This window comes from Pleurodeles waltl, chromosome 1_2 (assembly GCF_031143425.1).
Source record: "Pleurodeles waltl isolate 20211129_DDA chromosome 1_2, aPleWal1.hap1.20221129, whole genome shotgun sequence".
Classification (NCBI taxonomy): domain Eukaryota; kingdom Metazoa; phylum Chordata; class Amphibia; order Caudata; family Salamandridae; genus Pleurodeles; species Pleurodeles waltl.
In genome coordinates, this window is record NC_090437.1 from 446,958,571 (window position 1) to 447,535,286 (window position 576,716).

Consider the following 576,716-nt stretch of genomic DNA (forward strand, 5'->3'; position numbering starts at 1 on the left):
GTAGGTGGATGGCTGGATGAAAGGGTGAACAAATGAGTGAAAGGGTGAATGGATAAATGGATGCATGAATGAGTGAAAGGGTGGACGGATGAACGAGTGACTAGATTGATGGATGAGTGAAAGTGTAAATGTATGGATGGATACGTGGATGAATGGGTGACAGAGTGGATGGGTGAGTGAAAGGATGGATGGCTGAGTGAAAGGGTGGATGGATGGATGGATGATGAATGAAAGGGAGGATGGATGAATGGCGTGATAGGCTGGATGAGTGAAAGGATGGATGGATGGATGACTGAAAGGATTGATGATGGATGAATGGAAAAAAGGGGAAGGATAAGTGAAAGGATTGATGACTGCGTGAAAGAAAGGATGGATATGTTTGATGGATTGGTTTGAAGATAGATCGAATGGTTTGGATATGGATGGGCAGACAGATAGATGGAATGGTGACAGACTGAATACTGGATGAAATATTGAAGGGCTGACAGAATGTAAAAGGGAAATGGTTATTATCAAGGGGTGGATGGATGGATGGAAAGATGAATGGATAGATGTTCTATGGAAGAGACAAGCAAGCTCTTCAGTGGGGGATCTCAACGACTTGCTTCACTTGCCTGAATCCATAGAGCCTCGGCTCAAAGTGGGGGGTATTCTAATTTTCTGGCAACTTCCTTGTCAAAGAATACACACTAGAACCGAAATAAAAGCTACACATTACATTGTATCTGCAGTACTACAAAAAACTACTTGATACCCCATTATCAAAACCTAAAGGAAACAAAAATGTGACCATGTAACTATCCAGAAAAGCCATTTCCTTGATGGACTCTATCAAAGCAACAAGAAAACATGAACAACCCCTGAAAGCCAGTAGCCGGTAGGGGCTGTTCCAAAGCCCACTTTCTCTGTACTTATTGCATGTCTTTTGATGAATTGATAACATAAGCTCTTCTAGCAGCTAAAACTTAAAAGGAGTTCTTTCTCTGGAGTAGCTTTTGTCCTGTGGAACCTAGAGCCCTTGGCATCTGGAAAGTCTGAGGCAACCTCACATTCTGGAAAGAATATGGTGATTTAGACAATATGCTGAGACCACACAAAACCCAACATCAAATTCTGGCTTCTTCAAAGCACCCATTTATGGGGCCCCGGCATAGACCGTGCACTCCACACTGCACCTATACATGCCAACCCTCCGGGATCAGGCGGGGGACTACCGTTTCAAGGCCAGTCTCCCACCTCCTGATTTCTGCATGCAAAGACCTGATTTCTCTGTGGGCTTCTGCTGACTTGTATTGGACTTGTGTGACTCAGAGTATGAACTGCCAGTAACCTGCTTGTGCAGGCCAGTACACAAAATGTTTGTCATTCTCTCTGCCCCTGCCATAGCGCTTTCTCTGTACTCCTGACAGGTAAGGAAAAACATGATGTATATTTGCAATTCTGATAACCAACCCTGCAGCAGCACGCTTGCAAGTCCCATCCACGACAATAGACGCGATTCAGGTATCAACAGAAGTCAATGGGAGAAATACATTCTCATGGATTTTTTTTAACCTCCCTCTTTTCTCTTGTAAAATTTGGCATGTATGCTGCACCTGCCCAACGCTTTCATTCATTAGCATCTGCCCTCCACGTGAAGCCAGCAGCATCTCCACTACACTCACACCCATTAACAAATGTACTTCACTTGCTCCCAGAGTTACTACTCTTTAACAGCAGACAACAGACAATGAGAAGGACGAAACACAATAGAAATTTATATGGCACCTTGTAAAAGATAGACTTTTCGGATGATGAGAGAATTAGGTAAAAATCACAACAGTTTTGTCATCTCCAAGCATCAGAAATAACTGGACGGAATGGTGAACAAATCAAGCATTCACCCCCAGTCATAGATCTGGGCTTAATCCATAATTTTTTCTGCTCACCATGCCACCCCAGTTTAGACCCAGCCATATGCAAATCAGACTTGACCCTGCTCCTCATGGGAACAGTTCAGCCCGAAACTGCCAAGCCAGGTCCTCCCTGGACCAGAAACAAGCATCCTGGGACCGGTTTCATGAATCCAGTGGCACAGTGAGCAAGGGACCCACGTCTGGGCATACCCTTCCCACTTAGAGCAACTTTAGCAACACAAAAGAATGATGGATAAAGTGCTGAACAATGCAAACACTCACCCCCAGTCACAGATCTGGGTTTAATCCATCGTTCTTTTGCTCACCATGCCACCCCAGTTTGGACCCAGCCATATGCAAACCAGTCTTGACCCTGCTCCCCATAGGATCAGTCCAGCCTGAACTGCCAATCCAGGTCCTCTCTGGACTGGAAACAAGCATCCTGGGACCAGATTCAGGAAATCACTCTTCATCAGCCAGGCTAGTGTGAGCCCAGTGGCACAGTGAGCATGGACCCACATCTGGGCACACCCTTCCCACTTAGGGCGACAAAAGCAAAAGAACAAATGATGGACAGAATGCGGACCAAAGCACCAGACCATGTCGCAGACTTTAGTCAGGTTTACTACAAACCCCTATATTTCATGGGATCAGAAGACGCCATGACAGATCGTAGTGTGAATCTATTGTATGTCTGCTGTGAGCGTCGAGTGCTTGCTGGCCTTGTGCTTGACACAAACTGATCTGTCCTGGGATCGGCGATGTAGTTTGGCAGTCGGTAATGTACAACGTTACAAACGCAACCCTTCGTGTCCCCCAGGTTTGCATTCCTCTAAATCCTAATTATTCCTGACGCCGTCACCGTGCTCTCATGCCCACGGATTGCCTTGTAAAACAAGCAACTAAATCCACATAATTGGAAATGAGAAAAGAAGCCTCGCGCTGAACCCTCCATTATATTCGGTGATAACGTGCTCTCTTTGATAGGCCAAGAGCTCTTTGAAAGGAAATCGATTTCCCTGTCTAATTTGGAATAGGTTAGAGCTCTCACAATTAACGGCCTGCTAGGAAGACGCAGTGTCGCTTTCCGAAGCAGGCGCTCGCCTGTATTTGGGGTGGTTCATCAACGTAGCACCGAAATGCAACCTTTCCAAGATTTTTCTCAACGGATTGCTCTATCCAGCCTAAATCAAGCTTCGAAACCACTCTGTGCAGTGCTCAATAGAGGAATTCGTTTCCACGAATGGGAACTTGTGACGCAAGTCACGTCAACGGTGTGCCTCAGTGATGCTTTCCGCTGAAATGGGCCACTGCTGTGATGGAGGACAGGAGAAGGGGGCGCTGCAAGTGTTACTAGAATGTTTCTAGGATCAGTGGGAGAAAAATTACAACTATCAGCGTGCGAAATTCGCGTGATTTGCTTTAGAGTAATTATCGAATATTTGGGGGGGGAAATCGTGAAATTACGCATAATTATGGGAAGTGCAAAGCCGTCATTTAGCGCTATACTTTAGCACGAAATGTGTGTTTCTGTCAATTGTGGCACTAGGACGCATATTGTGCTTAAAAAAAAAAAAAACACAGCCCAAAAAAGATATGTGGTGCGAGCAGCAGCCACTCATATTCTGGCCCTTCGTGTAATCCAATGTAATTTCGGGAATTTCATGTAACAAGTGTAATGAGAAATTCCTGAAATTGTGTAAATTATGCGGGCGTACTTTCACTTGTGTCTAATTACAACCCTAGCAGAGCTGTCTGTTCAAGCACAGTGTAATGGCTGACACGTTGCATTCATTTGTTTGGTGAAATATGCACTTGAAGCCTTGCACGGACTGCATTTAGCAACAGATGCACTGGAGAACATGCAGTGAACCGTGAGACCGTGAACCAGAGATGGAAAAGGCAGCAGATTCATATGGAAAGCTGAGCCAGAGCCAAGCAGGGGTCTGTCTTGGCTCCAAGAGCCAATGTACAAGCCAGGTCATTAAATGATTTGGCATGTAAATGACATAGGAAGCAACATGTAAAATGTCACAGCGCCGACATGCATTCAAATTAATTGCTTGCAAAATTAATTTCCGCTTCCACACTTCTAGGGACACAGCCATGAGTGAACCAAGAGATATCAGTTTGTCATGATATAATGAGTCATTATGTAAATTAACATTATTGTCTAGTAAACCATTAACACGTGAGTTTTTTCATATAGGGCACGTCCTGAACTGGATTCCTTCAAATGTGCATTTTGATCTGACAGTCAGAATGGGGCACTGTAATGTAAACTGATTTTCTTGGGATCACACTTGGTCAAAAAGGAAATCTGGGATTAGTGGTTAGGTTTCCTGGCTATATGTGCAATTCATCCTGTGGATGAATATCTCATTCACCACCAAAGGACAATATTTTGTGTTTATTTCATGGCCTAAATTAGTACACTGTTTTCAGAAAATTCAACTACCACACGTTAACACTCGCTATGTGTGTAACAGTAATTTCAAAATTAAGCATCAGCGTATTGAAGGCGGGATGGGGGATATTTCATGTTAATATCTCTTCCTTCCCTTGAAATAACTAACAGTGAAGACGGAGACAGTCAACATTTCACTGAAGGCAAGTACATCAGTTAGCAAAACAAAGGGTACTTTGATATCCCACAGACTCTGCCCTTGGTTACTGATCGTCAGTGAAAAACATGAAAATTGCAACTCAGCTCAGTGGTGACTGATTGATGGAGATGCTACATTGCCACCACATCAACACCAGCTGGCATAGAAAGTGGGAAGCTGATCTTCGCAGCTTTGAGCATCAGAAATATAAAGGCACAAACAGATACATTTGTTTGTCCATGGGCCTGATTTAGAAAGGTCATCTTACACTTGTCTGTAAAAGTATACTTTCTGTAGAAACTTTACTACTTTTTGTTATTCACAAAGTACAAGTGTACCTTTGCTATTAGAACTACTAGTACTACAATTACATATATAGTTTGTTGATACCAAAACAATAGTAAAGTTCTTACAACAAGTGTGAACTTATCCAAAAGTGTAAGTTTACCTTTGTGAATTAGGCCCCGAAACAAGCCCACAGGCCTGATTCACAAAGGTAAACTTACACTTTGTAACATGTTTACGACTGCTTTGGTATTCACAAACTATGGGCATGATTCACAAAGGTGAACTTACACTTTTATATAGGGTTATTATTGTTTGCTATTAACAAAGGTATTTTACTAGTAGTATCTTTACGACAGCGGAGCCTCCACACATAAAGATAGGACAGTCCTATATACTCATGTGGGGAGACTCCGCACTTGTACACATACTACTCATAAAATGCCTTTGTAAATACCAAACAATCCTAAACTTACACAAAAGTGTAAGTCTACTTTCTTAAGTCAGGTTCTACGAGTGTATTCTTACTACTAGTAATTTTACTAGTAATAAAATTACACTTGTAGTTTGTGAATACCAAAAAGTAGTAAAGTTACTACAGCTAGCTAAAACGTACACAAAAGTGTAAGTTTACCATTGTGAATCAGGCCCTCTGTGTTTAGATTTCCATGGCCTGTATGCCAACAGCGCAAAGCACGCATGTCAGTAGCAGAAGGGAGCGAGCACTGCCAGGGCTCCTTGGGTTGCACATGTGTGAAGGGCCTTTTTCATTTCAGCACTCTCACACATTCTTAACGCCATAGGCATGCGGCACAGTGTGTCTAAAGATATGTCCTGGAAATTAAATGCTTAAAGCTTTGTGATTTGTGCCTACCCTCCCCCGATCAACTACTATCATCTGGACTACATGAAGCACCCAGAAGCCCATATGAAAGGTGAAGGGGCGGCAGCAATATTCCCGTCCCTGTAATATGTAGACCTAGACTACTGGTGTAAAACCGACAGGCCGCAGATGGAGGGCTGGGACCCAGAGGCCCCCATCTTCGCCCTGATCTCCTCCCTCCAGCAGGCAGTGGTGACTAATGCCATTGCTTCTGGACCCTGGTAGCCCTAAGGGGAACACAACCTTCACCATGGTGGGTTGATGGGGGAAAACTCCACCAAATCAAATAGATGGACAAATATGCCATCCCAGTGGCATCCCTGCATGACTCAGTGGTGCCACCTAAAGAGACTACACCGGACAAGGTCACAGCAACCTCACAGCCAACGTTTACTGAGATAATGGTGGCAATAAATGGGGTCAAGGCCACACTGGAACCCAAAATAGACTCCTTTGTGGTGGTAATGGCACTACTACAGACTGACATCAGCAAGCTCAGCGACAGGGTAAAAGACACCGAGGTCGCGATATCCGACCTTATAGACTCCACCGCCACCCTTTGCCAACAAGTCGGTCGCTTACAAAAAGACAGCCATCTAATGCGGGCAAAGCTTGAAGACATGGAAGGTGCTTGGGAATAAACAACCATGCCTGGTCGAGTCCCATAGAGAGCAGAAGGCCCTAGCGTTGATCTCTTAGTGAAACACTTAATTCTAGATGTGCTGAAACCTTGGGCCTATCAAAATTATTTTTAGTGGAGCTGGCCCACAGAACGCCAAGCCCACCACCCATGCCAGGAGCTCCCCCAAGAACAATCATTGCCTGCATTTTCAACTAGAGGAACTAGGATGTTATTGTACCGGCCAGCCAACAAGCACCTGCTTTGCAATATGAGAATGATGCCATCAATTTATACCAAGACTTCACTCTCAAAGTCCAACAACAGAGGCGCAGCTTTGTGGAGGTAAAGCAGGAACTCTGCACCAGGGACTTAAAGTGCATGATGCTCTTCCCGTTTAAACTTTGTGTCATTGCACAGTGCAAGACCAGGCACTTCCTCACCCCCTGTGAAGCATGGGACTGGTTGTAGGTATGGCATCCTGCAAATCAGAAACACGGATGCTGGAGACAAGGAGAACCTGACTGACAAGGAGATCGCAAACCCCAGAACTGTGACCGGAATCCTGCAGCAGAAGGCAGACAGGAGACTCACAGGGACGAATAAAACCAACAACCACATTCACAGGGGTGTAAGAACTTACTAGAAGTATCATTGCATGCTACTGTCCCGCCATGTGGATGGGGACATGACGTTATTGAACATCAAGGACACTACTTCATGTTATATGTTATACAGATTATGGCAGGGGTCTACTGATTACCGATGTCCTGACTAGAGGCACTGTTAGCGGGGGCCTAAACAGGCTGCTCACCCCAGTTACTATTTGCTATCCTGTATTCATGGGGGCAACAGGCGCTCTGCTAGTTGGGGAGTGGTAGGCAGTTCAAAGCCCTCAGTGCAGGGTGGAGGAGGGCAATGTTTTTGGGGACAGTTTACAAGTTTACACAGCAGGCAATTTCTTAATATATGGTGAGTGCAGGACAGGGTTGATCCTTACAGGTGATGATGACACTCAGATGCACGATGCTAGATACATTCACCCATGAGAGCACTACATGGACCCTAAGGGAAATATCATGGAATGTTAATGGTCTGGATCACAAGGTGAAACGTGGTATAGTAATCAAGTACATAAAGAGACACAACCCAGACATCATGCTCTTGCAAGAGACCCACTTATTAGGTAATACATGTAAAGCACTTTCCCGCAGCGGATACATGTTGACAGCCCATGCGGGTTATACCTCTGATTCCAGGGGGGTAGCAAACGTAACGCCTTTCACTCCCTTCACAATGTGGAGAGATACACAAGGGAAATATGTGGCCCAGACAGGGACACTGAATGGCATCACCATCAATATATGTTCAGTGCACATCCCACCACGACACCACCAGCTCATCTTCCCCTCCCTTAGTGTGCTCCTATTGCAGCTCCCACAGTGTATGCCAATCTTGGGGGACGATTAAAATGTCTTTATCTCAGAATCTGAAGCTAGACTCACCTGTACCACACACACTGGGACAATGTCCACCTTAGCTACATTTGTGGAGGCTCTAGGCCTAGTGAACACATGGCAGCTCCGACAGCTGGAGGAGAGACAGTACACATTCTTGTCAGGAGTACGTAATAGCTCCTTAAGTTCATACCATATATTTATGCACCATGCACACATTTCCAGACTAGATTTAGTAAAACATTTAGCACAAGGCATATCTGACCACTTGATGGTCTGGTTAGAATCAAGGGGTGACTCAAGACTGTCTCCGGGCCAGACACCAATCAACCCATGGTACCTGAGAGATAATAAGATTATGACAGCACTGAGGCACCTAACAGGCAACTATTTCACAGAGAATGTAGGGTCAGTGACATCGCCAATTAATGTCTGGGAAGCATATAAAACGGGGCCATGCGAGGCCAGGCCCATTCATTGATAGCTGGGAAGAAGAAAGAGGTGAGGGCCGAGATGGGCTGCCTAAAAGGCAAAATTGTGGTTTTGAAAGTTGACCTGCATGGGTATGGCACTGGTACAGCTATGCATGCCCTCATATTAAAAGAAAAGGAGTACAGAGATATGGCAGAGGACGCTGCACGTAAAACCTACATCCTGACACAAAGCAGGTTCTATGACATGGGAATAAAGCTGGCATGCTTCGAGCATGGCTAGAAAAGAGAGACCAGACTTGCAACTGGGTACCACATCTTATAACTGCCAGCTGGGAGGTCAGGACTAGAGCACAGGAGATAGCGGAGGAATTTGCAACTTACTATTCAGCGCTCTTTAAGGCTAGGGGTACTTCCCAACTACATGAGATCCATGAGTTCCTCAGGGACATTACAAACTCCCAGGTTAAAAGCTGAACACAGACAGATGCTAGATAGTGACTTCACGCCCAGCAAAATTGTACAGGTCATGAGCTCCTTCATCTTGAGGAAGGCCATGGATTCAAAACATATGGATGGAAGCTAAAACCCCAGGTAGGCTTACTCGGAATCAGAGGCAGACCACAATTGCAGTGATCCATAAAGACAATAGGCCCCCCGACAGATGCAGTTCATATAGAACTATAAAGGCCAAAGTCCTCGCTAAACTACTCTTGACCAGGTTCAAAATGGTGATAACCACCCTGTTTCACCTGGATCAATCGGGCTTTATGCCCAACAGAGTCACCAGACTCAACATTAGACTACTCCTTGGTGTAATGACCTGCGCTTAAGATAGTATCATGTCTACGATGGCCCTATCAATGAATGTCTCCAAATCCTTGAACACCCTTGAGTGGTACTGTAGGCACGCTGTCTTAGAGCACTTTGGATATAGCCTGGCCGTCCTGGGTTGGGTCTGTCTCCTATATAAGGGACCGGAGGCGCGAGTAAGGGTGAATGGGGTGACTTCACGCACCTTTGAACTACACTGAGGGACGTGTCAGGGATGACCCTCTCCCCACTGATATGTGCCTTAACTCTAGAGCCCCTCTCAATCTAGATAAGGAGTGATCCTCTGATACAGGGGATCAATTGGGGGAGACATGGGAGGAGCACATATCCCTATATTCGGATGATATTTTATTCTATGTAACAGACCCCACATTTACCATCCCCAGGCTAATACAAATACTCTGTATCTTTAGCACCTTTTCAGGCTACACAATCAACTGGCACAAATCACTTATGCACCTAATCACAGGACCTCAACCGATCCTGCTGAAGGAGATACCTATGCCTATGCTGGATGAGGGATTTAAATACCTTGGCATTTATGTCACAAAAGACCTACAGGTTTTATAAGAACAACCTCAAACCCATCCTGGAGCATTTTGAGGCAGATGTACAGCACTGGAGGGCCTTGCCACTCTCCCTTCTGGGGAGAGCAGTGATGTTCAGAATGATGCCCATACCACGTATGATATATGCACTGCAAAATACCCCATACATGGTGCCTAAATACTTCTTCCTCCAAACATAGGCTACCCTCTGGCTATTACTCTGAGGCAATAGCCTACCAGACATCGCCCTCCAGAAGCTAACCAGAGGAGTATATGATGGGGGATTAGCTACCCAATGTACGCAAATAATATTGCTCCACGCAGTTACAGGGGGTAGGGATTGGGCCTTTGCACCCTGAGATGAACTGAATCTACAACTGGACAGACTTGCATGGGGAAGAGAGGGCTATGAGGGGGCACTCTGTAGGGCCAAACTAGCTTGCACCCTCCCTGTACACACTAGAACAGCCACCCAAATATGGAGGGAGGTCACAGTCCTCCTGGGCTGGAAGGGAAACCTAACAGAAATGACCCCTCTATTGTCCAGTGACCGACTTTTGGTGGTAGGCAGACTACAGGGCTTCGCACAATGGAAATTGATAGGCATTACCTAGCTGGGAGAGGTATGGCAGGGTGACGCACTACTGGACTTGACCAAACTGACAAACCAATACCAGCTAGAGCCTACATAAAGTTATAAATATATCCAACTCAAACTTGCTCTTGCCTCACACATACCCAAGAATACGACCATCAAGAAATCCTCTCCATTAGAGGACCGTGTCCTGACAGAATGACTATGCAAAAAAGCCATTTCCTGATATATAAAAAGTTGTTACATAATGCCCCAGACACTCTGCAAGCCCTTAAAGCCAAATGGAAGTCAGCCGTGGGAGCATTTGACAAGGGTTAATAGGAGTATGCCCTGGGGGTGACTAGAGACTTTGCAAACAAGTTCAGGTTCATGCTGATCCAGCTACGCATACCACACCGCTCATACTTCTCCCACAAACTTCACATGCCATAGGTAGATCCCCAACGGCAGTCTGCTTGCAGGGGTTGTGGGGAGGAGGTGACATTCCTTCATGTGGTCTGGAGCTGTCCGTGAATAAACCCGTACTGGTCATCCATTAGGGAGAGGATGCAAATAGTGACAGGATATGCTATGTTGGACACAGTCAAATGTTTCATGTTCAATGTCTGAGGCGATGACCCACCACCTCAGTATAGTAAACTGTGGTTGTCCCTTGGACTTGGAGTAGCAAAGAGAAACATAGCCCAGAAATGGGGAGCGGCAGAACCACCAAATTTACAGGACTTGAAACATGATATGGACGGGCGTATGCTCGCCGAAAAGACAATGTACTTAAGCTGTGGATGCCCCAAGATGTGAGAGAAAGTGTGGTCTTCCTGGAAGGCCCATAGAGGGAGTAGAAATGAAAGGGATGATACCGACAATTTTTGTGAATAGCTTGTGGGCTTGCGGAACTCTGTCACTGCCTTTAGACTACCATAAATGTTTGTACTTGCCTATATCTGGGGCTGTTTCTCACCCTGCTGCATTTTATCATTGTTTGTTTGCACTTTTCCCTACTCAAGAAACTTATTAAAAAGAATTATTAAACTGTCATTTCAACATGGCGAAATAAACCATTTGCTGGGCCTAAACATTCTTTTTTTAATACAGATGTCACCCCTAAGGTAGGCCCTAAAGGCTGATAGGGCAGAGTGCAAGCAGGACATGTGGGTTTCAGTTTTACATACCCTCATGGTCAAAAACTATTAAAGTTGTATTTTAGTGTTTCAAGGCTTGTCTCTCCTACAGGATAACATTGGGTTCTCTTATTACATTTAAATTGATAACTTTAGATTGAGAGCAGGTAGATTCTGGGTGGACAATCTTAAAGGACATTTTGTTTATGTTGTGGTTGCCCTAACTTTATGCCTTGTATGTATAAACAGTCTCTTATGCTCATCACTCTTTTGAAGGAGAACATGGTTGCTGTAGCTTGAGTGACCGTGCATTTAAAATGTGCTACTGCTTTTTTAACCGTTTCTTGACATTGTTGGAGTAAGAGCTATAAATTGTGACACAAATCTGTCTCTTGCATTGTTCCATAGTTCTGTCCTGGAGGAGTATTTCACAGTTGTTATTTTGTACTTTTTTCTCTGCAGTCTTTATGATCTTCTCAGGATGGTCCCTTTCTCTTAGTTATTCTGTTAATATTGTTGCAAGCTATTGGTAATCGCTAACTTTGGTGCAGTTTCTTCTCAACTGTAGGAATTGCCCGGCCACAAAGAAAATTATTCCTCAGGCCTCTAGGGTGAATTCTCAGAAAACCTAAGTGGGTCATTCTTTCCCTCAGACACATAAATCTGTAGGTCTAGGAAAGTGAGGGCCTGATTTAGAGTTTGGCGGAAGGGGTTACTCCGTGACAAACATGACCGATATCCTGTCCGACAATGGAACTTATTATACGGCGGCCGGGATATTTGTCACGTTTGTGATGGACTAACCCCTCCCCAAACTCTAAATCAGGCCCTGAGTTACTTATTGTTAATGGCGAAAGTTAAATTCAGACATTGGTTCATGCAATTAATTCATGTTGGGAATGTATCTGTATCCCTCCCCTATCCAGTACAGATTATTTTGCTCTCCCTCATCTTGAGGGTAAGAGCACCTTATTGGTAATGTCCTACTAAATGTGGGATGAGATCGCCTATGATGAAGCATGCCACAATGGTGTTGGTGAGGTTTTTCTATTCATTCTTCTCATAATGGTGTTGGTTGGACACTGGCACTCTACTAATTGACTAAGTGATATTACTACTACCATATTTCAGGAGTGTATTGTTTTGGTTAGGGAAGACGTATGGTAGTATATGAGTTCCTCTCGTTCTCCTATTGTGATGTAGATTCAGCATTCTTACTGACAAAAGATCTTAATTTAGCTTCTTGGGGCCAGATGTAGGAAAGTCCCAAATTGCGACCTGCAATTTGCGAGTCCCTGCGACTCGCAAATTGCAAGTCGCAATTTGGGATGCAGAAAGGTGTCTCAGACACCTTCTGCGAGTCGATATGGGGTCGCAAAGACCCACCTCATTAATATTAATGAGGTGGGTCGCAATTTGCGACCCCATAGCGATTCAGGGCACTCACGGGGATGGAGGCCTGCTGTAGTCTGCAGACCTCCATGTCCGTGACTGCTTTTAAATAAAGCAGTTTTTTTTTTTCAAAGTGCAACCCGTTTTCCTTAAAGGAAAACGAGCTGCACTTTGAAAAATAAACCGAAACCTATTGTTTCGGTATTTTTCAGGGCAGGTAGTGGTCCATTGGACCACTGCCTGCTCTGAAAAAAATTTTTGGGGTCCAGACACAAAGGGGAAGGGGTCCCATGGGGACCCATTCCCGTTTGCGACTGGGTTACCATCCACTTCAAGTGGATGGTAACTGCGAGTCCATTTGCGACCGCTTTCGCGGTCGCAAATGGAATTGCATACCAGTGCGACTCGCAAATAGGAAGGGAACACCCCTTCCTATTTGCGACTCGGAAATGCATTTTGCGAGTCGGTTCCGACTCGCAAAATGCATTTCTACATACCAAATGGGCTTTAGCGAATCGCAAATGGGGTTTTTCGTCGTTTGCGAGTCGCTACAGCTTTATTACATCTGGCCCTAAGTCACTCCTACTAGCATGGGATATGGCAGCGCCTTCTCCACGTACTCATCCTAAAAACGTGTGGAGTGATCAGGGATCCGATAGCTTGCCGAGCATTAAACAGGAACTCAGGATTCTTCCTTCTTAAAGAGTAAATAATACTGAGCAGCACATCCTCGGGAAAAAGACCCTTTTTAGCAGAAACCGGCCAATACAGCAGCCTCGCATAGCCTGCTGGGACTTGTAGTCTTGATGAGTTCTGAAGATGCGGAGCAACGTCATTAACTCTGGATTGCTTTCTGCCACAATCTTTTCTGAAGCAAAAATGCGGACTTTGGTCTTGTGCCACTATAGGGCAACAATGACATCTGTATCTCATGGTATGAGTTGATATGAGTTGATCGATTCAATGCTTGCATAGATTTATGATTCCTGACAAAAGAACATGATTCCGACTCGGAGACGCGCTTGGGTGGGCTTATTTCTTAAACACTGATGCATCTATTTCTTCGGTCAATCTGTTGTTCTATCCAAAGGATCACAATAGTAGAGTTAACCTGAGCGGTAAAGGACGCAGCAGTGGATTCCGTCAGTATGGACTGAAATCATTCACGAGTTCAATATTTATAGCTTCTGCAATCAAAACCAGCCCTTTTCTCAATTCAAGAGAGAGACAGCATCAAATGTTTCTTCAAATGAAATAAAAATGTGACCATAACGACCTCCAAATAGTCCCTAAGGTCTTTCTTGCACTGATATTTGTGTTTTCGGTAAAATGCAATCGTCTTTCTTCAAGCATTTAGATCAGAGGTTTTAACTGCACTTGATTCAGGAGAGTGTACGGTCCACAATACCAAAAGTAGCACCAGATAAAAAATGAGCTATTTGGAAGGAATATCTCACAGGTAAGGCAGAAGGTGATAAAGATTGAGAAGTTGAAACAGAGGCTGTGTTAATAGGGGACTCGGTAAAGACAATGTTCTCAATTGCTGTTCCCACTGTCCTCCAGGGGGTTTTCAACACAAATAGTCGATTTGCGTTTTTTACCGGCGTACATCTTGAGAGCTTACCATATTAATGACAAGAAGGTCTTAAGTGACAGCATTCTACTTCAAAGAGACAGGGCCCCGCCCAGCCTTTTCAGGTCCCTGACAGGCCACGGACAGGTGTGTTTTGTGCAATGGAAGCAAATGCTTTTTTAAATAACTCCTCAGGGTAGAGTAACAAGGCACGGGAGCTGTGGTCTGTGGAGTACCTTCAGCACGGCATCTGCTTCAGTAGAAATGCCCCATGTCTCCGATGATGCATTCTGCGCAACAGTAGTGTGAGCTCCTTAAAATAAGCGCTCAGTATTGGTAGACATTGTTACAGGCCACCAGGCACTTTGGTTTGTGTACTCCCTCCAACAAGGCATCCCCTTCAACAAGTTCCCCCAGTCAGTGCTTGAAATGGAAAAATTAAAGTGCAGGTACTCTGTGCCAGAGTACCTGTTTTTTTCTGAGAAGTGCCGGTACTCTCCAATTAAAAGTATTACGTTTTTCTTGAGATGTGCCTGTACTCTCTCTCTCAAAATAAAAAAGTGCTGCTACTCTGTACCGGACAGGACCGGTCCATTTAATGCACTGCCTCCAGTGCTTAATTTGTAAATAAAAACATGCCGGTGCTTAGAGCTCTTCTCTGACAGGTGTGGGACCGCAGCGAGACCGGTCATATCTCAACCAGACATACAATTACTCATACTTCATATTGCAGATTATAGAAGAAGAACCCCAGCAAGCTGGTTTTCTTGCGTTAGAGAATATAACATTCTCCGGCCGTATTTATTACAATTCACAAACACAACAAATGTTTTGTTTTCCACATAAATACGACAGTAAGTAAAGTACAGCATAGTGGCCACATGGCCATATCTAATACATAAATTCTCCTACCAAATATTCCATAACTAATACATGAATACATTAATTTACATCAAATTAATTTACATCAAATTAGCCTGGGCCAGCTTGATACTTAACCTGCCGTGCCCCCTGACGATCACCCGGATGACCCCGCCACTGATGTGAGCAACCAATGGTTGCTCACTGTAAGAAATTCAAAAAGTGCCACTGTTGACCCCTGCCTCTGACCGGTCCGATCCGGCCCCCACCTGTCTTCGGTGCCTGTGACCTGGCGCCTTGGCCCCTTGTCCAAACACGCGGCTGCGGCATTAAATGTGTGAGCACGAAATACTGAGGCAGGGTAATCCTGAAGCCATCTCGGGCCTCTTTAATCCGTTTAAAGCCACTCACTGCGCTTCAGCTCACTCTTGCAGCTTTCTCCCATTGTGATGCTTTTTCGTTTTTCTCTGCGTCCCTCTTTCCCAAATGTGTCTTTTGCTCGCAGCAAATGCTTGAGGCAGTAGCATAAGCGCCGGTCCTAAAAAATAAGTGCCGGTGCTTAGCACCGGAAACAACAAGCACAAATTAAGCACTGAGTTCCCCCTTTATCTGATGGTGTGTCCCTCACAGCAGGAGCAAGAGCTGCCCGAAATGAGTGCTCAGTATTGGTGCGTGGGCGTGCAAGTCATAGGGGACTATGTTTTGGATAATCCTTCCAGTGTGGCGTCTGCTCAAACAAGTGCCCCCTTTGTTAGATGAGGACTCTCGCGCAGTAGGTTCGAGTGTTTATTGAAATAATCTGGAGGTATTGCTGGGTGGGGCTACAAGGCACTGCTGGCTCCGGCTTATGTAGTGCTTCTGCCAACCTTATTCTATGACTGGGACCCCTCCTCCATAAGTACTGAAAATTACCATTAAGTATTTTTTTTCATTATCTGAAACCTTAGTCCTCCCCATTCCAGTCCACATTCTTTGAGGAAGTGTGCCTCATCTTAGACGCCATAAACAAGTCCTCTTTCTATTTTTGTTAATGACCCACATCAGACTTCAGAAAACGCTGCTTTTTCATTTCTTTCTATTTTTTAAGAGCCATGGCCCATATTTACTAGGAGCCTGTGCCGCTGTTGCGTCACTTTGAGCGGTGCAGGCTGCTGACCCATATCTACAAGGCCACACAAAGCCTGGCTTTTCATGGCCTTGTAGATATGTAGTAAGGCAACGCAGAGCTAGTCGCTGCGTTGCCTTACTCTGCGTCAGGGAGGAGTTTTCATGGGTTTTCCACCCAACATCCATGGATTTTGACGCAGTCCCAGATTTACAAGGTTTTGTAAACCTGGGAATGCGTCAAAAATGTATGCCACCCTAGGGGTGGCGTAAGAGTGACGCAACAGGGAGAAATATCTTAATTTCTCCCTTTTTTTTCCTCTATGTGTGCTAGATTCTGCAGCACACATAGAAAGGAGGAAAATGCCTGCATTGATTGTTTTTGTACGGGAAGGTGCCCCTTCCTGCAAAAAAACAATAATCCCCACAATGCAGGCACCCTTGCATAATGGGGCAAGGGAGCCACCGTTGCCACATGGCGGCAATTTTTGCGCCAGTACAGGGGGAGAGGACAGAAATGCGCCATATCTTGTAGATATGATGCATTTCTGCCCTTTCCCAGTGGTGCAGGGCGGCGCAGCAAGGCACTTACTGCGCTGCCCTGTGCCACAGGGCATTGTAAATATGGCCCCATGTTCTTTAAAATATATTGGCATGCATTTGCTTGCTATAATGCTCCTCATAGTGAGTGAAAAAACGTTCTTCCACCTATACTGATGGTTCAAAATCTCATACTTCTCTTATGATAATCAGCATTTGTTAAAAGTGTACCCCTTGAACATACTCGCCATGTGGGTCAGTCTCTTGCTCATCATCCATAGGGTCCAGAAGCTCCTTCTTTGCAGAAGGCACATTTAAGGCCAAAGATACTGCCTCTTGTATCATAGCCTGGAGGTTAGGTTTTGATAAGGTCATCAAATCACTCCACTCTTCCACCTCCATATCAAGATGATGTGTTTTGTTAGTAGTTTTCTCCATTCTGCGAGGAAAGTGCTATGTATCTGTTCACAAGAGACCACTTCAAAATTACGGGGTTTTATAGCAATCATATCCCTTAGCATATGATTTTGTCACTATAAAAAAGCCTTCTGGTGCAGTTAATTAACCTTGGTTACTGCTGCGTGCTTGGGGCCAGACCACGCTCTCATTTTCCCTAGTGCAAAGAGAAATGAACTCGGGCATAATATGACTGCCCGGCATGGAACCCCGCGTCCCAGCCCAACACATGGATGCAGGGACTGAAAACTTGCCACACCAACTAGTTGAACCAACTTGAATTTGTGCTGCTCACAAAAAAGATAAGTGCATTTAACTTTAAATTTACTCACCATGTCCTGAGCGTCTGAGACACACCAAATAAGCAAATTACACTGTGGGACGGTTTGTTTTGTTGTGGAGGGGCGGGGAAATTAACAAAAATAGAAAGTGAACCTGTTTATGGTATCTGTGATGAGGCACTTCTCCTGATACAGCGTGGACTGGGATGTGAGAAGGGTTTTTGGGTAATGCCTCACTTTTCGGTTCCTCGAAACTTATGCCTCATTTACAAAAATCTGGCGCATCGGTTCCAATTCATCAGATTTCTTGCACTACCCTGCAAACCCCCTAACAACGCCATGGATGTGCTGTATTTTCAGTACAGAGCTTCATGGCACACGTTTTCACAGATGCATCAGAAATTCTGATGCATTTGTGGCGCTAAACTCACACATTAGTGGACTAGCATAAAAGAAATGACGCTACTCCAGCAATGCCAGGAGGCTCCCTTTGAGAAAAGCCCTGTGTGAGCTTTATGCCTGTTCTGAGCAGGTGGTAAAATTCTGACACAGTGAAGTCACAGAATGACTCAGTGAAATGTTGTACTGCATCGGTTCTGTGTGGCTTTTCCCATGGGAACGTCTACCTTGCATACATTATGCCTGGTGCAGGTATAATGTGACGCAAGGCTTTACAAAGTGACGTATTGGGCCCAGTGCGTCAGTTTGAAAATGTGAAGCAGTGTAGAGCACTGCTTGCACAAATGGTTGCGTAAAAAAAAATTATGCAAAGGTGGTGCAAAGGCCTTGCAAGTGATGCCCTGAGGATTTTACTCAGATAATGCAGAATAGACTGTCAAGTTTCTGTGCAGACATTCTTATATCCAAGCTGCCTGAAAGTCGCCTGTTACTTGAGGATTCTCATGCTAGATCTGTGTTAAGTGCTTATTCTCTGAGTTTGTTCCGAAGGAATTTAACTTAGCCTTTTTAATTCAGCTGCGGAAACAGCCTGATTTCTCAACTGCCCTACTTGCCTTAACTGTTCAAAAACAATCAACCAGTCCATACCTTATGTATAGAATTGTGTAATTTACTCGGTTTGAAATATGATCTGTTAGTTTGGTTAACCAAATTAATACATTACTCAGCCCTTGCCTTTTTCATCTTCGTATTTAAAAACAGATCTTATATCTTTTTTCTTTCGCTCACAAAGTGCAAATACTGAACGCATTCAATTCAGCTTGACTTGACAGGTATTATGCACTTTACTACGCCTTTCTTAAACATCAGCTGGTTTAAAACTCGTCAGGCAGATTATATCTCACAGACTTTGGCATTGTACCAGCTTTGGTATCTTTGCAGTGGTTTCCTCTGAAAGAATAAGATCTTTTTAAATCTCGTTGCCTTGTACACAAAGCATAAAACAATCTAAGACGTATTCCCCTGTTTCGTCTTTTTAGCTGGTATAAATCAGACTGCTCCTGACCACTTAAGATCAGTGAATCTGTTCCTTGCTCCTGTCCCTAAGGCTAGATGGTATACGGTTGATGGAAGGGCCTTTTCAGTGTCTGTTGCTATGAAAGGGAGCTCTCTTTCTTTTGTCAGGTAGAGACATATTTATTAGAATTCAGTAAAGTGACAAAGATCTGGATCATTCTACACCCTTTTAGTTAATAACATCTGCACTTGTAAGTACTCGTCTTTATGGGCAAGACTTTGAGCTCCAAGATGGCCTTTGGGCATATGTTGAGGCTTACAAAACTATAGAATCAGAATCAGAAACTTTTATTGTGAGTTAATAAAAACCATTACAATAAGAACACATATAAAATGCAATAATTACAAGTGAAATTGTCAGAAAATTGAGTTGATCATATGACTTTTTTTTTTTTTTTGTATATGTTTATTGAGAAGTACATGTCAATATACAGACTGTGTTAAATAGAGAAACAATACATCAAATTATGGCCATATATGAAAAATATTATGAAATATTAACTTCTCAGATTTCTAAACACAAAAAAAAACAAACAAAAAAACATTACACATATATCAATAAATGCAATATATGAGATTATTTATAAGGCATCCAACTATGCATTAACTCTTAGAAGTAGACCTATAACAGAAAATATGGAAAGAAAGAATTATGCAATATGTATTAAACCATATATTATAGGGTGTTAGAAGACAGTCGAGATACTGATATCATGCAAATCCACATATATAACATTTCAAATGCAGATATTCCTGCCAATTCAACAGTGTTGAATTGGTGAACAGTAAGTCCTACTTAAAATAACAGTGTTAATGGGTGAGATATCAATTGTCTTAATAACAGCATGACTCAAAACAATAATAAAAATGTCTTAATAAAGATAGGAGACAAAGAATGAGAAAACGTTTACGTGTGAATATTAATAGAATATGTATTAGCTAGAAAGGGTTTCCAAATTTTGATGAAAATCCCAACATTATCTTGCAATCTGTAAATCAGCTTTTCATATGATGCCATGTTATACATTTCAATAAGCCATTCATCATGTGTAGGACGTTGTGGTGTTCTCCAATGTCGTAATATACAAATTTTTGCTACAGTGAGTGCAATAGCAATCAATCTTCTTGTATGGTTTGTTAGATTTGGGAGATCAGTAACATCATGTAATATAACAAATTTTTCTGTTAAAGGAATGGGCACATGTATAGCTCTGTGTATAGAGGAAGTTATAGAAGACCAGTATTCCGTCAAAACTGGACATCGAAATAAAATGTGTAGGATATCACAGTCCTCATGAGGACACCTCCAACAGGTAGAATGGTGTAGTAAACCTGCTGCCTTGAGTTTTTGTGGTGACCAGTACCAATTATGAAGAATTTTGAAAAGAGTAAATTTCATTCTTGCCTCTCTGATTCCTTTATCCATGTTCATAACAACATCCGTCCAGTCCTCATTGGAATACGCTACATTAAGTAATCCTTGCCATTTGACGTGGAGTTGTGCTAGTAATGGTGATGAATGTAGTTTATGCACAATGAGATTATAAAATCCAGAGACCGCTCCTTTCAATTTCCCCCAAGTTTTTAAGTATTGTACGACTGGGGAATCCTCAGGTATCCACGGAAATGGTCCTAGTCTACTAAGTAGAGCTTGTTTCAATTGTAAGTATTTCCCCTTTTGAGAGCTAGGGAGTTGAAATTCTATCTGAAGCATCGTAAAGGTTTTAAGCTTGCCTTCTAAAGTGAATAAATGATCCAGCATTAGAATACCTGCTCTCTCCCATGTATCCCAGGAAATTGTCTGTTTCCCTATTCGAATATCAGCGTTATGCCATATGGGAGCCTTATTATGTAGCCTCGGATTACTCTTAAGGAGTTTGTGGGAGTGTATCCAAATCTTAAGCATAGACTGAATAATAGGGTTAGAACTTTGTAAAGCAGGCGATTTATGAGTATAAAACATTTGCAAACCTGAAGATACCTTTAAAGATTGCTTTTCAATAAGAACCCATAGTGGGGGGTCATCCTGTATTGGCCAAAGATAAACCAATTGAGATAAATGGAGGGCTGTATAGTAATGTTCAATGCATGGTAAACTAAGGCCACCAGATCGCCTGTGAGCAATAAGTTTGGAGATTTTGAGTCTAGGTCTCAGAGATCCCCAAATAAAGGTTTTAATACCTTTGTCAATGTCTCGCAGTATTGATATTTTAACTGTCAAAGGTAACATACCTAAAACATATGTGAAACGAGGCACTATAATCATTTTCACTGCCTGGACTCTACCCCAAAAGGACAGGTTAAGATGGGACCATTTTTCATATTCTGACTTCGTTTTAGCAATGAGTGGATCTAAGTTATCTTGAATCATACGTTCTAAACCAGTGTTGATATAAATACCTAGATACTTCAGGCGATCCGCTTTCCATTGAAAATTGTAGCCTAAGATAGCTGCTTTTGTTGTGCCCCGGGACAATGGGAGAGCTTCACTCTTATTCCAATTGACTTTGTATCCAGAAATGTTTGAGAAGTGGGAAATAGTAGACATGAGTGCAGAGAGTGAAGTAGGTAGATCTGTAAGTGTGAGTAATATGTCATCCGCGTATAGAAGTAGTTTTGAGATGCCTGCTGGTGTAGGAATGCCTGCTATTTGTGAACACTGTCTTATTGCTGCAGCCAGTGGTTCAAGTGCAAGAAGAAATAAGAGGGGCGATAAAGGGCAACCCTGGCGGGTACCTCTTTGCACTAAAAAGGTTTTTGAAAGGAAACCCCCACAATTCACTTGTGCAGATGGTGTCTTGTATAACCATTTAACCTTAGAGATAAAATCATCACCTAATCCCAACCTATGCAATGTACGGAACATATAACTCCATTCAATGCGGTCAAAGGCCTTTTCAGCATCTAAGGATAATGCTACTCTGTCTTCTCCAGCATCCTTAGAAAACCAAAGTATGTGAGCCAAAGTGCGGAGATGGCTACGAGAGTTTCTGCCTGGCATGAATCCAACTTGAGAATTATGTATGAGTTTAGAGATAACTTGTTTGAGTCTTTTGGCAAGAATGGTGGCTAATAGCTTTGAATCTGTATTCAGAAGAGATATCGGACGATAGTTACTGCAGTATAATGGATCTTTCTCAGGTTTGGGAATGACAGTTATGATAGCTTTATTTGAGAGTGAGAAGAGACTACCAGTTTCCTCTGCTTCTTTATAAACCTCATAAAGGGCATCTATTGCTTCTGGTTTTACCCAACAGTAAAATTCCCCAGGAAAACCATCTTCTCCCGGTGCTTTATTGTATGGGAGACTGGAGATTGCTTGCGCAATTTCATCCTTTGTTATTTCGCCAGTCAGTATGAGCCGGTCCTGTTCATTGAGACAGGGTAGTGTTATTTTATCAAAGAATTCCTGTTCTTTGAGGAGTTCATCATCAACTTCTGAACTATATAACTTGGTATAATAATCTGCAAACGTATTAGCTATTGCTTGAGTCTCAGTTATTAGTTTACCCTCAGGGTTATATATAGCTGGAATAGCTGTCATAGCTTCTCGCTGTTTTAATCGTGCCGCTAGTAAACGGCCTGCTTTTTCTCCTTGTTCATAATTGCGAGCCTTAAGTCTATATAGCATATATTCTGCTTTGGAAGTATATAGTGTATTAAGTTCCATCTTCGCTTTTTCCAATCTGCATCTGGAAGCTTCAGTTGGATTACTAAAATGAGTATGTGTCAGTGTTTTGATATCATTTTCCAAAATGGCCTGTTGTTCTATTCTGCGTTTATTTGTTATGGCAGAATCCCTCATAATTTGCCCCCTAATAGTGGCTTTTGCGGCTGCCCATAATATTTGTGGAGAAGAAACTGATCCTTTGTTATCTTTCATATAAGTAGTCAAATGTGATTGTAATTGTGACTTTTCTGCTGGTAGTTTGTAGCGCGATATGTTTAATCGCCATGGTTTCCTACAAGGGCGTTTCAGACCCCAATCAAGCTGGAGACTGATAGGAGCGTGATCCGACAGTGCAATTTCTAAAATATCACAATCTAGTACTTGTGGTGTAATAGAATGTGAAATAAGGAAGTAATCTATTCTAGAATGGGAATCATGTACTGTTGAGTGATATGTAAACCCTTTATCTGATGGATGTAGTAAACGCCAGATATCGATCAAACCATGATCTTCTCTGATGTCTCCCAGTATGGCTCTATCTCTACCATGAGTTGTGTCCAGGGGACCTGTCCTGTCTAAGATCACATCTGGCGCAAGATTCCAATCGCCACCCAAAACTATTCTGGAAATTCCCATTTCTGTTAGAATTCTATTTAGATGAAGGAAAAAGGGGGCTTTAGTCCCAACAGGGGCATATATGGAACCCACTCCTAATATATTGTTACCAACTTTAAGCTTTGCTAAAACAAATCTACCATCCTCATCTGACCATGACTGAAGTATTTGGCATTGCAGTGTTTTCCGTATTAGAATGGCTACACCACTTTTCCTAGTAGTAGTGTGGGATGTAGCATCTCCTGATATGTGAGAAGGAGATTTGCAGCTGTAAAGTATCTGGCCTACCCAATCTCGTTTTAATTTTTCTGATTCTATATCAGATAGATGAGTCTCCTGGATGAGAGCAATATCAGTATGTTTGGAGGCTAAATAGGAAAGAATTTTCTTCCTTTTAATGTAATTAGTAAAGCCATTGACATTGAGAGAGACAATTTGCATAGGACTTGTTGTCATGATGATGACTAAAAATGTTAGAGTATATTTGTACTGTGTGAAACAGAGTCAAAATGCTAAAAAAGGGAAAAGGAAGTAGATAAACTATATGGTAATGTGATAATGAGAACTTACTGGAGGGAAAAAATTAAATAACTAAATAAATAAATAAATATCTGGAGTATAGTAAACCTGAAACCAATATGTGGAACTATAATCATAAAATATTGTTAACACTAAACTCTAAATAGTGTAAGTACACCGTTCTAAGTGCTAGAATGTAAAAAAACACTGCAGATCAAATAATATGTATCTTTCGTCGGTGGGTCTAAACCTCAATTCGAAACCCAGACTCTGGAGGGGAGGAAAGGAAAACCACTCATGGTAAATAAATTATACGAAAAAACACTCCATGGAGTTATAAAATCTATCCAAGAGAAAATCTGCAAATACAAACACAGTAGGAAATGTACATGGTTATTGAACAGCAATATATGAGGATAGGAAATAAATCATATCCATCAGAATTAATAATTGTAGTAAAACACTAATAACATTATATTAATACATAGCACGTATAAATATACTCATCTAGCTGGAAGAATTGATAGTGGAAGGTTGAGCATCAGTTACTTTATTAAAAGACGTGGGTGACTTTAGAGGTGATCTCGATTTGTCTCTGGGATTTTCCTGTGTGAGTGACTTTACGCAGTGGACTGCTTTATCTCTGTCAAACTGTTTCTTAAAGGTACGGACGTGTAATCTACCGGTGCGATGGCTTTGTGGATCTTTCTGTAATTGAAGCGGACTATTCATAGATGTTTTGTCCAGTGGCGTTGAATCCATATGTTGGTCATCCAAACTGTCCAGGAAGCATACCAGATCCTCAGGCTCCGTGTAGTACCTTGAGTTCCCATCCATTGTGATCCACATTGTGGCAGGTTCTAAAAGACCATATTTGATATCCCATTTGCGAAGTCTTGGCCTAAGTTGCAGGAACGCTTTTCGTTTGGCATTGGTTTCAGTGGAGAAGTCTGCAGCAATAAATACTTTATGGCCTTCCAAGTCATACGGACCATGTTTACGAGCAGCTGTTAATATTTGGCAGACCTGTTCATGGCGTAAGAGGCATGCTATAATCGATCGAGGTCTAGATTCAAGAGTTGAAGTTGAAGTTCTTGATCGAATTCTGTGAGCTCTCTGCAACTCAAGGGGATGCTCAAAAGATATGTTCAGTAGCCGCGGTATTAACGTTAGTAGCAAGTTCTTCACATCATTATTGACTTCCATTTTTTCTGGAATTCCATAAAAACGAATGTTATTTCTTCGGGCCCTGTCTTCCAAATCTATAACTTTTTGTTTTAGGTGCCAGATATCCGGACCCCAATACTCTGCATTATCTAATTTCTCTTCCAAAAAAGTGGTTCTTTGATCTAAAATTTCCACTTTTGTATGAAAACAGTTTAGATCCATCCGTATTGTCTTCATTTCTGTTGCGAGATCTGAAATTTTTACATCCATAGATCCCAATCTTTGCCCCACGGCAGAGATCTCTTTTAAAATAAGGTCCATAGAAGCAATGTCTTGTGGGACAACAGTAGACGTGCCTGGAGGTACAGTGTTCCCTACTATTTGTGTAAACAAAGGCTTTCTATTAGATTTGCCACTGGCCATACTGTTATATTTTAATGTTAGAGAAGACAATAAATAAGTACAGCTTAGTAATCAAATATGATATCTAATTGACTCACAAAGTAGGTAGATATTAACACTGTAAATGGTGACAGACATCTGGGATTTTAAAATTATGGCTATATGTTTTCAAGCAGGTGTCGCTGAGAAACAGTGCATCAGAAATGTTGTACAGTTTTCGTCTGTCTACACAAATTCACTTTACCCCCTCTGCTGATAGGAATTCCGGCGTTTATGTAATTTCGTAGTAGAGTCTGAATTGTCAGATTTAGAAAAATATCTCTGAAGTGAACGTTTACATGCTTCTCATACAGCTGCCTTTCGACATTCAAGGAAAGGAATTTCACATATCTCTTCAGAAGCAGAATTCCTGATAGAATGACTAATTTTCACAAACTCTGTCAGCTGTAGGAATGGTGTACAACACTCACTTGCCAAACTGTATTTACGCCACACACCTGTAGACAAGAAATTCCTGCGCTTACATAATCACGTAATGGATCCTGAACAGTTAAGTGAAGAGAAATACCTCAGAATTGAGAGTTGTCAGAGGCTTCTCTTACAGCAGCCTTTTCACTTATCTCACCAGCAGCTGACTGTGTTTCCTGACAGAATTAGTCTTTGCCACAGACTTCTATAATTTTAAAAAATAATGACTGAATGCTTTCAGACAGGTGTCCCTGAGAATCAGTGCATCAGAAATAGCTCACATGTTTTGCCTGCCTATCCAGATTCGCTTTACGCCCTCTGCTGATAGGAATTCCAGCATTTACTTAATTGCGTAGCAGACTCTAAACTGTCAAATGAAGAGAAATACCTCAGAAGTGAAAGTCCATATGTTTCCCCAACAGCAGCCTTTCAACTTTCAAGAAAGGGAATTCTACTTATCTGTTAAGAAACTGGCTGTATTTCATGACAGAATGAGTAACTTTCACAGAGTCTCTCAGCTGCAGAAATGGTGTGCAACACTCACTTTCCGAACTGCATTTGCTCCACACACTTGGCTGACAAGAAAATCCTGTGCTCACATATTTAGGTAAGAAGTCTGAACAGTTAATTGAAGAGAAAATACCTCAGAGTTGAGATTTGTCAGAGGCTTCCCTGTGCTGTGTGGAGAGTTCAACCAAAGGTCAACAGTTATTTAATTCCCTAAACAGGAAGAAAGCCAGCCCCTTATCTCTTCAGCAGCTGACTCTGTGTCCTGACAGAAAGTGTTGTTCTTTGCTCAGCTGAGGGGCCGTGTAGCCCGGCTTCAGGGCTTCAATTAAGAACTCTGTTTTAACTGGCATTTCTTACTTGGAAAATAACTTCAGAGTTATGTTGCTGTTATCTTTTTGACAGCTGTTTGGGTAATCCTTCTCCCCTCGAGCATCGGAGCTCTACCTTGAGGCGGCCATTTCAGATGGCAGCCAGACTCCGCCCCCGATCATATGACTTTAGATAAGGAAAAAAGTGTTAACACAATGTTACCACTGTGTTACCTATAGACTAAGGCTGAGATGTATCAATATTTGATGCAGGAAGACAACGTACTGTACCTTGCTGCCTCAAATGGAGAAGGCAGGAATACACCAGCTTTACCAAGATATGGAGCATTCCTGCCCTCTCACTGTGCTGATGCACTAAGTGCTGCCCAATACCTACACAGGCACCCTTAGCCATGGCACAAGTGTGCCTGCCTTAAGGGCAGTATTGTTTTTATGTAGGAAGGAATACCTTCCTGCCCACAAAACATCCTGTTGGACCTGGCTCCTTTTGCAGAGTCGTCCCCAAACTTTTTGTCTTCCTCCTTCTATTTATCTGACCTCTTTTCGTTGACTCTAGGACTCTGGGCACTTTATCGCTGCTGATCAGTGCTAAAGTGCATGTGCTTTCCCTTCTAAATTTGATATGACTGGCTTATAACTGATTGGATTATTTAATTTACCTCCAAGTCCCGTGTACAGTTGTTTCCCTTATGCCCAGCGAGGGAAGAGTGCTTTATTTTGTGTGATCAGAGACAGCGCGTGAAGAGTGCTACTGTGTCCATCTGCCTGGGTGCCAAGAGCGCCCTGTGGATACCAGGGTTATGGGCCCCCCTCCCCGAAGCAAGAGAAGCCAAGAGGAGACAGTCGGCTACCTCTCATCCAGCACGGAGGCTCGCTCCTCTAAGTGTCCCCAGGGCACAAGCAGGCACTGACTCCTGAAGTCGGAGCTGCGTGGATGGCCGCTCTCAGCTCCGCTGTTCGGCCTGTAATTACTTTCACCACCGGGGCCGGGTGAGCTGCTGCAGTTACCCCTCTGCTAGGGAGTTCCTACATGGGGAGGAAGGAGTTGGCGCTCCAGAAGGAGAGCGCTCCCCAGCACCGCATGGCTACTTCTGCAGGAGGTAACTACAGTGACAGACAGTGCTTTAAATGGCCCGGTACTCTCCGGTACTGAGTACCGGCACTTTTTTATTTTGAGAGGGAGAGTACCAGTACATCTCAAGAAAAAGGTAATACTTTCAATTGTAGAGTACCGGCACTTCTCAGAAACAAGCAGGTACTCTTGCACAGAATACCTGCACTTTATTTTTTCCATTTCAAGCACTGGTGACAGAGACACCTGCACTGCATGTTCGCAGGCAGCTGCCGTGGGAGCATTTGTATTTTTTTCTAAATAGGGACCCGACATGATCTAGGACGGGGCCATGGACGGCTGCTTGTTGAGTGGCCATAGGAGTCGGCAGCAGAGCCTTCAAGGACGCGAGCGGCAGCCTCCTGTTCTCCTGCATGTAGGGAGGGAATCCATTGAGGTCCCCCCTCCTTCGGGGATAGGAGAAGTGTGGGTGGGCCAGAGGAGGGCTTCCCTTCCCACCGCGAACCTCTGTTGTGTGCGTGCCCCCCGTCTCGCTCCATACCTTGGGTGGCTGTGGCATTACAGGGGAAGCCCTCGACAGAGGCTTCCCCTGCCGTGGGAACTGGCAGAGTTTACCCCACTGACGATGATTAGAGCGCAGGGGTGCTGTAACCTGTACTTTCATTTATTGCAGTATGCCTTGTCCTGTCGAGGAAGGAATAACATATCAGGTGACCACATGATATGCACCGTAATGTTTTCTCTCATCATATGGGGCAGCCTAACTGTAATTCCCTCTTGCATTTATTCTGCAGTGTGTGACAATGATCTAGTGACAAAGTAATCACTGATTTATGTTGTATGGGATTATGACCCATGCAACATGGAAATGTTTCTCCTGATTTTTCCACACATAATAATGATGATCTCACAACTGCTTGTGTTGCAGAATACTAGTAACCTCTGTGTTTACCTGACTACTGCTTGCCTTTGCAGAGTACTAGTAACCTGTGTGATGTTCTGACAACTACTTGTGTAGCAGAGTATAACTCATACATGTTGTTTTTGGTCTAATGGTGTTTTATGCAATACAGTTTATTTGTATATAACTTGTTGTGGAGTGTTCTTTGTGTATTTATTGTGTCACTGGTTTTGTGTGTTTTGTGAAAGTGTTTAACACATTGCCTCTGGGAAAAGCCTGACTCTCCTGCCAAGTTACCAAGAGTTGAGCAGGGGTTATCTTGAGAGTGTAGCTCCCTTGCCCAGAAACCACTTTTAACACTTCCTTTGATGCCTTTTCTTCTTTTTTAGAAAGAGGATGCAACAATATTCTTTCTTTGCGCCTTTATCTGGAAGGTGTACAATTTTGAGCATCCCCTGGTTTACTTGTCTTGGAAAAATTGAGAATGCCCCAAAATACATGGGTGGATGCATGGTTACTCTCACGGTCCACGCCTTACTGGTGCACGTAACGCCTTACTGGTGCAGAGTAAAGCAAGCAAGCGGCTGGATTTATTAACGTTAGTGACAGCCGACACTGTTTTTACATACTGAAGTCTGCATTGCAAGAAATGAAATTCTGAATGAATTAATTACACTGTAAGTTGATTTATTGCGCTCTGTATAGCAGACATCACCAGACAGCTGAAGTCGAAAACAGTGAGCAGAGATTGTTTCTCTCTTTCTGATTTATTCGTCCTAAAGTTCGTGTATTAAATCGGAGAAACTCCGAGTGAAATGAATGAACGTCAGGCACTGCAAATACAAAAGAAACCTCCGATCTGCGCTGAGCCGCACAGCTCTTCACCACACGGCTTCTTTTATCTGACCGAGCCCCTCCCTCCTTACCCTCTCCTCACAGCCTCAACCCTCAACCCACGGGAAAATGTCAGAACGGTAGAACGGCCAGCCCGGCTGTGACTAGTAAAAGAAGATAAATCAAAAGGTAAATTAAAAAGTTGTATAGAATTAACTGAGACGTCAGAATTAAATAAAATAAATCGCCAATATAAATAAACAAAATAAATCATCACAAGTCTGCATGATAATCAGATGTCTGCGAAATTACAAAAAAAATATACCGTTACCTAGTGAAATCCGCCGAAAAGCAAATGGAACAGCCTCAAATATGTATCTTCACATTTTAAAAGAAGAAGAAAGAATCCTTTTAACAGATAATGCGTGCGATCTACTTCAAGCTAATGAGCGCCCTCTTGTGACAGTTCGTCGTTTATTCTCAAAAATCCGCAATTTCGCCACATATTTTCTGGAAAGAATTCATCACTCTTCCTCCCGCTTTATTTGTCTTCTTCCAAAATGCAATGTGGTGATCGAACTGTAATTTAAGTCAGTGACTGTTCTCGCCTTTTTGGGGGGATTTGAGAAAATTGCGCAATTAGCTGTTGTTTTTCAGCTGCAACTATCACGTGACGTGGGCCTTTTAAGGACAAATAAGCTCCTGTGCAAAAATAAATGTGCTAACGCCTGCACCTCCATTTGCACGCCAACAGAAGCTCTTCTGTGCTGAACATGCCCAACAGCAGTTTGCAGAAATCTCCTTTGTTAAGAATAGCGCATACGTGCATACTGGAATTGTTAGAACATAGTGCACATTTTAGGAAGTGCTTCTTAACTAAGAAATCAGAAAACACTGTTTTACAGGAACTTACGAATGTGAACATGGAGCATTTTTACGTTACAGAAGTTTCTAGGATATGTGTTTTACATATTAAAAAAATATCCTGCATGGAAGCAGCCATAATTTTATTTTAACTGAAAAGCACTGCTGTAAATGAAGTTCTTGGTTAGGACCAATTTCTTAGAAAGTGCACTCGTAAAAATGTACTATGCGCATATGTGCTAACCAGAGAAGACTGGAGACGTAGCACAGCCGATTAGCCATATTAGCAGCGGGCGCATTGCTCATGATGTGGGATCTGGTGTTTGCTGGCTTCAAAAAGTAAAATATAGTTACCATTTCTTGATACATTGCGAAGTATCTGATCCTCCCTATCGTTTCATCTCTATTTCTATTCTAATATCTTTTTATTTTACTTCCCAGTGATTGCTATGATAAGATATTCCTTTTTCATTTTTCTCTGGAGGATCTTAACACGTTGCTAGAACTCTACTTTTAATGCAAGCACTGCTCTCTGCGGGCCTCAAAGGAGACTCGAACTCCACCTTCTCCCTTAACACATCTTTCCTGTGCTGAAAGTGAACTCTCGCGACGCTCTTTCATTTTCACGTGGCTTTGAATCCAAGGTAAGAAAACGCCAGTTCTCCCTTGGCAGCAAATGCTTAGCAAAGTCTTATCTTAGCTTTCTTCTTTAACAAAGGGCCCTGTTCTTAGTGAGAGTATTAGGCGAAATTCTTATACTTTTGCCGCCGCAAAGAGGTTATCCGAAACTTTTTGGGGGTTAGCCGTTTTAGAATCGGCTAAGCAGAAAGGAGCTCACGCTAAAAGCATTGCAATAACAGCTTTCAAAACTCAAAATATGCATCTCTTATCACCATGTTACACATGAGGAGATATTAAAAAACCTGTTCAGCCTTTATTTGGATATTTGGGTTTTTCTAAGTTGGCAGTACACAGTATCCTTAATTGGAAAATGCAGGAGTATTTGCTATCAAAGGAAAAATACATCAAAATTAACAGGCCTGAGGAGGTCTCTGGTATCAAAGATAGCAACTTAGCCTAAACCTACATTGCCACTAAATATATTTTTATTTGGTTGCCTTATTTTGTACAGTGAAGCATGGAAGTTAATTCACCATAATGCCAGGGGAAGCGGAAGTGACATGCCCTTTGACCTCCACTTTCACTCATGCACATACACTGAAATTCACACTTACATAAACTCTCACATAAACACGCTCACAACATGCATTTAAAAGCATTTTTTACTTAGCTGCCGAGGAAGGTCATATTCCAGCTAAATGTACTCCATTTTTATTAGATTAATAGTGAATAACATATTATGATTTGCCGTTAGTGTAATAAAACGTTGACAGAAAACAAAGAGAGTGGAGCCTTAACTGACATCCATAAGGACCAGCTGCCTCTGTGTTCATAGCACTGAATTTGCCACCTCTGAGGCCAGGGGTCACAAAGGTAGTGCCAGGGATGGCAAAAGGCAAGCCAGGGGTCGCAGCTGCAACCCCTAAGTGACGTCTATGGAGTGAAGACTAAAGGACATAAGAATGCTGCACAAGACAGAGACCCCAACCAATAAACTATTAATTGAAAACAGAAAGCTTGTCACATCGGTTCTTTGTAGGCTCCAGAAATGTGATTTGGTATTGGAATACCGCACCTGTGATTTGCGGCACTGCAGAAGGCAGTATGTTAAGGGTGTGCTAATAACACACCATTCTTACTCGTGCACCTCTAACTTGTGGATAGTTCTCTGAGTGTGTGTTTGGCCACCTGTTCCGAGTCACACAAACTCAGAATGTGCTCTGTTTCTGCTATAAAATAAATTAAAGACTTCAGCTGGCATTTTTATTTCTGGCAAACAGTATGGTTTTGTATTGACTGCTGCGAAACTTGTGATCCCAAAACAAAATATTCTCCTATTTGAACCACAGTCAGGATTTATCTGAAGGTCAGAATGTAGCCCCAGATAGACACTGAATGAGGTTAACATCCTGCTGCAGAAGCAGAATGATTTAGGGCATGGTACTAACAAACATTTTCCCACAAGCCAAAAAGTTTGGTCTGTGTTGTGACCGAGGGCTGCATTGGTGACAGTCAAGGGTTGGGGGTGTGGGAGATAGAGCTTGGGGAGGGGTAGTTGGCGCTAAAGTGGGTGTAGGGGTAACAAAGCATATACATCTAGTGGCTGAATCGCACAATGTCAAACCAGAAAACCTGGGTTTAATCCCAGCTTCCCCACTTTACCAAATTGTGTGATCCTAGGCAATTGTTTTATTTTTCTTTCCCACCTTTATCTTTATTATTACATTTAAGAGGATTTCCTAAGACATGACGTTAGGTTGTGCACTCTACAATATCTTACCCTGTGTTTGATTTAATCATCTATAATGTTGTATAATGCTATTCATGTATAATAGGAACCCAGGTCACCCAGAGAGTGCACATAACAACTGACTTGTGTCTTAATTCTCTATTGGCATTGTTGTGAGGGTAGGGGAAGAATTCATATTTCTAAATTCATGTTTGAAAAATATCACTTTAAAAAAATACTTCTTAATGCACTGATATAATCTGATGTTCTACGGTAAAGTGGTTCTGAAAGTTAATGAAATATACTTTTTGCATTTTGAAGAGACTATTTTATTTTGACACTTTTGCTGCAAGTTGTCTTTAAAAATGAAGGTGCTCCTAAAGTTAAGTAGTGTAGGACTCCCTAGTTACTGTCTTTCTTTAACTTCAATGAGCCTATAATTAGATGTTTGCCTGTTTGTTTAATATCTTTTTAATGTTAGTGCTGAGTCGAGTGAACAGTAGGCCAGTGCTGCTGTTAACCACAAAGCCACATGTAAAGATCAGGAGGGTTGCATGCGGCCCAGTGACCTGCTTTGAGTATCAGTGATTTAGGACATATATGCAGAATTAGCAGCAAAAAAATGGAGGACTAACGTGGGCATGGAGATCATGCTGTTGAGTGAGTGGTGGAACTTCTGCTGTGCTAAAGCACCTCCAATTCCATCAGGACTGTCAAAGGGGGAAACAAAGGAGGATTCTCTTCCCCATTCCTCACACTTTGTCAGGGCCATCTGTTCTTGCTACAAACTGTGGGCCAGATTTACTAAAGTTTCATGCGATACAACACAGGAACAGAACTTTCTGTGCTGCGTTGGAGTAAACAGAGAGAGCAGAATTGCTCCACATCTACTGAGATACAGCATATTTCTGTTTCCTCCAAGCATTTGTGCACTGTGTGCTGCCTAAGTTCCCTTGCGCTATGGTGCAAGGGTGCCTGTGTTACAGGCAGGATTGTTTTCATTCTTTTGAGGCAAATTCCTCGTTCAATGTGTGATAACGGAATGCATCAGAATTACCTCTGGAGGTTTACTGATTTTAGCAAAGATAGAATTTTCGTCAAATTCCATGGGTGAATGCACTGGAACTCCATGTTCTACCGATGGAACAACTACCACTATGAAATATAATGCAATCCAGCGCATGCCACTGCTTGTGTTACATTTCTTTACAAATTCATGCAAGGCAAAGCAAATTAACCCTTGCATGGCTTTGTATATATCACTCAAGGACTTGCGTTGCCTGGAGTCAACTCGCATGATGCAAAGACAATCTAAGTCCTTCGTAACTCTGGGCCTCTATAGATTTTGAAACAAGTTTGCCTTACTTACTGATGGCAGCTTACATAACTATAACCACAGGAGAGTGCCAGATACTGGAACTGCTGCATTTGCTCTTTTCTTGATCACTTTGATTTAACTTAGACACAGGTGCATCTGACAAGTGGGGCCCAACATGTTTTTTATTTGAACCCGCTAAAACTTCTGACATGCTCATTCATAAGTGGCAAATGTAAGGAACAAGACTTTGCAGAGCATGCTGAATGGGATCCTGGAGGGGGAATTCTAATAGAGGAATGGGGCTGTATCAGCTAGAGTAACAGTAACATTCACACTTTAGTACATTGGGGCACCATTACATAGAGTGGCAGGGAAAAGTATCTACTATGGATGATTGCTATGACACAGAGCAGACAGGCAGGACTTAGAGGCAATGTACAAAGTACTTAAGCAGCCACAGAACAGTAATAAAGTCAATACACAACATAAGAAAAATCTCAAACCAATTTAGAAAAATAGAGTAGCTGCTGTCAACCATTCAGTGTACACCAGGACCCAAGTGAAACAAGGTTGAACCCAGTTGGAGGTTTTATATCGAGATTTAGGGTCAGATTATGAGTAATGCGGTGCTCGGCCCACCATACCTCCAGTGGCGGTCCAACTGCTGCATCCTTGGCAGTCCGACCACCAGATTTGGATACTGGCGGTCGGACCACCACAAGACCGCCCGAACTGCCAGGATCAGAGATCCCGTGTGTTGGAAAATGGATTATTGGTAAGGGCAGGTAAGTACCTACACTTAGCGATAGGTCAGTAACCTCCACTTAGGTCCAGTTAGGTCTCAATAAATTAAACCCAGCGCAACCCTTGGTAGCTTGGCAATGAGCGACAAGGCTTAACTTAGGAGACAAATGTGCAAAGCATTTAAAAATCACAAAACAGTAAATAAGTAAAACACAAAACACAATAAAAATCCTACACCAATTTATAAAAATAGGATATCCTTTTATCTTCAAAATGACACCAAAACAATTAAAATCGGATAAGGGGGACCGAAGATATGAATTTGTAAAGAATTAATGCATTCTAGCGCATAGAAGCAACTAGCGCTCAAAGGGTTATTAAAAGGTCACATTGGAAAGGAACAAAGCCCAGAGTTCAGGCCACCCACGAGGTAATACTGTCACACTTACTTTCAGAAGTGTTTCTTGATTCAGGAAAGTGATCCACAGCACTAGCCAAGGGTTCAGAGGCTCTGATTGGTTTGCCTCTTGGAGTCTGGGACTACAACTCCCACAATGCACCTCTTCAACTTATCGAGTTGCTCCAAATGTCTCCAAACGTATGGATCTTCTTTTTGGGTCCTTCAAGTGTCCACAACTTGAACCAAGGTTCCAGAAGCTCTGAGTTGCTCCTTGGGAGTTGGGACTATAAATCCCAGAATGCTCCTGATAAGAATCCTCAAATGGCCACTGGACTCTGGTCAGCTGGCTTGCAGGACTTGATGCAGGGGACACTGGGCAGCTCCTTTGTACCTGTAGCAAACAGGGAGTCCCTTCTTGAAGCAGTAGAAGACAGGCACAGTCCTTTTAGTGGTAAAGCCCAAGTGTGCACCTGTGCAGTCCTTCAGAGTGGAGTGTCCAAGTGTAGGTTAGGGGTCCAGCAGGTCAGTCCTTCTTCTGACGTTCTTACTTGTTGGGATCTGGTAGGGAACTGAGGTGTGGGTGCAGCTCTGCCATATTTATCCTTGCTCCTGGGTGAAAAACAGGGGGGTCCTGGTTCTCCAATCAGATGCAGTGTCCTCCCCCCTTTGATGACCACTTCCTGGGAAGTGTGGCAAAAATCAATCCCAGGGAGCAACATTCCTCAAAAATCCATCATGGCTGAAACTGAATTTTGGAGGTTACAGCTGGCTGAGCCCAACAACTGGTGTGGCTAAAAATCTTAAACACACCCTTCTCATGCCCTCTCCTAATCTAATTGGGGGGGCACCTAATTGCCTGGGTTTGCAGGATGTGAGGGAGGGGCTGGGTTGCTCTAAATGTCCTTCCGTGCCTTTGAAGACCAGTTTGGCAGCCCTCCCCCTTCCTGCTTCTCCATCTGCTGAGGGAAGATCTCCTCCCACAGGCACATTCCTTTGTGTTGTTCAGCCCAGGCTACTTCACACCTCATCAAGGCAGCCTGGCCAGGCTGCCAGAGGCTGGCCAATCAGAGAAGAGCACTACAGGGCTGAAGTTGTCAACTTTTTAGAAAGAGTTTAAAACTCTTTACCTGAACAAGTTACATTAATCCAACAATTGTAAGTTGTGGAATTTATTATAACAATTAATTTGATGCCAAACCTGAGGTATCTGATACTTAAGGGGACTTTATTCATTAAAATAAAGTCTCCCCATTCTAGCCTATTGAGGCCATTCACTACAATGAGGGAAAACAAATGTGGCTGTTTTACCTCTTACCTCACCAGGGCTTATAAAATTATTTTATAAGGTCCCTGCTTATAATAACATGGCACCCAGCCCTAGGGGCACGTAGGCCACACCTTAGGGGTGACATATGTAAAAATCAGGTCGTTTAAGACTTTGGAACTACTTTTAATTCCAAAGTCGAATTTGCACGCAACTTTAATTTAAAAGCAGCCAGCAAGGCAGGCCTGCCTTTAAAATGACACTGGGCACCTCAGCAGTGCACCTATGGGTGCACCCCCTATGCTGGGGTCCCTAAACCTACATCCCCTACCATATACTAGGGACGTATAGGTAGGTTGACTTAGCCAATTATAATTATCCTAATTTGCATACTCATTTTATACAGAGCACAGGCCCTGGGACTAGTTAGCAGTACCCAGGGCACCATCAGAGTCAGAAAAACACCGACAAAAAGTGAAAAATGGAGGCAAAACGTTGGGGGGCCTCTGCAATCAGCCCTGTTTTCTCACAACGTGGTTGTGGCAGTGCGGAAAGCCATGGTCAAGCACAGCCTTGTCGATGTGGGCATCGCCATGCTGAGCACAACTTGCCTTTCCACCGGTCTTTTCATGGCAGGGGCACAGTTATAAAAAGCCCAGTGGAAAGGCAGAGATGGGGTATCCTGGGGGAACCTGCACTGCCCATGACCAAGTCATGGGCAGTGCAGTGCCCACCCTGTCAGCACAGTCAGAATGGACACTGTGTGTAATGGCAACAGTGCGCATTCTGACTTTGCTGGTGGTGCAGACAGTGCGGCGGCATTGGCTTCAGATGTCCCTGAGAGCCAAAATCAATGCCGCTGCACTGCCTCCGCCGTCTGGCCCCACGGTAACATCGCGTGATATGGCGGCATCCTCCTGACCGTTGTCTTGGCGGTCAGACCGCCATGTTCATAATTGGGCCCTTAGTCTAAAAAATGGAAGTCTAAAATCTTCAGCAAGGAGGTCCCCACAAGGTCAGATAGCCATGATATGAGGGCCCAGGAAAGACACTGGCTTTTGGCAGGAAACATTTTAGCGTAACAAATTAGAAATTTGTTCCCAAGGAAGGTCTTTCGCCAGCTGGATACTTTTGACAACTTCACCTGGGTGTATTTCTTCATTCACACTTAGTCACTTTTTAGAGCTCGGATTCCTTCAGTGGGGCAAGGCTACTGGGTGTTACCGAAGGCGGCTCCACAAGGCTGGTACCTTATCCGCAAGATCCAAGTGAATCAGAATTACTGCTAAGGAAAAGCTTTGATTGGGAGAAACCTACATTTTCAGCCCAGCTGCAGTGCACTCTAGTCAGACTGACTTGGCAGACCTGCGGGGGTCTTTGAAATCAAAACGTTTCTAGGTCCCAGGCTTTGAGGGGTGGTAGAGGAAGTCCAGGCAGACACAGCCAAGGGTTCCAGGATCTCAGGAACAGTACTTGGGGATCAGAATTCACTTCAGCAGAGGCCAACAGCAGGATCCAGGGCAGGTCCAGTTGGATCTGGTCACGTGGGCAGTTGCAGGAAAGTCATCATAACCAAAAAGACAAGGTAGCCCCGCCCCAGATTTGAGCCACTTGAACTCATGATGAGTTCAGTGTCTTCTCTTTCTTTCATCCTTACTCCCTTCATTGTTTATTAATCCTTTCCGTTTTCTTTTTATTTTCCTTAATCCAAATTTTCTTTCTTCAATTCATCTATTCCTTTCTTTCTTCATTTTATACTTTCCTTTCTTTCTTTTTCAGCAGTTCTTCCTTTCATTTTTTCCTGTATTTTTGCCTCTTCCTGCATTCTTTTTCATTTTTTTGCTTTCATTTATCCTTTCTTTACTTCTCCCTTCCTACTACTTTGATCCTGTCTTTCACCTTTACTGTTTCATTATTTACTTCTTTTTAATCTTTTCTTATTTTCCCTTTTTAGTTTGAATCTTTTATTTTTTCATTTGTCTTTTCTATAGGTAATTTTTTTTTCATTGCTTCCTTTTCGTCCTTTCTTCTAATCTTCCATCCATTATTTAATTCTTCTATTGTTATCCTTAAAGCCTATCTTATTATCTCTTTGTCCTACCCTCATACGCTCTATTTGTCTCATCCACTATTAATTTCTCCATGTCATCATTTTCTTTCTCTCACTTTGTCATTGCATTTGATTCCTTTGGTATCACAGACCCCATCCTTCAGCTCATTAGTGCTTTACTCTTCCAGCATTATTTATGATTTTCCGTACCTATGGCTTAGAACTGCACCAGCCAGCCGAATTGGCCTAGTGGGACCTCTGCTGCAGCAGCAGGAGCGGGAACTTTAAGACACACCTTGTTTTCAGAAATATCTGGGGGGGGGTGGAGACTGCAGTGTCACTTCTGTGTGTGATCAAATCTAACACTAATTCAGGTACTCCTTGAGTTACCAGTAGCCGAGAGATCTGGAGTTGCTTTTCTGGATGTGTTTTTTCCAAACATGTTGTATGGGATTTTACATATATAAGACACAAGAAGAGAAATTGTGGTGTGTTTTTTACACTAAGGGCCAGATGTACGACCCCGAGTTTTTCAACTCTCAATTCGCAACTCGTTTGCGAGTGGCAAATTGCGAGACGCAAAACCTTATGTACAACAGTGTACTTTATGCTGTTTGCGATTCACAATGGGGTCACAAATGACCTACCTCATGAATATTCATGAGGTAGGTCGCAATTTGTGACCCCATTGGAATGGCCCCCCTCACAGGGATGGTGGCCTGCTGGAGGCAGCAGACCACCATGTCTGTGACTGCTTTTAAATAAAGCAGTTATTTTTTTAAATGCAGCCCGTTTTCCTTAAAGGAAAACGAGATGCATTAAAAAAAATTATTGAAAAGTTTTTGTTTCATTTTTTCAGAGCGGGCAGTGGTCCGTAGCACCACTGCCTGCTCTGAATAAATATTTTCGCTGCCATTCACAAATGTGAATAGGTTGGCACCAGTTTGAAACTGGTGCTAACTGTGATTGTTTTGTGACCGCATTCACAGTCACAAAACAATGCTACATCGCGCTGCGACTTGCAGTTATGACTCGCAAACCTATTTTGCGATTTGGTAAACAGATTACCGAATCGCAAAATAGGGTCTGTACATACCAAAATGTTTTTTTCTGTCGCATACGGTCCGATTCGGCAAATCGGGCCGTTTGCAACAGGAAAAATGGTACGCACATGTGCCCCCAAGTCGCATAGTAACTGCTTCCTATTATTATACTACCTTCACCATCAAATATTATTCCTGTACCTGTGTAACAATAACCTTTGGGGGCACAAGTCTAGTTCTCGAATATTTAGGTCTCACAATGATTTAGGAAAGATATCAGTGCATACTTACATCATTCCTGCATAACCCATCCCACAAAAAGTACATAACTAAGATCCTTTCATTTGACTTTTCTCCCACAACCACACTAGATCATTTTTACTTTTAAAAATGGCCTCCCACGCAGTCTGTCTGCGTCTGAAATCATATATAGTTTCCATTGGTGTTGATACGGATCATGTAGGGTCTTTTGTCGTCCTTCTGCATCTTCATTTTAGGCATCCTGGATGCCTGTCATCATTGTGCTTTTTACCTTTTATAAGAAGATCTCTTTCCACGATTGGGTCGTTGTGGGATGGCTAGAGGCCTAGGATAGTTCCAAATCATTTCCACCAGTATTTATGCCAGTAGCCTTCTGTTCTTCGGCCTGACTCAGCTGTTACCCCACTACTCCCTAGGGCAATCATACTATGTGTAAGTAATGCCTAACTGCTTTGGTGTAAAATATGTCCGGTGGAGGTAACTATATTCCAGTAACTTAAACTGAATATTCGTGGATACTCTGGTTGGAAAGCTTAAAGCCAGTATGCCCATTCTCCTTTCCTGTGCCTTCCAAGATCAGTAGGGCATAGCTTTTTAAATCATATAAGTTATGGTTCAGCATATTCAGGAGGGACTGGCGGAACCGTGTCATTAATTTCCTTTCAGAGAAAGTTGAATGCAGCTCTTCATTTCTTGGCATTTCCATTTCACCAAAGCCCAATGTCAATATCAGTGTTTCTTTAAGTTATCTGTATAATAGGAATTGCCCAAATGGTACCCCATAAGTCGGCACAATATAATTAAATGATTGCTGTCGTTATATTTACTCTAGGCCACGCTGCCATAACGTGAGGCCTATTTGCCTCATTTGTTTGTAGCTGATTATCCTTTTTATATTTTCCAGCCATATGATACTCAGCAATATGTTCTGCTTTACTTTAGTAGTTTTTGGCTGGAGAAGCTGCCCGACCGCCATCTCATCCCTCCCTTCCCGTAGTTTGTAGCACCTAAACCCTGCTCATTTACTGGAACTCTATGTTTAATTGACGCCACTCGTGCTCAAAATTAAGCCACGAATTACTAAAGCTGTTTCCTGAAACAACCTCACTGGCAGGATCACCAGTAAATCTGCAAAGAAATAAAGCCATCTGGGCAATGTCACCATTTGCAAGTGCTTCCCCATCCATCACTGACAATGAGAGTTTTTGCCAGATGAACACACTACCGTACAGTGGCCACCAATGCCACTCTTACATTACCCTCTATTATATATGTAAATGAATGATAAACCGGAATTCTCACGGATCAGAATGTGGTGCGCTTCTACATAAGATCCAGCTAAGGGCGTACTCCACCCTACATTTCAATATTTTTACTAATTTGGACCCCAATATTCTACCATATATTCACAATTTCCCTAAGGTTGTGGCCAGTTCTGTATCCCCAAACCCTAGATAAAGCAATAAATCAAGTAGTGAAATATTGTGTTTCATATCTCCTCAGTTAAATAATTTAAACTATCCTGCTTCCCTTACCATCATGGCTAAGGGTTCCAGCACAAACACAAATATCACTGGGGCCAGTAGTCACCTCTTCTGCATTCCCCTTCCCATCATGCACCATATCCAAATGTATCACATCTGCGTGCAGCAAATTTACATCCCTTATGTAGGCATTTAGTAAGCTTATACAGGCGCTTAATACAATTTGTAAAGCTTCCCAACAACAGGAGACACCAGGGATAAACATAGTGACTATCAGTGCAGTTATGGGTAAGGTTCCCACCAAACATGAAGAAATTCTGTTGTGGATTGCACGGAAAACAAATCAGCTGGAAGCATTGGACCCCCATATGGGACCCCAAGATAAATTTAGAATTCTCTCAGTATGCTTGCCATTTTTGGATGGTTCCCTCCATAGATGACTGTTCCAATTGGGACACAGTATTTGCTACAGTCTATACCACAGTGCATGGTATACCAATACTATTGAACCTTCCAAAAGTGTTAAAACAAATACAAAATGAACACAGAGCTCCCCTAACCCTGGATTTGGGGATGAAATTAATGGGCCATGTTGCTACAGTTTTTTAGGAAATATTAATGGGGGAGCAGCAGCACTGGCAGTATGCCAAAAGATCTCATAAGCTCCTCAATTACACCAGGAACGTGAGCTTCCAAAAATTATCTCCAAGGCTTATACTGGTATAGGTCAGGATAGATTGGGGGCCAGACCAAATAAGCCACAGTTTCAAGGTAATTCTGAGAAGGATAATACCAAGCAAGTGCAGGAGGGTTTGTTCTAAATAATGCCGGGACAAACAGCATTTTAATAAAGGTAAAATAAGACAACAAGGAGAATATCCGCAATCAGAGACCTCAGAGAAACGTTGTAAACTAAGAAATTGTGATAATTTAAACTCCCAGCAGGTATCAATATACTGATACATACCATTCTTGTACCTGTCAGGACTCATCCCATAAATGGACAGAGAGAGGTGGGCGGTCAGAATGCAGAAACAAGTATATGAAACCAAAGAAGGACGAACAACACTTCAGACGTCACAATAAAAAAGGAAGAGAAACTTCCACAAAACACCTCAACATAAAAAAAGAAGAAAGTTGCGGGAATTTTGGCTAGTATGCCACACATATTGAGAACATTACTGAAGAACAGGACATAGGCAGTGACTCTGCTAGCGTGGCAGAGGTCATGATAGTTCATCAGAATCTTCAAGAGCTTCTGGACATGACAGCAACTAATGACTACCATGAAGTCAAAACGCCAGACAGGCACATCGCTCCACGCGATAGGGTCTATAAATTAAAAAATCAAATTTCTGGGAAAGATGAATGCTAAGCTATGACATTCTTCCGGCAAAAAAAGACTGGCGGCCAGAGTTTGTCAAAACACTCTCATAAGTGGAAGATTTCATTTTGCCATCTTTTTCAGTCCAGTTCCAGATCCAGTAAAATAAGCCTATGCTGCAGATTGGGCTCTACCACAGATGCCAGCGCTGTACTGTAACCATGTGGGTTGGGATGGGGACTCTCCTTATCAGTCCAGCCCACAAGTACAGCCTCAACACTCAATAAAACAAGATGCTAAAGCTCCAGTGAGGGGAATTCTCTCACAACTCGAGTACCAGGAAGTAACTGAACCCTGTGTATCTCCAATGAATAGCCCTCGGTTTCCCAAAGCTAAGCCGGACCATTTCTACAGAATAGTCTCAGATTACAGACATTTAAACAGTCACACGTGCACATTTGCCACTCAGAATTCACATAGCACAGCTCTGATGAACAACATTGTTCATAAAAATACGAACCAACCCTGGATATTTCAAAAGGGTTTTCTGCCAAAATCTAGCACCTCACAGCTGGGATTTAAGCACCTTTTCCATGTTAGGTTCTCATAGTCACTTTTGCTGACTCCCCCAAGGGTATAAGAACAGTCCAGGATTTTTCTCAGCCCATGTGACATCAGTATTACATGCTATTGATCCTCAGGTGTTGTCCTATGTAGATGGCATTTACCTAACGGGCAACAACATCAACACACATCTGACCTGGGTAGATCGCATTGTATTTGGATTTGCCAATGAGGGCTCCAAGTTAAACTTTAAGAAAACTAAAATTGCTTTTCTCAGTGTCCTGCTTGTGGGATACAAGCTTTCAAATGAAGGGACAGTCTTGCACTGCACTTCTCAGAAAGTGTGCACAACTACAACCACCAAACAATATAAAAAAACTATAATCCATGGTAGGGTTATTTAATTTTTGCAGAAAATACATACCGGATTGTGAACAATGCATAAAACCACTTTAAGATTTAATGCATCCAGATTTCTCAAGTAAACATTGGACACCACAACATACACAAATTCTCAGATCATTAGAATATGGCAAGATTGAAGCAAAATACAACACATATGTGAAAACAAAACAAATTTGGTAATCTGGGTCATTCCAGGTGCCATCAGATTCACATATGTCACATTTAATGAAGGTAACAGTACCAATTACATAAATATCACATTTATACTCAAACACAGGAATGTGTTTTGCACCAACAGAAAAAATACTGACTGCAGTTCAGGTGGCTGTCATTAAGGAGAGACCACTAGCCCAGGGTAAGCGCATTGTTGTTATTACCTTGGTCTCAGCCCTTGGGACTGTTACCAAAGCCAGCATTCCAAACACAAAAGCATTACATTCAAATTCGATACAATGGGCTACCTTCTTGACTGATGTTGACTATGTTTTTGATTCAAAACTACACGCACTACTTAGGGGATTGCACAGCACAACTTTCTTAGCTCAAAGAATTGATCTTGGCACTGGGACATTTGGATCCTGCAATTCCCACACTTATTGTGTGTGATTCGTACTTTTGTGTCCAGTTGTTTAATAAAAACGTACTCTACTGGCCCCTTAGTGGGTTCAGAGATTTGAAAAGAAACACTATAAAAAACAAATTTTTGTGGAGGAAAGTGCCAGAGCTTAAGGACAAACTGCAACAGGATCATTCAATACATACACTGGGCCACCAACATGTTGGAATATATGTTGTAGGGAATTCACTGACTGATGAAGCCTCAAAGGTTGAAGTTGCTACAGTAACTGTTGCTGAGATAACTCATTTACATACAAGGGAGGATGATGACATTTTGGCTGCTGTAAACACTTCGGCTGACAACAAGACTTTACCAAAAGCATACTCAACTAAATATTCCTACCACTTAAGTGCCCAAAAGATTCCCTTTGTAACAATATCAGGGGTGGGTGATCCCCAACCAAGATCGTTTGCTAGAACGGATCAAAGTAGCTCATGAGGGTAATGCTTCTGCCCATGCTGGTGTGGCACCTACCATTTCCCTTTTACAAAAATACTATTGTTGGCAGGGTCCATACAAACAGACCAAACATTATGTCCTTAGCTGTGACATCTGTCAACAAATAAAAGGTTCCACCGTCAAGCGCCCACTGCAGACACCCCTCTTACTGTCAAACAAACCTATGCAGTGTATGTACCTGGACCTCTGAAGTTTCCTAAATTCAGTTGGTGCATACAGATAGATTCTACTAGAAGTAGACTCTTGCTCCAGATTATTTTGGGTGATGCTTGCACTGCTATTAAAGATTTGCAAGTCGTTATCAGGACATTTACAGTTGCCGCTTTCCATTCGGACCAAGGCCCTGCTTTTGCCTTCAGGGTTTACAAGGGTACCATGGGAACGTTGTGAGAAGCAGTGCATTTTTCTTCACAATAAATTCGGTTGTGGGAACTAAAAAACAAGACTTTAAGCAATCCCTAACAGCTAGAGTATAAGGCTCAGGTCATAGGTGGATCCATCACTTGTATGGAGTCCAGAAAGCATTAAATAATAAGCCTAGAAGATCTTTGGGAGGCAGTACCCCCTATGAAGTCCTGTTTGGCATCTCTATGTACATCCCAGATCTTGGCGGACCTGACAGTTTAGCAGGAGAAACACCTTTTGATATAAATGAACGTGTCACTGTCTTGCAGGAATTACAACAGCTCCAAGATGAACGTTCTATAGCACTTGCCACCGCTTTGGAAATGAGGGATTCAACAACATCCAGAGGCTGTATTCCAAAAATTGGGGATCTGGTTTGAGAAAAAATACAGATGAAGAAGGAACTTGGCCCTTCCTAACGGGCATTGGTGCCAGTTCTTGGAATACAGTATACACGAACTGGTATTTTTCCACCACTGGCTGGTTCGAAAAACAACCACTTTGGGTCCATTGATCACATAAAGTTTCATCATGTGGCCGATCCTGCACAGTAGACCACAGCGAGTCCTGAGTAGTTCCCTGTCCCCTCTCACTACCATACAGGAAATACCTCTTCAAGTATTAAACAACGCTGAAATTATTTCCCCGGGGTTGGAGTGAATGAACTTTTGTTGATTCCAGTAACCGCTACAAGCACTAGAGATATCCAAAATGTTAATCTGCAATTTACAAATGTGAAGCAATTTGTTGGGATTGTCTACAACGAACCTCCTTTGAATACATCTCCCAATTCACTTTCACCTGCACCGGCTTTAGTTTTTGCACAAACTGCTTCTGGGTGTTTTGCCGACATAGATGCTTTTTCTTCAACTTCTTCAGGATCGACTACTACATCAAAACATGGTATACGTAAGCTTTTTAACTGGCTTAAACGTACTTATTTGATTCACCCATGTATAACCTGTGGATCATATTGACACTGCTTGCCTTTCTTCCATGGATTGGATTTGTTATTGTATTCTTTTTTGCTTATACATGGTCATTATATTCATGAACACTGCTGTTGAACCCCTTACTTGTCTTCCCACAAAGTCCAAAGAGACTTGTCTCTTATGATCATTTCTGCTGTTCCAAATTTCTGATGGGATTGTTTGGGATAAAATTCCATATGCTATATTTGGCCCTACTGAAATTATACAAATGTCGTATGTTTTTAAAAATTTCCATAAACTACATTATTACACCTGGGGTTGTTTCTGATGACTGGGATGTTAAGAGTTAATTTGATGCTTTCTGACGTTGAATATTATACTGCATTTGTAAATGAAGATATGTACATGAACACTGCAAATTATGGGGAAATGTTCTGTTACCATTATTATGGACTTCACTATTTACATAGACCCACTACACCAAGGATAGTTTTCTGTTACACACAATTGGAACATTGTCCGACTACATTAGTGGGGAGTAGTTCCAAAAAATATGTTGAAAAGTTCACCTATATTTCTGGGAATGATGCTACAAATTCTGAATCATATTATTACAAATTACCCTCATCAAAATCAAGGAAAATTGTGCTAACTGATACTAGATTAATTTATTCAGATTCATTTGTTTCCCAGTTGGCCATGCAAGGCTATGATTATGGGGAAAAGACAGCTGATTAAAAAACGGTTTGGGGAACGAAAGACTGGCAAGTACACGGTGTGGAAGCTTTATTTGAAGCATGTTTAAATACTTTACAAATTAACAATGTTCAGCAAACAACTTGACTTAGGTTAGCAAAAGGAAATGAATGTGCCCATTATTCGATCAACAGCTAAATTTGACAATTGGCATATGCTAGTGAGTTTTTGAGAAGACCAGCACAATGGTATTGTGAATGGAGGGTGGGTGGCCATCCGTTTGGAATGCAAATAAAATTGAATAAAATGGAAAAACTGGAAAGGTTTCTCCTGTCTTTTATTTTCTGCTCTTTTCCTTTAAGGTTAGACATATAACTGTTTTGGTTGTAGGTGGTCTCCTTAGGCTCTCCTTCTTAACCACTGTTTTGCTCTCTCCCTATGTGGGGCAGCTGGTGGGACGCCTCTGTACCTCAGCCAAACAGCACAGAAAAAGAAAAGGATATCAGGTATGTGTTCCCTTTTGGGATAGGATTAGTGGAGGGGTAGTGCTCGTGATGGGGGAATGGAAGTGAGAGGGGTTCATCTGTGTAGGCTTCTGGCTCCTTGGTGCCGCCCAATGTCTACATCCGTGGAGGGGTCAGGTAGTGCCTTGGTGCCCTTCTTGCAGCCCCTTTCCAGACCCGCTGTCCTTCCCCCTCCCTTTCCACTCTCTCTCTTACTCCCTCTCACAGGCAGTGTCTGTACAGCCTAGTAGATGTCCTCCCACTAATAGGGTCTGTACCTTAGACAGCCACATCCCTTCTGGAATGTGGCTGGGAAGTTGTGCCTGCCATCTCTCTCTCCTCCTTTGGGCTCCTCTGCTTCACCTTTAGTTGTCTGTGTCGGTCCTCCTGGCCTCAGTTATCTCGCCACATGTCCCCGTCTTCACTCTTCCTTCCGATGCTGCTGTTCCCTGGGTCCCGCACTGCTCTTCCTCTTTCTCACTGTTCTTGCATCCTCTTTCATCTTCCTCACTGCCTCCTTTAAACCAGAAGTCGCAGAGACTTCTGGGTGGTGGTCCATCTGTAGTCCCCTAGGGGGACCAGGGAAAAGCACCGTTGCGGGCCGAAGTTTCTGTGTTGTTCTGCCACTTCGCAGCCTCCCTGTCACACTGCTCCCCTTCCAGGCATGGCTGATTGGGCCACGAAGAAATCGGAATGCGGGAGAGGAAATCGGTGGTGCTTTGGCACTTCCCAGGGATATTTAGGGTCTGGAAAGAGAAGTGTTGGAGGGCAAAAAACCATCAAAGGACCCTGTGGTTAGTGTCCTTGTTGCGTGGTAAGTCAGCAGTGAAAAGGACCGGCCCAACAGGTAGTATTGAAGGGCTTCGATTTCCCATTTGATGCATAAACATTCCTTCTCAATTGTGGGGCATCGCATTTCAGGAGGCAAGAGTTTACGGCTAATGTAGGCCACAGGATGAAGATGGTGAGACTCATCAGGTTGGGGCAGAACAGCTCCGAGTCCCAGATTGGAGGCATCAGTCTGTAGTACAAAGGGCTGGGAAAAGTCCGGGCATCTAAGAACGGGGTTAGTACACAAAACAGTTCTAAGAGAGCCAAAAACTTCCCTATCTTGGGTGTGAGGTTCAGTATTTTGTTGGGGTGAATGTTTTACAGGATATCAGTGAGAGGGGCATATTTGTCTGCAAACTGTGGTATGAAGTGCCGGTAATATCCAACCTGCCCCAGAAAGGATCAGACTTTTTTTGTTGTAGGGTAGGGGAGATCCTGTATAGCTTTTACGTTTCCTACTTGGGGATTAATGGTACCATTTGAAATGTTATAACCTACATTTTGGATTGAGTTTCTTGCTAAGTGGCATTTCTCAGAATTGGCTGCTAAGCCGGCTTCTCGTAGGGTAGTTAAGACAGTCTCTAAGTGGAGTAAATGGGAATCCCAAGAAGGACTGAAGATCACAATATCGTCAAGATAAGCAGCTGCGTGACTTTTTTGTTTCTGTAGAATTACATCCATTAATCAATGGATGGTGGCAGGTGCACCATGTAGCCTGAAGGGTATTACCCAGAACTGATATAAGCCTGAAGGAGTGGAAAAATCAGTTTTCTTCCTATCCCATTCAATAAGGGGTATCTGCAAGTATCCCTTCTTTAGGCCTATGGTGGTGAGATATTGGTCTCTCCCTGTTGTTCTATTACTTCATACACTCGTGGCATGGGGTATGCATCAAACTTGGAGATGGAGTTTAGTTGGCGAAAGTCTGTGTAGAATCTAACCATCACATTAGGTTTGGGTACCAAAACAATGGGTGAACATCAGGGGCTTTTAGAGGGCTCAATGACCTTCACTTCCAGTATTTTGTTTACCTCTGTCTTTACAGCTGTACCGTGAGTTTCCGGTATCCTAAATGGCCTCAACCTGATAACCTTGCCCGGTTCAGTTGTATTGTATGTTGTATGTGGGGAGTCAGTCCTAGATTTAGGGATAATATACCTCGGTTCTGGTCAACTACTCCTATTATCTGTTCTCATTGTTTTGCTGTTAACGTAGGACCAATAGTAGGGAGGTTTTCTAGTCCATTGTCATCATACGGTGGGAACTTAATGTCAAGGGACTGTGTATCAGTAAAAAGCGAGACAGGTTCTGCCTCAGTGGCACTTGGATCTGCTTCTTTCCACTCTTTTAGTAAATTAATATGGAAGATTTGCCCGTCTCTTGTATTCTGGGGTATTGCCATCCCATAGGTGACAGGAGTAACCTGGTCTAGTACAGTGTAAGGACCCTGCCACTTTGCTAGGTATTTGTTTTTGGAGGTGGGAAAGAGTATGAGCACTTTACTGCCTATCATCAGGTGTCTTTGTTTGCTGTTTCTATCATAGCAATGTTTTTGTTGGTCCTGGCTTTTCTCCATATGTTGGTGTACCTCCCCCACAGGGTATGTTGTTTCTCTTTTAATGTTCTACTATACTCCAGCAGATTTTTCTCCTCATCCTCTTCTTCCTCCCAATGTTCAGCCACCATGTCCAGCAAGGTTCTGGGTTGTCTCCCAAATACTAACTCGAAAGGACTATGACCGGTTGACGATTGAACATGAGTATGGACAGCATATAAGACGAGGGGAAGTTTTCTGTCCCAATCCCGTCCCACCTCGGAAATATTTTTTTTAATAGTGTTTTAATTGTTTTGTTGTATCTTTCCACTAAACCATCTGTTTGTGAGTGGTAGACTGATGTCCGGAGTTGTTTTATCCCTAGCAGGTGGCAGATCTGTACCATGAGTTTAGACATAAAAGGAGTGCATTGGTCAGTTAGTAGTTCCTTAGGGAAACCAACCCAGGAAAAAAACTCCATCATGGCCTGAGCCACCGTTTTCGTGGTCATGCTTTACAGGGGAATCGCCTCGGGATACCTTGTAGCTTAGTCAACCAATACCAATATGTATTGGTACCCTTTCAAAGAGGTTACCAAGGATCCCATTAAGTCCATACCCACTCGGGAGAAGGGTACATCAATAATAGGAAAGCGTTGTAATGGTGCTTTTTAGGGGTGTGGGAGTTAACCAACTGACATCTACTACAAGATGCACAGTACTTCCGTACATCAGAAAATATACTGGGCCAATAGAAACGAGACAAGAGGTAATCCTCAGTCTTTTCCCTGCCATAATGCCCCCCTGTCTGACTGTGGGCTAGGTGGAGCACCTGTGTCTGGTACGGAGCTGGGACTATTAATTTGGTCCGTACTATGTCTTGTGCTTTTGTATTTCGATACAGTAGTCCCCGCCGTACAGAAAAGAATATTCGTACCTTCTGGGGAGTGTCGGGAACCACCTGGGCCCGCACTTATTTTAGGGTTTGGTCCTCCCTCTGGCAGGCCTGAAAGCTTCCCGGATTATCCTCGTTAGGGTGGACTATAGGAGAGAGAGAAAAGACATTAGCATAGTTAGTTGTGGGGAGTGTGTGGGTTTCTTTCTTAATTTTCTCTTTACAACCTGGCTTTTGTTTTATCTTACCTCCGTCTGTCATTTCAGTTGTTTACTGGCATCTCTATCACAAAAAGGGGTCCACTAGAGGTCGCACAACAGACCCTCCCTCTTGAAAGCCCCACCTCCATGGGTTCAGGACCTTGTACCTTCTGTGGGCAGATATGGGCTGCACAGTGAAAACACTGGAACTTGTCCCATGTTCCTTCCCGGGAGCCAGAGAGTCTTTGGGGCCTCTGAAAAGCTCCTAGGGGAGTTTCTGGTAAATACACTAGTTTTTAGTTTTGGTGGGGTTAAGGATGGCCCGCAAGGGGGAGCCCCCCAAAACTCTGTCGAGCGATGATAAGCACAGGCTAAGTTGATGGCCTTGGAAACGGTTACATCCATATGCTGCCTTATCCATGTTCGGGTAGTTCCCTGGAGTGCCTCTAGGAACTGTTCTAATAGTATTTTGTTGACAACTACTTCTTTAGTTGCGTCACGGGGCCTTAACCATTTCAGACCCAGATCCTGGATTTTATAAAAGAGGGCTCGGGGATTATCATGGGAACCTCACTTCTCTTTACAGAACCTCAAGCCGTAATACTTGGAGTCGCACCCAAGTCTTTCTAGAATTACATTTGTAATGCATCTAACACTGCAGGGATTGTACACTTTTTAAAAGGCTGTTGGATCTGAATTTGTAAGTAAGTTCCAGACTCTTTTCAGAGTAATACCATCAGCTTATACTCACTATTTCCAAGTGTTCTTGGAGGTTTCCTGATTGTTTTGGCATTAATTGGTGGTATCTTGCTGTTGCTGTTTTTGATTCGCAATGGCTGTCCCATCTTGGCCAAACACAGTGATGAAGCTCCCACCAACCCAAATGTGTTGTGAACTCATGATGCAGTATTTTGGAGTATCATTGTCGGAAGAACTTGATAAGGACTGGTCATTGTCATTTCGACCGGTACTCTGATGTGTGCTACCTTTGAGCAAACACAGATGCTGGACATAGAGTGAGGGTCCTTGCTTGGACAGGGGGTAACCTGACTGCCAACCAAAGATCCCATTTCTAGCATTGGTGATCAGCGGTGAGGATAGGACTTGTATTTGTGCAGTGACATACAATAGCTAAGTGTACACTACCTACCAACATTTGAAGGTCAACTTGATTTTTTATCTTTTTCTGTACATTTATTCTCTGCCGGATTTTTAACTAAATCCTCATTCAACATGTCTCTGGCTGGGTCTCAAGCAGGAGATGAAGATTTTGACCTAGCCAAGCTGGAGGCATACACTGTTAAACAGCTGAAGGGGTTCTGCAAGGGGTGGGAATACCTACCCAGGGTGCCTCCAGAAAGGAGGAGTACCAAAAGGCACTGAGGGCCTGGGTAGAAGCCCATTCAGATAAGAATGTTGAGGAGGAGGGTCCAGAGGATGGCCCCTCAGAGGATTTCTTGCCAGTAGTGGGGGATGTTACCCCTGAAATTGTGCCCCCTGCTAAACCAGGGAGCAGTGTCTCTAGCCATGGCCTGACCGGAGAGGAAAGGAGGGAAGAGAGGGAATTTCAACTACAAATGGCAAGGATAAAAATTGAAGCTCACCAGGAGGAGAGGAGAGGAGAGCAGAGAGAGAAACCAAGCAGGCTGAAGCTGAGAGAGCAGCCAAGCAAATTGAGGCTGAGAGAGCTGAGGCTGCAGCTGAGAGAGCCTTGGCTGAAAAAAATCTTTTGTTGGCTCATGAACTGAATCTCAAAGAGCTGGATATTAAGGCAAGACAGTCTGCAGTGATGGTGGCAGCATACATTCAGGACCCGCTGGGGAAGGAAGGTTTGTATACCCAAACATTTAGTGCCAAATTATGTGGTGGGAGATGACATTGACAAGTGGTTGGCTGCTTATGAAGTTGCACTAAGGGCTCATGGGGTCTCTGAGGAGCAATGAGGGTCGCCTTGTGGTGTTTGTGCCAGTAGTGGGGAGGGACACACTCCTTGCATTGGATCCTAAGGATCAAAACAGATACACACCCATGAAAACTGCTTTGCTTGCAAAGTTTGGGCTGAAACCTGAGAAGTACCGTCAGAGGTTCAGGGACAGCACCAAACTCTCCACACAGAACTGAGTAAACTTTTTTGATTTCTCCAGTAAGGCACTGAATTGTTGGGTGCGGAGCAGTAAAGTAGATGACTATTTGGGTTATATAATCTGATCCTGAAAGAGCATATGTTCAGTGTTTGCTATACAGAGTTGCACCAGACCCTAGTTGCCAGTAAGCTGATTGATCCTAGAAAGCTTGCTGAGGAGGCGGACCTCTGGGTTAGCACCAGAGTGTCCAAAAAGGTGCCTGGGAGTGACCCCAAGAAGGGTGGTTCTGGTTCCCCCCAACAGAGTGAGGGGGAGGTTCAAGATGACCAAGACAAGTCCCAGAGTAAGGGGAGAGGAAAGGGTTCCCATGCCCCATCTGAGAAACAGGGTGGTGGTTCTGGTGGCCCAAAGCATCCCATTCCCAACCCCGCTGCTTTGAGTGCTCCCAGATAGGACACAGGAAGAGGAACTTAGTCTGTCCAACGAACTCACCCACTGAGGGACCTCTGCAGGGGTAGCCAATGTGGCATTAGGGGAAAGTAGTCCCCAGGGGCAGGTCGTAGACCATGCCTTCATCTCCTTCATCTCCTTCAGTTGGGAGGTAGACTCAGAGGATAAGCTGGTGATCCCTGAGGGTGGGAGTCGTCACTTTCACCAGGTGGGAGTGAATGGGGTCCCAGTCACCGCTCTGAGGGGCACAGGGGCTAGTCATACCATAATGGTGGAGAGACTAGTTTCCCCAGAGCAGTACACCGGCCAGGTGTGTAGGGTGACACCAGCCCATGGGGAGTATTTATTCCGCCCCATGGCCCTGGTATCCATGGAGTGGGGTGCGGAAGTGACCCAGAGGCGGGTCATAGTTAGTCCCCAGATGCCCATTGACTTCATTCTGGGGAATGAGTTAACCCTAGTGGCAGGAGAACTGAAAAGGTTGACCCCTAAGGGTGCCCTAACAGTTCAGTTATCTAGCAGTACCACTCCCCAGAGGACGGTACGTGAGCCCAGATGTGGGGGCGAGGTGACTCACCCTTGTCCCCTGTTCAGCCTCAGGGTACAGACCCGGTGCTGATTGACCAGTATCAGGGTCCCACCCCTGAACTAGTGGGAGGTAGAATGGAGAAGGGGTACAAAACCCCTGGGGCTACTGCCCCTCATTCTGAGATGCCTCAGAGGTCAGAGAAACCTATGGAGCCCCAGGGGAACAACCTGCCAGCTCCCATGCTGGAAAAGAAGCTTGCCCAATGGCCCCACTAAGGGCCTCCACATAGCAGTGGATGATCTGGGGTCTGGCTCCTGACACAGTGGCCTCTTTTGGTTGATGTCCTTGTGGACAGAATTTTCCCTGGGTTGGGGACAGAAGTCAGACCCCCGGAGAGGAACGGGCCACATCACTTTGTTGGCCATGGTGGTACTGCCTGCATACTGGGATGCACCTGTGAGCAAATTAAAGTTAGGAGCTTAACAGATGGGGGGTCATTCCAGCATTGGCGGGCATCGGGAGCCGCCCGCCAAGCTGGAACCGCCAGAAGACCGTACCGCGGTCACAAGACCGCGGCAGTCATTCTGGGTTTCCCACTGGGCTGGCGGGTGACCGCCAAAAGGCCGCCCGCCAGCCCAGTGGGAAACACCCTCCCACGAGGAAGCCGGCTCCGAATGGAGCCGGCGGAGTGGGAGGTGTGCGACGGGTGCAGTAGCACCCGTCGCGAATTTCAGTGTCTGCTAAGCAGACACTGAAATTCTTTGTGGGGCCCTCTTACGGGGGCCCCTGCAGTGCCCATGCCATTGCCACTGCATTGCCATTGCCACTGCAGGGGCCCCCAGGGGCCCCACAACACCCCATACCGCCATCCTGTTCCTGGCGGCCGAACCGCCAGGAACAGGATGGCGGTATGGGGTGTCGGAATCCCTATGGCGGCGCAGCAAGCTGCGCCGCCATGGAGGATTCCTTAGGGCAGCGGAAAACCGGCGGGAGACCGCCGGTTTTCCCTTTCTGACCGCGGCCAAACCGCCGCGGTCAGAATGCCCTCAGGAGCACCGCCAGCCTGTTGCCGGTGCTCCCGCCGACCCCGGCCCCGGCGGTCAAGGACCGCCGGGGTCGGAATGACCCCCATGGGGTCCTCAGATGAGGAGGAGGGTTCCCCATGGGTCAGTTCAGTGGCTCCAGAGAGTACAGACAGAGGAGCCTCACTGCGTTCAGAAAGGTGTAGAACTGACAAGTGCCCCTGCAGTAGTGGGCCATTGTCCATGTTCTATCGTCTTAAGTCCAGGGAAGTCCATCAGAGTGTTGATTAGCCTACCCTGGCTTTAGGCTGGAAGGTTGATATGTCGGAAATGGCCTTTCTGCAGGGTCACCACCCAACTTTTTACCTTCCTCCACCTATTTTTCTGACCTCATGTTTGCTGGCTTTAGGACTCTGCGCACTTTACCACTGCTAATCAGTGCTAAAGTGCATATGCTCTCTCCTTAAAACATGGTGACATTGCCTCATACCCAATTGGCTTATTTAATTTACTTGTAAGTTCCTAGCAAAGTGCACTACACGTGCCCAGGGCCTGTAAATTAAATGCTGCTAGTGGGCTGCAGCACTGGTTGTGCCACCCACATAAGTAGCCCTCTAACCATGCCTCAGGCCTGCCAATGGTATGGCCTGTGAGCGCAGTTTCACTTCCACTTTGACTTGCCATTTAAAAGTACTTGCCGAGCCTTAAACTCCCCTTTTTCTACATAAAAGTCACCCCTCAGGTAGGCCCTAGGTATCCGATAGGGCAGGGTGCTATGTAGGTAAAAGGCAGGACATGAACATGTGTGTTCTATATGTCCTAGTAGTGTAAAACTCCTAAATTCATTTTACACTGCTGTGAGGCCTGCTCCGTTCATAGGATAGCATTAGGGCTACCCTCATATACTGTTTGAGTGGTAGATCATGATCTGAATGGAGTAGCCAGGTCATATTTAGTACGGCCAGAATGATAATAAAAAGCCCTGCTCAATAGTGAAGTTGGATTTAATATTACTATTCTAGAAATGCCACTTTTAGAAAGTGAGCATTTCTCTACACTCAAATCCTTCTGTGCCGTACAATCCACATCTGGCTAGGTTTAGTTGACAGCTCCCGTGTGTGTTTACTCAGACAACGCCAAACACAGGATGCTCAGTCACACTTACATACATCTGCATACTGAATGGGCCTTCCTGGGCTGGGAGGGTGGAGGGCCTGACACTTGCGTGTCAAAGGACAGTGGCCTGCCATCACACAATGGACTGCCACACCCCCTACTGGGACCCTGGTAGACAGGATGGAACTGAAAGGGGACCTTGTGCACTTCTAAGCCACTCTTTGATGTCTCCCCTACTTCAAAGGCACATTTGGGTATTTAAACAGGGCCTCTGCCCCTACCAACTTAGACACTTCTGAAGCAGACACTTCTGCTTGACAGACACTTCTGGACAAGAAACCTGCGGGGGAAGAAACTCTGAAGCAGAATCTGAAACCTGTCAAGAGGAACTGCCTGGCGGCCCAAAGGACTCACGTGGACTGCTTCTCTGAGAAGGACTGCTGTCTTGCTGCTGCCCTGCTCCCTTGCTGACCTATGGCTCTGCTGAGAAGTGTTCCCCAAGGGCTTGGATTGAGTTTGCCTCCTGTTTTCTGAAGTCTCAGGGCCAAAAAGACTTAATCTCTGCAAAGAACTCCTTGTACAGTGAAAATCAACATACAGCCTGCAAGAAACAACGCACAGCCTGCATCGCAATGAGAAAATCACTGCACGCCGAACAGTAACAATGCAGCCCGGCTCTCTGAGGTGGAGATCGATGCAGTGCCAGTGTTGCGACCGTAACTTCGACGCATGGCCCATGGAATCAACGCATAGCTGAGCCGGAACGATGCAGCCCGACTTCCTGTGAGGAATTGTCACAAGCACCAGCTGTGCGGCAGAAAATTCCACGCATCGCCCACCGGATTGACGCAGCTCCTGTGAATTTGTCCTGCACGCCCAGGATTTCAACTCATCGTCCCCAGGCATCCGAAAACACCGCAACTCGAAGAGGATCCAAGTCTTCACGCTGGAAATCCACGCAAAGCCTGCCCTGTGTGAAAACTCACTGACGCATCATCTGTGTGCACCACAAAAATCAACGCACACCTCCCCGTTTTCCCCGCATCTCCTCCTCTGCGGCCCCTTGCAGAGAATTTGAACGCAAACCAGGTACTTTGTCCTTGCAAGAGACACTTGTTGCTTTTTAAAGACTAAATACTCTTTTTATCATTTTCTAAGTGATATTTCAACGTGTACTTATTGAATCTTGATTGTTTTTACCTGCATTTAACCAGATAAATATTATATATTTTTCTAAACACTGTGTGGTGCATTTTTGTGGTGTTATACTGTGTTATTGCATGATTTATTGCACAAATACTTTACACATTGCCTTCTAAGTTAAGCCTGACTGCTCAGTGCCAAGCTACCAGAGGGTGGGCACAGGATAATTTGAATTGTGTGTGACTTACGCTGACTAGAGTGAGGGCCCTTGCTTGGACAGGGGGTAACCTGACTGCCAACCAAAGACCCCATTTCCAACATGGATTTATTAGAACATGTACCCAGAGGGCACCTTATAGTGTCGTGTAGGCTCTCATTATCCTAATGAGACTACTGAATTTTGAGCAGCAAGATCATTCACAGGGTGGGGGACTAAGTCTGACCCACGGCGAAGGACCCTCGTCACTCTAAATCCGGGTTTAGCTCTGGCTAACTAGCAGTGCCTCATCTCTCCCAAAGGGAAGAGACAATTGGGCAGCCGAGCGCATGACATATTAGCACTTCCCAGGGAAGTCGTGGTCACTCAGGTCACAACCGGTTCTCTCATACACAGTACGGTCTCACATAGAAATGACAAAGGCAGTTTAAGTTTTAAAGATTGGTTTAATAAAACGACTGCATTTTAGATAGCAAAGCGTGAGCTGCAATAACCAGAACTACACAACACAATAGGATTGAAATAGTAACGATGAGAGTGAAGCACAAGAATAAGGCTATCATAGTGCCACTAGATTATGTTCTCTCTAAGTTATATTCTGAGCACAGCATGTCTAGCTCTAAGCCTGCCTTTCAAGTTCCCCCGGGAGGACATCAACCCTCATACCTGAGCAAAGGCCTGTAATCTGCATCAGCATCTGCAACGGGGCAGTCAGGATCTAGTTGTACGTTCCTGGCCAGAATCTCCCTCTGACCTGTACTAGGACTAGGAAGTGTTTTTATAACTAACATGCAGATGTTCTAAGAAAATGTCCCTACGTAAGGATGTATATTTTCTACGAATACTGGAGACTAAACTTCTACCACGTTTACCGGCAATGTACCAGACTATAGCCTTGGCTAAAGCACAGGGCGATCAAAAATGCATTATTTGAGAACACAGTGCTGAACTAAGCTAAACAGTGTGATAGAAGGAAATAAAAACAAGACCGTAAAACTGGTTATTGTAAAATAACAGTGCAAGGCTGAATAAAATGTTTCTAGGGCAAAGTGCACAGCGGCCTAGTATGTTAAACTAGCATGCACAAAGTTATATTAAAAATGGCTACACTACAATAGGTGCCCCCTGCAAAGCCTAATAGCTCTGGCATGGTTGCTGACTGGTTTTTACCATCCTGCCACCACCAGACAGAAATCTGGAGTTCTGAGGTGAGAGCCTCTGCTTTCAGGAGCCAAAACACAATGCGTTTCCTGAGTTGAGGTGACCTCTGACTCTGCTGCTAGCAGCAGATGGCTGCCCAATGTCCCCCCCCCCCCACTTTGAGTGAGAAAACAGTCTGGAAAACTTAGAGCAGGAGGAGAGTTGCCCCCTCATCCTGTACCACCCTCTCAGGTGTGGCAAGCGAGGTTTCTTCCATCTTGGATCGCAGGAAAACTGCCAATCAGAGTTAGGGATGTGACCCCTTCCAACAGGAGGGGGTCACATAGTGGTGTCACGTAGGTTCTCATTATGGTAATGAGGCTACTGGATTTGGGAGTAGAATGCCACACCATATGACGCCTGTCGGCTTAATCCGGGTTCTCTGGCAAACTAGCAGCGCCTTATCTCTGGCCGAGATGATTGCGGCAACCGGACGCATGACAAAAAGACTCCTCAGGGGAATCGTGGTCAATCAGATCCCATCCCTTTCTCTCAGTTACCAAAAAGTCTCATACAGGCAAAGACAAGATAAAAGGCATGTATTGCAAAAACTATGATGATAAAACACAATCAAAGCTAACAGGTGACTAAGAGTAAAACACTAAAATAGTCCTACCATACTGTCATTAGGAGGGATGCATATATTTCTCCTTCCTAAACTATGTCTGTGCACAGCGTGATATGCATAATCTGCCCTTTGGGTTTCCCCCCTGGGGGTACACCATCCCTCATACCTGGAGTGAGAAGCCTGTGGTCTAGAGAGAGATTCCATCCCCATGTGGATCAGGGGTCTGGCCGTCTAGGCAAGTAGCTGCAGCGAAGAAGTCAGCAATCAGCCTGAACTTGTGGACATCTGGCTTGAATCTCCCTCTAACGTGTCTGGGACAAAAGGGGTGGTTTTATAATGAAACAGCTGACATTCTAAGAAATAGTCCCCATGTATGAGTGTGTTTTTCTGTGAATGTTGGAGACACAGCATACCACGTTCGTCGGCAACCCTATCCGACTGAAGACTTGGAAAAAGCACAAAGTCAAATAAATGTCCTACTAAGAACGTAATGCTTTCCTAGACGAAAGTACAATGAGATAAAGAAAATAAAACAGCATCGCAAATGTTGCTATATCTATAAGAATAAAGCAATGCTGAATAAAATGTAACAGGGTTAAAGTGCACAGCGGCAGGCCTAGTTAACTTAAAACAGCATGTCTAAAACATGGCTAAAATAGCTATAGAACAGTGGGTGTAGCCACCGTAGTGTAGGTGGCCGATTGGCCACTACCAGGTACTCCCAATAACGGCCACTAAATGCAGTATTTAGTGGGCATCCCTAGACCTGCAGATCAGATTTGGCAGACACAAGAAGACCAGCTACAAACAAGACCCAATGCTGCACATTCTATCAGCCATTGTACATCATGTAATCTTTACCTTTGTCCAAGGCTGCCATGTATGGTACATGATATCCCATTTGCATTGCCAGCCTCGAGCCAGTTTCTATCCTCAAGACACATAATTACAGCAGGTCTGTTCTCCGAACACTGTATGGGTTATTATACACACAGTACATAGGCCTAAGGAGGGTAGAAATAATTCCAGTCATGACCCTCCTGGGATGCCTACCACACTGCAGACAGGTTGCTGATCCTGGCATTAACTCTTCAGCTTCCTAAGAGAATAGCCACCCGGACAATAGGAAGACCCCTGCTATTCTATTCATGTGTGAGGTTGTGGCTACTCCCCTAGGTCGGGCCAGGCAGTAGGGTTACAACAACTATACTCTAAGATATAGACATAGGGTTTGTGTAGGAAGCTGGCCTGGTTTGTGTGGATACCTGTGGTACTTACACCTTATACCAGGTCCAGTTATCCCTTATTAGTGAAATGTAGGCAGTGTCTAGAAGCCAGGCTCTCTAGGGGTAGCTGTAGCTGAGCAGCCAAGACTTATCTAGGAGACATGCAAAGCTCATACAATACCACTGTAGACACACAGTACTCACACGCATGAAAGAAAATACTCAGTGGTACAAAAATAAAGGTACTTTATTTTAGTGACACAAATGCCAAAAATACCATAGAGACTATACTCCCTTAGGAGGTAAGGAATACACAAATGATATACACTAGTACGCAAAATCAGGAGTAAAAACAGTTAGAAAAGAGTGCAAATAGTGAAAATCACAATAGATAGAAATGGGCCTGGGGGAACACAAACCATATACTAAGAAAGTGGAATGTGAATGTTGGTTTCCCACCTAGGCAAGTGTAGTGTGTAGGGGGGCGCTGGGAGTATTAGAAAATATCAAAGGTAAGTAATAGAACCCGCCCCAGAGCCCAGGAAGCAGGAGTAAATCACAGTAACTTTCCTAGAATACACAAGAACACGAGAAAGAAGATAATGCAAGAACCAGGAGAGACTGCAAGACACCAACAGTGGATTCTTGGACCTGAAGACCTATGGAAGAAGGGGACCAAGTTCAAGAAGCACAGAAGAGTCCTTGGAGAACAGGAGCCCCTGCTAACCCAGATGAAGGTGCAAAAGAAGAACCACTGGTGAAGAACAACAGTCAGTACTGCACCCAAGAAGATGGATACGGGTTCCTGGTTAGTGCAGATGATGTCCCACGCCGGATGGAAGATTGCAGTCTGGTTTGCATCCCTGGATAAGGGGCCACCAGTATGCCAATTATGGGTGAAATACTGGGTTACCAGTATGCAACAACAAAATTTAGAGGGGAGAGAGTATAATCACTAGGGTCCTGGTTAGCAGGATCCCAGTGAACACAGTCAAGCATACTGACATCAGGCAGGAAAAAGGGGGTGACCACACAACCTCCAAAAACGAGGGACTATAAGGCTAACCTTTCCCAGATGAGTCTTCATTGTCTAAGTGGAAATATCTGGAGAGTCCATCTGTATTGCATTGGTTACTCCCAGGTCTATGTTCCACTGTAAAGACATCCCCTGTAGGGAAATGGACCACCTCAACAATTTAGGGTTTTTTCTTTTCATTTGCTTTAGCCATAAGAGAGGTTTGTGGTCTATTTGAACAATGAAGAGAGTTCCAAAGAGGTATGGTCTTAACTTCTTCAAGGCCCAGACCATAGCAAAGGCCTCCCTCTCTATGGCTGACCAATGCTTTTCTCAAGGGGTCAACCTTCTGCTGATAAAAGCTACTGGTTGATCCTGGCCCTCTGTATTGAGTTGTGATAAAACTGCCCGACCCCTACTTCTGAAGGATCTGTCTCAACTATGAACTTCTTGGAGTAGTTTGGGCTTTTTAAGACAGGTGCAGTGCACATGGTTTGCTTTAGGTCCTCAAAAGCTTTCTGACAGCTAGCTGTCCATAATAACGTTTTAGGCATCTTCTTTGAGGTGAGGTCATTAAGAGGGGCAACAATGGAGCCATAGTTCTTAATGAACCTCCTGTAATACCCAGTGCAACCCGCAAAGGCTCTGACCTGGGTCTGTGTTGTAGGGGGAGCCAGGTCTAAAATAGTTCGGACCTTCCCCTGTAGTGGTTCAATCTGTTCTCCACATACCAGGTGTCCCAGATAAACCACCCTCCCCTGCCCTATCTGGCACTTTGAAGCCTTGATAGTAAGACCTGCCTGTTGCTGAGTCTCCAAAACTTACCAGAGGTTTACCAGGTGGTCATCCCAGTTGGAGCTAAAGACAGCAATATCATCTTGATATGCTGCATAAAAAGCTTCCAGACCTTGGAGGACTGTATTCACCAAACTGAAAAGTTGCAGATTCATTTTTCAAACCAAAGGACATAACTTTAAACTGATAATGCCCTCCAATGGTTAAGAAAGCAGCCTTTGGTTTAGCATCTTCTGATAGTTTGATCTGCCAATAAGCTGCAGTCAAATCAAAAGTGCTTAGATAATTGGCAGATGCAAGGGTATCTATTAGCTCATCTGCCCTGGGTATAGGGTGAGCATCAGTCTTGGTGGCTGTGTTGAGCCCTTTGTAATCTACACAGAACCTCATCTCCCTTTTCCCATTGTGAGATTGAGGTTTGGGTACACACACCACTGGGCTAGCCCAGGGGCTATTAGAGTGCTCAATCACTCCTAGGTCAAGCATTTTCTGAACCTCAGCTTTAATGCAATCTCTGAAATGGTCAGGTTGCCTATAAATATTACTCTTGATAGGCAAACTGTTCCCTGTATCAATGGTGTGCTCACACCATGTAGTCTGACAGGTGTCAGAAAAAAGAGTTCAGAAAACTGACCTAAGAAGTTCCTGCAGTCCTCCTCTGAGACCCAGTAAGGCAGTCTGTAGGACTACTCCATCCACTGAGCCATTAGCTGCAGTGTTGGAAAAGAGATCAGGGAGAGGGTCACTCTCTTCTTCCTCTCCCTCATCAGTGGCCATGAGCAGGGTTAAGTCAGCCTTATCATAGTAGGGCTTTAGGCGGTTCACATGAAGTACTCTAAGAGGACTTCTAGTAGTGCTTAGGTGAACTAAATAAGTGACCTCACCCTTCTTCCCTACTATGATGTGTGGTCCACTCCATTTTTCTTGGAGTGCTCTATGTGCCACAGGCTCCAGGACCCACACCTTCGGTCCTGGTTTGTACATTGGCAGGGCAGCCTTCTGATCATGTCATTGCTTCTGCAATTCTTGGCTTGCCTGAAGGTTCTTAGTGGCCTTTTTCATGTACTCAGCCATTCTAGATCTTAGGTGAAGCACATATTCCACTACATCTTGTTTAAAGGGCTTCAAGGGATGCTCCCACCCCTCTTTCACAAGAGCTAATGGACCACTAACAGGGTGACCAAAGAGGAGTTCAAAGGGGCTGTAGCCCGCTCCTTTCTGGGGTACTGGCAAAAAGGAAGCATGGTAACATGACATCCCATCTCCTTCTGAGTTTTTCAGAGAATCCCATAATCATGCCTTTGAGTGTTTTTTTAAAACACTCCACCAACCCATTTGTCTGGGGATGGTAAGGTGTGGTAAGCTTGTAAGGGACCCCACACTCTTTCCACATTGCTTTTATGTATGCAGAAATGAAGTTACTACCTCTGTCTGACACCACCTCTTTTGGGAAACCCATCTTGGAAAAGATTCCCAGGATGGCTTTGGCCACTGCACGTGCTGTAATGGTCCTAAGCGGTATAGCTTCTGGATTTCAATTGGCATGGTCCACCACCACCAGAAAGAATCTATTACCAGAAGCTGTGGGAGGGTCAAGGGGCCAACAATATCAACCCCTACCCTTTCAAAGGGCACCACAAACACTGGCAGTGGTATTAAGGGGGCCTTTGGAGTGCCAACTGTCTTGCCACTGCCTTGACAAGTGTCACAGGAGCGGCAAAACACCTTTGTGTCTTCAGAAATGTGAGGCCAGGGAAAGTGAGGGACCTGTCTGTCCCAGGTCTTACCTTGCCCCAGATGTCCAACAAGGGGAATATCACAAGCTAAGGTCAACAAAACTTCTCTGTATTGCAAGGGAATGACCAGTCTCCTGGTGGCACCAGGTTTTGGGTCCCTTGCCTCAGAATACAAGAGATTGTTTTCCCAGTACGCCCCATGGGTGCCACTGATATCCCCTGCCTCTTCTTTGGCAGCTTGGTGTCCTAAACCCTCAAGTGTGGGGCAGGTTTGCAGTGCTACACTTAACTCCTCCCTGGCAGGCCCCCTGCTCCTAAAAGCTCAGCTGTGTCAGCTTGCAGCTCCTCAGGTGAAGGTTCTGTCTAGAGAGTTGACTCCTCCTCATCAAAGGGGGAATCATCAGTGGAGGAAGGGATAGTGGATAACTTTTTATCCTTTCTACCCCTGCTTTTGGGAAGCTCTTGGTCCATTGTTCCAGGATCCAAGTTTCCCTGTCCTCTTTGCTTCTTGGCCTGAGCCCTTGTTAAAGCAAATATATGCCCAGGAATGCCCAGCATGGCAGAATGGGCCTCCAACTCTACTTCAACCCAAGCTGAAGTCTCCAAGTCATTCCCTAGTAGACATTCTACAGGTAGGTCTGTGGATACCACAACTTTTTAGGACCAGTACCACCCCCCAAGTTGAGATCAACAGACACAGGGTGGCTTACAGTATTGTTTTGGGTGTCGCTTGGTACTGATGACCAAGTAGGTGTTGCTCAGGGGCCACCAGTTTTTCAGTCACCATTGTGACACTGGCATCTATGTCCCTGTAGGCCTCAACCTGAACACCATTAATCAGGGGTTGTTGCTTGTACTTATCCATATTAAGGGGACAAGCAACAAGGGTGGCAAGGTCAGTGCCACCATCAGAGACTAAAACAGCCTCAGTGGTTTCCCTAACTAAACCAACCCCCACTACACTTCCCAGAGTGAGCCCTGCTACACCCTTGGATTGAATATTGGTAGTGTTATTTTTCCCACCACCACTGCTATTGCTAGGGACACTAGTTGAAGCAATGGGGGTTGTGGTGGTGGGAGGCTTGGGGTTTTTATTAGGGCAAGCACTATCTCCTGTCCTATGGCCTTTATTCCTACAGATATAGCACCAAGGCTTTTTATTCTGATGGTATGAAGAGGATTTAGACCCACCCCCAGAAGAGTTTTGTGGGCCCGATGAAGACTCTTAGGCCCTCATTATGACATTGGCGGTAAATCCCACTTACCGCCATGATGACTGCCACCAACATACCACCACTGCGGCGGATATCCGTTCACCATATTAGGACACACCAAACCATCACTATACAGCCACAGACACAACTCCGCCACACCAAAGGTCAGTGATAAACTGGCAGTATCAAAACCCACACCATTACGCCAACAGAACAACGCCCACCACATTATGACCCACGAATCACCACGGCGGGCATTCAACCGCGGTAAACCACTGGCGGTACATAACGCTGCACTAAAAATACACACACACGTACAAAACAACACTACATTGGTCAATTCAAACTACACACACCTGACAACCATACACACACCACACCCACACCCCTATAAAACACACACCCACAATACCCACAACCCTTACGACTACAAATCATTGGCACCAGAGAGAGACAGCAAGACCACTCACACAATCAGAGCCACATACCACCATCACCTATACACCACCCACGGACCTCACAACACACACCCTAACACATCACCCTAACACATCACCCTATACACCCTCACCCACAATACTCACACAACACCCATGGCACCACAACAACACCCCAGATTCTCTGAGGAGGAGCTGAGGGTCATGTTGGAAGAAATCATCTGGGTAGAGCCACAGCTATTCGGAGCACAGGTGCAGCAAATATCCATTCTTAGGAAGATGGAGCTATGGTGTAGGATTGTGGACAGGGTCAACGCCATGGGACAGTACCCCAGAACAAGGGATGACATCAGGAAGAGATGGAACGACCTAGGGGGCAGGTACGTTCCATTGTAGCAAGATACCAACTCGCTGTACAGAGGACTGGTGGTTGGCCCCCATCTCCTCCCCCATAACTAACAATATGGGAGGAGCAAGTCTTGGCAATCATGCATCCTGAGGGCCTGGCAGGAGTAGCAGGAGGACTGGACTCTGGTAACTCAACTCTATACTACTATCACCCCCCTACCTGCATGCCATCACATACCCCCACTCTCACTCCCATCACTCTGCCATTTCCCACATACCTCACCATCACATCTCACCCATCCCTATGCCAAGCCCTGCATGCATCACCAATGCATGGACACCACTCACAGACCCGCATAGACACCTATCACTAAAGCATGCACACAGAGAGAATCAGCTATCCCAACGTACACAAGTGAAAGATGCCAGGGCAAAAACAACCATAGAGGGCAACCCATCCATGCACAATATGTCACACACAGAAACAATAACACTGCATTTACATCCTCACAGGTATCCCAGCTAATGTCACCGGAGAAGAGGTACCAGAAGCATCCAATCCCCCCACAGAAGAGGCCCACAGTGATGACAGTGACTCTGCTTGCCTGGATCTGGATGTGCAACCTGGCCCATCAGGGACCTCCAGACAGTCAGTTACCCAGCCACAGTCACACACCACCACAGAGTCTCCCCCTCTGGAAACACCACCACAACACCCACCCAGCGTGCCCATACCTCTGTCCCCAGGACATGTCAATCAGCAGAGTGTCCACCACTACAGGGACCCCAGGCTACACCACAAACCCAAGACAATCAGGGACCTGGGGTCGGTGGCAGAGGGAGCATACCAACATTCCCAGGATACACTGGGCCAGAACCTGGACAACGTGCAGGAGAACAGGCGGCTGCAGGAGGGACAGTACCATGGGGTCAGGGAGGACTTGAAGGCCATTAACACCACCCTGGTCACCATTACAGGGGTGCTGGCAGACATGGCCAACATTATGAGAGAGGCAGTGTCACAACAGCGGGCCCCTGCCACTAGCCAGACTACTGAGCAGCCCTCCACCTCCGCTGCCACTGGTGGACAGGAGGCCCCGCCACAGGACCAACAGGCCACCTGCACCCCTCCCCCTGCAGAAGGAGAACCACCCTGCAAATGTTTCCTGTGATTCAGGCAGAAGCCAGAGACTATTGCCAAGACCCCCGCCAGGAAGGAAAGACTCTCCTGATTGTCACCCTTGTGTCCCACTCTGCCACCCTGTAAACCTTGAACTGCCATTGCTCCCCTTCCTATGCCCCCTTGGACAATGCACCTGTGCTACAAATAGACTGGAACTATACCCTGGACTTTCCTGCATCATCACCCCAGCCCATTGCACTTCTCCCTTTTTCTACATAGCTCTGCAATAAACACACTTTGAAAAAATATGGAATATGTCAAATGATTGACGTATGTATTTGTTTAAGAAGGTTTAAACAGTGCAGTTCAACTGTACAGTAATGTTAACATAGGACAGACCTGTAGTTGGCTGCAGTGACAACACCAGGAGCGATATTGGGGCACCAACATCTGCGAAAAGAGTTGCCAAAGGGTACAGGGAGTGGACATAGAAGTGGGAAATACCAGCATGCCAGTGACAAAGTGAAACAAAAAACTGACAATGAAATGTGAAGTAACCCTGTCTTACCTATGTGTCATTGGAAGTATTGTCGTATCACTGCAGATCTGTTCTCCTTATCCTCATCCTCTGCCTCCTCATCTTCACTGTCCACATGGTCCACTGCTCCCACATGGCCATCTCCAGCCTCCTCCTCCTGCAGAAAAGGCACATGGCATTTCAATGCAAGGTTATGCAACATGCAGCATGCCACGATTATCTGGCAGACCTTCTTGGGTGAGTAGCACAGGGATCCACCAGTCAGATGGAGGGACCGGAACCTGGCCTTCAGGAGGCCAAAGTTACATTCAATAATCCTTCTTTTTCGCCCATGTGCCTCATTGTAACGTTCCTCAGCCCTTGTCCTGTGATTCCTCACAGGGGTCAGTAGCCATGATAGGTTGGGGTAACCTGAGTCACCTGCAAATATCAAGGGACAACTCTTAGCCACACACTATCCTTTATGGCCCACACCATACCCATATACCAATATCCACTGGGTGGGAACCAGGGCTCACCTACTAGCCACACACAGTGCCTCTGTAGTTGAGCCATCACATTTGGGATGCTGCTATTCCTCAGGATAAATGCATCATGCACCGACCCAGGATACTTAGCACTAACGTGGGAGATGTACTGGTCCGCCAAAAACACCATCTGCACATTCATTGAGTGAAAATATTTACGATTTCTGAAGACCTGTTCATTTTGCCGGGGGGGAACAAATGCAATATGTGTTCCATCAATCGCCCCAATTATGTTGGGGATATGTCCCATTGCATAGAAGTCAGCCTTCACTGTGGGCAAATCCTCCACCTGGGGGAAAACAATGTAGCTGCACATGTGTTTAATCAGGGCACCCAACACTCTTGTCAGCACTATTGAGAACATTGGCTGTGGCATTCCTGCTGCCAAGCCCACTGTCACTTGCAAAGAACCAGTTGCCAAGAAATGGAGCACAGATAGCACTTGCAAAAGTGGGGGGATCCCAGTGGGGTGACGGATAGCAGATATCAGGACATGCTCCAATTGGGCACACAGCTCCGTGATAGTAGCCCTGTCAAGTCTGTAGGTGAGTATAATGTGCCTGTCCTACATTGTTGCCAAGTCCACCGGGGTTCTGTACATGGGGGATGTCTCCACCTCCTATTCATCCACAGCAGTTGCATTCTATGGGGCAAAAGAGTGAGGAGACGGTCATAAAATGTACATTGTAGCCACTACAGTTCAATGCATGATGTGTATTTTAAATGTATTACTGGCATATGTCCTGTATGTACAATTGTGATCTGTGACTCAGTTATGTTCCATGCACTGCCCTTCCCCCTGAAATGGCGTCCGCCTGTCCTGTATGGAGGGACAGGTGGTAGTGAGGTAATTCCGCTGACGTTGTGTGCCGTTGCAGGAGGCGGTCGGGAACCACCGTGCAACTCCTCATTGGTTTTAATTGGGCCCTGTGGGTTATAGTGGCCAATGGTGATGTACGCCGGCAGTGACGGTATGCACCGCCGAGGACGTTACTGCAATTTTCTATCTGTTCACTCACTTGCTACCTGACCTTCAACAGGAGAGGACCTACACTGCATGTGCTGCTGTGATCTGTGTCTGGAACCTACCATGGCCAGTGTGACTGGGAAAAGGGCCTTCACTTCGGCGGAGTTGGAGAGACTAGTGGATGGGGTCCTACCCCAGTACGGACTGCTGTATGGGCCTCCAGACCAACAGGTGAGTACACTGTGCGCACGATGCATGGGGCAAGAATGCATGGAGTGGTGTGTCTGAAGGCCTTGTGTAGTGGGGAGGTTGGTGGATGGGCCCTGGGCAGTGTGCAGCATGTATGCTGGGCAATGTCTGTGCGAAAAGGGATGGGGAGAGCTATGGTGGGCCAGGAGTGTAACAGGCAGGATGGTCAAACTAATACCTTTCCCTGTGTATGTTTCCTCTGCAGTTCAGCGCCCATCAAAAGAAGGGTATATGCTGTGCCATCGCCAAGGACGTGCGGAACCTGGGGGTCTACGGCAGGTGGAGCACCCACTGTCAGAAAAGGTGGGAGAAGCTGAGATGCTGGGTACGGAAGATGGCGGAGGCCCAGCTGGGGATGGCCCCCCAACATGGAAGGGGTGCCCGTCGAACCCTGACCCTCCTGATGGCCCACATTCTGGCGGTGGCCTATCGGGAGCTGGATGGGTGCTTGAGAGCATCACAGCAGCCAAAAGGAGGTGAGTACAGTGCCCATCATTACAACTTACGCATGGTAGGGTGGTAGGGTGGTATCCGGGTGGGGGATGTGTGTCTGTGAGTGTCCCTACATCAGGCCTGACTTAGCAGAGTAGGTCCCATGTTGGCCAGGGTTCTGATGGGAAAATCCTCCAACCTAGCTAGTAGGCATCCACTACTGGGCAGGGCCGTGTGGGTCCCAGGTATGCTGCAGTTGGCAGTATGTGTCCCTCCTCATTCCCTGGTGACTAGCATTGTTACTGGTAGTGCATTGCATAGTGTGTAGGGCTGTTCCCTGTGTGTGAAGGTGGTATGTATGCCAACAGTGGTGTAGGTGCAGCCACTGACCAAGTGTATCCTTTGTCTCTCCCCCCACCTTTTTGTTTTGTCATCCTGTCCTTGTGTGCATTAGCATCATCTGGCAGAGGAGCAGAGTCACCGGCGACGGAGGAAGCTGCATCCCACAGGACCCAGGAGGCAGAGGCCACCAACGGTGAGGGCACCAGTGGGGCAGAGGGCGAGGGGAGCCCCACAGCGGGGACTGGAGGGGACAGTTCGGACACAGATATCTCCTCCGATGGAAGCTCCCTGGTGGTGATGGACACCTCTGTGCCCACCCCAGCTACAGGTACAGCTGCTACCCCCATACCAGCACCACCCTCCCAGCAGCCCCTCATCGAGTTGCCCTTGCCCGCTCACCCAGGAGGGTGGGCATCTCCTTCGCCCCAGGCACCTCAGGCCCTGCCCCAGTGAGCCCTGCTGCCCTGAGTGAGGAGGCTATTGACTTCCTGAGATCCATCTCTGTTGGGCAGTCAACCATCGTGAATGCCATCCAGGGGCTGGCAGCCCAAATGCAACAGACCAATGCATTTCTGGAGGGCATTCACACTGGCTTGGCGGCCCAACAGACATCAATCCAGGCTCTGACCTCCTCTCTGATGGCAGCCATTGTCTCTGTTTCCACACTCCCCCCTCCAACTTCTTCTGCCCAATCCTATTCCCCTCAACCCCAACCTACCCCAAGCACACAGACAGACAAGCATGCACAGAGGACAACACACAAGAGTGGCACAGGCAAACACAAGCACCACACATCATCCCACAGGCACTCACACAAACACCATCCAGATGCAGACATACCTACATCCACTGCCTCCACTGTGGCCCCCTCCTCCTCATCCTCCACCTCCCTCCCAGTTGCATCTACACTCACACCTGCATGCACAACATCCTCATCCACTACCTCCATCACCAGCACACCTATCAGAACACACACCTCACTGGCAGTCACCACCCCAACATCCATGCAGACGTCCCTTATGTCCTCTCCCACTGCATCTGTGCCCCCACTTCCAAGGTACACAAACGCAAGCACTCAGACACCCAACAGCCATCCACCTCACAACAGCATCCAGCCCATGCACCTGCACCCAAACACAGCAGACAGATACCTTCTACAACCACTTCCTCTTCCTCCACTCCCAAACCTTCACCCTCTTCCCGCCCCAATGTCCCTAAGAATTTTTCCTCTCCGCCATTGACCTCTTCCCTACCCCTCCCCACCCAGCCTTCACGTCTGGCCAGGGTGTGTAAAACCCAGGCAAGCACCTCAGCCTCCCAGTCCACGGGCCCAGTAGTGTCCACAGCAACTCGTGGTGGTAAAGGATCCAGGCCACTAGCCAGCCACACGGAAAGGGTGCCTGCCACAAGTGCTGCCAGGAAGGTCAAGATGCCACCCCCAGCTGCTGCCAGGAAGGGCAAGGTGCCACCCCCAGCTCCTGCCGGGAAGGAGGAATCCCCAGCTGCTGCCAGGAAGGGCAAGGGGCCTGCACCAGCAGGCAGAAAGGACAACAGGCGTGGTGCTGGGACTCAGTCAGAACCCCCACCACCCATCATGGTGGTGCAGCCGTCCGAGGCTGCAGGGGATGGGCTGGAGCCTCCACCCACCACCAACAGCAGCAGCACCAGTGGGCAGCCGTTCGAGGTTGCAGAGGATGTGCTGGAGCCTCCCCCCACCACCACTAGCAGCAGCACCACCACCAGTGGGCAGCCATCTGAGCCTGCAGGGGATGGGCTGGAGCCTTCCCCACCAGCGGCAGCAGCACCACCACTGAGCAGCCATCACTGCCGCCGGGCAGTATGTAGTCCTGCCTCCATGGGCTACTGTGCGGCCTGCCCCCTGCAAATCCTGTGGGTATGACACCCAGCTGAGAGACTATGACCTTGCACTCCCCAGGAACAGAAACTCAGGGCATGATGCCCCCTCCAGAACTAGTGGGTATGGCACCCACTCACCCCATCCTCTCCAGGATGAAGATCACAGGGGACAATGCCCCCTCCAGAACCAGTGGGGATGGCACTCACTCACCCCATCCTCTCCAGGATGAAGATCACAGGGCACGATGCCCTCTCCAGAATCAGTGGGCAAGTCACCCACTTGAGAGACTGTGGCCTTGCACTCCCCGGGACAAAGAGGAATGGGCATGTTGCCCCCTCCAGAGCATGTGGGCAAGTCACCCACTTGAGAGACTGTGGCCTTGCACCCCCCAGGACAAAGCAGTGGACAAGTTACCCACTTGACGGACTGTGGCCTTGCACTCCCCAGGACAAAAAGCAATGGGCATGTTGCCCCCTCCAGAGCATGTGGTCAAGTCACCCACTTGAGAGACTGTGGCCTTGCACTCCCCAGGACAAAGCAGTGGGCAAGCCTCCCACTCGAGAGACAGGGCATGTTGCCCCCTCCAGGACCAGTGGTGTTGTACCATCTGCCAGCTGAGGTGCTCCTGTTCCCCGTCCCCCTGAGGTGCCTGCCTATTTTCGAAGTGATGCCCCTGCAGTGTTCTCTCCATGTTGTTGCAAAGTTTGGACTTTGTAATGTGGCCCTGTGGCACACGCAGATTGAGGACTGCCCTGTGTCCCTTGTTTGTACATATGTATATACTTTTAGGTAGAATTTTCTTATTTCTACTATATTAATATTATTACACTCACTTTCATGTATTCCTGTGGTCCTTGCATTATTTCTGAGGGGTACGGGGTCAATATGTTTTCTTACTGTATCGAATTGTGTGTATGGTGTTGGGGGATTGGGGGTGTGTTGTGCGTGTGTGTGTCACTCTCTTTTTCCTCCCTGTCCTCCCCTGTGTGCTAGGCGGCTGCACTCACCGTGGTCATTTTCGCCATTGTTGGTGTTCGTGGTGGAGCAGGACGTAGAAGATCATTGGGAAGATCTGCAGTTCGGGCTCCATGGCGGCATGGTTCTTCCTTGAGTCTCCAATGGTGAGTCGTTTCCCTTCTGTGCAATGTTTCTGCCAAGCTTTTGATGTCGTTGGTACCGCCCCGGAAAAGGTAGCGGATTGGCCTGTCATAATACAGTGGGCGGAACATTGTCTTCCACCTAGCTGTTGGCGGCTACCGCCGTGGTGTCTGTCGAATCCACCCTGGCAGTCAGTGTGGTAAAGTAGCTGTCTGTCTGAGCTCTTTCCACCATGGTCATAATTTGGCGGTATTTAACGCCGGCCTATTGGTGGTATTACTGCCGCTTTATCACCAACCGCCAGGGTTGTAATGAGGGACTTTGTTTTTATCTTTGTCCTCACTCTTGTCATGAGACTTGCTATCCTTCTTCTTGTCCTTGTCAGCCCCTTAAGCTTTTCTGCTCACGCTTGTCCTGACCCATTTGTCTGCCTTCTTTCCCAATTTTTGCAGAGAGGTCAGATCTGAGTCTACCAAGTACTGGTCCAACAAGTCAGACACTCAGTTATTCAAAATATGCTCTTTCAACAGAAGATTATTTAAACCCTCTCAATCAGAATGCTCAGCGATGATGAGTGTGAAATCCGGTCGCACGGTGTTAGAAAACCGAGCTGTGTGGGGTTTGCGTCGTTGTCAGCAGCCACAAATGAGTGTTCCATGGTTTCTCCAGTCGCGATGTGTCGATTTCCCAACTGTGATGCAGGTGGGGCATCGGTTTCAGCTGTAAAGCGGGTGGCACAGTGTTTTTCAGCCGTGTTGCAGGTGGTATGTCGAAAATTTCACTGCACGGTGTTCTGTGCGAGGATTTCAGTCCTTGTTCTGCCAACTTCCCCTCTCAAGGGTCCAGAGACTGGACAGGGCACCACTTGGCAGGGCAGGAGTCTCAGCAGAGAGTCCAGGTGATGGCAGAGGAAGTCTTTGATGGCCCTGAGACGTCAAAACAGGAGGCAAGCTCAGTTCAAGCCCTTTGAGATTCTTCACAAGCAGGAATATACCACAAAGTCCAGTCTTTGTCCTCTTTCAGGCAGAAGCAGCAACTGCAGGTCAACCCAGCAAAGCACAGTCACAGGCAAAGGGGCAGTACTCTTCCTCCAGCTCTTCAGCTCTTTTCCTTGGCAGAGGTTCCTCTTGATTCCAGAAGTAATTTAAAGTCTGAGGTTTTGGGTCCAAAACGTATGCCCCTTTCTGCCTTTGAAGTAGGCAAACTTCAAAGGAAAGTCTCTGTTGTTTACAGGATCCTGCCATGCCCAGGCCAGGTCCAGGCGGCGGTGGACCAGTGGGTCTCGCCTATAAAATATCTGTAGGTTTTGTCTATGTTTTTTTAACTGTGTTGTACGGCAGAATGGCAGCTGTGCAACACAGCTGAAAGCAAAAAAAATGAAAGCGGTATGAAGCAGTCAATAGTTATACTGCTTTCATTTTTTTTTTTTTTACTTTCAGCCATGCTGCAGAGTGGCCACACTGCTATGCAACATGGTTAGAAAATATTTACACAGCCAATAGATCTTGTATAGGTGAGACCTTTTGGCTTTGCCACTGCTTGTTTACCTTTCTACCAATTCTCCCAGACTTTTGAGGTGACTTTAGGAGGGCAAAAGCACTTCACAATATGCAACATCATATGAACATGTCCACACACTGCACATATTGCCAAATCTCAGCAATGCCGACAAAACTGAGTTGTTCGAAATCTACAACTGTTTGACCTCAGAATACCGAACATGAGGGAAGTACACACAGCATTTATATGCAATTGATTTTAAAAAAAACACGAAGGCACGGCCAATAGGAAGGCAGGTACCAACCCCCACCCCACCATTCCATATTAAAGCAGATACTGACAATGTGCATTACAAGAATTACAAGAATTTGTTCATCCCTGTTTCTGTTGCTACTCTATGATGTTGTGTGAACGATGTGAATGAGCATGAGGTACTGTTATTGTTTCGTATCGTGTGAGATGAAAAAAAGGTTGTTGTATGCCAATCCCATGCACGGGCTCACCCGCGGTGCCCCTCCTATGGAAAAGGCAACCAGAAGCTGGACTGCTGGTGGCTGCACAACAAAGCAACTGGGCTTTGAGAGCAAATGCTGCAAAAACAAACCCAAACCCCGCCATAAAATTACAAATCCTGCTCCACTCTCAGCTAAGTTCTTCCACACGGATGACGCTGCAAAAGCCAACCTTGATGTCTGTACTGATATTCTGAGTGCACAAATGCGCCCTAACCCCGACATTTTCCATTAACCAATCACAGGCAGAATTGGCAGATGTGTTCAAGGTGTGGGGGTTATTTCAGTTATTCCCCGCACAATCCTACTGGGGGAAGATAATGCATACATCCGCTGACAAAGATAAGGTGTTCTATACGGGTAAACGTTTTTTTATACGTTTTTTTTTATTGTCTCGCTCTGTTCTAAATCGAGTGTAATGACTCATCTTGTAAAAACAGACGGGTCCACTGGAGCACAGCAGCCAATGCACATGTGTATTTATTGTTATTGTTAAAAATAAGCTGTGAATGCTGTGTGTGTGTTTTCCAAATAATCATGGCCAGAACTGGCAAGAGATGCATTAAAGGCGTGAGGGTTATATCAGTTATTCCCTGCACAACCCCACTGGGGGACGATAATGCACACTTCTGCTGACGCAGATAAGGAGGTCTATATGGGGAAATGTGTTTTTTTACATTTTTTTTTTTTATCGGTTCGCTCCATTCTAAATGGAGTGAGATGGCTCACCTCGTAAAAACAGACAAGCCAATGGTAGCACAGCAGTTAATGCACACATGAGTATTTAACATTAAAAAAAAACCTGTGAATGTCAGCGAAGCGCGTTTGTTTCCACAAGACAAAAGACACAACATTCTGACAAACCGAGCCACGGAAAATGAAAAAAATAGTGTGTGAAAGTAACTTAAATGGCCAGAAGCGAAATGAGACATGTAACAGGGCCAGTGCATGGGAGAGAGTAACATGCCAAAAGGAGGGACAAATGGCATCAACTGACCACTAAAAAGCAAGGAATTTCTAAAGGCACATGAAGGAACGAATGAAAAGAGGTGGGCCTGGTAAAAGGCCACAGATTTAAAACAGCATATCTTAAAGAGACAGTACATGTGCTGCTTAGGCGAGACCTAAATTTGGTCCTCAAGGATGACACCGCATCCCCGGAACATATCATGTCGGTGCGCGAATGAGGCTGGAGGAATGCAACCCGTGTCTGACAGCATTTGGAAGGTAAGGGTAAAACCTTTACACTACCCTATTGGTGTCATGATTGTTATAAGAAGTTGTAAGCACAGACTTTTCTCTGTCAGGAGCCATCAACCATATCTGTGATCAGTCCTTTCCCTTATGTTGTAGGGAGCACAGGAGTTGTTAATCTATAACACAAGAACATTTTAGTCTTTGTAATTTAGTGACCCTTCCCTTCAAAGCGATTCTCCAGCAGCCCCAAACTTTCGGTTTTACATTATAATGTCTACCCTTGAACCAATATGTCAACAATTGACCATGAGCATACATTCTGACCAACAGTGCCATGAGAGTAAACATCACTTTCAATGAGGCTACTGAAATCATATGACATGTAGAAAATATGTAAAGAAGCATTGAGACAAGGGCAGGTACCTAAAGCAACTCACTAGCCAGGTCATAAGTGCTTAAGATACATAACCTCCAGTCAAAAGACCTTCTCAACGCATCACACACTGAGACTGAGTAGAAGGCTGTATGAATGCCACAAAGCCTCGTTATGTCAATAGTCATTCTTTGTGAGTCACAATGTTTAAGGAACTAGAAAAAGCATTCTTACTGCGGCATGATCGACTGCAAACCGAACAGTCTCTATGGGCTCATTTCCAGTCACTGGGTGAGATGATTTTTCTTTTCATTTTAGTTATGGCTGCAACATTTCTCTGGAAAGCATGAAGGGAAGTTCCCCTGTAGGTTCATACATTTTATTTTTCGGCATTTTATGCCAGAGGATGGCAGGCAGGGTAATTCTCCTGCTTTTCTTTCTTCTCAGTAACTGTAAATCTTCCTTTGGTCTGTACCATGCATCTTGAAATGTCCCTTTATCTCCTGCTCAGGGATGGCATTTTTCATTGTGAAGCGATCCAGCGGCACCTCTTGATACATGTTGTTACAATCTGGATTGTTTTTGAATGAGGGAGAGATAACACCTAGCACACTGGTGGTCAGGATTGTCTGAGATGCTAAGGGGCATATTTATACTCCGTTTGCGCCAAATTAGCGTCGTTTTTTTCGACGCAAATTCGGCGCAAAACTAACGCCATATTTATACTTTGGCGTTAGACGCGTCTAGCGCCAAAGTATGGGCAAATAGCGTCATATTTTTTCGTGAACGCCTTCCTTGCGTTAATGAGATGCAAGGAAGGCGTTCCCGTCTAAAAAAATGACGGCGACGCAAATGCGTCGTATTTATACTCCCGGGCAAAAATCACGCCCGGGAGTTGGCGGGCCGAAAACCCCGCATTTGCGCCACTTTTTAACGCCTGGGTCAGGGCAGGCGTTAAGGGACCTGTGGGCTCAAAATGAGCCCACAGCTGCCCTCCCATGCCCCCAGGGACCCCCCCTGCCACCCTTGCCCACCCCAGGAGGACACCCAAGGATGGAGGGACCCACCCCAGGGACATTCAGGTAAGTTCAGGTAAGTATACATTTTTTTTTTTTATATTTTTTTTTTGGCATAGGGGGGCCTGATTTGTGCCCCCCTACATGCCACAATGCCCAATGACCATGCCCAGGGGACAGAAGTCCCCTGGGCATGGCCATTGGGCAAGGGGGCATGACTCCTGTCTTTACTAAGACAGGAGTCATGTAAATGGCGTCTGGGCGTCGTTTAAAATGGCGCAAATCGGGTTAAGACGATTTTTTAGCGTCAACCTGACTTGCGCCATTTTTAAGACGCCCTAACGCCATTTTTCCCAACGCCGGCGCTGCCTGGTGTACGTGGTTTTTTTCCACGCACACCAGGCAGCGCCGGTCTGCTTGCGCCGGCTAACGCCATTCAATAAATACGGCGCCCGCATGGCGCTTCAGAATGGCGTTAGCCGGCGCAAACATTTTTGACGCTAAACTGCGTTAGCGCAGTTTAGCGTCAAAAAGTATAAATACGGGCCTAAATGAGGCATGCACAAATGACGCATTGATTGGCTGATAGGCTGCAAATTGTGACAAGGCTTCAAAAGATTGAGCACAGGGATAGCCAAAGGCGTGAAACATCTAGTGAAACTTCCTGAAGTTTTCATTAAATTGAAAACTTTGCAGGCTTCCTAAATTTCAGAAACGTTGTTAAGTGCAACAAATGATTAATGAAGTAAACAATAGTTTTTGCAAGGGAAAACTCCAACAAAACTACTTTCAATGGAATAATGTTTCCCGGAAATGGAGTTTGAAAATTGTCCTGAAAAAAACTTTTAATGAAAAACATTACTTCCAAACCCCGGTTGATGAAACATACAAACCTTCCAACATCATAAAGCGTATTTCACACAACTTCGCAGCAAAATGTAGACGGTTTAAACATCCTTTGTAAAACTATTACTCCTTACATGGAAGAAAATTCAAACTTCTTCCTCACTTTTAGATAGCGAGTACTGGCATAATGCACTACTGTTTTAAAAAAAAAACTTTTTTGAGCTGTCTCTTTGTTGGGAAAGAAAGTGCCATCAAGCAGAAAGCACCATATCACTGTATGTGCTGCCCGTATAGAAAAGGGTGTGCTACGTGGGCGTGCCAAAGATTTAAAAAACACTAGTTAAGCCAATAGCCCTGGCTTTCGTGTATTAACACCTGCCTGCACAAATAGTCTGGCTTTTTGTGCTAATGCATGCAAACAACATGCATGCAGAAACGGTGTTTTATGCGTAAGCACATTAAAGCCAGACTGATTGCCTTTACAAATGCTTGTTATCCTTGTCAGGTGTGCATTCATAAGTTAAAACTATCCCCGCTGCAATTTATGTGATATTTAAATACTAAGTTAAATCAAGGTAAATACTTTCGTTTGTATACAGTAGTGTTACCAGTATTGCTGAGTCATCGTTTGTAACATCAAAGTATATGTATAATGGGAAAATGAAACGTAAACCATGGGAAATGACAGTTAAAAAACGAAAGACGCAGAGAAACAGCAGACTGTACATGGAAACCTGTGGTAAAGGAAATTCCAGAAGGAAGAGAAGGAGAAACAGAAAATGGACGAGAAAGAGAAGAAGACAAATGAGAACAATTGAAAGACCTATGAAGGGCAGGGAGAAAAGCATAAGTATGGAAGGAAAATGATAAGAGATGGCTAAGAAAGGGCGGAAGCAAAGGGAATATGGTTTGCAAGAAGACAAAAAGAAACAGGAGTAGTAAGAGTAGGTAAAGGAGGAAGGAAAAAAGACTGATGCAAAGAAAGATCAAAGCGGACAGGATAAATCAGATGAGATTTCTAAGGAATAACTATACAGTTAGTAATGATACTTAGTCCTTGGTGTAAAGCATTAACACAACCTGTCAACAAAAGAGACATGGCTGCATTGGAAGTAGTTGGTTAAAGACTTCTCATGATTGTACTATTGAATATTAAGGCCAAGAGTATTCAGATAAAAGAATACTGTGGACAAAATATTTAACACCAAAAGATTGAAAGATGAGTGCATATAGAGGAAGTATAAACTTACTGGAAATCACTAGTGGTTGAGATTAATTCCAGCATTTTACCCACCACTTTTTGGATACTTCAGTGTGATGCCTTAAGTGGGATGGGTATGCCCAGACATGGGTCCCATGCACACAGTGCCACTGGAACCAAACTACACCCGACTGATGACCACTAACAATGACAAAACCGGTCTTGGGTTGCTTGTGTTCTGGTTCAGGGAAGACCTTGTATGGCAGTTTGGGTTGGACTGTTCTTATTGGAGCAGGGTCAAGACTGATTTGCATATGGCTGGGTCAAAATTGAGGTGGCATGGTGTGCAAAATAAAAAGGGACTGGGATGGGGCCGAGTATTTACCAGAGGCTGAGATTAATTCAGGCATTCCGTTCATCACTTTGTTTTTTGATGCCCTAGATTGAAAGATCGCCATTTTCCTGCATGCATTCCTCCATCACCCAAAAAAGACTTTTCTTGTCACAGATATAGAGTCTCCGTCCAAAGAGCAGTATGAAAGATAAGTCGTATATTCTGCCCCAAGTGTCCTTCTAATCCTGGCCTTTATAAGCCTATATGTTTTATGCACATGCACAGTGGACATTCAACACCTTCTGTACTCTGACCAGTCAGATGTTTCACTCTTATAGGTTCCTAAGAACTCAAAAAATAGCCAAAATCAATTCTAATGTTCTAAATATATTTTGTAGCGAGACAATTATATCAGATATTTGCAGACTAAATTGTGGAATTTATTCAAAACAACCAGGGCTCAGTCCAAACATCCATAATCTGAGACACAATGAAAGTGTATATTAGAGGCATTACAAGGTCCTTTATATCTAAAATTCATAAAGCAGAAGGGAAGAGGAAATGTCACTTTTTAAAGAATTAGATAGACTACTCCAGGGACATATTACCCAAATTGCTGCTCATTCAGACAGAGCCCAGGAGACATATTTTAAAATAATGGCTCTACGTGGGTGTAGTGCTGCTATATCAATACAAACCTTAATAAAAATTATTTCCAGTATTGAGCAAAATTGTGAAAGATTGGAGAAAAAACAAAATAATCACTATCTTATTTAAGTAGAGGCGACAACCAAACACCCACAATTGCCCAAGTTAAAAACGCAAAGGGGGAAGTGAAAGAACAATGGTTAGAAAATCTTGTGGTCTTTGCGCAATACTACTCTAAACTGTAACAGGATGATTTCAGCAACAACAGTAGGACCACACAAGAATATCTAGAAAATGTGACCTACCTAAACTGGGCCACATTGGCAATGAATTAATCAACGCAGAATATACACTAGAGGAGGTGACAACAACTATCCTCAATCTACTGGTATTGAAGGCCCCGAAACCTGACAATATACCAGCCAAAGCAGTAGCCAATATAGTTTCACCATTATTGCTAGATGTTATCTATGAAATCCAAACTACTATGTTTGTTCTGCCATCCTGCCATGGGGCAATCATCACAATTTTTATGAAAAAAGATCAAGATCCACTTGATTGCAGCTTGTATTGCCGTATGTCGTATGTCATTGCTTAATGCAGACTCTATGATTTAGACTAAGATTCTGTCAAAAAGAATCAACAAAGTCGTGAGAAATGAGATTGTTGATTGAGGTGTGAGCCCTGGTCAAGCAGCGACCACAATCCTTGCACAAGCAAACACCAAATTAACCTCTCCTCATCTTCCAGTTAGCTTGGCACAGAGGAGTCAGGCTTAAAGTAGAGGCAATGTGTAAAGTATTTGTAAAACGCTTCAAACAGAAAAACAGTAAAAACACAGCACAAAAAGGATCCCAAACCAAGTTAGAAAAATAGAACAAAATTTCATAAATAAAACATGATCAAAACAACAAAACTCCAATCAGTAGAACCAGAATTATAATTTTTATAGCATAAAGTGTAAACTAGCGCCTAAACGCATTAAGCGGCAATCTGGTCATGCTGGACCAAGTCAAAGTCAAAATTGTAGGCCAACCATGATGGAGCCCGGATTGGATACCGTCCCAGATTAGTCACGCTGGTTTTACCTTCTCAAGTTTTGTGCCAAGAGTCCCGTTCAGGTTGGAGAGGTTCGCGATAGGCAAGGAGAGTGTCGAGGGCAGTTGTCTGCATGGCTCGAAGAGCAGGCTGGGCGTCACCGATGGGTAGGCTGGGCTGCGTATTGGCAGTCCCCCATGAGTGGTCAATGCTGCAGTGTGAAGAGATGGGCTGGCAGCGGCTTATGCTGATTTTTTTGTGTGAGCTGCGTAGTCTCAGTACGAATGGGCCCTTTTGTGGTTGTGCAGATCCCAAAAGCTTGATTTAAGCTTGCTGAGTCACACCAAGGGTCCAGGGCCTCAGGGGCAATACTTGGCGGCCAGGAACTCACTACTGCTTGGTCCAGGAGTTGGTTGGGGAGCCATTTTATAACGATGAGGCTCAGAACTCTTGGAGTCACTCTAGGGTCTTGGGTGCAAGATGAAGTAGAAGGTTCAGTTCTTCTTCCACAGGCAAGAGGGTAGCAGGCAGGAGGTCAGCAGGGCAGCAGTTCCTTTAGAGCAGCATTCCAGCGTAATGGCAGTTCTTGCTGCAGCACAGCAGTCCTTCACCCTGGTAGAGTGTACTGAAGAGTTGGAGTCTCAGTCCAGTATTTATATACAGTTGTGCCTTTGAAGTGGGGAGAAGCTTTTAGAGGCATGACTTTGAAGGTCACAGGTACCCTGCCTTCCTGGCCGTGGGTTCAGATCATCTACATGGGTATTGCATGGTATGCAGCCCATTGTGTGCAGACAGCACACAGCCTATTCTAGTGTAAGTGGGGCTGGGCCCCTCTCCCCCTCACAACCTGCCAGTGATGGCCCATCCAGTTACACAGAAGTTCCCCATTATGTGTGGCCATCTAGAAGAACTACAGTCATGTGACCAGACACAGGTTGCAGGCATCAAATGACCAAGGCAAGAAAATGCCAACTTTCTAAAAGTGGTATTTTCAGAATTGTAATTTAACTGCACCATACGTCAGGATTTAAAATTAGGATTTCAGAGACACCAAACACTTTTTCCCGTTTGAATATTACACTTATAAATTGTATTAGGTAATTCTAATGTTATCCTATGGGAGAGGTAGTCCTTGTGGTTGTGAAAACAAATGTAAGTGTTTTTCTCTACCAGGGCATGTACAATCTAAAAGTACCTTTCCTACTTTTTAAATTCATTGCATACTGCCTTCTGGGTTGTCCAGGGCCTACCCTAGAGGTGAGTAATATGTACTGAAATGGAAGCTTGGGCCTGGCAAAAAAGTTTATTTTGCCAGGTCGAAATGGCAGTATAAAAACTGCACACACAGGCTGCAATGGCAGGCCTGAAACATATTTTAAAGGGCTACTTAAGTGGGTGGCACAATCAGTGCTGCAGGCCCACTAGTACCATTTAATTTACTGGCCTTGGGCACAGGTGGCGTCACTTTACTAGAGACTAAATAAAGACTAAGTAAATTAAATAAGACAATTGGAAATAAGCCAATCTACTTTGTTGTAAGGAGACAGCAAAAGCATGTTAGAACTGGTTAACAGTGATAAAGTGCACAGAGTCCAAAGGCCAACAAGAAAGAATTCAGCAAAAAATAGGAGGAGAAAGGAAAAATGTTAGTGGATGACCCTGCAGACGGGGTCATGTCGAACACTCGGCTAGTATCGGAAGAACAACACAGGTTCATCCCAGGCAGGGATTCTACTGCTCACATCAGCTTCATCACTGCGTTTATGGACCAAGCAGACACCTTACACAAACCTCTAAACATATTTCTGTTGGATGCTGAAAAAGCATTTGATTGAGCATCATAGCTATTTTTATGTGATATTTTGAAGGAATTTAATAGTAGCCCTAGGTTTATTAGTCTTATACAAGCAGTATATCATACTCCTGGAGCACAAACAGCAAGGATCCACTATGTTCTTTGCACTTCCTCCTGGTACCAGACACGGCTTCCCTTTATCTTCTGTGCTATAAGCCCAATATATGGAAACATACATTAGGAATTTGCTGCAGTGCATATTTATTAATCCTATAAAGCTGACGGCATCTCCCTTGATAGTCTACGCTGATGACGTATTGGTCTTTTCACCTCAGAATCCCTCTACTTTAAAAGTTATTGAACAAGAGGCATGTGAATTGGGCAAAATTTCTAGGTAGAAATCCTAAAACACAGATTATCCTGGTCAGAAGAGTTATTTGTACAGATATACATGTAACACCTAAGGCAAAATATCTAGGGTTAGTTATTGCACCAACTTTGAAGCAACGTTTTGAGCATAAATATTTATCTTTTTTACTACAGGTTAAAGCTTCATTGGTGTTGGACTTTTTCCCTTATGCAGGGTCATCCCCAACCTTTTTGCCTCCTGCCTCCTATTTATTCTGACCTGTTGTTGTTGGCTTTTGACCTCTGAGCACTTTACCACTGCTAACAAGTGCTAAAGTGTATATGCTCTCTGTGTAAATTGTATTGTTGATTGGTTTATCCATGAATGGCATATTTGATTTGCTAGTAAGTCTCTAGTAAAGTGCACTAAAGGTGCCCAGGGCCTGTAAATCAAATGCTACTAGTGGGCCTGCAGCACTGGTTGTGCCACCCACATTAGTAATCCTGTAAACATGGCTCCGACCTGCCACTGCAGTGTCGGTGTGTGTAGTTTTAAACTGCCAATTCGACTTGGCAAGTGTACCAACTTGTCAGGCCTAAACATTCCCTTTTCTTACATGTAAGGCACCTCTAAGGTAAGCCCTAAGTAGCCCATGGGCAGAGTGTAGTGTATGTGTTTAAGGTAGGACATATACTAATGTGTTTTATATGTCCTAACAGTGAAATACTGCCAAATTCGTTTTTCATTGTTGCAAGGTCTATCCCTCTCATACGTTAACATGGGGGCTGACTTTAAATAGGATTAAAGTGTAGATTCCCTTTGGGAGGATAGACATATGGAGTTTGGGGTCTCTGAGCTCACAATTTAGAAATACATCTTTTAGTAAAGTTGATATTAAGATTGTGTGTTTGAAAATGCCACTTTTAGAAAGTGAGCATTTTCTTGCTTAAACCATTCTGTGACTCTGCCTGTTTGTGGATTCCCTGTCTGGGTCAGTTTGACAGTTGGGCTGTTTGCACTCCCTCTAGACAGTGACACAAAGGGAGCTGGTGTGTAGCCTGCATATCCTGATGAGCAATCTGTGCTAGGAGAGAGAGGAGGAGTGGCCACTCACACCTGAAAGGGCTGTGCCTGCCCTCACACAATGCAATCTCCAACCCCCTGGTGTGTGTCTGGGGCCGGGCCTGGGCAAGGCAGGATTTCACAAACAAGAGAGACTTTTCTTTGAAGTAAGCCTACTTCAAAGGGCAAAATGGGTATAAGAAGGGCACCCAAAACCACAGACCTTAGATCACTTCTGGAAATCAAGAGGAACCTCTGCCTGGAGAAGAGCTGGAGAGCTGAGGAAGAAGAGCTGCCCTGCCTGTGACTGTGCTTTGTGGAGCTATCCTGCAGTTGCTGCTTCTGCCTGGTGAAAGGGGACAAACACTGGACTTTGCTGTGCATTCCTGCTTGAGAAGAAATCTCCAAGAGCTTGTCCTGAACTTGCCTCCTGTTGTTGAAGTCTCAGGGCCATCAAAGACTTCCCCTGCCAGCACCTGGATTCTCTGCTGAGACTCCTGCCCTGCCAAGTGGTTCCCTATCCAGTTCCTGGGGCCTTGACAGGTATAGCTGGCAGGCCAAGCCTGTAAATCCACGCACAGACCGCCGTGTGGGGAAATTTCCGACGCAACCTCAGAGACTGGCTAAAGAAACAATGCGCCGCCGGCTGCACGGTTGAAATGAACGCACCGCTTGCAGCGCAGCTGGGAGATTGACCCAGACGGCTGGAGAAATGACAGCCCGCATCACTGATGGTTGCTGCTATCGTCGCAACTCACACAGCGCGGTTTTGCTATCACTGTGCGGCAGGATTTTCAACACAAACCTTGCTGGGCGTGGAAAAACAACGCAATGACTGCCCGGACCCGACTCCTGCTCGGATCAACACATCGCTTCCCTGAGGGGAGGAAAAACAACGCACACCGGTCCGCTGGAGAAGGAGAAACGACGCACGAGCTCGCTTGCGGGTGAAAAATCGACGCACCACTTACCTTTTTCGACGCACACGCACCCGTGCGTGTTATTTTAATGTGACCCAGGTACTTTTCAACGCTAACAGTGTTAGCATTGTTTTCTAAAGGATTTAAGACTCTTTTTGCTTTTTAATTAATAATTTGACTTGTGTATGGTGGATTTTTGTAGTTTTGGTCTTGTTCTGTTTAGATACATATTTTCTATTTTTCTAAACCTGTGTTGTGTCATTTTGTAGTGTTTTCATTACGTTACGCTGTGTGTTGGTACAAATACTTTACACCTAGCACTCTGAAGTTAAGCCTGCCTACTCGTGCCAAGCTACCAAGGGGGTGAGCGGGGGTTAGCTGAGGGTGATGCTCTTTTACCCTGACTAGAGTGAGGGTCCTTGCTTGGACAGGGGGAACCGGACTGCCAACCTAAGACCCCATTTCTAACAATTGGCTAAGTGGATTCACCTCCCAGTTTCATTAATGATTCAAATTAACTTGATTAAAATGAATATTTTTCCAAAAGTTCTTCATTACTGTCTTGCCCTACTCCTATATTCACGGTATTTTAGGCAGCTAGATACCATTATATCCAAATACATCTGGAAAGGGAAAACTGCACACAGGTCTATTAAATCATTTAAACCTCCCACTACCATAGGGTGCTGGGCTTTTCCAGAATGACGCTTATAAGACTGGGCGAGCCTTGGTAATTGTATTAGACTCTTGTATTCTGATGATTCAAATAATTGGCTGCATATAATATCTTCAAGTAAATCAGATTAAAAATTAGAGGAGATCTGAACAAGACTTTGAAAGACATTAAAAGATACTTGCAAATTCCCGATCTTAATGCCTACACAATCTTATTCAATAAACCTGAACTCTGAAGTCTTTACATCTCCTTACTTGGCATGGAGGGGTCCTTTCTGAAAAATCAGTTTGATAATAATGGGTTTAAATCATTCTCAAAACTACAAGGCAAACTTTCTTTACATGCAGGTCAATAGATACTGCACTTGAAGACCCTGTTACCCCAAACCATCATTCACCCTTCAGCCAACCCCCAGTACCCCACCCCCAATTGGACTGTTGTTGAGGAAAACCTTTCCCCCTCTGAAACTAGGCTGATCCCAGCCAAAGTCACACTTATTCAGAGTCCCAGGAAAAAGGTGCTGCCAGGCACTTGCCTAGTTCTGCGAGGCACAATGGGGAGGGTTCACCACATCTTAGGATCTGCTTCTGATTGCTCTCAGGAGCATTCTGAAGCCCACTCACTTACTCTCACCAGCCAGGTCTTTTCCATCAATACAATGTGGTAACAAGGAGTTGTCAGGCTTGGTGGGAGGATGGCTGCTGGTCTGCTGCACTGGGGGGCATCAAAAAGAGCAACTGATGAGTGAGAGATGAAGCAGGGAAACTTCTCAGAACGAGGACACATGTCGAACAAAGTCGAACTTAGGCAATTCGGGCACTCTGGAACACGACTTTACTCCACTGTACCTCCCTGGAAATGAGGCACAACATTGGGTGCGCATGGTAGGAGTTGCCCCAGACAGTTCTGATAACACACAATGCAGCACAACAATTTCAGCACCTCCTTGGAAATGAGGCACGACGTCTGATGCGCAATGACTTGAGTTGCACCAGACAATTCTGGTCACACAAATGAAGAGTTACCAATTCTCTACCTCCTTGGAAATGAGGCACAATGCCTGGTGCGTGATTACTTGAATCGCACGAGATAACTCCGGTCATGCAAACGAAGAGTGACCAATTCTGTACCTCCCTGGAAATGAGGCACATCGTCGGGTGCGCAATGTCTTGAGTTGCACCAGACAATTACGGTCACACACACTGGCGCAAGTTCAGTGGTGCCACATGAGATAGAATGCATGTTACGGGTCCCCCCCACCTCCAAGGGTCGCAAACTGTGAATCGGACTGCAGATGCAATAAGCATGCAATCAGCATGTCACACAAGAGAAGTGAGGCAGGATCGGTGAAGGGGGCCATGCAGCATCCTGCAACCAGTGAATCCGCTCACTACCAACAAGACGCGTATGTATGTCGAGGCCTCACAATGCAGGGCCACACTCCTTGAATGCGGGCAGTTCCTTTGGAGCTCCACACCAGACAATCCAGTCTCCAGGCACAATACTTGGTTCCACGCTCACACCGGTGCTACCAGGTGGGATCCAGCAGACAATCCGGGCACTTGAAATGGCACTGCTCTCCTGAGACCCACCCAAGCGGTCCTGTGAGAGGTCGGTTTAGGCGCACAGAGAGCGCCCACCTTTGATGCAAGTCTGACTATAAGGGGACGCTCCCTCTCCTGGACACCGGAGGCTATTAGCCTCTTGTGATAGGGTACTCCCCAGGTATTTCCTCGGCAAGGTAGGCCCTCCGCCCTTCCAGGTGTCACTAGTTTCTACTTAATTGTCACCATCTATACATCGCTTACTAAACATGTACAGCAGGGATCCCGCTGTACATTTTTCATTTTATATAGGAGACCCAGTGAGTCATTGCTCTCACCTTGGCGTCCCAGTCTTCTTTTTAATCACATCAAACAGAACCTCCTATTAAAATACCTACATAGGTATCTGTTTAGGTGTTTTTATTTCGTAGTCTAGCTGGATCCCGTTCCAGAATCAGAATTGATTTACGCACTCCCTCCTGTTCCTTTAACAGTGAGGTCGAGTCCACCCAGGTGGCATTTTCCTACCTGGGTGGGGCTAGGTGGTCATATGATGAAGCATGACACCATTGAGTGTGTGAGACCACCTAGTCTGTAAAGGAAATTCCCCTCCCACCCCATACACCTCAGTCCACACCGTTTCCCGCCTCGAGTTGAGGCCCACGAGGGGCTCAGTACTACAAATGATGCACTACTGATCTGCCCCTGACACAAGAACCCTGTACTCCCAATTGTGCTACTGCTCTCCTGGTGTCACAGGTAGAAGGTGTAGGTCCCTCGTGGGAGACCTTTTATGTCCCTGAAAACAGGGGGCAAGCCAAAAAGCCCTTGGAGAGCACACTTCGGGGTGCCATACAGCAGCAGGAAGTTAGCCCAGGCAGCCACAATCTTCCTGCACCATTCAGGAAGAGTGTGCGGTTCCTTCCAAAGGTAGTAATTACTACTCGTGCACAACAGCTTCCTCTAGCAGTGTGCACCACTCCAGTATGTCTGGTCCTACGTTCCCTCAAGCATATCTCTCCTTTCCTGGTGTGTGGCACCTGTAGTTACACTGTAGTGTGTCTTTGAAGTTGGTAGAAGTTCAGAGGGTTCCCCTTTGAACCACAGATGTCTCCCCTAAATTTCAGTCCTGTCTGCCATAGGGCCATGGAATGCAGATCTTAATCTTTAGTGTGGCTCTGATCAGGCTCCGAGAGGCCAAGTGTCAAAACTTCTCCCTCCAATCTATCCAGCCAGGTCCTCAAATGGCAGAGGTCTGCCATTCCAGTAGCATGCCCAAGGTTTATAGCTGTCACTGGGGAATGCAGAGATGGACTCCACTGTGGACTTGAGTCAAATTAAAAGGCATACAAAGAATTTTAGAACATAGAAATGCCCACTTTCTAAAAGTGAATTTCTAAGTTCATATTGACAAAGCCACCTTTACCACAGGAAGGAGTTTGTCAGGACGAATCCAGTGATAGGAAAAATTACGAAGTTGATACACTGCAATTTACCATTGCAGCTAGGAGTCATGGTAACGTCCCCCATGTAAACCCATTGGCAGAGCAGCTCTCATAGGCAGTGAAAACACACATAGGTATTCTTCACTCCCTGGGCATATGCACCCTTGCACAGCTACAAGCCTGCAATGGCAGGCTTGACACATGTTTAAGGACAACATAGGTGTAAATGCGCACACACAGACCTGCTGTAACAGGCTGGACTTATGTTTAAGAACACCATAGGTGCAAGTGCGCACACACAGGCCTGCTATGACAAGCTAGACTCATGTTTAATAAAACAATAGGTGCAAGTGTGTGTACCTAGGCCTGCTGTGACTGGCTGGACTCATGTTCAAGAACACCATAGGTACACGTACATGCACACAGGCCTGCTATGACACGCTGGACTCGTGTTTAGGAACACCAGAGGTGCAAATGTGCACACACAGGCCTGCTATGACAGGCTGAGCACATATGTGAACCACCAGAGGGCACATGCACACACAGTGGCCAGCCCCACTTCCTAACATAGGTAGGAAAGGCGTGCATACTTTCACCCTGTACTTACAGTAGGTAAGTGCCCAGGGACCTAAGGCCAATGGATAGAGAATCAGCAAAACCTATGAGAAGAGCCGGTCCCCAGGTAGGGAAAACCCATGTGGGGATTCTTCACTACCGGGGCATGGGACACACAAGTATACCTGCCCATCCTTTCATCTACCACCTGCTCCCCCCTTCAGGGTGTGCGCTAGGGGTAGTGAAGGGCCCACTCAGGATTGGATACGGAGTTAGGAGTGCCAACCTAAGTACAAGCACAACTGCCCCTCCACAGGTCTTCCTTGTCAGGCCGAATACATGCTTGACAGCCTATTCTGGTGGGTGGCACACTCAGTGCAACGTCCCACTAGTAGCCAGGATAGTATCCACCTCAGGTATGGTTTGTACCTTTTTACAGGGCACTCCTTGGTAAAGAGCCTAAACCAATCATGTAAGTGCCCCTTCCTGGCCTATGTAGAAAGGGAACACATACTTTTCCACTGCTGTACAGTGGGAAAGTGCCCAGAGTTCTAAAGCCCTGCAACAAGAGTCAGCAAAAAAACTGGAGGAAAAAGCAAAACGTTTCAGGGAAATACCCTAAGATGGGCCATGTTCAACATGACCCTCCCTCCCAGCCAAAAGCCAGGGTAGTTTAATTATCCCCCTTGATAAACTACCTGGTCAGGGCGATAGACCTTGGGCGATTCTCCGCCACAGCAGTGGTACCCCCTCCAGCTCTAGGCCCCATGATCCCAGTAGGATCCCATCTGCCACTCTAGGGTGTGGCCCCTTTTGTTCCAGGGGTGACACTTCCAGCCCTTCCCCCACCCCGCCCACCTGTGCCACATTAGTTCACTGGAATAGCACCAGTCCAAGGGCGCAGCCAGTGACAATAACCCAGCACCCAGCCACCCAAAGACCTCTGCCCTCTGTGGCTCCCAAATGAGGGGGGGGCAATGGCACCAGATGTCTTGCACCTTTCTCCCACTCTCCTTTGGACCAGGTCAGAGATGGCTTCCTGCACCCAGTGCTCCAGCCTAGGGTCTGTATCATGGGACTAGACAGGGGTGAGTTCTTTTTTCCCCTGCTCCCCTTTTTTGCAGGGGTACCCCCTCGAATCCCAAACTGGTGGGCTAGTGGTTCTGAGCATCCCCTCACGTCCCCCTGCTACTAGGGGACCTCACTCAATGGATTTTCTAGCGGCACAGGCCACCTTCCTCACCTGGTGCTCCCTTTGGGGATTTACGAGGCCCAGGGGCTGGGTGGAGGGTATTCTGGTCTTTTGCCCACCCCCAACTCCCACTCACTTAGAGAAGGAACATGAGGCCTCCTGGGCATTTGCCTACCTCCTACCCCCACCCCCTCAACTTGAGAGAGAACATGACACTTCCTGGGCGCTGGCCCATCCCCCATTTACCCTTCACTTTGAGAAGGAACATGGGACCTCCTGGGCTTTGGCCCACCCCTGACTCTCCTCTCACTGTGAGAAGGAGCATGAGACCCATTTGTCACCCAGCTCCAGGGAGAACTGCCTACGCTGACCCGAATCTCCCCACCCGTGGCAGGGAGCTAGCCAGCCCATCCAACTGAGGAACACCTCTCCACCTCCCAAATGTTTCCAGCGTAGAGTAAGAAATCCCTCCCTTTCGGGCAGATGGTTTGGCTCTTCCCCCAGATATGCTGATCAGAATAGCTTTCTTGGTCAGATAGCTCACCATGCCCTTCCCTGCTGGTGTAAGGAGGGTGTCTCTCCCCATCTTAGTTAAGAATCAACATAAGTCCAAGATTTCCTCTTGGTTGTCAGCCATTACTTGATGACCCTCCGAACAGGAACTTTGGTATTATCTTTTGGGGGGTGCGACCTCTACTTCCAGTGTCAGACACAGCAGGTGCGCTGCCATCATTACTGCAATTGGACCTTGTTGGTAGGGTTCTAATGTCCACTTCTCTGAGACTAAGCTCATGGGCCATCCTTTATTCTTCCATGGCTAGTCTCTTCTCAGCCAGGGTTTGCTTGGCGTCCAATCTGGCAAGGACATAGGGGGTCATTCCAACCCTGGCGGTCGGTGTTAAAGCGGCGGCAAAACCGCCAACAGGCTGGCAGTAAAAAAAATGCAATTCCGACCCTGGCGGAAACCGCCAACAGAGACCGCCACTTTAACACACCGCCCGCCACGGCGGGACAAACAAACAGTGCGGCGGTCACCGCCAACAGACAGGCAGGAGACAATGTACCGCCCACCCTATCACAACCCACCAATCCGCCACCTTTTCCGGGGCGGTAGCCCCGCCGATAAAAACACGGCAGAAACAGACATTTCAAACGGAAAACGCTCACCTCCATACACCACACAAGGAATCTGGACAGCATGGATCCCGAACTCCACATCCTCCCAGCTATTGTCTTCCTGCTCCTCTACCAGGAGCACGAACGCCGACGCAGAAGACAACGGTGAGTACTGCACCTACGACACAGGGGTGGGGGGAGGCAACAAATTTCGGGGACACACATATGCAACACACCCACCCTCACCCACTACAACACACACATCAATGCATAGCAACACATCACATTTACCCCCCCCCAAACCCCCCGGAAGAATGCAAAGACAAAAGTAAATGATTATAAACTTACAAATATATTGTATGACTGAGTATAAAATATATCACACATCTATAACTTTATATACATAAATTGTCCAGTCCGATATGTGTATCAGCCATTGTTCGTGGACCACTGGGCCAAAATCACATGGGCAAAGCCCACACAGGATACCTGACTCCAACGGAGAGAACACTGCAGGGGCATCAGATAGCAAAACTACAGGCACCTCAGGGGGGAGGGAAGGGGGGGCACCTCAGCCAGATGAGTCCACGACACCAGATCCACGACGGGGCTCCATGGCCATTGTGCCATCCTGGGGAGTGCAAAGCCACAGTCTCTCAAGTCTCTACAGTGGGTGGCTTGCCCACTGTGCCATCCTGGGGAGTGCAAAGCCACAGTCTCTCAAGTCTCTACAGTGGGTGGCTTGCCCACTGTGCCATCCTGGGGAGTGCAAAGCCACAGTCTCTCAAGTCAATATCAGTCTCCATTGGTACTGGAGGGGGACTAGTGCCCAGAGTGCTTTGTGCAGCCCTGCCCGACACAGATGCGGGCCTGCCCCTTCCGCCAATGGGCCAGCGGTGCTTGAGATGAAGGGCCCAGTTCAGCGGTTCTTGAGACGGCGGTGCCCAGCGCAGCGGTGCTTGAGATGAAGGGCCCAGCGGAGCGGTGCTTGAGACGGCGGTGCCCAGCGGAGCAGTGCTTGAGATGAAGGGCCCAGTTCAGCGGTTCTTGAGATGGCGGTGCCCAGCGGAGCGGTGCTTGAGACGGCGGTGCCCAGCGGAGCGGTGCTTGAGATGAACGGCCCAGTTCAGCGGTTCTTGAGACAGCGGTGCCCAGCGGAGCGTTTCTTGAGACGGCAGTGCCCAGCGGAGCGGTGCTTGAGATGAAGGGCCCAGTTCAGCGGTTCTTGAGACGGCGGTGCCCAGCGGAGCGGTGCTTGAGATGAAGGGCCCAGTTCAGCGGTTCTTGAGACGGCGGTGCCCAGCGGAGCGGTGCTTGAGATGAAGGGCCCAGTTCAGCGGTTCTTGAGATGAAGGGCCCAGCGGAGCGGTGCTTGAGATGAAGGGCCCAGCGGAGCGGTGCTTGAGACGGCGGTGCCCAGCGGAGCAGTGCTTGAGATGAAGGGCCAAGTTCAGCGGTTCTTGAGATGAAGGGCCCAGCGGAGCGGTGCTTGAGATGAAGGGCCCAGCGGAGCAGTGCTTGAGATGAAGGGCCCAGTTCAGCGGTTCTTGAGACGGCGGTGCCCAGCGGAGCGGTGCTTGAGACGGCGGTGCCCAGCGGAGCGGTGCTTGAGATGAAGGGCCCAGTTCAGCGGTTCTTGAGATGGCGGTGCCCAGCGGAGCGGTTCTTGAGACGGCAGTGCCCAGTGGAGCGGTGCTTGAGATGAAGGGCCCAGTTCAGCGGTTCTTGAGACGGCGGTGCCCAGCGGAGCGGTGCTTGAGATGAAGGGCCCAGTTCAGCGGTTTTTGAGACGGCGGTGCCCAGCGGAGCGGTGCTTGAGATGAAGGGCCCAGCGGAGCGGTGCTTGAGATGAAGGGCCCAGCGGAGCGGTGCTTGAGACGGCGGTGCCCAGCGGAGCAGTGCTTGAGATGAAGGGCCCAGTTCAGCGGTCTTGAGATGAAGGGCCCAGCGGAGCGGTGCTTGAGATGAAGGGCCCAGCGGAGCAGTGCTTGAGATGAAGGGCCCAGTTCAGCGGTTCTTGAGACGGCAGTGCCCAGCGGAGCGGTTCTTGAGATGAAGGGCCCAGCGGAGCGGTGCTTGAGACGGCGGTGCTCAGCGGAGCAGTGCTTGAGATGAAGGGCCCAGTTCAGCGGTTCTTGAGATGAAGGGCCCAGCGGAGCGGTGCTTGAGATGAAGGGCCCAGTTCAGCGGTTCTTGAGACGGTGGTGCCCAGCGGAGCGGTGCTTGAGACGGCGGTGCCCAGCGGAGCAGTGCTTGAGATGAAGGGCCCAGTTCAGCGGTTCTTGAGACGGCGGTGCCCAGCGGAGCGGTGCTTGAGATGAAGGGCCCAGTTCAGCGGTTCTTGAGACGGCGGTGCCCAACGGAGCGGTTCTTGAGACGGCGGTGCCCAGCGGAGAGGTGCTTGAGATGAAGGGCCCAGTTCAGCGGTTCTTGAGACGGCAGTGCCCAGCGGAGCGGTGCTTGAGATGAAGGGCCCAGTTCAGCGGGTCTTGTGACGGCGGTGCCCAGCGGAGCGGTGCTTGAGACGGCGGTGCCCAGCGCAGCAGTGCTTCGGATGAGTGCCCAGTTCAGCAGATCAGCCCATGGCGTGGAGGTCATTCGCCACCTGACCTGTGGCTGGCTGCGCCTTCCTGCCCACCTGGGATCGGCCTGGTGGGGCCCTCCTGGGCTGCAGTCCCGGGCCTGTTGGTCTCCTCCTGCCCACCTGGGATGGGGCATGTGGGGCCCTCCTGCTCAGCTGGGCTGCTGGCGGTCTTGTCGGGCGTGCTGCCCTTCCCAGCCTTTCCTGGTCGCCTGTGGCCCTTCCCCACCTTTGGCGGTGTGCCAGGTGGCACCACACTTCCTGCCGGAGCCATGGTAGGAATTTTTGTCCCAGGTGTTTTAGGCCTCTTGCGCCGGGCACTGACAATTTTGGCATGTTTTTGCGGCGGTGGGCTGCCCGTGCCTTGGCTCCTTACTGAGCTGCCTGCCCTTGAGGGTGGGGGACTCCACAGTCCATGGCAGACTGTCTTCAGAGGGCCCGCTGTTGTGGTGGCTGAGGTGCTGACTGGAGTCTTTTTAGATGGACGGGGTGGGGGAGTTGTTGGGAAGAGGTCAAGTTTGGAAAGGAAAATAAGTTTAGGAAGAGAGGGACGGGTAGGTGTAGTAGGTATGGGAGTGGAGGAGGAGGTTGTAGGAGTTTGAAGTCTGGTGTCTTTGGGTGCAGGTGCTTGTGCTGGAGGCTGTCGTGAGGTGGATGGCTGTTGGGTGGGTGGCTGCCTGCGTTTGTGTAGCTTGGAAGAGGGGGTGACAGACACACTGGGAGAGGACACAGGGGACGTGTGAATGGTAGTGGGGGTTGTGACTGCACATGTGCGGGTGGTTCTGGTGGGTGTGCTGGTGATGGACGTAGTGGCTGAAGATGTTGTGCATGCAGGTGTGAGTGGAGACGTGACAGGGAGGGAGGAGGGAGACGAGGAGGAGGGGGACACAGTGGAGGCAGTGGTTGTAGGTATGTCTGCATGTGGATGTTGCTTGTGTGAATGCTTGTGTGATGTGTGGTGCTTATGTCTGGATGAGCTTCCCTTGGGTGTTGAGGTCTGTGCAGGCTGGTCTGATGGTGTGTCTGGGATAGGCAGAGGTACAGGGGATTGGGTCTGGGTGGAGGAAGTTGGAGGGGGGAGGCTAGAGACAGGGACAATTGCTGCCATCAGTGCTGAGGCCAGAGTGTTGAATGATCGCTGATGGTTAGCCTGACCCGAATGAATGCCCTCCAGGTATGCATTACTCTGGTGCACCTCCCTTTCTACACCCTGGATGGCATTCAAAAGGGTAGACTGCCCAACAATGAGCGTCCGCAGGAGGTCAATGACCTCCTCACTGAGGGCAGCAGGGGTGACTGGGGCAGGGCCTGAGGTGCCTGGGGCGAAGGAGATGCCCACCTTCCTGGGTGAGCGGGCACGGGGCAAACGCTGAGGGGCTGCTGGGCGGGCGGTGCTGGTGCGCTGGGTGGCGGCTGTACCTGTTGTAGCGGGGGGCACGGATGTTGCCGCCACCACAAGGGAGCTCCCTTCAGAGGACGAGTCGCTGTCACTGACATCCGCACGAGTCCCCGCTGTGGAACTCCCCTCGCCCTCCGTCTCATTGGTGAAATCCGAGTCAGTTGCATGGCCCGCCATGGCCATGTGAGATGCAGCTCCCTCGTGCTCCGATGCCACTTCTCCTTCGCCTGATGATGCTAATGCACAAATGAACAGGAAGACAACAAAAAAGGGGGGTGGGGAAAAAGAAAGAAATGTTGAGTGCATGCATTGGCGACACCGTTGGCGGACAGGACAGACACAGAAGCCCCCTGCACTACGCCGCGCACTTGGGGTCGACTACGCAATCCGTGGGACATGGCCTACAAGCCTATGGGCGACCTCTGCTCACATACATGGCACAGGGCAATGAATAGCTGTACTTGGCACCCTACAGAGGTGGGGGGCGGGGGCACAGGGCCATGCCTTACGGAGGGGCCTAGCCTACAGATATCGCACTGGCCTAGGGATACCCACAGCCCTTTCCCCCCACCCAGACACCTCCACTGCGCGCAAAGTCACCAGGATTTGAGTGTACCCACCCCCTTGTGTCTGCTGTGATGTCCTCAGGCGCCCATCCAACTCGGGGTAGGCCACCGCCAGGATCCGGGACATCAGGGGGGTCAAAGTACAACTGGCACCCCTCCCACGTTGGGAGGCCATCCCCAGCTGAGCCTCCGCCGTCTTCCTGCTCCAGCGTCGGATGTCCTCCCATCTCTTCCTGCAGTGGGTGCCCCGTCTCTGGTGGATCCCCAGGGTCCGGACGTCCTTGGCGATGGCACGCCAAATACCGATTTTCTGGTGGGCGCTGACCTATTTGACATGTACAGGGAGAGAAGAATAATCATCACCTTCTGCATGCTCGATGTGAGTGGCCCCCCCATCCCGACCCTTGCCATGTGGCACATGCTCTCATCTGTCGTTTGATGCATGCCTCAATCGCTCCCCTCCCAACCATCTTTCATCCACCCGACTCAACACAGGCATTGCCCACAAAGCATGGTCCCAGTGTAATTACCTGTTGGTCTGGAGGACCGTAGAGTAGCGCATACTGGGGGAGGACCCCATCCACAAGTTTCTCCAACTCCTGAGCAGTGAAGGCAGGGGCCCTTTCCCCAGTCGCATGAGCCATTGTCTCTTCCAGACCGTGGTCACAGCAGCACTTGCAGTGTAGGTCCTCTCCTGTGGAAGATCAGGTATCGAGTGATTAAGCTGATAGAAAATGGCGGTCACGCCCGCGGCGGTGCGTACCGCGACCGCCGGCGCACATCGTCATTGGCTCCTGAGACCCATAGGGTTCAATGTTAACCAATGCAGCTTTGCGCCGCGGTCTTCGACCGCCTACCGCCACGGTGTCCCACGCCAGCGCATTGACCTCACATCCCATTGTCGCACTTCACAGGTCAGGCAGCCGCCATTTCAAGGGCCCACATGCCTTATTTTCTACAGCGTCACACATACCTAGGCCTTGCATCGACACTCATACAAGCCATTCAATGCATTGGGAATCGTGTTATGTGCAAGCTGTGGTTACATACCTGTGGGTTGATTGACTCTGTGCTTGCTGTTGTCCTTCATAGGCACCGTCCACTGGGACATGCGAGGAGATGGAGGAATCTTCCCGTGTACCGACCACTGGTGGACCTGTCGACAATGGAGGAAAGACATGTCATACTGACATACAGGCTTGACCGAGCCACTATACAGGAACTGTGTACCCAGTTGGAGCAAGACCTGATGTCACCAATCCGCCAACCCACAGGTATCCCCCCTCTAGTGCAGGTGCTGTCAGTACTCCATTTCCTTGCAAGTGGGTCATTCAAACAACAGTGGCCATATCATCAGGGATGTCCCAGCCCATGTTTTCCAAGGTGTTGTCCAGAGTGTTGTCTGCCCTGCTGAAACACATGCGGAGCTACATCGTCTTCCCTGAGGTGGGGGATTTGGCTACAGTGAAGGCTGATTTCTATGCCCTTGGACATATCCCCAACATCATTGGTGCCATTGATGGGACACATGTTGCTTTGTTCCCCCCCAGCAGGAGTGAACAGGTGTACAGGAACAGGAAGAGTTATCATTCCATGAATGTCCAGATGGTGTGTTTGGCTGACCAGTTCATCTCCCATGTTAATGCCAAGTTCCCTGGGTCAGTGCATGACGCGTACATCATGCGGAATAGCAGCATCCCTTACGTGATGGGTCAACTCCAGAGGCACCGTGTGTGGCTATTAGGAGACTCTGGTTACCCCAACCTGTCATGGCTACTGACCCCAGTGAGGAATCCCAGGACAAGGGCAGAGGAACGGTACAATGAGGCCCATGGGAGAACTAGGAGGGTGATCGAGTGGACCTTCGGACTCCTGAAGGCCAGGTTCTGCTGCCTACATATAACAGGTGGATCCCTAATGTACTCACCAAAGAAGGTGTGCCAGATCATCGTGGCCTGCTGTATGCTTCACAACCTGGCTTTGCGACGCCAGGTGCCTTTTCTGCAGGAGGATGGTTCAGATGGTGGTGTTGTAGCAGCTGTGGAGCCTGTGGAGAGTGAAGAGGAGGAAGGCGAAGAGGACGACATAGAGAACAGGAACACAGTAATACAGCAGTATTTTCAATGGCACACAGGTAAGAATCCACACCGGCATATTACATATACTTAACCCCTACTACCTCTCTACTGTCTGTCCTTTTCCCCCAGTGTATGGTAACTGAGTTGTGACTTTCCCTTCCAATTTCAGAGATGTGGGCCCCACTGCGTGACATCTGCTTTATTTCCCCATGGACTACAGCTGTGTGACATTGTTATGTTGGCATCACAATGTGAATATGCCATTTGGCACGGTAATGTCTAATACATTTGTACATAATCACAGCCAGACTCCAGATTTTTTATGCAATAAGTGTGTTTATTACAGTGCTCTAAATTGGTGGGTGGTTGCAAATGGTTGAGGTGTGATGGTGGAGGATTGTCCATGGCAGAGTCCAGACTATCAGTATCACAGGTGCATTGTCCAGATGCCTGTGGAAAGTGGAGCAGGGGCAGTGTAAGAATGGACAGGGTGTCAATGTGGGACAGTTGGATGACAATCAGGGAGGTATCCTTTCCTGGCGGGGGTCTTGGCATCTTACTCTGTCTTCTTCCTGGATCTCAGGGCCCGATTGCGGGGTGGTTCACCTTCTGCAGGGGGTGGGGTTCTGGTGGCCTGTTGGTCTTGTGTCGGGGCCTCCCGTCCACTAGCGCCGGCGGAGGTGGTAGGCAGTTCTTGGTCCATGCTAGTGTCAGGGGCCCTTTGTGGTGCAACAGTGTCCCGCAATGTGGTGACTAGCTCATTCAGAGCCACTACGATGGTGCCCATGGCGGTACTGATGTTTCTTAGTTCTTCCCTGAACCCCATATACTGTTACTTCTGCAGAAGCTGGATCTCCTGAAACCTGGCCAGGACCGTCGCCATCGTCTCCTGGGAGTGGTGGTATGCTCCCATGATAGAGGAGAGGGCCTCGTGGATTGTGGGTTCCCTGGGCCTGTCCCCGCCCTGTCGCACAGCAGCCCTCCCAGTTCCCCTGTTTCCCTGTGCCTCTGTCCCCTGGTCCATGTGCCCACTACCACTGCCCCCAGGTCCCTGTTGTTGTTGGGGTGGTGGGTTAACCTGGGTGCCCTGTAGTGGTGGACACACCGCTGATTGACGTGTCCTGGGGACAGAGGTATGGGCCCGCTGGGTGGGTGCTGTGCTGGTGTTCCCAGAGGGGGGAAGGTCTGCTGTGGCCTGTGGCTGTCTGAGGGGAACCGACTGTCCAGAGTTCCCCGATGGGCCGGGCTGGTCATCTAGATCCAGGGAGACAGAGATGCTGTCATCACTGTGGGCCTCTTCTGGGGGTGGAGTGGACATTTGTGGACCCTCCTGCGCGGTGACGTGGCGTTCGAGTCCTGCAGAGGTATAATAGTATGATTATTGCTTCTGTGTGTGCCATAGAGTGCAATGGGTGGGTGCCCGTGTACCCCTGTGCTTGCATTCCTGTGTGGGGGCTTTTGTGAGGGTGGTTTGGGTGGGGGATGGGTATGTGCAGTGGGCATGCTTAGGTGATGGGTGTCCATGCTTAGTGCTCGCATGCAGGGCTTGGTGTTGGGATGGGTGGGTTGTGAGGGTGAGACATTTGCAAGGAGTAGGTGTGATGGGGGTGGGGGTGAGGGTGGGGGTATGAGTTGGCATGCTGGTGGGGTTGGGGGGGATGTAGTAATTAGGATATGACTTACCAGAGTCCATTCCTCCGCCTACTCCTGCGAGGCCCTCAGGATGCAGGATCACCAAGACCTGCTCCTCCCATGTTGTAAATTCTGGGGGAGGAGGTGGGGGTCCGCCGCCAGTCTGCTGCACCGCGATGTTGTGCCTGGATACCATGGAACACACCTTCCCCCGTAGGTCGTTCCACCTCTTCCTGATGTCGTCCCGATTTCTTGGGTGCTGTCCCACAGCGTTGACCCTGTCCACTATTCTGCTCCATAGCTCTATCTTCCTGGCAATGGTGGTGTGCTGCACCTGTGTCCCGAAGAGCTGTGGCTCTACCCGTACAATTTCCTCCATGACCCTGAGTTCAGCGTCAGAAAACCTGGGGTGTCTTTGCGGTGCCATGGGGTGGTTTGGGTGATGTGTGGGGTGGATTGTGTGGTGCTAAGTGTGGTGATGTGTATTGGTGTGTATTTTGACGTGCCTGGTAGTATAGCTGGGTGACAGTGAATTGCGCGTCTGTGTGCTCGGGTCTCTTATCTCTGTGCGTGTTCACGAATCTCTAGGAGTAGGGGTTTGTGGGTGATGTGGGTGTGTGTTTTATATTGTATTGGGTGTGTGGGAGTGGTGTGTGTATGTGTATCAGGTGTGTGTATTTCGAATTGTCCAATGTGGCTGTGTTTTGTATATGTATGTGTATTTTGAGCGCGGCGGTGTGTACCGCCAATGGAATACCGCGGTTGAAAGACCGCCGCGTGGATTTGTGTGTCGTGATAGTGTTGGCGTATTTCTGTTGGCGTGACGGTGGAGGTTTGGTCATCGCCAGTTTCTCGCTGCCCTTTGGTGTGGCGGACTTTTGTGGATGTCTGTATTTTGGCGGTTTGCCTGTTGTGGGTCAGAATGACCGTGGCGGTTTACCGCGGCCGCAGCGGTGTTATGGCGGTCTTCTGCACAGCGGTAAGCGCCTTTTACCGCCGAGGTTGGAATGACCACCATAGTCTTTTTCCAATTTAGCAAGCTCTAGGGCAGCTCCTTGTCTTATCTGGCAAGTTCTAATTTTAGGTACCTTTCTTCCCTTTTGTCCTCCAGCACTTCAGAGGACATGCCCCTGGAGAACACACTGCTACCTGTGGCCAAGAGGACCCCTCTGTCCCGATAGACAGGGGCTCCCCCGTCCACAACCATCCCATCTGGGACCCCCTGCGTTAGCTCTAATCCCTCCCCCCATTTACTGAACCTTCTGGCTGGCCTCTACCCATGCTCTCAGGGCCTTCTGAAGGTTCGTCTTTGTGGCCCTTGCCCTGTCAGGCATTCCCCTCTCCTGACAGAACCCCTAGAGCTGCGTCATTGTATACTGGGCCAGATCAGCCAACTTGAATGAGTCCCTTGTAGGGAGCATCCCGGGCATGGCGGCAAACTAGCGGGAGGCACAATGTCTGGTGTGCAATGACTTGAGATGCAACAGTTAATTCTGGTCACACACAGAGGTGCAAGTTCAGCGGTGCCACACAAGGTAGAATGCAGCACTGCTACAGGTACGCAATCACCTCTGAGGGTCGCAACCTGTGAATCGGACTCCGCACGCAAAGAGCATGCAGTCGGCGTGTTGCATAAGAGAAATTCAGCACGATCGACAAAATGTGCCACGTGGGGTCCTGAACTATTGACTCGGCTCACCACCAACAAGACTCGTTGCAGGGCCACACTCCTTGAACATGAGCAGTCCCTTTGGGGCTCCACACCAGGCAATCCATTCTCCAGGCACAACACTTGGTTGCACACTCACGCCGCCCCTACCAGGAGGGATCCAACAGATGATGTGGACACTTAAGAGAGCACCTCGCTCCAGGTATCGCAGGTAGAAGGTGTCGGTCCCTCCCGAGAGGCCTTTGATTTCCCTGAGACTTCCATCAGAGAACAGGGGGCAAGCCCTGGGAGAGCACAGTTCGGGGTGCCACACAGCAGCAAGCAGTCAGCCCAGGCCAGCCACTATTCAGGAAAGGTGCACGGTCCCTTCCAAGGGCAGTAACTACTCCTCATGCACAACAGATTCTTCTGGCAGTGTGCACCACGCAGTCCAGTCTCTCCAGTCCTGCATCCGCACAAGCTTATCTCTCTCCTTTCCTGCTGTGTAGCACCAGTAGTTATACTGTAGTGTGCTTTTGAAGTTGGAAGAGGATCAGAGGGTTATTCAGATGTCTCCCTTAAATTTCAGTCCTGTCTGCCATGGGCCCATGGAATGCAGGTTTTAATCTTTAGTGGGGCCATGATCTGGCTCTAGAAGGCCAAGTCTCAAAACATCTCCCTCCAATCTATCCAGCCAGGCTCTCAAATGGAAGAGGTCTGCCATTCCAGTGGCATGCCCAAGGTTTATAGCTGTCGCTGGGGAATGCAGGGCAAGATGTGCTCCCCAAGTTTTCAGTGTGGACTAGAGTCCAATTAAAAGGCACACAAAGTGGTTTAGAGCATAGAAATGCCCACTTTCTAGAAGTGGCATTTTTTACGTTAATATTGACAAAACCACCTTTACCGCAGGAAGGGGTTTGTCAGGACAAATCCAGTAATAGGAAACATTATGAGGCTGCTCCACTACAATCCACCATTGCAGCTAGGAGTAATGGTGACTTACCCCTTGTTAAACCATGGGCAGAGCAGCTCTAATAGGTAGTGAAAACACACATGGGTAGTCTTCATTCCCTGGGCATACAAACCCTTGCGCACCCACAAGCCTGCAATGGCAGGCTGTACACATGTTTAGGAACATCACAGGTGAAAGTGCTCACACACAGGCCTGCTATGACAGGCTGGACTTATGTTTAGGAACACCATAGGTGCAAGTGCACACACCCAGGCCTGCTGTGACAGGCTGGACTCATATTTAAGAACACCATAAGTGCATGTGCGTACACAAGAGGCCTGTTATGACAGGCTGAGCACATATTTGAACCACCAGTGGGCATGCACGCAAACACTGGTCAGCGCCACTTCCTAACATAGGTAGGAAAGGCATGCACACTTTCACACTGAGCTTACAGTGGGTAAGTGCCCAGGGCCCTACGGTCACTGGATAGAGAATCAGCAAAATCTATGGGAAGAGCTGATCCCCCAGGTAGGGAAAACCAACATGGGGAATCTTTACTACCAGGGCATGGGACACCCATGTGTACCTGCCAGCCTTTCATGTATCATCTGCTGTGCCCTTTAGAGGGTGCTGCAAGGGTAGCAAAGCGCCCACTCATGATTGAGTATGGCGTTAGAAGTGCCAACCTGAGCACAAGGACAACTGCACCTCCATAGGTCTGCACGGTCAGGCTGGATACATGCTTGACAGGGTATTCTCCTGGGTGGCACACTCAGTGCAATGTTCCTCTAGTAGCCAGGGTCGTACCTGCCCCACGTATGTGGTGTACCTTTTTACAGGGCACTCCTGGGTACAGCACTTGAACCAATCACGTAAGCACTCCTACCATACCAGCATGTGCAAGAAGGACACATGCACTTTCCTACTTCAGTACATTGGGAAAATGCACAGAGTCCTAAGGCCTTGCAATGGGAGTCAGCAAAAAAACAGGAGGAAAAAGCAAAAAGTTTCAGGGAAATCGCCTATGAAGGCCCACGTCCAACAACCTGCCTCAGCCTAAATGATTTCTAGACCTCTATACTGCACAGAATTGAACTTGTATCATTGTCCATAATTACCCTGACTCCCAAAATAATTATGTTAGGTATAAGGACATAGGATTACGCTTTCTGTACGATATTTATTACTAGTCTGATTATCGCTGGGAAATGAAATTCAGACATTTCACCTACTTTTGAGGAATGTTGAAGGGAACTCATGCAGGTTTATGAACTTGAGCATCAGACTGTCAAACTGTGATGCTCAACTTTGAAGTACTCTCGAATTTGGGGGAATATGTGCCAATACCTAACATAATGAGTGTTTATTTGAAAAAAAATTCTGTGGTAAACTGTATGGGTGAATGAACTGGAACACTATGGGGGTGATTTTAACCTTGGCGGACGGCGGAGGCCGTCCGCCAAGGTACCGCCGTGAAATGACCGCACCGCGGTCAAAAGACCGCGGCGGCCATTTAAACATTTCCGCTGGGCCGGCGGGCGCTCTCCGAAAGAGCGCCCGCCGGCCCAGCAGAAATGCCCCTGCAACGAGGACGCCGGCTCAGAATTGAGCCGGCGTAGTTGCAGGGGTGCGACGGGTGCAGTTTCACCCGTCGCGTATTTCAGTGTCTGCAAAGCAGACACTGAAATACTTTGCGGGGCCCTCTTATGGGGGCCCCTGCATTGCCCATGCCATTGCCGCGGCACCCCCTACCGCCATCCTGTTCATGGCGGGTTTCCCGCCATGAACAGGATGGCGGTAGGGGGTGTCTGAATCCCCATGGCGGCGGAGCGCGCTCCGCCGCCATGGAGGATTCAATGGGGCAGCGGTAAACCGGCGGGAGACCGCCGGTTTACCCTTTCTGACCGCGGCTGAACCGCCGCGGTCAGAATGCCCTCGGGAGCACCGCCAGCCTGTTGGCGGTGCTCCCGTGGTCGGTGACCCTGGCGGTCACCGGCCGCCAGGGTCAGAATGACCCCCTATGTAACTAAATATGATGACTATTATGTATTAATGAATTTGGGGGCTAAAGGTATTAATACTTATGTAAGCAATGGTTATGTAAAATTTTAATAATTTATTGTCTCACCTCTTTTACGATTTCAAGTTGTTTACTAGTCTTTTTTATACTGCACTGTCATTTCCTTTTTTGTACTGTATGCTCCTATAATAAAAAGTATCAATAAAAAAAGCTGTCCATCCATCACATTTTCGTATACTTCCCTAAGGGATGAGCACTGAAGCATTGAGAGTGTCTGGAGCAGCATTAAGTCACTATGTCCTTGCAGGCCTGAGGATAAAGGATAAGAGCATATATGCATCAGTAAATTGTCTCTCCATGGCAGAAGTAAAGGCACATTAATCAATTATTTCTGCTATTTTGTACCTTCTTGGACGAGGATTTTCATGTGGCTTCTAAATATTGCAGTGGATTATGCCAGGAAAGTAGAGACTGTAAAAGGGTACAAGTTAGAGGTTTTTTTTGCTTTCTTGCAGCAATGGAAATTATGTTTCCTAATACATTTTCTCAAAAAGAAAGGCGATTGATGGGTGTAAAATGAAGGATGCTGATGCAAAAGAGCACCATAGTGACTGATAAGATCTCCATTCCAAGGAGTTATTGAGCAAAACGTTTCTAGTAGAAAACAGGAAAAACATCAGACTTGGCAGGGAGATCAACATTTCAGTGATGCACAGCCATTTAAAAAAGGACATCTATCTTCCAATATATCTCTTAAGGGAGAAGTTTTTGAGGTTGCTATGAGTGGAAGGACTTTGCTGTTCTGGTCTTCAGACCCATAAGTGGTTCTTTCAGATTTTATGAGAGAGATAGCCTTCTTAGTTTACATGTTTTTCGCAAGAGCACAGCTCGCCATGGGTGTTAAGAAAACTGTTAAAGCTGGATGAGCCTTAATTAGATTTAGGGGATCAGAATGATAATATATGTCGACAACAAGATTTTTATGGGAGAACAAAGGTAAGCTGAGTTCACAAGCCACGTCTGATCCAAGTTTTGTGAAGGACCTATAGGCTTTGTGATAAGCAAAAAGATGTTGGACGTCATGATAAAAAAGGAAAATGGAAGATGCAGTTCTTGGGGTACATAGATGTTTTCAATGACTGCCATATAGAGTGTTTCTTTGCAAACATCAGGGACATAAAGAAACATATTAGGAAGAGATTTGTGACAGGGTCCTTCCCATTGAGAGAATTTGCACCACTCGTGGCTCAGTAGGCTACTTCTGCCATGGTCATCTTCCCAGAATCTTTGCACTACTGAGGGACAGATAGGGAGAAGATCCTTTCTGTCAAGAAAGCTCTCACTTGATTGGTCTAAGGAGGCAAGACAGTTGATTCTGTGGAGGTTAAAACACATGGAAGCTTGAAATGGGAGATCGATTTACAGTTCGATCATGGGGTTAGTGATAGAATCGGATGCCAGGGTAGGGGTGCAATATGTGAAGAAGCTGAAGATGGTTTGTGGTTTTTGTTAAATTGGAATTACAAATAATTTTGGTGGAACTATTATCAGGATTGTTTGTTGTAAAGTTGCTAGCTCGAGACACAGCAAAAACATCTCAGTGATTTACCAATTGAAACACCTGTGGATGCTGCCTTTTAGATGCTAGAAGACATGACCAAAGGTGTTTGTAATTTCTGACTGGACAGGCAGATTATTATCAGAATGAAGTGTCTTCTGAGCAGGCACAATGTGATTGGTGATTGGCAATCATATCCTTTCGAGGTCATGAGGAAATGGATTCCAGTGTAGTAGGATTCCTTGAAGTGAGAATAGTATTCTCATAAACAGGTAATCCAAGGTGAAAACGGTAATCAAAACCTGAAAAATAGTCATCACAATCAAATCAAATCAAATCAAATCATTAACATTTATAAAGCGCGCTACTCACCCGTGCGGGTCTCAAGGCGCTAGGGGAAAAGGGGGGGTTATCGCTGCTCGAACAGCCAGGTCTTTAGGAGTCTCCGGAAAGCGGAGTGGTCCTGGGTGGTCCTGAGGCTGGTGGGGAGGGAGTTCCAGGTCTTGGCCGCCAGGAAGGAGAAAGATCTCCCACCCGCCGTGGAGCGGCGGATGCGAGGGACAGCAGCGAGTGCGAGGCCAGAGGAGCGGAGGAGGCGGGTAGGGACGTAGAAGCTGAGGCGTCTGTTGAGGTATTCCGGTCCCTTGTCGTGGAGGGCTTTGTGTGCGTGGGTGAGAAGTCGGAAGGTGATCCTTTTGCTGACTGGGAGCCCATGCAGGTGTCTCAGGTGTGCAGAGATGTGGCTGCTGCGGGGTACGTCGAGGATGAGGCGGGCCGAGGTGTTTTGAATGCGTTGCAGGCGATTTTGGAGTTTGGCTGTGGTCCCGGCGTAGAGGGTGTTGCCGTAGTCCAGGCGGCTCGTGACGAGGGCGTGGGTCACGGTTTTTCTGGTGTCGGCGGGGATCCAGCGGAAGATCTTGCGGAGCATGCGGAGGGTGAGGAAGCAGGCGGAGGACACGGCGTTGACTTGCTTGGTCATGGTGAGAAGAGGGTCCAAGATGAAGCCAAGGTTGCGGGCGTGGTCTGTGGGGGTCGGTGCGGTGCCGAGGGCCGTGGGCCACCAGGAGTCGTCCCAGGCGGACGGGGTGTTGCCGAGGATGAGGACTTCCGTTTTTTCAGAGTTCAGCTTTAGGCGGCTGAGCCTCATCCAATCTGCGACGTCCTTCATACCCTCTTGTAGGTTGGTCTTGGCGCTGACGGGGTCCTTGGTGAGGGAGAGTATAAGTTGGGTGTTGTCGGCGTAGGAGGTGATGATGATAACGTGCTTGCGTACGATGTTGGCGAGGGGGCTCATGTAGACATTGAAGAGTGTCGGGCTGAGTGAAGAGCCTTGAGGTACGCCGCAGATGATCTCGGTGGGTTCTGAGCGTAAAAAAGAGAGGGAGGTAAACTCTTTGGGAGCGGTTTGCGAGGAAGGAGGCGATCCAGTCCAGGGCCTGGCCTTGGATCCCGGTGGAGCGGAGGCGGGTGATTAGGGTGCGGTGACAGACGGTGTCAAAGGCAGCCGAGAGGTCGAGAAGAATGAGGGTGACTGTTTCACCGTTGTCCATCAGGGTTCTGATGTCGTCTGTGACTGAGATGAGGGCGGTTTCAGTGCTGTGGTTGGTTCGGAATCCGGTTTGTGAGGGGTCGAGCAGGTTGTTGTCTTGCAAGGAGGTTGTCAGCTGTTTGTTGACGGTCTTCTCTATTACTTTGGCTGGGAAAGGCAGAAGAGAGATGGGGCGGAGGTTTTTCAGGTCGCTCGGGTCAGCCGTAGGTTTCTTTAGTAGGGCGTTGACTTCGGCGTGTTTCCAGCATTCGGGGAAGGTAGCAGAAGAAAAAGAAGAGTTGATGACGGTCAGGAGGTGCGGGGCAATGATGTCGTCGGCTTTGTTAAAGATGAAGTGCGGGCAGGGGTCCGAAGGGGCGCCGGAGTGGATAGAGTTCATGATGGATTTGGTTTCTTCCGTGTTGATGTGGGTCCAGTTGTTGAGGGTGATGGTCGGGGATGCAGGTTCGGTGGTGTTTGGTTGGGTCTGGTGTCCGAAGCTGTCGTGGAGGTCGCTGATCTTGCGATGGAAGAAAGTGGCGAGGGATTCGCACAAATCCTGTGAGGGCGTGACGGCGTTGGCGTTGGCGTTGGCGCTGGGGTTGGAGAACTCCTTGACGATGCTGAAGAGTTCTCTGCTGTTGTGGCTGTTTTTGTCCAGTCTGTCGGTGAAAAAGTTCCTTTTGGCATCGCGGATCAGGTGGTGGTATTCGCGAGTAGCGTTCTTGAGGGCGGTCATGTTGTCAGCGGTGTGGTCCTTGCGCCAGGCTTTCTCAAGGGCGCGACAAGTTTTCTTTGATTCTTTGAGGGTGTCAGAGAACCAGAGAGGTTTTTTGGTGTTGGTCTGTCGATGCGTGCGTTTGAGGGGAGCAAGGTTGTCTGCGCAGTTGGAGATCCAGTTTGTGAGGTTGAGGGCTGCGTTGTTGGGGTCGGTGGTGAGGGTGGGTTGGTTGGCGGCGAGTGCGGAGAAGAGTTGCTCTTCAGGGATCTTGTTCCACTGTCGACGAGGGATGGGTTGAGTGCGGAGGTGGCGGGTCTCGCGTCGGAATGTGAAGTGGACGCAGCTGTGGTCGGTCCAGTGTAGGGTGGAGGCGTGGCTGAAGAAGACGTGTTTGCTGGCGGAGAAGATAGGGTCGAGCGTGTGTCCGGCGATGTGGGTGGTGGTGTTCACCAGTTGGTTGAGGCAGAGGTTGGCGAGGTTGTCGAGCAGGGTGGTGGTGTTGGGGTCGTTGTTTTGTTCCAGATGGAAGTTGAGGTCGCCTAGGAGGATGTAGTCCGGTGAGGCGAGGGCGTGCGGGGAGATGAAGTCGGCGATGGCGTCGCTGAAAGGGGCGCGTGGTCCGGGAGGATGGTAGACGAGGGATCCTCTGAGGGTGGTCCTCGGGTCGGTGCGAATCTGAAAATGCAGGTGTTCAGCGGCGAGAGGGGTGTCTTCGGTGGAGGTGGTGACGCTGATGGAGTCTTTGAAGACGATGGCGATACCTCCTCCTGCTTGGTTGGTGCGGTCTTTCCTGGAGATCTTGTAGCCTTCGGGGATGGCGGTGGCGATGTCTGGAGCAGAGGAGGCGTTCATCCAGGTCTCCGTGATGAAGGCGACATCCGGTGCTGTGGAGTCCAGGAGGTCCCAGAGTTCAACGGTGTGTTTGTGGACGGAGCGAGCGTTGACTAGGATGCACTTGAGGTGCTTGATGGCGCGTGGGCTTGTGGTCGTGGTAGTTGCGTGGTGGAAGATGCGTTTGCAGGAGTTGCAGGCGAAGGGTCCATGGGTGCGTTTGGGGTGAGCTTGGAAGCAGGTGTTGGAGCGTCCTGGGTTGAGGGCGTGGAGGGTGGTGGGGTCGTAGCGGATCGCCGGGCCTTGGCAGAGCTGGGGACCAGGGGTCATGGCGCTGGGCGCGGGCCAGACGCGGACGGGTGCAGATGGGCTTGCCTCTGGCGCGCCTCCGGCGCGCCAGCGGCGCGGTCGCGCAGCGGCCGCCATATGAGGTAGGAGGAGGGGAGGGGTCAGCTGGGGGCGAATGGAAGCTGGGGGGCGGGTGCGTGCAGGAGGTCGTTGCGGGAAAGCGCGAGGGGGGGACAGGTAGAGTGAGAAGAGTTGGGGGAGGGGGGTTTAAGGGTGGAGGGGGGTGAGTGTTAGGAGGTTTAGGAGATTAGGGAGAAAGATAGGAGTAGGGTTGTGAAGATAGGGGAGGGGGGTTGTAGAGGTGGGTGAGGGTGAGAGGTAGAGTGAGAGGATAGGAAGATAGGTAATAGAGGGGGTGGCGGGAGGGGGGGAGAGATAGAGAAATAGATAGAGAAAATAGATAGATAGAGAAATCGATAGTTAGAGAGATAGGAAGATAGGAGGAGGTGGAGAGTGAGGGAGTTAGATAGTGGGATAGAGAGATAGGTAGATAGGAGGAGTGAGGGAGGTAGATAGTGAACGGGTTAGATAGGGGAGATAGAGAGGGGGATGCGAGTGAGGGAGGGGGATGAGGCAGGAGCAGGAGGGCAGGCGCGGGGAGAAGAAGACGGAGGAGGCAGAAGAGCCGAAGGCAGAAGATAGAAGACAGAAGACCAGAAGACCGGAAGAACAGAAGAACAGAAGAACAGAAGAACAGAAGACCGGAAGAACAGAAGACTGGAAGAACAGAAGACGGAAGAACAGAAGAAAGGAAGACCGGAAGAACAGAAGAACACAGAAGAACACAGAAGAAGATACAGAAAACGAAGAACAGAGGGCAGAAGACCACAGAAGAAGATGAGGAAGAAGAGAAGAAGAGAGAAGACGGGGAAAAGAAGAGTACAGAAGAAGATAACAGACGAGGAGCGAGGAGGAAGAACAGAGAAGAAGAAAAGAAGAAAAGAAGCAGGAGCAGGAGAGAGGGTGAGTAGCGCGGGGCAGAGCGAGGGGCTGGGAGGTGGGGGGTACCTACTGTGAGGTGGGTCTCAGGAACTCAGGAACCTGGAGGAGCTGGAGGAGCTGCAGCGGCAGGGGGAGCGACCTACCCTTGGGTCAAGGGTCGCTACCACTGTCGCGCAGCGGCCGCCATATGAGGTAGGAGGGGGGAGGGGTCAGCTGGGGTCGAATGGGAGCTGGGGGGCGGGGGCGTGCAGGAGGTCGCGGCGGGAAAGCGCGAGGGAGGGGGGGACAGGTAGAGTGAGAAGAGCTGGGGGAGGGGGGTTTAAGGGTGGAGGGGGGTGAGTGTTAGGAGGTTTGGGAGATTAGGGAGAAAGATAGGAGTAGGGTTGTGAAGATAGGGGAGGGGGGGTTGTAGAGGTGGGTGAGGGTGAGAGGTAGAGTGAGAGGATAGGAAGATAGGTAATAGAGGGGGTGGCGGGAGGGGGGGAGAGATAGAGAAATAGATAGAGAAAATAGATAGATAGAGAAATCGATAGATAGAGAAATAGATAGAGAGATAGGAAGATAGGAGGAGGTGGAGAGTGAGGGAGTTAGATAGTGGGATAGAGAGATAGAGAGATAGGTAGATAGGAGGAGTGAGGGAGGTAGATAGTGAACGGGTTAGATAGGGGAGATAGAGAGGGGGATGCGAGTGAGGGAGGGGGATGAGGCAGGAGGGCAGGCGCGGGGAGAAGAAGACGGAGGAGGCAGAAGAGCCGAAGGCAGAAGATAGAAGACAGAAGACCAGAAGACCGGAAGAACAGAAGAACAGAAGACCGGAAGAACAGAAGAAAGGAAGACCGGAAGAACAGAAGAACACAGAAGAACACAGAGGAACACAGAAGAACACAGAAGAACACAGAGGAACACAGAAGAACACAGAGGAACACAGAGGAACACAGAAGAACACAGAAGAAGATACAGAAAACGAAGAACAGAGGGCAGAAGACCACAGAAGAAGATGAGGAAGAAGAGAAGAAGAGAGAAGACGGGGAAAAGAAGAGTACAGAAGAAGATTACAGACGAGGAGCGAGGAGGAAGAACAGAGAAGAAGAAAAAAAGAAAAGAAGCAGGAGAGAGGGTGAGTAGCGCAGGGCAGAGCGAGGGGCTGGGAGGTGGGGGGTACTTACTGTGAGGTGGGTCTCAGGAACTCAGGAACCTGGAGGAGCTGGAGGAGCTGCAGCGGCAGGGGGAGCGACCTACCCTTGGGTCAAGGGTCGCTACCACTGTCGCGCAGCGGCCGCCATATGAGGTAGGAGGGGGGGGAGGGGTCAGCTGGGGGCGAATGGGAGCTGGGGGGCGGGGGCGTGCAGGAGGTCACGGCGGGAAAGCGCGAGGAAGGGGGGACAGGTAGAGTGAGAAGAGCTGGGGGAGGGGGGTTTAAGGGTGGAGGGGGGTGAGTGTTAGGAGGTTTAGGAGATTAGGGAGAAAGATAGGAGTAGGGTTGTGAAGATAGGGGAGGGGGGGTTGTAGAGGTGGGTGAGGGTGAGAGGTAGAGTGAGAGGATAGGAAGATAGGTAATAGAGGGGGTGGTGGGAGGGGGGGAGAGAGATAGAGAAATAGATAGAGAAAATAGATAGATAGAGAAATCGATAGATAGAGAAATAGATAGAGAGATAGGAAGATAGGAGGAGGTGGAGAGTGAGGGAGTTAGATAGTGGGATAGAGAGATAGAGAGATAGGTAGATAGGAGGAGTGAGGGAGGTAGATAGTGAACGGGTTAGATAGGGGAGACAGAGAGGGGGATGCGAGTGAGGGAGGGGGATGAGGCAGGAGCAGGAGGGCAGGCGCGGGGAGAAGAAGACGGAGGAGGCAGAAGAGCCGAAGGCAGAAGATAGAAGACAGAAGTCCAGAAAACCGGAAGAACAGAAGAACAGAAGAACAGAAGAACGGAAGAACAGAAGACCGGAAGAACAGAAGAAAGGAAGACCGGAAGAACAGAAGAACACAGAAGAACACAGAGGAACACAGAAGAACACAGAAGAACACAGAGGAACACAGAAGAACACAGAAGAACACAGAAGAACACAGAAGAAGATACAGAAAACGAAGAACAGAGGGCAGAAGACCACAGAAGAAGATGAGGAAGAAGAGAAGAAGAGAGAAGACGGGGAAAAGAAGAGTACAGAAGAAGATTACAGACGAGGAGCGAGGAGGAAGAACAGAGAAGAAGAAAAGAAGAAAAGAAGCAGGAGCAGGAGAGAGGGTGAGTAGCGCGGGGCAGAACGAGGGGCTGGGAGGTGGGGGGTACTTACTGTGAGGTGGGTCTCAGGAACTCAGGAACCTGGAGGAGCTGGAGGAGCTGCAGCGGCAGGGGGAGCGACCTACCCTTGTACCTACCCAATGTATCAATAAAACCAGGGACCTTCACTGAACACTTTAAATAATGTTTGTATTCATAAAGCTCCAATGTTGCTGAAGCTTTATATCAGATCGGAATGAAAAAACACAGAACCAATGGAGTGTAGTAGAGCTACAGAAATACAAGATTCATGAACTGCTAATTTGGAATAACTTAAATTGGACACTATATAGCTAAATGGAGGCTCACAGACTTTCCACCAAACTGGGTTACTTTGTGTTTCTTTGGCATCGATTAAGGCTTGCAACCCAAAGGGTATGCAAGCATCCAAACAATACAAACACAATAGTAAGTACAGTGTCAAGCTGTCTGCTAAGGAAGGGGACAGTGGCTCAGTGTCTGTGGGTAAAGCATTACATACACCAGGGAGGTACCTCGAGCTCTGGTTGCCAAGATGGACATTGGGTACAAGCCCAGGAGAAACATAGGACTCAGAACATACAGTTGATGGTTCTCTGAATCCAGCTGACTGACTTCCATCCTATGTGCTGGAGAGCCACGCTCAGCAAGGTAACGAGAATAATAGGTGAAACGGGAAACAAAATAGCATTTTCTGCAGTGAGGAGTGCACTACCCACTGTCACCTGTACGTGTAGCAGTTTGATCTCCGAGGCAGCACATTTCTGTGTCCAGTGGGAGATGCAATGATGTGCTCACTGAATGCTGGGGACATGGGTTGTCAAGCTTGATTCTTGAGCAGCCTCCTTCTGTTCGCGTGGTGAGGGTTAGAGTGGGCTTTAAGACTTGCAACAGCATTTCTAGTCTCGTTTGGCGTGCTGGGGCTGCCACACAGGACAAAGGAAGCATCAGCACGCGCCACCAGAGGTTCAGCAGCACGTTCAGAAGAGTACCTAAGGGATAATGCTCTTGTTACTTGCCAGAAATCCTCACTGCATTCAGCACTGCCGTTACCCATCGTAATCCCAGACTCCCCCCCGTCCCTCGTGCGTTTTGTCCTTGAATCCTGTGGTACTCCTCGGATAGCACAAAAAGGGCCTCTGGATGAGAGGCTGGTACTTATATCCTGAGGACAAAGAGAAGGGCAATCTCATACATGAAACGGGTTGGGCCATATAATGTGCCCTGGACATAATTCACTCTCATAATGTAAGGGTTGTGATAAGGAAGTGTAGAGCTCAATGCGTGGTGGGCAGGTGTCCTGCATTTTCTCAGACAGTCCCAGACGCAGCAAAAGTTGGTCTATTTAGCTGTTTTAGAGATGGTCGCCGGAAAATAGAAGCAAGTATTCATGTGTTCCGGGTCTGAATTAGCAGACCGCCGCAGAATGAAATTTAGTTCACGCTCACATATACATGATACGGTTTGTAAAAATTGTACTTCGTTTCCCTTACATCCAAATTGTCTGTATTTGCAGTGCAGTCAATTGCTGTCAATTGCGTTATTCTGTGCCTTTCTGCACATGCAAAACTGTAGTCCTACTTCTAGGTTGGCGAACTGTACAGGTTTTTGGTTTCCTAAATCTAGTCAGGCTAACTCAGTATAATTAGGAATATCAGTAGGCAATCATGGCAGTCGAACTCTTGCGTATTTTTGTACCTTGACCTTTCTGCAAGTGAAAGCCAAAATAAAGAAGTGAACATGCGACTTCCAAGAGTGTGAAAGGTATGCAAAAATGAATATGGCTGATGGATTACCTAAGCCACTGTATCAAAACCCACATACCAAACACAGGCCCAGATATACTAAGATTTTGTGTCTGGGTTGCATCACTTCTTTGGCATACTCTGATGCAACACCTACTTTATTTTACAAAGCCATACAAACCCTGATTTGCGTGGCCTTGTTAAAAAAAAGTAACGCAACATAGCGCTTAGCACAGCCTTGCGTTACGTTGGGTCAAGTAGGCATTCCATGGTCAGAGCATGGGCTTTCTCATACATCCACCAATGTATTTTGATGCTTACCAACTTTTACTAAGACTTGTAAGCATGGGTTTGTATAAAAAATGGGGCACTTACCTAAGGCTGGTGGAACAAGGAGAAAAATCTTTATAATAAATAAAGATATTTCCACCTGTTACTTACTCTTTGCATGTGCGTGGCATTCTGCGCAAGGGCGCCTAGTGTGCCAGCGCAAGGAGAGCTAAACAGTGCCAAATATTTTTGTAAATATGGCGCAGTTCTGTTTTCTCCATTTTACGCAACGCAGCAAAGCAAGCACTTAATGTAGCGCGTTGCTTCATATCTTAGTAAAGCCGGGCCACAATCGCGTTTCTGCCTGCTCATCTAGCGCAGATTTCTGATCATCACAGCACAGTGCAGTTCTAGTTGGCATTTTTTATTTCATTTGTAGGGACCATTACACGCACCTAATAAAGCGGACTGCCATAAATGTGGAGGAATATTCTAATTAAAAATGAACTGCTCTGCAATGAGATAATATGTCTGGTAGCGACAAAACAAGTGCTACGAAGTTAGCGCAAGTCGTTGATGGATAAAACACACAAGTGAGCTTCAGCTCACAAACCTTTCACTGTCGCGGCTGCCTTGCAAAAGCACCACGGGGTACAGTTAATAACCTTAGGTGGCAGCACAACGGCACACAGTGCATTCCTCTCTGGGGCGTAGCTATCAATAGTGCAGCAGGCACAGTGATACCCGAGATGTGAGGGACCCACTGGCCACAAATAACCGTTTTTTAACTACCAGACCCGGAGATAGGGACCATTTTTTCCCTTACATTAGACTCATGGCAGCTTTGCTATGCCACTGCACTGCTTACTCTTAGGTCAACATGCTGGTAAGACACGTAGAGTGATTAAACGTTAATAACACTTTCTCGACAGCATTGTTGAGCAGTTTGCATTTTATGTGTATCCTCACGGTCTGGTTGCTAAGCAATGAACAGCAGTGCCAGTCTTGTCTGAGGCTGGTTTTAGCATCGTGGCAATAACGATTTCGTTTTATCACTTCGGTGACAAGTGGACATTTTTTAACATAATGTTATGGGAATGTGATCAGGTCTCAGCAAATCCAGAGTACCGTTGAAGCAGGGGTGTCCTGCGGCGTGATGAGATTGTAGGGGTTATTTTTTATTGTCTCAAGCGTGAGGCTGTGGAAGGCTTGGAGCTCAGAAAATGGCTTTGTGTTTGCATTTGGGGGGGAGAGAAGAGTAAGCTGTGGTTGCTCCCTTTGCTTTATGCAAAATGTACAGTTTTACGATCTCCTTGCGTGAAAGTCGCACGCTTGTCTGCAGGATTCCTTTTTTGAACATCCACACACAAATTGAATGTTATTACGTCTCAGTCTTGCAGTCTGAACAACTACTTTAAATGGGCAGGTACTGTCCGGTACTGAGTACCTGCACTTCTTTAATTTGAAAGGCAGAGTATCTGCACGTCTGCAATATAGTTACTTAGTACTGGCACTTTTCAGGAGCAGATACTCCAAACAGGGAGTGGCTGCGCGTCTATATATCCATTCAAAGCAGTGGTTTCAACATCATCACTACAGGAGGTTTCACCATAGAAAAGTGGCGGCTGAGGCAGCTGCACACGATTTAAACCTGTGACCTTTAGGTTGTCCTTAGTTCACCATAGTAGGAAGTTTACCCTCCAATGTATCTTTACAGCCATCTCTCCTTTTCATGATCATCTGTTGGTGAGATGGTGCATTGGGTTAGGGGGCGTTGGGGGTTGTAAGACACCAGTTTGTTTGCTACGTTTATTCAGAAACTCATAGAGTATACTGCTGGTAAGGCTGCTCATTGGTCCAGAGATTTGCGTGTGCCTCTGAAGAGCCCTGTGTGTAACTAGGGATGTAGGTATTGGTAGTGCTGGAGGTACAATGGCACATGGTGGGGCAGGGGAGGTGGGGTGGTGGGTGGATAAGGTCCCACCCTTTGTGCTCAAAATAAAGCTGTTCTTTAACTACCAATTCAGGGGGCTTGGAGCCCATTTTCCTTGCTTGTTTTACGGCCCATCACAGCTTTGCTATGCCAGAACATACTCGAATTCAAATGAGATAGCGCAGTGAACTCTAGCATTTGATGCAGAGATTCTTGTGTAACATGGATGTCATAAGTTTTCTATGCTGGTAGATGGTTCACTGGGCTAAGTGTTTGCTGTAACACCTGCATATAATAGCAAGGCAAAAGTATCTTGAATTTTGTAGGTGTTGCATAACTCCTCCCTTTTATTTGGGGTACACCTGGTTGGATAACCCTCTAGCGCATTAGGTTTGGATACAGGCATCTTTCAAGAGTGAAAGGGAAAACGGACAAGTATCTCACACTTCTTTGTGGGTGTAAGCATTTATAAACAGTGCCATTTTCTTTATTCGGTTAAATATTATCAACCATAAATCACATAAATACATAACACATAATAAACAAAACAAACATTTACACAGATAAAAGCTTAAAATACTACCAGTTTCCTTTTTCAACCAAAATTTAATAAATAAATAAAATCATATAAATCATTAAAAATGTACGTTATTCCGCCAAGTTATGGCTCCCTTTAAAAAAGACCCCACCCCCTGGCACACCAGCACATCCGCGACCATTTGCAGCCACACAAAAGCCAGGCGATACTGCAGAAAGCCCCCTTTCCTCAGCAAGGGGGATACAAATTGTCGCCTGAATGGTGCATAAAAATCACAAAACAAGGTAAAATGGAGCAGAGACTGTGGACACCCCATCACAGGGGCAAATTTGTATACATTTCGAGTCGTATTGTCCTATTGGGAAACACAAATTACATCTAATTACTCCTAAACGGAAGCGCAAAATAAGTGTCCTTTTCCATACATTCTGCACCGTCAAGAGATACAACTCTGGACCCACTGTCATCTTTAATATTAGGAAATCCCTCACTGATTGTTTCTTTAATTCCACTGCCTCCCTCTTGGCTCCTAGAATATTAATAAGGTTCTCCTTTGCCCACCGTTTATCAGAGCGTGTTAAACATTCTGGAGCATTAAACATTTCTGGGCAACCAAGAGATGCAGCGAGTTCTTTTATATGACAGCCAGGGAATGTCTAAAGCATGATTGCAAGCCATACAGTCAAGCAGGATTTCCCTATTTAGGGAGGCACACATTTAACCAAATTGAGATCCATAGGAAAAAGGGCCCCATCTATATAGCATTGTCTATGAACTCCAAATTCAGTTCCTCATGTATACAAAAACAGGAGGTATTTTGTCCCACCCCCAACAGCCTTCTGCAGAAGCGATTTTCCTCTGTCAGGAGAGCCTTACTTCCCGAATAGCCCCAGGGTGCTGCCCCATACGTTAAATCCAGGAGGCATTTGCGTCTATGTACCTCAAGCAGGTGCTGTCTGGGTTTCTTCCCCACTCTTGAGGCGTACTCAAAGGTAGCTCCTACAGCAGCATTAAAACGCACAGACCTTCTTGAGATGCAGGGCTTCCATGTACCCTTATCGTCAAAAGTTACCCCCAGATAGGGAAATTCCAGTACACAGCTAATACATTGGCCATTGACCCACTTTAATCCTCGGTTTACCACAAACCATGAAATGTGACCTACTGCTATTAACCTCCAAGTTCAAGTCAGACATAAAATTATCATACGCCCTAACCACCTCGCGGACACCGTTCATGGTCCGGGCCATAAGTACCGCATCATCCGCAAATATCAGGACCGGGAAACTCTTTCCACTTATTTTGGGAACATGCTTACATTTTTCCACCAGAAAATTGTGCAGCCCATTAGTATATAAGAGAAAAAGGGTGGGGGCCAGAACACACCCCTGTCTCACACCCCTCCTAAACCCAAAAGATTCTGTGCATTCTCCTTCCATCCCGAACCTCACAGTTGCATTTGTTCCCGAGTGTAATTAACAGAGCAGTTCCACAATTTGGGGCTCCAAGCCCATCAAGATTAGCCTTTTCCATAGCTTACTACTGTTCACCTTATCGAATGCGCAGCTAAGATCAATGAAGGCAAGGTACAGGGTACCCTTCTTTGCTTGCGTATATTTACCAATCAGCATAAGCAAATTTAAACACTGCTCTTGAGTTGCAAGCCCTTCCCTAAAGCCATCCTGGACCCTGCTCAGCACATCATTCCCACTCATCCGGTCCTCAATGCGTCTTAAAACTATTCGCTCCAGGATTTTCACTGAGGAGTCTAGGAGTGAGATTGGGCGGTAGGATTTGGGATCACTCTGGTTTCCCTTTTTACATACGGGAGCAATGCACGCCGATTTCCAAGAGGGCAAAATCCCTACACTGACTGCCACATTTAGGACATTGAGTAGTATGGGTGCCCACAGCTGAGGGCAGCATTTATGTAGATCCATAGGAATGGCATCTGGGATCTGTGCTTTTTGGCTAGAGGTGTCCTGTATAGCCTCCCACACCTCATCAAGAGTAAATTTAATAGCCAGGTTAGGGTTATGTCCATGTAGCTCATCCATTTCCTCCCCTTGGATGCCCTGCATAAAACCCTTCAGAAATGGCTCACCCAGATATCAGGTAGGATACTGCAACCCAATCCTGCAGTTGTTTCTGTCCCAGAGGTACCCCTATTTACGATCTTCCAGAACATGGATGAGTCCTTCCAGATCCTCCCAGGCCTGCTTCTTGAGCTGCCGTTTTCTTTCATGTAAGACAGCTTTATTTTGAGCTCGCGTACTTCTCACGTAAACCTTATCACTTGGTTGTGCCTTTAAAGCCTTCTTCAGGGATTTCCTCGCCTCATGACAGGGCTTACTGAACCAACCTCCGTGAAGCTTAAGAGTGGGCTTTTCAGTTTTAAACATCCTTTATTCTCACAGCTACCGGTCCTCCGAACACAGGTTTACACATGTTATATGGAAAGTTTATAGACACCGTAAGAGGGTTATGGTCATTGAGATACTGCCTTATGACCTTATTGTGCCGGATCAGATTTCTCAGTGAAGGAGATACACAAATATAGTCAATTGTCGTCCCAGCCCCTCTCATATAAACAGTGCATTAAGTGGGATGACAAAAGTAAGGGGTCTCTAAAAGGGGCACAGCAAAAGAAGTGTAAATTGGAAACCTTTCTAATAAGTGTGGTTTGTTATTAATGACGTGGCTTGAAATGTTATCTAAAATCGTCTGCATGACAAAGTGTGCCACCTGACCTGTATCTTGGTGCCTGTCTGTGATTTTACTATCATTGCATCCAGACATATCATACAATGAGGCAGACCTACTGGTGTTGCCAATGCTTGTTAGTATTGTCAGATAAATTAGTTACAACAATGATTTTGTTGTGAATAATCAGAATTTAACATTTTTCAATTCTGAAAATATGAGACTCTAAATTAAACATTACTAACGTGTGTGGAATGGGTAGTGGTCTTCAGATCGTCTCATTCACTGTGTTCTCCCCTTCACACAACTTAACATTCCTCTACAGTCTCTCACAGTGTTGGATATCTACACCCCTTCCTTGCTGTCTTTCTGAAATCCGTTACCTGCATATCTCACGTCAACTGCTTTCTCTTCATCACTGTCTTTTTACTCTGACCCTCTACATGTACTTTCTTGTGTCACCTCACCCTCGCCATGTCTTTTGTCTCTTACACACACACACATTTTCTCTCCCTCCTCACTTGTAAACACATCATATTCTTTTCCTTTGGTGCTGTCAATATTTCTACAGCTGTGTATAATTCCTTCACACATTTTCACACAAAATGATAATTACGGTTGCCATGTATGTGACTATCAATCTGTGCGCTCTGTAGAGAGGCTGAGGATTGGATGAACATTTAGTCTGAACACATTAAGGACACAGTGGCAGTCACTGTGAGACACTCAGGCCAAAGTCCAAGGCGCCACTTGTCTCCTGCAACAACACGGAGAGAACACTGCAGGGGCATCAGTTTGAAAATAGGCTGGCACCTCAGGGGGACGGGGAACGGGTGGGTGCACCTCAGCTGGCACATGGAACAGCACCACTGGTCCTGGAGTGGGCAACATGCCCATTGCTCTATGTCCTGGGGAGTGCAAGGCCACAGTCTCTCAAGTGGGTGACTTGCCCACATGCTCTGGAGGGGGCAACATGCCCTGTGCTTTGTCCTGGGGAGTGCAAGGCAAGCTCCAGACCATCCCAAGCAGCCTCGGACGGCTGCTCAGTGGTGGCAGTGGTGCTGCTGCTGGTGGTGGCAGTTGTGGGGGGAAGCTCCAGCCCATCCCCTGCAGTCTCGGACGGCTGCCCACTGCTGGTGGAGGTGCTGCTGGTGATGGTTGTGGGGGGAAGCTCCAGCCCATCCCTGCAGCCTTTGATGGCTGCCCACTGCTGGTGGCGGTGCTGCTGGTAATGCTGGGGGTGGGGGTAGTGGGGGGAAGCTCCAGCCCATCCCCTGCAGCCTCGGACGGCTGCACAACCATGGTTGGTGGTGGGGGGTCCAACTTAGGCCCTGCACCAGGCCCCTTCTCCTTCCTGCCTGCTGGGGCAGGCCCCTTACCCTTCCCGGCAGCAGCTGGGATGGCTCCTTGCCCTTCCTGGCAGCAGCTGGGGATGGCTCCTTGCTCTTCAGGGCAGCAGCTGGTGCAGGCCCCTTGCCCTTTCTGGCAGCAGCTGGGGATGGCTCCTTGCCCTTCCTGGCAGCAGCTGGGGATGGCTCCTGGCCCTTCCTTGCAGCAGCTGAAGATTGCTCCTTGCCCTTCCTTGCAGAAGCTGGGGATGGCTCCTGGCCCTTCCTGGCAGCACTTGAGGCAGGCACCCTTCCTGTGAGGCTGGCTGGTGGCCTGGATCCTTTACCACCACGAGTTGCTGTGGACACTACTGGGCCCGTGGACTGGGTGGCTGAGGTGCTTGCCTGGGTTTTACACTCCGTGGCCAGACGTGAAGGGTGGGGGGGAGGGGTAGGGAAGTGGTCAATGGTGGAGAGAAAATCTTCTTAGGGACATTGGGGCGGTAAGAGGGAGAAGGTTTGGGAGTGATTGTGGGAGGTGTCTGTCTGCTGATTTTGGGTGCAGGTGCATGGGCTGGATGCTGTTGTGAGGTGGATGGCTTTTGGGTGTCTGTGTGCTTGCGTTTGTGTACCTTGGGAGGGGGGGAAGACACAATGGGAGAGGACACAGGGGACGTGTGCATGGCTGTTGGGGTGGTGTCTGCCAGTGAGGTGTGTGTGCTGATAGGTGTGGTGGTGATGGCAGTAGTGGCTGAGGATGTAGTGCATGCAGGTGTGAGTGGAGACACAACTGGGAGGGAGGTGGAGGAGGAGGAAGGGGACACAGTGGAGGCAGTGGATGTTGGTATGTCTGTATCTGGATGGTGTTTGTGTGAGTGCCTGTGGGATGAAGTGTGGTGTTTGTGTTTGCCTGAACCACTCTTGTGTGTTGTCCTATGTGCATGCTGGTCTGCCTGTGTGCTTGGGATAGGTTGGGGTTGAGGGAAATGGGATTGGGTAGAGGAAGTTGGAGGGGGGAGGGTGGAAACAGGGAGAATGGCTGCCATCAGAGAGGAGGCCAGAGCCTGGATTGATCTCTGTTGGGCCACCAAGCCAGTGTGAATGCCCTCCAGAAATGCATTGGTTTGTTGCATTTGGGCTGCCAGCCCCTGGATGGTATTCACAATGGTTGACTGCCCAACAGAGATGGATCTCAGGAGGTCAATAGCCTCCTTACTCAGGGCAGCAGGGCTAACTGAGGCAGGGCCTGAGGTGCCTGGGGCGAAGGAGATGCCCACTCTACTGAGTGAGCGGGCACGGGCAACTTGTTGAGGGGCTGCTGGGAGGGCGGTGCTGGTACGGGGGTGGCGGCTGTACCTGTAGCTGGGGTGGTCACAGAGGTGTCCGCCACAACCAGGGAGCTTCCATCGGAGGAGGTATCTGTGTCCGAACTGTCCCCTCCAGTCTCTGCTGTGGTGCTCCCCTCGCCCTCCGTCCCACTGGTGCCTTTAGCGTCGGTGGACTCAGCCTCCTGGGTCCTGTGGGATGCAGCTCCCTCCGTTGCCAGTGCCTCTGCTCCTCCGCCAGATTTTGCTAATGCACATAAGGACAGGATGACAAAATAAAAAGGGGGGGAAGAGACAAAGGAAACACTTGGTCAATGGCTGCACCAACACCACCGTTGGCGTACACAGCAACCTCACACACAGTGAACAGGCCTACGCACTATGCAGTGTACTACCAGTAACAATACTACTGACCAGGGCTTGGGGAGGGACAGTACCGCCAACTGCAGCATACCTGGGACTCACAAATCCCAGCCCAGTAGTGGATGCCTACTAGCTAGGTAGGAGGAATATCACTTCTGAACTGTGCCCAACATGGGACCTACTCTGCGATGTCAGGCCTGGCCTAGGGGCACCCACAGACACACATCCTCCACCCGGATGCCACCCTACAATGCGTAAGTTGTGATGATGGGCACTGTACTCACCTCCTTGTGGCTGCTGTGATGCCCTCAAGCGCCCATCCAGCTCCGGATAGGCCGCCGCCAGTATGCGGGCCATCAGGGGGGTCAGGGTTCGACTGGCATCTCTTCCTCGTTGGGAGGTCATCCCCAGCTGGGCCTCCGCCGTCTTCCGTGCCCAGCGTCTCAGGTCCTCCCACCGGTTGCGACAGTGGATGCTCCGCCTGCCGTAGACCCCTAGGGTCCACAATTCCTTGGCGATGGCACATCATATACCCTTTTTTTGATGGGCGCTGACCTGCAGAGAAAATACAGATAGGGAAAGGTATTACTCAGACTGTCCTGCCTGTTACACTCATGGCCCACTATGCCCCTTCCCATCCCCATTTGCACAGACATGGCCTAGCACACAAGCTGCACGTCGCCCAGGGGACATACACCAACCCCCCCTAAACGGGGCCTTCACAACACCACTCCATGCATTCATGCCCCATGCATCGTGCTCACAGTGTACTCACCTGTTGGTCTGGAGGCCCATACAGCAGTCGGTACTGGGGGAGGACCCCATCCACCAGTCGCTCCAACTCCGCCGAGGTGAAGGTCCGCCGCTGGTAGGTTCCAGACACAGGTCACAGCAGCACATGCAGTGTAGGTCTTCTCCTGTTGAAGGTTAGGTAGCAAGTGAGAGAACAGATAGAAAATGCCGGTCACATCCGCGGCAGTGCATACCGTCACCGCCTCCGTACATCACCATTGGCCACTGTACCCCATAGGGGCCAATATAATCCAATGGGGCGTTGCACGGCGGTTCACAACTGCCTCCCGCAATGGCATACAACGTCAGCGGAATTACCTCACTTCCACCTGTCCATCCACACAGGACAGGCAGATGCCATTTCCGGGGGGTGAGGGGGTAGGTCCTGGATTACAACTGTGTCACAGTTCACAATTGTACAATCTGGAAAAATGCAACAAATAAATTTCAAAATTACATAATGCTTTGTACTGTTGTGGCTCCAATGTACAGTTTATGATCGGCTCCTCACTCTTTTGCCCCTAGATTGCAACCGCTGCAGATGGAGACATAACCCCATGTACAGACCCCTGATAGACTTGGCAACAATAGAGGACAGGCACATTATCCTCACCTACAGACTTGAAAGGGCCACAATCACTGAACTGTGTGCCCAACTGGAGCCTGACCTGATATCTGCTATCCGTCACCCCTCTGGATCCCCCCTCTTGTGCAAGTCCTATCAGTGCTCCATTTCCTGGCAACTGGTTCTTTCCAAGTGACAGTGGGCTTGGCAGCAGGAATGTCACAGCCAATGTTCTCAATAGTGCTGACCAGAGTGTTGTCTGCCCTGATTAAACACATGTGCAGCTACATTGTTTTCCCCCAAGTGGATGATTTGGCCACAGTGCAGGCTGACTTCGATGCAACGGGACATATCCCCAACGTATCTGGGGCGATTGATGGAAAACATATTGCATTTGTCCCCACCCCGACAAAATGAACAGGTCTACAGAAATCGAAAAAGTTTTCATCCAATGAATGTGCAGATGGTGTGCCTGGCAGACCAGTACATCTTCCACGTCAATGCGAAGTATCCAGGGTCTGTGCATGATGCCTTTATCCTGAGGAGTAGCAGCATCCCAAATGTGATGGCCCAACTACACAGGCACTGTGTGTGGCTAATAGGTGAGCCCTGGATCCCACCCAGTGGATGTTGGTGTATGGGTATGATGTGGCCATAAGGGATAGTGTGTGGCTAAATGTTGTCCCTCGATATTGGCAGGTGACTCTGGTTACCCCAACCTATCATGGCTCCTGACCCCTGTGAGGAATCCCAGGACAAGGGCAAAGGAACGTTACAATGAGGCACATGGGCGAACCAGAAGGATCATTGAAAGGACCTTTGGCCTCCTGAAGGCCAGGTTTCGGTGCCTCCATCTAACAGGTGGATCCCTGTGCTACTCACCCAAGAAGGTCTGCCAGATAATCGTTGCATGCTGCATGTTGCATAAACTTGCCTTGAGACGCCACGTGCCTTTTCTACAGGAGGAGGAGGCTGGAGATGCCTGTGTGGCAGCAGTGGACCCTGTGGACAGTGAAGATGAGGAGGCAGAGGATGAGGATGAGGACAACAGAACTGCAGTGATTTCCCATTATTCCCAAAGACACACAGGTAAGACAGTGGTACTTCACATTTCATTGTCATTTTATTGTTTGTGATTGTCACTGGCAGGCTGTGATTTCCCACTTCTATGCCCACTCACTGTACCATTTGGTAACTCTTTTTGCAGATGTTGTGCCCAACTATTGCTCCTGGTGTGTTCACTGCAGCCAAATACAGGTCTATCCTATGTGCACATTACTGTACAGTTGAATTGCAATGTTTGAACCTTGTTAAACGAAAACATACTTAAATCATTTGACATACTCCATACTTGTATTTTTTCAAAGTGTGTTTATTGCAGTGCTAAGAAGAAAAGGGGGAAGTGCAACGGGCTTGGGTGATGATGGAGGAAAGTCCAGGGTATAGTTGTAGTCTATTTGTAGCACAGGTGCATTGTCCAAGGGGACATAGGAAGGGGAGCAATGGCAGTTCAAGGTGGACAGGGTGAGAGAGTGGGACTCAAGGGTGACAATCAGGAGAGTCTTATTTCCTGGCGGGGGTCTAGACAATAATCTCTGGCTTCTGCCTGGATCGCAGGGAACGCTTGTGGGGTGGTTCTCCTTCTGCAGGGGGAGGGGTGCAGGTGGCCTGTTGGTCCTGTGGCGGAGCCTCCTGTCCACTAGCGGCAGCGGAGGAGAAAGGTTGTTCAATTGTCTGGCTAGTGGCAGGGGTCTGCTGTTGTGAGGCTGCCTTTCTCATAATGTTGGCCATGTCTGCCAGCACCCCTGCAATGGAGACCAGAGTGGTGTTAAGGGCCTGCAAGTCCTCCCTGATCCCCTGGTACTGTCCCTCCTGCAGCCGCCTGCTAGACAGGATCTGGCCCAGCATATCCTGGAAATGTTGGTATGCTCCCAGGATCTCAGTGAGAGCCTCCTGGAGAGTCGGTTCCCTGGGCCTGTCCTCCCCCTGGCACACAGCAGTCCTCCCAGCTTCCCTGTTGTCCTGTGCCTCTGTCCCCTGAACCCACTGCCACTGACCCCAGGTCCCTGATTGTTTGGGTATGGGGGTGGCCTGGGGTCCCTGTAGTGGTGGACACACTGCTGATTGACGTCTCCTGGTGACAGAGGTGTGGGTATGCTGGGTGGGTGCTGTGGTGGTGTTTCCAGATGGGGAAGGCTCTGTGGTGGTGTGTGACTGTGCCTGGGTAACCAACTGTCCGGAGGTCCCGATGGGCCAGGTTGGTCATCCAGATCCAGGCGAGCTGAGTCGCTGTCATCACTGTGGGGGGAGTGGCTAGTGCTGGCACTTCTTCTCCGGTGACATTGGCTGGGATACCTGTGGGGATGTAAATGCAGTGTTACTGTTTCTGTATGTGACATTTTGTGTATGGGTGGGTTGCCCTCTTAGGTTATATTTGCCCTGGCAGCTTTAACTTGTCTGAGTTGGTATGTGGTGGGTTAGCTGATTCTCTCCAGTGTGCATGCTTTAGTGATAGGTGTCCATGTAGGTTTGTGAGTGGTGTCCATGCATTGGTGGTGCATGCAGGGCTTGGCATTGGGATGGGTGAGATGTGATGGTGAGGTGTGTGGGTAGTGGTGAAGTGATGGGAGTGAGGGTGGGGGTATGTGATGGCATGCAGGTAGGGGGGTGATAGTAGTAAATAGTTGACTTACCAGAGTCGAGCCCTCCTGCTACTCCTGCCAGCCCCTAAGGGTGCATGATTGCCAAGACTTGCTCCTCCCATGTTGTTAGTTGTGGGGAGGAGATGGGGGTCCACAGCCAGTCCTCTGTACAGCTAGTTGGTGTCTTGCTGCAATGGAACGTACCTTCCTCAGTAGGTCGTTCCACCTCTTCCTGATGTCGTCCCTTGTTCTGGGGTGCTGTCCCATGGCGTTGACCCTGTCCACGATCCTCCGCCATAGCTCCATCTTCCTAGCAATGGATATCTGCTGCACCTGTGCTCCGAATAGCTGTGGATCTATCCGGATGATTTCCTCCACCATGACCCTCAGCTCCTCCTCAGAGAATCTGGGGTGTTGTGTGGTGCCATGGGTGTTGTGTGGGTAGTGTGGGTGAGGGTGTGTAGGGTGATGTGTTGGGGTGTGTGGTGTGAGGTGCGTGGGTGATGTATAGGTGATGGTGGTATGCGGATCTGGTTGTGTGAGTGGTCTTGCTGTCTCTCTCTGGTGGCAATTATTTGTATTCATAAAGGGATGTGGGTAATGTGGGTGTGTGTTTTATAGTGGTGTGGGTGTCGTGTGTGTATGGGTGTCAGGTGTATGTAGTTCGAATTGTCCAATGTGGTGCTGTTTTGTATGTGAGTGTGTATTTTGAGCACTGCGGTATGTACCACCAATGGTTTACCACGGTTGAATGTCCACCGTGGTGATTCATGGGTCATAATGTGGTGGACGTTGTTCTGTTGGCGTAACAGTTGGGTTTTGATACCGCCAGTTTATCACTGACCTTTGGTGTGGCGGACTTGTGTCTGTGGCTGAGTAGTGATGGATTGGTGTGTGTGTGTGTCATAATATGGTGAACGGATATCTGCCGCGGTGGCGGTATGTTGGCGGCAGTTAGCATGGCGGTAAGTGGGATTTACCGCCAATGTCATAATGAGGGCCTATATAATTTGCATTATAACTTTATGACAGTATGCACACAACAAGCAATGTTAGGCTCAATAGGATTACAATAGATATAAAGTTATTGAGGCTATTTATTGAGGCACTGTATACTTGTAAATAAGGCACTTCACCCTGCACTGTACATAGTCATGTGTTATGTGGTGCAATAAATAGCATAAGGAGTAAATCTCTCTACCACAAGAATCACAGTGTTTATGGCTAACTTCCATTCTCCTAATGTTGTTAATATCAGCACCATTGAGTAATGTGGTAACCAACACCTAGTATTAAGTGCTAAAGTAATTCAGTTTGCAATGTGGGCTATCTAAATGGTCATTATTGGTAAAGTTATACACAAACATTTGCATAGTTATGATACAGCGTACAACATATAATGCACATGTAATAGGCATGTAATTTTTCTCTCTCTTTGAGAGACATCAGGCCTGATTATATGTTGGCGGCGAGGGAACTCCATCGCAGTGGACGAAAATCATCACACAAAAATAATGTGGCAGAAATATTGAGTACCAAAATACTGTGAAGATAAGTTTATACAGGCAAGTACACACCCGTGCGCGCACACACACCTTGATGACATATATGTTCAGAATGCATAGATGTGGGTTAAAATTGTAAATCTATACTTACCTTTATATACTATACCTATATATACTTATTTTCACAATATTTTGGTTCTTGATAATTTGGCCACAATATGTTTGCATGATAGAACTGCTGTAATCAATAATCTGACATACAACCATTGAAGTGTCCAGCTGTGCTGCATTCTGATACCCATACAAGGCCACAGCCCTGAAAAAAATCATTTCTGATTGCACTTCAAGTGATGCATTTAACAAGCTAACGGTGGCCCCTTTTTTCACGGATTACATGTCTGAAGTGAACAGCTTGCCTTAAACCGCCACAGAGAAAATTAAAGTCAGACTCAAGATTTGAAATTCAGTATCAAAATTAGTTATGTAAATATGTTAACTCTGTTCAAAATCCACACAGGTGACAACTCAACTGTAAGTAGTGGAGTTCTAAGATGGAAATCCTACTCTGTTCTCAGCTCGGAAGCCTACCTTGGCAGAATCATAGGGCCACAGAATACGCTGTGGTTGTGTGAATAAAGGTGCCTCCGGGACCAAACAGATGCATTTGGACCTAGTATCCTACCATCTGCCATAATGTCTTACCCAGGGTGCAATTCTGGTTAAAGACTGTGCGTGAAAAGCAAAGAAATACACAGATGTCTGCATTCACAAGAACAAACACAGTCACAAGGCCACCATTTTACAGAGAGGACTTACCAAAACCAGAACATCTCAGTTCGCCATTTTGGAAAAGAAAGGATGGGTTAAATATTATTGCTCATTTGGGGTTATTGCAGAGTTGCGGGATCACAGACATCAGGTAAAATTTATTTTATTGAGTACATGATACAACAGGGCATATGGCTTCAACCTTCTGCTCCAACAGTTCCTCCCAACTGTCCTCCCCTTACGTTCTAATCGCTTGTTCATGCCAACATTCCTTGTCCATGACTACCAACCTTAAGACAACATTCCTTCCCCATAGTTATACAAGTAATGATACGACAATGTTGACAAGATCCAACACATCTTTCCCCTTATAACACTTAAGAACACAATAAATTAAATATATATAACTATAAATAAAAATTAAGATAAAATAAGGTTATGACTTTTTTTCTCCAACCTTATAGTCCCCCAACACATCTGTCCCTTATAACATGTGCACGTGACAAAATGAATATATACAAAATAAGGATGAGATAAAACTGTAACATAATTCATCCTTAAGGAAAATGAATAGAGAAATTCAACTCTTTAGCTCGCACTGTGTAAAGAGACATAAACCATAGAAGTAAAATTCAACCAAGAATATATTTTGTAAAACTTATGTGGTAGTTTCCTTTTTCTTGTCAACTTCTAACATATTGAACCTCCACTGTTCAGTCTCTCACCATTCTTACTGCACACCTCTCCATTTTTGTTCAGTTTATTCTCATTTTTCCCTTCATGTCATGAGCCAGAGCTAATTTGTCCTTATTCCACCACTTGCCATCCTCTAGTTTCACTACACTCTTCCTCACTTCTAACTCCCTTTTTGTAGCTGAATATTTAGACTCCTCTTTGGGTATAATTCTTGAAGTTTTGATTCTTACATAATCACCAGCCTCAATCCTTGTCACTCTCCTGTGCTTGTCCACATAGTTGTTTTGAGCTTCCACACGCTTCCTACTAACATCTTTTGTCATGTGCTTCTGAATGGGAAATTCCCCCATCCACTGTCCTGGCAGTTTTGATGCAGGAATCTTCACCCTCGATAACACAACAGGTGACGCAACAGTGTCCACATTAGGGGTAGTGCGGACAGACCAAAGTAATTTCCTTAATTCCACTTTTCAGTTTAGTCTGTTTACTCTGGCTAACTTACATTTTCCTTTATAACTCTATTAAATCGCTCTACGAGGCCATTACTTCTGGGGTGATATAAGGAAATATTAGTATGTTTGATTCCAAGAAATTAAAAAAATTCAGCATATTGCACAAAAGTGAATTGGCAACTATTGTCTGTTAAAATTATGTCTGTAATGCCTTTCTTATCAAAGATGGTTTTCAAAAACTCTATGATTCTTAAGGTATTAGGAACCTTCACAAATTTCACTTCAGGCCAGCAGCTATAAAAATCCATTGCTTGTATACCATATTCAGATACACCACCAGAAACAACCATAGGACAATTGATATCAATAGCTAATTTACGCCAAGCATTATTATTAGATACCTTTATAGCTTCCACTAGACTTGGAACAGTGACTTGCGATTTATTGTTAATCGCACAACTCATGCAATCCCTCACATAATGTTCAACACTCTTATCCAATCCTGGCCACCTAAAATTCTCACGAATCCTCCTCTTCATCGCTCGCATTCCTATATGCCCCTCATGAGCCACGGCTAACACCCTGTTCCTCATTTCTTCAGGTACCACTAGAACATATGATTTATGTAAAAGACCAATGACTGTAGACAGTTCTTGAAAAGCTTGTTTGTATGCTTCACTCAATTTCTACTTGGGCTTCCACTGTGACCATCCACAAACGATTCCTTCCTTCACCTCACTGAAGTGTTCATCTGAATCACATGCTACCTTCCATTGCTCTGATAAAGCACCCTCGGAATGGCCTTCAACCGTGCGTACTAACTGTGCATCATCCTCACTCAGTTCTTTTTTCTCTACCACCTGATCCTGAGATGAAATGCGAGAAAGGCAATCAGCCAGTAAATTCTTTGCACCAGGCACATATTCCACTCTATATTCATATTCCTGTAGTCTATACTGCCATTTAGCAACTCTGGGAGTGGCTTGTTCTCCTCCCTTAGTGGTAAGAAGTTGTACAAAAGCTTTGTGATCAACATGCACAGTGAATCATGTGCCCCACAAATACGGTTTGAAATGAACAATGTCCCACCAGCAAGCCAAATCCTCTTTCCCAATTAAAGAATAAGACCCTTCAGCACCTCTCAGACATCTGGAGACAAACACAACTACCTCATCACTACTTGCCTGCACTGCATAAGAACAGCATCTAGTCCCCTCTGACTAGCATCTGTCATAACAATAGTTTTATCATGGGTGTCAAATGATTTCCAAGGAATGGCGTACATCACTTCCTTTTTATTGAATTCGAACTCAGAATTACTTTTCTCACTTCACTCAAACTTAACATTCTTTTTTAATAAATTCCTTTTTCAGCACACTTTGGAATAAACCTTGTGTAGAATTCAACTAATCCCGTGAAGAACCGTAATTGATCTTTATTATCCGGTGGATGAAAATCGTTATTCGTTTTGAGTAGGCTAGTTTTAGGTTCAATTCATTTAGCGGACAATTTGTAACCTAAATAATCAATACTGAGTGCATTAAATTTACACTTTTCTGCACTGAGTGTGACTCCTCTCTCTTTCAGAATGGACAAAACTTGAAGTAACCTGGTGCTGTGTTGTTCTTGGTCCTCTCCGAAAAACTAAAACATCATCCGGAAATGCCACAGTACCTTCCAGATCCTTAAATAAACTTTCCTCCTCTTTGAAACACGGCTGAAGCCACCCCGAAAGGCATGTGCTTGAATTGGAACAAACCCTCCGGAGTTATAAAAGAAGTAAAATTCCTGGAATCTGGGTGTAAATTGATTTGGTGATAGGCTGAAGTCATATTACGCAAACTGAAAATGTTACCCCCCTGTCAAGGTGGAAAACATTCCGAAAATGCAAAGAGGGTGATAATCAACTCATATCTGACTATTCAGATCTCTTAAATCGACACACATACAAATGGTTTGATTTTCCTTACAAACAATTACAATAGGTGCAACCCAATCAGAACATTCAATTTGTTCAATCACATCTTGCTTGCACAATTTATCTAGTTCTTTTTTTAATACAGAACGCAAGCCCAAGGGCACTCTTCGAACTTCATATATAGTACTGGACGCGCATGTTCAACCATTTTTATCTTGTGCATGAAACCTTTGAAAATGCCTAAGTCTTTCTTAAATACCCCTGGGAAAAGTTCCCCCCCATACGTTTTTTTCCTACGGAAAGGACTTACATATACTCCTTCCTCAATACTAATTGAGCTGGATTATTGGGATCCAAAATAATTCCTAAATTCCTTGGATCATGCCAACCCAATAAAAAAGCATCATCCTTGGCTATATACATAATTCCTTGTGCTTTATTGTCCTGGAAATTAAATTCACTTATTATTTCTATAGCCAACCGGACTACTCATTTATTCTTTCAATTGAATGTCACTAAAAGCCTCCCTCCCTGCTCTCTCACTCAACAGAGTGAAGGGAGATCCTGAATCAGCCATGACTTTAACTTCCTGACCATTAATGAATGTTAGAAATGGGGTCTTTGGCTGGCAGTCAGGTTACCCCTGTCCAAGCAAGGACACTCACTCTAGTCAGGGTAAAGGAGAAATCACCCTCAGTAAACCCCCGCTCACCCCCTGGTAGCTTGGCACGAGCAGGCAGGCTTAACTTCGGAAGCAATGTGTAAAGTATTTGTACAACCACTACAAAATGACACAACACATGTTTAGAAAAATAGGTACCATTTAGCTAAACAAAACAAGACCAAAATGACAAAAATCCAACATACACAAGTCAAGATATGAATTTTCAAAAGAATAGGAGTCTTAATCCTTAGAAAACAGTGAGAATGTTATTGTTACAGAAAGTACCTGGTTAGCGTCAAAAATAAAGCCACATGGGTGAGTGTCCATTGGAAAAGTCAGCGATGCGTTGGACGTGCATCCTTTCCTTCTCCGGTCGGGTCGGCAATGCATCGTTTTTCTCCCTCGCAAGAGAGTGATGCATCGATTTCCAGACAGAGTACCTTGGATCCGCGCAGAGTCGGGTTGACTTGGACGCATAGGGATGATGTGTGGAAGATCCGGTCGCACGGTGTCAGAAAACCGCGCTGCGTGGGGTTTGCATCGTTATCAGCCTCCGTAAGCAGGTATTGCGTGTCGTTTCTCCAGCTGCGTTGCGTTGATCTCCCAGCCGTGATGCAGGTGAAGCACCAATCTCAACCACGAAGCCGGCGGCGCGTCGTTTATCAGCCACATTGCAGAAGGTGCGTCGTAAATTTCCTCGCACTGCATTCTGTCCGTGGATTTTCAGTTCTTGTCTGCCAGCTTCACCTTTCAAGGGTCCAAGGACTGGATAGGGCACCACTTGGCAGGGCAGGAGTCTCAGCAGAGAGTCCAGGTGCTGGCAGGGGAAGTCTTTGATGGCCCTGAGACTTCAACAACAGGAGGCAAGCTCAGTTTCAAGCTGTTGGAGATTCTTCTCAAGCAGGAATGCACAACAAAGTCCAGTCTTTGCCCCCTTTTGCAGGCAGAAGTAGCAACTGCAGGAAAGCCCAACAAAGCACAGTCACAGGCAGGGGCAGCAGTTCTCCTCAGCTCTTCTCCTTTGCAGAGGTTCCTCTTGATTCCAGAAGTGATCTGATTTCTAGGGGTTTTGGGTCCTCTTCTTATACCCCTTTCTGCCTTTGAAGTAGGCCTACTTCAAAGAGAAGTCTCTGTTGTTTTCAAGATCCTGCCTTGCCCGGGCCATGCCCTAGACACACACCAGGGGGATGGAGACTACATTGAGTGAGCGCAGACACAGCCCTTCCAGGTGTAAGTGACCACTCCTCCCCTCCAGCCCGGATGGCCCATCAGGATATGCAGGCTACACCCCAGCTCCCTTTGTGTCACTGTCTAGAGAAGAGGTGCAAACAGCCCAACTGTCAAGCTGAACTAGACATGGAATCCACAAACAGGCAGAGAAACAGAATGGTTTAAGAAAGAACATGTCTAATTTCTAAAAGTGGCATTTTCAAACACACAATCTAAAAAACAACTTCACTAAAAGATATATTTTAAATTGTGAATTCAGAGACCCTAAGCTCCAAATTTCTATCTGCTCCCAAAGGGAATCTGCGCTTTAATGATATTTAAAGGCAGCCCCCATGTTAAACTATGAGAGAGATAGGCCTTGCAACAGTGAAAAACGAATTTGGCAATATTTCAGTGTTAGGACATGTAAAACACATCAGTACATGTCCCACATTTAACATACACTGCACCCTTTCCCATGTGGCTACCTAGGGCCTACCTTAGGGGTACCTTACGTGTATAAAAAGGGAAGGTTAAGGCCTGGAAAGTGAGTACACTTGCCAAGTCGAATTGGCAGTTTAAACTGCACACACAGACACTGTTGTGGTAGGTCTGAGACATGTTTACAGGGCTACTAATATGGGTGGCTCAACCAGTGCTGCAGGCCCACTAGTAGCATTTGATTTACAGGCCATAGGCACCTCTAGTGCACTTTACTAGGAACTTACTAGCAAATCAAATATGCCAATCAGGAAAGCCAATCAACAATACAATTTACGCAGAATACATATGCACGTTAGCACTGGTTAGCAGGGGTAAAGTTCCAGAGTCCCAAAGCTAACAAAAACAGGTCAGAAAAAAATAGGAGGAAGGAGGCAAAAAGACTGGGGATGACCCTGCAAAAAGGGCCAAGTCCAACAATGAGCAATTTCCAAAAGGGCCTTTTTACCATGTTCAAAGATACCCCCCACACTAACCCATTTTGATTATTAATCATGGACTTATCCTTAACTATAAACACCTTATTTTCATCGCTAGGGGACCCATCTTCATCCTCACATTTTTTGTTCAGTTCCACTCTGTGAACCCTGTTGCCAGAAGATCTGCAAACTCTAGCAAAATGACATTTTTCATGCATTTGGCAGAATAACAATCTGTGGCTGGGCATGTACTGGAATTTCCCAGATGGGATGTGCTACCACATCTGAAAAACTCATGCTGCGTAAAGGTTTTTTTTGTTTTACTTTATCGGGACGTTTCTCACCATCTTCCTTCTTTTTACCCTTCTTATATTTGCTTTGTAATTGCTAACACATTCTGAGTTTGAGATTTCAAATCTGACACAGTCATTTGTTCCTTATATGAAATAGTACTTTCAGTTCTGGTTGCTATCTCTACTGCTTTTTCTAAAGTAAAATTTGGTGTAGATAATAAAGCCCCTTGAACCTTTTGATGTTAGTTTTCTCAACCAATTGATCCCTGATCATTTCATCTTCAAAAGTTTTATATTCACAGGATACAGCTAGAATTCTTAAAGCACCTACAAAACTTGATGCTGATTCTCCAGCAATTTATACTCTCCTATAAAATGTGTGTCTCTCCATGATGACATTTTTGCACACCTTAAATCTTACATCCAGAGATTTTATGGCTGATGCATATTCATCAATGCCACCGTCACCTTCCCCTTCATTCAGTTCCTCTACCACTTTTGGAATATGTTTCAGTATTTTACGACCTTCAGAACCTAGACAATGTTTTAAAATGGCAAACTTCCTCTTGTGTGTAAAGGTCTCACCTTTCAAGGTGTCAAGGTATGCCTCAAAACCTTCTTTCCACAGTTCTCAGTCTGATTCTGGAGCTGTGGGATTTGGAGAAAAGGCTGAAGGTGGAATAATTGCATGTTGCTTTTTTAAAATTTATTCCAGTATAAACTGAACTAAAGATAGGATATGTCACTTTAAGACATATGCAGAGCAAAAGTTATGGTGCCTGTCACCGAGAACAGGCTCTTTTCAACTTAAGATATTCGCAGAGCAAATATTATAGTGTGCCTATCACCAAGTACAGGCTAAATATGATGTACATAGAATACTCCTTGAGGACCTGGGAATGGAAGTTGATGTTTCAACCTGGAGTCATGTGAACGATTATTATTGGATGATGCCCCTTCAATGAAACATGGACTGCTTTTCAGAGCAAATCAAATTGCTTTATGGACTTATATAATGTTGACCAGTTGGAATTGGATCAAATGTCAGATTTTCTGCATTCCTGAACTATTGCTGATGAAGAAACCCTGAATGCTGAGCCCCTTGGAGAGTTATTTTCCTCTCTGTTTTACTCTTTTGAGCTGCCCCACTGAAACTTAGAGAACCTTTCTAAACCCCCTTCAGAAGACTCTTGATCGAGCTTCTGACATACAGACGCTTTCACTTTTTATCTACCTTTTGCCCACTTTAGTTAGTACCCTGTTGTTTGAGATTTCCTTTTTTGAAATTATTTTTGTTCCTTTTGTCTTTTGCCTGCATGTGTTGTGCCCCACACATAATAATCCTTAATTTGGCCACTTTGTCTTGAGATTTATTTACACGATTTTGAGCTTGAGTTTGTAGTAAATCCCTTAGCTTGTTCCTGACTGGAGTTTTCCTTGTATGGCGAAATGGGTCATACTATTTAATTGGATTGGTTAGTATTGAAATTGAGTTGTATGGTTCTACTACACCCTGTCGTAGGTCCAAAGGTCTGTCAGCCTCGACGAGCATTGATTCCTGTGAAGAATAAAAATGCTCCAGCAGATCTGGTAGCAGAGGTATGGCTTGTTCCACAAGGGGGGAGAACCATTCCTGCGTAGCGTTAGGGACATAGGATTGACCCATGCGATGGCCCAGTCCAAAATTTGCCCACCCTGAATTTTGTCCCATGGTCCATTCCGAAGACTGATGAGGTTCCAGCGTTGTGCCTACAAGTGACAGATGTGTGAGTATTAATAGGGTTTTGCACTTGCATTGCATTCAGCTTGAAGACTGCGATGAAATGTGACATTGTGAAGTGCTTTGAGGAGTTGTCGTACTCATTGGATTGTGGCGCTTATTACTAAAAACTGTCTGCGATTGTTGTTGTTGACGGGCCTGTCAAGGCATAAGATCCCAGGACAATGCACAAATATAGAAGACACTTGGTTAATTTATTTTCTGCAGGTACTTGTCATGAGACCTCGTTGATAGTGTCAATAGTTTTCCTTGAGTTAGTGTGAGTTGAGATTGGTATTAAGTGAATCATGAGTGCACATGGAGGATCAGTATCTACTGGAATGAGACCTGCTGGTCAAGTTTCTCATTGTGTAATTGTGAAAGCTACGGCCAGAAAGTGTATCTCCATACAGCTTTGAAGTGTTTGAGTTCCTACAACGTAGTATGCAGTCAGGTTGTTGGTTTTTGCTCAGAATAGCTTGCATTAGAAGTGTGTATGAACGATTGTGTGAGAGACAATTGTGAAGTGACTGCAGCTGCTGAAAGAAGTGAGTGAGATGTAATTTTGTGCCGCACTGGTATAGATTGGTTGGTGTGAAGCCGCACTGGTATTGGTTAACTATATTGTGTTGACATTGGTTGATAACATCCTGAGAAAAGGACTGTGGGAATGAAATTAATTCCTGATCTGATAGAAAGTTATTGTGATCAATTGAATTTTATTAAAAATGATGTTTTGTTAAAGCTTTGAAGTGTGTGTTAGGAGGAGATGTGTTTATTCCAGTTAGAGAGGTTATAGACGCCCCACCCAAAGAAACTCCAGGCTATTATGTGTCATCTGTAAAAGGATTTTCTGTATGCTTGAGGCTTGAACAGTGAAGCAAAATTACTGAAATAGAAGGTGCTTTAGCATTTCCCTCTTATCAAACTTTCAAACTGAGAATTTTGGACAATTTGAGGCGATTAATGTATGAATTGAAACCGCCTCCAAGACCTGCACAGTTCGAAGCCCTTAGCATTTAGGAACTCATAGCAAGAGAGAAATGGAAAATAAATACGAGAACAGAATGCAGAATCCAATTAACACACATGCAGAGGTTGGATGGGATGTAAAGCAGAAAATGTGGAGGTCAGACATACTAGAGGAAGTCAGAATGTTTCCAGCTATTTCCATTGACGAAGTGAAAGCACAAAACCTAAGACCAAGAAAAAGACAGGAAAGGCAGATCAGACAGCAAAAGCTGAGAATAAAAAGACAGCAACATATGAGAATGATTCAGATGACAAATTCATAAATCAGCTTTTGATGAATCGTCTGCCTCCTTACATTTCATTGGAGACAAGAGTAAGATAGAGCAGCACAAATTGTAACCCAGAATGTGGCAAGTGCCCCAGTTGCACAGACACAGATTCCTGATGCAAATCAATCAGTTCAAAGTGTTGGTACAGTTCAGGCCATACCAACCCTAGTTATGAACAAAGTTGTGCCAAATTGAATCAGACAGTGCAGTCATCCTATGTGAATCCCGCCTGTGCAAAATGGTATCTCGAATCAACCTATGCCAATGCTTAGTCCAGTTCAGTCAATGTCAAATGTTACCCCATGTCAAACACGACAAAGCTACATCACTGTCCTGACAGGACAGAGTATAGGAATGACAATTTTTCAGAACCAGACAAATCATATGGATCCAGATGCATTAGCAGTTCATGTGACCATAGATTCCGTTGTCCCTTTGTATGCTTCAGGTATGTCTGGACGCAATCCTCATTCAGTGAATGTTCCAACAGATCCTGATACACCAGCTAATTCGACTGAGATATCACCATTTCGAATACAGAGATCAGTATATTTCAATAATTCAGAAATGGAGAGAAGCACATCTCTTATTAGACCGTTAACCCCAACAGAAATTGTAGATCCAAATCTAACGACAAGCCAGACTGGATTTATGCGTGATGTGAGGTGTCATCAGGGAAACCTACTTCCTTTTATGCCCAGACCTGATCAGATCCAAAATGTAAACTGCAGCACTCTGCAAGGAGTAGTATCCTTCAACATGCCAGAGAGCATGTCACATTATAATGCCCCCATTCAGTAGCATATGGGACAGCCAAGAATATCCCAATTGGAAACTTAGACAGAAGATGAACTGCGGTTCATGTGCTAAGACATTACACAACGTGCATGACAAGCTTTTGAGAGATTAGTGGAAGTATCAGAAAATTATGATGTGGCTTTAGAAAAAAGTTAAAGATTAGAGTTTAGCACAAAGGACATAGCTAACATGAGGCCTCCTGGAATGAAACACACATTAAAGAATTAGTTACATACGTTTAGAAATGGGGAGCTGTAGATAAGTGGTAAGGCAGATGGGCAAAGAAACAAGATCAGAAGAAAGCAAAGCCAAATGTGCCTCCGAGAGAAGCAAATCAAGCCGAGGACAATGTAAAAATGATGGCTATGAGACAAATATCAGGTGGAGGTTATGTTTATGTACCCTGGAGTTGGAGTGATATTTTCTCACTCACAAATGATTATCCATTATTGAGCGAGAGTGGTACAAGCAGACAAAGAAATTTGTGAAACTTTCAAAGTGCCTGTGGGAGGATTCGAACACATTGTTAGACATTGTTGTTCCAACTGATTTGTGGACTGCATGTAAAGTGCTTGTTGACCGGCTTGACTGTGAACCTCAGAGAGATCCAGTTACAGGAGCACCATCTGAAGAAGTGATGAAAATGTATAATATAGTAAATACATTCCTAAAAAATAATATGTACCTGAAAAATATTGATTGGCAGAAGATTGATAGGACAGTCCAGGAGTAGAAAGAGTTGATTCATGGTTACCAGGAAAGATTGTTGCAGGCTTTACAAATAGCATAGTGGTACAGAAACAATCGAAACTAAAGATATGGGTCATTTTGTTTTAAGATTTATGCAAGGATTGAAGCCAGAAATTAGTGAGATGATTCAGCAGCACCTGATTTGTTAGCAGAACAAACCTATTGATAAGATCCTGCAGTATGCAAAATACTGTAGCAATGAGTTGGAACTGAAACAGGAAAAGCTTAAAGAAAAGGTAATGGTGATGCAACTGAGAAAAGCTTAAAGAAAAGGTAATGGTGATGCAACTGAAGGCTGTACCAAAAGTTACTCAGAGCTCACAGATGATGGTGAATTTTGGTGGAATGCAAGATGTGTCCTAGCAAGTGACAACTGTTGTTCAGCCCAGAGGTAGAGGACGTGGTATTCATGTAGATCAGAGAGGAAATGTTGTTGATGTTTAGACTTAGAAGAAAACTAATCCTTATCATGTTTGCAGACATTTGGACATTAGCGGAGGGAGTGTCCCTATAATAATGCAAATAATCAAGTGCAGAATGTTGGAGTTGCTCATGCACAAAGAATAGTCAGGTTCAAATCCAGAGAGTTCAACAACCAGAGTACAAAATGTGAATGTGTCCCCAAGACAGCAGATACAGGTACAAGAAGCTCCTGATGGCTCAACAGCAAATGGTTGTATCCCAACAGAATATGAGCCAGATTGCAAATGCAAATGTGAATCAGATAGCATCACAGTTTCCCCTGATAGACCTGAGTGATGAAGAACTGTTAGAAACCCTTCATGCTGATAGCTCAGACGACGAGGATTGCAGGTTAGCTGCATCCTTAGAAGTAGATCAAAGTGGTCCCTATGTAAATGTCAACGTTGTGGGACATGATGTGTCATTCTTGTTTGACACTGTAGCCACACGTTCCACTGTCAGAATAGCAGAGGTGCCAAATTTGCCTCTTTCAGGAAAAAGAATTTGGGTTGAAGGGGTTAGAAATAAGCAGTTGACTAAACCTGTAACAGAACATGTCTCTGTGAAAATAGGTTCATTTAAAGATGAGCACCAATTTGTGTAAGTTTATTGGGTGCAATCTACTGCCTTAACTAAACTGCTCTATTAGTTGCACACCCAGTGGAAATGAAATCCAAACAAATGAAGATGTTTCCTGTAAAATTGTGAAGGAGGATCCGAGTGTCACATTATACCCAATGCTGACATGTAATGACTTGCCCAAATAATTTAAAGACACAGTGACACCTAAGGTTTGGGATTTTTCAGGAAAAGATATAGGACTTGTTAAAAAGTTGAGCCTATTAAAATAAAAGTGAAGCCAAATGCAGTGTGTCCAAAAACACCCCCATATAATATGACACCAAAGACAATTGCTGGAATTATGTCCTTAATAAATAATTGAACAAGGTATCCTGAAAAAGACTTTGGGAAGCCCAGGTAACTCTCCCATTCTAGGACCGCGGAAGCCCTATGGAAATTACTGCATTGTCCAAGACCTGAGATAAGTGAACAAGATTTTCGCTCCATGTTGTCTGGTGGTCCCGAATCCTGCAGTGATCTTATTCCATATTCCCTATGAAGCAGAATGAGTTACTGTAATTGACTTTTGCCAGGCCATATTCTCTATTCCCCTGCACTAGGAAAACCAATTCCTCTTCGTGTTCAAATTCGGCAGTCGTGTTTTGGCATTGTGCCAAACTCCTCAAGGGTATACTGAGTCACCATCCATTTTCAACCAGATCTTAAAAAAGAATCTGGAGTCCCTTGAAATGCCCTATCATTCAGTCTTAGTGCAGTACATAGATGAGTTGTTTGTTGCATCAAACACCCAAGAAGCATGTAGGAGAGATACATTAGCTCTCTTGAACCATTTCGCAGAAAATGGACATAAGATTTCCCCAGCAAAGTTACAGTGTTGCAAGAAAGAAGTCCTGTACTTGGATCACCACATTGAGAAAAATATGAGGAAGGTGTCACAAGAAAGAATCTCAACTATCATGCAAATGAATCTCCATGTCACACAGAAAGAAGACCAAATATTTATGGGAATAGTTGGCTACTGTCGCCCGTGGATTCCAAACTTTTCCCTTTTGGCCAAGCCTTCACAGAGGCTGGCACACAAGGATGAGTCTGATCCAGTATCACTGGATGACAACTGCATGCATGCCTTCACAGAGCTGAGAGAAAACCTATGCAGAGTCCCAGCTCTAGGGATGCCTGATTATAACAAAACATTTGCTTTGTTTTGCTGTAAGAGGGGTGGATGTGCTCTGTCAGTTTTGACGCATGGAAATGCAAACAAGCATGTGGCTTATTTTTCTGCTACACTTGATCCTGCAGCATCAGCACTGCCTGGTTGTTTAAAGGCCTTCACTGCACTCAGAGTCAGCAATGAACAGTGAAAAGGCATTGTTATGTGCCATCCCCTGAAAGCTTTTATTGAACATTCAGTGGAAATATTGTTGACAGTACAAAGGCCCAATAGCTAACAAGTGCACGTTTCACCTGCTATGAGCATGTTATACTTTCCTCCCAGAATGTAAATCTCAAACAATGCTATTCTTTTACCCATTACCATTGAAAATTTTGATGGGCGCGAGGATGAGGTTGAGCATGTCTGTCTCAATGTGACTGAATTGCGCACCAAACCAATACCTGACATTCCTAGATGTCCCCTTAGATGAAAATGACTATGTCATGTTTGTTAATGGCTCCTGTTTTTTCTGCCCAAGAAGCCAAATTGGTTGCTCTTACCAGAGCCTGGTATGTTTCTGAACAGCTTAAAGTGGCCAACTTCACTGACAGTTAGTATGGTTTTGGTGTTGTTTATTATTTCGGACAGTTGTAAACCCAGAGAGGTTTTATGACCTCCTCTGGATCCTCAATCCAGAACAGTGATAAGATTTACAATTTGGTGATTGCATTACAGTTGCCTGCAAAAACTGCTGTTGTGAAATGTGTTGTGCACAGAAACTCTACTGACTATATAAGTGTGACATCCTGCTCCACAGGCTCTGTGGAGTGGCCTGTATCTATGGAATTCTGGAGACTCCAGAATTCTAGTGCAACCTCTCTGAGGGAATCTAGAATGTAAGGACAGTTGATACACAGGCAAAGGCTGAGGCGTAAGCAATAAACTTAAGCATAAGCTTGAGAATTGTGGTGCTTCATTATTGAACATAGATCTGCATTTTACACTGGCGACGATAGAAGACTTTTCCACCTCTGAATACACCTCAACACTTCAGGAAGATGACAAACCAGTAAGGAGATGGTTCACCACCAGATCTTCAGTAGAGGTGACTGTGAGTTATGAATCAGCCTGCATGAGTCCCTGGTGCCAAACTTCACATTGGTGAGTGACAATTGCCATTTTTAAAAACAAACAACTAAGTGGATAAATAGAAGAAATCAGCGGGCATTTGGTCAAACTGTTGTATTAGCACTTTTAAAGGAAACTAGTTCTTAGGATATAAGCGACTATATTGGAGAACACCTTGTCCTTGACCAGCAGAGCCCCAAAAGCAACTGCTGAAATCACGTGCAAGTACAGCTTTTGAAAAATCTTGACTAGACTTGTAAAAAAGAGGCGTTTTGCTATCGAAGAGGGAGTTGCGCACTCTAGATTTACGGCAGGGTTCACTCCCAAGATTAGACTCATCGCGAATGTCAGTAACGCACATACTAAACCTGTGTTCAGTGATCCACAAACTAACTCTTTTTCAGTGATCCTCACGCTTATATTAGACGTCAACAATAATCCCTGGTTGTACAATTTAACACTTTATATCATTTATATGCAACATCATCCAAAAACCGTGGTTGTAAAATTTGACAGAGTATGATATTTTGCCTAAATAGTGTTACCCCATTATAAAACTTAACCAGTCACAGGAGTAGAGTCCACAAACATGCAAAATTTAACACCACCTCCCTTCTTTTTATCGTGCCCGTATGACCTGCCATTGAAATGGAATAAGTGGAAAAGGTTTTCCATAATTATGCTGTAGTGTGTGGACTGAATTTAGGTTTAGAAAGGTAAACAGCCTTATCACTACATTGTTTAGGGGCGGAGGGACAGGAAATATTAGAACATCTTCCTGATTTAGAGGTTAATGAAGCTAAATGATTATGAAATGTACTAAAAGAAAATGGATAATCATTTTCTCCCCAGAATAAGCACCATTTTAGAACACTTCCACTTTGGTAACTGGTCACAGAAGGAGGGAGAATGCATATAAGAATATGTGTCAGTACTTAGGAAATTTTCAGCCACTTGCAACTTTGGAACAAGTTGTGATGAATGGATCAGAGATCAATTTTTACTAAATTGCAACACAGAGATAATTCAAGAAGAATTGTGGCTTAAAGACGGCCCTCTCTTAAGTGAAGTGTTAACTGTTGCCAAACATGTGGAACATATGTTGAACTGTGTGCAAGAAATAAAAAAGATAACATGAGTAAAGAGGATGTACATCAAGTAGAGATGGAAGAAAGTAATGTCCAGGTGGTAAAAAATAAAGTGCTCACACAGGGGAAGAAAAATTATGACAAATTCAAAGAGTGGTGTTTTAGGTGTGGGCGTACTGGACATTTGGAAAACAATAAAGATTGTCCCACCATCAAAACTCATTGCAACAAATGTGGGGGAAAAGGGCATTACATGTTGTGTTGCAAGAGTGAGAAGTTTATAAAGAAAATGGATAAGAAGATTGTAAGTGAGGTTTGTAAAGCGATTGTGTTACAAATGTCAGATAGTAACCTGAATAATCCAAAAGACTGGATAAGGATAGATGACAAAGATGTAGATGTCATGTTTGACTCTTGTTCCAGATTAACAAGTATTTCTGAAAGAGTGTTCAATTTAATGTACAAGGGACAAGTCAAACTTCTAAAAATGGATATTTCTCCAGGAGGATATGGCAGGCAACCCATGAAAATGAAGGGTTACTTCCTAGGAAGGGTAGAATACAAGAACAGATATGCTGTATGCTAAATATATGTGTCTGTTTATAGTGATAATATCCTGGGCTGGCCCGTACAGAAGGATTTAGGTGTGTTTCTAAACCACAACTCCAGCCTACAAATCTTAGTGCAAAACATGTCTCATTCAGGAGATGAAAAATGCAACATTGAAAAAGAATTTCCTCAAGTCTTCTCTGATACTTTAGGCTGTCTTAAAAGTTTTGTATACAAAATAAAACTAAAAGATAATGCCATCCCATTTTCAGTTAAAGCGAGAAGTCTTCCCGTTAGTGTACATGAAGCAGCTAGAGTTGAGTTGAAAGAATTGTGCAAATTATCCAGTTGAGGCGACAGAATGGTTGGCTCCAACTGTGGTAGCTAAGAAAGCAGATGATAAAATTTGCCTACGCAAAGATCTTAATAAAGAAGTTGGAGTAGACAAGTTCCCATTGCCCAAAATTACAGAAATTTTACCAAGACTGCTGGAGCTAAGTATTTTACAACATTGGGCTTAACTTCAGCATATATCCAAACTCATTTACAAGCTGATTCACAAAAACCTTACATCCTTTATAACTCCAATTGGGGCTTACAAGTTCAAGCGGATGCCATTTGGACTTGTGTCAGCGGCATCAGTTTTTCTAAGGGCGATATCTTCCATTCTAACACGCGTAGCGGAGGTATTCTTTTACCCAGATGATGTGTTGATATTTGGTGAAAATGAGACAATACATGACACAAGACTTCCACATGTCCTTATGAAATTCAAAGAGCATGAGATAACTGTCAAAAAAGAAAAGTGTAAGATCAAATGTGCACAAATAAATTATCTAGGACACACAATTTTATCACAGGGCATACAACCTAAATCTGAATTGGTGAACACAATAATGAACTTAGTATCTCCTGAGAACAAAGGTGAGTTCAAGGCATTCTTAGGAATGGTAGAGTTCTATAGTAAATTTATTGTCAAATTTGTCAGTCACACATTTCAGATGAGGAAATGACAAAAAAAAAAAGGGTTGTTTACACCTGAGACAAGGGGTGTGAGGTTGAAGACATCAAGAAAGCACTGGCTGACACACTCAGTCTGAAATTGTTGGGACCAGGAAAGAAAACAATAGTGGCAACTAACGCAAGCTAGCTCAAAATGTTTAGGGGTAGTTCTTCAGTTCTTCTTCAAGAAGATAGTACAGGTGAACAAACTATAGCCTTTGCTTCCAGAGCACTTAGACAAGTAGAAGTCAATTACTCTGTGATTGAGAGGGAAGCATTGGCAGTATACTGAGCTCCTAAGAAATGTAGAGACTTCATCTGGGGAACCAGTTTTAAAGTGAAAACAGACCATAAACCACTTAAGGAAGTTTTTACAAAGAAAGGCTTGATGTAATCTCAAGTAGGATCAAGAGGTGTGTGGTAAGTCTTCAAGAGTTCAGTTTTGATGTTGAGTATGTGCCAGGGGTCAGGAATTGTGCTGCCAATTGTCTTTTATGTCTGGTGAAAGAAGCAGATATAGAGCATGATCATGAGATTAACTGTTGTGAGGATGTAGATGTACCCAAAGAAGATGTCTATATAATAACCAAGGGTGCCAATGAAGAGAATTGTTGGAAACAGGAATTACAAGCTGATCCAATTCTGATAAAAGTTTGAGAAAATCTAGTTAAGGGATGGGTTTCACAAGGGAAAATTGATGAACGGGTGCAACTGTATTGGATGGTCAGAGAGGAATTGTCTGAGTTGGATGGATGTCTGTTTAGGGGTACCAAATGAATACCGCCTAACAATCTAAGGATGACGTTGATTGAACTGGCTCACAAAGGTCACTTAGTTATCAACAAGACTAAACAGAGGTTACGTCTGGACTTTTTTGTGGCCAGGGATTGATGGAGCTGTAGAGCAAGTAGTCAGAGATTATATATCATGTCCAGCCAGAGACAAGGTGTTAAAATTATATACTCCACCAATGTTGTGTTGTCAGTAATCTGAAGGGCCTTGGATGGACGCGGCCATGGATATAGTTGAGCCGTTGTCTGGAGAAAAGGGATCTCCATATATCTTCGTATTAGTGGATCTCTTCTCAAGATAGCCAGAAATTAAAAGTTTCAGACATCAGTTCCAACACAGTGATCACATTTCTGGTGGACGTTTTCATGCATGAAGGTCTTCTCAACACGTTGTTGACTGACAATGGGACACAATTTTGCACAAGAGAAACAAACGAGTTTCTAGAATGCCATGGAATAAAGCACAAACTCTGTGCTCATTATCATCCTGAAACAAACCGAGTACTAGAGAGGTCTACAAAGGCATCCAACTAGCTAAGGTAAATGGGCAGAGTTGGATGGAGGAGGCAATGTGTAGATTGGAAGCTTATCGTCTCACTCCACATCAGACCACTGACATGACACCCTTTGAATTATTAAAGAGTAGGAGACCTAACTCCAGATTATTGCCTGGGTGGATGAAGTGCTATAAAGGATGGATAAAGATAGACAAAAAAACAAGCATGAAGGACAAAACAGCTTGAGTCACAATATACATAAACAAAACATAATGATAAGACACATAAGACCAAGGTAATTGATTTCAGGTTAGGAGAATGGGTTACAATGAGATCTCCTACTGGTCAGAAAGAGGGATCTTAATTCACAGAACCAATTAAGATAATTAAATTGTTTCACAATGTAGTAAAAACTCAGGATGGAAGGATATGGAACTGGGTAGAGTGGTCAAATGTGTGGGGCCATATCAGCATGATAGAGAGATTGAAATTTCAGGGCGGAAGAAGATAGAAAGAGAAATCTGAGATGAACATCAGTTAGGGAATACCTCAATGAGTTAGAATTTGGTCAAGTCAAACAACAACAAATCCAAAGCAGGAAGAGTGAGCGTGTGACAAGGCTTCCAACATATTTCAAAGATTATAAGTTCAACTGAGTTTCACACACTTCTTGAAATGTTGTTGATGGGGGTAATACACTTTTATACCTCATTTATTTCCATGTAAGTATTGTATTCCCTAGCAATATTCTTCTTTGAGAATTGTTCATTGTGTAAATGTTTTTATTATGTAGACACAACAATGTTCCAAAGTATTTCTTTTGTTAGTTCTAAATGTTATTTTTATAATAAGCGTTAGGCCTCAAATTATTTATTAGCATGTATATCTTGGTTAATGTATAAAGAGGGAGAAGTGTGACATGCTGCTCCACAGCCTCTGTGGATTGGCCTGTATCTATGGAATTCTGGAGACTCCAGAATTTCAATGCAGCCTCTCTGAGGGAATCTAGAATGTAAGGACAGTTGAAACCCAGGCAGTGGCTGAGGTGTAAGCAATACACTTAAGCATAAGCTTCAAAAGTGTGGTGCTATAGTATTGAACATAGATCTGCATTTTACACCGGCGACGATAGAAGACGTTTCCACCTCAGAATACACCTCAACACTTCAGGAAGATGACAAATCAGTAAGGAGAAGGTTCACTACCAGATCTTCAGTAGAGGTGACTGTGAGTTATGAATCAGCCTGCATGAGTCCCTGGTGCCAAACTTCACATTGATGAGTGAGGATTGGCATTTTTAAAAGCAAACGACTAAGAGGATAAATAGAAGAAATCAGCGGGCATCTGGTCAAACTGTTGTATTAGCACTTTTAAAGGAAACTAGTTCTTAGGATATAAACAACTATATTGGAGAACGCCTTGTCCTTGACCAGCAGAGCCCCAAAAGCAATTGCTGAAATCACGTGCAAGTACAGCTCTTGAAAAATCTTTACTAGACTTGTAAAAAAGAGACGCTTTGCTATCGAAGTATTAAGTGTGGTGCTTCATTATTAAATATAGATCTACATTTTCCCAAAACCTTAGGAAATACATATGCTGATGTGGTGGCTAGATATTGCGCCTTCAACTGCACCTCCTTTAATGGGGAGTGGAGCAATGACAATAGTGATGAGACGAGACACAATTTCCTATCAACCACTGTTGATACTTGGAAAGAAGTTAAGAGATTGCAGGGAGAAGTGACAGAGCAAGGACAGCAGAGTTGGGTGAGAGCAGGATGTGTCAAAAGAAATGAGGATGATGTTTGGGTTTCAAGTGAAATGCACAGTTGTTGCATTGAGTCATACAGGCAGATCAGGAAGACCATTTAACAGAATGCAGCTTGACTTTATAGAATTACCTGTGTGCAATGGGCTGGGATACATCTTAGTTGAAGCTTACCCAACCAGGAGAAATTATAGTCTCACAGTAGTAAAGCTGTTACTTAGGGAGTTGATACCACGTTTCAGCTTTTAGACTTCTCTAGAGTCAGACCAAGGAACTCAATTCAACAGTGAGATCCTTAAATTGTTGTGTGCTGCATTACAAGTTGAGCAAAGACTAAATTGCAGCTACAGACCTGGTGCTACAGGACTCATACAACAGATTACTGGAACCCCATGCCCAGAATGGCTAAAGTATGTGCATCCACCACTTTGAAGTTGCCAGACGCATTGCCTCTTGTCTTAATGAATATGCGCAGTACACCCGACAGAAAGACAGGGCTGTCCCCTCATTAGATTATAATGGGGAGAGCCATGAGATTGCGAGCAGTGCCTGCAAATGCGCTTGTGAGCATTACAGATGACTTGGTGCTGGATTATTGCAAAGGACTGGCTGACATGGATCATTCTTTGTCTCATCAGGTTGGAGAAGCCGTCACACAGCCACAGCAAGAGCTTTGTCATGACGTATGTCCAGGCGACTGGGTCCTGATCAAGGAGCACATGAGAAAAATGTGTTTGGAACTACGTTGGAAAGGCCCTCATCAGGCGATCTTAGTAACCACTACAGCAGTAAAGTGAGCTGGTCTCCCGAACTGGGTGCATGTGAAACATACTCGCAAAGTTCCAGGTCCCCTTGATGATACAGCACCTGTTCCAGAAGGGTCTGCTACAGTGAGTGAGAGTGATCACGTTAGCCAAGCTGTTGGGACTGGACAAGTGGCTGTTGCAGCACAGACTTGGTCTGATGGGGTTCCGAGCAAGTCGACAACAGTAGATAGTACAGAAGGGTCGAGACAAAATCAGTTGAATTCTGCTAGCTTGGATGCTGACGAAGGACCAGTCATTCTAGATAAAAAAGTTATACCCAGAGACCTAAAAAGCATTCAGTGCCAGCTGTACAAGTGCCTCTGACTATTGCTGAGGACACTGAAGAGTGGAGTCAGAGTGACAGTGATAATGAGGGTCTAGTAAACAGAAGGTCAAAGAGAATACCAAGTTGAAGATACTCAGCACCTAAATGGACATACTTTGCTACCAATGACTGGGAGAAGGAATTTGTATCCTTTTGCTTTAACAATCCAAATCCAGCTCAACATTCTTGACATTGAAATTGCATTGGAGCTGAACTTTGAAATCTCATTGCCACTTGATGAAGAGAGACATTACACTTTAGAAGTGATTATTTTTTAATATGAGCTGTGCCTTTGTTAGCAACATTTGAACTTTTAGTAGAAGCTTTTGGAACATTTGCAAGTAGAGAAAACTCTTGAACGTTCTAGAAAATCAAGGAACCTTCTGAAAAAATTTGCATTTTTAAGGAGACTACTTTTGATTATTGCTTTGCTCCCAAATAAAAAAGGACTGAAAAGAGACAGTGATACATTAAAGCCACTTTGGATTTTTGATTTCAGATTTTGGTCTGAAATAAGAGAACTCATGGAATCGAATTGCAATAGATGCAGTAAGTGCATAGGTTTAGGAGTAGTGACAGTAACCGTGTTTATATTAATGTTCATTGAATTGAGTTTGCCCACAGAAAATGATTCAGAGAAGGTTACATCTACAAGTGTCCTAAAGTTAGCAAATTCAATTGAAAATCAAGATCCCTTATACAAAGATGAGAAATGTTTACATACAGATGATTATAGAGGTGATTTATCAGCCAAAGTGTTTACAAGCTCTTGTATGAATATGTAGATACAGTGGAAGCTAGAGATTGCTATGTTTGCACACAGTTGCCGTCATCAGTAAGTGAGGGAATCACATATGGCAGTTTACCCCTAAACTATGGAATTTCCTATAGTATGTTATTAACATTTTTGTATCAGCAGGTGTATTATCAATACTTCTGTTTAAATTATGACCTGGTGTTTTCAATTGTTCCCATTATGAAGCATTGAGTAACATTGCAAAGACGAAAAAAAATTATACAGTGGGACGTTGTTTTAAGCCTACATTGACATTTGGATCAGTTTATGCCCATAAGAATAATGTGACCTGCAATCTTAGCCCAATAGACGTTGAGAAGAGAAGAAGAGCTATGGAATCCAAAATAGAAAAGGGAATAGTTTGACAAAATTGGGAAAAGATGCACCACATCCACACATTCAGTGACTGGAAATCAGGGAAGCCTGGCCTTAGATTGGCAACATGTGGGGACCTTGTGTGTATATAGACCTAGGTCAAAGACTGACACCCATTTTGTAGGAACTAGTGAATGTAGACGTGTTTTGTTTAAAAGTGTTTGGACCTTTATGTTAAATAGACAGGTTCACGCAATACCAGGTGTTTATTCCATATGTGAGAAAAATGCCTTTTACATGTTGCCAAAAGGCTGGCATGGTGCATGTTACCTCTGTGACGTTTTTCCAAAGATATACCATCTGGACCATTTTTATGATCCCATCTGGGATGATAAATCGAAAGCCAGAGTCAAAAGAGGAGCTAGTCCTTCAGAAATTGTGGGACATATTTTTGGTGCCATAATTCCATCAGTAGGTGTCATCTTGGATGATATCAAGATTAGAAAATTGTCAATAAACGTAGATAAGTTATCTACAGACATTGCAGGTGCCATATTGTTAATAGACACAGAAATGGTTTGGAAAAATTGCCTCTTCACAAAAGAAGTCTGCAAAATGTTACATGCGCAACAATATTGCACTTACATACCTGACAATAGTAAAGAGATAAGAAAATACATTACACACATCAGTAACTTGAAAAAGGACTTGAAAGGATTAACAGCGACTGGTGCCATTCAGTGGTTTTTCAGCCATTGGAAGGTGACTTGGAAACCTAGGAAGAGGAATTGATGGAATTGATGGAACCATCTTAACTCTCCTGTTGATTATAGCTTTGAGTGCTCTAGTTGCATTTGGACTGTACACATTGATCAAAAGGCTAAAAAAGAACAGAGCAAGAAATAGACAGAGAATGCAAGAGACTGAAATGGAGACTAGGAGAACTATATAATATTTTAACCTTAATCGGTTAGAGGATTACAGAAGACCTTCTCAAAATAAGTCTCCGAAATTTTAAGCTGTCGCATTAAAATGAGAGTTGGAGTACTTTGTGATGGTTAAATTTGCCATCAAAGGGGGGACTGATATAGACAAAATTTTAGTACTTCCCCCATGTCACAGAAGTCATCAGTATGTGACACTATGGCCCTCATTACAACCCTGTCAGACGGTGCAAACAGGGCGGTAAGACCTAAGACCGCAAACAGGCCGGCGGTCATTACCGCCCCATTATGACATTGGCGGTTTGGCACATGCCAAACCGCCAATGTCCTGCACCGTCCGACACGGTGGTAACGACCGCCAGGCTGGAGACAATGGTCTCCAGCCCGGCAGCTGTCACAAGTCCTCCGGCGGTATCAGGACCCTGCATACCGCCATGGATTTTGTGGGGTTTTCAACCGCCACAAAATCCATGGCGGTATGCACCATCAGTGCCAGGGAATTTGTTCTCTGGCACTGATTGGGGTCTCCCTCTCCCCCCTCCCCCTATCCTGAGTCGATCCCTCACACCCACGACCCCCTACCATTCCCCAAAGGTAGTACGACCCCCTCCCCACCCCGTCCCCGACCCCCCAAATATACCCCCCACAGCCCTTACATGCACGCTCACACCACTCACACACATACACGCGGACATACATGCACTCATGCACACATTACATTTCCCATACACACATTACACCCCCCTGCATACATACACGCACTCACACAACCCCTCTACACACTCACACGCACACCCCAATGCATGCACACACCACAAAACACCCCTCAACCCCCTCCCCTAACAGACGATCACCTTACCTGTTCCGGTGATCCTCCCGGAGGGAACGGGATCCATGGGAGCTGCTCTGCCGCCAGCACGCCGTAACCAGAACACAGCAACGCCGAATACTGTGTCGTATTATGGCGGGCAGTGTTCTGATGACGTGCCGGTGACGGAGGAGCAGCCTCCACTACACCACCGACCGCCAGTATGGCTGCTGGCGGCTCTCCGTCCAAAAAAGGGCAGAGGGTCGCCAGCAGTCATAATATGGTTGGCGGAAGACCGCCAACTCTGGCGGTCTTCAGCCCGGTGGAAGACCGCCAACTCTGGCGGTCTTCAGCCCGGCGGTCTCTGGAGGAGACCGCCGAGGTTGAAATGAGGGCCTATATGTGTTATGTTAACCAAAGTGCTAATAGTGAATGTAGACGGATGTCATGAGAAATCATTTTAACAGTGCATTCTTTTAAATTAATGTTAGAAACCCTGGTGGCATTGCTTATAAATCAATTGTTTGCAAGACTTAATTGATATGATGTTATAATTTAGAGTCTAGACTAACAGAATGTATTGAATCAATACTGATTTTCTACTGATTAATGAATTAAAATATGTGTGCAAAAATAGAGAAATGCAGTTCTCTATTATATCCATTGAAATGAATTAGCAGAGGTCTTTTTGTTTAAAATTAATGTCACATGCATATTATTGAAGTATTAGTAACGTTTAATTAATACGTTGCATATTAAAAGTGTGGTTATTAAAATATATTAATTAAATGTATTGCTTTAGTTCACTTGTGTTGGCCTACGTGAGGCCTGATAGTCTTGTATTTTGTGACTGTGTAGGAAATGCAGATTTATTTTTTTATAATGTGAGCTTTCTTTCAGACTTCGTTTCCATGAGAAGATTAGGTTTGGTAATAGGCTCTGTTGTTTAGACATAGAGAAAAAGTGTACCTGTGTCCTTAAGTTCAGAACATCCTGAATAGAAGGACTAATAAATTATTATACAAATGTTTCAATCCTGTGTGGAGCTTCATGGATGGATGAGGTTCTCCTGACGGAACTGGGAATGGAAGTTGATATTTCAACCTTGAGTCGTGTAACCAACTATTATGGGATGATGCCCCTTCAATCTAATATGGACTGCTTTTCAGAGCAAATAAAATTGCTTTATGAACTTTAATATATTGTTGACCAATTGGACTTGGATCAAATGTCAGATTTTCTGCATTCCTGAACTCTTGCTAAGGAAGAATCCATAAATGCTGAGCCCCTTGGAGAGGTATCTTCCTCTCTGTGTTACCCCTTTGAGATGCCTCACTGAGACTCTTTTCCAACCCCCTTCAGAAGTCTCTTGATGGAGCTTCTGACATGCATATTCTTTCTCATTTTACCAATCTTTTGCCCACCTTAGCTAGTACCCTGTTATCCAACATTTCCTTTTTTTAAATTATTTTTGCCCTTTCTGTTCTTTTTGTATATTACCTCAAGTGTTCCGCCAAACACACGTTATCCTTAAGTTGGCCATGGTACGATTTCCCCTTTCCTCATCTGAAATTATAATCATAATAATTTTAAACTGATTGATGCTTTCTAAGCCTGAGTAATGTTTACTTTCTATATCTCAGTTAATTCTATTAATGTTTTGTGTTTTCCTTATTGAATGTTTAGTTTTATTGATGCTAGTCCTCCTGAATCTATTTTGTCGCCTTGGGCAACCCCTGGTGATACTGTATCTGTGTAATTGTGCCTTGAGAGTTATTTACAAGACTTTGAGCTTGAATTTGTAATAAATCCCTTAACTTACTCCTGACGGAGTTTTCCTTGTATGGCTAAATGGGTCATATTGTTTAATTTAATTGGTCTGTATCAAAATAGAGTTGTAAGGTTCTTCCACACCCTGTCACAGGGTCCAAAGGTCCATCAGCTTAGATGAACATTGATTATGACGAAGGATGAAAAAGCTCCAGCAGTAACCATTTCCTGTAAATACTAAGGTGAGCTAATAAATGATGCTAACCAGAGGAATCACCAGTGGTTGAGAAGCATAGGATTCACAGTTTCATCCTTCACCTTTTCATTGTTGACATAATTATCTGAAAGTGGACAATGTGTACATCAGGAACATCCTGGGTTCTCTCCTGCATCCTCTCTGCTTCACATACACAGCTCACTGCCTACGTCTTGGGGCTGCAGAGATTTAGACTCCCAGATCTGCCTCCCAAACAGCTTGTAGGCACGAGTTATCTGGCTCTACATCACTAGCTCCTGTCTCAACTGCCTTGTCTGTGGCACCAGCTCAGCTGTCAGCTTCTTTACAGTTTGCGCCTCTCTTCCAAGGGGTCCTCCTTGGACTGGAGGCTCCAATTTTGCCTCATTGCCACAAAAGCTGCAGTAACTTATCTCTCTCTCTGGCTACATCAGCATCCAATTGCAGCATTCCTGTCCACTCCTTATCACACCCGCCTCAAATTCTCAGCAGAGGCACAAGCCTGTCTGAGTGGTGTCCTCTCTTCTGTGGCGACAATCTTGCTCGGTGAGTGCGCTGGGGCTGCTGTGTTGCTTGGTGATGAAAAGCAAAGAATTCCCTGTTTCAAACACTTCCACCTTCGAGTGCAAGAGTACCAAATAAAAGTCTCCTGAAGCAAAACATGTGGTTCTCCTGGCACCTTTGTAAATGCTGACTGACTAGGTTCATGTAATCTGAAAACTCTATGACCCACAGAATGCAAAACTATTGAATGCGTCAACTTTTACTATAAAATATCTTGAGGGGTGAGATCTTCAGCAAGGAAAAATGTGCATAAATAATAGTGTTAAAAATTATACCTGCATTATAAACATAAGCACTTAAAAATCTAAGCTTGTATAAATATAAAGATGATCATACAAAGTTTGGATCTGAATACATATTTAATTTTAAAACTGCATTTCATCAAATCAAACTTAAATAAATAACAGACATTCATTGATATTTACAGCAGGAAATATAATGTGGATGGTAAATATATCAGAGTCCTTGCATGTAGCTGACTTAAATAAGCGCACTTCAGTAGAATGATTCCTACTATTTGCATTCAAACAGCTCTGCATAAAATCCCTTTTGAATATACAATCTTAAAATATATGCACATCATTTTCAAGGCACTTTTCAAAGAGTTTCAAGAATTCATCTGGTTGATAAAAACTGAATTATTGCATACATGTTGGTGGTCCTGTTGAAAAGAGTTTCTGTCTGTACTGATCCGGTTTATCAAAAACATAAATAAATTGTGATTTATTAATTAGTTTTTCTGGGGCTATAAACATATACTTGCTTGGAAAAATGGTGTGTCCCCTGAATATCGAAGCCACAATATGGCTTGAGGTACACAAATATTAAGAACAAAATATCGACTCTAATATATTGAAAGGTAAGTCTAGTTTTTTGATAACTAACTCACTTGACTATCTATATATACATATATATATATATATATATATATATATATATATATATATATATATATATATATATATATGTATATATATATATATATATATATATGATCTGGCAGCCATTAGTGATTTAGTGGATGAGAACTCAGTGGAAAACCGGGCCATTCTTGTTAGGGAACACATAGATACAACAAAAATGGAGATGATGGGCTTCACCACTGATTTGTCTACAGCTAGCTCTTTGAAATTACCTATCAATCGTCAGTTACCGAGTGGAAACCTAATTGACACCTTCCATGAATTGGTAGTGGGTGATATTGAGAAACTATGTATGAAACCACATGTAAAGAATGAAAGATCAAAAAAAAATTCTCTTAAAGATCGGAAGGACTTGAAACAACTCAAAGAGAACAAATCAATCATCATTAAACTATCGAACAAAGGTGGGTACATTGTTATCATGGATGTTTCAGAATATATAAAAGAAGCCCATCGCCAATTGACTAACAATGATCACGATGAAAGGTTGTGAACAAACCTGATTCTAAATTACCAGAAGACCTACCATGAGATGTTAGACAAATGGTTGACTAATCAACTGATTGAATATGAAGAGTATCAATATTTAAAAATTGAGTTTCCAAGAAATCTGTGCATTTATTTTCTACCTAAAATTCACAAGAACAAATGCCATCCTCCGGGGATACCCAAAGTGAGCATGGTTAATTCTCTTTTGGAGAATACCTTGAGATATTTGGATCTCTTCTTATGTCCATATGCAACTGAGTTACCATCTTATCTACGTGATACTACAGATTTTCTCTCCAAAATAGATAATATTAAGTGGCAAATTAATTATCTTTTGGTTACCATGGATGTATCCCCACTATATACATCAATCAAACATCATTATGGCATGGAAGCATGTAGATACTTCTTAAAGACACGGCCTGTAGAACACACTGAAATGCTTATGTCAATGCTGTCATTTTGTCTTACACACAATGTTTTTCTATTTAATAATAAATATTATCACCAAAAGCAAGGTACAGCGATGGGGGCATCCTTTGCTCTCACCTATGCAAACCTACATATGGGATGGTGGGAGATAGAAGTAGCATGGTCAGATGCCGTCGGTGCTCACATGGAGAGAGTAGTATTGTGGGTGAGATACATTGACGATCTTTTCCTCATATGGGATGGCCATGTGTAGGAAAGTACCATCTTGCCTGGCATGTTACCCCCATATTTCACTGTATATATGTTGTTTTAGTCTATGTGTCACTGGGACCCTGCCAGGCAGGGCCCCAGTGCTCATAAGTATGTGCCCTGTATGTGTTCCCTGTGTGATGCCTAACTGTCTCACTGAGGATCTGCTAACCAGAACCTCAGTGGTTATGCTCTCTCTGCTTTCCAAATTTGTCACTAACAGGCTAGTGACTAAATTTACCAATTCATATTGGCATACTGGTACACCCATATAATTCCCTAGTATATGGTAACGAGGTACCCAGGGTTTTGGGGTTCCAGGAGATCCCTATGGGCTGCAGCATTTCTTTTGCCAGCCATAGGGAGCTCTGACAATTCTTACACAGGCCTGCCAGTGCAGCCTGCATGAAATAACGTCCACGTTATTTCACAGCCATTTACCACAGCACTTAAGTAACTTATAAGTCACCTATATGTCTAACCCTCACCTGGTGAAGGTTGGGTGCAAAGTTACTTAGTGTGTGGGCACCCTGGCACTAGCCAAGGTGCCCCCAAATCGTTCAGGGCAAATTTCCCGGACTTTGTGAGTGTGGGGACACCATTACACGTGTGCACTATACATAGCTCACTACCTATGTATAGCGTCACAATGGTAACTCCGAACATGGCCATGTAACATGTCTGGTATCGGGGGGACAATTCCATGATCACCCGGATCTCTAGTACAGTACCCGGGTACTGCCAAACTGCCTTTCCGTGGTCTCCACTGCAGCTGCTGCTGCTGCCAACCCCTCAGATAGGTTTCTGCCCTCCTGGGGTCCAGGCAGCCCTTGCCCAGGAAGGCAAAACAAAGGACTTCATCTGAGAGAGGGTGTAGCACCCTTTCCCTTTGGAAATAGGTATGAGGGCTGGGGAGGAGTAGCCTCCCCAGCCTCTGGAAATGCTTTGATGGGCACAGATGGTGCCCATCTCTGCATAAGCCAGTCTACACCGATTCAGGGATCCCCTAGCCCTGCTCTGGCGCAAAACTGGACAAAGGAAAGGGGAGTGACCACTCCCCTGACCTGCACCTCCCAGGGGAGGTGCCCAGAGCTCCTCCAGTGTGTCCCAGACCTCTGCCATCTTGGAAACAGAGGTGTTGGGGGCACACTGGACTGCTCGGAGTGGCCAGTGCCAGCAGGTGACGTCAGAGGCTCCTTCTGATAGGCTCTTACCTCTCTTGGTAGCCAATCCTCCTTCCTAGGTAGCAAAACCTCCTTTTCTGGCTATTTAGGGTCTCTGCTTTGGGGAATTCTTTAGACAACAAATGCAAGAGCTCATCAGAGTTCCTCTACATCTCCCTCTTCACCTTCTACCAAAGGATCGACCGCTGACTGCTCAGGACGCCTGCAAGACCGCAACAAATTAGCAAGACGACTACTAGCAACCTTGTATCGCCTCATCCTTTCGGCTTTCTCGACTGTTTCCAGGTGGTGCATGCTCTGGGGGTAGCCTGCCTTCACACTGCACCAGAAGCTCAGAAGAAATCTCCCGTGGGTCGATGTAATCTTCCCCCTGCTAACGCAGGCATCAAAAGACTTCAACACTGGTCCTCTGGGTCCCCTCTCATCCTGACGAGCGTGGTCCCTGGAACTCAGCAACTCTGTCCAAGTGACTCCCACAGTCCAGTGACTCTTCAGTCCAAGTTTGGTGGAGGTAAGTCCTTGCCTCCCCACGCTAGACTGCATTGCTGGGTACGTGTGATTTGCAGCTGCTCCGGCTCCTGTGCACTCTTCCAGGATTTCCTTTGTGCATAGCCAAGCCTGGGTCCCCGACACTCCTTCCTGCAGTGCACAACCTTCTGAGTTGTCCTCCGGCGTCGTGGGACTCCCTTTTGTGACTTTGCATGGACTCCGGTTCACTTTCCTTCCAAGGGCCTGTTCAGGTACTTTTGTGTATGCTGCTTGCTTCTGTGAGGGCTCCCTGAGTTGCTGGGCGCCCCCTCTGCCTCCTCCTCCAAGTGGCGACATCCTGGTCCCTACTGTGCCACAGCAGCACCCAAAAACCTCTACCGCAATCCTTGTAGCTAGCAAGCCTTGTTTGCGGTCTTTCTGCATGGGAACACCTCTGCAAGCTTCATCGTGACGTGGGACATCCATCTTCCAAAGGAGAAGTCCCTAGCTCTCTTCTTTCTTGCAGAACTCCAAGCTTCTTCCATCCGGTGGCAGCTTCCTTGCACCCTCAGCTGGCATTTCCTGGGCTCCTGCCCACTCTCGACACTGTCGCGACTATTGGACTTGGTTCCCTTGTCTTACAGGTACTCAGGTCCGGAAATCCACTGTTGTTGCATTGCTGGTGTTTGTTCTTCCTGCAGAATCCCCCTATCACGACTTCTGTGCGCTCTGGGGTAAGTAGGTGCACTTTGGTGCACTTTACAGCTACTTTTCAGGGTCTTGGGGTGGGCTATTTTTCTAACCCTCACTGTTTTCTTACAGTCCCAGCAACCCTCTACAAGCTCACATAGGTCTGGAGTCCATTTGTGGTTCGCATTCCACTTTTGGAGTATATGGTTTGTGTTGCCCCTATACCTATGTGCTCCTATTGCAATCTACTGTAATTCTACACTGCTTGCATTACTTTTCTTGCTAGTACTTACCTAATTTTGGTTTGTGTACATATATCTTGTGTATATAACTTATCCTCATACTGAGGGTACTCACTGATATACTTTTGGCATATTGTCATAAAAATAAAGTACCTTTATTTTTAGTAATTCTGTGTATTGTGTTTTCTTATGATATTGAGCATATGACACCAGTGGTATAGTAGGAGCATTACATGTCTCCTAGTTCAGCCTAAGATGCTTTGCCATAGCTACCTTCTATCAGCCTAAGCTGCTAAAAACACCTCTTCTACACTAATAAGGGATAACTGGACCTGGCGCAAGGTGTAAGTACCTCTGGTACCCACTACAAGCCAGGCCAGCCTCTTACACCATGAAAATGCTTTACAGGAATATATCAATGTGCTTAACAATAATGATTTGAATATTCTACTTGAAACAACATGGAGTAGGAATAAAATTGAGTTTTTGGACGTCCTACTTGAGGTAAAGAATGATAAATTAGAAACCTCTGTGTATCGCAAACCTACTGCATGTAACTCTATATTACATGGCAATAGTGGGCACCCAAAAGCACTAAAATGGAGTATACCATACAGTCAATTCCTGCGGGCTTGCAGGATATGTTCAGAGGATGTCACTTTTGAAAAAGAAATCATGGCCATGTCACAAAGATTTATGGAAAGGGGATATCCATATACGATTTTGATTGATGCACATAATAGAGTTAAATGTAAAGCAAGAGAGAAATTGCTTTTTAAAAATCAGTATACCAATGAAACTACAGCAACCAGCAGATCTCCTCCTAGACTCTTTTTGGAATATAATCATCAACATATAGCACTGAAGAACATTCTACAGTGTAATTGGCATGCGTTACAAAAAGATCAACATATAAAAAGAGAAATTGGTCAAAATCCACTAATTACATATTGGAAGACTTGTTCATTAGGGGATCATCTGACTAAGAGTCTGTTTGTTGATAATGAGAATAAAAAGAATACATTGTGGTTGACCAAAAAGAGCATGGGATTTTGGAAATGTGGTTGGTGTTAGGCCTGTAAATATGCTGTGAATATGCAGAGCTTTCAAACATTTGAAGGAAGAAAGTGTTTGGTCAGAGACAGAATTACATGTGAAACTGAATACACAATCTGTGTTATTGAATGTGGCTGCCACAAGAAATATGTAGTCAGCACTATTCATAAACTAAAGATTAGGTTTTTGCAACACCTCAGAGCTATTAAAAACCAAGATAGATCATATCCTCTGGCCGAAGTCTTCTGGTATGTACATGGAGGAGACTGTAGCACCCTTACCTTCGATGGGATTAGATCGATCAAATTAGGTCCCAGATTGGGCGATAGGACGCTTGAACTAAGACGAATGGAATCAAAGATGATTTTACTGCGTCGCTCAGAAAATCCTTGGGGACATAATCTTGATGCGGAACTATATGTGCATTTATGAAGGAAGATGCTGAGAGTAATTAGAACATTGGGGATCAAAAGTGACTTGCCAGGGCTGTTTATTCATACTCCTCCTATATTTCGATCTGATATATTGGTTACATTTTCCAGGATACATCAAAACTACAGATTACAAGATTCCATATATATTCTATACTGAGATGTGTCATATGTTGGGAGTAGAAACTAGGTTGCTGAGATGTAATATTACATTTTAGGGTATTTTTTCACATTGATATTTAACCTTTTTTAGATGGCCCTTTATTGAACATGATGTAGTGTTTTTAAATTTTGATGTTTCTTATTTATTAGATCATGTACAGCTATTTGAGTTGACAACAGAATCGTAATGTATTTATATATTTGAGGTCAATAGAATATGTTGATACAATATATAGGTAATTATGAGACTGCTTCCCCTGGATTGAATGCACACTGTCACTTTGAACAAGGTAAAAGAAAAGAAATACATTCTATACATATCACACTATTGAGACACACATATTGTCCATGTAGTCCATTGATGAATATGGCTGGATGTGGTTCATTAACTCATTTACATTAAGGAGGCACATTTGTACAGAGCTTCAGCCATAAAAATATGAGATCAGTTTTGTTTAAGGACATGCACAGGATCACTTTAAAAATATATTATAGATAATAAGATATTGAGACAGGCATATTATTTGAGAATAGAAGGTTACAGGTTATGTGATAGACTGGTTAGTCTATTTGTGATTTGTTGTGAAAACATTATGCACTTGTCACTTTATCATTATAAATTATAATATTTGGACATATATGGCGAATGGTGATTTGATGTCTATGCATGCATTCAAAATAATATATTAGATATTGTAGGAACTGCAAATGCAATTTGTAATATAATAATGTGATATTTATTTACATATTTCAATACTTTTATTTTACAGTCTGATTTATTTGATAACAACTATGTGGATGATATAATTGATATATGTTTATTACTACTTGATTATTGGAAAGCAGGAACTAATACAACACAGGATCAATATGAATAAGAATATATATATGTTACAAGATGGCCGCTCCAGTGATCTACACCCTGCAATGGTAAAAACAGATAAGGGACTAGCTTGCTATTTGAGGAGGTTTTTGATTGTGGGGGGAGTGTCCAGTAGAAGGCGTCAACCGAAACGCATTGACATTCCAGTTTTGTTTGGAAGCAGCACTGCACATGCACTTTATTTGGAATAAATTGATAAGCGTTTATGGATAGGAAGATCGTCTTTTCGTGGTGGCAGTGGCGTAATTAATCTTTGGTGCAGCCATTTGATGAGTGAAATCCCATCCGTTTGGAAGACAGATATATATATATGCATATATTCACTGAAAAAAAAAATAAAGGTTACAGGGATGTTATAGTTAGGTTCACATTTTACACACACAAAAACAGAAATTCAGCAGCTATAGTTATACTTATGTTAAGAAACTATAACTCATGGCCTAATCAATCAATCAATCAATCAAAAAATTTATTACGCTCACTACTCACCCGTTAGGGTCTCAAGGCGCTGAGGGGGAGAGAGGGGGAGAGTTGCCGTTTACTGCTCAAAAAGTCATGTCTTGAGGTGCTTTCTGAAAGTTAGGAGGTCCTGGGTCTTGCGTAGGTTGGTGAGGAAGGAGTTCCAGGTATTGGCGGCGAGGTGGGAGAAGGATCTGCCACCGTAGGTGGTGCGTTGGATGCGGGGGACTGTGGCGAGGGCGAAGTCAGCGGAGCAGCAAAGTCGAGTAGGTGTGTGGAAGTTTACTCGTTTGTTAAGGTAGGCTGGTCCAGAGCCGTGGAGGGATTTGTGAGCGTGGATAAGGACTGATGACTGATGGGCAGCCAGTGTAGGGATCTGAGATGAGTGGAGATGTGTTTGTGGCGGGGGAGGTTGAGGATGAGACGTGCGGCTGCATTCTGGATTCGCTGGAGTTTTTTCTGAAGCTTGGCTGTGGTACCAGCGTAGAGGGCGTTGCCGTAGTCCAGTCTGCTGCTGATAAGGGCATGGGTGGCCGTTTTTCTTGTTTCTAAGGGAATCCATTTGAAAGTCTTTTGTAGCATGCGAAGGGTGATGAAGCAGGAGGACGATATAGTGTTGATTTGCTGGGTCATGGAGAGAGATTAGTCTAGAACAATGCCAAGGTTGCGTGCGTGGGTGGTGGGTTTTGGGAGTGGTCCGAGGGGGGTGGGCCACCAGGAGTCGTCCCATACTGTCTTGTTGGGGCCAAAGATGATGATTTCTGTTTTGTTGGAGTTAAGTTTGAGGTGGCTTGCTGTCATCCAATTGGCGATGTCGAGGAGTCCGGCGTGCAGGTTTGTCTTGGGGGTGGAGGGATTCCTGGTGAGGGAGATGATGAGCCGGGTGTTGTCGGTGTAAGAAATGATGGTGATTCCGTGGGGGCGGAGGATGTTGGCGACGGGGGCCATGTATATGTTGAAGAGGGTGGGGCAGAGGGAGGATCCTTGGGGGACCCCGCAGATGATCTTGGTGGCTGGAGACCGGAAGGGAGGGAGGCGAACTCTTTGGGTTCTTTCAGCGCGAAGGTGGTGAGCCAGTCTAGAACCTTGTGTTGGATTCCTGCGTCAAAAAGGCGTGTACGGAGGGTTTGGTGGCATACAGTGTCAAATGCTGTGGAAAGGTCCAAAAGGATGAGAGCGACGGTCTTGCCCTTGTCCACTCTGGTTCTGATGGCGTCTGTGCAGGCTAGGAGGGCGGTTTCAGTGCTGTGGTTCTTGCGGAATCCAGACTGGGAGGCTTTGAGTGTGTTGTTTTCCTCTAGGAAGTGAGACAGTTGGGCGTTCACTATCTTCTCAGCGACCTTGGCAGGGAAGGGGAGGAGGAAGATGGGACGGTAGTTTGTGAGGTCTTCCGGGTTTGCTTTGTTTTTTTTTGATGAGCGCGTTAACTTCAGCGTGCTTCCAGATGTCTGGGAAGGTTGCAGTGTCGAAGGAGCTGTTGATTACGGCGCAGAGCTGGGGAGCGATGATTTGGCTGGCCTTGTTGAATATGTGGTGGGGGCAGGGGTCTGTAGGGGAGCCTGAGTGAATGGAGTTCATGTTTTTTTCAGTTTCTTCGTCGTTTGTTGGGGTCCAGGTGTGTAGTTGGTTGGTGTGGGGGGGCTGTTGTGCTGTCGGTCGTGTTGGTGGTGGTGACGGTGGGTGCTGATGCTGTGAAACTATTGTGTATTTCTATGATTTTGAGGTGAAAGTAGTTGGAGAGGGAGTTGCAAAGCTTTTGGGTGTGAGGGGGGTCGATGGTGCTGGATTTGGGGTTGGTGAGCTCTTTGACGATAGCAAAGAGTTCCTTGCTGTTGTGTGAGTTATTGTCTATGGGTTCTTTGTAGAATGACCGTTTGGTGGTCCGGATGAGTTGGTGGTGTTTGCATATGGTTGTTTTGAGGGTGGAGAAATTGCTCATTGAGGGTTCTTGGCGCCATGCTTTCTCACTTTTGCGGCATTCACGTTTGGAGGCTTGGAGTTCTGTGGTGAACCAGGGGGTGGTCTTGATGGTGCGGGTGTTGTTGTTTCTTTTCAATGGGGCGAGGGAGTCTGCGCAAGTAGTTAACTATTGTGTGAGGTTGTGGGCGGCAATGTTGGGGTCGTTGGTGATGGGGGGTGGAGCTTGTGTGAGTTTGGCGCTCAGGTGTTCTTTGGAGACCTTGTCCCACTTTCGGTAGGGTGCGGTGTGTTGTCGGTGGTGGGTGGGGGGTTTCATGAAGGAGAAGTGGATGCAGTGGTGGTCAGCCCAGTGGAGTTTGGTGGTGTGGGTAAAGGTGACGTTGTTGCTGGAGGTGAAAATTGCGTCAAGTGTGTGTCCTGCTGAGTGAGTGGGTGGGGTGACCAGTTGCTTCAGTCCGAGGTTCGTGAGGTTGTCTAGCAGGGTTGTGGAGTTGCAATCGTGGGTGCTTTCCAGGTGAAAGTTGAGGTCACCAATGAGTATGTAGTCTGTGGAGGTGAGGGTGTGGGAGCTGATAGTATCAGCGATGCCATCGCAAAATGGGGGCCTGGGACCTTGTGGTCTGTAAACGAGGGTTCCTCTAAGGGTGTTGTTGTTGAGGTGAATTAAAAAGTGTAGGTGTTCTGCGCTGTCTAGGGTGTCGTTGCTGTTGGTGGAAATTTTGATGGTGTTTTTGTATATGATGGCGATTCCTCCTCCTGGCTTGTTTATGCGGTCTCTACAGGAGATTTTGTAGCCTTCTGGTATGGCTATAGCAATGTCGGGTTCTGATGAGAAGTTCATCCATGTTTCCGTGAGGAAGGCGACGCAGGGGAGTATGTTGTGATCAGGTCCCAGAGCTCGATGGCATGCTTGTTGACGGAGCGGGTGTTAAGGAGTATGCAGTGAAGGTGGTTGCTGGGGTTGTTGGCACAAGTTATAGTTTCTTCAAATGAGTATAACTATAAGTGCTGAAAACTATTATCTTGTGTGTGAACCTAACTATAATATCTCTCTAACCTTTGGGTTTTTTTTTACTGAATTTCTCAAGTTTTTTAAAATTCTTTTTCTTAACTATAATGTCTCTGTAATCTTTGTTTTTGTCAGTGAATTTTCAAGGAACTTGAACTCCAACTCATGAGCGACTAGTCACCAAAATGCTAGGAGAAGCAGAAGTGACATCACATACAAATGACATCACAAGAAGTGGCATCATATGACCCTGACCATGATTTTTTCAGGAAGGCATGTCACATTACCTTACATCACAACGGTTGAGGATTTGCACTGGATAGTGTCACAAAGTAACGCAAAGTTGTACAATGCACTACTTTTTGCATCAACAGGGTTTTCTATGGATGGCGCATGGAGGTTCACATACACCCACCCATTGGTTTTGAAGCAAATCCCTATCTACAAACATTGGCAGACAGGAATTTGCACCTAAATCTTATGCCTCCTCGAGGGAGTAATGGAGACATTTTTTTTCATTTCTTCTCGTTTTTCCAACTTTGCATGTGTGCTTTCCTATACAGCGAACATTCAAAGTTGAAACACGTTAAAGCATAGTTTTTGTACTGTAAGGGATTGCTTCTAATACAAAACTGATGCTTCAGAGAACACAAGCACCTTGCACTTTGGCACAAGCGATGTGTATGGGCAGATGGATACCAAAAGTGCACCAGTGGACTAGGAGGGAATAAATGCACTATATCTGATTAGATATGGCAAATTTTTACTTTCCCCCTTTGACGTAAAGCAGCATACCAACTTTGGTGAAGCAGTGCCTTTCGTCAAATAATAGTAAATCTTTGCCTCCATCTCACTCACTACCTGTCACTTGACCTTCCTTCACTTTAACTCACACACACATGCTTACACATACAGAAAAAAAATTTCACACATACGCACACTTTCTCATTTAAACACGCTCTCACCCGCAAGCATGCATACAACATACATTTAACATTTTTTTTTACTTTCCATAGCCTCCACTATAGGCCCTATTTTTTTAATATCTACTACTGAATAATAGAATATTATTCCTTTTTTAGTATAATGAAAAAACGGCCGTCAAAAAGGAATGCAGACCCCCGCGTGTTCTTGGCACTCCTGAGACCAGGGCCCAAAGGCAATGCCAGGGATCCCGAGAGGCAGCTGCGACCCCTGGCGGCCCCCTAAATGAAACCTATGCTCCAGCTCTTACATCATTAATGAGCAAAGCCTCAGATCTCTTTGTTGGATGTACGTTTTCCAAAGTATGGTACCATGGGCCAGATGTAGCAAATTTAAAATTTGCGAGGTGCAAAGTGCGAGTCCATGCGACTCGCACTTTGCACCTCGCAAATTGGTATGCAGTACGGTGTCTCAGACACCGACTGCAACTCGCTATGGGGTCGCAATGACCCACCTCATGAATATTCATGAGGTGGGTCGCAAATTGCAGCCCCATAGCGAGTATAGGCACTCGCAAACATGGAGGCCTGCTGTCATCAGCAGACCTCCATGTTTGTGACTGCTGTTAAATAAAGCAGTTTTTTTTTTTTTTAAGTGTAGCCCGTTTTCCTTACAGGAAAACGAGCTGCACTTTAAAAAAAACCGAAACCTTTAGTTTCGGTATTTTTTCAGGGCAGGGAGTGGTCCCTTGGACCACTCCCTGCCCTGAAAAAATATTTGTGGGTCCAGTCACAAACTGGAAGGGGTCCCATGGGGACCCCTTCCAATTTGCGAGTGGGTTACCATCCACTTGAAGTGGATGGTAACTGCGATGCCATTTGCGACCGCGTACGCGGTCGCAAATGGTATTGCATACCACTCAGACTCGCAAATAGGAAGGGAACACCCCTTCCTATTTGCGAGTCGGAAATGCATATTGCGAGTCGGTACCGACTCGCAATATGCATTTCTGCATAGCAAAGAGGCATTTGAACCTCGCAAACGGCGATTTTCGCCGTTTGTGACGTGCAAATACTTTGCTACATCTGGCCCCAAATTACTTAGAGATCGTCGGACACAAGCATTGCGTCCTAAATAAAGTTTATAAAAATAATGCTCCATGGCAGCAAATAATGGAACGTCAACACTTAATGGACTGATATGTTTGCAAAGTATATTTAATCCACGATCTTCATATTAGATTATATTTTTGTTATCAATATTATAACATATAGCCCTTTCCAATTACAGTTCAAAAACTTTTATTTAATAAAAAGCAGCACTGTGATTACAATACATTAATACACAGCTATAATTAAATTACGACTTTAAGAAAATTTAATGTTTACAAATAAATGCAATATTAAATGCACACTTTCAATAAATAAGAGTACTCACATTCATAGAGTTTCCCACAAAGTGCAAAAAACACACAAATACACATTAAATACATTTTAAACTACTGAAATGCTATCCATGTTCAACTATGTAGGTCTGAATTCAATAGGATTGTCAAAATAAACATTCAAACCAACATGTTACACAGAAACGTTTATACTTGCAAATTTAGCAAGGCTAAAAATAAAAATAAAAAAAACGAAATTCCTGTGTTCCCATTGGAGACAAAATTATTAATTGCTGGCGAAAATCCTTTTAAATAAGATCTACCTAATGTGTAGGTTTTCCTTCCTAATAAACTAGCAATTTTCTATGCTCTCTAGGTCCCTTTTGTATTGTTGAATGCTGTACTGGGTAAATACAAATAAAAACAATAAAAATGTTATTTAGCATATTGTATAATTTTCCTTTCCCTGTTGTATAATTGTTTTATTCCTGCGACATAATTTGGTGAACTCTGTTGAATAATTTGAGCCCATCAAAAATGTGATTATTCATTGCCACATAACCCCAGTAGCTCAGAACATAGTGCTTTCTATAATATGTGACCTATTTCCAATAAAATTCATTAACTGGGCTTGTCCATAAGCTGCTTCCAAATTTTGGGTAAGTATTTTAACTTTCAGAAATCATTTATCAGGAGGCAGAGTTTACGTATGTACAAAGCAGAGACCTAGCTGAGACTGGAGAAGGTTGACGGTCAAGGGAATTGGGGAAAACAGAGAGCCTGGTATAGAACAGATACCCATATTCATTTACACCGCAAATGCTTCTTGACCAGGGAGGTTTAGAAAGAGCAAGGAAGGGATTGTCTGAATAGGAAGGTTTTCAACTACATAATGAACTGCATAAGGGAGTGGTGTGAGTCTCTGAGCCAGATGTCGATCATTTATACTCAGGCGGAGCTTTGAGGTACCATTTCTTTGTAACATTTATGAATTTCAGTTTCAGCTAAGAATAAGCACTGCACGTTTTTCCAGCACGCCAGTAGGGGGTTGTTGACAAAGTAGTTTTGCTGCCTTGGAGTGCAGGCTTTGAAGATGATACATTAAAGATAGGGAAGAAATGCATTTTATCAGAAATTCTGCACATTAACTCACACGGCGAGGGGCAATTTCTACTATTGTGTGATCAGGTGCCTTGTCACTTAGAAGACTGCTTTCAGAAGAAATAGGCTGGTATAGTGCAGATTAACTGTGGGGGCTGTTCCTTCATTATTGTTGGAAACGGCAAGGACCTCAAGTGTGACAGAGAAATGAAAGGTAGACAGTAAGTTTAAGAAACTGGGTTACTAGTTGAGGAGAGTGAAATTTAATTCAAGCAGAAACTACAATCCATGTCAGAGTGAGGCACAAGCAAACCCCAAATGAACCTGTGCTCAGCCCTCTGGTAGCTTGCCACAGAGCGACCAGGTTTATCTTAAAGGCAATGTGTAAAGTATTTATGAAATATACAAATTAGTAATCCCTATCCCATGGATTTATTAGATAATTATGCAGGCTGCATTGTTATTCTGTGCCTTGTTGTGCCAACAACCGTTCGTAATCAGTGCTTAATTTGTAAATAAAAACGTGCCGGTGCTCAAAGCCCTCCGCCCTTAACACGGGGCTGCTGCAATTAAATGTGCAAACACGGATTACTGAGGCGGCGTAATCCTGAAGCCATCTCGGGCCTCTTCAATTCATTTAAAGCCACCTCCTGCCCCTTCAGCTCACTCTTGCAGCTTTCTGCTTTCTCCCTTTGTGACGCTTTTTCGTTTTTCTCTTCCTCCGTCTTTCCCATATGTGTTTTTTGCTCGCAGCTAATGCTTAAGGCAGAAAGATAAGCGCCGGCCCTCAAAAATAAGTGCTGGTGCTCTGCACCGGAAACAACAAGCACAAATTAAGCACTCTTCGTAATTATTTAAAGTGATTCTTTTGGTCTGTCTTCACACATATATACCTGAAAAGTTTCCAGGAAATTCATTCAAGTCAAAGCATACCAATCAACATTTGATTAGATCACGCCACAAGAATATCGTGGACCAACAGAAATGATTTCTTGTGGACCTATGTTCTGTCCACAGAGTGTAATCACTTTAATGTACAAAACATCATAACATAAAGAACAAGCTGATTATAATAACTAAGAAATCAAACAAATGACATGACTTTCCAACATGTACAACAACATATTCATATGATTCTTTTGTTTCTATATCAACAGAAATAAGTGTCCAACATATATAATCACATAATACGTTTACAACAATGATAAGTGTCCAACATAAAAGTCCTCCTCTTTGTGTCGCCTGGAGTATACTGTATGGCCCTATGTGGTTAGGGCACAATTTTCCACCTTTATTCGATCATGTTGGAGGTATAAATCCTCACAGTCTCTATCCTGTGGCTAGTGTTGACCTTATGTAGATATAGCTGCTCTCCTAACACAGTATTTTAGACTGATGCATTTTGACCTTCTTTGTGGGTCCAATATTTATTTAGTGAAAGTCTTCCTCAGGGCTTTTCATATTCTTGTGCTGGTCACTGCATGTGAAACACAAACTAACTGAAATGTATGTCATGTATAATGGTAGAGAAATCTCATCACTATATTATTTCATACAAATGTGGTGCCCTAGCCATTTACTTATCATGAAAGGATATGCTTTTATGCTCAACTGGTCTCACCTCATTGGAATTCTAGTAGTGAACTTTCTGTAATAAAAGGCTAATAGGATGCTCTGCTTATGCGTTGGCGTCTGAATAGGGAGGAAAACGATGTGGACGCCACTTAAAAATGTACCCTTCAATTCGTACATGGCAATCTGGGAGAAGTGAGTTCTTCCAAACGTGTGGGTCCTGTTTTGGAGTCTTCGCTGATGTTCTGTACAATCTGGGGTATCTAAGAGTATATAATACATATTTACATGTTTGAGGTGATTACAGCCATTCACGGAGTGAAAAGGACCTATCAGCGCACATCAGTTGTCCTGTCACACCCTTTGTTTTGCCACTGTTACATGTTATGTTAGGTCATATATCCTCCTATAAGGGCTCTTATAAATAGCTGCTCCAATTGCTGTTTGTTAATAAAGTTACTCCCAAAGCTATAGAAAGGCGGGGGCGGACAAAGGCAAAGAGACAGGGATCATGTTACTTCCTCCCAAAGCATGGGTATGCTATAAAAAAAGTCTCTTCAAGGTTAGTGAGAAACATGCCTCATATGATCTTCTGTAGGATCACTGTGCGGCCAATCGAGTTTCAGTACGACTATGACAGATTATGCTGATTTTTGGAAACTTGCAGCTCAAAGTGAGATCACTGCCGCGTCGGGAACCTGGGGGATGTAGTTCTTCTAAGGTAACGATCTATTCAAGGGGCCCGTAACATTGTTGCAAGTGATTGCAACAATGCTATATTCACTTAGTGACATAGAAAATCACTTACTAGATGGGCTGCATGAAAATGAGTAAAAAAACAAACAGAACTATAACTGGACCAATAGATAAAGGATTGAAAATAAATTTTAACTAACACGCTCTTGCACCACGTCATCTTCATTCTTAGCCTAATGCATTTTGGGAGATGTAGTGTATGTAGCAATTTGGGTGATGTACTAAGGTGAGTCCACATGTTAAAGCTTACTCGTGTAATCCTTGCATACTCATGTAATCCTTTATCTATGGGTCCAGTAGTAGTTCTATTTGTTTTTTCACTCATTTTCATGCCGCCAAATGTAGTAATTGATTGAGGACTGCCTGGGCCTGCCCTCATAAGTACCCCAAAGTAGGGCACTCTATCTGCGGCTTGCAGAACTGGTCCCTAGTGGGACCTCCTTCCTTCTGCCAGTTGGTCAATTCTATTAGGTTCCCCGTTGTGACAATGTCCTCCCCTGTAGGTTCTGGGTGGCGCTCTCAGGCCCAGCCTCCTCCCAGACTATGGGAGTTTCAGGCGCAGGTTTCCAGTTCCCCCTGCCCTTCCTCTTTTTGGTAGACACCAGGGCTATTCTTCTAGGCTCCAGGTCCTGCTGACTACCCTTTTAGGCAGCCATGGACCATATGGTCAGGCACACCCATGGAGGAAACTCTAACATCTCTAGGTTTTACTTGAGCTCCACCTCTTTCCAGATGGTGTGCTCTAGGTCACTGCCAAGCCGACAATCCACAGCCATGGATGGACTAATAGTTACCATCAAGGAACTAGAGACCCACCCAACTCTCTTTGCTGTCAGCAACAATAACCTAGTGGAATGCAGTAGGGACTGCTTTCTATGAGGTCAACAGATGATATCTAATAGTTGTCATGCTGGTTCCAGTGTCTCTCAGAGCCTCCACCCTCTGCCCATTGATGGCAACCCACTTCCTGTATTTCTTAGTATGACTAGGCATGTGAGCCCTTTGCATAATCTCTCCATCACCCAGGGACATTAGGGTAACCTCGACAATACCCCCATACTATCTAGGGAAATCTCCTACCCAAGCGCTACACCTGCCATCTACAGTGTCTGCCCACCAGTAGGGGGCTGTGCCAGCTTGGGACACTTGGCATCCCTCTTGTGGTACCCAACCTGTTGTCACTCATAGCACTTAAGGGGTGCCCTGAGGACTTACTATAGAGAACCACTTCTTTGTATGCTCAGGCAGGAATTGGAGGTCCTGACCCTTAGACCTAGTTTGGGAATCTTCAGAGATCTCCTTGTTTTTATGTTTGTCTCCCCTCCTTCTTCTGGTGGGGACCCAGCTCACCCTTGTGATGATCCCTCCAGATACCATATTGTGGACCCTGGTGCTGAGCCAAGGCCACGACTCCTTAGCAAGTTCCCTCAGTCAGTGACTTTAATATTGATGTAACAGAATTGTTATTGCTACCTTTGACATCAACGTGATCATCTGTGTGTGAAAAACTTTGCATTTTGTTATTTGAAACGTTATCATGTTAATTGTAAAGTGGTGCACTGAAAGTGTACATTAACATGCATTAACAGTAGTATAGCAATTTGACTGATGTGGTATACCCCTAAAACGTCATGTATAACCAATTAGCTTGATTCCTTATGTTAATTAATAATTTGCACTAAACGATAATGAGTTTTAAAGAGAACTGTTTAAAAAGTTTCATTTTAAGGCTGAAACTGCACTTTTGCAGTAAACTTAATGGAATGTAGTAACAAAGTTATTTTGTTTTGAGGTTTATTCTAACGTGAACACTGACAAAGCAATTTAATAATTTTAATGTTTTAAGTGCTCTAGTTGATATAAATGAATGTTCCATTTTAATTCACTTTAGTTAGTCTAAGTGAGGCCTGCAGAGCCCTACTTCATAAACGTGTAGAAAAATGTTTAGTTATTCTTTTTAATGGGACTTTTCTTTCAGACTTCGTTCCCATTAAATGTTAGCTTGGAAATAGATGTCCTATTGTTTTACAAATAGTGAGCCTGAGAAAGTAACCTTGAGCCTAGTACATTGAGGAATTGTGGAAATGGACTGTATACATTTGTTTCAATCCATTTAAGCTAAGATGGGTGTTTTTCCCAGGATTGACTTGGGAATATGTCCCTATGTTGCAGTTCCATGTCGCATGATGGAGTTAGATTGGACAGTTACACCTTCCGATTCATGTGGAGTAAAGGAAGTGAATCATCTTGCTCCTTGGACTTTAATTTAATGTTTCCCCAGTTGAACTGTCATTCATTTTTTTCTGGACTGTGAGAGGTACAGACCTCTCTATCCTTACCAAATGCTAACGGCTTCCCTTTTTACATACTTTTTGTCAACCTTGGTTAGTCACCTTTTGCCCCAGATGTTGTTTTTCAAATTATTATTGTCCTCTTTTTCCTTTTTGCCCTTCTGTCTTAGCCCAGCACATGTTAACTTGATATTGACCAATTTGTAGGGTTTTAGCTTTGCCTTAGCTAGTTAAACTTAGATGACTTTCAAATAGTCAACATGCTTAAAGGAACTGGACGCTTGTTTAACGAGCATCAATTTACTTTGCTATTATTTTGTATTGCCGTAATTGAGTAATTGACTGGAACACCCTTATAATTCCCTAGTATATGGTACTGAGGTACCCAGGGTATTGGGGTTCCAGGAGATCCCTATGGGCTGCAGCATTTCTTTTGCCACCCATAGCGAGCTCTGACAATTCTTACACAGGCCTGCCACTGCAGCCTGAGTGAAATAACGTCCACGTTATTTCACAGCCATTTTACACTGCACTTAAGTAACTTATAAGTCACCTATATGTCTAACCTTTACCTGGTAAAGGTTGGGTGCTAAGTTACTTAGTGTGTGGGCACCCTGGCACTAGCCAGGGTGCCCCCACATTGTTCAGGGCCAATTCCCCGGACTTTGTGAGTGCGGGGACACCATTACACGCGTGCACTACATATAGGTCACTACCTATATGTAGCTTCATAATGGTAACTCCGGATATGGCCATGTAACATGTCTATGATCATGGAATTGCCCCCTCTATACCATCCTGGCATAGTTGGCACAATCCCATGATCCCACGGGTCTCTAGCACAGACCCTGGTACTGCCAAACTGCCTTTCCCGGGGTTTCACTGCAGCTGCTGCTGCTGCCAACCCCTCAGACAGGTTTCTGCCCTCCTGGGGTCCAGCCAGGCTTGGCCCAGGAAGGCAGAACAAAGGACTTCCTCAGAGAGAGGGTGTTACACCCTCTCCCTTTGGAAAATGGTGTTAGGGCTGTGGAGGAGTAGCCTCCCCCAGCCTCTGGAAATGCTTTCATCGGCACAGATGGTGCCCATTTCTGCATAAGCCAGCCTACACCGGTTCAGGGACCCCTCAGCCCTGCTCTGACGCGAAACTGGACAAAGGAAAGGGGAGTGACCACTCCCCTGACTTGCACCTCCCCTGGGAGGTGCCCAGAGCTCCTCCAGTGTGCTCCAGACCTCTGCCATCTTGGAAACAGAGGTGCTGCTGGCACACTGGACTGCTCTGAGTGGCCAGTGCCAGCAGGTGACGTCAGAGACTCCTTCTGATAGGCTCCTTCAGGTGTTGCTAGCCTATCTTCTCTCCTAAGTAGCCAAACCCTCTTTTCTGGCTATTTAGGGTCTCTGCTTTGGGGATTTCCTTAGATAACGAATGCAAGAGCTCATCAGAGTTCCTCTGCATCTCTCTCTTCACCTTCTGCCAAGGAATCGACTGCTGACTGCACTGGAAGCCTGCAAAACTGCAACAAAGTAGCAAAGACGACTACTGCAACTCTGTAACACTGATCCTGCCGCCTTCTCGACTGCTTTCCTGGTGGTGCATGCTGTGGGGGTAGTCTGCCTCCTCTCTGCACTAGAAGCTCCGAAGAAATCTCCTGTGTGCCGACGGAATCGTCCCCCTGCAACCGCAGGCACCAAAGAACTGCATCACCGGTACCCTGGGTCTCCTCTCAGCACGACGAGCGAGGTCCCTTGAATCCAGCAACTCTGTCCAAGTGACTCCCACAGTCCAGTGACTCTTCAGTCCAAGTTTGGTGGAGGTAAGTCCTTGCTTCCCCACACCAGACTGCATTGCTGGGAACCGCAACTTTTGCAGCTACTCCGGCCTCTGTGCACTTCTGGCGGAAATCCTTTGTGCACAGCCAAGCCTGGGTCCACGGCACTCTAACCTGCATTGCACGACTTTCTAAGTTGTCCTCCGGCGACGTGGGACTCCTTTGTGCGACTTTGGGTGAGCACTGTTTCACTCCTCTTCGTAGTGCCTGTTCTGGCACTTCTGCGGGTGCTGCCTGCTTCTGAGAGGGCTCTTTGTCTTGCTGGGCGCCCCCTCTGTACCCTGACGCAATTGGCGACATCCTGGTCCCTCCTGGACCACAGCAGCATCCAAAAACCCTAACCGCACGACTTGCAGCTAGCAAGGCTTGTTGGCAGTCTTTCTTCAGGAAAACACTTCTGCACGACTCTCCACGGCGTTGGGCATCCATCCTTCAAAGGGGAAGTCTCTAGCCCTTGTCGTTCCCGCAGAATCTTCAGCTTCTACTGTCCAGTAGCAGCTTCTTTGCACCCACAGCTGGCATTTCCTGGGCATCTGCCCATCTCCGACTTGCTTGTGACTTTTGGACTTGGTCCCCTTGTTCCACAGGTACCCTCGTTTGGAAATCCATCGTTGTTGCATTGCTGATTTGTGTCTTTCCTGCAGAATTCCCCTATCACGACTTCTGTGCTCTTTGGGGAACTTTAGTGCACTTTGCACTCACTTTTCAGGGTCTTGGGGTGGGCTATTTTTCTAACCCTCACTGTTTTCTTACAGTCCCAGCGACCCTCTACAAGGTCACATAGGTTGGGGTCCATTCGTGGTTCGCATTCCACTTTTGGAGTATATGGTTTGTGTTGCCCCTATCCCTATGTGTCCCCATTGCATCCTATTGTAACTATACATTGTTTGCACTGTTTTCTAATACTATACTGCATATTTTTGGTATTGTGTACATATATCTTGTGTATATTTGCTATCCTCATACTGAGTGTACTCACTGAGATACTTTTGGCATATTGTCATAAAAATAAAGTACCTTTATTTTTAATATATCTGTGTATTGTGTTTTCTTATGATATTGTGCATATGACACTAGTGGTACTGTAGGAGCTTCACTCGTCTCCTAGTTCAGCCTAAGCTGCTCTGCTAAGCTACCATTATCTATCAGCCTATGCTGCTAGACACCCTATACACTAATAAGGGATAACTGGGCCTGGTGCAAGGTGTAAGTACCCCTTGGTACTCACTACAAGCCAGTCCAGCCTCCTACAGTCACTAGCCTGTTAGTGACAATTTGTACAGAGAGAGCATAACCACTGAGGTTCTGGTTAGCAGAGCCTCAGTGAGACAGTTAGGCATCACACAGGGAACACATACATGTAGGCCACAAACTTATGAGCACTGGGGTCCTGGCTAGCAGGGTCCCAGTGACACATAACCAACATACTGAAAACATAGGGTTTTCACTATGAGCAATGGGCCCTGGCTAGCAGGATCACAGTGAGACAGTGAAAACACCCTGGCATACACTCACAAACAGGCCAAAAGTGGGGGTAACAAGGCTAGAAAGAGGCTACTTTCTCACACTCAATGGCCAATTTCTTGTTTTTTCTGCCTCCATGACCAGTTTCTTTTGCTCTGCCTTCATGGTCAGTTTAATTTCCTCGATTCTTGACTGGGACATCTGCAGCCTAAACTTCCTCCCCACCTTTCTGTCTGCCAGCTCCTCTGGAGACAGGACTCTAGAAGACACACTGCTCTCTATTCTGGCCAGGAGTTAAAACTTTCGGGTCAAGTCATCCCTCCTCATCTTAATGCAGCACCCCAGGACTATTATCCAGGCCCTGCTCTAGCTCCTCCACATCATCCTCTCCATTATGGTCATCTGTTGTAACTGGCAACTAGTGGGCTCCTACCATGCCCTCAGAGCTTTTTGGAGCTCTGCCATCTTAGTGCTCCTTTCGGCAGGCAACCCCCTCCCATTGGAAAATTCCTTGAGCTGAGCCGCAGTGTAGCTCTACAGATCAAGGAGCTCAAATTCCATCTTGCAGCTGAAACCACAAGCACAAACAGTCAGGTGGAGTAAGGGTGAATTTGGAGAAAAAAAAATCAAAAAGGCCAATCAGGGAGAATTTAAAACTCGAACTGGACTTAGATTATTTATCTGGGATTTTTTATGTAACACAAAATGACTGTATGGCACTGCATAAACACAAGTCTTAATCCTCACAGCTGATCACCAATGTGAGAAATTGGGTTACTGGTTAAGAGGAGAAACCCTATTCAAGCAGCAACCACAATCCTTGTCCGGGTGAGGCACATGCAAACCCCAAATTAACCTTTGCTCAACTCTCTGGTAGTTTGGCACAGAGCAGTCAGGTTTAACTTAGAGGCTATGATTAAAGTATTTATGCAGCAAAATGTAATAAATATAACAAGACCAAAATGACTAAAATCCAATCAGTAGAACCGAAATTGAGAATTTTTCAAGAGTAACCGTAAAATAGCACCTAAAAGCATAAAGCGCCAACCGCAGCTATTTGGTCATGCTGGACCAGGTCAAAGTCAAAAGTTCAGGCTGACCACAATGGTACGTGGGTCAGATACAGCCCCAGATTATTCCAGCTGAAGTTCTTCCTTCTCAAGTTCTCTGCCAAGAGTCCCGTTCTCATTGGAGAGTGTTGCAGAGAGCAAGAAGGCGTCACCGGCACTTGTCGGCATGGCGCAATGAGCAGGCTGGGGGTCACGGACAGGCAGGCTGCTGCTTTGCATTCGCGGTCCTTCATGGGCGTTCAAAGCTTGCTGTGTAAACAGATGTGCGAGCTGTGACCTGCACTGAATTTCAGTGCGAGCTGTGCAGTTTCAGTGCAAAAGGGCCTGTTTGCAATCGTGAAAAGCACAAAAGCTTGATCTTAGGAGCCCGTGAGCCACCCCCATGGTCCAGGACCTGAGAGGCCACTTGGGAGTCAGGAACTCACAGCAGCTGGGTCCAAGAGCTAGTTGGGGAGTCTTTTATGTTCCTGAGGCTCAGATCAGGAGACTAGCAGACTAGTCTTTTGAGACACTCTGGGGTCCTGGGTTCAAAATGAAGTTGCAGGTCCAGTTCTGCCACAGGAAAGAGGGCAGTAGGCAGCATGTCAGCACAGCAGGGCAACAGTTCCTTCAGAGCAGCAGTCCAGCAGTGGCAATCCTTGTAGCAGCACAGTAGTCCTTCTTCCTGGCAGAGTATCCACAGGTCCAAAATTGTACTGAAGTGGTAGTGTCTGAGGTCTTCCTTTTATACACAGTTGTGCCTTTGAAGTGGGGGGATGACGGTTTTTGGTCATGGGAAGTCAGGTGTCATGTGTGTGAGTCATGGTCTAGGCCTGTCTCACAGCAATGCTGTATGCTTAGACATGGGAGAGGCACAGCAAGCACTACCCCTGTGAAGGTAGTGGACGAATGTCCTCACCTGGAGTTAGGTGAACACAGTGTTCAATAGAATAAGTAATTTGAACAGGCCTTCTTACCTGTGTCACTTAAGTGGGGTCTACTGTGTGTGTGTGTGTGCGCACACACATCAAAGGGCTTTTTGACTCCAGGAAGAGCTTCCAGTGAATATGATAGAGAGGAAAGCTTAGTCATTTGAAACTTTATGGGGCATATTTAGTGAAAGCTAACTACCTTGTGTGATCCCCAGTTACTCCTTCGGCCTGTGCTGTAAAGCCAGTCCTGCTGTGACAAATGTCCCATTGACAAACGGAAGTGAACAGGAGGGGGCACTTCAAAGGACCTGACACTCTCAACACGAATTTCAAGGGCCAGCCACTAAACTACATTTGCTTGTGGATTTGAGCTATAAAGGAGGGAGCCCGAGACCCATCCTTTGCTGAACAGTGCTGTATCATGAGAGGGAAGATCGTCGAGACTTCTTCCTGCGGAATCAGGACTGGAGGCCAAGGTCTGCTAGTCTCGCTACTGGGGGTAGGGAGAAATCCTCCAGGACGTTAAGACCACTTGCCCTGAGCCTGGAGCACCAACCTTCTGCCTGCCAAGACCAGAGCCTCCTGTGAGGATAAGTGCCTAGACTCTGCTTGCCTGCCAAGACAAGTGTAACCTGTGAGGAGGAGAGAGCTTAAAGTCTACTTGCCTGCTAGGACCAGAAAGCCCTGTGAGCACTATAAGAGTGCCTCTAGGGAGCAAGGCCCAGCAGGGATCCTGTTGAGTGGATCCGGGTGAGTGAAGTGTGAGACACCTGGTTATTTTGGGACCACTGTAGGAATGTGGGCAATCTGCTTGGTTGTGCAGAAGATAGGGCCATCGCCGTGCTGTGTGAGTGCTGTAGTCAGTGACCTTGAGTTCCAGATGGGGGCCACAGTAAAGTGCTGACCATAGTCTGTGGGAGCATTGTAGTTGGTGAACCAGTGTGTCAGGAAAGATCACCTGTGTAAGTGTGGGCCACCTACTGAGGGAGTGATGTAGTCGCTGCCCCCAGGTGCCAGGAAGTGGCCACTGTGAAGTGCGAAATGTCACCCGTGGGAGCACTGGAGTCAGTGACCCGTGTGCCTGGAGGGGTCTACAATGGAGGCAGGGCCATGGCCCTAGTTCGTCAAGCCAATTAGGATGTATAGAACAATTACCAATGGCTGCAGGAGCTTCTAGAGGACATCTGATGGTAATGCAGGCTGTCCCGGCACTGAGGAGGCCTGACACATCATTGGTAAAAGACCATGACCTCAGAGAAGGAAGACCAGAGTTTGAGAAGGAGCGCCCTAGGCCTCCCAGGACCACTGGCTGCCAACAGGTTGGCTAAGACTGTTCCAGGCCATTGGTGCTACTGAGGACTTGCACAAGCTTAGCGCGAGGCATTGGTGAACTCTTAAGGCAAAGCATAGATTCTGGGGTGCAGGGAACTAGAATTATCTGCATTTAGGACCTGCCTTGATTATTCGAATTAGGAATACCAACTCCTAGTAGAAGGAACAGAGGGACTTGTGGATCCTGTCCCAGATAGCACTACCATGTTGACTCAAGTGGGCTGTGTTGATTATTTAGTGTGTCGTACATGCTTTGTGGGTTTATATTAAATCCTCCTATTTCATAAAAGCTAGTATTTCACTGTACATTCATCTTATTGCTGCTACTGTGCATGTGTAGAGTTATGAGCCTGTGTATGCCTAGCACCTACCTCCCCTGGAGAGCCTTTGACTGCTCAACCCACACTAACACTAAGATTCCAGTGCTGGCTGTGGTAGTTCTTGGTCAAGTTACTCAGGACCCATAGTAGGTCGAGCCCCAGGATATCAGGAGTAAAAGTCCTCAGTCAAACAGATTGGTGGAATGATTCAACAAGACACTGAAAAGCATAATGGGAACTCTACTACAGGACCTAAGGAGGAAGTGGGATCTTCTACTATCATGTCTTTTTTTCTTTCAGAGGGATTTCACAAAAGGGGTAGTGTTCAGTCCATTTGTGCTCCTGTATGGACACATGGCGTGGGGTTCACTCACTCTGGTCTGAGAATGGTTGTAAGGAACCTAATGGTCTCCAGAGTCTTCCCCTCAGCCTTATGCACAGGCAGTGACATTCCTGGATTTCCTGTCATCCATGAGCACAGGAAGTGACATCACTGGATTCCCCATCATCCATCTGCACAGGAAGTGATTTCACTGGTTTCCTGCCAAAACTGCCTTTAAAAGAAGAAGCCCAGCACAAAGACTTTATTTTTACAACACCCATCAACACATGAAGTGACATCACTGGATCTCTCATCAACCAGCAGCACAGGAAGGCACATCACTGGTTCCCATCAAAACCATCTTTAAAAGAAAAAGCTAGCCTAGAGGATTTAACTTCCCATTACTGATCAGCACAGGAAGTGACATCACTGGACCGCCCATTATCCATCAGCACAGGAAGTGACATCACTGGATTTCCTAGCATCCATTTGCACAGGAAGTGACATCACTGGCTTTCTGCTAAAAACGTCTTTAAAAGAAGAAGCCAAGCAAGAGGACTTAATCTTTCCATTATTCATCAGCACAGGAAGTGATATGACCGGTTTTCCATCCATGGCACCCGGCATACCTCCTCCCTTCCAGGACCTACTTAATGGCAACTGCAAAGCAGGCGTGCCAAAGGTAAGCCAGTCTGCGCACATAGACGCCTGGCCGGAGCACAACATCACGAACTATGGTTCTCCCCTACCCACCATTACCCTGCCATGCCCCTCCAAGCTCACAACCATGACCTCCACTTGCCGCACCAGACATTGCTACAGCCATCTCCGCAGGTTACAATATTGCCATGCAATACCGTTGGCACAAGCCATGAGGTGGAGTTGCCATCATATTTGAAGATACCATCAGCTCCACCACCTAGACAGACAACCCCACCAGCTACAGAGAACCCCTCATGTTCCAGATACGCATCAAGCCAACTTCTCCCTGGGCAGAACTCTTGCATACAGACCACCAGGCCCTCATATCAATTTCTGCAGCAATATCAAGACTTTTTCCTCAATCAGCGAACAAGCCAGCAACTATGAATTGGACACACATCCTTATGAGTTTCAGCATAAATATCCTGCACCACCACAGATCTACCATCAATGGAATCACCCACTGCAGCCGGAAAAGCATCACAGAAGACGAGTGGGCTTCTGCCCTCTCTGAGCCCTAGTCGAAGCACACCAGCAACTTGCCGAAATCCATCAAGAACCTCAACAGCTTATTCACTGAATGCGCTGACATCCTGGCTTCCCACCCAAAGGCAAAACCCATCCAGAGGCCAGTTGGTACACAGAAGCATTCGGGCTCACAAAATGTAATTGCAAGCAACTGGAGAGTAAATGGAGTACAAATCAAAGCACCACACTTAAAGACATCCTCAAATCAGCCATAAGCTGCTACATCAGCAGATACGAACACTAAGCTCACCGCTCTTGCAGATTGCATCAACACTGGAACTAGCAGCAGCAAATAAATCTTTGCCATCATCAAAGATTTCACTGTGCCTCCTACCGCCTCCAGCAACATCACCCCACACCAGAAGACATCTGCAACAAGATCTCGGAATTCTACTATAACAAACTCACCTCCATACACAGCAACTTCGACCCTCAACTGGACATCGTCACAACTCAACTTTCCAACATGACGAAGAACAAACCCTTACCTCGTGGCGTGCCATTATCAATGTTGATATTGCAGCTACTGTGAAGACCATCCACTTGAGGACCCCATCTGACCCTAGCACCACCATGCCTTAACTAAAGGACTCCTAATGGTCAGCAAAGCACTGACAAACATCCTCAACTCCTCCATTGACTCAGACACATTTGTGGACACATGGAAACATGCCATTGTCATGTCCCTGCTCAAGAGACCATCCTCCAATCCAGTTACAGTTTCTAACTACAGACCCATCTCCCTCCTTCCATAGCCAGCAAAGGTCTTCAACAAACAAATCAACCAACACTTCACTATCTCAGCAACCACCATCGATTCAAGCCAAACCACAGTACAGAAACAGCAGTCACCGCCACCACAGATGACATCTGCATGATACTTGACTGAGAACACACAGCAGCCCTCATTCTCCTGGACCTCTTTGAAGCATTTGACATGGTCTCACACCCCATCCTTATCAGGCACCTGCACAAGTACTTGCTTTCTGCTGTATATGCTCCTTCTTAACAGATAGAACACTACCTGTCAGCTTGGCATCTTACTCCTCAGAAACCTGCAAGCTCATCTGTGGGGTGCCTCAAGGTTCATTGTTAAGCCCCACCCTCAAAGCATACATGATCCCTCTGGGCAACATCATCCCTGCACACATCAACATTGTCTCCTACACTGATGACATGCGACTCATGCCCTCTCGGATAACACAGACAAGACAGAAGTAGTGAACTTCTGCAAGAACACCTCATCATGGGACTATTTGCAGCTGGAACCAGGATTGGGGGACAGGGTCTGCCAATCTCCCTGCTGAATGAGGGAACAACATAAATGAAGTCAAGACAGCTTGCCTTGAGCCCATAGCACCAGTATTCTGTGTGCCAAAACTAGAGCCCCTCAGAAGTGCTTATAGTCTGCCTGGCTGTCAAGACCAGACAGCCATGTGAAGAAGTGGAGAGTGCCTAGAGGAAGCAAGGCCCAGCGGGGATCCTGTTGTGTGAGTTGCCTGCTTATGTTGGGACCATGTAGGAGTATGGGCCATACGGACGATCCTGCAGAAGCTATGCCCACTGCTCTAGCGTTTGAGCACTGTAGTAGGTGATACAGTATGCTAAGAGGGGCCACTGTGAAATGCAGCCTATCAACCGTGCAAGTACTGTAGTCGGTGACCCCTTGCAGCTGGAGAGAGCCAGCATGAAGTGCAGGTCATTACCCTAGGAAGCACTGTAATTGGTGATCCAGTGTGCCAGAAGGGGGATGGTGAGAAGTGCAAGCAGTCACCAGTGGGAGCGCTGCTGTCAGTGACCTTGAGTGCCAGGAGGGGGCCACCATGAAATACGGGCCAGCGCCCCTGCAACCCCAGTCAGTGATCCCGTGTGCTGGAGTGGCCAGTGTAAAATGCAGGTCATTGCCTATAGGAGCGTTGTAGTCTGTGACCCAGTGTGCCAGAAGGAGGCCACTCTAAAGTACAGGCTGTCACCGGTAGGTGTCACGGTGTAGGTACTCCTCAGACTCGGTGTGATGCAAACAAGGTCCACCTCCTGACACCACCAAGTCACTGATAAAAAAAACCACAGTGCATTGGAGTAATCAAGCGACGGAAGGAAGGGGAAGGATCAGCAGGGACGGGATAACTGTAAAGAAAAATACACAGTGTTAATTATCACATTGTCTGTCTATTCTCATAAGGTCTCACTAAAACCAAAACGACCTGGACTGCCCATAACTCATAAGGGCAGAACTAGTCCAAAGCCTGACTATGTTCCATCAGCATCACCAATGGATGCCCCAAGCCACCTACGGCCACTAATAATCACCTAAGGGTCTCACCGCCCTTCCTCCTAAACAATACTACAGAACGTATAACGAAACGAACATGAGGAGAAAGAATAAGGTGAAGAAAATCTATTTTGTACTTCTTCCTATGATTCAGTTAACCCACTAAGCCTTTCGTTAATGTCACGTATATTTGAAGAAGTACTTCGTTCATATCTCAGTGAATGTTGACAAGAATTATTTGTCCCGGCTGTTTGGAATCCTGCAAACAGTAAATCTCATTCTGAATCGCCGCCAACAAAAAGCCAAAAGATTATGTCTCATAAGATCGCCGTTCCTTTATTATGGTACCTCAAAAGTAAAGTGCTCCAATTTATGACAGTCACCCCCAACCTGGCCGTAAGGAATGCAGGAATAAAGAAAGGCGATAGCCTCCGGCAAGTAGCAAGCTTGCCGCTTACCACCTTCTTAGTACTCGGAATTCGAAAGGAGGAGCAGCTCGGAACTCCTTCTACCGGTAAAAGGTCAGTTTCCAGGAGGGGGCCATGCTGAATCTCATTCCTCTTTTCGGGCCGCCGATGAATTCCCCCCTGGGGAACGCCGTCCGCTCCTACTTCGTTGAGGCTCCGACCTGCCTCATTAGCACAAATAACGCACACCCTTTCCAGGGTGCGCCGACTTTTACGCGATCTCTACCGCGCTGGGCTTCATGGGAAGTGTAGTCCTTAATGACTACAATCTCCCGATCGGCCCTGTAGGCGCCGGCTAGCACCTGACAGTACGCCCACCTCCAAAGCGCCTCCTAGGGCCAGGTTTAGTGGGATGACAAGCATGAAACCGTTGCACCGCCCTAGGGGCATGAACATTGCCTTCCGGCTCCCATGAATCCTCCTCGGCCTCATACCCTTTCCACGACACCAAGTACCATAACTTACCCCCCGTAGTTTGGAATCCAACACTTTGCGCACCTCATACTCCAGCTGTCCGTCTCTAACCACCGGAGGCACCCCCCGCCGGGTCGCGGACAGAGCTGGCTTCAAAAGGCTGCAATGAAACACCGGATGGATTCTTAAGGAAGCAGGTAAGTTGAGACGGTAAGCCACAGGGTTTATCTTGCGTACCACCTCATAAGGACCAATGTAACGAGGATGAAAGATGCTACGCATCTTAAAACGTATATACTTGGTGGAAAGCCACACTCGGTCCCCTGGCTGGTACACCGGCCCCTCACGCCGATGTACATCACCCCATTTCTTATACTGTTCCTTGGCTTTATCCAAATTAAATCGTATTTTCTTTTGCATGGATTGTAGGTTCTTAACCATAGCATGGACAGTAGGTTGATCCGTGACTTCCCGAGGTATGATTATGGGCAACATCTCCGCGTGGAACCCTGTGTTAGCACGAAAAGGAGACTCCCTTATCGAGCTATGCCAAGCATTGTTGTACGATAGTTCGGCCAGCCATAGCAATGACACCCACGATTCCTGCGCGTCTTTTGCATAGCACCTCAGATATTTCTTCAGGGTTTGGTTGAGACGCTCCGTCTGGCCATCGGTTTGTGGGTGAAAACTGGTGGATAGGGCGGATTCAATGCGCAGAACCTTGCACCACATGCGCCAAAACCTAGCAACGAACTGGGGGCCTCTGTCTGAAATAATGGTTCTTGGTAAACCATGTAACCGCACCACTTGAGACAGAATTAGATGGGCGGTCTGACTTGCTGTAGGTAGGTTTCTACAAGGGAGAAAGTGACCCATCTTGGTAAGACTATCGATTACCACCATGATAGCATTGTACCCCTGATCCATTGGCAATCCTACCACAAAATCCACGCTGATGGTTTGCCATGGTTTTTCCGGAGTGGGCAAAGGCATCAGCTTGCCCTGGCTCTTCGCGTTTTCTCCCTTGGATCGAGCACATATCTCACACCGAGCTACCCATGTCGCAACGTCCTTAGCCCAACCTTTCCACCTGAAATGTCGTTGCACTATTTGCGCAGTTTTGGTGTACCCCGGATGACCAGCTGTTACCGCATCATGACACCAATTGAAGGCTTGCATTCGAAGTTCAGGTGTTGGTAAATACAAACGATTACCTTGCAACGGTATTCCGTGCTTAAGGGTACGGTCCTGACTTACTTCGGCCCACTCCTTCCACTGAGCAGCAGACTTATGCTTAGAGACCTTTTCTAGGAAGTGAGATATATGAAGGGCACAAAGCACTTTTTCCGGTTGGATGATTGCTTCATCAGGTCTTGAAGTGACGTTCCTCGCGTCCCTTTGTCTAGACAGTGAATCTGCCTTGCGATTGTCGACCCCAGGACGGAAGGTTACTACAAACTCATATTCTGAAAAGAACAGCATCCACCTCATTTGCCGCTGGGTAAGCTGTCTAGCCTCCTTCATATACTGCAGGTTTCGGTGATCAGTATATACCGTGACCGGGTGTTGGGCCCCCCAGAGATGGTGTCTCCATTCCTGAAATGCCTTCTTGATGGCTAGTAGTTCTTTTTCTGCCACCGTATAATTGAGTTCCGCAGCAGATAGCTTCTTAGATAAAAACGCCACCGGATGAAGCTGTCCTGAGGTCTTGTTTCTTTGGGATAACACAGCCCCAATGGCTATATCCGAGGCATCTGCTTCGACTATAAAAGGTACTTCTGGCTGTGGATGCTGGAGTATAGGCGCTGAGCAGAAGGCCTGTTTTAAGAAGCAGAAGGCCTCCTCTGCCTCTTCTGACCAAACAAAAGACACTCCCTTTCTTAGCAACCTTGTTATAGGTGACACAATGTGGGAAAAATGACAGATGAATCTTCTATAGTAATTAGAAAACCCCAGGAAGCATTGCACGTCTCTCACACTAGTGGGCACTGGCCACTCTTGAACCGCCTGTATTTTTCTTGTCGACATGCAGAACCCTTCCGGGCTTAAATCCACCCCCAAGAACTCAACCTTCTGTACATGGAACTCGCATTTGCTCAGTTTGCAATAAAGATGGTGCTGTTGCAATGCTTGGAGTACTAGGGAAACATGTTCCATGTGCCGCTCTAAGGAGGTAGAATACACCAATATGTCATCTATATAGACGATCACAAAGTGATCTACGTATTCTTTGAGAACATCGTTCAAAAAGTATTGGAAAGCCGCCGGGGCGTTACTCAACCCGAACGGCATTACCAAGTATTCAAACAGGCCATAACGGGTCTTAAACGCCGTCTTCCATTCCTCCCCTTCACGGATTCTGACCAGATGGTAAGCCCCCTTCAGATCTAACCTTGTATAGATAGTTGCCTCTTTCACCTGTTCCAATAACACCGGAATGAGGGGAAGAGGGTATCTATTCCTTATCGTGTTCTTGTTCAGCATTCTATAATCGATGCAGGTTCTCAACTCTTTATTCGCTTTAGCTATGAAAAAGAGTGGAGAAGCTGCCGGAGAACAAGATGGTCTAATGAACCCGATTTCCAGGAAACGGTCCAGATATCTTCGCAAATGTTTGGTTTCTGGGTCTGATAGAGCATATACCCTACAAGAAGGAAGGAGTGCTCCCGGAATCAAATCTATCTTGCAATCGTATATACGATGGGGTGGCAATGTCTCCGCCTGACCTTCGTCGAACAAATCCTTGAACTTGGCGTAAACAGAGGGCAATATCACCGCTTTCTCCACCACTGTGGCCAACTGTAACCCTTGAGCCAACGCTAACGCGGGGGGGTTATCATATAAGGAACCGACTTTCTCACTCCTCACGGACTGAAAACTAACCGTCTTGGCTTGCCAATCGATAACAGGATTGCTCTTTCTTAGCCAGGGCATTCCCAAAATTATTTCATACTGAGGAGCCTCTATTATATCTAGCCTGATTATTTCTCTGCGTGCCGGAGATACTCCACTGAAAACCAACCCCACATCCTCAGTTTGTTCAGTAAGGGGTCCAGACTTCAGTGGTGTACCGTCAACTGCCAACACAATTTCGGGGTTCTTTCTTGGAATTCTCAGAAGTCCCAGTCTCTTAACCACCCCTTCATCTATGAAATTTCCCGTGGCTCCTGAGTCTATCATTGCCCATACAGGATGGTTTCGATCTTGGGACACCAGCTCTACGGATAACAACAGGTGTGACGCCTTTTCTTCTGGTGGCAAGAGGGTCAAAGAAGTCAACCGGAACCCTGATAGGGGTTCTATAAAGGGCAAATCCTCTTTCTCTGATATCTTCCCTGACGTCACCGCGGCCTTTTGAGTGGGGGAGTAGGAGAACCTTTTTCTTGGTTTTTGGGGACATTCTCTCACATAATGACCCTTCCTGCCGCAATACATGCACAACCCCTGTACCCTCCTACTCTCTTTTTCGGCCTTTGACAGAGGTGCCCTAACGGCTCCCACTTCCATAGGTTCCCCGCATAAATCAGGGGAATTAGGAACTGGTCGCCCCTCTCTTTCTGGAATGACCGGCCGCCTATCACCCGCTCTACGCTCTCCCCTTCTCTCTGCTAGCCGATGATTCAATCTCAAGGTAAGATTCACAAGTTCAGTACACGTGGAAGGCTGTGGATCTATTTGGGCTAGGATATCCTTCATGTCGTCTCTTAATCCTTGATAATAGAGAGACATTCTCTTCTCCTCTGGCCACTCTGATTCCGCTACCAGTCTATTGAAGGTGGTAAGATAGGTAACCAGGTCAGACCTCCCCTGTCTCAGTTCCAGCAATTCTCTATCAGCACTAAAGGTGGTTGTTCTGTGATCAAACACCTTCTCAAAGGCCGACCGAAAGGCATTCCAATCCGATAATAATGGGTCATCGTTTCTAACTAACGGCACTGCCCAGTTGGCTGCATCTCCCGAGAGATAAGAAATAGCGAACATTACCCTGGAAAGGTTAGAGGGAAAAGACGCCGGTCTACATGAGAATTGGAGAGACAACTGCGTTAAAAAGGCCTGAACTTTCCTGGGGTCCCCTGAAAACCGTTCCGGACTGGCCAAAGGAATTGGAGGGGAGACGTTCACGGTTATCTGCGGTGTAGATGCTGAGGCATCGAAGGGATTCCTAGTAAGCCTTTCTACCTTGTCCCTTAGTGCCGCTGCCTCCACCCTAGAATCTGCCAACTCTTGCTGCACTAACACTAACGCCTGTAAGACATCATCCATAGATGCCATCTTTGCATTACACCGAGCAGGAGGAGTATTATTCGTGGGTGCGTTATTCTGTCACGGTGTAGGTACTCCTCAGACTTGGTGTGATGCAAACAAGGTCCACCTCCTGACACCACCAAGTCACTGATAAAAAAAAACACAGTGCATTGGAGTAATCAAGCGAGGTAAGGAAGGGGAAGGATCAGCAGGGACGGGATAACTGTAAAGAAAAATACACAGTGTTAATTATCACATTGTCTGTCTATTCTCATAAGGTCTCACTAAAACCAAAACGACCTGGACTGCCCATAACTCATAAGGGCAGAACTAGTCCAAAGCCTGACTATGTTCCATCAGCATCACCAATGGATGCCCCAAGCCACCTACGGCCACTAATAATCACCTAAGGGTCTCACCGCCCTTCCTCCTAAACAATACTACAGAACGTATAACGAAACGAACATGAGGAGAAAGAATAAGGTGAAGAAAATCTATTTTGTACTTCTTCCTATGATTCAGTTAACCCACTAAGCCTTTCGTTAATGTCACGTATATTTGAAGAAGTACTTCGTTCATATCTCAGTGAATGTTGACAAGAATTATTTGTCCCGGCTGTTTGGAATCCTGCAAACAGTAAATCTCATTCTGAATCGCCGCCAACAAAAAGCCAAAAGATTATGTCTCATAAGATCGCCGTTCCTTTATTATGGTACCTCAAAAGTAAAGTGCTCCAATTTATGACAGTCACCCCCAACCTGGCCGTAAGGAATGCAGGAATAAAGAAAGGCGATAGCCTCCGGCAAGTAGCAAGCTTGCCGCTTACCACCTTCTTAGTACTCGGAATTCGAAAGGAGGAGCAGCTCGGAACTCCTTCTACCGGTAAAAGGTCAGTTTCCAGGAGGGGCCATGCTGAATCTCATTCCTCTTTTCGGGCCGCCGATGAATTCCCCCCTGGGGAACGCCGTCCGCTCCTACTTCGTTGAGGCTCCGACCTGCCTCATTAGCACAAATAACGCACACCCTTTCCAGGGTGCGCCGACTTTTACGCGATCTCTACCGCGCTGGGCTTCATGGGAAGTGTAGTCCTTAATGACTACAATCTCCCGATCGGCCCTGTAGGCGCCGGCTAGCACCTGACAGTAGGAGGGCTATCAGAATCACTTTAAGAGGGCCATGGAGTACACAAAGGTTACTGGGCCCCAACCAAGATATTTGAAGCCTTTTACTCCTGATGTCCCATGGCCCAACCTTCTATGGATCCTGAGCAACTGGGGTAAGTACCCCTTCTGCACTTGACTCTCACTGGTAGCTGTGGTCTAGCAGTCCAAGTCACCCTCGGGGAAATTGTGGATACAGGTTATATTAAAAAGGTGTATTTTATTTCTAACCCTACACAATTAAAATAACTACGCCATTTATAAGCAATAACAAAATTATTTGGCACAGGGATGTGCCAGAGAAGAAATTATTTGGTACAGGGATGTGCCAGAGAAGAACTAGAGCTCCGTCCCCTTGAGAACGGAGCTCTAGTACTTCTCTGACACATCCCTGTCCCATCTGCTCTTCGTAACGTGTTTAAAGTTATTCCCCATTCACTTGTGGTGAGGAAATTCGATTTTTAATACGATCGTATCGACCCGCCATTTTGTGGCCCGCCGCCATTTTATGTTGCCTTCACTCAGGCAGCACAGCGAACGAATTCCATTCTGCCTTTTCTGCTTATTCTGCAACATGGTGTTCAAAACAGCCTTCTGCCTCTATCTTTACAAGGCTGGTATTAAGGTCTGACCGAGTACACTAATCCCTGTCTGGTTTTCTAATCCTTGTTTCAACTATCTGTAGGCTCACACTATTCTCCGCCGATCTTATCTTATTGTCTGGCCTTCGCTGTCCTTTGCTAGTATTCTCTCATTTCACAACTGTCCTCCAAACGCACACAAACTTATCGCACCACATGCAACTTCGTTGTGGATCGGTTAATGAATTAGTTCAAGGGAGGGGTGACAAACACAGCTGGAGGGGAGGCAACCTTAAGTCACTTGATACTTTGTTTTCCAATTCCTTCTATTGGTGCTGTCTTGTTTTCCGACATTTCTATTGGCTCTGTTCTATCTTTACATTATTCTTACTGGCTCCTTTCTATGTGTTCTGGGAGTATATGTAGTTAATAAATGGTTTTTATACGGTATATAAGATTGTGCACCACAAAGTAAAGTGGCAGTCTCCTGAGAACATACCTTGTGTACTTCTTGGACAACTGTACTAGCTGCAGCTAATAAAATCTGATCTTTTACGCCTGACAGAGTGTCCCGTGTCTCTGTTAGTTGAGGCAGGTGAATCCAAGGAGATTTCAGGCGTACCCTGCGCCGCCAGGCCCATAAGGTTCTGGTTCTTCAACTGGCGCCCAACGTGGGGCGGCTTCAGCGGTACCGGTTCTGCCTGAAGGTCGTGAGGAACCCCGCAAGAAAATTCTGGAGGAATCGCGAGCCACGTCAAGCGACCCCTGTATGTCGAAGTGGTCCGAAGGTCTTTTTCAGCGCGGTTACTCCTTCCTGACGGCTACTGACGACTGCTGCCCTGACTGCCGCCCTGCCTTGGCCCTTTCTTTGATGATGTATGGTAAAGCGAAACGATAGACGGGCCTCTGTTGGTGTAAGAAGACATCCTTAGTTAAGTATTTGGTGGGTCGCGCCCACAAATTTTGGTCTTTGTTTTGTCCTTAGGTCCTTAGATTTGGCCATTGCAGTGGCCAAAGCCGAGGGGTAAGTGCATTTGTGCTGTGTAAACTGAAAGTTTTACCCCCTTGATGTTTGTGAACAGCCAGTAAAAATCGTGAGATGTCTGGTCTGACTAAGTTTGGAAAACTTTGTTGCTTTGGTTGTAATAGGGACTCCCAGCTTGAGGACTCCTGTCCGATTCCTTCGGTTGGAACTCCCACATATGAGCTCTATTCTAAACATGGTGTTGGTCCTATTGCCTTTAATAAGACATGGACCCGATATACAAAGAAAGATGGTGTTTTAAAATGGCCAGAAAATGGTAGTTTCGAAACTGATGTGCTAGATAATTTAGAAGCAACGTTATTTAAAAGAAAAGCCCGGCCGGCAATGTTTGACTCTTTTCGCCTTTGGCGTAAGGAAGCCAAACAGAGAGAAATTAAACAAGCGAAACGAGATAGGAAAACACAGGGAATGACGATTATACAGGCTGCTCAGCAATTCAAAGATGATGAAATAGATAATGCAATGGAAATTTCAGACAGACAGCATCGAATGGCAATAGATAAATGCTATCCGACGTTGCCTATCTCTTCCCTTGATAAGAGAAAAGATTTTGAGGAAGATCCCTTAATGTCCCACTTATTGAAATTGCCTCCGCCCTATGTACAAGGTGCTAATGCACCCCCGATGTTACAGCCTGTTCAGCCGCCAGTTGTGCTTCCGCCTGCTCCAGCTTTTCCACATTTGCCTCCTCAAGTATTGCCTATGCCAGCTTTGCCTTTAACTCCTTTGCCTTCTGCTCCTTTGGCAATTCCTAATGCTCCTTTAGTTAATTCACCTAATACCTTGTCCCCTATCCTTATGTCAAATTCTCCATCTATGCGTAAGCGATTTGCAGATACTGTCTCTGGTCTCTTATCACCTTTCTTTGAAGCTTTAAATGTGTCTCCAGCTTTTTCTCGAAGACAGTCTCGTAGTCAATTCCCAGACTCCGAAGAGCGAGAAAAATTGGACTCACTTGCTTGTAGATGGATCAAGAAGGGTCCCCAATATAGTACGTCTGATATTATGTCCACCTTTCTGCAATGGAATGCACCTACGCAGAGATATGTTTTTAAAGTTATGTGCGATACTCTCGCTAAAGAATGGGAGGATATGAATTTGGGTTCGGTCCCACAGGATCTGTTAGATGTTCAGGCTGACTTTGACAAAGGACTTATTGTGGGTCCTAAGGTTGAAAACGCTGTCAGAACACTTATTTCTTTCAGATCCCTATTGTTCTCACAGACTTTTCCTGATTCTGATCCTTCAGTTAGGACAGCACTGAAAAACTATCCCATGAGAGAGGTTTCTCCAATATGGAAGGAAGAAGTTGCAGCAGCAGGTGCTAATCCAGCTATTCCTGCGCATTTTCAGCGCATATGGGTACATGTCCCCTGGAAAAGGTCTGAAGTTTTAGCACTTAAACAGTCACTACCAGATCCACGCAAAAATCCTGCTGGTTACTATAAAGAGTTGTCGCAAACAGTTGATGCATGTACTATGAATCTAGCAGATATTGACATGTTGATGGGAAATGTAGTTCCACAGACAATATGGGCTAAAATTCGTAGAGAGGATCACGCTCAAGAATTAGGCGGCGATTGGAACGCTATTATTGCCGCAGATAGAGGTCAAGTAGGTGGTGCAAAGCCCGACGCTTTGATCTCAGAACTCCCTGGTAGGATTATTACATTAATGAAAACAATGATGCCTGCTTTGAGAGTTAATTGGGATAAGCTAGCAGCATGTAAACAAAAGAAAGATGAAAGTGTTTCCGATTTCTTTACCCGATTCGAGGAGACATTCATTGATCACAGTGGTCAAGATATGGCTACAGAAGGGGGACAGCGATTATTTGTGGATAAGTTCGTATATAACTTGCTTCCTGAACTATCACACAAGCTAAAAGACTCCGAGAGTTCATGGGCAGTTTCTTCTTCCGCCCAGATATTGGCTACTGCACAATATTATGAAAATAGAGACAAAGAAGAAAGGGAAAAACAAGAGAAAAAGACAAAAGAATTAAAAACTAAAGTTCTCTTGCAACAGGCTTATCCTCCTCGGTATGTTCAGCCTCAGTTTCAACAGCCTACGCAGTTTCAGAGGTTGTATCAAAAGCCTGAACCATTCATTCCAAGACCTTTGCTAGGTCCCAATCAATGTGCTTATTGTAGGGAGGAAGGTCATTTTAAGAACAGTTGTCCGGCATTGTTGCAGCGTAATGGAGCAACATCTGCTTCACGAGGTCGTGGTGGTCCTCAGTCAGCAAATAGAGGTAGAGGTCGAGGTGTGTTAACCCAAGAGCAGCGTTCTTTTGTTCCTCCAAATTCCGGAAATTACTTTGACCAGCAAAATGTTAGGTCTACACAGTATTACAGTGAGGATCAGTATATTGAAGGAGGGAATGAAAGTCTTCATTTTGAATAGGATAGCCATGGACAAAGTAAGGGGGTTACGTCAATTCCAGTGGATCAGAATGGACCTTATGTTAATGTCACTACAATGGGTGTTTCAGAGCCATTTCTTTTAGATACTGGTGCCATGAGAAGCTCTATCATTCATTCTAAACTCCCTGGCGCACCTTTGTCTGGCTTAACGAATGTATCTGTAGGATTTTCTGGCGCCCCTGTTCGCAATCCAGTTTCTTGCCCTTTGCCTGTTTCAATAGGCCCTTATGATTTAGAAGCTCCGCTTCTTCTGACGAATGGTTGTGGTGAAAATCTGTTGGGTTTAGATCTATTAAAAAGAATGCATGCTACGATATATTGTTCACCTTCTGGTGTATACCTCACTCTAGGACAGAAAATGACTAGTCCAATGTACTTATCAAAAGATCAATTCCCACCTGAATTGCTTTCTCTTCCCGAAACGCTTTGGGCTACGGGTCCGAATGACGTTGGTTGTCTTGAGATCCCACCTTATGTTGTTACTCTTAAGCCCAATGCTGAAATGCCACGTATTCCGCAATACAGAATCTCTACTGAAGGTGAGAAAGCACTTCTGGAAATTGTCCATGATTTGATTCAGAAGGGTGTGGTTGAGGAAACGAGAGGAAATACATGTAACAGTCCTGTTCTTCCGGTTCTTAAACGCACTGATCCTTCTCAGCCTCCTGTTTATCGTTTTGTAATTGATCTTCGGGAGGTAAACAAGATTGTCGTACCGCAGTTTCCTGTAGTCCCAGATATCACTGCTCTGTTGACGATGATACCTTCTACAGCGACTTGGTTTTCAGTTATTGATCTAAAGAATGCTTTCTTTAGTATTCCCATCGCCGAAGAGAGTAGAGATATTTTTGGTTTTTCCCTCGGAGGCCGAAGCTTCCGGTTTAAATGCGCACCTCAAGGTTATTGTGAAAGTCCCTCTATTTACAGTCAAGCTCTAAAATGTCATCTTGATGCCTTTTCCTTACCGTCCGGTGCCGCTCTCATTCAGTACATGGATGACTTATTAGTTGCCGCTGATTCAGAGGAGATTTGCAAAAACGTGACCGTTGCACTGTTGCGTCATTTGTTTGATCTGAATCACAAGGTTTCTCCTTCTAAATTACAATATGTCTGTCGCGAGGTGACTTATTTGGGTCATCTCTTGTCAAAGGAGGGACGACGATTGACCCCCGAACGAATTCAGGCAATTGCACAAATGTCAGTGCCATCCACACAAAGAGAGGTACGTGCCTTTTTGGGCATTACTTCTTATTGTAGACAGTGGATTCCGAGTTTCTCTTTATTGGCTAAACCGCTGTTGGCGCTAACTTTAAAAGATACGCCTCAGCCTCTTCCGTGGACTGACGAATGTCAGAAGAGTTTTACTGATTTGCGTATTGCTTTGTGTTCTGCTCCTGTATTGGGTACTCCTGATTACAGTAAGCCCTTTACGCTCTATGTCCACGAAAGAGAGGGTTGTGCATTGTCAGTCTTAACGCAGCGTTTTGGAGATCAACAGCGACCATGCGCATATTTCTCAGCTACGTTAGATCCAGTAGCTAAAGCATTGCCTAGTTGTCTTAAGGCGACAGCGGCAGCAGCAATTTCTATTCGACAGTCTGCTGGAGTAGTGCTAGATAATACTCTCATTGTTATGGTGCCACATGCAGTGGATACTTTACTAAATAGGACAAAAACGCAGCATCTTACGAGTGCTCGGTTGTCCGGATATGAGCTGACGCTTTTGGCTAGTCACATACACATCAAACGATGTAATACCCTGAATCCAGCTACTTTGTTGCCTCTTCCAGAAGAGAGAGATGTCTCTGAACAGCATGATTGTTTTCTCCGTACTGAAGAAGAGACTAAGGGTAGAATTGACCTAAAAGACACGCCATTAGTGAATCCAGATGGAACACTATGGGTAGATGGTTCTTGTTTCAAGCTCCCGAATGGAGATACAGTTTCAGCCTACGCTATTACTACTTTGCATACGATTGTGGAGACAGCACGCATTAGACATAATTCAGCTCAGGCAGCTGAATTGATAGCCTTAACTAGAGCGTGTGTGTTATCCAAAGGAAAAAGAGTAAACGTGTACACTGATAGCCAATACGCTTTTGGTGTAGCGTTTAACTTTGGGCGCTTATGGAAGGAAAGAGGATTCTTTACTTCCCATGGTACTAAGATACAACATGGTCAATTAGTGACTGAACTTCTTGAGTCACTTACAATGCCTACTCAGATAGCGATCGTGAAGTGTAGTGCACACAAAAAGATTGTGGACGATGTTGGTCGAGGAAATGCATTTGCAGATGAGGTAGCGAAAAAGACAGCCAGCGACAACACAAGTCGAATGTATGTTGCAGGTCCCGCAAACTGCGTAAGAGAAAAGGGAATGTGTGAAGATACAGTAGAGAGTGTGGAATCAATTCAAGGAGAGGCTACGGAGAATGAGTTGAGAAAGTGGAAGGAAAGTACAGGAATGTTAGATGAGATGGGATGTTGGGTTGAATTATCAGAACATCAACGTTGGCTGTTACCAGATGCTTATGTACTACCTGTAGTTACTATGGCACATGGTCCAGCTCACCTAAGTGCAAAAGGAATATGTAAACTTCTGGCTCCAGTGTGGCAAAATGAGGGGATCCCAAAGTGTGCAAATAATGTAGTAAAACATTGTATTGTTTGCTTGATGTACAATCCGGGAAAGGGAACCCCAACTCCAGCAGGTCATTTTGCTCCTCCAACATATCCATTTGAGGTGTTGCAGATCGATTATATTCACATGGAACGATGCAACAACCTCAAATATGTTCTGGTGGTAGTATGTGCTTTTTCTAGATGGGTAGAAGCCTACCCTCTGAAGGACAATACTGCTTTATCAACTGCCAAAATACTTTTGAAAGAATTCTTCCCTAGGTTTGGTTTGCCGCGCATTGTCTGGAGTGACAATGGGAGCGAATTTGTGGGTCAAGTCATGCAAAAAGTTTGTGCAGGTCTTGGCATAAAACAGAAGTTCCACGCGGCGAATCACCCACAGTCGGCTAGTTTAGTAGAATGCTACAATGGAACCTTGAAGCTTAAAATTGCTAAGGTGCAAGCTAGCACAGGACTTAATTGGCCTGATGCTTTACCATTGGCTCTTCTGTCCACCAGAACAGCAGTACACTCTCGTTTGGGGCTTAGCCCTTACGAAGTGATATTTGGTCGCCCAGCTAATGTATGGGGAGTTCCTCGCCCTAAGAAATACTCAGACTTGCCATACCCGATGTGGATTGACTACTTGCATGACCTTACAACTAAATTGCGTGTTCTTCATCAACAGGTTCAGAGTGCTCTACCAGAGGCTTCCACAGACCCAGGTCATTCCATCCGACCAGGTGACTGGGTCTGCACGAAAAATTTCCAACGACAGAGAAATTTGGAGCCCAGATGGAGAGAGCCACGCCTGGTTCTTTTGACCACAAGAACAGCAGTTAAAGTCGAAGGAAAGAAAAACTGGGTGCATGCCGTGCACTGCAAGAAAGTGCCTTTGCCCTTGCCTTTCGATCAGTGGGTCCGTAGAGGCATCAGTGACTCTGAAAGTGAGAAAGTTCCGCAATTTGTACCATTCAGTGATGCGCGTCTAATTGGAACACTTTCTGAGAAAGAGGACGACGACATCCTTCAAGAAGCAATACCATCGCATCGTCGCTTGAACACGACAAATCCAGGAACATTGTTTCAAAACCAGACTGCCTCTGGACAGGAACGCTATAATTTGAGACCAAGACCAAAGAACTTGTAAATTTCTCTCCTATGTAGTACTCTATCCCGGTTGCAGGGTCACGGTAGGAGTCTTAGTTACGACCTGAGTAAGTGGCAATAGGCCTGCAGGACCTCACAGTGTCATAGGACGGTAGATAATCGTGACTACAGTGATTGAGGAAGATTGCCGTGAGCATCCACTTAGAAAGATGGAGGCTACATTAGATAAAAGAGAAAGTAAAAATGTAAAGAATAATTGTAAAGAAATATATAGTCGTTGTAGTATTGCTCTATGCGTCATTATATTGTCGTGTATTCTTTTGGCATCTGTAAACTGGATCATTGTTACTCTGCAGCAAAAAGTTGTCTCTTCTCCTACCTCTACATCTTCTTCTACTATCTCTCCGCACCTATTTCACACTCTTCCCCAGCATGAACTCATCAGAAGAACTGAATACTTTAACAATTCCTTCGTCCAGTTGTTACATCAACATCAGTTAGTGATCAATACAACTGACTGTTGGGTGTGTGGACTCATACCACATACGGTAGAAAAAGGAATGCCATATTTAGTTCTTCCATTCTCCTATGAAGGTTCCGCTTGGGCTTATTTTGTCATTTTCAATAATGCATATCAAAGTAAAATTAAACAACCTGTCAGTTCACATAGTGTTGGTTCAGATTTCAGTCATAGTTTATTGATAAAGGGAATGGTAGCTATGGCTAAAATCATGGAAAAAAGTGAAGCTTCCATAGATGAAAGAAAAGCATATACCAATTGGAACATAACTAATTACATTTCCAGCCTCAATGATAAGGTTAAGCAAGGAAAATCTCCTCCGATACGGGTCATACCCCAACAAGGAAATTTCTGTCTGCAAATAAATGGTAGAACTCCAAACACCGGACAAAGAGAAAGTTTATGTTCCCATACATATGTTTATTCAGCCCTGAATTCACTGCCGTTAGTACCATCTCAAGGTACATACTTCGTTTGCCACGATAGGGCTTATACATGGTTGCCAGCTGATTTCTCTGGTACTTGTTATATAGCCTTTCTTCTTCCCCCTACATACACCGCTCCTGCGAACCATCATAAAAATAGATATGGCAGAGGGATTGTGGATTCGAAAGACACAGCAGGACAAGAGGGAGGAGATTTCCTCAAAGGATTTCTTCCCTTCTGGGGTCCAATGGCCAACAGCAGAAATATAAGGCAATTGGTTCGTGTCGTAGAAACCACCATAGACATCACTGTAGGAGCTTTAAGTAACATTACAGCTGAACTACAGGCTGATCGTCTTATGACCTTGCAGAACCGTGTTGCCTTAGACTTTGTTCTTGCGGACCGTGGTGGAGTATGCAAATTGATCGGATCAAGTTGCTGTATTTTCATACCTAATGACGCTCCGACAGTATACCAAGCTATCTCTAAGTTACACATAATCTCCGAGTCGATTCATCAGGACGAAGGAGATTGGTCCTTTTCAGAGTGGTTTTGGGGATTACTGTCCAAATGGGGTTGGAAGGTATTGACATTCTTTGGAGTAATTTTAGCTTTTATATTCTCTTGTTGTCTTTGTATGCACTGCGGTCCTGCCATCTGCAACCTATGTGCTACTGCATGTATTCCCAAACCCAAGTCACAAAGAGCAGAGAATATCAAAATGATGGTACAGCAACAGCTTGATGACCTCATGGCCATAGACATCGACTCAGATTAACATGAGTTTGTGTATCTTGCCTGAGTTCTGGCAAAAGGAGGGTCTGAGGAAATTCGATTTTTAATACGATCGTATCGACCCGCCATTTTGTGGCCCGCCGCCATTTTATGTTGCCTTCACTCAGGCAGCACAGCGAACGAAGTCCATTCTGCCTTTTCTGCTTATTCTGCAACATGGTGTTCAAAACAGCCTTCTGCCTCTATCTTTACAAGGCTGGTATTAAGGTCTGACCGAGTACACTAATCCCTGTCTGGTTTTCTAATCCTTGTTTCAACTATCTGTAGGCTCACACTATTCTCCGCCGATCTTATCTTATTGTCTGGCCTTCGCTGTCCTTTGCTAGTATTCTCTCATTTCACAACTGTCCTCCAAACGCTCACAAACTTATCGCACCACATGCAACTTCGTTGTGGATCGGTTAATGAATTAGTTCAAGGGAGGGGTGACAAACACAGCTGGAGGGGAGGCAACCTTAAGTCACTTGATACTTTGTTTTCCAATTCCTTCTATTGGTGCTGTCTTGTTTTCCGACATTTCTATTGGCTCTGTTCTATCTTTACATTATTCTTACTGGCTCCTTTCTATGTGTTCTGGGAGTGTATGTAGTTAATAAATGGTTTTTATACGGTATATAAGATTGTGCGCCACAAAGTAAAGTGGCAGTCTCCTGAGAACATACCTTGTGTACTTCTTGGACAACTGTACTAGCTGCAGCTAATAAAATCTGATCTTTTACGCCTGACAGAGTGTCCCGTGTCTCTGTTAGTTGAGGCAGGTGAATCCAAGGAGATTTCAGGCGTACCCTGCGCCGCCAGGCCCATAAGGTTCTGGTTCTTCAGTGGCCACATCCAGGGATTGCTGATTAGTAGGCCTTACTTAAGAGTCCACTCTGACTTTCAGGCAGTAATCATAAGGGTCTGTAGTGCAGTAGCACTTATAGCAGTGAGTCCCCAGAGGCCCTGTAAACCTGTATCAAGTCTTACCTGGTCCAGCAGTAAAGAAGCATTCAGCTTCTCAGCGGGTGTCCCAACCACAGGCACTTGTATATCTCCAGTCCTGCTTGATCGAGTTGGGCTGCATGCGAAAAGGGAGGCAGCACCTGCCAGGCGCGGACTCAAGAGCTTGCTAGGACGGCTCCAGCAGTGATCAGAGGTGCTCCGGCGCTTCTTCTTCAAAGGTAAGTTCAGCGCTCCCCACTGGAGAAGGGGAGGTTGATCCTGGTGCTCCCAACCTGATCCCAGTGAGGTAAATGCACTCAGTGTCCCCCTTTGCCCATGGGACAATTTGGAGGAAATTTCCTTGATGCCTAATCTCCACCCATGGGTCGCACTTCGATTCACAAGTAGCAGCCCAGACTGTGAAAGTTATTTAGTACCGACAGCCCCTCCTGGTATATGGGGTTCCTGTGGTATCACACTCAAGGCATCGGCTCTTCCTGCATGGTAGTCCACACCAAAGCGGCCCCTCCTGGCATACAGGGTCACTGCTAGGCTGGGTAAAACTCTTGGCATCTGTTGGTAGTGTTCAATTCCACTGTGTCCCCTCCTGGCACACGGGGTTGCCGCAACAGTGTGGTACGGGCTTTATGCTACCTAAGGCACTTCACTTACGACTATCTTCATAGCAGACTTCTCCTGACATACGGGAGTCGCTGGCCTGAACCTGCACATCGGCAACGACCTGTTCAGTGTAACAACCATCTCCTAAAGCCAGACACCAGGAGTTCTCTTGACAGGGCTCTCCACTGGACCTTGCTCCCTGAAAGGCCCTCCTTTCCCTCACAGTGCACACTGGTCTTGGCAAGCAGGTAGGCACTTTTGCCCCAGGTGTAGCTAGGGTCCTCCCTAGCATGGGTACCCGCCAAAGAATACTACACACATGGAGCCATGTATTACACATCTTTATTCATCTGTGTGTAACCGAAACTCACCTTACCACGTTTTAATACTCACGTCATCACTCTGCAGAGTCTTTCAGGAGCCAAAAGGTTTATGTCATTTACACTAAGATGACACTACATCTCACCCTCGGTTAAATTAAACAAATATATATATATTTTTTTTTACAAATGCACAGTCATAACTTTTCAATAAGCCTTCTTGGTGCTTTGATGACTCGTCCTGATCGTGCCTTCAGAAACTGGGAAACAGCAACAGAACAGGAATGACCATAATCTGCATTGGTGATGCAGGAGCAACAGCAGTCTGAGGTTTTTGAATTGTCTTTTCTGAACCAGTCTCTGTGTTGACATCAGTATATGACAAGAGATAAGCCACATCTCTGAAATGCAAGGAGTCTCACGTGATGGACTTTCCAGGACATTGGACAGTCACCATGTGCCCTTTGATGGTTACAACATGGAATGCCATGGCTTCTTGTCATCATAGGCCTTCATTTTCTTTTCACGAGCCAAGTCTGTTGTATGGATATGTTCATCAGTTCTTTATCTTGTGCTGGTCTACTGAGGTAACTTGTTTGTCATTGTTTTCTCAAACATCAACGTTGCAGGGCTTTCACCTCTGTTCGAGTGAGGAGTCAAACGGTAAGCCCCTAGGGTAGAATTCAAGACATCTTGAGGTCAAGTTTTCCTAATGCAGCATACTGAACAGCTTTCTTTAATGTACTTATAAAACGTTCAATAAGACCATTAACCTGTGGCCAAAGAGGTGTGCTCTTCTGATGCTTCACATTAAGCAGATTGAGTCAGTCTTCAAATTCTTGGCTACTGAAATGTGGGCCACTGTCAGATTTTAAAATTGCAGGAATGTCCCATATCGCAAAGATGCCATCTAATCTCTCAATGGCTCTTTCCTCAGTGACAAATGGGATATCTCCTATTAATGAAAAGGAGGATTAATCATCCACAATCACCATCAGGTGATGTTCATTGTCAAGTGGACCGAAAAAGTAAACAATTTTTTCCCATGCATGCTTTGGCAACTCTGACATATTAAAGGGGTGTTGAGTTGTTTTCGATGGCTTGCAGTGCATAAATGACAGACCTTCAGCTCCCTTTCAACTCTTTCATCCGGATGAGGAAACCAGACTCGATTATGGTGAGCTTATTTGTAGCAACGATTCCACAAGGTCATTTATGGGCTACTTCAATTATCTGTTGTCACAGAATCTCTGGAAGGAAAATTCTTGAACCTCTCAGGATATTTTTTAACTTTTGGTATTTACCATCACTGGTAAGAGAATGAGTATATGGTTCCATGAATGATGTGTAATAATGTCTTTCAATTTTAACATGTCACTATCTTAATTCATGGCTGTGACAATTTGTTCACAAGAAACAGCAGCTGGTGTGTTTGATTTCACGATGAAGTATATGTAGGCCTCAGCTGTCTTAGACGGGGTACCCTGAGACTGTATAGGTACCTGGGAGAAGTAGCTGAGAGGGTTTTGCTCATCGTCCCTGAGTGATGGACACTTGTGTAGTTGTACTCTTGAAATCATAGACCCCAACATTCACTGCGCGGAGGCATCTTGGCCTTTGGATTGCCAAAGATGGTCAGCAATGCTTGATCTGTCACAAGCATGAAAGGTTTCCGTATAGAAACATGTGGAAATGTTCACAAGTCCACACCACTGCTAAACTTTCTTTTTCAGGCTGTGAATAAGCATGTTCACTCTGGGACAAACTTTTCTTGCATATGCCACAATATGTCTTTGAGCATTTGGGTATCCATTGTGCTGTGCAAGGATTGCGCCTAACCCAACCAGGCTAGAATCAACAACCTATGCGTGTAATTTTGGTTCAAAATATGCCATTTCTGTAGCATTCTCAATAGCTTGTTTGATTCTCTTAAAACTTTGCTCACATTCATGTGACCAGTGGAATCGTTTTTGTGAACTCTCTCAACGAAGAACTCACAGTGGCAAAGTCTTGCATGTATCTAGAACAATAACTGGCCATGCCAAGGAATTGAGCGTAACATGGTAACATCTTGAGGGAGACTTGTACTTTACTTTAGGTGGATCCGGTGCCATGCCCCCAACAGAAAACATATGGCCAAAGAATTTAAGCTTTGTCTTATTGAATTCACATTTCTCAGCATTTAGTGTTAAACCTGCATCAGTGACTAAACGACACACTTGCCTGTGAGCTTTATAGCACTCCTTCTTTGTAGCTCCGAAAACGAATAATTAATTGCTATACTTGAAAGCTTTCACAACAGGCTGTATGATATGTTTAATGACATTTTGAAAAATCTCTGCAGCTGATGACACACCGAAAATTAGCCTTTTGTATCGAAACAGACCCATACAAGTAGAAAAGGTCATAATGTACCTGCAATTCTCCTCGAGTTCCAAGTGATGGTATCCCTTATTCAACTCAAGTATAGAGAAGACTTTTGAACCATTCAATAGTGTTATCGTGTCAGCAATGTGCGGATCTGGATGTCGTTCTCTTTCAATTGCTTTGTTCATTTGATATATCCATGCAAATGCGTAAAGCTCCTTCACTGTCCTTTTTGAGCACTACCACTATGGGAGAAACCCATGGTGCATGAACAGTAGAACGCTCAATTATGTCATGCTAAAGTAAAGATTTGAGTTCCTTTTCAACAGCTTCTTTAAATAAAATGCAATTCTTCTGTGTCTTTCAGCAATAGGTCGGACATTCTTATTAATATACAATTGTACTTTCATAGTGTTACCTAATCCATGAAACAATGAAGGGAACTGACTTACTATTTCGTGATGAGCATTCATTTTGTAATTCATTGAGATCAGTCCTATAGTAGCAGCTGTGCTGAAAGTGACTAAATAGGCACTTGATGCTGTACATTTATGTGCGTGAATAGGCACTTGCACGTTTGTTTTCTTGTGTTTCAGAGTAGCTACGAATTAACCTTTACTTTTCAAGGGTGTCTATGCAGCCCATGTGTGCGCTTTGGTTTTTGATGGCGTCAATCGTGGCAATGGGAATAGTTTATCATATCTCTCCTCAGGCATAATGTTTATCGACGCGCCACTGTTGATGAAAGGTATTGGCCAACCATCTATCTTTAATGTAATCTTCGGACAATGTTTAAATAACTTGGGTGCTTTTTCATGTTGGTTTTTCTTTGACTGCTATTTTTCTTCACATGTGGCCAGTCCAAAGTGCACATTGTTCTGAGGTAAACATCAACATTGTAGAATCATCTTCTTCACTTTCACTTGATACTGACAAACTTTTCAATGATGATTCATGGACTCTACAGTGTTTGATGAGTGTATCCAGCCTCTCAACAAATCTGTCTATGGTTTCACCAACTATGTCATTCTTGACTAAAAATGTACATTTTGTATTCTACATTCGGCATTGGCTTGAACTTTAGATTCAAGGCGTAATTGGACAGCACAAAACTTCATCAGCTTGCTGCGTTTATTTTAAGACTTTGTTTAAACAATCACGAGCAAGTTTCTTCAGGTACTTGATAATCCTTTTGTTATCTGTTTCTTCCAGTGCATCAATGAAATCATCAAGTGTCTCTATTCAAGCAGTCCATCTATCGCCAATATTTTGCCTTTTGGCAGTATTGAATGGTAGTGGTGGTTTCAGGAAGGTGGCAGCATTATAATTGTTCACAGGATTGGCTGAAACTGTGACTGGAGCTTTCTCTGACTCAATTGAGCGGTCTTGGTGACTTTGTTTATGCACATCATCTCTGAGGCCTTGTGACGTGCTGGCCCCTGGGTCATCTTGGACAGTCTGTGGAACTATGACCTCTCTCTAGCTCTCCATTGAAGCCCTTCATTTCCTAGAGACTTCTGGAGTTGTTCTGACCCGCCACTCAGCAGCTTTGGTATTGTGCCGCTTCAGGTCTAGGACAGCTCCGTAAGCACAACCACTGTGCTTCTTCTTGGGACTCCTATCCCGCCGCGAGGATCGTAGGGTTCTTCTTCTCGAGGCTCAGGTAAATGTAACTACACTGTGCATTGTATTCAACTGTTCTGTCAGTGAGTGCTCTTTTCTGTATCTGTTTGTGGCTGCCTTTAGCGTTATCACTCCATACATTGTATAGCTTTATCCTGCGTAGTAGAGCGGTACCTTTCAGTATGGCCTTGCTAGTAGTTTCTTGGCCAATGATGAGTAGACTTGTCAATTAAGCTTTCTTTATCTTCAAACACTTCACATCGACTGGAATTGTACTTTGACTCCACATACGCCAATCTTTGATTCTGCACTTCGACGAAGGCACACGTAGCACACACAAGCAGTTTGCTTAGACCACGGCAAACTGTCTGTGAGAGCACTGTCGATTTTCAGGTTACTTATCCCCTATCTCGTCGCCAGCTGTAGCGTCCTCTTCAGCCTCGGTACCAACCAATTAATATGGCACACACTGAGTTATGTATATAACACATCTTTATTCTACTGTGTGTAAACTCAAACTCAACATTCATTTCACTATGTTCTAATACTCACGTCATCACTCTACGGATACTTTCAGGAGCCAAAAGGGTTCTGTCATTCACACTCACATGACACTATACCAGGCTCCAGAGTAGGTGGTCTTAGTTTTCTTGGGTGATATCCCCTCACCAAGCAGAGAGACTAGCAGCCTATTTCTTTACATAGTCCATCTGGCTGCTTTGCAGATGACAATTTTTGGGGTTTCAACCTGCCCTTTTTATATAGCATTTCCAGGCACCATATGTGATTTAAGGTCTGGGTCTTTGAAATATTATGTTGGGGTACGGTTTCTTTTGATGTGTACACTTTTTTCTCTCTCCTTTTTCTTGAAAGGCTGTCTATTACTGCAAGAGCGACCCCAATGGGCCACAGCCATGTGAATAACTAAAGTTTTACCCCTGGATATCAGTCACAGTGATAAGTGGATCAATAGATTAATCCCAGGATTCCTGCCTTAGTATTTATGATTCCCTTATCAGCCCCATCTGCTCCCTGAGATATGTCCAGGCCCCTTCCTTGTGATCTCTCACTGAAGCAAACAGCACCCTTTGGGGGGGAATTCTCTCTCTCCCTTCGCCAGTGTGTCCCACTCAGCTCACAGGAGTGTAGCAATACACAAATCCATGTGGGGTGATTCCTCTACTCCTCATGTCTTCACCAGGTAAGCCTGGCCTTCCCAAAATGGAACCCAGGGTCCTTGATGTAAGTCATGTGTCAGTGGGTCAAAAAGGTGCTAAGAACACAGGGTCATCCAATCTATGGCTTCTCTGCAAAGCACACAGTGACAACCACTGGAAAAGCCAATACTCCTGGCAGGTTTTAGTTGTTAGTTGTTGCGGTATATGTCTGGATGCAACACCAGAAAGCCCAGAGAAACACCAAAATTAAAGTCAAGTGACAAACCATGAAAACCACAGACAATTAGTTTAGGTTTCAAGCCAGGCCTATAATTACCGAGGTCACGCCTCTTTTAGAGATCCCCTCCCACACACACTTCTTCCAACTTACTTGCAGATCTGTACAGCAGGCACCCTCAACTGAAGAGTATACACGTTTTACATAATGAATCAAGTCGAAACAAAAAGAGAGCTATGTAGCGCGGGCAGCAGAAACAGGCTCGGGCCTTTGCTGCAAGGGTACAGTGAACAAGAAAGAGTCTGACATCTCCGCCATTGGCTCACCCATCTCAATTCTATGGAACCCACTTCCAGAATCCCTCGTCGATACTACAGCATCAACTGCTGCTCCCTTACTTCTATCTAAGCAGAAAGAGGTGGCATAGACTTGCGCTTCCTCTTATTTACATGAAACGCAAGCCTTTGACATGTGTACGCATGCGCATTAACCCCTTCTGTGCCGCAGACGTAGTGGTTACGTCCTGCGGCACAGTGCTGCTGTGCCGAGGACGTAACCACTACGTCCTCGGCACACAGCCCAGAGGGAGCGCTCTCGCTCCCTCTGTGTGCTTCCCCCCACCCCCCCAAAGTCAGGGATGGAAGGGGAAGCCCTTCCCCTTCCACCCCCGACCCCCCCACCCCCCCATAATGACGTCAGCGCGCGATCGCGCGCTGACTTCATTATGGGGATTTCGCCGCACAGGAAGCCATTTGCTTCCTGTGCGGCGAACGGAGAAGAGGTGAGTTCCTCTTCCCGGTGAGTGGGGGGTTTGGGCTAAAGAGGCACCGGGGGAAAGGAAAGGCTTTTCCTTTCCCCCGGTGTCTCTTTGAGCATTCCTGCTGCCCGATCGCATTGCGATCGGGCAGCAGGAATGCCCACTAGACACCAGGGATTTTTTTTTTTTTTTTTTATTCACTGTTTCTTGTTTGCGGGGAGCGGCCCCTTGGGCAAGGGTCGCTCCCCTTGTGGGGGCAATTAGTTACGGCCATTTCTGCCCCCCTTGGGGGCAGATTGGCCTACTTTTTAGGCGGATCTGCCCCCAAGGGGGGCAGAAACCACTGGATCACCAGGGATTTATATTTTCTGTGCATTTATGTTGGGGGGGGTGCCCCCTTGGGCAAGGGGCGCCCCCCCCAAGGGGGCAGAGAACTGTTGGCCTTTTCTGCCCCCCTTGGGGGCAGATCGGCCTATTTTTTTTAGGTCCATCTGCCCCCAAGGGGGGCAGAAGCCACTTAGGCACCAGGGATTGTGTGTGTAGTGAATGGGGGGGCGCCCCCTTGGGCAAGGGTCGCTCCCCTGTGGGGGGCATGTCCTTTAGGGCCATTTCTGCCCCCCTTGAGGGCAGATTGGCTACTTTTTAGCCAGATCTGCCCCCAAGGGGGGCAGAAAACACTAGATCACCAGGGTTTTTTATTTTTATGTGTATTTATGTGGAGGGGGTGCCCCCTTGGGCAAGGGGCGTTCCCCCCCCAAGGGGGCAGAGAACTGTTGGCCTTTTCTGCCCCCCTTGGGGGCAAATCGGCCTATTTTTTTTAGGTCCATCTGCCCCCAAGGGGGGCAGAAGCCACTTAGGCACCAGGGATTGTGTGTGTAGTGGATGGGGGGGCGCCCCCTTGGGCAAGGGTCGCTCCCCTTTGGGGGGCATGTCTTTTAGGGCCATTTCTGCCCCCCTTGAGGGCAGATCAGCCTATTATTTTTAGGCTGATCTGCCCCCAAGGGGGGCAGAAACCACTAGAACGCCAGGGATTTTTTTTATGTGTTTATTTTTGTGGGGGGCGTCCCCTTGGGCACGGGGCGCCCCCCCAAGGGGGGCATTGACCTGTTGGCCATTTCTGCCCCCCCTGGGGGCAGATGGGCCTATTTTTCTAGACCCACCTGCCCCCAAGGGGGGCAGAAGCCACGTAGACACCAGGGATAGTGTGTGTGTGTGTGTGCTAGTGGATGGGGGGGGGGCTTGGGCAAGGGTCGCCCCCCACTTTGGGGGCACATGTACCCAGGCCATTTCTGCACCCCTTGGAGACAGATCAGCCTATTATTTTTAGGCTGATCTGCCCCCAAGGGGGGCAGAAACCACTAGAACGCCAGGGATTTTTTTTTATTTGTTTATTTTTGTGGGGGGCGTCCCCTTGGTCACGGGGCGCCCCCCCAAGGGGGGCATTGACCTGTTGGCCATTTCTACACCCCCTGGGGGCAGATGGGCCTATTTTCTTAGGCCCACCTGCCCCCAAGGGGGCAGAAGCCACTTAGGCACCAGGGATAGTGTTGTGTGTGTTTTTTGTGTTTTTTTTTGTTTGAGGGCTGTCCCCTTTGGCAAGGGTCGCTCTCCATGGGGACACAGTACTAAAGGTATTTTTTGGCTTCCTTGGGGCAGACAGGCCTATTTTTTTAGTAGGCCCATCTGCCCCTATGGCAGAATCCACTTAGGCACCAATTTCTAAAATGTTTGATGGTGGGGTGTTTGTCAACTGAAGAAGTCTTTGCATTTGTGATAAAAAATGTTTTCCTCCTTTTTGTTCTAGTTCAAAGCTTTTGCTTTATTTGCTGTGGCTCCTTGCGGTTTTGGCGGTGGTTGACCTGCAGTTTGCACAGTTGCATGTTTTAGGTAAGTAAAAACAATTTACTCCAAAGGAGTATTGTTGCCATGCATGAATGACATGTTTGTAGGGGGTGTACTAAATGCAGGATTGTGTGTGAAATTGTCCTTAGGTTTGTGCACAATGATATTTGTTTTGTCTTATTTCTAATTTGCCTTTCTTTCTTTTTAGTGGGATATCATTGGTGATTGCTGTGTAGTTGCTGGTGAATCAAGCTTTTTCAGGCAAGTGAGCGGTATAGTTTTTGAGTTTGTAACTCTTACTAACAAAGCTACACTTTGTTACTTGTCTTACACAGTGCTGGTTGTTGGTGGTGAATTTGTCCAGTTAATTTTAGCAGGAGAGATCATGGCTAGCCGCAGGATGACCGCTCAGCAGGTGGTTGGTATGCTTTTTGAGTCACAGTCTGATCATGACTATGAGACGGACTCTGCATCTGAGGCAGAGGAGGAAGTCAGAGATTCTGGCAGTGATGTTTCTGTTGGAGGGGAATCTTCTGATGATGAAGCCACACTCAGTGCAGATGAAGGTTCTGTTTTAGAGGAGGACATTGATGTGCCAATAGTGCAGCAACCTGGGGCTGAAAGGTTTCCCGTTAGAAGACCTGATGTCTGGGTTGCCCCAAACATGGAGCAGCCAGAGTTGCCTGCCTTTACTGGTCTCCCGGGGTGTAACGCCAATACAGAGAACTTTATGCCTATCAATTTCTTTGAGTTATTCATGGATGATGTGTTTTTGGAAGAGATTGTTGAGCAGACTAATTTGTATGCGGAGCAGCATTTGAGGGACAACACTGCTAGACTTAGGCCACACTCTAGAGCTGCCCAGTGGATTCCCACAAATTTGGAGGAGATAAAAAAGTTTTTGGGTTTGACTTTTTTGATGGGGTTGATAAGGAAGCCGTCACTGGCTTCTTATTGGTCTACTAGTCCCTTGATGGCAACAGCTATATTTCCAGCTACCATGAGTCGTAATCGGTATTTGCTTCTTCTTAGGATGCTGCATTTTGTTGACAATGCATTAGCCTTGCCACGAGATCACCCAGATTCTGACCGTCTTTTTAAGATTAGGCCTGTCCTTGATCATTTTGTAGATCGGTTTTCGGAGGTCTATGTTCCAGGCAAAGAGATAAGTGTGGACGAGTCTTTGGTCCTCTTCAAGGGTCGTTTGGTTTTTAGGCAGTACATTCCTAGCAAAAGGGCACGATATGGAATTAAATTGTATATGCTGTCTGAAAGTAGGACAGGATATGTGTATAGTTTCCGTGTGTACACTGGTAGGGATTCCAATATTGACCCCCCTGGTTGTCCTCCCACTTTTGGAGTTACTGAGAAAATTGTGATCTTGGTAGACGACTGTTCAACAAAGGTCACCATTTGTATGTAGATAACTTCTACACTGGTGTGCAGTTGTTCAAGGAATTGTTTAGAGTGGACACAGTTGCTTGTGGCACAATCCGTTCTAACCGGAAAGGCTATCCAAGGGAGCTTGTCTGTAAAAAACTTGAGAGGGGACAGTGCTGTGCCTTGCGTAACGAGGAGCTGCTAGCTTTGAAATTTTCAGACAAGAGGGATGTCTACATGCTAAGTACCATCCATGATGAGAGTACTTCCCCTGTGACTGTTTGGGGCCAGGTTGCTGCTGAAGTGCGCAAACCTGTGTGCATTTTAGATTATAATAAGCACATGGGAGGTGTAGATAGAGTTGACCAGAGGTTGGAACCTTATACTGCTATTTGTAAGTCTTATGTTTGGTATAAGAAGTTAGCACTTCACCTCTTCCACTTAGCAACCTTCAATGCTTTTATTGTGTTTAGGGATAGGTCTCCAGACTCAAAGATGACATTTGTGAAATTTCAGGAGTCAGTGATAGAGAGCCTTATTGTGGTGGAACAGGCCAGAGTTCCTAGAGAAGCAGTGGTGGAGGATGTGGCTAGATTGAAAGATCGCCACTTTGCTGAGCACATTCCTCCCACACCCAAAAAAGACTTTCCAGCTAAGAAATGTAGAGTGTGTTTTCGAAGAGGTATCCGGAGGGAGTCTCGAATGTACTGCCCAGATTGTCCTTCAAAGCCTGGGCTGTGTGTCGGTGCTTGTTTTAAGAATTACCACACCCAGAAGAATTTCTGGGAACAACCATGAGTGTAAACTCATGTCTGTTTTGTATTTTCATGTGTTTAGTTTCATGGTTAGCATTTCTGTCATGTTCTTAGTTAGAGCTTTTGTGTTTGTTGTTTTGTAATTCTTTCTACTTAGTTAGGGGTTCCTCTGTTTAAAAAATATGATGCCATTGTGTGTGGAGTGGGGCTTGGCTGAGACTGTACATATTGACTTGATGTTGGCTACTGCAACACACTGCCAGCCAAACACCAGTCCACACACTCCCATCAGCTGGTGTGATTGTTGTATCAGGCATGTGGGCGTATGTAAGTGATGGGCCCTTGAGTGGCGCTGTCTGTCGATGTGAGTGTTGTAATGTGCTGGGCCCGTGGCTGGCGGTGTGAATGGCCTTGTGTGTGTCATGTATGAAAGTTGTGTGAATGGACTGTAAAGCGGTTGGTGCCTTGTCGCGGCTTTACAGCTCACGAGCTGTGAGTCATTGGTTCAGTTTTTTGCCTTTCAGTTACTAACAGTGCTTTTCATTTTTGTGAAAGCTCTTGTTAGTAAAATTTGATCCACTGAACCATCACTCACCCTCGTGCCAAATCCAACCAGTATGTGTGGTAAAAATGACCAAACCTGCTCCGCTGTAATCAGGCGTCGCAGCACACCTATGACACGCTAGGTGCCTCAGGTGGGACCCCGATGATGAAGCATGCCACCAACTTGGTTGGTGGGTGAGGGGTCTTTTTCACATAACCTAAGTGTGTTTCTTTTCAAAATGTTAGTGTTTGGCACATCACGGACGTATGTGGGCACATCAAAACGATATATTACAAAACTACCTGTGTTTGGGGGGGGAGAGGGCACCTATGTTTTTGGTCCTGTGTGCGGCCTTCATCTAGGGAAACCTACCAAACCCAGACATTTTTTAAAACTAGACACCCCAAGGAGTCCAGGGAGGAGTGGCTTGCGTGGATCCCCCAACATTTTCTTACCCAGACTCCTCTGTAAACCTCAAAATGTGCTTAAAAAAAGCATATTTTCCTGACTTTTCTTCGTACGATCACCACTCCAGCACAAAATTCCTACTCCCCAGTGTTCCCCTCAGTCTCCCAAATAAAATGACACCTCACGTATGTGGGTCCCCAAAGCAGAGTCAGTCTAAAGATGTATAAAAGAATATGTCCTTATAAACTCGCAGTACTATCTGTCAGGGGGTAACAGGCGCCTACCTGGCCGATCGGGATTTTGTAGTCCTTAGGGACTACATATCCCATGACGCTTCGCGCGGGAAGACCGCATAACTCCGGCACTTCCCGGAAGCGGTTGCGCGTTATTCTTTCCTCATTCCCCGTCGGAGGCACCACGAGGGCAGGGTGGACGGCGTTCCCATGGGGGAAGTCACCACGTCCACAACGACGAACTGAAGGCATCCGGAACCCTCACGGAGATCAGCATTTTAAGGCAGCAGGAGATACGAGCTGCCTCCCTTCGAGATTTGGAACCGGTGGTAAGAGGCGAGCCGGTTTCTTGGCGGAGGCTTTCGCCTTCCGGTATGGTTTTGGATCTAGTGATCAGACATTTGGTGTACTTCAGAGATGGTGCACAAAAATTAGAGATCCTCGTGAAACATGAATGGTGGTAGTTCAGGACAGAACCTTTTGTTTTCTTCGTGGCAACTCAGGATCAAGACGTACTGTTTGCAGAAGTCAAACAGCCGGGAACATTTGTCCGTTTATCTTATTCTATGAATTAGGAAGGGGTGACTTCTTCAAGTTCGTGACATTACTTAGAGGTTCAATGTTTTAATTGAATCAAAAGAAGAAGTGCGGGACAAGTTCTTTTCCTTATTATATTTTTTTTTCTCTTTTTTTTGTTGCAACCTAGCTACAGGGTTAATTTGCATAAACATCGGGTTTTGAAAAACCCTTAAGTGACTAGGGGTGTTCGTAGTCGGCCTGGGCATCCATCGATGATTTAGGTGGAGAATAGACAGGCTAGTTCTGCCCGCATGAGTTATGGGCAGGGACGGTCGTGGGTATTTTAGTGAGACTTTATGAGAGTAGATAGGCAATGTGATATTTAACACTGTGTATTTTTTCTTTACAGTTATCCCGTCCCTGCTGTTCCTTTCCCCTTCCTTCCCTCACCTGATGACTCCAATACACCGTGGTTTTTATCGGTGACTTGGTGGTGTCGGGAGGTGGACCTTATTTGCATCACACCGAGTCTGAGGAGTACCTACAACGTGACACTATCCCCTGTATCTCTACAAGTTTTGGGCCTTATTCTGTTGGAGGCACCTGGCCCACCCACACAAGTGAGGTATCATTTTTATCGGGAGACTTGGGGGAACCCTGGGTGGAAGGAAATTTGTGGCTCCACTCAGATTCCAGAACTTTCTGTCACCGAAATGTGTGAAAAATGCGTTTTTTTAGCCAAAATTTGAGGTTTGGAAAGGATTCTGGGTAACAGAACCTGGTCAGAGCCCCTCAAGTCACCCCATCTTGGATTCCCCTAGGTCTCTAGTTTTCAGAAATGCACAGGTTTGGTAGGTTTCCCTAGGTGCTGGCTGAGCTACAGGCCAAAAACTACAGGTAGGCACTGTTTTCAATGAAAAAATGTGATGTGTCCACGCTGCGCTTTGGGGCGTTTCCTGTCGCGGGCGCTAGGCCTACCCACACAATTGAGGTATCATTTTTATCGGGAGACATGGGGGAACGCTGGGTGGAAGGAAATTTGTGGCCCCTCTCAGATTCCAGAACTTTCTGCCACAGAAATGTGAGGAACATGTGTTTTTTTAGCCAAATTTTGAGGTTTGCAAAGAATTCTGGGTAACAGAACCTGGTCCGAGCCACACAAATCACCCCATCTTGGATTCCCCTAGGTCTCTAGTTTTCAGAAATGCACAGGTTTGGTAGGTTTCCCTAGGTGGCGGCTGAGCTAGAGGCCAAAATCTACAGGTAGGCACTTTGCTAAAAACAGGTCTGTTTTCTGTGATGTGTCCACATTGCGCTTTGGGGCGTTTCCTGTCGCGGGCGCTAGGCCTACCCACACAAGTGAGGTATCATTTTTATCGGGAGACGTGGGGGAACGCTGGGTGGAAGGAAATTTGTGGCTCCTCTCAGATTCCAGAACTTTCTGCCACAGAAATGTGAGGAACATGTGTTTTTTTAGCCAAATTTTGAGGTTTGCAAAGGATTCTGGGTAACAGAACCTGGTCCGAGCCACACAAATCACCCCATCTTGGATTCCCCTAGGTCTCTAGTTTTCAGAAATGCACAGGTTTGGTAGGTTTCCCTAGGTGGCGGCTGAGCTAGAGGCCAAAATCTACAGGTAGGCACTTTGCTAAAAACAGGTCTGTTTTCTGTGATGTGTCCACATTGCGCTTTGGGGCGTTTCCTGTCGCGGGCGCTAGGCCTACCCACACAAGTGAGGTATCATTTTTATCGGGAGACGTGGGGGAACGCTGGGTGGAAGGAAATTCGTGGCTCCTCTCAGATTCCAGAACTTTCTGCCACAGAAATGTGAGGAACATGTGTTTTTTTAGCTAAATTTTGAGCTTTGCAAAGGATTCTGGGTAACAGAAACTGGTCCGAGCCCCGCCAGTCACCCCTCCTTGGATTCCCCTAGGTCTCTAGTTTTCAGAAATGTACAGGTTTGGTAGGTTTCCCTAGGTGCCGGCTGAGCTAGAGGCCAAAATCTACAGGTAGTCACTTCGCAAAAAACACCTCTGTTTTCTTCCAAAATTTTGGTGGTGTCCACGTTGCGCTTTGGGGCGTTTCCTGTCGCGGGCGCTAGGCCTACCCACGCAAGTGAGGTATCATTTTTATCGGGAGACTTGGGGGAACGCTGGGTGCAAGGAAATTTGTGGCTCCTCCCAGATTCCAGCACTTTCTGCCACAGAAATGTGAGGAACATGTGTTTTTGTTAGCCAATTTTTGAGCTTTACAAAGGATTCTGGGTAACAGAACATGGTCCGAGCCCCGCCAGTCACCCCTCCTTGGATTCCCCTAGGTCTCTAGTTTTCAGAAATGCACAGGTTTGGTAGGTTTCCCTAGGTGGCGGCTGAGCTAGAGGCCAAAATCTACAGGTAGGCACTTTGCTAAAAACAGGTCTGTTTTCTGTGATGTGTCCACGTTGCGCTTTGGGGCGTTTCCTGTCGCGGGCGCTAGGCCTACCCACACAAGTGAGGTATCATTTTTATCGGGAGACGTGGGGGAACGCTGGGTGGAAGGAAATTTGTGGCTCCTCCCAGATTCCAGAACTTTCTGCCACAGAAATGTGAGGAACATGTGTTTTTTTAGCCGAATTTTGAGCTTTGCAAAGGATTCTGGGTAACAGAACCTGGTCCGAGCCCCGCCAGTCACCCCTCCTTGGATTCCCCTAGGTCTCTAGTTTTCAGAAATGTACAGGTTTGGTAGGTTTCCCTAGGTGCCGGCTGAGCTAGAGGCCAAAATCTACAGGTAGTCACTTCGCAAAAAACACCTCTGTTTTCTTCCAAAGTTTTGGTGGTGTCCACGTTGTGCTTTGGGGCGTTTCCTGTCGCGGGCGCTAGGCCTACCCACGCAAGTGAGGTATCGTTTTTATCGGGAGACTTGGGGGAACGCTGGGTGGAAGGAAATTTGTGGCTCCTCCCAGATTCCAGTACTTTCTGCCACAGAAATGTGAGGAACATGTGTTTTTTTTAGCCAATTTTTGAGCTTTGCAAAGGATTCTGGGTAACAGAACCTGGTCCGAGCCCCACCAGTCACCCCTCCTTGGATACCCCTAGGTCTCTAGTTTTCAGAAATGTACAGGTTTGGTAGGTTTCCCTAGGTGCCGGCTGAGCTAGAGGCCAAAATCTACAGGTAGTCACTTCGCAAAAAACACCTCTGTTTTCTTCCAAAATTTTGGTGGTGTCCACGTTGCGCTTTGGGGCGTTTCCTGTCGCGGGCGCTAGGCCTACCCACGCAAGTGAGGTATCATTTTTATCGGGAGACTTGGGGGAACGCTGGGTGCAAGGAAATTTGTGGCTCCTCCCAGATTCCAGAACTTTCTGCCACAGAAATGTGAGGAATGTTTTTTTTTAGCCAATTTGAGCTTTGCAAAGGATTCTGGGTAACAGAACCTGGTCCGAGCCCCGCCAGTCACCCCTCCTTGGATTCCCCTAGGTCTCTAGTTTTCAGAAATGTACAGGTTTCGTAGGTTTCCCTAGGTGCCGGCTGAGCTAGAGGCCAAAATCTACAGGTAGTCACTTCGCAAAAAACACCTCTGCTTTCTTCCAAAATTTTGGTGGTGTCCACGTTGCGCTTTGGGGCGTTTCCTGACGCGGGCGCTAGGCCTACCCACGCAAGTGAGGTATCATTTTTATCGGGAGACTTGGGGGAACGCTGGGTGGAAGGAAATTTGTGGCTCCTCCCAGATTCCAGAACTTTCTGCCACAGAAATGTGAGGAACATGTGTTTTTTTTAGCCAATTTTTGAGCTTTGCAAAGGATTCTGGGTAACAGAACCTGGTCCGAGCCCCGCCAGTCACCCCTCCTTGTATTCCCCTAGGTCTCTAGTTTTCAGAAATGCACAGGTTTGGTAGGTTTCCCTAGGTGGCGGCTGAGCTAGAGGCCAAAATCTACAGGTAGGCACTTTGCTAAAAACAGGTCTGTTTTCTGTGATGTGTCCACGTTGCGCTTTGGGGCGTTTCCTGTCGCGGGCGCTAGGCCTACCCACACAAGTGAGGTATCATTTTTATCGGGAGACGTGGGGGAACGCTGGTTGGAAGGAAATTTGTGGCTCCTCTCAGATTCCAGAACTTTCTGCCACAGAAATATGAGGAACATGTGTTTTTTTAGCCAATTTTTGAGCTTTGCAAAGGATTCTGGGTAACAGAACCTGGTCCGAGCCCCGCCAGTCACCCCTCCTTGGATTCCCCTAGGTCTCTAGTTTTCAGAAATGTACAGGTTTGGTAGGTTTCCCTAGGTGCCGGCTGAGCTAGAGGCCAAAATCTACAGGTAGTCACTTCGCAAAAAACACCTCTGTTTTCTTCCAAAATTTTGGTGGTGTCCACGTTGCGCTTTGGGGCGTTTCCTGTCGCGGGCGCTAGGCCTACCCACGCAAGTGAGGTATCATTTTTATCGGGAGACTTGGGGGAACGCTGGGTGGAAGGAAATTTGTGGCTCCTCCCAGATTCCAGCACTTTCTGCCACAGAAATGTGAGGAACATGTGTTTTTTTAGCCAATTTTTGAGCTTTACAAAGGATTCTGGGTAACAGAACCTGGTCCGAGCCCCGCCAGTCACCCCTCCTTGGATTCCCCTAGGTCTCTAGTTTTCAGAAATGTACAGGTTTGGTAGGTTTCCCTAGGTGCCGGCTGAGCTAGAGGCCAAAATCTACAGGTAGTCACTTCGCAAAAAACACCTCTGTTTTCTTCCAAAATTTTGGTGGTGTCCACGTTGCGCTTTGGGGCGTTTCCTGTCGCGGGCGCTAGGCCTACCCACGCAAGTGAGGTATCATTTTTATCGGGAGACTTGGGGGAACGCTGGGTGCAAGGAAATTTGTGGCTCCTCCCAGATTCCAGCACTTTCTGCCACAGAAATGTGAGGAACATGTGTTTTTTTTAGCCAATTTTTGAGCTTTACAAAGGATTCTGGGTAACAGAACCTGGTCCGAGCCCCGCCAGTCACCCCTCCTTGGATTCCCCTAGGTCTCTAGTTTTCAGAAATGCACAGGTTTGGTAGGTTTCCCTAGGTGGCGGCTGAGCTAGAGGCCAAAATCTACAGGTAGGCACTTTGCTAAAAACAGGTCTGTTTTCTGTGATGTGTCCACGTTGCGCTTTGGGGCGTTTCCTGTCGCGGGCGCTAGGCCTACCCACACAAGTGAGGTATCATTTTTATCGGGAGACGTGGGGGAACGCTGGGTGGAAGGAAATTTGTGGCTCCTCTCAGATTCCAGAACTTTCTGCCACAGAAATGTGAGGAACATGTGTTTTTTTAGCCAAATTTTGAGGTTTGCAAAGGATTCTGGGTAACAGAACCTGGTCCGAGCCACACAAATCACCCCATCTTGGATTCCCCTAGGTCTCTAGTTTTCAGAAATGCACAGGTTTGGTAGGTTTCCCTAGGTGGCGGCTGAGCTAGAGGCCAAAATCTACAGGTAGGCACTTTGCTAAAAACAGGTCTGTTTTCTGTGATGTGTCCACGTTGCGCTTTGGGGCGTTTCCTGTCGCGGGCGCTAGGCCTACCCACACAAGTGAGGTATCATTTTTATCGGGAGACGTGGGGGAACGCTTGGTGGAAGGAAATTTGTGGCTCCTCTCAGATTCCAGAACTTTCTGCCACAGAAATGTGAGGAACATGTGTTTTTTTAGCCAAATTTTGAGCTTTGCAAAGGATTCTGGGTAACAGAACCTGGTCCGAGCCACACAAATCACCCCATCTTGGATTCCCCTAGGTCTCTAGTTTTCAGAAATGCACAGGTTTGGTAGGTTTCCCTAGGTGGCGGCTGAGCTAGAGGCCAAAATCTACAGGTAGGCACTTTGCTAAAAACAGGTCTGTTTTCTGTGATGTGTCCACATTGCGCTTTGGGGTGTTTCCTGTCGCGGGCGCTAGGCCTACCCACACAAGTGAGGTATCATTTTTATCGGGAGACGTGGGGGAACGGTGGGTGGAAGGAAATTTGTGGCTCCTCTCAGATTCCAGAACTTTCTGCCACAGAAATGTGAGGAACATGTGTTTTTTTAGCCAAATTTTGAGGTTTGCAAAGGATTCTGGGTAACAGAACCTGGTCCGAGCCACACAAATCACCCCATCTTGGATTCCCCTAGGTCTCTAGTTTTCAGAAATGCACAGGTTTGGTAGGTTTCCCTAGGTGGCGGCTGAGCTAGAGGCCAAAATCTACAGGTAGGCACTTTGCTAAAAACAGGTCTGTTTTCTGTGATGTGTCCTCGTTGCGCTTTGGGGCGTTTCCTGTCGCGGGCGCTAGGCCTACCCACACAAGTGAGGTATCATTTTTATCGGGAGACTTGGGGGAACATAGAATAGCAAAACAAGTGTTATTGCCCCTTGTCTTTCTCTACATTTTTCCCTTCCAAATGTAAGACAGTGTGTAAAAAAGACGTCTATTTGAGAAATGCCCTGTAATTCACATGCTAGTATGGGCACCCCGGAATTCAGAGATGTGCAAATAACCACTGCTTCTCAACACCTTATCTTGTGCCCATTTTGGAAATACAAAGGTTTTCTTGATAGCTATTTTTTACTCTTTATATTTCAGCAAATTAATTGCTGTATACCCGGCATAGAATGTAAACCCACTGCAGGGTGCAGGTCATTTATTGGCTCTGGGTACCTAGAGTTCTTGATGAACCTACAAGCCCTATATATCCCCGCAACCAGAAGAGTCCAGCAGACGTAACGGTATATTGCTTTCGAAAATCTGACATTGCAGGAAAAAGTTACAGAGTAAAACTTAGAGAAAAATTGATGTTTTTTTCACCTCAATTTCAATATTTTTCTTTTTCAGTTGTTATTTTCTGTAGGAAACCCTTGTAGGATCTACACAAATTACCCCTTGCTGAATTCAGAATTTTGTCTACTTTTCAGAAATGTTGCGGTTTATGGGATCCAGCGTTGGTTTCATGCCCATTTCTGTCACTGACTGGAAGGAGGCTGAAAGCACAAAAAATCGTAAAAATGGGGTATGTCCCAGTAAAATGCCAAAATTGGGTTGAAAAATTGGGTTTTCTGATTCAAGTCTGCCTGTTCCTGAAAGCTGGGAAGCTGGTGATTTTATCACCGCAAACCCTTTGTTGATGCCCTTTTCAGGGAAAAAACCACAAGCCTTCTTCTGCAGCCCATTTTTCCAAAAAAATTTAAAAAAATGAAATTTTCACTGTTTTTTGGCTAATTTTTTGGCCTCCTTCTGGGGAATCCACAAAGTCTGGGTACCTCTAGAATCCCTAGGATGTTGGAAAAAAAGGACGCAAATTTGGCGTGGGTAGCTTACGTGAACAAAAAGTTATGAGGGCCTAAGCGCGAACTGCTCCAAATAGCCAAAAAAAGGCTCGGCACAGGAGGGGGAAAAGGCTTGGCAGCGAAGGGGTTAAGATTTTTGTTTCAGGGGTGGTGGGGGAGGTGTACGCATGCGCACAAATCGCTGCGAGAACTAGTAGCTGTCGGAAAACCGGCTCACGTACGGCTGATCTACGTCTTCCGGGGTGTAGAGGAGGTGTTGGGTCAAACAGATGGGGCGATTTCTTTGAGGATGGTGAGTCGTCTTTTTTCGAGCGGTTATGTTTTTCTAACCAGTTGCAGGATTCACTGGAAGTATATTGACGAACCGTCCACCCAACCACATTTCTTCCCGTTAGTCTTTCAGTTGATGTAAAATCAGAGGTCTGTTTACCTCCCCTTTGCTCAATTGCATTTGACCCGGAAGGGAATGGGAGGCACTGTAATGTTTAAGGTCTCCGTGGGGATATGGGAGGTAAGATCCCCTAGCGGGATCCTCCCGTTTAATTCCTGAAGGGGAATGACATTCTTTTACAATAAATCCTTTAGCAGAATGTTGCACCATAAATGTCTACGTATATTGGGTTTTTCAATAAAGCTGCGTCCCTTTGCGTCTCGCTGTTTAGCAGCCTCACGCAACTAGTTAATGTTATTTTGGTAAAGCTACGTGGGTGGAACGTTTTTTATTTCTGAAAATGATATTAAATAAACATGCAACCGTGTATGCCGGACAGCTACTCTGAAATCCGAGGTTAGTGGTTAATTCAGTGGTTACTGGTGGGTATGGGATTAGATTTGTTCTCTCAAGAAAACAATTCCTTGCATTTACTTCGGTTCCTTTGTGGTGGATTGAAGTAATGGGTGTTCGGTGTCATTATTAGTGAAGCGGTAAGTAAGTTCATAAAGATGGTTGGTGGAATAACAGATGGGCTGTGAGAGATTAAGTATTGTTAGATTGCAGGGTATAACTTTCAAAGGAACAGAGATTTTTTTAAATGAGGACAATTTGTAGAAGTACAATAAGAACGTTCGAGGAAATACGCATGTGACAGAGTATGCTGTGTTCAGAGAATGGAAAATAAGGTGTGGGTCATTCAAAAGGATTGCAAAACTGTAGAAAGAAACGTTTGCTTGTGAGATATGGCTACAATAGGTACTTAAGTAGGCACTAAAATTTAGTGAATGGTCTGTCCACTGCTAGGCTACTGCTAGCTATATTTTCTCAAGATCAGAGCAACATGAGAGAATATACAGGGTAAATAATGCAGATACTGAAAATTGAGATTCTGTAAATGCTGAAGTGGAAATCTTTTGATGTCCAACCTTAAAGTTTGACTCTCTGTATCAATTATAAAAGGGAAGGGGAAGCCCTTTGGATTTCCCTGGTTTAGCATGCACCAGGAATGAAACAGCTAAACAAGACCGTTGAAGTGACTGCCTACATTCCTGTGGCTGTCAAGTGGAGACCCAGACAAGTGAAGCACTTGGAGAAGGGGCTGTCTTTAGAGGTTCCTTGAAGACTTTGTTTGGAAGGGACTGTTGATTAGTCTTTCCTCGTACTGCTGTTTGGTGGATGGTAGGGGTGAGGACCAGGCTGTAGTTTGTATTGTTCAAGGTAAGTAAGATAGGTGCATATAGCCGATAATTTAGTTCAGTTGCCCACTTTACACTGCTTGCTTGTGGGAATTGTTTTATAGGGTGTATCCAAAACTGGAGTCCTGCATGTGTGTGAGCTTTTGGAAGTACAAAGCTACACCCTTAAAAGGTAAATGCTCCAGGACTCTGTGTAATTTTAGCATGCCTTCCAAACCAGGTGAGAACGATAACAGCATTAAGATAAAAGACCCTGACAGAAGTCTTGGCACCAATGTGTAATCCCAGGGTTCCTAACACCTGGCGATGACAGCTGGGTCTGTGTTCTGCTTTACTTCAGGCCCAGAGGACACGAAATAAAAGAAATGCAAAGAATGTAGCACTCTTATTCTGAGTAATTAATTTATTAAGGCACTTCCCAGGTTTTATAAACAAAAAGAATAATGTGAATTTTTATTTCAAATGCAGCAACTCACATGCAACTCTCAAAATAACCGCAGCAGCAGAATAACATTAATCAAAGAAAATGCAATACTTCAACAATATATATATATATACACATATACAAAACAAAGTTGTCCTCTGGACAAAAGTGCACTGTCAACAGGTTGCAGTTTATTTTGGAAAGCAGCAAAGCCAGTAACATTCAAAGAATTCTTGACACATTTTCCAGGCCTTATGCGTTTCAGACATCTCATCCTTGGTCACAGGCCAAATGCTTGGGTTGAGCAAATGATTGTAGGCACCTGGTTATTTGATTAAATGCTCTGGTGAGTTACACAATGCATCCTGGTAGTGGTGCTCCTGCACATTTATATTACATCTTTAGTAGACAATCATTTCTGCCGTAGTAGGTTACTGCAGCCAAACACACATTAAGGCACTTTTAGAAACATAACTAGGCGAATTCAAAGCACAGTTACCGAGTTTTGCTGAAATTATTCCCTCCTGTTGCTCTTTATATGACGATGTAGTAAAGTCACACAGACCTGCTTTCTATCTGCAGTGGTGCTGCTTTCACGGCTGGATAGGCAGTTAATTATGGGCAAAACAAAGTTGTCCTCCGGACAAAAGCGCACTCTCAACAGTTTGCAGTTTCTGGGCAATGTGTCCGCTCCCAGATGAGTTCACTCTTTCAGTTGTCAAGCTTCCCCACCGTATATACTTTAAACTAACTTAAGAGGAAGGTTCTAGAACCCCCCCATCAAGTAAGTTGTTATTCAAACGATGGCCATACCAAGTCAGTGTTTAAAGAACATGCTAAAGACTGTCCAGTTCCCAAGGTGTACTTCCAAGACCGAACGGTACCCTGCACTACCATAAACATTCTCAGCCTGGTACATCCTTATCTTGACTACTCCCCTATGTTATGTTCCCGTCCTTGGTGAGAAAGAGTGAAAACATGTTAACAAGCTGTGCACGGAAAAATACCTGCACCACCAATGTGACTGCGTTCGAAGCTAAGCTAAGCACAAAATGCAGTCAGTGGTCAGCATGTAGCCAGTGTTTAAATACAGATAGCATTACAGTCTGATGGCTGCATGAAATAACGTATTCTCCGCAGGTATGTTTATTTCACCCACTGCTAACATGTTTGAATCCAGGAAATATGCTCAAGTCTTTAATCCTGACAAGGTAGAGAACATGAGTACTATTGAGTTTGTTAACAATTAACACCAAGGGGTGTGGAATTTAATAAAATATCTACTTGTCCATGGGACAGGTTGTTTCTTAAATCTACTTGTCCTGTAAAAAAATCTACTTGTCCCTTTGGTGTCATGTAGTGCGGCGACAAGTTATACCAACAATCTCATTATTTAAGAGCTCTGATAATAGCCTCTGATTATGCCAGGGCTGCTACTATAGCAGGGCTTGAATTCTTGTAATTTCAATCCCTACTATAGTAATTTCCTTATTTTGCCACCTTTCCGCAGATCTACATACTTGGGGCTGAAGAAAGCAATAACCAATAGTTCCAGAGCGGAAATGCCTTTGTGTCTGCAAAGCTGCTAGCTTGCATGTTTTTAGGATTTTCACCAGCTTTTCTCCAATCTTTTCCCATAATGAGAAAGGTTGAAAATGTACTCCTGACAATGGCAGAAGTAGTTGTTCTTCCGGGGTTGGGGGGTAAAAAGTGCTTGGCGGGAAGGTGAACTTGTAAACGCTCAATAGATTTCACATGAGCAAATCTACAAATGCATATTTGCTCATGCTAAAGTACACTTCACAAATATTTTCTAGGAGTACGATATCCTGGTCTACTTCTGTAAGTTCTTGTGACTTCAAGAAAGCCACTAATTCAAAGACATGAAAGACACAAATTCAAAGACATATACTATGGGTGCACTTTTGTGACTTTAAGAATTGGGTCCCTAATTAGGTCTGGCGTTAAGAAAGACATTTTGTTTTTCTTAAACTTCTATATCTCTCTTTATCTATCGGCTGGCCTTACTGTGAGTGACTGCATTCTGCTCTTCAACAAGTAGCATATTGGCACACAAAGTAGTTTTGTTCAGTGCCAGAAACTACTATGGCAATCAGTGGTGTAATGAAACTAGAGGGGGCCCCCTGCAAAGAACATGAAGGAGCTCCCGTCCAGACTCGGGGCAGGTGCTGTGCTGAGGGGGGCCGTCTGAAAGGGGCTACGGGGCCTTTGTTGCGCTGCTGGTGGCAATGTGGGCTTTTTGAGAACAATTTTTTTTTTTTTTGCCAGTGTTTGCTACAATGATGAGGACCTGCAGCTCCCACAACAATACAATTAATAAAAAAAAAAAATACAAAAGCCATGTCAAAAAAAGACACCCATTGATGAAACTGAAAGACAAAAAAAAAAGTCCGATCGGTTGGCTTTGCCAGTGCTTGTTTATTTTCATACTTCACATAATCTTGTTGAAAATGGTTACACTGATTTTCCATTAGGAATATCTCTGTAAATACGCTTCAAAGAAATAGCACCTAAAGTTTCATAGAAGTGAAACGTTTTTTTTCCTACTTGCATTTTTTTGTGAACATCTTATTTTGAAACCAAAGAATCATCACTCTTGTTTACAAGCTTCTGCAAATATTTGCAGCTAACCAGAGAGCATTCTGGGAGCATTACACGTGGCCTCATTGTTAAATGTTTCACACATGTGTACATTTAAAAAAACATTTTTTTATTTTTATTTTAACTGGAACCACTGTCAGTAGTGCAGTGTGACCTTAAAACACTTATTTACAGCGCTCCCCCTAATAATGAAGGCTTTTCATTAATGAACCATAAATACAAGTTTGAACAGCATTAACATAAGGAAACACATTACTTCAACTGCGGACAGTTCCCTTCTCTGTAAACTGGCAGCCAAAGGGCTTGTGCTGCACGGGGTTGGGCCCGCTTGTCCCAAGGACACAAAACATGAAAACTTGTTGCCTTTGACCCCAAAAAATATGTCCCGGGCATCAGGCAATAGGAATTTCCTGAATACCTGTTATATAGTGGCAGGAACTCCTGTGTGAATGTGTGCTTTACAAATACAGTTTATGTTGTAGCTGAGGACCAGATTGCAAATTATATAGTATAATAGATATGTAACGTGCACTCATGAGTGTCCTGGCACAATAGTTCTTACGGTCTTGCTTGGATAGGGTGTCTGAATGCACTCCCAAATGTTGTGCTTGGGTTCCTTCTGCTTGGCTATGCCCAGCAACTGCCCTAGTTTGGACAGGTGATTCCACATGGCTGACAGCAGTGAGCATTAACTCTTCAGGGGTGTCTCGAGAGCACATCTGTGGGGGTGGTAGGGGATAAAAAGATCAGCACTCCTGTGCTACCACAGCAGGCCTGGATGATTGTCACCAGAACATCTTGAACCACACCAATTCAGGTCATCTGGTCTTGCCTCTTTGTGCATTGATAGTGGTTTCTGTCCTTGCAGTCACTGTGAGTTGTAGAGTTTCAAAAATGCTGTGGCATTTATGATTAGGACAACAATCTCAGTGACTGGTCTACCTGTTGAATATTGGGCTATTGAGCTTTTTATTTGTGATTGGTCTGGTGTTGTTTGATTGAGCACAGACCAATTGTCGTCATGCTCCATGATAGGTGACTGGGGATGACTTCTTGGGCAGGAACCTCTATGAGGGCCACCAAAGCAGGCACAGCAGTTGGGGGATGAAGGCGGTGTTGATCAGTGTTCTTTCAGAAGCTGATACATCAATAGCTCTGGATATTGGTGGTGTTCTCTGGCTTTGCACCAAGTTCTCTTTAAAGGTGTATTAGTTTGTAATGTGTCTGAGTGTGTGGTGCATTCTGTTCTAGGCAGCTCATTTGCGGACACCACAAACCTTCTAGTATGGGTATAGTTTTTGCTTATGAATTGGGTTGTTTGTTGTGATTTGTAGTTTACTTCATGTATGGTTGTGTTCACTAATACTATGTTTAATAGTAACTTTTACAGAGGAATGGTTGGACTTTTCCCATACTTAGAATACACTTACTCATAGAAAAAGCTTTGGGAATCAGGCCCAACTATCCAATGCATGTCCATACCTATTAAAGTGAATGACCATTCCACTTTGGGGTGAAGCACAACTTTGAAGTCTAAGCTTGCCTTGTCATACGTTTATGATCTCCATAGTTTTCATTATGTTTTGTGATTTTCTAAATTACCAAGTGTATGCCAGAAGAAAAGTTTCTGTGATGTATGCCTGAATGCCCTAACACTACGACAGGAGAGTCCACGGGCATCAGCTTATAATTAGAATTAAATTGATTGTTTTTTTTTTTTCTTTACAAAGAAAACATTTTCCATGTTAAGAAACTTCACCCTCTATAAGATGGTGTCATTTGGGACACTACTACACCTATAACCGAGCCAACACCTATGACACCAATTTTTTTGTTCTCAGCTTATACCCACAACATCATAAAATACAGTCACATGCAGATTTTCTTTCATGATTTTACATTCATGATGGAAAAAATGTGCAGGTCTAATTGCACTTTGATGTGAAATCTCTGCACCCTTTTCAGGCCTCACAATGACTCACCATTTGTAAACAGGCTCCTTTCTAGTTGATTTTGAGATATCTTTACTTCACTCTGAGACATAGGGAAGGGAACTGGAATGTTTACTGTCTCATTAAAGTGGAAATCATCTTGTAATGCATATAGTGTTTCCTCAAATTAGAAATGTTCTCTTTAGGACTTCCTTAAAGTGAGGCAGTCTTGGTAGTTAATTTGTCAAATAAGATCTGTCAGAACCCTGTTCCACAGGACCATCAGGGATTACTGGGCCCAACCATGGGGGTTGATGCCTTTTACTCCTGAGGCCTCAGGACCTGACATACCATTGATGGATTAGTGCTGCACTCGAAGCGCTGCACGAGAAGACAATTCTATCACCCCGCATTGATAGGTAAGTGTGCGTTACATATGGCCATTAGGTTTGTTTTAAAAATGTGCCTAATGTAGCGTGCATTTTCCTAGGCAGCATCCTACACACAGGACCAGGTAAAGCTACCCTCTGGACACCTCCTGGATCCACAAATTGCAACGCCCACACATGATCCCATCCCATCTGGGTGGTGAGACAATACATGATTCTTATACCCTGTACTTGCTTCCACCATATTAGTAATCACTCTAACAAGGGCATACGTTCCCTTGTAGGGGCTCATGTACACAGCACATTGAGCGCACTCCCTGATCCAGGATTCCCAGTGGACGGTTACATTATTTTCCTGTGACTCTAGGTGAGTAGTGATTCAGTCCGACTCATATCACAATTCATTGTCATGCAACAACACAGATGGTCTTACACTATGTATCTCTTTTATCACACAGGCTGCACGTTTTTATTCCTGAGGAGGATCCCTTTTTATTGTTCTAAGAAAACGCAACTAAGAAGGGGTTGCAACATTGACAATATATATATATGTTGTGCCCTGCATTTACTATGACCACAGCAGAAACCACCCACAATTAACATAACTAACTGATGTACAGATTTTAAAAAAAATGAAATGGGCACTATACTGTTTCAATTGCTTTATGTCATTGAATGTAGTGTCTTTGTTGTTTTGTTCAAGTCACTTGATCACACTGCATGATCACTTCAACCTTTTGTCACCAGCTGAGGTAGACTTGCTTGCCTTTGTTTCTGTAAACCTAGATATGTGAATGAAAGAAGTATACAAAGGAAAATCATGCTCATGTATTCTAGAAATCATTTATTGAAATGTCAAAGTTAAAGGACAGAGTATAAATTGTTCAAAGAAATATTCCTTGCCTCCTAACAGAACCCATTGTAGCTATATACTATTGTGTTCCCAGGGTCTGAGGGACACAGGGTTGCCCCATTTTAGTTAATGGTACTAAGGATCCTGAGCAACTGGGCCAAGTACCCCTTCAGCACTTGACTCTCAGTGGTAGTGCGGGTTGAGCATCCCAAGGCTTCTCATGCAGAACAGGTAGACACAGGGGGCTGAACAAAGCCTCACAACTCAAAATATGCGCAGCAGCAATAAATGATTGTCCAGTCAAATACTTGCTTTCATGAAAAAAATAAGCATTTATATAAAATCACAAAGTAAGAAATGGCATTCACAAATGATACACACAGTCACTCAGGTCAGGGTGCTTGTGTTTCATAGGTGGGTTCCTGACTTCCACCCCCAATTCATTATATGCGACATTCAGGTTATGCCCTGCTAGTAGTCCGAGTGTCAGAAGCCCACTCTGACTCCTTATTATAGTCAAAGGTGTTTCAGCAACAAAGTGCTATCTTGCTTGGTTGCGGTGGCTCCCTCTGCCATACGGGCTCAGCATTCCTCCTCTGTGTGCGGTCTGCAGCCCGACCGGCACAGCATCAATCTTCACGATGGCCCTACCTGGCATGCAGAGTCACCGACTTGACACCACCCATGAGCTACTGCCCGATCAGCTCATCAGCAATTTTCAGGGCGGCCCCCAGCTGGCATATGCGGTGCTGACTGGGCACTGCACATGGGTGATGACCAGTTTGGTTTGGCAGTGGTCATGGCTTGCTTCACGGCAGACCTCCTCTGGCATACGGAGTTGTCGGCTTTTCCCTGCCCATGCTCAGTGACCCAACTGTTGCAGCAGATGTCTCCTCACACCTTGATACAGGGATCCACTCACCAGGATCTCCCACTGGATCTTGCTCCCTCCAGTGCTCTTCTCTTCCTCACAGGCACACTGGACTTGGCAAGCAGGCAGGTGCTACTGCTCCAGGGTAGATGGTCTTGGATTCCCTGGATGATGCCTCGTTATTCAGCTGGGAGACTAGAAACCCTTGGTCCCCAGTCCTGGTCACAGGCAAAAGTCTTGCAGAGCTTCTTCTCACACAGCCCGACTGGCTGCATGAAAGTTGACAGGTTTTGGGGTCTCGAGCTTACCTTCTTGTGGTTCATTTCCAGACACCAAATATTATTATAAGTGCTGAATCTTTGAAGTTTGTTTGGGGTCTGCTTCCTTTTAGAATTCCCTCTCCTCTTCGCTCTCTTTCTGCCAAAAGCGGTCTGCAAGGTCCACAATACATACCATGGGGCTAACTAGAGGTTCACACCTGGATGTTAGCCTCAGTGATATGCGTATTTCAAAGGTTACCCCACGGTCTCAGCCCTATTCTTTATGATTATCTTTTCAGCCCCATGTGCTTCCTGAGACGTACCTAGGCCCCTTCCCAGTGACCTCTCCTAAATCAAAGAGCACCATTTTAAGTTTACTGGAGAGCCTTGCTCTCCCTTCCACCAGTGTGTCCCACCCCGCTTACAAGAATGTAGCAATGCACAAACATGTCTAGGGGATTCCTCTACCTCCTAGCCTTGTGTTTCTCCATTCAGCCCTGGGTCTTCCAAAATGGAACCCAGAGCCCTCTATGTATTGTGCCATTCACAGCCAGATATACACCCAGCACATGTGCACCACACATGCACTGCACAGCACTACACATCAAACCAATGTAGGCAAGGGTGAGTTAAGCACACAGCAGCAGAACTTTAAATAAGTGAGCCTGTACACCTACTCCAGTGATACTGCTAAAAAGGACCTATTACTACATGGCTTGCTGCTGCCACTGCACTCGTGCAGCTTAACTCCTGGAACAGGCAGTCGCCTTTCACCACTATGAGGGTAGTGTTTTGTGCGCCCCTGCCGGTCCGAAAAGATTACAATCTATAAGACAGGCCTATGTCATGGTGCACGCGCATGATCAGCGTTCGCACATGCCAACAAAAATCAGCTTTAGGAATCCAGACAGCATTAAAGTTGAGGCACTCAGGGCGTGGGTTCATGTCCACCACTATGCAATGGACTTTTCCGTCACAGTAAGATCAAAATGTCAGTGACACCAGGACAGGGTTCATGTTCCATGCAGGAGTTACAAATGTTCTAGCTTTCAGTGCCATCTAAGGAATAATTAGAGCCTCCCCAGTCCTGCAGGAATAGCACAGCAGTGGGTCTGAAATTGTGTTGTATACTCACAGGTCCGTTAGTGACACTTCATAGACTGCTTCTGGGATGCTTTCCATGGAACCAGTTGAGCACTATAATTCCATAAACTCTACCTTTACACCAGGTTCATATATACAGAACCTGCAAGGTGTAACTACAATTGTAAATTTTATTATATAGCACTTACTACCAGAACTAAATGTTAGGAATTTGTAACGCCCGGGACTAGAGGAATCCAGACAAGGACAAGAAGTTTTAATGTGTGCTCAGTCTGTGGGTCATGTAGACATTTTTGTTTGCTCTCCTGCCTCTGGTATATCTGTAAAATAAAATGTCATCCTACAATATGAATTCCCTTGTTTTGCACCTTTCTTTTAGTAATTAGAGTTACCATGATGGGCCGGGTCGGTGTCATGGGAACCTGTCACTTGTAGCCAAATGGGGAGGTGAAAACGGATTTCAGTAATGGAAACTATAGGGCGACCTGTAATTGGCTCAGTGAACTCTTTACTCGGGTTTAGTGGCCAAGAGTCCAAGCCTGCACTCAAAGCTGCAATTGGCTGATGCCGAGCTATGTTGTTTTTCAATTGGGTGGCTGGGAGGCCGTAAGTGCACGTTGCACTTTAAATGCATCTAGCTGAAATAAGCAGCACACAGACGGATGAAGCAAGTTTTATTGACCTAATATGCTATTGCCTTTTTCTGTTCACCTGGCGGTCATTTAGAGTGTGCAGAGTCAGGATTGTTTCCATGTGCTTTGGTGTGTCTACCTCAAAGCATATTGTTAGCGCGTCAGACCTTAATAAGTAAACTTACAAGGGGACACGAATAGGTCGATGAAACCTTTGTCTCATATTAAGAAGTTCTTACCATAGCTCCCGTACATAAATCAATAATCACTTTCACAACAATTTAATATTCATTAGCAGTCAATAAAATCAGTAAACAATGAAGTCAGTAAATGTCACACACGATGACCTTACAGCCATGAATAACCACACCTTTAGTAAAGTTTCGTAAGTTTATTTCCCTTATATTAACAATGCTGAAGTCATATAGATTAATCTCCAAATCAAATGAAACACATATAAAAACAATACTGGTTGTCCAAAGCGACAAAAGAAACGCAATCTAATCAAAGCTTGAATCACAACACATTCTAGAGCTACAGTGCAAATCAATAGCAAAGTCAGCTGCGACAAAGTTATAACATACATGAAATTCAACAAGATAATTCATCAGTCATTAGTCCCTGTAATTGTCAGTCATATGTGAGGGCTCTTAACTAACGTCAGATTAGCATCAGCATGTTGGGCTTCATGCAAAACAATTTAGAAACACAAATTTAGAAAAAACATCTAACTATGGATCTGTCAAAAACAGCGCAGTTGGTGCCTAGAAAGAAAAGGCATAAAATGCATAACAGTCACATTTCATCATATCTACCTATCCTCGGTATGGGTCAGCAAAGCAGAATCAATCTTCGTCCTCAGACCATCAGTCCGTCAGCATTTTTATTAACCACTAAGAAATACAGCTTCTGCATGAGGCCTGGCAAAATAGGCCAAGACACTTGCTAAGTTAAGGCCTACATTTAATTTAATTTATTTCCTTCCCTCCTCTGATTATTCTTAGACTGTTTCAATTTAATTCTTTGCATAATTTACATAATCCCGATATACCAATTAGACAAACCACGACAATTAATATTCCCTGTAATGTTTTCAATAGAACCTCATTCCAAATGTTGCTGAGCCAATTTCCCACTGAAGCAAACCCTTTGCCAACCTTTTCCCAAGCACCTGGTTCTTTCAATTACTTTAAATCAGCACTTGCATTAGTCAGGTTAGTAAATTCATCTCTTATCTCTTTACTAATATCAGGTATAAACGACCAACAATGCCTAGAGTTAATCATTCTACACACTCCGCCATCCTTCGCTAAAAGAATGTCTAAAGCAAGACGATTTTGAAGTCATAGCTCTATCCGCAGCTAATTCAGTATCTATCAGGAGTATAGCCTCGGAAAAATTTGTCAGCATGTTATCAACAATGGTAGACAACTTTTGAATCTTAATCGAATTCAGGATGACTCCCACTGAAGGAATCGCGGCACCAAATATATTACCCACTATAGCAGAAGAGGACTCCCTCCTCTGTCTCTTATGATGTCATTCAGTCACTTTCGGAAACTTTTTCAAATCCTCCATCTGGTAAATCTTTGGGAAAACTATCCCCAAATAACATGTCCCATACCATCCTCTTGGAAGACGGTAATAAGCATTAAGTCCACAAATATAATATATCCCCGGAATCACAGGGTCCTGCGCATTCAACATAAATGTCCATTTACTCTGAAACAAAAACACATGCCTACATTCACTCGTACCCACAAATAAAGTGTCAGTGCGCGATTTAGGCCTATATCTACAAAGCTTCCCTTGCGTTTTAATTGCACTATAAGCTTAATCATCCTTTTCTCTAAGCCTTTTTCTAATTTCTCCTTTAACGCCTTTCTCCTGTCATCAGTGTGATCTAAGAAGCTCTTCTCTAAAGGTGTAAGCAAGCATGTCAGGTTATTTTTATGCGCATAAGCTGTGCCAAATGTCAATGTAGGTTCAAAGAATCCTCTAACTAATACTATCTCATTATCCTTAGCTACTTTACTCAAATATTGAATTATAGGAACAAACGAAAACACAAGATCATGATTCAAATAGAAGTACTGAATATACTCCTGGTTATAAAACCTTGTTAGTAACAGACTACAACTTATCCCGTAGGTTAGAGGCAAACTATGATAGGTGACTCCTTCTTCGACTGATGAAGGAATCTGCGTACACACAAAACAATTCTGCGTATCCATTGTCTCAACATACTCACTCAATAAGTGATAGAAAACGTTAGAAGAAAGTTCTCTTTGCGCATTAGTATAATCATGCAAATATTTCTCGTCTAACTTAAAACTCTCTAGTGCCGTTAGTGCAGTAGTCATCTCAGAAGCAGAAGTATGGTTGGCTCCTTTCGCATCAGGGACAAACATACCCACAATCAACATCACAAACAATATGCCGCACATAATTGCCAAACCAATGCTCATATATTTACAGTGCTTAGCATCTCTCCCTTGTTTATTAAAGTCAACCATGATCTGTAAAGAATCAGAAAGCTGAAGGAATTAAAAAAAAAAAAACTGCAGCAAAAATCAAAAACAGACAATTCTTCTTTCAGCAGTTCAGTTTCACTCCCAGGAACCCTTCTTCCTTGTCAAAATCGGTTAGCAGCTTTGTCAAAATCAGGTTATCAAATGTCTTTTTCAGTTACTTTCAATAGTCTTTTTCTCAAAAATATTTTCTCTCCGATTGTTTCAACGGTTCAGTTCATTATCTTCTTTCCCGTCACCTCAAAATATTGACTTAGAACTTCTCTATCAAAACAAAAAGACATAAACTCTTGCTGCCATTCGTTTGTAGTTGCATACGTCCATTCAGGACCTGCGTATCTTCGACTTGCTACTCTTTTTCTCTTCAACTTTCAATCACCACTCAGCTCTCCTTCACTTAGATCTTCTTTTCTCGTAGTATCTACTTCTTCCTCGATTGTTTGTTTGTTCGACAACCAACTCTTTCTTTTTCTCCACTTGCGATTTCAGCCACTTATCTCCTTTCAGCGAACCTTCTGTCAGTATTCTCTTCAAGACTGAACTTGAACCTTTTTCTTGCTCTTTGGTGTTTTCTCTTGACGGACCAGCAACCGGTTCAGGAGGAGTCGGATGACTTAGATCCACCTCAACTCCTTCCCCTTCTGGGTCTGGCAATTGCTCTGCATGTCTTTCAGGATCGTCTGCTTCTGAGAAAGACCTCCTCTGACTAGGCTCTCCTGCTGCTTCAGTTGAGAGAGGCTCTCTGATACTCTCCTGGAGGTCTCCATCTTCGTCTCTCACAAGAGTGACTGAACCGTCCTCAACGAGCTCAGATCCGGTCTCAGTTCCTCTTTGTTCTTCTTCCGGCTCTGAGACTTGTCTCACTGTTGTTGGTACTCTCAACAACACTTCTTCATGATCCAGTGGACATGCCACTTTCTTCGTGTGACTTGCGTGAATCCAGTTCGGCATCCCAGCACACTTCACAGCAGTTAGGACCACTTGATATGGTCCCTTCCAAGGAGGCTCCAAACACATAATTCTCACATGCTTTCTGACCACAACCCAGTCTCCAGCTCTCAGGTTGTGCCCTGGGTCATGGATCGGTGGCAGTGTGGTGGCCTCCACCTGCTGAGAAAAAGAGCAGACTACATCAGCCAGACCCTTGCAGTAATCCAACACCATATCATCTGTAATGTTGACAAGTGCATTGCTCTGTCGTCCTGTCAGGTGTGTTTCTCATTGACTTCAACACTAAAGGCAATGCATCGGCCCATTTCAATTCATAGCTGAACACATTTTTGCAATTCTTGACTTCAAGGTATCATTCATCTGCTCCACTAGTCCTGATGCTTCAGGGCGATAACTACAATGCAACTTCTGCTCAATGTTCAATGCTGCACACAGTAATTTAATTACTTCATTATTGAAGTGACTTCACCTATCTGATTCTAAAGGGATCGGAAACCCGAAACGCGGTGTAAGTTCCCTAAGCAGTTTAGCTACGGTGAGACTCTTTCATTTCTTTGTGTAGGATACGCTTCAATCCAGTGACTAATGATGCAAACAATCACCAACACATATCTCAAACCTCCACACACAGGCATCTCAATAAATTCAATCTGCATTCTGCTGAATGGACCTCCTGCTTTTCCAATGTAGCTCAAATTAACCTCTGTCCCTTTCTCTGCATTTAACTGCTGGCAAATGACACAACAATGGCAAACTACTTCAGCAACTTGTCTAAACTTGGGGTTAAACCAATCAACCTTGAACAGACGAACCATGGCATCTCTCCTAATATGTGCCTGACCACGACAGTATCTTGCCATTTGAGACAACAGAGTATTTGGCAAGATCAATTGATCCTCCTCAGAAACCCACAACTCATCTTGCCTTTGTATACATTTCAATTTACTCCAGGAACGTTTTTTCTCTTTGTCGACATTATGCTGCAAAGATTTTAATTCTTCCAAAGTGTCAAATACTTTCAATGCATAGCTCGTACAGGTGTTGCGTCTTCCTCAGGTAACAGTTCCCACTTGTCTTTGAATGATATACAGTTCAATGCGCAAAATCTTGCGACTTGATCCACATGTCCATTTCCCAATGATACATAGTCCTGAGACCTCAGATGTGCACTGCATTTCACCACAGCAATCTTTTCAGGCAACTACTTTCTGACAGTACTGCAATTTTAGTGGTGACACTTTATGGCGATTCTTTCCCAAGTGGTTCAACAGGGCAATCGAGTCATACTTGCACTCGTCCCTTGTCTTGGACTCAATAAGTCAGCAATGTACTGCACCAGAGTCGATCGGAAAGGCAATTCCGACGACTCCAAATTCCTTTTCAAGATCTGGTTGAATAAGGAAGGTGGCTCTGTATACCCTTGAGGAATTCTACACCAGCAATAGACTCGATCCAGGAATTTGAAACAAAAGAGAAATTAGCTATTCTCATGAAAAGGCACAGAAAAGAAAGCTTGTGACAAATCAATTACCATAAACCACTCTGCATCACATGGAATCTGGAATAGTATCACAGCTAGATTGGACACTACGGGACAACATTTGACCCCAATCTCATTTATCTTTCTCAAATCCTGAACAATCCGAACCTTGCCACAGGGCTTTTTCAAACCCATTATTGGTGAATTGCATGGACTGCTCAACACCTCCTTCAAAACTCCCTACTCCACAAAGTCTGCAATTATCTGAGCCACATTCATCAGGACATCTTGTGTCATGTTGTACTGTGGAAGTTTAGGAAAAACTGCATTCGGCTTTAGGGTAACCTTAACTGGCTCCAATCCTTTAATCGGACCTACTTCTTTTCTTGTCAAATCCCACACGTTCTCTTGTACTGTTGCCTGCAAATCAGAATGGAGTTCTTTCACTGTGACCATCGGGAAAAACTCAATCAAAGGGTACTCCTCATTTGTGGTTTCACACTCTGTTTCTGGGGCTTGGTCTTCCTCATCATCGCTATTTGTCTGTATATCAATTCCGTCATTTGAGCAAGTAATCAAACATTTTGTTTTACACAGCAAGTCTCTTCCCAGTAGGGATACCGGACTTGAATCGGATACTACAAACTTATGCAGTCCCTGGAAATAGCCAATCTCGACTTGCACTGGATCTGTAATCAGGTTTGTCAGATATTGGTTTACTACCCCCACAACCTGCACTGTTCTACCTGAAAGGGGCAAATTCGGAACCTCTGCACTTCTCACTGTAGAGCGTGTAGCTCCAGTGTCCACCAAGAATGAAACTCTGTGACCCATAATCTTTCCTCTCACATAGGGTCCTCTGATCTACTTCTAAAGAAGTCACAAGCACACATGGCTCCTCATCTGAACTGTCACTCGTCTATTCACCATTTATTCCATCCTCACCGTGTAACGGGAATTGGTGCACTGTGTTACTACTTCTGTCTTGTCTCTGACCTGTGACCTGTTGAGAAAGCATCATCTGTTGCTGCTCCATCGGGGCTTGAGATATTTGTATTTGCTGTCTAGGTTCCCTGGAAACCTGCTGCTGCATCAGCTGCAATTGTGACACTTGTGCATGGGGCATTTGCACCTGCTGCATGGGCTGAAAATTCTGCATTTGATTCACGTTATTCTGAAAATGTGGATTTGGACCCCTTAGTCTTGGTCTTCTCACATTCTGAAATGATTTGATGTCATTACTCTGCTGAACAACACCTTCCTGCACCATCATCAGACACTTCTGCTTCCAATGTCGCACGGCTCCGCAAATGTGACACGGCAATAGCTTCTTCATTCCCTGCACATCATTCTGAACCACCACAGTATTCAAATCTGGACCACGATTCATATTATCTCTACAATCTCTACCTCTCATCTGAGGCTGAAACATGAGATTTCCTGCTGCACAAAATTTCCTTGCACTCCTGACTCAGCTGCTTCAATCTGCATCACCATCACTTTCTCTTTCAACTTTTTCTGCTTCAACTCAATCTCGTCACAACAGTATTTCCGCATACTGCAACACCTCATCAATTGGCTTCGCTTGCCAGCAAATCAAATGACTCTTAATCATCGGACCAATTTCGGGTTTCAATCCTTCCACAAATCTGAACATAAAATGCAGCATGTCTTTCGGCTCAATTGATTCTGGCCCACTATATTGCTTGAATGCCTGCAACAATCTCTCATAGTACGCATGTATTGACTCCTTTGCTTCCTGCACTGTCCCATCAATCCTCTGCCAATCAATATTTTTGGGCAAATCCTCGATTTCAGGAATTCAATCACCTTATAGTAATAGTTCATTACCTCAGGAGACGGTGCGCCTGTATACTTATCTCTCTCCGGTTCACTTGTTCGCCAATCTACAGTCCTCTTACACTCGACCCATAAGTCAGCTGAAACCACTATCTCCAGTAATGTGTTCAAGTCCTCCCACAAACACTTCGCTAGTTTCACAAACCTGTCTGTCTGCTGATACCACTCTACTGGCTTCTCTCTCAATTTTGGATAATCATTCATAAATGATAGAATGTTACCTCTGCTCCAAGGGACGTGAACAAAATTTCCCCCTGGAATTTCCCTCATTGGTAAAATCTTTACTGGATCTTTGTCCTGCTATACATTATCAGTCAATCCAGAGAATCTCTTTTCTTCTTGTCTCTTTTCTTTACCCATCTGCCTTCCCATTTATCTAATGCTCCCAGATCTGAGCACTCTGCAGTAATTCTTTAAGGTGTGCCTTCATTCTGGCTGACCTCATGTGTTCAAAATCTTTTGCCTCGAAATCTAATCTGTAACTCCTCTTCAAATGCTTTGTTTTCTCAATCTCTATGCCATGTTTCTCTGCCAAATCTGCCAACCTCTGATGTACCTTGCTCACCTCGCTCGTAATCTTTGGGCACAAGTATCTCAATTCTGCCTCTGTGTAGGACTCTAACCTATTCACCCCCATCGTGCCCTCAACGAGTTCACCTGCTTCCATGCTTAATCTGACACAATTCAAATACGCCTCTCCTTTAGGGGCATTCTGTGGGGTATTCAGCTTGTCTAGCCACTCAGTTAACTGCTGAGCTGTCAGTCCCTGTAAAGAAATGTTACTTGCTTGGACCGGGGGCACCTGCTGTGCCACTGCATTCGGAGTCTGCGGTGTCAATAATTTCAGGCTCTGCCCTACATTTGGTCCAGTCACGGCATCTGGAAGTGCAACAAGTGGACTAAGATCTAACAACGATCTTGATCCGTCAAAAGTCTGACCCACGGAAGAGACTACCTGAACTTGTTCATAATGTCCTCCCCTCATTAGGCTTTGAGACAATACCCCCTACTCACTCACAGCCATTTTCTTTTGTGCAAATAATGGTACAGCTGGACCAACAGTAATCGGCAGCGATATTGCATCCGGGGCTGCTCTGGCACATACACTCTGTGGGAGAGTAACTCCCATACTCTGATTCATCATTGGAGTCAAGTGTGACTGTGTCCCTGTCATTGGCGTAAATCTTGGCATTACCTGCGGCTGCACTTGGGGCAACAAAATTGAAGTCGGCTCCGTCTGGACCAGTATTTATCTCGGAACCACCTGTCCCCTGGGCACCACTAAGTTCAAAGTCGTCTCTACAATGGGCACATCAGGATAAATTCTCTGTATCTGTGGCGGCTGCATCTGTGTCTGCACTACAGGAGTGGTTGGCATGTTAGAACCACTCTGCACTGGATTGTGTGTCAGGTTAGCATTAACCTGCACTGGGCTCGCTGGCCCGGTTACCTGTGCCGGGGCTGTCAGGTCAGCACTAGTACTCGGTCCACTCTCGTGTCCTGTATATGGCGGTGGTTGGTCTCTCAATATCTGTGTAACGAAATCTTCATTATCTGATTCCTCCTCCACTGTTGAAGACTTTCTAGCTCCCGTACTTTCGGACAGACTTGTATTAGTCTTCCTAGTCACTTTCTTTCCTTCCTTCTCATCCTCCTGTGTAATAGCTGGAAATAACTTAACTCCCTGCAAAGTCTCTGATCTCCATCTCGTCTGCTCCCAATCCCATTTTGCTTCCGCTAAAGTATTTTCTACCCTTCTTATCCTTCTCTCAAATTTCAATTGCTGTTGCTGTCTAGCTACCAGCTCCAAAACTGCTAATGCCTCAAACTATGCTGGTCTCGGAAGGGGCTTCGATTCATATAGCACCATCCGCAATTGCTCCAGAATCTTCAAATTGAACGTCCCATTTTCAGGAAACGCTAAGTTCCCATTTTTCTCTGTCAACTTGCACTATAGGTTTAACCAAAGACATGGCGTGACACCTCTCTCCTCCATTACAATGTAAGCCGGTGTATTCTCTGGCAGTTTAGGCTCCCCTACACTCGCTGTAATGTACATATCTCCCCTTAGGGCACTTCTCAACGCTTTGAAAAACGTCATCTTTTCTACTTTTGTTTATTCAAAATTGAATCAGGAAATTACTTTTAATCCCAAGATTCCTTTCACCCACATTCTCAACCAGTTGCCTCTCACGGACGGCTGCCAATCCGTGCGCAACCCTTCTCACTAACCAACCTTTCCCAGCGCGGCTCCAATGACCTCACACGTACCGTGGCTGACAATGTCCGATGGCTCTTCCTCCTAAACTCCAACCCACACAAAACTAATGCAAAATATTGCGAGCACTAATCAAAAACAAATCTGCTGGTTTACTACAGGAAAGGTAACACAATCGCTTCAGAAACCTTACGAATTTTCATTGATGGCTCTTTTCGCGCATGTAGCTATTCCTCTCGGTTTCCCAGATTCGAAAGCAAAATTCGACCCGCAAATTTTACTCTCAACTGATCAATGGGTCTGTCCTGGTGCACGTAGGACTCGCCAAATCTCAGTCGAAAGTTTCTCTTGCCCACTTTAACTCACACACTGACTTGTTGACCACGCCTGATCAACCTACTAGACCAGACAAATTACAACATGTAACCAAGTGTCTCATACACTTTTACAATATACTCTGGAGTCTTAGACCACGCAGAGTCCGTACATCAACAAACACGTGGACAATTTTTTAGCACAAAGCACCACACACATGTGAAGTTCGACTTCCCTACTCTCACACTACGGAGTACGCACACTCCTACTACAACTTCATTTGGAGTACGAAAACTCCCTAAAAATCCTCGCAAACCTCACAATTCACCTGCGATTTGCATAAGCTTGAGCAAGCGCAACCTATTTCTTTCACTCTGTCATTAGAACACCGGGAACATCCTAAACAACCATTAGCAAGATCCAGGATCTGGGGAATCATTTCTAGGCTTTGGGAACATCATTTTCTCTCCAATTATCATCATAAAAAACAAAATCCAAATCTCGCTACTGAACTCTCAAAAGGACCAGCTTCAAACCTCTATCATCCCTGGGACCCCCTGTCACTGTATACTGTATGTCTATGGTAGGCTCCTAAGGAGATGAATCATCGGTCTCTTACCATAACTGTTAACACCTGTCACTCTGTACCGGACACCTATGGCAAGCTCTTAAAGAGACAAACCATCAGTCTGCTACCATAACTGTTAGCGCGTCAGACCTTAATAAGAAAACTTACAAGGGGACGCGAATAGGTCAGTGAACCTTTAGACTCATATTAAGAAGGTATTACCATAGCTCCCGTACAAAAATCAATAATCACTTTCATAACCATCTATATTCATTAGCAATCAATAAAATCGCTAATCAATGAAGTCAGTAAATGTCAAGCACCATGACCTTTCAGCCATGAATAACCACACCTTTAGTAAAGTTTTTAGTACGTTTATTTCCCTTATATTAACAATGTTAAAGTCATGTAGATTAACCTCAAAATCAAATGAAACACATTATAAAAACAATACTGGTTGTCCAAAGTGGCGGAAGAAGCGCAGTCTAATCAAAGCTTGAATCGCGACACATTCTAGAGCTACAGTGCAAATCAATAGCAAAGTCGGCTGCGACAAAGTTATAATATACACAAAATTCAACAAGGTAATTCATCAATCATTAGTCCCTATAAATGTCAGTCATTTGTGAGGGCCCTTAACTAACATCAGATTAGCATCAGCATGTCGGGCTTCATGCAACACAATTCAGAAACACAAATTTAGAAAAACATCTAACTATGGATCTGTCAAAAACAGCGCAGTTGGTACCTAGAAAAAAAGGCATAAAATGCATAAAAGTCACATTTCATCATATCTACCTATCCTCGGTATGGGTCAGCAAAGCAGAATCAGTCTTCGTCCTCAGGTCATCAGGCAATCAGCAAAGCATCAGTCTCTGAGTCAGAGAGTACAAGCCCAATGACAGAATGATTCTCGAATCTCTCCTAAAGTCTCTTCTCTTAAGTCTCCCAAAGTCACTCTAGATCTCAAATCTCCCTCTCCTAAAGTATCTCTGATCTCTCAACCTACAGGTCTCAAATCGGAATAATTCTCCTCTGTTGCGTTGTTATATCAAAGTCACTTAAACTATCCCCTAATTCCCTATTGGTCAGTTAATCGTATGTTTATACTTTATCCAATAATATTTCTACACCAAATCTATGAATTCTAATATTTCTCTATTCACATGCAGGGTCCGCCTTACGATGTTCTTGTCATCTGGCTCGTCGGGTAACAATATTGTTGCATCTTCAGCTCCAGTCAGTTGCTTCATTGTTCTCATCCTAGGAAGGTACATCTCACACACATTACACATAAGTTGTTACACTAGCGGGAACATCATCTCCTTGCAGTTGGTTCTCACGAAAAGCTTCTGTTAAGCACTTTTAACAAGACAATGGACATTTCACAGTTTAATTCACTCTGTCAGCATTTTTATTAACCGCTAAGAAATACAGCTTCTGCATGAGGCCTGGCAAAATAGGCCAAGACACTTGCTAAGTTAAGGCCTACAATTAATAAGGCTAGAGCACACTTCATAACCCTTAATATTACATATTACTACATTAGTCTAGTACATTTTCAATATTTCATAAGTATTAATCATCAATTAGTACACTTCATGAACATTGGTGGCCATTCTTCGAGGTACATTTTCAAATGTGTGCATTATTTTTCTACATTATTCATTTTCTACATAACTAATTATTCAAAAATATATAAACACTTATTATTACTTTCTAAGAAAACCCCCTGCGCTAGCAATATCGTATGTCAAGCCCGGGTGAGGTGCACTGAATGTGCCATCTAGTTCTTTGAGCTGGGCGGTGGTATTCAGATCTGCCAATGTTTCTCCATGTCTGTTCATATACCTCCTCCTCCATTCTCCCAGGTTACATTTCCTTCCTTGCTATCTGGAACCCACCACAAATGCTTCTTCGTCCTTGGTTTCTGAATCGAACTGCACTTGAACTATGTGCCTCATCTTGACCTGCCCTGCCTTGATGACCGAGCTGCAGCCGCGCCCGAGCCTGGCTGCAGAGTCTCCCTGACTTCCGCTCTCATCACTTTTCGTTCATCATTGTCAGGATATTGCTTTGCTACCTCCTCGGCCGGTGTTGCAAGATATTAACTCACTCCCTTAGATTGTGCTGCCCTTTCACTTGCGAACATCCCTACAGTTTAATCACAGAGCTCTCCCTACTCTTTACACTTCTGAAGTGATTGATGCAATTCCGCTATATCATTTGAGCAGGTAAGCAGATATTTAAATATACAAACATCGTATAGATGTTTGAAGCGATGTATGCACTGAATTAACCTGTGATGTTCGATCCCCTGTTGGCACAGCTATTTAACATAAAAATGAGCGTCTGTTCGGGGATCATAAACCTTTGCAGCTATAGGTGACAAGTTTTGCATGCAATCAGCACCAGCTTATGCAGCACGGTAACCGGTGCATACAAATTGCTTTTAGTACAGTTCATGCTAATTAATCAATGATTATTAAAATTGCATCGAGTGACAATAGTTGTGCAACACATTATATTCGGATAACAGGATCTAATGCTTACAGTGAATATACACAAAATATGCAGGGAGACGCTTTACTGCTAGAACATCTACCTTTTTTAATTTTAAAATGCTTAATCTGAGTGATCTAATGTAGAGGGTGTTTGTTACCTCTTGACTATGCGCAAGACTGCTGCTTGTGCCCTAATTTTGAGCTTATTTACAGAGTCGAAGTGCAGGTTCCGGATCCCCCTTTCGTCTCTTATGCTTATTTTGCACTTCTCAGCCAACCAGGTTTTCCGGCTCCTTCTGTCAGAAGTGGGAGATGGTTTTATAAGCCAGAATATCAGCGATTAAACCACATTGTTTCTTTTTTTCTGCCAGGAATGAACCTACTCCCGACTTCATGCCAAGTAAAGAAAGCCCATACACTTGCCTCCATCCTGCTCATCCCATGGTGTCTCGCTTGTCTCAAGTGTTGCCTCGTGTTTGTCTTTCAGTCACTTGCACCTAAAGTCCTTAGTCCCTTCTTGCTGCCACCGTCTTTCCTCCTGCCATTATTATCCATCTTAGTGCCTCAACTCTGTGCTGCAATTCTGACCACCCCTCTTCCCGGCACCCTCTTTGCAGCCTTTCTTGCACCTCTGCACACTACTTCCTCAATGTAACCCCCCACACAGGTCCCACATGTTTCCACTCTACCGGGAACCCTTATCCCTCTGTTCTCCCAGCTAATAAGTCTGTCATCATTTTCTCCTTCATTACATGCTCATGAGCCTCGTCCGCCCCCCTGCTTGCTGTAGAGTTTGGACCAAGTACTGCTTCCTGTCTGTGCATACATTTCTTCATTCTTCACTGAGACACCTGCAGGGAGCTGTTTCCACTTCCATTACGGTCCCTTCCTCTCGAGTCCCTGCCTGCCAAACCAAAACATGACCAAGGTAATTAAGCCCTCAACAGAATGCCAAAATTAAACAGCCACGTGTGAGCTGTTGCAGAGAGGCTTCTCTTATCCCTGGAAACCGCCCCAACCCCCAGAAGTTACTTTTCAATTAAACAAATCGACTGCAAAAGCAAGCAATGTCAAGAGCATGTAAAAAAAACACCATATCAATAAAGAAATGAAGGATTAGCTGGAAAAGCGCACTTTAATTTCTTTACGGGGTTGTGTTAATTGCCACCTTACCAGGAAACTGGGAAATGATTTAACAAGGCACTTGGGGTAGAAATAACCATAAAGTTGAAATTATGTTATTGCCTATACATCAGTTCCTCTGGTATCAGAGAAATCTAACTTTCCACAGTAGGCCACTTACTGGTTTTAAGAAGGCTGAAAAAGCACTGGCAGCTTAGAAAGTGAAACTGCACCCAGAGAAAAGACCTGACAGAAAAGCAACAAGAGTCCACTTTTTTTAATTTGGGTTTCGCCTACACAGCTCTTGTGCTGTGCTTGCGAAATCTCTTGTAGTGAATAAAAAAAATCTCCCTTGAACACCCTGCCAGCACCCCAGCAGCCCTCCCATTCATGCAATTGTGTGCTCAGTGCCTGTACTGTGTGCTCTTGCGTAACTAGGCATTGACTGCTATTTTCTGCAGCTTTTTATTTGAAATGCATACCCGCCAGCTCTGGTGTTATTTAATGCTCAGGGCATGGCTGTGACAAGTGGTAGCCTGCTACCCCACGAAGGTCAAATTACTATGTAGTGTTTTTTAATATGCTTCACCGCCAACATGGCTTAAAGAAAAAAGTGCTATAACGCGGCAAGCATTGACCACGTCTTAGCGCCTTCTGTTTTTTACTTTAGGCCATGTTGCACAGCAGCTCGTGCTGCTGTGTAACATTTGAAAAATTTACAAAGTCAATACAGGCCTCAAAATCATAAAAACGTTACAAGACCTGCAGGTCTAGTAACTACGACCATAACTGTAATATACTTGACCCTATACTGGTCTCAATATGTCATCCTAGGCAAATATTTATTTAATAGCGCTGCCTTTTTCTTCATTATCACAAATGAGAGCACCTTCCAGTATGTGAGTTCAGCATTTTTGCTGAACAAAAGAAACTATTTTGTTTCATTAAATAGACTAAACGTTTGCTCTAAGCATAATGAGAATCTAGTCCACATAAAGGCTACACATGACCCCTGACTTGCCTATGTTCACTAATAGCATTATCCTCAGGGTGGGAGCAGGACTGTTTCTCAGCTCATTTTTAAAAACTCACATTTAATAAATATATTACTAATGCAAGATCTGGCAGCACGCTGTTATTTACAGACAGCACAATTTTCCTTGAAATGGCCAAAAAAGTGCTGTTTTACTTATACAATTATATAGGATATAAGCAATCTGTGGAAATTGGGTTTCAGCAAACATAATTATAATTTGCATATCACCATGTAAAGTGTTCTGAATTGTTTGCATTCTATTAAAATATTTTTTTCATCACCCAGAATTACAAAATAAGGGCTTTCATAACTACTGAAATGTATTTTTAAATGTTTGTACAGCTCACATTTTAGCTATTGAAATATATTAGACTAAAACATGACAATCTACAGCCTTTCATTTCACACGTTTTGTGCAGCATATTTGTCAGACAGTTAACTTTACAAAATCTTCCAACTTTGCAGGCAGAGAAAGAAAGGTAATTTTGTATATAAACTGACTTTTGACCTCCGTCTCTGAACACAGAATTAGTGTGACAAGATTAAAACAAGATTTAAAGGCATCTTTTGTGAGTGAACCGATCACCTGTTCTTTGTTAGCTTTGCCAGAAGGGGCGAGAATGCCCTAAATATAGCTCACCCTGATAAAATGTGACTTGCCATAGCAAGTGGGCAAGGACCTACAATAGATCTCACAAAGGCGAAACCTATTGGCTTTGCCATTGCTTGTTAATATAGCCAGTCATATTGCACGTAGATGAGTTTCTAAGAGCTATAAATAACAGATGCTCCTTTTGCTCAGCTTTATGGTACTTCATTTACTGAACTTGAAGGATGGAAGTGAGTCTACCTTGTCAGGGCTTAGACTGCATCTTGCAGGTCACACCAGTTGTCAGTGGGGACGCTTAACCTATTGAACCATATTGCTGGATTGCAGATTTTTCTCTCTCTTTTTCCAAGAGCATCACAAGCAACAACGCCTGTCTCTCCCTTTGTGACATGGTTCCGCCACCTGCACTCTATGTCCCTTGATTCTCTGAGCTTTGCACTTTTATTCCCCGCACATGATCTGTATGCCATTTTTATGTTTTATTTCTTCTTGCTTCCCATCCTTTTATTTCTGCCCCCACTTTTGAAGCCTCGTTTCCCAATTCACTGAGGTTTTGCATGCCATTCTTAGCTCTGTATCCTAGCCCACTGCCAGTCTTCCCTCGTAGGATTTCCTCACAAGTCTCGCTAACTGTCTCAGTGCCCCTGTCCTGCCTGCTTATCCCACTGTCCTTCATCCTGTTTGCTAAGCCTCACTTTCACCAATACACAGCTGTACGTCCTTTCTCTCTCCCTTTATCTTAACACTTTCAGGTCTTCATTGTCAGACTTGTGTCCCATAGTCATCCCCTTACTGATTCAGGGAATAGGGTGTTGAAATAGCCACTCATTACTAGCCTGCTCAGGGTCATTCATCATTTATTTAATCTAGTATGACCATTTCTTGTGCTTCATTTTGCAACTTGCTAATTCCCCAGGCTGCTTTTTAATACCTTGAAACACTGTACTGCTTTTGCCACCTTACTTTCACCTGGTCGTTTTGTCAGAGATGAAAGAGTAAAAAAGAAATTGGGTTGGGAACAGGATGTAGGGGTTCCTGCCAACCTTTCTGTTGGCCAAGCTCAGCTCACAAAAAGACTAAATAAATGCAGGTAGCCTGTGGTGGTAGAGTGGAGGGCAAAGGGCTTGGATCACTCAACAAGATCACAAGGGAGAGATTTATGGCTGAGAGGAAATATTGGGGCGGAGGAGGTATGAAAGCTGTAGTGAGAGCTTTGATAAATGGACACATAACCTGTAGAAAGTAGGAGGCAATGGGTACACGCATGAAATCTGCAGTGTGTGGTGCATGAGGCGTATGAAACTTGTGGTTAGAGAGTCTGGGTGAAAACACTATTTAGTCTGTAATTGGAGACGTGGGTAAATAAATTAAGCACATAGTATGAAAAGACAGTAGCAAAGAACAGAAGAACCTATGAGGAGTCAGTGAAAGTGGTGTGAAACATGATAGTTGACAGGAAAGGAAACCTGTTTAGCATCTATGTTTAGAGGCATTTAGAAGCTAATAGGCTGCTATAAGAGAGTTTGCATTGTTCCTTACTACTGAAGTGCGAAAGCAGGGGACAAGTTTACTTAGAATTCAGGTTACTAGTAAAGCTTCTGTGCTGCCCCATCTAAATGATTTAGCTAGTAGATGGGACACGTGTATTTCTTTACAAGACAAGTAATTTATTGTAGCACTTTAGTAATTGGCCAAGTACATTTTCTAAAAAACAAACACACCCTGCACCCCTAGTTTGAGGTAGATGGATAGTAGATCAGTAGCACGCACTTACTTTTCCCTTGTTGGTTTTGTTATGAAAATCTAGTGTTTTTTTAAATATTGTGCATTTACTCTAGTGCTTTAATAGAGATAGAATAATTAAAGTGGATTAGTAAAGAAAAAACGTGAGATGTTACTGGGACTGGTGAATATGTGCCTCAGTTAGATGAGTAAGTAGAAAGAGAGAAGAGTTCGGAACCATTTTTGGGAGTCTCTTTCAGTCTGAAAGGTATAGAATGAGTCGGAGAGTGGAGGGGAAAGGGACAGGTGGAAGATTATTCTTATACAAAATAATATATGCTTGGATGTGTATATATAATATAAAAAAATATTGTTACATATAGACACACATTATGCATACGCAGTCATATCTCTATAGAAGGCATATAAACCCATTTAAATATATTGTATTTATCGCTCTGTGTGTGTGTGTGTGTTTTATACTACACAGCACCTTTAAACCACACAACCATTAGAAATGCAATGGTTATTTTTAAAGTCTTTAATTAAAATATTATTTGTCCAGCTTATTCTTCAGCCCACAGCATAACATAAAATCTCAATGTCACTCATACACTCAAGCAATTATGACTCGTCATATTTTTACTAAATGCAAAGAAAATATTTTTTAGCACCATATCATATTGTATGTATAAATGGCAAATTAATGAATGTATTTCAAACACGTAATTTAATAAATTATATATATATATATATATATATATATATATATATATATATATAGTGGGCATATTACAGTTGTGTGATTGACATTGATTTTTTTGTTGTTGAGATTTTATGTTAATAAAGAGCTGGTTATTATTGCAGATTTTCACTTACAGAACCAGGTAGTAATATATACAAAAGAAGAGTAAATGGAGAAGGTAAATGAAGAATAAGTTACAATATGTAGGTATGTATAGTAAAGACGTAGTATTTTTACTTTCTAATTTTGAAATGTCATTTTTTTTTTACTTGATTTAAAACAGTTACAATACATTTAATCTACATTTGTTCACAGACATACATAATAAATGCAAATGGTTTTATTTAGTGTTGTTCATATGGTAGTGGCAATTAAGTTACTAATATATGCTGGCATTTATCACCCAGCAGGGTGCAGATATGCACTATAATTTGTTCATCATCAAACACTGGAGAAAAACACAAATGAAATGGACTGCGAAAAAACCTATTAAATACAGTGCTTGTTCAACTGTGAGCTGTGCTTAAAGTGCAAAAGGAATTCATAGTAACTAACTAGATTTCTTACCCAAAGCTATAGATTTCTTTAAAAGTCATGAACCATGCAAGGCCACATAATGACATACCTACTGTTGGTACTGTTTAGTATAGGGAGTCCATTTTTTTTTACTTAAGTAGATGTTTGTACCTACAATTACAATTTAGGAATTAGAAGGCACAAGTTGATTACATTTTTGGGCAATCTATGTTTAAAGGTTAACTTAGTGTCATCACATTCAGTCCATCCTCTATTGTTCCTTAAATATATGGTGTAATGTCCTGAAATAGTATTTTGGCCATGATTGAAAATAATTGCAGGACAAGTAAAAGTGCGTCCCGAAATGGAAATTTGGGTAGCAATGAATTCAGTAATTAAGGAATTCATTTTTATATTATCTGGAGCAGTTCTTTTTACCACTACACATAAATATTTATTCACCATAGTTAAACAAATTGGCAATACAACATTTGATTCACAGTTTGGATACAAGTTAGCGTGCACAGCTTGATATATTCATGTTTTGAATTATATTGATATACAGTGAGGAATTGGAAGGTATAAATCTTTGAAATTCTGTAACTGTTGAGAATGTATTCAAGCATTGGAAACAATCATGTTCCCAGTAGTAGCTTACGGCAAAAAGATTAGTATGTGTGAAAATCTCATTAGCTAGAATTTACGTAATAGTCTCATAAAATGCTTGGCCATATTGTTGCTCATTTATAGAGAAGCTAACAGTTTCTGTACAGATATAAACAATATCTCTTATACCACTTATAGACTAGCACAGTTGGTTATTCAGTAGAAGTAAGGAATACAAATCACTTGTGTCTTAGAAACAAGGCTTATCTGTATTTTCCAGAAGTAATTATTTTAGTGAAGGGAAATATAAAATCAGATTAGTAATATGATAGTTATAGCAGTTATACCATTTGTATTACTAAACCGAAAGCCTAATATTTCTTTTTTTCCTTCTTTTTTCACATGGTTCAATATTTCCAAAACCCTCATTAGCTCTGAAGGTTTCTTTCTTTTTCAGAAATATTTTAGGTATACACACCAACGGATATTCACCAAGAGAAGGAGAATATATTTTTCTTAAGTGATTATATTTGCATAAACAAAAATGTCTGCATTCATTTTATATCATCTATGATATATAGTCCTTCTAATGTTTTCACATGTGGTAAAGCAACACATGCCATACCTTCTTTAAAAACTGTTGAGCCAATTTTAATTGATGCTTGATCTGAGCTTCAACCTTGAGATTTATGTAATTTTACAACGTAAGCTAAATATAAAGGGAAATTGTTCTCTTAGACTATGCAAGTCTTTCATTAGTAAAAATGTTGCCATTTCAATGTGTTTTGGTTCCTTAATATTGTCAAATCTTGCAATAACAAATTCATTACTACATCTACCTGTTAGTTTTTGTAGGTGTCTTCCCTACACGTATTAGTATTTACACAAAATATTTTTGCGTGCATTACTATATCATCAGCACAAAGTCCTTTCTTACTTCGCAAACATGTAGTAATACCCTTACCATTTTCCCTTTTGGAATGTCCACTTTTTCCTTTTTCTCAAATATATTTAGAATACAGATTCATCTATTTCTTGGCATAATTTGAAGGTATTGTGCTAACTGTAGCTATCCCTTTATATAAAAATAGAAAAAAAAGCAACAGTTCTAATAGTAATAATTAGAGTGAAGTCTAAGCCTCACCTTAGCTCTGCATATAACAAGTTTTCTTACTAAAATATTATGCAGCTGTATTTGTTTGTACCTTCAATACAAGTAAATGTTCTCTTTCTTTTCCTAATGTAGTAATATTATTTAATAACTAGGTGTATCTCCAAGTTTTACTTGAAGTGCAGTTCTAGTACAGCAATTGACCTAATCTAAATAGTGTTTGCCTAAGTATAGTAGTATTGGGCTATGTTTGTAGCCCAATACAAAATATAATCTAAAAACCAATGTGTTACAGCTCAATTCTGCTTGTTGGTTACAATACTTTTAGTTCATTTTATCACGTGATTAAAGTTTGTCTCTCTTTCACATGTGTTTTCAACAAATCACCAACCCTTCTTATCCTGTGCTCTATTGGTTTACCTGGTCATATGATCTTAAATATCACTGAAAGAGTTGTAGGTACACTGTAATATCCTTAAAGTATACATTCTAGTCTATTTGGTATATACTGGTATAATATTGTGCTTCATTTTCTACTGTTTGGGCTATGTTCGTAGCCCAATCTTACATCTTACTTCTAACCAATCACACTTTCTTTCAGTGTTCAGTGACAGTGTTCTAGCCAAGTACATCCATGTTTGGCACTTTGAAAGAAGAGGGTTTGTGTGTGGGTAATTGGACACAGTTATATCTTTTGGGCTTGAGAGTATTCCAAGAAGCATGAAATTGAGTATAATTTAGGTTTGGCAAATGTTTAAATCACATGGGTGGCTGAATGAGGTTTAAGGTGGAATAACATCCTACCTCTCATGTCCTCACTTAAGGCCAGATGTACGACCATTTTGTTTTGCAAGTTGCAATTTTCAATTTGAGATTTGTTTGCGAGTCGCAAAACAAAATGTACAGCAGTGTCAACCACACTGTATGTGAACTGTAAATGGGTCACAAGAGTCCTGCCTCATCTATATCCATGAATAGGTTGCAAATTGTGACACATTTGTGAATGACATCAATCACCGGGATGGTGGCCTGCTCGGGTCAGCAGATCACAATGTCTGTGATTGCTTTGTCAATAAAACATTTTTTTTAAATGCAGGCCATTTTCCTTAAAAGAAAACTGGATGCATTTAAAAAACAAAAATTAAAAGTTACCTTTTCGTTCTTTCATAGTAGGCCGGGCCATGGTCTGAAAAAATGTTTTCCCCCCACATTCACAAAGGGGAAGGCGTCCCATAGGGCCGTGTGTGGCACGGGGTTGGATGTCTATGGGGGATTGGCCGCATGGCCTGGCCTAATGCTAGGCTCTGCGGCCAACCCTCTCCGTGCACAGGCAAAAGCCATGCACGGTGAGGGTTGGATTAAGGTAAGGTATTTTAATATTACTTAATGTTAGAAAAACTTTAGACAATCACTGAAAAAAACAAAGACTGAGGGAACCTGATAGTTAGGAAATAGAATTAAAAAAACCTGTAGTGCCCTAAAGTAACTATAACTCACGCCTTTGCCATGCAAAGACTTCTTCTGTGTCATCATTAATAATATCTCTGCCACATACACACAGTACAACTATTGATAAAAAAAACTGTGCATGGCAGTGGCACAAGTTCTAGTCACTATAGGGCACAATCTAGAGTTACTTGAAATAACTCTAAAACTGTAACTGCTTTTTTGTGAATTTCTAAGGTTTTTTAAATTCTGTTTCCTAACTATAACATCCCTGTAACTTTTGTTTTTTTCAGTGGAAATATATACATATACGCATATGCAGGTCCATCTCTAGACAAATATGTACAAAGCCTAAACCCATATAGATTCAGACATGTATATGCCCACAACTACAGTTATGTATTCAAATACACATTCTTGTAGTGCCTAAATATACATACATTACCATATACAAAAGATTTTTTAACATAGATGTAGATGCACATGCATAACGATATAATAATAATTGAAAATGAATATGTCACTGACAACATTAACATTTTGAATTCAAAAAGCGTCAGAAATTGACCAGTTATCGTTAGCAGAGCGCCCTATAACTTGCGCACCGCCATGCACTGCTGATGACCTCATATTACATCACTCATGACATATTCTATGACATCATTTATGACATCTCTGATGAAATCTCAAGTTCCTGGGGCCTTTAAAGGCTGGGGGGGAGGGGCACGCAGCTCCCGGCCCCTTTTTGATATTTTTGGCCACAGGGGATGGGGTCCCCATAGCCACCAATGGCTCGGTGTGGGGGGCATGCCCCTTTTCATTAATATATGCAGGGATATGGTTCCCGGGGGCCTAAATGGTCTGAGGCAGGGGGGCTCTACTCACCCATCTCCCCAGATATATATATAAAATGGGGGACGCTTTCTTTTTGCCACAATCCTGCAGGAGTTTCACGGGATCACATCAAAATGCAGATTTTTAAAAGTATTTGTTTTATATTATTTTGACCCCAGGTGGGTCCCTGTGGGCCCCCCAGGGGCCTAGGGTGGCAGGGTATCCCCTTCAGGACACAGGGCCAAGTCCCAGAGTCCTATAATGGATGCCAGCACCATTTTTCTCAGATTGCTGGCAGCCAGTCAGAGTGATCGCATCGGAGTCTGACTCCCGCAGGAGCGAATTGGCCCAAGGGGAAAAAAAAAAAGCTTCCTGGTTTAATCAACACTTTATTTTTGAATTGGCACTCCTGAGAAATTCCAGCTGGAGTCCCTCGGGCCCAACAGTCCAAAGCGCAATCTGTGGACCAAGATCTAGCTTCCTGCCAAATTTGGTGCAATTTCGTTCAGCAGTTCTTGCGAAAACGCTTGTGAAAAAATTCTATGGAAAATGGGGACCTTTCGCTTTGCCCTCCCCCAAGCCACCCACCACTTTTTTTTTTTTTTTTTTTTCCTTGGTCCCTATTTGATGGATAATCCCAAAACAGTCCATGCACAAACAAGTCAATAAAGAACACTTTTTGGAAAGTTTTGTGAAGTTTCATCAAACGGCATCAAAGTTATTAGCAACACAAAAACGCATTTCCTATGGACATGCTGACCTAACTATAACTACCCAGAATCAACCGCCACTGGGTAATATTTGCAAATACATACACATAACAATTCCATCCCTATACAAAGTATAGACCCACATACATATAAGTATGTACAGTATAACTATGCATGTCAGGCAACTTTTCCACTGGAGTATCAACCAGTAATGAAAGGGGGAACATTAGGGACTTCCACAATTTATCCAGAGCCCGACAAGATCCCAAAGTGATCTAACATGGCAACAGGATCCATAGAGATTCCTTGGAAGAGCTGAGCTAAAACAGCACATCGCCCATGTACAACAATATGATGTGCTGTACATCACCCAATCTTGTACCGCAGTCCCCATAACTCCTGCCTAGCCCACACTGCCAAGGGTTCCATGACAAGTCTTAATAAGAGTGGGGATAGGGGACAGACCTGACACATTCCTCGGCCCAGGACCCAATTCTGTGAGTGACACTGCCCCACTCACACCCTGGCAATGGGCTTGGTATAAAGTAGATTGACCCAACCCCATGTCCCACAGTACTTCGAGCAGGTAACCTCAGTTCACGGTATCAAAGGCCTTTTCTACTTCAATTGAGAACAGGGCTATGTGGGTGACGTACGCTGAGGGGAATGCATAGAGGGGATTGTCGGGTTGGAGAGAGCAAGCCCAGGCTCCCAGTCTGCCTTGGAGCACCCAGCCAGGGCACTCCAGCCAGTCATAACACTGCTCTGAGCAGTCTCATGATTGGCCGCAGGGCAGTCTGGGAGACTGCGGTGCGGTGGCGCTTAAGATAAGTTTTTATTTTTTAAATATTTACCTGTCTTTTGTCCCGCCCGCCTGCCACTTTGCCCAGTCCCCAGCAGTGACTAGTGAGCAGCTTGTACACTAAGGGGTTGGTTTCATCTCTGCCCGGTTTTAATAACCTGAAAATGTCCCCCTCCCTCATAGTAGCTGGAGCGACCCCTTTTCCCTTGCCTCGAAGAAAACCTCAAGCAGGCCCTGTGTGACTGCATCAGAGAAATCTTGCAAGAACTCAACTGGGAATCCGTCTCTACCCAGGGCCTTTGCTCGGGCAGCATGTGCCATGCCATGTGCAGTTCTTCTAATTCAATGGGCGCGTCAAGTTCCCCGGCTGCTGCCTCCCTAAGTACTGATAGCCCAACTCCCTTCGGAAACATCCTGTATCGATCTGATGCAATCCCTGGGTCTGCTGTATACTCCTGTTCCAGATGTTCCCCCAATGCTCCCCTGGCATACGTAGAACAGGAGTGAAAAACCTGACTTCACTCACCTCCTGGCCAGGCATGTGGCCCCTGCATCATTGAGATGGGTCTCCTGTAAACATGGAACATTGATTGTATGCCTCTTCAGGAAGGCAAACACCCTTTATCTCTTTGTGTATGAACCTAGGCCCCTGACATTCCAAGTCAAAGTCTAAGGTTGCGCTGCCTTGCCCCCCACCAATTATCAGGCCAGAGGTGCTGCAGATACCTCACCTCTCCCACCTTACAGTGTTCAAGCCCAGCCACTGCATAAACAGAAACAAAGATTAACCAATAAAAACAAATAACTTGCCCCCGCCCTCGTACAAACATAGTGCAACACAATGATTACAGATGCCCACCCACTGCTTGTGCCAGTACCTGGACAGTCTCCCAGCCCGTTCAACAGGGACCGGCAAACTCAGACAGCTTCCCAGCCTGCCATGCATCCTTGCACACGTCATCTGGACTATGGCTGGAGAGTCAGACCCAGCCCATGTTAGGTGCCCGGTATCAGATCATTTCTGATCAGGCACCTGCTACAGGCCTCCATTCACTTCATCTCATTTGCCCGGCATCATCCCAACGTCCCCATCCACCCACATCAATCATCAGTCCAGTGACTCTGGCAAAACTCATCCTCCATAGCAGACCAACTTGTGGAGAGTATGTTATCTTCCACACAACAGAGGAGTATTCATCAGCAGCCTTCGCCATTCCCCACCTGCAGGGTGGCCGCCATGTCGGATACAAAGTTCAATGCAGGATCTGTGAGCTCTGATTCCCTTGCGATCCGCCACCATGACAAAGAGCTTCAAAATTGTTCCAAAGCTCCACCTAGTCCCATATGTCTCCAGGTTGGTCGAAGAAGTGTGCCTTCGCCTGCAAGATAACCTTCATTTGCGAAGAGTTATATTTGCAAGGGTTACAGAGGCATGTATTTTAATTGCATTGCCCTCCGCTTTTGATTCACACTCGAGAAGGATTTACGCTACTCCAGTACATTTTTGGTATAATCTAGATAAATAGCTATTCTGCAGTTCTCGAAGAAGGGCACCACCTGTTCACAGAAGGCACGTAGGATGCAGTCCCTATTGCAATAATTCAGGTGTTTTGCAATGAATGCCCTCGGCAGGGCCCCTGGAGGCAGGAGGGCATGAGGGCCCATGCGACTGCTCCACCACAAAGAAGTCTGACAATCCCCATGGCCGGAGCTCTTGCTTCATCCAGTTTTTGAAGAAGTTTTCTGCCGAGGTTCCCTCAACTCTCTCCGGGAACCCTAGCACACAAATGTTGCTGCGTCTCGAGCGATCCTCGGCATCTTCCTTTTGGCATTCAAGCTCTCCAGAGACCTTGGACATCTGGGTAATTCGAAACTGAAAATCTGCAACCTCCCCCTGCAACTCCTCAGTGTTACGTTGTGACTTTATCTGCCAGTTTTCTGCAGATCAGCCTGAAGGAGATTTACAACAATGGAGACCATCTCTAGTTTGTGTTTGAGTACAGTCTGAGAAACATGTATGGCTGCCAACAGTTCAGCCCTGGTGGGCTCCTGATCCCTCCAAGGGGAACACCCCATTATGCTCATCCTACCCAGTCACGTGAGTCTGTAAGGCTGCTGATGCAGTGTAGTATACTATGTGATAGTATTCACAGGATGCCAGCAGGCCAGCCTGCCCATGGTTTTCATGCAGGAGCGCCTTCTTATGCCAACCAGCTCTTTTTGACATAGGTAATCTCTGACAGTACACCTCGCACTTCTAGGTCGCAGTTCTCAGTCTCCAGGCCGCGCTGTCGGCTAGGCACACCACAGAGTCCCATCTCCGAAACACAGGCCCCACCAAGCAGTCCACTCTAAATCATCCACCAAACTGCTGGGTGCCCTCAGTACCCAGATCCAGCACTCGCAGGGCGTGTCACGCCTACTGTGCTGGTGCCAGTGGATTCCGCTGGGCTACGCTCTAGCTGAGGCCCTCGTCCATGGCCCGGTGCATCTCTGTGGGCCAGGAGCTCCCCCCCAACATCCTCTGCTGTTGTTCTCTCAGGCCACCTTCTCTCCGGGCCCACACGGTCCCCAGCCAAACTCCCAGGCTGTCTTCCAGACTTCTTCAAAGGGCCCCCCTCCCTCAGACAGCTGCAAAAATCAGCCCGGGAAACCCACACACTCCCAACAAGGGTACTCTGTGGTCGGCCTCCCCCAGTGTGGCGATTCTGCTCCGCGGGCAGCAAGGGGACTCCCTGTGTCCCCAGGATCTAGACTACGGCCCAGAGTCTGCAGCCGGCAAGAAGAAGAGAGAAGCACCTGGATTACAGGCAGTTTCTAAAGTCTTCCTTGCTGGGAACCATTTGCCACCCCACGGCAAGGATGAACCCAGGCTGAATCTCAGTCCCCCCCACCACCAACCGTGGACCCCTGCCTGGCAAAGATTCTCAAAAGTGCGCGCCTCATGGGGGGCATGCCCGACTTACTGCAGCTTGTGCTCTGAGATTAGGGCACAATAGAAGATTTGGGGAGTCCAAAGATGTGTTGATGCTGCAGGGCACTCCGGTACTCAGGTGCCCTGCATCTTGATTACTCCCCGGGGACCCATCAATGTTTATTCTGGGGCCCCTGTGTCCTCTCAGGGAAGTAGCAAAGTAGGGCCTGGTGTGCTGTGCTGCAGCCTCGGTTCTGACTGTGGTGCCTCAGGTTGTTCTTAGTCCCCTCTGGCTGTGCAACTATCCAGTGAGGATGCCTGTCGGGACCCCTCGTCTCAGGCTCCGATTCCTAGCCGGGTGGCAGGACTGTTGGCCTGTTACCTCAGTGGCAGCACTGAAGGCTGGATCAACTGCTTCTTTCAGGTGGCTTGATGCCAGGCTCAAGTTGTCCCCGGGGGAAGGGGCACTGACAGGGGCCCCCGCTGACGGGGGTCTCAGCACAGGCGGCCCGGCTCAGCTCACTTCTGGTTGACTGTCAGGTCTCTGAGTCCCCGTTTCCTTTCAGTGCCGGAACCCAGTACTTGTAATCCATGCCTCAGGGCTACCACCGGTGCCCCCAACGGTCAAGCTGCAGGGATAGCTCCGTTCCTCTCCAGCACAGGCTCACCTGCTTACGGTCACTCTGGTTCTTAGCTGTGCACCTGATCTCCAGTCATTGTGGGAAGCTTGGAATAGGCATCACTCATGCCCCCAGGTTTGTCTGTCCCTCCTGGGGTACATTTGGTTGTTGTCATGAGCAGTGTGAACAAGGATTTTTTGCTGGATTTCAGCGCAGGTTGGCCAGAAGCTCAGAGGCTCACGTTCTGCCCTGTCATTTTGTTTGGCCACGCCCCCAGTATTGTCATGGTGAATAATGGTGCGCTGTGTTATAGACCCATATACTAGTCTAGTTTTGTTAGGACAAAAGAGATGGTTGCTTGGACTTTATGGGCATATTTTAGGTGTCAGAAGATGCATTGTAGCATTTCCATGATAAGAAAGACTTGCTAATCCAATTGGGAATTCATGGACACTTTGGGAGTCCATGGTAATTCCAAGGTTTATTACCATCTTGTATATTTTTCCATTCACCACATGTGAGAATTTCAGCTTGGGAAGCATTCATTTTCAGGTGGCTACATGTCATCCACTAGTCAACGACCCAGAACCAGTTGAAGATTTTTGGGTTACCAATGTCCTGTGGGCTTTCTAATTTAAGTGCAATTGTCCCAGGAGCCCTTGGAGAAGGGGCCGGCGACAGGAACCTGCTCCAGCAGCACCAACCGCGCATAAAATCGCTTCTGCCTTCCCGCAGCGAGGTACGTGCACCGCCCGGGCCAAGGGCGGGCCCATCCGTGCCCGATAGAGAATGCCTGAGGCCGGGCTGCGCCATCCCTCTTGGTCTTAAGGTAGGGATTGGTCACTAATTCTTCCAAACACTACTACTTTTTCAAATACAAGTTACATTATGCAGAAGCGGAAGGCAAAAGCGAGTCCTGCAGCGGGTGAAACTTTATCCAAAATCCCCAAAATTCCTCAAAATCTCTCCAATTGTGTTACAAATGAAATTGACTCATTAATTGAAGTAGAGTCTATATTGAAGGGGAAAGAGTAGCGAACATCTAAGGGGTTGAAAAGTGGCTCACGCTCACCCTTTTTTAAACCTAGATTCCCAAACAAGGAAGATATTGCCTGCAAGAAAGACGTCTTGACAGGTTTGTTGTTCACAGGGGAATCTGGTGAATCTAACTTAGAGGTTAGTAAAAGTAGCCCCCCACATAATAATGCTGATGGCATCCAAACATGTAGTTCAGTTGCCCACGAAATTCCTTTGAAAAATTGTTTTTTGCCACTGGAGACTCTTGACTAATCAGCCTGATCCGGTAAGCTTGGCTCGACTGTGGAAATATTTAGCCTCCAGCCTAATGGAGTGTTCCTCCAGGAAGAAGTGGTTAATGCTATTAATGGTTTTTAAAAAAGAGGTAACCGAGCTCAAACAAATGGTGATGGAGGTACTCAATCTCTTCCGACCCATTGCAATGAAAAGGGATACTGAAAGTTCTCAAAGAGAAGGCCCATCTCTACATAACTTCGTAGAGCAGAGGAATATGATGAGCAAGGGCTCTCCTAGGCCAGCTTCTAGGCTCTCCTAGGCCAGCTTCTAGGGTGAGAGTATCCTTGGCAAGTTCCAAAAACCATCATAGGGCCTTTGGTCAAAATAGTTATTTGATATCGATTCATCCGCGTGTGCCTATGGCATGGGATTTGAGCATTGTGCAGCCCTCTACTAAAAACCTTAATAGAGCTTATCCGATTTACTTGTGTGGAGTACTGCCCTTACCTCCTAATATAAGGGAAGACAGCTTGTCACTAAAGAATAAAGTCACGCATTGACATGTTAGGCAATGTGGTTCTATTGTACATTCAGATATAATTTCTGCCAAGCGTTATACTGAGAAATCAGGGTGTAGGGATACTATAGAATTAATGCTTGTCAGTCCCATGTTGCTAAAAGTTTTGATATCCTTGGAGATGCGTAACCCATTAAGAAATGGTTAAAATATTGTTTTCAAACGTTCTTGGTCTGACCGGGGTCTCTATTACCATTAGTACAGAGCCATCCCATATGGGAACTGAGGATCCAAATCCATTTGCGGGGATGGATTCTATGGCTGCTAGAAGGGAGTGTGTAAACTCTAATGGAGAAGAGAATTTATTGAGAACAATGCAAGCGGATAATCCCTCAGATATAGACTGACTGCATTTATCATCCGCCCCTGCAAATAACAATTTACATATTGATGTAAGTAATCTACAAATAGAAACTAGGGTGCTCTTGGAATCGACTACTCCTAGGGGATTTGATCAACCTGAAGAATCAAACAGGGTAGAAATCAACAGGAGAACAAACATAATCCCTAGCTGTTAGGTCCTAAAGAGTGATCATGTGGGACATGGGTTCTCTAACCCTGCATTAATTTCATGGAATATAGCTGGCATACAAAATAAGATTGATGATGCGGAGTGGGGGCAGTTTGTCGATAGCTTTAACATTTGCTTATTTCAGGAAATGTGGGCCACTTTAAATGTTTACAGGCAATGGTTTACCTCATTTTGAAGGAAGGCTACTCCATCTGCAGCTGGGAGAGTAGGTGGGGGCCTTATTACCTGAGTAAAAATCTCCCAGGTGGGTGGAATGAAAGAAATCCATGTAGACTCAGCTGGTATATTAGCAGTTTCAATGAAGCTGAAGCAGGGTCCCCTGCTTCTGTGTGTCAATATATATTATCAATCAATCAATCAATCATAGTATTTATAAAGCGCGCTATGTACCCGTCAGGGTTTCGAGGCGCTGAGGGGGGGGGGGGGGAGGGGAGCGCTGCTGGTTTATCGGTCGAAGAGCCAGGTCTTGAGGAGCCTTCTGAATGCGAGGAGGTCCTGGGTCTGGCGAAGGGATGTGGGGAGAGAGTTCCAGGTCTTGGCGGCGAGGAAGGAGAAGGATCTGCCGCCGGATGTCTTGCGCTGGATTCGGAGTACGATGGCGAGGGCGAGGTTGGCGGATCGGAGTTGACGTGTTGGGGTGTAGAAGTGAAGTCTGGTGTTGAGGTAGGAGGGTCCGGTGTTGTGAAGTGCCTTGTGAACGTGGGTCAGGAGTTTGAAGGTGATCCTCTTGTCTACCGGGAGCCAGTGGAGTTCCTTTAGGTGAGGGGAGATGTGACTTCGGCGGGGTATGTTGAGGATCAGTCGGGCGGAGGCATTTTGGATACGTTGGAGGCGTTTGATGTCTTTGGTTGGGATGCCTGTGTAGAGTGCGTTGCCGTAGTCAAGTCTGCTGCTGACGAGGGCCTGGGTCACCGTCTTTCTGGTTTCTGTTGGAATCCACTTGAAAATTCTGCGGAGCATTCGGAGGGTGTTGAAACAGGAGGAGGAGACGGCGCTGACCTGTTTGGACATGGTGAGGGCGGAGTCCAGGATGAAGCCGAGGTTTCTTGCATGGCTGGCCGGGGTCGGTGGGGGTCCGAGGACGGAGGGCCACCATGAGTCGTTCCAGGCCGAGGGAGTGCGTCCGAGGATGAGGACTTCCGTCTTGTCGGAGTTGAGTTTCAGGCGACTGTTGTTCATCCAATCGGCGATGGATTTTAGTCCCTCGTGGAGGTTTGTTTTGGCGGTGAGCGGGTCTTTGGTCAGGGAGAGGACGAGCTGGGTATCGTCGGCGTAGGAGATGATGCTGAGATGATGTTGGCGGGCCAGTTGAGCGAGGGGGGCCATGTAGATGTTGAACAACGTGGGGCTGAGGGAGGATCCTTGGGGGACGCCGCAGATGAGGTTGGTGGCTTTGGAGCGGAAAGGGGAGAGAGGGACTCTCTGCGTTCTGTCGGAGAGGAAGGATGAGATCCAGTGGAGGGCTTTATCTTGGATGCCGGCTTCCTGGAGGCGGGTCAGTAGGGTGCGGTGGCAGACGGTGTCAAAAGCGGCTGATAGGTCGAGGAGGATGAGGGCTGAGGTTTCGCCGTTGTCCATTTGATGTCTGATGTCATCTGTGGCGGCGAGGAGGGCGGTCTCAGTGCTGTGGTTTCGTCTGAATCCGGATTGTGAGGGGTCCAGGATGGAATTGTCTTCGAGGAAGTGGGTGAGCTGAGTGTTGACGATCTTCTCGATGACTTTCGCTGGAAAAGGGAGGAGAGAGATCGGACGGAAGTTTTTGAGGTCGTTGGGGTCAGCCTTGGGTTTTTTGAGGAGGGGTTGGATTTCTGCGTGTTTCCAGCTGTCCGGGAAGGTGGCAGAAGTGAAGGAGAGGTTGATGATCTTGCGGAGTTCGGGGGCGATGGTGGCGTTTGCTGAGTTGAAAACATGATGGGGGCAGGGGTCCGTGGGGGAGCCTGAGTGGATGGTGTTCATGGTTGCTATGGTTTCTGCCTCGTCCACGTGGGTCCAGGCGGTGAGGCGGCAGTCGCGGGAGGAGACGTCGGGGGTGGGGTCTGGCGGTGGACCGGTGATGAAGCTGTCGTGGATGGTGGTGATTTTCTGGTGGAAGAAGGTGGAGAGGTCGTCGCAGAGTTTCTGGGAGGGCGGGATGTCGTTGGAGTTGGCTTTCGGGTTGGAGAGTTCCTTCACGATGCCGAAGAGTTCTTTGCAGTCGTGGGCGTTGTTGTTGATGCGTTCGGTGAAGTGGGCGCGCTTGGCGGTGCGGATCCGTTGGTGGTGTTCGCGGTTGGCGTTTTTGAGGGCGGCGAGGTTGTCGGGTGTGCGTTCTTGGATCCATTTCTTTTTGAGTTTCTGGCAGTTGCTTTTGGAGGTGGTGAGATCGTCTGTGAACCAGGCTGGTTTTCTCTTTCCTTGGGTGGTGGTGGGTTTCTTGAGAGGGGCAAGGGTGTTGGCGCAGTCGAGGATCCATTGATGGAGGTTGATGGCGGCTGTGCTCGGGTCGATTGCGTCGGGTGGAAGGTTGTTGACGAGGGTGTTGGTAAGTTGTTCTTGGGTGATTTTGCCCCAGCGGCGGTGGGGAGGAAGCTGGATGCTATTATAGACCAGGTTCTCCAAGCCTAATTACTAATTCTATTGGTATGCTGAGTGCTCTTGTCTCAAAATTTCTTCCCTCGCATTTCGTTATTGTAGCCGGAGATTTTAATGTGTCTCTAGAGCCTAACTCCCTCTTTCCTGAGTTAACGCGGGTAGAGGACTCTATATGGGGAATTCCAGCTCCTTCAATATAAAAACATAGTCAAAATCCAGTGTCTGAGCGCTGCAGGTCTTTGAATTTATGATAACACATGGACTTCAGCCAGGAAATGGGTGCTTTCCTTCAGACAGCCCATCGAATCCAACATTATTTTTAGAGGGTCCTATAGCAGTCATATTGATTTCATGCTTATTGATGTAAGGATCTGGCATGAAATAAAAGACCTTAGGGTGGGAGAACAACACTGAAGTGATCACTCACCTATTTTGGTTGTGTTTGATAGGTGGTTTTCTGCTAAAAAAAGATATTCAGCAGAAGCATGATACTATGCTCCCCATAGTGGTGACAAATAACCAGTGTGCCATAAAATGGGTGACTTTTACTAATTCAAATGAAGTACACACACACTGGATCAGATTATGGCCACTCATGCAGAATTCTTTTCTTCTTTGAAAGAGTTATTTTTCAGAGTCAGCAAAAGAAATAAACAGCCGAAAATAGGCGAATGCAATAGATGGTTTAATAAAGTGTGTAAAAAGGCCAAGTGCAGACTCTTGGAGGCAATCAAACAAAAAGATAGATCAATGATTATTTTGTCATGGCGAGAGTATGCCACTGCAATTAGGACTAGTAAGATTAAATTGGAGGAGACAACTTGACAGGAATTGTTAGTAGCAGCTAAGGAAAGTAACCCTAAGCAGTTCTGGTCATTCGTAGCCCAAAGTGGGTGAAAAAAGAATCCCAGATCTGATTGTCATATACTACCCGATGACTGGACAAGCTACTTTACTAAACTCTATAAGCAGGAGTCTGTGCCTTTAACCGGCACAGGGAGAGCAAGGGTGATTGATAACACTCGCATAGGCAGGCTTACACCATTTACTCTAAAAGAAACAGAGATAGCCATTAAGGACCAAAAATAGGGAAAGACACCTGTCCCAGATGAAATTCCATCTGATTTGTTTAAATCTGGTCTTAAATTTTGGGGCCCCTTAATAAATAGCGTGTCCAATGCTGTTTTGACAGGTACCAATCCCCCGCTCCTGGAAAGGTGCAATAATTGTCCCAATTTACAAAAAAGGGGATAGGTCAGTCCCGGGCAATTATAGACCAATAAGTTTGCTTGACAATTTGCAGAAAATATTTTCTTACCAGTTTTTGGGTAGGCTTAAGGAATGGGTAGAGGAAAATTACATCTTAAGTCACCTACAGGTGGGCTTTTGGCAAATAGCAAGTACAGTTGACCAGGTCTTCCGCTTTCTTACTATTAATTGGAAGACTGTGGACCTGGATGCTGGGAGACTCTTTGTTGTCTTTGTGGACCTTAAGTCTGATTTTGATCTGGTTCCCCAACACAAATTATGGGAGATTTTGGGTAGGGCTGGTGTCCCAGGTCCTTTGCTAAAACTAATCCAGGAATTATATTCCGAAAGTAATGCTAGAGTAAGGTGGGGACCAAATGGGGAGCTTACGGGAGAGTTCCCACTACAGAAAAGGGTAAGACAGGGGTGTGTGTTGACTCCCATGCTCTTTTTACTTTTTAGACACACTTGTATACCCTATTTATATGACTGTGATAATGATGCCCCAAAGCTGGGCAGGGTAAAAACCCTGTGCCTATTGTTTGCGGATGCTACTCTATTGCTATCACAAACTGCCTCTGGATTAGACAGGCTTCTTGATAAGTTTTCAGGATTTTGTAGGGAGAAAGGATTACAAATAAATACTACCAAGACCAAATACATCGTTTTTGGTGATATAAAAGATAGAGTGAAGAAAACGATATCCCTAGATTGTAAAATTCTAGAAAGAGTCTCTAATTTTGATTATTTCGGAGTTAAGTTGGAGGATTCCCATAAATGGTCAGCCCAACTGTCAAAGTGTACCATGTCCCTGAAGCAAAAGGCAGGGGGTATTTTAATATTTGCAAGAAGATCTTCTAATTTTTCTATTACTCCTGAGATGGAAATATATAAAAGTTAAGCCAGAGGGGAAGCCCTGTATGGTGCAGAGTTATGGGGTCATGGCAGCATACAGGATCTAAAGAGAGTGGAAAATGTACTTTTAAATAACTTTTTAAAGATCCCCCTGAGTTCTCCAACATTGCCTATTCAGACTGATCTGAATTTATATTCCATTGCAGATACGACAGCTACGAGGCCATTGCAGTATTGGATTAGATTATGGTCCATAGAAATTTTAGATCCGTATAGAGCATGGCTCAGGGCGATGTTAGCTGCTCCACAAATTGAAAACATCCCATGGTGTAGATACGTGAAAAACACTTTTTTAAACTTGGGTTGGGTTTGTACTGGTCTGATCCTCTTCATCTCCCAAAGAATGCTATATAGATTTTGAAGGATGTCTGTTGGCCTCATCTGCAAGTAGCAGAGTTGGCATTGGTTCTGGCTGCCAGTATGACAGATAGTTTTTATCAGCTAAGTGCCATTATGAATTTGAGCACTATTTGGGTATAATTACATCTGCCATAGCCGGGCAGGCGTTGCATTGTTTTTCTGCGCCCAGCAAGGTTTGTGGTGAAAAATCCTACCCCATGGTATCAGTAAAACTGCGCGGAAGGTGCGTCAATATTTTCCCTGCATGGAGGTCTGTGTGTGGATTTTCAGTCCTGGTCTGCCAGCTTCACCTTCCAAGGCCCCAGGAACTGGATAGGGCACCACTTGGCAGGGCAGGAGTCTCAGCTGAGAGTCCAGGTGCTAACATGAGAAGTCTTTGATGGCCCTGAGACTTCAGCCACAGGAGGCAAGCTCAGGACAAGCCCTTGGAGATTTCTTCACAAGCAGGAAGGCACACAAAGTCTAGTCTTTGTCTTCTTGCAGAGGCCGAAGCAGCAACTGCAGGATAGCTCCACAAAGCACAGCCACAGGCAGGGCGGCACTTCTCCTCAGCTCTTCTCTACGCAGAGGTTCCTCTTGATGTCTAGAAGTGATCTAAAGTCTGTGGTTTGGGGTGCTCTTCTTATACCCATTTTGGCCTTTGAAGTTGGCTTACTTCAAAGGAAAGTCTCTCTTGTTTGTGAAATCCTGCATTGCCCAGGCCATGCCCCAGACACACACCAGGGGGTTGGAGACTGCATTGTGTGAGGGCAGGCACAGCCCTCTCAAGTGTAAGTGACCACTCCTCCCCTCCCTCCTAGCACAGATGGCTCATCAGGATATGCAGGCTACACCCCAGCTCCTTTTGTGTCACTGTCTAGAGAGAGGTGCAAACAGCCCAACTGTCAAACTGACCTAGACAGGGAATCCACAAACAGGCATAGGCACAGAATGGTTTAAGCAAGAAAATGCCCACTTTCTAAAAGTGGCATTTTCAAACACACAATCTCAAAATCAACTTTACTAAAAGATGTATTTTTAAATTGTGAGCTCAGAGACCCCAAACTCCACATGTCTATCTGCTTCCAAAGGGAATCTACGCTTTAATCATTTTTAAAGATAGCCCCCTTGTTAACCTATGACAGAGATAGGCCTTGCAACACTGAAAACCGAATTTGGTAGTATTTCACTGTCAGGACATATAAAACACATTTGTATACGTCCTACTTAAAACAGACACTGCACCCTGCCCATGGGGCTACCTATGGCCTACCTTAGGGGTTTCTTACATGTAAGAAAAGGGATGGTTTAGGTCTGGCAAGTCGAATTGGCAGTTTAAAACTGCACACACAGACACTGCAGTGGCAGGTCTGAGCCATGTTTACAGGGCTTCTAATGTGGGTGGCACAACCAGTGCTGCAGGCCCACTAGTAGCATTTGATTTACAGGCCCTGGGCACCTCTAGTGCACTGTAATAGGGTCTTACCAGTAAATCAAATATGCCAATCATGCAAAGCCAATAACATACACATTTTATACAGGAGCGCTTGCACTTTAGTACTGGATAGCAGTGGTAAAGTGCCCAGAGTAACAAAAACAGAGTCCAGCACACTTCAATAACCTGGGGAACATAGACAAAAGGTTAAGGGAGACCGCGCCAAGGATATAAAGTCTAACAGTATCTATCACTGGGAAGTACTGAGTTGTGGAATACAAGACCTATACTGCAGATCTAACAAAACACTCTCTCCCGAACCCACTACTCCCCTCTCATCAATGAGATGTTGTCCTACTATCTCTAATTTTCATTGTTGCTGTTGATCATTAGAGGACCTTAAAGATACAGCATATTAATCCTTGCAGGTGTATACTATACTGCAACCCTTTACAGATGTTTGCCCACCTCCCTCAACTTACAAGTTATTAAAAGAGGGATTTGCTGGACTTTCTGGTAGCAAAGGTTCTGCCCCTGGAATTCCAGCACTAAATCATCGGTCTTAGTACCCCCTACCTGATCGTCATCTCAAGGAAGTAATTATGTTTTCTAATATTCGAGAATCTGCTTGAGTATGGTCTCCTTGTTCAGTGGCTAAATACAGTGAATACACTGAATAAGTAGATTATCTGCTGGTTCTATAGACACTTTTCAACATCTATGTGAATTACTGAAACACCATTGTTTTTGTAATGCTGATAAATGAAGCTTTCCAGAAGTTTAATGAAAAAACGTTTTAAGTTTTTGATAAGTGTGAGTTCGCTTAACTCTCTTCAGTGTCCAGTGTTGTTTTTGTAATGGTTAGTAAGTTTGTTTTGGGCTTTCTGGTTCTATATTAAGTTGTTTTTCTTTTGTTTGTCTCTCATTGAAAAAGAGGCTAATTCATATCTCTGGTGCTATGACACGGATTATTTTAACTGGTATTCTATTTCAAACAGGTAGATGTTTTCCACATGTTCTGTTTTTTTGTATTATAATTGCCATTTTAAGCCATAGAGAGATCTAAGCTGCATTCTCTGCCCTTTGCACCTCTGCAGCCAGGGAAGCAAAGATGCAAGAGCAGTTTTGGAAATGTCAAAGCCCACAGCCACTCATTAAGGATACTAGAAACTAACTCTGTGTCCACTAGTGAAATGATGCCTGATTTGTACTTGGGCTGTGCACTGCAGTTAGTGGGTCCCATGGGCTACAACAGGAAGACCACTACAGCTCTGCTCCAGAGGTTGCAGTTTTGAGTGAATCCCATTTATTTGAGTGAATGCGTGGGGTCCCAAGTGTCATTAGTGACTAGGGCCTATTTGTGATTGTTCAAATGGGTTCGGCTTTGAACGATCTCTTATGTCGAGAGTAACTAGGAAGGTGTCTAAGTAAGATTTATATAGTCACAGTTTTGAAGTTTGAATCCTCACAAAACAATTTAAGCTTTTTATCCTTCTGTGGGTGATAAATTGTACACTGTTTAATTGGGTAATAAAACCTAATGCTTACAGTGGTTAGAAAAAACAAGAATTGTGGTATAAAACGCTTTTTGAAAATCATGTTGTCACATTTATCTTGTAATAAACTGTCTTTTCACTTGTATTTATTTGTGCAATATGTCTCTTGTTCTCTCACAAACTCCTAGCTGAGAAATGTTATTTTTTACATTGTGTCATAGAATGATTGTGGGGCCCAGCCATGTACCAGGCACACATACCCCAACACTGCAGTCCTCAACACAGTGTTACTTGTCTGTGTGATCCCATGTTTGCCCACCCAGGTGCACCCTTCTTTTCTGCTCTTACCAAAGAAAGGAGCTATACTCGTCACAGTAGCCCAGTTTACCAGACGGGTGGGGGTACACCTAGGCTATTTTTTTCTTAGGCAGCCTTAACATTTTCACCTTGTCATATTATTGCTTATCATAATCTTATTTTCTCTTACCCTTCCCCGCATATATTTCTTCTAGGTAATAGCAGAAGGACCAGAGTAATGTGACCTGTGGTGCTAACATGTCAGCCCTCTGCCCACCACCATCCCCTGCTGTGCCGAAAACGCTCATTCCTATTGATGGCTATTCACCCCTTTTAGCTGCTACCTTTGCTTACTGGGACAATATTCTTGGTCCAAGGGTGCAGCATATATGGGCCCCAAAGTCTGAGCAGGTACTCCTAAGCGATGGTGAAATCACATTTCTTGCAAACCATACCCTCAATGGAGAAATTCTCCGGAATGCTGAGAGTGGCGCTATTGACGTCAAATTTTTTGTGCTGGCGGAGAAAGGGGTGATAATTGTGTCATTAATTTTTGACGGAAACTGGAACGGAGACAGAAGCACCTATGGATTGTCAATCATACTTCCGCAAACTGAACTGAGCTTCTACCTCCCCCTTCACCGTGTTTGTGTGGACAGGCTGACACACATTATAAGAAAAGGGCGGATAGCAATGAATAAGGTAAGGGCTTGTATGTAGATGAGTGAGGTATGTGTCTTTCTGTTTTAAATAGATTATCCTGTTTTTCTTCTTGATAAAACCATCTTTATAGATACATGCCTTTTTTTCTAAATTCATGAGGCAGCTGAAGATGTAGCTCGTTTTATTAACAATATAGCTTCCACTTTTAATAAGTAAGTAATGTGGCGAAGCACAGATTTCATTGTTTGGGCAGGTTTGGGAAACTGGTCACAGTAGTGTCATTAAAACAATTGATTAAAAGAAACACAATTCCTGTGTTATGTTATCATTGTAACCTATTACGTGGTGGCAACTTGTCATTAAAAGTGTGTGAGCTTAGCCCCACCAAAGGCCCCAGGTGTCGACCAGAGGACCTGAAATTGAGCTATAGCCTCCAGTTGTACACTGTAGCAGGTGCACAACTTGGAACAAGTATTTTATAGTGGCAGAAGGCAGCTGAAGTAAACATCTCTGTGTTTGCTTATTGAGGGTCTGGCGGACTCTGTGCTCTATCAGGGAGTTGATGATAGCATAGAATCCCTTGTCTTTCTTAACAGAGTGCTGTTCATCATTGTCACTCCTAACCAGTCCTGCTGCTCTGGCAGGGCCCATGGTCACACATGCAGGGTGAGGTACAGCTCAGGCCCTGCAACCTATAGGCAATATATTTATGGAAGATATCTAGTGCTTTACCATTAATTGTGGGGCCCTAACTTTCAGTGACACTTACATGTATGAATGCATGGTATACCATAAAGGATGATGAAGCTTTTAACTGGGGGTGCAGTGGTTGGATAGTGGACTAGCTGGGTGCCACAGCTGGGAAAGATTCTATGCTAGATTATTGTGACCATTCTAGCTATTAGAGGGGCCCTCTTTAGCATATTGTCTAAAGCCCATGTCTGGACATTATGCTACCCTAGCATATGTTTCGCCATTCCCCCTCTTCCCCCCCCTCCCATCCACCCTCAAACTTCGTCCTCTCCATCCCCCAGGCCTTTGGTGGACATCCTTGACTTTTAATGGCCCACTACTGCCTGGCATGTGTTTGTGATTCATGGGAATGTGACCAGATTCTGATCATATAGGTCAGTGGTACATGTGAGAGCATTTGACAAAAATGATTCACCAGCACATTGGGTCTGAAAACATTTATTTTCAAAACAGGGTACGCTTTTATTTTGGTGCAATTATGATTATTTTCCTAAAATATTATGCCTATGTTTGGGGACAAAATGATTGATTTTCCATGTTGTATTTGATAGTGATATCTGAATGATAATCCCAGCTGAGCTGAGACCATCTTTTGCTGATGTAATTGCCTTGGTGCCAGAGATTATTTCCTGCCATGACTGCTGTTTCATCACTGTCTTGGAGGAATTTCATAATCTGTTCTGACTATATGTATTAAAAAGAAAACTCGGACTTGTGCATTTTGAGTCCAGATCCTGTAAGAGTAGTGAAACCATACAGATGTGCCTTTTGTGTAACTTTGAAACTTGAGCAGGCATGCTTGTGTCTTGAGTCTCTGACCTGGGAATAGCTCTGTTGTCTACTGACTGAGTTTGAGATCTGTATCTGATTTCCCAGTCCTGTTCTGACACAATCGTTGTCTTTTCTGCTTACGTAAGCCATTGCAATTCATATATTTGTAAATTCATTTATTTGAGTGTACATTTTTCATTTATGAATCTGCATTGCATTTAGTATTGTTTGCACATGTAAAAACAACGTGCTTTATTGTAGTATGACACAGTGTGTGCTAGAATTTAGAGAAGGTTCATCAGGATTAATATGTTAATTCTTGCATTTTACATCATTCTTCACAAGGCCTACTCTTTCCAAAATAATCAGAAAAGTGTATTTAAGCTTGGTAAAGACATGTCTCAGGCATAGAGGAATCTTGAACTTCCTGAGAGATTTAGTTTGTGCACGCTGAGGTGAATGACATCAGCTCTCCTCTGAACCAGCCTTGCCTTATCGGCTCATTTAGGAATGCAACAACTAAGACAAAGAGATAGGGGCTGACCTCCTTGAAGAATAGAACTACATGCCTGTTGTTCAGCTAAGGTATGTGGGCTTGAGATGACTTTAAGAAACTCACACAGGCCCTTTTTGTGCTCCAGCTACTATGCTAGACGCAAGAAGGAAGGGGTTGTTTAACAAAGACTGCTTTTATCATTCAATGCAATGAACGTCTGAAATACCATCACAATGTTGCAGTTCTCCATAATATTTCAGATATGTATAGGATTTTATATCCCTTCTTCCCTCCATGAGTATTTGTGCCATGACGCCTTTGGGTGACAGTGCGCGCTATAAGTTCCTAAACCATTTTGCTTAGTAGTTGCTTTCATTGACACTGTTTTTTGTTTTTGTAGTTACATTCATACGTTATCTGCACTAGATTAGGATGTGAATTTTATTAAACTCTTTAGATATATAATGTGTCCTTCCATAATGAATGAATTTTTGAAACTCAGTAGCAGATAATCTTGTGGTCTTGCATGATTAAAGGTTGCCCAGAATGCACCATCCCTGCGTAGTGCGTAGTTGGTTCATTGGATAGAGTCCACCAGATTTCAAGGTTTAAGTGTTAAGCTGGCTCTGAGCAGTGTTTCACAAGAGAGTCTACAGGATCTAAATGTGCAGCATTTTGCAGAAGATTGCAAAACATGCATCACTGGCACTTGGCCAATGTTGCTGAGATGCGAGTTCTCCTGGGTGATGCGCACAAGACTTTACCAATAATTACTAATAGTGGAGACCTCTTTTGTAACATTGGTTTCTTCCCTCACATTTAGATGTATTATTTTATTGTTATGTTGTGTGTTTAATTTTTGATGTTGTATGATGTTGCAAATGCAAACTATGGGCATTTTATATATGTTTGTACTTTACAGCCCTGAGGAAGTTCACAGGTGATGAACAAAACGCGTTGGCTGTCTTCTTTTGTATGAAGAAAATAAAGGCTTTATTGGAGCAATATTTTTGGATGATTCAACTCTAACTTAAATTGTGTTGGTGCCTTGTCAACTGTAACACATAAGCATTGGACCTCTTCTTGGTTTGCACCTTGGGAGCGGCAGGTGGTTTGGTTGGGGCACAACTCAATGAAATATTTGGGACAAGGGGAAAGTGCGATTGGATTATTTGGCTTGCTGCTCTGTTCGGATGATAAGTGGTTTCTTCCCTCACTTCAAACAGGAGCTTCCTCTCTGTTGTGAGTTGGCTATTAAAGGTATTCCACATTCAGTTTAATTTTTAAATCATTTTTTAATCTCATACACATGCAGTGCCAATTGCTTACACTACTGGACTGATGACCAAAGCAATGTGACCACAGCACACAGAAATGAATAGTCCAATTGCGTAGCAAGGATTAGTATCCCTGGTGGTGTAGTTGAAGTTGGAGAGAGCAAAAAATGTGAAGATCCCGAATCTGTTGTGGAAAGTGTCTTTATTTCTAGGCACTATTAGCCAAAGGATTGTGCATTCATCAAGATACAGCCAACACGTGTTTCGTCACTCAGGTGACTTCATCAAGGCTGGGCCGTCCGGCCAGAGAGGCAAATCACGAAAGATCCCTGCGATAAGGCAAGTAGGCCTTATTAGATATCTCAAACGTGTATTAGTGTCTGCATCATGGGATCTAACTGCTTTCTCATTTACTGGTTTTCAGTATGTAAATATGAGATTGCCACAGGATTATAACAACAGCCCTGGACTTTTTGTGACAAGAATTATGAAGACATTACAAGAAGATCCAGAGATGTTATGATGTGTTGATGGCATCTGCATCATAGATGAGTTAGCGGAGCATTTTTTTTTTTTTTTTTTTTTTTTTTACAATATCTTTTATTAATTTTCCAAACATGAGTTAACATTACCATTTGCACAATGTTAAATACTCCCCAACTATCCCCTCCCTCCTTACATCCAGCAACCGTTAAATTTTTTATTTATTTCCTGATATATAATTGAATACTGTATAGTGAGTCAGTGTCTCTTCGGGTCATTAACTTTTTGTCATGTATTTTAAGAGGCTTCATCAGAGCTTAGATTAGATATGTTTTGTGAGTGTTCTGATTCTGGTTCTTCGGGGTATTTAAGTTCATCTATTATTGTGTCCCATTGGCTTGCAGTATCTCTGGAACTCCTTCCTTGGGCTGCCTCTCTATGTAATATACGTCCTTCTGTTTCCACCCACTTTAACACTGCACTTAACCATCCTTGTATTTGAGGGCCTGTCAATGCTTTCCAGTGACTCGATATTTCTCTTTTAGCTAGCAGTACTGCTAAATCGATAAATTTATTAGTAGATTTTTTGTTAGCTGGTCGGGGAAAGTCCCCCAACAGTGCTGACATCGGGGAAGGTCGCAGTCTGTGTTCCGTTATCGTTTCCAAGGTTTTAAATACATCTGTCCAGTATGGGACTACCTGCTGGCAGTTCCAAAGCATGTGCTCCCGGCCTGCTTCTGGTTCCTTGCATCTGGGGCAGTCATTTCCGCTGGAGGTGAACATTTTTGCAAGTCTACGGGGGTGAGATAGGCTCTATGGTAAATGTAAATATTTATTAGTTTAAATCGGGCATTTCTTGATACTGGGTATATATGTGCGGTAATTCTATCCCATTGTTGTGGTTCTATCGTGGTCTCTAGTTCAGTTTGCCATTTTGGTCTAAGGCTATCTAGTTGGGTAAGAGTGTCTTTTTGTAGTGTTTTGTATAGTATAGATACCAAGCCTTTTTTCCCTCCCGGGGATATTAGCACTTCCAACAGTGTATGGGATAAAGATCTAGTATTATTCTGTGACTCCAAAATTGTTGCATCCTCGTTTAGGAATCTTGCCAGCCATTGTAATTGGCCTGCCTAGTAGTAGGTTTCCATATCAGGGGCCGCAAGTCCTCCCTCTAAGGTAGGTTTCTTGAGCATATTCAGAGCTAGCCTATGTCTGCCCGGTCCCCATATAAAGTTAGACATGATAGAGTTTAAGTCATTAAATACTGCTTTGGGTATGATTAGGGGAATGGTGGAGAAGAAATAAGGAAATCTTGGAAGTACTATCATTTTTAATATTGCTACTCTTCCCGTAACTGCCAGGGGTAGTGTCTTCCAGAACCGTATATCAGTTTTAAGTTTCCTGATTGCCGTGTATATGTTTCCGTCTAATAGGTCTGAGGGTTTGTGGTATATATTGACTCCGAGATATCGGAATGTGGTGGGAGTCCAGGGGAGGCCCCTGGTATCGGTCATCGTTTGGACTCCTTCCGCTAACGGGAAGATTGATGATTTCTTCCAGTTTATCTTAAGACCTGAAGCCTCGCCGAAGCTCTCTAACATGGCCATTGCCCCGGGGAGTTCTTTGTCTTTGTCTCCAAGGAAAATTAGCATATCGTCCGCATATAATGCGATATTGTGTCTCTGTGCTCCCACTGGAAGTCCCCCAAAGTGTGACCCTGGTCTGGCCATTCTGGCCAGTGGTTCCACTGCTATGGCGACAGGGGGACAGTGGGCAGCCTTGTCTGGTGCCTCTGCCAATTATAAAGGAGTCTGAGATTATTCTGCCCGTACATACCCGTGCTGTAGGTTTCGTGTAAAGTAGTTGCATCCATTTCACAAACTCAGGTCCGAGGCCCAACTGAGTTAACAGAGCATTTAGCTGGGGTTGACAGAATAGTGACTCTTCCAGCCGGGCACAGATATAAAATAAACTTTAAAAACAGGAAGATAGCTGGTCGTGGTTAATAGCTGGGGCTGTACCCTTGTCCCTGTAGTATCTAGTTATGCTTCAGATACAGCCCAGGAAACGTTAATTACTCCTACAATACAGAAAATAGGGTGCCATTTAGAGCACCATATTACACATTGGGAAGACTTTAACTGTGTAGTAAACTTTACACTGAATAATCCCACAAAAGAACAGGAGATACACATACAATTCCACCACCAACAAGTCTTTTCTTTATGACCTCAGTGTGATTGACACATGGTGTCACACGCGCCCACTAATGGCCAATTACTTGCATTTGACTATGGCACACCAAACTTCTGTTAGAATAGACTATAATATGATAGACCCGGGGCTGATTGTGGACGTCTAGGAAATTAAACAACTTCCACAGACTTTTTTGGACTATAGCCCAGCACAACTAGAGTTGTTCCGTCCCACTCTAGATGCTAGGCGTACAGCCAAGGAATGGCAACTCATCAACTCTTGAGAGACTGAGTAGTTATTCATGAAATATGAGAAGGCAATCAAGAACTACCTTAAATGTAATAATACCAGTGAGCTAGATCTGGAGATAGTTTAGGATGCTTTAAAAGCTATAGTCAGAGGAAAGTTTATGTCTGAGGCAAGTCAATTGCAAGGCATGAGAGAAATTGCATTAAAAGACTGATTGAGCAATGGGTATCCACAGAGTAGAAACACAAAGCAAACCCCTCTAAAAAGCTGGCAGACAATTAGCAACAATACGTGGGTAAGTTTCACACTAGAGTATGATAAGGCAAATTGCATATTGAACAGAACTGGAGCTAGATACCACAAGGGTGAAATAAGGCGGGAATCCTGTGAGCAAACAAACTGAGAGCTACACAGGCACAAATGGCATACAGGAGACTAAAACATTCTCGGCATTGTCGCAAACATCTAAGATGAAACGGCACACATTTCACACTTATTTTGAACAACTATGTAAATTATAAAGCGACACCTTCGGACCTACAACGCTCAATAGAAGGCGAGGCCGAGTCACTAGATGAAGTAATATCATTAGCAGAAATATTAAAGGTGATCAGCACTTAAAGTTGAGGAAATGCATGGGCCCTGATGGCTTTACAACTGTTTTCTCTAAATGTTTGCACCACAAATGGCTGCTCTTTTTATCTGACCTCTTCAATAATTTATCCACCACCAAGGGCGTACCCCAGTCAATGACTGAGGCGTCAACTGCCTTGATTCTGAAGCCCTGTAAAGAATGCTCGTCGTCCAGCCCGATCTCCCTGATGAACTGGGATGTTCCAATCTTTGCTAAATTATTGGCAAACTGCGTTCAAACCCTGATTCCAAAACTAATTCATGTGAACCCTGTGGGATTTATTCCGGCCAGATCTACGTACGTTAACAATAAGAGGGCTTTCCATCTAATCGACCTGCCGTGGAAAAGATTCAGAGAAACAGTAACACTCTCCCTGGATGCAGAGAAAACATTTGATGGGGTAGACTGGGGCATGATGAAGGCAGACCTTTGCAGCTTGGGTCTCAGTGCTAGATTTATAGAGTGGGTGGAAGCTCTGTGTATGGCACTTTATGCCAGGGTCTGAGTTCATGGAGGCAATACTCCTAACTTAGTGATCCAGGAGGGCATGCGGGAGGGGTGTCCATTGTATCTGCTAGTATTCTTCCTATATCTAGCGCCACTTTTGCAGAAGATTTGGAAAACAAGACAGCTCAGGCCATCACTTTTCATGGAGGCGCATACAAGGCCTTAGCTTTTGCTGATGAAATTTTACTATTGCTTACAGCTCCCCATAATTCTCTCCACGAACTACTGTTAGTACTGAAGAAGCATCACCAGCTAACAGAACTCAAAATCACTCTTAGCAAATAAGTGGGACTACTATGGGTAGAATGACATACATCAGATAAATCTTTATAAGAGAACTGCCTTTCAATGTACTATGAAAATACTTGTTCACCTCGGCCTTTTCCTCAGCCCAAATCTCTGCAAATGTCACCACAAGACATAAAAGTTCCTAGGCTCTAACGTCATGCTTTCTGGCGAAAATCGTATGGATACAAAAGCAAGAAAGATGTTGTGACCTATATATCTTGCCAATCACTCTAATCACCTGGGACCTCTTGACTAGATATAAGGGCTACACCACAGACTTATCACAGTTGACCTCGGTGGTGGGCAAGCCCTGATTGTTTTTTTGTTTTTTTTCGGAAGAGATTACGTGACGCATTATACTGAGCTTGTAAGCCTCTATATGAATTAATTACTCCCACTGTTTCTGAGAAAAATGAGACAAATACACATACTGCTATCTTAAGTGGATCACAAGCAGACATGTTAGAGACAAGCCTAGCAATTAGGGTTGTCCCTAGCGCTTTAGGCTTCACATACATGTTTGATAATAAGAAGCAGAGGACCACAAACCATATAGATCTTCGTTATACTCTACTGCAGAGGAACACTTTGCACCACCACGAGAATTATCTCAGTAGGAGTAGACAGCAATTTTGAAGGTGCGACTTGTGGTTTAGGGAAATCAAATAGTTATTGTTCCCCTACACCTTCCCTTGAGGTGCTATTAAAGCTATTATCCCCAATACACCTGCTCTACACCTTCATTGGGGGCAGTGAGCTGCAATGCAAAATGCAACTTATGTAAAAATTGAGTATGATCTGACACTTGGAACTCAATCATTTATGCAGCATACAGAAACTATCCCATAAACTCCAAACGTCTTACTGATAGATGAGTATAAGAGCATGTTCTACGTGGATGGCTGTGTGCAATGCGCCATTGGCACTAAAAAAAATAAGCTATCCCTTGCGCTGCAGTGCAGAGACTTTTTGAAGACCATAACTTCGAGGCACTCTGCACACCCTGAGGTTTTAGGTGATCCCACTTCAAAATTAGCAGAAATAGATACGCCTTACTTGCCTTTTAGAAGGCTGGTTCATTAGTTGCCTTACTAATTGTGTTGGATTTAATATTCTGCTTAACAGGTTATAATGTGGACTTGCTACATTGGCACCTAAATGGATTCAGAGATTCAAAAGATACATTCGTAAAACCAAAAACACACAATTCCTACCACTCGGCGTTGCCTCACTTCTGTGCAAACACTGTGCTACTTGTGTGGCTGGGTCTAGTGTTCTCAACAGGAACAGATCAATCCGAGGTCAATGAGAGTCCCCTCACGAGGGCTCCCATTGACCTTAGTTTTTATATGTTCCCGACTTGAGCACTAGGGATTCCAGAAGTTTCCATCACAGAAATGTAAGGAAAATGTGTGTTTTCAGGCAAAGTTTGAGGTTTGCACGGCATTGTGGGCAAGAAAATCTCATACGATCCATGCAAGCCACATCACCCTAGAAACCCTTGGTTGTCTAGTTTTCCAAAATGTCTGTGGTTTGTAGGTTTCCATGGGTGGCATCACAGCAGGACCCCAAATACTGCAGCTAACCCTTTTGCTTATCAGCATAGCGCTGTAGGGACTTTTATGTCATGGTCTCATGGCTCTCCCACTGAAATGGGATACCATTCATATCCGGGGACTTGTGAGAACTGAGGGTGGTAGGAAATTTGTGGGTCCCGACAGATTCCAGAAGTTTTCCTCACAGAAATGTGAGTAAAATGTACATTTTAGTCAAAGTTTAAGGTTTGTAGATCATTGTGGTTTTTGGGTGGGTGGTATGGCTAATGCCAGAGTGCAACACCTGCACCACTTTCTTTTGCCCTAAAGGCAAATTCCTGTTATCAGGCGGACTTTCTGTCCTCCAGGGGAGAGATTTGGGGCATTCTCCCTAATAGAGACAAACAGGGGCAGAAAGGCCCTATTGTCCCTTCTGAGGTGCAGGGGTATGTCTTGATGCCAGGGTAGGCAGCCCCTCCTTTTTTTGTTTTGGCCTAATCCCCTCTTATCCCCCCACCCACTGAGCTAGATTTGCCTTCAGTTTGCCCCAGAGGGGAGAAGAAAGTCCACTACTAACCAGGTATTTAAAAAGTGTGCCAAAACAAAAACATGAGGGTGAAGCCTATCCTGGCATCAAGCCATGCCCTCCGCCCCCACCAATAGAAGGGGCAATGATTGCTCATCCCTCCACCCCTGCGGTCGTGGGGGGAGATAGAAGGTTTGTTCCAATTGAGGAGATTGCCCAATCTGGCCCCCATAAGGGTAGAAAGCCCACCTGTCACCAGGCATTTTGCCTTTGGGGTAAAAGAAAGTGATATGAGTGTTTCACTCTGGTGCTAGCCACACCCAGCCCCAAATAGGACAAACCAGAATGCAACATCAACACCATTTTATTTTGCCCCAAAATGCAAAATTCCTGTTTTCAGGTGGACTTTATTCCCTACTTGGGGGACATATTTGGGTGGAATCTTACCAAATGGTACAAAACTCTAGGCTGACCCCCCCCATGGGAACAGAGAGATACTATTGTCCCTTCTGGGATAGAGTTCAATGCCAGGGTAGGCTGTCTCCTCCTTTTTTGGCTCTGTTTTGAAATCCATGGTGTCTTGTGAGCTTTGTCGCCCGGCCCCATCCCCCCCCCCCACTTGAAGGTAAGGGGTGATCACCCCCATCGACCCTCTGTGGGGAGACGGGGCTGCAGAAAGGCTGATGCTGGGAGAAGCCCCCACCCCCCTACATTTTCTTTAATTTTTTTACCTGGTGTCTAGTCTGCCACCCCCCCCCCCCCCCCCCCCCCCCCAGAGGGCAGATCTGTGGTAATCACCACAACCCGCCTCTGGAAGAGGGGTGGGAGGGCAGAAAGGCTGTTGCTCTTTTTTGGGGGTTGGACATGGCCGTGCCCGTGGTGGGTAGCTCCCACCCTTGTTAAAAAAAAAAAATTCTAAACTTTCCCTGGTGTCTATTGAGCTTAGACTGATACTGATGCTGCAGTTGTTGGGGTGGAGCAACGCTTACCACTAAATTTTCGTATGTTTTTTGTTTTCCCTAGTGTATAGTAGGATTTCTGAACGATACGTCTTCTGAAGCAATCAGTGGTCAGGGGCTGAGATATTCCCCCTGAGCACTGATGCAGTGAAAGTAAAATAGCCCATCGGTTTAGTTTACTTTCACGTTATAATTACATCAGCCCACCTTATAGGCTGATAGTCATGGCAGCAACGAAAAACAACACTTGGGCTGTTTGAGAAGCTCTTCCCAAGCAGCCCGAGTTTCATATTAAATAAAGGACTCCCTCTGGTGCAGAACAGCAGAAAGGCTTTTACCTGCCTCCCCAGTTCAAACCATTGGCTAACATACGCACTGGGGAGGTTTTGCGAGTGTCCGCCATTAGCTGACACCCGCACTGAAAGAGTTAAATAAGCTGACTCAGTAAAAAGGTATGCATAACCTCTGCAACTGAGAGGTTTTCTTCCAAGCAGCTCATTCTGCATCTGCGATCCAATGACTTTTGCAAACTCAGTTTCTGACACATTTTGCATATTTATTATCCACCATGTTCATTGTCTCAAACACAGTTGGCACTACCCGTGATCTTAAAACCATTGATTCTGGCTTGTTGACTAGCTTTAAATCTATTTATGTAAGCATCCCTTACGTTTGTGGTTCTGTGTTTTCAAACCTGTCTTGGAATATTAAAAACAGTTCTTATTGTGGTGTGCACAATTTTTATTCTTTCCCTTCTAAAGAAGTAAAATTATCTGAAAAACAATGCAACCTATCTGCCTGAATATCATTGCCGCAAGGCTATTGCATACTGTCTTAGAGGAGAACTACATGCTAAGTAAACTGCTTATGCCTCCATTACACATCATTCATCAGGAGGCCTGCGCTCTTCAATATAATAATTGAAGTGTATTTTAAGTTTGATACAGTCAGGGGTGTGTAATTTAGTAAAATATCTACTTGTCCATCGGACAGGTTGCTTCACAAATCTACTTGTCATGTAAACAAAATTCCACATGTCCCAATTGTGCCACGTAGTGATGTGACAAGTTATGGCAGCAATCTCATTATATAAACCTTTCGATAATAGTCTCTCTGATTATGCCAGGCCTGGTACTATAGTAGGGTTTGAATACTAACAATTCCCTTATTTTGCCACCTTTCCGCAGATCTACATACTGCGGCTGGAGTTAACAGTAAGTAATAGTTCCAGGGGTGGAATACCCTTTTGGGTTTGAGAAAACCTAATAACTTGCATGTTTTAGGGGCTTTCACCAGCTCTTCTCGAATCTTTTCTCATATTGAAAGAGGTTGGAAATTTACTCGTGACAAGGGCAGAAATAAAACTTCTTCCAGGGTTTGGAAAAAAAGTTGTGGGAACGGTGGTACAATGACGATTCTGGTGCCTTGAATTCCCAGGACTTTAACCGGTGCTCTGCAAGATGGGCCGAATTCCTTCTTCACAGTAATCTTTTCCCGAACCAGATCACCAACTTTAGGAATCCAGCCTGTGGATGTTGTTGGCAAATCCCTTATTCCTAAAGTGGCAGCACTAGTGGATGAATTATCATCACAAAATTGTTGAAGCTCCTGTAAGACAGTGAGACATTCATTAATGTCAAAAGGTGCATCTGCTACCACCATACCAGGGCCGTCTATATCTGGTACATACATAGGTATCCCAAAGGGGACCTCATAAGGCGTGCATCCCCCAAAGGACCGTCCTGGCAGATTATTTAGTACTCCCTGGACCCCATATAGGTGATGAAGCCAACTGCGGCCTTAACCTAATACTCTTGCTGTTAAGGCCTGCTTTAGGTCACGATTCCTCTGGATGATATGGCAAAGAGTAATGGAATTGAACACCCATCGTCCTCATACTGTCATTGAATGCCCTGGAGGCAATAGCAGGGGCCAGGTCTGACTGGAATGCTGCAACCGCATATGTACCAATAAAGACCAGCAAGCCTTCTATAACAGTTTGAGTGTGAGCCGACCGCTGTGGCCATACCCACAGGAATCTAGAACAAGAATCAACAGCTACTAAGATGTATTTATATGTACCATCAGGTTGTAAGGGACCACAGTGGTCCAGGTACACACATTGAAGTGGTCTATTGAACACTAAGAGGGATGCCTACATTGGGCGTTTAATGTTGGAGCCCTTTATTTGCTGGCAAATGTCACAGCAAAGGATAGATTTCTTAGTCTGTTTGTATAGGCCCGGCCACCAGAAGTGTTTCTGTAAGAGTGATATTGTGGCCGCAACACGAGCATGAGCAGATGTGACACCCTCATGCACTGCTTTGATGAGATCTAATCTTTGGTCTTGGTTGGGGATCACTCAATCTCCCACCCCAGGAATTGTTGGAATGGCAACATTCTGTGCACTGATATGGTAGGAATATTTTGTAGGGTATGCTTTAAGAAGAGGCTTGCCCTTGGCCGAAGCTTTCACAGCAGCCTTAATTTCATTATCCAGTCTTGTGTGAGAACGAGTCACTGCAGCAACAGAAGCCATAGATACTGCAGATTTGGCAGCTTCATCAGCCAAAGTGTTTCCTACAATGTGTACTCCTACACGTCGATGGGCCAGTGTATGTACTACATGAGCATCTGGTAGTTTATCCTTAACATCAGCCACCCTCTCCCACACAGTTCTGTGTTTTGTGATGCTCCCCTTGGAGTCTCTGAACCCGTTCAACCGCCAATTATTGAGATAATCATTGTAAGGCTGGACACAGTAGTATGAATCACACACAATCAAGCTGAGCTGTTCTGGGTCCTTATGTTCCAGTACCAAGATGAGAGCTTTAAGCTCAGCCAACTGAGCGGTTCAGTCCCCCAGGTTCTGCGTGTAGGTATTTTGAGGGTGGAATACACCATGCTTCATTACTCCGCTAACAGCTGCGCAAGCGGCTGAGTATTGATGTTTTGTACCTACTGCTGAACCATCAGTGTAAATGACAGTTTGGTACCCGTCAAGTGGCAAGATGTTAGTAGGTGCGGGTACTTCTGTTCGTATTGGAGAAATTCTTGTGTTTGAAGTTTTGGGTCAAAGATGTAATCAACGTCAGGGAGGCTGCCCATTAAATCCAACGTGGATGTAATCATTTAGCGTAGGAACGCTTGCTTTGGTGACAGCCTCTAAGGCCGGCACTGGTGTAACAACAATAATGCATTTCCCATGGGTAAGTGGCCCCGCCTTGATGACAGCCATCTGTACAGCAGTTAGAATTTTTTCTGTGGGTGCAAAGGGTTGTTCTGCCTTTGAGTACAAATGTAATTTGCATGCATTGGGCACTGTGTTTCCCTCATTAAAGGTGACATAGGTGAACCCGATGGCACCAGCAATTATTCTGATGACCAAATTTATTTTGTTGTCACATGTGTGTAAGTGTTTTGCTTCTAGCTTGTCTTGCTGCAATCCTCCAAGGATGCACATGTGTTCAATTGTCCAGTGTCTACTTGAGAAATCTGGGCAAATTAAATCATGGAGTGATTTCATGCGTTATGCATAACCTGGAATGTAAGTTCTGCCAAAGTCAAAGAAAAGTAATGACTGTAGTTTCTTGATTGTATTTGGTGGTTGAAGTTGAGCGCATTGTTCTAAAAAACGCAGGGCCAGGCTCTTGCCTTCATTTTTAAATTGAATTTGTAGCCTAGGGCGGCGAATCCTAAGACAATCTAATCGACCCTGGCAAGATGAATGTTGAGGTCCTCATCTGTGAAATAGATGTCATCCACATAGGACAACGCCTCTGGATCAATATCATGCAATATTGATATTACATGGGCGGAAAACAACCCTGGGCTGTTCTTAAAGCCCTGAGGCAAACGGCAAAAATGTTTTTGTGAGCCAAATTAGGATGCACTCAGGTCCTGACTTTCACGCGCTACGTTCTGGTAGAAAAAAACATTGAAAATATCCAAGGCTGTTTTGTATTTCATGCGCACTATGTTAATTAGTGCCGTGCTGTGTTTATTGCGTAAGTGCATCTTCAGTTAAGGGTCTGTAATCTGAAACTATTCTATATGAATGGTCTGGTTTTGCAACAGGAAATAACAGGTTATTCATTGCTGAAACACAGGGCTCTATTGCTCCCTGTTACTCGAGTTGAGTGAGGATCTCTCTCATGGGAGCTTCAGCCTCATGGTTAACAGAATATTGAAGCTGAGGTGTATACCTAATAGGTATTACATGGTGGGGGAATCCTTATCCCACCCTACATGGTTGCAGTATAGCGCGGGTGCCTGCGCCAAAGCCCAGTCAACAGCGTAGGCTTTCTTTACCGCTTCCGGAACAAGATCTGAGAAAGAAGGCAAAATTACATCTTCCCCATGTTGGGAGTGTGCAGACATACTCAAGTGGCAAGTCTTTTTCTACCAATAGGCTATCACAATTGAGTTTGTCCCAAAAAAGTACACTAATAGTGCACTTTATGTCTCCCTCAGTTCGGATATTTAAATCATAAACCCTGTCGGGTAGGAGGACGTGCCCATCCGCAGCCTCAAGTACAAGAAAATACTTAGTTGCTATCACATTCAGATGATCTTTCAGACTCTGGCGACATATCGTGACTTCTGCCACGCTGTCCAGTAGGGTCACTGCCCATGTGTTGTTCCTCAGCAATGTTCTCAAGTTTGCTTGCATGTTATAATGAAATCGCTCCCACCTTCTTCTTTTTGGATTGTGGCTTTTATTGTGGGGATTTGACCTCTTTCTTGCTTGAGAAACACTGTGAGTCTTTTTTGTGTTTCACGTAGTCAGTGCATTGCTCTGACCAGCCCAGTCTCTCACTCGGTCTGTCCGGCATGTCCTGAAAGGAACGAGAGGGAGCTGTATCAGTATATCTGTCAGGAGCCTTTAAGGTTTCTCTATTCCTGAAATTATATCTCCTTCCGGAGATCACGGATGCAGAGAGTCTGCTCTCTGTCTTCTTCTGTCTTTATATTGTTTTTGTTTATCCCAGTGCTTTGTAGAACCCTTTTGTGCTTGGTTAGTACCATCCTTAAGGGTGGTACTCTGAATTTCAGGCTTCTAAAGCTTGACTCCCAAACTATACCGTCCCATACTAGTATAGGTTTCGGAAATAATTTTCGGTAGTTCATGCTCCTGTTCCAACTGTGGAATCCCTCAGAGCCTCTTACCTATAGCCAACGCTACCGCTTCCCCTTTAATGTTACTGAGTATTATTGAGGAGACTGGGTTGAAGCCGCGCATCAGTTTCATCCCCAAATCTAGGGCTGGAGCAGGCACGTGTTAATTTTGTATTTGTTTTAACACTTCCGGTAAGTTGGCAAGTGTCGGGGTACCATGAGTGGTAGTGTAAATTGCAGGGAAGACTGTATCCCACGTGGTGCAGTCATCCACTGAGGAAACCATTCCAAATGCCAAGCACCTTGTGAAAATGCTATGTTTATCATGGGGTCCCAGGTGGGGAAACACTGATTCCAGCCGGTTAGTTTTTTGTGCTATCCAGAACAGCATTTTTTCACGTTCCGTGGGTGCCTTGCCCATGATAGAATGTGCTGTTTGTGGGTTAATTCCAGTAATGGCCAATTGGTGACCAGCTCGTGCAGCCCGTGCTGGGGCGGTATTCAAGGTCCGCTTAGCAAATTGTACCAATCATCTATAAAGTTAAACTACCTCATTATATAGTGTGTGTATGTCAGCTATTTGCATTTCCTGTACGCCAAGATGTGGTGTATATGTGGCAAACATGGGCCATGTTGGTCCGTCATTACTTAAGGGACCTAATCTCACTAGTTGTATTACATATAATAGTGTGCTGTTGAACCATTTTTGAAGTTCTTGATAGGAGAGCGGTGTAGCCGGGTGCTGGAAATCCCAGCTACATACAATGCCGATCCACGGACCGACAAGTGCCCCGGGGGTCCCGCAGAGAAAGAAATCGCGGAAGTCGGAAACCCGGATATCTGGGTTTCCATAGTCCTGAAAAGGGAAGAAGGACAACGTGCGCGCGGTGCACAAGCAGAGGAAGATGAGGAGGAGAAAGACGACGGGACACATGAGGAGAGATCGAAAGAAGAGGATGCGGAAAAAAGCAATTTGGACGTCGAGGAAGGAGAATCAGATAACCGAGGACTATCGACCTCCAGAGACGACCCCATGGAGGGACAAGGAGGTCCCAAAAGGCAGCAGCTCCACCATGTCCCTGGAGGGGCGTGGCTCCAGCAGGTACGGTCCTGCCTGAAGGACAGAATAAGGGCTATAGTGGTAAGGGAGGAGGGTGGAGAGTGCGAGTAGAGGGAGGTTGGGAAGGGATTTGTGGGAAAGAAAAGCGACAGCACGAGGGGAGCAATAACTACCTAATATGTAGTTAAAAAGGGTAAACAGTGGTTCTATTATTGAGAAAGAAGTTTTGGGCACCACAGTGGTGACGGGACGGGACCTATAAACTATAGCCATCTTCTTTTTTTTTTTTTTCCCTTTTCCTTTCCCTTGGGCTGGAGTCTTACACCAGACCACCACCACTCACTCTATGTATGTATCTCTCTCTCTCTCTCTCTCTCTCTCTCTCTCTCTCTCACTCTCTCACTCTCTCACTCTCTCACTCTCTCACTCTCTCACTCTCTCACTCTCTCACTCTCCACCCTCTCCACCCTCTCCACACACTAAATCATACAAACAAATCACCCAGACATACGACTTACCTACCTTTCATTCCTTTTTCCGGTCTACCTGACGACACCACTGCCGGGGAAACATCATCAACTACCGGGAACCCTAAGAAAGAAGAGAACAAAGGAGATCACCAACACATAAGGAGAAAAGACAGTGACTGCTACAAGGGCACCTGTACTCTACAATAAAACCACTTCTATTCAATCACCCACCTGGGTGTCTCATTAATCCCTATCGCTATACCCACTGCCACAAGCGGTATCGATGTGGTTTGTTTGCTATATTATATGTTTGAAATGTGTATGTTGTAGTGTCTTCCTCTGGTTAGGTAACCTAGGAATAGAATGTTTCTCTTTGGTAAGCCTCCTGAGCTGTCACGATAAATGTGACATCCCGGCCCCATCTGTTAAGCCATGGGCTAGTAGATGTTGTGTCAGTGCATGTCTGACATTTCTGAAATGTCTATAGCGTTAGCTATATTTTGTGATTGGTACAGAGATGGAACACCAAATGGGGAGAAATGCTTTTAAAGAGTTCAAGCTTGAACAGCCTACAGCCTAAGTAGGTGCTCCCAGTTCAGCTGAGGAGGATTTCCCTTAAGACCACGGACGTCTTCATATAATGGTGAGAAATCGAGATACTCAGGATATCCATAAATCAGTGCCAAAATACCATTGTTGGTGGCGCCATATCATAGTTGGATTCTCACTCCTTAGCAAGACTGCTGGTTTAGGGGTGACAGCACTTCTGTTTGTAGGTGACTGAGGCACTCCTACAAGTCGCAACTGTCAGCCAAACCCTCCCGGCTCACAAGCAGTACCTCTCCAAAACTCTAAAAACAACGATGATTTCTGGCAGCCTAACGCAGGGACTCTAGATTAGACCTCTCAGAGAAGTTGTGGTAGAACGGAAGTTACCCTTTCCTCTCATTGGCAACAAGACTCATACACACATAGTCAGTAAAGGAGATGCAGGAGAGTTTTCAATAGGTTTATTGAAAATACTGCCATCTTTCATAAAATGCATGTGCTGCAGTGATTGGGATAATGAACAGTAATAAAAGCAGAATGGTGAAGAGGAGAGTTGTGAATATAAAACCCCCCACCATCTTACAATAAACATTAAATATAAAATTCCTAACCAAGAAAGCCTAATACTCTACTCTAGTGAGAGAGAGGTATAATAAACCTACTCTGCCAGTATCAGGTCCATGGGAAGTGCCCCCCAACTCTTGTTACCTTGGAATGAGGTCTCTAGGTCAGACTGCATGGTGACACAAATGCTGAATTCTGCAGCATAGATGGCATCTGGAAGGAACCCTGCTATTGACCTTCTCTGTGTGAGATGTATTTATACAGATCATGCAGGATTCCTAAGCAGCTATGTTCCTAAACAAGTGATAATGTGGCAGACTTGTGTCAGCAGTTGTATAAACAACCCCTAACAAGTGTGCATGATGTTCCTATCACACGTATGTGAGACAGGGACATGATGACAATATCTACGTGTATCACTGATGGTGAAGCTGATAATGACGCCTTCTCAGAATAGCACTGATAATGAGAAATTAAACATTTCTCATAAAATATCAACAATAGCAGCAAGCTAAAAGAAATAATAAATGAATGAAATAAAGTTGAGCACACTAAGTGGGTAAAAGGTCACTAGGTGACGGGAGCACAGTCCTGCAAGTCAGAGGCCAAGCTGACTCCTGTGTCCCAGAGGAAACTAAAATGGATTCAACACATGTTCATCTAAAGTGTGCAAGCTAGAAGCCATCTCAAGAAACTCAGATGGGCACTTTTAGCTTAGGTAGGGGCTAGAAGGGAGGGGTTGGATGTTGTCATTCAGTGCTACGAACATCTCGAACACCATCATAGTATCACAATTCTTTTAATTATTTTGATTATTAATTTCTTTCATTGCCTCTATATTGTTTGGTTTGTAGTTAAATCCAGAGATCTTATCTGCACTAAATTAGGATGTTGATTTTAATAAAGTCTTTAAATGTATGTGTGGTGTGGATTCTTTTGTGTGTCGAGCTACGGTGACACTAATAACAAACAATCAGTCCTGTAGTCTCTCAGGCCTGATCGCTGCCCAAAATGCATCATTTTTATGTAAAGCATACATGGTTTGTGAGTTACATTCCATTCCCTTCTCTATCTCTAGTTGGTTAATTGGCTCCGAGCCTATGTTAGACCAGAGGGTCTGGGGGTTCTAAAACTGGACTGTATTTTGCAGAGGTATGCAAAAAGAACGTCAGTACCCTGCAGTTATGGCATAGCTTGAAGTCTACTTGAAGACCGCAGGATAGGGAAAGGAAAAAGATGGAAGGTTCCTCAGAAAGAGGAGCATACATCTTAAAACATTAGTAGGGCATATTAAATTGCATGCACAGATTATTTGAACTGCTTGTAAATTAATGACTTTTAACTAATTTGTAAGAAACTCAACTAAAAAATGCACTCTTTCGTCTACTTCTCTTTAGGGCTATCCTACAAATACCCACGTACTGCATGATGATGAATCTATACTGAAATATGAGTTTGGCATAAACTCCGGTTCTCTGGCATTTCATGAGAGTTCCAGTACAGGGGCATGCACATAGATTTAATTCGATTTCTGCTCATGGGTACCCTTCCTTCTCAGAACTACGCTTGAATTTAGATTAAACCATCGCAGAGTGCATTTGCATGTTAGGATAGCGGTGAAGTTCTTTTCCAGGACTGGACGCCAGTAGAGTTTATAAAAGTCTTTATTGACCTATTGGCTCAAAGGTTGTGCGCCTTCAAAGAAAGGAAAGGTAGAGTGAGGTTGCAGCCACTCATGTTATTACAAATTCATACTTAACCCTAAAAAGGACCAGGTGCACCTCAGTCCTCTTGCAGGCCCCTTATTAGATGCATGAAACTAAATAAAGGCTAGTCATTGCACCTAGGTTTCACCTCTGCCTTATGTCGTTGTCACATCAGGACCTATTGCGTTTGCCCCTTCCCTATTTGACCTCCTAGGCATTTGCTGTTTAGTGCAGGGCCTCACCTAACCCGGGGTTAAATGGCATCAACGCCTTACTTGATTTGGGATATGTATTTGACACCATGCAGTGGCTTTTTCCTGCAAAGTGACCTCGAGAGATTTGGGTTTGATGGCAGCATTATACAGGTTTTTAAGGTTCTCCAGGTAGAAAGCTTTGGTGCATAAAGGCATTAGGAAAGGGTGCCTACTTTCCTCAGTGCTGTTCTTTCTTAAAATACTTCCACCTGGAGCATCCCTACCAACTGAGGGATGCTTATAAGTGCCTTGTTTTTGGGTGGCTGCAGCAGACTTGTTTGTCTAACTGCTTATGGTATACCTGTGAATGTGCAAAATCAAGACATGAATATCCCACTCGCTATCAGTGATCTACTACAGCTGCCTTTTGAGCCTCCAGGTCACTAGGTGAAAATCAAAGCCTTTTCCCCTTTTGCAGGGCAGTATGTGAAATAAAACAGAGAGTTGTTTTAGCTTGTCTCCTGGTAGGTGTTGGTATCAAGGTAGATGTAGGTGTCACATCTACTGAGATAACGTCCTGCACACTGCAACACATTTGTCATGTGGAAAACGCCCATCATTGGATAAAGATCATCAAATTCTACTGGACAATATGGAAAACACCGTTATTGCAGAAAATTGGCAGGATAGGCTGATCTTCAAGCTGACCACACACATTTTGGAAATTTTTAAGAGCTGTGTATACTGTTGCATAGTTTGTGACTGGAGAAGGTATTACTGGTTAAAAAAAAAAATCCTTCTTCCGTGAGATGGTATTCTGTGAGATCAGAACATGAATTCCAGCACACCAAGGAACTGGCTTTTCTTCATCCTTCAGTCTGCACGAATATGTGATATGTCCCCAGTCACTTTGAAACTTTATGGTATACTGTGGCATGTTGATGGCTTGTAGTCATTTTGCACACATTGGCAAGGCAGTTGGGTTATAAGTTTGCAACTTCGTTTGTTTAGGCCTACAGCTGACACAGCTTGTGGTCCAGTCTTGAAAAAGCACCAAGGCAGTATTATGTATGCTGGATGTTCCAGACAAAGAAGAGCTGTCTTCAGAATCAAAATATTAAGACCAGCAATCGTAAATCCTTTCCTGGTAAAGTGTCTTGGGAGTAGTGTGCTGTCAAATTCACACGTTTTTACAGTATGAGCTGCTAAAAAGTTCCTGCTCCACACTATATCATTATAACTTGCTGATACACCAATCCTATTAATTGAAGTGATTAGCTCTCTATTTTTGCACTTGTCATAGATTGCGTGGGCAGTCATCATGTGTAGCTGAATTTTTGTTTTGCTGTGATGTAATTCATAAACCGTGAACTTGAAAAGACAGTACATTTGCCTGTCGGTTCATGGGACTGTCTTCCACTTCTTCACTTATATCTTCGAAGCCATCATCCATGTTATCTGCTTCTGTTCCGAACTCAACAACTTTAGTTTGTAACACTTTGCTGATATCAAACAATGATGGAACAAATGTTAAGACAACATCAGGCATTCTTGTAGACTCCCATGATTTGCAGAGATCTGGAGCATCACAAAATATGTCAATAAGTCCAAAATCTAAATCTATCAGGACTTTGCTTAAAATTGTTCCTGCTGATTTCACTGCATCCTGTGATCTTATTTTGGCAGCAAGAACTTCAGGAGTCAAACCAGCTGAGGACACCATAAGTGGCTCATTCTTTCTGTCAGACTAACAAAAATAAATTCTGTCATTGCACAGTCTCACCAGAAAATCTTAACTTCATTTCATTATTATGGATCAATACAGTTTCATCAATGTTGGCCATTGTTTCTCTGATCTCACTGAGTGTGAACCCCCTGCCAGCACTCGAGTCGCTTTTAAACTTCATGTGATTTTTCAACGAGAGCAAACTTAACTGAAGGCTGGCAGTCACGTTGCTGCTGAGAGCTCATTGTACATTCATATTTTCAAATGGATACACTCGTACAGTTCGATGGGCATACAGATCTGCTGCAAATACATTCACCTTTCTGTTTAGCTAAGCTATTCTGCTGAAAACTTCATCTTGAAAGAAACTAGCTGCAGATAAAACATGTTTGCCCTTTGAGACTCACACACTCCGAACTTTGTTCTTTCATCAGTCCCTTTGGCCCCTGTTCTGGCTAAAGATAACATATTGAGGATCCTCTGCTTTCTGTTCAGTTCTTGGAGGTGGACCAGGGGTAGCCATCAATCTTCTAGTGGCTGGACATTGGGTTTGGTTGTTGTCACTTTCTCAGAAAAACTCAGATTTTTGTTGTGATTCACTGGTTTCTGCTGTTTTTTTTACACATTTTTTCCAGACTTTTTTTCCATTCTATAAGACTTGTAGCACTTGTTGTTACAATGATAATATATTTGATCCTCTTCACTGATCAGTTTTAATCTTTTGTGAACTTCGTCTTGTCGTATTTCTGCAGCATCTCAAACTTTCTTCTATCCAGCCGCAGTTGATGTTGGCTTTTCTTTAAGATTAGTTTAGCATATGACACATTTTTCTTTGTTGAAGGAGTCCTCATATTTTGTAGTTAGCAACACTCTGTCAGGAGGTTAAGGTCCTCTGCTACCACCTGGTTTCTCATGTTTATGAATTTGAATCAAAGGAAAACCTGAAACAAAAACAATATTAACATAAATTACCAATATGATGGCTCAAACACATCATTATAGAGCCGCCATTTTGGAAAACGGAGTATATATGTCTCATAGTTCCTGAAATATTACGTTATCACTGCAACACATGTTGTCCAGGCCCTGGCAGCCACTCAGTTTTCTAAGGACCTACAACTCGGACACACACTTCACACTCATGTTACGATCACTGAAGCCCTACCAGAGTTTAGTTCCATGCAGGCCAAGCCCCTTATGGGTAACCTTGGCTGGGTATGGCTCTCTCAGATCTCCCGCACCCTAATAATCAACTTGCCTGATATGCTGCAGCACCTTCAGGATTGGTGGGAGGGATGGCTGGGTCCTATTGAGGATGAGGACTGGAGGGATGCCAAGATGGCCCAGAGAGAGCTCGATATCTCTCTCAGGGCCAAGATGGCCCAGAGAGAGCTTGCTATCGCTTCTCGACTGCAAGCAATGCAAAAATACTATCTCCACTCTGCCTACCTCTCCCCAGCTCGGTTACATTGGGCATGTCTTAGTCCCAGCCTTTCCTGCCCCTGGTGTGAGACTGAGCGAGCAGATTTCTACCAGATGGTATGGTCCTCCCCATGGTGGCGATCTATTGGACAAGGGTAGCACAGGAACTGACTGGCAGATGTGCTTGGGTGGGAGATGCCCTTTTCCCCTCTACTAATACTGCTTGGTGTGTTTGAGGGTTCTGGGAGCCAATGGCTGAGAGAACCTTTCTAGGCACAGCCCTCCATCTGGCCAAGGATGATATTGCTTCACAGTGGATGTCCCCCACTCCTCCTGCACCGTTGCGGTGGCGACAGGGAGTAGACTGGTGTGCACAACAAGAGTGTGTAGTTTATACGGTCAGAGGTTGCCCCCGTAAACATGGGCGGGTCTGGGGGAAGTGGCTGGGCTTTTTTGCTTTAATGTTGTATTTGGTACAAGAACTTGTGTTGGGCTTAATGTGTCGCTTTTGTGATGCTTAAGGATTGCTGTTTTGAAATATTGCCATGCATGTATGTCAACATGCTGTTAGCTAATTGTGTTTTAAATTTGCCACTTTGTGGATTAAAACTAATTAAAATCTGTTTATCAAAACATTTTGTCCAGAAAAAATCGGCCTTGATTAGCAATGTCTATTCAAGCTAAATTATTTCACTAATGATCCTAAAACACAAATCAAAAATGAAACTCTCTAGACAATTTTTTTTTTACAGCGGTATATCAAGGGGCAAGGACTAGTTTATACAGTTGCCCCTTAACCAATCATCCTATTTATCACAGGCTTTCTACCTCTGTTATATTTTGTCTCCTTAATTATCATACGCTATGTGCCTCCCTTCTTTCAACTGTCCCTAATTTTATAATTGACTCTGTGTCGCTTCTCTGCTTTTCAAGCATTCCCTGTATTTATCAAAAGCATTGTTTCTCCTGTCCCGTCTTTTCTTTCTCAGTCTGTTTCTCTTCTTAGGTGAGTGACCTGTAAATGTAACTAAAAGTTCTGGTACTGCACAACTTGTGTGCCTTAAGTTAGGAGCTATTTTTCATCTGTATATGTCTGTAACCAAGAGCAGTAAACGCTGTAGTAATGGATTGTACCAGACCAACTTGAACCTGCATTTTACAAACTCCATGTTAGCGACCATCTGTTTCCTGCCTAAAGTTACTTTTCAGTTAAGATTTCTTCAGAATGTTGTCTGGAATCAAAGGTAAACGTTGAATTCTGCGTGCAGATTTACCATTTTGAAGAGTGCCTGGTGGCAAGTGGCTTTAAATGTTTTTTAATGCAATGGTTGACTGAATTTGGTTTTCACGTCTCTTTATTTATTACCCAGGCCCAGAGCATCATTCCGATGCTGAAAGAAGAAGTTAAACCCATAATGGAACTTCTTTCATCTATGAAATCACACAGTGTGCCAGAAGAAATAAATGTAAGTCCTTTTTATGTCTGATGCATTTTAAAGAGAAAGCTTCTCACCACCCCAGCTGAACTCAATCCCAGGGATTCAAAGCTGTACATTTTTTTTCGCTGAAAAAATAAAGGTTAAAATGACGTTATACTTGTGTGAAAATGTCACTTACAGCATAACATTTTAAACGTAAACACTGAAATTCACCAATTATAGTTAAGTGAAGTAGCTATAATTTGTGCCATCAAGCACATATAATGCACGCTTATGCCATGCACAATGTTGTCATAAATTATTTCAAATACCATTAGTGATGTTATCATTGCTGTCACTGAATGTGTCATGGGTGATGTTATATGTGAGGCTATAAGCAGTGGATGGTGGAGGACAAAGCTCCAGCTCTGGGAATGCTTAAAATACTATAATCTTTTCCTTGGGTCATGTTATTTAGACCACAGGAAAAATTATTTCCTGGGGGATGCTGCACTCCTTGCAGCCCACCACTACAATTAAATAACATGCTGGTGGCGCCTCTGCCTAGATTGGGGCACCACCATCAACCAGAATAGATGTTAAATAGCCCATAAATGGGGGTTCTTGTCAGAAACAGTGAATAATAAATGAACGGCTCCGGCCACTCATTTTTTTATTTGTTCCCATTGTTTTTTTTATTTTGTTTTTTTTATGGGTGTCTCTGTCCCACTTTTTAGCCAGCCTTGCTTTTTGTTTGATGGTTGTCCTGGTCCCACCCAGCACACCCACATTAATTTCTACTATTGTGGCTACGGGGGGAAGGTGCATGGTGCATGGGCCTGTGGCCTCGCCGGCTCCCCTGCAAGCACACATCTGGGTGCAGAGGAAGCCAGCTTCATTAGATTGTCCCCATTGGTTGGGAGTAGCTTTTGTTTCTGCTACAGCCAGGTGAGAGCTATCTTGTGTTTCCTGGCTGCTAGAGCGTGGGAAGCAAGTTGACATGCTCCCTGCACCTCTGCTTGCGAGAGTGCATGCAGGATGCAAGAGTGTCCCAGGGTACGGGGTTCCTGAGACACAGTTATGCTGTGGACCAAGGGGGACGGGTCCCTTTGGCCATGTGATGGCTCTCGGAAGGGGGGTGGGGGCACATGATGACAAATAATAATAATCCAGCAGTGACTCTTTAGGGATGGAATCCACAGGACTGTGCAGTAGCTTGGTGGGGAAGGGGGAAAGAGGGCAGACCCCCTCCTTTACAAAAAAAAAAAATTGTATTAAAGAGGCCACATTGGATCGGGTCCCCTGGACCATGTAATAACTCAGGAGTGCACACCCCCTCCCTTTAAAAGAATGTATTCATTTATAGAGGCCTCATTTGGATAGCGTCCCCAGGGCGGTTTACCGACTTAGGGTGGGTGCACGCCTCATCACACGTGCAACAAAAATTAATGAAAACAAACAGATTTGCGGTTTTAGCAAACCTAGAGGTGAGGGTATCTCTACCCTATGTCTCTATATGTTTAAAAAAAAAAAAAAAAATCAGGTCACAGGGACTGAGTCCCCAAGTCCTAAAATGGCCACCACCGCATCTTTGTTGATGTTGTGGCAGCCAGTCCGATCTAATTTTGATCAGTCGGGTCAGTGGATTATCTCTGCCTCTAAAGACACATACATTTTCCACCTTAATTTCTCACAAAACTACTGAATGGATTTACACTAAATTACAAAAAGCATGCTTTCTGGGTAAAGAGCTAGCTTTCTGCCAAATTTTATTTTATTTGCGAGCAGCAGTTTTTTCTATATCTCTGTTCAATTTTTCTATTCAAATCTGCCTGGGAAATGTATTTTGGGACCGCCATCTCCTGTTTTTCTCAGCCCCCCCCCACTTGACTGATCACCCCAAACCTTTCAAAGAAGGAACAGAGTTAGATGAGACTGTTTTTTTTTAAATGTTTTTGGAAAGTTTCATGGAGATTCGTCAAACAGTGGCAAAGTTATCAGAAAACAAAAAAATCTATTACCTATGGAGCACAGGGAGTTTATATATTCATAGGTAAATTGATTTTAATGACCCGTAAGATACAACCAAAACCATTTCCTTACCTTTTGCTTTTCATAGAATGTATGTGAGTTCCATCGTGACTCATCTTAATTTATATGTTTTATCATTATCATTTTTCTGCAGATCCAACTATATGTAATTAACAATATGCAATATGCAAATTAAATTCTGCACTGTAACAAATTTCATAAAAACAAAACGTTACAAAAATTAATACCAGTATAAATATACATCTAATTATGCTTTTGGCAAGTCATTTAGGTTATACTTTGTTATATTCAAACCACTACAGATTTCATGCCTACAAAAGTAAAAAAACATTATTGATAACTCCTTATTACTGGTACAAATGTGACATGTTATATTAGGTTGCAGTAATCCTCATTAGGTAGTTACACAGAACAATATGTGAAACAAATACTGGTCAATTACAAAACAAAAATAAAATAGGGGGCATACGCCAAAATTGGAGACTTGAAAATTATGACTCTTCCTGTATTGACTCTCAGCTTCTCTACCGAAGTATGAGAGAATCTGAGGCCTCGGTCTAGGGGAAGGAACAGGGTCAAGCATCAGTCATTGCCACTGTTTTGTTTCTGGGGCACATTCATCCATTTGTGACAAAAGCCATAAATGTGACAGCAGGTACAAGTCTCTTCCTCGGGCACAAGAAAAACGGAGAATAACATCTGGAGTTCTTACCATATAACTCCACGGGTACAGGGAGATTCAGTGCATATAATATCATGGTTCAGCCCTCAGTAGCAGCATTAAGAAATGGCCTTGCTGCCTCTTGTAGTGTCAGTTGAAACACTTTATCATCTCATTCATCCACAGGTATACCAACAAGTAGAAGAATGCCTCCAATCCCCTTGATATCAGGTTCTTCTCCACGAGCATCACCGGTGGATGACTTACTAAGATTTAATGATGTTTTGTTCAGAGGTGCCACTAAGCCCAGTATAGATAACCAAACTGTGACGTTATCCTCTGCTTTGATTTTTGAAACTCTACATCACAGGACAGCTTCACAACCACACTTGCCTCTTGTGTTGAACCTTCTAGAACCAGCAATGCAACAGTTTCTCACTCCACCGTCTTTGAGGTCTGCACCATTTTGGTTCCTAAAAAAGTTCCTGAACAGTACCCACTATTTCTCAGGGCGGACCCCGCCTCCGCCCCCAGTCTTGTGATAGTAACAGCTGCATGAAAGACCCCTTCTGCTTCCTCTTCTTCATCTTTGGTCCCACCGGACAAAAAAATTAAGCAAATAGATGCCCTGGTTAAAAAGATGTGTGGAACATCACCATCTTTTGTTAAAGTGGCTCTACAGGGACAATATGACCGGTCCCTCTGGGATTCCTTAAACATGTTCACTGAAAATCTGCCTAACGAAGACAGGCAGCTACGGTTACATCCCTGTAACCTTTGTTTTTTTAGGTGAATTTCTAATGTTTTTTAAAATTCTATTTCCTAGCTATAACATCCCTGTAACCTTGTTTTTTTCAGTGAATTTCTACTTTTTTTTTTAACGTAAAGTAATTTTTATTACTATCCCTAAATCCAACCACCGCTGTGCACTGGTTTCGGCCTCTGGCCAGGCCAGGCCCTGGTCCTGCAGCAAACCCCCTATAACCACCCAACCCCATGCCGAGCATGGCTGCGGGGGTTAGCTGCAGGGCCTGGCCTCTGCCCAGTCCCTACGGCTAACCACCCAATCCGACACTGCGCACGACATTTAGCCGTGTTGCAGCAGGAGTTGGCCGCAGCGCCTCTTTCTCCGTTCGTGAGAGAGTGGCTTTGGGTTTGACAATGGCTGTGAGAGTGTCTGGGTGTGAGTGGGTAGGTGAAGGGTCTATGTGGGTGTGAGAGTGGGTATAAGAGGGAGCACTTTCTACTGGTTAGTTAGTAAGTGCTACCTCATATGATGAATTGTCAGTGTTGGGGAGGTGGGCGTGTGCGGGCCGCCTCACCTGGCCCATTTCGGCCCCAGGGACCCTATCCCCTTGAGCCCATTACAATTCAGTGGGCAGGGGGCTGCATTGCCCCCCTCCCCGTGCTGAACTCTGCCCCGGGGACCCCATCCCCGATGCCCCACCCTTATAAAGAATTTTTACAAAAATGGGGGGTGGTGGGGTTTGCATGGCCCCCCACACCAGGCCAATCTCTGCCCCTGGGGCCCCATCTTTCATGGCCCAGCCTTCTAAGAAAATGTTGGGGGGAGGAGGGCCGCACAGCACCCCTCCCTGGATCGATCTCTGGCCCTGGGAAACCCACCCCTGGGTCCCACCCCTCTCTCCGGGATGATTTCAGCCCCAGGGCCCCCATACCCCTGGACCTGGCCATCTGTCCTGGGTGCCCCACAGGGCACCCACTGTGCAATAGGACCACGATGGGAGTCTGAAGTCGCCTGTGGTCCTAGCCGGCACACTGCATCCTGCGGGAACCAGCACTGCTATCACAGACAGGGAGCTGCTACAAATGCAGCTCCATTTCTGTGAGAACAAATATTTCCTCTGTTTCCCTGCCTGCATCTCTGCAACCTCCACTTCCAGCAGGTTACAGCTGTTTGACAGCTCTCACTTGCTGGAACCGGAGTGTTTGCTCTTACTTGGTGGGAGCTGTCAAAGCTTCTGCCAAGGTAGAGCAAACAGCTGTGTCCTAGGGGTGGGAACCCTGGGTCGTAGCAGGAGCCTGCCTTTGGGTGGGGGGGCAATCCCCAAGGGCACTATTGGCTCCTCAAGGGGGGCTGGTTGGTCCCCACTAACATTTGAATTTGCCCCATGGAGGTGGTGGTCTTCAGGGTCAGGGGTCTGCAAAGGACCTCCTTCAATCTTCAAATTCAGCACTGGGGAGGTGGCTCTCCCGCCCTGTATTTATTTCATTCATTATTTTTTTTGCCCCAGGGAGATGGTGGTCCTGGCGGGGTGGAGGGGGGGTGCTAGGGGAGCATGCTCCCCTAGCAAATAATCAACCACCCCATTTTGAAACAAAGCATTTAATTCAGGGAGGTGGTGGTCACCAGGGCTCGAGGGGCCATTGTGAGAAAGTAGCCTCTTTCTAGCATGGTTAAACCCACTTTTGGTCTGTTTGTGAGAGTGTGTCAGTGTGTTTTTACTGTGTCACTGGGATCCTGCTAGCCAGGACTGACCCCAGTGCTCATAGATAAAAAAATATATATATGTCGGTGTGTTTTGCCTGTCTCACTAGGATCCTGCTAGCCAGGACCCCAGTGCTTATAGTTTGTGGCCCAATGTTTGTCTTTGTAGTGCTTAACTGTGTCACTGAGGCTCTGCTAACCAGAACCTCAGTGCTTATGCTCTCTCTGCCTTTAAATTTGTCACTGTACGCCAGTGACTTAATTTACCAGTTTCAAATGGCATACTGGACTCCCCTTATAAGTCCCCAGTATATGGTACCTAGGTACCCAGGGCATTGAGGTTCCAGGAGATCCATATGGGCTGCAGCATTTCTTTTGCCACCCATAGGGAGCTCAGACAAACCCTTACACAGGACTGTCATTGCAGCCTGCGTGAAATAGTGCACACACTATTTCACAGCCATTTTCACTTCACTTAAGTAACTTATAAGTCCCCTATATGTCTAACCTTCACTTGCTGAAGGTTAGGTGCAAAGTTACTAAGTGTGAGGGCACCCTTGCACTAGCAAAGGTGCCCCCACATAGTTCAGGGCCATTTCCCTGGACTTTGTGAGTGCGGGGACGCCATTACACGCGCGCACTACATATAGGCCAATACCTATATGTAGCTTCACAATGGTAACTCCGAATATGACCATGTAACATGTCTAAGATCATGGAATTGTCCCCCCATTCCAAATCTGGTACTGGGGAGCCAATTTCATGCATCCTGGGGGCTCCACCATGGACCCCCAGTACTGTCAAACCAGCTCTCTGAGGCTTGCACTGCAGCTACAGCTGCTGCCACCTCACTGACCGGGTTCTGCCCTTCTGGGGTCTGGGCAGCCCAGTCCCAGGAAGGCAGAACAAAGCATTTCCTCTGAGAGCAGGGTGTTACACCCTCTCCCTTTGGAAATAGGTGTTACAGGCTAGGGAGGGGTAGCCTCCCCCAGCCTCTAGAAATGCTTTGAAGGGCACAGCTGGTGCCCTCCTTGCATAAACCAGTCTACACCGGTTCAGGGGCCCCTTCTCCCCTGCTCTGGCGTGAAACTGGACAAAGGAAACGGGAGTGACCACTCCCCTGTCCATCACCACCCCAGGGGTGGTGCCCAGAGCTCCTCCAGTGTGTCCCAGACTTCAGCCATCTTGCTTTGCAAGGTGTGGGGGCACGCTGGAGGGCTCTGAGTGGCCAGTGCCAACGGGTGACGTCAGAGACCCCTCCTGATAGGTCCATCACTGATAAGGTAGCCAATCCCCCTCTCAGGGCTATTTAGGGTCTCTCCTGTGGGTTCTCTTCAGATTCTGCTTGCAAGTTTCCTTCAGGAATCCTCTGCAACAACTTCAGACTCTTCTGACCTCGGATCAACCGCAGCCTGCTCCAAGAAACGCTGTAACTGCAACAAAGTGTCTACAAGAGACACTTTTCTTCAGCAACCTCCACTCCAAGTCAGCAACTGCAACAGTTTCCACGGTGGGCATGCTCTGGGGACTCCCTTTCTTCATCCTGCACCAGAAGGACGAAGAAATTTCCTGTGTCACTCCCCTGCTCCAAGCAAGCACCTTCCAAGACGACGATCGGTACCCTGGGACTCCTCTCACAGTGATGAGCATGCTCCTAAGGACACAGAGGGTGGACATCATCGACATAGACTGTCCTGAGGTCCTGCTGACGCAATTTGGAGGAGGTAAGACCTTGCCTTTCCCGAGAGCGACGGCACCCCTGTGTGCTGCGTCTTCTTCACCTCCTGAGACCTCTGTGCACTCTTTGCAAAATTCCTTCGTGCACAGCCTGGCCCAGGTCCGCACTCCATCCTGCGACGCTCAACTCGCTGAGTTGTTCTCCGGTGGCGTGGGACCTTCTTTTGTTGTGCCCCCAGGTCCCTCCTGTGTCCATCCAGTGCCATTTTGATGCAAAACACACTTTTGTCATAGCCAAGGCTTGTTGGCGCCTTCCAACATGAAATCTCGTCTGCAACGATCTTCACGTGCTGCGGGACATCTTTTGCATCATGCAGGAACCCGCTGGCATCTTCCTAGGGTGCATTTATGCATGCTTCGACTAACCGGGGACTCTTCTTATGCACCCTCTTCTGGGTTGGCTGGGGCTCCTGTCCTTCCTGGAACTTCTTTCGACTTCTGGACTTGGTCCCCTTCCTTTGCAGGTCTTCAGGTCCAATAATCCAGCAGTTGTTCTTTCAAAACTTGGTTGGCTGCTGCAAAATCCCAAAGACGAGGTGTAGTGTGTCCTAAGGAAACTTGCAGTACTCTACTTCTGCTTTTCTGGGCTCCGGGGTAGGGTAATTTACATACCTTTACTGTATTCTTACTCTCCCAGCGATTCTGCACACACTACACTTGTCTAGGGGGGAATTCGTGATTCGCATTCCACTTTCTTAGTATATGGTATGTGTTGCCCCTAGACCTATTTTCTCCCATTGCATTCTGTAGGATTTCCTACTGTTTGCATTGTTCTATGACTATTTACTTGTCTAATTGTGGTGTCTAGTGTATATATTGTGTATAATACTTACCTCCAGAAGGAGTATTGTCTCTAAGATATTTTTGGGACTGTCACCCAAATAAATACCTTTATTTTTGGTAACACTGAGTATTGTCTTTACTTGTGTATAAGTACTGTGTATCTAGAAGTGGTATTGCATGAGCTTTGTATGTCTCCTAATTCAGCCTAAGCTACTCTGCTATGGCTACCTCTATCAGCCTAAGCTGCTAGAACACTACTACTTCACTAATAAGGGATAACTGGACCTGGTATAAGGTGTAAGTACCCAAGGTACCCACTACAAACCAGGCAGCCTCCTACAACCATGCGCCCCCAACCCACCCACCCCTGAATTCAATATAAGATAAGCCCTGGGGAGGTGGCAGTTCCCAGGACTTTAGTAGGCCCCTTAAGGGGGGGGGGGGGGGGATTTGAACACCCTTCCTTTATTTTGAATATCAGATCTCAGCATGATATTGGGAGGCTTGCAGCAGGTGTGCATGCTCCCCTCTCCTCTTACCCCCCCATTCTTGGCCCGGGGACCCCATCCCTGGGGCTCAGCCTAATTATTATTCTTTATTATTTTTTTTGGAGGGGGCTGCGTGCCCCCTTCCCTGGGCCAATTTTGGTCCCAGGGATCCTATCTCCTGGGGCACAGCCTAATTATTTTATTGGGGAGGGGGGCTGTGTGGGCCCCCCTCCCCAGGGCTGATTTTGACCACTGGGACAACTCCACCTCTTCCCCTGTTGGGGACCGTAAAGGGATCCTCAAGGCCCTGCGGTTCTAGCTCGCTCCTCACCTCTTGTGGGAACCGGCATTGCTAAAGCAGCTCCCTCTTTGTGAGAGCAGTTTCCTCTGTTTCCCTGCCTGTATCTCTGCGGGCAGGGAAACCGAAGAAGCCTCTGCTTTCAAAGCGGGAGCTGTTCAACAGCTCTTGCTAACTCAAAGCAAAGTCTTTGCTCTGACTTGGTGAGAGCTGTCTGTCAGAAGATTACCCATTAAATCAAACTACCACAGGAGCAGATGCCTTTTACCAAACTCCCTCCAACAGATGCGTGCTCAGACTTTAACTGATTATCTGAACCCTGCATCTTCTAGGGGGAAAGGGGAATGGGAATAGAAAAAGAGAGACTGCCTCCAGATCCAGTTCCAGCCTGTGTTTCCCACTTGAAGAGTGGCAGTTAAACCTGAAGAAGCTAGTTCTAAGAACAGCCTCCGCAAGAGCCACCGGGAGTGAGGACGCCGCTGCAACCAGTGAGGGTACAAGTGAGGGAAGAACTTAACAACACTGGCAATAGTTTTCCTGACACTGTCAAAGCTCCCTCCAAGTCAAAACAAACAGCTATCTCCTAGAGGTGGGCCGGGCCTGGAGGTGGTGGTCCCAAAAGGATATCAGTGGCTCCTCGGGGGCCACGCTGCCCCCCTCTAACGTTAAATAGCCCTGGGGAGGTGCTGATCTTGGGGGTCCGCAACAGACCTCCTGTGTCTTTTAAAATGTGCCAAGTTGTAGGGGGATGGGGTGTCCTCCCGGATGTGTGATGGGGCTGGGTGCCCCACACACGCTTCTTCAGTTAAACGCTCCAGGTGGCGGTCCCCTGGGCTGCGTGAAGGCCTGCACACCGCTCTTGCATAATTTTGATTAACTGCCCCGGGCAGGTGGTGGTCCCCGGGGCTGCGGGTGCGCGCAGACCCCCCACACTAGTTAGATTAAGTGCTCCATGGAGGTGGCAGTCAATGGTCTGCGGGGAGAGCTGGACAGCCTACAATACAGGGATTGCAGAATTATTAGGCAAATGAGTATTTTGACCACATCATCCTCTTTATGCATGTTGTCTTACACCAAGCTGTATAGGCTCGAAAGCCTACTACCAATTAAGCATATTAGGTGATGTGCATCTCTGTAATGAGAAGGGGTGTGGTCTAATGACATCAACACCCTATATCAGGTGTGCATAATTATTAGGCAACTTCCTTTCCTTTGGCAAAATGGGTCAAAAGAAGGACTTGACAGGCTCAGAAAAGTCAAAAATAGTGAGATATCTTGCAGAGGGATGCAGCACTCTTAAAATTGCAAAGCTTCTGAAGCGTGATCATCTAACAATCAAGCGTTTCATTCAAAATAGTCAACAGGGTCGCAAGAAGCGTGTGGAAAAACCAAGGCGCAAAATAACTGCCCATGAACTGAGAAAAGTCAAGCGTGCAGCTGCCACGATGCCACTTGCCACCAGTTTGGCCATATTTCAGAGCTGCAACATCACTGGAGTGCCCAAAAGCACAAGGTGTGCAATACTCAGAGACATTGCCAAGGTAAGAAAGGCTGAAAGACGACCACCACTGAACAAGACACACAAGCTGAAACGTCAAGACTGGGCCAAGAAATATCTCAAGACTGATTTTTCTAAGGTTTTATGGACTGATGAAATGAGAGTGAGTCTTGATGGGCCAGATGGATGGGCCCGTGGCTGGATTGGTAAAGGGCAGAGAGCTCCAGTCCGACTCAGACGCCAGCAAGGTGGAGGTGGAGTACTGGTTTGGGCTGGTATCATCAAAGATGAGCTTGTGGGGCCTTTTCGGGTTGAGGATGGAGTCAAGCTCAACTCCCAGTCCTACTGCCAGTTCCTGGAAGACACCTTCTTCAAGCAGTGGTACAGGAAGAAGTCTGCATCCTTCAAGAAAAACATGATTTTCATGCAGGACAATGCTCCATCACACGCGTCCAAGTACTCCACAGCGTGGCTGGCAAGAAAGGGTATAAAAGAAGGAAATCTAATGACATGGCCTCCTTGTTCACCTGATCTGAACCCCATTGAGAACCTGTGGTCCATCATCAAATGTGAGATTTACAAGGAGGGAAAACAGTACACCTCTCTGAACAGTGTCTGGGAGGCTGTGGTTGCTGCTGCACGCAATGTTGATGGTGAACAGATCAAAACACTGACAGAATCCATGGATGGCAGGCTTTTGAGTGTCCTTGCAAAGAAAGGTGGCTATATTGGTCACTGATTTGTTTTTGTTTTGTTTTAGAATGTCAGAAATTTATATTTGTGAATGTTGAGATGTTATATTGGTTTCACTGGTAATAATAAATAATTGAAATGGGTATATATATTTTTTTGTTAAGTTGCCTAATAATTATGCACAGTAATAGTCACCTGCACACACAGATATCCCCCGAACCTAGCTAAAACTAAAAACAAACTAAAAACTACTTCCAAAAATATTCAGCTTTGATATTAATGAGTTTTTTGGGTTCATTGAGAACATGGTTGTTGTTCAATAATAAAATTAATCCTCAAAAATACAACTTGCCTAATAATTCTGCACTCCCTGTACAGCCCCAGGGAGGTGACGGTGAAAGTGTAAATGCCCCAGGGACCGGGCTTCTAAAAACACATGCTCGGTAGTCTGTGCTTGTTGATTGGTTTTTCTTTCCCCGAATTTGCGACGTTGCAAATTCACAGGTACATAAAAAAAATATATATATATATATTTTGATGTTTTTTTGCTTGGGGGGTCGTGCTAGCGCCAAAGCTGAGAGCTCAAGGGCGACTCTCCCCTGGCTCCTTGTCTTTTGTTTCTTTTGTTTTATTACTTTTTTGTGAGACTCAGCTGAAGCCGAGTCCAAAGATGGCTGCGAACACTTACTGGTTTGAAGTGTTGGCAGCCAATCAGTGCTGTGCATTTTTCTGCCCAATCTCATTATTATTTGCAAAGTCATCGCAACCACAGATATACACATTTGGATTTTCTTTAATTTCTCCTAAACTACTGGACGGATTTAAACAAAATAACCAAAAGCACAATCTGCATACCAAAAGCTAGCTTTCTGCCAAATCTGGTGTAATTCTGTCCAGTGGTTCGGCCTGTAGGTGTGTTCAAATGTCCTGTGGGAATTAACATGGGAAACACAGCTTTTTTACCCTCCCTTTTTCTCAGCCCCTGCTTGATGGATCACCCTGAAACTTTCCATTCACAACAGGAATCACCGGGGCACTTTTTTTCGGGAAAATTTCGTAATGATTCATCAAACAGTGCCAAAGATATAGCCAAGTCAAAAAATGCTTTTCCTATGGAAATATGGTCCTAACTATCATCATATCATAATAACTTTTTTCGGCCACAAGAAGTGACCATAAAAGTATACACAATAAAAGTAACATACAATATAGATTAATAAATAAAAATAAGATAGAGGAAATAAACATGCATGAACAAAAACGCACACTCTGGCTCATAAAAGAGATCCATCAACAATAAAAATGCCCCGCTCAAAACAATAGAGATTTTCTCCCACTAAGTGCACATTTTTTAAAAGAGCAGGTGTTGAAAGTACACCAGAGCAGCCTTTGCAGATCTAATCCCCTTTTTATGGATAATTGGGACTAGGAACTGCATAGAAAGGTCTTTAAACTAATTACAAAGAAAATTAAATGCAGCATACTTTTGGGGGAGTATTAGTAACAAGGGCATAAAAGCACCTTAGCAGGGTTGTATTGGTCTAAGGGTAACCCCAGACTCCACCGCACAAAACCCAGCCTACATCTGGTGAGCAGGCACCTATCCCAGAAGGTATCCATCAACACAAGGTAAGGCTTAATAGAGGGAGAAAGATGAACTTCAGCATAGTCCCTGACGGACCACTCCTTGAACTCGAGACACTACCTCCAGAGCCTAGACCTGTTCAAGAAGGCAGTTTTGACCTACAATAAATCAGCCGTCTGATTTGAGGAAGGATTAGCAAAGAGGGATGGCCTATCCAATTTATCCATTTTAGAAGAGACCTAGCCAAGGGATTCTCTAGCCCCCTTCACACCTCAAACAGTCAAGAATAATCTCCCTATTTAATGAGCCATGTATATTGGCCCAAATGGAGCAAGCCTAACAGCATCCTCAATGTACTCTGTCCCAAGCTCCTGATGGATGATAAACATGGAGCATGAAGGAGGAACCCCTAGGATTCTCCTCAAGGCCCTATTATGCTCAACCTGAAGCACACTGGTATTCCCATGCCACCAAATCCCGTTCCCATATTTAAGGATAGGGACATTTCTTTCTATACACTTCCAGGAGAGGGACCATAGGTTGCTTTCCAATATTCTTGGCCAAATTAAAGACACCCCCCTACTGCACTGGCAAATTTGCACCTCACTCTAGCAATGCATGGCCCCCAGCTAAACCTGGTGTCCATAACCACACCAAGGTATGAGAACTCAGGGACCTGTGCAATGGGCTGACCATTAAGCACAATACCCTGGCTCCTATAGCTCTTCTGATTACATATCATGGTGAAGGTTTTAATACACTGGCTCCTATAGCTCTTCCGATTACATGTCATGGTGAAGGTTTTTGTTTGATTAGTAGCCAAGCCTAAGGAGCCCATAAAGGATACAAATTCCTGTAATAGATTATAAAGGCCATTTGGGGTTCTGGATAATAAAACCACATCATCTTCGTACAATACAATTGGGACTTTTTTCCGGCCAATCATGGGGACATCTGGGGTTGCACCAGATAGAGCCACTCTAATGTCATTAATATACAAAAGAAATAAAATTGGTGCCAATACACAGCCCTGCCTCACCCCACGTCCCAACTTGAAACTATCGGACCTCTCTCCAAGCGGGCCAAATCTCACAGATGCTGAGAAGTCAAAACGCAGAGCTCTTAAAAATTGGACCAACTCTGCCTCTACCCCAAAGTCTAAAATAATCTGCCGCAGTTTGGGACATATAGTGCTATCATAGGTGCACAAAAGGTCCATAGAGGGCAGGCAGACCGAGCCCTGTCTAGACATTGAGTATTTGCTCACCAAAAGGTATAAGTTTAGACATTGCTTGATTGTGCTGAGCCCCTGTCTGAACCCATACTTCACTTCCGTCAGTGTGCGGTCCATTTTAGCCAAGTGAGCAAATGCTCTAGGACTACCTTCCTGGCCATTTTAATTGCGGAGTCCAATAATGAGATAGGACGATAACACCCAGGAGAAGTACGATCGCCCTTCTTGAAGATGGCCACGATAACAGCAGTGCACCAGGAGGAGGGACCAGCTACCTTGCAGATTGCGTTAAAGGAATTACACATAAAGGGGGGGCCAGAAATCAGGAGCTGACTTATGAAGGTCCATGGGCACTCCATCAGGGCCAGGTGCTTTAATAAAAGAACTGTTCTGGATTGCTTCCAGAACTTCATCATACTAAAAATGAATGGCAAGGGGGAAGATTTACTCCTCTTCAACATAACACTGGTCTCTCCAAACTCAGTAGACTGCCTCAGCATGGTCAACCCAGGCCTCCTTACTGATAGACGTGACTATCGAGTTGGGTTTGACCACCAAAGGACTACTTCAGTTCACTTCCCGCCAGAAAGCCCTAGTGTCCTTCAGCTTACATGCCTTGATCAAATTGCACCAGGATCCATTTTGCAGTTCTTTGGTTCTTTTCTTTAGTACTAATTTATACATTGATCTACAACTTCTAATTTTGCTAGCATCCTGTGGAGATTCTCTAAGGGCCTCAATGTAGTGAGATTGAGGCCTGTCTACATGCCCATTTGAACCACCTAGACTCCGCCTGGCCAGATCCAGATTTGCACAGCTTTAGAAGCAGCTTAATAATTACCATGTTCAGCCGAGCAAAAGAATCAGCTTGCTTACTATAAGCAATGGTGAGACTAAGACAGTTGATTAAGGGCTAATGCAGGGAACACACGCCGGAAAACAGAGACTTCATGTTCGCAGTATTCCAAACCAGATGCAGACCCTGAGAATTGACCTCTAAAACGGTCAGCTCTTTACCCATAGACCCCCCCCCCCCAATAATTAAATAAAATGATACACAAATAGGATTATGATTGCTGTGGATGCTAGAGTCTACAGCTGCACCCTTCACCATGGATAGCAATGTCCTAGAAATAAAAACATAATTACCGAGGAATGGCAGCCCCTCTCAAAAGTAGCAGTGGCCGGACAGTTTGGGTCAAAGACCTCTGTAACATTTACAAGGCCCAGCGAGTTAATCTACAGCCATAGGGCTTAACCCCTCTTATCTCTGTACAATGGGTCAGACTCAAACCCCAGGTTAAGCCCTATTTGAGGATCCCTTTCTTTCTCTGTCAGTCCCAATTTGCTTTGAAGTCGCCACCTAGGATGACTTCAAACCCTTTACTCAAAAAAGCTAGCTTGAGCTCCAAGCCTTCAATGAAATTGTGAACCATATTAAAATTTACAGAGCAATCGGACTCAGATAGACCATTATAAAAGTTAATAAAAACAGTATGAAAATTGTCATGCCACCTAATAAGAAGAGCTTGAAACAAAGGGCAGTTAGAGGGAATCACATTCACTCTACAATCCAGGGTAGTCTTAATCCAAGCTGATAACCCAATCCTTGTATGGCCAGATGATGAGGGGATTGCGGAAACTTGAAAAGAATAAAAAACATTTGGACACAGAATATCAGCAGCCCAAGTTTCCTGGAAGAAGATTAAGTCATAGCCATAAACACAATTAATCCATTCCTCTTGATCCAATTTACTAGCCAGCCCTGCAGTGTTCCAAAAAATAACCTTGACTACCTGTATATAAGACACACTCAGATTAGGGTGATCCATGTGATGAAACTGTGAGGAATCAAAAAGATTAGGCTCCAACTGGCCCCTTCCTGCAAGCTGGGCATAAGCCCCAATGGAGTCCTGGACTACCGGTCGCGTATTGCGCCCGACCACTACCCGGGCCCGGGACTCCAACCTATCTCCAGAAGTCAGTCAATCACTGTCGGATAAATCCCCAAGAGGGGTAAAACAGTTATACAGTGGCAAAATTGGAAAGGGAAGCTGCCAATCTTGATGATAGAGGTCTTGCCTCACTTACAGAGCTCCTGGCCAGATCTCTATATAAAAAAAACTCAAGGAAAACAACGTAATCCTTGTGTCCTTAACAAACCCTTCTCCAGATGTCCGGATCAGTTCCCCATCAATCTCAAAATGTCTAAAAGAGATAACACAATCCCCCTTAAATTCCTTACACATTTCCCGACCCAACCCACCCTTATAGCCATGAATATTTCCTAGAAGAGGTTACCCCTGATGTTCTCATGCAGCCACTGCACAGCCTTGTTCATTAAGTCAATTGTAGACTCCTTGGTGCCTGGTGCTAGCACCGGAATATCCGCCAGGACAACCTCATAGGGAGAGACTGCAGATGGTAGGTCGCATTGAGAAGAATTCAGGTGAGCTGGAGCTTCCTTACTGGGTGTAGGTTGGTGGGGGCCATTAAGATTCAAGCCCCCAAAAGGGAGGATTCCTTTGCAAATCCTGGAAAACAGGCATAGGGGTGGGCTTCTTCTTCGGCACAGGAGCTTTGAGGATAACAAGAAGTCCAGACAGATTGATTATCAAGGCCTGGGGTGATAACCCCAGGCTGCACCATCCCCGACCCAACCTCCTTACCTCTGTCCCTGCCCTTATCACCCCTCTCAGACTCCACCTCCTCCTGGTGACTAACCCTGTGAATGTAATCATCACTAGGTTGGAGCAAAAGGCGGTCCAGCTTTAATTCAATAGCACCCAGCCAGACATAGAGAGTATCCAGTGTCTTAGAATAGGAAGCTTGAAGATCATCAAACATCTGGTCGAGCTTCACCAAAATTAGTTTTTCATCTAAAGGACCGGGAAAAGAATCAGGGATGGTGATAGTGGCATGTGCTTGAGCAGCTAAGGGATTTCTTCCATTTCCCTACTGCTGCCCTGGTCACAGCTCCCTGCTGTTGAGAGAGGCGAGCCCCCTACACCACACTAGTCAACACAGTTTCCTCAAGCAGGACTTCTTCTGGAACTGAAGAACAAGACACAGCTAGAGCGTTAACTACATCGCAGGGGTCAGTTAAAGGAATCTCAGTAGGGAGAATAACGGTGGCAGGGCTAGGGGATAACCCCTTAGGTGCAGATAAAGACAAACTACACTCAGCCAACACAATTTCCTTTTAAATGACCCCTACTGCTTGTAAAATAAAGCTGTCAAGGGGAGAGCCAGCAGGGCCAACAACAGTAGCAGACAGTGCAGAAGCAGCTTCGTGCTTTCCCGTTGCATACAATATGCACCCGGCTAGGCAGGCCCAAACAAGAAAACAGACAAGACAAAAACAGTACCTTATCGGCTCAAGTCGGAGATGAAATAGGGTATGCCCAGCCCAACCACAGCCAGGTGCGGGCAGGCCGTCTCTTGGCCCAGGCACAAGCCCCGAACAGTGGGAAGTTACCCCTGCAATTAAGGAAGCACCTCCAGGCATAAAAAATGCTTTGTGCAGGTCGGCGGCGGCAGGAATTGTTGGCCTGGAAGTCTTCTCCCGCTGCAGCTCTTCTTCACACCCCTCACGCAGCGGGAGCTTGTCCTTGCAATTAAGTAAGCGCCTACGGGTATTGAAAACGCTGTAGGCAGGCTAGCAGCAGCAGGAATTGTGGGCCTGGGAGTCCTCTCCCGCTGCAGCAGTCCTTCACACCCCTCCAAACTATAACTACCTACTGGCAACAGCCAGTAGGTAATATATTTAATATTTAAGAAGTGCTCCAGGGGTTCCCCCTGCATAGATGGGACTATGCAGTGCTTATGACTTTGATGAGGGTTCCCCTAGAAGAGAAGTAGGATTACAGTTAAGCAATTTATTCTTTGTTGTTTATGCATCAGTTTTCAGTACCTGCACCCTCAGGCCACTTTAGTGAATTACAACTGTTTGAGAAAGTAGCCTCTTTCTAGCATGGTTACCCCCATTTTTGGCCCGTTTGTCAGTGTGTTTGACTGTGTCACTGGGATCCTGCTAACCAGGACCCCATTGCTTATACTCTCTTTTTCCCAAATTTGTCAGTACATACTGGTAACCCAGTATCTCATCCCAAATTGGCATACTGGTGCCCCCTTATAAGTACCAAGTATATGGTCCCTAGGTACCCAGGGCATTGGGGTTCTAGGGGATCCCTATGGGCTGCAGCATTACTTTTGCCACCCATAGGGAGACCGTGCAAAGGCTACTAAATGACTGCCATTTCAGCTATGTGAAATGGTGCATGCACCATTTCACAGCCATTTACACTGCACCAGGTCACTTATAAGTCACCTATATGACAGGCCTTCCAACCCTGAAGGCTGGGTGCAAAGTACCTGTGTGTGAGGGCACCCCTGCACTAGCAGAGGTGCCCCCACGTCGTCCAGGACCATTTTCCCCGACTTTATGAGTGTGGGACGCCATTTTATGCGTGCACTGGACATACGTCAATACCTATGCCCAGCTTCACAATGGTAATGCTGAATATGGCCATGTAAGGTGTCTAACATTTTGGGAATTGTACCCGAATACAGATTCCAGTATTAGTTTTACAATTCCATGAACTCTGAGGGCTCCACAGTGAACCCCCAGTACTGCCATACCAGCCTTCTTAGGTTTTCCAGGCAGCCCCAGCTGCTGCCACCTCAAAGACAGGTGTCTGCCCTCCTGTTGCTCAAGCATCTCGAGCTCAGGAAGACAGAACAAAGCATTTCCTTTGGGAGAGGGGTGTTACACCCTCTCCCTTTGGAAATAGGTGTTACAGGCATGGGAGGGGCAGCCTCCCAGAGCCTATGGAAATGCTTTGAAGGGCACAGATGGTGCCCTCTTTGTATAATCCAGTCTACACCGGTTCAGGGACCTCCAGTCCCTGCTCTGGCACGAAAGGGGTGGTGCACAGAGCTCTTCCAGAGTGTCCCTGGGTTTTGCCATCTTGGATTCCAAGGTGGTGTGGCACTCTGCAAGCATCTGAGTGGCTAGTCCCAGCAGGTGACGTCAGAACCCTCCCCTGATAGGTGCTTACGTGTGTAGCTGACCAATCCCCCTTTCAGGGCTATTTAGGGTCTTTCTTCTGGGTGTTTCCTCAGATTCGGATTGCAAGACTCCAGCAGGAATCCTCTGCATCCTGTACTTCACCTTTTACCGAAGAAACTGCATCTGGATCCTCCAGGAACTCTACAAACTGCAACAAAGAAGCAAAGATGACTTCTGCAACATTGTATCTTCAGCTCCTGCTAGCAACTGCAACTGTTTCCAGGTCGTGGATCCTTGGAGGACTGCTTGTCTTCAGCCTGCACCAGAAGAACGAAGGAATCTCTCTTGAAGTGAAGGAATAACTTCCCTGCTTCAGCAGACACCCCTCTGCAGCGACGACCGGTGGTGTGGGTCCCCTCTTCTGATGAAGTGCAGGATCCAGCAACACGGATGGTGGACTGAAGTTGTCTCGATGGTCCTAAGGTCCAGCTGTCCAACTTGGAGATAAGAGCTTGCTTCCCAACGCAAGACAGTACCTCGTGCACTGCGTGATTTGCAGTTGCCAAGGCTTGTGTGCGACTTTCCGGGAAGTTCTTCGTGCACAGCCCCGGCCACAGCACTCCTTCCTGCGATGCACAGCTTCCTGAGTGGTTCTCCGGCGGGGTGGGATCCTTTTGTGTTGTGCTGCATGGTCCTCCATTTGCACCTTCTTTGTCCCTGTGCTGTGGGACTCCTGTGCACACTGCCTGGTCTTCTGAGGGCTCTCTGTTGCTGAGAGCCCCCTCTGTCTCCCCCTCCTGGGTAGATGCCACCAGGTTCCTCCTGGTTCCAGGCAGCGCCATTTTCCGCTAACCACGAGCTTTGCGTGTGCCAGGCTAGTTGGCAGAATCCAGCGACGCAAACCAGACTGGAATCTTCCATCCGGCGTGGGACATCATCTGCACTAACCAAGAACCCGCATTCGTCTTCTTGGGTGCAGTACTGGCTGTTCTTCTTCACCGGTGGTTCTTCTTTTGCACCTTCATCTAGGTTAGCAGGGGCTCCTGTTCTCCCTGGACTCTTCAGTGCTTCCTGGACTTGGTCCCCTTCTTCCACAGGTCTTCAAGTCCAGGAATCCATTGTTGGTGTCTTGCAGTCTCTTCTGGTTCTTGCATAATCTTCTATCACAGCTTCTTGGGTGTTCTAGGAAACTTACTGTGATTTACTCCTGTTTTCCTGGGCTATGGGGTGTGTTCTATTACTTACCTTTGGTGTTTTCATACACTCCCAGCGCCCCTCTACACACTACACTTGCCTAGGTGGGAAACCGACTTTCGCAATCCACTATTTTAGAATATAGTTTGTGTTCCCCCTTGGCCCAGTGCAACTTTCACTATTTGCACTGTTTTCTAACTGTTTAACGGCTATTTATGCATTCTAGAGTATATACTGTGTATATTACTTACCTCCTAAGGGAGTATAATCTCTAAGATATTTTTGTCATTGTGTCACTAAAAATAAAGTATCTTTGTTTTTGTAACACTGAATACTTTCTTTCATGTGTGTGAGTACTGTGTGACTACAGTGGTATTGCTAGAGCTTTGCATGCCTCCTAGATAAGCCTTGGCTGCTCAGCTACAGCTACCCCTAGACAGCCTGTCTTCTAGACAGTGACTACATTTCACTAATAAGGGATAACTGGACCTGGTATAAGTTGCAAGTACCTTTTGGTACCCACTACAAACCAGGCCAGCCTATTACAAACTGTCATACTATTTTGTAGTATTCCTGACTTACTTCTGGCTTTCGGTGATGTCTGTTTCAGCTACCTTGGAGACATAGTTGTCAGGCTGCCCTGTGCTTCTTGCTGAAAAATGAAAACCTCCTCCAGTGCTGTATGGTCATTTTTATTGGGTTCCATGCCTCTCCTGACCTCTGTGGGTCCACTCTGTCACTCGTTGGAGAAGACTATTTTCCACTGATTAGTGGGTGCGCTCCCCTTTTTACTGAAAGGGTGTTCTCCACTAGGTCTACACCTCCACGCCACAGGGCTCCCTGAGGGTGCTGAATCCCACACTGAATCCCATCTTTCACTGTCCTATCTCTAGGGTATTTCACTGTGCCATCCACTGCCTCTAAGAACCACACTCCCACCATATTTGCACTCATAGGTAAAAACTTGAAGTAGCAAGTGCATACATTTAGACTGCAAAGGCTGGACAGCAGTGACCCACAAAAAGACAGACCTGTAATGTTTGCATCTCTCTAAAGCAATGTAGTCCTCATGCCTGGAGAGGTGAGCAGTACCTGAGTGGCATAGGAAACCTTGCCCTGGCTTGGATCAGAATTTCATGAGTCACGATTGGTCCAATGATGAGCATTGACCACCAGACAAAGTGCATGAGTTTGAAAATGGCAGTAAGTAGTATCACACCTCAAAAGGCATGGAACCGATTGCTGTCAAAGGGAAATGAGACACAGAACATGGTAAACCTTGGCTCTGAGTCAAAATTATGGAAGCTTACAGAGAGGAAGCCAAATTGGCACAAAAGAATAGGCCTGTTTACAATGAGACTATTATTCTCATGGCTAGTCAGTGATGTAGTGAACATCAACAGTTATTTGGACTCCCTTGGAGCACAACATCAAAGGCTTGGAGGAATGTGGCTTAGTTGCAGATATTGCATTTATGTTGGTATGAGCCATCCTATGGGCTCTGCGTAGTGCCAAAAGATTCTTTGGAGTACTCTTGTATTCTTTTTGCACTGTTACAACTTCCCTCTTGTTCTTGTGTTCTCACTCTCAAGGTCATGCATTAGGTTCTGAATATTTTTTGTTTGCCACTCAGTTTTTCCTGAGGCTGAATTATTTTGTACTAACCTAAAACACAAGTACTGTGAGACTGTAACCATTGTTTTCTCGAAAACATCCTTCTGGAAAGTCTCTCTTAACACCCCAATGTTCTACATCTGGTGTTTATTTTGGTTGTACCATAAACAGCCTCCTGTCACAATTAAAGCAAATTGAAGGTTTATACCAGAGGTACAATTTGGTGTTTGAACCCTACCAGTGATGCAGTGTGCATGCTCTTTCGGCAAAATCTCTTGTTAACAGAAAAAGAAGCTTAATAAGGGGTTAGAGCCCGCCCATTACATACCATAACTTACCATAGGTTGACTCCCACACCACTCTCGTTTCTCTGCTTCTGTTGGTTAGTGCTTCCTGCAGCATGGGTGTTGTCCCTGCCATGGAGCGTGGCCCTGGTTCGGCTTCCTGTCTGCGGCCAGTGTCGTTCCACTGGCAGCAGACTCCTGCAAGTACTTTTTTTTAACTTTTTGACATGCACTCAGAAGAGTGCATGTATCTGCAGTCCCTCTCACTCCCACGCCCCATACTTGTGTTGCTTTGCCCCCACACACCTCCCACTGTCCGTTCTTGCTGCTCCCTCTCTCGTGCCTTCATCATATTGTTATGCTCTCCACCCCAACTGTCTTTTGTTGCTGCTCCCTTCCTGCTCCTCCACACCTCCCTCTCCTCCACACCTCCCTCGTGCGTCTTGCCCCCTTTTGTGCTTTTTTTGACATATTGCACAAAAACGTGGGTCGCTACGCAACATGGCTTAAAGAAAAAAAGCCATATGACGTGGTCAGTCCTGGCCGCTCCATAGTGCTTTTTTCTTTAAACCATGCTGCACAGCCTGAGCTGCTGTTCCACATAGCTTAAAATAAAGGGAAAAGTGCCATGATGCGATCAACACTGGCCGTGTCCTCGTGTTTTTGTTTTTTTTCTTTAATTAAAGCAATGTTGCACAGGAGCCTGCGCCGGTCTTCAATATGTCAAAAAAAAAATGACAAAGACAATAAATCTTGCATAGGCAAAACCATTTGGATTTGCCAACGATTCTTGGATGTTCTGCTGATGCAAAAGTTTGGGATCTGGATGTAACCTCGGCTGCAACACAAGAATCCCCACAAGCTCAAAGTATTTTCTTAGCCCCTTAATCGCCCATCATCCTAAAAGGCAAGACCACGTAAATGGAATGGTATATCAATCAACTTTACATACCTTATCCTAAATATAGAAATAACAAAGGGCAGACTTAACAAAGAGGCGCACACTGGCAGCCCAGTTGCATTCTGTCTGAACTTCATTAGTACAAGCACCCTCTCCCACTCAAAACAAAAGAAATAACCTAGAGAACAAGCATTTGCAATACAACGGATCTCTGGTTTGCTCAAGTTAGAGCTATTAGTGTTGTAAATTCCTAACCAGACTTTTTTGCCACAGAAACTGAAAATTAAAAGTAGAACAGTTGACAGAAGTGAGTCATTTCAAAGCACCACAGCCATCATGAGCGTGAGCACGAGAGATATTGGCTCCATGTATGAATGTCTAGAAAGGATCGCAACTGGGATGAAAGGCAAACCGAAACCAGAGGAAGGGCCATCACACGCTGTAACAGGAGGAAGCGTGATGTAGTGTGATGTCCAACAAAAATGTTCACATAGTGAAATCGTTGGGAGGGAACTCAGCACACAAAGGAGGGACAATTCACAAAATGCACCTATAAAAATGAAGCATTTAAGAAGAGCACAAAGAATAAATAGCAGTAGTGGGCGTGGTTAAAAGCCCACAGAGAGATTACAACAGGCCAGAGCTCTTGCGCAATCAACCCTAAAAAATGAACCTCCTGCCCCAAGAAAATACGACATAGCAGTACCACCCACCCTAGAAGAAATACCTTGAATCAGACAAACAAAGCATTTAGCATTCACTACAAAAACAAATAGACCTATTTAAAAAAACACCACATTTGTGGTGCTATCCTCAGATTTCTCCCAAACTCATCACATGTTCACACAGAAATAAATTCTCTTAAGGCATAATATTATCCCCTACACCCCTAGGGCATGGAGTGCCGTGTGATGAGGCTCAGGACTGCCTCATCACACTAATTTAATGATTTCCACATGCCTGGTAGACTTGAGAATAAATGCTCGTATTAGCTATTTTATAAAAACTATTTTTTTTAAATGATGTTTTCAGCTATTCTGCATTCAATGGGATAAAGGACATCATAGTGTATCGGAATGATTATGGATTAGGCGATTGAAGTAAAACCGAATGACCACTGATATTTGTAAAATTGGATTTTCAGTCCCCTCCCCTGAGCAGTGTGATTCACCTTTGTCGAAAGACTGATTCTTTTTTTTTTTTTTTTTTTTTTTATGTATTTACTTCAGATCGAAGACAGCGTTTTAAATGATGACGACCTTGGAGACAGCTGCCATGAGGACTTCCTTCGCAAGTATGTTGTCTAACACTTTTGTTTTCCATGATTCTGGAAATGTAGCAAATGCGTTTTGTCGTTGCATTTTTTGTTATCTAGTATTGTATGGACCAAGGGGAGAGAGACTTGCAGAAGGAGGTAAACCACTGGTGTTTTTTTTATTAGCATGTCTTAGGTCAAACGTATCTTCTCCAGTGTTGTCGCCACACATACAATGAATGAGTGGTACTAACTACATCTGTTTCTGGACAGTACTCACAATCTCTGGCTTCCACCCTCTAATGGCCTCAGATGGGTGTTGCGGCTTGTGATGTCATGAGAAGAAGCATGTGGAATAAGTTAACAGAGAATGCCCACCGTTACATGTTTTGCTTTGGTTGCCTGCCTATTGTATCCTTTGGATGTCTTTTGGCATAGGAGAATGTAACTGTCGTGGAATGAGCAACACCTTACACCACCAACTCATTACACCCCCCACACCCCGCAGCATCTGGGGAGTGCTTTTAAAATGACACTAAGTAGAGTTACTTAAGACTTGGAGTATGGGTGATGGGGGCATTTGCAGGATTATTTAACTGATTTAATGAAGTTGATGCTCTTTTAAGATCTGATCTTTGAGACGGCTTTGGCTGTTTTGCCTGACTATGTTTTTCCAAAACAATAATACATGTTAAACAAGCATAGAAGGGGTTTGGTCAGCAGGCGTCATCCGTTGCTCAATTACACTGTCATTCACAATTTGCATCCACATCATACAGAATAGGGCAGCAGGTCAGCCCACTTTACATATTGTTTCCCTCCACGTTGATTTACTGCACAAAGCTTGTGCACATTATATTTTAACATTAAGTGCCAGATATGTATTTTGCTTGCATTCTGACTGCCCTGTTAGTTGGGGTTTTAGTGCTTGATTTATTATTCAGAGGATTGGCCATCCTCTTCCGGAGCAACAGAGTAATTTACTCCGTCCCCCTGGTGGAGGACTTGATCACCAAATTATGAAATGTCCATCAGTCCGACAGACATTTCAATCATTCACAGTGACTGAGCCGTACTGTGACGTTTCCAACGTTTTTTTTTTTTGTAAACTATTTTCAAAAACAAAACCCGAAAGTGGTTTTTGTTTTTGAAAATAAATAAAACCAAAGACCCCCCTTCTTTGTATGGCAGTCATCTCCGATGGCTAGGTAGCTTTTTGTATTTTTTTTTATTGCCTCTTACCACTAGGGTTTTCCTAACTATGACCGGCAGTAAAAAAATTGATTTATGTCCGCCCAGTCAAATTGAGCAGGTAAACATGTAGCCAATTCTCTGACGACCCTTACCCCTTCGGGCCATCTGAGAAGCTTGGAGACTGCAGAGACAGTGTAGCCTTCACTGTGGCCAAACTATGGTCCACCCGCTTCTAAATTCAGCAGGCGGTCCATTTTGTTGGCAGTAAGCTTGCTTAGTTGCTATTGCGACAGAGTATGCTTAGTGCCAACATATAAATCTGGCCCTTATTTTCCATCTGCTTTTTTATGTTGCTGTTTATGAAGTCTTTTAGTTGCATTGTAGTATCCTACAATCTTAATGCTTTGTTAGGCTCTCCACTACTGCTGATTGCATCTGCGTTGCCATGTAGGGTAGGATATGGCATCTCACAGTTCGGCTGAGAGATGTTTTCCTGATGGTTGGTTCAGGTTAGGCTATAAACACAGGAGCACGTGCTTACCAAAAAAAGTTCTCCGATGGCTTCACAAGAAAAAGATGTTATGTGCATTTTATGTATCTTTCCCCTCATGTCAGGAGGCTTTAAAGGGATGCAGAAAAGTGAAGGCCAGGAGCTGGGGTATAAAGAGAGTGAGTGATGGTGGATGAGGGATAGAATGAAGAAAAGGGCAATTAAAGAGAAAAGAAGAAGCATGGCGGGAAAAGAAGCAGAAGAGATATGGGAAGGACAGAATGGCAGAGAAAGAATGAGAGGAAAAATGGAGGCAGAGAGAGTAGTGGAAGAGCTAGATGGAAAGCTAATTTGAGGGGGCCGCAACAGGGAGGGGGAACTAAAGTGGAATGTAGAGGGTTATATAAAAAACAAGGACAACTAGAGAGAGTGTGTGGCACAGTAGATTGAGACCAAAGAAGGAGTTGGAGTTTCAATGTGAAGGAGGGAGACTAACGGAAAAAGAGAGTCTAGAGACAAACAAGTCGGCCAGAGTAGCACCTCTGAGACAATACTCCACGCTGATAACTGACCAATGTTCTGGCACCCAGAATTCCTGGATTACTGTGTGTGGAAACACTGAATCCGATTTTACCAGTTGGTAACAGTGGGTGGATCGGGGCAGGGACTGGCCTCTCCTTGTGCTCGCCGCTTACGGGATGTTATTTCCCATTCTTGGGTTAAAAGCACATAATTACGTGGTGCAGTGATGCAAATCAGTGATTCCAGACCAAGTGACTGAAAGTAAAATGTCTGTGAGAAATAGATGATTCTAAACACACATTAAACTAATAAAACTTTTTATTGACCCAGTATACTTTAGCAGGCACCTTTACAGAAATTGAAATCTGGCTAGCACAGACAGGTGGATTTTCTCCCATGAGGCATTAATCTCTCCAGATGGCTTCCATCTGCTGTTGCATGTTGCCACTCGCTTCATTGCGAGTGCCCTGTGAAGGATTTTGAAAACTTGACCACTCTCTTGATGGTAACTTTTTGTTTGTTCGTATTGGCGTATGCTTTGTGTTTCTGCTTTTAGACCTCCCCCCCCCCCCCACCACCAACACACACACTCTCCCCTCCCCCAGGGGACCCTGCTCTGCATGTTGGGACAGCCACTACCACCGTGGGATTCCCCTCACCTCTGAGTCTAAGGAGGGGGAAAAGGGAATAAAGCACAACTTCCTGATTTCTGTATGAGCACGTCTGCGATTACTGCAACCCAGTTTTGCACAGAGGCACAACACTGACTAATATTCAGAAAACTGGTTGAATTAGGTTGTTGCTTATGACGTCTGTTCTATTGATGCCTGAACCATGACATAAGCATATGTCAGCGGAACACTGAACAAGCTCATTGGAGCACTGGCCTGAGCAAAACGTGTTGGATAAATCATGCAAAAGTTGAAACCAATAAAAGGAAACATACAACCCCATAATTATCTTGGATTAGTGTATATTTCACAAAACTTGTGTGGAGTGCTGATAAATTCTACCCAATACCATCTCGAAATTCTGTCTGATCCAAAGGAATAATTTTTATCTTGGGGAGAGATTCAAAAAGAGTGCAGCTTTAAGAAACAATGGATATCAACTTAATGCAGTCTTATTGAAGTCAAACCACAGCAGTTTCAAACAAGAAGTCTGGTCTTCAAAAAATGATCCTGATGTCGCCTTGTGCAAGGCATTACACAGTAGTACACTTTCAGATAGATAGTCAAGCCAGAGTTGTTCCAGCTACTAATAGAAGCTGATTTCTATCAGCTTGGGTCTGGCAGCAATCCATGCGCGCTGGTCTCCTGATTGTCATTACAGGAAGGACTGTGTTTGCTAAGCTGCGGTTTCCTGGGAGCAGCACAGCATCAGCAGGAACTTTTTAGAGTGTATTTGCTAGTAGAGACTTTACTTTTGTGAAAAGGTACCTTTTGGATATTCTGATCCGCCAAACTTTCAGAAACAATTTGAGGGATTATGGGTTATGTGCCCCTGAGACAGTATATAGCCTGGCGCCAGCCAGGTAGTGAGTCAGTGCTGCAATGTCAGTCTTTTTGTTTCCTATTTGACTATTGCCATTGAGTTCTAGGCTCCCATCTGTGCAGTCTGTCACTCTGTCTAGTATACGCCACTGTCTGAAATTGAAAGTGTGGTATCGAGAGGTTCAGATAGGTGATGGTCAATTAACAGTTAGGAAAGTACTTACTTTGCCCCACCCTAAGCATACTGCATACTGACTGTGGCATATAACCTTTTGGATGTTCATTCTAAAATACCTCTAAATATATTTCAAACATTCATTCCATAGCATAGTTCAAAGTGTTTGTTATTGGTCCACAAAGGTCAGATTCTTTCTGTGTTTTCAGGAAATTCACCTGAGATATATTTCTTCAATCCTTTATTCGAATTTTATTAAATTTCATAAAAGTACGAATAACCAACAAATACATCATAAAACTATTTAAACATATTAAAAGGGTCCCAAACAGATCAATTTAAATAGGATAAGAAGCAGTCAATTTACATGAGAAAACAATGGTATATACTACTTTCGAAACATAATCACTAACAGAAATACTATTGCACTTTATGGTTAAACCCTATTAAGAGCTGCCACGTTAGACATTACATCATAAAGTACTTTAAGTGACAGCGACAGCTTGAGCATTCGAAGCCCAAGACAATCACTATCCAAGACAATTCTGTACTAGTCATGACAGAGCGCTGGCGTATAGCCCGCTGCATATAAGTTGCCACGAAGTGGCATAACTTTACTGTGGATAACCTTTGAAGAAACTCCAGGGCAGCCCTGCACTACCTTATATTAGCCTGAATTAGAAATGGTAGAATGTATGCAGATCTCAGTGCAGAATAGAATTTAAAAAAGAGAATAAAGTGCATAGTGCTTTGTGTAGACAATCCATCACACAGACAGGCTGGGAGAGTAGTGGAAAAATTACCATGTGTCAGATACGCAACTAGAGAATGAGCAATGTTCAAACATAATCTAACCAACAGCTACCTGTTTTGTAGGTTATTCACCCACAGTGCCTAGGCAAGTTATAATTTGGGTGTGAGCTACAACTGTCGACAGACCAACATTTGTTGATATCCTTTCCTCTGCACATCTATCTAAGAAGACTTTTGTCAAATATTTCCGAAAGCTGGGGCTGAAGGTGGTAGGATTCAGGAAAAACTCTTCTAAGGACACCCAATTATAGGTCTTGGATATATATGAGAGCCAAGGTGTTTTAAGACTTTTTCCAGGGCCAGGCAATCATTCAGGACTGCACGATTAAACATAGTCCCTTCCTCCGTCCAAATCCTTAACCATAGCAGATGGGGCTGCAATCTCACAAAATTGCTTATGTGCCCATAGCCAATTTCCAGCTGACATACATGATTGCTGGTAGATTTAGGTACAGCGAGCAGTTGCTTTATGAACCCGTTTTTCACTTTCTCCAGCCCCCGCTGATCACAAATGCCCCAAACACCTGCACCATAGGTTGCACCGGAGCGGCATTTGGCTGTATAGATTTCCAACTACTCTTTAATAGGTTTGCTGCTTCATCTAGTGGCAAAACCTAAGACTGCTAAAGTAGCTACCCTACCATCTTACAGTGTGTGCCATCTCTTTCTATCATCAAATAGCACGCCAAGGTAGGAGTACCATAAAACCCTCCTGATCTTAGTCCTGTTGACAAAAAAAAAGTCCTGCAAGCCCTAGCACGATGGTCATAAACCATAACCTGTGTTTTAGACTGATTAACTGCTAGATCTAAATTGGACATAATGATGCAAAACTGATCTGGTAGTGGTTGCAACCCATTTGCAGTTCTTGTCAGCAGAACAGTATCATCGGCATAGGCCAAAGCAGGAATACTGCACCTACCTACCGTTGGCCAGTCATTGTCAATATATTCAGAAGGTGCTTCTCTATGCCATTAACGTATAGAGAAAAATGAAAAGGGGCCAACGTACACCCTTGGCGTACCCCATGTTCTATTTTAAAACTTTCTGTGATTTCTCTTGCTGGACCGTATCTTACAGTTGGCATGACATCAGTATGGAGCTCACTCAGGAAATCTATGATTGTGGGCTCAACCCCCATCTCAGCCATTATTGCCCAGCGCTTCGGCCTGTTGACTGAGTCAAAGGCCGCGCTCACGTCCACGTATGCCACATAGTTTGCCCCCCTTTGCCAGTGTGTATTTGCTTATTAACTTATACAGGTTAAGGCATTGCTCTACAGTTCTCAGCCATGCCTGAAACCCAAACTAAAGATCAGAAAGGATGTTGTTGTAGTTCGCCCAGGTTAGCAAATGGTCCACTGGGACTTTGCCCATTACCTTAGCTGTCGAATTGATTAAAGAGATCGTCCGATAACACTTCAGGTCATCCTCAGCTCCTTTTTTAACAATGGGTACAATTATTGCATGCAACCATGACTTTGGGGGACCCATGTGAAGTGCAACCTTGAGAACATTGGTCAGAAGGGGAGCCCACAGAGATAAATTGACACCAAAAAGGTCGGCTGGGATCCCGACTGGGCCTGGCGCCTTCAGTACAGGACACTTCTTAATAGCCTCAATTACATCAGAGACCTCTATATCTAGATTGCAAACAGGTCAGGCAGTAACCAACCGAGTTAATGATGGCGTTGTTTGAGAACTAATAGTCACCTGCCCTTCCAATATAAGAGATTCCTGATATAGCTGTAAGGAAGTGCCTGACCCATACCTCTGGGAAAATTACTGTATCCACCACTGCCCTGATCGTTATTCAGGTAATTTCCGGTCATTGTTTGCCAGAACAGACTGCTGTTCTTTAGCTCCGTATCCTTGACCACATCATGATAGGCTTCCTCCTTCACTAGCCATTTCCTGGCATGTAGTACAACCTTCTAGTCCCTTCTACAGGAACAAACCCTTTCCTGATCTCTTGGTGTATCTTCAAGAGACTTCAATATTAAGTTGTGGGCCTTAGTACAAGTAGTATTTAACTATCTAGTCTGCTTCAATCGGGTGGACTTCGTGATGACAGTAAGCATCTCTCATGCTACCCGGCATATTTTATCAAAACTATTTAGTATTGATTCAAACCCCGCCCTCACATTCCTCCAAACATTGCATGAACTCACTGTAGGAGGAACCAATCAAATTTGAGAGGAAAGGGTCCTCATCGACTTTACCCCAGCTTACAGTCAGCCCTTTGTTGGCACTAAAAGATAACAGTGAAGGGAATGAATAGACTAAATCCTGCCTTTTCCTGTCTGTGTGACCACTTATCGTGATTGTGCGAGAGCAGGATAAAATCGATAAGACTGAAACGACCATGCCCGCTAATGTAGGGGTCTCAACTAGGCCATTGCTAGAGGAGTCTAGGGCAAATATCAAGTTGTGCTTCATCTAAAGCAGATTAAATGCATCCCCCAAATGACTATGGCACAATTGCATAGGCTCTCCGTCAGTGGTCAGGAAGTCACAAGATTTAGTGGGAGCTGTACAGTGTTAAACGTTGAAGTTCCCCATCCAAACAATTACCTGGCTACACTCCAAGGCACTCAAACATAATTCCATGTCATCCTGCAAAGATTTCACAATAACCAAATTATTAGTATCAAACACATTATAATATAAGTTCACTAATAATATATGTTCAGTGTCCCACTTCAGGAGGATGAGCTGATAATGGGGGGAGGCCAAATTAGTCTGGATAACAAGACCTGGAAAGGTAAGAGCCACTAGCGTTTCTAGTCTTCTTTTATAGAAATCTTCCACTAGTGATGTTACCTGTAAGCAAAAAAACGCATAGGTTTCGATAAAATTAATCCACTCCGGGTTCTCCAGTTTGGTGCTTAAACCTGCGAAATTCCAGGAAGCAAAGCCAACTCCCACAGAAACACCAGGGCTCAGCTGCGGAATTGCAACAGACCTATCCAAAGTTGGGGAGAGGAGGGGGAGAGTTAGATAGATCAGACATGCGCTTCCCCGCCAGCTCCCTGGCCGTCCAATGGCTTTATACCACCTGATTCGCCCTCTGTCACTCGAGTTGATCAAGCCCTATAAGTGGGGAGAATCTATTCTCAGTTGTCATGGGATGGACTGGAATGTGACGCAAAGGCTTGAAAATGTCGGGAGGCCTATAGAAGTAGCCCAGGGCAGAATTTCGATGGTTGAGTATATTTAAATGTAGTGAATCTAAATTGGAATAATTTGAATGGTCGGTAGCTATCCTGAAATCCTTGCATGGCTACAGTCCTCTTTAGTCTCTAAACGTGAAGGAGCTAGGCGTACTTGAAGGTCCAGCATACAAGCTCCTCATTTGCATATCTTTGGCAAAAAGTATGCAGTTACTACTATAGTGAGCCGGAAAATGGAGTGAAACCCTTGGGGGAAAGCATGGTCAGTTGTAAACTGAGTTCTTGGATCACAGAGGATCCTAATGCTCAGGAGCAAGAGCCCTCACACACCCGATTGTGTGTTATGCTTCATCCTCAGGCTAGCTCCTCATTAAGCCGGTGCTGAAAAGATGCTGAAAAGATCTCTGGCAAAGGGAGAACTTTGCCAGAGATCTTTTCAATGTTGGGTGTGAAACTAACAAATAAGGTGCTCCAAGTGTAGACTGGTGGCTAAGTAACTAAAATAATTGAGATACTTAGAAACTATTTTAATGAGGGGGTCTCGTCTGTTATGATTAAAAACAAAAATCATGGTCGCTAATGGATGCAATGATCCAGATGGCCCACGGTTGTAAGTGTATATCGACTAACATGTTTCTTGCCCTTACCGTCAACAAGGATTTTGGCAATTCATTAAGATTAGTAAACCTAATCTACATTTTAGAATGGAAAGTGTCTTCAAGTCACGCTACTTTAAAAAAAAATGTGGATACCTACAGTCGTCCTCCATTCACTGTAAAACCAACCTCATAGAAGAAAAAGAAGAAAAATAACACTTGTGAGGAAATATTACAACTGTATCGATGAAGATCCTAACTCATGTTTAAAACATGCATAAATGTGATGGTCGCTAGCACAGAAAGTCAGGATTGGATTAGTAAACATGGGGCGGCTGGTAAACTTACATCCCAGAATACCTTATTTTATCATTCTACATAGGATTCACAAGGGTGTTACCCCCCCTCTGGGATGCTCCATCGTCTAGGGAATGGGCTTCTTCTTGGAGCCTTTGTCTAAATTTTGTGATTATTTCCTACAGCCTCTTGTGACCAAGGTGCCATAAATCTTGAAAGACACTAGAGATGTACTTAACCTGATTGAGGAAACCAATGGTACTACTGAGAATGATTTACTAGAGACCCTTGATGTAGAGGCCTTTTATACAAACATTCCATAGGAAGCCACTTTGGAGGTCGTTGAGAGCACACTTCTCTAAGATGTTTGAACATCTCCTACCCCTGTGAGTTTTTTCATGGAGTGCGCCACACTGACACAGATTTTTTTTTTTTAAATGTCAACTGTATCACCAAACGCAGGGGACTTATATGGGGAGTACCTTTGCCCCTAGGTGGCTTGCCACCATATGGCCCATTTAGAAAAATAAAATATTTTCCTTGACAGTAACCCCTACAATGCCAATATACTTCTATGGCATTGTTATATAGACAACATATTGTTCTTTTGGCATGGGACACAAGATTCCTGTGACCGGTTTTGTGGTTGGATTACTACTTTGAATCCTTTTTTTAAGATTCACCAAGAGTGTTTCAAGGCAGTGTTTCCTTTAATGATGGGGGACTGACTACCACTACCCACAGGAAACCCACAGACTGCAATAGCCTGTTACTTTAGGATAGCCATCATCCAAAGGCCCTGAGAGAGAATGTTCCCTATGGCCAGTTTCTGTGCCACAGCTGTGGCACTACAATGGATTAAGAGTCACAGGCTGAAAAACTGTCCTCTAACTTATGAGCACAACATTACCCAGCTCATATCATGAGATTAGCACGTACAAAAGCCAGGAATAACAATAGAGCAGCTCTTTTACTTGTGCCTGACCACTTTTACACCTGATTCAAACTGCATCCAAAAATAATACAAAAGCACTGGTCTATCTTGAGAACAGGGACACCTGAGTTACCCACTCCATGTTTTTCACACGTACCTAGAATCTGAAAGACATGAACATTGACACAAGACCACAGAATAGACCAAAGAACACGCAATGATCACTATGGGATCTCCCACATGTAGTTGAACATTACCCATGTGGCTCGTGCAATGTTTGTGACCTAACAGCACCGTCTAAGGAACTGAACCTGGATGACACCGTAATTTGGGTGCAAAGGAATCATACCAATTGTAATACCAAAAAGTGCTTTTACTTGATTGTGTGTCCCTGTGAGAGAAGGTACATAGGTATGATGGCAAGACCTGTCAAGGTCAGGATTATGGAACATTGGGCTGTGATTAGATGTAAAAAGAATGCTACTAGAATGAGTACACACTTTTTAGAATCAGGACATACTCCACATGATTTAGGGTGGACTGTTCTAGGCCCTCACTATAACACTGGCGGGCGGCGGTGTAACCGCCGTGCGGCCGCCAATGCGGGCGCACTCCCGCGGTGCCCATTATGACATCCCTGCTGGGCCGCGTTGCCGCCCGCCAAGTTGTAACCGCTGTGCGGCCGTCAATGCAGCCGCACTTCCCATTATGACATCCCCGCTGAACCGGCGGGCGGAAACAGAGTTTCCTCCCGCCGGCCCAGCTGGGATGTGGGCGCAACATGGGAGCCGGCACCAAATGGAGCCGGCAGTGTTGCGGCCGTGCGACGGGTGCAGTTGCACCCGTCTTGGTTTTCACTGTCTGCAGAGCAACTCCCCTTACCACCAGCCTTTTCCTGGCGGCTCAAACCGCCAGGAAAAGGCTGGCGGTAGCGGGACTCGTAATCCCCTGGGCAGCGCTGCCGCTGGCGGATTACTACCGCCGGGGCCATTGTGGTGGGGAAACCGCTGGCCCCGGTGGTGCGACCGCGGCACTTCCGCCGCGGTCATAATGACCAGGGGAGCACCGCCAGCCTGTTGGCGGTGCTTCCGTCATTTCAGCCCTGGCGGTCCTGTACCCCTAGAGTCCTGTCTTGACATGTCCAAACAACAACTGTTCCAGAGGAAACAGAAGTGGATATTCCTACTTTCAACACGTCTGGTCTTAATGATGCGATTCCGTGGGGCAAGATTGATGACTGACTCATTAACTATGCCTTTAAGCTCATTCACCCTTTCCCTTCCACCCCGAATTGACTTTATACCACAACAAGGCCCATCATTTGTGCTAGACCTTGTGGTCTAGTTATCAAGTTATAACACTGGCTTTGAGATACAACTAGCAGGATTTGAGGCAGGGACGACGAGCTGTTCCTATAATGAAAATAGGAACACTGGATCTGGGCTTTTCTTTTACATCCTTCTTAAATTGCGACCATTTTCTGACCTACTGGGGTCCTGTGTCTACCCCGATCAAGTGCCTGACCGAGTGAAGATAGTGTTTTGAGTTAAAAAAGACTTGTGTCCAAAATGGTGATCATTTGACAGCGTATTGATAGAACCTCTTGGAACTGAGACCCCCTATACAGAATGCAGAGATTGTTTGGGAACTAAGCAACACCGCTCTAAGAAGGCGTCCACTTTTCGCAGGCTCTCACATAGATCTCTCGACATTAATTAAGTGTCCTTATCAGATCTATGGTGACCAAACAACAGCTTGATAGAGGTTGCCTGGTCTTTTCGCACCTTTCCAAAATTGAGACAGTTTTGTGGCCGACAGCGGTCTTTTCTCTCCCTTGGCTATATCCCCCGCAAAGTTAACACAGGGTGTGAGTTTGGAATAGACCAGTGTTTATTATGGAGATCATTTGAAATCCCTGTGACTGAGCCCTACTTGTTACCACATTTTGAGATCATATTATGTGACTCTATAATGACCACTGTGTTCTTCATAGACGCACAGGTGAGGCTCGTGCATCAATGGATAGGTGCTGCTTCGTTAACATATTTTTCTTGTTCATTGGGTCCTTCTAAAATGGCGACTATATGCAGCCATCAGAGCGGTTCACTTCCCTGCCACACTGTGTCTGTTTCTGCTAGCACAGCTGCACCTGTTTACCACTCCCTTGACATGTTTAAAAACTGTCCCCCAGCCTCGCTCCTCCCATTGTCTTTGGGCATTGCGGAGAGGGGTAGGTTGCAGTAGACGGCATGACTAGAAACCATGGGTATGGGGTCTTGTCCCATAGAACCTAGAATTTTTATTTTTCATTGTTTTGCAAGTATGAGTGAGAGTTGTTATTTGAGCCTTTACTGAAGCTCAATCCTCGATATTCCCAGTTTGTTCTGCAGCCTTTTAAGTGCTACTCCGCTATGAGCCAGGTGGTACTTAATTGATCTGAATGGGGTGAGCAACCATATGTAGTAATTTAACACACCTGTAAGCCTAGCCCAGAGGTCTTCAAACTTTTTGATGCTGGGACCCCCTCTTAAAAAAATTTAGGTGAAAGGACCCCCTTCTGATAAAAATTTCTAGAACCTGGTACTCCTCATCATCAACAACAATAATAAACGTCCCCATTTCCCACAGCAAATCATTTTTACTGTGAGGAAATAATATCAAACAGTGTTTAGCAAACCAAAGGTCAGTGAGTGTGGGGGCGTTGTCAAGGGTGTGACTAAAAACAAAGGTACTCATTTATGAGGATTTGGCATAGGACAGTGCCACAAGTCTTCTTGCTACACTGCCCCACGCCAATACAAAAGGGCAGGAATGCACTGTATTTATGAAATACAGGGCATTTCTGTCCTTTCCCCCCGCGCTGGCGCACAATTGTTGCCTAGCGCCAATATAGGCAGGATTGTATTTGTGCAGGAAGGGACACCTTCCGACACAAAAACAATCCAGAGAGGCATTGTGCCTCTTTCTATATGTGCGGCAGATAGCAACACGCATGGAAAGAGGAAAAAACAAGGAGAAATGAAAACATTTCTCCTCAGTACGCCTGCTCTGGGGAGGCGTAAGGTTTTGGCACTGCTCCAGTTTACGTGATTTTGTAAATCTGGGGCAGTGTCAAAATCCATGCGTGTTGCATGGGAACACCCACCACTACTCCCATGGAACGCCTCTTCGACGCAAAGTTAGGCAATGCAGCTGTTTTGCCTTTCTCCATATCTACAACGCCATTCAAAACCACTCAGGAAGGCTTTGCGTCACCTCATAGATATGACTGAGAGGCTTGTGCCACTGGAGCATCAAAAAAAAGTGATGCTCCAGCAGCGCAAGCCTCCATAAATAAACTCAAAATATTCTCTATGGTTTTTTTTAGGTCTTTCACTGTCAGGTAGCTACATATAAAATAACAGCCAGCTTAAATGAAAAATACATTTTAAAAAGTTGTTACTCATTGTTAAATGCACTGTAGTGCATTATGAAACCTCTATTAGTTAATGCACTGCAGAGGTCTGCGTGTAACCAGAGAGCGACAGAACTAAATCTTGGTTAGTGCAATTGAGAATAGTGACTTGTGTATTTTTAGTGCCATGAGGTCACAGCCTGTGACAGAAAGCACTGTGAATATGTGAGGCATTATTTTATATTTGCACTAGACACAGTATAAGATAGGCCACTACAAAAAGGATAAAGATAAAACCCTTTACATTTGCAGAAGAGCTCGTAGAGCACATTTGCATTTCGTTCAGGAAGCAGACGCCCTGGGAAGGCCTCCTTAGCTGTCTGTGCAGCTTTCACAGCACAGGAGACTCAAAGTTCATCTGAGACATTTTGAGGATTGCTGTGGGAATGCGGGACCCCCTTTCCAGGACTCCACGGCCCCCCGGGGGTCGCGACCCCCAGATTGAAGACCTCTGGTCTAGCCTGTATATGCTGACGCCTGGTTCACATGAGTGCCCACTGTTCTGCAGTCACTAAAGTCTACCTTCTATGTCTTGTATGTCTTGTATGTCTTGTTTGTCTTGCGTATTTTTACCATGCCACACTGTGACTTTGCACTTTCATGGTGTTTCTAAAGAGTTACCTGACACACATGAGATTTCTTTGTTAATTAGGTACTTTGACAGGACTGACTATTTTGCTGTATCTGTTGTATCCTCACAAGTGTTATTTTTATTTTTTTCTTCTATCAAGTCAGTTTTAGAGTGACTGGAGGACGACTGCAGATATCCAGTTTTTGTTTTAAAGTAGTGTGACTTGAAGACACTTTCCACACTGAAATGTAGATGGGTTTACTAGTCCTGATTAATTGCCAAGATCCTTGTGGACGGCAAGGGCAAGAAGCATGTTGACGGATATACACTTACAGCCTTGAGCCTTCTGGATCATTGCATTCATTAGTGACCATAATTTTTGCTTTTAATCATAACAAGGGAGCCCCCACTCATTAAAATAGTTTCTGGGTATCTCTTTATTAATTTTAGTTACTTAGCCACCAATCTACCGACCGACCATGATTTCCACTGAGAGTTTCACTCCCTTTTCCTACTCACTATTATAGGAAGTGCATACAGTCCTCTTTAGACCACTGTCCAATGTCGTGGCATATAATCCATGTCTGCGCTTCTGTTTCATTGATTTGATTTTAGATGGTTTGTTGCTGCTTCTAGGTGACCTCTTTTCATTGTTCTGTAATAAGTTGACTGATGTGATAAACAGTTACACATTTGACGTGCCTAACACTGCTGGATTTAAGTTTAATATGTATTCTGCCCTCTACTGAAATGTATCATTATGATGGGCATAGTGCACTGTCCGCAGCCCAACCTGTGCCCCACTCCCCTAATTTATCTTTTTATGGGCCCATGGTCTAGAAATGCAGAGGGATACAATGGTTCTTTGATGTCGTTCAACCCAAAAACACAGGATTTAAATGGACAACAGTATTGCTGAAAACGGTGCACCCAACAATGATGTAATGCCATACACTTGGGCCTCACGCAAATATCAGTGTCTCACAAAGCAGCAGTGGGGATGAAGCAGAAGGGCTCCAAAAACATTGACCAGCAATTGCACAAGAGATCACCAGTTGGGCAGCACAGCAGGTTCAATGCTTCCGATTTCAGCAGATATGGTCCTTTTAGTCCTCATAATAAATCTTCGAATAGCTGGATTTACGCTCCAGGCTGTAGAAAGCGGGTTCTCTGCATGAAGAGGAGTCCACCTTTCGATGCAAGAGTAGTAACTTCTTTCGCTCTGTGCTGAGGTTATAGATCTTACCCATCAAGGGAGACAGCCAAGAACTCTACCTTTGGTCTTCACCTTCCCCTACACAGGTGTACAAGGATCTGTGAAGTAAAAGGTAAACATTTGATGCACCAAAGAGGTCAGGTTATATCCAGTAAGATGCAGTTTTCTTCCAGTCAACTGACCATCCAGATTCAAAATTAGCCCCTAACCTTTGTGGGTGCCCAATCATGACAAAGTGGATGTTTCCTTCCAGATATACTACAACTCCATGGCAACTAGTGACAAAGGAGCTGTCACTCGTCTGCTAAGTATTGGCTTCAATACTACCTTCTGGCCAATCAGTTGCTGCTGTTGGTGTTTCCTCTCTTCAGCTAAATAGGACAAAGATGTGGTGGGTGGGCAGGTAGGCTGTCTTTTAATGTAAGGTGTATTGTCTTGTCCTTGCACTTTGCCACATCATTTGTTCAGGTTTTGCTCTTGTACCACAGTAAGCTGACATACTGGAACTTGCTTGGTTCTGGCCAAGTGAGCACAAGTGACCCTCCTTGCTTCTATTCACAGGAGGTGAATTCAAAGATGGATGAACAGACAGACACTTAGCTTTACAACAAATTGTACAGGGAGGGAGAATCCAGAATCCATCATAATGGAGTTCATGCAGGAAGAAGAAGAAGAAGAAGAAGAAGGAGAGATTGGAGACCTGACTATCACAAAATCCTATGGAGCACCCTCAACCTTATGGCTGCACACAATCACTGGGGACTTCAGCCTAGGTGAACCCCGTGTCAGCACCCTGTTCAGAGAGCTGCGAGCAAGCAGAGGTTACTGGGCCCAACTGTTGGGGGTTGAGGCCTTTTACTTCTAATATCTGGGGCCCGGCCTCCTATGATTCCTGAGCAGCTGGGCCAGGTACCCTTCAACACTTAACTGTCAGTGGTAGCGTGGATCGAGCCATTCAAGGCTTCTTAGGATGGGGGGGCAGTTAGATAGAGTGGGGTAAACACAGACTTACAACTCAAAACGTGCAGTAGCAGCAATAAATTATTGTCCAATCAAATACTTGTTTTTATGAAAAAGGAGTATTTATGAACACACTGTAAAATATGAAATTCACAAACAATACACACAGTCTCCTGAGGTCAGGCCACTTGTGTTTTTTAGGCAGTACACTGAGTCCCACTCCCTCCCCGCGCTAGGGTAGTGGTCTTTCGTCATTCACCACAGGTGACGTCCAGGTTAAGGGCGAGTAGTAGTCCGAATCTCAGGAGTCCCAATCTGACTCTGTATTAAAATCAAAAGTGTTCCAGCACTAAAGCACTATCTGGCAAGCAAGTTCACCTGGGGCCAAATGGCCCGAAATCATCCTTCTCTACACAAGCAGGATCTGAGCGATTGGAGTCCCTCAGCGTGCCCCCTTCATGGGCTTTGGAGTTGGAGCTGGAGCGGCTGTCTCTGGTAAACTCTTTGTACTCAGCCTAGGTGGCTTGTGCTCAGCAGTCCTCACATGCCATCATGGATGCGCAGCAATCAGAGATTCTACGTTGCCCCTCCAAGCTAGGTAAGTTCTTTGACTCTACCCACGGTTAGTGTGGAGGAACGTGAAAGTCCTAATGCTGGTTGTGAGTCATGGTGCAGGCCCACTAGGGTCTCCGCAGTGGCCTCTTTCCTCTGATGATAATCCCGACCAGGTCACACTTTTTGCTTCGTCCCGATGGCCCCCTTTGGCATACTGGGTCACTGTCTCTCTACTGTACATAGGCTTTGACCCAGTCAGAGCACAGTGGGTTTCTTCCTGACTCCACAACTACCGTTCCCACCCTCCCCCCACCCCAGCATACAGGGTTTCTGGCTCACTACAGCACACGGGCTATGGCCTATTCAGCATGGCAATCACTTCACAGTATCCCCTCCTGGCATACAACCCAGTCTGTGCTGCAGCCGTTTCCCCACAACTCGTTAAGGGATCCACTCAGCACGGGACCTCGCTCCCTCCAATCTCCTCTTCCTCACAGGCCACACTGGTCTTGACAAGCAGGCAGGTGCTAGTGCTGCAGGCTCCAGGGCAGGTGGTTTTATATTTCTGGGTGATGTCCCCATCATCCAGCTGGCAGACTAGCAGGCCTTGGCCCCCAGCCCGAGTCACAGGCAGAATTCTTGTAGAACTTCTCCTCCTCTCATCTTTTTATAGTCCTTTTCAAGACACCAAATGTGATTTAGAGTCTGAGTCTTGGACATTTATGTTGGGAGTCTGCTTCTTCTTGAAGTGCTGATTCCGCTGTCCTCTCTTCCTTGTGAAAGCAGTCTGTCACAGCAGGAGCATCTCCAAATCTGATAGCCCCAAAACAAAGGAAATGGGAGTGACTAGAAGTTCACACCTGGATGTCAACCACATTGATATGTGTGTCAAAAGGTTAGCCCAGGGCCTCTACCCTACTCTTAATGATTTTCCTAGCCACATTCCCTTCCTGAGATGTGCCCAGGCCCCTTCCTTGTGACCTTTCTTTCAATCAAAAAGCACCCTTTGAATTATACTGGAGAGCCTTTTATTCCAGTGTGTCCCACCAGTCTTACAGGAATGCAGCTTTACACAAATCTGGGGATTCCTCTCCCTCCTCTACTCATGTTTTACCATGCAGCCTTGCGTCTTCCAGAATGTAGACCAGAGCCTGCCATGTATTGTACCATATACAGACTTATGTATACACCCAACACATGCATAGAAAATACATGCATTGCACAGCACTACATCCTTCATCTTTTGTTCCACTCACGGGCACACATACACCCAGCACATGCACAAAGCATGTACGCACTACACAATGCTGCATTATCCCCTGTATTGTACCACTCACAGGCACACATACACCCAGCACATGTAAATAATGCACACACACACTGCACAGCACTACATCCGTCATGTATTGTACAAACATGCACTGCACTACATCCTTCATGTATTGTGCCACTCATAGGCACACATGCACTATATCATTCATTTACTGTACCAGTCACAGGCACACATACAACCAGTGCATGCATCTAACATACATGCATTGTACAGTACTGCGTTATCCCTGTATTTTACCATTCACAGGCTCACATACACCCTGCATATGTACATTACACATGCACTGACCTACACACCAAACCAATGTAGGCCAAGGGTAAGTTAAGCATACAGCAGCAGAACATTAGATGAGTGAGTCTGTAGGCGTTACGCCAGTGACACATGTAAACAAGCATTTGCAATGCAATAGGGTTTCGTGTTTCTCCGAGTTAAAACTATTAGCAGGTGTAAACTCCCAACCGGACTTTTCTTGCCACATTAAATGGAAAAAAACAGCGCGATTGCGCTGCTATAGTTCCCTAGTACGGATAGTTTAAGGCGGCATGCAGGTAGAAAAGAAAATGCAAAAAAGGAGCGCGATCGCGCTGCTACAGTTCACCTGTAGTGAAACCTATCGGCAAAAGTGCAATTATGTACGTAACCTGCAAAAGTGCAATTAACTATGTAACAGGGTCTTTGTCATGCAAAGCGCTGGACTTCTGCCAAGCGAGATTGCGCTGCGAAAAAAAGATTAAAAGTAGTCCACAAACCTGACAGGAAGCAGCGAGCCTCGCATGTTTTCAGTACTTGGTCGCTGCGCTCGATGAGGGCTAACCACTGGAAAAGGCATGACGTATGCGTGCCTTCCACTAATTAAAACAAGCAGATTTTGAAAGACAAGCCCACGAACCAATGAAAGACACTGATGTAACATGGATGGGGCTCCGAGCCCTCTTCTATCTCCTAAAGTGTCTCGCAAGCGCATGCGACGCAGGCTCGATCCTAAAGAGGACACTCATGCTGCTTATCTCCTGATAAAGGCAGTAGCCTTTCACCACTATGAGAGTAGTGCTTTGGGCGCTCTTCCCAGTCCAACAAGAATGCAGTCCAGGAGACAGGTCTATGTCATGGCATACACGATCAGTGTTTGCCTAGGACAACAACAAAAAATCAGCATTGGGGATCCAGACATCAGTGCAGTTGGGGCAGTCAGGGCAGGGGTGCACATCTATTAACATGTGGAGGACTTTTCCATCCCAACACCCTACCTGTCATGTATTCAAGTTCTCTCATGCCCACCATACAATAATGGTGCCCCTCATGGCATAAAGTATTGTTTTTTCATGGAAAATCAATAGGCAATCTTGTCATTGTGGTGCAAGTAAAAAAGACCAGTCCTTCAATACTACAACCAATAATTAATATTGTCATGGTCTTTTCATGGAGGTGATAACAGTCCATGTTAATAGGGTACCACTTTAGATGTACTTCTGTCGCCCACCAGAGTCCAGCACTCAGTTGGCGAGTAGCTTACAAAAACCATGCAGATCACTTGCCAGGGCATTCACGTCCTGAGGCTACTGCACAGGAAAACATGTAGGATCTGAATGAAATAACAAGGAGCAGGTTTTCACGCATGCATATGGTGGAGACTATTTTTCCTTCAATTATCTTAACATCTCATTGTCTTTGTGTAATTGCTTGTGTGCTGTCTGATCCCATCTGTGATTTTAGGACTATTAATATGTGCCTGTGTTGTTGTCTGTCATCCACTGAGTGTTAGCCGTGGTTTGTGGGTTACTAGTTTCCCTTGCTTTAGTTGTGCATCTCTTCAGTAATCTATTGTGTTTCTTTATCTATTACAATGTTTTCCAACTCTCTGTCAGACCACAATTTCTATCAATAATTTGTCTTGTTGTTTTCTTCCTCCTCCAGTCTCCTCTTTTTACATTCCCCTAAAGGTTGTTGCTACATTCTGTTCTCTATTGGTCTCTACTTTTCTCTTCTTTGATTGACTTGAAATGTAAGGTTGTGTGCTTTGTTGTTCAGTTTCACATTCAGTTCACAAGTTGTCTTTATCATTTACCTCTTTTTTTCCGTCCTTCTCACTTCCCTGTGACCTCTTCAACTTTAAGTTGGCATAAACTGCTACACAACCAGTTGGCCTAAAGCATTGTGCCCAGTGTATACTTGCACACCCCTTTGCATGGTGGCCTCACAGGTCCGTGTGCATGGGTGCTCGTAAGTCTCATTGATGCTGTTTAGTTCGTCTGCCAGCTCATTCCTGTGCATGTTGCACCTTGGTCTGTGTGTGCATGTTATCTGTAGGTGTGCTGCTGTCTGCATATGCGCATCAAAATTAATTCTGAGTATGTGCGAGAATGCACTATACAAGATTCAACCCTCTTGGCGTTCTCAGTGTTTGCTAAGTTACCTGCTAGGGTGCCCACCCGTCCGTACTTTTCATGGACTGCCCGTAATTTAACCCTGACGTCTGTTGTTTGTGATGAAAGGCTTAACAGACAGCATTTGTCCATAATTTTAGCCTTTCACCTAAAGGACATAACCCTGCACTTGGCCCACTCCAATCTGTGCAATTCCAAATATAGATCCATTAATAAACTTAAAACTGCAGTGTGGTTGCATTTTGCTGTGGGAATACTTGGCCGCAGTTTTATTACAAACATGGACTCTTATGTTACATCATCATTGACCTTGTAAATCACAGTAATCAATCATAAATCAAGATGACAAGGCCATAAAAACATTATTACAGTGTCATAAATCATCCTGAGTGCCACCCCATTGTTCTTGACATGATCAAACATCATGATTAGGAGACATGTCATAAATCACAGTTGATAAGTGATACATCATCTCTGCCATGCATAAATCATTTTGACAGGATCATAAAACTTCTCTGCATGACAAGTCATAAACGTCAGTGGGTGCGCCGCATGACCGGTCATAAACGTCAGTGGGTGACATGTCCTAAATCATCTCAGCCAAATATGAATCCAGTCCTTGTCATTTGCTTGTCAAATTTCTAACACCTTTTGTCGTTGAGGCCATCTTCCATGCCGCTTTTTGGGGGTCATAAAGTTTTGTTGGTCTTTTGTTGTTTCTTTCTCTGATGGTGAGGGGGGTAACCTCTTACTGCTGTTAGGCTCAACTCGCTACCTTGTCTGTCTATTTTATGCCCTGCCAACCGGCGGGTCTGGGCTGCGAGTACCATGCTCCGCTTACTCCCCCATCAGCCTACTTACCCTGCCGTAAGGCATCCCAAGGTAAGTGGCCTTCCACCAACATACCGCCCTCCGGTGTGCCTCCTTTACCAACCAACATACCCCTTTTACCTCCACTCGCCTGCCCTCTCAGACCTGCGACAATGCTGTAGTTCTGGTGTGGGTGGGTGGGTCTTCAGTCTCCTATGAGCTGCCCCTACCCTCAAGAATGTACCATTTGCGGGGGCAGTGCAGTCCTTTTAACCCTGGGTGCCCCAGCTGAGGGTGCGGTGATGTCCCCCATAGGGTGGTTCAAAACATTAATTGCCCTTCCTGGGCAGTCATTGGCCCCATGTCTTCGCGCCATACTTGGCACACATTTCTTCCTCCAAAGGGGAGGAGCAGGATGCCCCTACTTGTGTTGGTTTGCCACTAAGGCAGCTAAAACTGGTAATTTCCGGGTCCATGGCGGCCGTTATTGCACTGGCCCTTCATGCCCCATTCGGGGGAGGCCTCTGCCATAACCCCCACGCTTGGCCCACTCCAATCTGTGCAGTTCCACAGATACATCCATTAATAAACTTAAAACTGCAGTATGGCTGCATTTTGCTGTGGCAATACTTGCCCGCAGTTTTATTACAAACATGGACTCTTATGTTACATCATCATTGACCTCGTAAATCATAGTAATCAGTCATAAATCACAATGACAAGGCCATAAAAACAGTATTACAGTGTCATAAATCATCCTGAGTGTCACCCCATTCTTCCTGACATGATCATAAATCATGATTAGGAGACATGTCATAAATCACAGTCTGTAAGTGATACATCATCTCTGCCGTGCATAAATCATTTTGACAGGATCATAAAACTTTGTTGCATGACAGGTCATAAACGGCAGTGGTTGACATGTCCTAAATCATCTCAGCCATATATCAATCAAGTCCTTGTCATTTGCTTGTCATATTCCTGACACCTTTTGTTGTTTAGGCCATCTTCCATGCTGCTTTTTTTGGGGTCAGAAAGTTTTGTTGGTATTTTGTTTCTTTCTCTGATGGTGAGGACGGTAGCCTCTTACTGCTGTTAGGCTCAACTCGATACCTTGTCTGTCCATTTTGTGCCCCGCCAACCGGCGGGTCCGGGCTGCGAGTGCTGTGGTCCACTTACTCCCCCATCAGCCTGCTTACCCTGCCGTAAGGCATCCCAAGGTAAGAGGCCTTCCTCTGGCACACCGCCCTCCAGTGTGCCTCCTTTACCAGCCATCATACCCCTCTTACTGCCATGCCGCCTGTGGGGCTCACATCCCCAGGCGGCTCCCCCTTTCGTCCTTTTGCGCCTTCATCTTCATATTCCTTTCACCGCAGCCCTCAGCTACCTGTCCGGCTCACAACTGTGTAGCTCCATGTCCCGCCCGTCGGGCCTCCCCAGGATCACTGTTAGGGCTGTTATGTTGCAGCGCCAGGGACACTTCCTTTGGTCCCCCAGTGCCATGTGCCTGACTAGAAGGAGTGGACATCCAATATTAGAACATTGGAATGCTGGGGGCTCCATTGAAAACAATGGAGTGCTGCGGGCTTTTACTGGCCGGTAAAAGCCCGCAATGCCAACATTCCAATGTTCGCTTTGTTCACAGCAACAGCTGTGAACAAAGCCTCACGGAGCCCGAGGGGATTTTAATCCCCTCGGGCTCCGTGAACATTTTTTTTTTTAATAGAACATTCTGCCCTGAGTGGCAGAATGTTCTAATAGCCTTAGAACCCGCCGTAGCGGGCTCTACCGGCTATTAAAGTCCCTCTCCCTTGTTAAATGCCCTCGCCTTCGGCTCGGGCATTTAATGCGGGAAGCGGGCCTTTAATAGCCGGTAGAGCCCGCTACGGCGGGTTCTAAGGCTATAGTATTTGTCCTTGCCAAGCACATGGTGCCCTGATATTCAGCTTTCTTGCTGCCTCTCCCCAGCTAAGTTCTGCTGGTGAGCTGGCTACTTATCAGAACTAGCCGCGATCTGTACTCCTCTCAGGTACTTCTACTAACCTATTTTGTCTCATACCTATGAATTTTATTCAGGACATTTCTCCCCTGCCTAGGTGTACCACCCCTAGTTATGCTTCCCGAGCCTAGTGAAGCACTCAGCACTCCAGGCCCTTGTTACAGGTGACATGGGCAATATCTGTTATAATGCCTACCATTTCTCTGTATTACTCCTTTGCTTCTCCAATCGCCCTATTCAGCGAGAGAAAGGAGGCATTTATCTCTGCAGTTGAGGTACACTTTCGATGGCCAGGTCACTCCTGTTAGTATGATTAACCATTTGGGGAGTGTTACATATTGCAGGTGATAAACCATTTGGGGAGTGTTACATATTGCAGGTGATATTGCTGCTCCCCTCTCATTTGTAGTGACTCCCATGCCCTTCTTTAGTATTAAGATGGCTTGGATTCATAGGCCGCTGCCAGGGGCCAGCTTCAGTGATGGGGATGGCTCCCAAACCCACAATGCCCTGCTACCTTTTTGCTTCCACCGCTCATAACTCCGTGGGGTGTCAGAACCCTGCCCGTCCCATGCGTATTATACAGAGACAATGGATCCTATATCTATAATTCCGTGTATAGGAAAGGTTCCATAAGTCAAAGGACAACCATGTGTAGTACATATTCCTCCTCTGTACGTCCTTGTAATTCAGGAGTGCCAGGCGAAGCCCTAGCTTGGGATTTAAAGTTACACACTCCAGAAGGAGATGGATGTACCCGCCCAGATGTATTTATAACCTACCAACATTCCCTCCCCCCACATATTTTTTTTTTTTCTTTTCTTTTTTTTTTTTATGGCTTTAAGATTATTACAGACTGGGGAATTCCTAAAGTTCCAACCTATAGTTTGCCGTGTGCATGCTGCCCTTTCATGCTGCCTAGATTACGCCACTCTGGGTTACCTTATGCAATGACTGATGGATCCCGGTCGAGTTATCAGCAGCTGCTCACCAGGTAAAGGGAAAGACCTTAAACAGAATCAAGCGCTGGATTAGCAAAAATAGCCCTGGCTGAGGAATGGTGAAGTATGCTGGGCTCCCTCTGTTATCTTACACCACGCACCAAATGTGCACTGCTCCATCCTCACAGTTATGCATGGGCATGCTCAAATCTTCGGCCTCTCGGTATGCTGCTTCCACTCTCAGATGTCATACATGAAAGGGAAACGGGGGTTTCAGACACCCGTTTGAAGAGCGGTTCAGCACACTGGCACCAAACCAACGACATCTGCTTGGCTAACACTCATAACAGCTCGCACAGGTAAATAGCAATGCTTGTTTCCCTTAACTTTTTCATAGTGGCCTGCGGGCCTCTGCATGCAGACGTTCTGCTGCAGAGAATGGTATGGCTGCAAACATACCCTACATACCAGCAAGTTGCCTTGAAATGGGAACTGTTGCTTCCAAGCCAGGCAGTTTACAGTTATCATGTTTAAATGCCCCTAGTTATGTTTGGAGATGTCTAGCATAATACAGCATTACAAGGGGAAAAATCCTAGTGCTATCAGGACTGCACTTAACCTGTCATTGTAGGAATAGCACAACCTGTTCCCCAGTAGAGCTTCTGTCAGAGAGCCCATATATCCCCCCAGCAGCTGCATCCTCCATGAACAACTGTGCCTGAACTCCACAGTGAAATCGGGCTCAGCCAGATTATCCCTCTAAATCTCACATAGCATACTGCCCACCAGCAAAGCAGAGGTATTAATATGCATTCAGGATGTATGGGGCAGTTAACTTCAATATCCTGGTAAATAGCCCATCCCTCACCTGCTGGTGTTCAGATTGATATACCAATCAAACTACTGCCCTAATATGGCTGCGGGCTGTCACATATCTCCACTGCTCAATTATGCCTGGGTGCCTATAACATCACCTTTTCATATATATATATATAATATTTTTTTTAAAACACTGTGGGCCAGATGTATGAAAAAATGTTGCACTTGCAAACGGTGCGAATCACAAAATTCGGCCGTTTGCGAGTGAAAAAAAGTGGTCTGCGATGCATGAGAGGCATTCGCAGACCACAAATAAGAAATCGCAAAAAATGCGATTTCTTGCGTTGCGACCTGGTTTTGCGAGTCGCAATTTGCAATTCGCAAAATCCACATCGCAAGGAGATGCTGCAAAAAATCGCAAATTGCGATTTTTCGCAGAATGGCATTTTGCACATTCAAAATACCATGAAAAGAAACCAGGTGGTAACCTGGTGCAAAATTTAAAAATGCATTTAAAATGCATTTTTAAATTGAACATGTAAAGCACACATGCCCTCTTGGCATGTGTGCACCTTACATGTCCCCCAAAACATTTTTGGGGTGCAGCAGAGGGGGCCTTAGGCCCACAGCACCCTGGGCTTTTGCATTTCCAAAATTGCCATTTCTGGTTCAGAAATGGCAATTTTGGAAATGCAAAAGATTTGCAGCTCTAGCTGCGAATGGGGCCGGTATCGCAATTTGCGATTCAGTAATAGCATTTGCAATTTTTAAGAAATTGCTATTACTGAATCGCAAATGTGATTACATGGCACTTTGCAAGTCAGAAATAGTGATTTCTTAAAAATCGCTATTTCCGACTCGCAAAGGGCCGTGATGATACATCTGGCCCTGTATGATGTACGCACTGTGCCAACTGACATGGGGCCCTACTTGATTGCTGATGGCCTTTCGTGAGGACGTGGGTCGTGCCCCCCAGCTTAAGATGACCTGCCTTCGTGTTCACAACAGGTTCTGTCGCTTAGCTCTTCCAATAGTTGCTGGTCCCTTACTGAAACAGTTCCAAAAACCCGCTCTAAATTCTCGTTGTATCCAACGTATATTTGTCCATTTGCTTCACTTCACTTTCTATCCAAAGTGCCCAGTACGTTATCTGGACCTGCACAGGTGCCTGAACTCGTCTGCCTGGCTCTCTCTGAAGCTCCATTACTAACACCTCTCAGCTCGTTCGTTACATTATGTATGGCATCAACGCTGGCGCTTTTGCATACCGATAAGAAAGCGTTGTACGCCTCTGCAGCGTACTGTCGCACAGCTTTTATAAAGAAGTCAGTAGCCCCCAACGCAGCTCCTCTAAGTATTGTAATGGTGGAGGCTGCCACATCAGCAATGTTATAAATCACCATGTTAATCAGTTAACCTCTAATAATATTCCTGCTGTCTGCTTTGTAAATCCATATCCAGGGTCACCTTTAGAGCGATTTGCCCCGTTAATTTATTGGGCCTTGTTACATTTTGATTTGGTGTCTGCTTATTAATTTATAGCAATTTTCAAAAGCGCCAACTCGACCCCAAGGTACCTAAGGATTTTGGAGTGCTTTACATCAAAACCCGTTACGTGTACAAGGAAACATTTGTTTTCTATACATATGGGGGGATTAAGTGATTTGCCCAGGATTAAGGGATTTTGAGCCAGCACTGAGACTCTCACCTGGTTCCCCAACTCCAAAAAGGAGGGCAGAAATGATATCGCCTTGTACAGATAACACCCGGGGATAAGAACAACCCTACTAAGAACTCCATTACTATATTCAACAAACTATCGGGTGGTAGCAGGAAACAAATCTATTTATATTTCTTGTAATGAGTGGACAGCGCCCAGGTATCTGAGTCCCCGCTTCTTGTAACGGCATCATATATGCGCTGTAGCTGGTGCTCTTGTAACCCTGATAAAGGGGGATTTACCGAAAGGAATCGCGCTGTTGCAGGGAATATGGTTCCTTTTAGCAAACTTACGCAATTAGTAGTAATGTTATAATAAAGCCAACACCAGGCAGTAGCTAACTGTAACATACATGTAGTTATTTAAATGTGCCTCAGGTGGTGGATCTATGCCGAGACTTGAACCCAGATTAACAGCTCTGTAGTCGGCACTTTTGCCGTTAGGCCGTATTCTCTCCTACCTTTGCCAGCATATGGCAGGATGAAACCAGTGAATGGCTAAATTAAGTTTTGATGGGATGTACCAGGATCGAACCTGTGACCCCAGCCTTGTTGATGTAGCTGAAGTATAGTGTGAACCACATTGAAATGAATAGGTAACTTAAGCAATGCATGTATTAAGGCAAATTGATGTGCTTCATCCTAAAAATGTGCAGTCATTCAGTGCTAGTGTTTTAAGACAGTGTTAAATGCCCATTTTACCTGCTAGTTATCCTGCGACTGCATTTTGGCACCACTAACCAAATCTTTTTTTTTTTTTTGGTGATGGCTCGGAAGTGAAAACTGACCCTAGAAAAACAATCATTAAAATCAGTTACCTTTCCCGCACGCTGTTTGCATGCACAGATACATTAATTGGCTGCCCAGCATCACAGAATGTTTATTTAAAAAAAAAAAAATTCACAGCACCCACTCGACTTTAAGATATTTGGGCCCTTTTCAGAAGGACGCCTTCACTTTCTGCAGGCACACAAAGATTACGTTGTTTGCAGAGAGTCACATGATGTTGATCCAGCCCAAGGGTCGAATGGGGACATCTTCACAAGCTAGTTTTGTGATATCGTTTTATAATTTATAGTTATTTATCATTCTATAATTTTAGGGTTACGGTGAGGCATGACCTTCCTATTTGTTTTCTAACCTCGGCGAGAGGCCGGATTCAAACCCGTGGCATCATGTTACATGCTGCACCCCCGTTCAGCACAGAATCAAAATCTGCAACGCTCTTTTCAATATTTATTTACCTCAAGGGTTTCGAGTTGCCGTGATCCGGTCCTAGCTCTGCACCTCTCTCATTCCTCCGGCTGCAGCGGTGATGGGAATTCTGGAAGCACTAATTGGGCAGCGCAGCAAGTCCTGCACACCGCAAGCCATTCAGCTGCAAAGGAGCCTGGAGATGGACTGATCAGCAAGTGGGGCAGTACCGACCAAATCGCGCTACGAGTAGGTTCCGTCCGAGGTCACCAGGCAAATTGAAATGGCACTGACCTGAGGCATCCTCCTTCATTCCTCTTGAGTCTCCTATGTGCTGCCATGACCCACAAGAATGTACCATTTGCAGGGGCAGCGCAGTCCTTTTAACCCTGGGTGCCCCAGCTGAGGGCGCGGTGGTGTCCCACCATAGGGGGGTTCAAAACATGAATTGCCCTTCCTGGGCTCTCATTGGCCCCATGTCTTTGCGCCATACTTGGCACACATTTCTTCCTCCTAAGGGGGGTAGCAAGATGCCCCTCCCTTTGTTGGTTCGCCACTAAGGCTAAAACTGGTAATTTCCGGGTCCCCGGTGGCCGTTATCGCGCTGGCCCTTCATGGCCTCTTTGGGGGCGGCCTCTGCCAAAATGTAATTAGGACAGATCAGTTTCCCCAGCTGGATTGTAAGGCAGGGAGTCTCCTGTGCTCTGAGGGAGGGAGGCAGAGGTAGACAGATAAGAAAAGGCCTTCTTGCCAGGGTGTCTCCTTCCCTAAAGAAATGCAAATGTGCGTAACTGGTAAATCTGCAGATGTAAAGAGGCTTGGAAATATGCATTGACTAATCAAAGGAGTCACTTGAAGCTTTCTGATAACAAATACATTTTCTTTTAGAGAGGTACATTAAGGGTGTTCCAATTTGAGCTGTGGAGTGTGTGGTTTTATTAGACTATTATAAAAAAATGTTAATACTGGGTATAAACTGTATATTATTCAAATTTGTATTTTAGAAGGACTTTTTTATTTAACTGAAATCTGTTGGCGCATTTTGTAGCAGCCTATATTATGATGTGTGTAATGCTTGTTTAAAATAAGGACTTACACATTCACAGTTCTTTCAGGGACCTCAGTACCTCACAGTACTAACAAACATTGGCAAAGCCAATAGGTCTTGTCCACACAGGAGTTATTGGCTTTGCCAATGTGTTTTAGCCATGTTATAAACCAGAGTGGCTGCTGTTCAGCATGGCTAAATGTTAGTGGCAGAGTGGTGTGGAGTAGAGTGGAATAGGAGCAGTGGAGTAAATCACTGTGGTGCAAAGTAGAGTGCAGTGGGGTATGGTGCAGTTGTTTAGAGTGTATTGGCGTGGAGTGCAGTGGTTTAGAGGACAGTGGCATGGAGTGGCGTGGGGCAGAGTAGAGTGGCATAGAGTGCATTAGAGTAGAGTGACATACAATAGAGTGGCAGAGAGTGCAGTAGTGTAGAGTGGTGCAGTGACATTGAGTGCAGAGTAGGCTTGCGTGGCATAGAGTGCAGTGGAGTAGAATGGTGCAGAGTGGAGTAGTGTAGCATGGTTCAGAGTGTAGTGCTGTAGAGTGGAGTTATGCAGAGTAGAGTGGCATGCAGTGGAATAAAGTGTATTGTGCAGAATGCAATGGTACAGAGTAGAGTGTTGTAGAGTATAGTGGCGGCCAGTGCAGTGTTGCAGAGTAGAGTGTCAAGAGTGCATTGGCATAGAGTGCATTGAAGTAGAGTGCAGTGGGGGCAGAGTGGCGTAAAGTACAGTGGTGTAGAATAGATTGTGTTAGAGTAGAGTGCAGTGGCATAGAGTGGAGAGGTGTAGGGTAGAGTGCAGCGGCATAGAATGCAGAGTGCAGTGGTGTAAAGTAGATGCAGTGGCATAGAGTGGAGAGGTGTAGGTAGAGTGCAGCGGCATAGAATGCAGTGGAGCAGAGTGCAGTGGTGTAAAGTAGATTGTTTCACAGTAGAGTGAAGTTGCATAGAGTGGCATAGAGTTAAGTGGTGTAGAGTAGATTAGAATGACGTACAGTGTACTGATGTAGAGTTCAGGGGCATAGAGTCAAGTGTTACAGAGTAAAGTGCACTAGCATAGAGTGAATTAGCATAGAGTGCAGTGGTCTACAGTGCAGTGTTGTAGAGTGGACTTATGGGGACTAAATTGGTGTTGCCTAGACTGGAGTGGTGTAGCGTGCAGAGGCGCAGGGTACAGTGGTGTAGACTGGCGTAAAGTGCACTGGCATAGAGTAGAGTGGTACAGAGTAGAGTAGAGAGGCGAAGTGTGAAGTGGCATAGAGTGCAGTGGCATAGAGTGGAGTGGAGAAGAATGCAGTGTCTCACAGCGAGGTGGCATGGAGTGGTGTAAAGTGGAGTGATATAGAGTAGGGTGGAGTGGTGCAGAACAGAGTGGAGTGGAGAATACATGGTGTGGTAACACACTGCCATCACAGACAAAACGTTTTTGATTGAAATAACCATTACATTGCACAGACATACAGTCGTCCCTCAGCCCGACCCTCAAAGTCTACATGGCCCCGCTCGCTAACATCGCCAGATTCCACAACCTCAACATCATCTCATATGCCGAAGACACCCTCTTGATCATCTCCCTCACCAAGGACTCCGCCAAGACCAACCTCCACAAAGGAATGAAGGCCTTCACCGAATGGATGAAGAGCAGCTGCCTCAAACTCAATTCCGACAAGACGGAAGTCCTCATCTTTGGCTCCACCCCCTCCGCATGGGATGACTCCTGGTGGCCTGCCACTCTCGGAACTGCTCCGACTCCCACCGCCCACGCACGCAACCTAGGATTCATCTTGGACCCCTCACTATCCATGACCCAGCAAGTCAACGCCATCTCCTCCTCCAACACCCTCCGCATGCTCCGAAAGATCTACAAATGGATACCTACCGAAACAAGAAGAACAGTCACCCAAGCCCTCGTACGCAGCAAACTGGACTACGGCAATTCCATCTACGCAGGAACCACGGCCAAACTCGAGAAGAGGCTGCAACGCATCCAGAACGCCTACACACGCCTCATCCTGGACATCCCCTGCCTCTGCCACATCACAGACCACCTGAAAAACGTGCACTGTCTCCCAGTCAACTAGAGAATCACCTTCAGACTCCTCACCTACGCTCACAAAGTACTGCACAACACCGGACCAGAATACCTCAACAGACTACTCTCCTTCTACACCCCGACCCGTCATCTCCGCTCCACTGACCTCGTAACCAGCCCACATGTCTGCAGAGCTACAACTGGCGGTAGACCATTCTCGCACCTCGCCGCCAAAACGTGGAACACTCTTCCCACCCACCTGCGCCAGACCAAAGACCTCCTTACCTTCAGGAAACTTCTCAAGACCTGGCTGTTTGAGCAATAGTAGCACCATCCCCCCCACCTACTCACCCCCCCCTTGACCTCAGTGCCTTGAGACCCTCACGGGTGAGTAGTGCGCTTTACAAATTCCTTGATTGATTGATTGATTTCAAATAAAGCTGTACAGTGCACAGACAATGATGTGTGGAAATTGCATCACCTAATGCAAAGATTTGTTTTAATCATATAAAAGTATTTTTTTCCAGCGCAGTTCAGAATTAACATAAATATGCTTAATTTGTACTCTTAATTCTGATATTTTGTGAAGTTTATTTAAATGTTGTCATGTGATAGAAAAAACTCTTTCCTAACCACAATATCCAGCAAGATTGGTGCATAAATCCTCTCACTTTGAAGTCAGAGAAAGAAAAGTAAACACTAAGTTCCCACCTAAAACAGAGCCTGATATTTGACCTTTTTCTTTGAATGCACAGCAGTGAGTTTACAGGTTCTAGCAAGGCAAGAGAAAGCTGTGCATGATAACCCCGGATGGTGATCCGTAGAATGGTCATTAGGAAACCATGAGGAGTGCAGTGAGCCCTCCTTAAAAGTCCTTATGGATAAATCCCATCTTGTGCGGGGGGCAGGCAGAAAGCCAGCGAGCCACCCATTGGACCTGTGCTGCTGAATAATAGTGTTCTAAGTCCAGAAGGCCTAATCCACCCGCAGTCAGGGGTAGCTTTAGATTTGAAAGAGCTACCGAAAGGCGACCCAGTGACCAAATCAGATGTGTGGCATGTCTGAAGAAGGACGAGCAGGGCAAGGTTTGCAAAATAATACTATCAGGGTAGCACACCATCTTCACTAGTGCCACGTGGCCCATTATAGAAAGCAGAAGAGAAGACCAAAAATCAAACTGGGCTCGGCAGGACCGTGACGCTTTGCCGAGATTTCCATCCTGCAAATCAGTGGGAGAATGGTAGATATTAATCACTAGGTGTTGAAAGGTAACTGGTTCCCAGTTCGATCTGAGGTCTAATTGTACATTAAGGTGAAAACAGTGCCATATGTTAAAGAAACACTAATTACATTTTAACATTTTTACATTTTGTTTGTGTAATTTACATCCCAAATATTTTAAAGATTCTATGTGTACTTGACACTTAGAGATAATCCAGATCACCAGTTTTCTAGCAACAACCTCCCATTTGATCTCGATTTCAGACTCCTCTTTTATTATCTTTGATTGGTAGTCCAGGCTCCCAGTTCTGAGATAAATGTAAAGTCCCAGACATACACTCTAGTGCTTTGAGACTACAGACAAGTTGTAGGTACCTCACATCCTTGCATTAGGTGTGAGACTGTTGCCCACACCATCTACCCTGCCTCATTGAATTTGTTTTTATGTTGAAAGTCCATGGGCGGTTGGGGTGAGCCAGATGCTTTTGTTCAATTTGTAGTTTGTAGTTTTTTAAACTAGCATAAGGTCAATTACCTTAATGTTTCCAGGGGTTTTAAAATGTTCAGAAACATAATCAACATTTTATTGCTACTTTCTCCTTAAGAAAGACTAGGTAGATTTGGGTAGGGGTGATAACCTTGACACAGTGCTGAAGGGGATTAATTTACTACTGAACAAGGACATAATGTGACGCCTGAATGAAGCATACCAGGACGCAATCACAAAAAGACCCCAGTGAATAAATAGTGCTATGTTAAAAAAAGAGTAAAAAGCATGGCCTCTCTTGGGTGTGTCTGTAAAACTGACGTTTGTTCTTGAATTTTTGTCCTGTATTTTTACCCTTCGTCCTGAATTTTGACCCTCTGTCCTGAATTTTTTCAGTCCTTATTTCTGTCCATAATTTGCCTCAACGCCTTTCCTCCTCTCCAGCACATGGTGTTTACCGGAAACTCCTCATGATGGGCTTTGATGACTCAGCGCACAGCCCAGCGCGCATTTTTATGCGCATGTAGGCTTAAAGTCAATGCATTTAATCCAATATTTCTCCGAGTTAGGGTTCCATTTTCAGACAGTACAGCTTTCAGCAAGTGAGCCGGGTTTGTTGTCTAAAATGATACTCAAATTTGAGACATATCGTTTTAAATGAATTCATTTTATTGACTTCAGGTGCTGGGGTCTGGGCTGCGCTATCAAAGCCCATCTCGATACGATCCTGATACACGCATCTACATTTTGGGCCGCAATTAGTCGTTGACGAGAAAGATAACGTAACACGTAGTAGCATTGAGACATTGACACTTATTTCTGTCAGTAAGCGAAGCTCACTCCTTTGCTTGTACGTGCTAGGCAGGGAATGTAGTGCTCAGTAGTCCGCATTTCAACAGTTGCGTCGTACAATACTTCAGCGCTTTCTAAGTTGTCCAGTTTTTTTTTTTTTTTTTAAGAAAAAAGACACTTCTTGAGCAAAAAAAGTCCCTTGCCAGGGTTTACACATTTCATTGGTCACTCCGTTTGATTTGGCTGGCAGAGCTGCTATTCCTTCTTTTAATTGGACTCCGTATCTCGCTGTGGCGATTGCGCTCCTTGAGGGACAGGGGCAGACGAGCGTGATGGCAAATACAAATTCAGTTTCTGAGTTCCTATCTCGAGGGCGCCGTTCTAAAGCTGCCTCGGATTATATCTCTCTCCTTGCAGCTATTCCCCGGATGCCGGAGCCATAATTGAATCCGGCTTCATTTGGTTTTGAAGATGCCACGCTCCGAAAGGTGCGGGCCGAAGCTGTGATAGAGAGCTGCGAGTCACTGGTCTGCTTTACAAGGCGGCTTGAGCTAGCCTATATTGTTAAATGCGCAACATGGTTCCCTTTCCGAACATCAGTAAGAAGCCCTTTCGCGTCCAACATCAGCGTGCACGAGGCAAGGGTGAATATTTGTTAGATCTGCACGTCTGTCGTCCTTTCTTGCATTTCCTCCTCGTGTCCAGTCAGGTTGTCATTTTTTTCTCTCTTTGATTTGTCTTGTACCGAGATGCTCTGGCCCTTATTTGTACTTTTTTTTTCTTTTTGCGCCGCAAACGTACAAAATACAATTACATTTTGTAAGCTTGCACTGCTTTTGCGTCAAAAAACGACGCTAATGCGACGCAAAAAAAGTATAAACAAGGTCCGTGTTTAAAAAAAAAAAAAAAAAAAAGTTAGTGTTGCCATCTTTACTTAGACTTAGTACCTTTACATATCCTTTTTTTTTTAACATGTAGATGCATACACACTTTGGTTCTTGTGCTTTTAGAACATATCACTTGTTACTAAAGTTTAGTGGCCAGGTTTGTTAAGTTAGCACCCCACATAGGGCCTGATTCCGAGTTTAGTTTCTATTTATCGCATATAATAAATAACGATACCAAGGGGTACGTTATTTATCGTGTGCGTTATTTATAGTGTGCGTTAACACCTGTCATGAGTTTGTGGGGACAAACTTGCGAATTTTGGTGTTTAGCTCTCCAAAATCCGCATGGTATTGCATATACCTTACAATTTATGTGTTACAATTTTGGCAGCTGAGGTATGTCACGCATCAGTACAGCCAAACTTGTAATCCTTAGTGGTGCTTATTTAATTCATCCGGCTCCTTTCACCCCATTTGTCTTACTGCCACTTGTGGCCTAGACCCATATGCTGCCCGAGACTCCAGTGAGTGCAGCGGGATTGGTGCTACGGATGAAGCTGCCTCCCTTCCACCTTCTTTCGGACTCATCAAATTAGACGCTAAACCCTATTACCTATGCAGATCCACAAGTGATTCAAAGAAGAACACAAGCCCTTCCACTCCCTCTCCCTCTTTTTCCTCCACCTCCCAGCAACTGCAGGGAAGCAGCCCTAGTTCCCTCATTTTGGATCACAAGGAGCCCATTGGAAGACTGGTTCCCCCTTTCCATAACCCTGGAGGGCCATTGGTTCAGACCTCGGGTGGGGTGAGAAGGGGGGGCAGAAGGCACTAGGCACCAAGGATAATTAAAAAAAATCTTTTTAGAGGTGGGGAGTGACCTTTAGGCAACGGTTGGTCCCCTAAGAGGCAAGTTCTTTTTAGGCCATTTCTGCCCCTCTTGGGGGCAGATCAGCCTACTTTATTAGGCCAATCTACCCCCAAGGTGGGCAGAAACCGCTAGACGCCAGGGATTTTCTTTTTACTTGAGTTTCACGCAAGGGGAGCGACTCCTTAGGCAAGGGTCGCTCCCCTGGGGGACACATTTATTTTAGGCCACTTCTGCCCCCCTAGGGGGCAGATCAACCTATTTTAATTAGGCTGATCTGCTCCAAGGGGAGCAGAAACCACTATGCACCAGGGTTTTAAAAACATTTCTTTTTACAGATGAGGAGCAACCCCATAGACAAGGGTCGCTCCCCTGTTGGGCAATTTTATTTTAGGCTTTTTCTGCACACATTGGGGGTAGATCGGCCTATTTTTCTTAGGCCAATCTGCACCCAAGGGGGGTGCAGAAACCACTAGGCACAAGTAATTAGTGTGTGTGTGTGTTTTGTTCATATTCATATTAAGAGGGCTAATAACCAGCCATGCAGTGGGGAGACAGGTGGGTAGGTGAGGAATCTGCAGGGAGACAAAGTATCCACTAGAAAGATCACTGCTGAAGGTATGCAACATTTCCTTCTGATGGATACTCCTACCTGCAGATTCCTCACCTTTTGAATTGATTCCCCAATCAGTACACAAACGGAAGGTGGGTGAATGGCTGATTCTACCAAACATTCTTGAAGGGCCAAGCACTTCAGAGTCCAAGCAGTAATGCTTTGCAGAACTGTGGAGAGAGGCCTAGTTCACTCCTTTGCAGATTTCTGTCAATAGCACCTTCTTGCAAATGAAGAGTCAGAAGACCTGGCTCTAGTGGAATTGGCCCTTATGACCTTTGGAGGTTCTTTGTAGGGTAAAGCACAGAACATTTTGATGAACAAGATGAGCTCTATTGATAAATGTCCTTTTGTGCACTGCCTTGCCTTTCATCTTTCCGATATAGCGGATGAAGAGTTGGTCATCCAACCAGATCTCCTTCATTCTGTCCACGCAGAAGCTGACTGCTCTCTCGGGATCTACCTTGTGAAGCTTTCTTCTGTTTTTTTGTTGTGGCATGTGGAGGAGGGTAGAAGTTCAGCAGGTTAATGGATTGGCTCAGGTGGAATGGGTTAACCACTTTTGTCAAGAAAGCAGCTCTGGTTCTGAGGACTAGTTTGTTAGGAAAGGAAGAAGTGAAAGAGGGTTTCACCCATAATTCCTGCAACTCACTTTCACGTTTTGCTAACATGGTGGCGATGAGAAAAACTGTTTAAATGTAAAAAGCCGCAATGGGCAACTGTGCAATGATTCAAATGGAGAACACATTAAAAATGTAAGAACAAGATTTAGGTCCGACTGAGCATTAGAAACTGTGACAGAGGGAACTTGCTTGTGAGACCTTTCAAAAATGCATAACTATGGGTAATTTGAAAAGGGAAGGTTTCGTAGAAGACGCAAAAAGGCTGAAAAGCGGATAAGTATACCTTATTGGTAGCCATTGTTTGAGCTAAAAATAAGGCAAAACGCAGGATGTCAGACAGGCAGTCCTGGAGAGGATCTACAGACGCGTCTGCATGCCACTTTACATATTTATTCTATCTGCCAGAATACAACATGTTGGTGGAATGTCTACGGGCACATAAGATAACATTCACCTCTGGGAGTAAAGAATAATAATGCAGATTACCCTGTTCAACCTTCAGGCATGAAAGGTGGAAATGTTGGGGTGCAACACCTGCTCCTGCGATTGTGACAGGAAGTCTACCCTGTTAGGGAGATGGAACATGGGGACACAGGGAGAGGCCTATCAGGTCTGGATACCACACCCTTTGTGGCCAGTCAGGGATATCAGTATGATTTGGGCCCAGGTGAGGGGAACCTTTCTTAAGACCCTAGGAATCAAGGGATTGGAAGGACTTGCGTAGTGAAGTGGAAAGTTCCATGCCAAACGAAACCCATCCCCTAAAGCTCACAGCAGCAGATACTGGAGGGCATAGAATTTCAGGCAGTGAGCATTCTTGTAAGTGACAAATAATTCCATCAGAGGAGTGGCCCAGAGACTGAACAGATATTTGACCACATCAAGATAAAGACACCACTTGTGGTTGGCAATTTGACACCAAATAAGTCTGTCCACTTGTACTCTGAGAACCCCCATCAGATAGTCGGTTAGGAGTAAGAGCCAATGGTGCCGAGCACAGGACCAGAGTCCTAGTGCTTCTTGGCAGAGAAAGACTGACCTGACTCCCCCTACTTAATGATGTACCACATTGCAGTTGTATTGTCCATCAAGATCCGGACAGACTGCCCATGAAGGGAAAGAGAGGAAGGCCTTGAGAGCAATCCAGATTGTCCACAATTCTAGTAGACTGATATGAGGCCTCTGATCTCCAGGTCCTCCAAATGGGCTCCCCACCCTAGAGCGGAGGCAATCATGACAACTGTGACCACCGCTTGTTGCGGCTGATACTGCTTTCCTTGAGAGAGATTTCCTTCCATGCTCTGCCATTGCAAGTCTGCTGCAGAGTCCCTGGAGATCATAAAATTGCTGTTAAAATCCCCATTGTGTTGGAACCACTACCTGCAGAGGCACCATAGGAAGGCAGCCCCTCATGTGCCAGTGTGCATTTAAGCCCAACAGAATGAACAAAGCTAGTAGGTAGAGGAGGCGTAAGGCTGTCAGGACTGACATGTTCGCTCCATTCTGAAACACTGTAAACGAAGCCCTAATATCCTGGACCCTCCATGGAGAGGGGAAAGCCTCAACTCCATGTGGCGTCCAGTACTGCCCCTATGAAGGCCTGTCGACTGAAAAGCCCAGATTGAACAGCAATGTGGCCGTCATCTGCAAGTGTCATGACATCATCTCTGAAGAGTTAGCCTTGATGTGCTAGTCGAAAGGGAATACTTTCCGCCTGTCTGAGATGTGCTGTGACCACCACCACCCCCTTTGTGAAGACTCAAGGTGAGGGAGTCAGGCCAAATAGTAGGACTGCAAACTGGTAGTGTTCCGATTCCACTGTAAAGCAAAGGTATTTCCTGGGTGACTGCAGAATAGGGATGCGTAAATAGGCATGCTGCAGGCTTCCACTTCCAGGGCAAGTACGCGTTGAACAAGAGACAGCTTCTTGAACTTTTTATTTTTTAGGAAACAGTTCAAAACCCTGAAGACTAGGTCCAGATGAAGACCGCTGTCCTTTCTGGGTACCAGGAAGTACCATAAATAGCACCCCTTGCCCCGTTGGTGCTCCAGTACCACTGTTTAGTTTATAAGAGCTCTCCCTCCTGTTACAGGACTTGCAGGTTGTCTAGAAGGAGTGAGTGCAGAGATGGGGAAGGGGTGGAGGAGTATTTTTAACCCCTTCATTGCCAGGCATTTTCCCCCTCCTGTGCCAAGCCTTTTTTTGGCTTTTTGGGGCAGTTCGAGCATAGGCCCTCATAACTTTTTGTCCACATAAGCTACTAATGCCAAATTTGCGTCCTTTTTTTTCCAACATCCTAGGGATTCTAGAGGTACCCAGAGTTTGTGGGTTCCTTCAGGGAATGGGAAAAACGGCTGCAGAAGAAAGCATCTGGGATTTTTCCCTGAAAATGGCATCAACAAATGGTTTGCAGTGCTAAAAATCTCAGTTTTCCCAGCTTTCAGGAACAGGTATACTTGATCAGAAGCCCAATTTTTCAACACAATTTTGGCATTTTACTGGGACATACCCCATTTTACAATTTTTTGTGCTTTCAGCCTCCTTCCAGTTAGTGCCAGAAATGGGTGTGAAGCCAATGCTGGATCCCGGACAGCTAAACATTTCTGAAAAGAAGCCATAATTCTGAATTCAGCAAGGGATCATTTGTGTAGATCCTTCAAGGTTTTCCTATAGAAAGTAACAGCTAAAATAAACAAAATATTGAAATTGAGGTGAACTAAAGAGCCAATTCTGTCCAGGTTTTCTTCTATAACTTTTTCCAGCTATGGCAGATTTTTTAAAGCAATATATTGTTAAGTCTGCTGGACTCTTTTGATTGTGGGGATATATAGGACTTATCGGTTCATCAAGAACCCTAGGTACCCAGAGCCAATAAAGGAGCTACACCTTGCAATGGGTTTTCATTGTATACCGGGTATACAACAATTCATTAAGTGAAATATAAAGAGTGAAAAATAGGTATCAAGGAAACCTTTGTATTTCCAAAATAAATCGGCAGAAGATAAGGTGTTGAGAAGCAGTGGTTATTTGCACATCTCTGAATTCTGGGGTCCCCATACTAGCATGTAAATTACAGGGCATTTCTCAAATAGATGTCTTTTTTACACACTGTCTTACATTTGGAAGGAAAAAATGTAGAGAAAGACAAGGGGCAATAACACTTGTTCTTCTACTCTGTGTTCCCCCAAGTCTCCAGATAAAAATGGTACCTCACTTGCATGGGTAGGCCTTATGCCCGCGGAAGGAAACGTACATGGACACATCACATTTTTACATTGAAATCTGATGTGTTTTGGAAAGTGCCTAGCTGAGGATTTTGATCTCTAGCGCAGCCGGCACCTAGGAAAACCTACCAAACTTGTGCATTTTTCAAATCTAGACACCTAAGGGAATCCAAGATGGGGTGACTTGTGGGGCTCTCACCAGCTTCTGTTACACAGAATCCTTTGTAAACCTCAAAATTTGGCCAAAAAAACACTTTTTCCTCACATTTCGGTGACAGAAAGTTCTGGAATCTGACAGGAGCCACACATTTCCTTCAACCCAGTATTCCCCCAAGTCTCCCGATAAAAATGGTACCTCACTTGTGTGGGTAGGCCCAGTGCCCACAACAGGAAACACCCCAAAACGCAACATGGACACATCACATTTTCCCAAAGTAAACTGCCCTGTGTTTTGCAAAGTGCCTAGCTGTGGCTTTTGGCCTCCAGCTCATCCGAAACCTAGGAAAACCTAGCAAACCTGCCCATTTCTGAAAACTAGACACCTAGGGGAATCCAGGAATGCGTGACCTCTCACCAGGTTCTGTTACCCAGAATCCTTTGTAAACCTCAAAATGTGGCAAAAAAAACCCACACTTTTTCCTCACATTTCGGTGCTGCAAAGTTCTGGAATCTGAGGGGAGCCACAAACTTCCTTCTACCCAGCATTCCACCAGGTCTACTGACAGAAATTGTACCTCACTTGTGTGGGTAGGCCTTGTGCCTGCAACAGGAAATGCCCCAAAACACTATGTGGACACATCAAAATTATCAAATACAAAACTACCTGTTTTTACAGGGGGGGTGGTGGTGAGCACCTGCGTTTTTGGTCCTGGGCTCAGCAGCCATCTAGGGAAACCTACCAAACCCAGACATTTCTGAAAACTAGACACCCAAGGGAGTCCAGAGAGGAGTGACTTCCGTGGATTCCTCCAGTGTTTTTTTTTACCCAGAATCCTCGGCAAACCTCAGATTTAGCTAAACAAAAATTACATTTTTCCCACATGTGCGTGTGGGATCACTGCACTGGTACAAATTTCCTACCACCCAGCGTTCCCCTCAGTCTCCCGATAAAAATGACACCTCACTTGTGTAGGTGGGCCAAGTGCCTGTGACAGGGAAAAGCCAAAAACATGTTGAAATTGAGGGGGAACCGAAGCGAGTCCAAAAGGGCAGTTTGGAAGAAAACATTTTTAGACTGACAAGAGGGGCAGAATCTTTATCGGTATAGATGCGGCAATGCTCGTGGTAGGAATTTTGTGGATTCCTGCAGATTCTGGAGGGATCCATCACAAAAATGTGGGGAAAATGTGTGATTTCAAGCAAAGTTGGCGGTTTGCAGGGCATTGTGGGTAAGAAAATGTGCCGGGTGCATGTGAAGCACATCACCCTGGACTCGCCCAGGTGTTTAGTTTTCAGATGTGTCTAGGTCTGGTAGATTTTTCTACATGGCAGCGTCCCAAAGTCCAAAAAGTGCAGCCCTCACCGTTCCAAGTGGGACAATTTTGAGAGTTAGACAAGCTCTCATGGCCCAAATGTAAAACCAAAACCCAAAATAATCAAATGTCCTCTTGCTTGCAGTTAGGATAAGATATTTTAGTGTGCAGGGGTAGAGCTGAAAGACAGTTACCCCTTCAGTTGGGGTGGGGCATAACCATGCCATACTGGTTGGTAGCCACCATCCCACTATTTATTTATTTTATTTTTTGAATTCCCTGGCATCTAGTTGGCTTTCTGCCCCCCGGGGAGTGGATCGAGGTGTAATTGCCCCATCTACCCACCGGTGGGAGGAACAACTTTCTCCCCATTTATATGGGGTGGGTGTATGGCCATACCCCCCTCCCTCTCATATTCATGAACATCCATCTGCCTCGAAGGTGCCAAAAAATTGGATGTTAAACTGACAGCATGGCAACGAGGGACGCTTTCTGGCTCCAGGTACATCACAGGGAGGCCACTTCCCGTGTGAAGGGAAGCTAGTGACCCCCACCCCACCATCAACCACCACTTGGAGAACTATTTGAAAAGTTTCCGGATTCAGTCTTACAACTTGGATATTCAGAAGGTGAGGAATCTGCTGGTTGATATTGTATTTACCGGGTAAAGTGTTAACAAAGGTTAAGTAACTTTTTTCTTATTGCTTTGTGCTATGAAGCTTTATGCAAACAGAATGGCAATAAGCAAACTATGCGTTGCAACACAGTTGCATAGCCAGCGCATCAAAATGTCTTATGGGCACAGCTCCACCGTTGTGCCCGTGTCCCTCTCCCCACCCTCGCAGCTGCTACTGCGAGTTCGAGGCTCTCCTCCACCCGCATGCCCCGCCTGCGCCTCATCCCTGGTGGTCTAGTAGTGCTGCAAGTATTGTCTGTCTGTTTGCCTTGTGTCTGTTTTTCACTTTTTTTTCACTGTTCCTCTATTTTCTTGCCCCGTTTCCATTGCTTGGGCTTCCCCTGTGGTTCCCCTGCCGCTGCGTCCCCCGCGGCCCGCCCCCTCACGCGCCCATTCGTGCTTCCCTCCAGCCTCCTAGCTGCTCCTCCCTCCCACCTCCCCCTCTTAATGGAAGCTGCTGCGCGGGCGTGTCAGAGGCAAGCCCGTCTGCACCTGTCCGCTCCTGGACCGCCCCCAGACCCCCTGGCCTTCAAGATCCCCCCCGGCACCAGATGCCACTACGACGCCAGCGCCCTCAACACTGGCCCCTCTACCACCTTCTTCCAGGCTTCACCAAAGCTCGCCCATGGACCCTTCTCCTGCCGGAGCTGCAACATCTACACCCTCCAAACCACCACCTCACCCACCAGAACCGGACGCAACCACCTCAGGTGCATTCTTCTCAACACCCGCTCCATCGAGCTCTGGGACCTTCTCGCCGTCTCCTTCCCGGACATTGCATTCCTGACAGAGACCTGGAGGAACCCATCCTCAGCTCCCGACATCGCCATAGCCATCCCAGACGGTTACAAGATCACCCACAGAGACCGCACCAACAGACCGGGAGGTTGGTTCGCCTTTGTCCATAGGAACACCATCAGAATCTCAAACAACACCGAAGACACCCTCAGCACCGCCGAACACATGCACTTCCAAATCCACATCGACCCCAAGACTACCCTCAGGGGTACCCTCATCTACAGACCCCCCGGAGCTTCAACAACAAGACCCCACCAGCAGCCACCAACACCTCTGACTCTTCACCCCCCAACCACACCAACCTTCTGCTCTCCTGGACACACGTCAACGACGCCGACACCATCAAAATAATGAACACCATTCATTCCGGCTCTCCATCTGACCCCTGCCCGCACTACATCTACAACAGAGCAAGCTCCATCATCGCCCCCCAACTCCGTATGATCATCAATAGCTCCTTCGAGACCGCCACCTTCCAGGAAAGGTGTAAGCATGTCGAGATTAACGCCTTACTCAAGTATCCCCTGAGGACCTCAAAAACTACCTGCCCATCTCCATGCTTCCGTTCCCGGCAAAGGTACTTGAGAAGATCGTCAACAGGCAACTGTCCCACCACCTGGAGGAAAACAACACTCTGGACCCGTCCCAATCCGGCTTTCGCAGCAATCATAGCACAGAGACCGCCCTCATTGCGGCAACCGACCACATCTGGACCCTCCTAGGCAAAGGCGAAACAGCAGCCCTCATCTTCCTGGACCTCTCGGCCGCCTTTGACACAGTCTACCACCACACACTGTGCACACGGCTCCATGACGCAGGGATCCGCGACAAGGCCCTGGACTGGATCACCTCCTTCCTCACCAACAGAACACAGAGTCCACCTCCCTCCATTCCTATCTGAAGCCACCAAAACCATCTGCGGCATACCACAGGCTTCTCCCTCACCCCGACACTCTTCAATGTCTACATGGCACCGCTCGCCAAAATCGTCCGATCTCACAACCTCAACATCATCTCTTAAGCCGACGACACCCAGCTGATCCTCTCCCTCAGCAAGGACCCTGCCACAGCCAAAACCAAGCTCCACGAGGGTATGAAGGCCGTCGCCAACTGGATGAAGAACAGTCAACTGAAACTAAACTCAGATAAGACGGAGGTTCTCATCCTCGGCCCCACCCCCTCCGCTTGGGATGCCTCCTGGTGGCCACCCTAGCTGGAAGACGCACCAACGCCCACCAACCACACCCGCAACCTGGGTTTCATCCTTGAATCATCGCTCTCCATGACCCATCAAGTCAACGCCATCTCATCCTCCTGCTTAAACACCCTCCGCATGCTCTGCAAAATCTACAGGTGGATCCCTACCGGAACCAAAAAGAGGGTTACCCAGGCCCTCATCAACAGCAGAATGGACTACAGCAACGCTCTTTACGCAGGAACCACGGCAGCGCTCCAGAAAAGACTGCAACGGATACAGAACGCCTCTGCACGCCTCATCCTCAACATCCCCTGCCACATCACAGCCCACCTGAGAAACCTACACTGGCTTTCCGTCAACAAAAGGATCACATTCAAACTCCTAACCCACGCCCACAAAGCACTCTACAACGCCGGACCAGCATACCTCAACAATCGTCTCACCTTCTACACCCGAAATCATCAGCTCCACTCCGCCAACCTCGCCCTCTCCACCGTCACCTGGCTGTTCGAGCAGTAGCAGCCCCTCCCCCACCTCCTAAAAGTGCCTTGAGACCCTCCCGGGTGAGTAGCGCACTCTACAAATACACTGATTGATTGATTGAAAATGCAAAGAGGAGGTTGTAAAATGGGCCATGACTTGGCCACACTAAGCAGGTTTCTGAGAACACAGCAGCCATGGTGTTTGGAATGGTTTGAAGCCAAAAGACAGTGACAATATAAGTAGCAAAAATGTGAAGCCAGCTGAAAAAGGGTTAAGTTTACTGATGGTTAGAATGTTTCCCTGCTCTTCTCTTTCACTTATAGTTACCTAAGGTGGGTTGTGGCAGATTCTCTCTTTTGTTGTGCTAATCACTGTTCTGGTTTGGAGTGTAGAAACTCGACTAAAGAGCCGAAATGTAAGTAATTAAATGTACCAATTTAAATACGGTTATGTTAGTCGAGATCTGAATAGGAGGCAACTAAAAGCAATGCATCTAAGCCTCTGATTCTGAATAGTCCATTTTATGGCGAGGAAGGGTTAGCAATCCCTAATAGTGCACCTTTCCTAGTTTGATTTCTTTGTATTTAGGTTCCTCAAGCAGGCTATGAACTGCTCCTTTTTATGTGTTGGGTGTTTTGCTAAATGCGGAAATGTTTGCACAATTGTATGTCAGTCTGTCACACAGACTGAAAAATGCTTCTGCTTTTTCTTTAAAAACCAAGAATGTGCCGATATATTCTGTTGCACATTTTGTGTGACGTTAAAGGTTACATTTTGTATTGCATCAGTTGTGAAAACTTATAATTCATTTCCTTATATTAATTTCGGGTTCACAACAAGAATACTTGTTTGTATTGTGCCTTTTACTCAGACTGTCACGTAACTGTTAACAGGCTTATCACTTTCTAAGTAAATTCCGCCATTTTGAATGTTGATGTCTATCATGTGTTTGTAAATGGGTGACATTGCATAACCTCTCCAAGCACTTCCTCACCTGACCCCACAACTGGTGTAGAAGCCACAGGAGGAAAGCTCTAGTTGACTTTTGTTCTACATATATCAGAATGGGAGCTGTTGCATGCTTCCATTTGTGGAGGATGTTCTCAACATTTGTATAAGAAACTTCTACCATTTGAATGATCTTGTCTCTTATTCAGAGACTAGACACCCTTTCTGGGATTTCTAATTGACTGAAGCCAGTTGTATGTCAAAATATTGTTAGTAGTAATATCGTCTGAAAGAAATGTGTACTAAATATTGTTTACAAAAATATTATTCCATTGGATGAGGATTCTCTTTTATTAACCCCTTGGGGCAACATGTAATCAGTATTTATGATACAGTGTTTCTGTCAGAAGTCATCTTAGTTACTGTATTCTGGTAGCCTACCCATAGGTTAAAGTACTCTGGAGTCTTTGTGCTTGGTCGGTAAAAATGGCTAAGCCATTGATATGTTTAGTAATGGTTCATATTCATAGTGGATAGTATTCAATCTATCTAGTCCTGACGGGCACCTTTAAACTGCACTATGTTTCAGAGTGTTTGTGTGCCATGTGACTTTTCCATTTTATTTCATTCTGTTGGGTTGAATCACTGTTCATGGCCTGGCCTCTCATGAACCATTTGCTGAGTGGCATTTATTGGCAACCTCTTCTAAAGGCAGGAAGTTGACCTCAGTAATCCTCCTTAACTGTCTGGGTAGACGTGGACAGTTAGTATACTTGCAATATAAATGCTGGGTTCAAAAGTAGAAATCACAGAAAACACGAATGTTCAACAGAATCCTAACACAAATTGGTAATCCGAACCAAAACTGTAATGTCAGAATGAAACTGGTAATCTGATTAACATGCAGAGATAAAGTAATACATCAACGTGCTGATGTGAGGGTACAGAGATAGAGATGATTGTTACGACCCCGGGGTGGTTTATGGCATAATGGTTTAGTGCTTTATGTACGTGGCTGTGCTTGTGGTGATCTTTTTTCTTTTAATTTGATGATACTGTTACAAAAATCAATAAAAAAAGAGAAATAATATATCAATCAAAACCAGTTCTTTTTGCTATCTGTTTCATATTTCCTTTGAGAAGCTCTAACGTTCTTGGAATGCTCATGATCCAAACAAACCCACAGCTCTGAACACAGACAAGACTCACTATAAGCAATGAGTGCCTTACTCCATACAGTAGAGTTACTTCCTTCATTGCTAGACCAGCAGCATGTCTGACAATCCATTGCAAAGTGTGGCTGTTTCGAAAATGTGCAAATCCATTCATTTGTGTCTAAACCTCACAACAAAAAACATAATGGGGAAGAATTTTGCTTTTGAGGGAGAGGAATTAATACGTGGTGGGACTTGGAACAAAGGTGTAAATTTGGAGTGTATTGTGGGTTCTCTTTAGTGCTGGGTTGGACATCCTTATTTTAGCTGTAGGTCCATAGCATATCCACTCTCACAAGGAAGGACAAAAAATAGCGGTAGAAACACCCTACCCCAGCTGAGCACGCCGCCACCCTATTATGGAAACAGCACAGCTGTTGAAATACTGCCCTTACCCGCTTGTTGTGGCTTGCTTCATCATTGGGCTTCTGCTAACACATTCCTATGGAGATCCACGTAAGAATGGAGCAGCAAGGGCGGGGAACACAAAACAATACACAACACAACAAAACAAACGGGGATCTGTATATGCAGATTAACATAAAACTGTCTCATGGGTGTCCACTCCTCATCTTTATTAAGGGACCCCCTGGACAGGGTTAAAAATAGAGATTCCTGGTGGTGATATCTAGGGAACAATTACCCGCCCACCCCAGCCTCTCCTTTCCAGTCAACATGTTTCGGCCATTCTCATTGCCCATTGGGTCAGTCGGCCTTCATCAGGACCTTCAATCCCCCATTATTTTTATCCTCTACCTGTCATCATTCAGGACTTCTGCCAACATGAATAGCCGGACATAATTGTCCCTTATTCATGTACACACTCTGGATTATCTGTAATAAAGAAGGTAGAGAAACAAACGCACCTTGAATCATTCTTCATTGAAAGATAATCATCCAATCCATTAACTCTCTACCCCATCAAACATGCATATAAAAATATACACACCCATGCATATGTTGGTTCCCCCGTGGTTCAGTAATATCTCCTTTGCTCGTTACTCCTCCCCCTTTGGGATATTGTAACAGCCTTTCTGTTTAAAAACAATATTTTATCGTGAAACATCCCAACACCCGGAGTGGTTCAACCCAAGCAGTAAAACTTGTCTTGGTATCCTTTCAACTTGCACTTACCGAGTTTTCATTAGTTTGTTTTTGAACTGGGGCCCGGTGGGGGTACTGCCTTGTAGTCAAACACTGAGCGAGATGATTTTTTTTTATTGTTTACTGGGTATGTCAAATAACATATCACCAACAGCCCCCATCGTTTAGATAATCAATAAATGTATCCTTAACACTCCTCTCGAAAATCCATAACCATCGCAAACCTAGGTGTATATACCAAATCCCACTCAGCTGTGAACACGGGTATCCCCCTCACACCCACACTAAATCGATGTCTCCCCCCCACCCCACCCTCCTTACTTCATGAAGGGTCCGATGTCATTTGTCCTTCCACCGCTGGCTCCGTGTAGAATACTGTGCCATAACTCCATTCCATCTTTAATTGTTCTTGTGTAGAGTAACATGCTGCAGATTTACGTCCTCCCTACCCTGCGGCTAGGACCCCTCATCTAGACAAAAGATGTCCTGATCTCGCGGCTATCTTAGGTGTATAATTTTGCCCGTTGTTTTCAGAAAAAATCGACCCACTCCGGGCGGCCATCTTAAGTGTGTAGTTTTTCATCCCATTTTAAGCTACACACGGGGAAGTGGCTAGAAGCCAGCATCATTTTCAAAGACTGTTACTTTCATCTGAAAATAAACTTAATTTACCTTTTTACTAGTCTGTCAGCCCAACCTAATTTGATGTGAATAAAGCTAACTGCGCCATCTCCACTGGCACTGTAAAAATGCACAAGTCTCCGATAGAAAGGGGCCGATTTCGAAAGAAAAGAGGAGGGGATAAGCATATGCCTTTAACACACAGACCCATTTCTATTAATTCATATTTTTTTAGCACATCCAGTTTTCAGTTTGTTGTTGTTATTTTTCAATCAGCTGCTTCTTTCTGAGAAGACATATTTGTTTGCGTTGCACATTTAATCAGCCCTTTGCACACATTTCACTTTGTGCCCTGTACAAGACTGTCACGTTCAGTATATGCTATTCTAACTGGTATTGTTGTTCCATGAGCTCAGGAGCGAGTGGCCATTTTTTTTAGACATATTATCACGTCAGGCCTGTTGATTGAACACTGCAGGATTCATTATATAAACACCACATAGGGCAAAGGGGAGCTGAGGGCATTCGAGTTATGGCTGTCCTGCGATATACACTATTCAGTTGACAGCTTCTCTGATCCTGGCGCTGACTCTTCAATTAACTGAGAGGATCGCAATCCAGACAACAGGTGACCCTTGCTAGCCTTTTTGGTTATGGTGTCAGGATCCTTCTCTTAGACCAGGATAGGCAGAAGGGTTACCACTGCTGTGCTCCCAAATTTTAGACATAGGGTGCATGAAGAAATTATTTAGGCTTTTAGGATCATATAAAGATGGTGGTGGTGTTCTTTACCCTAATCGTAATGATGATCACTGTCTTATGTTTCATCTGCCTTATTATTGCAGCCTAGGCTTTCTATAATCGGTTGATATTGCTTCAATAAATATATTGAAATCCTCCTTGCATCTCTTATTCTGCTTTGGCATGTGTGAGCCTTTATAACTGAGCGAAAGAGGTATGATCTGTTCACCACGACTTCCCTGAGGAGTCAGTGTCATGTTTAGATTGCCACAAATCACCTTTAGTTTCTAGGTTTGGGTGAGGCACTGTGGGCTAGCCAGGAAGGAGGCCTACAGCTTCCAAATGGTGTAGGACTCACTCAGTCACCCACACTGGGTGGTGCTGCGACTCTAAAATCTTGCAGTCTTATTTCCATAATAGGAACCATACAACAAGTGAAGTCAAGCACCCATGGGCTGGCATAATTTACAGCGCTCAAGTATAATGTGCTCATTACATTCAAGATAGAACACCGAGTCACCATGTACCTTGTGCAGCTCTGTTAACCATTGACCACAGATCTTCATGTCTCTTTCAGATAAGTACCTTGTTTTTTTACTTGCAGTGCCATCAGTTCTCACCTGCAAACCTGTGGCTGTTCCATAGTTGTGGGGAGCAACGCTGAGAAAGTTAATAAGGTATGCTTTTTGTGATTCAGCTCCTTACTCAAGTTTGTAGGAATATGTCTGTATATTATATGTCTTGTTATGTTATACATATATGTAGAATGAACTTTCACCCAGGAGGGTGTCCTAGTGCTGAGCAGACGTGAGCAAAACCTAAGACCTAGTGGAACTACTCGAAAAGCCAGGACTTCAGCTCCTTGCAGAATTCAAGAAGTGAGAAGGCTCTTATGTGACGTGGCAGGTCGTGCCACACTTTAGGAGCAATGTAGGACGAGGCTCGATTGCCAGATATGGTTTTCTGTATGCATGGGATGAGTACAAGTAGGAGTCCTGATGAGCAGAGCTTGGAATGTTTGTAAAAGTCGATACAATTGTTGTTGAATGCTGGGTTGGTGTTACTTAGTGCCATGAAAGTGTGGGTAAGGAGTTTGGAATGTGCTAGTTTGTGTATGAGAGAGCTAGTGGAGCATGTGATGTGAGTGCAACATCAGAGGTTGCAAGTGATTGTGGTACCCAGTTTCTGAATGGTGTGCAGCCTTCTGGTGAGATATTGTTGATCCTGGCATAGAGGGTGTTCTCATAGCCCAGCTTGCTTGTGACAGTGGGGTAAATGACTGTTTTACAGGTTCTGATTAAGAACCATTTGAAAATCTTCCTCAGAATCTTCAGGGTATAGAAGCATGAGGCGGTGACTTGGGTTGTCATGTCTTTTTTTGTGGTTGAAGACGATACTGATATTCTTGGTGTGGGTGGCGGGAGTTGGTATCTGTCCTAGCTGTGTTGGCCTCCACGTGGAGTCCCAAAGTGAAGTGTTCTACCCAAAGATCACGATCACCAAGATCTTGTTGGTGTTTAGCTTCAGGCAGTTGTTCATCCAGTTGCTGATTTCAGTCATGCAGGCATTGAACTTGATCCGGGTATTGGGTGTCTTATCTTTTAGGGTCCGCTCACAGTTGTGTGTTATCAGTGTAGGAAAGAACTTTGATGTGAGAACAGATAATGCTGGCTAGGGGGTGATCATGTATATGTTGAATAGGGTTGGGCCCAGAGAGGATCCTTGCTGACCTCCACCAATGAAATCGCAGGCTTCCAATGTGTGCGTTGCCAGGCTGACTGACTGGGTCCTTCTATTCATAAAGGAGCCTGTCCATCAGAGTGCATACTCTAGGATTCCAGTGTCTTATAGGCGTTGGATGAGGATGGGATGGGACTCTATGTCAAAGGCCGTGGCGAGAACGTGGAGAATGATGGCCGCTGTGTACTGCAATGAGGGCAGTTACTGTGCTGTGGTTGGGTCTGAAATCAGATTGAGTGGTGTTGAGGAGTTTATGGTCGTTGAGGTATTTGGTGAGGCATCTGTTGAAGAGTTTCTCAAAGACCTTGACCAGGAAAGGTAGCAGGGAAATCGATCTGTAGTTGCCAAACTTTGAAGCATCTGCTGAGGGTTCCTTCAGTAATGGAATGTGTGCCTCAACACTAGCTTTCTCTTTTTTCTCTTTCTTTCTGTAATCTCTCCGGTCTCGCCCTATATTTCTTGTATACAAATTCTCTTACTTGTTCACCTTGTCTACGTTCTTTTTAATTAAGGTTCTAACTGTCGGACATTCCTATGGCACTTGTTCAGTCTCCTCTTCCAGTTCACACCAGCTCTCCATTTCTCTCACTGATCTTTTCGTGCCTTTTTAAATTCAGTTCCCTTGAGAAATAAGCTGTCCACTGACCTGTCAACCCCTTTCTATTACTGTCAAGCCTCCCTCCCTGCCTTCTTCTCTAAAATCTGATAAGTGCTTGTATTCAGCTAGCTTAACAATAACCCAGGGATATGCAGTAGTATTTCTGCAAACAAAATTCCACAAAAACAACTCTCATTCTTTTATTTAACCTTATATTTTTGCCCAACACAACCATCTTTCCACCATTCTCATCCCCCTTAACCTTACTCATTCTGTTAATAATGGCATACTCATTTTTAAAGTATGTCCATCACTTGTGCAGTTCTCTACAAGCTTCTCTCCTCCCTTGCTGACCAGTCATATTCGGAGGCATGGTGCTCCTTCAATTTATAGTACTCACTACTATTGGGTCTAAAAGTAATCTAAAAGGTTCCTCTTCTTGAGCAAGCCTAACTTATTGCACTAGAGCTAATGCAAGTTCTGTGGGGTTTGCAAAATAAGGTGCAAAGGTGTTCTTGTTGAGTGGCAATGCTGCCCCCACATGTTCCATGCTCTATTTTACATTACGTGAGTTGGCAGTAGCACAGGGAGAATGAAACAAAGGAAAAGTTACTTACTATTAACTCCACTATTAAGTGTGTAAGAGACTATTGTGTTCCCAGCACCAATCCAACTCACACTTTATAGAACCTGTTTAAACGCAGCCAACCAAAAATACTTGAATGTAGGTGGAAAGGTGCAGGGAATTTGTGTTGGCTGTTTAAACCACTATCTGGTATATCAGTGTGCTTAAAAACTTAATTAGTGAATACTGAGGGGTGTTGGTGGGCCAAACTGCCTTACATTGATGACTGGCAGTACGTATGTACCAACAGGAGTGTTTTAAGTTGGTCTTTTCAAAATATAGGCAGACACTATTCTTCTAAGAGAGTTTATGTGACAGCGCATGCACCAGCTAAGGACTTCAAGACAGTAAATTGCTGAAAATTTTAACTATATCATCATCAAAGAGATTCCTTCAGAGAAAAAACTCAGTATTTGTTATCATTCATACTTATTTGTGCTAGAATATGACCTTTGATTCTTTTCCAATGAAACTATATTCCTCAATGCACCAGTTCCTATTTCTGTCCTTGTGCATTCTTTTCAGTTGGACAAAAATGACAATCTATAAGTTGGGCCTTCCTTCATCTTGGCTATTGGACAAGTAGCTCCAATTACTTTTGTATTTAATGGCAATTCTTCTTTAATGGGAGAGATTTTGGAGAGGGTGTCTCATTGTGCTTTGCGATGGGGTAAGGTGGGGTGAAACAATTTGTATTCTGTCTGCATGCTGCTTTAGTTCCATGCAGTTTATATTTTGGACCAGTACACTGAAGTGTCACGCAAGATGGGTAGGCAAGACTCCTTTCTTCTGCAATCTTTTTGTTGAACCTCCAATATTTTACTTATAATCTTTTGAAAATGTTTACCTAAATTGGCGTATGTTTTTTCTGAAAACTGTTGTCAAAAATGGAGGAGTAGCAGGATTATTGATAGTTACGCTTGTCTTTCTTTTTGGTAATATTTGTTTTGTTTATAAGTGAAATACAAGAAAGGACAGCATTGCCACTGGTTGCTGGTTAAGTGCATTCCCCCACATTTCTCCATCACTAGATCTTTCATTGATTCATATGCTGTAATTATTACCAGTTGTCAGGATGAGACCTCTGTTATACATTTACTTGCAGCAGTAAGCACTATTAACATGCCCATAAGGAAACAATATTGAAATAAATTGGATTAATATTTGGAGTGGGCGACTGCACACCTCAAGGAATAATCACAACCCTTCTCATGGTGAAACTCTTAAAGGCACTAAATTAACCTGATCTCGACCCTCTGGTAGGGATGGCACAGAGAAGACAGGCTTGATTTAGGGTAATGTGTAAAATATTTATGAGGTACCAAAACAGTAGTAAAGCAAAAATGCAAAACAATAAAAATCCCAAACCAAATTAGAAAAATTGATTGGATTTCTTTTATTTTGTTTATGAAATGTAATCACGGGAACCAGACATATTAATTTTTAAGTAGAAATAGTGCCAAGATGCATAAAGTGTCAATGGCTGTGGTAAAGCGGGACCTAGGTGCAGTTTGAGGCTGGCCGCAATGAAGCATAGGTCAGATACACCAAACAGGTACATCTTTGTCAAAGATTTCACCTTCTGATACATTCCTTTAAGTCGCAGTATATCACAGGAGTACACTTCTAAATCTCCTCCCAGGACCATAGAGGAGGCACTTAAGACTCACATGGAGTTTGACAGAGGCCAACAGCATGGTTCAGTCAGTGTCCAGTCGCCACTGGACAGTTGCAGGAAAGGCCCCCTGTAGCTTGTTTGGTAGACTGTAGCTTGAACAGGACGTCAGCCAACTGCTCTTTGGAGTTCACTTTGTCCTAGGTACAAGAGGGAGCAGAGCAGGTCCAGTCTTTCAGGGCTCCTCTCAGGCCAGTCCTCTTCTGTTCTGTTTTGATGTGGGTGCTTTTAGATGCTACATTTATGCCTGACACTAGGCAGTGGGTGTGAATAACTCCTGGATATAACCAACCAATGGGGTAAAAGTTCCTGGGGCCAATCCCACCCGCTTAGATCATTTTCAAGATGGCAGAAACCTTCGACCACACTAAACTTGGCTCTGAGGACTTGGTGTGTTTGGGGAAGCGGTTTACTATAGTAATTCTAGTGTCCTCCCACATCTAACACTAAATTCTAGTTTGAAGCAACCACTATACCCATAATAAACCCAGAGACCACTATCTTATAGTACAAGAGCAGACGTCTTTGACAACCAGACAGTGATTACATGACAACTGTCTTGGTATCCTGTTCCCTTCCTCTCAAGTGCACCCCAAGTGTTGTGTGCCCCCAGCAGACCTATCAAGCAGTAGCTGAGACTGTAATGTCAAAAAGGATGCTGAGACCCCACAACTGTGTTGTGCTCAAAGGAGCCATCCGTGCCCATTCAGATTGACTGTCAATCAGAGTAACTTATTGTGTAGTTCCTGGAAGGAATTTCACACCTCATTCACACCTATTTAAATGTGGGACAAAGTTGTTTGAGAACTGTTAGAAATGGGGTCTTTGGTTGGCAGTCAGGTTACCCCCTGCACAAGCAAGGACCCTCACTCTAGTCAGGGTAAGTCACACACAATCCAAATTACCCTGTGCCCACCCTCTGGTAGCCTGAGCAGTCAGGCTTAACTTAGAAGGCAATGAGTAAAGTATTTGTGCAGTAAATCATGCAATTACACAGTATAACACCACAAAAATAAACCACACTGGTTTAGAAAAATATAGAATATTTATCTGAGTGGACTAAGGTCAAAACGATTAAGATTTGATCAATACAAGCTGAGATATCACTTTTGTAATGCAAAATAGTCTTTAGTCCTTAAAAAGCAATAAGTGTCTCTTCCAAGCATAAAGCCTCTAAATTATCCGCACAGTATCGCAGAGGAGGAGATGTGTGGAAAACGGGGAGGTGTGCGACGGTTTCTCCGGGCGCACACAGAAGATGCATCAATGTTTTTCCATGCAGCAAGGGCTTTGCATCGATTTCCAGCGTGCAGGCTTGGATCCTCTTTGGGTTGCGGGGTATTTGGACCCCCCCCGGGGACGATGCAGAGAAATCCTGGGCACGCAGGACAAAGTCACAGGAGCTGCATCAATGCGGTGGCAGATGCAGAGGAAATTTCTGTTGCACGGCAGGCGCTTAGTCGATTCCTCTCGCAGGAAGTCGGTCTGCGTCGTTCCGGCTCGGCGATGCGTTGATCCGGTGGGCCATGCATCAAAGTTCCGCTTGCAACGCTGGCAATGCGTCGATCTCCACTCGCGGAGCCAGGCTGCATCGTTCTGGTTCGCCGATGCAGTGATTTTCCCACTGCAGGGCAGGCTGTGCGTCGATTCTGGAAAGCTGTGCGTCGAAAGGTGGTTGGTCAGATCTAAGCATTTACTGCTAAGGAACCATTCACATATGTCTGAAAAACAAATATATCCTCTGCATTAATTCTATGTGTCTTCTGAAGGCCCCCAATGGAATTTCACATCATTAACCCTATATTTTTTTCTGCCTTTCTTCCCGAACCCAGCTACTTCGACTGAGAGACCCGTGGGGTCACTAAATGTGCAATGTCTACATTTCTACATCCCATCTAGACAACAGAGTATCTGACCTGGTCTACCTCTGGCTTTTTGGGTGATCTGTCATCAAGCAGAGGATCACCAGATGGCTCTTTGTAAGTGTTACTGTTTGCCATGCTGAGGGCAATTGGCCTCCTAAAGGTAGGGCCACAGCACATTCTACCATGACTGATCCAGTCACAATTTGCACCCTTCTGCTGGGACGACCACACTGAGAAGTTAGGACACCTTGACAAAGCGTCACTGCATAGGTGTAGATGTAAGAAGGGATTCAGCAGCTGGCCAGGTGGTCTTACGAAGCGCATTTCAAAAAGGTGGGCTTCTTTACCCACCTGCCTCTTCTTTTCCGCACTGTTTTGATTCAAGCATTAGATTCTATGAAAGATCCAGTGCTACAGGAGACATAAGTTACCTATTGTCACTCTTCTAAAGCATTTGTATCTTTCCTAGATCTGATTATGGACCTTCCTTCTGCCCTTGGCAAGGCTCACTCCGTCCTTAATCCGTAATCTGAGCTGTGATAGATTGCAAAGGTAATAGTCCTCATCACTTTTAACTCATTGGTCAGGGATGTTTTCAATTGGATAAATGGGTAACCAAGTAAATATTATTTTTGCCTACACCTATATAAAATAATGTTTATTTCCTAGTTTAAAACTACCACAACTCCCATCAGACAACAGAGAGAGATTTAAGCATGTGAATCTATGAAAAATACCAACGCTTGAGAACGGTTATTACCAGTAAATAATTTATTTCTTCTCCTCTGTGAGTACAAAACAGAGCTCGTTTTTTCTATCCAATATGGCCTTTAATGGGGCTTGCAGTAATTTGCACGGGGCTGTTGAGAGTTTTTTGTCCATAAGTACTGCAAAGAGAGTGGGATCTCTTGAACAGAGAATGTGCAGAGCACTGTGCCCACTGTTTTGGGTGAAGAGCATTTGAGTTTTTCTTTCTTCATAGTACATCATTAGGATTTGGTATGCAAGAAGTGCTTAACAAACTTTAAACAGGCATGTGTTAGTCACAGCCTGATTCACTGCAAAGAACCCCTGCCTTCCTGTTTCTCCATAAAGGACTTGTCTACTTTAAGGCTTTTACAAGCACCGGGTTCATTTCTCTGTGGGGCTGCCTAAAATGGATTGTATCTACCAAGCACCAAGCCAGCATGCCCTCTAGCACACGAGTTAGGGAGACATTATTACATTCACATTAAAACAAATGAGAAATATTGAGTTCTGGCGATTCTAGCCATGTGTTAATGGACTGGTTGCAAGTTGACTTTGTGTGTAGTCTGTTGAACTTTGTATTGAATATCCATGTCCAACTGTGCACTAAAATGTGGGTTAACTTTTTTCTGAAATGAGAAAATCTCTATGTAATTACAAGGATTATATGTACTACAATCTAATCATCTTAAAATTAAATATAAAAAGACAATTATAATTAATTGCAAAACCAAACAAACATTATCAAAATAAGATTGATTTGTGTACAGGATGAAAATAACACATAACGTACTGAATGTGTGATAACTAACTGCATTTTCCAGATGAAAAATAACCCATCATGCGTTACATAGAAGGCAAAGTGGTACATCCAAGCAGCCAATATTAAGAAAATGAGACTAAGATACTCTTGTGACCAATCAAAAATGCAATTGACAGTGTTTCAAGCCAAAGACTGAACGGTGCTGTACCAGTCGAGCCAGTGGTTTAAAGGGGATTGACCCAAGACCCACCCTGTGTTCATTGAATGTAAGAGGTCTGGTGATGGCTTTTCCAAATGTAAAAAAATAATAATAATAATAATAATAAAAATAAAAAAACATAAAACGGAAGAAACAAGCAGTGGCAATGCCAGTAGGTCTGGCTTTAAAGGAATGTTGCATAATATGAAGCATTACAAATAAATAGCTTGAGAATGTATATAAATTTGTGAGGGAGCAAAGAAATGTATAATAATATTGGTGTAGGCTATAGGTCACTTGGCAGCTGCACTGTCAAGGCAGACCTAAACACCCAGGTGTGTTGAAGCTTGCCCATCTATGCTGCTGCCAGAGAAAAAGCTGTACATTATCTAGTTATCTAAGACACTTTAATAGCATTACAATGTTGTGTGTGCCCCTGAAAGTTCGAACTCAGAAAGTTGGATAAATTAACAAAATAACCAAATGATCACAGCTGAGTGAAAGGCAAGCACTTTTTTGTGGAAACACACAAATTCTTCCTAATCAAATCATGTACTCCGGACTGTCCAACATGTGGGCAGAGCAAAGGTCCTATGTCCCTGGTAAGCTGTGACTTGTGCGCCGGCCCTCCAGGTGTAACCTGGGTATGTTTTGTGAATCCTTCAAATGCTTAAAATTAGAACCATGAAAGATGAAAATCTGTTGCATAGTTTGACTGTTCTATGCAAATTGTGCCCCAAAACTTTTTCCTATCTTCCTAATTCCTAATGTCTACCTTCTAATTGCAATTTAATCTTACTTTTTTATCAGCATTATATGGTTGAAATGGTGTGCTGCAGCTGCCTATATTTTAACATGTGATATGAGGGCATCTACAGACGCCAGCAGTGAGTGTTTAACTTATCTAGGTGATGGCAAAAGCAAGACAGCCTTTGTCAGTTTGGTATTCTAGAGAATAGTGTACCTTCAGCAAATACATTGCAGGGATATTACAAATGACATCGACAATTTGTACCCGCAGCATCATGCTCTCTCTCTCATACCTACTCAAAATAACAAATGAATGTATACTTGTGGCATTATTCTGCATATCATATAGGCTGTAATTCTGCAATTGATTTTACCCATAGCGTTTGCTTTGAATACCTTTATTCTGCAGATAACAAAAGCGTTTGTGCAAATCTGCAAAAAGCAGACTAGATGTTGATGTTTACAATACTTCCTAGGCAACTTGTTATATGACCTACATCTTTGTTTTATTAGTGCATGCTTTTCAAAATGCTCCATCGTTCATAGTTGGGCTAACTGCTTTGAGTATCCCATGCACATTTTGTGCTGACCTGACTGTGAAATGCTTAAAAATATTAGATACTTTTTAACAGTCAAAACAAAAAAGCTGTAAATTCAGCAACATCGTATAATAACAAAGTAAAACAAAGGATCATGAAAGGGTTACTATTAAATAGCAACGTGTATGTATGCCTTAGCCGGTCAAAAAGCAAACACCATGCAATTATTCAAATATGCCACTGTGGCAGGAAAGTGAATACATTAAAGAATACACACTTTGAATTACAAGCTGCACATCTGCAGTTTAACTAAAATACCACTTGCGCCTTATCACCAAAATCCAGTGGTGTCACAAATGGGACAATGTAGCCATCCACAAAATGCCCTAACCTTGATGGACAGTCCATCGTAGCAATGGCAAACAATGAAAACAAAGACGTAAGAGCTGATGGGTATGGGGACTAGCTCAAAGCGTGCTGTGTTTCGATGAATTAGTGACATAAGGTCTATGTGCTGTAAAACAGTCTACAGCCAGACCTACAAAGTAGGCAAAAATAGAAAAGCTTTCATAGAAGTGTCATTTGGTTCGTAAGTGAGGGCAGCTTTAAGACACTTTGGGCCTGATTACAACCTTGGCAGAGGGATTACTCCGTCCCAAATGTGCCAGATATCCTGTCCGCTGTATTACAAGTTCCATTATAGCCTTTGGAACTTGTAACAGGGCGGATGGGATATCCGTCACATTTGGGACTGATAATCTCCTCCGCCAAGGTCGTAATCAGGCCCTATGTTTAGAACACGCAGACACCAGTTTCTGCTGAGATATCATGACCGCATTTTGTCAAAGTTCAGTAATGTAGTTATGTTCTGAAGAAATTTGCCAAGCACTGTATTTTTTCTGTCAAATTTCAGACAGCATAGATCAGGCAATGAACTAGAGCGGCATTCATTCAAAGCTCCTTGATTGAGTGCTGACCTAATGGGTGTGTGAACAATAGTTTTTAAAAGGTCTTCCTGTAATTTTCTAGAACATTATACGAATTGGAGAAGTGTGGAATAGGGCGAAGTACAAGATCAAGTTGCACACTCAGTTTTCACTATAAACATTTGATTTTGGGTTCCTCTCTGAAGTATGTGTGTGTTGTACATACATATGCTGAAGTCCTAAAATGTACCAAAGTGAAGTTTCAGGTTCTCTGCGACTTTCCCAGCTCTTTTGTCACTGCATCGACATATCTGATGAGGTTTGGGTCTGCAAAGTCCCAGACATGCTACTAAATAGGGTTTTAAATAAAGTTAAATGCATTAATTAGTAACATGACTTTTCTGCCTTTGTTTACTTTAATTATTAGTCGGGTTCATTAATGCAGCACTAGAAGACATTTGAACGTACATTCTATTTATATTTGCTGTATATCCAGATAAGGGCTCAAAAATACCGGCTTTAGATGATTTGCTTATTTTTGTCCTGCCCAGATATTAAAATATCAGTGGTACTAGGAGAAAAACGGCCGGGTGACAACCCTAGTTGAGGTAGATAGCAGAGCGGAGTCCTAATTCATTTCTTTGCCTCCCTGCTGAAACAGTTAGTAAGGGTGCCCAATACGTCCCTAAGCTGAACAAGCACAAAAACAACAGATGATGGACGGAATGCTGAACAATGCAAACATTCACCCCCCAGTCACAAAGATCTGGGTTTAATCCATCGTTTTTTGCACACCACACCACACCACCCCAGTTTGGACCCAGCCATATGCAAATCAGTCTTGACCCTGTTCCTTATGGGAACAGTCGAGCAAGAACTGCCAAGCAAGCCGAACAAGCAGCCTATTCTAGGGTAAATTGTGGTCGGTGCTCAACAGTGTCATTTAGAACCATCAATTTACAGATTAAAAGCAAGACCTGGGTTGTTCCCTTTGTGGACAACAAACGGCTGACTGTGCTGCTTGAGCCTGACTCTGTGACTGCTGCTGACCTGGGCGTGTACCTGTCACTTGCGAGCTCATACGTCACTAGTTTGTTCACGTGCCCACCACATGCCATTAAGATGGTGACTTGGCGACCTGTGTTCTAATCCAGCGTTGATACTGGAGTAAAGCCATCTGATTATTGTTCAACTCACTTCATTTTCGTGGACCTAATTTATGGAAATGTAATGAATTTCAGATTTGAAAATAAGTATTAATGGACAGTTTGTGCTCGCTCCCCAGCTTGATTCGCACCACTTAATGCCAGTTTATACTTTCGTGCATTTATTTGTTGTAGTGGTTGTTGTTTCAACGGTATACACTTCCACCTGTACAAACAGAAATGAGGAAACCCGATGTCTCCTTTCTTCGCTCTCTGATATACCACCATTGTTTCTTCTGTTTGGATACAGTTACCAGTAACGATCTCATTCATTTGAGCAACAGACATTCAATTCACTAAATCTCGTCCCTTCGAGTCCACGTGATCTACCTTGAAATACGTGATTTCTGTTTGCGCTGCTTCTGCGGGCCCTCTCGGTTTCATAATGCTGTGACTTTCAGCATCACTCTACCATTCCGCTCTAAAAGAAAGTTAGAAACCGTCGATTTTCCTTCCCGTACATTCCTTTGCAGATGGGCCGCGCCGCTCGGTGTCTTGATGGCTGCCATGAAGTTAATGGGAAAGGATAGCAATGCTCGGAGGGGCGCCCGCATGATGGGTTTGGAATTATGATTTATGACTCCTAAGTACTGATATGAAACGGATGCAGATAGAAGGCTCTCGCGAGAGCAGCTCCTGCAGCGCGTGAAAGGGTCAGATTTTGCTCTCCGAGGAGAAATGATGTAAAGCGGCTGTGTTATATGCAGTGGCGGCTGCCCGGGGCTGCAGAGGATGGTACACATAAGTGCCCATTGGAGAGAAGCGTGTCGGGGGGGGGGGGGGGGGGGGAGTGCTAACAGCCCCGTATTCAGAAATACACTCCACCGCCCACCCCTTGCTCTCAGCTAGACCTACATGCTGGTGCATCCGATGCAAGGTGACATGAAATGAAATTGTGAAGTGCCTGGCTAACGAACAAGCTTTTGTAGACATGCATTATAAACGATCATGAATCTTACTCACTGGTTTCCGCCATATTTCAATGCTCAGTTGATCGCTTGCTAGGTTTAAAGCAAGTAAAGACCCGTGCACACAAGCATGCCATCATTTCAAAAGAGGCAACTGTGAGGTTAAATATATATATATATATATATGGACAATGTATCCCCCCCCCATTGATTTCTATTGAAGAAGAGTTGATTTCAGGCGCGTGACAGCCGAAATAAAGCCATTTTGGCTTATAAAATCGGGAGTCTCCCGCCTCAATCGGATCCTAATAATGGCGTGATACTCCCAAATGAAGGGCCCCAACACTCATACCAATTATATCCTATGGGCAAAACAGTCTTCAGACGAGGGACGCATAAACATTACACCTCCACATTCCTTTTCGTTGGCATCTTGTCCTAAGACACTTTCATACAGCGAGGCTCAATCCTAAAACGAAATTGCTCATATGTGCCCTATAAAAACCAAAATCTGCAGTACGCGCCTCAGTAAGCTCTTTGCCCGTCCGTCTCATCTGCAGATTATTATTTGTACCATATTTTCATCAGTAGCTTCGTTTTGCCACCAGTCATTTTGGTACCATAAGCACTAGTGTCTTGTTTTATCACCAGTCATGATAGATGGGAGCTGGAGTGAGCAACTCTGTTTTTTCACTCGGTACTAATAGATATCATTTTTGAATTGATCCAAACAGTCTCACTTACGTACATTTTTGTTACTTTCATCAGTACAAGTAATACTGCATCGCTCTCTGTTCTCACACTGCTTACCTCAAGCAAAAGAATCACAGAAAAATGTCCTACTTGGGTGTACAGCTCCCTCAACTTAAATAATACATGTGGGATTTTTAAAGAGGGCATTTCCGCGTCTTTCTGACGGGGCTCACTTAAAATGTTTTAAATGTAGTTTGTAGCCTTCCACTTGCATCTTAAATTGAAATGGAAATAATCTGAAGTTACACCAAAACCCATGAATATATCGAAACCTTGGTGAATATCGAGTGAGGAGCCAGCCAGGTGATGCAACCATCTCAGAAGCCCCATTAAGTCAGATCTGCAGCGTTGTTCTGCTTTTTCACAACAATCACTTTTATTTCAATGAGTTTCGTAAATAGCCAGTTGAGTTATTTTTTTCTAACTGGGCCTACTCTCAATGGATACACAGGAGGCGTCACATTTCACTTCTTTGCGTGTGTTTTTTTTCTGAATGAGAAGCTAAAAAAACAGTTTCTCTTATTATCCTCCAGGAAAATACTGACACTCACTTTGTAATGTGTATACTCTTGAATCTGCAAACAAGTAAAAAGTGTCTGGGATCATCTTCTCAGTTCAGACTTTTCAGGAGTAGAATACATTAAGATAACATTTCCTTTGACGTATGCTCCTAAACAGAGCCCTTGCTGCCCTTGGTTAAAATTTGACAGTGTGTGACGCAGTTCAAGTATCTACCTGGCCCCTTGATTGACTTCGCTACTATCGACCAAAACATTTTATTTCAGATCCTAAATGGGAATTTTGGACATGTCTCAAGAAGAGACCTACATGTCCTTCTGTTTCAAAGAGAGCAGAATTGCAAAGGCTTAGTAGCTACCTAAACACTCCCCAAAATGGATACCTGCTAATGGTTTTTTTTATAAAACAAATCAATGTTTAATAAACAAATTTAATCAACCACCAAGTTCAACTAGAAGTAGCCTAGCTCTTCACCTACTGGTCTGAATTTCACACACCACAGAAATCGGTACATGTGCTAAATTATTATGGATGCTCTGCAACTTCCAAGTATCCCTTATATGTAAAACAAGCATTAGCAAAGCCAATAGGTCTCATCCATGAAAGATCTATTGACTTTGCAGTATGTTTTAGCCATGTTACACTCTAGCGTGGCTGCTGTTCTGCACAGATATAAGTTAGTGGTGTACAGGGGAGTGTTGCAAAGTGGAGTGGCCTAGAGTGTTGTACAATGTGTTAGAGTGGAGTGGCATAGGGTTGAGTGCTATGAAGTAGAGCAGGGTGTATTATAGATGTGTCGTAGATTGGAGTGTCCTGGAGTGGCGTAGATTGAAGCGGCGGGGAGTGGCATAGATTGAAGTGGCATTGAGTGCTGTAGAATGGAGTGGCGGGTCATGGAGTGGTGAAAGTGTCATAGAGTGGAGTATAGTAGAGCTCAGTAGTGTTATAGAGTGGCGTAAAGTGTAGTGGTGTAGAGTGAAGTACTTAGAATGGTGTAGTGGAGAGGCATAAAGGGGCATGGAGAACAGTGGCATAAAATGGAGGGGCCTACAGTATAGTTGAGTGTGGTAGAGTGGAGTGTCATAGAGTGGAGTAGTGTAGCGTGTGATATGCATAGTGTGCACAATGCCATTACAGTGAACACATTTTCGATTGAAATGACCATTACATTTGCACAGGCATACATATTTACTGATAAAACTATACAGTGCACAAAAGACAATGTGTGGAAATTGGCATCACTTGGTGTATTGATTTGTTGTGATCCTTTAAAATATTTGTTTCCACAGCACTTCCGAATTACAAAAAATGCACTTCATTTGTGCTTTCCTAATTCTAATATATTCTGAAATATTTGTACAGTTAATTTACAGGCATTTACATTTTGTTGTGTGCTAGAAAAAAATAACATCCTACAGTCTTTTTCCATTCTAACCCCCAACAAGATTGTCACATAAATCCTCTCCCTTTGCAATGGAGATTGAAAAGTAAGCACCAACCACCCTGGGAGACAGAGCCTAATATTTGACCTCTGTCTTTGAATACACAGCAGACGTGACAAGATAAGAACAAAGTTTAAAGGTCTGTTTATTGGTCATTCACTTCTGAACTCAAGCATGGTTATTTTGGGGTGTTTCAGCATTCCCCACTCCTCTACTTCCAGTGCCTATGGCATGGGTGCAGAATTGAAGAAGAGGATTGTTTATGTTATGCTGCGAGTAAAGAGCACTGACCAAAATAAACAGGCTGGTAGACAGAGCATTGTTCCTTTCAGGTTTGCAAGATTGATGAACTAGAGAGGCACAGGTAAGTAGATTCAGTCAAGCAGAAAGCTAGGAGGCAAAAATCCTGTTCAAAGGAATATAGCAGTTTACTGCTGTGAACTAGCATACAGTAGATAACCAAAACATTCATCTACTCTTCTAGACTGCCTCACGAAAAAGAAAAGAGTTCCCAGAAAGTGAGCACTCATTGAACAATACAAGGAGACAGCCAGTCAGTGAGGTGGTGAACAGGCTATGCTCCACGGGAGGGACAAAGACATGCTGGGCAGCCTAAAACAAATAAAGATGGCAAACACAAATAGAAAGGAAGCAAATGTGAGTTACAAGCCAATGGTAAGCAGTGGGCCGAATGATTCCTAGGGAAGCTTTCAGAATATCCCCACAAGGTCTTGTGCAACTAGACAGCTGTGCTGTCTAGTAGCTATCGACCTAAAACAAACACTGGCCTGTACTTTGATACGCTAGAAGAACACCCTTCCCTAAATTACATTACAAGGTGTCTACATGTCCTAGACAGTTGGAGCTCTTTTCCTGCATCTCACAAATTATATTTTCAAATTCTATCATTGCAACTCACTTTTTCTGAGCTCATACAAATCTGACCGCCAGGCCCCATATTTAAACCAAAACTCATTGCTAGCCTGACGCGCTGGGACCCGCTTTACTCCTAGTCCTTCTCTGACTGCCTATTATGAACCAAATAAATGTGTATCACTCAAAAGCATCCCAGAGAAAAACTGTTATGTTATCATCAAACTTGAACACACTCCTTAAAAAAAAAAAATCCTAACTATATTTGGGGGCGTTGTGGGGGATGGTGGCCAGTTGGCTGCTTACCCTTGGGGGTTACTAAAACCCCTAGATGATCGCTTCCTGTGGGGCCTGGGCTTCGCCCTGTCCCAGAGTTCCTGGTTCCACTGGGCATGGGATGGTTGAGTTCTTCTTTTTGTGTTTACTTTGGGCTGCCCCCCCTGGGGGTGTGTCCGGCGTGCGGGTGCAGTGTGCCTCAGACTATCCATCTCTCCTGCCTGTCCTGGTGCCAAATGGGCCTCAGGGTGGGGGGTTGCCTCCCCCAGGTCTGGGGGAACTTAGGGTTGCATAATCAATGTTGCAGGGACTTTAAAGTCCCTGGCCTTGGTATGCAGATTCACTCGCCATCCTGATGGCAGAGTTGATGACACGTCCTGCCAGAGCAGACATTGTTTCTGACCTCAGAGAGCTGGGGCTCTTAGCTCCATGGGGTCGGAGTCTCGCCTCTGGTGGCGGGCTGGTCTATACCAGTCAGCCTATACACTAAGTCTGGTGGGTTTCGGGGGGCACCTCTGGGGTGCCCTCTGAGTTCCTGTCATAATAAATCCAATACTGACATCAGTTTGGGTTTGTTGAGGAGAGGTGTTTGTTATCAAGCACCATGAGTTTCAGTCGGGCCATTGTGTGGCTGGGTGGCCTGTGGTGGACGGTGCCCAGTACATACCTTCAGATCGCTTTCCTGTTCACTTGTAATATTTAGTAATCAAACTGGACGTCACAGGGGCATGTCGGCTTATGCAGATGTGTCCCCGCGGGATCTAATCCACCCTGTCTTAGGGCTTTATGGGCTGCAGTGGTGGTGGCTTGCATATATTGGATGCAGTGATTTGGGGGCATTGCACACAATGAGTGTGCCATGTTGTGTTTTCACCCTTGGTACCCCAAGGGCCTTGGGGCACCAGGGGTTCCCCATGGGCTGCAGCATGTATTATGCCACCCATGTGAGCCCATGCAAAATTTGTCTGCAGGCCTGCCATTGCAGCCTGCATGAAAAGGTGCATGCACCCTTTCACCACAGGTCATTGCACCAGGTCACTGTATGTCATCTCTGTGGTAGGCTCTTCTAGCCAAGAGGGCAGGGCGCAGGTACCTGTGAGTTAGGGCACCCCTGCATGAGCTGAGGTGCCCCATGAACTCAAGTTTCATTATGTTTAGGGCCGGGTGCACGCCACTACGAGGCAAGGTGGAACCTAGGAGAAGGTGACCACAGACACATCCATTCAGCTGGACATGGTGTCTTCTGTTGGGATGTTCTTCAGGTTCAGGCACCTTCCAAACCAGACATTAAATGAGTGACAATGTGTCTATATTAATTGCCTTGTTAAATTTTCAAGTTGATGTATGTATACAAACATTTTTCATAATATATTGTTTATGGTGCATATAATTTGCATGAACTCCAATACATTTATAGAATAGTATTTAACATGGTGTAGTGGGGATATAAAAAGTTACTCTTATTTGTCACAATGTGCTTCCTTTTTTACTGTGAGAAGTATCTTTAAATGAAACTGTTTCTTTCACCAGGGTTACATCCACAAATTGCACGCTAAAATTCTCAACCTGTTGTAACTCTTAAGCTCCTGCATGGAAAACTGACCTTCCAACCACTTAGGTTTTTTAAATAGACCCATTCTACTTTTTACCTTCTATCTCCCTCATCTGTGTGTTACTCTAAAAATCTCATAACTATCTGCCTTAAAGCTCTTTTGAAACCATAACAATATTAATTCCAGCTAGTAATTGTGCCTCATGTAACCGCTCTAATAATCACATCAAACGAAACAAGCCCCCACACAGCATGCAAACTCACCCCAATAACCAATTGACTGACCACTAACTAGGCTCTGAGTAGCATGCTACTCACCGTAAAGGGCTTCAATGCCTCATCAGGGGTAGTAAGCGCTATACACCCTTTAAACAATTTTACTAATGATCTCGCAAACCCACTCCAGAGAGCGTTGTTTTAAAGTAGTTTCCTGGACCTGAAAATGTTTACCCGCTCATAAGAAATACAACTGACTTTTTCACACAAAAGACACACCAAAAAACTGCCCTCTTTATTGAAGTTCACCACCCTTTGAGAAACACATGGACAGGCCAATCTCTCTGTAAAGTGAGTTGAATATTTTCAAATGCAAGCATCGCACTACACTACTAGCCTTCTACCAGCAATCGTAGCCACTGCACAGACCTCCGCTCAAAAAAGTATCCTTGCATTTGTTTAATTGTACATCTGAGCCTACTACTGTACACATTTGTACCGCACTGGCTCACCGCCCATCTGTTCTTCAAACCTGTCTATAACAGTAGATGCATTTAAATAACTAGTGTGTAACTGTCTGATCTTTCAAAGGGATACACAGTAGAATGCATACCAATGTTTGGATTTGGTGAGGACTAGTGAAAGTATTTAATCCCAAAATGTTACTATGTGCTCTCTCCCGCAGTTACTCTTGCCTAAGTTCCCACTCCCTACTATTTACCCGGCAGACATACTGCAATCACTGATTTGTTAATGTGTACACTGTCATCCGTTTATTTATTCACCCACTCATGTTTAAATTCCTTTGTAGCCCCTCTTACACTGATCTCTCCTATAACCCCCCACCCAAACAGACACAGCACAGTGTAATGTGGAGCAGTGCACTGATTAATGGGCAAACATTGTCAGTTTCCTCTGGCCGTGTCATTTTCTGAAATTCTAGATCAAAATTGGAAGGGCCTGCACTGAGTGTCCTTTCTCCGCTGCATACGCACTGCACCGCACAGCAGTGCACTACATTCTATCCCTCACTCACCCTCTTACGCCTAGCGTTCCAGGGTCCTGAAATGTAAGAATGAAATGAGCAGAGTTCTGCGCTCTGCATCCTTCCTACATCCATGTTACGCCAAAATGAAAGTTAATGTCCTCATCCAACCTAGAGCATTGAGGCTCATCCAGACCATCCATTTTGGCAACCCAAGTAGAAACCTACAGTCTGGTAGTCTAACAAGGGCCGTCTTAAACTACATGAATGAATGACTTGTAAAGCACATCAGATGCACAAAAGTAGGACGTCTTGGTGCTGTGGAGGGTGAAGCTAGAAGTAGAAACTGTATAATGGTTTGAAAAGCCATCTTTTTAGAGGTTTTCTAAAGACATCTTTTGAACGAATGTGTCTCAAATCTTGCAGCAGTGAATTCCAGTAATTGGCAGAAAAAAGGAAAATGTTCTTGCTCTTTTGTGCTTTGGAACTGAGGTCAAGTAAAAAGTGGGTGAGCGTAAGTAGCGAACTGTAACATAAGTAAGATTTTGGATATAAGAGGGACCGTTCATAGACAAGGCCATGAACACAAAGCAGAGTGATTTAACATTTTTTTAAATTTATTAGAAGCCAATGAAGAATTTATAGATTTAATGTGACAGAATGTCTGCAAGCAAGATTAGGTAACAATCTGACCGCCACATTCTGTACAGTTTGCAGTCTTTTGAGCTAATAGCCAAGGACGCCAAGGTAGAATGAGTTCCCATAATCCAGTCTAGTGGCAACTAAGGCACAAATCAGTGATTTAAGAGAAGATCCAGGCAAAAAAAGGAAGAACCTTCTTCAAGGCTCTTAAAAGAGCAAACCTCGGGGCTACCACTGAGACAGTCTGTGGGGTGAAAGTGAGATTGTGATCAAAGTGAGTGATTGGGGAGGAAGGCCAAGTTCAGACGACCACCAGTGGTGGCAGCTGAAAGAGTTCTCTCTAAGAAAGGACAGCACTTATGTTTTCTCACCATTGAATTTTAGTCATGTCATTTATCCATTCATATACGTCAGGCATACATGCCTAAAATTTAGCTTGTGTGCTGGTAGGACAGTGAGAAATTGAGTTGTGTGTCTTCAGCAAAAACTTAATACTAAAATCATGCGACCTTAATAACTGTGCTAAAGGAGCCAAATGTGCAGTGAGCCAAGTGGGACTCAGGAGTGAGCTATGAGGAACCCCTCGTAGACGTAAAGAAGAGGGTAATGTATAAAGTCCTAGAAAAGCTGATTGCGATCTATTGGTGAGAACGGCTACCGGTTTTAGAACAGTCTTACCAATCCCAAGTTTGAAAAGGCTTTGTAGTGTGGTGTGAGACCTGGTGTCAAAGACTGCAGATAAGTCTAATAACAATAGACCAGCAAGCCCTCCTTAGTCTACTGTATTGCGGAGGTGTTCTCAGACAGGTAAAAGGGCTGTTTCCTTACTATGTTTAGGCCTAAATCCCGATTGAGTGCTCTCCAGTAAGCCTAGAAACGCTTTTACGAAAACTACCTTTAATTTTAATCTCCAGACAGGCCTAATTTCAGACAGAAACTTTCCCTTGTTCACACATACACCCTCATTCAGTTTCTCTCTCCCTCACTCTTGCTATAAACACAATCTTAGCAATCATACAAAAGGGAACCTAGATTACCAAGGTGAGTTTATGTCATACTAATGGATGAAGGTGTTATTGCAATGTTGTAACATTTTTCACATCTTGCACCCCTCTGGCCAGGAATCAAAATATGTCTGGCTCCTGTGTTAATGGTGTCATGCTTGGGAGGACAGAGTGCATGGGCCTTCTATTTGCTATATTTGTATGGTATCATGTCCTGGGGGGGAGGGAGGGGGGGCAGGGGGGGGGGGTACACTGTCCGTACCTTTACTCGTATCTGAAGGGTAACATATCCAGGAAGAAGAGCCAGAATGGTAGCTGGTCCACACGTTGGGTCAGAACTATAAATGAGGCAGAACAAAACACAGAAGCAACAGAGCTAACACAGACCTTAACTGGCTGTCCCGAGAGACATTAAAACTAATACAACCACTTTCTGGCAGACATGCAGCATACCGCAGACAGGTCATACAGTTTGGTAGTACCAAGCTCGTAGTGGCATTCTCCACTTACACACACAAGTCCAAAACATTGTATTAGACGTAACACCTCACACACCTCCAACGCTACACAGATCTACACGGAAATAGTTGTCAGTGTGCCCACAACAGTATTCCACCATACCATTACACAAAACTATGTCTAAGCAAAACTGATAACACCGATTCAATGCATTCCTTATACACCATATGATGTATATTGGAACTTTGAAGCACCATAGGATACTTTGAGGTAATTCACACACATACAAACCTACTCTGCAATGTGCAAGCCCACCCATACAGCATGTAAGCATCTTGGCTCTGCCTCCGGAAACACCTAACTAAGTTATAATAACTCTAATTTCCAGTAGAAAAACAGAGAATATCCTCACTCTGCTTGATACTTATTACAATTTACAAATAATTGCGGATTCTGGTTTGTGGTGAAATCCTCGAAACTAAGGCAAGAAATTACTGAACGCGATTTGCACTGTGAGACCAAGTGAAGATCGTGTGCGGTAAATGCACATATAACCTAAGTCGTCCTTTCTTCCGACTGCGTTTTTCACAAGATTTCTTAATTTGCAGATTGTCAAGACTTTGTGCCTTTTTCTGACTCCTTCAGAACGGAAGTGTTCCAGGCTCTGTCGAAGCGAATCATCATTTAAATACGAGTCTGGGCTTTTTGTTCAAGGACTTCTGAATGTAAGTCCCTTTGCTCACTTCTTATAAGCCATTTTCATATAGACCCGAATGCTCTTATGTTTTTTCAGTTCCACTGCTCAGAAATCCTCACGATTCCTGACATACTTTGTTGTTGAAATTGCTTAATGTAGATAGAACCGATCTGTGACTTTCTATGTATGAAAACTCTGACGGAGGACAGTGATGTCAACTTGCACCGCGTACCCTGAGAGTTAATTTGCAGTTCCGAGAAAATACACTTGATGTACAAAGCCAATTTCCTGTTCCAAAGTTTGCGATTCACAAAATGACAGGGTTTGCGACACCAATTTGCTAGCTATTATGTACTAAATCTATACTGTAATTCGGTAACACTTTACCGGATCACAAAATGGGTTTAGAAACCCATAACAAATTACTATTTGAGAGGGGCGTCTTTAGAGTGCGGCTTTTAAATAGCTGTTAGGGATGTATCAGTGTTTTGCAGCAGTAATCTGATCCAAAAGCATTGAAAAGTTACATACACCCTAGATGGGTTGGTAGCACATTCACAACAAGCATTGGCATAGCCAATAGGTCTCGCCTTTGCGACCTTATAAGTATTTAGCCAGGCAGCACATTAAACCTTTATCAGAAATGAGCTGTGTTTGTGCATTCCTTCATAAACTTGGCATTATACTTCAATTGTCGGAACATCCCTATAGAGGGCACCACAATAAAAATAGCATTTGGAAGAAACGTGTTCATGTAACAATAGAGTCAGCCCCTAAAGCGCATTACCACATGAAAAGAGAAGTGCAGAGAGCATTGCAGTGTAACCATATATTCTTCTAGACGGCATAGTGCATTACACATTTTCAGGCCTTGCAGGCCTGCTAGAATATTATTACAAACAAGGCCCTTAGAACACAAACTACTCCCAGCTCAAGCTCCAGCCATGAGAGAGCCTAAAAAGACATTATATAATGGGAGAGGTTATGATTTTTTGGTCCCCTGAACCTAGTGTGGGGGTCCAGAAGATGAGCTGGGCAGAAAGAGCACGTCATACTGAATGTTTTTGTTGTGGTCCCATTATTGTAGGATCGCCACAGGCTGAGTTATTGGCAAAATGTGTTGTAAAAGGAATGCCCCGCAAAGCATTATGGGGCGAGTCTCCCGAGTGCACTGAATATTGTAGTATCAGCTCTGCCACTGTGCTGGGAAGAGCCGCATTGAGGGTTTCCTTTTGTTTTTTCTATTTAAAAGGCACCAGTTTGTATATTTTTCAACTGCTAAACTTGGGAAGAATTTAGAAATGGGGCTGCAAACTTAACTAGTGCCCATGTAAAGTGCTCCGATCTTCCGTTATAGTTCACGCTATTTAAATAAAAAATAATCCCCCTGCAGCTTGCAGCCTTTGTTGGGTGCAGACACCGCAAAGAAACAGTAAGATACAAGAGGAAGAAACAACATACCGCCACGAACGTGAAGCTGAGAGGCGAAAGAAAAAAGTAGCGCGCCGACACTAAGGTATGTGGCCTATCGTGCAATAAACCATATAACAGGGTCAGTCTCCAAGCCGGTAACTAAACAGCCTCAAGGAGAGACAAACCTAACTCATTTACCTAACAAACCAAAGAAATTTTGAAACGCACGCCAAGGAACGAACGAAAGTGATGGACGTGTGATGGACATGGGGAAAGCCCACAGAAGTAGATTACATAATGTCAAGAGATAGCGCATGCATGCTGCCTAGGCTCGACCTAAAAAGGAGGACCCCTTTGTGAACGTACAAAAAAAAAGATTTGTTGGGGAGTAGGCAGTAGTTCATGGGACCACTGTCCCCTCTCAGACATCATAAAAAAATGTTGATGCGGAAACAAGGAATCAGTGTCTCAAGGATATGGTGGCATCCCTAATACAAAAGGGAAAAAAAAAGATTTAACAAAATACTTAGTTCATTCTCAGTATCTCATAAACCAGCCACAAAATATCAAAGGAAGAATGTGAACAGAAGAAAGAAGAATATACAAAACCTTGGATACCATAGCAGTAAGAGGAGTACACACACCTTGAGGAAGGCACCCAAACACCAGTTGAAGGTGATCTTGAATTACTTATGTGACAGGAAATGGATGAAGATTTACCTTTCTAAGATAGATACTTATCCATCAAACCCATATCCTACCGATGACTTATCTATGTATCTCACACTAATAGGGATAGTGAACCAGGGTCTTCCAAAGTTGCAAATCCTGGGATAGAGAACAAATATAAACCGCCTCTGCCAGACCTGTTCATGTTAAGGGCAAATTCACTGTTTGTCTCTACATCCAGAAAAATGGGTAAATGCACCAGCGTCTGTAGGCCCGCTCCTGATAAAGACAGCAAGAGTTTAGACACTGTTGGTAGGAAAATGGAGAGGTCCGCAGCCACACAATGGAGTATTGCTATCTCTGATGGGATCTTTAATAGTTACGGCCATAAGCAATGGGAGGGGATAGAAGTTAATCCTCTGTATCCCAGAAGAATTTAAGAAAAGAGGAAAAGCCTTTATGCAGGAGGAGAAAAATACCTGCTGAAATGTGCCCTGAAAGACACTGACCCTGGCAGAAGACAAATGTGCACAGGTTCAATGCTCTGCAGTCATGCCTGGCTGACAATATCTGGATTCAAACCTGATGTACAGGTGAACATGTGTATACCAGGGGAAAAAGTATTTGGAAGCTTTGTGGGCTACTCCCTAGAAAAGATAAAAGCTAATCACTCCACTAAAGCAATGGGAACCTTGCTGTTGGACTTGGCTCTTTTTGCAGGGCCGTCCCCAAACTTGTTTATTTTGCCCTTCTGTTTTTTTTGTTGGCTTTTAGGACTCTACACACTTTGCCACTACTAACCAGTGCTAAATTGCTTATGCTCTCCCCTTTAAACATTGTAAAATTGGCATACCCCCAATTGGCACATTTAATTTAGTTTTAGGTCCTTAGTAAAGTGGTGCTACATACACCCAAAGCCTGTAAATTAAATACTGCTAGTGAGCCTGCATCACTAATTGTGCCACACACTTAAGTAGCTCTTTTAAACATGTCTCCGACCTACCATTGCATCCTGTTTTGACCTGCCATTTCGACATGGCAGGCCTTATCCTTCCTTTTTAATACTTGTAAGTCAGCTCTACGGTATTTCTTAAATCGCCCGCGGGGGAGGATGTAGTTTATTTAAAACTTTGGACATGTACATTTATCTTTTACAGGTCCTGGTAATGAAAACCTCTTAAATGTGTCTGTTTAGTACTGCAAGCCCTACCTCGCCCATATAGGATTCCATTGGGTTAACTTAAGTAATTTAATAAGTGATAACTTTCAGATGGGAGCAGGTAGGAATGTTGAGTCTGATGTCTAAAAAATTTGAATTTAATACCCTCTTTATTCGTAAAGTTGGCTTTTGAGTCACAATTCTGGAAATGCCACTTGGCATATTCTTGTCCTAACCATTTGGTGCCTGTGGCCTGTTTCCTGGGTCACATGACTAGGTATGGCTGGCAGTTGGTTTTTGTGTATTGCTCCCAGGCAGTGAGACAAAGGAGCATAGGTGTTGGCAGGGTGTGCCATTTTCAACTTGATGAGGGAAAGGAGCTATCACCTAACACACTTGCACATCACAAAGGCTCTGCGTGGGCACACGAGCAAAGGGTTTGATACTAGTTTATTGTCACTCGGACAGGCTGGGATCAGAGCAGGAAGACAGGAAATTCCAAACACCTCTCCTACATTAAAGCTGGCACCTAGGTATAAATAATGAACCCTGCCCCCACTACATCTTCAACAAGGCCAGCGCCTCGATGACATATGAACTCTGCAAGACCATAAACTGCTCCCTAGATTCAGCAACCTACCTCGAAGACTGGAAGCACGCCAAGATCCGCCTACTTCTGAAGAAACCCACATCCGACCCAACGGATCTCAAGAACTACAGCCCATCTCGCTGCTGCCCTTCCCAGCTTAGGTCGCCAAGAAAGCATTCAACACACAGCTACGCCAACACATTGAGAACAACAACATCCTGAACATCTCCCAATCTGGATTCAGAACTAACCACAGCACCAAAACCGCCTTGCTCACCGCCACAGATGAATCTGCTCCTTCCTCGACCACGGACAAACAGCAGCCCTCATCCTACTTGATCTTTCAGCCGCCTTCGATACAGTATCTCACCGCACTCTATGCGCCAGTCAGACTCGCGCCACACCTGTCAGAACCTACAGACATCAGCTGTGGAGTACTCCAAGGCTCATCGTTGAACCCCCTGCTGTTCAACGTCTACATGAACCTGCTCACCTCTGTTGTCAGGAACTACGGTATGAACATCATCTCCTACACAGATGACACCCAGCTGATCATCTACCTGACCGAGAACCTCAACAGCCAAGAAGAACTTCAGGGACGGGGTGGAAGCAGTCGCCACCTGGATGAGGAAGAGCTGCCTTAAGCTGAACTCCGACAAAACCGAGATCCTCATCCTGGGACCTTCTTCCTCAGCCTGGGACGATCCTGGTACCCCTCAACACTCGGCAAGCCTCCCACCCCCACAGACCACGCACAAAACCTTGGCGTCATCCTCAACTCAACGCTCACCATGACCAGACAGGCCAACTCCGACACCTCCAACTGCTTCCTCACCCTCTGACTCCTACGGACGATTTGCAGATGGATACCAACGACTGCCGAAAAACTGTGACGCACGCACTAATCACAAGCAGACTTGACTACGGCAACTGCCAAGAAGAACCTGAGCAAGCTGCAACAAATCCAGAACACCGCCTCTAGACTCGTCCTACACATCCTCTGCCAAGAACACATCACAGAACACCTGAAAAACCTCCACTAGCTCACTGTCCAGAAGAGGATCAACTTCCAATTCCTCGTACACGCCTACAGAGCCCTCCACAATAGCGGACCCAGCTATCATAACCACTGCATCACCTGGTACTCCCCTTCCAGACCTCTCCGCTCGTCCCAGCAGTCGACGTACCGTATGCCAACGTACCCGGCATAAAGAAGTCCTCGGCTGGAGGAAGATCTTTCACACACCTGGCAGCAAAAGGTTGGAACACCTTACCTCTTCATCTCAGACAGTCACCATCGCTGCCTCAGTTCAAGAAGGACCCCAAGATCTGACTCTTCAACTGATCTCCGAGGACACACCCCTCAGCGCCTTGAGACCCTGTGGGTGAGTAGTGCGCTTTAAAATATCGTATTGATTGATTGACCCTCAGACCCAGCTCTTTGGTACACCTCTAGACCTGTGGAAGACAAAGATGGAGTGCTGTGCTACTCTGCAAGAAGGACTGCTACTCTAATGCCCTCCTCCCTGAGTGAAAGGAGTGGACCTGCATCTTAAACCCAGGACTACCAGAGTGACGCTATGGCTAGTTGGCTGACCTCTTGTTCGGAGCCTCAGTGACAGAAAAGGCACCAACCATCTTGAACCCAGCACCTGAACTCTACTTGCTGAGAGTCTTGCCCCTTAAGTGATGCCACCTCAGTCCTGGACCCTTGGAAATAGGTCTGAATATGCTCTGCCAGCCCAGCTGTGGTCCTGTTAGCAGAAAAGACGCAGCACAACTTATCTCCTCACAGTCGCTTCGGCACCACTTCCCCAACACTGGATTTCACACAGCAGCCTACAGTCTCATCGGAACTGCTGCTGCGCAATGCGCCCTTCCTGCAAGCCTGCACACCGCAAGCCCCTCGTCCGCATCATCGATGATGACGCAGGACTTCGCATTGCAGCCCCACAGCTTCTCTGGAACCGCCGCTGCCCAGCACATCTTTGACGTGGGATCTTTCAGTGCTCCACAACCAGGATTTAAGGTACTTTGTTCAGGGAGCCCAACTTGGTCTCTGTATCTGGCCCACGCTCCATCGCGTTATTTTTACTTAAATATTTAGAATTGCATATCTCCAGTTCCACTGATTAGATTTTTGTTGTTTTTGTGTTAAACAATTTATCACATTTTACTCCACTTTACTAGGGTTTAAAGTGCTGTATAAATAGTTTACACAGTGCCTCTAAGTTAAGCCTGACTGCTTTGTACCTAGCTACCCAAGGGTTAAGCACAGGTGAATTTGGGGTTTGCTTTGTTTCACCCTGACAGAGATTGTGGTTGCCGCTAAGGGTTACTGAGGGGGTTGTTTCACCCCCCTCAACCAGTAACCCAATTGCCAACCAAAACTCCCTTTAGAAGGGGTACAGTTTTACATAAAAAGGGCCAAGGGCATTCCCCCTTTCAACACAAACACTTTCAAAAGTCCCAACCTTCAGTGAGTCAATAGCCTTCCTCTCAATAGCAGCAGTCCACCTAATGAAAACAGACCATTCATGACAGAGGTAGAATAAAGGCCCAAGCCATCCAAGTTACAGGCCAAAATATCAAGTGGGCCCATCCACACACACCCTGACTATAAATCTCTAGTCTGGGGAAGGGGAGACAAAGTGTTTTTCTGCAGGAATTGCAGAAAGTCACTTCAGACAAGTCATTAATAAACATACTAAGACATAGTTACAGCATAAGCCCTCCAAACATTACAGCAAAGAGTCAGGCGTACAAAAAAGAACACAAAGAAATTCTACTGCAGGAGATACAGCAGCCGCTGCCAAAAATACCTGAGAAGTACCCAAAGAAAATTTACATGCAGCTAGTCTAAAGCACCTCACATTAAAGACTGCCTCCATTTCTTTTCACAGAGTAAATTAAATTCAAGTACTGACTATTTAGTAACCATATCTACAAATAAATAAATACAAGGTTATCACTAAAGTAGTTTCACTGTTTTACCTTAAGACATTAACATACCCACCTTCTTCCAACAATCGAAAACACAAGCTGAGAGAGCACTCAACACATTAGATGTTAGGAGAACAACCATACATTACTAGCAATAGAAAAAAAGCAGTAGGGAAAAGTGAGGCACAGATGAGACAAAAAGTATTTAAATAATCGTTTGCATGTAATTGATATCTCTTTAAAATCCACATAATGAATGTGAATCTATAGGATATTCATGCTGCAAAAGAAACCAGGTACTTACTGTACCAATAGTTTTATAACTTGAAACTCCTTAGTCACATGTGGCCCTTCAGCTTCCCCAAGGATGGAGGAGTCATTGCAAAGAAAGAAAGAACAGAATCTTAACGTAGTGACTATGTATTGGCGTTTTGTGGGCTTATGCTTGACAACATAGACGGGTCACTGTGGTTGGCTATAAACAAAAACCTTTACCTGTACCATATACACTTTACCTACCGAACCACTTGATGGTGGACTAGTGCACAGCTACTGAATCTAGAGGAGCTGTAAACTTCAAAACCTGTAGCAAATAAGTGACCTATTTTGTACTAACCCAACTGTTGTTCCTAGCTTCACTTTCTGGTCTACCCATTATGGTAAGGCCATTACTGCTTTTGATGTTCCGTCTAGTGCTGTCCATAGTTGTAGTTGAAGGCTTGGCTTGATTGAAACTTAAAATTATTGATGTGGAGTGTACTTTGCAAGTAAAGTCATTCTTTTGAATGAAAATGTTAATGTACTTTGATGCAATATTTATCTTCGACACCCCTGCCACCAGCAAATAGAAAAATAATGACACATTGTTACTGTCTTCTTTCACTATAGGATACAAATGGCAGTGTCATGCTTCCACTTCGGCAAGTGCTGTATTCTCCTTACCCTGCCACACACATTGATGTGGATGTCAACACTGTGAAGCAGATGCCGCCTTGCCATGAACATACTTATAACAGGAGGAGGTACATGAGATCAGAGCTGACAGGACTTTGGAGGGCCGCTTCAGATGACGACAAAGCCCAGGACTCTGTTATCCACACAGATGAAAGTTTCACACCTAATCTGTAGGTAGCAAAAATTGTATGACCTAAATAATCTGTGGTTAATCCAGTGATGGAAACTTCACAAGTACTGCTCACTTAAAAATGTAAATAGTTTGCAGGAGGCTGGGGCTGTTTGACTGTTGTTGCTGTAAGCAGTGGCACAGGAACGGTTGCCCACTCCATCTCAAAAGGGGAAGTGGACCTGTATGCGTAAGGCTCCAATACACTGCAATGCCACACTAAAAGTGGGCCATGTGAAGCCAGAAAGGAAAATATTAGTTCCTTTGTGATTACTTTTTAGGGTGTGCTATAAATTAACTTTTTTTCCAAACACCTTAATTTGCCCAAACTAGGAGCGAAATTGTGAGTGGTGCTGGCGATGGCCTGTTCTACTTGGAAGATTGTTGGTGGTCAGAGGCTCTAAAACAGGCACAGACTAGGTGTCATACATATCATGTGCTCTTCTACTGGATGTGGTAGTCATCATACTGCAATTTTCTTCTCTACTGCAGAACTCATTGGTAATGATTAGGTTTGAAAGGATTGCCACAGTTGCACAGGGTCTGCTACTAATTCAGGAGAACATCCCCACCAGAATAGATTACATAAACAGCCGAGGGTGAAGAGGCAGAGAAAAGCTGATTTACATTTCATAATACAGGTGCTGTGCACTGCATATGAAGGTGTCTACACACTTCAGAAAGTTTAATACTTGAGGCAGATAGAGGTTTTAGAAGAGTATAGAAAAGAAAGCTGCATGTGCATTGTATATAGAAGTTTTGGTGCACTGCAGTAAGCGGGGTCTAGGCACTGATTAAAAAAATTGGCCATACATAGCAACAGTGAGATTTATGAGCACAGCAAACATGGGTATTGATGCACAGAAGAGTGAAATATGAATGTCTATACACTGTAGATGTTTCTACACATTAGAAGAATGTGTCAGTTTGTGGCATGCAGAGACAGAGATTACTTTTTGCACAGTAGAAAGAGCGGTCTTTACATGTCATAATCCATGCCCCACTGACAGACTTCTCTGTTGAATGCTGCCCTAATCCCTTTAAAGTACGTACAGTACCTGAATCTACCCCTTTGTGCTGAACGTCTGACATACTATGCACAATATTACGTCTCTCATTACTCCAATCTGCCCCTCAGAGGTTTCACAGCAATTCCTCCACCAGTTGCTGTTGTTGCTCTTTTATCTTGTAAGTCTCTTTTACAAATGGTCCATTAAGACTGCTCACACTGTGATTCAGGCCAGAAGGACCAAACAGCACAAGGTTCACTTTGGCAACATATTCAACACTAATGCTGTGGGGGAATCACCCTCCTTAAACAATGTGTTCGATGGCATGTGTGGCTGTAGATGCACATGCTTTGCATACATCTGCCATCTAGTAATGGGTTTGAAGTGTTGCAAGTTGTTTTTGTTCGAAGAATCTTTTCCAGTCATAAGATCGAGTGACTCCTCCTCTCAGTGATACGGTGCATGGACATTGAGTCCTTTGTTAGATTGTTTTCTCTCCGCCGTCGGGTTCTGACATATGTTCCCCTCGCTATGGTATTCCTCGGCTCGGTCTATTCTGAACTCTTCTTTTCCGTCTTCCTTCCAGCGACGGTATTGTATTTCGGTTGCTTTTTCTCAGTCTAATATAGTTGATCCAAATTTCTACATCAGGAGTCAGTTTACCGCCCTTTAGGGCGCCAGTGCCCATCTCAGGCCTACTCCTCCACGTGGTGTCTGGATATGCAGGACTGATGGAATGCACTCCATTTTGGTTTTGACCTCAATGCCATTCAAAATTCGCACACACCGACCAACACCTGGTGTCTAACTTGTGCTTGTCCCCAGACCATAAAGAAGAAACCTGCAATGCCTGTCAGTCTTTTCGATCCAAAAAGACAACTCTGTGAACTGAAGAACGTGTCGACTAGAGATGGCGTCAAAGACACAGGACAACACTCCTGATATTTTCGGGGAAGAGCATGCACAGGAGATCAAACAGGAGGAGGCCGTCTCCATTTAAGATTCGGAGTCGGATGCTCAATCTGACATCGAAAATCAGCCTTTCACCTCAGCGCAACCTGTAAGTACACCATCCCGACCTCCCATACAATAACTTCAAAGAAGCCCTACAAACAGGTTGTCGGTCCACCACTGTCTTCCGGCCATGGTCAGATCTGAAAGTTGCCTTCGGATGCCCGCCTTCCAGCTCGGCACAGAAAATATCCAAGACTAAGTCGTCTTCGGCATCGACCTCTTGTTTGACACCATCTCACACAACCTCGGGTTCGAGTCAACCCTTCGTTCTGAGCATTTCTGCCCCGAACATGAAGTCTTCCACATCAGTTTCGAAGCTGACCGCTTCAGGTCAACACAAGGTTTCCACTCCCAAAACTTCAGAAGTGAAAATTCTGTCTTCTAGAGACTCCAGTCATTGCTCTGAAGCAGCTTCACCAGTGGAGCCAATCCTCAAAATAATGGACGCTTGTCAGCGCCAGCTCCATATCCAAAAGGGAACAGGAAGAATAATTGCTTCTCTCCCTGACCCAATCAAGACGAAATTTACTTTTCAAGAGACTTTAAACACTGCTCCTCCACCTAAAAATGTGTGCAAGGACAAGGTTCCAGTTCGACCTCAGCCTCCTTCACCACTCTCTCCTGTGCTTCCTCTTAATCCTCCACCACCTTCCCAATCTCCTCCACCTATTATTGAGCCACTATGTTCTCCACAAGGTTCACCACCACCTCAGGGAGATGACTTGGGGGGTATTTCACAAGATATTGACCCGTGGGATTCATATGATCCAGATCCCGTATTACCAAATGATCTGATTTATACCCTGCACACCCTTCACCTCCTGAAGATGCAACTTCATATCAGCAGGTAGTAGTACAGGGAGCTGCATATCACAACGTACAAATGCACACTGACCCTGTTGAAGAGGATTTTCTCTTCAATACACTGACTACCACCCATAATGAAAGTCAATTTTTAACTATGTTACCAGGTATGCTTAGACATGCCATGAACCTGTTAGGGCAAGAGTTGTTACACCAAAGGTCGATTAAAACAAAAAAAAAAAAAAATATATATATATAAGGCAGCACCTACAGACCCTATATTTATTTGGTCACAAATCCCTCCTGACTCTGTAGTAGTCAGCACAGAACGGAAACATGCTACCAGCCAATCAATGGGAGATTAACCTCCGCTTGATAAGAAGAGCAAAAAAATTAGATGCAGCAAGGGAAAAAAGTGGCTGCACAAGCTGCCAATCATTGGCGTATCACCAATTCGCAGGCACTCTTGGCACGATATTACAGGGCCCACTGGGATGAAATGGAGGATCTTTTCCAGTACCTCCCAGAGGAACATCGCAAAAGGGGACAGGAAATATTTTTTGAGGGCCAAACTATTTCAAACAACTCTATTAGGTGTGCTACTGATGCAGCAGCATGTGATATTAATACCAGTATTATTATCAGAAGGAATGCTTGGCTCAGATGTTCAGGCTTCAAGCCAGAAATTCAGCTGGCAGTTCTCAACATGCCTTTCAACAGGGAACACTTGTTTGGTCAGGAGGTTGACACCACCATAGAAAAGCTCAAGTACATTCCGAAACATCAAAGGCTATGGGGGCCTTACTCACCGCACCAAAAAAAGGGGTAATTTTCTTCCCCCACGATTCAGGGGAGGCTTCAAACTATCATCTGTTGAGCTTTCCACCTCCCAAACCAAGCAAGGCACCCATTTCTGTAATACAGTTTCCTTTAGAGGTTCCTACAGAGGTGCAAACAATAAAGGTAGTGAAAAGGCGTCCACCTCTAGAGGGTCTGCCTCTACTACACTCCAGTGACTACTTACATTTTCCACCAGCTCACACCTGTCCAGTATGGAGAAGACTACTGCATGTCTATCCACAATGGTCCAATATCACCACAGATCAATGGGTTCTATCAATTATCCAACAGGGTTATTGTCTAGAACTGATCTCCACCCCACCAAATATTTCCCCCTCACACTTACAAACTTTCACAAGATCATCTTACTCCTTCAAAGGAAGAGGTATAGTCCCTGCTTCTCAAAGGGGCTATAGAGCTAGCTCCCCTCTCACAGCAAGGGTTAGGAGTATACTCTTGTATTTCCTTATACCAAAGAAAGACGGGTCACTAAGACTGGTCCTAGATCTCAGACCACTCAGTCTTATACATTCTCTCAGAGCATTTCCATATGGTTACTCTCTAAGATGTCATTCTGTTATTACAGCAAGGTGAATTCATGACCACTTTAGAACTGAAGAACACATACTTTCACATTCCCATTCATCCAGCACACAGCAAATACCTCAGATTTGTCATTGCGGGGAAACATTGTCAATTAAAGGTTTTACCATTCAGGGTGACAACCACCCCCAGTGTCTTCACAAAGTGTCTAGCGGTAGTTGAGGCATTCCTCATAAGATAATACATTCATGTCTTCCCCTACGTGCACGTCTGTGCCTTCCCCTACTTGGACATCTGGCTCATCAAAGCCAATACCTTACAACAATGTCAGCGTCAAAGCACTGTAGATCTCCACACCTTGGGATTCACACTCAACTTTCTCAGATCCCACCTACAACCTTTACAGATACAGCCCTATCTGGGGGCAGTTCTCAATGCTCAGTCAGCGTTGGCATATCCAAGCCCAGCTCGACTTCAAGCTTTTCAAATTTTTCTTTCCGAACTACAAGAAAACCACACTTACACAGTGAGGACAGTGATGCAGTTACTAGGGATGATGGCATCCTGCATTGCCATCGTTCCCCATGCCAAACTACACATGCATCCCTTAAAGCAGTGTCTGTCTCGTCATTGGTCTCAGTCACAGGGTCATCTCCAGGATCTAGTGTTGTTGGACTGCCAGACTCACCGCTCTCTGCAATGGTGGAATCCCACCAACCTTTCCAAGGGGCGGTCCTTTCAGGACCCTGTGCATCAAGTAACTCTGACTATGGATGCATCACAGACAGGTTGGGCAGCTCAACTCAAAAACTTCACAATACAAGGTATATAGGATCCCATTCAACAAACTTCTCACACCAATTACTTGGAGTTACAGGCAGTCTTTCTAGCACTAAAAGGCTTTTTACTGCAACTCTCCCACAAAGTGGTTCTAGTCCATACAGCCAACATGGCAGCCATGTATTATCTGCAAAAACAGGGGAGGAGGGGAGATACAGTCTTCTCAATTGTCCCTTCTTGCTCAGACAATTTGAAAATGGGCAATTCACCACCTCACTGTCACTCCAGTTGTGCCATCCACCGTTCACACCCACGATGGGAGACTATGGGCCTCACTACGAGTCTGGCGGTCCTGGGAACACCAGACTCGCGATGGCAGTCAGGCCGCCACCAAAGTAGCGGTCCGGCCTCCATATTATGACTGCCAGGTTGCCATTGTTTGACAGCCTAGCGGTGCCAGCAGTCTTAATCCGCCAGGGCAGCGCTGCTTGCAGTGCTGCCCTCCGGATTACGAGGCCCCTCTCCATCAGCTTTTGCATGGCGGTTCCACCGCCATGGAAAGGTTGGCGGAAATGGGGTGCAGGGACCCTCTTGTTGCGCATTTCACTGCCTGAATTACAGTGACTACTGCAACATTGCCGCCGGCTCAATTACGTTGTGGCCTGTTTCCCGCTGGCCTAGTGGGAAGCTCGTAATAGGGCCAGCGGGCTGAAAACCGGAGTGGCGGTCTTCCGTACGAAAGAGTATGACAGGCGGCCTCCGCTGCCAACCAAACTCATAATGAGGGCCTATGTGTTACTTAGAGGAATAATATTGACTGGAAGGACACCCTGGTCATAAAATCTGGCCATATCCCTATGTGTATTTGTCCTGAGCTATGCTGACAAAAGCCACCATATGTAAACTGGAAAAGGCTCCCAAGCCTTATTATCGACTGCCCCCGCACATTTGGCAAATGCAATTAGGTAATATCTATTGAGAGTAGAGGGAACCCACATAGACTTGTTTGCCACAGCAGCAAGCAACAATTCCACAATTATGCGTGCAGGTACCTACAGAAGGGGTCCAAAAGAAATGTTGTGTTGATGACTTGGTACAAAAAATTAGTATGTGCTCCTACATTTATACTACTTATTTGCAGGACGATAAAAAGATGCTGATTTCTGCTGCAGCCAGGTAGTCACGATAGATATGGTACATAAAACATAAAAATATGTACATTTCACCCCACAATAGGTTGAAGATAATTAACAGTGTCTCATTATGCTAGGTCTCAGTCTGGCATGTCGTCCTAGCAAGGTGAGCTTTAAGATGGCTCCAGATGCCACAGCTATTTCACTGTATTTTAAGACAATAGAAGTTAAAGGTTGCCTTCTTCCCATCAAAGAATCAGTTTTTATGGAAAAGCCTTCTTCTATTGAACCAAGTTTTTTTCTTAATTATTCAGCACAGGAAACTGTATGTATGAAACTGTATGTCACCCCGGAAAGAAATAGAGGTACACAGCAATGTACAGAAGTCTCCAATCGTTAAATTGCCATATTTGGGCCAATGTTAATAACAACCACATATTCCATATAAACAAGATGTGAAGGGACCTTAAAGTTCTGACGCATAACTTAGAAAGCTCAAAGTATGCACCAATACTCAACTATTCTTCATTTTTTCACAATGCACTGCTCACCTTCTTTAGGTTAATCCTAACTGGTTTACACAAACACTCTTTTTTGATACACCAGAATAACTGTTTTGCAGTTTACAACAAATTCAGTACTCTGTAGCAAGATGAGCGAAGTCTTGTGCTGCATCCAGCATGCCATGCATGATGTGGGATCCACCTTTCTCCAAAGAAAAATTGGCACATATTGCCAGGATAAAAATGCTCCTCAGAATTGAAATCACAGTATAGAATAGCTCTTGAATCAGAGGGACCAGCCTTCTCAGTGAGGACTCCAAAATTCTGGATCACGCTTCCCTTGTGGATTAAACAAAAGAAAGTTATTACAATCACCTTTCTGAAGAAATAACTATTCTGATACACCTGAGCCATGTGTTGCAGCCCCTATGGTAATAATGCCATGTACATCTAAGGAACATCCCGGGTGACATAGTGTAAACCTTGCAGTGGGACAGGGGCTTCAAGTACAGTCTCCCTCTGTGCCAGTCATGTACTCCTCTTCCTCCACTATGCCAGATTCTAGATGAAAAGGTCGAAGATTAGTGGCAATCCTAAACTCCTAAGGCAAGCCTTCATAAGGTCTTGAGATCAACTGGGAAAAATAAATTATTATACGTTACAAGACAGTACTCCTGCCACAGACTGACAAGCAGAACTGCAATTGCAGACAGATTTTAAGTAGATTTTATATAGGTCTCCACATATCAATGGAAATCTCTAGTACGCCCCACCCTGCCCCAGAGGTGCTGGGAGCACAACATTGTGTCTTTGATAAATAGGAAGTGAAGGAATTGACAGAGCTGTGATTGCACTCCAAATTTGGGGCAGACCACAATATTAAAAACGATCTTGATTCTTGCAGATGTTTTTGACTGTCTGAACACCCGTACCACATCCCGTTAGAACTCTTTGTGATGATATGCACCCTTACTCGACAATTTCTATGGTCAAGCAGACAGCCAAGAGTGTCATTTGACAAATGCATGCAACACTAGTCAACGATTAAGACTTAGGTTTTGCTCACCTACAATTCTATAATGAACCAGCCCAACCTCTTCTGAATAATGACTGACTTTTTGGGGACAGAGACAATCCGACACACACACACAGTGAAGTTCAACATGTTCAGAGAGCCCTTCTTGATGAATTTTCTGAACATGCAGGGATCTGTCTCGCAACAACTGGTAGTTTTATACACATTGTTGGACTTTTTTGCTTATGCAGGGTCATCCCCAATCTTTTTGCCTCCTGCCTCCTATTTTTTCTGACCTGTTTCTGTTGGCTTTTGATCTCTGAGCACTTTACCACTGCTAACCAGTGCTAAAGTGCATATGCTCTCTATGTAAATTGTATGGTTGATTGGTTTATCCATGATTGGCATATTTGATTTACTAGTAAGTTCCTAGTAAAGTGCACTGGAGGTGCCAGGGCCTGTAAATCAAATGCTACTAGTAGGCCTGCAGCACTGGTTGTGCCACCCACATAAGTAGCTCTGTAATCATGTCTCAGACCTGCCATTGCAGTGTCTGTGTGCAGTTTTAACTGTAAATTCGACTTGGCAAGTGTACCCACTTGCCAGGCCTTCCCTTTTCTTACATGTAAGGCACCCCTAAGGTAGGCCCTAGGTAGCCCCAAGGGCAGTGTGCAGTGTATGGTTAAGGTAGGACATATAGTAATGTGTTTTATATGTCCTGACAGTGAAATATTGCTAAATTCGTTTTTCACTGTTGCAAAGCCTGTCCCTCTCATAGGTTAACATGGGGGCTACCTTTAAATCTGATTAAAGTGTAGATTCCCTTTGGGAGCGGATGGACATGTGGAGTTTGGGGTCTCTGAGCTCACAATTTAAAAATACATCTTTTAGTAAAGTTGATTTTATGATTGTGTGTTTGAAAATGCCACTTTTAGAAAGTAAGCATTTTCTTGCTTATACCATTTCTGTGACTCTGCCTGTTTGTGGATTCCCTGTCTGGGTCAGTTTGACAGTTGGGCTGGTTTCACCTCACACTAGACAGTGACACAAAAGGAGCTGGGGTGTAGTCTGCATTTCCTGATGAGCCATCAGTGCTAGGAGGGAGGGGAGGAGTGGTCACTTACACCTGAAAGGGCTGTGCCTGTCCTCACACAATGCCGTCTCCGACCCCCTGGTGAGTGTCTGGGGCCTGGCCTGGGCAAGGGAGGATTTCACATTCAAAAGAGACTTTACTTTGAAGTAGGACTACTTCAAAGGAGAACTTGGGTATGAGAAGGGCACCCAAAACCACAGACTTTATAACACTTCTGGAAACAGGAGGAACCTCTGCCTGGAGAAGAGCTGAAGAGCTGAGGAGAAGTGCTGCCCTGCCTGTGACTGTGCTTTGTGGAGCTATCCTGCAGTTGCTGCTTCTGCCAGAGTAAGAGGGCAAAGACTGGACTTTGTGTGCCTTCCATCTTGTGAAGAAATCTCCAAGGGCTTGATTTAGAGCTTGCCTCCTGTTGTTTGAAGTGTCAGGGACAGCAAAGACTTCTCTCTGCCAGCACCTGGAGTCTCTGAAGAGACTCCTGCTCTGACAAGTGGTGCCCTATCCAGTCTCTGGGCCCTTGAAAGGAAAGCTGGTGGAAATCCAAGGAAATCGACTTCGGACAGACGCCGCTGCTGAATCCGGTGACGCCGCCTGCAACCGACTCCGTGATCTTCACTGGAACACGACGACCTTCGCAGGCCTGATGCCGCTGCAGCCCCGCTGAAGTCCGCAACTCAGAGGAAGTCGCCGCACCACGTCGTGACCGACGCCGCTTGAAGTGCGCGGATTCAATATTTCACACAGATGCCGCAATCCCCGACTTCGCGCACCGGCTTGTTTTCACTCTTCACCAAAGGTACTGTACTTGGGGGTCTACGTGACTCTGTGTCCGGCGCCGCTGGTGTCGGCTTGTTGGGAACGACTCTGTCACGATGCCATGTTAACACCTCATCGAAGCATTTTGTGTTTCTAAGTGCTATTTTTGAGTTTAATCTTAAAAAATTCATAACTTGACTTGTGTATGTTGGATTTTTGTCGTTTTGGTCTTGTTTTGTTTAGGTACATATTTCCTATTTTTCTAAACTGGTGTTGTGTCATTTTGTAGTGTTTTCATTACGTTACTGTGTGTGTTGGTACAAATACTTTACACCTAGCACTCTAAAGTTAAGCCTACTGCTCTGCCAAGCTACCAAGGGGGTAAGCAGGGGTTAGCTGAGGGTGATTCTCTTTTACCCTGACTAGAGTGAGGATCCTTGCTTGAACAGGGGGTGACCTGACTGTCAACCAAAGACCCCATTTCTAACACACATGGTAAGGAAATACCCACTAATTCAAAAATACTGGCAGCAGATAATAAACATACAGAGCAGTTGAAGTGTGACATGTTGTTTTGAGTCCAACAATAGGACTACTTAGGCTCATGGAAGAAATAGGGGGCTCCAGTGGTGCTCTTACGTTGGTTGGGGTAAGTTACCCCTTTACCAAAGGATGTAGTGCACAACACTGGAGGGCGGACTTAGCAACACCAATGAGAGGCTGGTTGCATGGCATTATTCTCTCTTGGAGAAGGCAGTTTACGATACAGGATGTCATGAAAAGCATGGCAGAATATGGGACCTGTGATGGGCTGACATTACGGGAAATTAATTTGCATTTAACTGCTCTAAATAATTCTACAACCACATCATACATCCTGTTAGTGACATGCTACTCCTTAACATCCTGATGGCTATGAATTGAGAGTATTATCGTTGAAAGGGTAGGTGAGAGGACATGGAAGTATAAATGCCTGGCTCTGCATTATCGTCCTATCCTGGCTTTTGTCATTGCAAATGTGGAACTGATTATGTTCTAAAATACATTCTTGTTTGCTTTTCAGTGTTCAAAAACATAATGACAATAGTTTATAAAAAGAAAAGAGTAAGAGGTGGCCATTTATTCACCATCCTCTTGCCCAAGGATAGGGGTGATGAAGGTTATCTCTCCCAGGGTAGTGCTGGAATAGAGTGGGAAATAGTCAGACTTAGGTTCTCACAGCTGTTCTTAAGCCAGAACTAAGCTCCTGACTGGCTTTACCCAATCGTCCCGCCTGGCAACAGTGCCAGCAGACATTTAGTGTGTGTCTTTTAAGTTAGATATAGCTATTTGGAGCAGGATATTAACTTCAGATCTGATGTAGCACAAGAATTGTAGAAGCAAAAGCAATAACCCTTCGAGGTATCCTATATAAAATTCCAGTCTTGGGGCTAAACAGTAGATGCTATGCTTTCTAGCAGGGACTTTTATGCTGGCCAGTTCAAACAGCAGATACTATACTTATGGTTTTAATTAAACTACAATTACATAATGAAAACACCAATGACATCACTGGTGATGTCACCATTGAAATCTTGAGCCCACTTTGCTAAAGCTAAGGTTATGCTCATTGAACTATGCTCAGTTGGATTTGGGCACAATTCTTGTCCTTCAGCCATGCATTGCTTCCAGTTCTCCTGCCTGTAGGCAAAACCTGCTAAATATTGCCTTTAGCCTTGCCAACATGCTCAGGGCAGAGCCTTATGCTATTCGCTTCACCCATTTCCCATGTCTCAAAACCCCTAGTTGCGGCATTTGGTCATGCACAGCAGAAACTGATACATGTGATGGTCTTTGGTTAGATCCTGCATTCAGTCAGTGGAAAATTGGGTTATTAGCTGCAATGGATTTGAGTCCTTCTCAGGGAATAGTCCACAATTGCTCCTACATTGGAACCAAGTACCCCATTGTAGTACTTCACTCTGCGGGAAGAGAAGCGGAGCAGTTCAAGGCCTACTGAGTGGCAGTGACATGGCCTAGCAATCTTAATTCTCACTCAACAGCAACCCTCAAATTATTGTCTAGTCATTACTTTTTCTTCTAAAAAGCAAGATTACTTTTCTACACACACTAATAAATACTATGCATTAATTTGCAAATGTATACATTTAGATATATGAAGTATTGCTTGTTGCATAAACTAAGACTCTGGCTTATCTTTGTCGCATAAACTAAGACTCTGGCATAGCTTCTACTACGTTTAAAGAAATTAGTTGCCAGAACTTAGCTGAGTGCACCGATGCTGGAATGTGAAAGAATAGGTCATTGTAGTCCCACACAACCCCACTCAATTCTTACTGGTGTCCGTGCTTTCTGGGTTATTACCAGTCCCTGGCACATAGCGGTAATTCAAACCCAATTTAGTTCTTTATAATATCATACTCAAGTAATGCTCTAAAAGAAAGGTTTTTTATGCATAAGAATGTTTCATTTCAAGTCTCATCCTCTTGCTTTAGCACATGTAAAATAACTACACAGATTATTATTGAAACAGCACTAAAACATGTTGCTAATAACCAAAATTAATATAAACATTTATACCATCGTGGAAAAATCATCTGGGAACCTAACACAAGAATTTCTTAGGAGGACTCAGTGCATTGCATACCTGTGTAAAGCAAGAAGCTGTAGTTCTCAGTAGCCGGGAGAAAGTGTTCCCTCGAAGGAAAAGCATCCATCAACTGGGCTCGGCTCAGCTCCTCTCCTCTTGGACATGGCTTAATATCAGTTCTTTGCATAAGATGGGATGCTGCAGCAATAAGGCGGTCTCTGGCAGGATCTTCTGGCAAGATTTTGTGCAATAATCTTCTCTAGTGGCCACCTGATCAGACTTTTAAACTATTAATCGCTAATCTTATCTGATTTGGGGAATTTCTGACATAATGTGTGTGAATCAGTGAGCCAGACTTGAACAAATTAGTATCATCAAATATGGTAAACACACGTCGATTCAGACTATATTGCTCATTATTATCGTCAGTTTACCTTTAAATATGGCTAACAAGATGCTTGTTTCACTCTGATGTTATCGTTGTCATTGTCATTGTCTGGATGACAACACTTTCACAGGTTCTTAAAAAGATAAGGACAGATGCCATCTACGTCCAGGTAGACCTGCTAAAAACCATTCAGAAAATGGAATCTCGACCTTCTCAAAATGGAGTCTGGCTTTATTTGCTTTACTTGATGGTGACACCCTCATATCATATTACATCCCTAGTGAGATCTGGTCCCTATAACCATAATATTCCCACCTATATTATATTCATCATCATACTATAAAGGGAGCGGTGTATAAAATGCAGGGTTACTCGCTTTTTCAGGGTGTCCTCACTTTAATAACAATCACCACATATTGTACTGTGTCAATATAACATAATTTGAATTAATTAAATCACTAGTCAAGAGCATTCATTAAAAGTATAAACATTGTAGTGTTGATCAGCACAACTGTAAATAAACTGTTTCACCTCAAATAATTGTGTAAGGGTCTTTCTCCACTTTCTACGGGCCACAAAATGCAGCCAATGACCCAACAATAAAGAGTCTCTGCAGTCTGAAAGTCCAAGATCAAAAGCTCTAGCTCTGAGTGCTCATATTAATTGCTTAATTCAATAAGAATCCTTTCCTTGTTGTCATGAATCATTGGCCCGAGAGACTTAGGGCAAGTTTGTAGCGGCAATAGGGTGTCTGCTGCACCTTCTGCAGCCCTCCACAACATATTGCCAGACTGTTGGTGGTGTCTATGCCCATCCTACGGGCACCACACAGCAGACACATCGGCAAAATAGCCCTCTTGTGGGGAGCAATTATTTTTTATGAGTGGCTTTGCAGCTGTGCCTTATTTACTTTAGTGGACTCACGCTGTAATATTCCATTTCTAGTCCAATCCGGACAATAACGAGCAGCAGGTGATCGTTGGGGGACTGCGGGTTGGAGTTCCAAGGCCACTGCTGGCTCCCCGCTTTTAATGCATTCAAGTGCACTGCAGCCACCATCTTCCGTTCTGCTCCTGCTGCACAGGAGCAGCTCCTTTTGTATTCCAATGGCTGTAAAGTGTTGGGTGCACCCTTCCAGGTTTGTTTTCTGTCTGGAACTAAGGGCCCCTTGGGATTGATGAGGATTACACGATGTGTCACCATCATTGTGTTTCTTTGTGTTGCCCCCTCCTGGCAATAAGGATGCAGGCGGGGGAGGGGCACACACTCCTCCTCCCCAATGAGAATTAAATCCACTTTGCTCTGATCCTTGGCCCACCCCACTGCTATTTTGCGAAATTGCAGCAGAACACTATACACCCATTTTTCCTGTTTCTTTACTTTTTAAGGGCCAGTGTTTAAAGTTGTATATCTCTGAACTGGATGGGCCAGTTTTCTTCATCTTTGTCTTGTTATGCTCCTGGTGACCAGCCTTAGCCACCAGCAGCATTGTCTGCAGGCCTCCGGGCTGTTAAGGGGCGCTTTCCATGGGGAGCTGGGTTTTTACTGTTTACTGCACCAAAACTGTTCTCCGTCTGGCTCCTGGTGCCTCTCTCCTGCTGGTGGGGGCATCTTGTGCAGCCCCTCCACAACCAACCAGCAAAATGACATAGTCTCCAAGCCACAGATCCTTTTGGCATCTTGAAGTGCACTTGGGTGGCCATCCTAGTCCTGGATGTCAGCTGGATTTAAAGTCCTTAGTCCATCCTTGCAGGATTTTCAGTGGCTTCTCCTTCCAACTGAGCATCCTTTTGCTGAAGAGGTCTTTTCATCTGTTTCTCCCTTGTGCAGGGGTTTTTAAGTGGGGGGTGGAAAGATTTAGTGCCCAAGCATGCCTGACTAATCCAATCCTAGTATGCCACAGCACCTTCCATCTCTGTCCTAACCTTCTGCACAGCATTCTGGGACAATCCAAGATAGTGATTTCAAGTTGTCTCTGGAAAGAGCCCTCCCTTAGCTAATACAACTTCCTGATCCCTTCTCTCCAAAACTTAAAAGGTGAGGCCCTCTTATGTTGACTCCAGTGGTCTGCGTTTTCCCCAAGAATCAGGTCAAGCACTGTTAGTTGCCCTTTTGCAGGAGGCCTTTGGTCCCTCTGCTGCAGAGCAGAGTAGTTAACGTGGCCCAGTGTTTGGGACGAAAACCTAAAATCTAATTATTAGTTGAGCCTGAGAAACCTGACAGATCTTGAAGTGCCGTAAGATGTGTAGGTATTATGTTGGGGAGTGCAAGTTTAACCTCGAGGTGCATTTTTATCTCCATATTGGTACCTTGCTGGACCTTGAGGGTCTCTTTTCCCCAGAGTATCTGCTAATAGGTGGCCACCTGTCATGGAGGCAAATTCAGTGCATTGACTGTAAAAATTCAAGACACAGGGTCATAATTTAGGACAAAGGATCATTTTTTTGGACGCATCCAAGCAAGATAGGTATGGGTATTGTCTTTAAGCTTTATGGAAAACACAAGCCCTATTCAGCAAATACTCATGTAGAACTGGACTGAAAAATCGAAAACTAGCAAATGTATGCACATGTTCTGCTTTGCTTCAGACTGAGAGGGAACGAAACTAAAGAATGCGAAGAATGCAGCACTTTTAGTCTGAGTAATGAATTTATTAAGGAACTTCCCAGGTTTCAAATACAAATCTGCAAAAATAATAACATGAGCATTTAATTTGAATCAGCAACACACATGCAGCTACTAAAATAATCACTGAAATTGGCTAATAATAATAGGAGAAAATGCAATACATCAACAATGAATATATATGCAGTGACTACGTATATTTATGCATGCACAATGTAAAGCTAGATATTAAGAATTAAAACTGCATCACCATGCGGATCGAATCCAACATCAGCCCTGTCTGCCAACGTCAAGCTGTGGAAACCGTGACAGCTGAGACCGAAGAAACGTTGCCCCAACGGGATTATTCTGACCAATGCGTCCACCGTCAGAAATGAGTTCCTTCTACCTCAGCGTCAAGCTTCCCCACCTTCTATAACTTAAACAGATTTAAGAGGAAGTTTCTAGAAACCCCTCTCCCGTCGAGTAAGTTATGAAATTCAAGCAGTGGCCGTACTGGGTCAGTGTTGAAAAAACATGCAAGAGAGTGGGCAGGTCCCAAGATGTCTTTTCAAGACCGAGATGTACCCTTCTCTGCCATAAACATTATAATTTCTCATCCCTGTACACTCTGATCAACATTGCATCCCTTCCCTGGTGAGAAATGTGAAAACACGTTAACAAGCTGTGCGTGGAAAAATACCTGCACTACCAATGTGACTGCATTTGAAGCTAAACTAAGTACAAAATGGAGTAAGTGGTCAGGATGGAGTTGGTGGTTAAATGCAGATAGCATTCCAGCACAGTAAATACAATTTGACAGCCAACAAAAAGGACAATTCTCAAAAGAATCTAACTACTTTTCATGAACGATGCCACTAGAAGCAGTGTCCTGTAAATGAACTTTGTCTTCCAGCTCATGGTAGTAGTCCTATAGTTACTTGATACAAAGAGTGAAAGAAATGCAGAGTAGTGTGGAAGAGAGAATTTTTCAGTGATTGTTTCTGACAGAATTAGTGGGGGTTTCAGTCCACATTCTTTCAGTGCCATTTACTCTACCCATACCTCCACCAGCCTACAAAGAACTCAGTCTTGGGCAGTAGCTTCAATGTCTTGTACTAGAAGAAATTCCAGTTTGTAGCATGATAAAAACTAAAGACGCACCAGCAAAGCCATTAGGCTTGACACTCAAACTTGAGTTCTGTTAAAAGCAGTAAATGTATGTTACAGTTAAAATAGGATTGATTTAGTTATACAATGCATGAATGAGAAAGAATTTAACCCCTCGGGTGCCCGGTACAAGCTGGTCTCGGTTACGGTTGCCCGGTGCCAAGGACGAGACCAGCTCGTCCTGCTATGGGCCCTCGGGGGAGCGCAAGCGATTCCCTCGAGCACCTGGCATCCCCCTCCCCTGGGCTTCCCCTTCCATCCCTGCTCCCCCGTGGCGTCTGATGATGTCAGCCCGCGATCGTGTGCTGACCTCATCAGAGGCTGCCCCCTCTGTGCTGGAAGCTGAGCTTCCAGTGCAGATCGAAAGAGAAATGCTTTAGCATTTCTCCTCCAATCACGTGGATGGGGTGACAGAGGCATGACAGGAAAGGAAAGGCCTTTCCTTTACTTTCATCTCTCTCTGCATTTCTGCTGCTCGATCGCATCGGGGAATTATTATTTATATATTTTTTTTCTGATTGAATAATGGGAGTGGCCCCTTGGGCAAGGGCCGCTCCCCAGGGGGGCAATTTATTTTTAGGCTTTTCCTTCCACACACCCTCCCCTTTTCTAATTAGGCCGTTCTGCCCCCATGAGGGGGAAGGGGGGGCAGGAACCGCTAGACACCAGGGAATATTTTTTTGTTTAATTTACATTTTTTTTATATGTGGGGAGCGACCCCCTAGGCAAGGGTCGCCCCCCGGGGGAAAAATTAACTTTAGGTCATTTCTGCCCCACCTGGGGGGCAGATGGGCCTATTATTATTTGGCCAATCTGCTCCCAGGGGGGGGGGGGCAGAAACCACTTGACACCAGGATTATTTTTTTGTCAGTTTCACGCGAGGGGAGCGATCCCTTAGGCAAGGGTCACTCCCCTGGGGGGGGCCAAATTTGTTTTAGGCCGTTCCTGCATCCCTTGGGGCAGATCGGCCTATTTTTATTAGGAACCAGAGATTTTTTTGTTTGTACTAATTTCACGCAAGGGGAGCGGCCCCTTAGGCAAGCGTCACTCCCCTGGGAGGTGGTGGGGGGTTATTTTAGGCCACTTATCGGCCTATTTCTATTATGCCGATCTGCCCCAGGGGGTTGCGGGGGACAGAAACCAGTTAGGCACCAGGGATTGGTGTGTGTGTGTATGTGTGTGTTTTGTTTGGGGGGGCAGCCCCCTGGGAAAGGGTCGCTCCTCATGGGGACACAACTGTTGGCCATATCTGCCCCCCTTGGGGGCAGATCGGCCTATTTTTGGAAGGCCCATCTGCCCCTAACGGGGGCAGAATGCCCACCAGAGACCGGGGAAGATTTGTTTTTTCAAAAAAAGAGGGTGGAGGTATGGCCATACCCCCACCCCAAATAAATGGGGCCAAAATTGTTCTGTCCACCGATGGGCAGATGGGGCAATTACCCCCGATCCACACCCTGGGGGGGGTGGGGTCAGAAAGCCTACTAGATGCCAGGGAAATTAAAAAAATGAAAGGCTAACCGTCTTTCAGCTCTTCCCCGCACACTAAAACATCTTATCACACGGCAAGCAAGAGGACATTTGATTATTTTGGGTTTTGATTTTATATTTGGGCCATGAGAGCTTATCTAACTCTCAAAATCGTCCCACTTGGAATGGTGAGGGCTGTACTTTTTGGACTTAGGGACGCTGCCATGTAGAAAAATCCACAAGACCTAGACACATCTGAAAACTAAACATCTGGGTGAGTCTAGGGTGGTGTGCTTCACATGCATCCCGCACCACTTTCTTACCCACAATTCCCCGCAAACCTCCAATTTTGCCAGAAATCACATTTTTTTTCCACATTTTTGTGATGGAACCTTCCGGAATCTGCAGGAATCTCCAAAATTCCTACCACCCAGTATTGTTGCATCTATACCGATAAAAATTCTGACCCACTTGTCAGCCTAAAATTTTATTTTTTCAAACTGCCCTTTTAGACCCGCTTTGGTTCCCCCTCAATTTCAACATCTTTTTGGCTCTTCCCTGTCACAGGCACTTGGCCCACCTACACAAGTGAGGTATCATTGTTACCGGGAGACTGAGGGGAACATTGGGTGGTAATTTGTCCCGGTACGGTGATCCCACACAGAAATGTGGGGAAAATGTGATTTTGTTTTTTTTTTAGCTAAATTTGAGGTTTGCTGAGCATTCTAAGTAAGAAGAGACTGTGGGATCCATGCAAGTCACACCTCCGTGGACTCCCTCGAGTGTCTAGTTTTCAGAAATGTCTGGGTTTGGTAGGTTTCCGTGTATGGCTGCTGAGCCCAGGACCAAAAACGCAAGTGCCCCTCAAATTTTGAGGTCTGCAAAGGATTCTGGGTAACAGAACCGGGTGAGAGCCCCACAAGTCACCATTTTTATCGGGAGACTTGGGGGAACGCTGGGTGGGAGGAAATTTGTGGCTCCTCTCAGATTCCAGAACTTTCTGTCACTGAAATGTGAGGAAAAAGTGGGTTTTTTGGCCAAAGTTTGAGGTTTGCAAAGGATTCTGGGTAACAGAACCTGGTGATAGCCCCACAAGTCACCCCATCTTGTATTCCCTTAGGTGTCTAGTTTTTAAAAATGCACAGGTTTGGTAGGTTTCCTTAGGTGCCGACTGAGCTAGAGGCCAAAATCCACAGCTGGGCACTTTCCCCCAAAAAACGTGTTTTCAATGTAAAAATGTGATGTGTCCATGTTGCGTTTCTTGTCTCGGGCATTAGGCCTACCCACGCAAGTGAGGTACCATTTTATCAGGAGACTTTGGGGAACACAGAGTATTAGAACAAGTGTTATTGCCCCTTGTCTTTCTCTACATTTTTTCTTTCCAAATGTAAGACATACCCTCAGGTTGCAGGGTATCACTGCTTCAATTGTGATGCTATTACTTCACAATTTTCCCCTCTTTCCCAGGATCAGGTTGCTTCTCTCCTCTTGACTCTTAAATCGGGATCCCCACTTGATCCTGCTTCCCCTTCGGTATTTGCTCAGGGGGTGCCAGTTATCATCCCAGTCCTGACTAAGCTGTTGAATTCCTCACTATCTACGAGCATAGTTCCTGATCAGTGGGAACATGTCATAGTGAAACCCCTGTTGAAAAAACATAAGCTTGACGCAACAGTGCTTAAAAATGATAGACCCATCACGCTGTTGCCATCCCTTTCCAAAATAATTGAAAAACACATCAACGACCAACTTTTGATTTTTCTTGAGGATAATAACATCCTTCATCTAACTCAGATGGGCTTTAGACCTCTCCATAGTACCGAATCCGCTATGATTGCCATCATGGAAGAAGCTAGAAAGCGTATGGTCAGGGGTTTTTGATGGCTATTCTGCTTGATCTTAGTGCTGCCTTTTATACAGTTGACCACCATTTACAACTTCAGAGGATGAGGGATATTGGAGTTACGGGAGGGGCACTAAGTTGTCTCTCCTCGTTTTTGGAGGGGAGATCATATCAGGTGCTTGACCAATCTTTCCTCTCCAGTTGCATTAAAAGTAGCTGTGGTGTGCCACAGGGCTCATCTCTTAGCCCTATTTTATTTAATATCTATATGGCCCCCTTGGCTAAGATAGTGGAACCTTTTGGACTTTCACTAGTGTCCTATGCAGATGACACCCAGCTAGTGGTCTCGTTTTCTACTAACTCGGGTACTGATGGACTTTCATTGGCTCTCTGTCTACATGCGGTATCACGATGGATGGCTGAAAGTATGCTCCAACTAAATTGAGACAAGACTGAGGTAATGATACTAGGACACTGCACCCTTCGGGTTATGAATTCCTCGCTGCTTGGTTCCTTGGGAGAATTGCCTCCTCCCAAGGACTTCATTAAAAGTTTAGGAGTCTGGTTGGACCCCCGACTTACCATTGAACAGCAAGCTAAAAACATTTCTTTGGCTTGCTTTAGTCTATTGAGGCTTCTAAGGAAGGTTTTTAAGATTATTCCCCTTGTGGCAAAAAGACTGATTATTAAGGCTCTTATTATCTCTCGATTGGACCTTGGCTATGGACTATACCTGTGTTCACCTAAGTATGTTAAAAGAAGGCTGCAGGTGGTTCAGAACGCCGCTGCTCGTCTTCTTTTGTAGATACCCAGGCACGTTTCTGTTAAACCTGCCCCCTCCTCTCTTCATTGGCTCCCAGTGGAACAGCGAATAGAGTTTAAAACATTGTGCTGTATACATAGGTCCCTATATAAGAGGTCCTCCTCTTCTAAGGACCCTTGCATCTTTCGATCAACCTAGCAGACACCTCAGGTCCTCATCAGCGGCGTTGGCCATTATACCTACTGTAAACAAAAATCAAGATGGGGAGGTACTACTATGGCATATCTTGGAGCCAAATTGTGGAATTCTCTTCCCATTAGCCTTCGGATAACTAGCCATGAACTTAATTTCCGGAAAGCACTTAAAACCTGGCTGTTTTAGAGCCTGGTCTCATATATTTTTGCAGTGGTTCACGTTCAGTGCTGGGAGGCTTCCGGGTAGCCATGCACTATATAAGCAACTTAACATAGCATAACATCCTTGCCAGTGGCCTGTCAAATTATTACCCACTCATGCTGGACCTTGACGAGAAGAGGGAACATATCTGGTGGAGACTTTGGCCCTCGTTATGACTTTGCCGGTCAGCTGACCGCCACGCTAGTGATGGCGGTAAGGTGAATACCACCATATTAAGACCACAGCTGTGATCCCTCCCATATACAGCCAATGCACTGCCTGAACTGCCAGTGACGTCCGACCACAGCGGTCGCCATCTTCAGCCCGCAGGGACACCATTTACTGGCCACCATATTATGACATGGCAGACCTTCAGGATTTCCGGGGCAGGACCACCACCACAAAAAGCCTGACGGAAATAAACAACATAAAAGGAGACACTTAACTGCAGGGTCACAGAGGAGCCCGCGGCCGCCATGGAACCTGAATTGGAAGTCCTGCCGATGCTGTACCACGCGGTTGGAGTCCAGGAGCAGCGACATCGATGAAGACAACGGCGGTGAGTACAGCCGCCTAGACCACAAGGGAGGGAGGGGAGAGTGACACACCCACATGCACAACACACACCGTACACACATACCACACACTGGAGAACAATCTGCTGAAAAGTACAACAACCGAAGAAATGAAAGCCTGGACAAATATCTGTGAGTCAACTACTGTATTCTGGTAGGAATAGCACCCACAATAAAACAAAACCTTCACACAAAGGGCCATTGGCCATTCCAAGTGTCCGTGCAAATACACAGGGCAACGTCCTTGGCCCAACTTGACTCCTGACAGCCCAGGTGACTCCACCGGGCAGGAACATCAATGTGGAAGGCAGGCACCTCATGGGGCTGGGGAGGGGAGTGGTGGGGGGGAGGCGATTTCTTGGAAGGGCGGTCCTTGGGCTTAGGTTTGGGAGGGGGTGGAGTCTTGGTATGCTGTTTTGGGGGCGTGGGACTGGGCAGGGGACTGGGAGTGGCTGCCCTGTGCTCCGTAGTGGGAGGTTTTTAGCAGGGGAGGGACATTTGCAAGACTAGGGGGCCATGGGAGGAATGGGAGCTGGAGGGACTGGGCTGAGGGAGCGGGACCTTACGTTTCGGGCCAACACAGGGTAGGTCAGGAGTAGGGAAGAGGTCAAGGCGGGAAAGGAAACGTTTTTTAGGTACAGTGTGGGAGGAGGTGTAGGTGTGCTGGACTGGGTTGTGGGTGCATGTAAAGTGTGGGTGTGAGGTGGATGGCTGTTGAGTGTCTGAGTGTGATCGTTTGTGTTTTGTGAGGAGGAGGTAAAGAGAGAGGACAAACATGTCATTTGATTGTATGTTGGGGTAGTGTCTTCAAGTAAGGTGGGTGTGCTGCATGTGGTTGTGATGGTAGTAGTGGTCACTGCGCATGAGGTGAATGGGGTACTAGTCTACGTGTTTGCTGTTGTGGTGACTGTGGGCAATGCTGAACAGGTGGCAGGATCTAGGACTGGGGATGCAGTGCTAACAGGTGTGATTGCTGATGTGCCAATGAGGCAGGAGGTGGAGGGGGAGAGAGTGGAGGAAATGGCTGTTTTGTGTGTTGGCTGTGTGTATGCTTGTGGTGTGATTTGTGGTGCTTGTGCTTGCCTTTGCGAGTCCTGTGTGCTGCCTTGGGTGCATGCTCGTCTGATTGCGTGCTTGGGATGGGTGAGGAGGAGAGGGCTCTGGCACTGGGTACAGGCAGTTGGTTGGGGGACGGAAGAATTAGGGACACTGGCTGCCATCAAAGAGGAGGCCAGAGCCTGAAACGATCTCTGTAGGCCAGCCAAGCCAATTTGAATGCCCTCCGTGTAGGCATTGCATTGCTGCATCTGGGATGCCAGCCCTTGGATGGCATTCATATGGTTGACTCCCCTACAGAGATGGATCTCAGAAGGTCAATAGCCTCCTCAGTGAGGGCAGCAGGGCTGACTGGGGCAGGGGCTGAGGTGTCTGCGGCGAAGGAGACGCCCACCTTCCTAGGTGAGCAGGCACGGGCAACTGGGTGAGGGGGCTACTGGGAGGGCGGTGCTGGAAAGCAGTGTGGCGGAAAATGATGATGCCGGGGTGGTCCTAGTGGGGTCCGCTACCACCTTGGAGCTCCTATCAGAGGAGCCATCAGTCCGTTGTAGCAGCTTCTGTCTCCACGTGGTGCTCCCCTCACCCTTCAACCCACTGGTCCACTCGGCGTCAATGGACACTACCTCCTTGGTCCCATGGGCTGTTGGTGCCCCTGCTCCTTCGCCAGATGATGCTAATGCACACAAGGACAGGAGAAGAAAAGGAGGGAGGATGGGGGAGAAAGTAAGGGAGCACAGGCTAAATAACAGCAATAACAGCACATATGGCATACACATCACAATGACTCACTTGTAATTACACTATGCAGTAACAACCACAATAACACACCATTGCCTGGGAACAGCAGCTGAAATGAACTCAGAAGACAATACCATCTGCACACCTACTGAGACTCACTAATCCATGTCTGCCTGTTGACAAAGGCACAACTACACTACTCTATCACAGTGAATGTACAACATGCAATTTCCAGATCACACCATCTAGGCAGTGGATATCAGAGCATCACTCCAACACTGGTGTGTCAGGATGTAGGCCCTTACTGAATACCAGCAAATGACCAATACCAATTATACATACCACTCACCATAGCTTTGCAGAACTAAACAACATAACCTACTAGGGCATACTGAGGCATACACCGACTATTACCTTGGCATCCAAAGACCATGGCAGGCATTGAGAAAAAAAATTCCACAGTGTGTACTCACCCCCTTGTGGCTGTCTTCAAGCACGCATCCAATTCTGGGTTTGCCAACACCAGTATGCAGGCCATTAGAGGGGTCACCGTCCGACTGGCACCACTCCCTCGTTGGGAGGACATCCCTAGCTGGGCCTTCAGGGTCTTCCAGGGTCCGCACATCCTTTGCGATGGCACGCCATAACCCTTTCTTCTGATGGGCGCTGACCTGTATAGGAAACACGGACAGGATGACACCACTAACTACACACTACGTTCAGTTACAGCAATGGACTACATACTGCATTGATCCCACATTCATCTTACACATCACTTGTACCTCTGTGTGCATATTGCATGCAGCAAACAACACTTCCTAAAGGACACACTGCATGCACACACATACATCAGCATACAACCATGTTGCATCCAAAATACATAAAAGGTCCTCACCTTTTGATCTGGAGGCCCATACAACTATCTGTACAAGGGTAGGACCCCATGCACGAGCTTCTCCAGTTCTTTGGATGTGAAGTATGGGGCCCTATCCCCTATAGCCTGGGCTATTGTGGGATCCAGCCACAGGACACAGCAGCTTACACAGTGGAGGTCTTGATAGGGTGAAGTCAGGAGACAAATGACATGGGCATCTGAAAATGGCGGTCACGTCCGTGCCGGTAATCACTGTCACCGCCAGCGGTGATCATCATTGGCTCCTGTGATCCATAGACTGCAGTGTTAACCAATAAGGACTTGCGCAGCGATTCAGACCGTCCTCCACCATGACGTCAAACGCCGGCGGAGTAAGGTCACTTCCACCTGTCCTGTGCATGCAGGGCAGGCGGGTGCCATTTCCTGATGATAGTACTCATGGTAGTCAATAAAATGTGCCTCATAGATACAATGTTACATACCAAGGCAATTCCAGCACGTCTAGAATTTAGATTTGGTGGGAGAATCTGGCTCTTCAGTGAGAGCTCATACCAGCGCACTGCTTGCAGAAGAGTAGTTGACAAAACATGTAAAATGTGATGGTACAAATCACGTCTCACGACTTCGACTACATCTGTGAGGCAGTATGGCAAATGAATAAGAATTTATGGTTTCAGAAGTCCATTTGCATGTAGAGTACATCAGAGCAGATTCCAATCATTGGTTGCCTGAAATGTATGAGACAGCTCTGTTTTCTGTGATGCTGTGAGTCTATCCTTCCTGCTATCACGAGTGATGTTTGGTTTGTTAGATAACAACCACTGTGGAGGAGGAGGAGGAATGCACCCATGTACAGACCCCAAATTGACTTGGCTACAGTGGAAGAATGCCATATAATTCTCACCTATCGTCTGGAAATGGCCACTATCACTGAACTGTGTCAACAATTCGAGCCAGATCTCATTCCTGCTCTTCGTAGTCCTACTGCAGTACCTCCTACAGTTCAGTGGCTGTTAGTGCTCCACTTCCTGGCCAGTGGATCATTTCAGGTGAACATGGGTTTGGCTGCAGGTATGTCATAGCCAATGTTTTCTAAAGTGCTGAGTAGAGTTTTAACTGCCTTGCTGAAACACATGAGAAGCTATATCACATTCCCCCCAAAGTGATGATTTGCCCACTGTTAAGGCTGCTTTCTGCACAATGGGACACATTCCACATGTGACTGAAGCCTTTGACGGGACCCATATTGCTTGGGTCCCTCCCAGGATAAATGAGCAGGTGTTCAGAAATAGGAAGAGTTACCATTCTATAAACGTGCAGGTGGTGTGCCTTGCTGATCAGTATATTTCCCACATTACTGCCAAGTTTCCAGGATCTGTACATGATGCCTACGTAATGAGGAACAGCAGTGTCCCACAGATGATGGCACAACTACAGAGAGAAAGAGTCTGGCTCATTGGTGAGCATGATGTTTCACACAATGTACATCACTGTATGTCACCTGGAGTTGTCCTCTGTGCTATTGTACACATGTAATGTGGGTTTCTCACGATTTCCAAGTGATTCCGGCTACCCAGACCTATCCTGGCTGTTGACACCAGTGAGGAATCCAAGGACAGGGGCAGAGAATTGATACAATGAGGCACATGGACGGACCAGAAGAGTCATCGAAAGAACATTTGGGCTTCTGAAAGCCAGGTTTAGGTGCCTCCATATTTCTTGTGAATCCCTACTCTACTCCTCTGGAAAGGTCTGCCAGATAGTGGTGGCCTGGTGCATACTTCACAATTTGGCCCTCACTCGGCATGTGCCATTCCTGCAGAAGGATGGGGAAACAATGAACCTGTGGCAGCAGAGGACACTGAAGACAGTGATGAAGATTGGGAGAATGTGGACAACGGGACACATCTGATAGACCAGTACTTCCAATGACTGTCAGGTAAGACTGTAGTTCTGTTCACACCACCATTTCAATGAAGAGCTGTGTGGTAGCTATGACTACTAAGCACAAATGTGTGCATTCTTAAACCTGACACTCTTCCATCTGTGGTCAGTCGTGCCAGTGGTATGATGATTGTGAATAAGCTTATTTTCCCTGTGCAATGTATCCGCTATTTTGCCGTTTCAAATGCATGCCCACGTCAAACTGTGTCCTCATTCCATATAGTACTTAGCATTTGTTGCTGGGAATGTTGTGTGAGTTACAATGAGCTTACACAACCGCTCTGTGACTTCATTGTCCCTGACAATTTGGCCTGGACTAGGTGTTCCAGAGGAGGGACTGGCATACCGACAATATGTCATAGCTAAAATTGTGGTATCGTATCTGAGGCTCTTACATAAGTTGTTTCTCGTCACGTCTGGTGTTTTGAGTTATTTGCAGTGCAAACTTTTAAGTTGATCTGACCAATTGAATGTAGGCTGTTCTGTTACAGGGACTCATGTTGCTTTATTTCCTTTTACTTTTCATTTGAATGTCAGTAATGGTTTCCCTTTTTTCAGATGTTGGTGTGGACACTACTGTGAACTCATGGAATGCCTACAGACTGCTTTCTCACAGTTTGGTAGATGGTGACTTGTGGCATGCTCTTACACTGGTAATCTGTACCCCAAGCTGACTGTACTTTGGATTAATTAACACTTCAGATTACATTTGAACAGGATAGTAAAGGTCAATACATTGCATACTGATAAAATAAAAGCACAAATCCATCAGTTGTGTTTGTGTGTTTGTTGAAATTACAAAAAGGAAGGGATAGTGCAATAGAGTGGGGTGATAGTGGACAAAATCTTCAGTGTAGTAGCCCAGTTAGTTTGTAGCACAGGTCCAGTATCCATGGGGCCATGGGACAAAGGAGCAGTGACAGTCCAAAGTGTACAAGGTGTCTCATTGACACACTAGGGAGACATGTTGGTGAGGCTCACTTTCAGGCAGTGTTTTGGGTCTTGGCTACATTCTCTGGTGGATGACTGGCTTCAGGGAACGTTTGCGAGGTGGTTCTTCTGCAGAGGAAGGGTGCTGGTGGTCTGCCAGTCCTGTGGTAGGTCATCCTGTCCACTAGCTGCAGCAGATGTGGAGGGCTTCCCAGTACACTGGCTAGTGGAAGGGGCCCGCTGGTGTGTTGTTGCCTAAAGCATGATGGAAGCAATATCACTGAGCACCCCTGCAGTGGAGGCCATGGTGGCATTCTGGGCCTGCAACTGCTACATGACTTCCTTGTGGTGTTCCCTCTGCAGCCTCTCATTCTCCTGCAAGATGGTAAGTACCTGGCCCATCCTGTCTTGGGATTTCTGGTATACTCCCAGGACATGTGACAGTGCCTCCTGGGCAGTCAGTTCCCTGGGTTGGCCCACCCCTTGGCGCACAGATATCCTCCCACTGGCCCTGGCCCCCTGTGCCTCTGTCCCCTAAACTGTGTGCCCACTCCCACTGACACCAGGACCTTCTTCGTCTTGCCTGTGAGGTGTTGACTCTGGTCCCTGTACAGGTGGGCACACTGTTGATTGACGTGTCCTGGGGACAGAGGTTTGGGGACGTTGGGTGGCTGCTGTGGAAGTGGAGTCCGATGTGGGGTGCTCTGAGGTGGACTGGGTGTTGCCTGTGATGTCTGACTGACCAGTGGTACCAGATGGGCCAGGGAGATCTTCCAGAATCAGACATCCAGAGTGGCTGTGGTCACTGGGGCCTTGTTCTGGTGGAGGACTAGGTTCACGTGATATCATGAGTCACAAAAACAAAACTGCCAGAACTTAGCCAAAATTGCAACCCTGTTAGTGCCAACGAAGGTGGGAGAAAGTCGGTCTTACCACCCTCACCGCCATGCCTACAACAAACCACCCTCCAAATTACGACCCACGAATCACCTCAGAGGTCACTGAACGTCGGTAACCCATTGGCGGTGCGGACCGCTACAGTCGATTTTGCCACTCCAAAACAACAGAAGCCAACATTGTCCAGACTGAAAAACCCACACCTGATAAACACACCATACACCCCAACCAACAGCACTATAAAACACACCCCCACACAACCCACAATTCTTTCATAATTCAAAAATTCTGCTATACGTTGCCAGCCCACACATCTCAAGAAGTGCACACACAAACCACAGCCACCTATACATCCTTAATGCATCACACACCACACATCATACCACTACACCAAACACACACAACACTGCACTGAATCACTACTTCACAGCATCCCACATATTCACACAACTTGCACCCCCACAAAACATTCCAACCTCTGCATAACACACACACTACACCCACTACACAACTGGCATGTCCCCACAAAAGAACCCCTGTTTCACTTATGAGGAGTTGCAGGTCATGGTAGACAAAATAGTTAGGGTAAAGCCAAAGCTGTTCAGTGCACAGGTCCAGCAGATATCCATTGCCAGGAAGATGGAGCTATGGCAGAGAATCGTGAACACAGTGAACTTTGTGGAAACCTATCCACGAACAATGGATGACGTAAAAAAGAGGTGGGATGACATGAAAAAGAGGTGAAACGACCTACGGGGGAAGGTGCATGCAATGGCATCCAGGCACCTGTCCTGCCATTTGATAAAGTTTTGTTTTGACCAATGACTTTGTGTTTCACCACTGCGCATATTAGTTGCTCAATGTTCACCAGTAGCACATGGTATGTTTTGTTCAGTTGAGCCGCCTATGGGCTTTGACATTGCATTAGTCATTACATTCTGTATTCTGCCTATTGGCTTTGACATGCTGTATCCAGTCTAGCCGCCTATTGGCTTTGACATTGCATGCCTATTGACTTTGACATGATGTATTCAATTTAGCTGCCTATTGACTTTGACATGCTATTAGATATTCTGCCTATGGGCTTTGACATGATATTATATATTGCATTTTGTATTCAGCTTAACTGCCTATTGGCTTTGACATGATATTCAGCTCCGCTGCCTATTGGCTTTGACATGATATTATACATTGCATTTTATATTCAGCTCAGCTGCCTATGGGCTTTGACATGATATAAGACATTGCATTTTGTATTCAGCTTAGATGCCTATTGGCTTTGACATGACACTAGACATTGCATTTGATATTTAGGTTAGCTGCCTATTGCCTTTAACATGACATTGCATTTGATATTTAGGTTAGCTGCCCATTGCCTTTAACGTGGAGTTAGACATGGCAGTTGAGAATCTAAGCTGTATTTTTCCAAGCTGTGTTTTTGCACCAGAGAACCAAGATGTTTTGCTCTCACAGTAGACTAGACCTGATAAGAGAGAGTACATGGGCGTCGTTTCTCTTCCCTTGAGCTTGGGAACAGGAGTAGTCTTGGAGACCTGGCCAGTCTCCAAAAGGCTTGCTCAGTTTCCCAGGTCTGAGAGGAGGGGGCACACCTTTGTAACGAATGTAACAGGCTGCAGAGAGTCAGATTCGAATCTGCCGGACCTCGTGCTGGAGCTTGGCGCCAGCTGCCAGCATCCCGTGTGGGTAGATGACACTCTTTCTCGCGGCTGACAGGGGTCATCAGCTTGCAGACCTTAGAAAGATGTAGCTGTAAATAGTTCCTACACGGTGAAGTATTTGTTTTGCTTTGCATTCAATATCTTATAAATATAACCTGCTGTGTATATTGCAAACTGATATATTTTGTTTGATTAACGCGGACTTGAAAGCTACTAATTCGTCATTCATATAACAACAATAAAAGTCTTCTTTGACCTCAGAAGTGCATTTCTGTTGTGTTATGTTAGTGCTTAGAAACTAAATAAGAGGAAAGCACTACAGCACCGCACATATTCAGAGGTTGGGGATACTGGTTTTCCCCTAACTCGACAACTGGCTGTTGAATACAGGCTCACTGCAGTTCATTGTAGACCACCTTTAGAAGACAACACACCTACTGACATCTTTGAGGGTCTTGGTCAATGACCTGAAATCACACTTAACTCCTTCGCAGAGGCTTCTATTATAGGAGCGTTGAATCTGAAGTCTCAATGGGCCCAACACCAAAGAAACCTTTTGGATGTGATTCAGGTTTCAGAGGTGAAAACACAAGTCTGCAGTGGTGGCTGCTTGAGCTCAAGCTGCCCAGTGGCAGACCCTTCTCCCTTGCCCACCCAGAGCAGAAGTGATGATGGATGTGTCATCTGGGAGAGGTCGAAACCTGGCTGTACATACATCTGTTGGAGTTGTGGGCAATCTGTCTATCAATGAAGCCCTTCGTGCTGTCCAGAGAGGGAAGTGCAGCATCTCACAGATATCATCCCCACCATGTAGTACTACAACAAGCAGGGCAGAATGGTGTTCGCGTCCTGTACCAAGAGGCGATGCTCCTCTGGAGTAGGCTGGAGAGTCATACAATCTCCGTGATCATGACTGCTTGGCAAGGATCCTTAAACTCCAGGGCGGAGAAGCTCAACGTCGACACCTGGTGGATGGTGAATGGCAGTTGCATCCTGGGTTGGTGCAAGGCTTCTGACAGTGGGAAGAGCACTATCTGGATCTTTTCGCCACTGTCTAAAACATGCAGCGTCAAAACATCTGTGCATTGGAGTTCCCAAGAACGGTCTCTCTAGGAGAATTATTCAGGCAGGAGAGGAGAGAGAGACTCCCGTACACCATTCAACCACGGCCTCTCATTCCCAGAGTTCTGAAGAAGTTCAGTAATGACCAGGCCCAAGTCATCCTAGTGACTCTAGATCGGGTCAGGATATATGGTGCACAGAACTTCTGGGCATGAGCATCCGTCCTCCAATTAGGCTACTGCTTCAAGAGGATCTTCTGTTGCAGCACCCCAACCTGTGTATTCTACCCTCCATGCATGGAAATTGAGCTGCCACAGCTGACTGCATTCAACGGATCTCCTGAGATTGTGGATGTTATCCTCATAGCCAAGCATCACTCTCCAAATCTGTTTACGCAGGGCGGTGGGACAAATTTATAAAATTGTTTGGTGTACATATCACAGACCCCCCTACAAGCTAGGCTCATTGGTCTTTTGGTTGTTTGTTTTATTTTTGAGCTAGCAAGATCTTGCTGAGCAGATATTCACAATGTACAATTGCCTTGACAGTCGGGTCAGATGGCAAGGACGTTTTGCCCATTCGGTCCAGCTGGACATTTTCATCTGAGTCCTCTTTGGTGTCTATATTAAAAGTAAGGAATCTGCGATTAGAAGAATCCACAAAAGAACAAGTTGCTTATCTTTTATAAGTCTCTTTCTGTGGGATATTCTGTCTAACTGCAGATTCCTCACTGGTCTCCCACCTCCATGTTCTGTGAAGTAGCCTCTTTTTTACCATCTAAAAAACGTCCCAAATTAGAGATCTGTACACTGACAGTTGTTTTGTGCTCAGTGTCTGAGGGCGCAGAAAGGATCTATCAAGAAACTGACACCAGCGCACACAGGGTTGGCATTTATATGTGGCTCTGATCTGTCACTTCTGGGGTGGAACGAGGCCTATCCACAAGACCTCTGCTGAGAAAATGTTTGGATTCAGTCTAATGCCTTGGGGAATATTGTCTTCGGTTAGACAAAGTACCCACCAGAAAGTGCGTTACCAGAGGTAAGAAACTTGTTCTTCTTGATCACTATTATAAGAATGGTGTTTAGGTTCAAATAAGTTGTTTTAGAATCATGGGTCGTTTCGTTTATTTGAAAAAATCTTTAGAATTTTGAAAGGGGTAACTCGTTTTATGGTAGAATGACAGCTGATGATTTATTGATTATTTATTTAAGAGATTACAACTTCACTAATGTTATTATGTGTTTGTTTTTCGAAAGTCTGATGTTGCAGACCCGAAGATCTGGGTATAACTAGGGAACTGCATTGTCTGATGAGCTTCTAGAGCCTGGCATTATTTGTGCCACATAATGGGTTCTCTTCTGTTGTTCACTGTTCTCTAAACCTACTAAACATAAATATCGATGTCCGTTTACTTTTTCTGCAATACTGATGCCCAACATGCTATCTACTTTTAATGTGAGTTTCAATGTATTAACATTTTAACACATCAAACGTCAAGTATGGTTTTGGTGATCTTCGAGTTTTTTCATTTATTTGTTGTAATGCTTGAGACACAACTTGGAAATGCTTGGTCTTGGTGGACAATAATTGTAGCTCACTCTCCTGAAGATGTACAGAAGTTCTGTTCAAGCCTTACTGGTGAACAGTCTAAAAGGTTCTTTCGTTTGTTTTCTTTACAGGAATATCTTTCAAGATGTTCTGCACAGAGACACACTAGTGAAGTCCTTTTTGGATCAGGTACAACACATTTTTTCTCTCATCCTTTTCATTGCAGTTTCAAACAAGTAATATAAATATTTTTAGGATCAGGCACTAAAAAAATCACACCAAAAGATAAAATGAGAGCCAGTAACACAGTAATTTTGAGGGTTAACATATATGGGGCTTGTGCCTTGCAGGGATAACCGATTGTATTCTTTACTGACTTTAAGTGGGGTTTTGGTCAGCCCTATGTAGCCATTGGCATCTTTTCATCCATTAATCCTCATGTGACTCTTCTTGCTCTGGTATTTACCAGAGCCAGTCATGATTGCTCAGACAAGTAAAAACCTGTCCAATCAAAACAACAGACTGTTACATCATAAGGGCGTCACACACCAGTCAAGGCACAGTGAGGTAAGCAGTAATATTAAAATCCTCTTGTGGCGTATGAGGACAGTGGAGCAGAGTCAGACAGAAGCAGTGGCATTCTGATCAGATTGGCAATAGTCTTTTTAGTAGAATGTAATAGGGAACGCCATGACTTCTGTTGAGCAGAGCATGCTACTGGACTACTAGGCTGTAACTAGAGTGTAGCACCTCTCCTCACCTCCAATTTTCATTCACACCTGTTGATCATAGAGAAAGGATGCTTGCCATGTTCCATCTACCTCCATCGCTCCTACTACTTACTAGAAGCACTGTACTTATATGCTGTTTATCATAGTGTCAAAGAGCACCTATTATGGTGACACTTCCAGTCAATAAGAACAATGTGCCTTATCCTGGACTTTAAACCTACACATTGTTGCTACCAAGTGTGTCACTCCAATTAGTTCATTAAATACAAATGATGGCAGCAACAACCAGAATGTATTATGTTGCCATCTGAAAGACTTAGAACAGTGCCCGTGATGACATGGAGTTAGGTGGCCAATCTACCGGCACTAGTTCTAATACCATTCACAGAAAGTGATGTTCTGCACCTCATGTAGTGCTGTAAATGTATCTGTAGCTTGCTTAAACTTTGTTTCTGGAAAGCCTGTAAATTAATGGAACTGGCTTTCTCGAGTGCCTCCAATGCAAAGGCTAAATTGGAAATTGGGTAGTAGTTTTTAGAGTCTTGCAAGCCCATGCAGGGCGTTTTTTAAAATAATTAGCAGTATTATGCTCAATTTATCTTTAATTTAGTCGTTATAATTCTAATTCTAGCTACACATTAACAAATTGTAGATGGAAGCAAAATTGATCTTGGCTGCACAGCATGATGATGTAGGAGACAGGGGTCTCCTCCACATATAGATGAATTCAGTTCCTAGACAGTAGCACTAAACGTTCCTTTCTAGGGCAGCTAGAAATGCCCTACCACGCAGCTAAGAATTTGTTATAACAAAAAAATAACTTGCATATTTAGTCACCAGTCAACAGATGAAACATTCATTGCTCTTGGATCCATTGTTGGCACAGTCTGCGTTGGTACTGCCTTCGGCTCTGGCACCAAAATCTGTCCCGGTCCCTTGAACGTTGAAAAGGATCCACAACTTACTGTGGTGTCCGATTCTAAGTGTGAGTCATCTCCACCTCAAATGAGGCATCTTCCAGACCCCAGTGTTGTGCAGCCAATACTCACTCCCTCTGTCCAAAACCCTAAACCGTTACTGCATTGATGCTGCACCAACTATTAGCTCATACCCCAACCAGCTTGAGCCTTATGGAAATTACAGTGGGGTGAAGCGGATGTGTTTGCCCCACCCTATAATGAGAATAACTGGTATGAAGACCTGAAAAATGCCAGTGGACTGGATACCTCATCTGATACTGGGTTGGTGTCTTCAACCCCAACCCCTCCGCCCACTCCATCTCCGTACCTGCGATTGGGGCAAGTACAACCTTTGCCACGGTTAGTAGTTGGCAAGTCCTTGACCTCCATCTTCCCACCTTATGGGTAAAAACTAATGATTTTACTGAGGTGCTTCAGCCTAGCCACACACCCACCAAACCTCTTCTGCACTTCTAGTAAACCATGCTCAGGCCATCTGCCTAATCTGTAAGCCACATGTCGTCATAGACCAGCTCCTGGCAACCCAATGTTTTAACTCTGCATCCAACTACTGAGAGTTTGATGGTGCAGATGCCCAATAAAGTGAGCCCTACTACCTTTCCAACTACTCTTCCAGATGGGGAGTCAAACGTATAGAAACATGTGGTAAGAGAATAGTTTTGTTGGTCAGCCTTGCCCTGAGGCCACTCAGTGCCAGCTGCCTCCTGGGTCACTACACCCATGCTTTCCGCAGTATGACTGGTGAGATGTTACTGGCGGTTCTAGAAGACTTACAAGCTTCCTTGTCCCACACCATTCAGGATGGCTGGGATGTGGCCATGCTTATCATCCAGTAAGGCTTAACCATTATTAATTGTCTAGGATGAGCTGTTGGAACAAGTTTCACCCATCCTTCTGCGCCATGCATGGATGAGATCCATAGGCTTCTCTGGAGACTTTCAGGCATTCCTAATAGACATACCTTTTGACAGATCCTGCCTGTTCAGCAACAAGGCCGACTTAGCTCTAGAGCATTTTAAAACTAGCTGACCCACTATGCACTCTTTGGGCCTTTTGGCACCAGGTCAGCAATCTCCCTGACAGTTTTAGGGATATGCTAGTGGTTTGGTATCAGGCCCTGCATTGGCACAACATGCCTCCCAACCCTTTCGAATTTGGGGCTCTGGCCCCAAAAGACAATGACCGTTCCATCAAAAACAGCATATGTCGCAATACCCTGTCCCTCTGGCAGCAACTCCAAAATCTCTTTAATGTGCCCTGGGTGGCACACTACTACCCTATAGAGGGTAGTGTCAGCCACTCTCTCCAGGTGAGGCAAAGCATCACATCCAACAGATGGGGCCTTCAAACCTTCCAACAGGGCTATGCCCTACCATTCCTATTTGACCATCTGCCTACATCGGAATAGCTTTTAGAGGGCCATCACTCTGTTTTGCACAAGGAGGTGCAGGTTGTTTTGACCAAAGGGAGGGTACCAGTGTCGGAAATGGGGACTGGTTGTTATTCCTTCTAATTCTTTGTGCTGAAGAAAGATGGTGGCCTGTGTCCTATTTGAATTTCTGCCTTCACAACACCTTCCTGCGCAAGAACAAACTAAAGATGCTCACACTGGCACTGGTTCCATCTGTCTGGACCCAAGAGACTAGATGGTGGTGCTGGGCCTGCAGGATGTCTATTTTCGTTTTCCAGTCCTTCTGATCCACAAATGATAGCTGTAGTTCATGGTGGAACACCAGCACTTTGTTTGCTTTACTGCTTTTAATCCTCACCAGGGCCCCTGCTCTGTTCACAAAAGTCATGGCATTAGTCACTGCCTATCTTTGGAGGTTAGGGGTACCTTTCTTCGCCTACATTGATGACTGACTGTTGAAGGCGGGCTTACCACACTCATTTGCATACCATTCTTGACTACCTTATATTGTTGGGGTTCCCAGTCAAACTACTGAAGTCACACCTGACTCCTTCACAGCGACTTGTTTTCATCTAAGACATCCTGGATATGGTGCACTTTCGGTCTACGACATTCATGCTATGATCCTGATGTTTCAGCCTCTTTCCTGGGTCTCTGTGAGGATGGCTCTGAGGCTTGTTGGTCTACTGGCTTCCTGCATCCTGCTTGCCGACTATGAAATGATGACACATGGAAGCTTTGCAGTGGGATCAATGTCAGATTCCCTCCAGTTGTTGGACGAGACTGCAAAAGATATGCAGTGGAAGCTTCTTTACTGCAGCTACACCAGTGGCAGACCAATGTCCCTACCCTACTCAGAGTAGACATTGGTGATAAACGTGCCACTAATGGGTTGTGGAGACCATCTAGGAGAGATGAAGTTCAGAGTGCTTTGATCTCCAGCAGAAACCAACCTTCAAATCAGTTTGCAGTAGTTGTCTGCAATTCAGTTGGCATTAAATTCCTTCCTGCCAACCATCAAAGGGAGGCTGGTGCAAGTGCTCATGGACAACACTACCTCTGTGTTGTAGTGCAACAAGCAGAGCTGGTTGGGATCCTGGATCCTGTCCCAACAGGGACTACGCCTCTGGAGCCTGCTGGTTTATTATGACTTCACCATGGTCCTAAACCAAATGGCAGGATCTTTGAATGCTACGGTGGACAAACTAAGCCAGCAGTGCCTAACATATCACAAATTGCAGCTGCACCCAGATGTGGTGCAGGGTAGCGGGAAGAGTCTTGGCTCAGTCTTTTCGCACTGACAGGAACATGCAGTGTCAACCATTTTGCGCATTGGAATTCCCAAGATAACTGTCTGTCAGACACATATTCCTTCTTGAGTGGAGCTAGGGACTCCTGTATGCCCTCCCACTGCTACCTCTCCTGCTCGAGTTCTGAAGAAGATCAGACATGCCCAGGCCCAAATCAGCTCAGTGGCTCTGGATTGGGCCTGGAGCATTTCTAGGCTTGATCATTTGTCCTCCTATTAGGCTACTGCTTTGGGAGTATTTTCTGTAGAAGCAGCGGGTAGCGTCTTGCATATGGGGCTGTGCAACCGCACCTACATGGCAGCAATTGATCTCTTTTCATCTCCCTTCCACGATAGTTGATGTGATCTTGGCAGCCAGGTGTTCTTCCACTAAATCAGTGTGCCATGAGTGTTGGAGCAAGTTTATGGTTTGCTGAGGCACTCGCCAGATAAACTAATTGCAAGCCAAACTGTTGGATGCTCATTTTATCATTTGCCCAGACTTTCAGTGAGCACTCATAAAGGTTACTTGTTGGCCCTCTCTGCCTTTTTACGTCTGCTAGATCAGCAGAATCACCTGTTGTGATTTGTTAAAAGTTGCAACATATGTTCTCACCAAAGTCTTTTGTGACATCACAATAGAACTTAAATTTGGTTCTAACTTTCCTAATGTGTACCCCTTTTAAGCCCTTGCACAGTTGTTTATTATGCCTCCTGGCCTAGAAAACAGTCTCTAGTTGTGATAACATCAGGACGCCGCATGAGTTAGCTTCATGCCCTCTCGGTCCAGCCACATTATACCACCTTTTTGTCCTAGCAAACTAAGTACTCTGGCTGCGTTCCTGCAAGGGTAGTGATACCCTTTCATGTTGAACAAGTTATCACTCTTTAACCTTCTTTGCTCTGCTATATCAGTGGTAGAAGGAGATACTCCATTTCTTAGACAAAATAGCGCTGTGCTTTTACTTCGATCATACCAAGGAACATTAGGTGGACAATTAGCCCTTTGTGGGATCTCCTGAATCAGTAAAGGGCAAGGTGGGGCAGAAGTAGAGCATTACACAGTGGATAGTCACCTATAATAAGATCTGTTATGCATTTGCTTAGAAGCAGCCTGTAAGGGGCCTGAGGGCTCTTTCCACCAATAAGGCTGCTACTGTTGCGTTGGCACGTGGAGTGCATGTTCTGTAAATCTGTCAGACCGATACATGGGCAACTGCTCATAAGTGTACAAAAGAAGTGATAGAAGGGATGCTTGAATCAATCTCAGCCACTTGCAATTACTCACAGTCGCACCCCAGTCACTTGGACTGGGATGCAGCCTGAGCAATTACCAGTGGCTAAAATTAGTTCAATAATTCCACCCATCATTTTTTGTATACTTCATTTACATGGACATCAGTGCACAGGTTCATGAAACACTATTGCCTTGACGGTCAGGTCCGTTGTGATGCGCTTCTTGCCAGTTCGATCCTCTGGGACTTTTTGATATGAGTGATTTCACAGCCCCACGACTTTGGGAAGTACTGCTCACATCTCATTGTGAGGTGAGAACTCTGTGATTAGAAGTCTTCCTCAGAAGAAGTTGCTTGCCTTCGGTAATGCTCTTTCTGCTGGATACCCTATCTAACCATAGAGTACTCACCCTCTTACCACCTCTGCATTCTGTGGAATGGTCTCCTTTTCCATCTAAAGGAGTCCCAATTTATGAATCTGCACTCTGGTCTTTTGAATCTGCTGATGGGCTCACTGTCTGAGGGAATAGACAGACTTCCACAAGGAACTGATGTCACAATGCATGGGTGGTGCTTACATGCAGCTCAATTTGTCACTTCCAGAGTGGAATGTGGTTGATGTGGAGCCACATGGAACCACCTAATGGCACTCAGGAGCACTGCTTTGTGAGTTTCCAGGTCCTGTCTGGCATCTGGGGATACCCACAATGTGAGCAGTCTGTAGTTAGCTAGAGTATCCACCAGAAAGAGTGTTACAGGAGGAAAGTAAGCTCAAGTGCTATGTCAAGAAATTGGCTCTTGGGTACAAAGATAGAAGAATATTAACATGTTGTAACTTGTCACAAAGAATGCTTCAATCTGCAAAGTGCTGGAACCACTGTGTACTGATCAGTTTGGTGTTTTTTGTAAATTTGGAGGGTAAAGCATCAAGCTGTGAATACGAAAGACGATTAATAGAGCACACATATCTCACCTCCATGACGTCAGGTGTTACTTTCAATGTAGAAGACTCAGACAAGAGTAAAGCAAACTGTGCGGGAGATCAAATGGCTGCATGTCAGATAACTATCCATCATTTCTACTAAATCTTTACACTAAAACATTAAGGTGGTCATTACAACCTCGGCGGTCTTTTTACAAGACCGCCGAGGGACCGCTGTGCGGAAGACCGCCAGTAGTGGCGGTTTGCCGCTCAGCGTATTATGACTGTTGGCTGCTCTCCGTCCTTTTTCGGATGGAGAGCCGCCAACAGCCATACTGGCGGGCGGCAGGGAAGTGGAGGTTGCTCCACCTTCACCGCCACGCCAACAGAACACCGCCCACCGAATCACGTCCTGTGATTCGGCACGTCGGTGTTCTGTTGGCAGTGTGGTGTCGGCGGAGCAGCCCCCATGGCTCCTGTCCCCTCCCGGAGAATCGACGGAACAGGTAAGTCAATCGTCCATTAGGGGAGGGGGGTGGGGGGGTGTTGTGTGCGTCTGTGTATGTAGAGGGGGTGTGTGAGTGCGTGTATGCTTTTGGGTGTGTTGCGTGTTTTGGGAATGAGTGCGTGTATGTCTGTATGGATGTGTGCGTGTATGTTTGTATGTGGGTGTGCGTGTCTGACTGTGTGTGGATGTAGGCATGTATGTCGGTGTGTGTGCGTGTGTGTGTTGGTGGTGCCTGCGTGCGTGTCGTGTGTGTGTTCTGTGATGGGGGTGGGGAGGGGGGCCCTGCCACCTTTGGGGGGTGGCAGGGGTGGTGGGGGCTGTAGGGGAGGGAGTCGGGTGGGGGGTGGGGGAGACCCCTATCAGTGCCAGGGAAGGAATTCCCTGGCACTGATAGTGCTTACCGCCATGGATTTCATGGCGGTTCCAACCGCAGGAAATCCACAGCGGTAAGCCGGGTTAGGCTACCGCCAGCGGTATAGTGATGGCCGCCGGGCTGGAGACCCAGGTCTCCAGCCCGGCGGTCGTCTCCGCCCTGGCGAGCGGAACGGAGAACAGGCGGATGACCATGGCGGCAACCGCCATGGTCATAATACAAAAAAAAGACCGCCAGCCTGTTGGCGGTCTTACCGCCACTTCTCCGCCTTCCGCCAGGGTCATAATGACCCCCTAAATGTATTAAGCATTCAGTAGCCTAGTATCAGGTCTTAATATATGTCTGTCTTTTATAACTCCCCACTACTTCCAACAGCATCCAAAATATAAATGTAAAAAATGCAGATGCACAAAAGTACAAGAATCAGAGAAATACTCATAAATACTTAATGACTGTCCTGATACAACTGTTCACCATCTAGCATCTTCCCTTGCTTTTCACAAAATCTCACAATAACGTCCTACCCCTGTTGTAACAAATTGTACTATGAATTAGAGTACACTGTTCCAAACTACTCTGACTTCCTGGGATACCCGGGGTCTCAGGAGCAAGGGCCCTCAAGCATCACAATGGATGACTAGCATCATCATCGGGAAATGCTCCTCGCCAGTTCTGAACATATTAGTTGACTATTAGAACAGCACGGCGTAAGAACCCCCTTCGGGGAGCCCGTCAGGCATTGCAGTGCCGGCCTGGCGAGGAGCATTTCCCGATGATGATGCTAGTCATCCATTGTGATGCTTGAGGGCCCTTGCTCCTGAGACCCCAAGTCTCCCAGGAAGTCAGAGTAGTTTGGAACAGTGTACTCTAATTCATAGGATTATATTTGGGAGACTGTACACTGGACCACATAATCTCCCGGTCCCTCCAACCCCCCTTTTTTGTAACAAATTGTACTGTCATCCATACTGCAGAACTAGCATCCAGGCCATGCTAAATTGGAAAAACAAGGGAGAACCTTTTGGAGTGCTTTTGACCAGACTGACTATTTTTATTCTAGACAAATTACCTTCATAGCAGTATTTGGGCTTAATGCTTACAAACAAGATTCCCTTCTATTAGGTCTAATCTCTTCTTCAGAAAGTGAACCATCCCTGGCACCCATGTGTCAGTACAGTATAATCTGGGCACTACAAGCCCTAATTATAGGTCTCAAGACTAGCCACCAAGCTTATTGTGAAAGACAGGAGGCCATTTGTTAATGTCAATATTGATGCCCTTTTACTTTTTTGAAAGATTTGTCATGAAAGCTTCTGCACTAGCTTCACAGTCATACAAATGTTAAGATGTAACTGAAATTATCTTTTTTGATGTGTTGTGTATGGCAACCTGGTGAATGTAACCCTGGATAGCTGTGACACTGTCTGCAAATGTTTTCTGTGGATGTGCCCAATGTTCAACAGTAACTGACATTCAAATTAGCCAGTGTGCATTGCCTTCTAATAAATGCCTATGCTCTTTCCTCTCCTTTTGGAGGTGTAAGGCTTTAAATTTACTGAATGTTGATCGATAGTGGGAAGCTCCTTTGGGGGAACAACTGTTTGTGAATTTCACTGCTGTTACTCTTGACGGGTTGGTGCCTTGCTTTCACAAATCTACTACTGTGTCCCTGAGCTCTCAGCTTCAATGCTCAGATCATCTAAGCAGGAAACCTGAAGCTCTTTTTTCTGGAATTCTGCATCAGCACTGTGAATTGTTACAGACATTGGTTTGCTCTGTAATGTTTTTGGTGTTTACCTTTTTGGTTTTGCTACTTAAGAATCACTTAACTTGTTTGATTGTGATTCACAGATATAGTGTGGGGCTAGTGTGCATCAAACCCTAGACAATGATCTCACTTTTGCTTGCTGCTGCTCTAAAATCTTGGGAAGATTTGTTCTGGGTTCTTGATTGGGGGCGGTAGTTGGAGTAATTGCCAGACATGAAGATGCACAGCATCCAGAGCTCCATTAAGGTGTTATGTAACCCTCTTTTGTATGGTGTATCCAATACTACAATACAAAATATGTCTCATGGAGATCTTGTTATTGATGAATAAGCAATAGATTTTTGCAAAGCTTGGTGTATTTAGTTATGTGTCCTCCTGGCCGCAGCATTCTTGTTTAGTGAGTTTTTTTCAGGCTCCCTTATTACCTCAGCAAAGAGTGGTTCCAGGATTGAATAAGGTGTCCCATGGACATAATTGACATCACTATGCTATTTTCTCCCCACTTGAGACGTCATCAGAAAATAGCCCGGTTTGCAAGGTATACTCTACAAAGGTACCTTTTTAAATCTGTTGAATATGTCTACCCAAAGATTTTTCACATAATGAATGCTCCAAAGCAGAAGGCTGGATCTGAAAAACATCCTCTAAGAGCACTTGAGTGCTGGTAGGTGGCTCCATCATGGTTTCATCCCGCCGACATGGAGCATCATATAGGTGTCAACACTGCACTCTAATATTGATTCCTTTTTTCAGCATCTGGATCTGGAGATCTGCTCCTACCGATTTTGGGTATCCCTGATTCCTTTCCCCCAAATAAAAAGTGTAGCAGGAATGCCAATAACTACAGGCTTCAAACCATGTTGTGGTTGTTAAAAGCCATTCCCGACACCCAGGACATATTGCTTGGGGACAAGGACAGCAGGTTTTCATGTTTATTTTGTCCTTCAGACTAGTAGACCCAACCCCTTAAAATGCAAACCATTTGGCTGCACTTTTACAGGGAAGGAAGCTGTCTGCAGTTGAGGTAATATTTGTGTCTACATGTTAATGCTGTTTGAACTTGTATTTATGGTTCATTAAGGCAAAGCCTTTATTATTAGGATGAGCACTCTTATTAAACAGTGTACGGTCACACTGCACTTCTGACAGTGGTTCCAGTAAAAAATGTGTACACACACTTTTGAAAGTTTAGCAATATGAGACTATGTATAATGCTCCCGGAATGCTCTCTAATCGGATGCAAATGTTTGCAGAAGCTTGTAAGCAAGATTGATGATTCTTTGCTTACTGTGAAATTGTAGGTACTATTTCTTTGAAGCATCATTTAGTAAAATGTGTTAATGCATGTTAGTACTTTATTGTTGCAGGAGCTGGCAGGCCCTCGTCATTGTAACAAACATTGGCAAGAAGCAAAAAACAATAATTGGTTTTTAAAAAGCACATATTGCCATAGTACTTCCTGGCACTAAACATAACTACTGTGTGTGCCAATGTGCTCCTTGTGGAAGAGCAGAATGCCATCACTCACAATAAAGCCAGCTGATAGATGGATAAAAAGAGAAATAGAATTGTAATAACATCAACATATATTGGTTAATGCCAGACCTAATTAGAGGCCCAATTCTCAAAGAAAATCACAAAAGTGCACCCATGGTATATGACTTGCATTAGTGACTTTCATGAATGCAGAAGAATTTACAGGAGTGGACCAGGAGGTTCTACTCCTAGAAAATATTTGTGAACTGTATGCAAATATAGATTTGCTCGTGTGAAAATCTAATGAGCATTTACAAGTTTATTTTACCTCCAACCCCTTTTTTCCAACCCTGGAAGAACTTCTACTTCTGCCCTTGTCAGGAATACATTTTCCAACCTTTCTCAGTGGGGGGGAAAGATTAGAGAAGAGCTGGTGAAAATCCTTAAAACTTGCAAGTTAGTAATTTTGCACAGGATCAAAGGCATTCCAGCCCTGGAACTATTGCTTCTGCTTCCTCCAGCCCCAGTATGTAGATCTGCGTAAAGGTGGCAGAATAAAGAAATTTCTATAGTAGGGCTTGCAATTGCTAGTATTCAACCCCTACTGTAGTATTAGCTCTGGCATAATCAGAGAGGCTGTTAACATAGCTCTTACATAATGAGAGTGCTGCCATCATTTGTCGCTGCACTATATGGCACCAGAGGGACAAGTAGATTTATGAAGCAGCCTGTCCCATAGACAAGTACATATTTTGTTAAATTCCACACCCCTGTGTCTGGGAGCAGAAAAGACCCCAAGTCCAGCAACTAATTCTCCTTTAGGTAAGTGAAAGCCGGAGGATAAGACTTCCAAAAATGAAACACTAGAAATTCTAACAAGATTCCATTATTTTCAAGCACTCCTTTTTGCAGAGGAGATCGCGTAGTCTGCATCCATAGGACTCAATCTCGCCTTCATCATCCTCTTCTAAACTTAATCCGAATGTTGAAACAATGCGCCTTGAGTTCCCTAAGACATCTTTGCTTCTGCAGCTGGAGGTGGCCTTCAAAGATGGCTTGCTGCAAGTATTTATTTTGGCTCTGGTTTCCTCTGGTGTGCTTCCCAACCCCATGGCACGGTCGGGACAACACAGTAGCAGTGCTGACTTACCTCACTTGGCGTCTGCCCACTCTGCTTTCGCATCTCTGCTGAATGTCTTGCTGAGTGTTGCTCCATTGGCTCTACTGCCATGGATGCTGAATCAGTCGGCACTGGACCCAGAGTTGGATCCTTTGTAGTTGAGAGTATGCAGAATATTGTGCTACGTTACTGAAAAGACAAAAGGCGATGGAAGGAATGCTTACAATAAGTCTAACAACTGGCTATTGCTGGGTGTAGCTTTCCAACCCACCGTTCTTTTGCACACCATGAAACCTCTCTTTAGACCCAGCCATATACAAATCAGTCTTGGCTCTGGCCCAGTAAAACAATCTGTCTGAACTGCTAAGCCATGTCCCCACTTACCCGGAACAGCAGCAGCTCAAGAAAGGCTTTGGCCTGCTAGGGCCTCTTCCGTCAGGTGTAGCTAGATTCAGTGGCACAGTGAGCAAGAGACCCACATCTGGCATACCCATGGAAACTTGGGATGTTAAATCAAACCCACAAAAGGTGGTGGGAGAAATGTGTGCAATAGGTCTAACCACTGGCCATCGCTCAGGGTACCATTTCAACCCATCATTCTTTTGCCCACTATACCAACACAAATTAGTTGGTCTTGTTGCCGTTGTCACCTTGTGTTGGATGGTGTGCCTGATGTTGGCCATGTGATTTCTATGCCGCCATAGTGCTTAAGCTACACCCTACTGATGAGCCCCTTGTAGGGTGAAATAAGTTGGTGGTTGCTTGTGGTCCCTTCTAGGTGGGGCCTCTCCTAGCAGTTCAGGACAGAGTGTTCCCATGAGGAGCAGGGTTGGTACTGATTTGCATAAGGTGGGCCTTTATCTAGAGTGGCATGGTGGGTGAAAAACGATGGACCGGAATGCCACCTGAGCGATTGCAGTTGCTGAGGCTAATTAATTCAAGTATTCCCATGTTGTTGTTGCAATAGCCATAATTACTAAAGCACAGCTTTATTTTGAAGATGATTCCCCGGTATGCTGGTGCCCTTGACACCTCACTCAAAATAGAGTATTGATTCACCATAAGTTCCTTATGCTGAGGAAAATCTTTTATTTGCAGTTAGTTGTTACGAGGGCTGCTGAGCTGTGAGAACTCCATCTTCTGGAAAAGGAGGCAAAAGCCAATTTGCTCACAGAAATCCTTCAGCCTGGGTTCTCAAATTCTGTGCCTCTCTTCTTAAGTGAGGCACTAATCAACCTTGTCTTGGCAGCCAGGTCTAAACCCTTTTCAGTCCTAGCTATTAGCTTCCCCATTGCCAGACTCCATAAACTGGCACCTGGGGACTCAAGGTTTCTGATTCCATACCCTCCACCTGAAGCCCAATGGTGCAAGCTTCCACTTTTAATGGTAATCCTCACGCCCTTACTTTCTGATAAATAGTCTAAGGAGTTTCCCTTGCCACGAGGACCAGTGTCCTAATCCGCAAAGATGCTTTAATGAGGTTTAGTGGATTTTCAGTACACATCCAGGCTTTCTTGATGAATATGCTGTTTGAAGAGGACTCACTTTTTTGTGAGAAAGCCAACTTAACCCCGAAAACTCAAAAATAGCTGGCAGAGAGGGCTAGTTGAGCAGAGCGGAGTTGTCTGGAGGGGGCGTAGAAGGATGGGCGGTGGTTGAAGTAGGTTGGTCCAGTGTTGTGCAGGGCCTTGCATGAGTGTGTCAGGAGTTTGAAGGTGAGGCGTTTGTTGATGGGGAGCCAGTGCAGGTTTCTCAGGTGGGCAGAGATGTGGCTGTGGCGGGGGATGTCCAGAATGAGTCTGACCGTTGCATTCTGTATTCTCTTGAGTCTTGTTTGAAGTTTCTTTGTGATGCCGACATAGAGTGCGTTGCCCTATCTGAGTTTGCTGCTGATGAGTGCGTGAGTGACCGTACTTCTTGTTTCTATGGGGATCCACTTGAAGATCTTCCAGAGTGGGCGAAGTGTGTGGAAGCACGGCGATGAGACGACATTGACTTGGCAGGCAAACGGCAGCAAGGAGTCGAGAATGATGCCAAGGTTGCGTGCATGGTTGGTGGGGGCTGGGGCAGTTGCGAGGGCAGTTGGCCACCAGAAGTCCTCCCAGGCAGTGGGTGTGGGGCCCAGGATGAGAATCTCTGTCTTGTCCAAGTTGAGCTTGAGGCAGCTGTCTTTCATCCAGTCGGCGAATGCTCTCTGATGTCAAGAAAGAGAATTTCCAAACACAAAGACCTTATTCTTTTGTTTCCCATTTGAGTATGACACCCCTCCATTTTTCTGCCAAAGTAGAGCATTTCACTTTTTGAAATCTATATACCTTTTCTTAACATAATTGTCCCGGTAAGCAGCCTACAATGTATTTTAGTATCTTCCATGTATCTTTTCTTCTATGTCTTGTATGATGCTACTCTTCATATATAAATGTTCTGGCTATAATTGTTTCCACAGATGTTTCTATTAAAACCTGGCCTATCTCTGAGGAGCGTATTCCTGGCACAGTTTCTCCTAATTCTTCATAGGAAAGCCTTAACGCTGCTTAAATACATAGAAGATGACACGTAAGTGCAAAATGTGATAACTGTGAAACTTTGTCAAATGATCTTAAAGTTGTTTTAAGATATGTTTGGATTTTTTCTTACCACAGACAAAAAGGAAAGAAACCTTTTAAGTCCCTGCGTAATTTGAAAGTAGACCTCGACCTGACAGCAGAAGGCGATCTAAATATCATTATGGCTTTTGCAGAGAAGATCAAACCAGGCCTCCATTCGTTCATTTTCGGGAGACCCTTTTACACCAGTGTTCAAGAACGGGATGTGCTGATGGCATTTTAAACTGTTGACTTTGAAATGTATTTGTCATGGCTTTTAATGATCTAATGCTGCTTCTTGGTAAAAGCAATTCAATGTGCCGGTCGTGCTCCAATTCATGCCACAGAAATGATGAGTGGTAGTTGGAATAAATGCATGTTTGCCTGAATGATAGTAAATTTCAAACCTAAACCTTGATTACTGCCTGTGCAGCTATCATTTACTGCCAAGTCTTCTTCTCAGTGCATATTTTGGAAAGACCAAGATGAGTCAGAATGGCTGGAAGATGTTCTGATAATCAATATATGACCATTTATGTCAAAGTTAAGAATGTTGTTCAGCCAGGGGTAATTCTAACTTTTGCAAGTTGTTAATTGTTTTCCTGGTGCTATGCAGAACCCCAAAATATTTTTAAGTCCAAATATTTCTTTTATTCCAATAATTTCAGAGAAAAAAGAGACAAACACGACACTGTATCTTTGCATTTTGCAACACCATGACTGACACCTTAGTTCATTTTTCTCTGCTTCAGGTCCTCTCATTGCTCCCCTTATTAGAGAATGTTTACCATCTATTCTTGGATACTCTGTCTAGGTGTTTTTTCTTGATTACTTGAAAAAGTGGCTCCTCCATGAAAAGTAACCATTCATCATGATAATATGTAGGCAGATCTAGATGGGATTTAGATGGATGTTTTAGCTCTCATTTGACTGAGACCTTTCTTCCTGCAGGCATTGTATCAGGTTAAAGACTACAGCATACAGAGAATGGAGGATGACTGTACTTGCTAGACTTTGAGAGAAGCGTTCTTGTCCCATGGAATACCTGTGGCAGAGCAATTAATCCTCAGATGTAAGCAGGTTTTCTAGTGTGGTCCGGATTTCTAAATCCCAACCACAAATTAAATTCCGCTCACAAACGGTGCTGTGTGGGCTGGCTTTCTCTCATCTGCCTTTAATCTGCCTCATCTTAATGAGTTAGTAACTTCAAGAGCCATTTCCGCACCAACCTTTGTTGATGTGGCAGTTTCAGGATAAATGACAATGTTGAGGAGACATTTGTCAAGGTTTATAATTGAACAAAGATAGTTTTTGTAATCGGGAGAAAGTAGTGTCAGATGCAGGGTCCCTTTGTTTTAAATCTAGAAAGAAACAGAGCTGTCACCACATTTCTAAATGGCTAGTAGACAATGATGATAAGATAAATGATGAGATGTAATTTACCTACAGAACGCACCTAGGGACCTGGATGAAGTATAAGGTGTTTATGGTGGCTGAAGGCATTCTCATATAGGATTGACTGCTCTGCTCTAATGTTCTCTCCTAGCAACCTGCCTTCTTGATGATTACATGCAGAACGTGGTTAAAGAATTTAATATCCTTCTGCAGTAAACTCTGGTATTCATTTTATTGTGTTACTGGAGACACCATGATCTATAATGATATATCATTGGTGTTCAGTATTCTAGTATGACCTTCAAGCATTATCTTGCTCGCTAAGAAAAGAAATACTGAGCACACAACACTCACTTTGCTGACTTTGGTGATGGGGAAGTTAAGCGTCTGGTGCCCTCAAGCTGGCATAGCTGTGAAAATCCTCATTAATAGGGGTAGCAAAAATAATATATCACTTTGAAAAGAAAGGTCTGCACTGTGAGAGCAAAGACATTTTAGAACATCAAATGTGGCATGATTTGCTTAAGTGTGCAAACTGTTTCTGATACACAATGCTTGGGGCCAGAAACATTACTGCAGGAGGACTAGAAAAAGCCTAACCATGATATTTTTTGTGAAGTGCACTCATGATAAACCGCTTGACTGCAAGAGTGGTGTCCCTTTGCTGTGGCTTTGTGCTTGACTTATGGCCTGATTTAAAGTTCGGCGGACGGGTTACTCTGTCACAAACTTGACAGATATCCTGTCCACCTTATTACAAGTGCCATTGGATTTAATGTACTTGTAATATGGCGGACCGGATATCCATCACATTTGTGACGAAGTAATCTGCCCGCCGAACTCTAAATCAAACGCTGTGGGTACTAAAACCTGGGGCCCCGCTGGAAGTACTGGATCCACCCATAATATTGTCCAGTGTGTTTGGTTCCCAAAAATACTATAGTCTTAGGGTATCCTTTGCTTGCCACAGTTCTGAGTGGGTTTAAATCCTTGAGTTACAGCATTCACAGGAGTTGTTCCAAAGGTAGTGCCACTGCAATTGGTGATGAATTAAATCAAATAGATGTCTTTTCCACTTGTCCCTGAAGCCTCCACTCCTAACTTCAAACATGGATGAAGGGTGAAAGAGGGATTAATTCCCACACTGGGAAGAATCCACTTCCAACTGGGGAAGATTAAATTGATTTAAAGGAAATATTTGAAAGGCTTTAACAGTAACTCCAGGCATTCTATTCATTATGAATATTTTGTCTTAAGCTCACTCACACATTTTATTGTAAGAGGTCACTTGCCTCCTTGACAATGAAAAATAGTTCCAGTGTTGATGACAGAGCTATAAGAAGGAATCTGCATCAGGGATGGCTAGAATATGGGAACAATACCAGGAATGAGATCTTTAATGGATTTAAAAAGATAAACAAATTCTTGGAGAAAGAGTGCTGCCCAATGGTAACTCCTCTCTACAGGGAAAACATCTGACATAACTACCAATACAAGAACAACGTGCTGCTTTTTCCCCAGGTTGACCATAGGCAGTTAGGTTACTGATACAAGGTTATTTCATCCAACTTCATATCCACTGACTAAATGCCTGACAGTGATGGTAGTGCTTTCTGTAATCCAGATGTACAAATCTGACTAGTTTCTAAAATTGTCTGTGCCATTACCTTTACAGACCAGGTCAGCGTCTAAGTCTGTTATTCACTAAGTTGTTAGGAATGCATCAATACATGAATCAAGCGTTAATTTAATTTGTGTGATCACAGGAACCATGGTAATGAGTGTTCTTTTGGTGTCTGGTGTCAAGAAGGAAGGTCTTGGAGCAATGCTTGTCTGGAGGATGATGATATTATACCACAAAATACTGCCATCTAGTAATTTTCTTTCTTTTAATACATCCGTGTGTGACATGTTAGAAAATTCTTCCCCAGCCTGTGGTCTCAAAAATTGGACCATTGGGGAGACATTGGAATGAAAACAGCAGTGTCCTTGTGCTACTAAGCAAATAGCTGCACAGCTATCCTGTGCATCACAATATTCCCCGTCTGAGGGGGAAACATCTACTGATGGATACCTGTCTGATAGGTTGAAGAAAATATCACAATGGGGTGCTTTTAGAGTAGAGGAATCCTGGCCAAAGAAGAAAACCCTTTAAATCTAAATGCTATGTCTCACTAGTTCACCCCTGCTGTTGATTCTTTCAGTCATTCAGGGAAAGTCCACAACAGTATGGCTTTCCAAATGCTATAACTTGTGTCAAACATTATTACAAGATTATTCAAGGAGTAGTTTGCCAGGATTGATTGGTGTGATCTGAAATGTCACAGTTTTTTCTATATTTTTGCCACAATATTTTGTTCAAACAATGTGTCATTACTTTAATTTAAAAATAATAGTACGTATATGTCTGTAAGTTGTGCCAAGCCCTGAGACTAGTCTAAGACTGCCATATCCCTGACAGTTCCAAGAAAGAAACTACACATCAAAGTACCCACTCACAATGGGTTTGCCTATGTGATTTTCTGCCTACTGTGTCCTCAGTTAAATGGTACTTGATGAAAAACAACCCTGCATAGGACACTGGTAACAATAGGCAGATGGTTGCTTCAGTGTAATGGTGTTGATGAGAAGAAACTGTGTGGGTGACCTGGACTTTGTATAAAACATCTTCAGTTGATATGGGGTGGTCTTTAAATTCCTAGGTATCATGGCAGTGATTGTTATTTATGTAAAATGGCTAATGTTTTACTCCTTCTTGGTATAACATTCAGATGTTTTGTTTTTTTTGTATGCACTTTGCGAACAAAGATGTTTTACTATTTTCGGAGACCTGTTTTTTTATTATTTGTTGCACGCATGCATATTTTAACTTGGAGTCTGAGTACAAATGCAGAAGTATCACAATAGTTTCCATTGTGCCATTATTTATATTGTGAATTTGTATTTATTTAATACACATAAGCTGCAAAACACTATATAATGTGCAGACAACATTATGAATGCAGATTAGAGTGCAGCGACATGAACTTGAATACGTGTGGGTCTCAACCTGTTAATTAATATTAGCCATTTTGATATGGGCTAATCGTAGTACTAATGTGAATATAATCAAAGCTAGTGATGCACTTGTGTCGCTCTTAGTCAAAATCTGAAATTAAAAGTTAAACAAATAAGAAAACTAAAGAGAACAACACTGAAGGCAAAAGGGAGGCTAGTTCTGCAGGCACCGCATCGATATTAAAATGGTTGTAAAGGAGTAGGAAATGCAAGTTTTTTTTTGTTTACAGTCCTACTGTCTATTTCGAGATACAGTGTTTTTGTTTGTTTTTGTTTTTTTTGCCAAAGGCCTGATGGTGACATTTAGATCCCGTAGCACAAAGACAGTCCCAAATGTGATATTCAAACTGATAGGCATAGTTTTATTTATAGTCCATGTCTGCCTTTGATGTGAAGATGCATTCATGGACTGAGCTGTTTCTCGTGTGTTCATTAAAAACAACTAATGTCGGTAGTTGTAACGATGTGCATCAACACTTGCTACATTTGTTAAATGAAATACAGTTTACTTTCCCGCCAATCCCGTAAAGCCACAACATGCTTAGCAGTGTTTTTGTAGCATACCTTACAAAGATGAATTTTGGAGTTTGTTTTCATTTTTTAAAATAGAAAAATCACAATTTCACGGTCTTGCCAAATAACATGAACAATGCATTCACTTCCTCTCCGAAAAGTGTTAAATGTTAAAAAAAAAATTTTAAAAAGTGATTTTTGCCTGTTGAATGTTGCAGATCTGAGTTAAACGGGATGTGCAGATTTTTCTGCTGCTCTGTGTGGAATGCTACTGAAAAATGCACAAAGTTCCCACAGGTGCAAAATACAGCTGTTAGATTTTTATTCTGTAATAGTAGAGCAGATGGCGTTTCAAAGTATCAGAGGATGCCGCTTTCCAAATATTAATAAGATCATTCCTGAAAGGCATCCAGCATTTTACTTAGCCTTCACATTTTTCTGTCTATTCTTTCTATTCATATGATTGATGTATGTAAAGCTCTTTGGTGTGCACATTTGCTACACTTTCTCGATACAAGTGGGCTGTTGGTCAAGTGTGCCACTAATACTCCTACCAGTTGCATAACATGTTACTTAATTGAAAATGTATCAAATTGCACTGGTTGTATTGTAACGCTTTCATGTTAGCCATTCTGTGCTTGTCTGCCTTGTGACATTGTTGAGATAGTAAATGTTGCGAAATTGCTTAGTTGCACAACCGCCAGGATTGGTTACCCTCATTGTACTATGCTATAATTTTATCTTCATGCATGTCCAAAAGAGGGAGCTCTGTAATAAACAATCCTATTTGACATGTGAACATGTGTTGTGATTTCAGTTGTAATTTACTTTATTGTAAAGTTCTTGTTAGGTACATCGGTATGTGCTTGGGAGCACCACATACCTGGTCTTTACGTCTCTGCAACCACATCTTGCATCGTCATCGAAAGAAGACTGAAGACATGATAAGAAAATAGCTAATGATTTATTATTATCTTCAGCCTACAAGCCTAACACTGCCTGCCAGTCTTTTCTGGAATTAGTTTAGAAAGCCATTTTAAGGGACACTTTTGATGTGTTAACTATGCAGCAAATAAATTCTGTTGGCATATGTGCTTACGTTCCAATTGTTGGTTACTATTGTACGTTGTGTGGGGATTTGGGTACATGAAGGTTTTTTTCCAGCCATTGAGATGAAAGTCCATATTCTTAACCTTACTTGTGCATAGTGTCCTACGTGTGTGGCAAATATTTGTTTAATTTTATTATCTTTTTTCCTGTGTTCACCTCCACTCCCAACAGTATAATAGAAGTTTACTCTTCCCTATACCCTTTGTGTTAAAACCAACCCAAATAGTGCATTCCTGCACTTTTTTCAATCCTTGCACTGGATTTTCGAGTACTCACATAAGCGTGGGATTTGTATGTCAAGATGTTGGTGAACACCAAAAGACTTACTTTATAATAACATTTAAATTGCATTCCCATGGCTATTTCCACCGACAGTTCCTTTGAGACCCCAATTTTGTAAGCCCTCTTGGAGTTTCTACACATGTAACAGTCTTGTATTCTGTGTTGATTATTCACATGTACGTCATGTAACACTTCCACTTATACTTCACACTGTGCAAAATTGCACATAAAGGACACCTGGAAAGTTTGAACTAATTTGCCCCTTCAGCTGCAGCACTAGTCATAAGTGCCCGAGAACAAATCAACATTACCTTCGAACATAGCTTAGATAAAAGGATTCTCAGAATTATTTTCCGTTTAAAAAGATCTAAGATGTGTGTCTTTAACAGTCCACTTATCAGAGATCCATAATCACATATATATCATTCTGATCCTGTAGTCTTTATTTGAAAGTGTAATTTGCACAACAGTCATGAATAAAAATACTGCCCTGAAGTTTCACTGTGCATGTTTTCTCCTCCCCACTATTCCCTACTACTCAGTCTCCCTTTTTAGGTCACAGCCTACCAGACAGGACAGCTGTCTGGTATGCGAAAGACATCTTGGGGGTCAGAAAGTTGACCTGGGAATGCATTCTGCCTGTTGCTTAACATTGGCTTTGGTTTAACTTACGTTTTCCTGCTTTCCATTTGCTGGCTTAGGCCCTCCTGGTTCACTTCCTGACTCCCAATGCCAAAATCCTTCTCAGTACTTCCTTTCTTTAAACAGGCCTGTAAATCTTATTCTTATCTTGTCACATTTGCTTTGATCACAGAGGCAAACAAACACAAATAATGTATTGAATGCAGAACCAATCAAACATGCACCCCCAGTCACAGATCTGGTTTAAATCTATCAATTATTTTGCTCATCATGACACCCCAGTTTGGACCCAGCCATATGCAAATTGGTCTTGACCCTGTTCCCAATGGGAACAACCCAGCCCGAACTGCCAGGCCAGGTCCTCCCTGGACCGGAAACAAGCATCCTGGGTCCTCTTTCAGGGTATCACCCTTCATCAGCCAGCCTTGCTTGAATCCAGTAGCATAGTGAGCCCGAGACCCACATCTGGGCATAACCGGCACACTTAGGGCAACAAAAGCAAACAAACACCAATAATGGACAGAATGCAGAATCAATCAAACAGTCGCCCCTAGTCACAGATCTGGGTTTAATCCATCAATTAGTTTGCTCACCATTCCACCCCATGCCATATGCAAATCAATCTTGACACTGTTCCCCATGGGAACAGTCCAGCCAGAACTGCCAGGCCAGGTTCTCCCTGGACCGGAAACAAGCATCCTGGGACCGGTTTCAGGGTATCTGGTGTCTTCTGAGTTTACAACAATATTGGGACATCTAACTATGTGTCTTGGGTGTAGTCATCACTGCTCAGAATGTCATACGTGCCCTTTCAACGATAAACAGGCCAGCAGTACCATATGTAGATAAGTGCTGCAACTCTCGATTGGAGCACCTTTCAATGCACTAGAATGAGTGTCTCGAGGCAGGGCCAGAAAAAATAATCATGATCAAACTGCATCTCTAAAAAAATAACCAGATAGCTGATAAATACTCCAGTATTATGATCCAAATGTGAAAGGTACTGCAACCGACCGATGGCTGAAGGGTGATGACCCAAAGCAGATTTTTAAGTATTGCTCCTGGGCAGCTTTAGCTGTCTGTTGTCGAAAAGATCTATTGTGTACAATACCACTAAATAAAGTGGACTTTTTTCATTGGGTGGCTTACCTGTAAGTCTAATTATTTTGCTTCTTATGTGATCGCTTTCCTTCCTTTGCTTTTGTTGTACCTCCCCTATAGTATGGCTATTTTCCCACTGTTCGTTTTCCTACTATATTTCCTACCAGGCAATCATTGTTACATCGTTTCTACCTGCCCTTTCCATCTCAGTCTTGCTTTCTGTCATTTGGAGGCATTAATTGTTCATATATTAGTATTTCTTTTTTACTTTTTTTACGGAGTGTGTCGTCTGCAATTTGCTTACTGGTCATTCTTTTCTTTATTATGCATATTTGCACACTTTTTACTTTTTATTTATCGCTCCAGGGTGGACACTCGCGGTTTTGGAACAGTAAATGAAAAGTAAAAACACGTATGCATACCTGTGTATACATGATCATGCTGGATTTTTTTCTGTTGATGCTGTTCAGCATCAGTGACCAGCATTGGCAAAGAGCGTCTTTCAAAGGCAAGAACTATTGGCTTTGCCAATGCTTGTTTACTCAGGACTTTGAGAAAAATTGACACTCTGATGCAGTAATTCTTTATTGCTAGCTACAAGTTCACCTCCTGTACACACAAACCTCAATGAAGTAAATACCCCTGTCACTCATCATTACAATTTGGAATTGGGCAGTTACTGAAACAGACTGCATTTAGATCAATGGGTCCTAGGGTTGTTAACTTCGTACCTCCTTAGTACAAACACAAATATTTCTTCCACTGGTGTGCTTTTCTGAAGGTCCTTGGTACCTGGAAATTCACAGAAGGTTCAGACTTATCAGGATCAATACTAATTACAACTCTGATCATAGTCATACTGGAAATAATAAAAAATTATCAATAACATAAGAATCAACAGTCTTCCATTAAAAGAAGGTCCTCTCTGTATATTTTCCACCTTTGAAAGTCATGGTGGGTGAAACCGGTTCTAGCAATTTCTGATCCATATCATAAAGGTTACAAGAAAAGTGCTGACTTGAAACATAAGCCATTTTTATAAGAAAAAAAAATAAGGGTTTGCTTTTAATTTAGGTTGATTTGTGTAGAAACAGTGCTTACAGGCGGTTTGCTTTATGGACCAAAAGAACAGCATTATCCACGCTTTGTAATAAACCCTGCAAACAGTCATTATATGGCAATGCATTTTAAACGCATACTTTCTAACTACACTTTGCCCATGTTTCATAAGCTTGGCTGAAATCAAATATAAATTGTACAACCATTCACTTTCCCCCAACACTTCATGAAACCACCGTTTTCACAATGGACAAGACTATGGTATCTAGCACAATTATCAGTGTAACTCATAATGTGTATTCCCAATATTTTCATCTGGTCATTTAGTAGTGAAAATGGGTGATAGCATGTTGAGATATGTTTTTTTCTTTTTGTTAAATATTGGACAAGTTATTGGTTCCAAAGCACCGTGTCTTTCTGGGTTAACATGGAGATGATAATAACCTACAACATAACTGGTTCCAAAAATCTAGCAAATGTATGTGTAGATCCTCTGGCATTCAGGCCAGTCTTGGGGCCTGATTTAGATCTTGGCGGTAAAGGTTCTGCCGTCTGTTTTCTTGCTGAAAACCTGCCCATCGCCTTGGCAGCCCGTCAGCCAGATTTAGATATTGGCGGTTCCATAGGCAAAAGCCCGTCTGAGTCCCGAGACTCTGCCAAGGAATTCCATCTGCCATCGATGGCGCCACAGGAAATAGTGGCTGACGGCGATACTCCAGCTACACTTGCCACTGAGCAGGCTTGGATCTGCCTTTCTGCCAGGGATAAAATGGTGGTCTGACCTCCAAGTCTGAGTTGGCGGATTGTGAGTTGAAACCCCACCTTTTTTCCCCATTCCACTCTTGTTTTTGACTGGACACGACTGAACAGGAGTCTCCATCGCTGCTATTATGGGACCACGGAGAAAACACAAGGACATGAAGGTAAGGAACCTGCATTGGCTGGGGGGTCACTGCACATGTGCATGAGAACCCTGCAGAAATATACATGTCACAGAAATTGTTTTAAAGCTACTGTGACATGCATATGTCGGGGACACGAGTGGATCAGACACAGGTGAGGACACACTGGTGCACACATACACAACTTTCATTATAGTGCCAGTATCCATAGGCAAATGAATGCTGGCACCACAATGACAGTACAATCGCACTTGTCAACTGTGTCCATGTGTGCACATTGCCAGGGGACCTGTACCTGTCATGTTGTGCTGCGCGTTTTGTGTGTGAGTCAGTATGTGTGTGTGTGATTGGCTTGGTGAGGTGGATGGAGCTGGAGAGGGTGATGTGGTTGTGTCAAGGTGTGTGCCATTTCCATATGGGTCTAATGTTGTGTGTTTTGTTGCTGCTTGCAACATTCAGGTGAGTGGTGTTGAGTGGCTGTCATTGCGATGTTTGTAGTTGTGCTTGTGTGTACGTGTATTTGTGTAGATGAGTGTGTGGTTGTGTTGGTTGTTGTGGTTGAGTCATGTGTGGGTGCAGTGTCAGTGGTGTACGTTGGGTCATGGATGTTCGTCAATGTGTGTTTGCGGCATGTCCATGTTGTGTTGTGGTACAATGGAAATGGATACGTGTGTGTATGTGGTGTGAGGTGCCATGTGTGATGCAGGGGGACACATGTGGCAAAGGTAGAGTGTGTGTGTCTGTATGTGAGACTTGCCTCAATTCCGTAGCCACTGTCCGATATTCATTGAGTCCTGCAATGTCCTCCCTTCTGTCAGTGAACCGCCGTCATTACAGCGCCTGCACGTCTGTACTATCTAAATATGGTGGTCGGAAGGCCATCGACTAGGCAGTCTTGTGCGACCGCCAAGATCTAAATCAGGCCTTTAGTTCTTTATTAGGTCATCTCGATTTTAAGAGGGATAAGTTCATTTGATTCAAATGTTAATAGGTTTGCAGAAAATTGTGGCAAATCCTTTAGCATTTTAGTATTTGCCAAATGGTTTTTAAGTGTATTTCCTTGTGTACTGCTTTAGCATGCTTTCTTTTTTTGTAGGCCAGGATTCTTTGAGTACTTACTAGCAATTGCATCATATTGTGCAAAGTGTCAGTTCTTGCTCACCCTTTAAGGCAAAATTACATCCTTAAAGCTTTTTCTCAGAGGCTTTATATTGTTCTTTTTGAGAATGTTCTGTTCTACCATGTTTGATGATCAAATCAATTTCTTGTGTGGTGGCAATGATTAGAAATCAATACATGGAGAAGTCTACAACAAGGTTATTCTGTGGTATTACGAATATGGAACAGCTCTTCCTAACAAGAGTGTTATGTATGCCTTGACAAATGTCCTAATATTACTCTTCAGTACTAAAGATCTATGCAATTAGATGTTTCATTCATAATGATGCTGGTTGCAAATTTACAATGGTTGAGAAATCAAAATACAACCACCGTCTTATTCGGGTCTCTGAGTGAGAGTGTGGTGCAGTGCAGAAGGACCTCATTAGTCTACACTACGAAGTTGGGAGTAGCTTTAGTTAGCATGACCACTTACTATTCTAAGTATCACTTGCAAATATGGTATTACACACCAGTTTTCAAAAGTTAGATAAAGCAAGTTCCCCTATTTTTCCTCACATTCATATTAAGTGCATATCTGAATATTCACACCCAGTCAGCTGAGGCATATTATGATTATGTTGGTTTTGGGGCGGGGACTCCAATAGTAAAAGGCATTTTTAACTGGAAACATGAAGTTCCCACACCCCACTGGGCCCAAGAGGTGGGGCCTTGGCGGTGATAAGAAATTGATCAGAAGCAGGAATTCAAACAACAGATCATCAACATTTTTAAATATCATTCAGTTTGGTAAGAGTCAATGCTGAGATTCCTGGTATAGTTTTCAATGTTTACTTAACTTTTTTAGTAATTGAATTCTTTATTAGCATATCATTAGATGTTCCGTACAATTACAGAACAAAGCATAAAGCGCTTTCTATACCTGATTATCCCCATTTTAAACTAAATATAGTGGAGAAAAGCATCAACACAACCCATAAAGAGCTCTAGTCTTGAGAGGTGAAAGCATAAAGGCTGTGACAGAACTTCCTATAAAGAAAGACATCCAAGAAACTCAGAGTCTCAAAACAGCATGAATTCAAAAGTTGGATCAAAGGTTCTTCCCAGAATGAATCTGAGAAGTTATCAGCAAAGAGTCTGAGTCAGAATGTATCCAAGTCAAAGTGCTCTCAAAGTTTGCAAAAGGGACTCCAAAGCAGTCTAAGAAGAAAAGCCCTCTATCTCGAGTCTAGGAGCACTCATTTATACAGCAAACATATCAGCAAAACGCAACATTCAATGGAGTTTCGTGATAACCAATAGAAAGACAATGTGCTCATGGGAACAGGATAGCTTCCGACGATTCAACAAACTTAGCAAAGAACATCCTAAACACAAGATACATTTAACTACAACTCGTAACACAATTATTCAATTTGGTTCAGTTTCTCACCGCTTTTTTTGTATAAGGCAAAAAAGTCAAGGAAAGTACAGCACATAACTCTGAGATCACACCCATTCTCATACGCTTCTATTGTTAATAACAACTTTTCAAAAGTAAGCTAACATTTCAGTATTTTATGAAAATGGGTAGGAAAACTAAATCCCAACACATTCTCCATTCATTCTGTTGTTTCAAGAATGCATTTGCATCATGAAAAGATACACACTTATGATCGTGGCACAGATCAGAGCAAAACAAACAAGATAAGAAAGTAAGAGAAAATGCATTTGTCAGTGTTTTAAGCTGAATACACATCTCTATGAAACTCAATGTACAAGGCCTTGTTTTACATACAACCTTTGGTGGAGGTTTACACAACATATCATACAGGTTAATTATGTCAGTATCTAATTAGTGAAAATGCTTCCACAGCCACCCCATCTGATGGTTCGTAACTATCACAAATTTTAATTCACAGAAGAATTCGGAGTTCACTCTCGTCTTCAGTTAAGTCTTTACTTTACTCTTTCTTCCCAAAATTTCCCTCCCTTTCAGTCTATTTTGTTCCATGTTAATGTGGTCACTTAATTCCAAATCTTTCTTCATTCTTTTATTCTTATCCCTGTTTTTCTTCTTTTGCAACAACGTATTATAGCTTTATAGACTGCTACTCTAGACAGGAAACAAGCTAATAGTATTAATACAGATTCTGTTATAGCTTGGAGGATACTTCCTTCTGCTGTTTTGGGCCATTTGCCTGTTGCAGAAATTCGTTTGGTGAAGCTTTTCGCTATATTAATGGTTTCTAAAGGTTTTAGGTCAAGTTGTAGATCATAAGTATTGGTTCCATACTCTACATCTTTTTACTCTCATCAGGTATGTAAGTACAACAATTCTGTATTTTAAGCATCTTGCAGACTGTCATTTTCTGGGAGCAAAATGTCTAAAACATATCTGTTTTGCAAAATCATTGATCTGATTACTGTTAGTTCTGTGTTATCCACTATGTCTCCAGATGTACTGGTTGCCAACTTGTCCGCTGCTGTTGAAAGCTTTCTAATCTTTTCATCATTTAATGTTACCTCTACTGCTGGTGTGATAACTCCAAATATATCCCCCACTAATTATGTTTCCTCATTCACACAGCGTGAATATTTGTGTACAGCTGTTAACCTCAGGGTATCTAAGGTTTGCATTTGGTACATTTTCAGAAAAAACACACTTAAATAGCATATACCCCTTCAGTCAGCCTGAAATAAGCAATCTGATTGAGACATCTAGCAGCAGATTACTTACCTTAGAATTGTTCCCGAGGTGCCGGACTGTCTCCGGAATTTCTTTCCTGCAGTACCACTGCGCATCGGTTGAGGGCATAGTGCGTCTTCTTAGTGATGTTGTTCACCAGCTGTGACGTCGATGGAGTCCATATAGTCCCCTCCACGATGCGCTAACATCAGTTCCTTCTTTTCTGCACTTCAACGCGGATCCTGAGTTCCCCAGGACTAAGGTGCCCTATCTCGACAAAACATTTGCTTGTGGTGGGAACAATGTGCCCCCTCCCCTTTCTACATGTCCTCGGCGTTTTAACCTTGTGGGCCATGTGGCAGGCAGATGTCTGCCACGGATCCTCATACTGTTTGTATGTGGTGCCTCAGGAAACACCATAACTCCAAGAATTGTGGCTCCTGTTGAAATCTTCGTCCGAAAGCATTGCGGCAATGACATATAAATATCTTGCCGGCATGTCTGACAGAGGCCCTGTGTCATTGTGGGTTTCGCTCCAGGTCAAGGAAGCTGTTGCAAGTTCATTCCAGAAGCCGCTACCAAGATCGTACATCACCCTTGACATCCAAGGAGCAGACTGCGAAACCAAGCAGACTAAGTTGCGGCATCTGCCTTAGGTAAGTCTGGTGCTTCCATACCCATCTCATGATCCCCAGTCACGGATTCAGCACATGAGTCCACCCCGTATCTCCCTGCTTTCACTGGGGCCAGGGAGACTCTGGCACAGATGCAGGATGATTCCAATTCCCTTCATGCCTTGTTTGGGCCCCAGACTCCCTCTGGTCCGCTTCCTAGCCCGAGGAGATTAGAGGTATCCACACCAGCAGGTTCGCCTTCGACTTCAGATAGGCCCTTTGGATTCATACTTGGCTCCTGAGCACAGCCCTTCAGGTTTCCGACCTGCGACGCCAGAGTTCAATCAGTCATTGTTGGCGGCGCCGGTCAATGCCAAACCAATTACTCTTTCTGATGTTGAGACGACAGACGCTCTGACCCCGAATGGCATCGGGTACAGTGTCAATGATGCTTAGATACCTTTCCTCCTCCTTCTCATCTATCCCTTGCTGTGGTTCCTTCCGGGGAACAGGCATTTCAAAGTGAAGGAGAGGAGCTGGGGTTTAGCAACCCTCTGGAGACTGGCATGCCTCCTCTGGAGGGTAGTTGGTTGATGGAATTGGGTGAGGCTAATGGCCTTGAGTCCTCATCAGCTTCAGACCTCCTTTCCCCTCCCAGTCTTGCGGAGGAGGTGAATTCTTCCTTCGCTGAGGTGATGAAGAGAGCAGCTGTGGTCGTAGATTTGCAGCTCCCCTCAGTAGAGGTGACCACTGACACTTTTGTAACTTTGCTTCACCTGGTGGTGTAGACTGTTACAGTCTTGTCTGACCTCAGCATCTTCCCTGATGTTCCTCTGGACAGGGAGTCCAGATGGCTGGAAAATTGTGGATGGAATATTTTCCTCAACCAGCTTGGCCCTGCTGTCGATAAACACCTCTTGTATTCTGGCCGTCTTTCCCATACATTGTGAGATTTGGTGGTGTGCTTGCTTCCTTGGCTTCCAGAGGAGATCTGGAGAAACCTTTCCCATACACTCCAGGATGGGCGAGAGACTGCTAGATTTGTCATTAGGTGTGGAATGGATACCACGGACCCAGTTGGCCGAACCATGTCTTACTCTGTAGCACTGCGCCATCATGCCTGGCTACGCCACTCCTGGCTTTTTGGAGGCTTGTCCAATCCACTTTGGAAGACATGCCCTTCGATGGTGCCCACCTGCTCGGCACTCATGCCAATTGTTGTATGCTGTCAAGGAGATGTATATTCTTTGTGACCCTAAGTGAGCTTAGCTCCTGTAGACACAGTTTTTTCTTTTCTCTGAAGACTGGTTTCATGCTCAAGAGCTGGTACCAGCATGGTATGTACCTTCCTTTTTTAGAGCATTTTCTGTATGTTTATAGACACTATTAAATATCTAGTAGTACTCTTCGTATCCCTTGTAGGGAACTTGTCTTTTGTCTCCCTGGGAACTTTTGTGCATGGTCTCTCACTTGCACAATTGACTTTTTATAGTGGTGGCAAGGACTTGTGCCTCTGGTGGGGCAGGTTTTCCAGGACAAGGGTTTGAATCCTGCCTAAGGTGATAAATGTGTTTATGGTTAAAAAATAGCTAACCTTTTGATTGTATAGTTATCTTTGCTATTAATATTGGAGCGTTGTTCTTCTCATGAGAGACTCTTACTTTCCTATGTGGAACAGTGGGGCAAATGGTACCACTTTTCCACATCCGTACATCTTGCACTTTTTTTTAGCAAGGACTCTCTTACTATACCTCAGCAGCATGGGCTCTTGCCTCTGGTATTTCCAGCACCCATAGTACGTGGGTGCAAATTCCCCCTTGTGTCTGTGCTAGTTATGCTCCCAACTTGTTCTCTTGTGCTGCCGGTCTTGCTGCCCTTACACTGCTTCTTCTACCCAGGGTGATGTAAAACACGTTCTTGTCGCTTGGCGGTAAGGTCCTGTACCTTGGCTCCTGCAGGCTCATCTTAGGCAAAAGGCCACACTCATCCAGGGCCTCCAGATTTCTGCATATGTGTTCTTAAAACACCACAGTGCGGTCATCTTCTGCGTTAATGGCTGTCTTCCTTTCTCTCTATTTTTTGGGTTTTGTAATAGTTATACCCCTCTTGGGTAGCTCTAACGCTTCTGAGCCCTTGTGAAGGTTCCTTACTTTATAAAGGTATATTCTCTTTTGATGTGTACCTCACTCCTTTCGTACAATGCCTATATGCTTTGGTATACTGCAGGCAGTAGACGTGCTTTGTCTTTTGTATCTGGTGGTTAATGTCTCCTTTTTCCTGTGGGCATTATTTCCTATAGTGAGCAATTGTTGTTCTTTTACAGGTTTCAACTCTTTTTGTTGATTCAGCTTTGTCTACATTGTTTTCAGTTTGCGGATGCCCACTTTTGAGGATTCATCCCTGGAGAACTTGTGTGTTTCCTTTCATTATGTGCTTCAGCCGCTTTCTCACCTTCTATCTTCTTTTCAATTTTTGTCATCAGTGACTACTCAGTCAGATGGCATTGGTTCAAATGCTTTAATAGCCTTTCTTTTACTGGTGTGTGTGTGTGTGATGACCTCCACACTTTTCATTCTTTTATTAGTTCTGTCTTGCTGGGTGCTTGGCTTGGCACCCATACATTTTTATGACATCATAGTATCGGCTTGGCGATATCTAATTATAATTATATAATTATAATTATATCTATTTTTCTTTGTTGTTAAAGTGACAGTTACTGTTTCTTTCCTCCCATGTGCGTCCTGCTTTCTAGATGTCCCAGAGACATTAACATATCTCTGGCAGTCTTTTCTTGGGACAGTTGTTGTCTAAGCCAATGGTGAAGAGCTATAGCTCACTGGCATTGCTTGTTGACTCTGAGCCCATGTACCGGCAGAACATAAGTTCAGTCCCACCTTGGGGGGTAGGTGGTTTTTATATTTATATTGTCTGTTGTCTTCCAACACTTTTTGTCTCACTGCCATGGGTAACGTTGTTCCCATGCTTTTTAGTCCCTATGTGATTTTAACTGCCTGTGGTCCCTTCCACAGTTTTTGTGGTGGAGCATGTTCTTACTCACCTCAACTTTTACAGGTCTGTGTTTCTAGTATTCTAGACCGGCTTGTTCTGGTCAGTGACTTCTCGCAGGATTACTAGTTTGCATTAAAATCTGCTATGCATTGCATGCTCATCCTACCAGGGTTGGATCTGTGACACACAGCATTGGAATGCAGGTTTCCAGTCCTGAATATATTCCTGGCAACTACGTGGTTTCCCTTCACACGTTTACTTACATTGCTGTCTGAATAGTCCAGTCTGCTGTGACAGGCATTTACCCTTTTGGCCCTGCTGGACTTCTTTTTCTCAAATCGGTCCTCAGACCCTCCTCCAGGGGTAGTATTGCTTTGTATCTAATTCTAAGTTAAGGAATTTGCGTCTAGGTATCTCTATCAGATAAACAAGTTTTACTTACCTTCGATAACGCCTTATCTGGTATAGACAGGATCCAGCTGCAAATTCCCTACCAACTCACCCATCCTCCTGCTCTGTAAACGATATTCTTCTATCAGAGACTCCCCTTTTAGGGCAAGTTCTACAAATTGATTTCTCTTTCTATCTTAAAGATCCCTTCATTAACATGCCTTTCTTGGAAACTCTTACTTGATTAACACAGAGATAACTCTTTTTTGGCATACTGTTTTCCGTAGACATTTTCCATAAGTGGCTCTGTGTTTCGACACAAAAAACAGTCACAGAAGAATTTGACATCAGTGTGTCGGGCGGGGAATTATAATGACTCCGTTGACGTTGCTTTTGAGTTGCACAATGCCCTTTACTGACATGCAGAGGTACTGCAGACAAAACTGAAAACACGACCTGTCACACATCCTAGTGTGCCAGATTCCCTACTACTGCATGGGATATTTGTAAGTCACCACCTACAGAAGGCCTTTAGCCCTTAGGCAGGGTGCCTAATATCATATGTGAGGACATATGTGCATGAATAGATATGCCCCTACTATATCTTTGTCAATTCTTAGACATAGGAAGTGAGCAGAGAAGCCATTTTGAGCATGTACGCGGACACTGGTCATTACAAGTTCCCTAGCTACATGGTGGCTTCATTGAAACTATGGATGTTTGGTATCGAACATCTAGTATTAATAAATCATCCTTGAATCCAGTGATGGATTTATTCATACATTCACTCAGAGGGCACCTTAAAGGTGCCCCTCAAAACCTACCTGACTGCTAGTGTGTTAAATGACTGGTTGAAACCAGTACAGCCTCCCTAGACAGATTTCTGACCTCCTGAGGTGAGAGCCAGCGCTCTTGGAGGCCAGGAACGAAAGCCTAATCTGGGTGTAGGTGTTATTAGCTCTTTCAGGAAGGATTGACATTCCAGGGTGGGTAGCTTCAAAGGTTAAGCCGCCTTTGTAATGCAACCCAGGTCTCTCCAGATGGCAGAGATGACCAAACCCCTGTCCTGACTATTTGGTGGCAAATCAGGCCGGAAAATTAGGTGGATCAGTGATGTGGATACCACTTTTAAAATTCTTCCATCATCTTTTGGACGGCATTAGTATTTTCGGGTCAGGGTTATGTCCACTTTCCAACAGAAGTGGGTATATAGAGGGTGAGGTCACCATACAGGTAGGCAACCTATTGGTGGCACCCTTAACCCAAGAACTCAGATTTGACGGATCAAGAGAAGAAGGACAAAGAAGAGCCAGTGTCTGGCGATAACAGCAGAAGGGCTAAGGATATTTTGGCGCGAAACCCTGCCTTCTCGCACCTCTCTCTACAATCACGACTGAGTGACTTGTCCTGAAAGCTGTAGAACTAACAAAGCCTCGGGTAGCCTGCCAGCACTTCAAAACCACGGCCAATCTCCCCTGGAGTAAAGGAACTTTTTCCCTGCAGCCACAGACACTAAAAAGCTGAGTCTGATCCACTGCCTTGTAGCTCCCTGGCCCAGACTGATGGTGCAGATGATCAGAAGGAGGTACCTGTGCTCTGGAGGGCCATGAGTTTCCCCCCACCAAGTGTGATGACAGCAGGACCCACTGAAGCTGTGCAGCACCAATCCCCAGGTTACGGACGCCCTGCATCAAGCATTAACAGTGAGAGTCCAGTCGGGATTCTTACTGCTGCAGCACCAAACAGCCATCGAGGTACACCAGCAACACTGAGACCCCCCTTGTGAGTGACCCAGCTGCCCTGATTTTGCTCCTGCCAGCTGGTTGACCCTGACGGCAAGGAACCCTTTTCTCCTCATTCCACCTGCTCTATCAACTCTGCACCTGAGCTGACCAGCCATGGTTCCAAAGAACCAGTTGTGCCCACTTGCTCTAAGGCCCCTTGCAACCCATGCCCCTGTTTGTGAGCTCTCTGGCTAGTCCTCAAGTCCCCCTGTGCAGCCAGTTTTTAGGTGCCCCCCCCTCCATAGGGTGCCCAGCTACAACCACACCAGCACCCTGCTCCTGGTGAAATCCAGGGAGCTCCTGACTAACTGGTGGGTGTACTTTGGACTCTGGGCCCCCTACATCTCTAAACACAGAAGTGAACCCCCAATACCGACTGTACTTACCTTTATGCATGGTTGACTTTTCTCTCCATAGGATTGCACTGTGCGTAAAGGCGCACAAGTTTGAACTCTTTACTTACCTGTAACGTATAAACACAAAATCAGTACTTACTCTTTTGCAAAGTCCCTGGTTTAAAATATATATATAAAAAGAAGTGTTATTTTCCTAAATTGGTCTCAGATTTATTCTTTACTGTGTGTGTCTCATTTATTGCCTCTATGAATACAACACATGCTCACCACTACCCTCCGATAAGCCTAACTGCTTGCCCACACTACCACAAAAGAGAGCATTCGGGTTATCTACTTTTGCCTCTGTAAACCAACTGGGGTCTGCACAGTGGACTTCTTTTTAGTACACCATATAGAGAGCCAGCTTCCTACAATCTTTTTGTCAAATTTGCCACATTCCCCCTGATAATTAAAAAAGCTTGCTCACATTTACATTCCATACAGGTCTTTTTCTACCTTGAATTCATCTTTTAAACATACATTTCCTTTGTGTTTCTTTTCTAACTTTAGTCTAGGAATAGACATTTTCTTTTAAGACTCATCTTTTGTCCTCCGCACATTCTGCAGTACATCTTCATTTTTTGTTAGCAATACGTTTAAATTGTGTTCTCTGCTCTTTTAGCATCATAATAAAGGTTTTCTCTAAGTGATTCATTAAGCAAGGGAGGTTGTTTTCATAAGCCGTAACAGAGTCAATAGGAAGTAAATGTCTGAAATAATGCCAGGCTATCTCCATTTCTTTTGCCTGTCAGTATAAATTCATGCTTTTCATTAAAGGTATTTTCAAAAGAATCATGTCAAAGATAGAGTAATAGAAAGCAAAGTGCCACTGCCTGCATACTCAACTAAGTAAAACACTGCATGACGTAGCATAAGAGTGAGGAATGTAATGGTATGCCACCTCCTCATCAGCTGATGAAGACAAGTTTGCACACACATAGCAATCCTTCACATCAGTAGCTCATGTATGCTCTGGAACTAGTCTAGAATAAATATTTGTTGAAAAATCGTCCTTCATATAATCTACAAATGAGGCTTTTAACTCATCCATCTCAGATTTTAATGTTTTGTTAGTGAATGTAGATACACTTTACACCAGAGGAAGAGAAATCTGTATCAGTAAGACTGTTGCTTCAGCTAATAAAACTCTCATAAAATGTATCCCATCTTGCATCTATTTCTGCATAGAATTCACTTTATCCAGAGTCAAATTTTTCCAAATGTGATGAGTGTAACAGCAAAGTCAATGTCTTTGTTAAAATGGGCAAACCATTTTTTAATATCGTCTTTTCATCTTGCAATTTGTGGTAATTTCTTGCTGCTTTTATTTACAACAATCTTCATATAGTCTTCCTTACCCCTTCTCCATGTTCTTCTAGTATGTTATCCCTACACTTCTACTGCTGCCTTGGACGTAAGTAATTCAAATTCTTTTTGGAAATTATTCAGTTATTATCGCAGTCTATTAGCACAGTTCATTTAATGAGTTTTCACAATTGAGCTCTGCTTATACTAGTTTCTAGGAGGTTTGGGCCGTTCTATTGCATACGAACAAATCTGATATTGGGACATTTAGCACTTGGGTCTTGTAATAAGTCCCTCCAGCTTTATTAGCTGCTAAATATCTTTGACAAGGTATTCTGGCTCTTTTGGATATTCTGAATGTTTGTTGATCTCCTTCTGTATCACTTGTACCGCTTGATTCTGTTTCCTCTGCAATTGTTGGCGATATTGAATCAATTTACACACTCGATTTCAATTTCTTTCAACTATAAGCTTTTGACCATTTTGCATTGTGGACGTTTCTTTTCATCTTGATTTGGTTCTTCCTCCTGGATCTTCTTGTTGCTCTGAAGACGTTTATTTCAGCTTGAATTCCGGTTTCTCCACCTTCTACAAGAAGAACTCCAAAAATGCCACTCTGTGAATTATCTGATAATTTGATTTTTTCAGCTGTCTGCAGGTCTTCACCCCTTTCTTCTTGCTGTTGGGCCCCACAAACCTGTGTAACTTGTACAGTTTGTAGTGGTACATTAACCAATGTTCTCGGTTCTGGCAAATAGTACATTATTTCCTCATATGGATCTCTTGGTATGCAAAGCATGCACCAGTTCGGTATTTCAGCAAATTTAACAGCAGTGTTTGTGATCAAAATCACCTGGTAGGGGCCTTTCAACCTTGCCTCCAGACAGGACTTTCTCTCGTGTTTCTTGATCAGCACCCAATCACCAGGGCTGAGTGTAGGAAAGTACCATCTTGCCTGGCATGTTACCTCCATTTTCACTGTATGTATGTTTGTTTTTGCCCTTATGTCACTGGGATCCTGCTAGGCAGGACCCCAGTGCTCATAGTGTATGCCCTGTATGTGTTCCCTGTGTGGTGTGTAGTGCTCATAGTGTATGCCCTGTATGTGTTCCCTGTGTGGTGCCTAACTGTATCACTGAGGCTCTGCTATCCAGAACCTCAGTGTTTATGCTCTCTCTCCTTTCTAAAATTGTCACTGCAGGCTAGTGACTAATTTTACCAATTCTCATTGGCACACTGGTACACCCATATAATTCTCTTATATATGGTACTTAGGTACCCAGGGTATTGGGGTTCCAGGGGATCCCTATGGGCTGCAGCATTTATTTTGCCACCCATAGGGAGCTCAGACAATTCTTACACAGGACTGCCACTGCAGCCTGAGTGAAATAACATCCACGTTATTTCACAGCCATTTTTCACTGCACATAAGTAACTTATAAGCCACCTATATGTCTAACCCTCACTTGGTGAAGGCTAGGTGCCAAGTTACTTAGTGTGTGGGCACCCTGGCACTAGCCAAGGTGCCTCCACATCATTCAGGGCAAATTCCCCGAACTTTGTGAGTGCGGGGACACCATTGCACGCGTTCACTGCACATACAGTAGGTCACTACCTATGTGTAGCGTCACCATGGTAACTCCGAACATGGCCATGTAACATGTCTAAGATCATGGAATTGTCACCCCAATACCATTCTGGTATTGGGGGGACATTTCCATGATCCCCCGGGTCTCTAGCACAGAACCCGGGTACTGCCAAACTGCCTTTCCGGGGTTTCCACTGCAGCTGCTGTCAACCCCTCAGACAGGATTCTGCCCTCCTGGGGTCTTGGCAGCCCCAGCCCAGGAAGGCAGAACAAAGGATTTCCTCTGAGAGAGGGTGTTACACCCTCTCCCTTTGGAAATAGGTGTGAAGGGCTGGGGAGGAGTAACCTCCCCAGCCTCTGGAAATGCTTTGATGGGCACAGATGGTGCCCATCTCTGCATAAGCCAGTCTACACCGGTTCAGGTAACACCCAGCCGTGCTCTGGCGCGAAACTGGACAAAGGAAAGGGGAGTGACCACTCCCCTGACCAGTACCTCCCAGGGGAGGTGCCCAGAGCTCCTCCAGTGTGTCCCAGACCTCTGCCATCTTGGATTCAGAGGTGTTGGGGGCACACTGGACTGCTCTGAGTGGCAAGTGCCAGCAGGTGACATCAGAGACCCCTCCTGATAGGTTCTTACCTCTCTTGGTAGCCAAACCTCCTTTCGTGGTAGCCAAAACTCCTTTTCTGGCTATATAGGGTCTCTCCTGTGGGCTATTCCTCATATAATGAATGCAAGAGCTCACCAGAGTTCCTCTGCACTTCCCTCTTCGACGTCTGCCGAGGATCGACCGCTGACTGTCCCCCTGACGCCTGCAAAACCGCAACAAAGTAGCAAGACGACTACCAGCAACATGGTAGTGCCTCATCCTGTCAGCTTTCTAGACTGTTTCCTGGTGGTGCATGCTCTAAGGGCTGTCTGCCTTCACCCTGCACTGGAAGCCAAGAAGAAATCTCCTGTGGGTCGAAGGAATCTTCCCCATGCTAACGCAGTCACCAAAAGACTGCATCACCGGTCCTCTGGGTCCCCTCTCATCCTGACGAGCATGGTCCCTGGAACACAGGAGCTTTGTCTAAGTGTCTCCCACAGTCCAGTGGCCCTTCTGTCCAAATTTGGTGGAGGTAAGTCCTTGCCTTCCCACGCCAGACAGCAAACCTGTGTACTGCGTGATTTGCAGCTGCTCCGGCTTCTGTGCACTTCTCCAAGGATTCCTTTGTGCACTGCCTAGCCTGGGTCCCCAGAACTCCATCCTGCAGTGCTCAATCCACTGAGTTGGACTCCGATATCGTGGGACCCTCCTTTTGTGACTGAGTTCACAGAACTTCCAAGTGCCTGCTGGGTACTTCTGCGGGTGCTGCCTGCTTCTGCAGGGGCTCTCTGAGTTGCTGAGCACCCCCCCGTCTCCTCCTCCAAGGGGCGACATCCTGGTCCTTCCTGGTCCCCAGCAGCACCCAAAAACCTCTACCGTGACCCTTGCAGCTAGCCAGGCTTGTTTGCGTGGAAACACTTCTGCAACATCCAGCACGCCGTGGGACATCTTCCATCCAAAGGAGAAGTTCCTAGCCCTTTTCGTTGTTGCAGAATCTTCGGCTTCTTCCATCCGGAGGCAGCCCTTTTGCACCTTCATCTGGGGTTTCCTGGGCTCCTGCCCCCCCTGGACACTATTGCGACTCTTGGACTTGGTCCCTTTCCTTTTCAGGTCCTTAGGTCCAGGAATCCGTCTTCAGTGTTTTGCTGGTGCTTGTGGTTCTTGCAGAATCCACCTATCACGACTATTGTGTCTTTCTGGGGTAGTAGGGTAACTTTACTCCTACTTTCTAGGGTCTTGGGGTGGGGTATTTTGGACACCCTTACTGTTTTCTCACAGTCCCAGCGACCCTCTATAATCTCCCATAGGTCTGGGGTCCATTCGTGATTCGCATTCCACCTTTGGAGTATATGGTTTGTGTTGCCCCTAGACCTATGTTCACCTATTGCATCCTATTGTGATTCTACATTGTTTGCACTACTTTTCTTACTGTTACTTACCTGTTTTAGATTTGTGTACATATAACTTGTGTATATTACTTACCTCCTAAGTGAGGGTATACTCTGAGATACTTTTGGCATATTGTCACTAAAATAAAGTACGTTTATATTTAGTAACTCTGAGTATTGGGATTTCTTATGATATTGTGCTATGTGATATAAGTGGTATAGTAGGAGCTTTGCATGTCTCCTAGTTCAGCCTAAGCTGCTTTGCCATAGCTACCTTCTATCAGCCTAAGCTGCTAGAAACACCTCTGTTCTACTAATAAGGGATAACTGGACCTGGCACAGGGTGTAAGTACCACAAGGTACCCACTATAAGCCAGGCCAGCCTCCTACACTGGTGGTGCAGCAGTGGGATAAGTACTTGCAACTGATTTACCACTTTGTCATTTGGTGCTTTTCATAAGAAAATCATATACCAAATAGTTCAATATATGTACATTGAACCAAAACAGTTTACTTTTCTATTCTAAAATTTTTACAAAGTTTCTGAAAAGTTTTGAAAACTTCTAAACGTTTTCCCAAAGTTTGTAAAAGTTTATTCTCTGTCCTTTCTAAAGTTCTAAAACTTTTTCTCTCACTATCCTTAAACCTTTTCTATCATGCCTTTAGTAGAGCCCACTCCCAAAACTGTTCATGCAACATATGAGAGTTTGAACTATAAAAGTTTGAGGGGTCTCCGCCTGGATAGAGGTTTAAGTATAGGTAAGAACCCAACAAAAGAGTTTCTCTTTAACCTGCTCATTGAGGATGACCAGAACCAGTCTGGCCCATCTCAGGGGAGGGTAGAAAAAGGGGAGGCTTCCCAGTCAGACTCAAAGGAGTTCCCTGAAGATGCTGGGGAGGGTTCTTACAAAGTCCTGCCCCCTAGCAGGCCACCTAGTGACACTGGTAGTGTTAGAGGGTCACATATCAGTAGGACATCTGTCATTCCTAGAGGCCAGGCTACTAGGGTCCAGCCAGTTAGGGACAGATCTCTCTCTGAAAATTCCCACATTTCCTCTGTGTCCAAACATTGAGGATAACTTAATTGAAAGGGAACTCAGAAAGCTAAGGGTAGAAGAGACCAGACTGAAGCTTAATCAGCAGCAGCTGGCCTTAGATAGGGAATCCCTAGACATAGCGAAGGAAAGACAGAGATTGGGGTTAGTTCCACATGGTGGCGGCAGAAGCAGTATTTCTGATAGCAATCCTGTTAGAGAGCAAGATTCCAGGAATCTGCATTAGATAGTCCCCCCTTACAAGGGGGGGGATGACATTAATAAGTGGTTTGCTGCACTTGAGAGGGCCTGTATGGTACAGTTGGTCCCTCAAAGGCAGTGGGCTGCTATCTTGTGGCTATCTTTCACTGGAAAGGGTAGGGATAGGCTCCTTACTGTCAGAGAAAGTGATGCCAATAATTACAAAGTTTTGAAAGATGCACTCGTAGGATGGATGTGGCTTAACCACTGAACAATACAGGATTAAGTTCAGAGACACCAGAAAAGAGTCCTCTCAAGACTGGACAGATTTTGTGGACTGTTCAGTGAAGGCCTTGGAAGGTTGGTTGCATGGCAGTAGAGTTTCTGACTATGAAAGCCTGTATAATCTTATTCTGAGAGAGTATATTCTTAACAATTGTGTGTCTGACTTGTTGCACCAATACCTAGTGGACTCTGATCTGACCTCTCCCCAAGAATTGGGAAAGAAGGCAGACAAATGAGTCAGAACAAGGGTGAACAGAAAAGTTCAAACAGGGGGTGACAAGGATTGCAAGAAGAAGGATGGTAAGTCCTCTGAGAAGGGTGGGGAAAAAAGTAAACATTCTGAGTCTTCATCAGGCCCACAAAACATCCTCTGAGGGGGGTGGGTCCAAATCCTCTTCAAACAATCAGAAAAAGCCTTGGTGTTATTTGTATAAAGTCAAAGGCCATTGTGCAAGTGATTCCACGTGTCCAAAATAAAACACCAAACCTCCCACCACCACAACCCCTGCTGCAACCTCTAGTGTCCCTAGTAATAGCAGTGGTGGTGGGAAATCTACTACAAATAGCCAATCCAAGGGTGTAGCTGGGCTCGGCTCACTATTGGCAATGTAGTTGGGGTTGGTCTTGTTAGGGAGACCACAGAGGCTGTTTTAGTGTCTGATGGTAGCATTGACTTTGCCACCTTGGTTGCTTGTCCCCTTCATATGGGTAAGTATAAGCAACTACCCCTAATCAATGGTGTTGACGTTGAGGACTACTGGGACACAGGAGCCAGTGTAACTATGGTGGTAGATAAACTGGTCCACCCTGATCAACACCTACTTGGTCAGCAGTACCAAGTGACTGATGCTCATAACAACACTCTTAGCCACTCCATGGCTGTTGTGAATCTCAACGGGGGGGTGTTACTGTTCCAAAGAAAGTTGTGGTAGCCACTGAATTACCTGTAGATTGCTTACTGGGCAATGATTTGGAAACATCAGCTTGGGCAGAAGTGGAGTTGGAGGCTCATGCAGCAAAGCTGGGCATTCCTGGGCATATTTTTGCTTTGACAGGGGCTCAGGCCAAGAAGCAAAAAGGACAGGGAAACTTGGATCCTGGAACAATGGACCAAGTGCTTCCAAAAACTAGGGGTAGAAAGGGTAAATCCCTGCCCACTATCCCTCCCTCTACAGATGATTCCCCTTTTGAGGAAGAGGAATCCTCTCCCTGTGCAGAACCTATACCAGAGGAGCTGGCAGCAGACACTGTTGAGCTTTTGGGAGTAGGGGGGCCCGCCAGGGAAGAGCTGAGTATGGCACAGCAAACCTGTCTCACATTAGAGGGTTTAAGACAGCAAGCTGTCAAACAGCAGAATGGGGATGTCAGTGATAGCCATAGGGTGTACTGGGAAGACAACCTCTTGTACACAGAGTCAAGGGACCCTAAACCTGGAGCTGCCAGGAGATTGGTAATTCCCTTGCAGTGCAGAGAGTTTCTTCTCACCCTGGTTCATGACATTCCTTTGGCTGGGCATTTGGGCCAGACGAAAACTTGGGAAAGACTTGTGCCCTTCTTTCACTGGCCTCATATGTCAGAGGACACAAAAGAGTTTTGTCGCTCTTGTGTGACCTGCCAAGCCAGTGGCAAGACTGGTGGCACTCAGAAGGCCCCTCGAATTCCACTTCCAGTGGTTGGGGTGCCCTTTGAAAGGGTAGGGGTTGACATAGTTGGCCCCCTTGACCCTCCAACAGCTTCAGGCAATAAATTTATCTTAATGGTAGTGGACCATGCCACAAGATACCCTGAAGCCATCCCCTTAAGGACCACTACAGCTCCTGCAGTGGCAAAGGCCCTCCTTGGAATCTTTTCCAGGGTGGGGTTTCCTAAGGAAGTGGTGTCAGACAGAGGTAGAAACTTCATGTCTGCATACCTAAAAGCAATGTGGAAGGAGTGTGGTGTTACCTACAAGTTTACCACCCCTTACCATCCGCAAACAAATGGTCTGGTTGAGAGGTTTACTAAAACTCTCAAAGGTATGATAATGGGACTCCCTGAAAAACTCAGGAGATGAGATGTCCTGTTACTTTGCCTCCTTTTTGCTTACAGGGAGGTACCCCAAAAAGGAGTAGGCTTCAGCCCCTTTGAACTCTTCTTTGGGCACCCTGTAAGAGGTCCACTTGCTCTTGTGAAGGAGGGTTGGGAACAACCTTTAAAAGCTCCTAAACAGGACATAGTAGACTATGTACTTGGCCTAAGATCCAGAATGGCTGAGTATATGAAAAAGGCCAGTAAAAACCTTCAGGCCAGCCAGGAACTACAAAAGCAATGGCATGACCAGAAGGCTGTCCTGATTCAGTACCACCCAGGACAGAAGGTGTGGGTATTGGAGCCTGTGGCCCCAAGAACACTCCAGGACAAATGGAGTGGACCCCATCTAATTGTTGAAAAGAAGGGTGAGGTTACCTATTTGGTAGACCTAGGCACTGCCAGGAGTCCCCTTAGGGTGATTCATTTCAACCGCCTGAAACCCTACTATGACAGGGCTGATCTCACCCTTCTCATAGCAACAGATGAGGGACAGGAAGAAGAGAGTGACCCTCTCCCTTATCTCTTCTCCACCACTGAAGCAGATGCCTTAGTGGAGGGAGTTGTCTTAGCAGGTTGTCTGACTGCAGAACAGAAAGACAACTGCATCAATCTCTTGTCAGTTTTCAGACCTCTTTTCACTTATACCAGGTACAACATCCTGGAGTGAACATACAATTGACACTGGAGACAGCCTGCCTGTCAAAAGTAAAATGTATAGGCATCCTGACCGTGTCAGGGACTGCATTAAACAAGAGGTGTAGAAAATGTTGGACTTAGGGGTGATTGAACCTTCTGAAAGCCCCTGGGCTAGCCCAGTTGTGCTTGTATCAAAAGCTCACACCAAAGATGGAAAGAGGGAGATGAGGTTTTGTGTAGATTACAGAGGGCTCAATCAGGTAACCAAAACTGATGCTCACCCTATACCCAGGGCAGATGAGCTCATTGATACACTGGCTTCTGCCAAGTATCTTAGCACTTTTGATCTAACTGCAGGGTATTGGCAGATTAGACTATCAGAAGATGCTAAACACAAGACTGCATTTTCTACCATTGGAGGACACTACCAATTCACAGTAATGCCCTTTGGTTTGAAAAATGCACCTGCCACTTTTCAGAGGTTGGTGAACACAGTCCTGCAAGGGTTAGAAGCTTTCAGTGCAGCATATCTAGATGATATTGTTGTCTTTAGCTCAACCTGGGATGATCACCTGGTCCACCTATGGAAAGGTTTGGAGGCCCTGCAAAAGGCAGGCCTCACTATCAAGGCCTCAAAGTGCCAGATAGGGCAGGGGAAAGTGGTTTATGTGGGCCACCTGGTTGGTGAAGAACAGATTGCACCACTACAGGGGAAAATCCAAACTATCATAGATTGGGGTCGGCCTACAACTCAGACCCAGGTGAGAGCCTTTTTAGGCCTCACAGGGTACTATAGGAGATTCATAAAGAATTATGGCTCCATAGCAGCCCCTCTTAATGATCTCACTTGCAAGAAAATGCCTAAGAAGGTATTATGGACAGCCAGCTGTCAGAAAGCTTTTGAGGAGCTCAAACAGGCCATGTGCTCTGCACCTGTCCTTAAAAGCCCTTGTTACTCCAAGAAATTCATTGTTCAAACTGATGCATCTGAATTAGGGGTAGGGGCAGTACTATCACAACTGAATTCTGAGGGCCAGGATCAACCAGTTGCTTTTATCAGCAGAAGGTTGACCCCTAGAGAAAAGCGTTACTCTGCCATAGAGAGGGAGGCCTTTGCTGTGGTCTGGGCACTGAAAAAGTTGAGACCATACCTGTTTGGTACTCACTTTATTGTTCAGACAGACCACAAACCTCTACTTTGGCTAAAACAAATGAAAGGTGGAAACCGTAAATTGTTGAGGTGGTCCATATCCCTACAGGGAATGGACTATACAGTGGAACATAGATGGACCCACTCCAATGCAGATGGACTCTCCAGATATTTCCACTTAGACAATGAAGACTCATCTGGGCAAGGTTAGCCTTATTGTCCTTCGTTTGGTGGGGGGGTGTAGGAAAGTACCATCTTGCCTGGCATGTTACCCCCATTTTCACTGTATGTATGTTTGTTTTTGCCCTTATGTCATTGGGATCCTTCTAGGCAGGACCCCAGTGCTCATAGTGTATGCCCTGTATGTGTTCCCTGTGTGGTGCCTAACTGTATCACTGAGGCTCTGCTAACCAGAACCTCAGTGTTTATGCTCTCTCTCCTTTCTAAAATTGTCACTGCAGGTTAGTGACTAATTTTACCAATTCTCATCGGCACACTGGTACACCCATATAATTCCCTTATATATGGTACTTGGGTACCCAGGGTATTGGGGTTCCAGGCTGCAGCATTTCTTTTGCCACCCATAGGGAGCTCAGACAATTCTTACACAGGTTTGCCACTGCAGCCTGAGTGAAATAACGTCCACGTTATTTCACAGCCATGTTTCACTGCACATAAGTAACTTATAAGTCACCTACATGTCTAACCCTCACTTGGTGAAGGCTAGGTGCCAAGTTACTTAGTGTGTGGGCACCCTGGCACTAGCCATGGTGCCCGCACATCATTCAGGGCAAATTCCCCGAACTTTGAGAGTGCGGGGACACCATTACACGCGCGCACTGCACATAGGTCACTACCTATGTGTAGCGTCACCATGGTAACTCCGAACATGGCCATGTAACATGTCTAAGATATTGGAATTGTGGTATTGGGGGGACAATTCCATGATCCCCCAGGTCTCTAGCACAGAACCCGGGTACTGCCAAACTGCCTTTCCGGGGTTTCCACTGCAGCTGCTGCTGCTGCCTACCCCTCAGACAGGATTCTGCCCTCCTGGGGTCCAGGCAGCCCCGGCCCAGGAAGGCAGAACAAAGGATTTCCTCTGAGAGAGGGTGTTTCACCCTCTCCCTTTGTAAATAGGTGTGAAGGGCTGGGGAGGAGTAGCCTCCCCCAGCCTCTGTAAATGCTTTGATGGGCACAGATGGTGCCCATCTCTGCATAAGCCAGTCTACACCGGTTCAGGGATCCCCCAGCCGTGCTCTGGCGCGAAACTGGACAAAGGAAAGGGGAGTGACCACTCCCCTGACCAGTACCTCCCAGGGGAGGTGCCCAGAGCTCCTTCAGTGTGTCCCAGACCTCTGCCATCTTGGATTCAGAGGTGTTGGGGGCACACTGGACTGGTCTGAGTGGCCAGTGCCAGCAGGTGACGACAGAGACCCCTCCTGATAGGTTCCTACCTCTCTTGGTAGCCAAACCTCCTTTCTTGGTAGCCAAACCTCCTTTTCTCCTATTTAAGGTCTCTCCTCTGGGCTATTCCTCGGATAATGAATGCAAGAGCTCACCAGAGTTTCTCTGCACTTCCCTCTTCGACTTCTGCCAAGGATTGACCGCTGACTGCTCCAGGACGCCTGCAAAACCGCTACAAAGTAGCAAGACGACTACCAGCAACATTGTAGCACCTTATCCAACCGGCTTTCTCAACTGCTTCCTGGTGGTGCATGCTCTGAGGGCTGTCTACCTTCACCCTGCACTGGAAGCCAAGAAGAAATCTCCTGTGGGTCGACGGAATCTTCCCCCTGCTAACGCAGGCACCAAAAGACTGCATCACCGGTCCTCTGGATCCCCTCTCATCCTGACGAGCGTGGTCCCTGGAACACAGCAGCTTGGTCCAAGTGTCTCCCACAGTCCAGTGGCCCTTCTGTCCAAATTTGGTGGAGGTAAGTCCTTGCCTCCCCACGCCAGACAGCAAACCTGTGTACTGCGTGATTTGCAGCTGCTCCGGCTTCTGTGCACTTCTCCAAGGATTCCTTTGTGCAAGGATTCCTAGCCTGGGTCCCCAGCACTCCGTCCTGCAGTGCTCAACGCGCAGAGTTGGACTCCGACGTCGTGGGATCCTCCTTTTGTGACTCTGAGTTCACAGAACTTCCAAGTGCCTGCTCCGGTACTTCTGCGGGTGCTGCCTGCTTCTGGGGAGTCTCTCAGAGTTGCTGAGCGCCCCTCCTGTCTCCTCCTCCAAGGGGCGACATCCTGGTCCTTCCTGGTCCCCAGCAGCACCCAAAAACCTCTACCGTGACCCTTGCAGCTAGCAAGGCTTGTTTGCGGTACTTCTGCAACATCCAGCACGCCGTGGGACATCTTCCATCCAAAGGAAGTTCCTAGCCCTTTTCGTTGTTGCAGAATCTTCGGCTTCTTCCACCCAGAGGCAGCCATTTTGCACCTTCATCCGGGGTTTCCTGGGCTCCTGCCCCCCCCGGACACTATTGCGACTCTTGGACATGCTCTGAGGGCTGTCTACCTTCACCCTGCACTGGAAGCCAAGAAGAAATCTCCTGTGGGTCGACGGAATCTTCCCCCTGCTAACGCAGGCACCAAAAGACTGCATCACCGGTCCTCTGGGTCCCCTCTCATCCTGACGAGCGTGGTCCCTGGAACACAGCAGCTTGGTCCAAGTGTCTCCCACAGTCCAGTGGCCCTTCTGTCCAAATTTGGTGGAGGTAAGTCCTTGCCTCCCCACGCCAGACAGCAAACCTGTGTACTGCGTGATTTGCAGCTGCTCCGGCTTCTGTGCACTTCTCCAAGGATTCCTTTGTGCAAGGATTCCTAGCCTGGGTCCCCAGCACTCCGTCCTGCAGTGCTCAACGCGCAGAGTTGGACTCCGACGTCGTGGGATCCTCCTTTTGTGACTCTGAGTTCACAGAACTTCCAAGTGCCTGCTCCGGTACTTCTGCGGGTGCTGCCTGCTTCTGGGGAGTCTCTCAGAGTTGCTGAGCGCCCCTCCTGTCTCCTCCTCCAAGGGGCGACATCCTGGTCCTTCCTGGTCCCCAGCAGCACCCAAAAACCTCTACCGTGACCCTTGCAGCTAGCAAGGCTTGTTTGCGGTACTTCTGCAACATCCAGCACGCCGTGGGACATCTTCCATCCAAAGGAAGTTCCTAGCCCTTTTCGTTGTTGCAGAATCTTCGGCTTCTTCCACCCAGAGGCAGCCATTTTGCACCTTCATCCGGGGTTTCCTGGGCTCCTGCCCCCCCCTGGACACTATTGCGACTCTTGGACTTGGTCCCCTTCCTTTTCAGGTCATCAGGTCCAGGAATCCGTCTTCAGTGTTTTTCTGGTGCTTGTGGTTCTTGCAGAATCCCCCTATCACGAATATAGTGTCTTTCTGGGGTAGTAGGGTAACTTTACTCCCACTTTCTAGGGTCTTGGGGTGGGGTATTTTGGACACCCTTACTGTTTTCTCACAGTCCCAGCGACCCTCTACAATCTCCCATAGGTCTGGGGTCCATTTATGATTCGCATTCCACTTTTGGAGTATATGGTTTGTGTTGCCCCTAGACCTATGTTCACCTATTGCACCCTATTGTGATTCTACATTGTTTGCACTACTTTTCTTACTGTTACTTACCTGTTTTGGGTTTGTGTACATATAACTTGTGTATATTACTTACCTCCTAAGTGAGGGTATTCTCTGAGATACTCTTGGCATATTGTCACTAAAATAAAGTACCTTATTTTTAGTAACTCTGAGTATTGTGTTTTCTTATGATATTGTGCTGTGTGATATAAGTGGTATAGTAGGAGCTTTGCATGTCTCCTAGTTCAGCCTATGCTGCTTTGCCATAGCTACCTTCTATCAGCCTAAGCTGCTAGAAACACCTCTGTTCTACTAATAAGGGATAACTGGACCTGGCACAGGGTGTAAGTACCACAAGGTACCCACTATAAGCCAGGCCAGCCTCCTACACTGAGGTCTTGGCAATGCTCCTGATGTGGATTTGCAGTGACAACTTCGACCTATTGAGATACAGAATGAACCATATCAGCTACTCCTTTGCAGTAATCAAGTACTATGTCATCTGTTTTGTTTACAAGTGCACTTGCAGGTGCAGCAGGCAGTTTCATGGCTCCCCCCATAAGGATCTCAAGAGGGGATACATCTGTTTTTCTATCATGTGCACTTCGAAGACTCAGCAGTACTAAGAGCAAGCATCAGGCCATTTTAATGAGGTAGATGTGCAGGCGTTTGCCAATCGGGATTTAATTGTACCATTGATCTTCTTCACAATGCCAGAAGGTTCAGGTCAACTGCTGCAGTGTAGCTTTTGTTCCACTTGTAATGCTGCACACAACATTTTGATGATTTCACTGTTAAAGTGAAATACCTCAGTGTGACTCCAGATAAATCAGTATGCCATATCTTAGTATTAGTTCCCTTAACAGCAGTTTAGCTACAGTGAGACTGTCATTTCTCCTTGTTCGGTAGGCTTCCACCCATTGAGACAAATACACACTATAACCAGGACATAGCTCAGCCTGCGACAAATCGACATCTCAATAAAATCCATCTTTATTCTGTTAAATGGACCACCTTATCTCCCTATATGACTCAATGTAACTGGTGTTCTTTTCCCTACATTCATTTGTTCACATGTCACACAACAATGACACAATTAATCTGCATGCCCCTGTTTTGCTTTCACTAATGACCGAGCTGACAAAAATCTCTGGAATGCACTTCTTAGTTTAAAGAAAACATTCATTATTACTTCACCACAAGGTTCCTGAGAGAGGTTAGTAGGTTGGAGGCACACGTTTAAAAATAGTCACAGCAATCAAAAAAGGAAAATATATCAATGTGATTCTCAATTGCAATGTACACAGCAAATACATGTGATTATATTATAGCATAACTGTCAAACAAAGAATAAAAGTCAAAATTCATCACCGTAGGGCCTATCACTGCTCGTCATCTTTCTCATGCCAGCAAGTTGATGACCCCTGTTCAACTGCGAGAAAGAGATTTTCCACCCTCGTGGGACAGGTCAGGCAGTCGACGTCCACTCCTGACTGAATTCTCCCTCACTGCTGCCCAGGGGCACCTATAATATTCAAAACATGCTGGCTACTGTCAGGTCAGAGTTGGAAGAAACAAGCGTTGAAAGTTGGCCAAGTTTTCAAGGCTGTCTCTCCCAAGGCCGAAAAACACAAAATATGCACCTCCTTATCATGCTATCATGTTCAGTACGAAAAACACAAGCTTAGTTTACCATGTGGAAAAACACAGCTCATCTGCAATGTCTCAACTGCAATGTTTAATGCCACGATAAAGCCAATAGGCATCTAAACTGAGTACAAAATGTAATGTCTAATGCCACGTTAAAGCCAATAGGCAGCTCAACTGAATACAGAATGTAATGTCTAATGCCATGATAAAGCCAATAAGCAGCTAAACTGAATACAAAATGTAATGTGCTACTGGTGAACATTGAGCAACTAATATGCACAGTGGTGAAACACAAAGTCAGTGGTCAAACAATTATTTTCATTGCAGCCCCCTAAATCTGGGATTAAACCGAGTCAGTCTAAAGTACCTAATCATCACAACCCTGTCTGAATGTGTAAAACCATGGAAATGCTGTCATACGGGAGAGTAAACTGGTAACACTGACCTTCGATCTGCTGAAACCCAAATGCCTTTAGAGTTCTTTCCACATCCTGTTCTGATCCAACCTTGTTGTTCTGCTTCTGTGGCATTTTTGCAAAGCTTTTAATTTGTCCTATAGGTCAGCTATAGACATCAACTTTGACCCGCCAAGTGGAAACCGCCGGGCGGCCGCCAATACAGCCACACTCCTGCGGGGTCTATTTGGAGATCCCCCACTGGGCCGGCGGGCGGAAATCTGGTTTCCGCCCTCCGGCCCAGCGGGGATCTCGGCCGCAACACGGGAGCCGGCTCTAAATGGAGCCGGCAGTGTTGCAGCTGTGCGACTGGTGCAGTTGCACCCTTCGCGCTTTTCACTGTCTGCTATGCCAGTGGCATGGGCAGTGCAGGGGCCCTGTGACTCCCCTTTCCACCAGCCTTTTCATGGCGGTTCAAACCTCCATGAAAAGGCTGGCGGGAGGAGGACTCATAATCCTCTGGGCCAAAAATATGCACACAGATAAGTCCCTTGTAAATGGTACCCTCGGTACCAATGGCCCTGTTGCCAGGGAAGGTCTCTAAGGGCTGCAGCATGTCTTTTGCCACCCTGGGGACCCCTCACTCAGCACATACACACTGCCTCACAGCTTGTGTGTGCTGGTGGGGAGAAAATGACTAAGTTGACATGGTACTCCCCTCAGAGTGCCATGCCCACCTCTCACTGCCTGTGGCATAGGTAAGTCACCCCTCTAGCAGGCCTTACAGCCCTAAGGCAGGGTGCACTATATCCACAAATGAGGGCATAAGTGCATGAGCACTATGCCCTTACAGTGTCTAAGCAAAACCTTAGACATTTTAAGTGCAGGCTAGCCATAAAGAGTATATGGTCTGGGAGTCTGTCAAGTACGAACTCCACAGTTCCATAATGGCTACACTGAAATCTGGGAAGTTCGGTATCAAACTTCTCATCACAATAAATGCACACTGATGCCAGTGTGGGATTTATTGTAAAATAAACCCAGAGGGCATCTTAGAGATGCCCCCTGAATACCAGTCTGACTCCTAGTGCTAGGCTGACCAGTTTCTGCCAGCCTGCCACAACCAGACGAGTTTCTGGCCATATGGGGCTAGTGCCTTTGTCACTCTGTGGCCAGGAACAAAGCCTGTACTGGGTGGAGGTGCTTCTCACCTCCCCCTGCAGGAACTGTAACACCTGGCGGGGAGCCTCAAAGGCTCATGCCTTGTTACAGCACCCCAGGGCATCCGAGCTAGGGGAGATGCCCACCCCTCCGGTTATTGACCCCACTTTTAACGGCAAGGCTGGAGGAGATGAGGAAAACAAGGAGGAGCCACCCACCAGTCAGGACAGCCCCTAAGGTGCCGTGAGCTGAGGTGACTCTGTCCTTTGGAAATCATCTGTCTTGAGATTGGAGGATTCCCCCAGTAGGAGTAGGGAGGAGGCACAAAGAGGGTTTAGCCACCCTCCAGGACAGTAGCCATTGGCTACTGCCCCCCCAGACCTAAACACACCCCTAGATTTAGTATTTAGGGGTGACCCTGAACCCAGGAAAACAGATTCCTGCAACCTACAACAATGACTGCTGACCTGAAAGCCCTGCAGGAACGACGGAGATGACAACTGACTTGCCCCAGCCCTACCGGCCTGTCTCCAGACTCAAAGAACCTGCACAGCGATGCATCCAACAGGGACCAGTGACCTCTGAGGACTCAGAGGATTTCCCTGAACCCGAAGGACCAAGAAACTCCTGAGAATAGCGGCCTGTTCAAAAACAACAACAACTTTGCATCTTTTTACAACTTTTAAAGAACTCTCTCTTCCTGCCAGAAGCGTGAGACTTCTCACTCTGCACCCGACGCCCCCAGCTTGAGCTCCAGAGAACAAACACCACAGAGAGGACTCCCAGATGACTACGACGATGTGAGTACCCTGAGTCGACCCCCATGCACCCCCACAGCGCGCCCACAGAAAGGATCTAGAGGCTCCCTCTGACCGCGTCTGCCTGGTAACAAGGAACCCGACGTCTGGACCAAGCACTGCACCCGCAACCCCGAGGACCGAGAGAAACCACCTTCCAGTGCAGGAGTGACCAGCAGGCGGCCCCCTTCCTAGCCCAGTCAGTGGCTGGCCCAAGAAGCCCCCGTGCCCTGCCTGCATCGCCTAAGTGACCCCCGGGTCTCTCCATTGCTTCCTATAGCAAACCCAGCGTCTACTTTGCACACTGCACCCGGCAGCCCCTGTGTCGCTGAGGGTGTGTTTTGTGTGCCTGTTTGTGTCCCCCCCAGTGCTCTACTTAACCCCCCTGGTCTGCTCCTCGTATTTACCTGTAAGCAGGCTGGGATGGAGTACCCCTGTTCTCCATAGGCGCCTATGTGTTTTGGGCCCTCCTTTGACCTCTGCTCTTGACCGGCCCTGTGTTGCTGGTGCGGTGACTTTGGGGTTGCCTTGAACTCCCAACGGTGGGCTGCCTATGCCCAGGAGACTGACTGTGTAAGTGCTTTACTTACCTGAGAAACCTAACCAAACTTACCTCCCCCAGGAACTGTTGATTTTTGCAGTGTCCACTTTTAAAATAGCTTATGCCATTTTAATTAAAACTGTGTCTACTACTGTTTTAAATCAAGGTTCTGTACTTACCTGTGTGAAGTGCCTTGCATTTTATGTACTTACCTCAAATCTTGAAACTTGTGGTTCTAAAATAAATCAAGAAAATATATTTTTCTATATAAAAACTATTGGTCTGGAGTTAAGTCTTTGAGTGTGTGTTCCTCATTTATTGTCTGTGTGTGTACAACAAATGCTTAACACTACCCTCTGATAAGCCTACTGCTCGACCACATTACCACAAAATAGAGCATTAGTATTATCTAATTTTGCCACTATCAATCCCTGGACTCGGTGCACACTATCTCTCACTTTGGGATAGCATATACAGAGCCAACTTCCTACAATCAGGATTTATCAAACGCTCATCTTTTATAATGTGTTTTGGCTTGGTGCATAAATCTGTGACATCAAGGCAGTCATGTTCAGATTTATCTGATGTTTCACTCTCAGGTAATGGTAGCAAAGTACTTGGATTCAAAACTTGACATCTTTTAAGCATCAGGTTTTCGGACCCCAAAATCTGCTACTCATACTTGGTGAGCCTTGAACTTCCACTGAGTGAGGGACCATAACAGTTAAAGGATGTCTCATCACTATGCTTTCACATCTCTTGAGTCTTGTACTGACCGCTGCTACTTGTTTTAGACAACCACGTAGCCCTGCGGTGACAAGAGCTAAGGTAATTGAGACTAGGTCACAGGTCTTGCGTCTCTATGTAACTGTAAGCACTGAGAGAGTGCAGCCCTCCCTGTCACTGCAAAACAATGTAAAGCTCTTTGAATAATCAGACATTCCAAGTGCCAGGGTGTAGGAGGCTGGCCCTCTATGTAGTGTGCAAAACCAAACACACTGTGTAGAGGGTCAGGGCAACCACCTGATTTACAGTTAAAAACTAGACCACCTAATGCTCTAACTTTTACTGTAGCTTTGTTGAACAGTTAGGCTAATCTCAGAGAAGTGCAAAGCATTTGTTGTGCTCAACGATAAGTGAGACCAAACACTCCAAAGAATATCTCAAGACCAATTTACAAAAATACTTCGGGTTTGTATCAAATTTTTGAAACCAAAATCATCAAAATGGGATAAGTACTTTTTAAGTTATCAATTTTTAAAGTTTTGCAAAAATAGTCTTTTTGGGCGCAATTCCGCACCATAGGAATCAACAGGGAAATACTTCAAAAATGCAAATAAAATCAGGCAGTGCGTTTACCAATGTTCCTTTTGCAGGTATGTCAAGGTTGTTGGTGGGCACTATGGGCCAGCTGGAGAAGTTCAGGTGGTTCCTGGTTTCGGCAGGAGCAGCTGCAGAGAGTCGTCCGAGCTGGTGCCCAGGCACTGCGGGGGAGCACTTGGAAAAGAACTGCACAGGTGGACTTAAAGGTAAGTCTGGGGGGGTCCCTTTGGAGCGTTGTGGGCACAAGAGGTGGGGACACTTAGGGCACAACTGGATCTTTGGTACAGTGCAGAGGGCGGCCGGGTGCAGGGTGAATTGGTGAGCTGTGCACAAAGGTTCCCTTGGAAGCAGGAGGTAGGTCACTTTAGGGGTCTCTTGCAGGTCAGCAGGGACACTTTGGCGGGAGGTCCTGGTGGTTTCTGAAGTCCCTTGGCTGGGGCTTTCTCCTGTTCCTTTTAGAGTCCGGAATGAACTGTCCTTCTGGGGATCTGACATTAGATGACCACTACCTGAGGCAATGGTGAGGTTCGATCGCTGGAGTGCACAGTGTCACGAAACTTAGCACACTTGCAGGGTTTGTCCTCATGGTCCATCAGGTGGAATTTGGTCCAGCTGTGGCGGCCAGTTCTTGGTCAGCAGCCGATCAGTGAAGTGGACTTCACTGGGTAGTTAGTCTTTGTTACAGGCAAGGGATGCCCTCACTCTGGAGGGAGAACTTCAGTAATTTACGAAGTGTAGAGGTCCTCTGGGTGTTTTCAGAGTCCATGGGATGTCCGAGCAACCCCTCAGCAGCCATTGTCGAGTCCTGGGTGCAGCAGACAGGTTTTGGTGCCTTTGTCTTAGTGCAGCAGGAATTCATTTCTCGAGCCTTGGGTCTTCTTTGTTGCTGATCTTCTTTTGTCCTTTGAATCTGATTCTCTGGTCTAGGGTTTCCCACTAAATACTATAGTTAGTGGGAATTTAGGAGAGTACCTAGTAGTGACCAATGGGCCATCTACCGTAGGTGGCTACCCACTAAGTGACCACTTCCTATGGGCAGAGGTCACTTCCCTACACCTGCTTGGCTATTATTTTTTCATTCAAGATGGAGGAAAACTAAATGGAGGGGTCACCTTGCATGCAACACCTTAGGGGTGGTGCAAGCTGGGGCTGACCACTCCGCCTATCCTTTGTGTGGTTTCCCACCATTGCTTCTGCCAAAAGTGGGTGTTTGCAACAGAGACGGCCATCTACTGCTATCAGCAGGCTTAGGGATCACGTTTCAAGGGTGGTAAGCCCTTTGAAGCTCAATAGCAGGGAAATGCAGATTCCTGGGGGAAGGTGTGATAGAACCTCTGCCCAGGAAGGGCTTGTTCCGATACCCCAACACCAAGATCTCTCACCCCAGGGTTCCAGAATCTTGTCTGCTGGTGGCAGGCTGCTTGTGACCAGCCAGCTACCATGTCAGGGTATTTAGGTTTTGCAAGGTGACCCGTGGGTACATTTTGTAATAAATCCAATACTGGTACCAATTTGGAGTTGTTATTCTGAGTTGTTTGATACCAAACAACCCAGGGTGCAGAGTAGCCATCATGTAACTGTGAAACTTGTACTGACCAGTGTCCAGCACATGTATTAAAATGGCTGGTCTGTTCACTTACTGTGTCCCAGGTTTGACAAGGACACAGTAGGGGCCTATTGCTCATGCATCTATGCCCACACATGCAGTATGGTGCACCCTGCCTTTGGGCTGGAAGGTCTGCCAGAGGAGTGACTTACTTATATTACATGCAGTGTATAGTGGACAGGACACACAGACTGTGTGCCATGTTGAGTTTGCATTTTAGCATTGCATCACAACACTCAGCCTGCAATGGCAGTGCTGGGTGCTTCTGGATAAATAGCCCTAGAGGGTCCCACAATCTGTGCTGCTGCCCTCAGGGGCCAACCCTTAGTACGCCATGCCCTGGACACCTAAGTATCATTTACTAGTAACTTATAGTGCCAGCTAAAGGTGTTGCCAATTGTGCCAATGCATCACAACAGTTTTAGGGAAAATGATCTGGCCCAGGGAGACTGGCTAGCAGGGCCCTGGGCACTAACAACGTTGAGACCACATCAAATACCAGGCAAAAAAGTGGGGGCTAACCATGACAAAAGAGGCCTTTTCTCACACTACCCCTCCAACCCCCAAATGAAAAAGGACGAGACTACCCTTCCCTAGTGACTCTTCATCATCTAAGTAGAAGAACCTGGAAATGCCTACTGCATTTGCATGGGCAGTCCTAGGTCTGTGTTTCACTTGAAAATCCGATCCCTGTTGCGAGACAGGCCACCTAAGCAGTTTGGGATTTTCACCTTTCATCTGTTGTAACCATGTGAGAGGCCTGTGGTCAGTCTGAACTATGAAGTGGGAGCCACACAGGTATGGCCTAAGCTTTTTCAGGGCACAAACCACAGCAAAGGCTTCCCTCTCGATGGCATTCAATTTTTGTCCCCTAGAGAGTAGTCTTCTGCTTATAAATGCAAGAGGCTGGTCATGTCCCTCATCATTTTTCTGGGCTAGGACAGCTCCTACCCCCAGTTCTGAGGCATCTGTTTGGACAATCAACTGCCTGGAGTAGTCTGTAGCTTATAGGACTGGAGCAGAGCACATAGCATTCTTCTGAGAATCAAAGGCCTTTTGAATTAACCTTTTTGAGCATTTTCTTGGAGGTTAACTCTGTGAGGGGGCAACTATGGTGCCATATTCGTTCACAAATCTCCTATAATTCCCAGTCAAGCCAATGAATGCCCTGACCTGTGTCTGGGTTGTGGGATATTCTCAAGCCAGAATGGTCTGAATGTTGGGTTGGAGTGGTTGACTTGACCTCCACCAACCAGGTGGCCCAAGTAAATAACTTTACCTTGCCTTATCTGGCACTTACTGGCCTTGATAGTGAGGGCTGCCTTCTGCAGAGCCTCAAAGACCTTTCCTAGATGGATCAGGTGATCCTGCCAGGTGGCGCTATAGAAAGCTATGTTATCTAGGTAAGCTACACTAAAGGATTCCAGCCCTGCAAGGACTTTGTTCACCAACCATTGGAAGGTGGCAGGTAAATTCTTTAATCCAAAGGGCAAAACATTGAACTGATAATGCCCTCTAGGAGTGGAGAATGCTGACCTCTCTTTTGCTCCTGGAGTCAGGCCAATCTGCCAGTGCCCTTATGTTAAATCAAACGTACTCCGATACCTGGCTGCCCCTAGTCTGTCAATGAGCTCATCGGCTCTTGGGATTGGGTGTGTATCAGTTTTGGTTACAGAATTGAGGCCCCTGTAGTCTACACAAAACCTCATTTCCTTTGTCTCTCCTTTAGAGTGAGGTTTGGGGACTAAAACTACAGGGCTAGCCCAGGGACTCTCTGATGGTTCAATGACACCCAAATCAACATCCTTTTGACTTCTGCTTGTTTGTTCTCCCTGACATGGTCGGACTGTCTGTAAAATGTGTTTTTGACTGGCAGCTGTAACCAGTGTCCACTTCATGGGTACATCAGTCAGTCTTCCCAGGGATTAGGGAGAATAACTCAGCATACTGGTTGAGAACTTGCCTGCAATCAACCTTCTGTTGTTCTGGAAGGGTGTCTGACAAGACCACTCCATCCACAGAACCATCTTGTGGGTTGCTGGAGAGGAGATCCAAGTAGAGCCTCACTCTCTTCTTCCTGTCCCTCATCTGTAACCATGAGCATGGTCTCATCAGCTCTGTCATAATCGTGTTTTAGGCGATTGACATGTATGATTCTTTTGGGATTTTTGCAATTGCCTCAGTCCACCATATAGGTGACTTCCCCTTTCTTTTAAAAAATGAGATATGCCCCAGACTATTTGTCCTGGAGAGCCCTTGAGGCGACAGGCTCCAACACCCAAACTTTCTGTCCTGGTTTGAACTCTGCCTTAGCAGCTTTTAGGTCATACCAGAGCTTTTGCAGATCCTGGCTGGCATGAAGATTTTGGTTTACTTTCTCCATGTACTGTGCCATCCTTGAATATAGGCCAAGTGCATAATCCACAATGTCTTGCTTGGGCTCTTTGAGAGGTTTCTTCCAGCCTTACCTCACAAGACTTAGTGATCCCCTAAAATGATGCCCAAACAAAAGTTCATATGGAGAGAATCCTGCTCCCTTTTGTGGCACGTCACTGTAGCCAAAAAGCAGACACGTAAGTAAGACATCCCATCTCCTTGTGAATTTTTCAGGGAGTCCTCCAATTATGACCTTATAGATCACACCACATTTCTTCCACATGTGTTTCAAGTATGCAGACATGAAGTTTGAACCTCTGTCTGATACTACCTCCTAAGGGAGCCCTGCTCTGCTTATACCCAGGAGGGATTTTGCAACTGCAAGAGCAGTAATGGCCCTAAGGGGTACAGCCTCCATAGCCTCAGGATATCTAGTGGCATGATCCACTACCACTATGATGTGTCTGTGCCCTGATGCTCTTTGATGGTCAAGGGACCAGCAATGTCAACCCCTATCCTTTTAAATGGAAACCCAACCACAGGTAGTGACATTAATAGGCCTTTAACAGTCCACCTGCCTTGCCACTGGCTTGGCAGGTAGTGCAGGACTGACAAATGTCCTTCACTTTTTGGGAAATTCCTGGCCAGTAAAAGTAGTTAACCAACCTATTCCAAGTTTTATTTTGACTCAAATGCCCAGCTAGGGGAATGTCGTGGGCTAGAGTGAGGAGAAACTCTCTGAACTGCTGAGGTACTACCACCCTCCTGATTGCACCAGGCTTGAGGTCTCTGGCCTCAGTGAACAGGAGCCCATCCTTCCCATAAGCCCTGTGGATACCACTGACACTATTATTTTCTTCCTGTGCAGCTTGCTGCCTCAGCCCTTTAAGAGTGGGACAGGTTCTCTGCCCCTTGTACAGGTCCTCCCTAGAGGGTCCCCATGGGCCCAAGAGCTCTAGGTGGTAAGGCCCAAGCTGTGCATGCTCAGTTCCAGCTGGGAATGGCAAGTCCTTTTCCTGGAAAGAAAGGTTCTGACTTGTGTTCTGATTTGAAGCTGGTTCCCCAGTCTTGTCCTTTCTCTTGGGAGTCTGGTCCACTATTTCAGGATCCAACTCTCCTTTTTCTTTCTGAAGTTTACTATGTGAACTAGTCGTGACACAGGCCCATTCTAGGAATCCAAGCATGGCTGCATGGGTCTTCAGTTCTACTTAAGCCCAGGGCGAATGCTCCAGGTCATTTGCAAGCAGGCAATCTGTTGGGATGGATGAGGACAAAACCACTTCTTTCTGCCCTACTATTCCCCCCTCCCCCAATCGAAGGTTACCATAGCCATGGGATGGACCTTTGTCTCATTGTCAGTCTTGGTGACAGGATAAAACTTCCCTACCAGGTACTGATTTGAGTGGACCAAGTGCTGAGTTACCATGGTAACACTAGCTAATGTGTCCCTCAAGGCTTTAACTTTCTCCCCGTTAATCAAAGGGTGCTGCCTGTCCTTTTTGCATATTACTTGGCCAGGCAGCACAGGATAATTCTACCCCTCCCTCAGTGACTAATGTTGCCTCTGTGGGATCACTGACATAATCAGGCCACATCCCTGATACCATCTGGAGATTAGCTGCTGCATTTACTGCAGTTTGGCAAATGCATTAATTTTGTTTTTACAGCTAAGATCTCCAATTTGGTGACCTCTATTCCTTTAATCATAGCACCAAGCCTTGTTGGGATCAAAGTTCTTTACTTTGTACCCACCCTTACACTGTGAAGAACCTCTGGGCCCACCCTCCTGTGCAGGTTTTTGGGGACCTTGAGAAGACTCTTTATTTTTTGTTTTGGCTCCCATCTTTCCATTTGGGAGGGGGAGGCTTGTTGGCCTCTTTCTTTTGGTCTCTCCCACCAGTGATGGTTTCGGCTACCCTTGTTTTGACCCAGTGGTCTACCTTCCTCCCCAACTCTTGAGGAGAAACTGTATCTTGGTCTACCAGGTATTGATGTAGCCTCTCATTGTAGCAATTATTCAGCAGATGCTCTTTCATGAATAGGTTATAAAGCCCATCATAAATGTGTACCTTGTTACCAGCTAACCACGCACTCAGCATTTTTACTGAATAGTCCACAAACTTTACCCGAGTTTCTCTCTGAGTTTTTCTAGCCTCCCTGAACTTTATGCGGTTCTCTTCAGTTGAAAACTCAAAGCCCTCAATCAGGGTACCCTTCATGAGGTCATAGGATTTAGAACCTGCCTCATTCAGTGTCAGGAGCCTATCTCTCCACTTTCCTGAGAATAACTCCCACAACAGTGTTTACCTTTGTTTTTTCTCTATTTCCCACCCAATGCAGGATCTTTCAAAGGCAGAAAAACATTTTACTATATTATCCCCTTCTGTGAAGGGAGGGACAACTCCTTTTGGGAGTTTAAGATTGAAAGGTCTCTCTTTCAATACTTGGATGCTGCCACCTGCGATGGATCCTAGGTCCAACTCTTTTCTTCTTATTTCAGGTTCCAAAAGCTGGGCCTCCAGGGCCCGTCTTTTGGTCAGCCTGGCTAAGATCAGGTCTTCTTCTGTGGGTGCACTATTACTGCCGTTAGAGGAGGGTCACCAGACGCCTAAGCTTATATGTGCTGGAGCTTTTTCCAGTACGAGTCAGACACAGTCTACAGAGTATCCTTAACTGGTCATAGAAATATGCCTGGTAAGGAGCCAAGTCAAGCTCCTGGCTCAGGGTCTCTGCATCTGTCATGTTTATTTTACTAAAGCTGGGATCTTTTCTAAATGTAGAACCGCGTTTTTGTATAAGGCCAACTAAAGTAAGGACTTTTAAACGTTTGCTATTGTGGTAGGGACCTAAGAGTTATTTTTAAAATTTGCAAAAAATCTTAGCCATTTGAGAAAAATGCAATTAAACTGAAGACAATTTGAAGCATTATTCATGTGCTCACAAGTTGACAAAGTGGTATCATCAAATGTGAAGTCTTTATCCCACCGCTGATACACCAAGTGTAGGAGGCTGGCCCTCTATGTAGTGTGCAAAACCAGGCACACTGTAGAGGGTCCGGACAACCACACATTTGTTTACAGAGGTAAAAACTAGACCACCTAATGCTCTAATTTTTATGGTAACTTGTTCAAGAAGTTAGGCTAATCTTGGAGAAATGCAAAGTATTTGTTCTTCTCACAGTATCAATAAATTACACCACACACCCAAAAGAATAACTTGAGTCAAATTTACATAAATACTTCAGATTGTTATAACATTTTCAAGAGTAAGATCATCAAAATCGGGTAAATACTTTATATGCTATGAATTTTTAACGTTTCGCAAAAATAGTCTTTTTGTACGTAATTACGCACAATAGCAATCAATGTAGAAATACTTCAAAAATGCATATAAAATCAGGCAATGCGTTTACCAGTGTCTCCTTTTTCAGGTATGTCGAAGTCGTCGGTGGGCACTATGGACCAACTGGAGAAGTTCGGGCAGTTCCCGGTTTCAGCAGGAGCAGCTGCAAAATGTTGTTGGAGTGGTTCCAGGCCACTGTGGGACCCACTTTAAAAAGCACTGCACAGGAGGACATAAAGGTAAGTCTGGTGGGGCCCCTTGGAGTGTCGAGGTTGCAAGTGGTGGGGGGACCCTTAGGGTACAGCTGGATCTTCGGTGCCAGGCACAAGGCAGCTGGGTGCAGAGTGAATTGGTGAGCCAGGAGCTGAGCGCAGAGGTGTCCTTGGAAGCAGGAGGTATGCCACTTTGGGGGTCCCTTGCAGGTCAGCAGGGGAACTCTGGTGGAAGGTCCTGGTGATTTGAAGTGACTTGGCTGGGGCTTCCTCCTGGTCATTTTACAGTCCAGAATGGACTGTCCTTCTGGGTATTCTGGGTTTTTCCTCAAGGTCTCTCAAGTGGAGTTTGGTCTGCTTGTGGCATCCAGTTCCTTGGTCAGCAGCCGGTCAGTATAGTGGACTTCACTGGATCTTTTGGTCTTTGTTGCAGAAGAGTGATTCGTTCACTCTGGAGGGAACTCTTCAGCGTTTGTCGAAGTGTGGAAGTCCTCTGGGTGTTTGCAGAGTCTGTCCGATGTCCGAGCAACCTCTCAAGGGCGATTGTCTAGTCCTGGTTGCAGCATGCAGGGTTTGGCAAGTTTTTCTTGGTGCAGCAGGACTTCATTTTTCAAGCCTTGGGTCTTCTTTGTTGCTGGTCTTCTTTTGTGTTTGGAATCAGATTCTCTATTCTAGTGGTGCCCACTAAATACTGTATTTAGTGGGCTTTGATGGGAGTACCTAGTAGTGACCGAAGGGCCATCTACCTTGGGGTGCTACACCCACTAAGTGACCACTTCCTGTGGGCAGAGGTCACTTCCCTACACCTGTTTGGCTATTGTCCTTCCATGAAAGATGGAAGAAAATGAAAAGGAGGGGTCACCTTGCATGCAACACCTTATGGGTGGTTCAAGCTGGGGCCGACCACTTCTCCTGTCCTTTATGTATTTTCCCACTGTTGCTTCCACCAAAAGTGGAGATTTGCAACAGGGCGGCCATCTACTGCTAGCAGCAGACTGGGAGTCGAGTTTCAAGGGTGGTAAGCTCTTTGCAGCTCAACAGTAAGGGAGGGCACATTGCTGGGGGGGGAGGTGTAATAGCACCTCTGCCCAGGAGGGGATTTGTTCTGGGACGCAGAGAGTAGGATCTCTCACCCTAGGGCTCCAGAAACTTGTCTGGTGGTGGCAGGCTGGTTGTGACCGGCCAGCTATCATGCCAGGGTACTTAGCTTTTTCAGAGGGCACCTCTAAGGTGACCCCTGGGTACATTTTGTAATAAATCTGATACTGGTACCAGTTTGGATTTATCATTCTGAGTTGTTTGATACCAACCAACCCAGGGTTCAGAGTAGTCACCATGTTGCTGTGAAACTCGTACTGACCAGTGTCCAGCACATGTATTAAAATGGCTGCTCTGTTCACTTACTATGTCCTAGATTTGGCAAGGACACAGTAGGAGCATATTGCTCATGCATCTATGCCCATACATACAGTATAGTACACCCTGCCTTAGGGCTGGTAGGCCTGCCAGAGAGGTGACTTACTTAGATTGCATGTAGTGTATAGTAGACAGGGCACACAGGATGTGTGCCATGTCGAGCTTGCATTTTAGGATTGCATCAGAACACTCAGCCTGCAATAGCAGTGCTGGGTGCTTCTGGATGCATGGCCCTAGAGGGTGGCACAATCGCTGCTGCTGCCCTTAGTACCCCATGCCCTGGGTACCTAGTACCATTTATTAGGGACTTATAGTAGCAGTTAAAGGTGTTGCCACTTGTGCCAGTTTATCACAACAGTTTTGCGGAAAGAGATCTGGCCCAGGGAACCTGGTTAGCAGGAGCCCTGGGCATTAACAACTTTGAGACCACATCAAATACCAGGCAAAAAGTGGGGGCTAACCATGACAAAAGAGGCCTTTCTCACACAGAGCATGACAGAGACGTTCTCTCAGCTCTAGGAAAGCTTTCATGCATTTATTGTCACATGGAATTGGAGCCACGCACATACATCTCAGTGTGTCAGCCTCAGTAAAGGCCTTGCCACCAAGGAAAAGTTATGTATCATCTGTCTACAGTAGCCAACTATTCCTAAAAACATTCTGACTTTTCAGCATTTTTGGACGCCCATTCATAGAATAGCCTCTACTCTGTCTTGTGCTATTTTTCTTGTTCCCTTTTCAATGATATATCCCAAATATTTGACTTCTTTTTTTTACAGTACTACAATTTGCTTAGGGAAACATTTTGGCCCTCATTACAACACTGGCGGTAAATGCCGCCTACCGCTGTGCTGACAGCCACCAACATACTGTGACCACTGTGGTATACCGCTACGGGTATTATGCCCCACACAGAGAAATACGCCACTATACAGACACACACAGAAGTCCGCCAGCCCAAAGGTCAGTGACAAACTGGCGGTACCAAAACCCACACCGTTACGCCAACAGAAATACGCCCACAGCATCATTACCCACGAAACACCGCGGCAGACATTCAACCACAGTAAACCATTGGCGGTACATACCGCCACACTCATAATACACACACACGAACAAAACAGCACCACATTGGACAATTCAAACTACACACACCTGACATACATACACACACCACACCCACACCACTATAAAACACACACACACACACATTACCCACAACCCCTTACAATGAAAAAAAAGATTGCCAACTGAGAGAGAGACAAGCTAGGAGCACCCACTGAATCAGAGCCACAGAACACCATCAACCATCCACACACCTCACAGCACACACCCCAACACAGCACCCCACACACCCTCAGACATAGCACTCACACTACACACATGGCACCCCAAAGACACCCCAGGTTCTCTGAGGAGGAGCTAAGGGTCATGCTGGAGGAAATCATCCGGGTAGAGCCACAGCTATTCGGATCACAGGTGCCGCAGACATCCATTGCTAGGAAGATGGAGCTATGGCGGAGAATCGTGGAGAGAGTCAACGCCGTGGGACAGCACCCAAGAACAAGGGATGACATCAGGAAGAGGTGGAACGACCTACGGGTGAAGGTGCGTTCCGTGGTTACAAGACACCAGGTAGCTGTACAGAGTACTGGCGGTGGACCCCCACCTACTCCCCAACAACTAAGAACATGGGAGGAGCGAGTCTTGGCGATCATGCATCCAGAGGGCCTCGCAGAAGTAGCAGGAGGACTGGACTCTGGTAAGTCAACTCTTTACTACTTTCACCCCCCCTACCTGCATGCCATCTCAAACACCTACCCCTACCGTCATCCCCATCACCCCACCACCTCAAATATACCCAACCATCACAACCCACCCATCCCAATACCAAGCCCTGCATGCAACACCAATGCATAGACCCCCATCACAGACCTGCATGGACACCCATCACCACAGCATGCACACTAGTGACAATCACTTAGCCAACAAAATCACAACTCACCCAAGCCAAAGCTGCCTTGCTAATAACCATAGAGGGAAACATATCCATTCACAAGATGGTACACGCAGATACAATAATACTGCATTTACATCCCCACAGGACCCCCCACTCAACATCACCGGAGAGGAGGTGCTACCAACATCCAGTCCCCCCCAAGAAGAGGCCCACAGTGATGACAGCATCTCTGCATGCCTGGATCATGAAAACCAACCTGGCCCATCAGGGACCTCTTGACAGTCGATTACCCTGCCACAGTCCCAACCCACCACCGAGCCTTCCCCCTCAGGAAACACCAGCACAGCACCCACCCAGCAGGCCCATACCTCTGTCCCCAGGACACGTCAATCAGCAGTCTGTCCACCACTACAGGGACCCCAGGCAACCCCACAAACCCAAGACAATCAGAGACCTGGGGTCAGTGGCAGTGGGCACACGGTTCAGGGGACAGGGCACAGGACAAGAGGGAAGCTGGGAGGACTGCTGTGCGACAGGGGTAGGACAGGCCCAGGGAACTCACTCTTCACGAGGTACTTTCAGGGATCCTGGGAGCATACCACCATTCCCAGGAGACCTTGGGCGAGATACTGTACAAGTTGCAGGAGACCCAGTGGCTGCAGGAGGGACAGTACCTGGGGATCAGGGAGGACCTCAAACACATCCACACCATCCTGGTCACCATTTCAGGAGTGCTGGCTGACATGGCCAACACCACAAGGTAGGCAGTGGCACACCAATGGGCCCCTGACACTAGCCACGCCGAAGAACAGCCCTCCACCTCCGCCGGTGCTAGTGGGCAGGAGGCCCCGCCACAGGACCAACAGGCCACCAGCACCCCAAACCCCTGCAGAAGGAGAACCACCACTAAAACGGTCACTGGGATCCAGGCAGAAGCCAGAGACTATTGCCAAGACCCCCACCAGGAAATAAGACTCTACTGGTTGTCACCCTTCTGTCCCACTCTGTCACCCTGTCCACCTAAAACTGCCATTGCTCCACTTCCTATGCCCACTTAGACAATGCACCTGTGATACAAATAGACTGGACTCTACCCTGGACTTTCCTCCATCAGCAACCCAGCCCACTGCAATACCCCCTCCACTTATTAGCACCAAAATAAACACCCTTGGAACAAATACAAATATGGAGTCTGTCAATTGATTGAAATATGTATTCGTTTAACAAGCTGTAAACATTGCATTCCTAATCTACTGTTCTAGTAACATAGGTATAACCTGTAGTGGGCAGCAGTAAACACACCAGGAGCCAGAGTGGGGCACAGAGATCTGAAAATAGAGATGCCAAAGGGTACAGAAAGTGGCCATAGAAATAGGGAAATTAGGCTGCCATGATCAATGTCAAACACATAAATGCAATGGATGGTGAAGTTACAGTGTCTTACCTGTGTGTCACTGGAAGTACTGTTGAATAAGTGTATGTCTGTTGTCCACATCTTCTTCCTCTGCCCCCTCTTCGTCACTGTCCACAGGCTCCACCGCTGCCACAAGACCATCTCTAGGCTCATCCTCCTGCAGAAAACGCACCTGGCGTCTCAAGGCCAGGTTGTGCAACATGCAACAATGATTTGGCACACCTTCTTGGGTGAGTAGTACAGGGATCCACCTGTCAGATGGAGGCACCAGAATCTGGCCTTCAGGAGGGCAAAGGTTCTTTCAATTATCCTCCATGTTTGCCGATGTTCCTCATTGTAACGTTCCTCTACCCTTGTCCTGGCATTCCGCACTGGGGTCAGTAGTCATGAGAGGTTGGGGTAACCAGAGTCACCTGCAAATATCAAGGGATACCTGTTAGCCAGACACTCACCCTTAGGGCCAAACCCACACCCATATACCTACATCAACTTGGTGGTGACCATGGGGGTCACCTATTAGCCACACCCGGTGCCTCTGGAGTTGCAACATCACAAATGGAATGCTGCTATTCCTCAAGATAAAGGCATCATGCACAGAGCCAGGATACTTGCCATTCACATGGGAGATGTACTGGTCCGCCAAACACACTATCTGCACATTCAGAGAGTGAAAGCTTTTACTATTCCTGAACACTTGTTCATTTCTCTGGGGTGGACAAATGCAATACGTGTAACATCAGGGGCACCAATGATGTTGGGGATATATTTCCCAGGGCATAAAAGTCAGCCTTCACTGTGGCCAAATCATCCACCTGGGGGAATACGATGTAGCTGGGCATGTGTTTCAGCAGGGCAGACAACACTCTGGTCAGCACGTTTGAGAACGTCGGCTGAGATATCCCTGATGCCATGGCCACTGTCACTTGGAAGGAACCACTTGCCAGTAAATGGAGCACTGACAGGACCTGCACTAGAGGGAGGATACCTGTGGGCTGGCGGGTAGCTGAAATCAGGTCTGGCTCCAATTGGGCACACAGGTCTTGGATTGTGGCCTCTATCAAGTCTGTAAGTCAGGATAATGTGCCTGTCCTCCATTGTCGCCAGGTCTACCAGGGATCTGTACACGGGGGGGATGTCTCCATCTCCTATTCATCCTCAGCGGTTGAAGTCTAAGGAGGAAAACGGTGAGCAGAGGGTCATATTCACACATATGTTATAATAAAATGCATTTCTTCCTTTACAGACACAGTATGTGAAATCGAGAGTCAGTTGATGTGCCAATGTCTGCTGTGACGCAGTTAGGTGCCATGGCCTGTGCCCCCCTGAAATGGCGGCTGCCTGACCTGTGAAGAGAGACAAATGGAAATGAGTTAATTCCACTGGCGTTGTGTGCCGTTGCGGTCGGCGGTCGATGACCGCTGTGCAACTTCACATTGGTTATCATTGGGCCCTATGGGTTCCAGGAGCCAACGGCGATGTACGCTGGCGGTGACAGTATGCACCGCCGCAGAAGTGACCACCATTTTCTATCTGTTCACTCACTTGCTACCTGACCTTCAACAGGAGAGGACCTACACTGCAAGTGCTGCTGTGACCTGTGTCTGGAAGTGACTATGGCTTGAGTGTCTGGAGAAAGGGCCCCTGCCTTCACTTCGGACGAGCCGGAGAGACTGGTGGAGAGGGTCCTACCCCAGTACACATTACTGTATGGTCCTCCAGACAAACAGGTGAGTACACTGTGAGCATGATGCATGGGCGATGAATTTTGGGATTGCAGGGTGTGTAAGCCTCGCGTAGGGGAGGGCTGAGGGGTCCTGGGAAGAGTGCTGCATGTCTGGTGGTCAATGTCTGTGCGTAAGGGGATGGGAGGTATATTGTGGGCCATGAGTGTAACAGTCCGGACGATATGGATAATCCTTTTTCTGCTGTACGTTTTCTGCAGGACAGCACCCATCAGAAAAAGGGTATTTTGCGTGCCATCGCCAAGGAGGTGCGGACCCTGGTGGTCTTTGACAGGCGGAGGACCTGCGCCGCTGAGTAAGAAAGATGGCAGAAGCCCAGCTGGAGCTGGCCTCCCAACGAGGAAGGTGTGCCTGTCGTACACTGACCCCCTTGATGTTCCGCATCCTGGCGGTGGCCTTTCCGGAGTTGGATGGGCACTTGAAGGCATCACAGCAGCCACAAGGGGGTGAGTACAGATTCAGAATCATGACTTTGTGCGTGTTAAGGTTTTACCTGGGTGGGGGCTTTGGGCTGTGGGTGCCCTAGGCCAGGACGAACTGGCAGGGTGTGTCCCTTGTTGGGCAGGCTCTGAAGCACTCCAACCCCAATAGTGTTAGTGGCCATCTACTACTGGGCAGGGTCCTGTTGGTTTCAAGTGTGCAGCTATTGGCGTTAGGCAATGTACCCCAGGGGCTGGTGACTAGCTTTGTAACTGGTAGTGCATGGCCTAGTACATAGGGCTAATCCCTGTGTGATGTGTACACCAACAGTAGTGTTGTTGCTGGCATTGACCAAGTGTATCGTCTGTCTCTCCCCCTCCTTTTTGTTTTGTCACCCTGTCCTTGTGTGCATTAGCATAATCTGGAGGAGGAGCAGAGGCACCGGCTACGGAGGGAGCTGCATCCCACATGGGCCTGCAGGCCGAATCCACCGACGGTGAGGGCACCAGTGGGACGGAAGGCGAGGGGAGCACGACGTCGGAGGCAGGAGGGGACACTACCGACAGTGACTCTCCTCCGATGGAAGCTCCCTGGCGGTGGCTGACACCTCTGTGCTAACCCCAACAACCAAGGTACAGCCACCACCCCCGTACTGGCACCGCCCTCCCATTCTTGGTAAGATCACATTAGGTTTAGCTGTACTTCTGACAGCATCTTCACCTTTAATTAGTCTGATATCCTTTTCTGTGAAATCCAATACTTCTGGATTTACAGTCTCTTTTAAATCTCTGGGTAATTCTTCTGCTGTTCTCATTGGGTAGATCTGTATAGCATCTTGTTGAGCTAGTTTGCACTCAGCATCTTCACCATGGGCCTGAAATTTGACCCCATTTGGTGTACAATAAATTCTGCAATTTAACGTACACAACAGGTCATGTCCTAAAAGGTTCACAGGACTTGAGTCGCAAATGAGAAACTGGTGATTCTCTTCAAAGGAACCTATTTTTACATGGACTTCTTTTGAATCTGTTTGTAACACAATTTGGATCCTCTTTCCCAAGAGCTCCTCAGCGTGTTTTCCGTGCCCGCTCACCCAGGAGGTTGGGCATCTCCTTCGCCCCAGGCACCTCAGGCTGTGCCCCAGTTAGCCCTGCTGCCCTCTGTGAGGAGCCTATTGACCTCCTGAGATCCCTCACTGTTGGGCAGTCAACCATACTGAATGCCATCAAGGGTGTTGAAAGGCATTTGCAACAAACAAATGCATACTTGGATGGCATTCACTCTGGCGTGGTGGCCCAACAGAGAGCATTCCAGGCTCTGGCCTCCGCACTGATGGCAGCCATTGTCCTTCTTCTACAGCCTCCCCACTCCAACTTCCTATACCAAGTCCCAATCCCCTCAACCCCAACCTATCCCAAGCACACCCTGAGACCAGCAATCACCCAAATCAACACATATAAGTGGCTCAGGCAAACACAAGCACCACACTTCATCTCACAGGCACCCATGCAGACACACTAACATCCACTGCCTCTGCTGTGTTCCCCTCCTCCTCCTCCTCGTCCACCTCCCTCCCAGTGGTGTCTCCACTCACACCTGCATGCACTACATCCTCATCCACTACCTCCATCACCAGCACGCCTATCACTACACGCCCCTCACTGGCAATCACCACCCCCACATCCATGCACACTTCCCCTGTGTCCTCTCCCACTATGTCTGTAACCCCTCCTCCCAAAGTGCACAAACGCAAGCACACACCCACCCAACAGCCATCCACCTCACAACAGCATCCAGCCCATGCACCTGCACCCAAACACAGCAGACTTACACCTCCTACAACAACTCCCTCTTCCTTCACTCCCAAACCTTTACCCTCTTTCCACCCCAGTGTCCTTAAGAAGCTTTTCCTCGCCAACATTGACCTCTTCCCTACCCCTCCCCCACATCCTTCACCTTGGGCCAGGGTGTCCAGAACCCAGCCCAGCACCTCAGCCACCCAGTCCACGTCCGCTGTGGTTTCAGCTGCTGTGAGAGGCTCCAAGAAGGCATCCGTCAGCCAAGCCAGTGTGCCACCAACACCTGCCAAGCCCAAGAAGGTTCCGCCACCTGGCAAGTGTAAGAAGGGGACAGCATCCAGCAAGGCCAAGGAGGCACTATCAGCCAGGAAGGCCAAGTCAAAGACTCCAGCTGGCAGAAGCAAGGAGGCACCACCATCTGCTAAGGGCAGGAAGGGGCACAGAACACCAGCCATGGCACTTCAGCCGTCCGAGGCTGCAGGTGAAGGCCTGGAGGCTACCACCACAACCGCCAGCAGCGCCACCTGCACCACGGCCAGCACCACCACCTGCACCGCCGCAACCAGCACCAGCCCCAGCCCCAGTGGGCAGCACTCCGAGGCTGCAGGTGAGGGCCTGGAGGCTACCACTACAGCCACCTGCAGCGCCACCTGCACCGCGGCAAGCAGCACCACTGCCAGCAGCAGCAGCCCCAGTGGGCAGCCGTCCGAGGCTGCAGGTGAGGGCCTGGGGGCTACCACCACAACTGCCAGCACCGCCACCTGCACCGCTGCCAGCACCACCACCTGCACCGCCCCCTGCACTGCCGCAAGCAGCACCACTGCCAGCAGCGGCAGCCCCAGTGGGCAGCCATCTGAGGCTGCAGATGAAGGCCTGGAGGCTGCCACCACCACCACTGACAGCACCGCCACCTGCAGCGCAACTGCCATCCACTGAGCAGCAGTCACTGCTGGAGAGCAGTGTGTAGTGGTGACTACATGGGCTGCAGTGCGTCCTGGCCCCTGCAAAAGCTGTTGTTGTGACACCCAGGTGAGAGACTGTGAACTTGCACTCAAAAACATCTGCATCACAGGGCGCAAAGCCCCCTCCAGAACCAGTGGATGAAGGCATCCACTCAGCCCCTCCTTGCCAGGATGAAGCACACTGGGCACAAGGCCCCCCTCCTGAACCAGTGGAAGAAGGCATCCGCTCAGCCCCTCCTTGCCAAGATGAAGCACACTGGGCACAAAGCACCCTCAAGAACCAGTGGAAGAAGGCATCCACTCACTGCATCCTTGCCAGGATGAAGCACACTGGGCACAAGGCCCCCTCCAGAACAAATGGAAGAAGGCATCCACTTACTGCATCCTTGCCAGGATGAAGCACCCTGGGCACAAGGCCCCCTCCAGAACCAGTGGAAGAAGGTATCCACTCAGCCCCTCCTTGCCAGGATGATGCACACTGGGCACAAGGCCCCCTCCAGAATCAGTGGAAGAAGGCACCCACTCACTGCATCTTTGCCAGGATGAAGCGCACTGAGCACAAGGCCCCCTCCAGAACCCGTGGAAGAAGGCATCCACTCACTGCATCCTTGCCAGGATGAAGCACACTGGGTACAAGGCCCCTCCTAAACCAGTGGAAGAAAGCATCCACTAGAGAGACTGTGGCCTTGCACTCCCCAGGACCGAGCAGTGGGCATAGAGCCCCCTGCAGGAGCAGTGGCATTGTACCATCTTTCGGCTGAGGTGCCCCCCCATTCCCCATCCCCCTGAGGTGCCTGTGTGTTTTCGACCTGATGCCCCTGCAGTGTTCCCTCCATATTGAGGCAGGAGTCAAGTGTGGGCTTGGCCTATGTGTTTTGGCCCAGTGGTCCACGGACAATTTTTGAGTGGGCATTGTCCCGCATTTTGTATATATTGTACATACTGTTTTTGCTTTCTGAACTTATTATTAAGTATTACTAATATTGCACTCATTTGGCGCCATTCCTTTTGTCCTTGCGTTATTCCTGAGGCTTACGGGGTGTATATGTAATGTTGTAGCATGTGTTCGTGTGTATGGTGGTGGGGGTGGGGGAGTTGCGTGTTGCGTGTGTGTGTGTCACTCTCTTTTTCCTCCCCACCTCCCTTGTGTGCTAGGTGCATTACTCACTGTGGTTATCGTCGCTGGCGTGCATGCTCCTGGTATATGAGAAAATACACCAGCATGTAATTTGGGATCCAAAGCATCCTGGTTCTTCTTTGAGTGTCGAGAGGTGAGTGGTTTCCCTTCAGAGTACTGTTTCCACCGTGCTTTTGATGGCATTGGTACCGCCCTGGAAAAGCTCGAGGATGGGCGGGTTGTAATGCTGTGGGACGGTACATTGTCTTCTGCCTGTCTGTTAGCGGTTACCGCCACGGTGTTTGTTTCTACCGCTGTGGCGATCGGAGTGTTAAAGTGGCTGTATGTGTTGGCAGTTTCTGCTGTGGTCATGATTCCATTATTTTTACTGCCGGCTGGTTGGTGGTGTTACCGCCGCTTTAATACCGACCACCAGGGTTGTAATGAGGACCTATGTCCATTCTCAGCCAAATGGTTTAACAGCTAAATGGTCTTCTTGTTTACAGGATTCTTTTGTGCTCAATGCCACAAGTACGACATCAGTATACTGAACAAGCACTGAGTTACAAGGCATAGTTAGTGTTTCCAGGTTTCTCTTTAAGATCTGATTAAGAATCAGAGGGCTGCCAGTATACCATTGTGGGACTCAACACCATGCTTATACTCTCTCTGTAAACACAAATGAGAATAGGAATTGGCCACCCTCATGTAATGGAACCGAGAAGAACGCTTGACAGAGATCCACAACATTGAATTATTCTACTGTGCACGGAATTTGAAAAAGAATGGTGGCTGGATTCAGTTATTGGTGCTATTCCTGCTACTATTTCTGGAATCATGTGATAGGGTGGTGTTCTTGGTAAGATCACATTAGGTTTAGCTGTACTTCTGACAGCATCTTCACCTTTAATTAGTCTGATATCCTTTTCTGTGAAATCCAATACTTCTGGATTTACAGTCTCTGGGTAATTCTTCTGCTGTTCTTATTGGGTAGAGCTGTATATCATCTTGTTGAGCTAGTTTGCACTCAGCATCTTCACCATGGGTCTGAAATTTGACCCCATTTGGTGTACAATAAATTCTGCAATTTAGTGTACACAACAGGTCATGTCCTAAAAGGTTCACAGGACTTGAGTTGCAAATGACAAACTGGTGATTCCCTTCAAAGGAACCTATTTTTACATGGACTTCTTTTGAAACTGGGTTTGTAATCTGTTTGTTAGACAATTTGGATCCTCCTTTCAAGAGGGGTAGGTCTGGGACTTCCATTGTTCTAACAGTGGAACAGGTAGCTCCGGTGTCAATAAGGAATAACATTGGTGGCCACTTACCTCACCTTCTACAAATGGTCCATCCTGGTCTACCTCTAAGACTGTGCCAAGCACGGAATCTGCCTCCCCTTTCAGGCACTGTTGTGATGTGTACGAGTCCAAGCTCTTGTTAGCAAACATAAGAAACTATTGAATCCCATTTTGATTTTGAACTTGCAATGCATTTTTGTTTACTTGATTCTGGTTTAATTTATGATTACCCATATTCAGTTGTACCAATGGAGCTTGTGGGACTGGCATCATTTGGGCTTGATTTTGCACTTGCATCTACTGTACAGACGTACCTTGCATTTGCAACTGGGTTTCTCCCTGCATTTGATTATTATTTACTCTGTCTGGATTGAGCTAACACTGGCACTTCGAATGGCCCACCTTGTTACAAAGATGTCGAGGAGTCATTTTCTTCAATGTTGCAACATGAACACTTGTGCTTGGATCAATCAGAAGTCCTCGACCTCCACCCAGTGAAGTAACCACCTCCTTGAACATTTTGCATATTGTTTTGAAAACAGACACCTTACACTGCACCTCCATTCCCTAAAAACGACTGATTCTGAAACTCTCTCTGACAACTTAATTTCCTGTTCACTACTACAATACTTAGCATACTTCAGGATCCCTCCAGTGATTTTGTTTTCCAACAAATCACATTCTGCAGTATATGGTGACTAATTTCAGGACTCAAACCAAGAACAAACTGTGAAATGAAAAAATACACATCATTCCGTTCAAGATGTGTTTGGCCTGTATGCTGCTGAAATGCTTTTAACAATCTCTCATAATATTCATGCGCAGGTTCCTTCACCTCTTGCTGAATCCTGTTCAGCCTAACAACCCAAAATCCTCCAGGGGAACTCTGCCGTTCAGGAGAGTAATCATTGTATTTCTCCATCACAGTCAGTGATGATGCACCCGTGCCAGACTCACTTGGTTATTCTGTATCTGGCCAATAAACAGAAATTCTACACTTAGACCATAAATCATTTGAGACCACAATGATAAAGAATGTATTCAAATCAGTCCATAACACCTTTGATAGCTTAACAAACCTTTTAACTTGTGTGTACCACTGCATGGGAGTTCCTCTAAATTTAGTAAAATTGTAAATTATGTAAGGTCTCCTTTACTCCAAGGGTCATGAACATACGAAGTGGGGGGTATTTCTCTCAATGGAAATACCAAAGCTTATTGAAGCTTGTTCATCATCTGGGATCTCTAACGGCAAGCTTTACTTTGCCTACTTACTTTCTAATTTTTTCGAAATCACTGCATCTGCGCACACATTTCACCAATTCAATAATGTGCAATCACATTTCTGAAGAATGCTTACTTTAATTGATTTATCATCTATCTGTGTCCTAAAACGTTTCTGCAATGGGATGCTCTTTGAAATATCAACATCATATTTGTTTGCCTGCAGTCAATCTGTCATGTATGGTCACAGCTTGTCTTTTAATTTTGTTGCACAAATAGATTAATTATATTTCTTGATAATGATTCACATGATCTAATTCCAAGCATCCTTTAATGATTAGTTCCAGATCTACTTTGTTTTGTAATATTTAACGTTTTTCCCCTTCTGCACCTCATCTAGTACCGGCACTCTCTGCTCTTTCAACATTGGCATTTTGTCTGGCAGTCTTGATAAGTTTCTGTGACAAAAATTCTCCTTCAAACAAGTTTGTCCCACCTTGCATTGTTTGTGTTATAAATACAATTCTGCCTCCTTCCCCAAGTGCCTTAATAGTCTACAGGATGTCCACACCACAAACTGAGAGTTTTGTGAAGTTTGAATAAATCCAGTCACTGTTGTTCTTTTGGCTGATCCCTGGGGTACTGCATTTGGAGTAGTAGCAGGACATACCTCTGCTGGTTGTGCCATTACAGTCCTAGCAACAGGTGCTGGTACAGCCACAATGGATGCACTCACATCAGCAGGCATTACTGGTTGTACAGTTTCAATTTGAACAGGCATAATATTTGGGATAACAGGTTGTGATACTACAGGCTCCGCTACAGCAGGTTGAGTTACAACAAGCTGTGTTATCGGTCATGGTCTCAATTTAATATGCATTTGGATTGACAAGAAGGGTAGCCACTGTCACATGGCCAGCTATTGTCTCTCCAGTGCTCATTCCAGCTACATCAGTTCCTGGACCTACATAAGGTGGTGGCCGTGCTTACAATAATTCATCCAAAATATCACACAAATCAGTATCTGATTTTACCCATTTAACCTTCTTTTTCGTTTTTTTGTGTTTTTATGATTTTATATTTTTCTCATTTGTAATTGCAGGGTATAATCTAGCCCCCTCTACTATGTTCTTTCTCCATTATTGTTGCAGGTCATCCGAAATTACATCTGTATAATTTCCTATTGCCCTCTTTGTTAGTCTCTGGTACCTTTCTCTGTCTCTGTTACAAGTCATTTCCTTCCATGCATGTAGTATTTCAAATTGTATCAATCTAGGAGGAGACTTCATTTCACAAAATATTTCTCATAAATCTGTCTATAATTCTCAAATGAAAAATACCCCATCTAGGAAAACTCAGTAGACCCTCTCTCTGAGTGACCTTTCACCATTGATGAAGCCATACACATGTGTAACCCTTACTCGATCATCATATGCTAAGCTGATGTACCCTCAGGAGGTACCTCTTCACCTTCTCGAACAGGAATAGTCACATCACCTCTCATTAAACTCCTAATAGCATTGAAAAATGTAATGATGTAAAAATCAATTCAGCAAAAGCAAACTAATAAAATAAAAATCTTCAATGTTTTGTTTCTGTTCCATATGTCAGCTTTCTGTAAGCCAATCTTCCAATCCCAGCGCGGCTCAGTGTACTGAGAGCTAATCACTGCCCGACTCCCTACACTGCTCAGCCAATCTCAGCACTGAATTTCACACAAATTGGCCAATACTAGCATGACACAATATGATGCAACAACTCACTCCTTTAAGCGGGTCGTCTTCCTTTACAATTTCTTTTTATTTACATAAACATCAATTATACTAAACAGCATAAAATAATATTTGCCTCTTCTAAAGAAAACAAAAGTCTAACTCAACAACTGAAATTTTCAGGTTTTTACACCTTTCGACATTTCAATCAAACAAAGTACCAATTAAATCTCGACCAGTGGGAAATCACCTAATCAATGCAGTGTAACATTTGGGCATCTGGTTTCACCACACTGACCAATATTAATGCAGTCAACAATTTATTATTGTCCCTAGCTTAAACGTACAGTCGATGACATCTTACGACCTACACCACAACTAATTAGAAGACAAGATTATCATAAATCAAATCAATTTATCTATCCCGGGATCTTGGAACACTTCTTGGTCTAATAACCTCTTTATTCTCTTCTGCAAAAGAGCATGAGCATCAACAATTCATAAGCACAATTGTATAAGCTTCAATATGCATAACTCACAATACAGATTTTCTTTTAACATTACCCTAATGATCATTAACCAACAGTCAATATTGATGCATAACCCTATTGATACACCTCCAATCTGCAACCACTTCAGAAAACTGCACTCCATCAATCTTCAGGTTCAGGCTTTTTGGCATTGAACAAGGGTATTATCTACCTCAGGGCACTTTTAATTTTTGTAGCTCCTCCTCTCCCTCACCAAAAACCATCCTCTCTACAACTTTTGTTCTGCTGGGAACTATAGGGAATTCCAATAGACAAAAATTTATTTAACTGGAAACTTGAAGTTTCCCCACCCCACTGGATCCTAGGGGTGGGACCTTAGTGGTGGTAAGAAATTGATTAAAAGCAGCAATTCAAACAACAGGTCATCAACATTTTTTAATATCCCTCAATTTTGTAGGAGTCCATGATGAGATTGCTGGTATAGTTTTTAATGTTTATTTAAGTATTTCAGTAATTGAATTCTGTACAAGCATATTCTTAGATGATCAATATAATTACAGAGCAAAGCATACAGTGCATTACATAAAAGGTATCCCTATCTAAGTTAAACAGAGTGGAAAAAAGGATCAACCGGACCCATAAAGAGCTCTGGTATCAAGAGGTGAAAGCATAAAAGCAGTAACAGGACTTCCCATAAAGAGAGATGTTCAAGAAACTCAGTAGAGCCTCAAAACTGCATTAATTCACAATTTGAATCAAAGGTATTTCCCAGAATGAATCTGGGAAGTATCAGCAAAGAGTCTGAGACAGAATGTATCTGAGTCAAAGTGCTCTCAAGAAAGTCTGCGAAAGGGACTCCCGAGAAGTCTAGGAAAAAAAGCCCTCTGTCTCCCATCTACAAACATGCTTTATTACAACAAACTAATCAGCAAAGTGAAACATTCTGTAGAGTTTTGCCATGATAGTGGTGCATCTGGACCAATACAACTATGATGTCTTAATGGGAACAGGACAGCTTCCAACGATTCAGCAAACTTAACAAAGAACATCCTAAATACAAGATACATTTAACTACAGCTTGTAAATTTGATTCACTTTCTCACCAATTATTTCTATAACACAAAACAAGTCAAGATAAGTACAGCACATAGCTCCATGGGATCACTCCCGTTCTCATGCACTTTTATTGACAAACATTATTCATAAAGAAACAACTGTTAAAGATTAAACTAACATTTCAATAAATTATTATATTTTACATACGTCAAATGGGTAGTAAAACTGAATTCCAACACCTTCTCCATTCATTCTGTTGGTTCAAGAATCCGCTTGCATCATGAAAAGATAAACACTTATGACCATAACACATCAGAACAAAACAAAGAGGATAGGAAAGAAAGAAAAAAATGCAATTTTCAGTGTTTTAAGCTGAAAACATCACCACTGTAAAAATCAATGTATAAGGCCTAGTTTTAAGTGCAGTGTTTGAATGAGGCCCACACAACATAACATATATGGGTTAATTATGTCAATATGTAATTAGTGAAAACACTTCCGTAGTGGCATGCTGGTAACACCTTTCTCACTTCATCCTACCCTGGCTTACTAGGGAATGGACATCATATCCAGGATTAATCTTCAAGTTTAACCACTTCAGATGCACTCTACCACGTTAACATGAAATTCTTCCATAGGCAAAACAAATGGAGATACATACTCACTTCTAGTGTTCAGTACTACAGGTAGAACGTCTATTTTGTGTGCATGGTTACCCACCAAACAAGCACTGCCAAGCATTGAAATGTAATGCTTGCAATAAAAAAAGAGTACCACAGACCTTAGCATTATTGTAATGGTCAAGGATGAAACCAGTTTTCACTATTGCTCAAATGTGTAATAACCACAGGCCAGCGTTCATAATTTGGGGGCTAGTTATGTGTTTTACCTTTTTTTTGTTGCTGGCAGTAGTTTTGAATATTTTCAGATGCTGTTTTATTCTGTAGTAGGGACTGGTGACAGATGACTCTGTAATAATTGTACTGCTACAGTTTCACAATAGAGAGAATTTTGCTGCAGGACACTATCCCTTCTGCTAAAAGCATAATCATAAAACTTGTAGTAATGGGCAGTTACTGCCAGTGCTTTGGCATGACACCTACTTAATGAGGCTCTATCATTGCTTTTTCTCCTTTGCTGCATGCATTATATGTTACTGTTACATGGATTGCGTGCACATACTACTAGCAATTGATAAGCTCTATCAGTGTGAAGATGATAATTATGATTACAATGAAACATTTGACAACAGATAGATACTTTTCTAGTGATAGTTACAGTAGTGGCTGCCGCAAATCTCAAGGGGGGCAGGGTGCAACAGGGAGTGCAGGGGAATAATAAAAGATTTTTTTTTTTTTTTTTATGTACCTGTTGCCTTGTTCCTCTCCTGATGGTGTTGGTGTCCGAGCAGTTCGTGGGACACCAGCACAGGCTCTCCATGCAATCCTGGCACTGCTCTCATGCTATACCTAGCATGAGAGCAGCAACAGGATTGGTCTAAGCTGCTTGGTCTGCAGCTCAGACAGTGCACTGGAGTATGTGCTATTTCTCAAACCTGGCTGTGCAACATAGCCAAGTTGAAGAAACCTAAGTACGCATGTCAGTTTGGCCGGCCTAAGACGCATGCCAAACTGACATGCCCACTTTTAAGTGCACTCACTCCACTCCTCCTCCTCTCTCCCATGGCCCGCCCCTCCCTGCACATTCTGGCTCAGTCAAGTCAGCAGCTGAAAAATATAACAATAATTAAATATTAATTTATTTTTCAGCTGGTGGCTCTGAGCCAGTGGGGCGACGCTCTTTCGCAATTTCGCCATAAAATAGACTGAACGGTTGGACTTCTGAACTGTTTTTAAAGAACATGTGCTAACCAGGAAGCTCGGCTTCCTTAAACATAGCATGTAGATGTTTTAGACTTTACAAGAAATGTATTTCAATTACGTTAATCGTCCGTGCGTTTTACCCATTTACATCTGCAAGTCGCCCTCAAAGGGCTGCAATTTCGGGTTCGTATTTGGTTTTGCAATGTGTTTGGGAAATTTTATTTCGTGATTTAAAAAAATGTATTTTGTTTTTACTCAGTAGGTGGCAGTGCAGGCCAACACTTTACAGAGCAAACACACTGCTATGACCACTTTATGATATATATTTATTTTAAATGATGTGAAAAGGAAGTCATTTTTAACAACGTTTCCCTCACATTTGTTACCAAACATGTTTTTATATAAACTTTATAGCTGTGCTCGCTTTATGTCCTGCCCCTTTAGCGGCGTCATTTTACAAAATGTGTATGTATGTTTTTAGATGTATCTATTTTCTCCCCCACCAATCTTAATAAAATAATTTAAATGGATCCTGTTAATTGGCTCTTCTATAGCGCGGCAATGGAATACCACATTTTGCAGCAGGGTTAACTGCATTGTGCAACAAATAAAGGCAACGAACACATCTTACAATCAGTGGGACAACATTGTAGGCCTGCGAGGAAGCCCAAGTTACCTACTTTTTATAGGAGCGTTCAGAATTCACAAATTACTTGTAATAAGAAAATAGAGTCACTTAACACTTGTACCAATGTATTTAAAGTTACTAGTGAGGTTCATCCAGCGGCATGTCCATTGCCCTGAGGGTGGCGGTAGCCAACAATTTATAATATTACATTTTTCAGTAGCATACGGCTTGATGCAATAATACCAGATGCAACTTTGGATTCTTCTAGCATTAGAGAATGCAACATGTTTGAAATTCTTCTTAAATCAGAACTGCCTCTTGAAATGATTGCTACTTTCAGAATAGTGTTTATAGTATAATTACGCATTTGTATGAATATTGTCAGCCCTGCCAAGTTTCCCGGGTACGTGAGTGATGTAGTGCTCAAGTACAGGTTTCTTTTCTTTGAATTATGTGACATATACTTTTGTTTATTTCATTATGAAAACAGAAATACAAGTCCGATAATTCAAATAAAAAATCTTGGAGTGGCGCAGCAGGCCAGGCATGGACCTGGGAAACTTGGCAACTATGTAGTTAAAAAATTATTTCTACCAGATTTGAATTTCATTTAAGAACCTACGGTTTTTTTTTTCCTCCTCCAGACAGAAAAAGCCTTTCTCTCAGTCTATCAAATAGGAAAGTTTACACTATACTATACTATAGCTCTGCCCTCGGGCTTCTAAGCCTGTGGCACTGGTACTCATTATTTTACAAATTAAGCACTGCACAAAGGTGGTGGGTGAAATGTTTGCCAAAGTCTCAGCCATTGGCAATCCCCTAGGGCTTGTCTTTGTGGATTGTTGTACTTCAGAAAGAGACCAACCATATGCAAATCAGCCTTGATCCTGGTTTAATAGGAAAAGTCCAGCTCGGGGCAATGGGTCTGTTAGAAATTAGAGGGCTTATTTACAAGCCCCGTGGGGCAGGGCGTAAGATTTTGATGCATTCCCAGGTTTACAATACCATGTGAATCTGGGAATGCGTCAAAACCCATGGGTGCTGCATGGGAAAGTCCATCCTAATGCCATGGAACTTCTCCCTGACGCAGTGTAAGGCAACGCAGCAACTTGCGCTGCATTGCCTTACACAATATCTACAATGTCAGGAAAAGCTATGCAAAGTGGCTTTGTGTGGCCTTGTAAATATGGGCCAGCACATTGTGCCCCAAATGTGTCTCAAAAAAGTATGCACCAGCAGCGCACGGGGCTTGTAAATAAGCCCCTGGATGTCTAGTTGGCGGAGGTTTGCACCCTGCCCAGTTAGGGACCACAATTCTTGTCAGGGTAAGTTAGTTACACTCCCTAAATTAACCTGTGCTCACCCTCTGTTAGTTTGGCAGAGAGCAGTCAGGCTTAACTTAAGAGGCAATGTATAAAGTATTTGTGCAACACTTAATTACAGTAACACATTGGGAAACACAACAAACAGACTCCACCAGTTTAGAAAAATTGAGAATATTTGTCTGAGTAAAACTATACCAAAACAACAAAAATCCAATATGTAGAAGTCAAGATATGAATTTTTAAATATTAAACAAAAAATAGTTCTTAGAAGTCATCAGCAGTCAAAAGGTTACTTGAGGTGGCGAGGGACCGCTGCAAATTCAAAGTTCAGGCTGACCGCCATGGAACCCATGCAGCAGGAAGGAGGTCCCACCGGGAGGAGTTCTGCTGCGAGTAGAGGGAGCGCCCTACTCTTGTGGGTCTCCGGAAGCAGACTGACTACCAGGCAGCTGGCATGCCTCTGGATCTGACCTGATTTATTGGGAAAGTGGTCTCCTGTATAGTGAGCCTAAGGGTCCTGAGCCTGGTGCAACACGTGTGTTGTTGGTACCCCCATGCTTCAGGACCTTTCTCCTAGGACTGACTCGTGATGTGCCACTGGCAGGTCATTTGGAGGCAAGAGAAGATCTTCGAAAGGCTTATCCCCCATTTTGTTTATTTTGCCTCAAATGAGGAAAGCCTCAGATGCGTACTGTATGTCCTATCCTACCTGCCAGGTGAGTGGCAAGCAAGGATGGAAGTGCAAAGCCCCCGTGCAACCTTTTCCTGTTGTTAGCACCCCATTTGAGTGTGTCGGCATCAACATTGTGCAGTCTAGGGATCCCACAACAGCCATGGGCAACAGATTTGTTCTGGTCTTGGTGGACCATGCCACCCAGTACCCAGAAGCTATCCCTCCAAGCAAAGTGTCTGTGCCAGTGGTGGCTAGGGCACTGAAGGGGATCTTTACCAGTGTGGGTTTCCCCAAGGAGGTGGTATCTGACTGGGCTACCAACTTTATGTCCAACTACATGAAGCCCATGTAGGAGTGTGTGATGACCTATAAGCTCACCACTCCTTATTGCTTTCTTTTTTTAATACCTTCTCCCTTCTTTGTTTCTTTCTTTCCTTCTTCGTTTTGTCTTTATTTCCTTCTTCTTTTGTTTCTTTCTTTCTTTGTGTCTTGCTTTCTTTCCTTCTTTCTTTGTGTTATTTTTTCTCTTTCCTTCTTTCTTTCCTTTCTTTTTTCTTTCTACCTTTTCTTCCTATGTCCTTCCTGCCTTCATCCATTATCTCTTTCCTTCATTCCTTCTGCCTTACTTTCCTTTTTGATTTCTTTGCTTCTTTTTTCCTTCCTTTTTCCTGCCTTTCTATCCTTTCTTGCTTCCTTTTCTTTCTTTCCTTCATTCTTTCTTGCTGGCTTTCCTCCTTGCCTTCTTTCTTTCTTTCTTGCCTTCTTTCTTTGCTTCTTTCTCAAGTCTGGCAGGCATTGGCAGAACAATTGGCTTTTTTGTGTGTGTGTTAGACAAGTCATTTTGATTTTACCCAGATTATGTGTATGACATGGTTACTATTAGAGGTTTTCAGCCACACTTCATCTATTTGCATGTGGTTGTGTCATTAACATTTTTCTTCGACCCACTCAGGCATGCATCAAGGGGCAATGCACATTTCAGCCATTGGCTGACTGCACTATGAGTAACGCCTGCTTCCCTTTCACAATGAGCACATCCACAAACAAAGTATTCCCCTTTAGTGGCAGGAAGTATTACAGGAATGTGAACTTTTTTTAAACCAAAAATCATTTTTGTCTTTAGTCAATGTTTTCTTTTAGATAGATGAGCAACCAGCAGCTTCCCGAAGAAAAAGGTTTTGCAGAAATCATGACAAAACAAAACAAGAATTGCCAAAAGGCTGGAGGACAACAGTAGACCTTTTGGCTTTGGCAAAGCTTATTTGTTAAGTGTGAAAATAGAGTAGCCGATAGTGAATAGTGTTACAAGTGCAACGAATGTACACTTACATGGAAAGGGTCACAAAAACATAATTCGAGTGGCCCTCCTTTTATTTTAAGCTGCTGTTTTTTATTCTGTATTTGTTTATCTCTGAGTGTTTTATGTGGGGGATTCTCTTTCTTCAGGTTGCATTCAATGGTCTTGGTTTCTTTCTAGTTTCTATTAGCACTAATAGGCATTAATAGAGACAGACAGTATTTATCACAGATTTGTAATTCTTGTGTACATGTGGATGATTTTCTTCACACATTTCATATTTAAAGCTCTGAGTAAGCACTGACGGATAATACGGTCTAATTAATATGTGCTAATACATGTACTAGGAACTGTGATCACAAACTATGTGATGTGTTATGCAGCGCACCAACTTATAAGCATTTGTGATTACTGCAAGGACTTCTGTTAGTGACTATATTATGCAAAGTATTGATTATAAAGTGCACGTACTCCTTTATGGAAGTTATATATTATAGTGAAGAGGAAATAATTAGACATAACATAAATTCATTAAAACAATGTTTTAAAACATTTTTAAAATGTTTGGAGCTGTTGTGTGCCACTTGCGTAATCAAATGCTGGTGGTTATATTCAGAATACCAACCACAAAAATAGCCAGAATATCAACTACTAGAACATCTTAAGCGTAAGTATGTATTTACAAATATTAATTCTTAAAATATGTACCTTAGTGAAACATATATTGTCAAGGAAGGTGTTTACGTGGGATGCAAAAAGTGTCTGTCTCTAAAAGAGGTGTGGCTTGTGTAATGAATGGTGTGGCTTAAACACATAAAATATGGGCTAGATTTGTCAAGGGATTGTGTTGCCCTTGTGTTGCACAGGATTTCGTAAGGGCAACACAATGGCCAAATCAGATTTACCAAGCGATGTAAGGCCACCTTGGGTGGCCCTATGTTACTTTGTAAATCTGCATTAAAACAAACAGTGCAAGTTGCTGCCTACATTAATCTATCCCGTGTAGGCATTCCATGAGTGGAGGGTGGGTTTTTCCACACATCCACCCATGGATTTTGGCACATTCCCAGATTTACCACGACTGGTAAACCTGGGAATCTGTCAAATGTTTCACCTTCTCAGGGTAGGCACAACAAGGAAAAAAAATGTATTTCTCCTTCTTGTTTCACTTTTTTTAAGTGTGCATTCTGCAGCACACTTAGAAAGAGGAAAAAGCCTCTAAGGATTGTTGTTGTGCACAAAGGGATCCCTCCCTGCACAAAGAAATCCTGCCTGCAGCACAGGCACCCTTGCACCGCGACACAGGGTGTTGACGTTGGTCCTAGGCAGCAGATTATTGCCTCTGTCCATGGTTATAAGCTGTTTATAATAAATTAGTAACAATAATTTTGTTCAAAATACAAAATATTGAAAACGTTTCAAATTTGTTGAGACTGTGATTTAAACATTATTGAGACATGTGCAAGGGCTAGTGGTCTTCAGAGTGTCTCAGTCACTCTCCTTATGTTCACTCTGTGTTAGACGTATATACCATTTTCTCTCCACATCTCAACTACCTGCACATCTTACACCCCGTCATCTATTTTCTCCTCAGCAGCCTCTTTTTGCTGTCTCCTCAAAGGACTACCTTGCATCTGCTTCACTTCACCACCTCCCAAAATGGACAATGTACCCACTCACCTCCAATCATTGTACTTTCTTTTACTTTCTCAATATTCCTAAAACTGTGTACCTGCGCCACACGCATGCACAGAATTGCAATTGTAACTGGAATAAGTGACCATTGCTTTGAGCCTTCTGCAGAGGTCCCAAGGATTGGATGGTCGCGTATTCTGAACACCTTTCTGAGCCAATGATATGTACTGTGAGAAACTCACACTGCCTTCAGCCTCCACTCCAGAGCTCTCAGTCATGGGCCGTTACACCTGGAGATGATTGAGTTCAAAGTATGCCCTGTACAAGGGTAATATGCAATATGGAAAAAAACAAAGAAACCCAGCACCCTTAAATAGAAAATGCTCTTAGGGAATGAAAGATTAAGTAAAACGGGAAATGTAAACAGGAAATAAATAGCTAACATTGACTATTTGCCTTGACTTTTTCCTTACATTCATTGTTCAGAAATCGATTAGTGTATTTGCCCTTGAAGATAAGGACATGAACATAGAGCCTGAAAGGGACCCGTTTCAAGTCTTTTTTTTAATTTTTATTTACTTCGGGGGTCTGAGACTCGGAGGAACCAGGGCCACTTAAAGTGCAGCATTAAGGGACATATATGTGGAAGTAAGTATTGCAAACCTATAATATCATTTGTATACTTGCCTGCAAAATATGTTTGTAGTCAATATTCTGACTACGATAGTTTTGTTAGAAAATATTTCAAACCTAACATGATGGAGGTATAGCCTGTTGGGCCTACACAGTCTGCACCACCTGCAACCACTTGCACAAGCCACTGGGGGAGCTCCAGAAGCAGAGCATTACTGTAGTGAAGTCTGTAGCTTTCAGGAAGAGGAGTTGAAAGTGCCACTTATTGTTATCCTGGTCTGAGTGCAGAGATGCAGTACCTTCAAGCCATCTATGCTGAATGCTTTTCACTGAAGAAAAGGCTAGTAGTCACAACAGAGTGCTGGTGCTGGCTGAATTCAGGGCGTGCATGTGTGGAGAATGAATATCAAGTGTTTCTTCAGCAACCTTCACATCGGGGGCCATTACATCATAGTTAGTACATCAGAAGTACCCTTAAAAGGAGCCATATTGGTGTATTCCGAGGCTCAGGACAGAAAAGAACTACAAGTATGTTTGACTTGCACATGCTTCAAAGCGGAGCAGAGGGACAGGAGAGGGCAGTGAACATTGATCATCTGAGTCCAGAAAATGACCAATGGGTTGCGTGTCTCAGTATTTTGATTCCAGTCATGGGTGAAATACAGGAGCCAGAGTGGCCAAAGCAGCACGATCAGGGGTGCATATTTCAGTCTACATGCTATTTATGACAGTGCTTAATTTGTGCTTGTCGTTTCCGGTGCAGAGCCCTAGCACTTATTTTTGAGGGTCAGCACTTATTTTTATGCCTCAAGCATTTACTGCGAACAAAATACACACACATATATATATTCACACTTGATTTACCTTGTTAAAAGGAGAGACGGCACTCCGTGGGCATATTCGTTCAGCAAGATTTATTTGCCCAAGAGAATGCGTTTTGGCGTTACCGCCTTCATCAGCTTCTTGGTCGCCATTTTGCTTTCACTTTATACATCATGTGATCACATCGTTAGTCATATAACATCGTTCCCAACCATATATCTTGCGATTAAACTCACAACATTATGTTGCTCCTTTTTACATTTGATGTACTTGACCTCATTTACAAAAATAATCACAAAATTCATGCTTGTGTGAATTACTCGTTTGTGTTAACAAAAGCATTCCAACTCCCAAAAAACAATGTTGATAGGTATATAATAGTAATGCAACATAATAATTTAGCCTTACAAATATTACTTCAGAGTCTGCATTTATCTCATTCACACGCTATCCCTTACAATCGTGTTATACTCTCATTAAACTTGTAAAGGCAATCTAAATTTTACTTACCACTTTTAATAGAATTACGCTATGCCTTTCAAAATACCCGGCTAGCTGTTTGAACAATGTAATTTTTCCCACATACTTCATATGGTTAATAAGATTGATAAATAGACTTAGTGGTCTTCATTCATTTATATTTTATTTTTTGAACCGGGCTTCATATCATTGATAAAATTACTACCACTTTTATTCTGGTGAAAATCCTTAGGCACAAGCCACTATTTAATGTTAATGCTCATATAAATGTAACTGTAATTCTAATTCATACTGCTATATTGGCCTTAATACAAATGCCTGAACTGAGTTGTACCTCCTCTTTTAAATACTATGAGAGCTTAAATATGTAATCTTTCTCCCGTACATCTTGTAGGCTTATTTATAAGCTCTTAAATTTATGTCTTATGTGTACTACTACTTATACCACAACAAGTCCTGGTTAAGATTATTTTTGTTACTGTTCCGTTGTTAGTACAGATGGATATATAATTCCTCACTGATATTCAATCCATTTGGTTCTTTGTATCCAAAGATAGTATATTCCTTGACTCTAATTTGCGTAAGTTCTTCTCTCGATCACCCCCTCGGCTCTCTTTTGCAATCCCATCGATCACGATGTAACATAACTCAGCTACCCTTCCTCCATGGACATCTTGCATGTGCCTAGCTACCGGATATGTATCATCCTTGTTAGCAATGGTTCTGAAATGTTGTAGGATTCTTTTATGTGCCTGTAACTTTGTACTTCCCACATATAGTTTGGGACACCTACATTTCAAAATGTAAATTACATAATCGCTTTTACATGTGTATCTCCCTTTAATGGTGTGTAAAGTCCTGTTGCCCATAGATAAAACTTTGATGTTTTCCCCATTTTTGCGCGCTTTACATTTCATGCATTTGTAAAAACCGTCCTGCGTGTTAAGCCATGTGGGCTGTCTACTAACCTGTCTTATGTCGCTTTTAACCAAAACATCTCTCATTGATTGACCTCTTCTGAAGGTTATCTGCGGTCTCCTGGTTAAACTCTGTCCTATTACTGGATCACTTCTTAATACGTGCCAGTGCTTTTGCAATAGATTACGCACCTGTTCATGTGCCACATTGAATATAGTGATAAACCTCACTGTTGTGAATCTATCCAAGTTAGCATTGGCAGAAGAAGACATAAAGAATTTGTCACTCGGGCTATCATATTGGCAACCCAATTATTTTGAGTACGAACAAAGTCGGATAGACCTTTTTTTGTTTATATGAAAACTGAAGTTGTTAAAGATTCACACAATAAAATAGTGCAAGAGGAGAAGTCATTGGGACTTCATGGTGACATTCCAAGTAAATTAAGTAAAGACAATTTACTAATTGAAGACGCAACATTATTGAGAGAATTATGGGAATTGGATGAGAATATCAACATAACCGATGACGAGCAAGTCATCACCAGATTGGAGCTGGAAGGGATAGCAACCGATAAAACTGATGTTTCAGGACTTAAACCTAAATCCAAAACCATTCCAGCACCCAGTGGGGACTTAATATATCAGTTTTCGGAAACCATAATCAAAGATCTAAAAACACTGAGAACAAGAGAGATGACGAAGAAAAGGAAGATCAAGAATAGTTATCTCAAGACCCTTGAGAAGTTGTCCAAGAACTCACAAATAGTAGTGAGAGGATCGGACAAAGGTGGAAACATTGTGATTTGGCCGATTGAGGAATACATGGAGGAAGCTTACAGACAGTTAAATGATCCAACTTGTTACGAGAAAATAGATAAGAAACATGTGGAAAGTGTTAAACACAATTTTGGCACAGAATTACAGCAATGGAAAGACAAATGCTTAATTACTGAGGATGAATATAGATTTTTAAAAGTAGGTCATCCCAAATTACCCGTGTTTTATCTGATACCTAAAATACACAAGGACGCAGTCAAACCCCCTGGGAGACCTATAGTTTCAAGTAGAGGCAGTCTCTTCGAACCACTTTCACAATATATAGACAAGTTTTTGTCCCCACTGGTCGGCAATTTGTCATCTTATTTGAAGGATAGTACTGATTTCCTAAGAAGGATCTTTGATGTTCATTGGGAGAAAGATTTCCTGCTAATGACGTTAGACGTGACAGCATTGTATACAAGCATACCCCATGATTTGGTAATTAGAACCATTGAATATTTTCTGAGAGTTAGACCTTTAGGTTCCTACAACACAGCAAAATGTTAATGAATATGATCAACTGGTGTTTATGACACAACATGTTTTTTTTATAATAACGAAATTTTTGAACAAAAGTGCGGAACAGTGATGGGAAGCTGTTTCGCACCAAGTTACGCAAACTTATATATGGGGTGGTGGGTAGAACAAGTATTAAACAATCCCCCCCTAGACCAGTGGAGTCAACATATAGTGCTGTGGTTAAGATACATAGACGACATTTTTGTCATTTGGAAAGGGGATTTGACCAGTGCATCACAATTTTTACAAGATGTTAATAATAACAACTGCAATTTGAAATTTACAGGCTTAGTACACCCTAGTGAAATTCAGTTTTTGGATGTGAGAGTGATGGTAGAAAATAGCAGAGTAGAGACTACAGTATTTAGAAAGCCAACTGCAGCCAACAGTATCTTACATGCCACCAGCCATCATCCTCAACCACTGAAAGAGAGTATTCCCTTTGGCAAAATATTGAGGCCAAAAGAATCTGCAGAACTGAGACTAAGTACAAAGAAGTACAGGCAGAAATGATGAAGAGGTTGCAGAATAGAGGCTACTCTGATATAACATTAGAAAGAGCGAGCAACAAAGCGAAATTTAGGGCTAGAAATGACCTGCTGTTTCCATCACCCGAGGGAAAGAAAAGGAGAAATCAGGAGAAAAGAAGTGACAGCACAGTGAGGTTTATCACTACATTTAATGTGGCACATGAACAGGTGCGTAATCTATTGCAAAAGCACTGGCAGGTATTAAGAAGTGATCCAGTAATAGGACAGAGTTTAACCAGGAGACCACAGATAACCTTCAGAAGAGGTAAATCAATGAGAGATGTTTTGGTTAAAAGCGGCATAAGACAGGTTAGTAGACAGCCCACATGGCTTAACACGCAGGACGGTTTTTACAAAGGCATGAAATGTAAAGCGTGCAAAAATGGGGAAAACATCAAAGTTTTATCTATGGGCAACAGGACTTTACACACCATTAAAGGGAGATACACATGTAAAAGCGATTATGTAATTTACATTTTGAAATGTAGGTGTCCCAAACTATATGTGGGAAGTACAAAGTTACAGGCACATAAAAGAATCCTACAACATTTCAGAGCCATTGCTAACAAGGACGATACATATCCGGTAGCCAAGCACATGCATGATGTCCATGGAGGAAGGGTAGCTGAGTTATGTTACAGCGTGATCGATGGGATTGCAAAAGAGAGCCGAGGGGGCAATCGAGAGAAGAATTTACGCAAATTAGAGTCAAGGTATATACTATCTTTGGATTCTAAAGAACCAAATGGATTGAATATCAGTGAGAAATTATATATCCATCTGTACTAACAAAGGAACAGTAACAAAAATAATCTTAACCAGGACTTGTTGTGGTATAAGTAGTATTACACATAAGACATAAATTTAAGAGCTTATAAATAAGCCTACAAGATGTACGGGAGAAAGATCACATATTTAAGCTCTCATAGTATTTAAAAGAGGAGGTAAAACTCAGTTCAGGCATTTGTATTTAGACCAATATAGCAGTATGAATTAGAATTACAGTTACATTTATATGAGCATTAACGTTAAATAGTGGCTTGTGCCTAAGGATGTTCACCAGAATAAAAGTGGTAGTAATTTTATCAATCATATGAAGTCCGGTTCAAAAAATAAAATATAAATGAATGAAGACCACTAAGTCTATTTATTAATCTTATTAATCATATGAAGTACGTGGGAAAAATTACATTGTTCAAACAGCTAGCCGGGTATTTTGAAAGGCATAGTGTAATTCTATTAAAAGTGGTAAGAAAAATTTAGATTGGCTTTACAAGTTTAATGAGAGTATAACACAATTGCAATGGATAGCGTGTGAATGAGATAAATGCAGACTCTGAAGTAATATTTGTAAGGCTAAATTATTACATTGCATTACTATTATATACCTATCAACATCGTTTTATGGGAGTTGGAATGCTTTTGTTAACACAAACGAGTAATTCACACAAGCATGAATTTTGTGATTATTTTTGTAAATGAGGTCAAGTACATCAAATGTAAAAAAGGAGCAACATAATGGTGTGAGTTTAATCGCAAGATATATGGTTGGGAACGATGTTATATGACTAACGATGTGATCACATGATATATAAAGTGAAAGCAAAATGGCGAACAAGAAGCTGATGAAGGCGGTAACGCCGTAACGCGTTCTCTTGTGCAAATAAATCGTGCTGAACGAATATGCCCACGGAGTGCCGTCTCTCCTTTTAACAAGGAAAATCAAGTGTGAAGATAAAGGCGAGGTAGCATGCGCCACCAGACGAGCACCGCTGGCGGTGAGGAGCAGGACCGGCACGCTAACTTGAAGTGTTCGATATATATATATATATATATAAGTATATATATATACGAAACCTCACTTTACTACCATGACCTCCCAAACAACCCTACTGAATTCTCCCTCATTTATCTCACCCTGCTACTATGATCTCCCTAACCCCTTCCACAGACTCTTCCCTCCTCCATCACCCTTTACTCATCCCAAGCCTAAATCCTATTACCATATACTACCAATTAACACTTCTGGATTCTTTCCTCCTCCACTCCTTCATTACTCCAGTCAATCTAACTAACAAACTCTCATATCCGCGGCTCAAATTAACTCATAATAATACTAAAACTGTACTCATGTTTCCCAATACTAATCCATCACTAATTCTTGTTGGGTTCCGGAGTAGCGTGCTACTCACCGAAAAAGCACTTTTTCGCCTCATCAGGGGTAGTAAGCGCTATATAAATACTATTACAAAACAATACAATACAATACAATACAATACAATATAGGAAACACGGAGGAAGAGAAAAGCTAAAAAGCGTCACAATGGGATAAAGCAGAAAGCTGCAAGAGTGAGCTGAAGGGGCACAGAGTGGCTGTAAATAGATGAAAGAGGCCCGAGATGGCTTCAGGATTACACTGCCTCGGTATTCCGCTTTCGCACATCTAATAGCAGCAGCCGCGTGTTTAAGAGGAGAGCTTTGGTCACCAGCACATTTTTATTTACACATTTAAGCACTGATCCATGACCACCACTGGTATTCCACAGATTCCACCTGTAAGCGGAGACAGAAGTGCTACTCTTCTTCCACACAGCGTGTTGGTAAAGCTGAGCCACACCTAAAAAAAGAAATTAAAATATGGAATACCCCTAAAGCAGTGCTTTTGTTCACAGTTAGAGGAAAATATATTTTAATAATTATAAGCAATGTTAGATTTTCTTGTGCCGCTATTTAGTTCTCTTTTAGATGTTATCGATATTTGCAGTTGTCTGGTGAGGTTGGGAAAGGGTAGTTTGGAAAAAATAGGGCAAAGTGCGGAAAACAGAGGGTCAATCCGTAAATATAGACTTAATGTTGTTGCTTTGTTGCATTAAAAATATTTTGTCCGGGAAAGTCTTATGCACCTTGACTTACCTGACAAATAACACTGCATAATTTCGGTGTCCACGTGAAGAAGATGACTGTGTTAATGTGAACGGTTTCCCTGAGCAAATGGAAGTACGCTTTCTCTCTAACTTATGGAAGGAGGGATGTACAGCCCGCCGAGGCGACCCCATGGCATCACGTTTTTAAACAAAGATGGCGGGTTCTTATCGGTGTAGCAATGATGGCGCTGGACTCATTGGTGAGGGTGAAAGTCATGGAGCAGTTTTGCCGGGCAGTAGTTTGGGAATCTAAAGAGGAGGTCTTGTGGTGAGGGGGGTCAAAAAAGATTGTCACACTGGGCTCCACCAGCGCTAAAGCCGGTCCTGCGCTTCATACTCCAACGAGTGGCAATATGATGGGAAAGGGCAATCAACTGCTGGGAAGAAGATATGTCTACTCCACTTTGGGATTTCAGCTGCATTTTGGGGGTGTTACTTCTATTGGGGGTTAGTGAAGTGGTAGCCTCAGAAAGGTGGGAACTGACACATGCTGTTGGGAGAACAGGTGGCACGTGGCTCCGCTTTCTTATTGCCACTTTGGTGATTAAGTGGCTACCTTGACTTACACCTTGAACTGGATTGTGAACTAAGGGAGCTACTTTCTAATTTCCAAGTAGAGAGTGCAACAGAGGAGACCAATGGAGGGTACCACAAAGTGTGGACTGTGATAGGGAATGTTGGCCGTAGGAGAAAGAGAAATCTGTGTTCGGGAACTGAGCCACTTTGGACAAGTGGCCCATCTGACTCCAGTTGTGGTATCATCAGAAAGTAGGCCGAAATTGCAGAGTGATGTGAAACTGCATGCTTGATTAAAATCAACCTGCAAATTCATCCAGCATGAAACCACTCAAAAAAAGTGGAAGATATTTAAATATGCGAATGTGGCCTGCACAAGACAGCAACAACAGTGCCCTACATTCCGGAAAACAGTGGATGGCATTGCAGAAAAATAACTGGACACTGTCCTCACCAGAAAGGACCCAACAAAATGCCTTGCAGGAAAATAGCTGGACACCCTCAACAAAATGCTTTACAGATTTTCAAGAAGATTGGAGAAAATAATCCACGTCGGTTTAGGCTTATATATGGTGGTGAAGTGGTGAGCTGTCCCCGCTGCCTTATGCGGGATACAGACTTTAATCATATATTCTGGAGTGCCGAAGACTTCACGAACGTTGGGGTGCGGCCATACAAAAAATTAATCTGCTGCTATATAGACGATTTGAGAATTCCCTAGCGACCTGCTTGCTGGGATTGTTCAGTAGACCGCGCCCCAAAATTTGGCAACAGATTTGTGGACTTGGCCTTAGTCTTAGCTAAACACAGGGTGTCATTTGCTTGGAAACAAAATAGTGGACCCAGCCTAGCCGCATGGATTATGGATGTGACACAATGGGCCAGAGCGGAGGAGAAAGCCCTGAAGGGGAAGGAGAGTAAAGGGATCAGGCGGAGGCCGATAGCCCCTCTGTGGACAGAAGTGATCAATAATTGGGAAACTTTAGGCTCAGGGAAGGAGTCCGACTCAGGAGGCGCCACAGGAAGCAACGATGGAGCCAGATAGGGATGACTTAACAGAGGAGGTGTTCACACTGGGGTCAGAGGTGATTGGCTGGGTGCTTAATGCTCCCTGTGCCCACTTCCCACCCCCCGGCTTGCCCCCACGGTTCCTATAACCGATATAGCATAGATGGTACACAATAACTAAGATACGGCAACCTTGAACACCTAGAAGTGTCTACACCACAGGTGAGTTTCTAGTTTTAAGTTTGATTAGTTCCATACATCTGGCATGAATAAATCGAATACAGTACCAGCCTGTAAAACTTTGCTGCATGATCAACTTCACCCCAACCCTATCCTGTCCATAGATTCCACTATACCAACCTGTAGACCCCATACCTAACCAATATCTTACAAACAGCTTGGGAACTACAGTAATGTACCTGATGGACTATGCTCTATGATAACCTTACACCCGAGTCCAGGGACTATATACACCTTTAACTGTTACTTATGTGCAATGTTTGGAGAATAAGAGATGTGACTTAACTGTTCTTTTTAAAATGCCAATAAAATAAAAGTGTTAAGAAAAGAGTGGAGAAAATAAAGGAGAAATAACTTTAAAGTTGAGTTGAAGGTGGTGAGGAAAGATCTATTGGGACGGTATGGCAATGGACTACTTGTTGGTAAGTAAAAAAAAACCTGCTTATTTACACACTGCACAGCAACCCTCTAGGACACACAACACATACACCACAACAGCAACATGTCGACAGGAACACACTGAGGTCGTGACATCGCTAGTCATGTTTCTTAAGTCACCATTGAACCAGTCACACATCGCAATTTACTGTACAGCCTAATGTGAAGACGTCAATGAGTGTGGTTGCCGAAATGTCACCTTGCAAATTGTAAGTGTCCCAATGACCTTTACAATAATACATTGCCTAAGTCTAAAGGTATGGGATGTCCAGGGCACTTTGATATGAACGTGTTAACAACACTTTCAATTTTAACTGTGCATGGAACTATTATCTCACCCCCAGTGAAGACACACGGACACCTGTATCACAAGTCACAATGCTAGGGAGGGCACACTGTACTGCAAATCCCAAAACATAATGCTGACAAATGTTTAGCAGACAAACACTTGTTCAGCCAAGGAAACAACACAATGCAGATGGTATAGCCTACAAGCATAGGATGTCACATTAGTACACAAAAGAGTCACAGACAACACAAGACAACTACTGCCATTAAAGGTCTTTTCAATAGTGCCATCTACATCAACATGATCCCATTCATTTTCTCTTGCAGCTGATCAGGGGTATGGCATCCAGCCATTGATTATGACACCATTTGGCAACCCAAGTACTGCTGCAGAGCGTGCATACAACGAGGCCCATAGGAGGACACGCAGCATTGTCGAGCGGACCTTCGGCATCCTCAAGTCAAGGTTCCGCTGCCTGGACATCACTGGTGGTAGCCTCCAGATGGTCTGTAGGATCATCCTCACATGTGCAATATTGCACAACATTTGCATCAGAAGAAACATTCCCCTCCTGGAACCAGAGCCACACATGCCTGAAGAGGAGGATGCTGGCCTGCAACAGGAGGGGGAACTACAGAACACAGCTGCTGGTATACGCAGGCGGCAACAGATTGTAAATAATTTCTTCTGAATATGATCACCTTCACCACTTTAGTTAACCAATTTAAATAAACACCTATTATAATCACCATATCATGGTCTGACTATTCATTTTTACACACCTTCATCTCTACCTATCAGAATAAGAGTATTGCCTCATGGAGCATTGCTGAGATACTGAGTAGGACACGGAACATCCCAGAGCTTATGTGATGCCTAACATACAATGGTCACATACACACACACTCTTAATGACATATATCATGTACATATCTCCTTTGAAGGCCTATAGCAGAGGACCACAACTATTTCACACATACATGTTGAAAGCAAGGTCCAACGCAGTATATGGCACACAACTATGTCACCATCACTCAATAAGGGGAAAACAAGCCTCATACATGAGGATGTCAATGTGCTTTGGCATCACTAACAGGAATGTCTGACAAGACCCTTGACAGCAGTTAGTCCAACTGCATCCAATATTTGCAAGGAATATCTGTGACTAGAGTTCCATAGAAGCACAACATAGACAGGACAAGTGCCACACAAATGACATGCATTGCGCACATGACATTCCATGCACATGTCAGCCCCTTTCCTAACTCCTGACACACCCATGCACCTGGTCACAACCCACCTGTCGGAAGAGGTCCCTGGAATACTAAGATGTGTACCCTGATAATACTTCCTCTACAAACAGACCAACATTAGCAAACTAGTGTGCTACACCCTTTCCTAAGGTATGCCATTGTCAAAGAACATCTGACTGCATGGACGTCAGGTCAATTTATACACTGTCTTCTAGTTTCAAAGCCCTGTTAGCACATGTAGATTGCTTCCCCTTGTGAAAATGTCTGTTGGCCCTTAGAATGCAAGTCTCAACTACAGGACTGGTGAGAAACCTGTGATCACCTCCATGCACAGCACCCATTACAAAAAGCACTGCCCCTGATGATGCCTGGAACAGCATAGGAGTTGCCATTATGTCAAATACACCGTCAACCATTGATAGTAATTAAGCCGTGTAACACAGCCCTTGGGTTCATTTGTCACCTTCAAAAACACAGGACGTACACAGATTGACATGTCAACTGTCTAGTTTGTCCTCCAAACAGTCTCAGTCAGACCACTGATTATGTTACTTGTCCAGTAGCTGGTTCCACTTGCATTAGCAAACCTGCCATTTATCAGGGGGCACTGGGCATGGGCTTCTACCATGCATACACAAATACATTGTATAGCATCATCTGCCTTTTAACTGTACCATTTGAGTTAAATCCTCTTGGAAATGCAAAATTCATGGCCCATCGCTTGTCTGGGTTGCATTTATGCATGAATGACAAAGTGTGACAGTGTCCCAGGGTCATAGGCAGGGATTGGGTACGGGGCTTTCAGCACAACCAGCAACCTCTGATAATGTACATGACTAATACACAAATGTCAGAACCATGACAGTTCACACACAAAATCACAGTGCGCACAACATAGTGATGGGCCGTGTGTGGTGAATAGCTGCAAGAATAAACAGCACAGAGGCTATGATGTTCCCAGACGCAGTGGGAAGTGCAGAGGCCAACCTGTGTACAAATGTTGTAATGACACCTGAGATATTATCTCACCCAGCACACCAAGGTTGCCCTGTTGACTGTCTCATTACACGTCTTTAGTCTTTAGTGACATGGTGGGACCATCCACATGTTGGTTCACATGTCCACATCTACTTTACTCACATTGATCAACAAAGGATACTCAGTAGTTACAGGAATAGCTGCCACTGACTCATGAGGAGTCCTGGTCCGAACTGTGACAAATTACATCCCAAAAAATCTACATGATCATCATTGGACCACACACATGAACAAGACACCTATGTGCAATTGATCACTGGAAATATGTGGACATGTGCTGTCTTGTATGCTGGTCCACCACAGCCACTTGATAGTTGGGGCTTACTTCTATGGCCTCAACTGTGGTGTCATCATACATATGAGATTGACCCTTGTCTGTCTGTGAAAACAACATGGTACCCACTTCCTCAATACATATGTATGACTCACTGTGGGATTCATCAACTAGTGCCTAGAAAGCGGTTACCAATACTCTAGGACATAGGATGTAGAAATTGTGGACCTTTGACATGAACATGCGTCTGCCATCCATCTGGTGCATGCTATGTCACATGTGGTGTCTACGTGACCCTAAAACTTGGAAGTAAACTTTGCAGATGTTGTTACATGTATGACTAACACATGCCCTTGCTCATTCCAATTTTTACTTGCATCTAAGGGTTGGACACATGGACGTCACATTCATACAACCAAATGTACAATAAATGCTTCATGTGATGTACACACACACTTGGTCAACCAACAAATTAGTTGTCAAAGCACACACTTTGAGCCAAAGGCAATTAGGTATTGTACATATGTGCATCACATTGCTATCCTCTCCTTATGGCAAACATGCACAATTTATGCCACACATATATGTAGGCCACACTTATGACCATCTATGACGTCAGCCAACTGTAAACATACTGTGAAGGGTGTAGTGGATGACGTTCCGCAGCAGTATGATGTCACACATGTGAACATACACCATCAACACCATACTGTCTTGAATTAGCCAATCTCTGATGTGTTACAAATGTAAAATAACCAAAAAAGAAGTAAAAATGCCCCAAACCAGTTAATGCACTGTAATTTTGACGTCCCTAGTGGTGTGCGTCATTTTTTGTTTCCCAAAACTGTATTTGCGTCATTTTTTTTTACGCACAGGAGTGAAATTTAGCCCGCATCCTGATATTTGTACAGTCCATGTATCATTATGTGGATGCGGGTTCTTATTCACGTCTGTGCGTCAAAGAAAATGACGCAAATACAGTTTTGTGCAACAAAAAATTACGCATAACGCGAAAAAGACGGGACTTTTCATACAGGAAGTGATGTAATAGGATATCCTGTTTACAGATCATGTACAGTGGGTGTACTTTCACTTTCACTTTGCAGTCTAGGATCCTTCTAGACTGTGTGGCTGTGTAGAGAGTGTTGTCCAGAGATTTTGTGCTGTATTTGTCCTGTGTGCTATCTGTAAAGTCCTTTTGTGAAATAAATTGTGTTTGTGTATACTGTAATACTGTGTTTTGTCTACATTTGTCCATTTATCTTGTGTATTTCTTATTTGTGGGAGTCTGTTGTGGGTAGTGTTAGTTGGGGGATAGTTGAGCTCTTTTAGTGTTTAGGTTTACTTTTTTTCTGTCTTTTTACCCCTACTTTCACCCATTTCCCCTTTCTATTTCTTTTACCCCTATTCCTTCTCTTCAATTATAATTATGTCTGGTAGGCCACGTCTTGGCAGGATGGGGGAAGAGGAGTTGGGGGGCTTCATCTGGCTGGTGACACATTTCTTGCCGCTCATGATCCAGGCAGGGGGCAGGGTTATACAGGGTACCCAACAGAGGCGCGCAGAATCCGGTGGGGAAAGGTGCTGCATCACCTGCAGCGTGTGTATGCCAGCCAGAGGAGTGACCACCAGCTGAAGCACCGGTGGGCTGACCTCATCACCAAGGAGCAGGATCTCTTGGACCACCTGGGAATCATGATTGGTGGCACTGTTGGTGAGTACGACTATTGTTATTGTGCACAATTAAATGCTCTGTCGTGACATCAGTGGATTAGTGCAATGTCTGCCAGCTAACTTGATGACTGTGTGTAATTTTGGGGAAATATAAGGGGATCATTGATGCACTATGGGAAGGATCACAATTGCTAGCTGTTAGGTAGCACGTGCTCAGCAAACTTACAGGTAACTTTACCATGAAGGAAATTGGTGCGGCCTTTTTGTCAGCACAGCTAACAAAATAGGAGCCAATCATGTCTATATGCGGTATTTTTGACAGAGAAGTACAGATGTACCAACATTTAGGCCAACTATGTTGACGCAATTGCTAGACTGACTTTAGAATCACTACATGATGCTGAAAATGTGTGCTGCCTTCACGACAATTTATAATAGCAAAATGGCTCAGACATTGGTCTCATGTTAGTCTGGTGAGTGTGGAAGGAAAGCGTTCACAGAAGTACTATGAATGTGTGGGATTATTGTGTTTCTTGATCTTTTTGGATACATGTCAGTTCATGATTTGAAAACATTGTGAAAAGGTGTAAGGTTCCCTCAGCTAACATCTTAAGATGTTTGTTGGAATCGGTTGAGCCACAATCCAAATATGGATGGCAGTCCAAGTGTATGCACATGGGTTTACATCTCCATGGTTGGTGCAAATCACCATAGCTGGGCCACATCAATTGACTATACTGTAACAACAGGATGGCTTACAGGAGTCCCTGCCCCTCCCTCTGTACATTGGGCCTATGTGCACTAAATGTGTCATGGCCACAAGGTATGTTTGACTGGTAATGCAGTCCTCAAGTAACCAGGCGTTGGATATTTCTCTTGGATGCACATGATGAGACGATTACACTCCATATTTTTTAGTGCTCACCAACTATGGGGCAAGTTTGCAACCACATGATAGTTAGGGCCAATGTATGTGTGCAGATATGTGTGTAACTGTCACAGGAGACCCATGCTATGTACAAGTTGGCCGTGAAATATCAGATGCAGTACTATCGTGTCTGAATGGCTGCCATTTACTTATTCAGCCTACACATTGTAAATTATACTGAAAATGTTGCACTGTGCACAGATTTTGAGCACATTTCTTCCTTCCATACCTTACAGGTGGACCGGCGCCCTACACTGTGGGAGAGGTGGTGACATTTGAGGACCCGACCACTACAGTAAGTGTTGATATGTCTGTTATGTGTTGTGTTTGCTGGTTATGGACACGTGTGAGTTGGACGCATAGCAAGGTGTGATGCTGTGGGCAAGTTTTTCACTTGTTCCATGAGTGGGAATGCAGTTCTCACATGTTTTGAGTTAGCCAATGCGTATCCAATGGTATCATGTAGGGATTGTAGGACATCCCTGTAGGCCCCACTGTGAGTACAGGGGATAGTCATGTCTCTGACACTTGCATCACCAAGAGTCGCAATGGAAGTCAGCCCCTATTTAGTCAGCCTGTCAGACCCACATTCTCTAAGATTGGTGGAGCTAATAGCTTCCCAATAGACATCTGCTTCCCTATTTACCTACGTAACTTTGAAACAGTAGGTAGAACCTCCTAGCAGCATGTACTTCCACATGTAGTGTATCAAGTCTGTGGAACCTGAGTGTAATGGCCTAGGTGTGCATGCAATTCATGATCATGGGTGTTCTAGCAACTCTGTGCCTGATGTAAGTCAGGCTTCACTGGAAGTATATGTTGTGTACTAAGTTCTGATTTTCCTGACATGTCTGACCCTATGAGTGCTCGAGGGTTTGCTGACTCCAAATTGTAGATAGACCTTACCTGTGGTGTGTCTGTAGATACAAATATGTGTGGATTAGCCTATACACTCCTCGGTGTACATGTTGTTGGCAAATTATAGTTGTGTATCCACCGCCCCCCTCAAACACGGCCATGGGTTTGTGAATGGGGTACCTAGTACTGATGCTACCAGTATGTTACACATACCTGTGAATAAGTGACGGTTTGGTTGCATACTAGTATACACACTCAGGTTTGGCACTTGGTACCATACTGGAAAGTCCAGTTACAACTTGGAGACCATGTGGCTTTAGTTTTCCTTTACGTACACTGACCTGTGAATAAGTGACGGTTTGGTTGCATACTAGTATACACACTCAGGTTTGGCACTTGGTACCATACTGGAAAGTCCAGTTACAACTTGCAGACCATGTGGCTTTAGTTTTGCTTTACGTACACTGACATTTGTAGCCCAGCTCTTGGTGGAGGATATGCAGCATGATTCTTAGATGTTAACTGTCAGAACTCAGATTGCAAGTCAAGGCCAGTTGTTACCCTTCTTGTGGGTTATGAATGTGCTTTGTGTGATCTGACCTTTGTTGTCTGGCCTGCCATGTACTTCCTCAGGGACATTCAGTGCTCTGTATCGTGATATGAGCTGCTATAAGTACAGTAGATGTAATGTCTGATTAACTTGCTGTGCTGTTTTACACAATGCAGTTACTAATGTGGCATATCTGCATTTGTCTTTACAGCAGCTAACATGACTCCAGACCAGGTCCGTGAATTTCAGCGTCGGGCCATGCGATACCAGCACATCCTGCTGGTGGAGTCGGGGTTCCGGAGGATGGCCCGGCGATATCGCCATGAACGTGCCTCCGGGGCATGGCGAGCCTTCCCACAGGGTGGGCCTACTGTGCCCACCACAGCCACCACAGAAACAACCACCAATGAGAGCCAGGTGGCCCCACCCACAACTGCCTCTGTTGAATCTACATCTGCTGGACTTCCTGGCCCCAGCACTGCCACCGGTGCAGGACAGCCCACACAGACCTCCTCCACCGGTACCCAGACTCCCACTGCTCCATCTGTTGACCCTGCAGCCTTCAATAGACTTGAAAACAAGATGGACAAAGTGCTGCGCAAGGTGAGCCACCTGAGCCGGGACGTGCAACACATTAAACGGCGGGTGAAGGATATAAAGAGGACCCTCTGGAGGGCCAACCTCTAGACTGTTGATTCGATGGATATGATACCCTCCCCTCCCTCCTTTTTCCTTGTCCTTATAGTTAGTGGGCTTCGGGGGCTTAGTGTTAGGTTAGTATAGGCCCCCTGTTAGTTTAGTCAGTGTTAGTGGGTGGGGGGGAGGGGGTCCTGCTTGTTTTTGTTTTTGACTTATTACATGTGTGTTGGCTATGTTGGGGTTCTTGTGTGTAAAAAAAAAAATACAAAAAAAGCAAAAACATAAAAAAATAATTTACAAAAAAATATATATTTGTTTAGGATAGTATAGTATGTGTTTAGGTTAGTATGTGTTGTCCTCAATGTGTCCCATCTCATAAGGGGGCTCGGGGGTAGATGTTTAGAATGTTTCGTTACATGTGATAAGTAGGTGTAGCTTAGGTTAGTTAGGGACAGTTGTGGGTAATGAGTAGTCAGGGTAGATTAGGGTAGGTAAGTTTTTCCCTCGGTTTCCTCATCTATGGTTAGCTTTTAATAAATATTTGGTTACCCCTTAATAGTATGTGTTGAATGGTACTTGATCGTGGGTTTGGATTCCGTGTACATCTCTTTTGTACTATAACATCTGTGTCCAATGCTACAAACAAATCCCAACTGAGCTGTACGATTGGCAGGTAACCCAGAGCTACCTTGCAAAGTGTCTACCCTTTGTTGCAACCACCAATCACAGTTAATATGGATGACAATGTGTTTCTGTTGATAAGTGTGTTTTCAAAGTCACTAACAGTGCTTCCAGACTTGATATTGGGGAAACAGTTTTAAGTCTGACTGCAGTGTGATGATCATGCACACCCTTATAAGATGTGTTCTCATTGGCAATCTTGTATTCTTGTCTTCATGACCCTCATACATCATTTGTGACACAGTTCGGCATGATTACCTATTTGTATGTTAACTCAGACACCTTCATTTGTGCACTTTTTTTTTTTGTATTTTTATGATGTCACACATGTGAACATACACCATCAACACCATACTGTCTTGAATTAGCCAATCTCTGATGTGTTACAAATGTAAAATAACCAAAAAAGAAGTAAAAATGCCCCAAACCAGTTAATGCACTGTAATTTTGACGTCCCTAGTGGTGTGCGTCATTTTTTGTTTCCCAAAACTGTATTTGCGTCATTTTTTTTTACGCACAGGAGTGAAATTTAGCCCGCATCCTGATATTTGTACAGTCCATGTATCATTATGTGGATGCGGGTTCTTATTCACGTCTGTGCGTCAAAGAAAATGACGCAAATACAGTTTTGTGCAACAAAAAATTACGCATAACGCGAAAAAGACGGGACTTTTCATACAGGAAGTGATGTAATAGGATATCCTGTTTACAGATCATGTACAGTGGGTGTACTTTCACTTTCACTTTGCAGTCTAGGATCCTTCTAGACTGTGTGGCTGTGTAGAGAGTGTTGTCCAGAGATTTTGTGCTGTATTTGTCCTGTGTGCTATCTGTAAAGTCCTTTTGTGAAATAAATTGTGTTTGTGTATACTGTAATACTGTGTTTTGTCTACATTTGTCCATTTATCTTGTGTATTTCTTATTTGTGGGAGTCTGTTGTGGGTAGTGTTAGTTGGGGGATAGTTGAGCTCTTTTAGTGTTTAGGTTTACTTTTTTTCTGTCTTTTTACCCCTACTTTCACCCATTTCCCCTTTCTATTTCTTTTACCCCTATTCCTTCTCTTCAATTATAATTATGTCTGGTAGGCCACGTCTTGGCAGGATGGGGGAAGAGGAGTTGGGGGGCTTCATCTGGCTGGTGACACATTTCTTGCCGCTCATGATCCAGGCAGGGGGCAGGGTTATACAGGGTACCCAACAGAGGCGCGCAGAATCCGGTGGGGAAAGGTGCTGCATCACCTGCAGCGTGTGTATGCCAGCCAGAGGAGTGACCACCAGCTGAAGCACCGGTGGGCTGACCTCATCACCAAGGAGCAGGATCTCTTGGACCACCTGGGAATCATGATTGGTGGCACTGTTGGTGAGTACGACTATTGTTATTGTGCACAATTAAATGCTCTGTCGTGACATCAGTGGATTAGTGCAATGTCTGCCAGCTAACTTGATGACTGTGTGTAATTTTGGGGAACTGTCAGAACTCCGATTGCAAGTCAAGGCCAGTTGTTACCCTTCTTGTGGGTTATGAATGTGCTTTGTGTGATCTGACCTTTGTTGTCTGGCCTGCCATGTACTTCCTCAGGGACATTCAGTGCTCTGTATCGTGATATGAGCTGCTAGAAGTACAGTAGATGTAATGTCTGATTAACTTGCTGTGCTGTTTTACACAATGCAGTTACTAATGTGGCATATCTGCATTTGTCTTCACAGCAGCTAACATGACTCCAGACCAGGTCCGTGAATTTCAGCGTCGGGCCATGCGATACCAGCACATCCTGCTGGTGGAGTCGGGGTTCCGGAGGATGGCCCGGCGATATCGCCATGAACGTGCCTCCGGGGCATGGCGAGCCTTCCCACAGGGTGGGCCTACTGTGCCCACCACAGCCACCACAGAAACAACCACCAATGAGAGCCAGGTGGCCCCACCCACAACTGCCTCTGTTGAATCTACATCTGCTGGACTTCCTGGCCCCAGCACTGCCACCGGTGCAGGACAGCCCACACAGACCTCCTCCACCGGTACCCAGACTCCCACTGCTCCATCTGTTGACCCTGCAGCCTTCAATAGACTTGAAAACAAGATGGACAAAGTGCTGCGCAAGGTGAGCCACCTGAGCCGGGACGTGCAACACATTAAACGGCGGGTGAAGGATATAAAGAGGACCCTCTGGAGGGCCAACCTCTAGACTGTTGATTCGATGGATATGATACCCTCCCCTCCCTCCTCTTTCCTTGTCCTTATAGTTAGTGGGCTTCGGGGGCTTAGTGTTAGGTTAGTATAGGCCCCCTGTTAGTTTAGTCAGTGTTAGTGGGTGGGGGGGAGGGGGTCCTGCTTGTTTTTGTTTTTGACTTATTACATGTGTGTTGGCTATGTTGGGGTTCTTGTGTGTAAAAAAAAAAATACAAAAAAAAGCAAAAACATAAAAAAATAATTTACAAAAAAATATATATTTGTTTAGGATAGTATAGTATGTGTTTAGGTTAGTATGTGTTGTCCTCAATGTGTCCCATCTCATAAGGGGGCTCGGGGGTAGATGTTTAGAATGTTTCGTTACATGTGATAAGTAGGTGTAGCTTAGGTTAGTTAGGGACAGTTGTGGGTAATGAGTAGTCAGGGTAGATTAGGGTAGGTAAGTTTTTCCCTCGGTTTCCTCATCTATGGTTAGCTTTTAATAAATATTTGGTTACCCCTTAATAGTATGTGTTGAATGGTACTTGATCGTGGGTTTGGATTCCGTGTACATCTCTTTTGTACTATAACATCTGTGTCCAATGCTACAAACAAATCCCAACTGAGCTGTACGATTGGCAGGTAACCCAGAGCTACCTTGCAAAGTGTCTACCCTTTGTTGCAACCACCAATCACAGTTAATATGGATGACAATGTGTTTCTGTTGATAAGTGTGTTTTCAAAGTCACTAACAGTGCTTCCAGACTTGATATTGGGGAAACAGTTTTAAGTCTGACTGCAGTGTGATGATCATGCACACCCTTATAAGATATGTTCTCATTGGCAATCTTGTATTCTTGTCTTCATGACCCTCATACATCATTTGTGACACAGTTCGGCATGATTACCTATTTGTATGTTAACTCAGACACCTTCATTTGTGCACTTTTTTTTTTTGTATTTTTATGATGTCACACATGTGAACATACACCATCAACACCATACTGTCTTGAATTAGCCAATCTCTGATGTGTTACAAATGTAAAATAACCAAAAAAGAAGTAAAAATGCCCCAAACCAGTTAATGCACTGTAATTTTGACGTCCCTAGTGGTGTGCGTCATTTTTTGTTTCCCAAAACTGTATTTGCGTCATTTTTTTTGACGCACAGGAGTGAAATTTAGCCCGCATCCTGATATTTGTACAGTCCATGTATCATTATGTGGATGCGGGTTCTTATTCACGTCTGTGCGTCAAAGAAAATGACGCAAATACAGTTTTGTGCAACAAAAAATTACGCATAACGCGAAAAAGACGGGACTTTTCATACAGGAAGTGATGTAATAGGATATCCTGTTTACAGATCATGTACAGTGGGTGTACTTTCACTTTCACTTTGCAGTCTAGGATCCTTCTAGACTGTGTGGCTGTGTAGAGAGTGTTGTCCAGAGATTTTGTGCTGTATTTGTCCTGTGTGCTATCTGTAAAGTCCTTTTGTGAAATAAATTGTGTTTGTGTATACTGTAATACTGTGTTTTGTCTACATTTGTCCATTTATCTTGTGTATTTCTTATTTGTGGGAGTCTGTTGTGGGTAGTGTTAGTTGGGGGATAGTTGAGCTCTTTTAGTGTTTAGGTTTACTTTTTTTCTGTCTTTTTACCACTACTTTCACCCATTTCCCCTTTCTATTTCTTTTACCCCTATTCCTTCTCTTCAATTATAATTATGTCTGGTAGGCCACGTCTTGGCAGGATGGGGGAAGAGGAGTTGGGGGGCTTCATCTGGCTGGTGACACATTTCTTGCCGCTCATGATCCAGGCAGGGGGCAGGGTTATACAGGGTACCCAACAGAGGCGCGCAGAATCCGGTGGGGAAAGGTGCTGCATCACCTGCAGCGTGTGTATGCCAGCCAGAGGAGTGACCACCAGCTGAAGCACCGGTGGGCTGACCTCATCACCAAGGAGCAGGATCTCTTGGACCACCTGGGAATCATGATTGGTGGCACTGTTGGTGAGTACGACTATTGTTATTGTGCACAATTAAATGCTCTGTCGTGACATCAGTGGATTAGTGCAATGTCTGCCAGCTAACTTGATGACTGTGTGTAATTTTGGGGAACTGTCAGAACTCAGATTGCAAGTCAAGGCCAGTTGTTACCCTTCTTGTGGGTTATGAATGTGCTTTGTGTGATCTGACCTTTGTTGTCTGGCCTGCCATGTACTTCCTCAGGGACATTCAGTGCTCTGTATCGTGATATGAGCTGCTAGAAGTACAGTAGATGTAATGTCTGATTAACTTGCTGTGCTGTTTTACACAATGCAGTTACTAATGTGGCATATCTGCATTTGTCTTCACAGCAGCTAACATGACTCCAGACCAGGTCCGTGAATTTCAGCGTCGGGCCATGCGATACCAGCACATCCTGCTGGTGGAGTCTGGGTTCCGGAGGATGGCCCGGCGATATCGCCATGAACGTGCCTCCGGGGCATGGCGAGCCTTCCCACAGGGTGGGCCTACTGTGCCCACCACAGCCACCACAGAAACAACCACCAATGAGAGCCAGGTGGCCCCACCCACAACTGCCTCTGTTGAATCTACATCTGCTGGACTTCCTGGCCCCAGCACTGCCACCGGTGCAGGACAGCCCACACAGACCTCCTCCACCGGTACCCAGACTCCCACTGCTCCATCTGTTGACCCTGCAGCCTTCAATAGACTTGAAAACAAGATGGACAAAGTGCTGCGCAAGGTGAGCCACCTGAGCCGGGACGTGCGACACATTAAACGGCGGGTGAAGGATATAAAGAGGACCCTCTGGAGGGCCAACCTCTAGACTGTTGATTCGATGGACATGATACCCTCCCCTCCCTCCTCTTTCCTTGTCCTTATAGTTAGTGGGCTTCGGGGGCTTAGTGTTAGGTTAGTATAGGCCCCCTGTTAGTTTAGTCAGTGTTAGTGGGTGGGGGGAAGGGGGTCCTGCTTGTTTTTGTTTTTGACTTATTACATGTGTGTTGGCTATGTTGGGGTTCTTGTGTGTAAAAAAAAAAATACAAAAAAAAGCAAAAACATAAAAAAATAATTTACAAAAAAATATATATTTGTTTAGGATAGTATAGTATGTGTTGTCCTCAATGTGTCCCATCTCATAAGGGGGCTGGGGGGTAGATGTTTAGAATGTTTCGTTACATGTGATAAGTAGGTGTAGCTTAGGTTAGTTAGGGACAGTTGTGGGTAATGAGTAGTCAGGGTAGATTAGGGTAGGTAAGTTTTTCCCTCGGTTTCCTCATCTATGGTTAGCTTTTAATAAATATTTGGTTACCCCTTAATAGTATGTGTTGAATGGTACTTGATCGTGGGTTTGGATTCCGTGTACATCTCTTTTGTACTATAACATCTGTGTCCAATGCTACAAACAAATCCCAACTGAGCTGTACGATTGGCAGGTAACCCAGAGCTACCTTGCAAAGTGTCTACCCTTTGTTGCAACCACCAATCACAGTTAATATGGATGACAATGTGTTTCTGTTGATAAGTGTGTTTTCAAAGTCACTAACAGTGCTTCCAGACTTGATATTGGGGAAACAGTTTTAGGTCTGACTGCAGTGTGATGATCATGCACACCCTTATAAGATGAGTTCTCATTGGCAATCTTGTATTCTTGTCTTCATGACCCTCATACATCATTTGTGACACAGTTCGGCATGATTACCTATTTGTATGTTAACTCAGACACCTTCATTTGTGCACTTTTTTTTTTGTATTTACTTAGATTAGTGTGGCATGTTTATTGTGTTATTTTTGCATGTTGACAACATTTAGCGGGCACTATTTGATGACTTAGTTATCTCCTGAGGAAGCATTCTTCTGTCCAACACAGCATGGTGGTGTATGGTTTCTCACTTCATCAGATTATTCCCTGAGGATGGGCAGAGTATGATGCAATCATGGTCACTGTGCAGATTTCTATAACTACATAATATCTGGACAGTTGTATTGACAAGCTATGTTATTTGACAGTAGGGACATTTCAATTTTCTACTGCGCAGTTGATATGTCACATTACCCAGAGACAAATTTGTTGTGTAAGTGCTATTTATTGAAAAGTGCTGTAGTGCTATGTGTACATTGTCCATGATTGTGAGTCTATTATAGTGATATCTTCCAGTGTGATCCAACACAAGGGTTTACCAAAATGCTTTTGTCATGCTGGGGTTGCTGTTTCAGACAGTGCAGAGGGACAGACTTAGCCAATGAGTAGGAGAGAGACAATCACTGGGCTGGGTGACAAGTTATACAGTGGTTAGCAGAACAGTGCTTGAGTACAGTTGTTGCAAGACTGGCAAGTTACAAAGCGCAGGACTTTGGTAATAGTTGGCCATGTGGCAGGGACTAGTGCTTCCGGGTCATTTTCCTTGTGAATGTGATCTGTTCCATGTCTTCTTCTTCTGATGTGTGTGTTGTCTGCTTTGTCCTTGTTGTTGTTGGTTGTGAAGGGGCAACACACACCTCAGTGTTGGAAGACGTGGAGTCAGACATCCCGGTGGCTGCTCCCTGTGAAGGTCTTAAGGGCAGTACTGCTGCAAGGAGGGCCTGCTGGTTCTTGAGAATAGCAGCCACATCACGATGGTAGGCAGCCAGGTCGGCCCTGAGCGGTTCAATGTTGCATTCGTGCACGCGTTGACAGGATTGCTGTTGTAGGTGTTGGGTCAACTGTATTACAGCTGTGCTGATTTCCCTCTGGGTTTTCTGCAGTTCCTGTAAGATAGATGTTAGGGCTTGCATAGCTGCTGCCTGATCTGCAGATGACATCATGCACGAACGCACCCCCTCAAGGCTGGCTGCCATAGTTTGCATCCCCACCCGCACCTCCTTGGCCAGCTCCCGCTGTAATCCAGCTACAGTTCTCTCAAAGCTGGTGCCAGTGTCGTCTGAGTCCTCAGCTGTATTGGAGCTGGCAGGTCTTACAATTGGGGTGGTGGGTGGATCCTCTGCGATGGCTGCTTGTTCTGTGCTCCTCCTTGTGACTGAAGGTGGGGTCTGGAGGGTTTCAAGGACCTTTTGGATAGTCTCCTGGGGAATGTTTATCGGCTCGTCATCCATGTCATCAGGGAAATCTGGGACAGGCATGTCGGCAGGAGATCCATCTTCCTCTGCAATGAAACAGGGTACAATTAGTGTGTCTGTGTTGTGGCAGTTTTGATGTGACGTGCCTGCCTTTTGATGAATTCACTTTGTGATCTTGTTTTGTGTTAATATCTCCAGTCCTTCAGATGGGCATTGTTTCAGGCCTATGGCCCACCTGTGTGTCACATGTATGTTATTGAGTTATCAGACTTGTCAGCCTCATCGCCTCTAGGTGTTGTTTATGCCAAATAGAGAATTGCCACCTTCTTGTCCTACTCGACCCTCCGTGTATATCCATTCTCATGGTGAGACCTTTCAGTGGCTGTTCTGATGGCCCTCGCAGCACACTTAACTATCAGGACCTGCCCCAATCCCTGATCGTTCACATCGACTTATATGTAATTGACATGTGGCATATCCTATGCATGGCAATGTTATGATCCGATATGGATGTTGACATTGTTAATGGGTCCTGCTGATGTTGGGTAATGTGTGTTACATTGGATTGCCCTGATAGTCGTATCAGTGTCCTATTTCCTCCTCTGACTGTGCAGGTGTATTTCAGTGACCAGTTACATGTGTCCCCTCCTCAATGCTGTTGTCTGAACCGTATGACATTTGTGATGTTGCCTTGTTACCCAGGCACAGGATGGACCCTGACATAGTCAGCATGAGTGTGTCCTTAGTGCTGTGTCGCTCCTATTTTTGTTTACTTTGGCTGATGTTTGTGACAACTATGGGCATTGACATTTGAGTGTACTGGGGCCTTTGTCTTGTTTCAGGAGATTGTTGCAGTTGTCATCCTCACCCCCTAATTTAGGTGTGTATGATCCATGGGGAGGTTACTGCCATTTGCTACTTGAGCTGCACACAGAGCAGAGGTGGTAGTGGCAACTGTTGTTGCAGTTACATTCCAGTTGTCAGTATGGCTAGAGGTTGTTAACAGGGCCCTAGTTAATGTAAGGGGTATGGTGGCTGACGTGTGCAGGGATGTCAGTTTGATGTTGTGGCCTTCCCTCCTGTCGTGGCTTTCCCTTTGCTCCATCGTTGGCATGACAGCATGCCCCCATGGGACTGTTGTTGGTGTTGTGTAATGGTGTGCCCCAGGTCTTCTCAGAACGGGCCATGCCCCCCTGACGTGCCCATTTACCCATGCCACTCCATGTATTAGATGACTTCCATGCATTTAGTGGTCGGTATCCCCCCCGGTTGTAGTTGACATTATTGCATTTTAATTCCCCATGCGACTTACCCTGCATGTGCGTTGTGTCCTGGTAGTCTGTGCTGTCCTGTCCTTGAATCCCTGTGACAATCTCCTCAGAGATGACGGCTGCGACCATCTCCTCCATGTGGTCCAGGGCCTCCTGGTGTGCTGGACTCCCCCCTCCAGTCTGCAGTGCTGCCTTCCTGCTCCTGGCCATCTTTTCCTTGGTCCTGCGTTTGCAGTCATGCCAGCGTTTTTTGCACTCGATGACTGTTCTGCGTACTTCAGCCACACTGTTAATCTTGTCGACAATTTGTTGCCATATAGCCTCTCTCCTAGTGATTGGCAACGTTGATGTGACAAACAGTTGGTGCTGGTGTTCCGTCACCTCTTTAACCAGGATTTCATGCTCCTCTGCACTGAAGCAACACTTTCTTTTCTTCTTAAAAGTGTCCTGGTTCATGTGTGGGTCCTCCTGGCTGGTTCCTGGTCTGCTGTCATCTTCCTGGGGTCTGTAGTGGCATCTGGGATCCATTTTGGCTCTCCTCTGGTGAAATGGGTGTGTTTGCTGTGTTTTTTTACGCTATTGCGTCAAAACAAACTGCACATATCCGGTTTGCGGTGTCGTAAATCGACCCACAATCATTTCCGCCGCGTTAACGTCGTTTTCCTTTACGACTTGACGCTGCGGTGTGCGTCAAAAATAATGACTCCCACCTGTTGTTTGCGCCGCCGTGCGTCAAAGTATAAATATGACGCCCGCACGGTGCACCAAAATGGCGTTAGCCGGCGGTAATATTTTTGACGCAAAACTGCACCGGCGCAGTTTTGCGTAAAAAAGTATAAATATGGGCCTAAATTATGTTTTGTAAGTTTGCGCCGCTTTTGCATAACAAAATGGCGCAAACGTGGCGCTAAAAAAGTATAAATATGGGTCATGGTACTTAACCAACCAGCATATGTAAGGGGGGTAATTCGTGTAGATGTGCTAGAGCCTAGAGGCAGTAAAGTCCATGCAAGAGGGTGTGGCTATGCAGGGTCATCAGGGTAGGTGTTTTCCATATTTCTCTGCTCATGCTTGAACGAAATATCTTTTATTGGGCATCCCAAATGATGTTCCTCTAGGTCCCTCAATATCTGAAGCAGCAAAACCTCTGAAAGTGGGGTTCTTCAGACCATGTCTCTGGAGTGTTAAAGTGCTTCAGAGAACGTAAGTAGCACATCGCTCCCCAAGGCTGGGCAGTGGCCTGATGTACAGCTCTCTGTATCTCCTGTGATCTTGATCTAGGGTGGTGGTGCATGGGCAGAGAAAAGAGTACTGAATAATAGCTGTAGCTGGAGGCAGCAAGGACAGAGTTGGACCCACAAGGAGGTACAATAATAGCAACTCCACGGGTGGTAGAGTGGGTATTCAGAAAGTTGACGGTATGTTAGTGCAAGAGTCACTCAAACGAGAACCATGCTTTCTCTTCTGCCTACACAAGAGATGTGCAGGAGGGAACCACCCAGGCCTATAGCAGATCCCCAGTATTGTAGCCCAGGGTCACTATCCATGTCGGACCTAGGGCCCTCTTGAATTGAGAGTAATGCCGTACAGTAGGCACAGCACCTGCACAGTGACAGACTTGAAGTAAGGCTTAGGTGCACCACAGACTAAGCCTGAGGGGAAGAAAGTGATATAAAGTTGAAGGTTTTTGATGCCAGCATTTAGGTCAGGAATTGGGATCTACCCAGAACCCCCCACAAGGAAGAGAACAGCTCTGATATGAAGGGCACAAAGCATCTGCATTTTACCAGCCTTAAAGGTTAGCTGAGGACCACCACTACAAAAGTCAGAAAGAATGGTGGGATGGGCAAGAAGCTGGGTACTGGGTGGAGGATGGCAAGGTATTGAGACGAGAGGACAGGGAGAGGTGGCAGGAAGAATCATCACCACTAATTTCAGGGAATCCCTAAAACCATAAGGCTCAACTATGCTTGTGGGGAGTACCCGTCTCATGAAATGGAGCTGCAGAGCCTCATGGTATGCAGTGACAAAAACTTGGGATTGGTGAAGGTCAGTAAATCTTACTCATCTGAGAACAACTTTATTAAGGGACAGCCCAGGGTAACAGGGAGAAAGCTCCTAGGATGTGGGGTATGGATTCTTTTGCAGCTGTTGCTTCCTTGAAATGTCCTGGTTGGAGAATTGAAGGAGTAGAGAACGTGGATAGGTAGAAGACCAGACTTTCCATTCAGTTGAGTAAAAGATGCCAAGGCTGGAGGCACAGATAGTGGGACACATGGATCTCAGTGTGGGGCAACAGACAGAGAACTTGATAGTTAGCTGACTGTAACCTGCACTTGGGAGGATGCAAAAGGGTTACTAGATGTTGGAGTCCCAGATGGCAGATGAGAGCCAGGGTAAGTGTTGCTTGTCAACACGTACCCATGTCCTCAAGCAGAAATCACAGGAGCAAAGAAATTATGGCCCAGACTTACTAACACCTTGGGCCCAGTTTGTGTTTCTTTTGGAACGCAAACCAGACTCAAAGGGTTATGCTGGGATTTGCTATCCTAAGTAAATCAACATATGCATTGGCTTTAGGGGCATCATGCGCAGCTGTGCTAAGACTTGTCAGCTACTACTTTTGATGTTGCCTGGCAGAAGACAAAATGTGATTAGGTCCCTCCAGGATCCACATGCTCTGTCAGGAACATTAGTATAAACATCAGGCTCAAATCACCCTATTTTGTTCCAGTTTTGATTTCTTCTTGACCAAGGAAGAAAGTGCTCCACAGAGAAACTCAAAGGACTGCTGTCAGGGCTGGTATTGGCATGACAGTCAGTCTCCCAGAGAGGCGGGGACAACATCTGAATTCTGCACTTCCTGCTGGAGGATACGAGGGTCTCTGTTAGAAATCGGGTCTCTAGTTGGCAGAAGTGTGCCTAGGGTAGTGTTAGTTTTTGGCACAGCCTCAGGTTTACGATTTCTCGTAAATCTGGTGCAACGTCCAAATGCAATGGGTGTTGCAGTGGAACGCCCACAGCAACACCAATTGTATGCCCCTTTCAAGCAAAGTGGTGTGGGTAAGGGGGCTGTATTTACAAGGCATTGTTACTCCACAAAAAGTGACTTATTGCCACCTTGTAAATATGGAAAAGGGCAAAGCGCCACTGGAGCATCGCTGAAAATGACGCCCCGGTGGTGCTAAAGGCTTATAAAGGAGCCTGTTAATTTGGAGTGAGTTCTCATTGCTGCCAGTGCTGAAGATCATGCTAATGGACAAGCTGCTGACATGGAGGCCGGAGGTGCCCAAAGTGAGTCAGTCATGAACATGAAAAGTAAGCCAGAAAACAAAGCTGAAGGACACAAGATAATGTCTCCATGGAAAAAGAAGTTGTGTTTCAGATGTGGATTGTTTCCACAGGAAGGTAAATGCCCGCCATAGTCTAGATGTTTATAGGCTGTGGTAAAGAGAACTATTTTGTGACAGTTTGCAAGGCAAAGGAAAAACAATGGCCCATATTTATACCTTTTGACGCAAAACTGCGTTTGCGCAGTTTTGCATCAACGAGTATAATGCCGGCTTGTGCCATTCCAGGATGCGAGATGGGTGCCAAATTTATGGAATGGCGCAATCCGGTGGAGGTGGTAGTATGGGAGAAGGAGGTTTTGCACCAAAAAATAAAGTTAGGCTGGTTAGAGGCAAAAAAATGCCTCTTACGAGCTTAGCATCTTTTTCTGATGCAAAACCATCCATACCACAAGACTCAGGCACAGAAAAGACAGGGGTCATGCCCACCACCCCAAAGGCCAACACAGGGGACGAGGGTCCCCTGCGCATAGCCATTGCACACTGTGCCTTGCAGGGGGCCCCAAGACGGTACTTTAATTAAAAAAAAATACTTACCAATACTTACCCTACTTACCTGGGATGGGGTTCCCCATCCTCCGGTGTCCCTCTGGTGTGGGTGGGGGTGTTCCTGGGGCTTGAGGAGGGCACCTGTGGACCCATTTCCATGGTGTTCAACCATGGAAATGGGTCCACAGGTCCCCTAGCGCCTGGTCTGACCCAGGTGTTAAATGATGCAAAGCAACCTTTGCACCATTATTTAGCCCCTCCTCCCACCTGTGTGTCATTTTAGCACAGGGGATAAATATGGGCCTATGGGGTTAGCACCATTTTTTAGATGGGAATGCCTACCTTTCATCTCATTGACACAAGGTAGGCTCACGCATCTAAAAAATGGTGCAAACTCCAATATTTTGACGTTAGACGTGTCTAGCATCAAAATATAAATATGGAGTTAGTTTTGCGCCAAATTCTCATCACAAAAATGATGCAAATTTGGTGCAAATGGAGTATAAAAATGCCCCTAAGTGTGTCAGGCCAAGGGGACAAAATGGCCAGCCGAACATTCCAGAATCGATGTTTGACGTGCACCCAAAATGCCAAGCGACAACACCAGTTGAGACAAATTGACACAAAAGGTTCATCAGTTTCAAGTGAAAGTGAAGAAGATGATTGCACAATGTCAATGTTTACCACAGAGAAAAGCGCACACATTGGGCAGGCTGTTAATGAAGAGAAATACCAGTCAAAGAACCGTCGAAATGAGCAAGCACCCAAATCATTCAGACATTTTCCAAAGATTACACTGAAAAGAAATGGTTGTGCAATCATCGACAGCAGTGCGTCAATTAATATTATGCCTGAGAAGAAGTGCAATGAACTGTCTCCATTACCAAGGCTGATGCCATCAAAAACAAAAGTGTACACATGGGCTGCATCTACACCTCTGAAAAGTAAAGGTTCATTTGTAGCGATGATGAAACACAAGAAAACAATAGTGCAAGCACCCGTTCACATACTCCAAGTTCCAGCATCGAGTGCCTGTCTACTCAGTTTCAGCACGGCTGCTGACATGGTACTGATATTGGTGAATTAAAATATGAATGCTCATCACGGAATATTAAGTCAGTTCCCATCATTATTTCATGGACTGGGAAAACTTAAGACTATGAAAGTACAATTGCATATTAATGAAGAAGTTCGACCTGTTGCTCAGAGACACAGAAGAATTGCATCTCATTTACAAGAAGCTTTTGAAAAAGAACTGGAATCGAAACTTAAGCACAATATTATTGAGCATTCTACTGGTCCGACACCATGGGTTTTTCCCATGGTGCCCACAAAGGGCAGTGAAGGAGCTGTACGCATCTGTGCGGACATGCATCAAATGAACAAGGCAATTGAAAAAAGAATGGCATCCAGGTCTGCACATTGTTGATATGGTAAAAGAACTGAACAGTGTGAACGTTTTCTCTCACTTTAATTTAAACAAAGGATATCATCTGTTGGAACTCAAGGAGAATTGCAAGAAAATGTTAACCTTTTCTACTTATATTGGACTGTATTGATACAAAAGACTAAGGGGCGTATTTATACCGAAAAAAAAATTTAACGCCGGCTAACGCCATTCCAAAGCGCCATGCGGGCGCCTTGTTTATGGAATGACGTTAGCCGGCGGAGCTGCCTGGTGTGCGTAAAAAAAAATGACTTACACCAGGCAGCGCTGGCGTAGGGGAAAATGGAGCTTGGGCGTCAAAAAATGGGGCAAGTCAGGCTGAGGCAAAATTTTCGCCTCAACCTGATTTGCGCCATTTTTTTTTACTCCCAACCCCCATTTAAATGACTCCTGTCTTAGCACAGACAGGAGTCATGCCCCCTTGCCCAATGGCCATGCCCAGGGGACTTATGTCCCCTGGGCATGGTCATTGGGCATAGTGGCATGTAGGGGGGCACAAATCAGGCCCCCCTATGCCACAAAAAAATAAATAAAACACTTACCTGAACTTACCTTAAGTTCCCTGGGATGGGTCCCTCCATCCTTGGGTGTCCTCCTGGGGTGGGCAAGGGTGGCAAGGGGTGTCCCTGGGGGCATGGGAGGGCACCTCTGGGCTCCTTCCGAGCCCACAGGTCCCTTAACGCCTGCCCTGACCAGGCGTTAAAAAATGACGCTAAAGCGGCTGGACGTCATTTTTTTTGACCCGCCCACTCCCGGGCATCATTTTTGCCCGGGAGTGTAAATACGGCGCACATGTCTCAGAGTCATTTTTTAGACGGGAACGCCTTCCTTGCATATCATTAACGCAAGGAAGGTGTCCACGCTAAAAAATGACGCAAACTCCAAGATCTTTGGCGCTAGACGGGTCTAACGCCAAAGTATAAATATGGAGTTAGTTTTGCATCGGATTTGCGTAAAAAAAAAACTACGCAAATCCGGCGCAAACAGAGTATAAATATGCCCCTAAGCAGCTTATTTACGAGCCCTGGTCGCCACCGGAAAATCACTTTTACTGATGGTCCTGCGGTGCAAACTGCAGGACCATATCTACAAGGCCATATAAAGCCACATTGCATGGCTTTTCATGGCCTTATAGATATGGACTGAGGCAACGCAGTGCAAGTCACAGCATTGCCTCACCCTGCGATGGGGAGGCGGGCCACAGGCCTTACGTGGATGTTTCCTCTTAACACCTATGGTATTTGACATATTCCCAGATTTATGAGATTCGTAAGTGAGGCACAACGAGGAGAAATACCTTTATTTCTGCTAATTTTTTCCTTTTTATATGTGTGCTGCATTCTACAGCACACATAGAAAGATGAAAACACCTCTTGTGATTGTTTTTCTGCAGGAAGGTGTTCCTTCCTGCATAAAAACAATCATCCCGTCAATGCAGCCTGGTGCCTCTGTTGGCGCATGCAGCCCATTTTGCGCCAGCTCAGGGGAAAAAGACAAGAATGTGCTGTATCTCATAGATATGGCACATTACTTCCCTTTTCTTTTGATGCAGGGCAGCTCAGCAAGAATCTTTGTGCTGATGTCCTGTGCCAAAACCTCATACATTAGGCCCTAAAATTTGGTGTGTCATCAGCGGCTGAGATTTTTCAAGATGTCATTAGACATATCATACAACCTGTTGTAAATGCTTTCAACTATAGTGATAACATTATGGTTTTCAGAGCTACACGGAATGAACATGACAAATCATTACAGCAAGTGTTTTGTTTACTTGTTGATGCTGGTTTAATGCTAAATGCATAGAAATAAGACAAAGCCAAAATTCCTTGGCCATATGTTTTTTGATAGGGGCATGACACCTGATCCACCTAAAGTAAAAGCGTTGTCAATTGCTTTTCCCCCCACAAGATATTTCCATGTTGTGTTCATTCATGGGCATGGCCAGTTACTGTTCACAATATATTTGAGACTTTGCTACTGTGAGTGCTCCGCTGAGACAGTTTATGAAACAAAATGTTCCGATTTACTAGGCGCATAAAAGTAAGCAGAGTTTTAAGAGCATTAAACAAGGTATTGAAAACGCTACTGAAATGGCATATTTTATGAAATATGTTTTTGTTTTATGCCACGGAAATGGGAACAATACACAATACAGAGCAACACGCGCCAATGGGTGCAGAAAATCAATACGAGTACACAGCAATCTCCATATTAATGTACACAATGCACAGAGCCCCCAATACAATTGCAAATAGGGCATAATGTACAAATAGCAAAGTCTCCCCTCAATTTGTAAATGTCAGTCAAGGTTCCTGGCTCAGTGTATGGCCAATGCTGCTTTCCGATGTCCCCAGTTCATAATACTGCAATCAAATTCCCCATATCTTATGAAACTTAGGGAATAATCCCTGCAACGGTAGGTGACCTTTTCAGCCACCATATATTGGTCCATTTCCCTCCTCCACTCATGAATGGTCCCCCCCATAACCTGGCCATGTCTCTCTTACCCAACACCAACCCCAGGGCACTAAAGAGGAGCTTAAAATGCAGGCTGTCAACATGATTGGGGATCCCCAACAGAACAAACTGCTCCTGAATAATCACAGTCCAGTGGGCTAGTATAAGGTGTGTGGATGAATGATCCATTCGCCTCATCACAGCATAAACAGGCCGGCGAGGCAGCCCTCCCCATATTTAGCAGCCTTTGTCGATCATAATAAACCCTGTGGAGTATTTTGAACTATATTAACCACAAGTGAGATTTTATAGCCACCTCCTTGGGCCCCTTGGGATACATAAATGTTGCTTCCCACTCGATGTCCTTAAATTCTCCCACATCTTGTGTCCATCTCCCTCTGAGCAGACCCAGATTGCCTGGCATGTTATTATTTAACATCCTCCATGTTAGAAATATTGCTCCCCTCCCTATTTCTTTCATTATTAAGCACCCTTCTAAACGTGCATATACTGGGATCTTCGTCCCACCCAACCCCTCAGTCTGCCAAATGTGTCACTGCTGTATGTATCTCAAGAACTGGGTTGGGTGTAGATGATACTTCCATTGAAGAGAGGTACAGGGCATGATGTCCCCATCCTCTAGTATACCTCCAATGGTAGAGATGCCATTTGTATCCCAGGACTCAAATCCTCTGAGTTTCACCAGTTTGCCCAACCATTGACACTTCAAGAGGGGCATTTCCTGGGTAGTTTTATGTGCCCAACTGATCAACCTTGTGGCCCTATGCCATACCATCAGGGCCACCTGGGTAGCGGCGGCAGCCACTGCGCCCCTTTTTCACTTTAAAGGTAATGTAAATGTGATATGGAGAACAGCATAGCCTGTTCTAATCTAAAGGTGGAGTGATCATGTTGTGCAAAAAATCCAGTCATTGATATTAATCAAGTGGGGCACCCAGTAGTAAGCCTCAATATCAGGGAGAGCGATCCCACCATTATATGGGTTGCGCTGTAAAATTCAGAGTGACCCTCTAGGGTGACCATCGTCCCAGATAAAACATAGCCTGTGAAACCATATAATAGGTGTTCTGAAGCACATATAGCAGTTTAGGGAATGTGATCATCTTGAAAAGGGCTGCCCATCCCAGCAGAAAGAGGGGGAGCCCCCTACGACACCCATCATCCATGTGGAAATTCAATAGCACCCTCCCTCTCAAGACTGGAAAAAACAGAGCTCACTCCATGGTGTCGCGAAGAACACCAAGGGCCATATTTATACTCTGTTTGCGCCGGATTTGCGTCGTTTTTTTTTACGCAAATTCGACGCAAAACGAACTCCATATTTATACTCTGGCGTTAGACGCGTCTAGCGCCAAAGTTCATGGAGTTTGCGTAATTTTTTAGCGTGGACACCTACTTTGCGTTAATGATATGCAAGGTAGGCGTTCCCTGCTAAAAAATGACTCCGAGGCATGTGCGCCGTATTTACACTCCCGGGCAAAAATGACGCCCGGGAGTGGGCGGGTAAAAAAAAATGACGTCCAGCCGCTTTTGCGTCGTTTTTTAGCGCCTGGTCAGGGCAGGCGTTAAGGGACCTGTGGGCTCGGAAGGAGCCCAGAGGTGCCCTCCCATGCCCCCAGGGACACCCCCTGCCACCCTTGCCCATCCCAGGGAACTTAAGGTAAGTTCAGGTAAGTATTATTATTATTATTTTTTTTGTGGCATAGGGGGGCCTGATTTGCCCTATGCCACTATGCCCAATGGCCATGCCCAGGGGACATAAGTCCCCTGGGCATGGCCATTGGGCAAGGGGGCATGACTCCTGTCTTTGCTAAGACAGGAGTCATTTCAAAGGGGGTTGGGAGTCAAAAATTATGGCGCAAATCGGGTTGAGGCGAAAATTTTGCTCGTATGCTCGTAAGCAGTTCCAAATGTTAGTGTAGACTCAAGGAATCCTCTAACTAATACTATATCATGATCCTTAGCTACTCTACTCAAATACTTAATAATAGGAACAAACGAAAACACCAAATCAAAGTTCGAATAAAAATACTGTATATACTCTTGATTATAGAACCTTGTTAGTAGCAGACTACAGATTATTCCGTAGGTTCGAGGAAGACTGTGGTACGTAACTACTCCCTCTACTGATGAAGGAATTTGTGTACACACAAGACAATCCCTTGCATCCATCATCTCAACATATTCACTCAACAAGCGATAGAAGATATTAGAAGAAAACTCTCCTTAAGCACTTGTATAGCCATGCAAATACTTCTCATCTAACTTAAACCTCTCTAAAGCCGTTAGTGTAGCAGTTTCAGGAGCGGAAGTACGATTGGCTGTTTTTGCATCAAAAACAAACATACCCACAATCAGTACAATAAACAAAATCCCACACATAATTGCCAATCCAATGCTTATATATTTACGGCGCCTAACGTCCCTAACTTGATTATTTAACACAGTCATGGTCTGTAAAGAATCAGAAAGCAAAAGAAACTCTTACATAAGTGCAGTAAAAATCAAAAATAAGGAAAAAATCTTCTCTCACAGTTCAGTCTCACATTTAGGAACCCTCTTCCTTTGTCAAAGTCGATTAGCAGCTTGTCACATCTTGGTTTTTAATGTCAAATTAGGTTATCAATGTCTCTTCCGGTTTATTTTCAACAGTCTCTTTTAGTAATTTAGATGAGTTCAACAATTCAACTTCTTGTTCACCTTCAGGTTGCATCAAAGTACTGACTCGGAACCTCTCTATCAAAACAAAGGACATAAACTCGTGTTGCCATTCATTAGTAGTTGCATATGCCCATTCAGGACCTGCGTAACGTCGACTTGCTATTCTCCTACTTTTCAACTTTTGATCACCACTTATTTCTCCTTCACTCAATTCTTCTTTTCTCGTAGTATCTACTTCCTCTATTGTTTCATTTATGACCACTTCCTTCCTTTTCTCTACATGCGATTCAGGCCAATTATCTCATTTTCTCAATCCCTCTGTTAATATTCTTTTCAAGATTGGACTCTTCTCCTTCTCTTTTTCTATGGTGTTTTCTTTTGATGGACCTGCAACAGGCTCAGGAGGAGTAGGATCTCCTTGACTTTGATCCGTCTCAACTCTCTCTCCTTCTTGGTGTGGCACTTGCTCTGTCTGCTTTTCGGCTCTGTCTGCTTCTGGGAGAACCCCTGCTGAGCTAGGCACTCCTGCTGTATCCGTGGAGATTGTTTCTTCTGCGCCCTCCTGTAATTCTTTGCTTTTGTCTCTTACAGGGGTAATAGAACCATCTTCCACAAGCTTTGGTTCAATTTCAGGCTCTCGTAGTTCTTTTTCTGGTTCAGATGCTGCAACTTGTTCGCTGTTGTTGGTGCTCTCAACAACGCTTCTGTATGATCCAGTGGACATGCCACCTTCTTCGTGTGACTTACGTGAATCCAGTTAGGAAGTCCTGCACACTTCACAGCTGTCATAGTTGTTAAGACCACCTGGTATGGCCCTCTCCAGCGTGGCTCTAAACACATCTTGTGCACATGTTTTCGAACACTCGACCCAGTCACCGGCTCTCAGATTGTGCCCTGGATCGTGGATGGGTGGCAGGTTAGTGGCCTCCACCTGCTGAGAGAAAGAGCGAACCACATCAGCCAGACCCTTGCAGTAGTCCAACACCATATCATCTGTAATGTTTACAAGCAAATTTGCTGGAACTGCTGGTAATCTCATTGCTCTGCCCATGAGGATTTCGTCGGGCGACAACCCTGTCTTCCTGTCAGGTGTATTTCTCATCAACATCAACACCAAAGGCAATGCATCTGGCCATTTCAAATTTGTGGCTGCACACATCTTAGCAATTCTGGATTTCAAAGTACCATTCATCTGTTCCACTAGTCCTGATGCTTCAGGGCGGTAGCTACAATGCAACTTCTGCTCAATGTTTAGTGCTGCACATAAGAGTTTATTCACCTCGTTGTTGAAGTGAGTTCCTCTATCTGATTCTAAAGAGATTGGAAACCCGAAACGTGGTATCACCTCCCTAAGCAAGAACATTGCTACTGTGACAGTCATTCTTTCTTGTGGTGTATGCTTCAATCCAGTGACTAAAAATGCGCACAATCACCAACACATACTTCAAACCTCCACACACAGGCATCTCAATGAAATCCAATTGCATTCTGCTGAATGGACCTCCTGCTCTTTCAATGTGGCTCAAATTCACCACTGTCCCTTTTCCCACATTTAGCTGCTGACAGATGATACAGCGATGACATACTGCTTCTGCTGCTTGCCTAAACTTAGGATTGAACCAGTCAGTCTTGAACAACTGAACCATTGCTTCCCTCCAATGTGTGCCGGTCCATGATAATACCTGGTCATTTGCGACAATAAGCTATTTGGCAAGACCATCTGCCCTTCCTCAGAAACCCATATCTCATCAGGCCTTTGAACACATTTTAGTTTAGCCCAAAGTCGTTTTTCCTATTTGTCAACATTATTTTGCAGTGTTTTCAATTCTTTCAGAGTATCAATCACTTTTAATGCAAAACTTGTACATGTATTATCTTCTTCTGACATCAGTTTCCACTTGTCTTTGAATGATATACAGTTCAATGCACAAAACCTTGCGACTTGATCCACATATCCATTCCCTAATGAGATGTAGTCTTGTGACTTTAGATGTGCATTGCATTTCACCACTGCAATTTCTTCAGGTAACTGTATTGCATACAGCAGCTCCTTTATTCTGTCGCCATTTCTTACTGGTGTACCAGTAGAGGTTAGGAAACCTCTTTGCGACCATAACTGACCAAAATCATGGACAATTCCAAATCCATATTGGCTATCTGTGTAGATGGTAACTCTCATACTCTCAACCTTGCGGATACGTGACATGCTCTAGTAAGAGCTACAAATTCTGCTACTTGTGCAGAATACACACCTCAAAGCCAAGAAGCTTCTAATGTACCTGTAATTGTGCACACAGCATATCTTGCTCTCAATGTTCCTGTACCATCTCTGAGACATGAGCCATCAACAAAGACAATTTGGTCATTTTCTTCCAATCGTGTATCTCTGATATCAGGTCTGGGTTTTGTGCACAACTCAGTTTCCTCAAGACAATCATGCCCAATGTCATCTTCCTTTTCAATTTCAACAGTACCACTTGGAAGAAATGTTGCCGGGTTCAGCACTGTGCATCTTTTCAATGTTACATTTGGAGCACCTAGAATGCTCGTCTCATACCTTGTCAGTCTGGCACCAGTCAAATACTGCATTTTTGTCCTTGTCCGTAAGATCTCAACAGAGTGAGGTACCATTACAGCCAGAGGGTATCCCATCACTACTCCCTCACACTGTGAAAGGCTTTGACCAACTGCTGCAAATGCACGCAAACAACCTGGTAAGGCTGCTGCAACTGGTTCCAAGGTAGCTGAAAAATAGGCTACTGGGCGATGAGCACCTCCATGGACCTGTGTCAAGATAGACAAAGAAAAAGCATCATGTTCATGACAAAACAATATGAATGGCTTCCTGTAATCAGGCATTCCCAACGCTGGAGCCCTGCACAAACTCTCTCTCAACTCAGTGAACGCTTTCATCTGATTCTGATCTAAGGTAATGGGATCAGTAACATCCTTATGTGTCAGCTGCTGCAATGGTTTGGCAATCTCAGCAAAATTTGGAATCCATTGACGACAATAACCTACCATTCCCAGAAACATCCTGAAATCTCTTTGCAAAGTCGGGGGACTTCTCTGCAATATCATTGTAATCCTTTCTCTGGAAATTCTCCTTGACCCTTTCTCAATTTGGTGTCCCAGGTATTTCACTGACTTCTGACAGTACTGCAATTTCAGTGGTGACACTTTATGTTCGAATTTTCCCAAATGATTCAGTAGGGCAATCGAGTCGTACTTACACTCGTCCCTTGTTTTGGATGCAATCAATAAGCCATCAATGTACCGCACCAAAGTCGATTGGTATGGCAATTCCAATAGCTCCAGATTCTTTTTCAAAATCTGATTGAACAAGGATGGTGACTCTGTGTACCCTTGAGGAAGCCTGCACCAGCTGTAGACTCTGTCTGGGAATTTGAAACAAAAAAGAAACTGACTATCCTCATGAAGAGGCACAGAAAAGAAAGCTTGTGACAAGTCAACCACTGTGAACTATTCTGCATCGCATGGAATCTGAAACAATATTATCGCTCGGTTTGGCACCACAGGACAACACTTGACCACCATGTCATTCACTTTTTGCAAATCTTGCACAATTCGTACTTTCCCACAAGGTTTCTTGAAGCCCATTATCGGCGAATTACATGGACTGTTCAACACTTCCTTCAAAACCTCTTGTTTCAGGAGATCTCCAATTATCTGCGTCACTTTCATCAGAACATCTTGTGCCATATTATACTGTGGAAGCTGCGGGAACATGCATTCTGCTTCAAAGTGATCTTAATCGGCTCCACTTCCTTAATCAAACCCACTTCTTTACCTGTCAGGTCCCACACATTTTCCTGCACCGTTCCCTGCAAGTCTGCATGTAATTCTTTCACAGTAAACATCAGGAAAAAATCTATCAATGGGTACTCTTCATTAATGGTTTAATTCTCAGTTTCAGGAGTTTGTTCTTCCTCGTCATCACTATTCATCTGAACCTGTATTCCAGCAGTTGAACAATTAATCAAACATCTGGTCTTGCACAACAAGTCCCTTCCCAGGAGGGATACTGGACTTGAATTACAGACTACAAACTTATGCAGTCCCCGAAAGTTGCCAATCTCAACCTGTACTGGATGTGTGATCAGATTTATTAACTGTCTATTCGCTACCCCTACAACCTGAACTGTCCTGCCTGAAAGAGGCAAGTTCAGAACTTCTGCACTTCTCACCGTAGAATGTGTAGCTCCTGTGTCTACCAGAAATGAGACCCTATGACCTATCACCTTTCCTCTCACAAAGGGTCCTCTCTGATCTACCTCTAGGGACGCTGCAAGTATGCATCGCTCCTCATCAGAACTATCACACATCAATTTGTTGTTTATTTCATTCTCACTATGTAATGGGAATTTGTGCACTGTGTCACTACTTTTGTCTTGTCTCTGACCTGTGACCTGCTGAGTAAGCATCATCTGTTGCTGTTCCATCGGGGCTTGAGGTATCTGCATTTGCTGTCTAGGTACCATAGGAACCTGCTGTTGCATTGGTTGCATTTCTGTCATTTGTGCACAAAATATTTGCATCCGCTACATGGGTTGAAAATTCTGCACTTGATTCATGTTATTCTGAAAATTTGGATTAAGTCCTCTCATTCCTGTAACTTTTACAGTTTGAAACATATTGACATCACCACTTTGCTGAACAACACCATCCTGCATAAACTTCGTACACTCTCGCTTCCAGTGTCCCATTATCCGCAAAGATGACACAGCAACATCTTTTTTATCCCTTGCACATCATTTTGAACTACTACCATATTCAAATCTGGACCACGATTCATAGTAGCTCCATGACCTCTGCCTCACACCTGGGGTTGGAACATAACAGTTCCCTGCTGCTGCGTTATCTGCTGCACTAAAGATTCCTGCACCCCTGTTTGAACTGCCTTAATCTGTAAGGTTTTCTCCTTCAGTTTTTTCTGCTTCAACTCAATCTCATTACTACAGTATTTTACATACTGCAACACCTCATCAATCGGTTTTGCTTGCCAACAAATCAAATGGCTCTTAATCATCTGACATATTTCAGGTCTCAATCCTTCCATGAACCTGAACACAAAATGTAGCATGTCTTTCGGCTCAGTCGCTTCCTTGCCACTGTACTCCTTGAACGCTTTTAACAACAATCTCTCATAGTATGCATGTATCAATTCTTTTGCCTCCTGCACTCTCCTTCAATTCTCTGCCAGTCAATGTTTTTAGGCTAGATTATCGTCTTCAGGAATTCAATCACCTTATAATAATGTTTCATCACTTCGGGTGATGGTACACTTGTAAGTCTATCTCTTTCCGGTTCACTCGTCGGCCAATCCACGGCTCTCTTGCACTCAACCCACAAATCAGCTGGCACTACTATCTCCAACAGAGAATTCAGGTCTTCCCACAGACATTTCGAAAGTTTCACAAATCTATCTGTCTGCTGATACCATTCAACCGGTTGCTCCCTCAATTTTGGATAATCATTTGAAATGACAGAATATCACTTCTGTTCCAAGGAACATGAACAAACTGCCCTCCTGGAATTTCCCTCATTGGTAAAAATTTTACTGGGTCCTTTTCTTTCTGATCACTTTCAGACCCTTCTTGTGAATCTCGTTTCCATTTATCCTTCTTCTTTGCCCATCTGCCTCCCCACTTCTCTAGTGCTCCCCAGATCTGAGCACTCTGCAATAGTTCTTTAAGATGCGCTTTCATCCCAGCTGACCTCATGTGTTCGAAATCTTTTGCCTCGAAACCTAATCTATAACTTCATTTCAAATGCTTTGTTTTCTCAATTTCTATGTCATGCTTCTATGCCAAATCTGCCAATTTCTGATGTATCTTGCCCGATTCTCGGGCATAAATATCTCAGCTCTTTTTCGGTATAGATTCTAACCTATTCACTCCCATTAAACAGCCAGTTCAGTCATTTCTGTAGCCAGCCTTACGCAATCAATTTGCTCTTCACCCTTGGATGTGTTTCGTGGGGTATTCCGACCATCTAACCACTCATTTAACTGTTGTGCTGTCAATCCCTGTAATGAAACATTACTTGCGTTCAGCAATGGCACCTGTTGTACCACTGCACCTGGAGTTTGCAGTGTCAAAAGCTTCAAACTCTGACTTACATTCGGGCCATTTACGGCATCTGGAAGAGCAACAAGTGGACTAACGTACATTAATGGCCTAGATCCATCAAAGGTCTGACCCATAGATGAAACCATCTGTACATGCTCTCTCACCCCCTCCTTACGAGGCTTTGTGGCATTTCACCCTGTTCTCCTGCAATCAGCTTCTTCTGCACAAACAAAGGTACCGCTGGACCAACAGTAATAGGCAGCAATATTGCATCTGGTGCCATTCTGACACCCGCATTTTGTGGAAGGACTACTTCCATGCTCTGATTCATTACTGGTGTTACATCAGACTGTGTCCCTGTCATTGGTGTGAACTTCAGCAATCCTTGTGGCTGTGCCTGAGGCACCAACATTGGAGTCGGCTCAGTCTGAACTAGCATCGGCCTCAGAACCACTTGCTCCGGAGGCACCACTAAGTTCTAGGTTGTCTCGAGTATCGGTATCTCTAGATAAATTTTCTGTATCAGTGGTAGGTACATCTGCGCTTGGACCACCAATGTAGTCACTGCATTAGGAGTACTCTGCACTACTCCTTGTACCTGTCCATTACCTGCTTGCACTGGTCCCGCTGCCCCCGACACTTGAGCTGAGGCACTTGGAGCAGAACTAGTACTTGGACCCCCTTCATGCACCGCATATGGTTGAGGTCGGTCACTCAACACCTGAGTAATAAGATCCTCCACCTCTGAATCTTCCTCTACATAAGTCTTTTTCTTCTTCTTACTCCCTGATGAACTCTTATCACTCTTGCTAGTTTCCTCTTTCCCTTCCGACTCATCTTCCTCTGTGATGGCAGGAAAAACTTAACATCCTGCAATGTTGCTGTTCTCCACCTTTTCTGCTCCTGATCCCATCTTGCTTCTGCTAGAGACTTCTATACCTTCCTTATTCTCCTCTGGACTTTGATTTCTTGTTGCTGTCTCGCTATGAGCTCCCAAACTCCTAATGCCTCAAACTGTGCTGGACCTGGAAGAGGCTTTGACTTATACAATGTCTTCCGCAATTTATCCAGAATTCTCAAATTAAACGTTCCATGCTCTGTAAACGTCAAAGCTCCCTGTTTCTCAGTCAATTTGCACCACTGCTTTAACCAAAGCCATGGCGCAACACCTCGCTCCTCCATTACAATATAGGCCGGAGAAGTTTCCAGTGGGGTAGGCTCCCCCACTGTCGCCTTAATGGATGTATCACCCTTCATGGCACTCCTAAACACTTTGCAAAACGTCATCTTTCTTTGTTGTTTTTATTTGATTTAATAAGGAAATTATTTTTACTCCCAGGATTCCCTTCACCCGCTTTCTCAACCAATTGCCACTCACAGACGGCTGTCAATCTGCTCGCGACTATTCTTACTAACCAACCCATCCCAGTGTGGCTCACTCTGACATCACACTCACACACTGCTGCTGACAAAGTCTTGCGGCTCGTTCTCCTACTCTCAGATTCACACAAAACTAATGCAATTTATTGCGAGCACTAATCAAAACCAATAACCAAAACAAATCAGCTGGTTTACTACAGGAAGGTACAAAATCGCTTTAGAGACCTTACGGATTTTCACTGATGGCCCTTTCGTTCATGCGCTATTCCTCTTTCTCAGTCTCCCACATTCGCAAGCAAACTTTGACCCGCAAATTTTACACTCAACTGATCAATGGGTCTGTCCTGGTGCACATAGGACTCGCCAAATCTCAGTTGAAACTTTTCTCTTACTCACTTAACTCACACACCGACTTATTGACCATGCCGATCAACCTACTAAATCAGACAGATTACAACATAAAACCAAGTGTCTCCTACACTTGTCACTTGTATACTACGGAGTCTTAGACCACGCAGGGTCCGTACATCACCAACAACCACGTGGGCAATTTTTTAGCACAAAGCACCACACACATATAAAGTTCGAGGACTTCCCTACTCTCATACTGCGGAGTACGCACACCCCTATTAAACCTCAACTGGAGTACGCAGACTCCCTACTTCCCTCACATACGTCACAATTCACCTGCAATTTGCATAAGCCTTTGCAAGCGCAATCTACCACTTTCACACTCTCTCAAGACGCCAAGGACATACCTAACTCTGCTTGCAGGTTCCAGGATCTGGGAAAGTCATTTCTGGGCTTAAGGGGACATCATCTTTGCTACAATTGCCATTACAAAAAAAACAAAATCCAAATCACAATCATAATGAACAACTAACCCTAATTTCAACTACCACCATAACCATCGGTCACCACATAACTAGTTCTCCAAGGAAACTAACCATCAAGCTGCTACCAAAAACTGCTTGTGCGCCTGGTCCTTAGTAAGTAAACTTACAAGGGGACGCATATAGGTCAATGAACCTTTTGATTTGCATGGAGTATCCTAGTTACGGTGTAACCAATGTGCATCAATAATCAATATATAAACCAATTACTAATAAGCAAAACATTGATCAATAGCTAATAATGACAACATTCATGAATAACTACAACTCAATATACGTTTTAGCAATTTTACTTCCCTATTGGTTACAATACTAAGGCCCTCATTATGACATTGCGGTAAGTCCCGTTTACCGCCATGCTGACTGCCGCCAACATACTGCTGCGGCGGGGGTTTACCGCTACCCATATTATGACACACACATAGCAACCCGTCACTATACAGACCCACACATAAGTCCACCAGCCCAAAGGTCAGTGATAAACTGGAGGTACCAAAACCCACACTGTTACGCCAACACAACTACGCCCACCACATTATGACCCGCGAATCACAGCGGCGGACATTCAACTGTGGTAAACCATTGACAGTACATACCGCTGCGCTCAAAATACACACAACCTAACATACCAACACCACATTGGACAATTCAAACTACACACACCTGACACCCTTACACACAACACACCCACACCACTATAAAACACACACCCACACTACCCACAACCCTTTACAACTAGAAAGAATTGCCACTACGGAGAGATACAGCAAGAACACCCACACAACCAGAGCCACAGAACACCATCACCCACACACCATCCACGTGCCTCACAGCATACAGCCCAAAACATCACCCTCACACACACCACTCACACTACACCCATGACACCACAAAGTCACCCCAGGTTCTCAGCGGAGGAGCTAAGGGTCATGGTGGAGGAAATCATCCAGGTAGAGCCAAAGCTATTTGGAGCACAGGTGCAGCAGACATCCATCACTAGGAAGATGGAGCTATGGCGGAGAATCGTGGACAGGGTCAACGCCGTGCGACAGCACCCCAGAACAAGGGATGACATCAGGAAGAGGTGGAACGACCTATGGGGAAGGTGCGTTCTGTGGTAGCAAGACACCAGATAGCTGTACAGAGGACTGGCAGTGGAGCCCCCACCTCCTCCCCCACAACTAAGAACATGGGAGGAGCAAGTCTTGGCAATACTGCATCCTGAGGGCCTGGCAGGAGTAGCAGGAGGACTGCACTCTGGTAAGTCAACTTTTCACTACTGTCACCCCCCCACCTGCATGCCATCACATACCCCCTCCCCTACCCTCACCCCCGTCACTCCACCACCTCACATATACTCCACCAACACAACCCACCCCTCCAAATATCAAGCCCTGCATGCAACACCAATGCATGGACACCACTCACAGACATGTATGGACACCCTATCACCAAAGCATGCACACTTGAGACAATCACCTATCCAACCAAATCACCACTCACACAAGCCTAAGCTGCCAGGGCAATCAGAACCATACAGGGCAACACACCCATGCACAAGATGTCACACGCAGAAACAATAACACTGCATTTACATCCCCACAGGTCCCCCACACAACATCACCGGAGAGGAGGTGCCAGTAACATCCAGTCCCCCCACAGAAGAGGCCCACAGAGATGACAGCACCTCTGGACGCCTGGATCAGAATAACCAACCTGGCCCATCAGGGACCTCTGTACAGTCGGTTACCCAGGCACAGCCCCAAACCACCACAGAGTCTCCTCCCTCAGGAAACACCAGCACAGCACCCACCCAGCGGGCCCATAGCTCTGTCCCCAGGATACGTCAATCAGCAGTGTGTCCACCACTAGAGGGACCCCAGGCAACCCCACAAACAGAGGATGATCAGGGACCTGAGGTCAGTGGCAGTGGGCACACGGTTCAGGGGACAGAGGCACAAGACAACAGGGAAGGTGGGAGGACTGCTGAGCGACAGGGGGAGGACAGGCCCAGGGAACCGACTCTCCACGAGGCAGTCACCAACATCCTGGGAGCATACCACCATTCCCAGGAGACGATGGGCCAGATTCTGGCCAAGTTGCAGGAGACCCAGCAACTGCAGGAGGGACAGTACCTGGGGATCAGAGAGGACCTGAGGGACATCCACACCACCCTGGTCACCATTGCAGGGGTGCTGGCAGACATGGCCAACACCATGAGGGAGGCAGTGGCACACCAGCGGGCCCCTGACACTAGCAACACCAATGAACAGCCCTCCACCTCTGCTGACGCTAGTGGACAGGAGGCCCCGCCACAGGAACAACAGGCCACCCAGCACCCCACCCCCTGCAAAACGAGACCCCTCTCTGCAAACGGTCCCTGCGATCCAGGCAGAAGCCAGAGAACATTGCCAAGACCCCTGCCAGGAAATAAGACTCTCCTGATTGTCACCCTTGTGTCCCACTCTGTCACCCTGTCCACCCTGAACTGCCATTGCTCCCCTTCCTATGCCCCCTTGGACAATGCACCTGTGATACAAATAGACAGGAACTCTTACCTGGACTCTCCTCCACCTCCCTCCCCAAGCCTATATCAATACCCCATCCATTTATGAGCACATAAATAAACATCCTTGTAAAAAATACAACTATTGAGTCTGTCAAGTGATTGAACTATGTATTCATTTAACACTCTTTAGACATTGCAATTCAACTGTACAGTAATGTATACATAGGTATGACCTGTAGTTTGCTGCAGTCAATACACCAGGAGCCAGAGTGGGGCAAATATATCTGTAAATAGACATGTCAAAGGGTACAGTAAGCGGCCATAGTAGTGGGAATATCAGCCTGCCAGTGACAATTTACAATACAAAACTGCAATGGAAAGAAGTTACAGTGTCTTACCTGTGTATCACTGGAAGTACTGTCATATGATTGATGTTCTACTGTCCACATCCTCATCCTCTGCCTCCTCTTCGTCACTGTCCACAGCCTCCACCACTGCCACACGCCCATCTCCAGCCTCCTCCTCCTGCAGAAAAGGCACCTGGCGACGTAAGGCAAGGTTGTGTAACATGTCACGATGATCTGGCAGACCTTCTTGGGTGAGTAGCACAGGGAACCACCTGTTAGATGGAGGCACCAAAACCTGGCCTTCAGGAGGCAGAAGGTTCGCTCTATAATTATTCTTGTTCACCCATGTGCCTCATTGTAACGTTTCTTTGCCCTTGTCCTGGGATTCCTCACTGGGGTCAGTAGCCATGAGAGGTTGGGGTAACCAGAGTCACCTGCAAATATCAAGGGATACCTGTTAGCCAGACACTAACCCTTAGGGCCAAACCCATACACCAACATATACTGGATGGGGACCATGAGCTCCCCGATTAGCCACACCCGGTGCCTCTGGAGTTGAGCCATCACATATGGGATGCTGCTATTCCTCAGGATAAAGGTATCATGGACAGACCCAGGATACTTTGCATTGACATGGGAGATGTACTGGTCCGCCAGGCACACTATCTGCACATTCATGGAGTGAAAGCTCGTTCAATTTCTGAACACCTGTTCATTTCTCCGGAGGGGGACAAATGCAATATGTGTACCATAAATTGCCCCAGTGATGTTGGGGATATGTCGCATTGCATAGAAGTCAGCGTTCACTGTGGCAAAATCCTCCACCTGGGGGAAAACAATGTAGCTGCGCATGTGTTTAATCAGGGCAGACAACACTCTTGTTAGCACAATTGAGAACATTGGCTGTGACATTCCTGATGCCAAGCCCACTGTCACTTGGAAAGAACCAGTTGCCAAGAAATGGAGCACAGATAGGACATGCACAAGAGGGGGGTCCCAGTGGGGTGACGGATAGCAGAGATCAGGTCTGGCTCCAATTGGGCACACAGCTCTTGGATTGTGGCCCTGTCAAGTCTGTAGGTCAGGATAATGTGCCTGTCCTCCATTGTTGCCAAGTTTACCAGGGGCCTGTACACGGGGGATGTCTCCATCTCCTATTCATCCTCAGCGGTTGTAATCTAGGGGACAAAACGATGAGCATCTGGTCAGTATTCAACATTTCCAAAATGTAAAGTGCATTGCATGTTGTGACTGAAAATGTTATGTTGTTGTACAGGCCCAAATGGTGCCTATGTGGGCTGTGACACAGTTAGGTGCCATGGCCTGCCCCCCCGGGGGGGACCTGCCTGTCCTGTGTAGATGGACATGTGGAAATGAGGTAATGCTGCTGACTTTGCGTGCCGTTGCGGGAGACGGTCGAGTTCCGCCGTGCAACTCCTCATTGGTTGTCTTTGGGCCCTATGGGTTACAGTAGCCAATCGTAATGTATGGCGGCGGTGACGGTACTCACTGCCGTGGACGTGACTGCCATTTTCTATCTGTTCACTCACTTGCTACCTAACCTTCAACAGGAGAGGACCTACACTGCATGTGCTGCTGTGACCTGTGTCTGGAACCTACCATGGCTCGTGTCACTGGGGAAAGAGCCCCTCCCTTCACCGCTGCAGAGTTGGAGAGACTGGCGGATTGGGTCCTACCCCAGTACCGATTGCTGTATGGGCCTCTAGACCAACAGGTGAGTACACTGTGAGCACGATGCATGGAGCATGAATGCATGGAGTGCTGTGTAAGGGGGGGTGGTTGAGGGGACCTTGGCAGTGTGCTGCATGTATGGTGGGCAATGTATGTGCGTAAGGGGATGGGAGGGATATGGTGGGCCATTAGTGTAACAGGCCGGACGGTATGACTGATACCTTTTTTCTATGTGTATTTCTCTGCAGGTCAGCATCCATCAGAAAAAGGATATTTGGCATGCCATCACCAAGGATGTGCTGACCCTGGGGGTCTACAGCAGGCAGAGCACCCACTGTCGCAAACGGTGGGGGGACCTGAGACGCTGGGCAAGGAAGACGGCAGAAGCCCAGCTGGGGATGGCCTCCTAAAGAGGAAGGGGTGCCTGGCGAACCCTGACCCCCCCCTGATGTTCCGCATACTGGCGGTGGCCCATCTAGAGCTGGATGGGCGCTTGAGGGCATCACAGCAGCCACAAGTGGGTGAGTACAGTTTCACATTATACCACTTGTGCCTGGTGGAGTGGCCTTCGGGTGGGGGAAGTGGACCTGTTGGTGCCCCGAGGCCAGGCCGGACATTGCAGGGTAGGTTCCATGTTGGGCATGGTCCGATGAACTCCACCTCCAACCAAGCTAGTGGGCATCTACTACTGGGCAGGGCTCTGTGGGTCTCAGGTATGCTACAATTGGCATTAGGTGTTACTGTCCATGGCATGGTGACTAGCATTGTGACTGGTAGTGCATTGCCTAGTGTGTAGGGCGGTTCCCTGTGTCTGTGTGTCGTGTACGCCAACTGTGGTGTTGTTGCTGCCATTGACCAAGTGTATTCTCTGTCTCTTCCCCACCTTTTTGTTTTGTCATCCTGTCCTTATGTGCATTAGTATCATCTGGCAGAGGAGCAGAGGCACCGGCAACGGAGGGAGCTGCATCCCACAGGGCCTATGAGGCCGAATCCACCGACGGTGAGGGCACCAGTGGGACGGAGGGCGACGGGAGCACCACGGCAGAGACAGGAACGGACAGTTCAGAAAGTGATACCTCCTCCGATGGAAGCTCCCTAGTGGTGGCAGACAGCTCTGTGCCCACCACAACTACAGGTACAGCCGCCACCCCCGTACCAGCACCTCCCTCCCAGCAGCCCCTCAGTGAGTTTCCTGTGCCCGTTCACCCAGGAGGGTGGGCATCTCCTTCGCTCAAGGCACCTCAGGCCCTGCTTAAGTTAGCCCTGCTGCCCTCAGTAAGGAGGCTATTGACCTCCTGCGATCCATCTCTGTTGGGTAGTCAACCATAATGAATGCCATCCAGAGGCTGGCAGGGCATTTGCAACAAACAAATGCATTCCTGGAGTGAATTCACTCTGGCATGAGATCAATCCAGGCTCTGGCCTCCTCCCTGATGGCACTTCTAAGAAACAAGAGCACCTCTCCTGTCTTACAAATAGGGAAAAAAACAAGATAATGAAATATTCCTATTATATAAAGAAGGAAATACCTTTATTATATATCAAACAAACTAGCCTACAAATTCATAAAATGATAAATAACATCCCTCCAACATCAAATTAGTAAATAACAACACTACATAGACACAAACACAACACATAAGACAACATTCATCCAACCATGTCAAGGACAAACACACATATATTGAAAATCACAATACCCCAAAAAATTAAGGAAAACAATCTAAGTAAATAATTCCTTCTAAAGAATAGTATACGCAAAACTTCAATATACTTCTCAAAGATGACAAAAACACACAAAGCATATTCTTTTGTTTATCTTTGGTGGTTATGTATAGTTAACTGTCCGACTCATTCAATGTTAGTTCCACCAATTTCGCTTTCATTTTCAAAGTTGTGTGTCACATCCTTGAATCTCGCTTTAATTTTCAAAGTAGTGTGTTACATCCTTGTCATTGCATTCAACTTGAATATTCAGTCGTCAATTTGTGTATTACATCAATCTTCAAGATGTGTATCCAGTTCTCTTATTTTTAGTAGATCTCAAAACTCGTTTTTTTTTGCCCAAAAATAGTTTTTTAATTCTTGAGCTGACAATATGCCCAACTTTGGTACTGTGTCGCCAACGCGCGTTTCGGTGGATTCCGAAATTCCAATATACACAATCTTTCAACCATCTTCCTCAGGGCTGGGTTATAATAAGCACCAAAGGCACAGTAATGCATCTAGTGTGAGGGGATAAAAAAATATATTTATATAATTGTATCGATGTCTATGTAACAAATTAGTGTTGTCAAAAACATTTTTTGTCCCAGCCAGTGGTAACTAATATAGCAAAACAGTGGATGTGAATACCTATGCCAACATGGCTAAAACACCCAAAAAGAGTATAGCAGTGAAGTAAGTCAACCAAAACCATAACCTGTGTAGTGAACATCAAAGAGAGAAATATAGAAATTACCACAAAACTATACAAATAAGTAAAGGCTCCTAAAGAAGTACAACACCACCAAATAAAAAAAACTTAATTAGAATATAAATTAACAATTAATAACTGTACCAGCTGAAATCTCTCCCTTACATAGTGAGTTCTGTATCTCTTACTCCAAGTTTCTATTATCCAGAAACAAAAAAAACAAAAAATAACATAAGAACCATCCAGATGCAGACACACCAACATCCACTGCCTCCACTGTGTCCCCCTCCTCCTCGTCATCCACCTCCCTCCCAGTAGCATCTCTACTCACACCTGCATGCACTACATCCACATCCACTGCCTCCATCACCATCACGCCTATCACTACACACCCCTCACTGGCAGTCACCACCCCCACCTCCATGCACACGTCCCCTGTGTCCTCTCCCACTGTGCCTGTGCCCCTCCTCCCAAAGTACACAAACGCAAGCACTCAGACACCCAACAGCCATCCACCTCACAACAGCATCCAGCCCATGCACCTGCACCCAAACACAGCAGACAGACACCGCCAACAACCACTCCCTCTTCCTCCACTCCCAAACCTTCACCATCTTCCCACCCCAGTGTCCCTAAGAAGCTTTTCATCTCTGCTGTTGGCCTCTTCCCTACCCTTCCCCCCGTCCTTCACGTCGGGTCAGGGTGGACAGAACCCAGGCTAGCACCTCAGCCACCCAGTCCACAGTAGTTTCGGCAGCTACTACAGGTGTGAGAGGCTCCAAGGAAACACCCATCAGCACTGGAAGTTTGCCTGCACCAGCTGCCAAGGGGAAGGGCAAGGATGCACCACCAGCTGGCAAGAGAAAGGAGGCACCACCAGCTTACAAGGGGAAGGGCATGGAGGCACCACCAACTGGCAAGGGGAAGGGAAAGGAGGCACCACCAGATGGCAAGGGCAAGGAGGCACCACCAGACGGCAAGGGCAAAGGGCCTGCCCCTGCAGGCAGGAAGGACAGGAGGCCTGGTGCTGGGACTAATTCTGAGCCCCAATACCAACCATGGTGCTTCAGCCATCCGAGGATGCAGGGGAAGGGTTGGAGCCTCCCCCCACCACTGGCAGCACCAACACCTGCACTGCCACCGCACCAGCACCTGCACCGCTACCAGCACTGCCGCCATCAGCAGAAGCCATAGTGGGCAGTCGTCCGAGGCTGCAGGGGAAGGGCCGGAGCCTCCCCCCACCACTGGCATTACCGACACCTGCACCGCCACCAGCACCGGCACCTGCACCACCGCCAGCAGCAGCAGTCCCAGTGGGCAGCTGACCGAGGCTGCAGGGGAAGGGCTGGAGCCTCCCCTCACCACTGGCAGCACTGACACCAGCACTGGCACTGCCATCACTGAGCAGCTGTCGCCGCCAGCAGGGGGTGTGTAGTCCTGCCTCCATGGACTGTAATGCATTCTGACCACTGCAAATCATGTGGGTCTGACACCAAGGTGAGTGACTGTGACCTTGCACTCCCCAAGATCTTCATCACAGGACACAAAGCCCACTCTAGAACCAGTGGAAGAAGACATCCACTCACCCCCTCCTTGCCAGGATGAAGCACACTGGGCACAAAGCCCCCTCCAGAACCAGACCAGTGGAAGAAGGCATCCACTCACCCCATCCTTACCAAGATGAAGCACACTGGGCACAAAGCCCCCTCCAGAACCAGTGGAAGAAGACATCCACTCAGCCCACCCTTGCGAGGATGAAGCACACTGGGCACAGAACCCCCTCCAGAACCAGTGGAGAAGCCACCCACTAGGGAGGCTGTGGCTTTACACTCCACAGAACCAACCAGTGGGCACCCCATCCATTAGAGAGACTGTGGCTTTGCACTCCCCAGGACTAGGCAGTGGGCAAACCACCCACTTGAGAGACTGTGGCTTTGCACTCCCTAGGACCAGGCAAACCACCCACTAGAGAGACTATGGCTTTGCACTCCCCATTACCAAGCAGTGGGCAAACCACCCACTTGAGAGACTGTGGCTTTGCACTCCACAGGACCAAGCACAGGGCATGTTGCCCCCTCCAGGACAAGTGGTGTTGCACCATCTTCAGGCTGAGGTGCCCCCGTTCCCCATCCCCCTGAGGTGTCTGTGTATTTTTGACATGATGCCCCAGCAGTGTTCTCTCCGTGTTGATGCAGGAGTGAGGTGGGGCCTTGGCCTATGTGATGTGGCCCTGTGGCCCACGGACATTATGGACTGGGCAGTGTCCCTCCATTTGTATATATGTAAATACTGTTTTGATTTTTTAGGACGTATTTCTAGTATTTTATCTTATTACACTCACTTCAATCACTTCCTTTTGTCCTTGCATTATTCCTGAGGGGTACAGGGTGGATGTGTAATGTTGTTGCATCTGTTTGTGTGTATGGTGTTGTGGGTGTGGGTGGGGGTGTGGCGTGTTGCGTGTGTGTGTCCCTCTCTTTTTCCTCCCCCCTCCCCTGTGTGCTAGGTGGCAGTACTCACTGTGGTTGTCTTCACCTGTGTTGGTATTCCTGGTGTAGGAGGAGGTAGACCAGCATGGGGAACACCTGCAGTTCGGGCTCTACGGCACCGTGGTTCTTCCCTGAGTCTCTAGAAGTGAGTCCTTTGCCTTCTGTTTTCTGTTTCCGCCGTGCTTTTGATGTCCTTGGCACCACCCCGGAAAAGTGGCGGATAGGCCTCTTGTAATACTATGAGCGGTACATTGTCTTCCGCCTGGCTGTTGGCAGTTACCGCTGCGGTGCTTGTTGCTACCGCCGTTGCCGTCGGTGTGTTAAAGTGGCTGTCTGTGTGGGCGGTTTCCGCAGTGGTCATAATTAAAAAATAAATGACCACCAGCTTGTTGACGGTATTACCCCTGCTTGATCACTGACCGCCAGGGTTGTAATGAGGGCCTAAGTCATGAGGTTAATTCAAACTTTATTCAAATCCACTCAAGATTAATTAATTAGTGACCACCAATAACATAATCTAATCAGAACTTGAGAAAACATGCATTCTAATGCCTCAACATAAGCCAATAACGACAAATATGTTAACATGAATAGCAGAGTTCAGCAAATCAGTCCGTCAATCATTTGTCACTGTTTATGTCAACGTCTCAGAATAGGAACCCTACCTTACTCAGATTAGCATCAGCATGTGGGACTTCATGAGAAAACAGTTTAGAACATGAATTTGGAAAAACATCTAACTAAGAGAAACTCTATAAAAACAGTTGGTAACTAAAAGGAAAGGCACAAGTCAATCAGTCACATTGTCACAGCTATCTATCCATGGTATGGATCAGCAACAAAGTCAGGCTTCGTATTCAGGTCATCAATCGATCAGCATCGCATCAGGCTCTCAAGAGCTTGAGCCCAATGACAGAATCTCGAATCTCTTCTTTCCCAATATCGCATAAATTTCGGAGAAATGTCTCTCCTCCGACATCTGCCCCTAACATCTCTCCATCAGTTCTGAAGTTTTCCCCCTTTGTCCTGTCATTATATCAAAGTCGCTCAGACTATCTCCTAATTCCTAATTGGTCAATTAGTCACCAGTTATAACTCTATCCAAAGATCTTAGTTTTAAAAATCTATGAATTCTAGTATTACACAGTTCTGAAGGTGTTGATTGGTTCACTGTACGATGTCCTCGTCATCCGGCTCGTCGGGTATCAAAAATGTTGCATCTTCTTCTCCAGTCAGTATCACCATTGTTCGAGTCCTGGGAAAGTACATCTTGCCTGCTTTACACAGTTCTTGATATATTTATGATTCCATCATCTCCTGTCCGTCGGTTCATGCATAGGATTTTTGCTGAGCAGATTTTATTAAACAATAAGCAGTTCAGGGTCAGTTCAGCACATTAGCTTCTCTACATTGTGCTAATAATTCAGCTTCCACATGAGGCAAAACTAGGCCACAACTTCGGCTAAGTTAACTCTACAATATAATGCAAAACACACGTTATATATCTCAACATGACATACTACTACATTATTCAATACATTTTTCTATATTTCATACGTTATTCATTTATTAGTACATTTGTGAACCTTGGTGACCGCTCTCCGAGGGCACATTTTCAAACATTCACATTAATTCTCTACATTATTTATCTCTACATTTTATTATTATTATTCAAAATGCATAAACACTTATTAATATCTCTAATTAACATATCTGCTTTAGAAAATCCATAGCATGATGACATAAATGTTAGGACGTGGGGCAGTGAATGCAAGTTTATAACGTTAGTTCACGGTTACATGCAGAAGAATAAAGAAGTGTGAAACATAGCTCAGTGTTTGCTGTATTCATTAGTGAATACCCAGGCTGGGGAGAATGCTAGAAGTAGCAGTCATAGGCAGGATCATTATGGCCCTCATTACAACATTGGCGGTAAATGCCGCTTACCACCGTGCAGAAGACCGCCAACACACCGCTGCGGCCGCGGAATTCTGCCACAGCTATTACGACCCACAGTTCGGAATCCGCCAAAATCTAGACACCACACAAGTCCGCCACACCAAAGGTCATCGATAAACTGGCGATAACAAAACCGACACCGTCACGCCAACAGGAATACGCCCACACTATCACGACCCACGAATCCATGCAGCGGTCTTTCAACCGCGGTATTCCATTGGCGGTACACACCACCGCGCTCAAAATACACACACTCTTACAAAACACTACCACATTGGACAATTCCAAATACACACACCTGATACACATACACACACCACTCTCACACACCCAATACAATATAAAACACACACCCACATTACCCACAAACCCTTACTACCAAACTTTTTGACGAAGGCCAGAGAGACAGCACAGCAAAGACAACACCAGCATACAGAGGGACACAACACCATCACACATACACATCCACGCACAAAACACCACATACCCCTAAACATCACCCCACACATCACAACACACACCACCTCACACATCACCCACACCACCCCATGGCACTGCAAAGACACCCCAGGTTTTCTGAGGAGGAGCTCAGGGTCATGGTGGAGGAAATCATCCGGGTAGAGCCACAGCTATTCGGATCACAGGTGCAGCACACCACCATAGCTAGGAAGATGGAGCTATGGCGCAGAATCATGGACAGGGTCAACACAGTGGGACAGCACCCAAGAACATGGGATGACATCAGGAAGAGGTGGAACGACCTACGGGGGAAGATGCGTTCCGTGGTCTCAAGACACCACATCGCGGTTCAGAGGACTGGCGGCAGACCTCCACCTCCTCCCCCACAACTAACAACATGGGAGTAGCAGGTCTTGGCTATACTGCATCCTGAGGGCCTCGCAGGAGTAGCAGGAGGAATGGACTCTGGTAAGCTAAATCTTTCACTACTTCATCCCCCACCCTACCTGCATGCTTTCACATACCCCCACCCTCGCCCTCACCCCCATCACTCCAACTCCTCACAGATGTCCCACTATCACAAAGCACACATCCCAACACCATGCCCTGCATGCAACAACAAAGCATGGACACCCATCACCAATGCATGGCCACTACACATACCCACACAGACCCCTAAACAATTATCACACAAGGTCCTACACATGAATGGAAGCACTGGGGTACAGGGTCACCCACCCATTGCACACCATGGCACACACAGATGCAATAATCATGGTTTTACACCCTTGCAGGACCCCTACCCAACATCACCGGACAGGAGGTTCCAGATATGTCCACTCCCCCCCATAGAAGAGGCCCACAGTGATGACATCAGCTCTGTCCAACTGGATCTAGATGACCAGCCAGCCCATCTGGGACCTCGGGACAGTCGGTTCCCCTCACACTGGCACAGGCCACCACAGAGCCTCCTCCCTCAGGAAACACCAGCACAGCACCCACCCAGCGGGCCCATACCTCTGTCCCCAGGACACCTCAAGCAGCAGTGTGTCCACCACTGCAGGGAACCCAGGCTAACCCACCACCCCAAGAACAGCAGGGACCTGGGGGCAGTGGTATTGGGCACAGTGTTCAGGGGACAGAGGCCCAGGAAAACAGGGGAACAGGGAGGGCTGCTGTGCGACAGGGGGAGGACAGGCCCAGGGAACCCACTCTCCATGAGGCCCTCTCCAACATCATGGGAGCCTACCATCATTCCCAGGAGATGATGGAAACGGTACTGACCAAGTTTCAGGAGACACAGCGGCTGCAGGAGGAACAGTATTTGGGGTTCAGGGAGGAACTCAAATCCATCAATACCACCCTGGGCACCATTGTAGGGGTGCTGAAGGAACTCGTGAACACCAGGAGGGACACTGTGGCAAAACAAGGGGCCCCTGACACTAGCCTGGACGATGAACTGCCCATCACCTCCAACGGCGCTAGTAGACAGGAGGCACCGCTACAGGACCACGACACCAGCACCCCACCCCCGGCAGATGGAGAACCACCCTGCAAGCGGTCCCTGAGATCCAGGACAAAGACAGAGAACAATGCCAAGACCCCCGCCAAGAAATGAGACCACCCTGAATGTCATCCTTCTGTCCCACTTTGTCACCCTGTCCATCCTTAAACTGCCCCAGCTCCACTTCCTACGCCCCTTTGGACAATGCACCTGTGAGACTAATAGACTGGACTCTGCCATGGACATTCCTCCACCACCACCACCCCTGACCATTTTACAACACCCTCCACTATTTAGCACTTAAATAAACACCCTTAAATCACAAAACAATCTGGAGTCCGTCTGTGCTTTCACAAATGTGTATTTGCAATAACTGAGGGAAATAGCAATGTCCATTGTATTGTCAACATACCTATGCCACACAGCTGTAGTCCATGAGTAAACATAGCAGAGGTCACACAGTGGGACCCACATCTGTGAAATCGAAAGGGAAAGTGACAAATCAGTGTCCATACACTGGGTGAAAGTGACAGACAGATGAGAGGTAGAACAAGTGTATCAGATGCAGGAGGCAGTGATGTCTTCTTACCTGTGTCTCACTGGAAGTATTGATGGATCACGGTGTTTCTGCTGTCTATGTCCTCTTCTTCTGCCTCCTCTTCTTCACTGTACACAGGCTCCACAGCTGCCACAACACCTCCTTCAGGACCATCCTCCTGCAGAAAGGGCACCTGTCATCGCAAACCCAAGTTGTTCAGCATACAGTAGGCCACGATAATCTGGCACACCTTATTTGGTGAGTAGTATAGGGAACCACCTGTCATATGGAGGCACCTGAACCTGGCCTTCAGGAGGCTGACGGTCCTCTCTATAACCCTCCTAGTTCGACTGTATGGGGTCCCTGTCCTCACCTAATAGCCACACACGGTGCCTATGGAGTTGCCCCATCACATAAGGGATGCTGCTATGCCTCAGAATGTAAGCGTCATGCACTGAGCCTGGAAACTTGGCGTTCACATAGGAGATGTACTTCGGCCAAACACACCATCTGCACATTCATTGAATGGTAACTCTTCCGGTTTCTGTACACCTGTTCACTCCTGCAGGGGGGGACCAAGGCCACATGTGTTCCATCAATGGCACCTATGATGTTGGGAATATGTCTCAGGGCATAGAAGTCACCTTTCACTGTAGGCAAATCCTCCACCTGAGGGAAAACGATGTAGCTGTGCATGTGTTTCAGCAGTGCAGACAACACTCTGGACAACACGTTAGAGAACATTGGCTGGGACATCCCTGATGCAATGGCCACTGTTTTTTTAAAGGACCCACTTGCCAGGAAATGGAATACTGACAGGACCTGCACTAGAGGGGGAATTCCTGTGGGATGGCGGATGGCTGACATCAGGTCTGGCTCCAACTGGGCACACAGTTCCTGGATTGTGGCACAATCAAGTCTGTAGGTGACAATTACATGTCGCTCTTCCATTGTCGACAGGTCCACCAGCGGTCTGTACACCGGAGGATGCGGCCATCTCCTCACCTGCCCCAGCGGACGTGCCCTATGGACGAGAACAGCGAGCACAGAGTCAGCCAACACTGAGGTACAAAATAAACAAATCTATTGCACACATTTGTCAATCAGCTATGTGCCTGTCTTAGTGTGTATGCAAGGCCTAGATATGTGTGACGCATTTTTAATTGATGCCATGTGGCCCCCTGAAATGGCGGCTGCCTGACCTGTAAGGTGGGACAAGGGGATATGAGGTAACTGCGC

The 576,716-nt window shown here is 45.1% G+C and overlaps 1 protein-coding gene across 5 annotated transcripts; it reads left to right on the plus strand.

Moving 5' to 3' along the window:
• Positions 1-222,318: 222,318 nt before the first annotated feature.
• C9orf72 (C9orf72-SMCR8 complex subunit) lies at positions 222,319-450,752 on the plus strand. 5 transcript variants are annotated; one of them, XM_069240640.1, is made up of 11 exons: positions 222,319-222,424; positions 250,632-250,716; positions 270,948-271,434; positions 296,249-296,344; positions 320,008-320,072; positions 369,327-369,399; positions 390,592-390,708; positions 398,342-398,577; positions 430,723-430,780; positions 444,850-444,959; positions 445,046-450,752. In XM_069240640.1, the coding sequence occupies exons 3-11, from the start codon at positions 270,991-270,993 to the stop codon at positions 445,230-445,232; spliced, it is 1,386 nt and encodes a 461-aa protein (XP_069096741.1). In that variant the 5' UTR covers positions 222,319-222,424; positions 250,632-250,716; positions 270,948-270,990; the 3' UTR covers positions 445,233-450,752. The 5 variants fall into 5 exon arrangements, with proteins under 5 accessions (XP_069096741.1, XP_069096757.1, XP_069096771.1 ...); XM_069240649.1 differs by having other exon boundaries at positions 222,402-222,424; positions 250,646-250,716; XM_069240656.1 differs by lacking the exon at positions 250,632-250,716.
• Positions 450,753-576,716: the final 125,964 nt, after the last annotated feature.

What these genes read in the sequence shown, in the direction of transcription:
- C9orf72 (XM_069240640.1), top strand. Translation starts at nt 270,991, where the DNA reads ATGTCAGCCCTCTGCCCACCACCATCCCCTGCTGTGCCGAAAACGCTC. An exon ending in GTGTGCCAGAAGAAATAAAT is followed by an intron (nt 296,345 to 320,007) that starts GTAAGTCCTTTT and finishes TATTTACTTCAG; the next exon opens with ATCGAAGACAGCGTTTTAAA. An exon ending in ACGCTGAGAAAGTTAATAAG is followed by an intron (nt 369,400 to 390,591) that starts GTATGCTTTTTG and finishes CTTAATTTGCAG; the next exon opens with ATTGTCAAGACTTTGTGCCT.